At 47.2% G+C, this 456,754-nt stretch overlaps 4 protein-coding genes and 3 long non-coding RNA genes across 9 annotated transcripts; 5 read left to right on the forward strand and 2 right to left on the reverse strand.

Annotated features, from left to right (window-relative positions):
- Positions 1-37,509: 37,509 nt before the first annotated feature.
- Positions 37,510-53,714, forward strand: LOC131831343 (uncharacterized). The gene is made up of 6 exons (XR_009353606.1): positions 37,510-37,803; positions 39,691-39,842; positions 41,081-41,284; positions 49,061-49,139; positions 49,586-49,779; positions 52,779-53,714. It is a non-coding gene; the product is annotated as an uncharacterized LOC131831343 (long non-coding RNA).
- Positions 53,715-59,369: 5,655 nt separating this feature from the next.
- GALNT10 (polypeptide N-acetylgalactosaminyltransferase 10) lies at positions 59,370-273,396 on the forward strand. 2 transcript variants are annotated; one of them, XR_009353811.1, is made up of 13 exons: positions 59,370-59,650; positions 153,916-154,018; positions 156,811-156,949; positions 182,400-182,566; positions 229,150-229,335; positions 232,850-233,033; positions 237,988-238,105; positions 252,424-252,531; positions 256,524-256,745; positions 259,656-259,772; positions 268,728-268,877; positions 269,410-270,760; positions 271,409-273,396. XR_009353811.1 is itself a non-coding variant. In XM_059174109.1 (12 exons), the coding sequence occupies exons 1-12, from the start codon at positions 59,492-59,494 to the stop codon at positions 269,566-269,568; spliced, it is 1,812 nt and encodes a 603-aa protein (XP_059030092.1). In that variant the 5' UTR covers positions 59,370-59,491; the 3' UTR covers positions 269,569-273,396. The 2 variants fall into 2 exon arrangements, 1 of the variants encoding a protein (XP_059030092.1); XM_059174109.1 differs by having other exon boundaries at positions 269,410-273,396.
- Positions 273,397-275,064: 1,668 nt separating this feature from the next.
- On the reverse strand, positions 275,065-282,309 carry LOC131831814 (uncharacterized). The gene is made up of 4 exons (XR_009353812.1): positions 281,804-282,309; positions 281,324-281,469; positions 278,680-278,770; positions 275,065-275,831 (listed from the first exon to the last, which is right to left on the reverse strand). It is a non-coding gene; the product is annotated as an uncharacterized LOC131831814 (long non-coding RNA).
- Positions 282,310-283,426: 1,117 nt separating this feature from the next.
- Positions 283,427-293,206, forward strand: SAP30L (SAP30 like). Its single transcript, XM_059174110.1, has 4 exons — positions 283,427-284,273; positions 288,787-288,909; positions 291,122-291,220; positions 292,966-293,206. The coding sequence occupies exons 1-4, from the start codon at positions 284,076-284,078 to the stop codon at positions 293,092-293,094; spliced, it is 549 nt and encodes a 182-aa protein (XP_059030093.1). The 5' UTR covers positions 283,427-284,075; the 3' UTR covers positions 293,095-293,206.
- LOC131831813 (small ribosomal subunit protein uS14-like) lies at positions 284,145-288,006 on the forward strand. Of its 2 annotated transcripts, XM_059174111.1 has the most exons (3): positions 284,145-284,273; positions 285,452-285,546; positions 287,708-288,006. In XM_059174111.1, exons 2-3 carry the CDS (start codon positions 285,522-285,524, stop codon positions 287,884-287,886), a joined length of 204 nt encoding a protein of 67 aa, XP_059030094.1. In that variant the 5' UTR covers positions 284,145-284,273; positions 285,452-285,521; the 3' UTR covers positions 287,887-288,006. The 2 variants fall into 2 exon arrangements, with proteins under 2 accessions (XP_059030094.1, XP_059030095.1); XM_059174112.1 differs by lacking the exon at positions 285,452-285,546 and having other exon boundaries at positions 284,189-284,273.
- Positions 293,207-309,936: 16,730 nt separating the features above from the next.
- On the reverse strand, positions 309,937-313,332 carry HAND1 (heart and neural crest derivatives expressed 1). Its single transcript, XM_059173457.1, has 2 exons — positions 312,439-313,332; positions 309,937-310,872 (listed from the first exon to the last, which is right to left on the reverse strand). Exons 1-2 carry the CDS (start codon positions 312,979-312,981, stop codon positions 310,768-310,770), a joined length of 648 nt encoding a protein of 215 aa, XP_059029440.1. The 5' UTR covers positions 312,982-313,332; the 3' UTR covers positions 309,937-310,767.
- A 56,901-nt stretch (positions 313,333-370,233) lies between these two features.
- On the forward strand, positions 370,234-403,108 carry LOC131831815 (uncharacterized). Its single transcript, XR_009353813.1, has 3 exons — positions 370,234-370,467; positions 396,986-397,449; positions 398,404-403,108. It is a non-coding gene; the product is annotated as an uncharacterized LOC131831815 (long non-coding RNA).
- The last annotated feature ends 53,646 nt before the right edge of the window (positions 403,109-456,754 follow it).

A 456,754-nucleotide genomic window follows, 5' to 3' on the forward strand; every position in this document is an offset into this window, starting at 1 on the left:
TGGCAGAGAAACAGCTACAAAGGAACAGTGATCTGAATGTAGATTCCAAAAGTCATAGCTCTGGGAGGCATATGAGGTGTAATCATCCAGAACAGAGAGACCTCCCGAACACTCTTGGCATTTAACGGAGATGCTGGCCAAACCACTCCCTAGGGTATGCAGCTACTATAGCTCCCGAGTAAGGACTACTCTAGACATACCTTTACAAAATGATCAAAGTGATCCACTAGTAAATAAACTGCCTTCCAGAAAAAAAATCCAAAACTGTTTAAATGAATACACCAAATCCCAGATTCAACATCATAGCATCTACAATATCCATCATACAATCAAAAGTTAAACAGATGAAAAAACAAGAAGACTATAACTAGGAAAAATAATAAATAGTCATCAAGAGAAACAGGTCCAGAGATGATAGAAATGTTGTAATTAGTAGACAAATAATTACAAATTTGTTTTTTTAATTTCAAGGAAAATACAGACAGAATGGGTAAACCTATGGAGGAGTATCAGTATAGAAATGGAAACTATAAAAAATGGAAATTCTAGAACCAAAAAGTAAAATATCTGAAATTTAAAAAATTTACTTGGTTAAACTACATTGAACAGTACAGGAGAAAAGGTCAATGGACTTGAATTTATGACAATAGAATCAATCCAAAGTAAAGCTAAAAGGCTAAAAAAAAGAAGAAGGAGCAGAGTCTCGGTGACTATTGGGATAATATCAAACATTCTAACATACATGTAATTAGAGCTCCAGGAGTAGAGGAGAGAGAAATTAAGAAAGAAAAAATATTTGAAGAAATAATGGCCGGGGTCAGGTGTTAAGTGTCTGCCATAATGGGTGGCTCAGTTGTTAAGTGTCTGCCTTTGACTCAGGTCATGATCCCAGGGTCCTAGGATCGAGCCCCGCATTGGGCTCCCTGCTCAGTGGGAAGGCGGTTTCTCCCTCTTCCACTTCCCCTGTTTCTGTCCCCTCTCTCACTGTGTGTCTCTCTCTCTCTGACAAAAAATAAATAAATAAAATATTTTTAAAAAAGAAAGAAAGAAAGGCCAATTTATTTTTCCCAAATTTGTCAAGTATCAGTTTCCTTCAGAAAGCTCAATGAACCTCAAGCAGGATACACACAGTGAGCATGTAGGTATATTATAAATCAAACTACTTAAACCAAAGATACAAAGAACATCTCAAATGCAGCCAAGGCCAAAAGATACATTATACACTGGATAAAAATGGAAAGCCACCCACTTATTACTAAAAACAATGTAAGTCAGGGGGAAAAAATGTAATGACATATTGAAAGTGCTGAGAAAAAGGAGAAAAAAACAACTCTTTTATTCCAGAATTCTATATCCAGGGAAATAACCTTCAGAAAGGAAAGCGAAATAAAGACATTTTCAGAAGAACAAAATCTGAAAGGATTTGTCATCAGTAGATCTGCAGTGGGAGAAATACTGAGGTTCTTCACATGAAACAGGACCTAGCTGAAGAAACTAAGAGAACTGAAAATAGTAAATGTCCTTGTTTTTTAATTTTTAAAAACATAATGGGTGGTTTAAAGCAAAAGACATAATGTATTGTGGAGTTTATAACATATATGGAAGTACAATGTATGATGATCCCAGGAAGGATGGGTAAGGGGTAAATGGAAATATACTATCGTAAATTTTTTATATTACCGGTGGAGTTAATGAAATTTTAACTTTAAGTAAACTATGATAGGTTAAGAATGCATATTGTTTTTGCAGATCAACCATTAAATATAAAACAGAGACGTCCAGCTAGAAAGCTAACAGAGGAGATAAGAGAGAATACTAAAAATAATTAATTTAAAAGAATGCAAGGGGAAAAAAGGAAGGTAGGACATACAGACAAATAAAAAGCAAACAGCAAGACAACAGACTATGAGTAACCGGATCAATAATTGCATGACTTTACATTACATTTAGGTAAGCCTGGACACTCCAATTCAAAGGCAGAAATTTTCAGATCAGATAAAAAAGCAAGTCCCAGCTACATACTGTCAAGAAATGCTCTTTAAATACAAAAGCAAAAATAAATAAATAAATAGGCAAAGACAAGATTGAAAGTAAAGAAATCTGAAAAGACACACCATACAAATAGTAAGCATAATCAAGCTCGGGTAGTCAAAGATTTCCTGGACAGGACACAGGAAGCACTCATCATAAAATATTGATACATTTGTCTTTCTCGAAATCAAAAACTTCAGCTCATCAAAAGACACCATCAAGAGAAGGGAAAAGCAAAACACAACTAGGAGAAAAATGTTCACAATACAAATGTCTAACAAAGGGTTTTTATCTAGAATATATTAGGCAGTCTTATAACCCAACAGCCAGAATAATTCAGTTTTGTTTTTGTTTTTGTTTTTTTTTTTAATGCCAAAACAATGGGACAGGGCGCCTGGGTGGCTCAGTGGGTTAAAGCCTCTGCCTGGGGTCCAGGGATGGAGCCTGGCATGGGGGAGGGGGGGGGTCTCTGCTCAGCGGGGAGCCTGCTTCCCTTCCTCTCTCTGCCTGCCTTTCTGCCTAGTTGTGATCTCTGTCTGTCAAATAAACAAATAAAATCTTAAAAAACAAAACAAAACAAAACAATGGGACAGACACTTTCGAAGGGAAGATACACAAATGACTGAGAAGCAACTGAAAAAGTGTTTCTATTATTAATTAGGAAAATGTACATTTAAATCATAATGAGATACAAGTCCTTCAAGCAGGTAAAACTGAAAAGATCAGCAACTTCAAATATTAGCAAGGATGGGGAGTTGCTAGAACCACCATGTTTTGCTGACGACCCTGGAAAATTAGTCAACCACTTGGAAAAATGGGCTGGCAGTTTCTCATAAGGGTGAACATATAGCTACCCACCAATTCCACCCTTAGATATTTACCTAGGGGTGCTCACAAAAACACTATGCATGAGAATGTCCTAGCAGCTTTGTTTATAATTACCAAAACTGGGAAGCAATTCAACTATCAATAGGAGTATGGATAAGCAAGTGATGAATTCTCATAAATGGAATACGATTCAGTAATACAAAGGAACACACTACGGAAACATATGACATGGATGAATTTCAAAACTCTTATGCTGAGTGAAAGGAGACGACCATAGAAGAGCTCAAACTACAGGAATCCATGTATGTAAAATTTCACAGGTCAGCTGTTCTGGGCTGAAAGATATCTGAGCAATGGCTGCCTCAGGGTGGGCGTAGGGTAGTGGAAGGACAGATAGTGCTAGGAAAAACACAGTGTTTTCCTTTATTTTCACAAAATACTTCTGACAAAAGATGTGTGGGGTTTTCCTCATGTGGACCAATTCTTCAACACTATCTGGCTGTCCTACTACTCAATTCAGTTGCGGCACTGTCTACCTGGACTTAGAGTCAGCTGATCCCACAAGGCTGCCTCCACTTCAGGTGCCAATTACAAGTCCTAGGTGGTTCCCTGTACTTCTGACAGAACAGCTATGATTGAAGTTCCCACAGCCCTCTCTTTGGATTGAACAATTTGCTAGAATGGCTCAAAGAACTCAGGGAAACAGCCACAGCTATGCTTACCTGTTCCTTATAAAGGATATAGATGAGTACCCAGATGAGAAGATGCATAGGGCAAGGTCCAGAAGCTTCTGTCTCTGTGGAGTTGGGGTGTATCCCCCTCCTGGAGCATAGAAGTCCTCATCAGGTGGAAACTCCCTGAGCCCCATGCTTTTGGGATTTTGTATGGAAGCTTCATCGCATAGGTATGATCAGTTATTAACTCAGTTTCCAGGTCCCTCCGCTCTCTGGAAAATGGGGAGTGGGGCTAAAAGCCCCAAGCTTCTAATTATGGGTCGGTCTTTCTGGTGACCTGCCCCCAACTAGGAGCCCTCCAATAGTTGCCTCAGAACAAAAGTAGCTCCTACCACCCAGGAAATCCCAAGAGATTTAGCAGTTCTGTGTCAGAAACTGGGGTTGAAGACCAAATATTAGAATAAAAGTGCTCCTAGCACCCCAATTTAGAAGGATTTTAATAGCTCTGTCTCAGGAACTGGAGGCAGAGACATGACATGCATATATATATATATATATATATATATATATATATATACACATATATTTGTTATTTCACAGCTAGAAAAGAACTTTCTGAGCTGTGGACAATTTATATCTTGCTAGAGGTACAAGTTGCACAGATATATGCATTTGTCAAGGGTCATCAAACATAAAAATATTTGCAAAGTAAAAACTTCAAGATCTGAACATTTTGCTGTGTTAACTGTACCTCAATTTAAAAAAAAATAGAAAGAAAAAATTTAAATGAAATCAATTATATATGTATTTGGTGGCATAACCATATATAGAAAAATATTCCAAGTGACTTTAAAATACCATAATTTGACTGTACATCTTTAATAGCATACATGCCAAGGACAAAAATAATTGCGAGAGAAAAATCTAAGCTTTCTCCAGTGATGACATTGTCAGTAGTACTGTTGGTATTGTCATTTTCAGACTGTACCATGGGAGAAAGAAAATGAGTAGTTAAGTGATTTTCTGATGCTATCATTGTCATTGTCATTGAGGACCTGGATTCTCAAGTTAGGAGAAAGGACACACTGGTGGAAAATTTTTAAAAGGTTATATAAAAAAAAAATCCTAAAGCACTGAATTTAAATAGAAAAGATTGCTATTGAACACAAGACATACTATATCTTTAAAAAATTTTTCAAACTCTATCTACTGAAAAAGCCCCAAAATCACAGCCAACCAGTGCAAATGAGCTCCCTTAATAACCATAGTGTGATCTTGAAATATCATTTCTCACCAAAGGAACTAAGGATTCTTGGAGAAATTGTTGATTCAGGTCAGGGATAATTTAAAAAATAATGTACAAGATGAGCTAGAATGTCTTATTCCTGATAATAAGAAGACTATCAACACCTACTAAAGACATGTCCAAAGGACCAGTGATCCACACGAAGATGTTCCCACTGACCAAATATGGGATAATTCGGGCATCAATAAGAACAATAACAACAATAGATTAAAACACATTCAGTTTGTTTAAATCCATGGATACATTATTACATAAGGACAAAATAAGATATTTGAACACCATGGAGGATGCAAGATAATCAACTTTTAAAAGTTGAAAATTGGCAAATAAGTGGAAAGAATCAAGCCTTTATCTTGCCTTCTCTATTCAAAAGATATCCCTGGAAACCTAATAAGTAAATGAGGGGAAATTTCTCTTTCTAGAAACATTCCAGCTCATAAATGGAGAAGAATGTTACCACTTTGCAATCCCTAATGAATTAATGAGCCTGGAAATAGGCAACAACTGTTAACATCAGGAGCATCATGAGTGAGTCAATCAGACATGAAGGAGCTCCTAGTGGAAGAAGGAGGCACCCCTATGAAACAGGCTTGCTGAAAAAGACTGAAACTGAATCTGATCGAGCCTTTGGATCTAACTTCAAAGGACAGAGGAACGTGTTAGACAGCACCACGGTGGTACAATCTGTAAATTTCATCTATCTGTGGGAAACTCTGCAGGACAGCTCGTGTCTTCAGCAAACAAATTGCAAGGCCAGAGAGAGAGAGAGAAATAAATAATTGTGGAGGAGTTGAGGGATTTGAGGACTGATCAAGGAAAAAGAATATGAGCATTAGAAGCATCAACATACAACAAACCTTATTGGCAAGAGGGATAAGTTCATCTCAGCAGAAGACCACGCAGAGCTTAGGGCAGGGAGGAGGCAAGGGAATATTCTGGGGGAGTGGGAGATCAGGCAGAGGCCTAGGTGTCCAGATGACATCGGTCACTCATCAGTACCATGGGAGTCTCTGGGTCAGAGAAGTTGGAGAGGCAGTTTGGGGTCTCATAACCATGAGGCTCCGTCTTATCAACAGTCAGCAGATAATGGCTGAGGTATCAGAGGTGTGCGAAGAAGACTGACTCTGAGTGGCCAGGAATCTGCTTGTTTGGGATGTTTTGAAAACAAAGAGATGTGTAAAAATTTGAGTTTGGCTCCTGCGGGCTTTTAAGCTAATGAGTCTCAGCCTGCAGAGAAGAAAGAAACAATGCATTCACAGAGGTTGTCTTTGGCTCCTTTAAACAATATGTTAACAATACAGGATTTCTGAGATTTTTTCAAAGTAACCTGGGGGAGGGGAAGTGACTAAGAGTAATGAAATGAGATCATCCACGAGCTACCAGTCATTGAGGCTGGGTGGTGGGTCCATTGGGGCTCATTGATACTCTTTGTACTTTGTGTGTAGGTTCAGTGCTGGCCATCCTCTTGCTGTGTGGCCTTAGGTAGAGTCCATCCCCTCTCTGGGCCACCACTTCTCCATCAGTGTCCCAACCATTTCATCTACAGAAGAAGCAGAAATGGCTACTTAGCGGTGCAGGGCAAAGGGCTTGCCCAAAGTCACACATTTTGTCAAGAACATTTTTCACTGAGAGATCACTGTATAAGAAGCTTTGTGAAAGAGGGGATGGCTAACGGAAGAGAAAAGGAACAGCAAGGAAAATAGGGGTGAAGAAGGTGAGGGGGGCGGTGAGGCGGGCAGGGGCGGAGAGTCACAGAAACTAACCGAAGTCGCCCAGTGCATTCCCAGCTGAACAAGAACAGAGAGATGGAGGCATGGCCATAATTTAGAGAAACACTTCAGTGCAAGTGTCATGGAAATCACCCATCCCTGCCTGGTTCCTCCAGCCTGACTCCTGAATCATCAGTGAGCAACAAGGCCAGCCCCCGCAGGCAGACACTCAGATTTTGATTCAAGCGCTTCAGTCCTTTGATTTGTTTTCGGTATCACCGCAGGTCCTGCACTTCAAAGGCCTGAGGGTTCCTGAGCGGAGGGCCTGCAGCTACCGCACAGAGAAAAGAAAAACAACTGGAAAGGGGGCTTTTGCTGCGGGCACCAAGATGAACTGCTCTGACTTTACAGTTAAGACTTCAGGCTGTGGGTTCAAATCCTGACTCCTGCACTTCCTAGCTGGAGGGACTCTGGCAACTTTCTTAAACTCTCAGAGCCTCCTCATCTGTAAAATGATGTTACTTACAGTTCCCAACTCAGAGTGTCCTGGTAAGGATTAAAAGAACTAATGTATACAACTCCTTTTCTTGATGTTAACTGTTAGAAATGAACAAGCCATAATCTCTCCTGGCAAGGAACTCACAATCTGGTAGGAAAGATTAAGCTAGGGATACAAATGGCAATATTGGAAAGCATAAAGTGCTAATGTCTCAAGGGTGGAAAAGATAAAAGTGTCACGTGAGTATGGAGGACAGAAAAAGATCATTCTTGCTGTCAAAGACAGGACTAGCTCCCGGGAGTGGTGACATTCTAGCTGGACTGAAGGAAAGTTTGAGCCCCAGAGGCCAGATGGCAAGAGCTAGAGAGAAAGTAGAGGCACGAGTAGACTTCCTGGCAGAAGCAGGCATGTATGAAGGAGGTCAAGAACCCCATTTGGCTGAAGAGTAAGGTCTGAGAGTACGGGAGCCAGAGCTAAGAAGAGAGAGGAGATAGAGCTAAGAAGGGCTGGCTTCTGGATTGAGCTCTTCTGCATGCAAAGAACAGAGAGAGAAACAAAGCTCACTTTTTAAAGCAATATTATTTGGGGGCACTTGGGTGGCTCTGTCCATTGAATGGGAGCTCTTGATTTTAAGCTCAGGCCATGATCTCGGAGTCCTGGGATGGAGTCCCATGTCCCTCTGCCCCTCCCCCTGCTTGCTTGTGGGCTCTCACTCTCTCTCTCTAAAATAAATTAGCAAAATAAATAAAAGCAAAATTATTTTAAGGGAGAGATAGAGGAAATCTGAGAAAGGTGGAAATTAGGATTTAAGAGTGTTGGGTTTTGTAGAGGCTGAGTAGTTGGCTCATTTATTCAAAACAGGATTGCTCCGTCTTACTTACCCCTGGGTACCTGGCAGGGTTCTGCTTGATAGGATCAAGTGCCCTGCCCTTGGTGGCCAAGAGTAAACACGGAGACCAGTCAGTAAGATAATTCCACTTAGTCACAAGTGTTGTAAAGACAATAAAAAGCAGAGTAATGGGACAAGGACTGGCAGGGACAAGGAGATCAGCCTTGATTGGGGGTAAGGAGAAAGGCTTGCTGGCAGAGGTTGAGATTAGAATGAATGATTTGTAGGCCAGCAAAAGCCAGGTGGGCAGAGCCAGATCATGAAAATGTTAGTCTTGTTAGGCTACAGTAAGAGGTTTGGAATTTATTCTGTGATGGGAAGAGATTCCAGTGTTCTAAACAGAGGTGTGAAATGATCTGTTGGCCATGGTTACAAATCAGCTCAGGGTTCCCTGTGGGAATGGATTGTCAGGGGAAGGCCCGGAAGAAGGGGCGCCAGTTAGAAGGCTGCCCCTGTGTCCATGCATGGGATGGTGGGTGGGGAGAAGCTCTAGGGACCTTGACAAGGGGAGTTGTGTGCAGCTTCCTAACAGGGAACCTGATGAATAATTTATGGCATATCCTTGAATCATTCTGCAGCTACAGCCATGGTGCAGACCCAAATGCATTGCCAGGGGAAGACATCCCCAGACGTGCTGTTTCAGAGGAAAAAGCAAGTTGTACAACTGCACAGATATTTTATGAGCCCAACTATGTAACATTAAATACTCATTTCTATATCAGTTTATCTACATATAAAGAGACATCTTGGAAGATACTGAGTTATCACTGATTTTTCTGAGAAGCAAGATTTTGCATTGGGTTTTTGTTTGTATATACTTTGTACCTGGAACTTTTCTGAGCTATAAATTTTTTAGTAAGTATGTATCATTCATACAAAAGCCTACTTACAGATGTGAAGGCAAGCTGGCTGCGACATCTGTCACCCCATTGATCGCCAGTGTTGACTCAGCTGATCTAACTGGCTAAGTGGGTATCCCCTTCCTCCCTCACCACTCCATGTGCGTCCCTCCAGAACTGCGTCCTCTGTCGAGGAGGACGGCCTTCCCCGATAGAAGAATGCTCTTTGGTCAAGGTTATACAGGTAGCCACGCTCCCTTGCTAACCTCCCAAAAAGCTCACAAAACCCACTTGTTTTTGTAAAAAAAAAAAAAAAAGGTCGGGGGGCAGTTTGGAGAGAAGGAAGAGAAAAGGAAAGAAGGGAGAAAAACAAAATGAAGACTAACCCTTCCTGCCCCTAACCTCCTACCCGGTAGCACACATACACCCATACCAGAACGGAAGGACCACCTCCAGATGTGCACCTTCCAAGGGCAGCACCAGAACCCTGGACAGTTCTTCTCAGAGAGGATGATTAATCCTGCTGCAATGTGCGGCACCCAGAGCAAAGATCCTTCACTCCACAGGAGGCTGGTTTTGAATAAGAGGCAGGAATCCAAGATGGTGCCTTTGAAGGGTTCCCCTTCCCTTGACACACACACACTCTGAGGCTGCCAAGCCGCCCATGACCACCTGTGGGGAGTCCGTCCGCACCGTCCTCAGGCAGGGGGGTAGTGTCGGAATGGCAACAAACTGGAGCACAGACAGCAGGGCAGGACCCCTGCAACCCTGACATTCAGGCTCAGCTCGGTGAGCTTGGGAAGATTTCTTGATCCTCTCAGAAGGAAACTCGGAGCATGCCTGCTAATGGGATGGTCGGGACAGAGAGGAAAGGAGAGAAGGTGGGCGAGACAAGCTCTCCTCTATGCCTGTGGAGCCTAGTGAGTGACCCCAAAGTACCAGTCATTGTCACTTGGCATCTATGGGCAATTACAAACTCCTGGCCCTCCAGATGTGTTTTGTTTGACTCACAGTGTTTAAAACCTGAATTCATTGCCAAGGTCTAAAATTTGGGAGTTTTACACAAAAATCTAAATTTCTATTTTTTTTCCTTGGAAAATTGGAAAAATGCCCTCTGTGAGCCTGCCTTCCCACAGGAGAACTATCAGCCAGCACTGAGTAATAGCTTCCCCCAGGGGGGCTGTGTCCTCCTATGGTCACCATACCGACCGCTCACCTCTATTGTTTTCCTTTGCTACCACTGAGGTGACCAGCTTCTTTACTCCTTACACAAACCTATCACGTAGGAGCCGTGTCCATTTTACGGCCGAGAAAACAGGCTTAGAGAGGCTCAGAGACTTGCCCGAGATCACACAACACTCCATGGCAGAATCGGGATTTGAACCTTTGATTTCAGAGTCTGAGCCCTCGTCAGGAGGCAGAGTCACAGAACCAGGAACTCCTGAGTCATCCCCCAAGTTTCTGGCCATGGTCCCTTTCAGGTTCCTTTTTCCAGAAAGAACTGGTCCTCCAGCCCAGGATAGCACCAAGCCCCAGGTGGTGGCCGGGTGGCCCCTGTTGATACAGGCATGGCAGCAGGGTGCTGGGAGGATTCTTCTCTCAAGTGCAGCGGGTGAAGGAACATAAGCATTTTATTTTATTTTATTTTATTTCTCAAAACTTTTTATTTTTTTAAAATTTTAAAGAAGATTTTATTATTTGTCAGAGAGAGAGAGAGCGCACACAAGCAGGGGGAGTAGCAGATTCCCCACTGAGCGGGGAGTCTTACACAGGACTCAATCCCAGATGCCGAGATCCTGACCCAGCTGAACGCAGGTGCTTAACCAACTGAGCCATCCAGGTATCCTGGAGAATAAGCATTTTATTTTATTTTTTAAAAGAGATTTTATGTATTTATTTGGCAGACAGAGATCACAAGTAGGCAGAGAAAGGGAGGAGGAAACAGGGAGCCTGATGTGGGGCTTGATCCCAGGACCCTGGGATCATGACCTGAGCCGAAGGCAGAGGCTTTAACCCACTGAGCCACCCAGGTGCCCCAGAATAAGCATTTTAAATCTGAGCTAAGACCTTTGTTGCCTGAGGCCAGGCCTGCATGAAGGGCTGTGGGCACAGCCTGAATGGGTGGGGCACTGTGCCCTATCCTCATTTCCATACTGGGACCGGAGCATCTCGTCTTCTCCTTTTTTATGTCAGAGTTCCATTTAAAACCTCCTTTGGCCCAAAGGCGATTTTGCTGCTCAAAAATAATTTGAAAAAATTTGATATTTTGAGTTTGTATCAAAAAGCCATGGATCTATATTGTGTGTGCGGCTAAGAAGCTATCACCGGGAACTGTCAAATGAGCCCTGTGGGCCATGGCCAGCCTCTTATCTTCAGCTTCCAGGAGGGGCCTCTTGCTAAATTCACTTCCCCCCTCACAGCTCCTGAAATGGAGTCAGCCCTCCCAGGACTCCAAGCGCGGCCCAGAATTTGTGTAGATTTGCATAAAAAGCTTCACTGAATGAGATTATTCACTGAGATTTACTGAATGCAGGTGAGATTCACAGAGTCCCCCAGGGCAATGATTTTTTTTTTCCTTTGGATTTCATTTTCTCTCAGGAAGTAAACATTTCACTTCCCTGGCTTTCTCCCCCGACTGGACCTGTACTCCTTTCCTTTCCCTTATTCCTACATGTCACACAGACACAGACACACAGACACACACACACGTGCACGCACACACACAAACATGCACATGCCCCCAGCAGTCTTTAAGTCACTGAACAAATGACTTTGTTGTTTCTCACACACATGGACCCTGGAGTTTGACTCTGGCCTGTATTAGAGTCTGGCTGGGATTCAAAGGTAAAGCTCCCAGCCCCATGTGCCTGAGAAGCACCTGTCATTGGCGTGGGCATGGTGGCATGGCCAGCACATAGCAATGAAGGCCCCGGGATCTGTACTGGAATCTCAGGAGAGTCTGAAGGTCAACTAGTTTGGAAACTCCTGAGGAAGACACACACACTCTCTCTCTCTCTCTGTTCCTATACTGAGTCTAAATTCTTGGCAAAGACCTTTGGACACAGTATCACCCAGACACTGTCCCCTGCCCTGCACATGGAGGGTGATTCTAACAGTAAAGAGTCTGGCATCATCACAAGGGATGGGATAGAAGCTTTGAATAGATCTTCCCAACAGCTCACAAGCAGACCCTAGAGATCCCTGCCACTCAGACCCAGACCAGCCAACACTGAGATGGGCACTGAGGATGGGATGAATGAGCTTCCCACCTCCCCCAAACTCCATTTCCTGGCTGGACCAAGCATCCTAGGGACTCCCCACTCGTTAGGGTTCCAAACCCACTTCTATCCTCCAAGCTGGATCCCTCACACCTCTCCTTTCCTTCTGTCTCACCCAACCCCACCCACAGCCAGCTCAGTTTATTCACCTTTTTCTACTCCTGCACCCGCTCTGCCTCCTAGGTGTCTCCCCACCCATACCTTTCTCACTCCCTACAGAGCTGGGCCATGCCCACTTCTCTCTAGATCCCCCTCCCACAACAATAATCAACATGTATGAAGCACTTATTGTGTCCTAAGTACTGTTACTTATCCAATGATTATCGTCGGTACTCGTTTCAATTAGTTCTCACAAGAATCCCGTGGAACAGAACGTACTGTTACCACCATTTTATAGGTGAGGAACCCGAGGATCAGCAAACCCGGGGAGGTGACCTCCCCAGGAGCAAACAGTTTGCAGGCAGAAAGCCACACCTTGTCCTCATGGGTATCTCGCGTATTTCACACGCCTTCTCCCCACCGTACCTTATAGTACACGCTGATCGATCTGGGTATCATCAATCAAGAATGTGGGCTTCCTGAAGGCAAGCACTGACTTGCTTACTATTTCCTAAATCAGTACCTGGCACATAATCGATGCCCAGTAAATACCTGTTAAGTGAATAAATGAATTGGTGGCGAAGTTCACACTCTATTTTAAAAATTGTTTATTAATTTTCAAAGAGACCATGTGCAGGTTTAAAAAAAATCAGGAAGTGCAAAAAGGTATGGAAAAATTTAAATCTTCCTAGATATCCACTGCCCTTCCTTTAAGATTATAGGGCTCTCGTTACGTGTCTTTCCAGAGATGTTCGAATGTTCTATGCATGTGTATGCTTGTACACACATATGTAATATGTGTGTGTGGTATCACCTCATAGAAATCATTCTGCAACTTAATTTTTTTCACTTACTATGACTTGGACATGTTCAAATCAGTATATCTACCTACACACACACACATCCCTATGTTACTACCCTTCATACCCACCGTGTGGGTCCCAGAGAAGTCCTGGAGACTGGAGTAGTGTGACTTCGCATCATGAATGTCCTAGAACCTTGGAGTGAGGAGGGACCTCACTTAGCTAGCTCCCTCATGTTACAAATGGGGAAACTGAGGCCCAGAAGGTGGTGGTGATAGGAATAGACATTCCCAGAGCCACACAAGGAGTTAATTATAGACCCAAGGCAGGAACCAGGCCTCTGGGACCCTTGGCCAGGCTCCTGCTACCCCAGGCTCCTCTGTGCTTGGCAAGCTCTGAAGAAATCATAGCCAGTTCCCAGCAGAAAGAGTGTCTGCTTAGGCTTTGTCAGTGGCAGTGGCCTCCCAGGCAGGCTGGGGCGAGAGCGATTATGTAGGTCGCTCCGTAATCATAACGAGAGCTCAAGCCCTTTAAATGCCGGCTGTTTCATTTGGTCCCCAAAGATTGGATTAGCATCGATTGTCTGCCCGGAGCTAGTAGATAAAAGAACCACACCAAAGGGAACATCAGCCGGCAAGGTTGGAGCCACGGCACCTCATTCTCAGAGCCGCCTCCGCTCTGGCATCCGGGGCCTCCTGAGCAGCTTCCAGGAGTCTGTGCTTTTCCCTCTCTTGGCGCAAGTATGGGTGGGGTGGGAGGGAGCAGGCAAATCCAGAAGCAAAGCTAGGGGAGCAAAATTCAGGGGAAGGAGTCTCCCTCGGGATGAATGCTCTTAACTGAATGTACCTTCTCCCTGTGCCTCCCATCCCTGTCCTTGACCTTACCCTCCCCAACGCGCACACATGTATGCACACATGCACACGCATACACACGCGCGCACATCCATGCACACACTCATGCGTGTGCATGCACGCACTGACACCCACTGCAAGCTCTAATGAGGGCAGGAACCTAGCACACCTCCTTTGCTGGGATCCAGTGCCTAGAGCGGGACCTGACATGTTAGATGTTCAATAAATATTTATTAAAGCCGTCAGTACGTGCACACATATATGTGATTCCCCCACACAGAAACACACTGTGCATTCCTTTCTTCTGGATTATTGTTTACCCATTTCTACTCCCTCCTCTTTCCTTTTTCGACCTTGCGGCTCCCCGTCCAGCCTCCTCCTTCCCCACTGCTCTGGCTACAATGACCTCTCTTCTCCCTGCAGCTCTTACGGCTGCAATGAGTAAAGCAATCACAGTTTCACAAGCCCAAACCCCAGACATGTTCTGGTGGGTATTCATGATTTATAGGAGCAATGAGGCAGAGGGCTTAAAATCTGGACCATCGCGGAAAATCCACATTGAAAAGACAACTGACACCACACAAGCAATAGTTAACTCTGTGGTGCCTTTTATAGAGAGGTAAGGTGGGGCAGTGGAGAGGGCCTTGGGCATGCCATGGCACAGACTTGGGTTCAAATCCTTCCTCTGCCACTTGCTAGCTTCATGGCCTTCAACAAGTTGCTTAAGCTCTCAGCATCCAGTCCTCATCTATAGATTAAGGGTAATCAGACCCTCCTTGCAGGCTGTGAACGCAAAAGGAGTGAGCACCCAAATGTGAGCCCATGAGAACCATGGTTCCTGTCTGTTTTGTTCAAGGATGTATCCTACCCCCTAAAACAGTGCCTAACACAAAGTAGGCACTCTGTAAATAGCTGTTGAATGAACAATGGGTAGTAGTAATCATGGTGGCTATGATTTATTAAGCAGCCTATGTGGCAGGCTGCATGCTAAACACTTACATGCATTTCTTATTTAATCCTTACCGTAGTCCTGCTAGCTCCTCCACCGCCCCCTCCCCTTCCCGCCAGATAGAAACATTGAGGCCAAGCTTCGCAGCAAGTTTTCAATGAGGGTTTATTCCCTTCCCTCCCTTGACATATGGTCCCTTCTCCCTCTCCTCTGATGCTGGTTCTGTCTCCCTCTCTCAATCCTCTGCTCTTAAGCAACAGCAGCCTGGGTCTCGTCCCTTGAGCATCCTAGCCTCAGGCCCTCTGCTCAGGCTGCAGAGTGCAGCCTATACTCACATTTAAATAGGGAAGTGTAGGGGCCAGACATGGATGCCCGTTTCTCCTGTTCCATCCCTCTCAGCGGCTACAAAGCAGTTGCCTCTGCTCCAGCCTTCACTGCAGTCTCCTCCTCTGCCCACCAGTCTAGTTAGTCACTGACTAATAAGACTTGCCCCTTTTCTGCCTAGACTGAACCTTTGCTTGGAACACCCTTCCTGCCGCCTTGGCTTGTAAATGACTAGATATCTCAGGTGAGATCTCTAGAAGTACACCCTCCAGGTGTACCTCTCTGAACCTTCGTGCACCATGACAGGGCCTTCCTTCTGTTCCTGTGGCTCTATACGTCCACCCCAATATCACTCTGTGTTGTCATTGCCTGCTTGACTGCCTGCCTCCCCTCCTCCCCCATGTCGACTCAAAGATCTTATTTAAGACCAAGAACATTTTGGGGTACCTGGTGGCTCAGTTGGTTGGGCATCCAAATCTTGAGTTGGGCTCAGGTCATGACCTCAGTGTCATGAGACTGAGCCCCACGTTAGGCTCCACATTGGACATGGAGCCTGCTTAAGATTCTCCCTCTCCCTCTGCCCCTTCTCCCTCTCTCCCTCCCTCTCTCAAAAAAAAAAAAAAAAAAAAAGGCAACAATGTTTTCCATTTCCCCCACACTTCACTCAGAGTCTAGCCCAAGAGTAAGGCTCAGTGACACTTGAGAGAATGCCCTGCTCTCTTAATTTACTAACATTCTACCAGGTCCCACTACTGTTCTGCTTTCTCTTTCCAGTCCTGTCTGCAACCCTATTAGCAATCCCTTCCTCCTGCTGAGCCAAGCTCTTGGATTTGGCTCTTCCTCACCAGGACAGTCCAGTTTCTACCAACCCTGGGAAACATCTTCCTTGCAAACTTACACAGTTTATCCAGGCTCTTGGTGGGGAAAAAGAAATGTCTCCCCAGAAGAGACTTAAAGATCATGTAGTCCACCCCTTGGATTGTGCAGAACTGGAGTGAACTGGGTTACGGGTCAGGGAGACTATCCAGGGTCAGTCTGTTTAGGGCAGGGACTGGAACAAAACCCAGGATTCTCAACTTGACATCCAAAATCTTTTCTCTGCATTTAGCCCATGTTATATACCAAGCCAAATAATGAGACTTGTTTGGATGGGATTTTATAATCCTAAAAATCAAGATGACACCTTGAGTTGAGGGGTTTGTATGTTGTTAATGTTATGTCTCCTGTCCTGTTGTGTTTGGGAACAAGATAAAAAGCTAGGGGAGGACGTGGGCATTCGCACTCTGGCCTCAGCTCTGCACTAATAGGCAAGCCATTTCCCCACTGCTCTCTGTAGAGAACAGTGAATATGACTGCAGCTTTAGAGAAAGAATAGTGGGAAATAAGGCTGGAAAGAAAGGGTGAGGCCCAATCAAGGAGACCTGGGAATGTCCGGGTGAAGAAAACTTTGTTTTGAAAGCCATGGGAAGCCTCAAAGGGTCTTTGAGCAGGAGAGGGCTTACTTGCCCGCAGCTGAGCCCATAGGGAACATTTGGCTAATAAACCTGGGTAGAGAAGTGATCATTGCTTATGAGGTTGTAACCTTAGCCACCTGCTGGGGAGACTAATGTCCCAGCAGCTCTACCTCTCCAGTGACAGTTACCTCCCCTAACGACTCTCATTTCACAAGCTCAGATTTCCTGAGGACAGATTTTGAGCAAAGCACAGATTTTGAGTAAATCATTAGTGGGGTGGCTGAGATCTCTATGGAGGGCTTTGATGAATAAATCTGCCCTAAGAGACCAGTCCTTGGCAAAGCCTGTCAGTCACAAGGTTCCAGGGGTCTCTCCCAGTTTGTGCCACAGAGCCTGACCATCCAGGAGCGGACCTAGCGTGGAGCCAGAGAAAGCTCCCTCTCCCCCCGTCACCCCAGGACCGTCTCTTTACCCAGCCCTGGCTGTGGGGGGAAGCTCCCAGCTCCCGCGGGAGCATGCAATTCAAGCCAGAATGTTTTATCACCCTTGATACGTTGGCTGCCAAGCTGGGCTCTTACGGGCTTGACATAGGGCAGAGAATCTTGGCGTGCAGAAGATTGTCCTGTGGCTAATGGGCTGCATGTCTCTGGAAAAGATGTGATCTCTCTGGACTTCCATTTCCCTCACTTTGGAAGGAGGGATTTGGACCAGTTCAGATACAAAGTAACAAATAACAGATGGTTCCATCTCCCCTTTCCATCTCCCAACAGTTTTTTGCCATGGTCGAAGAACTCTGAGGCTACCTCCAGAAAAGAAGACAGCATTCTTCTATCAGATTCCCCCAAAACAGGAATAGCCTCAGGTATTAGTGCTCTGTTGCTGCTGTAACAAATGACCTACACCTTGTGGCTTAAAACAACACAAACATATCCTCTCATAATTGAGGTCAGAAGTCTGAAATCAGTTTCACCGGGCTGACCTCAAGGAATTGGAAGGGCTGGTTCCTGAGGGAGTCTTCAAGAAGAGAATTTCCTCCCTTGCCTTTTTCAGCTTCCGGTGGCCCACCTGTGTTTTTCTTGGCCTGTGACCCCTTCGCCCATCTTCAAAGCACACCACACCAAACTTCGTCTCCATCATCAAATCATCTTCTCCCCGTAGTTAAATCTCCGTCTGCCTCTTATAAAGACCCCTGTGATGACATTAAGGCCCACCAGCGGGGTAATCCAGGATCGGCACTCCATCTCCAGATTCCTAGCTTACTGGCATCTGCAGAGTCCCTTGGCCCATATAAGGAAACACAGCCGCTGGCTGTGGGCATTAGGACATGCTATCTTTTGGGGACCCATTATTCCGCCGGCCCCACCTGCCACCTGGCACTCATTTGCAGTCCCTACCGTCCGCCTAGAATTAGAACTGGAATGGAATAATGGAATAATTCTAAGTTAGTGTGTGAGGCCTGGCATATGGGAGCTGTACGGGAGGAAAAGATTGCACGTGGCCTTTTCTCTGTTTCAAGAACCATGCCAGCCTCATTGAAATTCCACATCCCACTGCCTTCTCCTGACACTGTATCATTTACAATGCTCCTGAGGCTAGTACAGTGACTCATTATTATTAGTTAATGAAGCATCTAAGGCCTAAGCCCACAGTCAGCAGCTGGGATAAAGAATGAGGACAGAGCTGGGCTGAAGGGAGTCCGCAGCTCAGATGCCGACTGGAGGAGACAGAGGCCATGCTGTCCTCAGGCATTCATTTCACAAACATTTACTGAGCACTTAGGAATGGTTAGTAATGGATCCTGGAACCAGACGGGTAGTCCCGACCCCAGAGAATTCACAGGCCAGTGGGAGAGACAGACAAGATGCCCACAAAAACGCTGCGATGGGGGTAGGTGTTGGGGAGCAGGGAGGACGTTCTCTCCTCAGGCGGTCAGGGCACGAGGCCTCGCAGAGGAGGGACAGTTGCCCTGGTCTTGAAGGGTGACGAGACATTCTGAGTTGCGGAAAAGGAAGGGAAGGGGACTTCAGCAGGAGAAACAGGTGCTAACAGGAACAGTGAAAAGGCACTTTTTTTTTTTTTTTTTTTTTTTTTTTCACAGCGGCTGGAGCGAAATGCAGAGATATTCTGGCAGGAGGAAAAGAAGATCTGGAAAATTTGCCTTGAGGCTGCAGGGGTGGCAGGGAGGTGACATTTGGCTGGTAATGGGAACATGGGCAGAGCCCACTGGGGAGTCTGGCTTGGGGAATAAAGAGCCAAACCAAACCACTGTCTGAATAAATTCAGTAGGCTGCAGGGAGAGGCCAGACGCTGACGTGGTGAAGACGGAGTTGGGTTCACACGTCAGCTCTAATGCAGACCAGCTCTGTGACTCTGGTGAGTCCCTTATCCGTTCTGGGCTTCAGTTTCCTCACCTACAAAACGGGAAGAATCATAACCCCCTGTGCGGATGGGTATGTGGTGAGGGCCTTGTCTGTCTTGTATTCAGCTGTACACGCTGCATCTGGGGCTTGTCCGTAAACTGAATGAATAATGTCGGGAAGAAAGCTTAGCAGAGTGTCTGATGAACAATGAACTTTTAGTGAGTGAATTAATGTATTAAGTTTAGGAGGAAAGTTCAGTGATATCAGCCCTAATGTCTCACTGGGTGACCCCTGATAGTCCTGATAAATGCTCACCCCCTAGGGGAACATGGCAGCCTAGAACTATGGGAAAGATCCCCGACTCTGGATTAGGGGAGCGAGTGGCCCTTGGCTCCAGTTCTGTCACTCACAGACTATGAGTCTGTGGATGCCCAACTCTTTGGCTTCCTCTAGGCCACACCCAATCCAGCTTTGCCTCTTTTCTAGACAAGTGACTGAGGACTAGGGAAGGCTTCTTGATGAGCTCCATGCCCGTTCCTTCCTTTGCCATTAGCAGTCCCACAAAACTTCTAGAACTTTCCATGGGTCTTGCGCCATAGAAAGAGTATGACCTCTGGAGCTATGCCAAAGCTGTATGACCTGGGACAACTTTAGCCTCTCTGACCTCAGAGAGTTTTTATTCATTTTTCTGGGCATACTAGTTTCTGGGTTTGAATCCTACTTCCAGAATTCTTTGACTGTGGGGCTTCAGGAACTTCTCATCTCTGTTCTTCGTGCCTACTGTCTGAGTCACAACATGTCCTCCCAGACTTACCTGAGGACCGGTTCCCAAAGCTGGCATAACTGGACTCACCCTTAAAGACTGGGTCCTACTTCTGGCTGTCCAGCTGCCAATCCCACCTGAGCTGAGTCTCTTGACTCTGGGTACCAGTGTTGGTGATCCAGGAGTTTTCATTCAGCCTACGGATGGAACATGGTCTCCTGCCCCAGGGCTGGAAGGTCCCTCTGGACGAAACTGCTGAAAGCTGATTCTTCCCATTTCCACCTCAAGGCTAAGAGGGGATGGTGACGCTGACTACTGGACCCAAGGGGATAAATATTTCCAGAGAAAGGACTTAAAAAAAGGAACCCTCTTAATCCCTCTCTGTTTTTGGATCTCACTTTAATAAGCTATCATTAACTTTTGGGGTTCCTCAAATAAGAGAAGATGGTGGCTTTCCCTTCAAGTGTTTCAGGAGACTGCTTCCCTCATGTTACCAACAAGAGCCACGAGAAATGAGGACAAGTAAAGTGAGAAGAAGGTGTCTTCTGGGGCTTCAGGGAGGGAGAGGAGGTCAAGAACAGCCCTGTCACTGCTCAGTGTACTTTCTCCCTCCTTGTCTTTATTTATCTCTCTCTCTCTCTCTCTCTCTCACACACACACACACACACACACACTCATTCATTCATTCATTCAGTTGGTTAACTTCTACCAGTTGTGCATGACCTTGATCTTAAAGCAGAATAAGACAGTGGGGAAGAGTTTAGGCCCTAAGTGATCTGGCCCCAGGGTAGGAATCCCAGTTCTGCCCCAGCAACCTTGGACAAGATTCTCAACCCCCCATGAGTTTCAGGTTCTTCATCTGGAAAAGGGGGAAATAATAGTAGCCGCATGATAAGTTTGTTGGTGAGGATTAAATGAAATAAGACATGTAAATAAAGTACCAAGACATGTAAATAAAGTACCAAAATAAGTAGTCTTCAAATAGAAGTCATTGCTATTATAATTGATTGTCATTACAATCTCCATAAGAATGTAAGTCCTGTGAGGACAAGGTCACTATCTGCCTTGTTCACCATTCTGTCCTCATCACCTAGGACAGTGGCTGGTATATTGTCAATACTCAATAAATATTTGGAGAATCAATTAATAATCATATTTCTTGGAAGCATGGTTTATTCTCCCTGCTATGTGATTTCTAGAACTAGCCCACAGCACCTGGACACAAGAATTATTGCAAGACCTTCCAGTGAGCCAGGCACCAAAGCTGAGGGCCTTATCCTACATTGATTTTCTTGCCTCTGCTTCCCTCACATTGTGAATTCCTCAAGAAGTAACAGCAGCTGTGCTAACTCATATTTGCACTCGGCAAAATTTTTTTTTAAAGATTTTATTTATTTATTTGACAGAGAGAGAGAGAGATCACAAGTAGGCAGAGAGGCAGGCAGAGAGGAGGAAGCAGGCTCCCCACCGAGCAGAGAGCCTGATGTGGGGCTCGATTCCAGGACCTTGAGATCATAACCTGACCCAAAGGCAGAGGCTTAACCCACTGAGCCACCCAGGCGTCCCTCTGCAATTTTTTTCTGAAAAAGCAGATAATCAAGCAGCCTACGTTACACATGAGGAAACGAAGCCCCAATGGGTTAACACACTCATTCCAGAGCTGAAGGGGGAGGTTTGGTCCCTAGAAGGCCAGACCAGCACTCTGTTGCCCCCATCACCAATGACTCAACATGGATGGGGCCACCAACACCAGCAGACAGTGAGTAAGGTAGCAGAGGAGGAGAGAACTCGCTGCTTCCACCTGAATTCCACAGACACCTGCATGACCCCCTGGGAGGGTCCCCTATGCCAACATGATGTGCTTTTCATTAAAGCAGTGCTCCCTCAACAGTAGTCTTTGGAAATGCCAAATTTAATTAAAACCCTAATTCTAATAAACATACCATAGATTAAACCCAGCCAGAGCAGCTTCCTGCTGGGTGAACTTCTCACATGCTTCACTAATCAAAATTGTCTCCAGCAAAAGGGCTTGTTTGGGAACATCCTGTCCATCAGGCATCCTCACTCAGAGAAGGGCCTTGGCCATGGCCTCCAACGTCACTGACTCCAGGCTTCCAAACACATAGATCAGAGTGGAAACAGCAGGAGGTGGTCCCTAACCAGCCCCTGATATGGGCTGATGCTTAACCAGATAGAATCAGCATCATCGGCATTTGAAGGGGCTCTGGAGATCATCTTGCTCACGAAAGAGGGGAAACTGAGGACTAGAGAGAGGCATGGAAAGAGATCTGTCAGGAGAAGGGACCCAGGTCTCCTACCTCCCAGCTCAGTGCCCTTTCCACTAATCACCTTGGCTGTGCCAGCTGGTAGCTGTGTAATGTTGACTAAATTCATTCTTTCTCTGAACTTCAAATTCCTGTTCTATATCATTGAAAAGGCTGGATTAGAGCAGTGGTCTCAACCTTCATCACACACTCAAAACATTCAGGAAGCTTTTCAAAATCCCAGTGCTTAGGCTTACCTGACACCAATTCATCAGAGCCCTGGAGTGATCTTGGGACGAGTGTTTTATAAAATTCTTCAGGTGATTTCAATTGCATGCAGGAGTGAAAACCAGTAGACTAGACTCTCTTTTGCTCTAACACTTTATGAGTTTAGAATTTCTCTACTTGGAACCCTCTGTACATCACACACTCCCATGCCCTCCACACACACACCTACCCCACAACTGATCTGAGCAATTCCTTCTCATACTTCAAGTCCTAGTTTAAATATCCCCTCATTATACTAAGAGAGGAAGGCTTACTTGAGCTCTTACTTTTCATAGCCTGAATCAAATGATTATTATATTATATTGGTTGGTAATTTTATTTTCTGGCTATCTTCCCTGTAAACTGAGTCACAGCAGAGACTTAAAGTAGCGCACAGACTTGAAGATTGCCCCAATTACCTCCATCTCCTATATCAACACCCATGTGTGGTTCCCTTCCCCACCCCTGCCACCTTGAGTGTGGCAAGGACCATGACTTGCTTCTAATCCAGGCAATATGACAAAGGTGATGGGATGTCAATTCTGATTGACATAAAATTGGAATTAATATCTATAGTGCTAGGAAACTCCTTCTCTTACTGGCTTTGATGAAGCAAGTGGCTGTTTTGGGAAGGGTCATAGGGCAAGGAACTGAGGGTGACCTCCAGCCAACAACTAGCTGGGAACTAAGGCTCTTAGTCTTAGCTTGCAAGTATCTGAGCCCTGCTAACAACTGGGCTGGGAAGTGGGTCTTTCCCCAACCAAACCTTCAGATGAGAACCCAGCCCTGGCTGACACTTTGATTGCAAACTTGTAGAAGACCCAGACAAGCTGTGCCTGGGATTCTGATCCACAGAAACTCTGAGATCACAATTGTGTCTTGTTATAAGCTGCTAAGTTTGTGGTGATATTATTACATGGCAACAGATAACAAATAAACTGGCTTATTTCATTCTTGGCATCTACTACAGTACATGACACATCAGAGGTGCTGAAAAGTATTTGGCAAATAAATGACTTAATTAATTAATCAGTATAATGACTTTAAGTCCTTTGAATCAAACACTTGCCCAATTATTTTCCCTTTCTTTCTCCTAGGGACAAGCTGATTGCTCAAAATTCAATGTCAGTCTCAGCCCATCAAGCAAGGATGGTACTCTCAAACCTTTCACTCTTAGGAGGAAAAGTGGGACGCACACACTGTTATTATAATGATAACTGTGATTTAGCTTAATGAAATCAACATGTGGCTAAATAACTGTTTGCTGAGTATAAACTGTTGTCATTATTAATAGACAATTTCCTCTACCCAGTAAATGCAGTGCAGTGATCCAGGTGAGGCAATAATCATGGATTTATTGATCCAAAATCATTCCAAAGACACAGAGGATGCCACTGATCACCATGGGTTGCCTTTGGGTGACACTGGCCTTTAGTCACAGCCCACACCTGGAGTCTCCCACACAGTCTTGGCTTTTAGGTATGCTCATGTTAGTCAATCAAAGCAGACTGCCATAAGGTTCAGTCCTGCCTGGGTATTTATTGTGGCTTTTTTGTGGTCTAAACGACAGCAGAAACTTCTCATGCTGCTCTGGCCAGTCTCCACAGGGTTTTGACAGGTACTCTGCAGACTCAGGAGTGGCTCTATGATGTTATCAGATGTTCCGAGGTCACCTGGAGTCACCAATAGAGAGTTAGACAGGATCACAAGGCAAGACCTCACTGGCTTCTGCTTACCAAGAACCCAGCTGGCTGGTACTCTGATAAAGTTCTAGTACACTGCTTGTGACTAGGCCTTGAGAGTTAACTAAAGGACTCCATGGACCCTGCTGAAAGCATGTTGGAGGGTCTCAGGTAAAGCGTGGAGGGACTTTCTTAGAGAACTTTTGTGGCTGGGGCTGGGTAGGTAGTGTGTGGTGGAGCCTGGGGCAGAAAGAGCTTCTGGCCCTGTCTTCTCCCTCTTACTCTGCTTCTTCCTAATTCTCATCTGCATCTGATTATGGCTCAGACCAATCATTGCCCCTACCCACCCATTCATCAGTGCTCTGAGGCTATGGGTCCAAGTGATGTGCTCCTTCCTTGTGACAGCTGCTGCTGAAGGAGTTTTTCTGTGGGGCAGAACCCACAACAACAGGACAAGTAACAGGAGTTCCCATGATATGATCACTTACCATGTACAGTGTGCTAGACTCCTTGTGCACATGATCTCACTTAATACTCATGACAGTCAAGAGAATAGCTCATTCCTGTTGTACAGTCAAGGAAATTGGACCTCGGGTTAAAGCTTTGCTTCATGTCAGGACACTCTGGGGTCTCTGTATGGCTATATCTAACTTAAAACTCCCCAATTCTCCAATGTCCTCATTGGAGATACGAATAATACAAGGTGTAAGGATTGGTACATTCATTTATCATGCAGGAAATATTTATGGAGATCTAGACACTGTTCTAAGTGCTAGAGACTCCATAGTGGAAAAAAACCAGACAAGTATCTTCTTTCATGGAGCGTACAAGTGAAATTATTACACAAATGTGTGTAACGTTTAAACTATAAAAAGTGCCATGAATGGTATGCATATAGTAGTATAAAAGTATGTGATAGTGAAAATTGACTAAGAAAAGGCAGTTAAGGATGGATTCCTGAGAAATTATATTTGAACTGAGGAGCTAACTAGGTAAAATAGGAAAGCAAGGACTTTCCAAGTAAAGGTAACAGAATGTACAAAAGCCCTGTGGTGAGAAGGTATGAAGAAAGTACAGAGTGAGAAAAAGCGAAGCAGGAGAGAAGAATGCGGTATCAGATGGCAGTGAAGAGAAAAGTCTGATCTCTGCTTGGTCGGGGGTAGAAACTAAGATGAGGACTGTGCTTTTATGGGGCTTACAGCCTAGAGGATAATTAGAACAGAGACAAATGATTAAACAAGAGCTTTCCAAATGGCAGTGCAAAGCTCTGAAAAAGTAAACTGAGGTGATATGATAAAGTTGGTAATTTTGAACTAAGTAATTCAGACAACCTCGCCAGCCCTCCAGCTGAGAACAATAAGAAAAGATGGACAATTTTTAAAAAATCGACTTGAGTGTATCATAGAACTAATGAGGGCAGTGAAGAATCACTGAACCAAAAACTCAGGAGGAATTAGAGATGTGAGTCCAGAATTTTGTCCTGGAGGACTCTGCTCATCCAAATGAGTCAGCTTAGAGTCTAAAAAGTGCTCCTCTGACAGTCTCTCAGGGCTGAGAGGACAAAAATTAATGTCCACGACCCACTGTGTCTGAGCAGAAACTCAAAATTGCCATATTACAGTATAAATAAAGGTAAACCAAGAGCAAACCGACCCTCCAGCTAACAGCAGCCTAAATGACACATTACTTTCAAAGGAGCAGAAATTAGACCAACAGTTCACTTCTCAAGAGAAACAATGGAAGACAAAAAACAATGAGATAATATCTTTAAACCAACAAAAGAGAACACCTCCAGTAAAATTCTAAATGTAGCAAGAATATCCTTCAGACATAAATATGAAATGAAGGCATTTCATACAAACTATATTTTGTCTGAAAGAACTTATTGGTGGCAGACTTACACTAAAGGAAATAGTAACTGGTGTTTTCTTGGGCAGAAGGAAGATATTTCACATAGAAAGGAAGAGAAGTCAGACAGGAAGAACATGGTAAATATGTGAATAAATCTAAGTGGTTAATTACTTTACGAAGGTAAGGGAGACTTCCATGCATATGGAAGTCCACGACAGGGACATCTATAGATGGAAAGAAGATTAATGGATTTTTAGGGCTGGGGGTGGAGATGCGGTACAGAGACGGGGAACAACTACAGGGTGTGGAGTGTCTTTTTAAGTGATGGACATGTTCTAAAATTGACTGTGGTGATAGTTGTACATATCCCTGAATGTAGTAACAGCCATTGAATTGTACACTTTAATGGGCAAATTACATGGTTTATGAATTATACACTTAGAAATAAAATACAGGAGAGTAATAACATGTAAATTGAAAAGAGTTAAAGCATCCCGAGCTTCTTGCAGTGTCAGGAATAAATATATCATAAATTTTGATATAGATATTGAAGGGTACCTGGGTGGCTCAGTCATTGAGCATCTGCCTTCGGCTCAGGTCATGATCCCAAGGTCCTGGGATTGAGCCCCGCATCAGGCTCCCTGCTCGGCAGGAAACCTGCTTCTCCCTCTCCCACTCCCGCTGCTTGTGTTCCCTCTCTTGCTATTGCTCTCTGTCAAATAAATAAATATAATAAAATCTTTTTTTAAAAAGATAGAGATATTGATACAGACATCAGATATAAATAGTCTAAATGCTCCAGTTAAAACAAAGATTATCAGCCTGGGTTGAAAAACCAGCAACAAAGGTTTAGAAAAGACATGTCCAAAACTTAAGAATACAAAAAGGCTGAGTGTAAAGGGGTAGAAAAATACTAGTAAAGATGTACCATGCAAATACTAATCAAAAGGAAGCTGGCATAACTTACCATGTTAATAGCAAGTGGACTCCAAGACAGAAAACTACTGTAAAGGCACAAGCTGGCTCTATCACTGGAACGTGAAGCTCTTGATCTTGGGGTTGTGGGTTCGAGCCCCAGAGTGGGTGTGGAGATGGTTTAAAAATAAAATCTTTTTTAAAAAAGTAGTATAGTGATAAAGAGCCACTTTTCTTAATGATAAAGCAATCAGAGAAATGGATAATAAATTTAAATTCGTATGTACCTGATTACATGGCCTTAAATATATATATTTAAGATGCATATATATGTTTTATTCATTTTTTTACTAGGCAAGCCATAATTATAGTGGAAGACTTTATCAGTAAATGATTTTTTAAAAAGCAGACCAAAAAAGCATGCATACAAAAGACTTAACAAGACAATTAGCAATATCTACCTAGAGGTAAAATTCAAAACTACAGAACAGGCCTCTTTTCAAGCACACAATTACAAAAATAGGCCATATTTGGGCTATAAGGCAAGTCTCAGCGAGGCTTGGAGGTAAGAAATTATATAGAGCATATTCTTTGGTGAAAATGGCAATTAAGGAGCACCTGGGTGGCTCAATGGGTTAAAGCCTCTGCCTTCGGCTCAAGCCCTGATCCCAGGGTCCTGGGATTGAGCATCGGGCTCTCTGATCAGCAGGGAGCCTGCTTCCTCCTCTCTCTCTCCCTGCCTCTCTGCCTGCTTGTGATCTGTCTGTCAAATAAATAAATAAATTTTTTAAAATGGCAATTAAGCTGTAAATCAATAATAAATGCATAACTAGGAATCTCCATATATTTTGAAAATAACAAATACATTGTTAAATATTCTATAGAAACAAAAAGTAGTAACAATGTAAATTAGGATATATTTCGTCTGCAATTTTTAATTAAAATGACATGTTTAGAACATTGAGATACAGTTAAAATGTATTTAGAAATATATAGCTTTAACTACACATGTTAGAAAATAGGAAAGGCTGAAAATTAATTATTCATCTCAAAACAATAAAAAAAAACCCCAACAGACTAAATCCAAAATAAATTTTTAAAAATTAAATTAAGAACAGAAATTAATAAAATAAGAAAACAGCCATGTAATAGGCAGGATTAATAAAGCCAGAAGTTTGTCCTATGAAGAGATTAATAACACTGATAAAGAGCTGGAAAGTCTGATCAAAATAAGAGAAAGTAGAAACAGATAGCCAACAAAAAGAGGGCTGTCACTACATACTCTACTGAATTTAAAACATAATAAAATAGTATAAATACTATAAACTATTTTACACCAGTAAATTTGAAATAAATTAGGTAAAATGAGCACATTTCTGGCAAAGCACAAATTATTAAAATAGACACAAGAAGAAATAAAAAATCTGAATAGGACTACTTATAATTCATATTTAAAACTGTCTCTCAGGGGTCCCTGGGTGGCTCAGTGGGTTAAGCCTCTGCCTTTAGCTCAGGTCATGATCTCAGGGTCCTGGGATCGAGCCCTGCATCGAGCTCTCTGCTCAGCGGGGAGCCTGCTTCCTTTTCTCTCTCTGCCTGCCTCTCTGCCTGCTTGTGATCTCTGTCTGTCAAATAAATAAGTAAAATTTAAAATAAAATAAAATAAAACTGTCTCTCAAAGAAGATTTTAGGCATAGATGGCTGCATAGGGAAATGCTATTATATGTATTATACCAGTACTTCTAGGAAATGGAAAAAAAGGAAAGGAAATACTTCTCAACTAATTTTTTGAAACAAAATGCTTTTCAATTCATTTTATGATATAAAATTTTGATACCAAACATGGACAAGAATAATATAAGAAAAGAGAATTACAGACCAATTTCATTCATGAAAATAAATGCAAAAACACTCATTAAAATATTAGGGAAATGATTCTAGCAATACATAATTAGGATATACTTACCAACCAAATTAGGTTTGTTCCTACAGGCAAGGTTGTGTTTTTTAAATGTTTTTTAAATAGTCAATACAATTCACTATGTTCATTATAAAAAAAGGAGAAAAATCAAATGATAATCTCAATAGGTTCATAAAATGCATATAATAAAATTTAATATCTAGTCATAATATAAAACTTTTAGAAAACCAGTACTAAAAATGGAATTTATTTATTTTTTTTTATTTTTTATTTTATTTATTTATTTGACAGAGAGAGATCACAAGTAGGCAGAGAGGCAGGCAGAGAGAGAGAGAGAGAGGAGGAAGCAGGCTCCCCGCTGAGCAGAGAGCCCGATGTGGGACTCGATCCCAGGACCCTGAGATCACGACCCAAGCCGAAGGCAGTGGCCTAACCCACTGAGCCACTCAGGTGCCCCAAAATGGAATTTATTTAAAGAAAAGTATCTTGAAAAACATCTTAGTGCAAACATCCTACGTGATATTGAAAAGCTAAGAGCTTTTCTTGGAGATGTGGAATGTGTCAAGAATGCATGCTATCCCCACTTCTATTCAACATTATAGTGAGCATTTTGGCCAGGGTGCTAAGGTAACAAAAAAATTTAAAGCATAAGGACTGGACAGCAAAACATAAAATTATCATAATTTATACTTGATCTGATTATACAGAGAAAGAATTCATGAGAATCTGTTGATAAATCACTTATACATAAAAATCAGTAACCGATGGATTATAGACATGAATCTGAAAAACAAAACAACAGAGCTTTGAAAAGAGAACAGATACGTTTTCCTGTGAAGGAGAATTTTTTTTAAAAATAGCATTCAAAAAGCACTAATCATAAATGGGGTAAAAAGGTACAAATTTGACTACACTAAAATTTAGAATCTCTATTTATTATAATCATATCTTTAAGGAAGTGAAAAACCAAGCTCTGCATAAAAGGATAATATATCTTCAAAAACAGTAACTGACCAATGGGTCATAATCTGAATATATAAAGAGCTGTTACAAATCAATTAAAAAAAAGACAACTCAATAGAAAAGAAGACCTGAGCCTTGAATGGGAATCTCATACACACAAGAAAGATTATCAGAATGACTAAGGAACATAAGAAAAACTTTCCACCTTCATTATTCACCAGAAAATGCAGGTTCTGGCAGTTTCTGTCCCAAATATATGTGCAATAGGAATTTGTATGCAGTTGCACCAATAAATATAAACAAGCATGTTTATTGTAGTATTTATTATTTATAAGAGCCAGAAGTGTAGAGACAATCCAACGTCTCTCAAGAGAAGAGTGGATAAGCAAGCTGTGGCATGTTCATACGATGGAGTATTACACAGCCATGGAAGCCGGTAGGTTGCAGCACATCCCGTGTGGATTAAAGACATGCGCCAACCATGAGGGGCACGGAACCATCCCATGTAGCCAAAGTTTAGTATTAGACAAAATGCATTTTAGTGTTTAGGGATGCATCCTTAGGTAGGAAAAGTACTTTCTTTTAATGCAAAGAAATTGTGTCACTCAGTCCACTCATGAGAGAGATGTCATCACACAATGTATTTTAACAGAGAGAAGGTCAAGCATTGTCCATAGTTAAAAACTGAAAGGGCAAAAGTAGTCCACAGAGGTGGGAACTGTGGAAAGAAGCCTCTGGGCCAATGGAGAAAGGAGGCAGGACTGACTGGAAGCTTCGTGTCTTAGAGCTGGACTGACTCCTCGGGGTGGGGGGTGTGGGTTGTGGAGGGTTTGGCTGGCCGGCTGGCAGGCACCAATGTCTCTCAAGAGCCACCATGAGACTGTTTCTGTGAGCGCCCGGAAAACTGAGTCAGGATCTACTGCTGCTCCTGAGGTACAGTGCTTTGCTGTCGTGAAGCTGCCAGGTCCAGAAAGCGAACAGGACAAAGAGAGTCATTTCTCCCTCTTCTGGGCTCTGCTGTCTCCCCACAGGGCCTCCTGTAGGCAGCATCCAGGAGGAAGCTAGCTCTAGAAGATAAAAGGGGCTTGCAGGGTCCCGGGTTTGGCAGAAGTTAACCAGGTGAGGTGAGGGCAGAGTGACCCTCGCTTATGAATCTACACAGACATGATTACTGAAGGTCAAATTTGCCTTGAGAACGAAGGGAGGGGTGCACTGGGGAGAACCATTTAGGAACAGAGGAGAGCCACTTTCTAGGGTGCAGCCAATATTTTATTTCTTAATGTGGAGTGGGGGCTACGTGGCTGTTTGGTTTATCCTCCCCCACCTGGCTGCACACCTGTTCTATGTGCTTTGCTGAGTGTGTGTTATTTTTCACAACTGAAAGCGAAGTAAAAATGTTAATGGAATAACATGGGGAGGAGAACAGTGTTGCTGTGGATTGGAGGACCAGAAGAGACTTCTCTGGGGAGGGGATATCTGAGCCCAGTTTGAATAGTCAGAGGGGCCAGCCATGCCTGGAGCCACATACAACCTTCCAGACAGAGGCGATGGGTGCCCTACAGCCCTACAGGCCTGGCAGTGTGCAGGGGGGCCTGGAGGAAAACAGGTGGCAAGAAGCAGCTGCTGTGGAAATTGTGGGGGAGCAAGTGGAGGTGGGCCTGGCTCTGAGGGTGGCTCAGGGGCTCAGGTACAGAAGAGGGAGAGCACCCAGAGACTGAGCAGTCCCTTACCCATGGAACAGCCAATAAAACACACCTGGCCACTCTGAGCACACCTGTCCTTGGTCCCAGCCTCCTGGAAAATGTCCCCATGTGCCGAGAGGGGATTCTGGGACAGAGAGGCCAGCAGATGGACTGCCTCCGGAGAGAGTCCCTGAAGTTTCTGAACCAACTCCTGTCTGCATTCCTGGGGCTGGCAGGGGCTTCTGGAAAGAACAGCCAGATCTGGGCCAGTGCTGTCTCATTTCCCTCTTTCTCACTTTCCTCCCTCCAGCCTTTCCTTTCTTATTAGTTCCTTATCCTTCCCTCTTTCCTTCCTTCCTTCCTTCACCCCTCCCTCCCTTCTTCCCTCCATCTGTCCTACCTCCCCCCCCACACACATTAACTAACACACAATCAGTCATAACACATATGTATATAAACACACACACCTACACGTCCACCTCCTATACACACACACATTCATATCTACGTACACAGACAAGCTGTATCACACAACGTATGCAGGTTCATTCATACACATTTCAGATATACTCCTCTTACCCCTGCAGAGCAGTTTAAAGTTCAGCTTTCAAGTTCATAGCCTCTTTGCAAGTCACAGTAGCTCCAGTTGACAGGGGAAGAAATTCAGGCTCAGAGAATATCTTCACGGTCACTGGAAGTGCCATTGGGATGGGCACTCGGTTGGCCTGCTCTGTGCTTCCTCCACCCCTGGGAACCCACACAATTTTAAGTGCTCTCCAAAGTGGGCTGCACCCACCAGCAGTGGTTGAAAACACACGCTTCCTCATGCCCTCCCTGACATTTCACATCATCAAGCTTTGTTTTGCCATCTGTTGGAATTAAAAATGGCATGGCTTTGTTTTAATTTGCATTTTGTGGGGAGCTTTCTCAGAAAAAGAGACCCTTGGTCCCAATCTCAGCCATTCTGAACTGAGACTCGAGACTCTGCGTGACTGACCACTTTCCCAGGAGATGGGAGGTGAGTTTGGGGGGACTAGAGGCCTGGGATCCAGCAAGGTCCCTTCCAGCTTTGTTGCTCTCCTCCCGGGCCCAGGACTCCTTTAGGCTCAGGGTGTCCATCATCTTTTCCACTTACAATGCTGTTTTCTCCGTGAGGAAAGATTTTAAGACATAGGAAGTCCTGGCAACTGCGGCCATTTACGAAGTTGGCTCTTGTAGCTGTATTCCAGGTATCGCACTAAAGAAATCCCACCCTATGGAAAGAAAAGATTAATATGCACAAAGAATCCAGGTACCATGCCGGGCTTGCTAGACACCTCACTTCTATGAAGTCATTTAAATATCACAACTGCTTTGGGCAGCACTATCTCCTCTGTGTTACACATGAGGGAACTCAAGCTCAGAGACTTAATAATTCCATTGAGGTCACACAGCTTGCAAGGGGCCCCTAACCTGGATCTGTCTGGCTCTGAAGCCTGGGCTCTAACCCACAAATTAGGGTTTCTTCGAAGAGAGAGACCATCAATGGCCAGTGCCTCTTTCCCACAGATACCCAAAGGATTCTGCTCACTTTGTCTCCCAAGTGCCGCACCCACCCAGCCTGAACTACCATGTTCTAGACTCTTGGAACACCCTGGAAGGTGCATGTATTTTGTGGAAAGGGGATTATTTTATTGTACTTAGCATGCAGTAGCTTATTTGATTCAATCCTGGGGAATTCATTCCTGCAAATATGGACTGCAGGATAGATGGACCGGGTGGGGTTGGGGGAGGGGGGAGAGGATGTCTCCTAGAATCCCTGCTGCTCCCATCTCCTGGGCTAATGTGGAAAAAGAGAGGCATCAAAGGGACTTGTCTCACTGAATTACGATCACTTTTTCAATTTCCTGAGCTTTTCTCTTATTTCTGGGAAATTTTAAAAAGACAGCATCTGCCCAATAGCCAAATATCCACCATCCAAAAAATGACCATTCAAAAACCATTTGTCAAACGTTTTCAATCTATTAAAACTAAAATAAGCAACATGTTGCTCATCTAGAGACGAAACCCCCTTGGCTTGCCATTCTAGATTTCATTTCCTTCCCACCTCATCCCCCAGCACCCTGGTCATAAATTTAGATTATTTCTGCCTAATCCGTTTTGTATTTATCCCTACAAGTATGTGTTAAGTACATGTATGATGAACAAATAAAAATTAAACATTGAATATGTATGAATGGTACCATACTCTACCTATCATTCCATTCCCTGCTTTTCTTTTCTTTAGGCTATACCACTCTTTAAAAGTTGAGAAACATGTCTCACTTCATCCTGGTGGTCTAGTGCATTCTGAATGCTCAATGAATCAGGAAGGAAGGGAGAAGAAAGGGAGGAAAAGCAGGGAGGGAGGGAATGTGGAGGAGGGGGTGGGAGAGAGAGAAGGAGGGAAGGTGGGGAAAGAAGCAGGGGGGGACGGTAGGGGGTGTGGGAGGGAGGAAGGATCCCTCTCTTGAATCAAAACTTCTTGTGTGGCTCCCGATTAGAAGTGAGAGAGAAGACAAAAGCATTCTAAGTCCGCCATAACGTATTTCCTTGACTGGGAGTTCACATCCCATTAGGGTAGACAGCCTCTCTACCCTTTGATCTGCTCACCATCCTGCTCTCTGGGGAAGTCCAGGCTTGGCTTCGAGAAGCTCCAAGCCACACAGCTGCCTAATGTGCTTAGCTCCAGTGTGGTTCAACTCTCACTGGTCATAAATCAACCAGCCAAGGCTAAAGCCTGCGTGACTCTCTAGCTCTCAAAAACCCTCAAGGATTTGGGGAATTAGTTGCCAGTTCAAACACTTGTCTTCCCTCCTTTCCTTCTCCCACTCTGCCTTTGTCACTGTCAACCACAGAGCGCCTTTCTCCAGGACTGTCTCTACCTCAGTGAGTGTCTTTCTCTCAGACTATCTCTCTGCCTCTGATTAAAATAACGCCTCTGTCTTCCTTTCTGCAGGCCCAAATCATCCTTCCCGGGCTTCTCCCCTTCCTTCCCCTGAGTCTCACTGCAGCCAGAGGTCCAGGATCCCCGCTGGGTCATAGAGCTCCTTTTTATCACTCTTTTCTCCCTCTCTGTTTTAAAAATGCTTTTTATGGTGGCTTCTAGCACAAACAGCTGTCGGAGCGTCTTTGAGAAAACCTCTGGGAACAGACGCTCTGCCAGTAGCTCCGATTCTTTTTTATTCTGCAAGCTGAGATGGATTTGGGGAGAAATTCATTCATTCATTAACTCATTAAACAAATATTTATTGAGCTTCTACTGTATGCCAGTCGCTGGGGTGACATTGGAAATACAGCAGGAGATAAAACGGTCCTTAGGGAGTTTACAGTCTAACAGGGAAGGCAGACATAAATCTAATAGCCACTTAAATATATAATAACAAACGGTGATCAATACTATTAATCAATGCTCTAATTAATAATAATGATAATAATAATAATAATAGTTAAAGTCTATTGAGTGTTTATTAAATGAGGGGGGCAATTGCAAGCATTTCACATACATTTTTCTTAACAAAAACTTCTACAATCCTACTTTACATACAAAAAAGCTGAGTAACAGTGTGATTAGACATCTTGCTCACGGGCACAGAGTCTGTGAGTGGGAGAGCCAAAATTTAAACAGAACATAGGGATTGGGGGAGCAGGATGGGAAAAGCCTTCCTGGAGGCTCAATTTTCTTCCCGTCCCGTATGAAAAGAATTTTCTTTCCAAAAATCACATACAGAACAGGATGCAGAAACAGAATGAGAATCCAGCCTCCTGAACCCTAAAGTAATCCAGCTCTAAAGTCAAATACACTGGAATGTGAAGACTTACTGTTACCCAAACTATCAAGCCCCATGAGATTCCCCAGAACAAATGGCAGGATGGAGACTAGGGGGGTGGGGGCGGGAGGAGGCTAGGGAAATAGACACATACCGCTCAGCAGAGTTTGCAGGGGCTTGAGCCTCCTGCCTTGGGACATATTTGGGGATGGTCAGCTCCTTGAAGGAAGGACCCTGTGTGTTCTCCATTGCATCTCCAGCCCTTAACACTCCCTGCCACACAGTAGGTGCAGAATTGTTATTTACTGAAAAATGAATGAATGGATAAGTTGACTTAAATGTGAGTGAATTAAGTGAAAAAGATAGAACAGATGGACGCTCCGTTTTTCTTCCGAGCTAGGGGTTTATGATCGCAATAACTTCCTTTCTTTCCACTCTCACTAACACCAGCCGGCCGTGCAGAGATATTCTGCTGGGTATCTGGGTCAGTTGCTACCGTTTCTTTTCAATCTGCATATCCAAAATGTTGTCCTGCTGTTTCATAAAACTCCCTTTTTAATTCTTTTTTCCAGTTTTGCTGATTCAATTAAGGGCTGAGTTTGATCTAGAAACCTTACCTCTTAAGTCCCTTTTGATAAAACAGTCCCCAGAGTACCCATCTCTTTGAAGCCTCTTTATGAGTTTTAGAGCTGAGTAAAATGCCGACCACTTTCAAGATAATTACACTGAAGCAGACACATTGTTCCTGGAATCTGTTTCCCAATCTGAGTAAACAGAGCCTGGTCCTTTTTATGTTCTTGTAATACGCACTGCCTTCTCTTTCATTTTTCTCTCTGTCTGGAGAGCTGCCTGTGGGTTATTTAATCTCTGGACCAGGGAAGAGGGAAGGACTTGTTTGGGGAAAAAATCATCTGCAGGAAACTTGCCCTTGGCTGGAGGGCCAACTCCTGGCTGATTCTGGCACCTTCAGTTGCTCTCCCTGTCCTACAAAGAGATCAGGGAAGCCAAGAACCACTCAGCAACCTTAGAAAAGTCTGAAGAACCAAATGTCCCCACCAAATCAAGGACCATTAGGCTGAACCAATCAAAGCAATGCCCACTGCGGTATCTTTTTTATAGGTGCTATGTAGGATAAGGACACACATGTGGGAATCAAGCCAGATGGGTTCCAGTCCCAGCTCTGCCACTTAAATTAGCCATGTGACTTAAGCTCTAGTGCCATCAGTTTTCTCATCTGTGTAATGGGAATAATAATAAAATTTATCTCAAATGCTCATGATAAGAATAAATTTAGGCAGGAACCTCGGTGGCTCAGTTGGTTAAATATCTGACTGGTGATGTCAGCTCAGGTCATGATCTCAGTGTCGTGAGGTCAAGTCCCACGCCGGGCTCTGCGCTGATCATGGAACCTGCCTAAGATTCTCTCTCTGCCTCTCTCTCTACCCCTCTCCATCCCCACTTTTGCATGCGCTCATGCTCTCTTGAAAGAAAGAAGAAAGAGAAAAGGAAGAAAGAAGCAAGAAAGAAAAAAAGAAAGAAAAAATTTAGATAATAATTTCAAACAATGTCTGACATTTAAGTGCCTAACTGATGATGATGATGGCGATGACAGTGGTGATGGTGATGGTCTGTGACATACAAAGCACTTTCACATTCGTGTTTGCGTTTCATCTCATTTTCCTTGCCCTCCTAGTAGAGTACCTACATCAGAACCATAATCTTCTGACTCTCAGTCTCTGTGCACTTTTATTCTGGGCCATTCCAAAGGAGTTTAACTTATTCTCTGTGATTCCCAGGACAAGGAGATGGAAGCTACAGGAAGACAGATTTGGACTCAAAATAGGGATATTTATTTTTAATGGTCAGAAGTATCAAAAAATGACTGTCTCAGAAAAGGAGTGTGTTTCCTGTCCCTGGCAGCATACACGCAGAGGCTGCCAGCCACCTGGAGAGGATGTTGTAAAGGGAATGGAGAAGTCAGACTTGGTGGCCTTCCAATTCCGAGAGTCTGAGTTTCTCGTATGAACAGGAAGTGTCTATTTCTGCCAGCCCTCCACCCTCATATGCCTCATTATTTTTCCAGGAAATCCCATGAGGCATGAGAGTTTTACTTGCAGATCCAGCCCCCACACTCCAGCCAATCTGACTAAAGAACCAGACTTTTGGGTGATTCGAGAGGCTGAATTATAGTAGTATTTCTAAATCTTGCTCTCTAGGTGATCTGGGGAAAGAAAAATCTGTAGTTTATGCCTGCCCAGCACCAACTCCCTCTCTCTGGTAACACTTCCTGCATTTCCATTGTTGGGGACCATTCCTCCCCTATTCTCAGTCCGTTCGGCTCTACTGAGATTGTCTCGCTTCCATGTTCAGCCCATGACCCAAGTCCAACCGTGAGGTGGCTGTTCCTCAGTGATTGGTTCAGGAACAGGCGTCTGATTCAAGATGGACCAATCAGAGTCCAGCCCAAGACTTTTGCTACACTTGTTGAGAAAGAGATGCTCTTTTCCCAGAGATTGCTGTGCTGGTAACAGGCAAGCCTAGATTTCCTGGGGTCTACCACATGGGCAGAGCCTGCCTTAAAATGACATCAACAAGAGGAAAGCAAACCTAAGAGGTGGTGAGAGCAAATCCTGATGACATCATTCAAATGCCTGGATCCAGCAGTAACTGAAGTTAGACCTATAGCTACAGTTTGTCAGTTTCATATGTATCTCTCAGATACATTTGACTTGGACTGCTACCACCTATAACCAAGAATTCCAACAAACATCCATCACAAAGCACTGGACTGGGGACAGAGAACTTCTATAGAAGGTAAACCTTGACTGCATTCTTTTCTGTATTAAGGCATACCTAGTAAGGTCCTTGGTAAAGACTGTTAATTATTTAATATGTCACTCTATACAGAGGAGAAACCATTAGGGTCTTAACCAGAGCCACCAATGCCTTAAGTAGAAGAAAATGAAATCAATTCTTTTATTCTGCATGCACACCTCTAGTTTTAACCATCATTTCCAGGGTAGCCTCTCCTCCCCCCTTTTTTAGTGAAGAAATTATCATTTATCCACTAAATATTAAAAGCATCTACTCTGTGCCAAGTGTTATAACAAATTATGTTTGGAAAACAGAGATATCTAAGGTATTAAGTACCTTGTGGTAAAACCAGGAGGCAGCATTCGTAGTGAACTTTTGTATAACCAACTCCATGTGCCCACTGTTTTACCGAATTTTTTTTTAACTGATTTTTTTAAAGTCACAACCCTGTATTAGTTTCCTGTTGCTGTGGTAACAAACTACTACAAATTTGGTGGTTTAAAACACACAATCTAGGGGTGCCTGGGTGGTTCAGTGGGTTAAAGCCTCTGCCTTTGGCTCATGATTTCAGGGTCCTGGAATCGAGCTCCGCATGGGGGCTGTCTGCTCAGCAGGGTGCCTGCTTCCCCCTCTCTCTCTGCCTGCCTCTCTGCCTACTTGTGATCTGCGTCTGTCAAATAAATAAATAAAATCTTTGGGCGCCTGGGTGGCTCAGTGGGTTAAAGCCTCTGCCTTCGGCTAAAGTCATGATCTCAGGGTCCTGAGATCGAGCCCCGCATCGGGCTCTCTGCTCAGCAGGGAGCCTGCTTCCCCCCTCTCTCTCTACCTGCCTCTCTGCCTACTTGTGATCTCTATCTGTCAAATAATTAAATAAAATCTTAATAAATAAATAAATAAATAAATAAAACCTTAAAACACACACACACACACACAATCTAGGGGCACATGGGTGGCTCAGTCCGTCAAGCTTCTAACTCTTGGTTTTGGCTCAGGTCATGATCTCATGGGTTGTGAGATTGAGCCCCACATTGGGCTCTGTGCTCAATGGGGAGTCTGCTTGAAGATTCTCTCCCTCTGCTCCTCTCCCCATGAGCTCATGCTCACTCTCTCTCTTTCTCTCAGATAAATAAATAAAAATATTTTTAAAAATTTAAAAATTATGTCCATCAACAGATGAATGGATCAAGAAGATGTGGTATATATACACAATGGAATACTATGCAGCCATCAAAAGAAATGAAATCTTGCCATTTGCGACAACATGGATGGAACTAGAGCGTATCATGCTTAGCGAAATAAGTCAAGCAGAGAAAGACAACTATCATATGATCTCCCTGATATGAGGAAGTGGTGATGCAACATGGGGGCTTAAGTGGGTAGAAGAAGAATCAATGAAACAAGATGGGATTGGGAGGGAGACAAACCATAAGTGACTCTTAATCTCACAAAACAAACTGAGGGTTGCTGAGGGGAGGGGGGTTGGGAGAAGGGGGTGGGATTATGGACATTGGGGAGGGTATGTGCTTTGGTGAGTGCTGTGAAGTGTGTAAACCTGGCAATTCACAGACCTGTACCCCTGGGGATAAAAATATATGTTTATAAAAAATAAAAAATTTAAAAAAATATAAAATAAAAATAAATTTAAAAATTAAAAGAAAATAAAATGCACAGTACAGTTCTGGATGTTGGAAACAGGCTTCCCTGAACTAAAATCAAGGTGTCAGCAGGGCTGTCTTCCTTCTGGAGGCTTTAGGAGAGAACTTGTTTCCTTGTCTTTCCCAGTTTCTAGAGACTGCCTACATTCCTTGGCTCGTGGACCCTTCCATGTTCAAAACCAGTACCTTACCATCTTTAAATCTCTCTCTCTCTCTCTCTCTCTCTCTCTAGAGAGTCTTCTCGCACTCTCTCTGACAGTCCTGCCTTCCTCCTACAAGGACCCTTATGATTGTATTGAGCTCATCTGGACAATCGAGAATAATGTCTCCATGTCAACATCTTAGGGGGACCATTATCTGCCTACCACAAATACAAAGAAGAAGGTATGATAATAATTATGATTATCTCCATTTCACACAGAGAAAAACTAAGGCATAGAGGGGTTAAACTCATCCAGATAACAAGGAAGAGCCAGAACTCTGATTCATATTCAGGAGTTCTGATCCACTGCTATTATTATCCACTCTATTTGTCCCTTTCAACCCAAATAGCACAGAATTTCAAGTCACCCAGACCCGGGCAAGTCACTTAACTATCCTGTGCCTCACTTTTGCCATCTGCAAAATGGAGCTAATGATTTTGTGTTTATGAACATTTGAGGTTATGCACATGATACCCCCAGCACATCCTAGGTGATCAATAGGGGGAGGCCACCATTTCTAAAACTGCTATTCGAGGTATAGAGACAGCAGGGGCTTTGAGACAGATGCAGTGCCCTTGCAGGGGGTGGGGTGTCCAGGCCAAGGAGGAAATGGTCAGCTTGGGCTCAGAGGAGTTGAGTTTCCAAGTACAGCTGTGGAGCTCACCCTGAGATGGGGGGTCTTCTGCTGGCTGTTAGAAGACAGATGAGGGGACACCTACCCAGGTTCAGCCATCTGGGGGAGCAAGTCTAGGGGCAGACAAGGCTGGGATATGGGGCTTTCATTGTGGATTGGTGGCAGAATAAGCAGATATAAAACCTACTGTCTTCCCTAACTCCTTTCTCGCATCCTTAGCAAACGGCATGTCAGCTCATCCCCTCAAAACAAACTGTTGGCCAGGCCCCACTTTGAGAGCCCGTACTTGGGGAGCAACCACATACCCAAGTCCCCCAGAACTTGGCTGCCAGGTGTGCCCTACCCTTTGCCCCCTGCTGAGCTGACTCGCTGCAGGGGACAGCTGACAACAGAAGGACAGCAGGATTTATCACTGCCCTAACTTGTCCATTTGTCTTCTGCTTGGAGGGTCCTGACAAGGGAGCTTCCAGGGACCGCACTGGAGCGTTACTGGAGTTCTTGACAGAGACACATGGCGGTGATTACACGCGGTGTTAGGCACAGTTACTACAAGGCGCCGCAGCTTCGAGTCCTCTCTTGAGCACAGTCTCAAATTGACTCCATAGCCTCCTTTGCTTCCAAGTCCTTCTATAAATTCTGTGTGGTGATGGAGGAGAAGTGGGGGGCACAGAAGGCCCAAGAAGGGGCTTCTTTTCCCCAAGGGCTGAGATGGGGGGTTCCTCTGGTAGCACAATTGAATGGGGCAGCCTAGAATGACCTTCTTCATCACCAGACTTCTGTCCTAGGACAGGAAAGCATTTGTTCCTTGCTCAAGCACGAGACTCAAACCAAGAGGTCCCTGGGAAAGGGAGTATGGTGATGGTGTTGGAAGGCTGACAGCATTTCCCGAGATGAAGGGCAGAGGAAAAGAAGATGGTACCACAGAGATTGTCCTGGCTGTGAACTGCAAATCCTGAGCTATGGCTGGAGTTTTGTCCTGTCTCTGCCAGGTATGTATCTGGCATTTGCTCGCATACCACCATTGATGGGGGACTCACTACTTCTCAAGGCAGCTTATTCCTCTCTTGGGCAGCTAGTGCTTCAGATGGAACAGAAATCTGCCTCTAGCTGCGGGTCTTGGATCAGACTTTCAGTCCACTTTCTCAACCACAGTGTTTCTCCAAGAGCTGCTTCATCTATGAGAATCCTCTGGGGAGCTCATTTAAATGTAGATACCTGGGCCCAACCCCAACCTGGCAACCCAGAATATCTGAGGCGGGGGCCTTGGACTCTGCATTGGTAAGGGTGCCTTCTCTGCAACATAAGAGTTGTGGGTCCCTGAAATGAGTTGGAAGGGAGCCCATGAGCAAAGAATGTCCCAAGGGAAAGCAGGGAACCTGGAGGACAGCCTCCCCAACTTGTCAAACACTGCCAAAGCTGGGGGCTGCTTGGGCAGGAAGGCCCACTAGACAGGGAAGAACTAGCCAGGAAATCCCAAATGACAGCCAGCACTTACGGGTACCCACCTGTGCAAACCTAGTCCAGAGGCTTTGACATCACCCCTCTGTGTGCAGCCATGACACCGATCCCCACTTAACAAACAAGGAAACTGAGGTTCAGAGGGGTGGCTTGCCCCCAGAAATATATGCAGAAAGTGGCAGTGTAAGGTTTGACTTCACACTCCTGACCACCATCCAGTAGCTTGATGGGAACCCCAGATCTAAGCCTCCTGAGACCCCGGCCTCTTCCTTTCTCTCAGTGAGCAGATGAAGTTGCTGTCGTTTAACTGTGGGCCACACTTCACGCTGACCACCCAGCGAGAGAGAGAGCCCTTCTGGCCCTTTGGACGGGCCCTGGCCAGTCCCCACAGAGGCAGGGCTTCCGGTGGCTTCGGCTTCCGGGTGATGATTCTGGCCCCGGGGAAGAGCGCAGCCCCTCAGGGAGCCCACCCGGTCATTCCTGCAGGCAAGCCACATGCCAAGCATTTGTAGGGCCTGAGCAAGAGTATCGCACATGTCTGAGGAGTTAGAAGTTACACATTGAGGTAACAAACTCTAAAAAACAAACAAACAGGCAAAAACAAACATAAAAATCCCATGTTCTGTCTTACTATCTTGACAAATATTCTTTTGTTTGGGCCTGGCAGGCCAAGTTCAAATTTGAAATGTGAAGGAGCTCCTTGCTTCCTGGAACGTGGCCATAAGGAGAGAGCTGTCCCCTGGCCCCATCTCCTGGCGCAGCCCCCTCTCCCCCCAGGACTCTGTCTCATGCCCCAAAAGCCTCCCATCATGTGCGAACACCACAGCTGACACATCCCAGTCCCATCCATGTGCCCTGCAAACAGCTGTGCCTGGGTCCCCTCGGGCCAGGCAGATTCATTTGGGGGAGCTCTGCCGTGCCCTGCCTGCTGAAGACAGGGCCTCTGTTCCGCTGGCTTCGCCCTCCCTGTGCGCTGCAGCAGCTGCTGAGCATGGGGACGAAGGTGGTCGGGGGCTGGGGGCACTGCAGCTCCTTGGGCCATGTACATTAGTATGCCACTCAGTCACTGCGGGGGCCTGTAGTCCCTGCTCTCAGCCTGGCATGGGGCCTGGCGGCGGTGCCCGGGAGGCAGCCTCTCCCACAGCAAATGAAGCATGGGGCCAGGCAATGAAGTCTTGCTTATAGCTCCAGGCTGCAAATGAGGGAGACAGGGAGAGAGAAAGAGAATCTTATACTCCAGGCAGGGAAGGAGGTCACCTAGATCATGAGATCATAACTGCTTCACACCTCACCTGGAAGTTGCCTATTAAATCTTATTATCTTTGGATTTTTAAAATAGTATGATGCGTCTCACCGGGCGATGACATCAGCGGCCATCCTACGTGTCAGTGGTGATCAAAGCGCCATCTGGACCAGCTGTGTCAGTTTCACCTGTTCTTAGGGCCCCGTCCAACCTCAGGAACCAGAAACTCTGGAGGGGAGCCGAGCCCCCAGTGTTTAACAAGACCTCCAGCTGATTCAGATGCTTACCCAAGTCCACGAACCACTGATGTGGACGATGCAGAGTCATTGACGGTTTCCGAGCAGAGTAGCGATTCTGTGAGAGCCGGGTGCCTCAGTATGCATTCATTTAACAAATACTTACTGAGAACCAAGCACTGCGTTAGGCACTGGGGGTTCAAGATCGAGTGTCTGTCCTCAAATTGCTCACAGCAGAGCCCAGGAGCAGGCAAGTAAACAGATCACAGCACGGGGCGGTGACAAACGCTAACATGGGACAGAGGAGGGTCAGCAGGCAGTGGAGGGGTATCGGGCAAGGCCTCCCTGGAGGCAGCACCTCCTCCTCCAGAACCTGGAAGAACCCGCATTGCCCGATACAGAGCAGAGAACAGTCAGCTGTTCCTGGGGACAGACTCTCTCCTTGACCAGCCTTTACCAGGGCTCCTCTGAGCCGTCTTCTCAATTGGGCCTTGATCGTAGCGCTCATCCCGCCTTTGGTCTGCCCAGCCCAGTATTAGCTAAGAATCCTTTCAGGTCATACCCTCACCCAGAAGATCTGATCACCCTTGACACCTGAACAAATTCCTCGTCTCTTACTCTTGCTGTCTAACCCCTGGACTTTAGCAAGAACCCTGTTAAGTCAGTGTAGCAAAATCCCCCTAACCTGGACACTTCCTCTTAGTGATTTTCCATCCGTTGACTCCCTCCCTGTGCTCATTGCCTATAAATCCCCAGCTGTCTTTGTTGGACTGGAAGTTGAGCCCTATCTCTCTCCTGTACTGCAAAACTCCTATTACATCAGTCCTGAATAGTTTTCCTTGCCAGTTTAACAAGTGTCCGGATAGATTTTTCTTTAATGCTGGATAAGGAGAACCATCGTGCACAGACTTAGAAGGAGAGAACATGGACCAGCTCATTGAGGCCCTTAGCATGGCTCACATGTTAGGGCAGAGTGCGAGTGAGTTGTCTGGAGAAATAAATGGGTCTGTGAGGCTCTCCAGGAGTTTGGGGTTTGTCCTGTGGGCAGTGAGATGTAGGAGGACATTTTAAGCAAAAGAGTGACATTCTAGAGGTTTTCGTTCTAGAAAGACCTCTCTCACAGAGTATGGATTGGAGAACCCAGGCCTGGAACCCCAAAAGACCAGTGAGGAGACTGCTGTCCCCAGGGGAGAAGAGTGTATGGACAGAGCTGGAGTAGGGCAGGTGGCTATAGGGAAGGAGACAGCTTTGAGATCAAGTTAGAGAGTGGGCCACACATCAGAGTCACTGGGGAGAATCTTGAAACATACCCATGCCCCCATCGGAGCCCCTGAATCAGAAACTCAAGCATCTGTATGTTTAAAAAGCTTCCCGGGTCAGTCAGCCGAAGCCAGAGCTGAGAACCACTGAGTAAGAGGTAAAGAGACCCAGCCTGCTGACAGGTTGATGGGGGAGGACAAGAGTGAAGAGAAAGAAGAATGTGTGTGTGTGTGTGTGTGTGTGTGTGTGTGTGTGTGTGTTGAGGGGGTGTCCCCCAGGAGTCTGTGTGAGTCATCCGAAATGCCAGTCACTGCATTTCAGAAGGTGAATCATGAGTCTGGACTGGGGCGGTCAGGGTCTGAAAGCTTCATTCTATTTAGGTGCAAAGATGCTGGGTTTTGAGGGGGTAGAAGCTCACATATGTGAACCATTTGATTCAAGGGATTGAATTCAGACTCATTCATTCACTTCTTCATTCATTCAGGAAATGTGGAATTGCTGTTGGCAGAAGACCCCCCACCCCATTTCCCACGATGGGAAGAAGGCCAAGGGCCTGTGTGGGGTTCCCTGGTGGCCTCCCTTTGGTTGACAGGACAGGCCCAGGTGTGCGAGCCCAGACAACCTTGCAGCCAGGTCATCTGCTGTCTCCGCTGGGGGAAGTGCTTCCTGACAGCTGCTCTGAAGCGATTCTCCTTCAATTTCCATTTTATAGCTCCTTGTTCCCTCCTCAGCAGGAGGCTGTGTCTCCGAAGAAGTCAGTCTGACATTGCGGGCTGCGATTACCATGCCCTTCGCCTGGCTGAGATTTCTTGGTCATCTCCCACCGTTGGTGCTGTTAAGTTTCTCTGCATTGATTAGTAACCCAGATATCTATCAAGCAGCTGCTGGGTGCCCGTCAGAGAGCTGGGTGTTACCGAGCCTGGGGATGGATAAGAAGAGCCACTTGGGTTGGCCTTGCCATCACCCACTCACACGTGATCCCTCACAACCAATTAACAAATGTTTGTAGAGTACAAGCAAGGAATTGAGGTGTGTATTATTTAAAACCCCAAAGGTACCCACAACAGAACTAAATATTGCAGAGTATCTTTCTAAAATTGGAAGGCAGAAGGCAGGAGGATTAAGTGAGTTAAATCCTCATCAATCATACTAAGAAGTCAATGGATAATGTCCAGAGTTGATAAATCAAGGAATACAGGTTATAAGTCTTTGACAGGAACCACTGGAGTATGGTGATTAAGAGAATTTAGGTGTCTGGAATCCAGACCCGAGTTGAAATCCCATTTTTATCGCTTACCAGCTGTGTAGGACCTTGGACAGGTCACTTATTTTCTCCATGCCTTAGTTTCCCCATCTGTACAGTGGGCATAATAATGGTGGTTACCTCATGGGCTTGCGGTGAGCACTCATGGAAACAGTGTACAGGAAAGGTTTAGCACAGGACTTAGCACATGACAAGCCTCTGTTTTAGCCAAAGCTAACAAGAGAAACAGTTAAACAATGTTAGTCTGGGGGAACAGGACATGGTAGGGAAGGGATGGTTGCTTTTTATGATCAGTTCTCTGAATTACTTAATTTTGTAGCCATATGCACACATCGCATTGCTAAAAATAAAATTTTAAAGTATATCTACACACTGGGTAATGACAGTAGAAAACTGAAGGCTTACTGAACTTTTCTGGCTTGAGTATCTCTGTTTTTGCCACATTCAAACTCCTCCTCCTCTTTCCTGCCCTGTTTTCATCCTCCGTTTCCCAACTCCTCCTCTTCCCTTTCTTTTAGTTTGTTTTGACTGTCACTGGCTCTTAACTGCTCTCAGTAGGGTTTGGCGTCTGTATTAAATTGTTAGGGCTGTCATAACCAAATACCATGGATTCAGTAGTTTGAACATAGAAAATGATTTTCTGGAAGCTAGAAGTCCAAGATCAGTTGTCTGTAGGCTTCCCTTCTTCTGATGCCTCTCTCCTTGGCCTGTAGAGGGCCACCTTCTTGCTGTGTCTGCACGTGGTCTTTCCTCTTTAAGTGCATTCCTGATGTCTCTCTGTGTCCAAACTTCTTTGTATAAGGGCACCAGTCAGACTGGATTAGGGCATACCCCAAAGACCTCATTCTAACTGAATTACCTCCTTAAAGACCCTATCTTCAAATGCAGCCACGTTCTGAAATTCTTTTCCGTGTCCCTTCATTTTCTTAGCAAACTCCTACACATCCTTCAGGATCCACCCAAATATCCCCTTCTCTGTGACCTCTCCTACATACCCCTCAGCAGGATTACCATCCCTCTTCTGTGCTCTCATGGCAGCCTGTGCGTTCCCAATAAAACACGTCTAGTGTTCTATCAAGGTTTTGCATACTTGCCTATGGGGCGTTTAAACGCTTGTTAGTCATCTTTGAACCTTTAGTGCTTGGAGCAGGGCCTGGCCCACAATTTGTGTTCAATGAATAAGGGAATGAATGAATAACTGAATCTTTTCTGCTATGGCATCAGCCCCTTTTTCTGGTTGCTCAGAAGGAATAGAAACCAATTTGTCACTCTGCTCTATGCGGATTAGTCACAGTTTAATCAACTACAGGGTAGTGTGATCTATTTACTGAGCAAAGTGAATGCTAGAAAAACAATTCCAATTTTAATGCTAAATTGTCAGTGCTTTCACACACTTACCCTGCCTCAATTCTTGGGCTTACTCCAGAGGCTAACTGATGCACTGGACTGAGATAGTGATGTAGGAAAGACGTTGTGGTCCAGAGACAATGGCCAAGAAGGAATTCCTGAGACATCTTTGGCACCAAAAGGTAAAGCATGGGAACAGGACCCATGGGCAGAAAGAGCTGCATTGGGGTCACGAGGAGAGGCTGATTATATATTTTAAGTTGGGAGGGGGTTAGGAATAGGGTAAGTCTGTGAACAATTTTGGAAGCAGGGTTTCCAGGACCTTGAGGGGGCCAGCTGGTCATTTATGACTGCTTAATAAAACCTTAGTCATGAGACCCTTCAGATGTGTATCGGTGGGTCATAGGCTTCTGGGATGTTTGCCAACATATATCTTGGGGTTAAAGGTAAAGGAAATTTCCAAAGCAATTTTGATATGTTAAAGAAGACTTACTGGATCCTGGGAGTTTTGCTCTTAGCCAAGTATTAACATCGAGAGAGTTGAGTTCCTAGAGGAATGTCATTCTGCCTGTATCAAGGACTTATCCGTGGGCTGTAGGCAGTAAGGAAATTTAATTTTTCTTTTGCATTTATTTCCCACGTCAGTAGAAGATCTGGGTTCTAGTCCCCTCTCACTTTCCTCTATGGATTTGTGGAGTCTCCTCACATTCATAATGAAGGGGCTGGGCCAGGGGCTCCTGGTGGCTCAGTGGGTGGGGCCTCTGCCTTAGGCTCAGGTCATGATCTCGGGGTTCTGGGATGGAGCCCTGGGTTGGCCTGGCTCTGCAGGGACCTGCTTCCCCCTCTCTCTGCCTGCCTCTCTGCCTGTTAGTGATCTCTCTGTGTGTCAAATAAATAAATAAATCTTTAAAAAAAAAATTATGAAAGGGGCTAGAGCATATCAGGAGTTGAAAATTCCAAGACCCACAAGGGCCATAGTGACAATTTGGCTCAGTGACCCCTCAGCCCCCAGCTTTGTTATGGCCATGCAGGAAAACAGGCCCATGGTTTGCCAGATCTTGCGATCTTTAAGAGAAACTGGGAGGGTCAATTTCTATACAGAATGCGTGATTAAAAAAATTTATCACATGGGTCTGGTATGTGAAGAGTCAGGCGCCCTCCTACATTGTTGGTAGGAGTGCAAAAGGATTCAGCCCTTATGGGAGGGAACTAGGGTTTATCTTTTGAATGAAAGGCATGGTTACGTTTGATCCAGCCAATCCTACCTCTAAGAATTTCCTCTCAAAATTCAACTCCCTGTTAACAAAGGAGACCTATACCAGGTTATTCACGAAGGCATTACTTGACTAGCCTCTGATGCAAAGAACTCCAAATGTCCACCCATAGGGGACTGTTTGAACCCGGCTTTATTCACACCAAGCAGTACTTTGCAAGTGGAAAGCAGAATGGGACAATCTCTATGTATTTAAATGGAATGATCTCCAGAATCATTTACATGATAAAAGCAAAGTGCAACACAGTGAATAGAAAAATGCTCTTCTAACTTGAGCCCCCCAGCTGAAAGAACGCATTTGCCAAATGCACTGCACTGCTTCCTTCCTAGCTCTCTCTGCAGCTGGAGGTATGGGTCAGCGATGCGCGAGTGTGCCTGTGTGTGTTTGAGCTTTGTTACGTAGTTCATTTAGGTCTCCCATAGTAAGTGGCAGACTTCCTACAGGGACAAGGACTGCCCAGAGAGCCATTGGCAAAACCAATGTCTTATCTGATCACCCAAAAGGAGTCACACTGGTGTAACTTGCCAGAAAGAATCTTGGACTCTTTCCTCGACTTGGATTTCCATAGTATTAGGTTCTAATACCAGCCCTGCATCTTACCGCCATGAGGACCTTTCTCCCTCCTCCCACCTAATACATTGTTATTTGTGTGTTCATGCTTATAATGTCTTTTCTGCCACTAGACCGTGAGCGCTGCAAGACTGGATTTATCTGTTTGCCCATCATGGAATCTCTAGCACTTGCCATACTGCTTCGTATGGGGTAGGTTCTTAATCTCAGTGGAATGAATGACTAAAATGAATGGGTAATGTACGTAAAGAACTTAGCAGAACGCATAGAGATGGTGAAGTGTTCTATTACAGGGAGTAGCAGTTCACTTAATGTTAGGATGAAGGTGATGACAAGGTGTGTGACTTTAGACGAATGAAATACCTGAGGCTCAGTTTTCTCATCTGTATCATAGACCCAATAATACCTCCTTCTAGGTGTTGATGGGAGCGTTGATAAGATAACATATACCAATCACTCAGTGTATGGCTTGGCACATAAGAGATACTAAGTGCTGGCGATGATTAGAAAAACAGCGTAAAACAAACAGAAAAATCTGGCAAACCCTTGTTCGATGGGAAGGGTCAAGAGCATTGCAAGAAGAGGCTGTCTTGCACCTTCCACTGTCATCTAACTTAGCCCTGTCCATTCTTCAACAGGTGCTGGCTGAGCAGACACTACACGCTGGGTACTAGGCCAGCTGCTAAGTGCAGCCTCGAGAAACAAGCAATTTATGACCCTGAGTTTCTTGCAGGGGTGATGAACATGTTCCACAATTGTGGTGGTGGGTGCGCACAAGTGTGTGAATATACTCCAAACCACTGAACTGTACACTTTAAGTGGATGAGTGAAGGTAGGACACGTGAGTTCTAGCTCAATAATGCTGCTCTTAAAAACAAAACAAAACAAAAAAGGAAGAAATGAATAATAGATCTGAGTCTACTACTTCCTAGCTTTGTGATTTCTCTGCTAAGGTTTTCTCTTCCCGAAAATAGGAATAATAACAGAACCTACCTCATAGGCTTTTGGTGTGGATTGAAAGAAATAGAATTTGGGGGCGCCTGGGTGACTTAGTCAGATAAGCGGCCAACTCTTGATTTCAGCTCAGGTCATGATCTGGGGGTCCGGGGTAGAGACTTGCAACAGGCTCCATACTCAGCAAGGAGTCTGCTTTGGGATTCTCCCTCTCCCTCTGCCCCTCTTCTCTCTCTCTCTCTCAAATAAATAAATTAATCTTAAACAACAACAAAAAAGAAATAATGTTCGTAAAGTACTAGGTTAGAGTTTGGTCTGTAATAAGATCTCCATAAATATTAGCTAACATCACCATCATCATCTCTATGAATACATAAATACTAAAGCAGAAATTACACAAGTTATATAGGAAAAAGAGCTCCACTGGGTAGGAAGCGGAAGGAGCCAGTGAGTAAATGAGGCCAGGGGAGCTGACATCTAAGCTAGGAATTCACCCACAGAAGGCAGTGCTGAGTTGACCTGGAGGGGGATCAGCGTGAGCCAAGGCATGGCGCTGGGAAGCAACACGGTTAAGCAAGATTATGGAGCTACTGGTAGTTTCGCACAAAGGGCAAGGCCAGCCCTCTGACCTCAGAGAGCAGACAATGAGGAGACCACTTGTGGGAAACCACATGGCAAGTTTGCACACTGTCCGTGGGCAGGGTGATGTTTAAGGGATGCAGGACCACAATGACAGTGTTGTTAGAGACTCTTCCAACAATGCACATGGGACATGATACATGCTTTAACCTGGACTTTGAGATGAGAGTGCCAAGGCCAAGGCTCTTTTGGTCAGAAGGGACAGAAGATCACTCACACCTTCAGGGAAAGGGAATACAGCAGGAACCACCATTGCCACCACCACCATCACCACCCCCCACCCCCACCCCTCCCACCCCTTACACCCCACCCCACCTCACCAGAAAAGAAGCCCCAGGGCAGGGATCCAGGCAGGACCCTAGAAACCATCACCGGAGCTAGAAGACCAGGAGCCAAGGTGGTTCTCTTACATAGTTTTCTCTCTGCGCACCTCTGTTCCTCTCACTTCTGCTTCATTGTCTTCTTCTGACTGATGCACTCCCTGTGTTACTCCTGGCTTTATGCTTTCCTGAACCTTCTCCTTGTGTGTGGCCCAAGAGCATCTCCACCTTGATATTACCTGAACTTGTACCTTCAAGGAGCGCCAGCAGCTGTCTTCTTCCCTCGGTGGCCCTTGAGTCCAATTTCTTTCCTTTTATAAAAAATTTATTCATTTGAGACAGAAACACACACACACACACACACACACAGAGGGGATGAATGCGGGAGAGAGGCAGTGGGAGAAGGAGCAGCAGACTTCCCACTGAGTAGGGATCCGAACTCAGGGCTCTATCCCAGGAGCAGGAGGCAGATGCTTACCCGATGGAGCCACCCAGGTTCCCCTTGATTCCAATTTCTGAGACAGAATCTGAGGGGCTCCGCTCGTGCTTTATATCCAGGTCAGGTACATCTTCGGCCCAGCGGCAGCCCAGAGGTGAGGCCGGGGGCTGGTTCCCAAGCCAGGGGACTCAGCCATTGGGGTAGCAGGGTTCTGATCAGGGAGGCTTCTCACAGGCCCCTGAAATATGTCTCACACAGGAGGCCCGGAGAGGAACGGATACATTTACAATTTATTAGGCAATAAAATCAGTATTATTAGGTAATTGTTTGAATGTGGGAGGTGAGCTGGAGTGGAGGCAAAGATGACGTCAGGGGCCGGCTTGGGTCACTGGGTGATATCTCGGCTCCCCTCTCCTCTAAGTCCGTGCTGTTCTCAGCTTCTCGGGAAGCTTCTCCATTGGATTCAGTCAGGGTCTCCGGCTCTCTCACCCCGGGAAACGTGAGGAGAGTTTAGTAAGAGGGCAACAGGAAAGGAGAACGACAAGGGAGCGTGCAGGACCTTGGGGCAGGGGACTGGGCTGCGCTGTGCAGAGGGAGGCGGTGAGGGGAGCCCCTCTTACGGGAACGCAGAGAGGGAGGCCCCCTGACCGCAGCTGTGTGGCCTTTACTGCGGACACATCCGGGAAGGAAGCTGGGCAAAGAAACCCCCGGCCTTGGTTCTTCTCTCACCCTCTGAAATCCTGGCCCAGCTCTAACCCCAACAGGAAGGCTGTGAGGAAGGAAGCCCGCTGATTTGTGGTCTAGAGCCACTCTGGGGCGGGGAGCTGGGAGGAGCAAAGGTAAGATAGTCACTACATTCCTTCCTCTTGGTGGGGCGGGGAGCCAATCCCCGTCCCGTGGGCTGGAAGTGCCCACGGCTTCCTGATAGCCTCTACTTCATAACCACAGAACAGAAATGTGACTGTTCTAATTTGCCTTAGGTAAATCAGGGATCCATCCTTGGACCAGTCATTATAGGGGAAAGGGATAGCATGCTTCTGAATGGCTGAGCCAGAAGCTAAGGCTGGGGTCAGCGCTGATCTCAGCTCCTAGCTGAGATGGAGGAAGGTAAATCCCCAAGGAAAATCAGGGTGCTGTCTAGCTAATCAGATAAAAAGAACAGAGGTTCACTACTGCCCATAACGGGGCTCATTGAGGACTTTGGAGCAGGGTTTTCTTTGTTGTTGTTGTTTTGTTCTTGCTGGACAGATTGGAGGTTAAGACACAGTGGGTGAATGGGTGAGCCCAGCCCTAAAGGATGGAGAGGCCCCCTCCCCAGGCCTCAGTTTCCTAGCAGGGATGCGTCTTAATATTCTGTGTTTCTGACACTTACCAGAGAGTTGTTAACCAACAAATTAAGCCCTCTCACCAACCGTGCAAACCCCTGTAGCCAGTAAAGACCTCCAAGGATTGTTTTCTGAATTCTCTCCCTGCCTTTAGACCTGGAACAGACCTCTCCAGACCCACTGAAGTTTGCTAGAAGGTGCCACCTAGTGGAACATCAGATGACCTGCCGCTTAGACCAAAAGAACCCTTAGGAGGGTTCTAGAGGCCTGAAAGCCACTGAGCCACGGCTCTCTCAAACTGGACTGCAGATGGCAATCGCCTGGGGAGGGCCGGGTCCTACCCCCAGAAGTTCTGACTACATTTGTGTGGGGTCCAGGGCAGGCACACCCCCGTGATTCTATGCACCGCCAAGGTTGAGACCATTGGGTCATAGAGCATCCAACCCTTTATCTTGCAGAGGTGTCCACAGATTCGAGCCACTTCTCCACAGGTCTCAGACTCCTAAGAAGCCCCTTTCTCCTGCACCCCACCACCTCTCCGTTTGTGTCTTTGAACAACTTTTTCCCTTCATGCACAAATGAAAAATAATTAAAGGGGAAACACTCTCATTTCCCACACCCAGATACTGAGTTGAGGGGCAGTGCCAGGAGAAGGATGGCTCCCTAAACACCTGATATTTGCATCTGACGCTCCCGACGAATACTCTGTTTGAGATGTGCCCAACTAATGACGTAGTCTATTTACTTGTTGAGATATATGGCATTCTCTGTTTGCTCTTTCAAAACGAATCCTACTTGAAGCACCTTCAACATCTGCTGCTTTGATTCAGCAGCATTTCTTTATAGTTGGCAGGACTGGTTTAATTGGCATCTCCTTGTGGAAATGACAAAGTAGACTCCGAGAGAGAGATAGACAATTTTCTGTCTAGAGGTCATTTCAAATAGGCATCCTGCAAACCCTTTCTTTTTATTCAAACTAGAGCTGAAATGCCACTAAATGCACACTCTGGGCTGAACCACCTGAGTAGTGTTCCATGTCTGGCTCCCCTTTTCCCTCCCTACCTTGAAAGATTGAGTCCCTGAATTTTAGAATTTAAAAAGACTTCAAAGAGCATCTGGTTTGACTGTTTTATTTAATGCAACCATATTCTATATTTATCTAGACCTCTCTAATTCCTGCTATCACATACACTCATGGACCCATACATGATTAACCTTGATGCTCAGAGAATTTGGGCAGCCACACAGGAAGTTAAGAGCAAAGTTTGGACCAATCCAGGCTGAGAGCCAGCTGTAGAAATATCAGCTCCAGGACTTTGTTCTCTTCCTCTATATAAGAAGTTGGAGCCTTGTTAAATGGCCAACCTGGTAGAGATAGCAATATGGGTCATTGACACCAGTGTTAATGAGTTTCCTGAGTGCAGGTTTTAAAGAGGTGAGTGCTTGATTGATTAATTGACTCATTCATTCATTTCCCAAGTGTTTTCTGAGAATCCACTTTGGACGGGATTCTGTACTAACAGTGAGAGTATCCTGGGGAGCAAAACAGATAAACACAAACAAACAACATGATCCCTGTCCTCATTGGGTTTATAATCCAGCAGAGGAGGCAGATATCAATCGTCCAGGAACCATAAACACTGTGACTGCTAAGGAAAGGCATTGCTAAGAGGTCACACAACTGGGGAACTTAGTCCGTTGAGAAAGCTAGGTGGGCTTCTTCGAGAATGTATGCGGATCTTGATGATTTCCAAGGAGTGGAAGAGCAAGAATTCTGGCTTTGGGTTTGCATCAGGCATAGAAGTCCAACACCCAGAGCATCTTAGGTTTTGCTTAGGGTCAAGCAGACCTCTGTCTTACCATCTTGGAAATTATATCATTAAAGGGTCATGATGATCCCCATTTCACGAATGAGGAGACTGAGGCTCAGCATAGCTAACTGACTTGACCAAGGTTAAAGAGTGTTTGAGGTGGACTGAGCTGCAGACCCACACCCCCTGGCTTGCCACTCTGTTCCATTTTCATAGCCCGTCAGCTCAGACCTCGGCCAGACCAGCCTAAGGGGATAGCCCTGGACAAATGGGGTCAGCAACAAAGGACCCTAAGAAAGCCAAGGTGAAGAGATCTCGTTAAACAGGTTTTCATATCGTCATCAGGGAGGGTGTGGGCCTACCCCTATCACTTCTCTTCTGGTTGACCCTTCTTGTGGAAGTAGGTCTCAGGGGATCCCAAAGGATCTGCCTGTTACTGAGGACAGGATGGCACACTGAAAAGGAAGCAAGAGCATAAGCAGATCATTGAAAAAAAAAAAAGAAGAAAGAAGAAAAGGAAGCAAAGATGGGAAGATGGGGGGAAAGAGAGGAGATACTCACCATGCAGCAAACATGGGTATGAAATCCTTTCCATGTGTCAGGCATGTATGGTGCAGGGTTTGGGGATAGAGCAGGAAAGGAGCAGCCAAGGCCTCTGCTCCATGCAGCTGATGTGTGATCTGGAGGAGCTCAATAACAAACAAGTAAATACACAAATAAATAAATTATGGCCTAGAGGGATGTGCACTGTGAAGAAAACATAGCAAGATGTAAGGTCGGTGGGCGCCTAGGTGGCTCAGTGGGTTAAAGCCTCTGCCTTTGTTTGGCTCAGGTCATGATCTCAGGATCCTGGGATGGAGCCCCCGCATTGGGCTCTCCGCACAGCGGGGAGCCTGCTTCCCCTCCCCCCAACACTGCCTTTCTGCCTACTTGTGATCTCTGTCTGTCAAATAAAGAAAGAAAAATCTTAAAAAAAAAAAAAAAAAGATGTAAGGTAGGCAACTTCAGGTGGGCCATCAGGGAGGGTCTCTGTGAGGAGGTGACATTTAAGCTAATATCGGAAGAATGAGAGGGAGGAGTAGTGGAGGAAGATTAGGGAACCAGCATTTCTGGCAGAGATAAGGGCTAATTCAAAGGCCTTGGGGCTGGATTGGGCAGAGAGTAGGGTCAGAACCAGGAAGAAGGTGTGGCACATGGTTTGGAGTGACAAGAGAATGATAGGAGATGAGATTGGAGAGGCCCAGGCCACGGGTAAAGATTTAGCTGAAATCCTATTAATCCCTGTCTTCAGTGTTCCTCGCTGTGCTGGGCTTTTATTTCAGCCAAAGTTACTAATATCTTCAGATGGGTGTCTGTGGTAAGCCCTTTATGCACATCATCTCATTTAATACCCACAATAGGCTTAGGACAGGTCAGTCCAAAAGTAACCAATCTTGTTCTATTTCAGCTAGTGACCAGATCAGTTTTCCCAGAAAAACAGCCAGAACTAATAGCCTGCCTACATGTCTCAAATGGTATGGTCTGAGTGGGATAAAGCCCTAGGAGCTCCCCCCAGCATCCCCACACTGTAGAAGGTGATCAAAGAGCCCTGGGATTAAAGCTGGGTTCATGGGTTAGAGTTTCCATTGAAGGCTGAGGGAGCTGGAATGCAGCTTTGATCAACAAGTCACTCGGTAAGACACAAGAATAAGCTCAAATCCAATTTCATACAGACTCCTCTAGGGAGCTGGAAGATGAGCTGAGGAGGAGAGAGACACTGAAGATTTTCCAGTACATGACTTCAGCCGCTATGCTCTACTCATCCTGTAATTATTGAGCACCTATTGTGTTTCAGGCCTGGGAGAGGTCATAGGTTAGCTTTGTGTGGTCTGAGCAGGAGTATGAGCTAAAATCCATGTGTCCTGCCTCAACTCCTGTTGCTTTGGCTCAGGGAGAAGGGGGGACTTTTTTGCAGATTCCTCTGCTTGGAAGAAACACCAGTTTTCTGATTTCCAAAAAAAGAGAAGTATGTGCTAGCAGCAGCAGAACATACTGTAAAGGATACCTGTTCTAAAGAAAAATGCAGCAAATGGAAATGGGGTGCTCTTTGATATTTTGGATCCGCTGGTCAGGGAGGCTTTCTCCTAGGCAGAAAATTTGGTCTGGTTCCTGAGAGATGTGGGGGAGAGGTATAGAGGACAAGATTGCTAGACAATGGCACAGCAAATGTGCAAAAGCTCTGAGGCGGTATCATCAGCTTGGTGCATTTGAGGTATGCAGCAAGAAGACCAGTGTAACTAGAAGGGAAGGAGAGAGAACAAAGTCTAGAAATTGGGTCAGATCATGTAGGGCCCCATGAGCTATATGGTAAGGATTCTCATAGATTATTCTAACACACAGGGAAGTCCCAGGCAGCTTCCCAGGAGCAGAGTGAGCCTTATGTTTATAAAAGGACCACTCGAGCTACTCTGTTTCTAGCATTGTGCTTTCGCTGTGAAGGCACATACGAGAATTTTGCAATATTATCTTCACCTCTAGGAACTTCCTTTTTGTCAGAGACAGATGGAAATTCAATTCTGTAAATACTGTATTATCAACTGCAGTGTAAAAAGCATAGGGCTCTTCCTAGCAGGATTAATAATGCTAGCCAAAAGGTGGAAACGATCCAAAAGTCCACACATGGATGAATGGCTAGACAAAGTGCCATATCTACATACAATGGACTATTACTAAATCTTCAAAAGGGATGAAAATCTGATACCTGCCACAAATGGATAGACCTCAGAAATATTATACTGAGTGAAGTAAGCCAAAAACAAAAGGACATATATCGTACGATTCTACTTATATGAAGTACGTAGTTAAACTCATAAAGACAGAAAGTAGAATGGTGGTTGTTATTGGGGGTTGAAAGGAAAGGAAATGAGGCATTATTGTTTAACAGGTACAGTTTCAGTTAGAGATGATGAGAAAGTTCTGGAGATGAATAGTGATGATGATGCATAATGGAAATATAGTAATGCCAATGAATGGTTTAAATTCTAAGTTTTATGTTATGTATATTTTACCACTGAAATAATTAAAAAAAAACATTTTTAAGGTATAGAGCTAAGATCTAGGGATAGAAGAGTGAGCCTTCTAGGCAGAGGCAGGAAAGGACCTCTGATGATAGCAAGAAGGCAAGTGAGCACAATGGGGGCACAATGAAGAAAGAAAAGGTGAAGGCTCTTCACATATGGCCTTGCAGGATCTTGCAGCTCCTTACAGAAATCCACTGGACAGGGAAATCCATGGGAATCCAATGGGAATCCATGGGAAAGCACTGGACAGATTGGAGCAGAGGGGTGATACTAACTACTCCTTGTTGAAACCCTGCTAGTGGCTTTCTTTAATGAGTCTCCTTTGCAAGCCAGGGTAAGAAAAGCACTTACTCCACAGGGTAGCTAACTGTGGGCATTAAAAGAGGTAATGTGTGTCAAGGGTTTAACATGGTGTCTGGCACAGAGTAAGCCTTCAATAAAAGGTCAGCATTACTGTGACAGAAATTCAAAGAAAGACAGCAGCCCTCTGAGGATAAGTTTTGCAGGAGTCCGTGGAGGGGTAGCAGTTCAACTAGATGTGGAAGGATGAACAAAGGTTTTCATCAATATAGATGTGGAAGAGAGCAGGCTTTCAGGGTGGAAGGAACTTCCTGGACAACAGCACATAAAGGAAAGCAACCAGCAACATGGCAGGGCAGAGGAGATAAAGCAAGGAGTGTGAACTCTGGAGCCTAGGTGACGGGAGTTCTTAAGGTTTGGGAGATGCCCAGATCCGAGAGGAAGCAATTAAGGGAGAGCACTGAGGAGCCACAGGCATCACCGTCGGAGACCGCTCCGCAGCCGTTCACAGAGCCCAGGCAGCTCGACTTCTCCAGAGCCCTCATCGCGGTTACAGGCACACTCCCTCGCCTAACGCAATTATGCATTTAATGTTTCAGCACCCGGACGACAGGGCTCGAATCTGTTTTCATTTCATCCCGGTGCCCGGCAGTGTCCGGCCCACATAGCTGAACAGGAGACAGAAACCGACAAGAGTTTTTTCGAGAAAGGGCTCCATGAGCTAAGCACCTAGAAGTATTCATGGGAGTGGAGGGCATTCCAGCGCCAAGGAGACTGGGCTTGCGTGCGAAAAGCTCCAGCAAAGCTCCTGCAGGGAGGCTCCGGTCCCCTCCCGCCGCTTTGCAGGCACAACAGACGGGGGTAGGCGGGCGCAGCACTCCACAGTTTACAAAGGGCGTTCACAACTAACGCCAGGAACTCTGAGAGGAGGAAAGCTGGGGGCCCGCCGCAGACCCGTGCACGTGGAGCACAGTTACGGCTCCACTGCACGCCCGGGACTCCCGAGTCCCCGGGACAAAGTTGGTCCCCAGAGCGGAGCCACTCCAAGGGGTGGGCAGCCACAGTCCCGAGCGTCCCGCGGGCTGGAGCACTATCTGCACACCCCCGTGGGGTAGTCCGCAGCAGAGCTTGAGGGCAGAGCTTGGGTGGGGGGGTGGAGGGCTTGGTGGTGGGGGGGCGGGGGGCGGTCCCCGGCGCGTCCGAGCGCGCGGACGAGCACCTTCGCTCAGCCCATACCAGTTAGCGCCCAACTCGCCAACTCCGGGACTTTCGCAAAGCTGCCGCGGGCGGGGTAACCGCGGAGGAGCGGACCGCACCATCGCGGCCCTAGAGGGGGAAGCGCTCGGCTCCGAGGCCCCCGCCGCGCCGGGGCGGGCGGGGAACAGCCGCGACGAGGCCGGAGCCCGCGGCGCCCAGACTTCAGCCGCCGAGCTGGAGGGAGGCGGTGCGGGGCGCGAGGCTCGGCCGGCTCAGGGGCGGCGGCGGCGGCGACATCCTCCCCCGTGGCGGCGGCGCGGTGGCAGAGGCCGGCTCCCCGGCCGGCGAGCGGCGGAAGTGCCGCGGAGTTGGAGCGGGGCCGGCGCCGCGGCAGCTTCTCCTCGCCCGAGCTGCTGCCGCCGCCGGGCGGACGGGCGGACGCGCGGAGCCGGGGGCCGTGCGGCGGGGCCGGCGGGGCGCGGCGGGGCTGACCGGCCCCGATGAGGCGGAAGGAGAAGCGGCTTCTGCAGGCGGTGGCGCTGGTGCTGGCGGCCCTGGTCCTTCTGCCCAACGTGGGGCTCTGGGCGCTGTACCGCGAGCGGCAGCCCGACGGCACCCCCGGGGGATCGGGGGCGGCGGTGGTCCCGGCGGCCGGACTGGTGAGACCCCCGTTGCTGTGGGGGGTGGGAATACTCTCCCCGCATTCACCTGGAGCCTTCGGTTCCTTCCTCCACCTTTCCTTTTCTGCCTCCTTAGCGTCAGCCCCTGACACTCTTCGGTTCTTCGGTTCTTCCCATTTTGGGGATTGGGAACATTGAGGCTCAGAGAAGGACAGGGATTTGTCCAGGGCCTCCGTGTCAGCCAGAGGCCGAATCAGAACTAGAAACCGACACTCCTGTTGCTCAGTCTGGAAGGTCTGTTTCTTACCTTAGGTTACCATCCTCCTTTCTGTCCCTGTCTGGTATTCCCTTTCCTCCCAGCATCTTTTGCTTTTGTAGAGTCCTGTCTGCATTCCTGTACCCCAGGGTGACTCCTTCTTCAGGAGCTGCCGGTCCTTCTATTTAGTGTCCAGGTCTTTTCTGCTTTTGTCCCCCCCTGCTGATCCAAGATTGCCTCCTCAGGTCAGCCCCTTTCCTGTTTTCCCATCTGCGCAATGGGACACCTGACCTCCCTCCTCTCCCCATTTGTTTGCCCTCCCCTCTCCTCTCCCTCTCCCTCCCTCTTTCCTAGACCTGTGGGTGCCTTGGAGGATACAAAGATCATACTCCCCTTGGAGCTTCAGGTCTAGGGAGAGGGAGGAAGCTCTTGGTTCTTGAGGGACCTCCTGCCTTTGACCTTCTGGGAGTCCAGAAGTGGGAGTTCTGGTGGAGGGACCCCCAAAATTTCCCAGAGGCTATTTGTGCGCCATGTGACCTGAGGATGGAACATCAGGTGCCTTCCGTGTCCCTTTGGAGAGTACCCATGATCCCTTTTGAACTTGTCCAGTTTGATTAGGTGCGTTGTTTCTTGCAGCCAAGACTAGGATCTTAATCGTTCCTGCTTCTGAACTCACCCACGTGTGTGTGTGTGTGTGTTGTGTCACACATAGATATAGACTCATAGCAGAAAGCTTTGTCAGAGCCCTCCTGCCTTCCCAGCTCCTGGCTCAGTCAGTATGAGTGAGTGTATACATGCTTGAACTGTTTCACGCAGTGGGACATTTCATTCAGGTTTTCTTATGGCATTTCTTGGTCCCATGGGAAGTGGATAACTTGCCCATCGGGGTCAAACTTGACTGATTGTTGGCAGGATGAGGGAAGGAGCTGACTTTTGAGGTTGATGTTTTTCTCTCTCTTCCTGGTATCCGGCTGCTGCCTGGGCAGCCTGGCATCTTGAGCACAGAGGGAAGGCTGCTTGCCACAGGGATGACCAATATGAGTACAGCCTGTCACTCTGGGAATTGTTGCAAACCGTCCTGGAGGGCCTTGGTGATCTTTTTGGTCGATCTCATTGTTTGGATATTAAGCTCCTTCAACTCTTTCACTAAACCCCTGGTTCAAACCCTGAAAGATATATTAGACCTCTTTCCCTTAAATTCTGTGTGCATATGAGTTTTTCCTTCATGAAATTTTTCTTCTGTTCTTACCCTGTCCCTGCATCAGGGGCCAGAGGTCAGGGTTCTGTCTTAGCACTACCTGTAACTTGATGTGTTTGTCTTTGATCACCTCTCATCTCCCTCTCTGAACCTCCCTTTCTCCATCCGTAAAATGTGGTTATTGGTCCAGATCCAGCATTATGATACCATCAGTGAATCAATGAGGAGTACAGTGGCCACTTGTGCCTTTCCTGAGGGCTGGGGTCCCTTGTAGCATCCCTAGCAGTGGGGGCTCCATACTGGACACAGCCCCAGGTCAAGGTGGGGAGTGTCCTGCCTGAACACTAATTCTCCTTTAGAATATCTGGAGCCAGTTCTGAAATAGCTCCTGACATTCTGCCTCTGCCTGAAGAAAGCCCTCGTATTTCATTTGCCGTGAATGCCAGAGACGTCCTGATTTTCATTTTCTGTAGACCCAGATGTGTAGAGAGAAGGTCAAGGTTAACTGCCAGTTTGGCTTGAGCTTTCAAAGTAAATTACTCACTTGTGCAAGAGGGAATTGATGGAGTAAGGCAGCCTTTTGGGCGAACAGATCAGGGAGCAACAGCTGGGCACTGCTTAGAGCCCTTAACTGGAATGGACAGACAGGCTCATCCGCGAGGGTCTAGTTCTCGCTCATTTCTTTTGCCCTGGAATATCATGAGGAGGAGGAAGAAGACGTGAAAGGGTGTGGTGGTGGGTGTGGGGGCTATGGATGCCTTATCCTTGCTTTAAAGAAACTCGCCTTGCTTCCTGGGAGTAGCAGAAAGGAGCTGTTTCTCCAGTGAGAAGCTCTGCTAGGTGCTGTAGGATTCAGCATTCATCTGCTGCCTTTCAGGAATACTCTGCCAAATTTCCACACAGCCACTTTTTGTGTCACTCTCCTGCAGATGCACAGCACCAGGCTTGGCCCCCAGTCCCCTTTCTGAATGTCAGCTGGCCTTGAGGGAGGAGGCTGAGTTCTCAGAGTGATGGTGTTCTCTCCCTCATCCCAGGCGGCTGGAACATGCGCCGAACACATCAGCCTGCTCTCTGGGAAATCTGGCATCTTGAGCGCACAGGGCTCCTTTCGACAGGGCTGAACAGTTCGGAGCTCACCTTGTCACTCTTGTGATTGTTGAGCATCATCCCAGAGCACCTTGTTGCTCTTTCGGGGAGAAATAACTGCAGAGGCTTTGGAGGAAAGTCTGGCAGGACTTTATCCACATGCAAAATATGTTCCCTGTGGGTTTGAGGGTTAACATACCCGCTGTTAGAGCAGTCCTTTAACTCCTTGACTTCTCCCCTGGATTGAAGAATAAAAGAGTTTCAAGTTGTGAGCATTTATCGTCTGCTAGAAAGTAAGTCTATAGAACTGTTCTGCTGGCTCATCCTAGGTATAGCTCTGGAGCTGGGTAGGGCAGCTGATTTATAAAGGACACATAATGCTTTTAGGATTTCAACATTTAGCTGGTCAGACAGCTGGCTTCTCAGAGAGTTGCAAAACTGAGCAAGAAAAGCTAGTCCTGAAGCCATCTTCATTCTATTTATTGATTTATTTAAAATTTAACTAGAGCCATCTTCATTTTAATTTAGGTGTCCCGCTCATTCCTAGCCCCAGTCTGTTTAATGCCTTGGTTTGATCCTGCAGTCTGCTTCTCATTCCAGACCTGGGAACTAGCTGTCAAACACCCATGTTAGGAAATGTGATGTAGTCTCCTCCCCCATTTCAGAGCCATAATCTCTTGTGAGAAATGACTTCATTGGATAATAGCGACTGTGGAATGGAAATTGGTAGGATAATAGAATACCAGTGATTTTAATTTTCAAGTATTAAGAGTTTTTCTCATTGTGTCAGAGCTGAACCTTATTCTTAGAACGTCCAGAAATCAATACCTTCCCTCTCACCCCACCCCTTTTTCGTCTTCCTGGCGGCACAGCCTTACCCATCAGAAAGTTAAACACCATAGAAATGTAGCCTTGGAATGATTTCTTTAATTTTCCACGGAGGGGCTGGGACCCTTTATCCTGCTAATCTCTTGTCTGTCTGCATGCCCAGCTGAAATCTGATGCCAGTGGGGCTCGGTTGGTTTGGGTTGGTTTCCCTGAGCAAATCTGGCTCCCTGCATTCCTTCTGTCATCCTAGGTTTGTACACTCCTCGGAGCCTAGCTAAGGAAGGCCTGGGGACAGAGGCTGGGGTTCTAGTTCCTCTCTCCTGCCCCTGAACTCCCCGTGGGATCTTAGGAAAGTGGTTTAACCTCTTTGGTCCTTGATCTCTCAACTATAAAGTAAAGGTTTATATTCAGGAGAGGGAAGGTAGATGTGTATCATAGTGGTGCTCCCCTTCCCTGGCCAGGGCAGACCTTGCTCACTAGTCTCTTTCCCACTAAGCCCGGACTTGGCTTCAGACTGTTTCTCCACATTGCTACCCAAGTGGAGTTAATGGCATGTTGAAATTTATTTGCGACACAGGGAATAGATCTTCCGTTAGGATGTTTCCAACTTGAGCTTCCTGGGGCTCCATGAGTTTGTTTGGAAGCACATACTGCAAAGGTCCAAACAGTAGAAGTATGTTAAAACAGGCCTCCCTGTACCTAGGTTGTGACACAGCTTACTACTTAGGGATGTGTTTATACTCTGAGGGTGGTCAGTCTTTAATCTGTTGGCACCAGTGGCACAATAACAAATAAGGGAATCAGGGATGAAAACGCAAAGACCCATTTCAGAGATAACCATCTAGCTTGCTGATCGTACTTTGTACACAGTTGATTCTTACACAAGGATGGCATCAGGAGCCCATCACTGAAAAACACCCCAGAGGCAAACTGGTGGCTCCTGATGGTGTTTGCACCGGGTTCTGTATTTTGTATATATCTGACCCTCAGCATCCCATCTAGATATCCTGGCTTCCAGGAAGACTGAAATAAGAGTCTTTCTTCTCAGAGAACCTCTGTCTTCCCACCCAGTGCAGTGGGGAGAGGAGGTTCCCTGTACCTTCCTGAGTTCCTTTGGCCAGCAAATGCATCGTGGCCTCCCCTTCCAGAAAAGTCTTGAAGGAGGAAACGCAACCTCTTCTAGAACGTAGCATAAGGCTTGGTACTTGGAAGACGGTCAGAATGTGTTTGTGAATGATTGAGATGTGTCAGAGCTTCAGAAGTCATCTCGTCAGCCTCCTTGTTTTGTAGGTGTGGAAACTGAAGCCCAGGAGAGGGGAAATCTGTTCTCAGAGCGGGTAGTGCAGATCAGAACCCGGTTCTTCTCCACATCCCTGCTCTATTTCACCATGAATATTTTTACCCCCACATCCCAATAATTGATCCTTCTCTACCATTATCCCACATTAGTCAAGATCATCTGTCCCGGTTTTGGAGCATGATATTTATTGCCCAGTTATTGGCTGGAACTTATCTGGCTTTTTTGCAGATCCATTTTTATACATTTCTTCCCAAGTTTTTATAGCATTAAAGCAAGTAAAATGAATCAGACTTTAAGGTGGCAAAGGGATCCGACAAGGAAATTGAGAAAGTAAATGGGTGCATCGCATGCGGCATCATTACTGCCACCTGTGGCAAATGGCGCTCATGTGAGCTGAGGAACCACTTTGGATTCTCTGTCACTTGTAAGTAACAGAATGGGCTGAAATGAGTAAGGGGATATATTAGCTCCTGTAATCATGATGGCTTCAGGTATGGTCTGATCTAGAGGTTCATGGCCTAGACTGAGCCCTTATGGTAGCAAAAAGTGGTTGTAGCTCTTTCCGACCTCATATCCATACCCAGATCCTGGAGGAGAGAGTCTGTCTCTTCTGGTAGCTTCTCTACAAGAGAGAGGGAACTTTTTTCCCCTCGAAGTGCTAGCAAGATCTCTTTAGGTTTTAACTGCCCAATATAGATCTAATATGCTCTCTAAACCATTCACACTTGTCAAGAGCATGAGCTTTGCTGATTGACTTAACCCACCCTGGAGCTAGGGTGAGGCTTGGGCCATCCGAATTGTAGAAGAGCAGTTCCCAGAGAAGAATCCGAGTGCTTTTGTGGGAAGGAGGGGAAATGCAGTCTAGGGATGAAGACAACAGGTGTCCATTCCGGAACCTCTACTGACCTAGTGTCCCAAGCTGCCACTCCTGGGGGAATCAGGCTTGGTCTCTGAGGTAAAAACCTCTCGGCCATTGTGGACTCAGCGTTGATCACTGTACCTTCAGTCTGAAGGTCTGTGTTCTCATCCCAGCTCTGCCTTCTTTTTGGCTGGGCTTTTGCACTCTGGGAGCCTCACTGTCCTCCTGAGGAAAGCTGGAAGGTAGAGGCTTGCCAGTGAGGAGTAGAGGGCTGAGATAAAGTGTGGTTGAAAGCTGTCTTTATTCAGTCTTGCCTGTGAGTTCTGCTACTGCTTTCTCCCCCCCCCCACCCCCACCCCAGACGTCCAGAGAGCTGCTGCCCACCCTCCCTGTGTGTGTGTGTGCTCACACACACACACACACACACACACACACACGTTCAAAGTCAGTTCATTGAAAATTTCTCTCAAGCTGAAAAAGAACTTCTGTCTCTTCAGCTTCGACTTTTTTTTCTGCCTGGCCTTCTTAGCTGGAGGAGGCGGAGTGTTCATACTTTGGAAGCTAGAGGAAGCTAAACAATTCAGCTTGCTGTGGTGGGTGGGTGTGTATTTATGAGTGTGTAGCTTTCTCTCCATGTGTCTCTCTCCTCTCTCTCTCTTATCTTTGGATGGTTCCTGTTTGCTGCCCTCTGCTGAGTGTAGATAGGAGAAGGAAGGGAAAAAAGCAGGCCCACGTTTTCCTTCCCTTTGGTTTTGAGAGAATTCTGAGCTTCGGATGCTGGATTTTCTTCTGTTTGCTTGGGTAATAAAAGCCCCAGCATTAAATGACACTAATAAGGATGGTGATGGAACAGATGACAGGGAGAATGATGAGGTTAATAATCGTCATCATAGCAGCTACCATGTGTTTGGCACTTACTCTGCTAGGCAGTGGACTAAGAGGCCCTTTACCTGTACATCTTGTTAAACATTCCCAATTAGAAACAGGCAGGAATGAATGAGGGAACCAGGACTCACAGAGGTGTGAGTGCTGGCTGGATGCGTAGCCTGTGCAGCCTGTGGTTGTGGAGCTGGTGTTTGAGCCTACAGGTCTCTGACCCAGGGCCTAAGCAGGACAAAGGACCCGTTTCCCACCCTGCCCTTCCATGTGCTCCTGCAAGGCTGCTAGGGGAGCCCTGACATCTGAGCAGATGGGGAAGACCACTGTTCTAAGACTGAACCTCTGCCGTGGCTGAGGAGCAACCCATGAAGTCAGTTGGTGGTGGTGTGACCTTGACGAGGAACCCTCGCCCAACCCCCACTGAAGCCCCATTGGCAGAGGGACTGCCCAGTCCTCCTAGATTGAGCCGCTCTGGGGCAGTATATAGGGCTCTAGTTTTAGAGCTACACTGCTTGATTCAGATCCCTATCCTTGGGGAAGTCACTTGACCTCTGTGCCTGGATTTCTTGATCTGGAAAATGGAAACAGTGTTCTGTATATATGTGTTGAGGGGGGTTCTTTCGGTGGTTGAATGAATTGTTGCTGGAAGCTGAGCAGTTTTGCTGCTGATCAGGGGTGGGAAGGAAGGTGTGTCTGCACAGGCTGCTCTTTGTACCCCACTCCCCCCCACTCTTCGGAATCAAGCAATTATTGAGGGCACCTTCCCACTTCCTGCCCTAGGAAAGAACCCAGCCCCTCTGCATCCTTCTAGGAAGTACTCTTTGCCACCTCCAGGAAGTTTTTTTTTTTGTTTTTAGAGAGAGCTTGCATGTGGGGGTTGGGGGGTGGCAGGGGATGGGAAGAAGGAGTGAGAGAATCTTAAGCAGGTTCCACACCCATTGTGGGGCTGGCTCTCAGAACCCTTGAGATCACGACCCAAGCTGAAATCAAGAGTCGGATGCTTAACCCACGGAGCCACCCAGGCCTCCCCAGGAAGTCTTTTGTGGTCACTCCAGCCCCCAGGAGTTGCTTACTGGTCTTAGGTCCCCTGAGCACTGATCTTATCATCTGCCCGCTTAGATCAGGTGACTTTCCAGAAACGCAGGGTCTTGTGCTTCTTCCTGTGGCTCACTCCTGGCACCTGTCAGGCTGTTCCTTGTCTCTCAGCCTCCACCCACGCTACTCCCTTGCCTCTCATATCTCCTTCCCTGCCACCAGGCCCCTAAGCCTCACTCACCCCTGCAGGGGCAGCCTGCAGTTAGGTGGTCTCCTAAAAGGGCCCAGAGCCCCTTATATAAATGCATCATGCAGTGTAATTGTTTTTATTTAATCTGCCCAGAGTGTCGGCTCCCGAAGGCAGGGACTAAACTGTCTCAGTCACCCACTCTTGTTTGCCCAAAATATTTGCTGAGTGACTGAAGAAGCGAGGGAGTGGATGTTATGGCCGGTACTCAGTAACTTTCTGGCTGAGAGCAGGAAGCTTAGCCTTGAAGAACGGTTCTTTGCGGGTGCTTCGCAGTCCCTGGGGAGCCTGTTAGTGGGGACTCCAGGGCTCATGCCCAGGGAGCACGATGGGACCAGTCTGGGGTGGGCCAAGGATCTGCGTATTTAACAAATTCTGTTGAGAGTCCATCCGGGAACTCTCGCCTTTCTGCCCACATCCTCAACTCGTCAGCACCCCTGGGAGGCAGAGCTCACCTTCCCCAGGGGCCAATTCCATTCTCCCAAGGAGCGCTCTGGGACTGCCTTTGAACTTGTATTCCTGAGGAGTGTGTTTATTTGCAGTTCCCCAGGTTGGCAAGCAGTGCTCCCAGAGGGCTCTGTGGTGCCTGCTGTTCGGGCACTCTATCAGTTGGCTGGGGTTGGGGAACCAGGATCCTGGATCCGGGATCCGGGATGGGCGGTGCACTTTGAAAATTGCTCTGCCTCAGGCCAGGAGGACTCTCTGGGTGTCTCATGTTGTGTTTTCCCTGATGCCTGTGGTCTGTTGCCCTTCTGGGATGGGTGCTCTGCCCTCCTGCCTTGGGGGCAAGGAGGAGGTGCTTGGAAGTAGGGGTTAGGGGAGTACTGAACCAGGGCCTCCCTGGGAAGGTGTGGCATTAGGAAGGCCTCTGCATCTCTCCATTGAGCCAGGAGTGTGGGACTGGGCACAAGCTTCTCTGATCCCAGGCCCACCACTGGCATTTGCTCGCTCACTCGGTTTCCCACTCGGGACTTCAACTCCAGCCTGATCCTAAAATGAGCACAGTGGTCACTGTTCCACAGTGTTGTGAGGATTACAGTAACGATGAGAAAGCTGAGGTGTAGAGGGGTCACGGACATACGTAGGGCCACACAGCTAGGAAGAGATGGAAACAGGATTCCAGCCAGGTGTCTCACTCCAGCAGAGCACCTGGCCCCAGGCTTCCTTCTGCTGCCTTGCCACCTGCTGGCCCTATGACTCTGGGGGAGCCTCCCTTTACTTTCTTCCCCAGGACCACACTTGCTCCCTCGGGCAGCCTCCCAAGAGCCCAGTTAACTGGGGTTGAGTGTGTGTCCGAATCTCTCCCGTGAATTACAGATGCCAGCTTCCTCCAAGGGGCCCGAGGGGCCGGCTGTGAGGCAGAGGGTGCTGGTGGGGGCTTCTGGAGGAGGGGGGTTTCTTAAAGGAACAGGTTGGAAACATCTGGTGGGGGAATGTGTGTGAGAATTACTTCCTGCTGCCGAAGCACATTGTATGTGCGAAACTGAACACTGTTATTTTAGTGTGTTTCCTCCTGAGTATTGATCCGCGTCAGCGGCTGACAGTGAAAAAATATATATGCATGTCTATTTGTGATATAATAGGTTTCTAAATCTGGCCTCTAACTAGGGAAGAGTTCGTGATCATACCTGTAGCGGGATTCCTGGTCATTTTATTGACAATAATCCTTAATGACTCTCTCCCTCAGAGAACTTCATTTGACCTTTGTACTATTTTTTTTTTTTAAGCTTTACCTGTATGCTTTAATGGAGGTGCAGGCCAGACACAGCCATCCATGTGTCTCCCATGGTTCACCCAGGGTTGGCCCACAGATGGTTGGGCATCTTTATTTAAAAAAAAAAAAAACTTTTTTTAAAACAAAATTTTGTTTATTTATTTTAGAGAGAGAGCGCAGGTAGAGGAGCAGAGGGGGAATGGAAAAGACAGGGAAAGACTCAAGCAGGCTCCACACTGCACACAGAGCCCTAAGAGGGGTTTGATCTCATGATCTTGAGATGGTGAGCTGAGTGGAAACCAAGAGTCAGCCGTTTAATCAGTGGAGCCACCCAGGTGCCCCAAGGGCATCTTTATTTTTAAGTGTTGGAAAGTTGTCCCTACTTAACACTGGGATATTTCACATTTAAAAAAATTCTCACTTCTGGCTTATGAGAAAAAATGTGAAAGTCTTGCTGCTGGGCCCGGTGTCACAGACCGTGTCTGGAGCTAGGCCGCGGTTGCCTGCTCTAGACAGGTCTCAGCTCAAACCTCGCTTCTCCCTTTCACATAACCAGCCTGGCCTCTGGAGGTTTGTGAGTTTGGGACCCCTCCTTTCTAACCTTTGTCTACTTTGTTCTGTTGATGTCCCCGGGGAGGCACAACAGGGCTTATGACTCCACTTTACAGAAGAGAAAACTGAGATTCGAAGGTCATAGGGACGTGCGTGACTAGTCACAGAGCCAGTAGGTGGAGGCTCGTCCTTTTTGACTCTAAGCCTGATGCACTTTTTGGTGTGGGGGAGAAGATAGTTACTTGGAATTAGAAACATATAAACCTTAGGCTTTTGAACAAAGTCACTTGAGTTTATATCCGGATGATTTATATTCCAGCTCTGTCTGAGCCCAAGAACCATTCACCTTGTTTCTCTGTGTTTTTAGGTATTCTGAATTTGAGGGCTACCCTGTCTGACGAAGTTTGCTCCAGCTGCGTCAGGGGCTGCTGTAGGTTTGTTAGAAATGATGAGAGCACAAAGCCCACTTTGTTTTCTGCCTTGGGCTTCCTGGCATGTCAGGAAACCCCAGAACGTGCATTCTTGTTACTGCCGGAGTGTTGGGAGCCTAAAAGGAGAGGAAAGACAGCTTTCCAGCAGGAATGGCACATGCTGCATTCCCTTGTCTGAGGAGGCCTCAAAGGCCTCTGGGGGCATTTCTGGAAAAGAGAGGGCTTGTGTGAGGGCTCTGAGCTAACTGGGTGAGGCAGTTCAGCTGAACACAGCCACCTGTGTCTATGAGTACGGGACCCTTTGCTGGGGGCAGGGGTGGCTGCAGCTCCCCTCCTCCCGCCTGCTTCAGGAACCTTCTTTAGAGGTTCCAGGTGGCTGCTGGTGTGGCAGTAGGGCATACATGGGGTATTGGGCACAGAAGGTGTGGCAGCCGGTCCAGAGCTGAGAGTTTGCTTTCTGAGCCCTGGCTCCACAGCAGTGACAATAATGATCATTAGTTTATTGAGTTCTTGGTGCATGCTATGAACTGGGCTTTTCTCGGTTCTTCAGCACGGTATGTGCTCTTACTGTGGTCCTTTCGCAGATGGGAAGGCCGATGCCCAGGAAGCTGAAGCTGCTTCCCAGACCTGCAGGGGAAACAAGTGGTGGGACTGTGACTGAGACTTCTGACTCTAAAACCTGTGCTCTTAACTACCATGCTTTAGTGACACCATGGCAAGTCGTGGAACCCCTCTTGACCTCCATTTCCTCCTTTGTAAAGTGGGGATTGTGTTCCCGGCATGCCAGAAGAGTCCAGCTAAGAGGACTGGTTGGTTTTCAGACTTGCTTGTGCCCCTTGCTCTGGGCACTTGTCAGACAGCGCTCTCGGCTCTGTTCTCTTTCCTGCCGGGGTAGGCAGGTCCCCTCTGTTCTGGAGCCCTAGGGTTTCCCTGAGGAGGAGTTCGCAGGGTATATGTGGAGTGTGCCTCCCTCCCCAGCTGGGATCCTGGCTGGGCTGCTGCCCTTCCTCTCCCCTGGCAGTGGGAGGCCTGGCCAGGGAACAATGGGGCACATTAAGAAGGCTGCCAGGTGCCAAGCCAGAGGTATTGAAGGGACATTTGATTAGTTTTAATCCTAAATGTCAGGCTTTTGTTCCTTCTTTGAGGAGTTAGAGGGGAAGGAAGCTGGGATGGCTTTCCTGTCTGTGTGGTTCATGTGGGCTCTCCTGCTTTGGGAGTGAATATGCCTCTTCCAGCCCCCCCCCCCCCCAGCCGTCCTCAACCCTCTCTGCTCTGTGTCCGTCTGTCTCTCCCTGTTACTATGCTGTGTGTGTCTCTCTCAGCAAGTGATAAGAGATGAGACTGAAGAATCCCTAATTCCAAGGGGCTATCTTTCATCTTGCCCCATCTCCCCCAACCTCATCCTTGCCAAGAGGTCAGCGGTTTTTGGCTTGAACACCTTCAGTGAGAGGAAACTCACTCTCTTAGCTCAGCAGAGTCTTGGGTAATCTGTTATGGCTCAGGGAGGCTTAGAGGATTTCTCGAGTGCCCACTGTCTTTCTTTTCAGGCTCTTCTCAAATCTTTCCTTTCCCAGAAAGTCTTCCCTGATCTTTCCAGTTAGAATTAATATCTATCTCTTGCAAATGCTTATAGAATTTAATTTGTCTAGCTTTAGTGGCACAAATGTTATAGTGCTATGTTTTGCTGTTTCTCTAGGCAGAGGAAAGTAATGTTGAAGGAGCTTTCCCAGTAGGACAGCCCGTTGGGTGAGGTTCCAGCTGGAGAGAAGGGATTGCAGAGAGCTGCCATGTGGGCCTGGGCTTCCTCCTGTTTCTAGAAGGTCCATCTCCAAACTTGGCCAGTGTATGTTATGTATTCTTTCAGTCCAGAGAATATGTCAGGCTTCGTGGGCCATATGGTCTCTGCAGCGACTTCTCAACTCTGTCATTGTAGTGTGAAAGCAGCCAGAGATAATACATTAATGAACAACTCTGCTGGGTTCCAATAAAACTTTATTTGCAAAAACAGGCTGCAGACTGGATTTGGCACATCATGGTTTGCTGACCCACGTTCTAGTCTCTTCCCAGTGGAACAAATGTGTTTAGTTGCTATGTGACCCTAGGGGTGGTGAGGTCCTTCTCCCAGGACCCCATCTACCATTAAATGGATGAATGCAATGTTATGGGTTGAATCATATCCCCTAAAAAGATACGTTGCTGTCCTAACCCCCATACCTCAGAATGTGGCCTTATAAGGAAATAGGGTCGTTGCAGATGTAATTAGTTTAGATGAGGTCATGCTCGAGTAGGTGGGGCCTCAATCCCATACCACTGACCGGGGTCCTTACTAGAGAGGAGGCACTTTGAGGGACAGGACCGTGGGGAGACTGAGGCGGAGACCAGGGTGATACTGCCTGCAAACCCAGGAACGCCTGGTGCCCCCAGCAGCTAAGAGAGGCACAGCTAAGAGAGCCTCCTCCAGAGGCTTTGGAGGGAGCATGGCCCTGCCATCACCTTGATTTTGAACTTGTACCCTCCAGAACACCGGAACAATATGTTTCTGTTGTTTTAAGCTGCCTGCTTGGTGGTGCTTTTTCATGGTAGCCCTAAGACATACATGCTTGGACCGTTTCCCATTTTCTCATCAGATTGTTTCATGGATGTGCGTGAATGTGATGGTGTGTTGTGTTTGGGTAGAGGTGGATAAAACACTCTGCAAGGCAGGCATAATTGTCATAATCTCTTCCAGCTACTTGGATTCCTTTTTAATTCGTGGAAAAATCCTCTTTTCCTATGGAGGATTAGCATATTACCCTGCATGTATGTATTCTTTAATGCCACTCTCCTTATTAACAGATCAGCCTCTTTTTAAAAAATTCTTTAACTTAGCTATTAGCCTGGAATACCAATGAGTAAATACTTGGTGCATACTGCCTTTCATTTAACTGTATTATCTTTCTTTTTCTGAGTTTCAGGTATAATGATTTCAGTCATTTCTTTTTGTTTTGGGTCCCAGCTTAATTGATTTGGGGTCCTACTATGTGTTAAGTATAGAAAACAGCTCCTGCCTTCAGAGGGCTTTTGGTCTACAAGGGGCCTGGACGGGTAGGTTCTCAGTGATGTATGCACAAGGCAGGGCATACTTAGTACTGAAGGAGGGGTCAGCCCTGTGTTGTGATACTCTGGGTGGGGGAGCAGATTGCATGGGTTGAGGACATCTGGAAAGTAGTGACTTTTAAGGTGGCCCTGGGGAAGGAGTGAGGCCTCTCAGGTAGCAGAAAGCAGGGAGCCCATTCTAAGAACAGGAGTAAGCCAAAGTCACTGAACTTTCAGATGTCTGTTAAGTAGCTGTAGGGAGGTAGGGCCAGAGCTCTGGTGGGAGGCTGGGAGGCTGGGCAGGCTGGACTTCTGGAAGTAGGGAAGCCATGGACAGGTTTGCTTTTTTTCCTTTTTAAAAGATGATTTATTTATTTATTTGACAGAGAGAGAGAGAGACAGACAAACAGCGAGAGAGGGAACACAAGCAGGGGAAGAGGGAGAAGCAGGCTTCCTGCTGAGCAGGGAGCCCAATGTGGGGCTCAATCCCAGGACCCTGGGATCATGACCTGAGCCAAAGGCATAGGCTTAACATCTGAGCCACCCAGGCCCCCTAAACCCCCCGCCATGGTCAGTTTTTACACAAAAGTCGATCTGAGCAGAGGGGCCAGATCAGAAGGGTGAATATGGCAATGTGGGAAGCACTGGGGGCTGCAGGCCAGTTTGGGGGATATACAAGTGGAGGCAGAATGAGTCCGTTCATTTGTGCATTATACCCCGCAGTGGTCCAGACACTGTACCAGGTAGTGAGGACATGAAGAGGTGTAACCTGCAGCTCTGAGAATCAGATACTCATAATACGAACTATACCACGCAGGCTACTTTTGCCAGGCACAGTGTGAAGCACTTTATATAAATTGCTGTTCTTAATCTTCATAGCAACCCAAAGGTACACACTGTAATAGCCCCATGTTATAGATGAGGGCACTAAGCACCAGCAAGAGGAAATGTTGCACCCAAGGTCACAGGTTGGTCACTGATGGAAATGCAGGGTCCTGAGCCTTACCACTAACCTTGACTCCATACACCCAGCAGGTCATTCAGAATAGTACGATCTTCTTCTGATGATTGCAGGTGCGGGTTCTACATGAGCACATAGGAGAGCAGATAAACCCAGGTGGGCTGGGTGGGTGGAGCAAGGAAAGGCTTCTTTTTTTTTTTTTTTTTTTTTTAAAGATTTTATTTATTTATTTGTCAGAGAGAGAGCGAGCAAGCACATGCAGACAGAGTGGCAGGAAGAGAGAGAGAGAGAAGCAGGCTCCCTGCTGAGCAAGGAGCCCGATGTGGGACTCGATCCCAGGACCCTGGGATCATGACCTGAGCTGAAGGCAGCTGCTTAACCAACTGAGCCACCCAGGCATCCCACAAGGAAAGGCTTCTTAAAGGAGGGAATCATCACCTAGGCCTTTGAAGGTGACTTAGCCAGGCAGGGAAAGGGTTAGCTGTGTAGTGGGGAGTGCAGGCATTTTCAGCAGTAGGGACAGCACAGTCAAAAGCCCAGAGTGGGGAAAACAGCTTGGCATATGCAGGGCCTTCCAAGTTCAGTGTTGCTGGCCCCTAGAGAATAAAGCCAGGAGGGGACTTGGGAGAAGCTGGAATGTAGGTAGGGCCAAGTTCACGGACTGGACTCTGCCTTGTGGTTCCTAGAGACCTGAAGGGTATTGGGCAGAGAAGTCTTGTGACCAGATTTGCTTTCTGACGGGTCCAAGAGTTGGAGAAGATCCAAGAGGTCATTTTGTCAATCACTGTCAGATGGCTGCACGTGAGGCCAGATGACATAGAGGAGCTCCCAGGACAGGATTCATGAGGCCAGTACACTTCAGCAATGGGACATGACTCAGAAGGCTCAGCCTGTAGTTTAGGCAGTGTTTGGGTCTGTGGTTCTGCTTCATTCAACATGTCATTTATCCAGCAGATTTTGACTGAATACTGAACGTGCCCAGACTGGCTTTCTGCTGAGCACTTGACAGTCCATGAGGAAAAGAATTGGGGTCTGTCCTTGAGGACCTGATGGACTACTAGGCAGATAGTTCCGGAGCAGTGGGATGCAAGCAGCCGGCGAAGTGGCCATGGGGCCCCAAGAGCATGGCAGAGGATGCACGGTAGGCTTTAGAGGGATCTCCCGGCTGCCCCTGCTCTCCTTGCCCCTGACCTAGCTCACTTCTAGGCTTATAAGGCTGCAGGTTTGCGTGGACTTGAATCCCAGCTCTGCCCTTCACTAGTTTTGTGACTTCAGAACTTATTGAATCCTTTGGTGTCGTCTGTTTTAAAATGATCACCATAGGGGCGCCGGGGTGGCTCAGTGGGTTAAAGCCTCTGCCTTCGGCTCAGGTCATGATCCAGGGTCCTGGGATCGAGCCCCACATCAGGCTCTCTGCTCAGCAGGGAGCCTGCTTCCTCCTCTCTCTCTGCCTACCTCTCTGCCTGCTTGTGATCTCTGTCTGTCAAATAAATAAATAAAAATCTAAAAAAATAAAAAATAAAATGATCACCATAATAGGCCCTACCTCAGGAGATAATTACCAGTTCACGTTCACAAAGCACACAGAATAGTCCCTGGTGTATTAGAAGTGGTCCATGGATGCTGATGTTCTTTTAGGCCCAGCATCCCTTAGCCCAGACCCTCTATATGAGGCACAGTTTAGGTTTTGGAATTATGTTAGTCAGGGTCCAGTCAGGAGAGAGAAACCACCCAGTAATCTAAACACAGAAAATTTCATATAAAAATTATCACCTATGACAAGAAATTGAAATAATGAAGGACTGGCTATCACGAAGTAGAGAGCGCTCTGAGTATATTCTAAAGAACGTGAGAGTAGCAAAGAGAGGGGCAGCCTCTACAGGTAGGGCTCCCCCCTACCCGTAGAGCTCAACTCCTGTTGAGACAGAGTTTCTAAGGAAAATCCCCCCAGCTTGGGGCTGAGATAGAGCACTCCCAGGAGAGGCCCCCAGGCTGTGATCTTGGCTTTGCTGGGAAGGGCACAGGTGTGCTGACTGAGTGGCAGAGAAGCAGTCATGGTGCCACATCAGTGAGCTGTGCAGGGGACGCTGATCACGGCGAGGGGCCTCATGGAAGGCCCTCCGCTGCAGCATGGCACACGGGAGCGGGTGTGGAGGGGGAGTTGCTTGGTGCTGTCCATCACTGCAGTGGGACAGTGGACAGGTTGGGCCTGCTGCTCTAGTCCCGTGCTAGAGAAGATGTAACTGAACGTGGGTTTGATCCCTGGTGAGTCACTGATGGGAAACTGTACCAGGGAGAGTTGTCACACAAAGGAAACTTTATTTGTGGCAGATAAGGAGATCCTGAGGAATAACTTCCAAAGCTGGAAGTGACTCCATGAGCATGGACGAATGGGTTCCTTTCATTTAGGGTTAGGATGAATATTCACCATATGTAGAGGTGGGCACAAGGTTGCAGATACACCTTAAGGAAACAGGCTTTATATATACTGTATGTTATGGAAATGAGGCTTGTGCTCCTCCTTGGGGAAGATTTTAGTGTAATGAGGTAAAGGCGGTGGTCAGTCACTCCATGGGTCACTCTGTGGTCCATCCACTCAGGCATGAGTCAGAAGGGGAGCTGAAATGGGTCTGGGTGGTGTGGGCCTCCAGAGCTCTATTGGACGGTCATCACTGCTTGCAGCGTGTTTCGGTTTCCATCACGAGGTGCTATACCCCTTGGGTCTTTTGCCTGAAATAGGAGATAAGCTGGGAAAAAAAGAGCTTAAGGAAAAATGTAGGACAAAGGCTGGTGGGTACAAGCATGTGAGCGGCAAGGTCAGGTCCTGGGGTCCAGCTGGTGACAGAGTCATCGTGCTGCCTGCCTGGCACATACATCAGAACCAGGATGAAAAACAGAGAAACAGGAGAACCCTTCCTCCTGCAGTGTCTCTCCAGCATCTTCTACTGGTCACTGTCATTACTATGAATATCATGTTATCTGGCGAGGGAAAAAGGTGTAAAGGGCCCAGATCCCTTTTCACACAGCAGTCGGTGAAGGGGGATTTGTGGTTTAGAGGCAATGAACTGCTCAGTGGCACAAAAGTCTTTCTGATATAGGAAAGTTGATACAACGCATACACTGTATTATTAATAGACCCAGTAGGACCTCTGGTAGGTCCCCATAATCATAACACACTTTTTCCTGTGGCAAAAATATAAGGATATTCACACTAAGTGATAAGTAAAGACCTGGCTTCATGTGCATTCAGGCCAGGTTTTGTCCCTGAGTTATACAAAAAAAAGTTATAAAACAGAGCTTTTGGGGGCACCTGGGTGGCTTAGTTGGTTGAGCATAACACTCTTGGTTTTAGCTCATGTCATGATCTCAGGGTCCTGGGATTGGGCCCCATGTTGGGCTCCCCACTTGGCAGGGAGTCTGCTGGTCTCCTCCTCTCTGCCTTTTGGCCCTCCCCTGTTTGTGCACTCTGCCCCAGTAGATAAATATTTTTTTAAAAAAAAGCTTTTAGATTCTGAACTCAAGGCTAAAGGATTGTTGCCTTGTGTTCTTTTCATCACCTTTCTCCGCACAGCTGTCAGAGTGGTCTTTTTGGAAAATGTACATTATGCCACTGGCTAAGATAAAGACTCAACTGTACTCCAGGCCCCCTCCCTCCCTACACTACCGTCTTCCCCCCACCCCCCTACCCCGCCCACCATTCATGCTGACCTTGAACAAACCATCTTGCTGCATGGAGCATTCTTTAGTTGCCCTGCTCCTCCAGATACACACACACACACACACACACACACACACACGTGCGCACAAATGGCTCAGTTAACACTGCCTCACCCTTCAGATCTCAGCTCAGGGGTCAACCTCATGAGAGCCTTTGCCCCTTCTTTGCTCCCATCCCCCAGCCCTCATCCCCAATGAGGCCTTTTTTTCTTTTCTTCTTCTTCTTCTTTTTTTTTTTTTTTAGGCCTTTTTTTTCTTTAAAGCACAGGTCTTAGTTTGTGATCACACAAACTTAGTGTGATGACTTGATTCATATGTCACCCTACGAAATGCTAAGTGCCGTGGGGACAGTGGCTGTCTGTGTTTGCCCCTCATGATTTTATCCCCAAGGCTTTACACAATGCCTGGCATACGGCATATTTGAGCAAGGAGAAAAATGAATGGACAGGCCTGGATTGGATCCTGAACCAGGAAAAAAGGAATTTGCTGTAGAGGGCGTTATGGAAACAATTGGGAGAATTTGATTATGAGCCGTCGGTGAGAAAGCAGTATTGTATCAGTGGTAAATTTCCTGACTTTGGTGTCCTTATTTCTAGGAAATGCAGCCTAAACAATTTAGGAGTAAGGGGTTATCATGGCTCCAGCTTTCTCTCAAATGTTTCAGGAAAAAAATTAGAGTTTAGATAGATTGGGGGGAGAGGGAGAGAGAATACTAAACCATGTGGAAGACAGTAATAGCACACATGGGCAGAAGATATGTAGGCATCCGTATGCTGTTCTTGCACCTTTTCTGTAAGTTCAAAGTTACTTCACAACATGATATTTTAATTTTTTTTTAAAGATTTATTTATTTATTTATTTTAGAAAGAGAGAGAGAATGAGCACACATGCTTGGAGGGGTAGAGGGGGAGGGAGAGAGACTCTCAAGCAGACTCCCCGCTGAGCCTGGAGCCTGACACGGGGCTTGATCTCATGAACCCAAGATCATGACCTGTGCCCCAATCAAAAACGAGATGCCCAATTGACTGAGCCACCCAGACACCCCCACAACACAACATTTTTAAGAATTCAGTGAATAGAAATAAATGAACAAAAGAGAAAAGGGATGCTGGAAGACCCTCCCAAGTGAAAGGCAAAGGGGCAGGAAAGGGCTTGGCTTCTCTGGGGTACTTTGAGGGGGCTGTGTAGCTGGTGTGTGGTCCTGGGGCTGGGGATAGGGTCAGCTGGGACTGCGGAAGGATCAGCCGGAGCTAGGTCCCTCATCTGGGCCGCTGGCCTGTGCACGTTTTGAGGGTGTTTCGCCAGCCTTAGCTACAGTCGTCCACTTTCCTCCTCTGTTTCCCTGTGGTGGTTACTGAGCTGAAGCCTGAATGGGTGAAGTCAGCCCATCTTGGGTCTTCCATCTCATTTCTCTTGTGGCTTAATATTAGGGAAGCTCTCCTCCAGGTATGAGGATTACTCCTTCTACCCCCCAAAACTGCAACTCTCCTGTTGTCTGTTGTTTAACTCACCACAAGGCTCCCATCTGGGGTATGTTTTGCTGTGTAACAGATTATCCTGAAATCTGTGGTAGCTTAACACAGCATTTATTCTCTCAGTTTCTGTGGGTTAGGAACCCAGGCTTAACCAGAAGGCTGTGGCTTTTGGTGGGTCTCTCATGAGACTGCAGTCAAGGTGTTGACCAGCACCACAGTCATCCAAAGTCTTGACTGGGGCGGGGAGATTTGCTTCGAAGAAGGCTCATTGATGTGGCTGTTGTCGGAGGCCTCAGTTTCCCAATGCAACGACGTCTCCATAGGGAGGCTTGAGTGAGGCTATTGCATGGCAGCTACTTCACCTCAGAGCAAGGGATCTGAGAGAGCGAGCAAGAGGTCACAGTTCCTTCTGTGACCTAGTCTTCGAAGTTGCACGTTGTCATGGACACTTTGTTTTTTAGTTAGAATTGAGCCACTACTTTCAGCCTACTTGCACAGAGAGGAGACTTAAATCCCACCTCTTGAACGGAGGAATGTGAAAGAACTTGTGGAGAGGTGGTTCCAGGGATCCGAGGCATGGATCAACTAGTGCCCTCTAGAAGTTTACATCTGCTTAGGGATGTAAGACACGCTCTGAAATTGGTCATAAGAACCAAGATTCTCCATGGCAAGCTAAGGCAGAATGGATAGCAAAAAAGAGCTCTTTGGAACACCTGAGCTGGGCCTTCATAGATGAGCAGCTCCTCTTGGTTCTTGACCCTGATTCCTGGCACTGTTGTACAATGCTGATGAGTACTGCTGGTAGCCTTGGAGCATTTGCACCGTGATGGGTGCTGTGCCAAGGAGGGCTGCCTCATAGAGCAGCTCCGTCTGTGAATAGCATTCCTTGGAATTAGTGTAGTAGGACAGTCCCGATGCCTTATGTCATCTCATTTATTGCTTTGAATTGCCTTATGAGCTTGCTATCAGTATCCCCATTTTACAGATTACAAAGGTAAAGTTTAGAGACCGTGAAGAACTTAACGCAAGATCACACAGCTAGAAAGTGGCAGAGAGCTGAAGATCGCCTGGCCCGTAGGTCTAAATTCGGCGCTGTGCTTCAGAGCTCTAGAGCCGTGAGCAAGTGAATCGAACCTCACTGTGTCGCTTACCTCATCTGTAATATGCAGATGACACTGTTTCATGTCCCCAGTGCAGTACCTGACAGGCGGTAAGCATTAGCTCCTACTGCTGTTGTCATCAGTGCAGAGTCAAACACACAGTGTGCTGGCCTCAAGTTCTTTGCGTTGGTTTGTTATAAAGGGCGAGAAGCAAGTAATAACTCAGCCGCCCCCTGCTTCGTGTGTAGGGATTACAGATTTGCAAAGAAAAATAATTTGACCAGGCTGAACATGCCAGTGGGTCTTCAGTGACTGATGCTGCCGTTTTCAGTTTCTACTTTATTCCATGAGGGTGTGAATGCTTTGGGAGACACATGCTTGTTCCCTCCTCTGCATGGGCCTAGGTGATGGCCAGACTGGGTTTTAGGAAGCCAAACTGGAGTTGGCAGCTTTCTTTGGAAATGCTTTCCCTGTTGGGAAGCAAGGAGCACCAGACTGAATATCAGTCAGGATGTAAGTCTGTGCTGTGTGTCCTCAAGCCAACTACTAAACCTTTCTGGGCTCCAAGGGCCACCCTTCCAGGGTTCTCCATCAGAAAGAAGATGGAGAAAGAGTGTTTTGAAAACCGTGAAACTCAGCCTTAAGGCTTTGAACCTCTTCATTTCTTTCTTTTTTATTGATTTTTTTTTTTAAGATTTTATTTATTTATATGACTGAGAGATAGAGGGCACAAGTAAGCAGAGCAACAGTCAGAGGGAGAGGGAGAAGCAGGCTCTCTGTTGAGCAGGGAGCCCTATGCGGGGCTCAATCCCAGGACCCTGGAATCACGACCTGAGTCAAATGCAGCCGCTTAACCAACTGAGCCACCCAAGCACCCCTCTTCATTTCTTTCTAACCATTTGAGAAACGGTGGTTCCTTAAGCAGTTGGAATACAGAAAGGCCGTGTGATGGGAGTTACTCCTCCCTACCCGTTGCAACGCACACCCTCTTTGCTAAAACATTTTTGAGAAAAATCAGTTTTGATCTGAATTCTGAGGATCAAAACAGCCTCTAAACAAAACCAAGAACCAGGTGGTCCTCTTTTTGAAAATTCAAACCCAACAAGCAACTTGGGGGACTTATCTTTTAAAATTAATCTTTTTTTCTTCTCTTAATGAATTGGCATTTGTCTTCTGCACCAGTTCATTATGGGATTCATCCGAATGTTTCATTCACTGTGATCTCAGAAGCAGTGTGCACTCACTCACCGCCCGTGGGAATGACAGAACCCACTTTGAAAAAGAAAAAAAAAATCTTCCTCCTTTCATTTCCTCACTTTAGAACACTTCCTTTTTTAAACTTAAAAAAGGGACTAATTTTTTTCTTTTTAAAATTCGGATATGCATGAACCTTTTTTTTTTTTTTTTTTTTTTTTTAACAAAACCACTGCGCATCTCTGTATCTTCGTTACCCATGGAGGTTACTCATAAGCCCTCCCTGGAATATCTGGTGGCACAAAGTGATGGGAGGGAGTTCAGTCAGTTGTCTGTATAGGAGGCTCGTTCTCAGTGTCTCTCCTCCATTTTCCCATTGTTAAACTGTACTTAGCGGAAGACAGAGGGGAGAAGTTGGGGGAAGAGGAGGAGGAGGAGGAATGTCAGAGAGGAGGCTGGAGCTGTCAGCGATTCCTGCTCTCTAGCTGTCTGACCTCAGAGCAATTACTTAAATCCAGAGCCTTGTCCCACCTTTAAAATGGGGATAATGACAGTAATTGCTGTGTTGTGGGGCTGTGGTGATGATGATCTGAGAAAGTACATGCCGGAAAAATGCTTTTGTAAATGCCATTTTACTGGTACTGGTACTGAGAAATGATTGCGTATATGTATGACTTACATGATTTTTTAAAAATTAGTTTTAAAAGGGTTGCTCATATTTTTAGAAACAGAGTTTGAGTTGGAAGGGAATATTAGAAATCTTTCAGTACACTGGCTCACCGTGGTGAGGAATCCTCCCTGTGGCAGCCTTTGGCTTGAATAGCTCCAGAGATGGGGAGGTCAGTACCTCTCCCTCTTCTTTTTCTCCTCATCCCAGCCCTTTAGTTCTTGCAGATATAGGACATACCAGTGATTTTCTTTTTCCGTAAGATAGACAGCAGAAGAATAATGTCACGGTTAAAAAAGAATAAGCGTGCCATGGCATGCATTATGCAGATCTGCCGTCTGTACACATTGCTGCTGGAGGTATGTTAGCCGGTCTCCGAAGTATTTGAATTACTTGTTTGGGGGATTTGGTATTCTCTCTACCAGAAGCTACTGAGTTATCAGGACTAAGCCTGCCTGAGCCCCAGAGTAGGAAGACGACCTGGCAGGGCCCTCTTAGCTCTGTGCATCTGAACATCTTTCTCTTTTTCAGCCTGTGGGGTCTTTTTTAGCTGTAGGTAGGTACGGATTTCTCTCAGAAGGTAATCTGACAGCAGTTGTTACCGCTCTCCTTCCCCTCCTCACTCTCCCTTCTGAACGGGGGCCGGGGGAATCCCTTGGTGGAAAGCCTATTTCCTTCAGGCCTGCTCCTGCCCCTGGGGAGTTCATTTCTTCCTGTTCAAGATGGAACAGTGAGGGTAAGGAGGGGGGCCCAGGGCTGGGAGGACCTCAGACGCCGTGCCGGGAACACTTTCCAGACCGCCTGTGGAGGTCTGCCTGGGTGCTTCAGGGATTCTGGAAGCGTTTGTTCACGTTGTGTGGACTCTTGTTAAGCTGTCATAAAATTTTTAAATCACTTATATGTGTTATGGACTACGTTTTTACATGTCGGAGGTCACCAACTTACTCTCCCAGTATCTGTTTAATTGAAGAGCGTCCCAACATTGCAGAGTAGGCTGTGTTTAAAAAAAAAAAATACATCTGCTTATTCATCAAATATATTTACTATTCATTATATCACAAATGTTTTCTCAACACCGAGTAACTAAAGTAGAATAGAGAAACTGTACCTAGAGGCAGAGGTGAGCTGTAAGGTGTTTTGTCTCTCTCCTGAGGTCAAATTATGTTGATCAGAACAGCTGCATTGTTCTTATTAGTTGACTAAGGACATGTTATTGATTCAAAAAGTTAAAATTTATAATAATAAAATGCAACTTAGTAATCAAAGACTTCACTCACTGAAAACCCACCACCCTTTCATAGAACACAGAACTGGCATCCTTCAGAGTAGCTGGGACCCTCTTCTGGCCCTCATTGCTTACGTATTGAATTATGCCCCAGGTAGTTTGGATAACAACATGATATTTGCATTAGAAGGCCTTTCAGCTGGCATTTTTATTTTCATGTGTATGTCCCAAGCACCTGCTTTTTACTTGTGAGTGGACCCTGGCAGATTTTTCCCTTCTAGATTTTGTTGACACATGGAAGAAAGAAACTCCCCTCTCCATGCTCATGAGTGAGAAATTCTTCCTTCTGCCCAATCCCAGATGGTCATGCTTTTATTATAAGCCCATAACATTCTACTTCCTGTCCCCGTTTTGTTCTCATGTGCTTAGAGGCCTTTTGGGCAATTTTTCCAGCTGCTGTGGAATACCTAGAATGGTCCAATAGATCACCCCTAAGCTTTCTTGAGGCAAAGCATCCCCCATTTCCTTCCTGTTGTCTCACCGGATCTCTCTTTTGCCCTCTCAGTCTGTCTGGTGGACCTCTCTGACCCCACTCCCATTCTTTCAAGTTTTTGTGAACTACAAGACTTCAGCCTAAAGCCCTGTTTTCCATCCCAGCGATGTAATGCTAGTGGATCCCAGAATTTGTATGTTCCGGGACCCCCAGCAGTTCAGGTCCCCCCCCTTGTGGAAAACGAGGATATTGCCTCACCCTCCCTGCTCACTGGGGTGCTTGTTGCCATGGGAACCCTAGGTTCTGCTGCGTCTTGTCTTCCCGTGGAGTTGGTATCTGTGCACTGCCCCAGCCCTGGCTACTGGGAAGTATGTTCCCTTCTCTCTCCTCCCAGGGCAGCAGATAGTAAAGGAGATGACAGGAATTCCAGCTTGCTTTTTGAATGAAGGAAAATCAGTGAAGGATCCCCCCCACACAGAGTGAGCTCATCCCTCCTTTCCCTGTCATCAAAATCAACCTGGGGAGGGGGCATCTCCCTCAGATGCCACCTCCTCCTCAAGCGGAACAGAGGCTTGGCAGTCAGAAAGGCCTAGATTTAGGGCACCTGGGTGGCTTAGTTGGTCAAGCATCCACCTCTTGGTTTCAGCTCAGGTCATGCTCTCAGGGTTGTGAGATTGAGCCCTGTATCAGGCTGAGTGCTCGACATGGAAACTGTTTAAGATTCTCTCTCTCCCTCTCCCTTTACTGACCACCCCCTACTTGCTTGCACATGCTCTCTTTCTCTCTCTCCACTCTCCCTGCCCAAAAAAGGAAAAAAAAAAAAGGCCATGTCATTTGATAATAGTTGTGTGAATGAACCATAAGCAAGATGCTTAACCTTTCTGGGCCTTAGTTTCCCCATGTGGGAAATGGAGATAATAGTCACCACCTGCATAGATTTACACTAGCGATTCATCCCGAGACTGTGTAGACAGGGCATGTGCCTGGCACTTTTGTAAGGCTTCACAATTGCTATTAATTTTTCAGTGATAGTGGTATTTAGAGCATGTTTCCCCTTCTACAAGTGTACCGTGTGACTGACCTGACTCACCCCAGAGAGCGCTATCAGGGGTGCGAGGAGAAGAAAGGGAAGCATTCTGTGCGATTTGTCTGGCTCCTTCTCCTGGCTCCCTTCCCTACTCCAGCCAGGCCTCTCCTGGTCCATCAGGGCAGTATTATTCCTTCCTCCCGAGAGCTGAGCAGCCTGAGTCTTCTCCAAGTGGATGCCCAGGTGACGTTTGCTAACAGGCTGGCAGCCTCTTCCCCTTCCCACCCCCTAGTCCCTCTCATTTTAGAAGCCCTCCCAGGACTTCAAGATGAAACACTTCCACACTGGGTAGATCATTTTCATTGAATTCTCCAGGTCGCTGTCTCTAGGGCTGAGGAGAGACATTTTAATTAATTACAGTCCCCATGGGCTCCGGGATCAATAGCAGGGAAGAGCTGTGGAATGCATTCCCAGCCTCTGCCCTGTTTGCCACTCTTCCTGTCAGCTCGCACCAGGTGCTCAAGCCCTCTGGGCCTCAGTTACCTGCTCTCTGAAATGGGAGTGGCTACCCCGGAAGTGCTCGGAGCCTCCAAAAAGTATGGTGATCACAAGTGTTGTAAACTGTCGTGTGCTGGCCACCAGTAAGATGTTATTGTACACATACGTATGTATATTCCCAAGGGGCAGGCATGAGGGAAGCCATTCCTTGCTTTTGTTCCTTGATACCTTAAGACCAACTAGCAGGTTTCATCCCCCTTTCTGAACCCGAGAGAATTAGGCAGGTGGCCATGTGGGTGGGGTACAGGTTTCTCCTCCAACAAGGGAGGATGATCATACCAGTGGGACCTGGGATGAGAAGCCACAGCCTGAGTGTCAGGGTCCCTAGAGGTTCTGATACTCACTCCACTGGCTCTCTCTAGCACTGAGCCCGTACAGCCAAGAAAGTGTTGTTTGTTCTAGCCTCTGCTTCCTGCTTCCTGCTTCCTCCTTCTTGCAATGTATTCTGCACGCAGCAGCCCAGGTGATCTTTCTAAAACACAAGTCTGGTCGTGTCCTATCCTGCCTTGCATGGAACCCTTACATGGCTGCCTGGAGCCTTTAAGATAAAATGCAGAATTCTTTAGCTGTCTAGGCCCTCATGACCTGGTCCCTACCGTCTTCTCCTGTGTCCATCTCCCGCTCTCCCTCTGGCCGCCTTGCATCTAGCCAGAGCCCATCCACTTCGCAGACACATGTTCTCTACCTGGTTTTCAGGCCTTGAGCACGCTGTCAATCTGGGCTTTCCCTGGCCAGGTCCTCCATGGGCTACAGGGCTCTGCTGAGACGTCACCTCCCCCAGTAACTACTTCTCCGACCACCCTGCCTTCCTCAGTCTGGGTGGCTTCCCATGGCGCTCTGTGCTTGTGAATGTTATGGCCCCAACCACATCCCAGGGCCCACATCCATTTCCTTGGAAGCCTCTTCTTGCCTACCACCTGCATTCCTGCATGAACACCTTGAGAACTATGCCTGTGTGACCTGTCTCCTGTCATAGCCCCGTGGCCCTGTCATCCCTCCTGCCACAGAGTGCTGGCCAGATAATGGAATGGAGGAACGACTTAGGATCTCATCACTAGATGACAAGTCTGGGGAGATCAGAGTCACCTGGGCACTTGTCAGATACCAGCTTTCTGGCCCTATCCCTCTCTCCAAGATGCAGGATTTCTGTGGGTATGTGGGGAAATCTGCAGGGGCACCCCCCAGTTGTTCTAATGCAGATCTGAGGACTTCTCAGTGATCTCATTCAAGCCATGCATTTCACAAAACCGGAAAGCGAGATGCAGAGACAGACAGTAAGTGATTTCTGCAAGGACTCGGTGTCTCTCTCTCTCTCCCTCTCACAGACACACACACACACACACACACACACACACACTTCTGTAAGACAAAATAAAGGCCCAACATTTCTTCTACTCCTACAATGCTGATCTTCAAGAAACCCATGGAAGCACAGGAGAGAATTTTTTGTTTTGTTTTGTTTTTGTCCTTGTTCTACCCTCAGGTCTGAATTAGGGAATTTTTAATTTTTTTTTTTTTTTAATTTCTGTTCTATGAAAGGTATGTAACCTGGGAATATGGGGTACTTATTTTAAATTTTGAGACAATTACTCTTACTCCAAGATTTAGGTCATTTTTCCAAGTGTGGGAAATCCCTGATGTTTCATTTTTCTGGTTCAGAAATGATTTGTAGAGAGTAAGAATTATCCTGCCTGATGCCATGAGGTCTATTTTTATCCATATGAGGATGTTGAGACTAAACCCGACAGAACATATTTACTGTTGCTTATAGTACTCGGTGATGCTGCCTCTCTTCAAAGCTTGCCAGAGAGAAGCCGTGTGGGAACATGTGTTCATAGTTAATTTGACCTGCTCACTAGGACAAAAACGGGGAGGAAGAATCCACCAGCTCCACATGTGGCAGAGAGAAAGTGGAGCATGCTCAGAGGAAAGTGCTGGAATGCCGAGGGATGAGGACATGTGTCTGAAGGGAAGGGCTAAAGACACTGGGCGGGTGTTTGGGTTTTCACAGAAGAGCCAGTGGCCGTAAATGTCTAAAGCACACAGGAATGGCGGGGAGAGAGCATGAAATGAAAGCAGAACCCTATGTGAGGATGGGAGAGACCTGCCACTCGAAGGTGTAAACGAATGGAATCCTGCCCCTGAGCGTCCTCCAAGGGGGCGGATGAGTTTCTCATCAAGAGATGTGTTTTCTAAGGTAGGGGCCATCTTGGGGCCTGTCATGCAGTGTCCCGGGTGAGTAGTCTGGATTAGGTGAAGTCCACATGGCCTTCTCACTGATCTGAGAACAGACTCAAAGCCCACAGGCCCAAGCAGGCAACCTAGGGGCGCGAAGGGTTCTCTGGAGGGCAGAGCAGCAGCTCTGTGGACAAGTGAGAAGGGGTTCCTTCCTCAGCTCCAGCTGTTGCTTGGGAACGTGGATCTAGTCAGGCCAGGTCTTTGGTTTTTTTAAGAAAAGTTAGATTTCTGATTTCTTTTTCTTTCTTTCTTTTTTTTTTTTTTTTTAAATATGGACTCTCCTGAGTTTTAAAAATTGTGCGAGCTAAATAAAGCCATCTGTGCCCACTGGGTCTTGGCCATGGCCTGCCATTTTGACCCCTCCAACCCGCAGAGGGGGAAACCAGGACGCCTGGAAGCCAAGGTAATGGCAGACAAGGGCTACAGCAAGAAGAAGAGTGCGTTTTCGTCTCTCATTCCGTTGATGTTTCACTTTTGAGATTTTTTTCTTTTTTTTCTTTTTTTTTAAAGATTTTATTTATTTATTTGACAGAGAGAAATCACAAGTAGATGGAGAGGCAGGCAGAGAGAGAGAGAGGGAAGCAGGCTCTCTGCTGAGCAGACAGCCCGATGCAGGACTCGATCCCAGGACTCTGAGATCATGACCTGAGCTGAAGGCAGCGGCTTAACCCACTGAGCCACCCAGGCGCCCAAGAGATTTTTTTCTTAAAATAATGTTTGATGATGGGAGCACTGGGAGAACTCAGTACTGTGTTGAGGGAGGGCTGGAACCGGGAATTCGGCCTCCCAGGGGCACTTTCTCTTCCCTTCCCTGTACTCAGGTGCACCACTTGCGCCACCGTGATTGGCGCCCCCTGGGGTTGTGCTCACTCAGTTTGCACATCCATGCCTGGAGCCAGGCAAAACTCCGCCTCTCCTTTCCCCCAGGGTTCTGTGTCTTTGGGCCTCAGGCCTTGCCTGAAATCTCCCATTATAATTCGCCTTCACCAGAACCCAAGAATCTCTTTCAAAATGCACACAGGAAAAGAAAAAAGGCCACAGGAATGCAACCTGACAACTGTTTCAGGCTAGAAATATTGGACTGCCGGAGACTTGGGCACTGAATAAATTAGCTTTGCCACGAAGGCAACCTCAAAAAGCCAATCATATCCAAGCCACATTATGGCACTCCCTGCTGCGATTGAGGCCTGTCTGCCTAGCTTCCTGCCTCTTGGCCTTCCCCCCACTCTTTGTGCTGAGACGAAGCTTTCAAGAGCAGCCTGCAGACCAACTTTGGGTTTTGCTTACTTTGCCAGTGAACATCCTGCTTGCTTCATTTTGTTGTTTGTTTTTTTAAGAAAAAAAAAGTTTTTAAGGACATTTTTCCCATATGACTTTATTGAGATATATATGAAGTATAGTAAATTACATACTTTTGAAAGTATATAACTTGGTCAATTTATACATTTTATATGTATAAACCTGTGAGCCGGCCATCACAATCATAATAAACATTTCTATCATCCTGGAAGGTTCTTTGTGCCCTTCCGTAACCCAGCCTTGCCTCTTTCCACGCAACCACTGACCTGCTTTGTCTCCCAAGATGAGCTTGGGTTTTCTAGAAATTGTATAGGACTCATACAGTTTGGGTTCCTATTTGCTTTTTTCACTGAGCAGGATGATAATTGAGATACATCCATGTCCAGTGTATCGATTGCTTGTTTCTTTTTATTGCTGAGTAGTTTCCCATTACATTACTGTACTGCCCTTTGTTTATCCGTTCATGTGTTGGTGGACACTGGAGTTGTTTCTAGCTTTTAGCTATTGCAGATAAGGCTGCTATGAACATTTTGTGTACAGGTCTCTGTGTGGATGTGTGTTTTTTGTTTTTCTTGGATAAATACCTATGAAAACAATGTATTGGCTAGATGGTATAGTGGGCATATGTTTACTTTTTAAAGAAGCTGCCTAATTGTTTTCCAAAAGGATTGTATCATTTTGAACTCCCACTATCCTTATATGAGAGTTATAGTTGCTCAGCATCCTTGAGGACACTTGGAATGATCAGTCTTTAATTTTAGCTCTTCTACTGGCTGTGAAATATTTATACCTCTGACATGGCATTTAGATGCTCTCATGAAGAGCATCTCCTCATGGGATTATTAGCTATTTTGTAGCTTTTGTGAAGTCTCTGTTAAAATTTCTTGCCAACCTTTAATTGGGTTGTTTGTCTTACTATTGAATTTTAAGAGTTTTTAAAATATATTCTGTAATACAGGTCTTTTGTCTGATATGTGTTTCGCGAGTGTATTCTCCTAGTCGATGGCTGTGCCTTTTTGTTTTCCTAATAAGTTGTCATTATTGTCTAGTAAAATCTGGAACATAGGGGGTTTCCAGGGATAACAAAGACATTGAATATTGAACACATCTTAAGAATCCTGTAGAACCTAAACATGGTACCAATGTGAATGGGAGCATATTTAATAACATATTGCCTCTTGGTTTAGAAATTATTTTACATAATTTGAGAAAACCATTGCATGGGGGTACCACACTGGGTATTAGAGGAGATAGAAGGAAAGGTAACATCATCAGATGTGGATATACTTACATCCATGGAAGAGTGGGTATAAGGCACATATTCTGATAATAATAATTTTTGTATAAGCTGTGTGCTTGATTGGCATGATTTCATTTCATGTTCAGAATGATCCTCTGGAATAGATTTTCCCCATTTTTCAGATGAGGAAACTGAGGCTTAGAGAAGCTTCATACAGCTAGGACATGGCAAACTGGATTCAATCCCACTTCTGTCTGACTTTAAAGCCCATGTCCTTAACCCTTAGGCCAAATTGCCTCCCAGGTAGAGCATAAGATAGGATGTGTGTGGAGAATCATAGGAGAATTATAAACAGAGTGTTATGGAACAAAAAGTAAAAAAAAAAAATATTTTTGACTCTGCGCCCAGAAAGCACCATGGAGGAATTAACATCTGAGCTGGGCCTTGGGGATGTTCACAACCTCAGTAACCAAGACAGCAGAAGGGCAATGACATTTGAAGGGAAGAGCATAAGCAAGGATGCAGAGGTTGGAAGGGTCATGGGATCTATTGACTAAAGCCTAGTATTCTTCAGAGGGAAAGGTACGAGAAAAGGTAATGAAAATCAACTCTCAAAGGACCTTGAAAATCAGGCTAAAAGGTTTGAACTTGATTCCAAGAGACAGTTGTGACCCACTGAAACATCTGAGCCCAGAGGGTGGGAGGAAGTGATATCCTCATGGTTCTGTATCCATGATGACATAAATTCTGAATGGACAAGACAATAGAAGAAGGACCGAGGGCAGTGGAGGACCTTGTGGCCCCTACTGTAGGTCCAGAGGGCTTCAACTAGGGTATTAGCTATGGAAATGGACAGGCGGGAATAAATGCTATAATTCAAAACTAGAAGCTACCTTCTGTCCATAATTTTTTATTCTACCAACTTTTCTGTAAACTGGAACTAATTTGACCTCATCCCTTTCTGGTGCTGCTTTTCTCATACATCTGCATTTCTCATACTTCATTGATCTCAGATGGTGGCCAGGGAGAAGAAAGCAACTCAATTTGTCCTGCCTGTAATTTGTTGGCTAATTCTGATAAATGAAGTGTACCTGGAGAAGGTTGAAACTTTTGGCCAAAATGAAGTTTTGTATTAGTCATACATTTATTCATTCAACTAATCAGATTCATTCATTTACCATCCCAGTGGGTTTTTTCCCAGTACCAACAAGCAGTTCTCCAGTTCTCAGTGGACACTGACTGGGTGTCCTACAAATTTAACTCAATTCTGACACTATCAACTTGGAGTAGGCACCAGATCCCACAGGCTCAGGGCTCAGTCCCATAAAACTGCCCACATTTCAAATGCCAATTACATGTCCAGCTATAAATCAGCGGTTCCTACCACTTCCTCTTCAGGTGTGATTAATTTTGCTAGAGCACCGCATAGAATGCAGAGGAATGTTTACTTATGTTTACCAGTTGATCATAAAGGATGTTATAAAGGATACAAGGGAACAGCCAGATGGAAGAGGTACGTAGGGTGAGGTCCAGAAGGGTCCTGAGCATAGGAGCTTCTGTCCTGGTGGAACTGGGGCTCTCCACTCTCCTTTTATGTTTACCAATCCAGAGGCTCATCAAACCTTTTATTCAGGTGTTCTTATAAAAATTAATCTGCTGCGCTCCCTCCCCCCTTCCCCTTTCTGAGGTGCGTGGGCAGCCTTTCTGGTGACCGGCCCCATCCTCAGACTAACCAGAGGCTCCACCTTAAATCCCCTCATTAGCATAAACTCAAGTGTGCTCAGAAGGGCCCAGACAGTTTAGGAATGACAAAGGGCACTCCTCCAGCTTTGGAACTTTTCCAAAGGTTTTAGCACATTCGTGCCAGGAACCTGAGGCAAAGACCAAATATATGTTTTATTCTACTGTCCATTCAGTGAAGCATTTATTTATTCACTTAGCAAACTCAGTCACGTGATCTTTATCAAAGCTGGTGATATGTGCCAGACGCCATGGTAGGCCCCGAGGGTCCCGTGGATGGCATCATACAGCCTCTGTCTACGGCAAGTTCACATTTTTAGTGGAGGCTTATTTCTGTCGTCTTCAGGCATTTCTTTTTATCTCACCTTTTTATGTTTTTTTTTCCCCTCTCCTTCCTTGACTTCTTTTGGGGTTTTTTTTCCCCTCATTTTGCCTTTTTCCCTGTATACTACTATGAAAGTTCAGTATTCTGCTTCTCTACTTTGAATAGTTAACTAGGAGATTTTAACATGTATTCTTGAGTTTAAAATTAGTCGGTATGCTTACCCTCCTCCCAGCCAATACAGGGAACTTAGTGAACACCTGACCTTTGATCACCCCCTCTCCTGATTTAACACGCTACTTTTGTCATGTATTCTAGTTCTTGTTCTTGGGTATAGGTGAGACACGATGTTATTTTACTTGCAGGTGTACGACTTGGTGATTTGACAAGTTTATATATTATGCTGTATATAACCACAACTGTGGCTCCCATCCGTCCCCTTACATCGCTATTACAATATCAGTGACTGTATTCTTTATGTTTCATTATCATTTTTAATCCTTAAGACTGTATTCTTACTATTTTATGTAGGCCTTCCGAATGGAATCACTTTCCTTCTGCCTGAAGCATATCCTTTTAAATTCCTTTGAGGGTTTCTTAATAGCAAACTCTAGGTTTTGCTTGAGAATATCTTTATTTTGTTCCTGTTCTTGCTGGGTATACAGTTCCAGTTTGACAGTTTTTACCTTCATATATTCAATGCATTATTCTGCTGCCATCTGGATTTAATATAACTGTTGAGAAGTCAGGGGTAATGTAATGATTTTTCTTTTATACTAAATCTGACTTTTCTCTGGCTACTTTTAAGATTTTACCAAAAAAAAAAAATTATCTGTTTTTGAGGTTCTGTTCTGCAGTTTCACTATAATGTAGATTTTTAAAGACAGCTTTATTGAGGTACAGTTGGTGTCTAGTAAATTGTACATGTCTGAAGTATATAAATTGTACATGTTTGAAGTATATATACCTGTGAAACCATCGCATCAAGATAAGGAACATACCTGTCTTCTGCCAACATTTCCTTGTGTGCTATTGTATTTATAGCCCCTCTGTCTGTCCCTCCTGACCTCCTCCATCCCCCAGACAACCTCTGCTCTGTTTTCTGTCACGGTAGACCAGTTTGTATTTTCTAGAATTTTACACAAATGGAGTCATATAGTGTGTACCCTTTTTAAAATCTAGCTTCTTGCATGGAGCTTGAATATCTTGAGATTCATTCTTGCTGTAATATTATTCCTTTAGCCAGTAGTGTTCTTTTGTATGGGTATACCGCTGTCTGTTTATCCGTTTACCTTTTGGTAGATATTTGGGCTGTTTCCAGTCCAGGGCTAGTGCAAAGTTTTTGTGAGTTTTAACATACAAGTCTTTTGTGGGCATATGCTTGAATTTCTCTTGGGCAAATACATAGGAATGGAATGGCTGGACTGTATGTTAGGTGTATATTTAACTTTTAAAACTGTGGTGGTACCATTCTCGTTCTCAGCATCAATGTATGAGAGGTTTCACTTCCTTCCTCATTACCATCAACGATTAGTATGATCAGTCTTTTCAATTATAGCCATTCTCATTGGTGTGTGCTGGTATCTCATTGTGGTTTTAATATGTATTTCTCTGGTAACCAGTGATGTTAAGCATCTTTTAAGGTACTTATCTGCCCTTTGTATATCTTCTTTTTGTGATGTCTCTGTTCATATCTTCTGTCCATTCTTTGAAAATTGGGTTGTTTGGGGCGCCTGGGTGGCTCAGTGGGTTAAGCCTCTGCCTTCAGCTTGGATCATGATCCCAGGATCCTGGAATCGAGCCCCTGATCAGGCTCTCTGCTCAGCAGGGAGCCTGCTTCCTTTCTTCTCTCTCTGCTTGCCTCTCTGCCTACTTGTGATCTCTGTCTGTCAAATAAATAAATAAATAAATAGATCTTTAAAAATGAATAAATAAATAATCAAATAAAATTGGGTTGTTTGGCTTCTCATTGTTGAATTTTGAGAGTTCTTTGTATTTGGGGTAGAAGTCCTTTGTGAGATGTATACTTTACAGTATTTATTCCACTCTGTGACATATCTTTTTATTCTCTTAACAGTGTCTTTGGAAGAGCAGAAGTTATTTTATTGAAGTTTGATTTATCAATTTTTTTTATAATTTTTTATTTTTCATAAACATATATTTTTATCCCCAGGGGTACAGGTCTGTGAATCACCAGGTTTACACACTTCACAGCACTCACCAAAGCACATACCCTCCCCAATGTCCATAATCCCACCCCCTTCTCCCAAACCCCCTCCCCCCAGCAACCCTCAGTTTGTTTTGTGAGATCAAGAGTCACTTATGGTTTGTCTCCCTCCCAATCCCATCTTGTTTCATTTATTCTTCTGCTACCCACTTAAGCCCCCATGTTGCATCACCACTTCCTCATATCAGGGAGATCATATGATAGTTGTCTTTCTCTGCTTGACTTATTTCGCTAAGCATGATACGCTCTAGTTCCTCAATTTGTTTTTTCATTGATCATGCTTTCAGTGTCGTATCTAAGAAATCTGGGCTTAACTCAGTCTCACAACATTTTTGTTGTTGTTTTGTTATCTTCTATAATTTTTATAAAGTTAGGTTTTACATTTAGACCTATGATCCATATTGAGTTAATTTTTGTATGTAGTGTAAATGTATAAAATGTGGATATCCCCTCCCCTTTCTCCTCTTCTTCTATTTTTTGCATATTGATACCCATTTGTTTTCATTATCATTAGTTGAGTAGACTATCATTTCTTCACTTAAGTGCCTTTGCACTTTTGTCAAAAATAAGTTGCCGTTATATATGTGCGTCTGTATCTGTACCCTGTATTCTGTCTCATTGATGGATTATTTTTCTTTAAGCTGATACCACACCATCATGATTACTCTTACTTTATTCTGTCTTGAAATCAGGTGTTATCCAACTTTCTTCTTTTCCAAAGTTGTTTTGGCAATTCTATGTGCTTTGCATTTCCAGATGGGTTTTACATATTTCTGTAAGAGAGCCTGCTGGAATTTTTAATTTTTAATTAATTTTATTGATAGTCTTTTGACAAAGCTACATTGTAAAGTTCATTGATTTGATTTTTCGTTTACCTTACCTTTATAGTTTTCAGTCTTTACATCTTTGCCAGATTTAACCATAGGATTTGATAAATTTTGATGCTTTCATAAATGGTGTTTTAAAAATTTCAGTTTGTGGGGCCCAGGGTGGCTCAGTTGGTTAAGTGTCTGACTCTTGGTATCAGTTCGGTCGTGATCATCTCAGGGTCCTGAGATTGACCTTCTTGTTGGACTCCGTCCTGGACATGGAGCCTGCTTAAGATTCTCTCTCTCCCTCTCCCTCTGCCTCCCTGTACCCACATATGCCTGTGTGCTCTCGGTCTTTCTCTCTCAAAATAATTCAGTTTGGGGTTGTTAATTGCTCATATATTAAAATCCAATAAGTTTTTTTTTTTAATATATTGATCTTGTCTCCTGTAATCTTGCCAAACTCATTTAGTAAGTTCTAGCAGCTTTTCTTCGTAGGTTCCATCAGATTTTCTACACAGGCAATCATGTCCTTTCCAAATTAAGACAGTTTTACGTATTTCTTTACAGTCTAGGTGGCTTTTTTCTTTTTTTCTTGCCTTATAACACTGGCTAGTACCTCCAGTATAGTGTTGAATAGAAGTGGCAAGAGTGGACATCTTTGTGTTGTTTCTGATGCTAGGGTGAAGGCTTCCAGTCTTAATGGTGATGGTATAGATGATCCTAACTGTAAGGTTTTTTTTTTTTTTTTTTTTTTAAATCAGATTGAGGAAGATCCCTTCTATTTCTTGAAAGTCTTTTTTTTTTTTTTTTAGATTTTTTTTTTTTTAAGATTTTATTTATTTATTTGACAGAGAGAAATCACAAGTAGATGGAGAGGCAGGCAGAGAAAGAGAGAGGGAAGCAGGCTCCCTGCTGAGCAGAGAGCCCGATGCGGGACTCGATCCCAGGACCCTGAGATCATGACCTGAGCAGAAGGCAGTGGCTTAACCCACTGAGCCACCCAGGCGCCCTCTTGAAAGTCTTTATTAGGAATAGATTGATGTCAAATTTTGTTAAACTTTTTCTGTATTTATTGGGATGATTATTTGGTATTTCTTGTTTGCTTTGTTAATATACTGGATTATAGTGATAGATTTTGAATGTTAATCAGCTGTGCATTCCTGGGATAAACTCCACTGGTCATGATTATCTTTTATGTTGTTGGATTTGATTTACCAAAATTTTATTTTGAATTTTTATATCTGTTGAAGAGGGAATTTGTTTATAGTTTTCTTTTAATGTCTTTGTCTGGTTTGGGTATTAATATATTTTTAAAAGTCCTGCTTGGATTATTTTGTGGAATCTTAGGTTATTGTCTTTTATCAGTTCAGGAAATCTCTCAGCCATGATCTCTTCAGTATTTCCATTGCTGCATTTTCTCTTTCCTTTTCTACTTTATTGTTTTTTAGACCTTTACTGTCTATTTTCTGTGTCTCTCAACATCTTTCATACCTTCCTTATTCTTCCTGTCAATGCTGCTTTCTGAATAATTACCTCAGAATTCTTTTCCAGTTCGTCAGTTTTTTTATTTTTTTAAGATTTTATTTATTTATTTGACAGACAGAAATCATGTGTAAGCAAAGAGGCAGGCAGAGAGAGAGGGGGAGGCAGGCTCCCCACCGAGCAGAGAGCCTGATGCAGGGCTCGATCCCAGGACCCTGGGATCATGACCTGAGCCGAAGGCAGAGGCTTTAACCCACTAAGCCACCACGAACTCCAGTTCATCAGTTTATTTGAGATCAAGTTAGGTACTGTTATACCCTCCCATAGAGTTTGGGGTTTTTTTTTGTTTTAATTATAGTTGTAAAAGTTGTGTTGTATTTTGATCTTTTTAAAATCTGCTCATTCTTTTTAATAGTCCCATTATTTTTCACATTTTAAAATCTTTTTATTTATGAGAGCATAATTAAACACATCCCATGTCTGGTAATTTAAGAGTTTTTTGTGGGTCCAGTTCTGCTGTTTTTGTTTTGTTTTGTTTTCACTGCTTTTCTGGTTCCTTTTTTCTTTATATATTTTGTATATTTGTTTGGTTTTACTTACATTTCTTGACACTTTTTTCTTTAGGGGTTCTTTGAGGCCTGTTGAAGGTGTTTTCTGCTGGAAAAGATTGGCATTTGGGTCTGCTATATATCCAGTGGGGTCTCTTTATACTAAATTCTCAGCTTCACATTTTTCAGATGCCTGGGTATTTCTGATTATTACACAAACCTGTATAAGCTGGCTTGTGGTAGCAAATTCTTAGGAGAGATTCCTTCCCACCTAGTTTACTCATTTTCAAAAGTTAAGCTAGTTTTCTGGTGAGCTGGGTTTATTTCTAGCTGATTTTTTTTTTTTTTTTAAGATTTTATTTGTTTATTTGACTGACAGAGATCACAAGTAGGCAGAGCAACAGGCAGAGAGAGAGGGGGAAGCAGGCTCCCTGTTGAGCAGAGAGCCTGATGTGGGGCTCGATCCCAGGACCCTGAGATCATGACCTGAGCTGAAGGCAAAGGCTTCAACCAGCTGGACTCCTCAGGTGCCCCTATTTCTAGCTGATTCTTACACGAAGGATGTAGGGAGTCCCAACTATCTATGTGTGCTGGTGTAGAGTAGGCGCCTTTCAAACTCCCCACCCGGTGTGGACTTCAGCTTTGTCCTCTATGTCCCGTATTCTAAGATGGTGCAAGAATCAATGCTTGTAATAATCTGGTTTTGTAAATACTCTCAGACAAAAAAAAAAGCTAGTCTCAGGTGTCCGCTTACATCTGGGTTTCTGTTTTCATTTCTGATTTTTTCGGGCGGGGGATATCAATTGATTTAAAATACATGATTTTGTTTTTGTTGTTGGTCTTTATTCTCCCTTTGTAGTTGCTTTCAGCTAGTGGTTCTGTTGGGGTATCCAGTCCACCATACCACTGGAGATGGACGCAGGGCCTCCAACTTTTTATGTTGTGCTTTTGAAGATTGTTTCTTCCGTTGGATTGATTGCATTCGTGTTAGTTTTTATTTCCTTTGGTAAACACTAGAGAACCAGGGGAAGAAGGTGTTTACTTTTCCTGCATTGGTGATCTGTACACTGTGATGTTACAGCCACTTAATGAGCCCTTGGACTTTACATCTTTTCCTTTTACTAAATCATCTGTGCCAACAGAGCTGAGGTTTTGTTGCAGTTCTGTTAAAATGTCTGTATTCCACAGTCTGTCTCTCTCTCCTTTAGATTATCTATTAAATTAAAGCTATATGATTATTTGTATTCATGTTGGATTAAAATCTACACCACCACCACCCCCCACTAAAAACACAAGTTCTTTGAGATCAGGGACTGGGACAGCCCTACGCCCCCTTATCCCTGTTTTTCTAGCACAGTGCCTGGCACGCAAAGAACATGACAGGGTTGGTCAGAAACACCGAGGAAGCAGAACTTTGCAATAACTCAGTTTTAGCCCAGCACCCTTCGATGGAGCCCCTACTCTGTCATTCTTCATGCCAGACATATTTGGAGGATGCAAAGATGGGCAAAGCAGGAGTCTCACCCTCAAGGAACCCACAGTCCAGTGGAGAAAAGGCCATGTTTACATTGCTAGCTTTCCCTATTCAAAGGGTAAGTTCCTCATCTGCTGAGTAGACTCTGTTGGGTGTGAACTACCCAGGGCTTAAATACTGTAATCTGTGTATACAAAACTGTGTGTCCCAGCCACAGCCCAGGTGGGCACACCCTGCTGACATGGGGAGACACCTATCTCAGCCCTCTTTTTAGTCCTGTTGAGTATCGTGTGGTTCACTGTGTCAGAGAGCTTGGGGAATTGTGAGTTTAACATAAAACATTGGTTCTTTTCCTCAAGGAGTTTGTTTGGGAATGTGGAGATCAGGACTGGATCTGCCCATTGAAGTCCTGAGTGGACATAGATAGAAAATTCCCTAGGCCTTGCAGCATAGAGCACAGATAAGAGGATCCTGGCACACACCTTAGGCCTCTGTGTCTAGCTTGCTGGGATGCAGGTTTACAGTCTTAGAAGTTGCTTCTTAGGATCAAAGAGGCTAGAAATGTAATAGGTAACAAATCCACAATTTCGTGCCTTCACGTGTCTTCATGGGGCTGTGTGGATCCCTCTGAGAAGCCACAAGGCATGGGGAGCTGTGGCACGTGCCCCCTGCCTCTCATCCCACTGTGTGCCTCCTCAGCATTGCTTTGGAGCTGCTGCCAGGCTAAACCAAAGTTCAGTGACTGAAGTTAATCCAAATTGTGGTTCTCACTTTTTCTGCAACCTAGACCATCCCTGGGGTTCATTGTAGCCTGGGAAGAATAGATGCAACATCTGCTAACTAAAGGGAAGTCAGGCTCACGTGACATCTCTCTGATGCATGTGTGGTCACAGACCAGGTGAGGCCGGGTCTCCTGAGGGTCCGCCGCTAACCAGCCTCGTGGAGCTCGGGGTCATTTTGTCCTTATTTATAATGAAGGGGCTGGGCCGGACCTGTGCTTCCCACTCACTGGTCCACAGACCTGTTCCAGGTGTTGAATTGTTCACCCGTCCAAGGTAAAATGAAGAGAAAATGAGGGGAGAGCAATGAGTCTTGTCAAAAAGCTCAGTGGGATACTGGTCCTGAGTGGACGTCTTTCCAACTCAGTGTCATGTGTCCTTTATTTTTTGAAATATGTCCTTATATAGCCTTTATTTTATGAAATGATAGCAGTCAGTACGTTGTCTTCTTTGTTGTTTTGAATGTAGTCCCTGAACAGAACACAAAGCTGACAACACTGTCTCTTCCCAGCAGCTTTTGAAGGGGGCCGAGGGGGAATCTCTTCAAGTTCATTGAATTCAGAAGTCAGAAGACTGCCAGCTTAGGCGACTTTGAAATTGAATAGCTTTAGCTTTTCCAGTGTGTGGAATGGGGATGGGGAGAGATGACTTTCCCTTTCTTATTAGCTGTGAAGTTTGGGTTTCGATTCATTTCGTGTTTGGTTTAATATTTTACCATGAGTATATTAATGAGAGTGAAGCCCCCTCCTGGGGAGGAATGAGGTCATTGTGGGGCAGCATCTTGGTGCATTGTGTCAAGGTCATGTCCCTGGTTTCTAGGTCATGAGTTTGGCAGGAGCCTTATTCCTGGCATCTGTCTCCTTTTGTAACCTTTTTGGCTCTCTGGGATACAGATGAGTCCTTTGACACTCTCATGGTTCCCTTTGCTGAATCCTAGAAAACCTGCGTTTTGTGGCCCTCAGCTTTTCTGCCCAGGATCCTGGGTACATCAGGTTGTGGATTAGCTTTACCCCAGAGACTCTGTTAATTCACATTCCTGGCAGTATGTCAGCTCAAAGAAATGCTGCAGACATGGGCACCCCCTGCCCTCTTGGGGCGAGCCAGAGGGCTCCGCGTATAACACAGTGACCTATGAGAATCTTTAAGGCAATGGGAAGAAACTGAAGGAAAACTATTTTAAGCAGATTTTTCTAAAAATTGACAATAATAGAAAGCCAAATCATGAGTGAACTCAAGGCCCAGCCCCATCTCTGATTGCTTTGTGGCTTCAGGCAAGCCCCTTCATGTCTCTGGGCCCCTTATTTCCATCCTTAATAAAAATGGAAGACTGTTAGCTGTCCAACATTTATTTGATTATTGTAAGGTTATTTGGCTAATAGATATGATTTGGTTACTATAAATGGGTTGCTGTGGGATTTGACAATGGTCAAATGCAAATAAGCTTTATTTATTTATTCAGCGTACTTATTATTAAGTGTCTGGTACGTGCTAGGCATAGTTCTGTGGAATGGGTATGCTGGTGAGAAAACCAGACCCTGCCTTCAGGAAGCTTACCTTCTAGTGGAAGAAACAGACGAGAAAAGATATGAATAAGACAGGGATGATGAGCGCCGTCCAGAAATGAAGAGGCTGGTGTAAGAGAGTCAGGGGAAGGAGTTCAGGAAGTCTCTGTGAAGAGATAATGGTCAGGCTGTGACCTGAGGGTGAAGATGAGCCAAGGCAAGAGTGTCCAGGCAGAAGGAATGGCAAGTACAGGGGCTCTGAGACCACTGAGAGCTGGCGTGCTTGAAGATGAGACAGGATTGCCTTGTGGCCTGAGTGCTAGGACTTGTAACAGACTGATGCTTGACTTCGGAAGGTGTGGAGTAGCTGCCCCTTCGTTTCATGCTTTTCTTCCAGCTTTTCAAACTCGTTTGTCTTGGGGAATAAAAATTAATTTACAGATATGTTCAAGATTTTATAATCATTCTTAAAAATACCTTTAGCATCTAGAAGGGAGGATAGGTATGACAGGGCGGGGGCTGGGGAACCTGTTGTCCCCTGAGATCTCATCAGCTCTGTCACTTAGGAGCTCTCCGACCCGGGACAAGGTCCTCTGCCTTCCTGAGCCTCAGTCTCCTTATCTGGAAAATGAAAAATAAACCCCGAGCTTTGTCCCTCAGAGGATTGTTAGGAAAATAAGATTTTTTTTAAAAGGCAGTGATAAATGCGAACATGCTTGGGATGTTTAGAGAGTGTGGTGATGGGAAAGAGGGCGTCTCGACTCCAGATTACCTCTTTGCATCCCGGGCTAATTTGACTGTCCATGATTGGAGACCTTCAGACAAGATTTGCTGTGGCTGGGTTGAATCGGTGCTCGCTTGCAGGCGGGGAGTCTGTGCCGGGGCCATGTCCTTCGAGTGCAGCAGCAGTGGTCTTACAAGGAAATAAATGAATAATAAATGAAGGGCTCCAAAGTCTGGCTGCTCCTGCAAGATTTCCGTGCGCAGGAAACTCAGCAGAACGAAATGGCCTCTCCACCCTATGTCTGCAGGGCGAGGCGAGTGTGCCGCTGGCGACACTAGCAGGGCACAGGTTGTGGTCTCCCAACGGACCCCAAGGGCTGGAAGCCTCAGCTGGGGTTACCTGGTGGGTTAGTGGCAACACTGGGATGAGACTGCGAAGGGCCACCCCAGTCCTCAGTGGTGTTGCACACCTAGCGGGCTTCTGATACCACGCCAGCTGTGGGGATCCGGGCCAGACAGGGCCCTTCTGCGTGGCATCACAGCCTAGCTGGGAGATAGTGCTGTAATGGCCATAGGTGACAGAAGCGCTTTCAGGGGCCACGTCAAGGGTGCAGTGGGAGCACACGGCAGGTACCGAACCCAGGTTTATTTTCGTTCTGCAGGGTCCAGGGAAACCTGCTTGGGAGATGGCGCCCTTGAAGCAAATGTTGAAGGATGAATTCACCAGGTTAGAGTGGGGTAAGGAGTGGATTCCAGGCAGAGTGTCCTGCAGAGGTATGGCTTGTCTGATGGAGGCTTGGCCTTGAGGGGCTGCACAGTGAGGTTGGGGATGAGAGAGGGGCTGGTCTTGGAAGGAAGAAATGCTTCATGTTAAGGAGCTTTTATCCCAATGGCAGCGGGAAGCTGTTGGAGGATTTACGTGGTCAGGTTTGCATTCCTCCAGAGTCACTGCAGCTGTTCTGTAGAGACGGGTCAGGAGGGGACAGGGGTGCCAGGAGGACAGCCATCTATCTGGGAGTGGAGCCCAGGCAGGGATGCTGGAGAGAAGTAGACACAGCCAAGGGTATGTTCTCTTAAGATTTGCAAAAACAAGATGGTTTAACCATACTCAGTTAAGACCTCTTTCTCTCTCAATTCTGATTTCTCCTCTTGTTGGCTGATGTTGGGGTGGCCTCAGGCATTTTTAGGGTCCTCCGGTGGAAAAGTTGAGCTAGGACTACATCTGGTATCTTGTTAAAAATACATAGTGTGCATGCCTTAATTTAATCTTCCTTTTCTTAAAGATGATCTTCCTACCTTCACCCTCAAAACATAAACTGCAGGTCCCACAGAACTGGCTCTGCCCTTTGTGGTGGCTCTAATCTTTCCTACCTGTGGCCTTAGTGGCCAGCAATGGTGGCAAGAGCCCAGCCACTTCACTCGAGGTGGATGGAAGTTGTATGAGGCTATAAGAGCCAACTGCAGGGCTGGCATGGAGATTGCTATGTATACTTCTTTTTCTCTCTGTGCAACGTGGGCAGAAAAATGATTTGTTTACTCTGTGCCAGGCATTGTTCTAAGCATTTCACATAGTGACACATTTAATCCTCAAAAACAAGTTTATGAACTAGGGATTATTACCTCCATTTTATACATGAGGCTAGTACTGGTCAGTAAGTGGAATCCAAACCCATGGAGTTCACTGTCGGAATCAGACCACATGGGCTGTGACCAGTGCAGTTGCTCAGGGTCCCGTGTTTAGAAAGACCTCGCATTAGGTTAATGGCTCTGCTGTTGCCATTTTAAGATCCTTAATAATTTTTTATCAAGGATCCCTGCATTTTCATTTTGCATGGGGCTTTACAAAGATAAATCATCAGTTCTGCTCAGGGACCCATTCTCTTAACCTCTCTCTACCTTATTCTGATGATAGAATATGGAACGGGCTGCCTCATGAGGTAGTGAGATCCCCATCCTTAGAGGTATTTCAACAGAGGCTGGCCAATCCTTTGGCAGGAATACTTTCGAAGGGACCTAAGTGGCAGCAGGGAGGAAGGGGTAGTGGGTAGGAGGGTGGCGGAGACAACCTTTAGTCTCTGAGAGCCTCCGAGCCCGGACGGTCTATGATTCTGTAACTTCGCCTTCAACGGCTTTGCAAGAGTCAACGATAGAGGAAACAGGGCCTGAAGGAAATGGTCTGATGCATAACATTTTGTGGAAAAGTGGGACAGTTCCCAAAGGAAAGAACTCCGTGGAAGGACACAGAACCTGGAGACGTTTCCTTCAGCAACTGGCAGTGGCGGCTTTGCAGGCTAGCACAGGCCTGCTGCTCTTCCTCACTCGTATCAGATATGTCCCCAGCTGCAGATAAGTCAAGAGCATCAGAGGGGGCAGACTTGTGGTCTTCATGGGCCTGCAGGTTCCGCCTGCGGGTCCCTGGCCACAGCAGTGACTGTAAACACTGTGCTCAGGGCAGCACAGATGGGGCTCCCTCTGAGACCATGAGGTCACTTGTCTTCTGAGGCCAGCCTCTCTGCAGTCTTTCCCTGCAGATGGAAACACTGCTTGCAGCTTCAGTGCTAGGGGGACCTTTGGGAGTTCTCCCCAGGAGTTCTCAGCCATGTTTTCTGCAGCCCTGCTGTGTGTGTGTGTGTGTGTGTGTGTGTGTGTGTGTGTGTGTGTGTGTCGGGGACTGAGAATGGATTTGGGAGCAGGAGGAACACATGGCCTTCCAAATCCTATCGTGGCTGTGTCATTGACTCTCTGTTCTGGGACCCTGAGCAAGTTACTTAATCTCTGCTCACCCTCAATCTCTGCCTCTGTGAAGGGGACATGAGGGAATGTGTGTTAGCACCCTTCCTGCTCAAGTCGATCCAGTATCTTCACTAATAACACAACTTGTACAGTGCCTCAGTGCACAGTTCCACGGTGCTTTGCACATACGTGATCGCACCAAATTGTCCGAATGGCCAGATGATATGGTATCGCCCTCATTTCCTTGATGCAGGAACCGAGACTCAAAAGTCAGGCCTTGGAAGTTGACAGTTCCATCATAATAGGGACCCTTGTACTTTCTAAAAGTTTGTCCCCTTGTTTGGTATCCTGGTGACAGGTTCCTGAAGCCTGGCATTTGCGTCATCCACAGTCCTCCCTGAGCACACAGTGCTGTTCCGCTGAGGTCAGGGAGCCCCTGGTGTGCTCCATGGAGAGGGACACCCAGAGCGCCATCCACACCCTGAGCTCGAAAGCTCCAATCTGCCACTCCCCAGCTAGCTATGTGACCTGGAACAAATGATTTGACCTCTTGGAACCTGCATTATCACATGTATGTAGTAAGGACAGTCGGAGCACTGCCCACATGGAATGTCTGAGAGAAGTCAGTGAGATAATCCACGTAAAATGCTCAGCCCCATGCCCGACCCAGTCCGTCTTCGCAGTCATTGTTACTATTATTATAATCATTAGCATTTTCACACTAAACAGATCCATCCTCAAATGAGCCACTTTCCATATTTTCCATAATGGCCATTATGCATTAAACGCATTTTTAATAAACTCGTTTTAGGCTTGAAATGGTAGGCTCTTCTGGTTTTCTTTTCAGCATCTGTTAGAAGTATTTTTAAAAGCTCCGTCTGAATTCACAGGGAGCCCCTGTAAATCCACTTGAAAGCGGATCTCATCACTAAAAACCCACAAAACACCTCAGTGAGAATAGAGGAGCCGGGCTGTAATTTACTGCGTCCACTTCTCGCTGCCGTTTGGCATTTTGCAAACTGCCACTGCCATTAGCCGTCACTTTTGAGTATTTATGATCTTGCGGTTGAAGCACTTTGATTCTCATAACAGAAACAGGGTCACATTTAGAAAATGTACCCTACGCCAAGCTGGAAAACGAGATCCCCCAGGGTGGCTGATGCATGGGGCCTCACAGGGAAGTGTGGCCTGCCAGCCAGGCGGAGCTGTGCCCTTTCCCTACACCCCTCCGGGAAACCGTTTTTGTGTCTCGGCCTCAGCCTGCCAGGCCTGGGCTTTCTGCTTGGCAATGGCCAGGGACCTGGGGCAAAAAGACGTGTAGCTAAATACCACACTGTTTTCCACACGGATGCTCTTTACAGCCACGAGTTGGCAAAGATAGAGCTGGGATTTGGCAGGAATTCCTCCATGGCCCTAAACTGGTTCTTTGTGTCCCAGGTAGCAGGGTGACTTTTGGATATTGCAAGTGGAGATGCGTGAGTGAAGTATAACTAAGCATGCTAAACTGGGAGTAGGCAAGACACCGTCCCCTGCTTTAGGCCTCAGTCTTTCCTCTGTGATATGGGAGGATTTGGTGTTGGTGAGCTCTGAGGATCATACTTCCAGTCCTTTGAATTTCTGGGTTCCCGTGAGCTGCTTGGCTCTCAAATTATACAGGACTTTTGGTCCATGGAGGTTGAGGGTTTTCAGAGGAGGAGGGAAACTGCATCTAAGTTGCAATTAAAAAAAAAACAAAACAAGGTATTCACTATGTATGAAAAGGAGCATCGCTTCCATCATTCCGTGATGCATGTTACGAGAGCCTATCTACCAGGAGAGCCTGTGAGAACTTAAATGGGTCCCTTTTCCTCCTAGACCCACTTCACCCTCTGTGCCAGCCCTCCAGGATGCCACATTACACTAAATTGTGCCTCTTGGCCAGGACGGTTTCTTACACTTTCCCTGTTTCTGATGACCTTGACAGTTCTGAGGAGTCCTGGTTGGGTATTTTGCTGAATCCACTGGGATTTGCCTGATGTTTTTCTCCTGTCCATAGACAGGAGTTACAGGCTTTTGGGAAGATGACCATGGATCAATACCATTCGCATTGCCGTACGTCATGGGCACATACTATGAACGTGACTTAGCACTTTGACATTGACCTTGATCACCTGGCCGAGATAGTATTTGTCCGATGTTTTTCCACTGTGAAGTTACTCCTTTTTACACTGTACTCTCTAAAGGAAAGTCACCAGGCGCTCCCTCACCCTACCCTTTGGGGGCCATTTGTTTATTTCATTACATGGTATTCACTACTGCCTACGTACCTGGCACAGGGTTGGCAACCAGGGATAGAGAGGCATGTCAGATGTGGCCACTGCCCTCAGGGAATTGGGGGTTCAGAATGCAAGGCCAAAGAGGAGGCTTGCAGCCACAAAGACCTGTGGTTAGTGCAGTGAGAAGGTTCCATAGGAGCACAAAGGAAGTCCCCTCCCTCACACCAGGCTTTCCTCTTTTATGTTTTTTGTGCTTTAAGTGAGTTTTCCTAATGCCCTCCATTTCCTTCAACCATAAAATTTTAAATGTTAACAAAAAAGAGCCTAGCTTATTTCCTTTCAATACTTACCCTGTGACTCCTGGATGTTGTTATTGTCTTAAGCATTTGCATAGCACTTTCCATGTTGAAAGCATTTTTAGTCATTAATTAGTAATCTACATTAATATGCAGATTGAATTAATCTATTTCAGGCAGAAGTTTATCTTGAAGAAACAAAGTAGCTTAAGTGTTCTTCCTCCCCACCTGCACCCTCTGTGTCTCCCCCCATACCCCGCACTTTACCCCGATCATTATTAGGATTATTGCTGTGATTAGTAAACGCTGATTGAGCGCCGCAAGTGTGCACGGCGCCTCCAGGAACTCAGGGGAGGGCTCATCCCTGCTCTCTGGGCTCAGAGCTGCACACAGCCTGCCGTGGGGGATTCATTAGCACTCGGAAACTGAAATTGGCCTCATAAATAGTCATCCTCAGGAAACGGTTTCCCTCTCCTGTTTTTATTTTAGTTGCTCTAAGCTGAATTCCTCCTCGGCTCTGTTATTGTCTGAGGAGTTTGGCTTTTACCTTCAGAAAAAAGTGTATCCTCCATAATAAAACTACCATTTATTGAGGTCGTACTATGTACCGGTGGCTCAGCACACCTTCTATTTGATTCACAGCAGCCTCCTGGGGGAGGTTCTGTTCTTTTCCTCCTTGTAGAGATGAGGCGGCAGAGGCTCAGGGAGGTGAGGGTACAAGGCTCATACATGTCGGAGCTGGGATTTGAACCTGTAACTGTAGGGTCTTCAGTCCCAGCCTCGCTGCCCACTCTGCCCTGTGCCGTCACACTCTGCCCCTTGTCCTGGGTCTCGGGTGGGCAGAAGGCTTTCTGATGGTATTTCCTTTCCACCTTGTTAGAACTCTGCAGGGTAGCCACTGTTTTCATCCCCATTTTATTTATGTATTTATTTATCCCTGTGTTAGAGGTGAGGCTAACCCAGGAGCCCTCTGCTGCAATGGAGGAGGTTCTCTCTCCTCCCTTCTGCCTTGCTGCCGTCTGTGCACAGCTCAGAGTCAGCGCCCTGGGCAGAAAGGGTGCCCGGCAGCGGCAGCCATTTGTTGAACAGTGTCTATTGGCCATGGCTGGGGTCACAGATGCACATGTCGTAGTTCTGCCCTCGAGAAGGTCACATTCCAGTGGGGAGACCAAATGCCTGGCATTCCAAGTGTCCCGTTGATGGGCACTTCTCTTTCTGGCCTTGCAGTGATGCAGGTCTCTGTTTTAATGATCCGCTACTACATGCCTGATCTGTGCTCAGAGATCTATATTCCCGACTCCTGTTCATTCCTCATACCCTCCTAGGAGGTAAGCTGGAGTCCCCATTTAACAGGTGAGGAAACTGAAGGTCAGAGAAGGCTGAATTGCTTAAAGGAGAGACACTTCGGATGAGGCAGAGCTGCTGCACAAACCCAGGTCTGTCTGAATCCAGAGGCCTCCTTCTGAGTTACCTGCCCTTGTAGTATGTCCCCTGTGCATGTGTAAGCTTATGCTTATCAGGTCCGGAATTGGGTCAGTAAAGGTACAGTCCCTAATGGGACACCATCCTTGTCTGTCTGATGGGATGACAGACACAAAATTAACCTTCAGATGCGACCGGCTGTGGTAGGTGTCACAGGGCACTTCGTGGTTCCAGGTGACCATGGGCACATCTCTTAGACTCTCTCAGCAGTTTCCACCCCTACAGATCAGTGAGGGATATCTCACAGGGTTAGGACAAGGCTTAGAAGAGAGAAAGTTTGTAAAGTACTTGGTATGTGGAGGGCGCACGAAATGGTAGCTCTTATCACAGACCTGTTAGTGAGACCCTCATCACAGGTCAGAGTTCCTGGGAAGGGTCAGTTTGATTCCATTTGGGGAACCTCTCAGTCTGTGGGTTGTAGATCTACAAAGAGTTGTTTAGGTGCTTAAGGACATAGGCCGTTTCCCATGGTTTTTGTACCTGTGTCCTGGGTTGAGTGTGCGTCTCTCAAGCACTCAAGGTATATACTCAACACTGCTATCAAGGAAGGTAGCCGCAGTTCTGTGTTGTGAGCAGTCTGGGAAGTTGGGAAAAATCACATGCGGGGCAGCTCTAAGTACCTTACTTAGCAATCTCGAGTGTAACCAAGAGCCCAGCTCCTTGGCTGAGAAGAGGGAAATTCAAGGCCGGGTACACTGAGGTCTGCCAAACCCAGGTTAGAAGACGCTGTGTCACTGTGGCAGATAGGAGGGTTAGACCTGAGGCTGACTCCCTCTCAGTGCCTTCCTAGCTGTACAACCCAGGGCAGGAGATGGCAGAGCCTCAAGTGTCCTGATCCATAATTTGGGAGAAAAATACTTGCCTTGCCGGGCGGTGGTGATCAAATAAGATAATGCTTGGAATGTACTTCGCACAGCTCTGGTGCAGGGCAGAGCTTAAACGCTCAGTAAATGGCTGGAGGTGTTACTTCAGGGGGCTCCTTGCCAAGATTCTCAGCCGCACAGCCTTCTGCCTGATGGATGGTCTGTTTCAGATACCTGTCGTTCTCACTTCTGACTGAGGTTCTTTCTGGAAATGCCCATGGAAAGAATGTGTTCTTGCCAGTTAGATGAGGCCCCTTTGGAGGCCCCACTCCAGCCCATGCCTGAGGAGTATGGGTTTGGAGTTTGGCCATTCCTTGGAATGCGGGGGCCCCCGCTGGGGAGCGAAGCTGCAGGATCCGTCTGCCCAGAGTCCCCGGAATGTGGGAAAAGACATTTGGCGGAAGATAGAGGATATTGTAGAATGCTACAAAATACAGATAAGCACAAACACAAAGGGATAGTCCCCAGTGATTATGACCTTCCAGAGATAACCACCCCGGTCACTTTGTAGTATCTGTCCGCTCACATTTTGTTGTTGCTCATGTGTCTTGGCTTGGGCGGCAGTGACAAAACACCACAGACCTTGTGGCTTAGAAATAGCAGAAGCATATCGCTCAGCGTTGTGGAGGCCAAAAGTCTGAGACCAGGGTTCCGGAACGGTCGGGTTCTGGTCAAGGCCTCTCCCATGTTGCAGACTGCCAGTTTTGATTTCTCATCTCTCCTCAAATAGAAGAGCCCATGTGATGGTATTCGTTGGTGGGGCCTTTGGGACGTAATTAGGTCATGAGGTTTGCTCTCTCTTGAATGAGTTAGTGCCTTTCTTAAAATGTCATTAGACAAGCAGTACTCTTTTCCCAAAGGATCTTTGAGAAAAGATAATAATGTTTTCTGTCCAGGGCTTCCTCTGTGGCTGTCACTATTTAGGGAATTAACTGTATTAATATTTTAATCCTCACGATGACCCCATAAGGTAGAAGTACTATTGTCCCTATTTTACAGATGAGGAAATGAGATACAAGGTGGTTAAACTGTTGCTCAAGGTCACACAGTACTAAATGAAAGAGAGCCAGGAGTCAAAGCCAGGCAGACTGATTCCAGCTGTGTGTTATTAACTGTTATGCAATATTGCCTCCTTTGGATGAATCTCAAAGAGAGGGGAAGCTGTTTATGGGGGAAGGTGCAAAAGCCTCCAGGAACACCCAGGTTCTGGCACCCAGTCCTAAGTTAGAGAGCACCTGGATAGAGACAGGAAGAGTCATGTCGTATGTTCAGTGAACGCTGTATTTCTCATCTGCCTCCCATGTGAACTGCAAAGTGCTCAGAAGGGAGTGGGGTAGAAAGCAGGAGAGTCATCCCGGTTCTCTCCTCAGGAATGGCACTTCAGTTTATGAAATGTTTGAGCTCTGAGCACTAAAGGGTATTTAGAAAGCTTCTGGTTTATCACTCTGGTTTAACAGATGAGAGTCGGAGGCCCGAGCAGGAAAGGGCTTGCTAGGGTCACCCTGCGAGTGAGTGGTGGTGCCAGGAACTAGAAGCCAAGCCTCCAGCCCAGTGCTCAGACTTTGGTCGCAAGCTCTTAGTCTTCATGGCCACATTCCACACCAGTTGGGGATGAGAAGGCTCGTTTTCTCCTAAACCCAGGGCTTTGCCCATGCTGGGAACTGAATGACCGCCTGGTGATGGATGGATTACATTGTGAGCTATCATTCACACAGCCTGCTTTACTCATTGCATAATCACAGCTACATTTGTACAGAGAATCATTCCAGCCTGCTGTGAAAATGAGATGGGATTCCAACCCAGAAAGGCTTTCCTGAGAAATACTAGAGCAGGTTTGTTCTGTGAGCCTGGAGGGCAGCACTGGGACTGGTGAAATTGGGGGAGTTCAGTGTTTATCCATTTATTAAATAAGTTTAGAGTACCTCCCCTGTGCCAGGCTGGGTGATAATCCAGCAGTCAACAAGGGTGGCAGATGTGAACACATATAAGCTCAGGAAGGTAGAACAGATGCTGGGAGGGAAGCAGGTGCAGCAGCGAGAGAGGGCACAGACAGGGGTAGTCACAGCTCCCTGAGAACAGGACTCGGAGCTGGCACCAACTCTGGATACATCTGGAAAGATGAATGTGGATGTGCCAGGCAGAAGGGGACCAGGCATTCCTGCTGGGAAGAGGCCACTGTTCTTGGGGTCCCCAGAGTAAGTAGTATAAAGCCTGGGAGGAGCCCAGAAATAAGATCAAGGTGGGGGTGCTGATCACCAGGGGACTGGCGCATTCTGTCCAGGAGCTGGAACTTGACCCCACGGACCGTGAGGGCCCCTACAGGGATTCAGGAAGCTCACGCAGCAGAATGAGTGGCTGAGCTTTGCAATTTTTTTAAAGCTTGCTGAGCTGTCATCCTATAGAGTGTACCTGGGGGCTGGAGGACCTATTGGAAGACTTGTGGGGCAGGGCAGGAGGACAAGCTGAGAAGCAGAGCCACTGCAGAGGCAATGGGACAGGCACACAAATGAAGACAAGAGGCCAGATGTGGGAACTGTCAAAGAGGTGGAGTCAGCATGACTTGGTCCCCAGCTGGACACGGGGAGAGGAGGGGTAAGGTGTTGGAGGCTAGCAGTGCCTTGTAGCTGTGTTGCAGGCGCAGTGCGCAGCACCCGACCGGGTTTGTTTCATTTCATCTTCCCTGGCGGCCGCTGTCCCTGGACACTTGCTGTCCTCAAGTCACAACTGAGGAAAGTTGGCTCAGAAAGTTTCCAGCTTGCCCACAGTAACACAGAGAACGAGTCACATAGCTGGGATTTGAACCGAGGCAGTCTGCTAAGCTCTTGCTTGGAATGGCACTACCCCTCCGTTGCTGGGGTTTCTGGCTTTGGTCATGAGATGATTGTGGACACTTGCCTCTGTTGCCAGCCATATAGAGGAGTCTGAAAGGGAGGGGGAGTCCTGGTCTGATCATCCCACATGAGGACTGGAATTGTTCGGGGCTCAGATAAGTTGCTAGGATGTATGCAGAAATACTAAAAATGGTTAAAAATGGCTTTGAAATAGCTCACTGTAGGTTTATGGCATTGCAACTTTGCTTCCTTTTCTGATGCAAGGGAAGAGGCACCAGACGGGGCGGCGGGGGGGGGGAGAGGTCAGACCCAGCTCTAATTTAGCCTCTGCTAGTTCCCAGCCACATGATCCAAAGTAAGTCACTTTAGGCCATCCCGCCACTGCATAATGAGGGCATTGGTTTTGTCTTCGTGTGCATGGAAGTCACCTGGAGGGCTTGTTAGAACAAATTTCGGGGACCTGCCCCCAGAGTAGTGATCCAGTTAGCCTAGGGTGAAGCCTGAGAATTTGCATTTCAGGGAGATGCTAATACTACACTTCAGGCCCCACTGCATGGGCGCTCTTACTGTTCCCTCTGCGCTTAGAGTCCCACTCCTGCGGGCAGGAACGCCCCAACCAAATAAATGTGCGCCCCAGTATCAATACCAGAGAACATTTAGCCCAAGGCCAAGAGCATTAAACAAGTGACAGGTGTGGCACTTTGAAATGAGAACAGGATACAGTCCGCCCCGCCCTCCCAGCCTCTTCTGTTCTTTGTTGTCCTCTCCCCACTACTGGTGACCTCACGTTCAGCTTCCTCCCCAGAATAATCTGTTTCCCTGTGTGGTTTTTAGGATGGATGATGGGTCAGTGGAGGAACACCACATACCAGCTGTTGTTAGGGCCAAGACACCTGCCCTAAGCAGTTGATGAATTGAAGACACTCAGGACAGGCACAGGCCCTGCAGATCTTAGGACTCACCAGCCTGAGGGGTGAGAGTTCTCACAGAGCAGCCAACAGACTGACCTTCCACCTTGGTCACAATGGCCCATGGCCTGACTATTGCCATGGGCTAAGGAATGGAAAAGCTTCTCTCTCTAGCTTTCCCCCCAGATCACCTGTCTTGGCTTCCTTGGCCTTCAGGGACACATAAGGGGATTCTTTTTTTTTTTTTTTTCCCCTGACCACACTCCGGGCATGAGCAGCTTTGTGCCTTTCTGTGACCCTGTGCCAGAGATCTGATGAAAGAATTTCAGGGAGACAAATGGAGATTACATGGAAATCAATCACGCGCAGCTGGTGTTCTCTGCAGGCAACTGTTCAATTTTATTTCCTTTTCATTTTTCTCCCCGTTCCCTGGGATCAACTCCTTTAAGAGTTTGACATCAGCTAGAGTTGTGTGATTAAGTGGTAAACTTAAGCTGGCTGCTGGAACCTTCTGTGTGTTTCTGCAGAACTGGGAGATTGTTCAGGGCAACCAATTGGGTCATAAGTCCTCTGGAACACTCAGGGCATGAGCCTCTTTAAAGACTTTTTTTTTTTTTTTATAAGGGTCTAGCTGAGTTTTTAAAATAATTTTCCCTTAAAATGTGTTTATAATTTTGGCTACTTTGGGCTGCAAGTAATGGAAGACCCAATCATTTAAATGATACAGAGATTTATTATCTCACATAACCAGCACCCTAGCAAAAGGGCATCTGTGGGGTTAATTAATTCAATGGCTCAGCAACATGATCTGAGATTCATTTTCCTACCCTCTTTCTGCTCTGCCATACTCAGCATGTTCTCCCTGGTTAAAGTTCCTCATTATCCCTAGGCAGCTGCTGTAGCTCCAGACATTTCATGTAGACACAGAAACCTGCAGAATGGGTAACTGGACAAAATCAGAGTTCTGTTAAGAAGGAGGAAAGAGAAGGAAGGAAGAGAAGGAGAAGGAGAAGGAAGGAAGAAGAGAAGGAGAAGAGAAGGAGAAGGAAGAAGGAGAAATAACCACTGGGGTATCGGTATCAATCCTTGTTAAGAAATATTCATTCTTTCTCTTTCCCCTTTGGCATTAACATCTTACACGGGCATAATGAGACTGCCACAGGATAACCTCAACTACTTTTCTAGTTTTATCTCCTACTGTTCTCTGCGCAGAGCCTTTGCGTAGCCAAATAGGACCACTTGTATTGCTGGAATGTGCCATATCTCTCAGCTCTCCCACTTGCCCTTGTTTTAGCCTGTGCCCTGTGTCTGGGAATACAGCCTCTCTGTGATCATGTCTCATCGACACAAGACATGTCAAGGGCAGGGATAGAAATAGCGCCTTTCTTCTCTCCCTCCTGTTCCTATCTTTTAAGAACAACTTCTTACTGTAAAATAAGATACAGGATACAGAAAGCCATACAAAACAACTGCAGACTTGAAGAATTTTTTTTTTTTTAAGATTTTTATTTATTTACTTGACAGATCACAAGTAGGCAGAGCAGCAGGCAGAGAGAGGGGAAAGCAGGCTCCCTGCTGAACAGAGAGCCCAATGCGGGGCTCGATCCAAGGACCCTGGGATCATGACCTGAGCTGAAGGCAGAGGCTTTAACCCACTGAGCCACCCAGGCACCTCTTGAAGAATTATTTTGTGATGAATCCCCTTACTACCAGCACCAGCCACGAAATAAATTCCGCAGTCCCTCTAGAAACCCTTTCGTATGCCCTATCCAACCACTGCCCCCTCTTCCCTAATGGGACCACAGCAATCACGTCCTTCCATTTAAAAAATGAGATTTATCCCCCAAATGTGCATCCCTAGTCGTTTAGTCTACCCATTTTAAAAGGTGTTGTTTAAACATTTTAATCTACAGAGTCCCCCTCCAGTTCCTTTCCTTATAATTTGTCTTTTGAAGACAAGACTTTTGAAGAACGCTGGGCTGTCAGGTCTGGATTTTGCTGATCGTTCACTCACGGTTCAGATTAACATGTTCCTCTGTTTTCTTGATTTCCTGCAAATTGGCTGCTGGATCCAGACACTTGCTCAGACTGGTGTAGACCCCCCTGGCAAGAATCCAGGGGCACTGTGCTTCAGCAGGAGGCTGCTGACGTCTCTTGGCCTCCTGATTCTATCATTTCTTCTTCACTTACTCGGTAGGAGTCTCTTCGATGCACCCTGAGTTCTCCAGCATGACCACAGTAATCTTGATCATTTCTTTGCTCTCTGGGATGTCTGGATATTTCACATGCTTCCGGTATGTATCCTGCCCTCAACCTGCACTCAGTCATCTCTCTCAGAACCCTTTGGTTTCTTTTAGTGGGAAATGGTATTTGAAGACCCTTATGGGGGAGCTCCAGATGGTCTTTGCTAGTGGACTCACTCCTAGACTTCTCACTGGACAGAGAATAAACATATAAGTATGTTTATGCTTATATTTGATTTACATTAAAAGGGCAAATAGCTCATCAATTCATAAATATGTATTTAATGGTAATTCAAGGCTGGAGGTTTTTTCCTTTATTACATCTGTGTATCTCCTTTGCATCAAGAACCCTGGTTTTTAAGAACACAGGAGATAATGGAATTGAACTCTTTTGTCTTAGTCCATAGTATACATACAACAGGTGTTGGCATCACAAGACAAATACTGCTACAAATATGATTACTTGAAATAAAACATCTTTTTGACATGTCCTTTCCCCATCACCTCCCCCCAAATTGTCTTATAGTTGTCTTTTATTACGGATACTACTGTTTCCCTCCTAACTCCCATTTAGTCTTAGTTCTGCAGGTAAGTGTTTATTTAATGTTCACCATATTTCTACAGTCAGTTTGGTTGTCTGAAGTTCGTTCCGTGGGACATTCTTTGGAAAGACCTCATGGGAACGATATTTCTTGAGTTCTTGAATGTCGATAATAATGTGTTCTTTATAAAATTCTTGTTCCATATTTTCTTTCCTTGAGTATCTTGAATATGTTACTTCTCCCATTTCTTTTGGCATATGGTAACTGTTACAAAGTCTGGTGGTGATCTCATTTTCCTCCCCTGTAAGTACCTTGCTGTCTTGTTTTTCAGTTACCCAAAAGGATACTCCTTCCCTGCCTGCCTCCCTTCCTTCCGTCTTCTTCCCTCCCTCCCTCCTTCCTTCCTTCTCAGTACATTTGCTGGACTGTGCCTCAGGGTTGGTCATTCCAGATTGATATTCTTAGTTGTGCGGTGTACTCTTTCTCTTTGTCATTTTTTTTTTTTTAAGATTTTATTTATTTATTTGAGAGACAGAGATCACAAGTAGGCAGAGAGGCAGGCGGGGTCGGGGGTAAGCAGGCTCCCTGCTGAGCAGAGAACCTGATGCGGGCCTCGATCCCAGGACCCTGGAATCATGACCTGAGCCTAAGGCAGAGGCTTTAACCCACTGAGTCACCCAGGTGCCCCTCTCTTGTCATCTTTTAATCCATGAAGAAATCCTTCCCCAACTCATGCCTCTAACCCCAAATAATGAATACCTGCCCATTTGGTTCTATCCTTGCACCAGTGCCTGGAAAGGAAAATCAGACCTCCAAGATTGGCACAGACTCACCAACATATATTGGTTAATTACGTGAAGGAAATGTGGTAGCTGTATAAAAATTGGGGCCCTGTCAGCATGGCACATGGGGAAAAGAGCTCTTAGGTAAGCAGTTCCAGCGCTTCTATAATAAGGAGTATTGTAATTCATTAATTATGTCTCTCACAGACACAAGGCAGAGATACAATGTCTTATCCTGTATCTGTTGCACCTGGTGCAACACTTTGGCTTAAAAAAAAAAAAAATGCTTTCATATCTCTTATCTCTACTGTTACTTAAAACTGTCCTTGGCTTGACCTAAGCCATTCAGGGATTCTCATTATTTTTTTTTTTATAGTAGTGACATGGGACCCAGAGAGGCAGGTGGAATCACACAAGATCACACAGCTAAGGATGACAAGGCAGGGTTTCCTGACTGTGGATCTCGTATGCCTTCTACTTTCCCTTACTTTACAACTCTGATGTCTGGCTGAAAACCTGATTTCTTTTCCAGGAGAGGGACACTAAAAAGGAAGCCAGGAGGTCACCAAGGCTAAATCTTGTCAGTATCATAGTCTGGTCAAGACCTTGACCTCCCGGGAGCCTTTCTTCCTCCTTTCCCCCTCTTCAGACTCCTCCGCTACTGGCTTTATTGAAGCATAATTCACACACCATTAAGGTTACCCTTTTAAAGTGTATATTTCTGTGGTTTTTAGTATGTTCACAGAGTTGTACATCCACCACCACTGAAAGTCTTCCTTCCTTTTTTTTTTTTTTTTTTTTTTAAGATTTTATTTATTTATTTGACAGAGAGAGAGCAAATGTGCACAAGCAGGGGGAGTGGCAGGCAGAAGAAAAGGGAGAAGAAGCAGGCTCCCTTTGAAGCAGGGAGCTCCATGCGGGGCTCGATCCCAGAACACTGGGATCATGACCTGAGCCAACTGCAGATGTATAAGTCTTCCCTTCTTAGTAACCCTTGTAATTTTGCTTCTGGAGTGGGGAAGCTAACAGAGAAAGAGGCTGGTGATGGCATCCTAAGATCCTAGGTCTACCCCTTCTCAGGGGCAGCAAATACAGATTCCTAGAGGGGTTCTGGAGGCCAGTTGCATGAGCGATGCCTGCCAAGTACGAGAGTGGGGCAGGTTGGGAAGAGAGAGCAGATGGCTGGAGAACATGCCCTCCGCCCCACCTTGAGGGGCATCTACTAGCAACTTGGCGGCAGCCAACTGCTGCCATATAAGGACATGGGCTGGGTTGCCAGGCCTTGTGATTACTCAAGAGAAACTGGATATCTAGATCTTTAAAAGAACTTTCTGGCTTTTTAGTAGTTGGCAAGATATGTTTATATTTTTCTAAACAGGCACAGTGTGTGGTCCCTTGTAGATTGGGAGGTGACCTTAGACCTCTAGTTTGAGACTTCTTTTCATTCATTGATTTATCTCATTTTATTTCATGTATTCCCATTTATTTTGCATTCCTTTCTTCCATGTATTTATTATTATTTCATGTTACCAAGTAGGGCAAGTTTTCTTGGTATGCAACCAGAGCCACCTTTGGAAAACCAAGGGCCAGATCAGCCCCCAGAGGTTCCATTAGTGGAATGTAACTGTGTTCTTCCATGTGAAGACTAAACAGAGCCGTGGACGATAGTGGGTTTGTGACGCGCTCTGCCACCAGGTATCTGGTTCATATGTTTATCTTCAAGTGCCATTGCACCGTTTGGACAGGATGGCTTGACTTTCCCGTTGTTTAATCGTTCACCACAGATGTTTTTGATGTTGGAATTCCGCGTGGGCTTCAGCCGCCGTCTTCTGGACCCGTTGGCTGCCCTTCTCCCCTGCCATCTTCTCTGTGCCCTAGCAAAGGAAAGAAAAAACTGGACAGTGCTTCCCTGGGTCATCCAGTATCTCTTTGGTTTTTATACCAACACTGTGAAGTTACCATGTGCAGCTGAGACATGTAGAAACAGAAGCTCAGAGAGGGTTAGCGGTGGCCCAGGGCTATTAACTGGTCAGTTGCATAGTGAGTTTGGAATCCCATTTGCTGAACTTCAAAACTGATTTCTTTTGACTTCTTTATTCTTTCTTGCCCTTATGACTATACTTTTGTTTTTTTAAAGATTTTATTTACTTGAGAGAGAGAGAGCACACACACACAAGCAGAGGGAGGGGCAGAGGGAGAGGGAGATAATCTTGAAGCAGACTCGGTGCTGAGTGTGGAGCCTGATACAGGGTTTAATCTCATGACCCTGAGACCATGACTTGAGCCGAGACCATAATCTGAGCCGAAACCAAGAGTCAGACGCTTAACTGACTGAGCCACTGGGCACCCCTAACTATCCTTTTATCTGCTTAGAATTGTCTGACCGTAGGTCTAAACTTGAATTTTAGAGGTTAGAAAGCCCCACTTCATCTCCGCCTTCACAATATTCTCTATTTTTAAAAGAAATATGTTTGTATGAAGGCTCTTTTGATTGCAAGTGACAGAAATTCTTCTGGGCTTAAGCAAAAGAGGGACTTTACTGGATTATGTAAGTAGAAAGACTGTGGAACAAACTGCCTTCAGGCATGGCTGCATCCTGGGGCTGGGAGGTTTTCAGTAATCTCTGCTGGGGGCTGGTTGTTTCTTCTCAGGCCAGCTCTCCCCTTCTTGGTGGCAGGAGGCCTCCCACAGCTCTAGGCATCCTTCCTTCAGCTTGGGAGCTCCAGCAGAAAGAGAAAGGCTCTTTTTTGATCTTCATAGTGAAAGTCGCTGAGCTAATCTCTGTGTCCACTCTGGGCCATGCACTTGTCTTTAAACTTTTCATAGTTGTCAGGAAGATACCATACGCTTTGTATGGGTCAGGTCTCCATTTGTGGAAGTGAAAAAGAGGCCAGCCCCCCTAAGCTCTGTGAACTGGACACTGGGAGAGGGTCTAGAAAAACAAAGGAATGAAGACCAAGAAGGCAATTCCTACTTTTATATTTAAAAAAAAAAAAAAAAAAAAAAAATATATATATATATATATATATATATATATATATATATATATATATATATTCTAATGTTTATTGAGTTTCTTCAGGACCAAAAAAAAACCTCTCAACAAGGACCCTGGCTTTCCAAGAAAGAAGGGCCAAATGCAGAATTTTAACACCTTTTCAAAAACAGGTCATCTGTTATCAGCAGTTCAGATATTCTCTTTTAAAAAATAAAAGAACCATGGGGACATTGGCCAAACTCACACTTTTAAAATAGAAAAAGAAAGGGCAGGCTTTATTTTCCCATGCATAGCCAATGTATGTGCAATGCCGATTTCCTGAGGTCTTAACACAACTTCCTGCTAGAGCAGCACTTCCTTTATCTGCTATGATTAGGCAGCAAGGAAAATCTTTCTTAAAAAATCTTCTTTGTACTAGCAGAATACACTGATAGAATGAATATAAACATTTCCTAAGCCATATATACACTGTGCTTCTGGAAGTTAGAATGTACACAAGTAGGTGTGAGAACCCACAGAATTAACGCGGCCCTTCTTTTCTGGACATGATTTGGAGGTGGGCAACTGTATAAATGACTAACATTTCTATGAAAATAATCATAAGTACATTAGGGAATAGAATGCAAAATTCTCTTGAATTTTATGGGTGAAACCCGAGTTGATCCATTCACCAGACAGTTTCCATCTTGCCCTCCCCGCCCATCCCCCCTTGCCTCTTCACCAGTGTGTCCAAGCTGCGGTGCTTCAGTGTATATTGTCTGGAGCTATTCTCTCTCACCACTTGGTCTTTACTTTATTCTAGGAATAATGGAGCATTGCCAGGAAAAGCCAGACAGTCAAGCTTTTTAAAATGAATAACATTAAAATTCACACATAGACCTAAATCAGACTTGGCATGACAGGGGTTCTGTTATTTTTCTATATATATTTTTCATATTTTGAAGATCAATCCAAAATTCCAATTATATTTCTCTCAGATGGCGATTTTTTTAAAAGTTCACTTAGTTTGGAAACTTCCTTTTTTTTTTTTTAACTTTTTATTTTGAGGTAATTTTAGATTTATAAAAGATATTGTAAAAATACTCCTTTGGACCCTTCACCCAGCTTCCCCTAATGTTAACATCTTATACAACCATAGTACAATTATCTAGACCTTGAAACAATATTGTTATTATTATTATTTTTTTTTAGAGAAGGGGATGGGGCAGATGGAGGGGGAGAGAGAGAATCTTAAGCAGACTCCATGCTCAAAGTGAAGCCCGATGCAGAGGTCAGTCTTACGACCCTGAGATCAGACCTGAGCCAAAATCAAGAGTCAGACACTCAACCAACTGAGCCATCCAGGTGCCCCATGAAATGATATTATTAATCAACCTACAGACCTTACTTGAACCTTGCCATTTTTTCCCACTAGGATTCTTTTTTCTGTCCCAGGATCCCATATTACATTTAGTTGTCATATCTCCTTAGTGTCCTTTAACTTGTGATGTTTCTTCAGTCTCTCCTTTGTGTTTCATGACCTTGACACCTGGAAAAGAATAAACAGTTATTTTGTAGAATGTCCCCCAATTCAGGCTTGTCTGATATTTCTCATGCACGTGGGTAAGAAAACCGTAAAAATGACATGTATCCTTCTTTTGGCATCACGTCAGATGTACATGGTGAGTTACTACCACAGTGTTAAGATGATGTATGCCAGGCTTCTCCAATGTGAAGTTATGACGATTCCTCCTATGCAGTTAGTAATTATCTGGTAGGGAGATACTTTGAGACTAATGTGAATGTCCAGTTGTAGGACTTTTTTCTTCAAAGGATGGGGCACTTGGGTGGCTCATTCAGTTAAGCGGCTGCCTTCAGTTCAGGTCATGATCTCAGGGTCCTGGGATCGAGCCCTGCTTTGGGCTCCCTCCTCAGGGGCAGTCTGCTTCTCCCTATCCCTCTGTCCTCCCCCTACCTTTGCTGTCTATCAAATAAATAAATAAAATATTTTTTAAAAGAGAGAGAAAGAAAAGAAGGAAGGAAAGGAAAGGAAAGGCCTAGTGTAGAAAACAAGTAGAAATGAGTTGTTCCCATTGAAATGGACAAGGGATGGGATTGACAGCCCAGCAGTTTCTCCCCTTCCCTCCCTAACACAACCCTTGAGTCACCTCTGTTGAACTGGTAGACCTCTGTGGAATGCTCTTTGAAAATCATGGCTCTGGGCTGTGGTTTTTGGCTTTTGGCTTTTATGATACTTACATGTGCAGCAGGAGCCCCTGTACTCAAAGTATTCCGTGAGATGATGTTCTTCCAAATTGAAATTAGCAGAATTAGCTTTAACTTAAACAACATGATGTATAACTGAAGCCAGTCAGCAATCATTTATTTAGCATCTTCTGCGTACCATCACTGCGCTAAATCCAGGGAATATAAAATTCATAAAACACAGTCCCTGCCCATTAGTCCTGTATCTAGTCTTCCAGAACAGTGAGAACTTTGTAATCTAGAGAAGGAAGAACCGTGATGGAAGGAAACAAACAAAAAACCTTTGGCTTTGTTGGGGAGAGATACTTGAGGTTTGAGGGGTTGTGATTTGAGTGAGTGAAGAGGTCACTTTGACCTGGGTCGCCATCATGACTTGGCTGAAAGCAGTTCCTTTCCTTCTGAGAAGGATGTTTACTTCAGTGGGGAAAAAGAAAAGAGTGAAAGACCGTTCTAACCCCAACCCCCATGGCCCCCCAAAAAGGAGCCACCCATTGGTGCCTTTGAGTCTCCTTCCCATATTTGAAAGACTCCAGGTTCTTGTCCTTCATGGCTGAGGTGTTTGAGCTGTCCGTAATTACATTATTATTCCAGACACTGTCTGAACGCTTCTTGCTGAGGAGGGAGGATTAGGCCGAGGAGGGAGCGCACAGCCAGTCATCTGCCCTGCGCCTGGCAAAGGAGATTATGCCTCTAGAAAGGAGGTTTCTGGCTGAGGCTTTGTTACTTAATTAGTCTCCTGTCTCTTTTCCCTTTATGACAGTGGCAGGATCAAGGACGTACCCCCTTTTAGATGAATGCAAATGCCTCTAACGAAGTTCTATAATCGTTCATTTTAAACAAATCAGGAAATTGTCAAAACCACTGTAGTCACAGGGAATTCAGGGGTAGGAAATAACTTTTAAAGGCATATGTTTCTCAAGGGAGTAAAGTAGCAAATACCATCTCTTTAAATTCTGTTTAACATGAAGCCTTTATTGACTGTTCATGATGGTTCTGCACAATTTAATGCTCTTTTAAGTGAATATTATTTCGCTTCTTCACGCAAGTCAATGCGGACTTGTGGATCTGTAAATTTAGATGCTGATCACAACCAGAAGTCAATGTATAAAACGGTTACAATTTAATTAACTGCTAATAGATCTTATGCAATGTCAGGTTAAAGGGAATGTATAAATATCGCTTTATGAACCAGCCTCTGCAGAATGTATAGACACCGGCCGTTCTCTCTCCTCTCCTTCTCTTGGGAAGAGTTATGGGATGGCCCTATTAACTGCCAAGAAGTATGAGGTGGGGTGAAGGGGGGGCACTCATTATTAAACAGCTGTGTCCAGCCAATCAGCCTTGAAGAATTTGACTTCAGAGGTCAATAAAGATTCCTGACACCGTTAATTTCATTTTATGAGACACACTGAAACGCATCAATTCATGCTTTGTCTTTGTCTTTTGATGGAGAAAGGAAGAAAGTTTTGAGAGCTCATTAAGTAGATCTGAGCAAAAGAGCAAGCATTAGTTCAACCTGTTCACCTTGTAGGTAGGGAGACAGGGATACTGAGCCCCAGCAAGAGGGGCCGGACTTTTGGCACTGTCCAAGAGCACTAGGTGATGCTGCTAAAGCCAAGGACTTCAGGGAGTTTACTCAAAACTGAAGGTCCCTTAGCGGCCTGGCCCTGGTTTCTTGTCTTTTTAGATGAGGCCAGTGGGTGCTAGAGTTCATTCATTTGGCAGCTCTGTATTGAGCCCTGAGGGCAAAATTGTTCTGTTGCCCTTCTGGCATCAGCCAAGTAGTCCCCGGGGAGAGCTGTATCCTTACCACCTGAAGCGGATCTGCTGCACCCTAGAAGACCTCGAAGAACCTTAGGTGAGGACTAGGTGTCTCGCCGTCTGTGAGGCCACTTGAGGCCAACCACGAGCCTAGGTTAGACGCCCTGCATGGATTTCCTGCTCACATTTTGTTCTTGTAGCTTATTTACTCGTCCTCTGCACCCAGCTGAAAGCTCAGGAGGGAAAAATATACCTACCTCACTCACTGCTGTGCACGCAGGGCCTAGCACACAGCACCGGACACACGGTGGCTGCTCCGTGATGGTTCAGCAACGAGCGAGTTCAGCTCTGATCTGCAAACCTTCACCTGCAAACTGGGCACAATTCCTCGTTCTCTTTCTGCCTGCTGTAGGGACAAGTGAGCTGACGTTTGTGGAAGAGCGGGAAGGTGCTGCACCAGGAAGAGCTAGCCCCTAGGGGTTACTGGTGCTGTTGCCATGCTATAGCTAGGCTGTAGCCTGATTACATCAGTTCTTCTTTCCGTGACCACCCTTTGACAAGAGCACATCTGAGTTATTGTCTGGTCACATGAACTGACAGTGCGGTGCCTAGAATGAGAGACTCCTAGCGATTAAAAAAACCTCACTTGTGTTCCTCTCCCCCCACAGTAGAGATCAACGGAGGGCCCAGAGAAGTGGATTTCCCTGCCTCACATCATGCAGGGAATCCGTGGCTAAGCCAGGAGTAGGTCCCAGGATCCCTGACCATACCCCCCGCCGCTCAGTGCTTCCAGTCTTCACTGCTGTTGGAGAAGCTGTGGCGAATTTAATTAGCTACAGTCTAAGATGTGATACATGTCAGAGCTCATTACGGTGGTGGAGCTGGTGGGTATGACTCCGCAGTGCTATCCGTGTTGTAGTTCAGTGCCCCCAATTAGCTCCGGCGCTCAAGACAGCCCGGCCAGCAAGTGTCGTGGCGGGCCACTTCAAGGCAGGTGCCCAGATTCCGCAGTACCACTCAGACACGCTCTCTTCCACCTCAGCTAACCTGCTGCTGCCTTCTCCTGAAATGACTGCTGATGCCAGATGGAGGCCTTAAGGTGTTGAAAAGCATTTCCCACTTAAGAGTCACAAGACCATTTTGCTTGGCTCTGACCAGGAACTTGTACAAGGCTAGTGAGCTCCTCAGCCCAGAGACGGCTCCCAGTGGGCTGATGCAGTGAGCAAGAGAAGGGTGCTCTAGGGCCCGCCGGCATCAGGGCTGAATACCTTCTCTGGACTAGACTGTGTTTTCATTCATTTAATGCCAACACCAGGAAAGACAAAAGAAGGTTGGGGAACAGGTCCAAATTAAAGAAAACAAAAGTGTAAATACAGTACAGAATCCCTGATTGGATTGTGGCTCAGGGAAGAAGTAACTGTAAAAGCGCTTTGGAGACAGACAGCAACAAGTGTTGACAAGGAAGAAGAGAAATTCGAACCCTCAGGTGTTGCTGGCGAGACTATAAAATGACGCAGCCGTTTTGGAGAACAGTCCCCAGTTTCTCAAGAGGTTACACACAGAGTTAGCATGTGGCCTAGCAGTTCCAATCCTAGATGTCTACCCAAGAGAAATGAAAACACACATCCACATGAAAGCTAGCGTGGGGGTTTTTGTAGCAGCATTATTCATAGTAGATATGGGGAAACAACTCAAATGTCTGTCAACTGATGAAAGGACATACAAATTCTGGCTTATCCATACGGTGGAATATTATTCAGCTCTAGAAAGGAATGAAGTGCTGACCCATGCTATAACATGGATGAACCTTGGAAACATGATGCTAAGTGAAAGAAACCAGCCACAAAAGGCTACCTTTTTTATGATTCCATTTATATGAAATGCCCAAAAGAGGCAAATCCATAGAGACAGAACATAGATTAGTGGTTTCCAAGGGCTGGGGAGGGAAAAAAATGGGGAGTGATTGATAATGTTACAGAGTTTCCTTTTGGGGTGGTGAGAATGATCTAGAATTAGAGGTGAAGATTGCACAATTTTGGAGAATACTAAAATCCACTACATTGTACGATTTAAAAGGGCCGATTTTATGTGGTATAAATTATGTACTAGTTAAGAAATTAATAAAAAGTAACATGGTTGGGGCTGCTGGGCAGCTCAGTTGGTTGGGCCTCTGACTCTTGATTTAGGCTCAGGTCATGATCACAGGGTCCCAGGATGGAGGCCCGAGTCAGCTCTGCACTCATCATGGAGTCTGCCTGAGTATTTCTCTCCCTCTCCCTCTGCCCCTCACTCATTCTCATTCTCTCCCAAATAAATAAAATGTTAAAAGTAATAATTTGGAGGAAATTTGAACACAGAGTGAATATTAGATAATAGTTTGTCAATGTGATAATGCAATTGTCGTTCTATAGGGGAAGGTTCTTCTGCTTGAGAAATGGGTGCTGAAGTACTTAGTGGTCAAGCATCACGATGTCTGCAATTTATTCTCACATGATTCAGCAGAAAATGTATAGAGAGGTTGGTGAACAAGTGTGATAAAATACTATTAGTTGGTAAACTTAAGTGAAGGGTATACTGGTGTTCTTTTTATTATTTGTACAACTTTTCCATTGAAATTGCTCAAAATGATAGCTTGGCAAATAGGGTTTTTTATAAAGTGAGGTGGAAATGTTAGAATACCAAGAGACAGAGACAAGTGAAAAGGCTTTTTGGCTGTCCTCCTTGACCCTTTAGTCTCTCCAGGACAAGGCTAAACAAACACTTGTTTCAGCGTTCCCTGGAAGAAATTAATTCCATTTCTGAGCAGTATAGACCCCCTCTCAGCTCTTAGGGAGTGCCCCAAACCACAGGCAAACACTGCAGACTCACAGACTTTCTTCTGACCTCCCATGGGCAGAAATGACAGCCAAGGGGACCTCCGCTCACAGCTCCCTCCCTGATTTTATTCCAGGGTGGGGAGGAGTCATGATGGGCAGAGTTTTATCTCTCTTCTCTAAGGAAGACACTGAAAAATAGTCAGCAAGTATAATTTCTGAAGACAAAGAGGTCTCAGTGAGTTTTCCACACCTTACATGCCTTCCCTTGTCGGCAGTATTTATATTTTGGGAAGGGGGATGTGTGGAGCCTTATGGTAACTTCTCCAGTCCCTTATTTCTTATCCCACTCCCCAATAAATGAAAGAATCAGCAAGGTCTCAGGTAGTTTTTGAGCTCATGAAGGAGAGCTTGACCACATCACTTCCAGAATAAATGGTAGAACCAATAGTGAAGAACATCAGACCTCAGAAGAAAGGGACCTCCTTGGAAGGTATCTCAGAGCTGCTTTGCTTCCATCAGAGAAACCCATTGTTCTTACACCTTGTGCCCATCCTGGAAGTGTAGTCAGAAACATTTGCAAAAAGCTTTAAACCAACAACCGCTTTTATAGTCTGCAGACTGGTTTTTCAATGTGCAGATTTGCTATAAATTTATAGAGTGTTTTGATTCTAAATTCACAATGTGCATCTTTAATGGCTCCAAGTTTGGATAATTTCGTGCTGTTTATATCCTAGCAGCAATGGTTTATGCATATTTCCCAAGCTATTACCCTCCTAGGAGAAGAGTGAACAACCTCCTTTCACAAAAGACAGTCCCATATGTCCTGTTTAGTGTGTCTCTCTCCAAAGATCATTTTGTATTGAGATGTGAGGAGAGATGACAGCTGGATGAGGCACCCACCTCATTTTGCAGGCAGGTGGGTTTGTGGGTTTCCTGGATCCTCCTTCCCGGCTCCCAGATGGCCCTACATTTGAAAATCATCAATTAGGCACTTTGCAGTCACCTGGAGTTTTTCTACTAAGACATTTTTCAGTTTCATTTAAAAAAAATATATGTTGCCTACCTCCCTCTATTCCCATCAGGAAAGAACTTTGTTATTAACATGTGATGAGAGTCTTAGAAAAAGAGCCAGGAATTTGCTGTCCGGGAGTCCAGCCTGAGATGGTAATCAGAAATGTGAGATGGATAGGATGTTTATTGAAACTTACAAAAAAAATTTTTTTTATTGTAGTAAAATATATATAACATAAAAAAACATAATAGTGGAAAATTGGAAGCAATTAAATGCCCAGCAGTAGGGGATATGATTCACCCATGTAATAGAATATAATGCACCCTTTGAAAATACTTTCAAAGAACTTTTAATAATAGGAAATTTCTCTTGACACAATGACAGGTAAAGAAAGCTGGTTCCAGACCTCCAATTAGGTCTTCAGATTTCAGATTTCAGACACATGCATTGAAACAAGACAAAAAGGGTAACCACGGAATTATCAACGGTGGTTATTACTGGGTGGTGGGATTATGAGGATTTTTTAAAATTACATTTTTTATTTTGAAATAATTGTAGATTTCACATGTAGTTGTAAAAACATGACAAAGAATTCCCGTGCGGCCTTTTCCCCAGTTTCCTGTATTTAGATTTTCTTCTCAGTGCTTTTCTCTTTAAAAAAAAAAAGGGGGGGGGGCTCCTGGGTGGCTCAGTGGGTTAAACCGCTGCCTTCGGCTCAGGTCATGATCTCAGGGTCCTGGGATCGAGTCCCGCATCGGGCTCTCTGCTCAGCAGGGGCCTGCTTCCTTCCCTTCCCCTCTCTCTGCCTGCCTCTCTGCCTGCTGTGATCTCTCTCTGTCAAATAAATAAATAAAATCTTAAAAAAAAAAAAATCTATAGTCAGGGAAAATGCAATATGAACTCTCATTAAAAACAACAAATTTGGGCGCCTCGGTGGCTCAGTTGGTTGAGTGACTGCCTTCGGTTCAGGTTATGATCCTGGACTTTCAGGATCAAGTCCCGCATTGGGCTCCCAGCTCCTTGGGGAGTCTGCTTCTCCTCTCTCATGCTCTCTCTCACTCATTCTCTCTCAAATAAATAAAATCTTTAAAAAAAAAAACCAAAAAACAAATTTATCTGTCCTTTTGGGGTACCTTACTCTGGACTGTAACTGATCTATCTTCCCCTTTTCCTGGACCCCACTGCCTGTTCCCGGCTTTTTTGTCCACCTGCTTAGCACCAGCTAATATGGTGGGGTTAATCAGATCTTTGCCAGGAATGGGCTTTCATGCATTGAGTTCTTGTTGGAACAACAAAGCATACCTTCCAGAACCATCAGTAAGTTTACTCAAACTATTTGGAGAAGAAAGGAAAGGAACCCATTACTTTTATAACAAAGTTAAAGTAAGACGTCCACATTATGGGTGGTAAGTTAAGATTTGAGCTACGATGAGTAAGATCAAAGTCACTGAAAAGCATTGTTAGTGAACCCTAAAGAAATGCTTCTTGAATTGAAATCATGCCGTCTGGTAGATACCAGGGAACACACAGCACCGTAGGAACTCACGGGGAAAAAGCATGACTGGAGTCACTCTCCTTAACTTCTGAAGAAAAGGTTTAGATTTTCTCTTTGTCCTCGTGCCACATCTTGCTGGAATGCATGCTGCTGGAAGGTCGGGGGCCCTGGGTTAGATTCTTGACCCCAGCATTGACCTCTGTGGGAACCTGGCAGGACGTCTCATCTCTGGGCCTCCTTTCTCTTGCCAGCAGAATGAACTGTTTGGACCAGAGCATCCCTATGGGCTAAAACGCTTAGGGCAGTCAGCGTGAAGCAAGTGACTTTCCCAGGCTTCTCAGACTTCCTCCATTAAGGAAGCACAATGCACAGTGAGCCTATAAGGGCGTTAGCATCCTTAGAAGTTAGTTTCATTGATTTGGGTCTTCCTCTGCCTCCTGGTGACCCTTCCTGTCAACACCTCTCTTTTGTCATTAAAAAAAAAAGTCTCCAGTGAAAGAAGGTCATAGAAACTGACGAAGTGAAGACACCACCCCCCCCCCTTTTGGTAATTTTTTCTTTCCCCTAAAGATTATCTTGGGGATGTCAAAAGCAATTTTTATAGGCAGGTTGGTCTTTTACAAAAGATGTGATTGCAAAGCATGAAATTAACATTTTTGCACAGAGCCAGATAATTGCTTAAAACATGGTGACTTTCAAAAAGTTTGTAGCCTGAGCAGTTATTAGCAAGGTCACGTTTTTCGTGCAGTAGTGCATTTATCAGATGCCATCACCAAAGCAAACTTGGCCGAGCATCTTGCAGGGGAACAGGTGTTCCCGAGGTGTTCACCCATGAGGTCATTTCAAATGTCGGGAGCAGCACAGTCCACCGACACTGCAGTCCCCTGAGCACCACCCTGTCACAGGGCCACCCCACCCGTGGAGCTTCACACTCCTACAAGCCCGATTGTAAGGTTACACCCCCAGAGGAGCTAAAGAAATTCACCAAACACTGTCCAAGCACGAGAGGGGTGGCTTCCCCTTCAGACAAGACAGCACACGTGGATTAGAGAAAACCAGATGTCAGCCTCCAACGGGAAGAGACAATAGAGCAGACAAATTGGGGCAAACAGCTAGCACGTGTCCGTGGCAATTTAGGACATCCTGTTCGCAAAGGTGACAAAGAATATGAAGTTCTATCCAAGAAAATCTACTCAAGGAATTGTGTTGGTGTGTGATTTTGGATTTGCATTCTTACTGGTAATGTTAGGTGGCATAACAGGTCAACCCTGAAACATCAGCATTGTAACCCACAGAGATTTATTTCTCACTCACAAGTTATACTCTGGCCTAGTCTCCAGAGCCCTCCAGAAAGGTGAGGTGGGAGATGGAATTATTGAGAGGTTCCCAAGGAACTTAGCTACAATTCATTTGGGAAAATATGAAGAATCTGAGATGCCTTACCTTTTTGTGGCTCAGACCCATGTGTATAGAGGGGAGGACATTCTCCCTTCCCTGTGCTCACCCACCAGCAAAATTTATACTCTAAAGCAGAGGAGACATATTTGCGATGTCCTCTGCTTCCTGGCTGGGATCAAGTTTTAAAGAGTAAAGAGCACAAGCGTTGAAATCAGGCAGACCTGGGTTCAAGTCCTGACTATACCACTTACTGTATTTGTGGCCCTGCGCAAGTTACCAAACCTTTGTAAAATTTTAGCTCCTGTCTGCAACTTGGGGATAATAATTGTACCCACCTCAGAGGGTTGTTTCGAGGATAAATGCGGTAATACATTGAGAGGGACTTGTTCCAGGGCCTGGCACATAATACACACCCATCCATCTGTTTGATTTACTCAGCCGACCGTGTCTGAGCACCTTTGTGTTGGCTAAGCTGCTAGGTGACCCAGGACAATGCTGCCCCTGCCCTTCTGGGGCTTATAGTGCAGGCACAGGTACGCATTAATTAAACAACCACTCCAGATAAAGGTCTGCTTACTAACTTCCTGTTCTGAAGAATGGGATCCCTGGGTCTTCCAGAAGTCTTGACTGAGAAGTCCGGGAGGGCTTCTTGGAGGAATGGTATCTGAGCAGAGACCAGGCTGTGTAAGACCTTGTGAGGATGTTAAGGAGTTTGGTTTAATCTTAGGAGCAATGGGAATTCGTGGCAGGTTTTTAAGCAGGGGCTTACAAATTATTAAGCTCAATAAATATTAGCTGTTATTGTTCCTTTCCGAGAACTTTTTATTACATCCCAACAATATTAGCTCTCTTATTGGATTCCATGAATACATAATTAAAAAACAACAACAACCCTGTCGACGCATTTGGTGGTCTGAAGGAAGGATCTGTAATGTGCCAGAGCCACTTGGTCTGTTGTGATGTTCTTCCTCCTCTGTGTGGCATCGGAAGGCTTCAAAAAGCAGCCTGGACCCAGGACAGAAAGGTGAGACTGTGGGAAGTGGAGCAGGGCCAAGCTGGATGTGGCAGGGACTCGACAGGCTTGCTGAGCCAGCTGGGCTTCCACAGCCGAAGCTGGGCCACCTGCAGGCCTCTGACAGTTAGGGGATGCAGGACAGGAGGAGAAGAGGGAACTGGCATGGGCCAGGAGACAGGACACTGGGATATATCCGGGCAAGGAACTTAGGGCCAGACTGGCAGGGGGCAGAAGGAGTGGGGCTCTGGACCAGGAGACCAAAGGGGATGCCCAGGGGAAGGTGACCCTTGTCCGAAGGAAGGAGGAAGTTCGGGCACTGAAGCTACTGTAGGAAGGCCGTGTCTGACACACATGAGGATGCTGACTCCCCAAACCTGGGGGCCAGTGATCCTCCTCTTTCTCCTGTCAGAGGCCGTACTCATCCCCAAAGCTGGGTGACTTGGCTGACTCTCTGGTGAGGGTCAAGGGATCCCCACTCTCAGAACATACTCGGCTCCTCCTTGTGTGACTCCTTGACCTGGGCTGCTCCTGTCAGCTGTCTGGCTCCGTGCTGGGAGTTCTCCTGTCTAACAAGAGCTGTCTCCCCACCTTTCCTCCTTCACTCACTCATCCGTCAGTCTCCCGTGGGGAATCCTGAAGTTGGAACAGGATCGCGTGTCTTCCTCCTGCCAGGCTTTGATCTGGCTCCAGTCTGGTTGTGTGCCTGGATAGCCAGTGACAGAGTTAACCAAGCTTAGCATCATTTTGCCTAAGAACAAGGGCAGGGCCAGGCTGAAGGTGGCCCGGGCCCACGGATGCAGCAGGCTTTTTACAGACGGGAAGCAGGTGGCAAAGTGATTTCCACATCCTCAGCTCAACAACACGAGACCGCTGGTTTCATGGCTTCGGAAGGTGACGGTGACCACTTCCACATGTCTGTCCCTTCATAATCACTGAATACTTTCATGTGTGTGTGTGTGTTTGTGTGTGTACATATATGTACACACACAAACATACATAAGTATATGGTCCCCTTTGAGCCTCCCTACAGCTGATGGAGTCTCCGGGGCAGGTGTGAGCCTCTCTCTTCTTCAGATGAAGATACCGAGGCCTGGTCAGTAGGTGCTCTGCTCAGGGTCTCATGTGAAGTCACAGCTCCTGGGACGTCACAGGGCCAGTCAGGATTCACCTGCTGGGAGCAGCTTGTGTCGCTCACTTCTGTGCTGTAAAGAGAGAGAGTGAGAACTCGGACTGGCACCTTGACCAAGGAGATGCTGGCCTGGGACGTGTATTTAAATCCTGTAAATGAGGTTACATGCAGAGCAAATAGGGATCAGTGTGGGGGCTGATCAGTGTGGATCAGCCCACAGAGTCGTGGGCTTCTTTAGATGATTTGGCTGCATTCAAGCCTTCCAAGTCCAACGGCTTATGTGGGTGTGTCTGTCTGTCTTAGGTGTCCATTTCTCTCTAGCAAGGAGGCCAAAGTTAATATGTCTATAAATTTTGTGTTCTTTGAGCCATGACGTATTTCAGACAGTGACCCAGTCAGTACCACGTATCCAGTGGTCCATGACTCCTTTAGGAAACTAAAATGCACACCAGGAGAGCAAAGAGTTGAAAGCCAGAAACGCAGGGAGAGCCCACATGCCAATTCAGGTCAGCCGAGAGAGTGTGTTTCTTAGAAAATAAGCCCTCCATGGTATGAAGACTGAGTGGTGCCCCCTCTCCTCCGCCTCCTTCCTGTGTAATTTTTAAAAGCACGGCAAATGAAATGAGGCCCTTCACGGAGGAGACAGCTGTTTGCTCAGGTCTCACGCCTTCCTTTTGGTTCACCTGAATAATACAGCTTATAGTTATGCCTGGCCTGTCAGCGTATTTTTGCCTTCCGAGTATAGCTGAAATTTCTGGGCACATGAACACCATTGACAGGGAGCCTCTCTTCCCACCTTGGTTCCAGGTGGCCCCTCTGGGGTGCTCTTCCCACCCACACGGGCCTCTGGGGCTGAAGTGGCTTCAGTGATTTCACCGAGAAGGACTCCCCAACTTCCTTATTTATCCGGGTGCCTTGGGGAGGGCCGAGCCCTGCTCCAGAGAGAGCCACGTGGGTCTGATTAATTACGGTAAATAGGGGAGTGATCGGCAGTGGCTTAAGCTCCAGGCACGTAACCTAGGCAACAGCAGGGAGCCTGAACCTCTGCTGACAACTAACATGGGATTAATTTTTTCACAGATCTAAGGCCTTCTCTTCTGCTCAGAGTCCACTTCAAGAGCCTTGAGAAAAGGCTGGGCTGTTGAATAATGGGGAGAGGAGGGAGCAGGGAATAGGGGAATTAGCCCGAGTCTGCCAAGGTAAGGTGGGTGTTTTGTCTCATTGCAAAGCATGATGTGGGCAGTGTACTGGGCAGGCTTGATGTCAGAAGCCTTAGGGCCAAAGGCAACTCTCCAACTTTAGGAACTTGAACAAGCCCCTCCTGAGCCAGCTCTGCATTCCTGGGCCAGCTTCCAAGTCACTTTCCTTACCTGTCAAATGGGGCAAGAAGAGTCCATGCCACCTAGGCTTATTGCGAGGCTAACACCTGTAAATTGCCTAGCACAGCCTGGTCCGTGGAAAATCGAATAAATATCGGCCCTCTGGGTCTTCCCTCAGAGAAAAAGAGCTCCGAGTGCACTTATGTGCTCTTTACTCCCAGGAAGAAAATGGCTTCAGTCTGGAGATGGGTCCAGAAGAGAAAGCATGTAGGAAAAGAAGCTGCAGGTGGATGCAGGAGAATGAGGCACAGGACGCCGGCAGGAAGGTTGGGAATTGGGGGCTGCAGCCCGAGGGCCAGGTGACCAGTGAGGAGGTTGGCAGTGCCCCCAGAGAGGAGCCAAGGGTACAGAGATGTTGCCTTTTCTACGACTTCTAGGAGTTGGGGTTAAGCTCGAGTTCCCACCCAGCAGCTCAGACGTCTCGCTTTGCGGCCACTGCTCCTGGCTTGAACACTAGCCAGTTGAGAATATGATCCTGGTTGTTTTTCCACCATGAAACAAAGACCATGGGGAAATAGGGTCCCATGAAAAAGACACAAAGTGTTCCTGTTCAGTGAGTGAGACCGGAAGATGTGTAATGTATAGTTTCTGAAGCTACAGGTGGGACTGTGGAGTTTGCAATCTATGGAAACTGCAAGCTAGGAAGGGGGAGAGAAATGCCAGGAGCATAATATTCAGTACATAGGCTTGGCTGAATAATCTCAAATAAGACAACCTCAGGGGTTCAGTTTCCTTATTAAAAATTCTGGAAGGAGTACTCAGAAAATGTTAATAGCGGTTCTTTCTAGGGAGTAGGACTATGGGTTGGAAGTGGGGAAAGATTTATATTTTTCATTGTATACCCTTTTGACTTTTAAAATCTTTCACTGTGTGCCTTATTATTGTTATAATTGCAGATCAAATTATAGGGTCTGTCTTTTAAAAATGCAGTGAAGGGGTTGGCTTAGATCATTGGGTTTCAAATTTGTTTTTTTAACAGTGGAACACTTGTATAATCTTACTTGAAAGCCTAATGAATGTATTTTCTATTAAGAAATCTAAGCCCCTCTCGTCAGGACGTCCCTGGCCCAGCTCCCAGGTGCAGCATCTCCAAGGGATCTGTTGAACATAGTTTGAAAATGACAGGTTTAACCGATTTCCCTCAGACCCCTCCCACCTTTCAGCCCTGTGCTTCCCTTCTGTTTAGCAAAGGATGGTGGGGCATCCTGGCCCTGTGGCACAAGCTGCTGCTTTCATTGCTCTGGCTGCAGACATACACCCTGCCCCCTGGGGAATCAGCAGTTGGGAAGGAGGAGCAGTGCCCAGGCTCAGTGTTACTCAGACTCTGGGGTACAGGAAAGAGGTCACCCTCAGATTGCTGCTACTGGCTTGAAATGATAGATGTTGAAGGGTGGATTTTGTAGCCATTTCAGATAAAACTGAACCTGGAGCTTTGCCAGGATGCCAAAGGGACAGTGAAATGATGCAGGATGGTAGAAGACCCATTTCCCTTGTAAACATTGGTTTGAACACAGACCCACTGCTTATTTACACAATATTTGGGGCAAGTTACTTAGCTTCTCTGAGTCTCTTGTTGGATCTGTAAAAAGAGGAAATCCTGGTGCCTACTTTCTAAGACTGTCCGAAGGGTTAAATGAGATTATAAGTCCAAGTGCTTTGCCTATAATAGGTGCTTGGTGAATGTTTGTAACACCAATCATCATCATCACCGAATTCCTGGGCAAGTCTGAAATAAGCTCACCGCTTCTTCTTGTATGTTCTGGGTTAAGTCTGTAACCTCTCAGGACCTTAGTTCTCTTACCTGTAAATGGGAGGTGCTTCAGGAATTGCAAATTGTTGGGCCGCTGGACAAAATTTAGCATGCAAACATATTTACCTAGATAGCATATCAAAAATTAAGAAGTACTGTCTAGAAACTTGAATTCTCCAGCTTCTTTTTAAAAACTGAACATCTGTCTTCACTTGCCCTCACTTGGGGGCAGTCCGCTGGCAACTGCCCCTCCCCTTACATGGGCTTGCATACACTTGTCCTTTTACCAGCCTCCTTCCTTCCATAGTGTTTCAGACCTGTCTAACCCCTCTTTACCCGTAGGCAGTTGGGCTGGCAAAGCCTAGATTAGAAGGCTTCGTGGCTCTACATTTAGCTTATCCCATGATCCCGAATGTATCCCTTCACCTCTCCGGACTGCCGCATTGCCATCTGTAATGTGAGAGAGTGGAGCTTTCAGCCATGCCTTTCTTTGGGTGTTCTAGTCACTCCATAACCACTTACTGAATCCTTCGTCTTTCCAGGAATTCTAACAGGCCTTTGGAAGGATGCAGAGGTGAATAAGAATGGGGTTGGCCCGGAGATAAAGAATGGCCACGCCGCCCCAAGTGTAGTCTGCAGAATGGCACCAGCTAACCCTGAGAGATGCACAGAAATGGAAGATAAGCATTTAGAAACTTTTATGGCAATTTGACGGCACCATTATACCACGTACATGCTCAGTGGGTGTGTCTTACTGAACAGATATAGATCAGTTCCCATGCTCTTGAACTTACACAGTGAATGACACAGGGTATAAGCTGTACACTCATTCTGGTTACTGTTGCTGTTTAACAAACTGTCCCAACACCAAGTGGCTTAAAACAGTAGTCATTTGTTTGCTCATAGATCTGCAGTTTGAGCACCACTGGGCAGAGCAGCTCATCTCTGATCCACACCATCCCTGCTGGGGTGCCTCCGTAGGTCTGGCAGCTCCTTCCCATGTTGACCTCTCTACGGGAAGAGGGAGTTTTTTCTTCATCACACCGTGGCTGGCTTCCACGAGAGCCAGGCAGAAGCCCACAGAACTTTCATAGTCTAGTCTCAGGAGTCACACTGCATCTCTTCTGCCAGACTCTGTTGTTTGAGGCATTCACAAGGGCCTACCCAACTTCAGCGGAGAAGACACAGATTCCACCTTTTATTGGGCTTGTGGAAAAAGGTTTTAGAAATATACCTGGGTTGTAAGACCCATGTATGTTTTGTTACAGCTTGCTTTGGAAATTGTAATCTGCCACACTATACAGGGGTGCATTAGTTTTGTTTTGCAACAATTACCACACACTTAATGGCTTAAAAAAATAGAAATACACATTTATTAGCTCGTAGTTTCATAGGTCATGAGTCCAAGGGGGTCTCACAGTGTGTCAGCCGGTCCAGGCTCTTCTCTGGAGGCTGTGAGGAAGAATCCACTTCCAGGCTTCTTCAGGTTGTCGGCAGGTGGTTGTGGGATTGGGGTCCTTGTTTCCTCCCCGGTTGTCAGCCAGGGGTTGCTCTCTTCTCCTAGAGGCCACCCACATGTGGTCCCTCAGGCTTCAAAGCCAGTGATGCCCCCATCATATTCTTCTCAATCTTTGAATCCTTGTGACTTGTTATACTGCCAGATGGGGGAAACCCTCTGCTTTATTGTGTGATTAGATTATGTCAACCTGGATAGTCTTTGGCCTGTATACCACAGTGTAATCAGAGAAGAGACCTCTCATCGTATTCACAGGTTCCACCTACACTCACGCGGAGAGGAGTGTAACAGGATGAGGGTCATTGGAAGTCATTCTTAGACTCCTGCCGACCACAGATGGCTTGGTTCACAATGAATTGGAAATTAAAACAAAGTGGTTCTTTATCACAGAGAGTTTGACAGCACTGGTTTAGAATCCAGTGGAAAGGAGTGACACATATACAAGTGGTTATAATTGGAGACCTTCGGGGCTAACTTCCGAAAAGAGGGGGTAGAGAGAGTGCAGTGAGAGGTTCGTGGGGGGATGATGATTATTTAAGTGGAAGGGAATAGAATTAGGATATCATATTTGAGGATCTGGTATTTGAATTGAGCTTGAGAACACAGGTGTGATTTGGATCCTTTAAAAAATGAGACAGGAGGACAGGATTCCTACAGTTCTGTTTCTATTTTGGCATCTTTGGATGTAAACAGAACTGAACTGAAGCCTCTCAAAGGTCATTTATCGCTTCTCTATTACCATAAAAAAAAAAAAAATAGAAACCTACCCCAGGCTCAGGCAGTGACTTCGAACAGCAACCATATATTATCCCTTATGGTCCACAGATCACTTGGGTGGCGTCTCTGGTCTTGGCTGTGTCATGTGACTCTTGTCTCATGTGACTCTGGTTAGCTGTGGGTGGGCTGGGCAGCTCTGCTGGCCTTGGCTGGGCTTGTTTATCTTTGGAGGTTGACTCTCTGTCCAAGCTGACCTCAGTTCTCCATGTGTCTCATCTTCCGCTCGCCCCTCACATCCCTTTGGCATACTAGCCTGGGCTTCCCTTCGAGGAGGCAGAAGAACAAAACGCAGGCTAGAAAGAGTGCAGGTCTCTTGAGGCTTAGGCTCACGACTGACACGCTGTCCCTTCTGCCTCATTCTTCTGGCCAAAGCCAAGTCATGAAGCCTGCCCTGATTCAGAAGGTGAGACAATAGATGCCACCTGCTGATGAGAGGAGCCTCAGGATCCCACTGCAGAGAACATGGACACAGAGAGGGTTGGAGGATCTGGGCCACTTTTTCAGTCTACCACAGTCATCCTGAGAAATCTTCCTGAATTCTCTGGAGGAAAAATAAGAGCTTCTGTTCCAACTTCAAGGGCATTGTTTCTCAAGCCAGTCAAGGGGTTTTGGAGAAATTTCCATATGAGAAACCATTCCAAAAATGTAAAAATTAATCAGAGTTTTAAGAATCCAGGCTTTTAAAATAGTCTGTACTCCTCTGTGTGAGGGACATTCCTGGGTAACCTTATTACTTTTGCTTTTGTGGCGTCTTCCCCAGCCCGCATTGTGCCCATCCTTCAGTGCCCATTCCCAGTGCCCTCTGCAGAACTGTTTCCAGAGCAATTATTCTGGAATAACTCACGGTTCTTCTTCCATGTCCCAGTAGCAATTTTTAGAACAAAATGGTCTCGGGCCGCCTGGGTGGTTCATTCGGTTATGCCATCTGACTTTAGCTCAGGTCATGATCCCAGGGTCCCGGATTGAGCCCCAAATTGGGCTCCCTGCTCAGCGAGAGTCTGCCCCTTTCTCTCTCCCTCTGCTTCTCCTCTGATCATGTCCTCTCTATCAAATTTTTTAAAAATCTATAATGAAATGATCTCAAATCTGGCTACACTCTAGATAGAAACTGGGTCTTTTATGATAGTCCTGGAAGCATGTAGCCTTGGACCAACAGATAGTAGTTGCACAATTAATGTTTATCCGATGAGATGAATGGATGGGTGAGTAGACACGGATGTCAGAGGCTTCAGCAGGTGACTAAAGCTTTCCTTCAGAAAATCTTAAATGATCATAAACTTTATTTCCCTCCTTCCCCATCAGTATGTCAACTTGAAATCTTGGTGTCATTGTTCCATGTCTACATGCTTCAAAGTAGAAGCAAAAAAAAACTGACTGCACATTGCAGAGGGAGAACTCATGTTGTGTTCTTCCTCATAAACCCTGTCATTAGCATAGCATTTCAAAACAGGATCCCTGAGTTCCTCAGGGTGTTAATCATTTGCAAGCAGGCGGGGAGGGGAGGGGGACTTCCTGTCAAATAAATTTGTGAAATGCTGGATTAAACAAAAGTTAGGCAGCTTTCTTTCCTGTGAGACTTTACAGAGCCTAAATGTGTTAACATCGACTGTGAATTTCCAAGAGAGTTATTAGAATATGTAAGGGTTGAAAATTAGAAGAATTTGCTTCTTGGGGGGATGGGGGAGAATGAGGAAGGTATTTCTTTTTAATGTGGGAAAAGATACACAATATTATATTTATCATTTTAACTATTTGTAAGAGTACAGTTTGGTGATATTAAAGACATCACAGAGTTGTGTAACCATTAACACTATACTCCAAACTTTTTCATCATCCCCAACAATATTGACTCCCTCTAAGCACTAGTTGCCCTCTTCCCTTGGTAAGCTCTGTTCTACTTTCTGTCTCTATGAATTTGCCTATTCTAAGTGCCTCGTTTAGGTGGAATTATGTAATGTGTATCTTGTGTCTGGCTTATTTCATTAAGCATTATACTTTCAAGATCCATACACATTGTGACATGTATCAAAATTTCATTCCTTTTGATGGCTGAATAATATTCTGTTGTGTGCATGTGCCGTGTTTTGTTTATCCCTTTACCTGTTGAAGGACACCTGAGTCATTTTCACTTTTTGTGTTTGTGTATAATGCTGCAATGGACATTGGCATAAAAATACCTATGTGAGTCCCTGTCTTTAGTTTTTTGGGATACGTACCTAGGGGGTTATTGCTGGGTTATCTGGATATTTTGAGAAACCACCAAACGGCTTTCCACAGTGGCTGCATTATTTTACATTCTCTCTAGCAGTGTACAAGGGTTCCAGTTTTTCCACATCCTTGCCAACATTTGTAATCTTCCATTTTTTTTTTAAAGATCTTATTTATTTATTTGACAGACAGAGATCACAAGTAGGCAGAGAGGCAGGCAGAGAGAGAGAAGGAAGCAGGCTCCCTGCAGAGCAGAGAGCCCAATGCAGGGCTTGATCCCAGGATCCAAGATCATGGCCTGAGCTGAAGGCAGAGGCTTTAACCCACTGAGCTACCCAGGCACCCCAGTAATCTTCCATTTTTAAAAATAGTGCTGTCCTAGTTGGTGTGAGGTGGTATCTCATGGTAGTTTTGATTTGCATTTCCCTAATGACTAATGATGTTGAGCTGTAACATATGCTATATGAATTCTGAATATAAGTCCTTCATTAAATGTGTTCTATAAATAAATCTTCTCAGTCCATGCCTTGTCCATGCCTTTTAAATTGTAATGAATTCCAATTTATCCGTGTTTTATGCTGTGTCCTACTGAAGAAACCATTGTCTAGACCTAGATTACTAGGTCTAGACATATTTCCTTGTACAAATATTACATATTTCCTTGTACAAATTTTATAATTTTGGCTTTTACATTTAAGTAAGTGGTTCATTTTGAATTAATTTTTGTGTATGGTGTGAGGTAAGGATTGAGGTTTATATTTAGGCATATGGATATCTTGTGATTCCAACACTATTTGTTGAAAAAAATCATCTTTTTCCATTGAATTTCCTTAGCACCTCTGGACAATTTATATCTGGACTCTCCATTTGCTCCCATTAATCACATGTCTTTCCTTACTCAAGTACCACACTCTCTTGGTCACTATAGCCCTAGAGGAGGCTTAGTAGATTTTAAGCACTCCAGCTTTGTTCCTCTTCTTCTAAATTGTTTTGACTAGTTTTCTGTGTCCCTTGCATGTCAGTTTCTGCAAAGATTGCACGAGTCTACAGATAGAGGATTGACATCTTAACAGTATCAAATCTTCTGATTTGGGGGCACCTGGGTGGCTCAATGGGTTGAAGCCTCTGCCTTCAGCTCGGGTCATGATCCCAGGGTCCTGGGATCGAGCCCCACATCGGGCTCTCTGCTCCGCGGGGAGCCTACTTCTCCCTTTCTCTCTGCCTGCCTCTCTGCCTACTGTGATCTCTGTCTGTCAAATGAATAAATAAAATCTTTAAAAAAAATCTTCTGATTTGTAAATATGGTATATCTCTCCATTTATTTCTCCATTTATTTAAAAAGCTTTGATTTCTTCCATTAGTGTTTTTTAGTTTTCAGTGTGTAGGTCTTGCATGTTTTTGTTAAATTAATCCCTCAAGTATTTAATATTTTTGATGCCATTGTAAATGCTACATTTTATTTCAATTTCCAATGATTCATTGATGGTATTTAGCAATATGGTTGATTTTCATTTGTCAACCTCGTGTCCTGTGACATTGCTAAACTCACTAGTTCTACTCCCTTTTTTAGGTTCCTTAGCATTTTTTTACAATTTTTTATATTGTAGATAATATTATTTTGACCTCCCTTCTATAGTCAAAGAATGAAGATCTAGAAAGACAAGGGAACTGCCTACCATCCCACTCTTCATAAATGTAGAGCCAGAAATCTGAAACCCAGGTTTTCTGAATCGTCCTTCAGGGTCTTCTGCATCAAACCAAATTATTTCTCAGGTTTTCAAGCCTTAAGAAAAGAAGGTCTGGGGTTTGCAGTCCAGGACTGATGTGACAGCTCTGCTTCTTAAAGTCCTCAGGAATCTAGGGTTCCTTCCTACCCAAATCCTCACAATCTCTAGAGTGTGGACCTCTATCTCAGGATCTGGCCTGAGGCACTTGCATTCTAGGCAGCAAGATAGAAGGAATCAAAGTTTCTTCCAGTGGATTCCATGGATTGCCACTCACTTCGCATCAGATAGGACCTAGTCAAGCCACAGCTGGCTGTTAGGATGTCTGGGAAATAAAACCTTTATTTATTCTGAGAAGTCCTTTTCCAGCTAAAATTCCCATTACTGCGATAGAAGAAGAGAACAGCTCCTGGGAAACATACAACAGTTTATGCACGAACCTGAATGGTAGGGATCCAGAGAGGAAAGAGTTGGAACATGAAGAAGATAGAAGAGTTCGGTGTGTTGTGTCTTTCAGAAATTGTTTTAGGATCTAGGTAAGCAGCTCTCTTTAGTTTTGTAGCCCATTAAGTTGCCCTGAAGCCTTTTAGTCAGAGGATAAAGTTAATTCCCAGAACCCCTTTATGGTACTAAATCCTTGTGACTATATTAGACATGTCTAATCATGGGTGACCTTCCTTCTCTGGAAAAGATAAAACAAAAGATGTCTCCGCTCATTCATTCAACAAAAATTGCTATCTCCTACCATCACGGAGTACACAGTTTGGGGAGAGGCAGACGATAATGAAGTAATCACTCAAATGAATGTGAAATCACGAGTGGTAAGGATGCTATCAGGGCACACTTAGAGATTATGCTCTAGTCAGGGGGAGGTCAGGGAAGGCCCACCTAAGAGTTGGGATTTGTTTCTACAGGGACTACTTACTTTCACAGCAAAGTCGTGTGTTCTAACTACACCGTCCTATGTGCTGTTGTGGCCACACCTTACGTGTCCTGCCTGGGCCACTGTATATCTAAGAGATGAGTGTGGAAGAACAAGAATGGCAGAGTGAGAGTAAGGGAGGGGGCGGAGAGGTGGTGGGGCTGCTGCTCAAGGAGGTTCAGAGCCCTATGTGGCTCCCACCTCAAGAGAAGAGTTTAGAGGTCCCAAGATGGCAGGTAGACGGGGCCAGGATCATAGTCCAGTCAGAGACTTTCCTTGTGAGCCAAGAAGGAGCCCAGGGAGCTGAGTACCAGAAGGAATTTTCTAATAACTGTGCCATCTATATCGTATGGAGTCGCTCCCCTCGGTGCCCAAGTCAATCTCAGGGACCATGCATGTGCTGCAGCAAAGGGATACTGGGCCCAATGAACCACCACAGGAGACGGCACCTCAGCGCCTATTCAGCATCTAGATTCTGTGACTTCGGGACATGACACATGGGGAAGCCCGGGCAGTTGTAGGTGAGGGGAAGGCAGCACCAGAAGAGGCGACGGCCTTAGTCACCATCTGCTTTTCCCCACTTTCCCCTCCCCACTGCCTTGGGAGACCTTAGCAAATGGTCAGTAGTCAGCCAGCCTGAATGAAGACCTAAGATTGTAGAAATCAACCAGTGGATCACAGCCTAGCCAGTGTACTTGGGAATTCATTCTTTCAGCTCAAGGCAAGCATGGCAGAGAGGTCCTATCCTTTGGCCGTCACTGACTTACCATGAAGGGCCACTTGGAGCACAGTACTGAGAGAATTCTCAGAGTTTGGGGTCTCCAAGGAAGAGCGTTAGGATAGGCTGGTGATAGCTCCCTTCTTCCTGGTGTGATTGTAGTGAAAAAATAAGATTACATATATATATATATAAAATATATATATATAAATACTTTGTAGCTTGCAAAGTACTATGCAAATAATAACTAATATGATAGCTATGATTTTTAGTGCTTCCTAAATACCAAACACCACTAAGATCTTTACTGGCTGTATCTCATTTAATCCTCAATAACCTTTATGCCAGATACTATTAATATCCCCCATCATACCTGAGGAACCAAGGCTTGGGAAAACAACGTAACTTGCCTCAGGTCGCACAGCTAGCAAGCAGAGCAGAACTCTGACTCAAGCCTAGGTGTTTCTGACTCCAAAACAGGTGCCCTTGTGTACTTTGTTTGTAATTATTACCACTACTAAAGCAACTACAACCTTGCTTGGTGTTGCAGCTCTAATTCTCCAGATAGGAGACCAGTAGGATGTGTCTGCAGATTTTTCAATCCCCGAGAACTTGGAACTTGCCTCGTCTTCTGCCTGCTGGTTTTGCCTGCTGTCCTCTTTATGTATCCACACCTGTTCTGTAGAGCAGTGTAATGACCCTCTCTTGTGCTCGATCTGCCAAGCCTCTGAGAACACTTTTTGGAGACTTTCCTGTGGTTGATCACTTACCAGCTGGACTGAGATTTTCAAGACCCCTTGTGAATAAAGAGCAGAAGCATGGTTCACTCCAGCGGGTTTTTCCTTCCTGAAAACTGACTGTTCCAAGATGTGGGCAGGAGTGTGTGTCTGTGTGTGTAAGGAACCATTAGTTGTGATGATTACACTCGTGGGGTGGTTGGCAGTTTCTAAAACACTTTCATATTGATTTTCACTCCAGACCTCAGTTTTGTCATCTTCAAAGTGGCTATAATGAAAATAATAACATAGTAAAGTCTCATCTTATGAAAGGGTTAGGTTATAATAAACTCACCACTGTAGGGGGAAATAAGATAAAATCAGAATCACCCTTGACAATTGCCCATGAAATATAATGACAAACCACCTCTTGAAGTTCAATTTAGGCAGTTTTTTTTCTGGCATTAAAACCGATGACAGTTTCTTTGGTTGAAGGCATCACAGTGCCTTCCAAGTTGTGAAAATACTTACCTTCCGAGAGGAAGTTTACTTAGCACCAAAGTGCTCATATTGCCGAGGTTGGGAATAACAAGGCCTCTAGGGACACCTTCCGTGGCTTGTTGAGCATGGGGACAGGAGGATCGCCAGCCTCCCCAGTTACCGTTTGCTTCTTTCTTTTTGACCACATGTCATTTAATTCCTGAAGGCTAATAGACCTATGATACAATTCTCATTAGGTCTGATTTCCTGACTGGTTGTCTGTGAACAAGGGCTCAGACTTGGAAGTAACGTGATGAAACAAACAGCAGGTTAGGCGGGGGAAGGTCTGGGCTGAGGTCCCAGGTCAGCCCTACCTGCATCCACAGGACTTTGGGCTTATGGACCTTAAAGATAGTGTCAAGTGTCAAAGTTCTCAGGCTGCATTTCTTGACTATAGAACCTATAGACCTATAGAACCCTCGTTATTCTATTAAATCTGTATGTGTCCATCCCCACTTCTATCTTCCTTGTCCATGCCAGCATCATCTCTGCCTATACATATACATGGTGATAGCATCTTCCCTTGGTTCCATCCTTCTTGGTCTCCTAATCCCTTCTCCACTTGGCTGCAAGAGAACTTTCCAAATGCAGCCTGATCCTGCTACCTCCTTAATACTTGGACAAAGTCCTTATACCCTCCCACTTCTCATCCCCAGTAGGCTTCCCCTTCTCTTCTGTGCACCACACACACTGCTTTTCTTTCAGTCCTGCCTGTGTTTCATATTTGCCTAGCCTCAGGGCCTTTGCACAGCCTTGCTTTTCCCTCTGTCTGGAATGTTCTTCTCTCTCTATTGAATTAACTCCTAATTACACTCCTTATCTTTCTTCAAGGACACCTCTCCTGACCTTGCTGACGGGATCAGATTCTCCTGATCTAATCTGAAAGAAAGGGGCTCTCTTTGCACCATGTACTTTTCTTTTATGCACATGCCACTGTAGCTCTTTTAATTTATTTGTGGTTCCGGAATCAAGTGTGTACTCCCCGCTGCCACACACAGTACAGTAAGCTCTACGAGAGCAGGGACCTTGTCTGTCTTGCTCACCAATATCCTGGACACCTAGCACAGAGCCTAGCATGTGGTTGTACCCATTAAACATTTAAGTGGATAGATGAATGGGCAGACAGACAGATGGATGGTTGGGTGGCTGGAGGGGTGAGAGACTGAAGTGAACATTATCAAACCACTGACCAGAGTATCGTTCCCTCCCACATACACCCCCAGTGATAAAACACAGGAATTCCTCTGAAGAAATGGTACAAGTTGGTATCTTTCTTTTAGAATGCAAGAGAGAAGTTCCTAAAGATTCCGTTTGCCCTTTAGATAATAGACATTACAAAATACCTTGGCTATTTTTCTCTTCGCTGTTGAAAAAGCCTCTTAATGAGCTTTCACACCTTAAGTAGCAACTGACCTTTTCTAGTGCCATCTATTCAAAACGAAGGGTGAATTGGACAGGTGGTATGGTTCTGCCCTTGGAAGTACAGGATCAGCCTTTTAAAACAGTGGTTCCTGTCTATAAATGACCTTGGACACTTAGGAAGTGGAGCCCCTTCTAGATTTCAGATTTTAACATCGTGGTGTTGAGACCACGGAGTGAGTTAGAGAGAAGAAGATGGACATGCCCAGTTGATGGGTAGAGGAGCCAACTCAAGGAACCTGGGCTCAGCAAACTTGGGGAGTCTTGTGGTTGCTGGGTTGTAGCGTCTCCATCCCCCCATAAACAGCCCTTTAGGTTTGATTTTTTTCTCATACAGCTTGGTTATGGTGGTGGTGAACGGTAGGTCTCAGAACAGCCACCCTATCCACTGGGGTTGGGGTTCAGTCAGCCCCATTTAAGTCTGACCTGTGGGAAGCTGGAATGAGAGTGGTCCTCAGCCCACAAAGAGGGAACATTTCCTCTGAATGAAAACAATATCATCTTTCTTCTGCCATCTCTCTCAGAGAGAGGAGGATTCTGAGATTGACTGCAAGTGGATGAGGAGCAGCAGTTTATTCCCGGAGTGCTGCTACTCCAGCCTGTTTCTTGCTCGGAGACCTTCTGTGGCTCCCACCTGCTGAAGAGCTCCAGTATAAAGCCCTCAGATTCTGATCCAGACTTCCTGGCTTCATGGCTTGTGACTCTCTCACTTCTTTTTTAAAGATGTATTTATTTTGGAGAGAGAGCGCACACATAAATGGGGGGAGAGGCAGAGGCAGAGAAAGAGAGAGATCAGAGACTCCCCACCTATCGGGGAGCCTGACGCAGGGGTTTGATCTCACTACCCTAAGATCATGACCTGAGCTGAAATCATGAGTTGGACAATTCACCTCCTGAACCACTCGGACACCCCTCATGACTCTTTTGCAACCCACTCACTCCAGCTCAATCAGGCTTCTTGCCATTAAGTAGATCTGTCCATTACTTCATGATGTCCATTTCTTTACACATGCTTTTCCTCCAGCTAGATTCTGACCCCCCCATTGCTACCCATGAAAATCCTATCCTTTCTTTCAGGCAGCTCTCAAAGACTCTGCTTCTATAGGAATCCTTCCCTGATTGCCCTAGGCAGAATTTAGTCTTTGTCTCTTGTAAATATCTGGAATTTATCTACACAACTTTCGGGACCCTTATGTTGGTATTGTGTTTTATTTTATTGTTTTTTTTTTTTATTTTTCCCTTTCTTATGTACTTGTCTCATAGCCTGAGAAGGGAACCCAGGGACTGTCTTATTTATCTTTGTCTTCCCCACAGGTCTCAATTTATCAACAAAGTCATCCTTATTCCTTAGATGAATGAATACATAAAGATAATCCAGCTTATGTCCTCAAAACTGATAAAGGAAGTACCTTTATCCAATTGTCCAAAGTCCCTTGCTCTAAGTAACTTTATGCTTTCAGCTAAATGAAGCTGTACCTGGCCGTCTTTGAAATATAACCTTGCAGGCAACCTTGAAGAGAATGCTTTGCTGTATGTGTGTATGTAGGTATGTGTGCGTATGCCTGTGAAGGTTATTAGAATAATCTCCTTAGCTGATAGACAGAACTTTGAAAATTATATAAAGTCATCTAAACCTCAAAGCAAAATCATTCTAGCGCCTTTGTAGGGTTAGTTGTAAGGGGGGGTTGGGGGGAGAAGCCATGCTAAAATTTGCAGCAGAATCTGGTCCGTAATATGTTCTGGGACCTTAGGTGAAGCAGATGACCTGCTGGGTGTAACTTCCAGCGCCGCAGTTTCAGAGCGGATAGCCCTTTTCCCGTATTTTGAAGACACTGGCCGGCTCAGCTGGAGGTGCTGGCTTCCTCTGAGTGGGAGTCACCGCGTCTCATACTGGGCTTTGAGCATGTCTTCTGACAGCTCTTTCTCCTTGGGCAGAGTACCGTTGGCTTGCTTCACCACCTTCCTTTCTTCCCTCCAAAGGGTGCTGGGCACACTAAATAGTGATTAAACAAAAGATGAAAATTCCATTTGTGTGTGTGAGCATGTGGCTCTTTGAACACTAACCGGTTCTTCCTGTGGAATTTTAAGTAAAAGCTTGCAGACACCAGGAGCCGTTATATAGAGCAGCCAGTCAAAATCCATTTCCAGTTTATAGTTTAATGGGATTTCCACGTGGACTCTGCCAGCCCCCTCCAAAGACTCTCCCTTGCCTTTCTGGCCCTGCCTTCCCAACCCTTTGGCTTCCTGTAGCAACAGGACCCCTGGAAACCAAGGGCAGACAATCACAGCTTTTACAGACGGAGATTAGAGCCTACAGTATTAAAGAAACTTATAGCTACCTCTGGACTGAAAAATCCAGACATGCTTTCTTGCACACTATTAAGTGATTACCATTGCGTAGGAATTGCTGTCTTTTGAGAAGTGTCGTCCGTGCCTTTCTTGTGGCTGAAGGTCTTGTGATGTTTGTTTCTGTTGCAGAATGCCACTGTTACGTAGGAACTTTGTTCTTGTCTGAAGAACTTCCACGTGGGCACATGTCAGTGAGGAGACTCTCTACATCCTGTTATCAACGATGGCCAGTTGAATCGGCTCAGGTGTTAGGTTGCCTCTGAAGGGCTTACGGTTTTATTATTTGATTCCCATCCGTCTTCTCTTCCCCAAGACGGGCCGATCACAAGCACTGGATCATTTAGCACTCTAAAAATAATGTATTAAGAGGCCCCCTTTACTGAGAAGGCCTAACTTCATGCCAGACTCTGAGCCAGATGCTTTGTGTTGATTAACTCCGTTCATTCTCCCAGCAACCCACGGGTTATGGCTATTCAGTTTTCCATATCTCTCAGTCAAGGAAATTGGGGTGCACCTGCCCTGAAAGTGAAACCTAGATTTTTTTCAACTCTGAAACCAGAATGCTCTGAGTCATTAAACTGAAGTGCCTGCCCCACTGATGAGCCGCCATTCACTCATTCAGCTGACATTTACTGAGGGCCTAACATGGGCCAGGTATTGGCCTAGGAATACACAGTGATGAACCAAAACAAGAGAGGCCCCGCTGCCTTCCAGAAACTCACAGTCTATCCCAGGGAGAGAACAGCAGATCTGGTTTGATCTTTGGGGCTGGCAAGCTATGGGATTTGGGACAAATCTATTCTATTCTCTTAACTTCAGATTTCATATCTGTAAATCGAGGCAGATTTCATATCTGTAAATCGAGGCAGCTGGATTTAGACAGGTGGTTTTTCCAGCATTACTATGAATCAGAATTGCTTGGGGAATGTGTTTAAAAACACATCTTGGCCTCTCACCCCCCAGATGCTTTGATTTAGTAAGTTTAAGGTGGCGCCAGGAAATTACATCTATAATGATGGCCCAGGTCTCCCAAAAACCACCCTTTGAGAGAGAGTGATCTGGCTGTAAACCCCATTAACACACAGTATCTATTTCTTGTCAGGCCTATCTCCATTGCCTAGCACAGTGTCTGGCACAGGGTAGGTCTTGAGAAACATTTGGTGGTAGTTTGGATGATTCATCTATGGGATTTCTGTGGATGGACCTCAGAGAGTCCTGAACCACCTGAAACAGACCAGTTTTTGATAACGTTTGTGGGTAGAGTTCAAAGGGTCCTTCAGGCACTGAAAGCTGATTTTGGGATTGAAACCTAAATTTTCTGCTACCAAATGCTCAGACCTATTAATTGGAAAGCTTTTTAGCTTGTTTAACAAAATCTGAATTCTTTATCAAGGTGATTTGATGAGATGTCAGTTTACAGTAGATTCTTAAAATCCTAAAGGAGTTGATGACCAGTTTTCATGTGTAGCTTCTGGAAGTCCTCGGGATACATTCTGTTTTTGTGATTTTTCTCACTTCCTCTGCAAGTACCTATTGGGTAGGTAGTGCTGTTTCCATTTTCCAGGTGGGAAAATTGGAGTACTCGTGACTCCTGTAGTTTATCCAAGGTGTCTCCATCCTGCAGGGGCTCTCTTCACTGAAAACTAGGCTGGGAATCAAAGAACATGGCTCCTATCTTCTTGCCTGCTTATGTGCCCTTGATTGAGTAGGTTGTCCTCTTTGGACCTCAGCTTCCCCATCTGTAAGATGGGAGAGGAGTGGACTAATTGATTCTGAGCAGCTGCTTAGCTTGGATATTTGAGGTTCCTCTATAACTACGTGCTTAGACATGCAGAACTCCCTGTGTCTGCAGGCTCTGATATCCTATTAGTTTAGGGAGATGGAAGGGTTATTGAGACCACCTAAACAACATAAATCTTCTGCATAGAACATTCCAGAGGGTCAGACATCGTGAAAGCAAAAGCAGTGCAGGTGGTAGAAGCTGAGGGTGTGAATCTTCCAGAATTTTGGAACCTTTATTTTCTACCGTCAGTTCAGCAATTCACTGTTCATCCTGAGAAGATTGATTGAGTCTCCTTCCATGGGGTCACAACTGTGAGATTCAGTCCCGTACCCCATTCCCAGTATCGAGGGAAGACTTTCACGAGCAGATGGAGGAAACACAGCCCTTCATGGAATTGTGTAGACTCTTGAAATTGTCCTTTGAGTTTTACCTGAGCCTTAACAATAGGAAATATCCTTTTCCCCCCCAACACTGGCAATTTAAAAAACAAAATAAAATCTCCAAAAACCACCAGCTTGTTTTTGCCAGCGATCATAACTAGCTTTTTTGTAACCTTTGATGCTACATATCTATTCAACTTCGATGCTGGAGCCCAGGTTTGGTCTGACCAGCACCCAAGCAGGCAGGAGTATGGCATTCTTCATTGTAGACCAGTAGTTCTCAAACCTGAGTGTACATCAGAATCTCTTGGAGGACTTATTAAAACACAGATAATAGGGCCACATCTTGGATGTTAAAACATCCAAGAGTTTCTGTCTCATCAGGACTGGGGCAGGGCCCGGGAATTAACGTTTCTTTCTTCCTTCCTTCCTTTCTTTTTCTTTCTCTCTTTCTTCCTTTTTTTTTTTTTTTTTTTTTTTAAGATTGTATTTATTTATTTATTTATTTGAGAGAAGGCGAGCACATGAATGGAGAGAGGGTGAAGCAGACCCTGTGGCCAGGGAGCCCGAGCATGTGGCCCAATCCCAGGAAGCGGGGATCACGACCTGAGCCGAAAGCAGACACTTAACTGACTGAGCCACCCAGGCAGCCCAGGAATGAACATTTCTAACGAGGTCCCAGGTGGGGCAGTGCTGCTCACACTTTGAGAATCTCTTTGTATAGGCTCCTTCCATTAAGGTAGCCTCAACTTGCTGATCTTCTTTGTCCCACTAATGACCTCAGCAGTCAACTAAAGTTCCCAGTTTTTACATAGCAGAAGAGGGAAAAGGAATTGAGAGAGAGAGGGCTGGAGAAAAGATTGCTAACCAGCCGTTGACCAATCCCTCCTGACCTCTTAGCAATGAAGGGTTTTACCTTGCACAGATCCCTGACCCGCCCACCCCAAGACTTGGCTGCTCAGTGTGTGAAATGGGAAAGTGGCCCTGGTCAGTTTCCAAGTAGACTTATTCACTTGTTTGGAGATTTGATTGTCCATTTGTTTTTAGCAGGGGCGCTTTCTAAAATGAAATCCACATGGAACCACGGTTCAGAAAACAGACAGATGCTTGCTAGTCTGGTTGAAAGGGGGTCGACCTCCCACTCTCAGCACCCCTCCTCCCAAGACAGTGCTAAGCGTCTCCTGTAGAAACGTAGCTGACGCAGTTGAAATTTGCTGAAGGCACTTCCAGCTCAACTTCTATGATTTCTGAGAACTGTTCGTGGGCATGTGGGCTTTGTTTTCACAGTTTTCTTTCCCTCTCTGACCACATCTGGCATGCTCACTTTCCAGATCTTCTCCTTACAGCTCAGAGAGGTCTGTAGGAGAGGGAGCACAAAGGATTGTTATTATCATTAGAGCTGATGTAAGGATATTGAGCCGTTGTGGAAAATCTGCTAACACAAGGATCAGCCAGAGACTTTAATAAACAGGCTTGGGGATGATTTTATTCTGGTGGCTTCTTGTTAGTGCTAATGTTGCAGCATGCCACATGCTCAGGGCCTTCGTAGCTAATTACATAGGAAATAGGACCATTGGATCTCATATGCCACAGTGGCAAGAACAAGTCTGCAGGATTTTTAATGGGCAAGGTGATGTGGAAAGCCATTCTCATTTATGTGAACACAGGAAGATCCTTAAACAGCCGTGCACTGCGGTGTTACCTGGGGAAGGCTCTAACTGAGCCACTGGGCCAAGTCTTTAGCTTTGACTGTTGGCATGGGGAAGCATCTGGCGCCTTCTAATGACCCCACATACTGGAATGCAACTCCTTTAATTAGGGAAACTGCTTCTAATAGGCCCACCAGGATGGACTTACCTCCCAGACACAATAAATGCCTGCAGAGCCTGGCCCCTAGGGGCCACTCTCTTGTGACTGCCATATACATTCCCATTTTCTTTCAGCCCTCCAGTTGCTTGTTCATACATTCCGCACACAATGGCCAAACGTTCATGCTGTTTGGGACTGGGTCGTTGGGACTGTAGAAGTGACCAAGACCCGACTTCTGCTCTGGGTGCAGAGCTCCTCGGGCCCAGCCCAGCTCTGCCACCCTCTGCTGCCCCTGGAAGTCTTTGCCCTGCCTCTCATTTCTGCTTACCTGAAGCTTAGCCCAAACACCCTCAAGTCTGCAGTATTTTCCCCTGTTCTTCCTAGTGGAAGTCATTCCTGCTATAGCCCTTTCTCCAGGCCTCTGATTTGAGGTTCACTGAACCTGCCCTGTCCAGTATATGGCCATGAGTCACCTGGAAGGGTCTGAATTGAGATGAACACAAGTGTAAAATACACACTGGATTTCAGAGGCTTAGAGGATGCCTGGGTGGCTCAGGTTCATGATCCCAGGGTCCAGGGTTCAAGCCCCACATCAGGCTCCCTGCTCAGAAGCCAGCCTGCTTCTGCCTCTCCCTCTCCCTGCCACTCCCCCTGCTCATGCTCTCTCTCTCTCTCCCCCAACCCCCACTTCCCTCTGACAAATAAATTAATAAAATCTTTTTTTTTAAAAAAAGGATTTCAAAAACGTAGTACAAAAAAACCAATAAAGTATCTTGGGGATTTTTTACACTGTGTGTTGAAACGATAATACTTTAGGTAGAATATATGGTAAATATATTATCAAAACGGATTCATCTGTTTTTAATTTTTAATTTTTTTTTAGTGTGAATACTAGAAAATTTAAAGTTACACATGTGGCTCACATTTGTGGCTCACGTATTTCTGTTGGACAGAGCTACACTTGTGCTTTCTCCCTTGGGGGAAAGGACTATCTGTCCATCTGTTTTCTCTCCTGCTGGTTTCGGAGTTCCAGGAGGCTGGACACCGTGTACCTGTCATCCTCCTGACCTTTGCCCACCTGACTGGCAGCACTAACAAAGGCAGATCGAGGGGATTCATAAGTGAGCAGTTGATGACAGATCGTCAATCAGTACCAAAAGCTCCCATAGAGAGTGCGATTTCTGGGTCTCTGTTATTGAATTTATTACCCCTTTCCTTCTTTTTCACTGTTTTTATCTTTTTTTTAAGGGCTCCCACAATCAGCAGAAGAAGATATTTTTCGTGGGAGATGGGCAGAAGCTGAAGGATTGGCATGACAAAGAAGCCATCAGAAGGGACGCCCAGCGCGTAGGTATGGAGAGCAGTATCGTGCATTGGCGGGTCCTGTGAAGGGCAGGTGCACACGTTTAGCAGGCGTGTCTGGACCTCCTGTTCACTCCCTCTCCCTTTGCTGCCATCCCTTCCCCTGCTTCCTGGGAAGGCTCCCTCTTGACCTGTTAGCTGATCCCTTTCTCCACTCACATCACCAGATCCACTGCCTTCAGGAATTGTCCCCACCACCTTTACTGGGTGACAGATGATGTCCCCCTACCCCTTATGAGATAATTTACCACTAAAATGAGGAGCAGTCATGATAAGAGCCAACATTTATTAAATACCTGCAGTGAGCGAGGCCCAGGCCCCACACTTGGCACATTTTCTCAGGGAAACCCCGAGTCACCCTTTGTGGCCCATTTGACGAGAAGGGACCTGAAGCTCAGAGATGTGAGGTCACCTGCCTGCAGTCACGCAGTGAGAAAGAGGCAGGCTTGGGACTTGAACCCAGGTCTGGATGTAGCCACAAGGTTGAATGGATTTAGCAGGCTTCAGCTAAAGTTTTCTTTGGCTGATTAGTCTTTGGAGCAGTTCCTGTTACACTGGGGAGTTGGGAAGGGGAGGGGAAGGGTGGAGTTTATAGAAATAATGTGGAAAGTCATCTCTAGAGAGCCTGGACTCAGAGTCAGGATGGCAGCTCTGGCACCACTGGCATCAGCTCTGGCAGCACGTGACCATCAGATAGATCCCATGTTCTTGGAGCCTCAGTTTCCCCATGTGTCAGCGGGGCTCGCACTTCCTGCTCAGACAACCTCGGTGGTATTGTCAAGGTGACACAAATAAAGTGATGGGTATGAAGCAACTTTATAATACTGGAAAGCACCATAGAAATATAGGGATTGGTATTTTATTCATTTTTATCTTAGTTAGAAGAACCCACCACTATTGATTTTTTTTTTTTTTTTAAGATTACATTATGAAAAAAACCAGACTACAGCAGGCTCTAATTAGAGCTGATACAATAACTGATGGTCAGGGAAATCTAAAAACACAATGTGCATTTTTCTGTAGGGCAGTGATTGAAAATGAAGGTGGGGGTGGGTGCTGGTAAACTGAGAAAGAAAACATTTGAAACAAGCTGATTTTCTAGGCAGTTATCATACGAGAATTATTAGAACATGGGAATAACTAGCAAGAAAAAGAGTAAGCAGTAGAGACATTTTTTTTTTTTTTAAGATTTTATTTATTTATTTGACAGACAGAGATCACAAGTAGGCAGAGAGTCAGGCAGAGAGAGAGGAGGAAGCAGGCTCCCTGCTGAGCAGAGAGCCCAATGTGAGGCTCCATCCCAGGACCCTGGGATCATGACCTGAGCCAAAGGCAGAGGCGTTAACCCACTGAGCCACCCAGGCGCCCCAGTAGAGATATTATTAAGAGTAATAATAACCAGCTTGTGTTGAGTGCTAACTCTGTGCCAGGCATCTTGCCCTGCGTTACCTCCTTAATTATCACATTGAACCTTCTTTTCCCCTTTCATCCAAAGGGCAAAGCCCAATCAGAGAAAGTCTTAACAGCACATCCAGGGTAACAAAGCTGCGAGTAGCAGGTTTGGGCGTCAAGCTGCACTCTGCCAGACTCTAGGGCCTGAACTCTGAGTCACTCACCTGTACTGCCTTCCTGAAACTTCCCTCTCTAAGAAGATGCTTCTGGCTGTCCTTTTTCTGCTGGCTGCATTTGTGCCCCTTGCGGAGTCTGTCCTGGGCACTAGCCAGCAGCATCTTCTCATGGAGCCTTCGGAGTTAACAGATGTCAGCGTCCTTTCTCTCATCTGGTTGGGTGGAGTAGGCACAGCCCTTGGCCCCACCTGTCAGCCTGCACCTTCCCATCAAGCTGATGTTGTCAAAATTTACTTTGCAAAGTAAATAGGGTATTGCTCAGACTGCAAGCTCCAGAAGGCGAGGTGATTTTTAACGAGCTAATTTTATGGCCGTTTCTTCAAGACTCTGTCCACTTGCAGATCACTGCACTGTTATTGCAGGGGTGGGTGTGGACTTTCCTACTCACTGTCTGCACCCTGGGAACCCAGAGAATAATTTCCTGGCGCATCAGGAACTCTCCCCACTTGGATTGTACAGAGAAGGGACAGCTAGCACTTTACCCACCCAAATCCATGACTTTTCGGGCAGTCGTGGCCTAGGCTAGGCAGATCTTAATCGTTTGCTGACTTAAAAGATCAAAGCATCTTTTATTACTTGTAGCATTTTCTCTTTACATATGAAGTTTGCCTTGCCGAGAGTAATCATAATATAGTTTATAAATTCTGCCATGTATGCACCCTCACTTTTGACTTTCTCAGTGGGGTGTGGGTACCAGATGGAGCAAAGCTGCCGTTCAGAGAGTTGGTGTGACTGGCCCAAGGTTAGTCAGCTCATAGGAAGTAGATCTGGCCTCCTGTCCAGCTGATGGGATGCCATGGTCAGGGATGTCTGGGGCCTCTGGTAGAGTAGGGTGAGCATGGACTTTGGAGCTCACAAACCTGCTCTTACAACTTTCTTGAGTCCCAGTTTATCCATCCATAGAATGAAGCCTCACACGTCGCCATGACAGCTTGCTGTGGGGATGACGTGAGAACAGGTCTGTGAAGTATGTAACAAGGGCGTGGCTGAAAAAATTCTTATTTCCCTCCCCTCTGTAGACTTCCCCTGCAAAATCTGGAGGTCCACTCTGTATCCATGTGTAAAGTTTTATCTCTGTGGTTTAATCACATCTCTCATCCTTCTTCCCCCACTCCATTCGATTAGCAACATTGACTTTGCTCTTTGCTCCTAGGAAATGGAGAACAAGGGAGACCTTACCCCATGACCGACGCAGAGAGAGTGGATCAGGCGTACCGAGAAAATGGATTTAACATTTACGTCAGCGATAAAATCTCCTTGAATCGCTCTCTCCCTGATATTCGGCACCCAAAGTGAGTGTGACATCTCTCATCTTCTGGGATGTAGGGATTTTGCCTGTGGCTCTTGACGAGAATTAATTAAAGAACAGCGGGCTGGAGGAAATTCCCTCCGTGGTACACAGGGCCATGGTGCAGAGGTTTATATGATCGGATTCCCTGAGATTTAGAGGTGGGGTGGCAGAGGGTTGGAAAAGAACCCATCTCCTTCCCCTTCACTTTTCAAGCAGTGGAAACTTTCGGACCTCTGCTTTTCCCCTCTGCTCTGGCCTATGGGCACCTGCAAACCTCACCTTCAGACAATTGCAATGACAGTTTCAACCCTCATGCTCCCCACTTTCTGTGTGCTACGTTTTTTTATTCCCTTTTCTTAAAAGAGGGCTGTGCGCCTGTATATTTATGTCCTTTTTTAATAAGCAGACTCAAATCACTTTGAGACTGGACACATTGTAGCAGGGATAAAGAGCGTAAGAGTGGCCGCCAACATTCTCTCAACAGTTATCATGCGTTGTTTACAGCATCTGAAGTTCCTGTGAGGTAGGTCCTACAATGGTGCCCATTTTACAGCTGAGGAAACCGAGGCTTAAATGAGCATCCTAACTCATGGCCCCGGGGTGGCGAAGAAGCTGAACCAGGTCTCCAACTCAGCCAAAACCTATACTTGGGACCTTAAGCTGTCCTGCCTCCCTAGCCATTTTCAGGAGGCTTACTGTGGTGGTCATAGTGATTTTCTACTAGAGCAGGAGTTCTTAAAGTTGGTTTGCAGTGGAGTTGCCTGGATGGTTGTTAAGAGCCCAGGATACTGTGCCTCACCTCCATAGATCTCGATTTAATAGATCTGGGTTAGGGCCCAAGAACTTGCATTATAAGTAAGCGCCCATGTGATGCTGGTGCAGCTTATCTTGGATTCACACTCTGGGAACCTCTGCAGGCTGAATTCAAAATGGCTGCTACAGGAAGACTAGTACCAAGTGGCACCAGAACACACAGTGTTTTGCTCAGGGGTTTAGGAAGTAGAGCCCAGGAAAAGATAATATCAGCTAACACTTAGTTGGTGCTTATTGTATGCCGGGCTTGGTTCTCAGCCAGTGGTTCTCAAAGTGTGGCTCCCAGGCCAGCAATGCCATGGGTACCTACGAGCATATTAGACATGCACATTCTCTGTTTCCAGCCCAGATCTACTGCATCAAAAGCCCTTGAGAGGGACCCAGTAGTCAGTGTTTGAATAAGCCTTCCTGGTGATTTTATTGCAAAGCTTAAGTTTTAGAAGATGTTCTAGATACTTCAAGTGCTTTGCCTCACTTAGCCAAACCTTCCAAAAACCCAATGAGGTACATACCTTTATTACCATCGTTTTACAGATAAGGAATCGAGGCATGAGAAGGTTAGATGATTTGCATAAGATGGTACAATGGGTCAGTGGAATCAGAACTTGAATTTGGGAACTGTGACTTGACATCTATAACACAAGGTCTCTCCACCTAGAAGAACTCCATTGGTAGAAAGCAGGACAGGCACAGCTTGGAGGTACTACACGTTCTACTCCAGAAAACTGTGGTAAAGTGAGTCAGATGAGTTCTTTGGTTACCCTGTGCACATAAAAGTTTACACTATGCTGTCATCAGTTAAGTGTGCAACAGCATTATGTCTAAAAAAAGTATATACCTTAATTAAAAAACCACATTATTGCTAAAAACAAAACAAAACAAAACAAAAATGCTAACCATCATCTGGGCTTTCAGTGAGTCGTAATCTTTTTGCTGGTGGAGGGTCCTGCCTCAATGTGGCACCTGCTGACTGATTGGGGTGGAGGTTACCAAAGGCCAGGGTGACTCTGCCAATTTCCTAAAATAAATCAACAGTGATCTTGGCTGTATCAATCAACTCATCCATTCCAGAAAGATTTCTCCGTAGCATGTGATGCTGTTTGATAGCATTTACCCACAGGAGAGCTTTCAGAATTGAAACCAGTCCTCTCAAACCCTGCCACTGCTTTATCAACTCAGTCTGTGTAATATTCTAAATGCTTTGTTGACATTTCAACAATCTCCACAGCGTCTTTACCAGAAGCAGTTTCCATCTCAAGAAGCCACATTTTTGCTCACCCATAAGAAACAGCTTCTAATCCATTAAAGTTTTATCATGAAATTGCAGTGATTCAGCTAAAACAATGATCAATGAAAGTTAGAAATGCTCTGAGGATTACCAGTATGTGACATACACATGAAGCAAGCAAATACTGTCAGAAAAATGACACCAACAGACTCGCCCAACATGGGGTTGACACAAACCTTCACTTCGTAAAAAACATGGTATCTGGAAAACAGTAAAGGGAAGTGACCATAAATAGATACTAATCCCAATAGTAAAGAATTAATCTTGATAATACGTTGGGGCTACTTACAAGATGCTTTCTGTCCCATTCCATCTTTCAGTTCCTGCAGCAACACCTTGAAGTTGGCCTTATTTTTATTATCCTCTCTACTTTGTAGATGAGAAAACCGCCTAGCCAGGAATCCGTCCCCCAGAAAATATGCTGCCTGTCCAGGATGGGCCCTATTCATAAGGACTTCTTGCCACGAGGGGAGGGAGGGTGGGGCCTCAGAGTGCTTGTCTGTGGCGTTTGCAGTAATTTGTTTCATGGTCTTTACTTCAAGCCCCAGATTTTTCATCTAAGTCTGAGCATGTAGTTCAGATATTACTGATGTTGCTGGATTCAGAACTGTGACCTGACTCTGAGGGTCAGAAACTCAATTTATGTGTTTAGCCCCTTGCAGAGTTCAGAATTTTACACTAATTTCATCTTGCCAGCTCTGGAAAAGAAGTTCATCTGGGAGCACTGCCCTCTGACCTCAGCTGTTGTTCCGCACTATTGTGGGGTCGCAACTCTGGCGACCTGGGGGTGGCTTTAAAAATAGACAAAGGCAAAGGCGCCCCCACCCCCAGACCACTGGAATCTGAGTCTCTGGGGGTGCCTCCGGGGTCTCGGTAGTTTCTAAAACCTCGTAAAGCAATGCTCACTTATAGAACTAGGGTTGAGAAACTGCTGGTGTGAAATAAGGAAGATTTTTTACAATGAGAGAGAGAAGCTAGGTGTGGTCACAGCTTTCCTCTGTCCATTCATCTCTTCAGTCTGTAAATATACAGGCATGGTCTCCTATGTGCCAGGCCTTGTGCTTGACACAAGGATCACAACGATAAATGAGCCATTATTGCTGCCTTGTGCAAGAGATGGGGACAGACAGACCAGACAGGTCATTACGCCCCAGATGAGAAGACCAGTAATGAGAGTTAATAAGAGTAGACACAGAGTACCCGGAACCTCAGAGGACACCCCCACCCAGCCCCAGCCTTTGCGGGAAGACACTGAAGGTGGAGAAGTAGGCATGAGATGAAGGCTCTCCCGGCTTACTGACTACAAGTTTGAGGCTCCCAGCTGATGAGAGGCACCTACAGCTCTGGAAAAGAAAGGTCTTCTTAATCTAGGAGTCCACAGATAGGACCATAAACCTGAATGAGGCAAAACATTGCATTTTTCTTTTCAGTAACCTCTCACGGAAATGTGGTGTTCCTTGCCGTTACGATGGAAGGCAACAAAGCACCTGTGATGTCGTCACTAAAAGAAATCACTTACCTTTACATCACTTTACAAGTGTCTAGAAACGTCCTGAACACTCATCCCTGCTGTGAAGGGAAGGTAGTTTTTAGAACTGCCCCTGGATCGTACTGTGTTCATAAGGAAATACTTTTATTACTGTATTTCAAATTGTTTATTATTTTGATAACTGTATCTCGGTCTAATTGGTTTCCTTTATCATCTGACCTATTTTATTTTATGCATCATAAAAGCGACTCTGAGAAGCGGCCACAGGCTTCGGCAGCCTGGCAGAGGGGTCCAGGGCGTCAGTACGGTGAGGAACCCCTGTTCTAGGTGGGTGTGAATGGAGCCTGAGGACGCTTCAGGCTCCGCCCCAAGTCACCATGAAAGATGTTCCTAAATCCAGTGCTCCTGACCACCCCCCCAACCCCTGCCCAACACACACTTTTTGGAATTCCCAGTGCGGAAGCTCACTTTCCAGAAATGAGTTGATAAATGTCTTAGAGAGCTTTTACTTTTTTCCCGGGCTGGAGGGGTTTGGTGGATCTTTCCTGCAGACAGCAGAAAAGTGTGAGGAAATTAGAGCAGTGGAGACACTCTCTCCCTCTGGTTTCTTTTAGCTGAAACAACTTCTCTAGCAGGAGCTGTTTTATAAGTAAAATGTTTGCCTTTTACTTCTTCAGCTGAGTTTTGGCAATAGCCAAGAGCAGGGCTGAGGGGCTGTTTGTGCCAGCTGCATTTGTTCCCACCAGAAGCTGTACCAGAGACCATGGAGCCACAGAGAACGGAGACCAGGCAGTTGGGCCTGACTCGTTGGGCTTGTAAGTGGGAGGCGGCCAGCTGGCTCTGCGGTGATCTGCCCGCTGCAACCCGAGCCTGAGGAAGCTGAATGGAAGCTGGCTGGTGCACTGGCCTGCTTTTTCTGCTCCTTCCCGAGGAGGTTGGGGGGTTGCTCAGCAGCTGTGCAGGAAGGCCCCTCCAGGGCACAGAGCTGATGGCAGCAGCCCCAACTGCTGGAGTGCCTGGGGTCTGAAGGTTCCTGTGCGAACTTCTCCTCTGAGAAAATGGTGATTTTCTCCCATGCCAAGATTGTTCGTGGTGGGACTGAAAGCATTCAACATTCATGGTAGGAATGAAAACTACCTACAATCCTGACCTGCTTTCCCCAGTCCATTGGCTTAGCTTTCAGTAATGAGTAAACCCAAATGGAATCTTTGTTTCAGTTAAAGGCCCTAATCTACCAGATTCTTGGTTCCATGCTTCCTTTTGCTTGTTGCTTTTTGCTAAATTAACTCTGTTGATTTATGGTATATGTTGAATTTCCTTAAAAGAACTTAGAAGTTCATACTGTTATAATAAGCCAGTATTCTGTTGATCGCCTTTACATCTCCAGTGGGTTACAAAAGCAATAACAGAGGCAATTATGGCCTATTTGTGTTGATAAACATTTATTAAATATATACTCTGGAAAGAAAGATGGCTTATAAGCACAAGTTTAAATCAACCACACTTATAGCACTTGTTGTAATGGTAATCATAGTGCCCCCAATATGAATGTACACAGAGACATACAAAAATGCTATTTGGGGGTCAAAACAGAGTAACAAGGACATTTTCCTGCCTGAAATAACAACAACAAAGGACAAACTGTGAAGCAGTGGTTTACATGATACTGAACATCAGTCAGGGACAGACAGTAATTCTTAAGAGATGGGAGACAAATGAGGTGAACCTTACAGGTTCCCCAGCTTTTGTCTTGAGAGAGTTTCCATGCCATGGTGTAAGAAGGGGAGCCCAAGTAGAGTCCAGGGAGACCAAAGAGGTCAGAGTTCACAGGACCAGGTCCCAGAGAAGAGAGAGCCATATGGAGATTGAGCTGTGGAGATCTGCAAAGCAGACCTCGACTACTCAGCAGATGTCTGATGAATACTTACCTGTGCAGAAGCTTCCTGAGACTGGGAGAGGGGTCACCCAAAAGGGTTAGAGGGAGCAGTTCTTAGCTCTCACACAGAGCTGAGACTCTATACCACTCAGACTGGGAAACCTCATAACTCATAACTTTTGGAGAATTGAGTAGAGCACTTAAAAGAGTTTTATCTCACAAAGACTAATAATTAGTCCTAAACTGAACAGTGCTCTGGACTAGTCTAAAAAAATCTTATATTATGACCCAGAAAGGTCAAACTGTTTCTAAGTAACTTAACTACATTCTAAAGCAAAGCTTGAGACTAAAGAAAGACAAGGATTTTAAAAAGAAAAAAAAGACAAAAATATTCAGCATGAACCAAGGTAAAACCCAGTCAAAAATTATCAGGCATGGGGCACCTGGGTGGCTCAGTGGGTTGAGCTGCTGCCTTCGGCTCAGGTCATGATCTCAGGGTCCTGCGGTTGAGTCCCCCATCTGGCTCTCTGCTCAGCAGGGAGCCTGCTTCCCTTCTTCTCTCTCTTCCTGCCTCTTGCCTGCTTGTGATCTCTCTCTGTCAAAGAAATAAATAAAATCTTAAAAAAAAAAAAAAACTTAAAAAAAAATAAAAATAAATTATCAGGCATGCAAGGAAGCCAAGAAACATGGCCTATAATGAGGAAAATACTAATTAAAATAAACCCAGAGTTGACAACCATTTTAGAATTAGCAGAGAACACTAAAACAGTTATTATAACTATTCCATATGTTTCAAAAATTAAGTAGACACATGAATGATATAAAAAGACCCAAACTGAACTTCTAGAAATGAAGCTAACAATGCAGTGAAAAATAGTGCATGGGATAAATGGCAGTTTAGATATTGCAGGGGGGTTGGGGGGAGTGAAACTGAAGAGTAGGAAAATAAACTACTCCAAAATAAAATACAGAAAAAGAATTTTTCAGAATTAAAAGAGCATTAATGAACTGTGGGACAACATTAAGCAGTCAAATATCTAGGTAATTGGAGTCCATGAACGGGAGGAGGAAAACAGTGGCCAAAATTTTTCCATGGAGAGTGACAGCTATAAAACCACAGATCCAAGAAGCTCAATGAAACCCAATCCAAGAAACATGAATAAAATGACACCACTGTACATCATAATCAAATGACCAAAAGTCAGTGATGAAGACAAAGTTTTAGAGTACGCAGAGAAATAACACATGTTATACACAGAGGACCAAAGGCAAGGATGACAGAATTCTCACCCGGGAACAAAAGAGGCAAGAATACAGTGTAACTAAACTTCTTGAAGGTACTAAAAGTAAAAACTCTGTCAACATAGAATTCTATATCCACAGAAAATAGCTTTCAAAAATAAAGGCAAATTAGAGACTTGTCAGACATAAAAAAAACTGAAAGAACTTATCACAGCAGTTTTGTCCTATAAGAAATGTTAAAGGAAGTCCTTTAGAGAAAAAAATACGATAACAGATGGAAATAGGGATTCCATTTACAAAGAATGAAGATCACTGGAAATAGTAACTCTGTGGGTAAATTATTTATTTCTCCCCCTCCCAACTCCATCCCACCCCATCCCCTACACTATTTCTTTCTTATTATTTAAATCCTTTTTAAAAGTATCTGATTGTGTAGCCAGAAATGATAACAACATGTTGTTGGGTTTAAACCTATATAAAAGTACAATGTATGCCAACATAAAGGTCAGAGAGGAGAAATGATTTTATACTACTATTAGATTCTCATACTACTTGTGAAGTGATATATAAAGGTATACTGTTATAACTTTAAAATATATTCTATAAATCATAAAACAAGCACTAAAATAATAAAAAGTTTTGTAAGCAAATAAGTCAACAAAGGAGACAAAATGGAATAATGAAAAATATTCGGTTAATCCAAAAGAATGCAGAAAAAGAGAGAAAAGGGAACTGAGATCAGAAAAAAGAAATAGAGGGGTGTCTGGGTGGCTCAGTCAGTTAACATGCTGACTGCAAGAAACACAAAGATACAAATCAAAGCAAAAGGATAGGAAAGATCTGCCATGCTAACACCAATCAAAAGAAAGCTTTGGTGGCCAAATGAGTATCAGTTAAAGTAGAATTCAGAACAAAGAGTATCAGGGATAAAGAAAGTGGTTTTGTAATTCAATAAAGTTGTCCTTCATTAAGAGAACATAGCAACCTAAAATGTTTATGTACCTCATAAGAGAGCTTCAAAATACATGAAACAAAAAGTCAAGGAAGGGCAAAGAGAAATAGACGTAACCACAATTATGAGATTTCAACACCCTTCTCTCAAAAATTGATAGAATGATTAGAAAATCAGCAAGGATATAGTAGACTTGAAGGCATTATCCACCAGCATGACCCAACTGACATTTGTAGAACACTTTACCCAATAACAGTAGAACGTCCATTTTTTTTTAAAGTGCATACAGAACATTTTCCAAGATAGATCATATTCTGGGTTGGAAAACAAGTCTCCACAAATTTAAAAGGATTCAAGGTGATACAAAGTATGTTTTCTGACCTCAGTGGAATTAAATTTAGAAACTAGTAACAGAACAGTCTCTTAAAATTTCCAAATGTTTGGAAACTACGTAATTCGTGTATGAATAACAGATGGGTCAGAGAAGAAATCAAAAGGAAAATTAGAAAATGTTTTGAACCAAATGGTAATGAAAACAGCATATCAGAGTTTGTGGGGTGTCACTAAAGCAATGCTTCCGGGTGAGTTTGTAGCATTCAGTGCTTACTTTAGGAAAGAAAAATGGTCTCAAATTGATAACATCAGCTTCTCCTTTGACATACTAGAAAAATAAGAGCAAGTTAATCCAAAATAAGCAGAAGAAAGGAAGTAAAAAAAGATCAAAGCAGAGATCAGTAAAGTAGAAAACAGAAAAACAGGGGTGCCTGGATGGCTCAGTTGATTAAACCTCCGCCTTCTGCTCAGGTCATGATTTCAGGGTCCTGGGATCAAGTCCCACATCAGCCTCTTTGCTCAGCGGGGAGCCAGCTTCTCCCTCTCTCTGCCTGACTCTGCCTACTTGTAATTTCTCTATCTGTCAAATAAATGAATAAAATCTTTTTAAAAATTTAAAAAAAAACCAAAACAGAAAAACAATAGGAAAAAAATTAGTAAAACCAAAAGCTAACTCTTCGAGATAGTCAATCAAATGGATTAACTTCTAACCAGACCACTACAGAGAAAAAGAAGACACAAATTACCAATATCAGGAATGAGAAAGGTCATATATTGTGATATATCAATAGATACTACACCTATTAAGGGACTAAGAAAGGAATACCCTGAACAACTTTATGCCTGTAAATTCGGCAACTTAGATGAAAAAATAAACTCCTTGAAGGACACAAACTATCAAAGCTCACTCAAAAAGAAATGATTAACCAGAATAGTCAAATTGATAATATAGTTAAGAACCTCCCCACAAAGAAAGCTCTAGGTCCAGATGGGTCCACTGGTGAATTCCCCCCCAAAAGGAATTAATACATACTCTACCTAAACTTTTCCAAAAAATGAAAGAGAGTGGAGTACTTTCCAACTCATTGTGAACTCAGCATTACCCTGCTATGAAAACAAGACAAAGATCTTGCAGGAAAATTAAATTATAAACCAGCATCCCTTATGAGCAGGTTAGACAGGTCCTGTTATTGTCGTCATCATCATTACTCACTTTCTTCAGATGAGCAAATAGAAGAATCAAAATGGCAGAGGGAGAGTGACCTGTGGCCAAAGTCACACAGGTACACCCTGGGCAGAGTTATAGCTGGAGTCCAGTTGGAAATAGATTTATTGTGGAGGTTTGCCAGCCATTGCAGTATCCAAAACACCCAGATAAGAGTAAGGAATCGGGAGGAGGGAGACACCTGAGGGGAAATGTGTGGGCCCAGGAGAGCTGGCAGAGCTGAGGACTTGAGAACTAGAAAAGCCTGATGTTTATAAATATCCCCAGAAACTGAAACAGAATCTTCTGAAATGGTGATGTGAACCTGAGCAAGAAAGGCCAGGGATGTAACATGAATTGAGTTTTCCTGATCCCAGAAGACGTTGCCAGCTACACATTTATGTTGGGGACCCTGGGGGTCAAAGGAAGCTGTTGGCATAACTGCCCCCTGTGCTCTTGGGCTCCTGTCCTGCATGACCACCTATGGGTATACCCCCAGCTAATTAAATCAGGAACTTAATCTAAAGTAACTATGTATTAGGGGGCTTCTTTCCCATGCCTCCACCCCAAATCTGTAGCCTACCTAAAATATAGCTAGCCCCTACTCATTTATACTAAAATGATCAAGTGTCAGTTCCTACCATAAGGAGATTGTAAGCCTATTAGTCGCCTTAACCTGCCTCTGCAAGTCTTTCATTCATTCATTCATTCAGCACATATTTATCATGTGCTTACCATGTGGGCTTATTATATGAGCTAGTCCTTGGGGAAACAGCAGTGAAAAGAATAGGCAAAATTTCCTTTTTTCCCGGAGCTTACATTCTGCTAGGTGGAGGAGATCATAAACAATTTTCTTTTTTCAGATGGTGATAAATAGATTTAAGAAATGGAAAGAGGGAGAGTAGAGAGAAAGTGATGGGAATGAGATGGATTTTATTTCGGTGGGAGAGAGGCCTCTCTAATAAGATGACATATGAACAGAGATACAAAGAAATGAGGAGTTTAGCAGGGCAGTTAACTGGGAAAAGAACTCTGTAGGCAGAGGAAACAAGCAAAGGCCCTGGGGCCATCATGGTGAGCTTTGAAAATGCAAACCTGAACTGGTAGTGACTTATGATACTGCACAGACAGCTACAAAGATGACTAAAGGCAAAAAGGCTGTCAATTCCCGTATTCTATAGAATTTTTTGGAGAGTGAGAGGGCCAGAGGGTCTGACTTCGAGAAGGTATTTCTCAGAAGGCAGTGGCTATTGTAGGGGTTCAGAGAAAGCATAGCAGGAGACAGCGGTAGCTTTTGGGGGGTGGTGGACTGTGTCTGGTGTTCTGGCCAGCGCCATTCCCAGTGGGACAGAGAAGGAAACCGCTTCCCTTTCTTCTACTTGGCGAACCTGTGGGTGTCCAGACTGCTGTCTGCTTCATCTCCTTAGACCTTTATTGGACTGAAGAAAGTCAGCCCCATTGCCCACCGGGGGCATCACGTTTGGCCTGTGGAGCCCAGTGAGGCAAGAGGAAAGGGATGGGAGCAAGGCTGGAGAGGTGTCAGGGCCACATGGGGCTTTGGCTTTTACCAAAGCGAGTGAGATGGGCAGCACTGGAGAGTTTTGAGCAGAGAGCTACATAATCTGATTTTCCTTTTCAGAGGATCACTTCAGTTGCTATGTTAAGAACAGACTGTAGGCGGCCAACGGTGGAAGCAGGAAAACCAGTTAGGAGTTTGTTACAGCCAAGCAAAGCAGAGCGACAGTGACTCAGACCACGGTGGCAGAGAAGTAGCAGAGAACCAGTGGCCGCATTCTAGATAGACTTTGAAGGTGGAGAGGACGGGATTTACTTATAGACAATATGGATATGGAAAGAAGAGAGGAGACGGAGATAATGCCAAGGTTTTTGGCCAGAGCCGCTGGGAAGATGGAGTTGCCATTTACAGAAACAAAGGCTTGGAGAAGCGCAGACTTGGGGAAAACGAAGATTTTTATTTCTGTCAAGTTTAAGACGTCATTGAGCGTCCAAATGACGAGGTCAAGTAGGCAGTTTAGTAAATGGTGCCATTTATGTTGTGAAAAATGGAAACGGTGACGGTGTCCTTTTCTGAGTTGCTCTGTTTTTATTGTGGTTTTAATTAACTTGCTTTCCTTGAATAGCAAGAAATGGTTGAGGCATAATATATAGTAAATCTACAAGTGATCCAGGATCAGCTGTGGGCTATGGCGTGGTGTGCGGGGTCATGGATTTTGGGTGGCCTGTGCAGGTCATGGCAGAGATGCGCACACCCCCTTCCTCCCTCCGCAATGGGACTGGATGGCCGGAGTGTACACCTGCCCCTGTCCCACCTGCCACGGTGCCGAGAGATATGTCAGATCCTCTGTGGAACAGCAACAGGCTTGGAAGATGTATTTAGTATGTATTTTCGCAGTTCTTACCCTTTCTCTCCTGATCCGTGTGCTGGAGTAAGCTTGGTTGACAGTTGCTAATGGAGAACTTCAGTATAAGCCTAGCACCCCTGGGATGCTCAGGCTGGTTGGGGATGAGGATGTCCTGGCTTGACCGGTTGGTAGCAAGGCAGTTTTTGTGATAGGGGCAGGAGGTTGGAAAGAAGGGCCGTAGCCTGAGTGATTTGTGAGCAGAGAAAGGAAAAAGTCCAGATTTCTTTGGAGCATCACTGATTTTTCAGGAGGCTTAAATCAGTTCTTTGAAATTACATGACTCCCTTCTGAAGCGTGGTGTTTCTTTCAAGACAATAGTTATTGATCCCTCAGACCTAATATTGAGATTTAAAGTTGCTCATAAGCCTTAAAATAAAATGGCAGCCAATAAAACCTCTCAGATTGACTCCTTTTCTGTAATTTTAAAAACAGATTTCAGTGAATTCAGCCCTTCGTTGAAATTACAGAGATAGATGGGTTGTAAGCAAAAATGGCTGCCTGTCAACTAAGAAATCAAATGGGCATATATCCCCTACAATTTATGCTAGGTGGAAAGCACTTGACACCCGCATGAGCTGATGTGTGGTTCTGTTCTTTTATCTTTTCTGCAGACCAGTGCATTTTCTGGATCTTCTAGAAATGGAGGCTGTATTCTCCATGAATAATAACGATGTCTCCCGTTTGTCAGCGCTTATGTGCCAAGCGTGGAGTTGAGCACTTTACCAGCCCCAGTTTACTGCTTCCAACTTTGAGGTTTTGCAGGATGTTTTTTCCCTTTCTGTTTCAACACTGTCTTCTCATGCATAAAAACACTATTACAGCTCCGTGTGATTCCAGCCTCTCTGAAATTGTTTGAACCTCACGGGGACCACTAGATCCATTTTACAGGTGGATAAACCGGACCTCAGATGAGCTCAGTCAGCAGAGAGCAGGAAAGACTCAAACCTGGATCCAAGCTTAAACCCTTCCTGCTGCCTCACACACAGACCGAGACCCCTTCCTTGCAGAGAAGGAGGGAGACGTTCTAGGTTCTAATCCTTTGTGCATGAAGGTTCAAGTGGACCAGGCATGGCAAGCAGGATTAGTGAGATATATATAAACAGACACAAGCGACAGATGACTCAGGTTGCATTTCACTCAGATGCTGAAGGTAATAAATGGTTGTCCAGGAGCAGACAGATAACACTCAGTAAAACTGGTTACAGAGATGGGTTTGATTTCTAAGTGGCGCTGGCCTTGAAGGAATTTAAGGAAAAAGAGAATGATGACTGGGAGTTAAAGCGATGATCAGTTCTCTCCCTTCATTAAGGTGGTATCCAGAGCAGCCCAACAGAGAAGGGCTGTTAAGTAGAATAGGACAGGGGCACCTGGGTGGCTCAGTCAGTTAAGCATCTGCCTTCGGCTCAGGTCATAACAGGGTCCTGGATCAAGTCCCGCATCAGGCTCCCTGCTCAGTGGGGAGCCTGCTCTTCCCCCTCCACTGTATTTGTACACTATCTCGTTCTCTCTCTGTGTCAAATAAATAAATAGATCTTTAAAACTAAATAAATAGAATAGGACATTATTCACTCCTGATTGTAAACCTCCTGCTCCCACCTTTCTAGGGGCAAGAAATCAGCAGTTATCTCTACCACCAGCACCCACCTCCTATCCAGGTAGTGAATGCTAACAGTTGAGCTCTCTGTGAGGTTTTTTCCCCCCTTCTTTTATTCAACATATATAGACAGATAAAGGGGTTTGTTTTTTGTTGTTGTTGTTGTTGTTTGGGGAGTTTTGGGGTCCTTTTTATAAAAATGTGGTTGTACCATATGTATTTTATTCCACAAGTAGCTTTTTTAACTTAGCATGTTCTAGTCATGTTTCCAAGACATTTCAAACAGCCATGTAATATTCCACAAGAATCTGACCTACGGCAGTCATTACTCTGTTGATGGGCATACAAATTGCTTCTTTCAGTTCTCTGGCTCTAGACACAGAGCAGCAACAGTATCCTTGAACAAGGTTACTTTTCTTTTTCCTCTTTCATGAATCATCAAGAATCTTGTTATTGAAGCCCATTTCCTCCTAATGATGTTTGCCCAGCAGTTGGCATTTACTCAGGATCTGAAGTGTGGTCCTTCTGATGGTTATTTCCTGCTGCTAATTCCGGGTACCTTGACCTCCCATTCCGTAACGATTAAACCAGAGTTTTCCCACTGTCGGCCTGTGTTGAAAGTTGGAGCACATGGACTACATCACGTGTTACATCTGTGGGAGGACCAACCCTGTCATGGACAGCAGTGTAAAGAAACTGTTAGATTTTGCTGTGTGCTTTAAAAAATTTTTTGTTGTTGTTGTCATAACTGTCTTAAAACTAGATATGGTCTGAACGAAGGGCTTTCCAAAATGTGAGTTCAAAGGGAAAGGAAAATGTAACACAAACCAAGATGTCTTGAACACTGCTTGTATCTGAAGTCTGATGTGGGTTAGGGGTGCAGCACCGGTGATGAACGGACAGTGCAGGGTGCACAGCTAGTAATAATAACCCTTCATGATTCTCTGAGCTGTCTGTTGAAAAGAGGGAAGAGCAGGTGGGTGTAGCTGGCTTCTAGCAAAGCCTCCTTGAATGGAAAAGGACCTTCGTAAAGACATCAGCCTGGCACATGTTGTCCCACTAATCTTCTGGGTCCTCTGATTGCAGCCAGACTGTTAAAGAAAAAGCCAGCATCTATCCCATCCCCCAGAGAGGTGTAGAGAAGGGCTGGGAGCCAGGCCCCAGCGGAGGAGGGAAGGCTTGCTGTCAAGATGTGTCAGGAGAGGGCCCAGAGCTGCATCTGGAGAGAGGTGGGGGGGACAGGATCTTTTCACACTCTGCCCACTAACACCCAGTTTCTCCCTTTTGTTCCAGAACCTGGAGATATTTATAACTTCCTCTTAGCTTCTTGGTGGCTCCAGAGTCCATTGGACATAGTCTTACTGAGAATGTTTTTTTTTTTTTTTAAGATTTTATTTATTTATCAGAGAGAGAGGGGGAGAGAGCAAGCACAGGCAGACAGAATGGCAAGCAGAGGCAGAGGGAGAAGCAGGCTCCCTGCTGAGCAAGGAGCCTGATGTGGGACTCGATCCCAGGACTCTGGGATCATGACCTGAGCTGAAGGCAGCTGCTTAACCAACTGAGCCACCCAGGCATCCCTGAGAATGTTTTATTATAAGGGACTGACTATTCTTTATGTAAAATAGATAGGGAAAAACACTGGAATACTGAACTTAAACGATTTACTGGAAAAGGACCTACAGTGTGGCCTATAGAAGGTGGAAACTCACATTATTGAGCCAGATACTGTACCAGCTATATTCACCTGTAGTATCCCTTTCATTCCTTGTGACAGCCTCAATAGGAAGGAATTATATTCCCATTTTAGCCAGGTGGAAACTGAGGCATAGGGCAGCTGTGACATTGCCAAGGTGACCCCCTGCTAAATGACAGCTGTGGGATTTGGACCCAGATCTGAAGGTCTCTCCAGCCCATGCCCCTTCCCTCACTACACCTGCTCTTGCTACTTCAGGAAGTACCCTTTCTCGTGGGCTACTATTTGAGATAATCCATGTATCATCTCATTCTGTGACTCTGGGAAGGTCCCTCCCCATTCCGGGCCTCGGTTTCCTCATCTGTAAAATAAGGAGCACAAACAAGGTGAACTTCAGGCCCTTCTAGCCTTCCTAGTCAGCGATTCTCATTGGCTTTTCCTGTTGAAGCCATGCAGTAGTGGACCTTCTTCCTCAACCCAAAGAGATCCTGGCTTCGGCCACCCGAAGAACACAAACCAACTCCCAAAGACCCATCTGGTCAGTGGAAAACCCAAAACTATCACCTGTTTGGCAGAGGAGAGTGTGTTGACTCGAGTCCCTTGGGAAGGTGCTAAAATGGTGCACCCATTTCTAGAAGAAAACTGTTTATCTAAGACAATAAACACTGGGAGCTTTAAACAACAGAGTCACTCCACAAGGATTTTTTCAGATGATCATTCTCTTAAAAACACACGCACACACACACAAGTTGCCCTTATATTCACTGAAGAACAATTCACTCTATAGTGTACAGAGCACAGTGGTGGTAAAACCCTACAGACAGCAGGTAATCTCATGATGCCATGGTGGCCCGGTGGGCACAGTATTGGTAAGGCCTCAGGAATCACGTAGAACAATACATTGTGCCCCAGCAGCCTCAAGAGTCCATGACCTGGGGGGTCCCAATTTCCATATCAGCCTTATTTTGGAGTTTGGGAAGCTTAATTCTATAAGGGTCCATTCTTTTCAAAATAATAAAGAAAAAATAAGGACACTTCATCTAGCTCAAGTACAACTTTCGGATGCTTGTTTTTGTTTTTCTCTTCTGGGAATGGACTTGGGAATAGGATGATGGACTCCTTGGCCACAAGGTTACTTTACCTGATGGGGCAGTCCCCTGCAAGGAGGCAGGGGCAGTAAGGGAAAAGGGAACGTAGCTAGTTGGAATGTGGAAAAAACCATCGAGGCTCTCGAGGAGGAATTGGTGAAAGCAAGGTACAGCCAGGCTTCCCGGTGCCTTGAAATGGGAAGAGGTTTCTAAGTCTGGCTACCACAGTCTCTTATGACCCCCTCAGCAGCAGAAATTTCTGGATCCCATCCATCAAGAGGCCTTGGCTCTTCTCTATATATCTGTATGTTTGCTTCCCTCTTTAATTCTGGGACTCCCTTTCCATACATCAGGGGCATCTTCAAGAAAGAGAAAGAGGTTTCATTGGCCTCATGCACCCGATCTAGGCACATTTCTTACTAGGCTGTTGATCATGGGCAAGTTGATGCATTGGCTGCTCTTGGGTCAGGGCTCTACCCCTGCCCCAGGCACCATCATAGCCAAGGAAGGTGTGGTTATAGGGCTCACCCAGGACTTGTTCCTCAGCCTTCCTCGGGCATAGCCATTTCTGTTCAAGGAGAAGGCATGGCCAAGGGAGGCACTATGATTGACCTGATGAGCACAGATGTTTCTTTTTGAACCAAGATGGCCTTTGATGCACCCTTATCTTTGCAGAGTTCCTATCCTAGTTACTTCTCAGCTCATACAGTAAGTCCATTTTCTTTTAAAGATTTTATTTATTTAAGAGAGAGCTTGAGCAAGCACAAGCGGGAGGGAGGGGCAGAGGGAGAAGCAGACTCCCCACTGAGCAGGGAGCCCAACACGGGGATCCCAGGACCGCAAGATCATGACCTGCGCTGAAGGCAGATGCTTCACCGACTGAGCCACCCAGGTGCCCCTGCAAATCCATTTTAAAAAAGGAGGAAACTGAGGCCCATTTTACAGAAGAGATAACTGAGGCTTGCAGAGGTTTGGTAACTCGCCCAGGGTTAGGCAACTAGTAGTTGGTGTTTTCCGCTCCACATTCATACAAACTCCTTCCAATAAAGGTGAACAAACACTGAGTGGACATCAGCAAGCACATTGAAAGCACCCACCTTCCTACTAGTGGTAGTTTTTATGCTGAAGCTCATCAAAACCCCCAGAGACCCACTCCTCTAGGCTGCATGGTCCAGCCATCCTCAGACCTGCCAAAGCCCCCAGGTAGCACTTGGAACATGACAGCAGACACCAGGTCCTTGAAACTCTGTATGACTCGGATTTGTTCTTTACACCCAGAGATTCCAAAGGCTTTCCTCTTCATGTGGCTAAACTGAAGAATTAGCCCCAGCTCCCTGTCCAGTAGCCACTGGCCAGGTGGGCTGGGATCTCCACTCAGCCTCTGTAAGCCTCCCCGCCACACTTGGAAAACAAAAGGGTTGGACTAGGCCCTTCCAGCTCCAGTTCAACCCAGCAGCCATTAACTACCTACTCCTTGTTGGCAAGGCTCACGGCTGGGCGCAAGGATACAGTGCTTATAATGCCTTCATGCTTTGTCTTTCCAGCCATTTGCATTCTGCCTTCCCCTTAGCCACAGGCAGGGAGGTGGGAAGATGAGGGCCATATCATGATTTTATTACTGCTCATTTATTTCTCTCCCTCCCTCCATTCAACTCTGTCTCCCTTAGGGACAATGACTTGTTCCTCACCAGTGTAATCCCAGGGCTTAGCATAGTATCTATCACATAGTAGGTGCTCAGTAAACATTTCTTGAATGCATGCATGATTAAGGGAGCAAGCAAATGAAAATGTTTTGAGCCACGAGCTGGCTAAACCTGGGGTACCAAGAATGGGATGCATGTCTACAGCAGCGAAACTCTTATTTAGGCCTTACTAAAGCCCTGTGCCTTTCTCTGGAATGTCCATCTCTAATTCCAGGAGAATTGAAATCTGGGGCATTCTTCTGCTCCTGGTTCTTCTCCACATTTACCCTTCTCCAAGGACAGAGCTAGCCACTCTGTCCATGTGGCTGTTTTAAATTTTACCATGACACTCTGACGGTATTACCATCCCCATTTCACAGATAAGAAACTGAAGCTCAGCGAGTATGAAAACCTGCCCCTGGGTCTCATGGCTGCAGAGTGGCAGAGTCAGGATTTGAAGCCAGGTCGAGAGCATTTTTGGTCCCTTAGACACATACAACATCAGGTTTGTTCAGTTGACTTGCATTTCAACTGGGTCTTTGGATGGTGTCCTATGCTAGAGAATTAAGTGTCTTTTATAATTTCCTTCAAAATGATTGGATTGTTCTATTCAAAGTTGTCTCGGGAGAGAAGAGTTTTGAAATGCTTCCCTTTGATTTTGACTTCTTTCTTTCATATTCTAGTGCTCCAGCATTAAGCCCTGAGGGGGCATCTCAAGGGCCAGTGTATTAGATTTGTCTTTGGGTCCCAAGAGCTCAGAATCCTGCAGGGAATATTAAATTGGGGGCTGCTCAGCCACAGATGGGTTCAGTTATCTCCCAGTCACCCCACTGCCTCCCACCCTCACAAGGGCCCTCACCTCAGCCCAGCCCCTTTCTCCCAGGCAGTGATGAGCAGAATTCAGCGGGAGACAGAGGCTGCCCCTGCAGATCAGAGGTGACTCCTGGGGAACCGTTTCTGCTTCTGTCCTTCAGAAGCCATCCTTGGTTCCAAAACAGATTGATTTGATTGAGAGGGCTTAGAGGTGATCCAGTTATAACAGCAAGGATTCTTTCAGTGATGAGTGACAGAGACCTAACTCAGACTGACCTAAGAAAATGTATTGACTCACGTAACTGAAAAGGCTAGGAGCAGAGCTTGGCTTCAGTTATAGCTGGATCTGAGTCCCTGAATGATGCCAGTAGGAACCTCTCTCCAACTCTTGGCTCTATTTTATACTCTGTTCAATTCATTTGAAGGCAGTGAACATGTATGGCGGTCTCCGACAGACCAGACTTCTATCTTCCCGTGTTCAGTGTCAGCAGAAAAGAGCCGATCTCTCTCTTAGCCAGAATGTACTCTGATTTACAGGTGCCCAATTCCCGCACTGTCGTTGTGGTTGGAGAAAATCAGTGTTCTGATTGGTTGAGCCAGGTTTCCTTGCCCACCCTCAAAGCAAGGCAGAGACCACCCCTGAACCCTATAGAATTGAAGAGTGGGAGATTCCTTAGGAAAAGCAGGATGCTGTTAGCAAAGAAGGAGAAAGAAGACAGAGCACAGGTGCCTGTGCAAGGGGCAGCCTGCTTTTCACTTAGGCATAGGCGCTTCTTTTATGGTGCTGTCTGGGGCCAGAAATACTGACGCAAGAGGACAGGGCCAGAAATACTGAGGCAAGAGGACAGCACCATCGAGTGGGTTTGCCATATGCATGTTTATGGAAACATGCAGAAGAGAACATTCCCTGAATGTTTAGCAGCGGCCTGCCCCAAGTGTCAGGATGTTGCTGTTGTTACCTTTACCATTGTTGATTAGACTTTCTGTGCTTTTTAGACTTTTATCCCTGAGCAGTTCTCAGTTTTCTCCTCAAGAAAAAAAACTGTGGTAGTTTAGTATTCAAGTACAATTAGCATACAGTGACATATTAGTTCCAGGTGCACAATGTAGTGATTGAACAGTGCTCTGCACTGCTCAGTGCTCATCACAATACATGTGCTCTTAATCCCTATCAGCTATCTCACCCATCCCTATCCATCTCCCCTCCGGGAACCATCCGTTTTTTCTCTATAATTAGGAGTCTGTTCTTTTGTGTGTCTCTTTTTATTCTTGTTGGTTTGTTTTGTTTCTTAAATCCTACATATGCATGAAAATGTATGGTATCTTTCTCTGACTTGTTTCACTCAGTATTATACCTTCTAGGTCCATCCCTGTTGTTGCAAATGGCAGGATTTCATTCTTTGTTATGGCTGAATGATAATCCGTTGTCTATCAATGGACATTTGGGTTGCTTCCATGTCTTAGCTATAGTAAATGATGCTTCAGGAAACGTAGAGGGGCATATATCTTTTCGAATTAGTGTTTTGTTTTCTTTGGATAAATACTCAGTGGTAGAATGACTGAATCATACAGTAATACTATTTTTAGCTTTTTTTTGGGGGGGGACCTCCCTCCTGTTTTCCAGAGTGGTCGCACCAGTATGCATTCCCAACAACAATGCAGGAGGGCTCCTTTTTCTCCACATCCTTGCCAACGCTCGTTATACCTTGTGTTTTCTATTTCAGCCATTTCAACAGGTGTAAAACAATGCTCAACATCAGTAATCATCAGGGGAATAGAAATTAAAACCACAATGAAAGATCATTTTATACCTGTCAGAATGGCTAAAATAAGTATTATTTTAAATAAATACAGTCCTGGATCTAGGTCCTCTTTGGGCCCTGTTTTCCTTCTGTGGAAATGGGATCGGCATTCTCCGGTTCTCCTGCCTCCCCGGGGCTGGTACAGATTAGAGGAGAGAGAGAAGGACAAGTGCTCTAGAAACCATCAGGCACGATGAACCGTGGGAAGGCAGAGTTGTTATTGTCTGGTCGTGGCCGAACCCAGCCTCCTTACATTGGGAATATCGTGCCCTAGTTTCCCTTCCTGGCCGCCCTCTAAAGGCGTCGGGTGCAGGGATGCCTCGTGTTTATCACACACCAAAGAACTGGACATAACTCCACCTTGCAGTGGTGAAATCTCAAGATACAACATGCAGATGGGTCTTAAAGAGGACCGCTAAGATGGGGGTGTCAGTGGGGGCAGGGGCCTTCTGTTCCCATCCCCCATCCCCAGGCCTCTTCTTCCTGCTGGTATCTGAGGCCTCCTAAGAGAAGAAAGAAGGGGCTTTTTGCAGGAGCTCCCCTATGGGAAGGGGGCTTGTGGGCAGGTCTGTGGCACCATGCTTCCTGCTGGGTTCTGGAGAGACTGATTTCAGCAAGTCAGACAATTTTTTATTCAAACAAAGAGCCTCTGCTAAGCTGGAAGCCAACTAATGACTAGTGCCCATGGCAAAAGTCAGAGTGCTGTTGTGTGTTTATGTAGTAAATAAATGAGTAGATGGACAGAGGAGGGAGAAAAGGACTAGTCCCCAGCCCCCCATAAAAAAGGTACATGTTCAAGGCTAGGATCCAAGCCGAGCCTTTCATTTGAGTTCTGACTGATCTGTAATTCCATGATTGAATCAAATTAGAAGTGAATTTAGTCTGTTGTGGCATTGCCTATTTCCCTTAATACGTGATGGTGTTTGTGTGTCTGTTGGCAGGCTGTGGGGCCCAGGCTGGGGTTTGAGAGAGCCAGGCCTCTCTGCAGGGTAATAGCTCTATTGTATTTCGCCCCATGGACTCCAGGCAACGTATTACTGCTAACCACACCGCCCTCCCAACCCTGCTTCAGTCGAACGAGCCTCCTGTGAAATTGGATGGGAGGCAGGAATTTCCATAGCAAACTAGATCTCGCCATCTTTCTTGGCCACAGAGGACCCAGCTGAGTCAAGGGAAAGAGATTTTTTTTTTTTTTTTAATTTTTTTTTAAAGAGGTGCTTTCATTTGTTTGCAAAAACCCGCATAATGCAGTTTCTCCCTGACAAAGCTGGCTGATGTGACCAAAGGGATTAGAGGTGGGGGAAGAGCTGGGGGAAGGGCCAGAGGAGGGCTGCTGCACGAGGCCTGGCTAGAAACCGTCCAGCCAGATGGAGGAGCAAGACGGGACCTGAAAGAAGTCCCAAGGCCCCAAGAAGAAAGAGACTGACTTGTCCAGCAGAGCTGGACTGGCAGAATTTGGCAGGGGAGCAGGGGGTGGGAGTTGGGGGGTTGCTGAGTGGGGGATGTCCTCTAAGGGGGGGTTCCTGTCCACACAGTTGGAACGGAGCTCTCTGTCGGACACCAAGGCTTCATTCTTATCTCTGCTCCCCACCCCCAGCTTCCCTTGGTGCCTCTAGCCAAGAGAGAATTTGCAACTAAGGAGACTGTGGACCCTGACCCATTTCCTCCTAATGTTTCTTTCTGAAAATAATCAAACATACAGAGAAGTTTTGAAACAACTGCACGTTGAGCACTCGTGTTCCCACCGCCTAGATTCTGCAGTTAGCACTTCTCTCCCTGCTTTCTTACGTATCTGTCCATCCTTCTCTCCATCTGTCAATCTATTTTATTGTTTGAAATGTTTCAGAGTTAGTTGCAGCACGCCCCTGATGCATTTTGACAGTTGAACAGTGGATTGCAGCGGCATTTTGCATTGCAAAAGGAGATATTTTGTTGTTACTTCTGTTGTTCCACATTTTCTCCCAAAAAACTTCTTACCAGTCTTGTGGAGCTAGCTCCCTCCCACAATGTCTTTTACTTTTGGACTTTTCAACTCCAAAGGTCTTTATGGGCCTGGAAGACAATGTAAGGGAGTGAGACAGCTTTGATGTAAGGCTGTGGGGAGTGGTAAAAGCTGAGGGGACCCAGAGAGCACCTGCCCAATGGAGAGGGGTGTCAGCTCAGCCCACTGCTGCCACGTGAGACTCATGAGGATTTTTGTTTTTTATGAAATCTTGTACTTTTGAAGTGTTTACAGACTGGGTAAAGGGTATCAAAGATGACTTTTGTGTATGAGTTTTCTGTAGCTGCCTTGGCAGTTTATCGTAAATCGAGCAATTTAAACAACACAAAGCTATTGTTAACAGTTCTGTAAGTCAGAAGTCCAACATGGGTCTCACTGGCCTACAATCAAGATCTGGGCCAGGGGGCATTCCCTTCTGAGGACCCTGGGGCAGTCTTGCTTATCTGGGTTGTTGGCAGACTGGTTATGAAGAGTGAACACGCTCTGTTTTCTTGCTGGCCGTCAGCTGAGGATTCTAAAGACTGCCCACTTTCCTTGGTTTACAACCTCCTTCTTCAAAGCCCCAGTGGTGAGTTGAGTCCCTCTCACACTTCATTTCTCTACTCCTTCCTTCTCATCTCTCTGACCCAGCTAGAAAGGTGCTCTATCTTTAAAGGACACTTGTGGGGTGCCTGGGTGGCTCATTGGGTTAAAGCCTCTGCCTTCAGCTCAGGTCATGATCCCAGGGTCCTGGGCTCGAGCCCCACATCGGGCTCTCTGCTCCGCAGGGAGCCTGCTTCCTCCTCTCTCTCTGCCTGCCTCTCTGCCTACCTGTGATCTCTGTCTGTCAAATAAATAAATAAAATCTTTAAAAACAAAACAAAACAAAAAAGGACACTTGTGGTTACATTGGACCTACTTGGGTAATCCAAACTCTTCAAACTCATCTCAAGGTCCTTAACCCTGACCGTATCTGCCAAGTCCCTTTTGCCACGTAAGGTAACATAGTCATAGCTTCTGGGGATTAAGGCTTAGACGTCTTCAGGCTGATACTCTGCCTACCATACCTGGCTTATGACTGAAGATGAAGTAAACAGTTTTGACATTAGTTCTGGGCCTGCCTGGTCGTCAGGTCCCATCTTTTGGGCCCTGGGAAAATCCTTAATATCACTAATGAAATGTACCCCATAGATAAAAAGAAATGAAAGACAAGAGGAATCTCAAATTTTATATAATCAGATTATTAGCAATGATATTGGAATTGCTTTTCTGAAGCAGTTATATATTATAGGAAAAAACAAATAAGTAACAATGTTAAGAATGTAGATTTTTAGCAAAAGAGATAAAACATATAACACCAGATAAAGACATTGCAAGAAAACTGTAGACCAATATCCATTTTGAATGTAGATGCAGAAATCCTCAGCAAAATACTAGCAAACCAAATTCAGCAATGTATAAGAGGGATTATACACCATGACCAAGTAGGGTTTATCCTAGGAACAAGGTTGGTTCAACATATGAAAATCAATCAATGTAATACACTTTATTAAAAGAATAGAGGAACAAAACCCATGTGATCATTTCAGTAGGTGCAGAAAAAGTATTTGACAAAATCCGATATTTTTTTGTTACAAAAACATTCAACAGGGGCGCCTGGGTGGCTCATTTGGGTTAAAGCCTCTGCCTTCAGCTCAGGTCATGATCCCAGGGTCCTGGGATCAAGCCCCGCATCGGCCTCTCTGCTCAGCCGGGAGCCTCTCTCTGCCTGCCTCTCTGCCTACTTGTGATTTCTGTCTGTCAAATAAATAAACAAAATCTTAAAAATAAACAAATAAATAAAAATTTTTAAAAAGAATAATAATATTTGCGCTGAACTGAAATATATTAATTATGTGAAGATTTATGAGTTCATAATGAAAACAAATAATTGACCATCTTTGGAACATAGTAGGGAACCAAGTCATTCTGAAAACTGATGATCAAGAATGAGTCATGTCTTTCCTATACTTTTCCTATACTTTTCTGTACCTCAACCAAATAGTTGTGATCATTTTACTTCATTATAATATCCCAGCCAGTAAATGAAGAATGATAGAATAAAAGTATCACCATTTTGCAAGCCCCTGATAAACTGAAGGATTTAGGCCCTGATCTTCAGTGGCCATCAGCATCACAAAAGGGAAGACACCTGGGCAGTACGGGCTTCCTGTAGGAGGCTCACACCACTATGAAGAGGTTGCCAGAATGTCTCACCAACTTAGGTCAAGCCTCTAGACCTAGCTACCAGTTTACAGGAGCCAAAGGGGGCAGACAGAGGAACATGTTCAGAGACACCACAGCAGTGCGAGCAGCAAAATGCAGACTGTAGGAAATCCAATAGTGCAGTTGACCCAGTTTCTTCAACAAACAAACTATAAGGAAAAGAGAGACTTAGAAGTTGAATCAGCTAAAGACAGCCGTAGGCCTTGTCTTGATCCTGATTTCAGCAACTGTGAAAAGATAGAAGATCAGGGAAACTTGAACACCAACTAGATATTTGATGATATTAAGGAACTATGTTAATCCCTTTGGGTGTTACAATGACATTAAAGGCCCATGGGGCCAGGCCTCCCATCCCCAAGCTTACCATGGGACTCTGGAGAGAAAGGGGGAAATGCCCCCTCTGCCAGCAGAGCCCAGGGAGGGAGAGGGGAGGGGCTGAGCCTGTGAAGCCCAGTGTGTTCGTCCAAATGCGTGGGCAAATGACTTCTCCACTGGTGAGGAGTGTGCGAGGGGTGAGGAGAGAGGCCAGAGCGTTACTGAAGGGTTGTCTTCCACCTGGAATCATGAGGATGGGCATCCATGCTCCTGTAGCGACTGAGGCTTAAACAGGTTAGCACATGGAGGACACCAAACCCTAGTGATGCTGTTGTGGGTTTGTAACTGCTTCTATACAAGTCGGGGGTTCTTGTAGACATACCCCTCTCTACCGTGTGTGCAGGGAATTGGAAGTGTGACTTCGGGATGCTAAGCGGAAGGAGGTTCTAAAGTGACTGAGCTGTCCCTGGCTGTCGCTCATTCCCTGAAGGCTAGAAAGGAGTGGCATTTGCGGTTAGCCAAACCATGTGCTTATGGAGTCCTCTTGACAAGATGAGAGCTGAACCTGTTGTCTCCTATGCCCTGTGTCTCCCTCTAGCTGCAACGGCAAACGCTACCTGGAGACACTCCCCAACACCAGCATCATCATCCCCTTCCACAACGAGGGCTGGTCCTCCCTCCTCCGCACCGTCCACAGCGTGCTGAACCGCTCACCCCCGGAGCTGATCGCCGAGATCGTGCTGGTTGATGATTTCAGTGATCGAGGTAGGACCCCCAGCACCCCGACCCCAGCTTCCTGCCCCTGCGTTCCATCCAGTGACTGGCCAAAGGGTTGGCAGGTTTTCTTCTTCAGCAGCACCAGCAGCTGGGCCACCATTTACTGATGCTTGTTGTGTGCCTGGCCATGACCCTGGCCCTGTACACAGTATCTCATTTAGTCCTCAAAACATCCCATGAAGTAGATTCTGTTTTTATCCTATTGTATCAATGTGCGCTGAACTGCAAATAACAGAAAACTCAATAAACAATAGCTCAAACAGGTAAGGGCTCATTCATTCATTCATTTCACCATAAGATCCAGGACTGGTATAGCTGCCTCAGGCTATCATCAAAGAACCAGGCTTGTCTGTTCCTTCTTCTTCATCCTCAAGGTCCCAAAATAGCTGTTGTACCTCTGGGAAGTCTGCCTTTCAGGCAGGGAGAAGGAAGAAGGGTAAAGAGAACAAAGCCTCCCTTTTTCAAGATTTTGCCTTCTTATTCAGAAAAGACTTCTGGCCAGAAAACTCTGACATCCAGGCCTTCCTGTCTGCCAGGGTGCCTGGAAATGAAAGTGTTTTGATTTGGGGCGTCTTGAAGAGAGGTAGGAGAGGGAGATGTACATTAGAAAAGGGGCTGAGCGTGCCTTTCTCTGGTCTCTGCCACACAATTCTCCAGCTGAGAAGACTGAGCTCCAGCTCGCCTGCTCTGAGCAGTCTCATCGCCTGGTTGAACCTAACGGCCTCCAGTGTCAGAGCTCTACTAGGTACCGTCTAGGGGTACCAGCCACAGCTGCACACCGTCTTCAGTTAGGGATGTCATTAGCACTGCTCACTCCACTGCGTGTGTCATTGCGTAGTTGCATGGCTCTTTGTTGTTGGTCCTCCTCACTAGATCGTTCGTGGTCTAGAGCAGGGGATCCGTGACTGTGTGCAACTGAGTGAATGAATGGACAAGGAGGGAGGAAGCATGTCCCAGCCATACACGCACTCACACACACACATACATATGCGCACACACATACATGCACACACACATGCATATGCACATGCATACACGCACACAAAGCCACACCAGCAGCAGGGTCATCTGCAGCCACAAAGACAGACGTTCCCTCCATGACTGGTGCTAGCCTGTGTCTCTGTGTTCTGAAGCAGCAGCTGTCCAGGGGGTGGACCCTACACCACTTGGCAGGATCCCCCTGTCTGAGTGTCATGGGGCATGAGTCCCCCAGAGGTAGAAGAAACCACACATCCACTGGATTAGAAACGAGTGTGTCTCCTGCTCAATTAGACAAGAATTTTAAGACCATCTAGGCTGTTGGCTTTCAGTATGCATCTCAGAGCAGTAAGGGCCCAGGGGTGCCTCAGGGAGCACTGTTTGCAGTAGGGTGAGCCTTGCTGGTGCAGTGGGGCATTGCGGGGGTGGGTGAGTTCAGCTCCCTCTCCTGGCATGGTCTGTGTTTGGTTTCTGAAAAGGCATTCACTAAGAGGAGCTGCACTGCTAATGAATACGTGATAATCACAGATACCACTCAGCCTGCTCCTTTTACAGGTGCAAAACCCAAGGCCTAGAACTGTGGTCAGGCTTAACTAGAACTCACAGCTGGCTGGTTGCAGAGGAAGGACGAGAAGCCTGTTCCTGGGCTCCCAGGGCAGCCTGTCCCTCCTCACCTCAGCTGGTTACGAGAAATGTGGCAGAAGTGCGGCACTCTTCTCTATCCCCAAGGACGCTTCTCAATAAATTACTTTTCCATTGTATTAAAGAGCAGGGTTCTTTCTAAAAAGAGCTCATTATAAAACACATCCAATCCTGGGCTATAATGGTTTGCACCTCTAATATCCCAATTTCCTCAGTGATAAAAATAACATGACATACCCACCCCCCAGTAATAAAAGAATGTGAAAGTCTTCAGAAAGAAGAGGTAAATTTCATAAGAATGACATTTTCCAAGTGCATCTCTTTCTCCAGAGAGCAAAAATACTGGTCCAATGTGGTACCATTGCGAGACCCTAATAGGATAGGGAAGAGAAGAGATACTATCCCTATTTCCCAGATGAGAATGACAGGTAAGGCCCCTAATTGTTGCCCCTTTTCTTCAGTGAATCAGGCATGCAACCCAGAGGCCAGCTCTTACCTCATGCCCCTCAGTCCAGCACAGTGGCTGTCAGATTTCCCAACCTGCATTTTTCAGAAAAGCAATCATTATTCTGGTTTCAAGAAGGAATTCTTAAGGCAGCTTTGGAAGAAAACTTACTCAGCAGTGATTGTTTTAAAAATGAGATTTTGGGAGAAGCAATTTCAGAACTATGGAGAGGCCTGTCCAAAGTACAGCAAATACGGGCCATCATAAAAGACAGATTTCTCTGGGCCCTGTGAGCAGAGGCAGTTCTCAGAGTTGAAATTCATAGATGCTAACTATGGGTTAGATTGGGGCTGCCCAGCAGAAGGCATTTTCCTCTGAAATGAGTCTCCTCCAGGCTCCTCAGGGCAACTAATTGTAATTCAGCTAAGGGTTGAGACCTCGGGTAGGAGACAAAATTGGAGCAGATGAATGCTTGAAATAAGATCCAGGGCTCTGTGCAGGGAGCGCTGGGGACTAGACTGGAGGCTGGTGCTGACCCCAGAACAGTCACAGCCTTGCCTGCAAATAGAGCGTGTGGAGTTTTCCAGGGGTGTCCAAAAGCTCTTCAAATGTGTGAGCTTTGCTTGAGGATTAGGAGGACATGGAGGTGTTTTTTTGTTTTTTTTTTTTTAAGATTTTATTTATTTATTTGACAGAGGGAGAGAGATCACAAGTAGGCAGAGCAGCAAGCAGAGAGAGAGGGGGAAGCAGGCTCGCTGCTGAGCAGAGAGCCCGATGTGGGGCTTGATCCCTGGACCCTGAGATCATGACCTGGGCTGAAGGCAGAAGCTTAACCCACTGAGCCACCCAGGCGCCCCTGGAGGTGTTTTTGTACCAGTGGGAAAGAGAGATGAGGGTAGAGAGGAGCAGACCTGCATCCAGATTACGCTGCCCGGACGGGAGATGTTTTATTAGAAGAAACAAGAGAGGCCTTTGTTCATCTGGTTTTTTTCTATTCCTTTTCTCCTTCTCCTCCAAACTTTCCAATAGGGTTGGTTTTGCAGAAAAATAGGATATGTAGTAATGGAAAGGGTTATTGGCCTTGGCTGAATGACGATGGGCTCCCTGGAATGTTCCCCCATCAGGGAACAAACAAACAAGCACGTGCACTGGGAACAGTGCCCTTGAAGGAAACCTTAAGCAAGTGTTTCAAGTGTTTGCAGAACTCGTGATGGTTCATCAGCAGTGATTGGTGCTGGGAGGATCGTGGACATTGCCCGCCCCACTGGCTCACACAGGAGAGACCCTCACTGATGAAGCTGGAGTTGGGGCCTCTTTCCATGATGGGCTTATTGATTCTGACCTGCACTCTCGTGCCATTGCCAGTCGTGGGGACCCGTCAAGGACATCCATTTTTGCCCTGTCCTACTCTGCATTTCAACACACCGTTCTTAACACTGCATACAGGTCTGTTCCTCTCTCAGCCTCTGTCTGCTGCCCGGACGCCCCAACTCTTGGGGTGGCCATTCCCCACCTGCACTGTACTGTGTTCGTTCTTTGACTCTGAGATTTGTACTGTGTATTTTGTTTTTCTCTACGCTTGTCCTGATTTAATTCAAATTCATATATTCAACAAATTTCATGAATTGATTGTACTCGATGCTGTACTAGGCACACTGGGGATACCACAGAACCAAGACAGACAGACCCCCCAAAGACTCACATCTAGAAGGGCAGACCGACGAGGTAAGAGACAATCATAAGACCATGGAATGTCTGCCCGTTGGTGGAGATCCAGGCTCTTGGAGCACAGAGAAGGTCAGGGAACACTTCACAGAGAAAATTCCAGCTAAACTCAATCCTAATGGGTAAATAGATAATACTCCCCAGAGCATGGGAAGAGGCAGAGAGAACAGCATGAGCCCGGGATAGGAGTGAAGGAGAAGACTTTGAAAGTGCAGAAAGAGCTGATAACCTCATCATCTGCTGGCAATTACTATTAGCATTTAGGTTTTATCCCCAGCTCAGGTTTGTTTGTCTTAATACACTTTATCTTGTAGATCAAATTTAGGTTCACTGCAAAGTCAAGCCGAAAGTGCAGACAGTTCCCATGTGCCCCTCCACCCGCACCCCACACGTAGCTAACCCCCAGACCTCATTAGAGCTCTGCACCTCCGTCAGAGTGGTCCAGTGGTGACAACTGATGGACCTATGTTGTCACATCACTATCACCCCAAATATATAGTTTTATATTGGGGTTCGCTCTTTGTGTCATATAATCTGTGGGTTTGGTTAAATGTGTGAGGACATATATCCACCATTATGGGGTTGTATTGAATAGTTTCTCTGCCTTAAAACTCTTCTGCCCCCTGCCTGTTCATCCTCCCCTCCCCCTAGTCCCTGGCAGCAACTGACCTGCTTGCTGTCCCCATAGTTTTGCCTTTTCCAGAGTGTGTGATGTAACTGGAATCATACTGTATGTAGCCTTTTCAGATTGGCTTCTTTCCCTTAGTAATAGGCTTTAAGGTTTCTCCTTGGCGCTTTATGGCTTGTGGCTCATTTCCACTCGCTGCAGACTAATACTCCATTATCTGTGGCTCTCGTGGTCTGTCTGTCTGCTCTTCTGCTGAAGGACATCCTGGTTGCTTCCGAGTGTGGGCAGTTACGAATAAACCTGTTACAAACATTCATACACAGGTTTTTGTGTGGACATGTTTCGACCCTCGTAGATAAATAGCAAGGAGCACAGTTGCTGGATTACATAGTAGGGGTGTGTTTAGTTGTGTAAGAGACTCTGTGAATGAGAGTTGCTGTTGATCCTCACCCTTGTCGGCATTTGGTCCTGTCAGTGTTGTGGATTTGTGCCTTTCCGATGGGTGCGTAGGAGGATTTTGTTGCTGTAATTTGCATCTCCCTATGATCTTTGCTGTTGAGCATCTTTTCAGATGCTTCTCTGCCATTGGCATGTCTTGTTTGGTGTCCGCTGTCTTTTCATTTCCATTTCCTTTTCCATACCCTCCCAGTCCCCTTCTAGCTCCACTCCCACTGGGCGTAACCAGTGTTAATAGTCTGGTGCTCGTTATCCTGCACAGTAATACTAACATGTAACAGCTCGTAGTAACAGGAAGTAGTACTTACTGAGCACTTGCTTTGTGCTAAGCGAATTCATGCATTCGTTACCATTGCCTCTCTTGAGGGTTCTGTCATTCCCAGTGTGAAAACCACTGGACTCAGTGATCTCAAACCACTTTTTTCTGCTTGAACATGGCCATATTTTTATCCCCATTTTACAGATGAGAAAACTGAGATATAGAGAGTAAATATGTAGTCGGCATGTACTTAGCCCAGAGAAGCAGAACTTTGATTTAAAACCATGCACGCTGATGCTAAAGCCTTTATCCCTCATCTTTACATGGTTTTTTTTTTTTTTCCTTTTAATGGGGTCATCCTGTACCCATTACTCTTTTTATTCCTGTTAATGTATCACAGACATCCCTTAAGTCAAAAGACAGAGAGCTAACTCATCTGCTTTTTAATAGCTAGATGATGTTCCACACCGTGAGCCTATGTTTAGTGCCTTTATGTTGTACTTTGTGTCACAAACACCCAGTCGTATTTAACTTTGTATCCGGATTTCTCTTAGTTTTCTACCATGAGCTGCCTTTGTCATTATAAACTGTCACACCTCTCCTCCTCTGAGGCAACTGTGCAATAGAGACGGGAGTCAGATGACCCCAGAATACAAGCTGTATTGTTGGAGAGGCTGATCCAGAGAACACAGCATTGATCTGCTCCTACCGCTTTCCTCCTGAACTAAGTGACCCCAGGACAAGCTTAGTGGCCAAGGACCTGTAAGCCTCCCTGGCAAGGCAGAGCCCAGGCCGGTGAGCACACCCCAGGCAGGAGAGCATGAAGCAGCCCATGCAGGTAGAATGACTGTTTGTATTTTAGCTGCCGAGCATGACCTCCCCTGACCATCCCAGAAGTGAAACATTGCTCCCTCTGTAGTAGGAGGCAGGAGAGGCAGTGCCGTCTTACAGACAATAAAACCAAGGTTCAAAGAGTGTGGTGGTAAGTGGCCTGCTTACCTGCTTACCTGCCCTTAGAGTACAGGAGTCCCCCCTTCTGGGTGGGGATATACCCCAAGGACCACAGTGGATGCCTGAAACCACAGATAGTACCAAGCTCCATATTAACCGTAGTCCTTCCTATACATACTGACCTGTGATAAGTTTAATTGATAAATTATACACAATAAAAGATTAACAACTAATAACAAAATAGAACAGTTATAACAATAGACTATAATAAAAGCTATGTGTGAATGCGGTCTCCCTCTCTCTCTAAATACATCCTTGTGGCATCTAACCTTTTCTTGTGATGATGTGAGATGATAAAATGCCTCCACGAGGACATGAGGAGAGGTGAATGACATAGGCACTGTGATGTGCCCTTAGGCTGCTGTTGACCTTCTGACCTTATGTCAGAAGGAGGGTCACCTGCCTGGAGAACCTTATGTCAGAAGGAGGGTCACCTGCCTGGAGAACCACGAATGACGGCGGGTAGGTAGGTGAAACCAAGGGTAAGGAGGGACTGAGATCGTTTCCTGCTGGGCGGTAATCCCACTTGACAGGAAGGATTGATCTTCCCCACGGATGGGCTCCGTAATCTTAAAAATCCCACATCTTAAGTATCCCTCTCTAGGGTATCTTACCACTAAGAAAACCCCCAGGCTTCTTGATTCCCTTCTCCTGTAATATCTTTGACATCTGGAATGCTTCTCTCTTGGACTCCAAAGGAGAGGACTACTAAGCAGATTAGAGCTGTTACAGAATATCAATTAGTTTATAATGAGGGAAATCTATAAACCTTTTGGTGGGTATCTGGCAGGAACAACTGGATGCAGGAGTCAGTATTTTTATGGGATATTTTGTGCATCTTAAAAAAAATAGGATTTTGTGAATCAAGCACTATGTATAAATGATTTACTGAGATAGCAAAAAAAAATCAGATAAATTGCTCAGATTGTATCTGAAGCATCAAAAACTCTGATGTTTGGGCAAGAATCATCTCTGTAGTGGAAAAGAGCTGCATTATATTTTCAGAAAGGTGACGCTTCTGTTGAGGTGGGTGAGCTTTCTACATTTTAAAAACTTGGTGCAGCCCAGCTGTGCTAAATTGCTAATATTCTCTTGATTTTCTTGTGAGGATTAAAAACCAACACTTTCCACTGTTTTAGTGTTTCCTTGAAAACATAATAATGGGGGGAAGCAACACCCAAGACAGCAGGTTATTATTAGAGGTCCTTGGAATAAGGCCCCCAGAAGCAGGACCACAAAAAGCCCTCGGCTTAGGGCTGACCTGAATTGTTATTTACTCAGGGTCTTGAGGGAAATGAAATTTGAGGCTGAAATAAAAGGAAGAGGTTCCTTAGTACCTAACTTGATTTGGCTCAAACCAACCAAGTCTTTTTACATCACTCACACTTAGCTCATTAGGTGGGGAGCTAAAGGGGCTGATTTTGTCTGCGTCCCAACAAGGACCAGGCCATACCAGCAATAACAAGAATGCAGTGTGGTACCTGTGTAGCACTTACTGTGAACCAGACACTTCTGCAAGTGATTCAAACACGGCGTATTTGATTTCATACCAAGCCTCTTAGTTGCCAGCATTTGCCTAAAGGGAAAATTCATGTTTAGTAGAAAGTACAAACCAAAGTACAAGAAATTGTCATCCTTTCTCTAACCCACCTCCTAAGTAAAGCAACTTCTAGGTAAAAACAACAAAAAGTTTTTAGGTAAAGAAATGCTTATGTCTAATCTATAGGTCTGCTGTTTTCAGTCACTATAAGTAACAGCCCAGTTCTCTAAATAATACAGTTCCTAGCCCATTCACAAAGCACACTGGCCAAAAAGTAGGCATTAGCTCTGACCTATCAGTGGACACCTGACACCAGGCGACTGGTGAATTACTGTGGAAAGTTACATCAGGGATTCTCTGTAGAACTTCCAGCCCCCGAAAGGCTCGATCGCATCTTTATTGGGCAACCCTCAACTCCAGAGCCGATTTCGGTTTAAGCTGGATCCAGAGGTAGCCTCAGAGCTGTAAACACGACAACTTAAAATGTAACCAGTGTTCGTGGCCCAAAATAGGCAATACTTGACAGCTCTGAAGATCAAGCAGGCTCAATCTACACACTTACGCGTCATTTATTTCTTCCAAAAATGGAAAGGAGAGCGTTGCCGTCCTGCCAGTCAGTCTAGTGTTCATGGGCATTGAGAGTTCAATTTCTCTCCTCCCTTTCTCTTCAGTCTCTAGATTTACTATCTCAAATAGAAAACTCTGAAAATGTCATTTTTGCATCGTTCTCTAGAACAAAGAAATACGCATGTCTGAGGCCATCGTAACATCCTCTCCTCTTGCGTGGCTTAGTGATGTCGGTTCCTATAAAGTATTAACAGATTCAGACTGCCTTTTTTCCAAACTTTCTGGATCCTTGTGTATACTTACTTCCTTCTCTTGAAAGACCAAAGCGTTCATTCTTCCCAGAATACTAAAAAAAAAAAAAGAATTTTATTCGTTTGCTTCAAAAATGCAGACCTCTTCAGAGATGCCCACATTATTTATGAGCATCCAGGAATCTCAAAATAACCAATAACAACCCCCATCAACTGTGTGCCCTCCGTTCCTGTGCTAGTAATGCGTGGCATTTACTGGGCATTGCTGACAATCCGCTATGAGGGTGAATACAGGGGGAGTTATAGAGCCCTGCTTTGTGCCCAGTCTTTTCAGAAACTGTTAGGGGTTGTTTTTATTTTCTGTATGCTGCCAGAATATCTGCTCTAGAATATTCTAAATAATAATTGCATTCCAGCGTCTGTTAACGTAAAATTCAAATCAACCCTAACCTTCCCAGAAACCCCCCACTACAACCAGCAGATTCATTTCAGCCAGGTGGGAGGAAAGATGAGGCCTGACCTTCCCCAGAAAACACATTCCTGCTGCCGTAAGTCAGAGGAAGCAGTGAGTGAATGAAAATGACCTATAAGTGGACCTTGCTCCTGAACAGAGTCAACTCTACATATTCGTAGTAGACACAAAACCCGGGTTCCTTCCTGCTGAGGGATGATGACGGCCAGAATCCATTTGGTGAACTGCTCCTCAACCCCAGTTTGTTTTTCTGCTCCTGCAGGGACAGCTAGACAATACCAGCACCCAGCCATGGGGATGGCTCTGGCCCGTCTGGCCAGTGATGTCCTTTCTCCGTGGCCATGGTGATTCATCCAAGGGGCTGGGCTGGGCTGTGGTGCCAGCTGAGCCCAGCCCATTTGACCCCCGTCCTTTCCCATCTCATAAGCCAATGCATTCGGCAGGGTCTGGCGTACGTTGGCATTCAGTAAACGGTCTTTGCTAATGATGCTGTGGTGGTGGTTAGTACTCGTAACTGGGAAGTGGGGTGATGGGTGCTAAGCTACCCCATCTGCCTCAAGGGTCTGTTCTAGGGCTCAGATGAAATCAGAAAAGTAGGAGAGCTAAAAACTCCGTAAGAACATTGAAAAGGATGCCATTTCCATGGAAGGAAAGAACCCCAAGGAATCACCAGCCTGCTGGCCAAGGAGAAAGTGACCTCAAAAGCAGACAATCAGCACCTGGAGTGTGTCCCCTGTGGCTGCCAGTTTCCAGCAGGGTTCAAGCTGTGGGTCGTAACTCTTCCATGGCAGTGTCAACCGAGGAGCTTGTTAAAACGCCGGCTGGCAGGGCCCACCCACGGAGGTTCTGGGTCCGTGGTGATCTGCATTCTTCACCGGCATCTCATTCCAGTTTGATGGTGTTGAAACGGTGTTTGGACTTGGAAAACACTGGATTCTGGCAATGGCAGGACATAGGTCACAGACAGATGCTATGTCATATAGCAGGATGGTGATTTCTTTGAATGTGTGCGTAGTCTGGGCTGCCTGAGGTGCAAACACACACACACACACACAGCCCTTGCGGAAAGAGAGAGGTTCGGCCTCGGCCAGACCCCGGTTTTCTAGGACGCCTTGTCATAAATAAGTGCCGGCCTGGAACAGGCCATGTAGATTTATGGTCCCACATTTAATTTCAACTGCTATTCATTAATCCTGATGATCTCACTTAAATTATTAAACAGTCATAGTCCAATTTCGAGGGCACTAATTATATCCTCGAGAGGCTGTTATTATCTGGATGATCACATACACTCAGCCAACACCAGACTGTTTTCTCCCCACTCATCAGAATTTTATACTTTTTCAGGGTTTTTTCCGTGGCTGAGTGTGTGTGTGTCTCATAGGACAAGACTTGCTGCTGAGGAAGTATGAAATCCTAGAGCAGGGGTTTTCAAACTGTGGTATGCATAAGAGGTATGTTTAACACACAGATTCCCAGGCCCCACGCCCGCCAACACCCAGGTACTCAGTCTGAGTGGAGCCCGGGAATCCCCACCCTGCCCCTCTGTCTGGAGATTCTGATGCAGGTAGTCCCAGGACCACGGTGGGGAGACTGAAGTCCCGACAGGGGAAACCCATCATTCCAAGCCCTGCAGCAGAGCCACAACCCACATCTCTGGCCCCGATATAAGGATCAAATGAGATAATAGATGTGAAAGGGCTTTGGAAAGTATTCAGCACTCTATAAATACAAGGAGGCACTATTATTTTCAAGCTGGAACGGCCTTGTGACAGAAATGGCTTAGTACTTTCTCCTTAAATTACCATAATCACCTGTTTAAGGCCCTAACCAAGCTCATAACTCTAAGTGCAGCAGGCATGGAAGAAATTCCTCATGAAACATCCAGGAAAAAAATATTTCTTTTGATGTGAGAATGTGCTTGGGTCCCTGCCTGGTCCTCTATCCAAAGTTCCCTGCCTTTTCTGTTACTGGTCCCATCTTTTCTGGGGTAGACCCACATCTCCTCCAGCCTAGGAGCCCCCTGACTTCAAAGCCCTCTTCTCCAGCACATGGATTTCCAGCCCTTTCCAGAGACATTTAAAACTCACCTGTAAATTTTTGCCCACAAAGGGCTTCCTTCATGTGAGCCCACTTCTAACTACATTTATGACTTCAGAAATAGAGAATACCCAAGGTTCTGGTTCTTTGAGCTCAGCATACTCACCTACCAAGGTTTGCCATAAGGCTGGGTCTGTGCTGCTAATGGCCGCCTCTGCACCCCAGTGCCAGGTCCGTCCTACTGCGTCACGATGAACCCGGCAGCTCTTGGGAAAGCGTTTCCTCATCTTGAATTAAAATCATTTCACCCTGCAACATCCGTCAACCGGGTTTATTTCCGCCGTGATCTTCCCACGGCTCCCTCCATGTTTCAGAAGCCCATGTTTGTATCTCCACCCCCAAGTTCCTTCCACTGCAAGATATATTTCTTAAAAATGTGATGGTAGAGTAAGTTCAAGAACAGACACTCTGGTTCTATTCACATTTCAACCTTTATTTTTAAATATTTCTTCCACACTCCCACGGATCCTATCTCTTAGCGAGCTCTCCACTTGCAAAACCTCAAGTTCAGGCATTTGCAAGTTACCCACATGCAAAATCTATTTTTAAATCTGGAAGAAATCAAGGCTTTCCACTGATGGTAAGAAGCCTCGTGTTTGCAGGCAGCACGGCTTCAGAGTTTAGGGAATTTCTGCTCTACTTTCAGGAATCTCTAGCCAGCCTGCACATTTCTGAGATGAGAAGTGCAGGCCCCAGGGGCCCTTCAGTCATAGGGCAGGTTCGTGACAAAAGTCCTGCTTTCCTTCAGGAGCACCTGCTGCTGGCTGGGCACAGGCACCTGCAGAAGTCAGGAACACAGTCCTGTCTCCCAGTCCGGCTGTTGCCAGTGAGTATGCTGCTGCTGCTGGCCCAACTGTCCACCGGCCTCCAAGGGCAAGGCTACAGTAGCACATACAGACACCCAGGTCATGTCCTTTTATTTTCCCCTTCGCTGATTCACTGTGTGAGCCAGATATGTGCCAAAGCTCAGCCTTGAATACGTTTCCCAGCCAGTGCTGTCGAGTGTCCACCCCGTCTTAACATTGGAGCTAGGTGCTAACGCAGCACATACAGTATTCTTAGTCCTCTCACGAAGGCATGTGCTCTCATGACGGTAACTACAAAAGCCCACCTTGACAGTACCAGGGATCAACTTTTATGACCATCAACTCCCCTAAAGATACTGTGTTGTTGGTTTTTTTTAAGATTTTATTTATTTACTTGACAGAGATCACAAGTAGGCAGAGAGAGAGGAGGAAGCAGGCTCCCTGCCAAGCAGAGAGCCTGATGTGAGGCTCGATCCCAGGACGCCGGGATCATGACCTGAGCCAAAGGCAGAGGCTTTAACCCACTGAACCACCCAGGCGCCCCACACTGTTGTTTTTGTAACGGCATGAAATTGTGCTTGTGCAAATTGTTTCTTAAAAAACTAAAGGCAGGGGGTCCTGGGTGGCTGTCATTAAGCGTCTGCCTTTGCCTCAGGTCATGATCCTAGGGTCCTGGGATCAAGTCCCACATCAGGCTCCCCGACGAGTGGGGAGCCTGCTAAACCTCTTCTACTCCCCCTGCTGGTGTTCCCCTCTCTCACTCACTCTCTGTCATATAAATAAATAAAATCTTTCTGAAAAGTTAAAAACAAAACTTAAACCTTAAGTGGTCTGGGCTTTGAATCCTTGGGTTCTAAGGACCCTTGTTCTAGAGTCAGACAATAGGTGACATTGAACTAGCACTTAATCTCTCTGTGTCTCATTTAGTAAAACTGGGTACTTCCATAAAGAGCTGTGCAGATTAATTGAGATATTGCTCATAGAGGGATCAGAGCAGTGGCTGGTTCAGAGTAACCACACCATAAGCATTGATGTAGATACCATAATGTTCCTTGATATGAAACTATTCGTCTGTCCCTGTTTTTTTCCCCTCATCCCCCTTGTAGCTAGCTACACCTTGAAGACCCCCAAAGTTTAAACTACCATTATTAACAATAATAATTTATAAAACTAATAATTAATGCCATTGTTTATTAACATTTAATATATGCCTAGAGCTGTTCATTCATAAGCTCACTGAATGCTATGATTATCATTACTGTCCTGAATATTATAGGTGATAAAACAGAATCAGAAAGATCAACTTCACACCACAAGTGAGAGGTGGAGTTGGGATCCAAACTCAAGTTTATTTGGATCCAGAATAATACACTCTTATGTATTACCATCTTTGTGACGTTAGTGATAACACGTAAAGATTTAACACCTTATATTTTCTGATTTTATTTCTCATAGATCCATTTACTTTCAGCTCTTTGACTTTGAAAATCAGGGACCAGGTTGGGCTGGGATGATCATATCCACCCATCAGGAAAATGAATGAAAAACTGGGCATTTTTCTGCCAGAATTCGCACAGTTGATCTGCTGAGGATTTTTTTTTTTCTCCCTCTCAAGCAGAGTGTGATTTTCTTTCCTTTCAACCTTCATGCCGCTGGAAAATTTTAAATTATTCAAGACATTGAAGGTTTATTATCTGCTGGAAGGCTGCAATGTAATCGCAAGGTATCATTTAAAGAGCTGTCTTTCTCTGTGAACCACCTTGTTCTGAATACCTGCTCTGGTATAGAGTGGGCAGATGTCTATTTATCTATCATTGGTGCCTTGTAACTGCCTTAGATCAATCCTATTATTCTTTCTCCATGGCCAGAGCCCCAAAATAAATGACTGGGGGTACACAGGTCATTGAAATCATTGGTGTATCATCAGCCACTTACTTCTCTTCCGCCATTTGCATCATGATGGACAGTCGTGTGTTTGGGGGATTCCATTTTCACTACAGACTGAATGTATTGCCCATGTGTATTACCAATTTGGATATTAATCACCCCAATCAGAGAATGCTCTCTCAAGTATTATATCACCCCCAAGTCATGCTATTCACACCATGTTCATCATAAAGATAAAAATACCAATTCCTGTTTCAGTCTTCCTTTTGACACCATTTCCATACAAAGAGATATCCTTTTACAGTGTTTATCATTAGTGACAAGAGAAAATATCTTTGTGTAGTGGGGTCAAGAAACATTATTTTTTCCTCCATTAATTCCTCATCAGTTCAGTGGTGTCATGGAGTAAAAAACTTCATCAAGTGACTTTTCCAGGTATTGCAATGAGAACTGGTAGACCACCTTTGGTTCCTGCCCTGCCAGTAAACAGCTTTGTGACCTTGAACAAATTACATCATCTCCTTGGGTTTCAGTGTCTGCATCTAGAAAGTATGGATGACTTCTAAAGTCCTGCCAAGCTTTAAATCCTAGAACTTTAGGATGACTTTTCTTTCCTCTAACCCAGTGTTTAGAGTTAGCAATTGATGCCTTATAGTTGTCTTAATGAGCATCAGTTTTCACTATAACCCTACTCTCAAGAAATACTTAGGTCTTGAAAAGTATTTGCTCTTGCACAAGATGACCCAGTGCCTCAGTTTTCAGGAGCCCAGGTTGGGTATTTGTATTTGTCTAACTCTTCTCCCTTACTGCCTGACACTTAGATGATTTTTACTTCTTGTAACCTCCAGTGTCTCTGTCCCTCTGAGCCTTTTTCCCGCCTCATTTGCTGTTTCAGATAAGCTTTGGAGTAAAAAATCCAGTACTAAAGTTACTCAAATTTTATCTAAAATAGGGCTTAGGGGCGCCTAGGTGGCTCAGTTCGTTAAGCATCTGATTCTTGATTTCGGCTCTAGTCATGATCTCGGTCGTGGGATCGAGCCTTGCGTCGGGCTCCATGCTGGGTGTGGCATCTGCTTGAGATGCTCTCTCTCCTTTTCCCTCTGTCCCTCCCTTGATATCACTGTCTCTCTCGCTCTGTAAAATAAATTAGTTAAATAAATATATAAATTAAATGTTCAATAAATCAATAAAATAAGTGTTAAATAGGTCCCAAGTGGTGACTCGAGGCTCTCACCTGAGCCATGAGCCATGTTTAGTGGTCACAAAGAGGATGCAGCCTTTAATTCTAAAAGGGAGTAATCAGGGAGGGCTTCCTAGAGAAGATGTCACTGCCTATTGAAGGGGTTTCCCTGGCCTAAGGGAATAGCATAAAAAGCACAGAGGCAGGATGGTATATCAGCATTAGACTGATAGTAGTGATTGTTGAGAGACTATACCCCTTGAGTGACAGACCTCTGCTTCTCTGCTGAGCTAGGAGCCCAATATTTCCCAGTCTTTAAGGAGACATAACGTGACATAACTTTCTATGTGTGAAGTGCAGTCTGGGAGAGTGTAATTTAAATTCTGAAATATCAGAATTTCCAGACATTTATGGAATTTCCAGAATGTCAATGTTTGTGGATCAGTGGGAAACAAAATATTTGAAATCAGGGCTGGTGCAAATAATGCAGGATCTCTTATGGCCATAATTATCAATTACAGAAGAACCATAAGCCACAGTCCTTCTGGAACCCCCAAAGCTAGATTGTCTAATACAGTAGCCACCGGCTACGTGTGGCTATTGAAATTTAAATGGAAACTCAGTGAAGTTAAAAATTAAGGTTCTCCGTCACACAAGACATATTCCACGTGTCCAGTAGCCTCACATGGCGAGTGGCTACCCCGTAGGATGGGACAGAGACAGAACATCACAGAAAATTCGCTTGGACGGTGCTACTCCAGAGGGCCAAGCGTGAAACAGCAGTGATGTGCAGTCGCCACGGAGCAGGAGGTGCCGGAAAGGAAAGCAGGAGTGGGTGCTTGGTGTAGAGTGTCTGGGCTTGCCCTGTATCTTCAGCATGGTGGGAGCCAGGTGCGGGATCCTGGCTCTGCAGGGCAGTGTTTGCTCAAACGTCCGCTTTCAGCAATGCAGGGAAATGAACCCAGCCTGCCCTGTTTGCAGGAGTGTAAGGTGACGGCATGTGGATCAGAACTCCCTAAAAATAGCCTTTGATCTAGCAATTCCATCTCTAGAGGAAACCATCAAAGATGAGCAAATAGATGTCTGGACATGGATGTTTACTGTAGTGTTATCTGTAACAGCCAAAACCAACAGAAATAGCCAATGACGTGCTGGTAAAAAGTAGCAACAGCTGGAGTGAAGGTGGGGAGCCCGGATTTGAAACATTGCTGATTTCTGTGGTATTAACTGCTCCCTCCCTTTACTGCCCTTTAAAAAAATTTATTTATTAATGTGTTTGTTTATTTATTTAAGAGAAGGAGAGGTGTGCAAGTGAAGAGGGGCACCAGGCAGAGGGAGGGAGAAAGGGAGGGAGAGAATCATCTTAAGCAGGCTCCACGCTCAGCACAGAGCCCTACATACGGGGCTCAGTCCCATAGCCCTGAGTTCTTGACCTGCGCTGAAATCAAGAGTTGGATATTTAACCGACTAAGCCACCCAGGCGCCCCCTCCCTTTTTTTTTTTTTTTTTTTAAGATGTATGGGCTTCTTTTATCTTTGCTTTCCAGACAAACACATTTTTCTTTACCTAACTAGGCAGAGGACGATCATTAGCCGCTATACTCATGCTATCACTGAATACCAAGTACCTTAGTTGCTTCGAGAACTCAGCATCAGGGCTGCTGCTAACAAGTTCGAGGAGCTCCTCAGAAGGAGCTAGCTGTAGGCTCTCTTGCGATGCTCATTCATCTGTTCCCTGTGCTCCAGCTGGGCAAAGTAGCATCTGCTGAATGCAATCTGGGCTACTCAGGAGCTACACCGCTGGCTTCCAGACTTCTGTTGAGAGAGTTTCTGGCAGCATTACAGATCAGCTGAGAGGCTGGACCTCCTTCGAGGGGAGGAGAAAAGACACCAGAACCTGAGAACACATCTGTAGGAATATTACTCCGTCATCTGAGCTCTTCCAGCACGCGTGCAGCACGCAGGGTCTCAGCTGTTGTCAGGTCATAGCAGTGGGTCAAGCTCTCAAAACATCATTGCAGACGACTTTAACCACATCCACGTGGCTCAGTCCGTGGCGTAAATGCCTGGCAAATTCAACACAGCCCACCGTAATGGCAGTGACTCTGTGAGTGTGACCATCCTTCCCCACGTGGGCCTAAAGCTCACCTATTTTTTTTTTTTAGAGATTTTATTTATTTATTTGACAGAGTAGGCAGAGAGGCAGGCAGAGAGAGAGAGGAGGAAGCAGGCTCCCTGCCAAGCAGAGAGCCCGACGCGGGACCCGATCCCAGGACCCTGAGATTACGACCCGAGCCGAAGGCTGAGGCTCAACCCACTGAGCCACCCGGGCGCTCTAAAGCTCACCTATTAATCAGGGTCTCCTGGCCTTTGACTGAATGCTTACTGTGTACCAGGCTCCATGCTGAAGTGGTTTGTACTCATGTCTCGGTACTTCTCCAGGGCCGCCTTGTGACATGGGGATAGTTGTGACCCCCATTTTGCATTTGCAGACCCTGAGGCTGGAGAGGTGAAGTGATTTGGCAAAGGTCAAATGACTAGTGAGTTGTGGGGCCGGGAGCTTCCCTGAGATGAGTGGGCCCCAGGCTCATCCCACTCCCTTCTACCATTTCTCTGGTCTCTGCCCCCAGAGGCCTTGCCTATCAGGCAGCAGAAGGGAAATGGCCTTGGATCTGACACTGTCACCTGCCATTTTTCCAATTATGCCAGTTACATGTCTGTTCATGCAGAAGCCTGTTTGCTGGCACTTAATGGGCAAAGCCTTGTAAATGGTTGACCAACTTCGGTAAGGTGATGGGCAGCCCCGAGCCTGAACACAGACACCAGATGACAGCTGCACTCCCACTGACTGTTTCTTCATATTTCAAGGGGCCAAACTCCCCATAGCAGCTGCTGAGGACATTTTATTCATGTTTTCAGGTTTAAGAAAGCTTTGCTCTCTCCGAAGTCTTACATCAGATTATAAGTACGACGAGGAAGAGATTTCACTCAGGCGGGCAAAACTGTAAACTTTTTTAAAAAATGGGATTTCCTGCCTCAAACTGTATCTTCTGAAAGTTGCCTTCGGACCCAGGCCCCCTCACCCACTCTGACTTCCCCCTCTGCTTCTCTGATTACCGCCCACTCCCTGAGCCCCGCTCTGCGGAGCTCTGAGTCCTGGTGAGGGCTGGACGCTTACGCAGGAGGTGTTCTTCCAAAGGTACTGTTTCTGCCAGCACCTTGGCTTTGCAGGAACTGCTGTTTCTATCAGTTTTCCGACATTGGTTATGGCTTCTATCTCCAGGGCTGTGGTGTTTCTGTGTAGGTTTGGGGGTGCTGGGAGGGATAGTAAAGGGGGTGAAGCATTAGTTGGTGAGCAGAAACAGCAGTGATGCTGCCACTGCTGCACCCCGGTATTTATTTAAATATCATCCCCCCCACATTTGATTTAATTCTTTGCCAGCTCCCCAGCAAAGGTGCTTACAGGGGAAGCCCTCTCCACCTCACCTGGAGGAATGAAACAAAGCCCTTGTCTCTTGGCAATTCCGCTCCACCTTTCTGGACCAGGCTCAGTGAAGCCATCTCCTCCCCCATCTCATCCTCAAGCAGGGCAGCGAGGATCCTTCCCTCCTTTTGCCCTCCTCCTGAAATAGCTCACGTATGGTGCCCACCCCGGCATTGCCATGTCCACGTTCCTACTCAACCATAAGTTCCCTGAGGCTGTGGACCATGTCTTAGTTACCTCTACATCCCTGGCACCCCACACAGTGCCAGGTGCAGAGCGACATCATTAAGTGTCTGTTCAACAAATGGACAGATACTAGAGCGCCTTGGAGGCCTTGAATCAAAGTCCGCCTGAGGCTGTCTCCTCATCTCACCCTCTCCCATAGTGTCAGGACGCTGGGTGGGATGTGTTATCAGGTGTGTTGCATGCAAGTCATTTTTTTGTTTAAGATTTATTTATTTATCTTAGACTGAGGGTGTGTGTGCGCATGCGTGCGCGTACACATGACTAGGGGGATGGGACTGGGGGAGAGAATCCTCAAGCAGACTCCTCACTGAGTACAGATCCCAGAATCCTAAGATCAGGATCTGAGCTGAAATCAAGAGTCCCTCGTTAACCAACTGAGCCATCCAGGTGCCCCAGGCAAGTCATTTTGTTACTGATGACTCTTGAATCACCCGGGCTTGTAAATGACTGACTTTTTATTTTACAAATGAGAACAAATGTATGGTTCTTCCTTGTCTTACTTCTCAAAAACAGGCCCTAAGCCACAGCGAGCAAGGAGCAAACCCAAGACAATGAGGCAGAGGGCAAAAAAGGGAGAAGGAGCAAGAAACCAGAGGCAATTGCAGCAGAGGCTCCCACTGTACAGTAAGGTCCGGTGTGGGCAGGCAGGAGCAGTCAGCTGGGTTGGGGGCTGCCTCCGTAGATTGTGAGAAGGAACAGCATCTGGGCATGCGTCATCCCTGCACCTGGACAGGAGAGAGGAAGGAGAATTTCTCTCATCGATTTCCTCATTGGTCAAAGCTCAAACTCCTTCCCAGCCCCTTGGTGACCACTCAGAAAGCCAGACTCCATCTCCTGCCATATGTGTGGTGTTTTCTGGTAGCTCAGGTGTCCATGTGACCAGATGGGGATGGGTGCCCCCTGCCTCCACCTGGGAGAAAACCCATAGCTGTGTGTCTGTCTGTCCTTATCACTATGACATACATTTGCTGTGCTCTGAATGGTACAAACACATGATGGCATTGTGGCTCTTGGAACTCCGGGCACAGGGATGCCACGAGACCCCATTATGGTCATGTGAGCCTGTCACTTCATGAACAACCACCAGTCACTTGCATTGCCATCTCTACTCCAAGTCCGGTGCTGGTTTTTGCTTGCTTGCTTCGTTTTCATCTCTGCAGCTAGATCATCAGGCTCTGGCACTGGTCGTGGTCAGATGTAGGATGCTCTGGCCACATAGGGCCTCGCCAGCGCTCACAGAGCTGAGATGGGACGGATGAGGGGTCCGAGTCAGGTGTCTGCCCTCACAGGGCACAGAGTCCAGCCGGCCTGGCCCACCTCAGCCCCCAGTACCACCCTCTTTCTTCCTCACACTCCTCGTCACCCTGCAAGGCCACAGTTGGTCAGGTCCTCTGAGAAGTCATGTTGGGTGCTCCAGCCCATGCTGGTCTCCCTTTCCTGGGGCCCTGAAGCTTGGATGCTGAGCCTAGAAGGTGGACCCTCACTGTTTGGTCTGTGTGCTTCCAGGCCCGGTACCTGCCTCTCCTGCTGTAGAGTGAGCAGTTGAAGGGCAGAGGTACAGGGAGTGGGCATGCCTGCTGAAAGCTTGCTGGCTATGTGACCCCTTGCTGCGAACAGTGTGTTTGAGGCAAACACCGCTACTGTGTGTCAAAGAATTGATTTTTTGGTATCCTAAGTTTATTTTTTAGTGAGACTCTCTGATACCTCTCTATGCCTCCCAGTTTGAGGAAGTTGGTTTCCTCCCATCTTGCAGATGAAGAGACTGAAACGCAGGGGTTAAGTGGCAGACCTGTCAAACTGACTCCAGACACCATCCCTCCCGTGTTTCCATTCTTAGTGCAACCCACCGAAGTCAGCTCTGTGGCAGTGGCCACATTTCAGAGATGAGGAACTTGAGGCCCAGAAAGGATAAATGAATGGTTTAAGGTCACATAGAGAGGCCAGCCTCACTCAGGTCTAGAACGCAGGTCCACCAAGGACCACCCCCACCCCACAGCCCCTTCTTCCTCTGGGTCACAGCCCTAGTACCCTAGTGCCACCATCAGTGGGATGCTTGGCTGCAAGACTCCATTTCCTGAAAGCCTCTGTGCTAATGTTTAGAACGGGAACGGATTCTGAGGTTGAATTTGTTTCTTCTTTCTGTGGACTCACAGGTATCTCCAGCTAAGATTATGTCTCCGTTTACAGATCTGCCAACTGGGCCAACCCCCTCCCTCGAATATGCTAGAGACCTTTGGCTGCACACATCTGACACAATAACAGGTTCAACAGGCTCCCCCACGTTGCACAGATCACCCCTGTTGCGTTGTGTCTTCCCATCTACACGTCAGAAATACGTAGGGAACCCTTGAAAACCAAAGGAGCTGGTGCTTCTCTCAGGGAAGACACAGGGTGTACCAGGAAAGCTGAGAGGCCCCAGGGGTTTCGGAGGAAAAAGGCAAGAGAAATCTGGGGGAGGAATCCGAGGCAGACCGGTGGCAGGACTGAGGGAGGGAGCACCAGCCCATTAGGAAACTCACGTCCTCAGGCCCATCTGTCGCCAGCCCTGCCCCGCTCCGGATCATCATCTCCCCATCTGTGAAGTGAGGAGACTGGCCTATGTCTGTTTTGCCAACATTTTTTTTTTCCTTTTTTCAATAGTGAAAACTTTTTTAAAAAGAAATCTTGCCCAAGAGTCAATGTAGAAAATAATGTCAAGTATGCCCCCCCACCCCGCCCCAGCCCTGAGGAGGTGGGAGGAACACCTGGGTTCAACTCCAGCACCCCAGGGTGCATGGGTGAAAAACCAGTGGCCTCTGTGGTTTCTAAGCCCTGTGGTTTGCAGGGAAGAAGACCCCATGGGGTGGGGGACGGGGGTGGGGGAGACTCCCAGACAAAGAGAAGCTTCAGAGGCTCAACTCACAAGGACCTTGGGTCCCTGTGCCTTACACCAGAGTTTCTCCACGGGGGTTCAGTGGATCCAAGAGTTAGCTGGGAGTTTTTTAATTTGCCTTTTCATTTTGAATTTTAATCTTAAAAAAAAAATTCTTTTAGCAACTATGAAGATGCTTCTCTTTGCAGTGAAAATTCCCACGTGGAAGTCAGAGAGTTGGCTGCTTTGGCTAATATTTCTCAGAGAGATCCCTGGGTAAGGAGCCCACAGTAGTTCGCTTCTTTTAATGGGCACCATCCCATGACTTTGAAGAACTTCGGCCCAGTGCATTCCTGAGAAAGGGCCCAGAAAGAAGGAAGAGGGTTTGCTGTAGGAGCTGCCTGAAGAGGGCAGCATGTGAAGATGATTGCAAGGTAGAGGTGAGCGCAGGCAGAGAGTCCTCAACACGTTGGTCTGCGTGCACACTTGGGCCCAACCTATGAAATATAAAAACCAGGCAGAGCACCTGCAAACATACATATACTTTTAAGTGCTTGGAAGCATAAAGTGCTAGGAGTGTTTGGGTGGCAGAAATACAGGTGGTTTTTATTGTCTTTTCTGATCCATTAAACTCCTTTGGTTTAGAGAACTCCATTTGGTAAATGACTCCTTCTTTGCTCTAGGTCATAAATTTCTGGCTTTGAAGAGTTTATGTTCCTTTCAAGGTGCTGGATATATCCCCATAGACCTGCTTACTAGGCCTTCAAAATAATTTCAGAATCTGATTAAATTGTCTGTCAGTAGTTGGAAGTTGGGAGGATTCCCATAAAACACCCGAACCTCTGGTTCTCCTGATAGCATCTCTGGGCCCACAGGCCCCGTGTGACCCCACTTGGGTTTGTGGGTTTCCATCTGGCCCATTTCATATACATCTCTCAGCTGCCTGGCCCTGGAAGCTTGTGAGCTCCCCTATGCTATGATGCCCATGGTACTCCAAAATGTAGGACTTAGGGGTGATTACCGAGTTGAGAGAGAAGACTTTGAGACTCTTTGCACTGTGCTTTACATAAGATGAATGGGCTGGGGGAGGGATGGTTAGGGGAGCCTCCTGTGGTTACATCTTCATTAATCACTGAATGTTAGATCAAAACCCTCAGTGGGGAGTTGGTACGTCTACCTAGCAGTTCGTATGTCTGAACAGACCAGATGGAGATAGTCTTTACCACTTTTCTCCCTGAATGAAAGACATGGAACTGGGAAGGAGTTCTGTCTAGGGCTGTTGGGTGCCCTCCCCAGCCTCAATGACATAGAAGGAGAATTTGAAGTGTTCTTTATGGAGGAAACTGTCTCTAGACAGTGTAAATTGGGGAGGTGGAGTTTCCTTGGGAGCTTCAAGGCTGATGCCAGTTTCCCTGGCTTGGTGTAACAGCAGCAGGAATGGTAACTGTGGCCACAGTGTTGACCGTCAGTCTAGCTCAGACACTGGGCTTGCCGACCACTTGGCACCTTTCATCCCAGCACCCTTCGGAGGGTGGTTCTATATTGTCCCCATTTTTCAGATGAGCAAATTGAGGCTTACAGAGATGGAGTGTAGAAAGGGGAGGCATTGTCTTAGCAGCTGAGCTGTGCCATGCATCCTCCCCAGCGCTTTCGTTTTAACTAGTGCCCATAACAAGGAAGTACTCACTTTGCATCTTTAAGCCCTTTCCTGTACAAACACCCTGCCTGGCAAGCAGGAAAGGGATTATGATCCCCATTTAAAAGTAGGGAACTGGGCACCTGCGTGGCTCAGTTAAGTACCTGCCTTCGGCTCAGGTCATGATCCCAGAGTGCTGGGATCAAGTCCCGCATCGGGCTCCCTGCTTGGGGGGAGGCCTGCTTCTCCCTCTCCCACTCTCCTGCTTGCATTCCCTCTCTCTCTCTGTCAAATGAAAAAAAGAAAAAAGTCTTTAAAAGTGGGAAACTGAGGCCCAGAGAGGGACAGTGACCCCGGCCGAGTCACACAGCTAGCCCTGATCCTGACTCCTCAGAGCATTCCCAGAACCTTTTCCCCCGCTGATCATGACCGTGACCTCCTATGGTCGCACAGCCCTTCAGAACTTGTTTTCACAGACATTTGCCTCCCTGGAAATGCCGTCATCAGAGTTGGGTGCCCCCCTCCATCCCCCGTTTTCTGCCTTCGTGTATATGAGCCTTGCCACAGGAGCCATATTAATCATTCCAAGTTGAAGGTTACCAAGAAAAATATGCCAGAGCGTGACAGGCCATTAGTATTTGTGTTGTAAGGAAACCAGTAATCATCTTAATTGGTGCACACTTGGGAGCAGAGCAGGGCTGTTTTCTGAAGGGTTGTCTCCTCCTTCATATACCATTAACGTGTTAAAAGCCGCAGGAAATGTGCCTTTCTAACCACCACTGTCCACAGAGGCAGCTTTACTAAGTTACTAAGGAACCGCATTTTCCCCTGAAACTCTGGGCCATCCAGGTTAGACAGACCTTCTTCACTCAGATGGGCCAGGTGGGAGTGTTTGACCCAGGGAGCGATCTGTGAACTCAGAGGAGCAGCCCTCCCTTCAGCCCCAGAGAATTTATGCCTCGTGCTGTGGTTTTGATGGTTACCAGATTGGCCTCGTTAAACAGGTGGCCCTAGAGGCCAGGAGCAGGCCTGGGGAAGGAGCACAGTCTGCCCACCCTGTCCCCCTGCTTCCCAGACCCTAGTCAGTGACCCTCGCCCAAATCCTAACGGTGTTCCGCATCTTGCTGTTTTCACCATTTCCTTCCCTTCGAGAAGTAGGCCCATCCTATCCCATCCCCCGCCCCCACCAGAGATTCTGGGAGGACAGGGCCTGGCCCCCTCTTGGAGAGCCTTTCTTTTGTGTATCGCCCCACGCCAAGATTTTGTCCCATGCTACTTTATCCAGCGTATAATATGAAAACAGTAGCTATTTTTCTAAATAACCATTTTATTCTGATATCAAATATCCCATTTAAAATACCTCTCTCCTCAGTCTGCCCCACCTTCTTTCCCAAGATTCGCACCATTCTAAACAGAAACTGCCCGGGGGGGGGGACTAAAAATTGTGAGAGAACTGTACAGCGTGTGTGCCATGAGGCACATAGAAGCCTGCTCACCGCAGCACTGTTTCTAAGGGTTACCAAATTAGAGACGGCCTGGGGGCCCAGCCATAGGGGATGCGGCATCAATGATGACATAGCCCTAATACGGAGTAGGATGCAGCCGTTGAAAACAAGGGACCGGATCTAAATGACACAAACAGAGCTCTGAGATTTATGAAAAAGAAACAACAACAACGAAAAAGCAAGCTGTGGAACCTGTTCATGTAAACACACGCAAACAGAGGCAGTTCTGTATGTTTTCAGCGTGTATGTGTATGTGTGTGCCGGCATATAGAAGAAGGCGTGGACACGTACCCTGCAAACCACTGACATTGTTGACTTAGGAGTAAGCCCCGACTAAGGCAGGACTGAAGATCTGTACAGGCAGGAAAAGGCTTAACCCTGTCTCTACTTGTAGGGTTTTGTTTGTTTTTTTTTTAACAAGCAGAATATGTGTATTATTTCTCATTTAATTAAAAAATAATACTGTCTTGAAGGAAAGGAGATGGTTTATTTAATTTGTTTCCTGCGAGGTTTTAGAGATTTAGCATGTTCCCATTCTAGAGGGTTGGGGAGGATTTGTGTCTTAATCCTCTATAGGCTAAATTTGTGCTTCTGTTTGATACTCATACAATCTTAGGAAATACCCCTCTTTAATTAGAAGAAATCATGAAATACTTTTTCAGTGTTTATTAAAATTTATCATGGTGAGAAAATATTGAACTCGGTCCAATTCCCTGGAAACTCGACTGCCTCAGGACTGTGTTTTCTTTCCTCTGGTGGCTCTTCGTGCCCAAAAAGTCCCACCCACCTGACCCCTCTGAGGAGTCCCCTGAAACTCTCCTGGGGAGCCCTCGCTCCCCAAGTTTCTTCTGTTCCCAGTGCCCTGCTGTGCATTTTGGCGTGCGGAGCATTCACTCTGAAGCCAGCCTCCCCCTCTTCAATTCCCTGCTCTGCTAGCTACTTCCTGGAGGAAGAGAAGACGTGCCAGCTCCCCTAGGCCTCAGTTTTCTCATCCCTAAAATGGAGATGACAGTCGCACCTCGTCAGATCATCGGGATAGGAAATGAAATAAAACTCATAGGAGGTGGAACGCCACGCCTGACCCAGAGTCCCTGTCACTGTGGGACGGCTGTTCCTGGGCTTCCAGCAGCAGAAGTATCTTCCTCGGTACGCCTGGGGCCTGAGCTCGACCGTCCTGTTTCCTGAACAGCTTGCCCTGTCCCTGTTAGATGGGTGGCTCGGCTCAGTGCTGTGCCGCAGTAAGGACTACGGAAGGGTGACCATCTGGATCAGGGGGATTTTCTACTAAGGAGCCATCAAAGCCCCAACAGACCACAAAGGATTAAGAGAGGCCACCCAGACAATGCACTAAATGGGGATATTTCACTGATTTTTGTATATCTGATTTTCAAAATGAGCACGTACGACTTCAGTTTTTAAAAGCTCCACTCCCCAGAGGGAAGACTGGTAACCCACAGGAACAGGTCGAGTGGGGAAAAGTCAGGTCACTGTGACCGACCCAAATAGGACAGGTACCGAAGAGCGGGGGGCGTCGCTGGCATGCCAAGGTCTTTCTGCTTGGTTTCTGGGTGATGCTGGTCCACTCTGGCCCTGCCACTCAGCCAGCCCCCTGGGCCCCTGCTTGGGAATGAGATGGCTCTCCAGGGCACCTTGGCGATGGGCATTAGAGGGCTGTGGAAGTTTGAGCACAGGTTAACAAACCAGACCACAGGACGTCGAATGACTCACACACAACCAGAGGATGGGAAAAGTCTTCTGTGTGGTGCTGCTCTCTGTTCAGAATGCATGGAACTGTGTTCACATCGCCTGACACAGGCTCACCCCGTGGCGTGCAGCCCGAGGCAGCATCCGTGTGCTTTTGGGTCCTCGACAAATAAAACAAATACAACCTTGAAAGTAAAATTTGTTCACAGCTGGGCAGGGAGAAAATTACAGAGATAGATAAAGTAGGCCAGATCTTATGAAAGGAAAACCGTGTTCTATATGCAGATTGCTAAGTGCATCTCAGAAGGAGTCCTCCAGTTAAAGGATTAGGTCCTCAGCTGGATTTTCACCATTTTGGAGCTCATGGTACGGACAGGCATCTCATCTTGTAACCACAGAGTCAGACGATCCCAGGGCTTGCAGGGGCTTTCAAGGCCACATCGTCCTTCCCCCACGTGTGAGTGCTTTCTGCGGCGCGTATAATGAGTGGAGCCTCTGCTCGAGTTCTTCCCATGGTGGACAACACACTGATGAGCTACTCCCTACTGGGCAGCTCTCACTGTTAGAATGCTCTTTGTGTCGAACTGAACTGTAACTCTGCACATTTTGTCTCCTGGTCCTGGTCCTGGTCCTTTCTTCTGAAGGCACGCAGCCTGGTGTCAGAGACAGGATGTGAGCTATAGAGGCAGAAAGCCGTTCTGCTGATCTCCCAGTTGTTGACTTCGGGACAAAACACTCCACCTCTCCAACATTGTCGTCTTCTGTGTCAGGCAGAATGGGGCTCCTTCCCTCACTTGGGTTCATTGGAGGACCGAGAGTGATTGTGGAGAAAAGGATGGGCTAGATCTGCATGTGCTGATTTAGAAGGATGACTGTGATGTATTGTTAAGTGGGGGGGGGGGGGGGGCAGGTTTCAGGAAACATAAATAAATAAGCTCAAAAACATCAGGAAACTGGCAGAGAAGTACACCAAACTATTGAATGGCAGTCGCTGGGGGATGAGACTAGACTGGCTTGTTCACATGTGACTTTCCTCCCTTATGGTCAAAAAAAGCTCTTTTTACAACAAATGTATCCCATTTATAATCTCAGAAAGTAGTAAAGATTTCTCTGTTTTTGAAAGAAGAAAATGAAATATCCAGAATGCCTCCTATCAAAAAATGGTGTCCCTCCGGGTCAGTTGTGTCTCTCCCTGCAGGCTGTCTGAATGTTTGAGACATGCCCTCAAAGGATTCGGTGCAAGTGTCTGCCTACGAGAAATGGTCTTAAACATGAACCAGGAAAGTCAGTGACTGCCTTAGGTCCTGCCGCCTCTGCCTCAGGGCCTTTGCATTTGCTGCTCTCTCTGCAGCAACTTGAATCAGTTTGTGGATATGTTGCCGGTAGTCACATCTGGAACACAGACATCTCACAAACAGATACGGATGTATTAGGCAGAGATAAGTGGGGGGTGATGTATGAGTGGAAACTTTGTGAGCGGCCAGTTCTTTGATAAACATCCTGCTATGAAGATAACTTTTGCCTTTCTTGGCTACCTTCTATGTTTAAAAACTCACAAGTGAATACCTGAATGACAGAGACCCCCCGCCCCCGCCAGATATGCTTGACCTCTTCCCCTGGGTGACACGTTGAGTCCTCTGGAAGCATGTTGTGTGTACAGATTTTTAAAAAAACAAAAACAGCAGATGACCAGGAAATCTAACCAAGTCGGGATCGTTGCCCAGATTATCTGTTAGCACCTGCAGAATTACAGATGCTGTGAGGGGCGGGGAATAAATCAGCCTTGGTCTTGCCCTCAAGAAGCCTGCTGCCAGGCAGGTCGACACAAGTCCTGACCAGAGCACGCGTGGAATGCAAACAGAGCTGTGGCCAGAACACGCGCTACTGTCAGTGGGAATCCTCAGAGAATGCCATTCACACAGTTGGTCCTCCAGGAGCACTGTGAGCTGAGCCTGGAGGGAAGAATAGGATCCTCCAGGACAAAGAAGCAGGGAGGGATGCTCTGAGCTGAGGGATTTGCAAGAGTCAAGGAATGAAGGCAAGAAAGTGGTCGCGTGGTATCTGCAGAGAGGCAGGGTTGAGATGGGAGGTTGGCCTGGGAAGGTGGGCGTTGGACACCCGCTGAGAGGCCTGGCGGCCTCGCCGGATAACATCAGTAGGCGGTGCTGTGGTCACAGTGTGGATGGGATGAGAGATGAAGGATGAGGGGCCGGAGACCTGGGTACCCAGATTAACTTCTGCACGGGAGTTTGTGTAGATCGCAGAAGATCCCACGTGTCTGCTGTGACACCGAGGAGCGAGGAAGCACAGAGGGGCCAGGCCAGATGAGAATTCTGCAGGACTCTGCAGAGCAGAGGTTTCCAGAGAGCCACGGGTGGGTTAAGGAACTGGGGGAAGGGGGGTGGCAGTAGTTAGACGGGTGCTAAGGAAACGCGCTGACACACGTTCCACTTTCTCTTCCTGTGTACCGAGCAGGAAAATCTCCCCCAGGAGAATACTTTTGCCCTTTAACAAATACAAAACTGACAGGTTGACACTGTTGCTGAAGTGGAGGAATTTTTTTTTCCCTTTTTTAATAACACCTTAAAGGATAGGCACGGAAGCCGGCGCCCTAAATGAAACACATGTTGCTCTCCCAACCCCTGACAACCTGACATAATTTAAGAGCAGCTACCAAGAGCCCACGGCTCGGACTGCCCATGAATCTACTCCCCTGGACGGGCTCCAACTGGGTGAAAAAGGGGATGGGCCTCGGCCAAGGGCCCCGACCTTCTCTTCCCATTTGTAGCTGATTGGTGGGGAGTCGCTTTCAGAAAACAGGGGAGGCTATAATTAACTTGATCGTGGTGTTTTCTGGAGTGTTTTTATTCGTCTTCTGATTATTAAACAGATTTATGGCCCTGCCCACCCGCTGAAAAGGAACCAAGGCATTTAGTTGAAATTAAAAGTGCAGATAAGGCTGCCTGTTTAGATAATAGCATCTCTTTTTTCATAGATTACTCATCTTCTGTGAAATCGGGGAGAGGAGTTAATTTGTGTGATGAAGTGCTTTCTGTTTCTGGGAGCTAGCTGGTGGATGTGATTGCTTGAGGAAGGAGCATAATTCATTCTTAAAATCACCAAAGGCATGTTCAAGCCACATACCTGGGCCCCGAGGAGCGGGGTGATTTGTAATGTGATGCCAGCGAACAGAGGGGCTTGTGGTTTCAAAGCAAATGTTTGGGGAAGATGTGCAATTTGTCTTTAGCTTTGTGGTCCACTTCCTGTTCATTCTCAGAAATGAGCCAGAGCAGTAGACTTCACGCGTGTGTCTCAGCCCTCCAACTGGCGGGCCACGGACTGAGAGGGGGTGGTGGAGAGAGACAGACTTGGGCTCGAGCTGCAGGGAATCGCTACCAGCTGTGTGACCATGGGCAGTGACAGACCATTTTGTGGGTCTCTTCCCACGGCTGCACTGTAGGGGTGACCCTCCCAGGGTGGTGGTGAAGGGTGTGTGTGTCTAGAGCCAGCCAAGAGCCCAGGACAGTGCCTGGCGCCCAGCGGGTATACACCTGAGTCAGCTGGCCTTGGCTTCTGGCTTCTGCTCTGGGGACTCACCGTGTATCCACCCTTGACCAAGAGCCCCCTGAAAAATCCATGTGTGCACAGGTATCAGGGACTACTTCAATTTCACTGAACACTTGATGGGAAGAGACAGAGGAGACGTTTCATATCATATACTCCATAGCAACCCACTTACAACTTTCACCAAACATTCCTATTCTCCCAAGGCCCCTGGACCACACAATGCCCAACCTTACTGGCTCTCCATCCTCCTCCCTCAGTTTCCCCCCCAGAAATGTATTTTGTTACTGGAACATGCCTCTGAGCATTTCACCCAACCTTCTCTTCCTCTCTCTCCTCTCCTGTCACCAACTACCACTCAAAGCAGCTTATTGACACATGTAGTGTTCTTTCTTCCCCAGGGGAGCTCTCTCCCCTCCTCACCCCCGGGCATGTGCTGTGTTTTCCAGGAATACATGTATATCAAGGGAAGATTGTACTTGTTCTAGAAGTTGTTCTGTTTTGGGAAATGACATCATCAACAGAATTGGGTGCTGCTCTTGGGACTTGAGTTGCCAACCCACTTACCTGCACTGCTCCAGTAGCTGAACTAAAATGTAACCCAATGGCTACTTCTCTGTCTTCTCCTAGTCATCCCAAGTATTTGCTTATTGGAACACATGTTCTTTTATTATGTCTCTTTTAGATCACAACTGAGGCATGATCTAGAGTTGTTTCAAATTGGATATTAAGCAGGCCATATTACTTAAGAATTTTATTTTAAATATTAAAGGGGACCGTACAAGCTAACTGTAACATAAGGGGACATTGAGTAGGGCAGGGTGGGAGACCCCTGAATCAGAAGGTGAGCCAGCCAGGTGTTGGAGCTATGTTGGCTTCTGACAAAGAGCTTAGGCCTGGTTCCCTCAGATCTGCTGTGTCCCTTATATTTTCCAGCCGCAGGGACAGCAGGACCCATAGATACAAAAGCCCCAAGACACACACTTTCCTGGCAGCTCTTATGATGAGAGGAAGGACACCTAAATATGCCATTTAGAGTCTCTAGCAGAAGAAAATTGACCACTTGGGTATAATCAGTTTCTCCACCCATGTGGTACTCCAGAAGTCTCAAATCAGCATACAGGCGTTAGTTAGATCTCAAATCAACTACAGTCGTTCTAGTAACAGCCTCCTGAGGTCATGCAGTGGCTGTCGTGCCTATAGAACTGGACCTTGGGTACACTTTCTCAGAATCATGGCAATAACAACAGTAACAACAATGGGCTTTGGCCAGGGAGCACTGGCCTCTGATCAGGGGCCATGACCGAGGACCTAAGGATCAAGGGAGTCATCTTTTTTAACACTGTAGGCTCCAGATTGTGCCCTGAGGCAGGGTTTTTCGGATTGTAGAAGACTCATTGGAAGCTCATGACACCAGATTCAGGGATCGTGACCACCTTTTTAAGAAAAATGAAACACAAGAGGCTAGAATAGAAAAAAACATATCCGAATGCATTACACCTTGCATTTCAGTTATGTGTCTGTGTACCAGGTCATGATGGAAAGCATATTTTTTATGGGTCACAGCCATAACGTTTGAAGGTCATTATTCCCCAACAGGGAATGTCTGTGAAAACTGGTACCCCCAGGGATTCTTAGGGCTAAGGTCTGAGAACCCTTGCTTTGAGCCTATCAGGAGGAACATTCGTTTATCAGCTCTTCTCTCACTTGAAGGCAGGAGGAGGGTTGCAGAGGTGAAGGAGAGCCCAGGTGAGTCCAAGGACAAGGGGGGAGGTGTGGTACCCAAGGCAGGAGCCAACCCCTTCACAGTTTTGCTGGAGGCCAGCAAATAGTCTTGTACTCCTTGAAGAACTTCAGCTTTCTATTATTCTAGCAGGAAAACTGAGGTTCCATTTCTAATCATTTAGAAATCCTGAGAGGATCGTATTGACCTAGATTCATTTTTCTGGTCTCACCTTCTGCATTAAGTCAGATCAGTATTTTTCTTGAACACTGACATGCACAAGCATCACTTGGAGAACTTGTTAAAATCCACGTCAGTGGGCCCCACTGATCTAATTCAGTAGGATTTGGGGAGAGGCCTCAGAATTGGCATTTCCCTTAAGTTCCTAGAGGATGCTAATGCACCTGGTCCGGGGTCTGCACTTTGAAAACAGCAGTATTAGATCAGCAGAAAGGAATGGGCCCAGCATAGATCCTGGCACCCAGCAGGAGTATATAGTACCTGCTTTCCTGATGAAACGGACCCAAGTTCTCTCCACAGAAATGCCTTCGCTAAGGTACAGCTGGTTTGCTACTTTGAACAGTGCAGGACTGGCTGGTGGACATTGAGTTGTAGGCTTGAAATGGGTGAATTGTGTGGGATGTGAATTAAATCTCACTAAAGCTGTTTTCAAGAAGGGAAGAGCAGGGAGGAGAAAGGGGGAAAAGAAATGGCTGGGTTTTCAGAACCAGCCATCAGAAATATCTCTTACACCTTCAACTGTCTTAGGAGAGAAGGCACCTCAAAGGAGAATGAGAAAGAGCTTCAAGCTGAACTCCAAGGCCCCTTTCAGCTCTGCCACTCTGAAATTCTTCTGGAACTCAGGGTCAGAACAGTGTGTCTTTCCTGAAGGACTGGTCTGTTTGCCTTTTCCAAATAGTAAAGGATGCTTAAAGGCCTGTGCATTTCACCTGCCAAAACCCATCCTGGTGCCATCATAGCTTTCCTTCCTGACCTTTTTTTTTTTTTTTTTTTTTTAATTTTCCTGCTGTTCATAGTCACCTGTCTGTAAGTTTTCTAAGCAAGTGAAAGCCCCAAGCATCCCAGGGGATGGGAGATAGGGTAGAGGTTGTGGGATTGGAAACATACCCGCCACACAGAATGGAGAGAAACCAGGGTGATGTAGTTTTGTAGTTAATTATGCCAGCTTTGGGGATCAGGAACACCTGGTGTGACTCTGGCTGTCACCTACTCGCTGTTTGGACATAGATTAGCATAAAACTTTTCTAAACCTCAGTTTCCCCATCTAAGGTAGTTAACAGTGCCCACCTAGTAGAGTTGTTGTGGGAATGGAATGAGACAGCAGGCCCAGGCACACAGTGAGCATGCGACAGAAGTCACATGTCATGACAATGACATTGATAATAAAGACGAGGGTCCACCTCATCTTAACAATTTTCCTCTGGCTAGAAACACCTGAGTGTCGTAACAGGACAAAGGGTGACACTTTTGACTGCTGTGAGCCCTCTGTCCTCCAAATGGATTGGCATTGCCTTGGAATACACTGAGACGTGCAAGTGAATACGTCAATCCTGGAAACAGATGAGCTATGACACTTTAATAGCCGGAAGCCCAGTGGAACTGAGATGTGACAAGACCCAGAACACCTACAGCTCCCAGAAGCCAGCCCAGATGTGTGGAGGGCAGCCTCTCCCGCTGCAGCTTCTGCCTTATTAACATCCCCCTGGGGGCTGGAGAACCAAGTGACACAAGGATGATGCTGATCTGTCTGGTTTGTGACTTGATCCCTACTTTCCTTCTCCTCCTTCTCCTCCTCCTCCTCCTCTTTCCTCCTGTCCATCCCTGGGCCCCTCTCCCACATGCTGTGGGCCCTGTCAGAGTGTGGAACACACAGAGCTCCTTAATTTCGGGTGCCCCTCAGCAGGTGTCTGTTCAAGGTTCAATGGCACCAGGGATCAACGCTCAAGTATTCTACCTGGGAATTGATTTGATTGCACACAGCACTGGAGTAGAGATTCCCAGACGCACTGAACTGGATTTGAGTCCTGTCTTGACCACTTACCTTGCTGGCTCTGTAACCTTGGACCAGGAGCCACATCCCCTGAACTTGACTTCCCTCGTCACAAAATGAGGATGATGAACTGTGACCTGCTTCCTTCACAGGGAAATCAGATCAAATCAAATCAAACCGAATGAAAGGATGGAGGAGGAAGGCGTGTGGGTTCAGCAGGGATTGGCAGAAGCCTCTGGCTTTGCCTAAGTCACGTGGCAAGCAGAGTGTTCACAGGGCTCGCCCTCCAGGAGCTCAAAGTGGGAGGGAGACAGAGTAATTCATTCCATGAATGCAGAACGATAGATGATGGCCTGAGCTCAGGGATGTGAAGGACCTGTTCCACGGCTCTGGGACGATCTGCCCTAGAGACCTGCAGTGGTCAAGGAGGTCATCAGGAAGGCATTAGTAAGGAGCTGAAGTTTTGAGTCAAAGCTGAAGGATGAGCTGGAGGTCACCGGGGAGAGTAAGGAGGGGCCTGCGAACTTGGCAACCCAGGCTGAAGGACTTGCATAGACAGACAACTAGAGGCAGAGGGGATCATTGTGGGGCCTTTGGATGCCTGAAGGAAGAAGGCATGGAGGTGGGGGCAGCAAGGAAGGGAGGGGACTAACCATGCACACACAGCCTTGTCTTCCCTGGTAAGGATTTTGGACCTTCTTCCAAGAGCCATGGGAAGCCACTGAAGGGTTTACCCAAGGCAGTGGAAGAGTGACAAGATGCGATTTACTTCTCCTTTTAGAGACCACATGAACTGCTGCATCCTGACTGAAAAAAGAGGGACAGAGTGGAGCAGAGACAGCAATCACGGCCACCGTGCTTGCCCAGAGATCATAGTGCTTCAGAGGAGGGATAGCAGTGGCTGGACTGGGACTATAGTCTTGCTCTGTCATCGACTGTTACTATCCCAGGGTGAAAACCTCATCCTTCTGTCTTAGTGTCCTAGGTCTGTCTTAACAAGGTACCACAAACCCGGGGACCTAAAACAATAGAACTTGATTCTCTCACAGTTCTGGAGGCAGGAAGTCTGAAATCAAGGTGCCTGCTGGGCCATGTTCCCTCTACAGAGGGATCCTTCCTTGCTTCTTCCAGGCCTCTGGTGTTGCTGGCAGTCCTTGGTGTATCTCTGCTTGTTTCTGCTTCTGCGGTCATATGTCCTTCTCCCTGTGTGTCCAGATTTCCCTCTTCTTATAAAGGATACCAGTTGGTGCATTCAGGCTCTTCCTAAGCCAGTATTATCTTGTCTTAAGTTGATGACATCTGCAAAGACCCTGTTTCCAAGGAAGATCACATTCCCAGATTCTAGAGACTAGGACTTCAAATTATCTTTGGGGGGGACACAGTCAACCCAGCGCTGCTCCCCTGACTGCAGTTCCTCCCTGTGCCACAGCCTGCCAGCTAGAACCATCCTCACAGCCCTGACTCTCCTGGAGACCAGATAGGAAGAAGAAGCTGCAGACCCCAGAGAAGCCTGTGTGTGCGCGTGCGTGTGTGCGTGTGCACACACAGCATGACGTCGACAGGTATACAGGGAGGACCCTGGGAAGCACAAGCCCTGAAGTCTGGTCCTCACTCAGACCCCACTGGCTGAAAGAGTTGGGCAAGACTTCTCTCTGGGCGTGTTTCCTCTTTAGGAGTGCCAGAATTGACACCTGTCCCACCATCCTTGTAGCGGCTTTTGGGGGAGTCCAACAAGGTAATAATCAGCAAATATTTTCCCAAAAGATACCGTGTGCCCAACCTTGTGGTAACTCACAGGGAGCGTTCCTAAGAAAGGGCTGGTGTGCTTCCCGTGGGAGCTGTCCTCTCGCACGGTAATTCCCCAGGCTTTTCTCCTCTGACGGCATGAAGGGTTCTGAGTGCAGACTCCGTAGCTCCAGTACCATCCAGTGCTGGGGGGCAGAGAGGAAACAGGTGCAACCTGACGTTGATAATTCCTGAAGCTGAGTGTTGGGCTGATGGCAGAGAGGCCTTTATTCCATTCTACTTCGTTAATATGTGAAATGATAACTCTTTTTTTCAAAAGTGTAACAAAGACAGCAACAGTCCCTGGAGCCAGACTGCCTGGATTGAAATCCAAAACCGGCCACTTCCTAACTGTGTGGCCCTGGGGAAGGTTACTCAACCTCTCTTGGTGCCAGTCTTCTCATCAGTCAAACAGGGCTACCCATCACCAGCTGCCGCAGGGAGTGTGTATGAAGCTTCCATTAGCGAATGGGTTTGGTACGGAACACACGGTAACAGCTGTTGACAGAACCCGGGTGCTGCAGGGTGGTGTGGGGGGCGGGGGGGTGGGTGGTTCTGAGCGGGAGTCCTCACTGACAGCCTCACAGAACCAAACAGCCGACCTTGCAGTTGCTGGAAATCCTACCTGCTACCGGGTTTTGTCTTAATTGGGGCTTCATGCAAACTGACACACGATTTGAGTGCAAGTAGTTACTCTGGAGGAGATTTCGAGAAACACCAGCAAGAGAGTGAGGAGGTAGGAATGGAATGGAAGGCCCGTGATGGCACCGCTGTGGGCGATTCCCACGGTAGCCCTGGGTTACCAGTTATCCCACCCCAGGAGCGAGGGAGCTGGGTGGCCTTGACTCAGGTCCACCCGTGGGTGCAGAAAGCGCCCAGCAGAGGCGAGTGAGAACAGATGCCGAGGAGGTGTAGACAGGGTAACAGGCATCCACCTAGGAGCACCCTTAAGTGCTCTTCTGACGTCTGCCTACAGCCTTACTGTGACACCGCTCACCCTCGGAATCAACCTCACTCCTTCTGGACAGCCCTGACACATCATTAAATAAGGCCAGTGAGAGCTAAAACGATTCTGTATTGCCTTTCAATCCAAGCAGGCCGCGAAAGAGGAATGAAGATGTGCCACGAGGACTGCTGCCTCAGGGCAGACAACTCTCCTCAGTCATGGCACTTTGATGCTGAGCGAGGATATAACCTCAGAGCCTTTCTTAACACAGCTTTAGGTATCTGTTACAACCATTAGCTTAGGCACTTCAGCAAAGCCTATTTCCCATTCTTGTCCTAGTGCTTAGGAAGCCGGGAGAAATCCCAGGGCGGAAAACACCGCGTCGCTGTAGGATTCTGGGCAGGAAGACATTTAACTTCTCTGGCCCTCCCCCTTCCTCTCTGGGTGGAATGAAGGACCTAACTTCATTTGTGAGGTGGAGGGGAGGATTGGTGCAGTGGGAAGAGCCTGCTCTTGCGTGGTCAGGCAGGGCTGGGTTTTACACCTCGGCTTGGTCATTGATTGGCTGTGTTCCTTGGGCGGGTTACATCACCCACTCTGAGACTTGGGGCGTCTTCTCTAAAATGGGGCTGTGATGCCCCGTGTGTAGTGTTGTAGGCATCAGAGATGATGTAGATGAAGCAGGGAGCTCCATTTGTGAGCCAGGGCTCAGTAATTGTTCCCTATAATTGTCATCATCATAACCATCATCATCTTCGTCCAAAGTCCCTTCCAGCTCTGAAATTCTGTGACTTTGGGGAATGTGCTCATCTAAGAAGACAGCACGGTAAAATAAGGCAACAGCCCTGATTTTGTGTAAATGTATGTTCTGATAAGGACAGGAGGAGCATAATTGCCCCTAAATAATTGCTCCGATTTCGCCACAAGCTGTCAAAAGGCCCTAATTGGTCGATCTGTAACGACTGCGGCCATCTGCGTTCAGGGTGATTTAGCGATGGGGCTCTGCCCGAGCCAGGCCCTCGATGATTAGAGCCGGACAGGGTAGTATTTCACCCTCTGATGGGAGTAGTGGTGTGTGGGTGAAGGAGATTATCTCATCCTCATTTTAATGACCAGCCAAGAAGCAGCGCTGGTCACAGACAATGACTATGGATTTTTTTTTTTCCTTTTTCTTTCACGCTAGTGTTCCTGCCCGAACAGCAGCATATCTGGAGCGTGATCATGCCTCTTGCTATCTTGTTTCACTGCCCAAGAAAGTCTCTTTTGGAAAGATTTAGTCCCTCAATTAGGGCAAATTGATTTCTGCTTTCTACAGAGTCGCTGTTCCAAAGCGAAGTGGTAGAGGGCAGGAGGCGCCATATTAATCTTGGCGAGCAAGCGAGAAGGCGACCTGGAGTATTTTTCAGCCTTCCAGCACACTTGTGTACGTGTAGATAATCTTTTCTCTGCGTATTGTGTAATTGCTCCGACCTGCAAGGCACCAGGCGCTGCAACACAAAACACACTTCAGGTCTTGGAAGTTTCTGGAGACTTACATCGAGGGACCAAGGCAGCATCCTGAGTGTTCCATGGCAAAGGGGAGACTTACATCAAGGGACCAAGGCAGCGTCCTGAGTGTTCCGTGGCAAAAATGGTTTTAAGTGGCACCTGAGATGATCCCCATTGGTTCAGAGACTTTGCATTAGGCCGCGCTGAATCATGTGGCGAGAACATTTTCTTTTCAGCTCGCATCCATTTCTTCTGATTACCTCGGATGGAGAGTCTCGGTTGGTTGCCCGTATCTCCCTTCTTAACAAAGAGAGAGGACAGACCGTAAGCTCCTAGTTGTGGGGAAGCAGGAGGTTCTGGCTAAAATCCGAGTCACACTGTTTTGCTTTTATTTGGACGTTTTATTTATTAGCTCTTTTTCACAAATAGTACCAATTTCCCATTTATGGTGTTTGTTTCTCTTTAAAATAAATGCAATTCAATAAAAATGCTTAATTTACAAAGGTGAGTTGAGGGTGCCCAGGTGACTGAGTTGGTTAAGCGTCTGCCTTCAGCTCAGGTCCTGAGCCCAGAGTCCTGGGATCAAGTCCCATGTCAGGCTCCCTGCTCTGAGGGGAGTCTGCTGCTTCCTCTGCCCCTTCCCCAACTCGTTCTCTCGTTCGCTCTCACTCTCAACTAAATAAGAGCTTTAAAAAAAAAAAAAACTAAAAAATAAAAAGGTGAGTTGATTTTTAAACTAAATAAATTGTAGTAGGGTAGTGGAACTGGCAAAAATTGTAATATGTGATTGTGAGAACTTGGGGAAACACGAGAAGGGGGAAAGCATCATGTTTCTATAGAAAACCAGTGATTTACTGGCTATACAACGTCAGGCAAGTTTCTTAGCTTCTCTGAGCATGTTTTCTCACCCAGTCAAGGGGACAGAAACACGATCCAGAGTATGATTTTAAGAAGCAAGAGGGGATCAAATGTGTGAAGTTCCTTTGCAGATTATAATCTGCCTACGTAACAGTGAAAGTGATTCATTTCTATATGGGGTTAGGAAAAAAAAAAGGGTCATTGAGTTCTGGCAGCCAGGGGATTCTGGTTTGAAATCAGGCCTGTTTTTAAGTATATGTCAGAGGAAGGTTCCTTCCCTTCTCTGGACCTCAGCTTTCTGTCTCTAAAATAAAGAGACCGAGGGGCTCCTGGGTGGTCCAATTGGTTAAGTGTCTGCCTTCAACTCAAGTCCTGATCTTGGCGTCCTGGGATCAAGCCCTAGTTGGGCTGCCTGCTCAACAGGGAGTCAGTTTCTCCCTCTCCCTCCCCGCTCCCCCTGCTCATGCTCTCGCTCTCTCTCAAGTTAATAAATAAAATCTTTTTTAAAAAATAAAGAAACAGAACCACTCTGTTAGTTTGCAGGCCTGGCTGTGCATCAGAATCACTTACTGCCCCAGGCTCAGCAAGTCAAAGCCCTGGGATGGTGCCCAGCACAGCTGCGTTTGCAGCCAGCCCACCTGCTGATTCGACGCACCCCGGACTTTAGAAGGCCCTTCCAGCCCTAACCCCGGATGGAGTGAATTTAGAGCAGGATTTGGGGCCTGGGTTAGGGAAGGGGATCACCCAGTAGCTCTGGTCACATGCGAACTGGGCTTATGTGAGGTCTGGGTCCAGGGCCCTGCAAGACCTTCTGATGCAAACCCTGATTCAGGCCCAGAGGAAATCAAGGATGGGCCCACTGTCCTGGACATGGGAGCACAGCCCAGTTCTCCTGATTCCCGGTCAGCTCCAACTTGCTCAGCCGAGCCAGAGAGAGAACAAGTATGTGTTTTGACCAGTATTTGTTTTCCTTCAGATATTCATTTAAATTCTAATTAGTCAATGGGACGCCTGGGTGGCTCAGTTGGTTGGACGACTGCCTTCGGCTCAGGTCATGATCCCGGAGTCCCGGGATCGAGTCCCATATCGGGCTCCCAGCTGCATGGGGAGTTTGCTTCTCCCTCTGACCTTCTCCTCGCTCGTGCTCTCTCTCACTGTCTCTCTCTCTCAAATAAATAAATAAAATCTTTAATAAATAAATAAATAAATAAATTCTAATTAGTCAACACACTGCAATACTGGTTTCAGGAGGAGAGCTCTGTGATTCAGCACTTAACGTACAACACCCAGAGCTCATCATAGCAAGTGTCCTCCTTAATGCCCATCAGCCATCCAGCCTATCCCCCAGCCACCTCCTTGCATCAACCCTCAGTTTGTTGTCCATCTTTAAGTCTTATGGTTTGTTTCCCTCTCTCCTCTTTTCCCCCTCCCATATGTTCATCTGTTTTGTTTCTTAAATTCCACACATGAGTGAAATCATAAGGTATTTGTCTTTCCCTAACTTATTTCACTTAACATAATACTGTCTAGTTCCATCCACATCATTGCAAATGACAACATTCGTTTTGATGGCTGAATAATATTCCACTGTGTATATACCATGTCTTCTTTATCCATTCATCAGTCAGTGGACGTTCGGGCTCTCTCCATAGTTTGGTTGTTGTTGATAATGCTGCTGTAAACATCAGGGTGCATGTGTCCCTTCGAATCTGTATTTTTATATCCTTTGGGTAAATATACCTAGCAGTGCAATTGCTGGATCATAGGATAGTTCTATTTTTAACTTTATGAGGACCCTCCATACTACTTTCCAGAGGGACTGTACCAATTTGCATTCCCACCAGCAGGGCAAGAGGGTTCCCCTTTCTCCTCATCCCCGCCAACACCTCTCTTTTCTTGTATTGTTAATTTTAGCCATTCTGACAGGTCGGAGGTGGTAGTTTACCATGGTTTTGATTTCTACTTCCCTGACGTTGAGTGATGATGTTGAGTATCTTTTTTTATGTGTCTGTTGGCCATCTCGATGTCCTCTCTGGCAAAATGTCTATTCATGTCTTCAGCCCATTTCTTAACTAGAATATTTGTTTTTTGGGTGTTAAGTGTGATAGACCAATATTTTTTTAATTGAGGTAAAAATTGCAAATAATGAAAAAATGCACAGCTGTGTTAAGTACACAATTCCATGAGGCTTAACAGGTATGTACACCTAAGAAGCCAACACCCCAGTCAAGGTACAGAAATTGTCTCACCCCAGAAATTTCCCCCATGCTCCTTCCAGCCAGTCCCTATACCTCAAGGCACACTGCTCTTAATTCCATCCTCAAAGATTATTTTGGCTGTTGATGAACTTCAGATGAATCATACATTAAGTTTTTTTGTATCTGGCTTCTTTGGTTCAACATAATAATTCTGCAGTTCATCCATGGGGTTGGATATATCAAAAGTCTGCTCTTTTTTGCTGAGTGTAGAATCTATTGTATGACTCCACCATGACCTGTGTATCCCTTCACCTGTTGGTGACATTTAGGTTGTTTCTAGTTGGTGCTACTATAAATAAAACTACTATGAAGCACTCTCATTTGGGGGGGCGGGTATGTTTTGTTTCTCTTGGGTGAATAACTGTAAATAGAATAGCTGATAGAGGACACCTGCCCATTTACTTTTATGAGAAAGAATCAAACAGCTCTTCAAAGTGGTTGCACACTTTATATTTCTTCCAGCAAGGAGTGAGTTCCAATGGTTCACCTCTTCCCCAGAAACTGATATTTTTCCCATTTTTCCTTTTTGTCATCTGGGGAATGTATAGGGAATGGCATCTCAGGCTTTTAATTTGGGTCATGATTTTCATATACTTATAGGCCATTTGTATGTCAGTTCTTTTGTGAAATGTATTTTTGTGAAAATATTTCAACGTTTTTTTGCCCAGTTTTACATTGGTCATCTTTTTATGATTGATTTTGTCAGAAATCATTACAAATTCTGGATACAAGTCCTTTGTCGGGTACGTGTCTTACGAATATTTTCTCCCAGACTGTTGCCTGCCTTGTCATTTTGTTACTGGTATCTTTTGAAGATCAAGTTCTTAATCAAGTCCAGTTTATCAGTTTTTTTTTTTTTCTTTTATGGGCTAGTGCTTTTTATATCCTAAGAAATCTTTCCCTACCCCAAGTTCACAACGATATTCTCCTAGGTTTTCTTCAAGAAGCTTTATAGCTTTAGACTTTATGTTTAAACCGGCCATCCATCTAAAATTATTTTTGTGTATGGTATGAGGTAGGGGTTGAAGTTTGTCTTTTTTCATGTGTCTACCACTTATGCTAGCACATGTCTTATTTTTTTTAAGTTTTTTATTTCCATTCCAGTAGAGTTATCATACAGTATTCTGTTAGTTCCAGGAATACAATACAGTGATGAGCAATTCTATACATGACTCGTTGCTCATTGTAAGTGAACTCTTCCTCCGCATCACCTGTTTCCCCTGTCTCTGCACCCCCTCCCCCCGCCCACCTTCCCTCAGGTAACCAGCAGTTTGTTCTCTGCAGTTCAGTCTGTTTCTTGGTTTGTCTTTCTCTTTTTTTTTTTTCTTTGCTCATTTGTTTCGTTTCACATTTTTGAAAATTCTATAATATCTCATTGAATTTGCCTTGGTGGCCTTGTCAAAAATCAGTCAACGATATATATATATATATATATATATATATATATATATATAGTAGGTCCACTTCTGGCCTCTATTCTATTCTATTGACACTTTTGTTTATCCCTTGCCAGTACTACACTGTGTTGTTATTTTGACTTTATAATACATTTTGAAATCAGTGTGAGTCCTTCAACTTTGTTCTTTTTCGAGATTGTTTTCACTATACTAGGTTCTTTGCAAGTTGTCAGTTTCAAAACCTGCAGTGATTTTATTGGGATTGCATTCAATCTATAGACAAATTGGAAGAGAATTGACTCTTTAACAATATGGAGTCTTCCAATCTATATGTATGATTTATGTCTCCATTTATTTGGGTCTTTAACTATAGGAAGCTCTTTTATAAAGGGTATTTTTATTGTGCTTCCCAATTGTTCTTTGCCAGTACATAGCAATACATTTTTTTTTATTTAACAGCCTTAACCAGATACAATTTACATAATGTAAAAATCACCCATTTTAAGTGTGCAGTTCAGTGTGTTCTTAGGTGAACTTACCCAGTTGTGAAACTATCACTATAATCCAGTTTTAGATGTTTTCATCACTCCAGAAAGCTCCCTTGTGTCTGTTTGCAATCAGTCCCCACTCCCCGCCTAGCCCCAGACAACTGCTAACTTTCTTTCTGTCCTTATAATTTTGCTTTTCTATAAATTTCACATAAATAGAATTATATAGTATCTGGACTTATGTTTCTGACTGCTTCAACCCAGCATACTGTTTTTAAGATTCACAATCATCGGTATTATTGCAACAGCTCTTTCCTTTTTTATTGCTGAATAGTATTCCATTGTATGGATATATTTGTTTATCCATTCATCAGCTGATGGATGTTTGGATGGCTTCCACTTTGAGGCTGTTTTGAATATTGCTGCTGTGAACATCAGAGGACAAATTTTTGGGTGGGCATGTGTTTCCATTTCTCTTGGGTATTTACCTAGGAGTGGAATTGCTGGGTTATATGGTAACTTTGCTTAACTGCTTGAGGAACTGCCAGACTCTTTTCCAAAGTGCCTTCACCATTTTACATTCTCTCCAGCAGTATATGAAGATTCTTATTCTCAGTCTACATTTATTATCTGACTATTTCATGATAGCCATCCTAGTGGATGTGAAGTAGTATCTCATTGCGGTTTTGATTTTCATTTTCCTGATGAATAAGGATGTTGAACTTCTCTTCGTATGATTATTGGTCATTTGTGTATCATCTTTGGAGAAGTGCCTATTCAGATCTTTTACCCATTTTTTTAAAATTGAGGTAAAATTCACATAACATAAAATTAACCATGTTAAAGGATGCAGTTCATTGGCATTTAGTACATTCACAGTGTTGTGCAACCATCACCTAGTTATAGTATGATTGATCAGAAGGAAACCCCATAGCCATTAAGTAGTCACTCCCCATTTCTCCTTCTGCCCCTGTCTCTGGTAATCACTAATCTGCTTGTGATCTTTATGGATTTACCTATCCTGGAATTTCATACAAGTAGAATGATATAATATGTGACCTTCTGTGTCTGGCATCTGTTACTTGGTGTATCATTTTGAGGTACATCTGCATTGTACCCTGTATCAGTACTTCATTCCTTTTTTATGGTTGAGTAATATTCCATTGCATGGATATATTTCATAGTTTTTTATCCACTCATGAGTTGATGGAAGCTTGGATTCTTTCCACCATTTGACTGTTGTGAATAGTGTTGCTATGGATGTTCATGTATAAATAATTGAAAGATTGCTTTAGCCATCCTGGATCCCTTGATCTGTTCCATAAATTTTAGGATACAGCTTGTCAATTGCCAATTTTTGCAAAGCATTCAGTTGTGATTTTTTTAGCTCATTGAATCTTTAGCTCAATATGGGAGGTATTGCCATCTTAACAATATTAAGTCATCCAATCCATGAGCAGGGACTATCTTTCCATTTATTTTAGTCTTTTATATGTTTCAACAGTGCTTTACAGCTTTCAAAGTGTACAGTTTTTACTTCTTTTCATTTAATTGCAAATTGCAATGGTATTCATTTTTAATTGCATTTTCCAGTTGCTTTTTTTAATCTGCCAGTACATAGGAACACAATTAATTCTTTAAGAGTTGACCTGTATCCTGATATCCTGCTAAGTGAACCTATTAGTTCTAGCTTCTTTGTAGATTTCCTAGAATTTTCCTGTCATCTATAATAAAGATACTGTATCCTTTTTCTTCCCAATCTTTATGCCTTTTATTTCTTTGTCTTGCCAGTTCCACTGGCTAGGAATTCTAGTACAGTGTTGAATGGAAGTGGTGAGAGAGTATACAGTCTTTATCCTGACCATAGGATAAAAAGCATTTAGTATTTCATCATTAAGAGTGATACCCAAGAACAAAGAATCCAATCAAGATATGGGCAGAGGACATGAACAGACATTTCTGCAAAGAAGACATACAGATGGCCAACAGACACAGGAAAAAGTGCTCAACATCTCTCGGCATCAGGGAACTATAAATCAAAACCACGTTGAAGTACTACCTCACACCAGTCAGAATGGCTAAAATTAACAAGTCAGGAAATGACAGATACTGGCAAGGATGCGGAGAAAGGGGAACCCTCCAACACTGTTGGTGGGAATGCAAGCTGGGGCAGCCACTCCGGAAAACAGCATGGAGTTTTTTCAAAAAGTTGAAAATAGAGCTACCCTATGACCCAGCAATCGCACTACTGGGTATTTACCCTAAAGATACAAATTAGTGATCTGAAGGGGCACATGCACCTGTATGTTTATAGCGGCAATGTCCACAATAGCCAAACTATGGAAAGAGCCTAGATGTCCATCAACAGATGAATGGATGTGGGATACACAGACACACACACAATGGAATACTATGCAGCCATCAAAAGAAATGAACTCTTACCACTTGGAACGATGTGGATGGAACTAGAGGGTATTATGCTGAGCAAAATAAGTCAATCAGAGAAAGACAATTATCATATGATCTCCCTCATATGAAGAATTTGAGAGGCAACATGGGGGATTTGGGGGTTAGGGAAGGAAAAAATGAAACAAGATGGGATCAGGAGGGAGACAAGCCATAAGAGACTCTTAATCTCACTAAACAAACTGAGAGTTGCTGGGGAGCCGGGGGTATGGAGAGTCTGGTTGGGTTATGAACACTGGGGAGGGTATGTGCTATGGTGAGTAAACCTGGCGATTCATAGACCTGTACCCCTGAGGCTAATAATACATTATATGTTAATAAAAAATTTAAAAATTTTTAAAAAAATCAAGAGACACCAGTGTTAAGTCTGGGACTTTTAGTAAAAAGAAACTACCTTCCAGATATATTTAGAACAACTTTACCAAGCAGAAGGCAGAAACCCAGCCCACATTAGAATAAGCAAAAAGAGAAATTTGTTTCACATGTAGTAAGATCATGTAGGAGTCAGCCTGCCGGGAGCACAGGGGGATCTGGGGAATCAAAACTGCCATCAGGATCATTTCCATCTCTACTCTTCTTACACTTACTTCAGTCCCAGCAGGAACCCCACTTCCCACCTCTCATCACCTCATTTGCCAAAGCTGTCAACAGCACCTCCAGATTTATGGTCAACCAACTTAACAACTCTAGTAAAACGCATTTTTCCATGGTACCAAAAAAAATAAAATAAAATAAAATTCTCAAGTGTTCATTATTTGAAGCTACTGGAGTCACGTGGCTATCCCTGAACCAATTACACTGTAGGCAAGGAAATGATAGGCCCTGATTGGTTGGGCCCGTGCCACATGTTCCTGCCCTTTCAGCTCCAGAAGTTGGAGTGAGCTCCTCCTAAGAAGAAGGGGTGGCAGTTTCACAAAGCAACTTTGGAGTACTGTTTCCGGAAAGAGAGGGACTAGGTCCCAGTCATGCTGCGCACCCTCTCATACAGAGGAGCTCTGTGTGTTCCAGGCCCAACACTGTCCCTGGACCACTTTTAGCTTCAGCTTTCCCATGTAGGGCGTACAGGTGTTGATCCTGCGTGTAAGGGCCAACGAGGCACCCAGCGGGAAAGCTGCGTCTAAACTCTAAAGTACAGGCACACGTAAGGGAGGGGTGGCAAGAATGGTCACTAAGCAGCTGTTTTTACCCGTCTGTCCCCTTCTGTCCCTCTCACAGAGCACCTGAAGAAGCCACTTGAAGACTACATGGCTCTTTTCCCCAGTGTGAGGATTCTTCGAACCAAGAAACGGGAAGGGCTGATAAGGACCCGAATGCTGGGGGCCTCGGCAGCAACGGGAGATGTGATCACATTCTTAGATTCACACTGTGAGGCCAATGTCAACTGGCTCCCCCCCTTGCTCGGTAAGTGGCCTCCCAAGGCTAGGTAGCCCCAGCTTTCTGCAGGGATCGTCCACACGGCTTCCCTTGGCTGCTCGAGATGCAGCCAGCCAGCTCAGGTGCCCCCAGGATGCAGGAATGCCCAAAGAAACCTTAAAAATTCACTCAAGCCCTGTCCCTTCATTTTATAGAGAAGAAAGCTGAGAGGGGAAGTGACTACAGCACACTAACATCTACTTACATGATTGCTTCCCCCAGATCACTTCAAGCTTTATTGGAAAGCAAGCCAAGGCTGTCTATGGTAGGAACCAAACTGTACGGGACATTATCCTAGCAACTTAGAATAGTTAACCTTCACAGTACTGCTACCGAGCCAGGAAACTTGTAAGCATTATCTCCAGTCCTCACAAAACCATGCCAGGTCAGAATTGTAGAAGAATTTGAGTTTCAGAGATACCGGGTGACTCAGTATTGTTCCCTTAGGGTCGTAAGTGTCAAAGTCACCATCTGTCTGGCCCCAAAGTCTGTCCACTCTCACAACACCACACTGCCTTCCCTAAACTCCTTTCCTCTCTAGAGAGTTTCTGTCAGCTATCAGAGAAGGGCTGTGGACAGAGTAGCACGATCCAGCAGCCATCCACCACAGCCTTGCAGACAGAAGGGAGGCATGAGGTTTGGATTCTGGGCGGTGAGGTGCCTCATAGCTGGCTGAGGGAGAGGTCTGAGTTCTGCAGAGCTCAGATTCACTGAAGGCCGTGAGCTGGAGCTAACAGGAGGGCATCGAGGAAATGACCCATTGAGACCGGGAATCAGGTAAGGGACAGGGACAGAGGCAAATCAGAGAAGAGTTGTCAATCTAGAGAGAAGCTGAACTCCTAACACATGGGTGGGTATGCTGTCCACAACAGAGAGCTGGGGACCAAAGGGGACTAAAGTTTAGGGTCAACGTGAGCCTGCATCAGAATCACCTGAAAGACTCCTTAAAACAGAGTGCTAGGGGTGCCTGGGTGGTTCAGTGGGAAATTTTCTGGTACACTGTTTATTTAATTAAGTCAAGAGGTGTCTGCATCTGCCTCTCGTTATTGAAAGAGAAAAAGGGAAAGAGGAAGAAAAAAAGCCTCACCATCAATCACCTAATTGACGGTGCTGAAGAAGAACCCATTTGTTGGGTTATCCAGTGACTCATAAAGAAAAGCAAGTAGTGGGGCACGAAGCTGAGCTGGGAGCCTAAATAGCCCTTAACTCTGTTTCTATGGAAATACATGAGGGTAATTGTCATAATCTGCAGAATACATGGAAGAAACATGCTCCCTCTTTTTATTTTTTATTTTTCCGATAGAAACATGAACGGGTGGTATAGAAGTAAAAGTCTGTCCCTGTTCAGATGAGCAGCCCACAGTGCGCATCAGGGCTTTTGTCTCAAAACCGGGAACAGACACTTCCTTGGCGTAGCTCACTCTGCCTTCTGTGGCGATGAGGCATTCCTGAGCCTGAGAAGGGTTCAGTCCCCCCAAAGGAAAGCCACTGTTGATCCTCATTTCCACCACAACTACTCTCCTCATCGTCATCATCATCATCATGATCATCATCATCCACATGGCTCTGCTAGTCCCTTAGCTTTTTAACGACACAGCCACATTTGAATTTGACGGGTATGGGGTAAAGCAGACAGGCCAGGCATTATTATCCACATACAACAAATGAGAGAACTAAAGCACCAAGAGAACGAGGGAGATGCCCAGCTTCTGAGCTTCTTTCTGCAAGCCTGGTCACAGACCATGTCTGCAGCGTGCTGATGGGATGTGCGCATGTGTGAGAGGCTGGCTTGAGCAATGTTGGCCCCACTGTCCCACTCGGTCTTCACAGGGACCCCAGGAGACTGGTGTTGTCTTTCTCCATTTTGTCGGCATGGAAACCAAGGTTCAGAGGCATCAGATAATTATCAAGGTACTGCTGCGCGTAGGTGATGACACCAGGGTCTGGACCTGGGCATTCTGTCCCCCAGCGAGTGCAGCACCCCAGAATACTGTCTGTCCGATGCCACCCTTGACCTACCACCTCCCACAGTCAACCTCCAGCAGAGCCCTGTGTCCTGGGCCCAGAGCCTCGGTAGGAGTGAAATCCCCTGCACGGCCCTGAATAATTGGGAAGGGAAGCACTTCTCTAGATCTTTCCTTGGAGAAGTTTCTTCGACTTCACTAAGCATCACTCGGGAGCCCATTCACCAGGCAGACGCAGGCTCCACCCCCAGAGATTCTGATTCAGTGCAGCTGGGGCAGGGGCAGCCCTGGCGGGCTTGTAAACACAGCGTGGGTGCACTGGCACTGGCAGCCAGAGGACACGCTGCTGAAAGGAGCATTTCTCAATCTGTTTTGATCATGTGCCACAGTTAGAAATACACTGGACATCTCAATCCAGTACTCAAACACACACCCATGCAGCAGGATTAAAACACTTTTCCTGAAGAAGTTATTTTTCACTTGGAATGCACCCTGACAGTCAGTATTCTTATTTGGCTCATTTTACAGATACACTGAATCAGTTTCATGAACCACCTATGGATCGTGTCTTGCAGCTTAGAAAAAGGCAAGAAAACTCTGTTTGATGAAGCCTGAACCCTAGGCAGCTGCCAGCCTCCACTGGCCCTACAAGGGTCCACTCTCCAAGCCTTGAACTTGACTGCTGGCCCAAGCAGACAGGCCCCTAAGCACAGCCCATTTGCCCCTTATGGCAGATCATCTTCCCCGATCGCTGGCATACCCCAGCTTCTTCGCAGAAGGAACATTGAAGAACAAAGCCAACCAAAGCTTAAAATTCTGGTTGGTAGGTTGAGCAGAGTGAATCAGCTTCTTCCTGACTGAAAGGGGACCATGAAAGGCCATCCAATTAGGGAGCCCACCCGCCATCTTGAATCCCCTAGCCTAGAGAATTCCTGCAGAGCAGAGGTCTGCCAGGACCTCTTGCACGTGTCAGGTCATGAGGGACTCATGACAGAGCCCATTCCCTCTTCAGTAGTTGCCACCATTGGAAGAATTGAGCTGAACTCTCACAGGGAGGGCCACTCAGCCACCGACCATAGCTACGAAGTTCTGAGAAACTCTCAGCAACACGTGCCGGGATGCCTAACTACTTTGGGCCACAAGTCAAGGTTAGGACCTGCAAGGTAGAGCCTGACAGGCTAGGACAGGAGGTCTCCCCGAAGAAAATGAGCCTCTCTCCACCATAGTGCCGACCATTACAGGCGACCATGCTGAGCGCCTCTAGCTGTCACGGGTGTCTGGTACTCAGCCACCTGAGACTCGGAGCCCCTTCTCCCTGTTTCACAAAGAACACTGGGGCTCAGAGACATTATTTATGTGGCTCACAGGCAGCACGGGATGGGAGGCCTGGCCCATCTTTCTTAAAGCCTGCGCTCTCCCTTCTTCTTGGGATTCTCAAATTCCAGTGTTCAGAGAATTCACTCAGGGCACATTAAAAATGTGAGTAAGCTGCAGAGTGGGGTCCCGCCTCCCTAACGGGGATATCTTGGCTTCTTCAGACCGTATCGCTCGGAACCGCAAGACCATCGTGTGCCCGATGATTGACGTGATTGACCACGATGACTTCCGGTACGAAACACAGGCGGGGGATGCCATGCGGGGCGCTTTTGACTGGGAGATGTACTATAAGCGGATCCCAATTCCTCCAGAACTGCAGAAAGCTGACCCCAGCGACCCATTTGAGTAAGTACAAGCGACCCAGGCTGGTCCCAGTGGCTGACCCGGTGACCCCTTCCCAACACACCCAACTCAGGATCACCCCCTTCCCCAAGAGTGTGGAACATGGGGACAGGGCCGACATCCCCAACAGGAAGCGCAGCCCCTCCCAGCCTGTCCCAGAGCCTCAGCTCAGGGACCTCCCAGCTGGCCACCTCTTCCTTGTCCACGTCTGTGGTTGGCCAGACGGCCCATAGGGGTGAGCCCAGTGGCTTTGTCCCTTAAGTCTAGTGCACAATCGTAATCCCTGTCAGCAGCACCAGCAGCACAGGCTGAACCCTTGCTAAGTGCCAGCTGAGTGCTGAGCACGTTGTGTGCAGGTCCTCTTTAACCGTCCACAACCACAGGTAGTCAGAATTATTCTCCATCTTGTCCAAGCCGGGGCACAAAGGCTCTAGGCTAGATACGCACGCAGGTCTGTCTGCCTCTGGAGCCGGGTCTCCCATCCTTTAGTTACACCCTTTCCGAAAGATTAGGGAAGTGTTTGGGAAATTGCAGCTTGTCCCATGGTAGAAGTTTGGAGTGTGTGGAGTGGACCTATAATATCCTAGAATGTGAAAGCCAAGGGGGCCACTAGGTAATGGACTACAGCCCCTTGCAGATGGGGAGACTGAGGCCCCAGGGAAGGAGGGTGCAGCTGACTTACACAGTAAGTTAGCAGCCAGACCAGAATTAGAGCCAGGGCCTCTCAGGTGCCCATCCTGTGCTGTCCTGTGGGCCACTCTGGCTCCCCTGCTGGAGGTGTGGAAAAACCTGTGGAAAGCCAATACCCAGCTTCCTGGCTGTATTAGTTTCCTAATTATAAATGATCACAGATTTACTGACTTATTAAAACAACACATATTTATTCTCTTAAAGTTCTGGAGCTCAGATGTCTGAAAAGGAGTCTTCCTAAGCTAAAGTCACCGTATTGGCAGGGCTGTGTCCCCTTTGGATGCTCTAAGGAGGAATCCATTTGCTTGCACTTCCTAGTTTCTAGAGGCTGCTCACTCCTTTGGCTCTTGGTTCCTTTCTCCATCTTCAAAGTCAGCAGCGTAACACCTCCAAGTCTCCCTCTCTCCCCCTTCCCCCCACCCCTCCCTCTCAATCCCTCCCCCCTCCCACTCCTTCTCCCTCCTCCATCCATCTTTCATCATCACATCCCCTTCTCTCACTCTGGCCCTCCTTTCATGTCCGAGGACCCCTGTGATTGCACTGGGACCACCAGGACAATCTCCCCATCTCAGATCCTTCACCTAATTATATTTGCGAAGTCTTTTTGCAAATATGACGTATTCCAGGATTCCAGGAGGTTGGCATTGGCTTCTTTGGGGACCATTATCCTGTGTACCACACCTGCTTAAGCACAGTTTAACCCCAGTGAACCCCAGTTTCCCTGTGCCTCACGCTTCCCATCTGAGAAGGGGGTCATTACTTGTCCACACACAATCTTCACCAAGGTGCCCTGGGTGGGGTATGGTTCTCCACCTTTGCCTGATGCAGACCCTGCTGCTCACAGAGGACATGAGACATGCCCAAGGTGACATGGGCTACAGAAAACGGACTTTTCGGGGTGACTAGAACCCCTTTTGGCTTGCACTCGTACTGTAAGCTGACTTGTAGGCCCTACATTTGAAATGTGTGTAAAGATGGGTCTCGCATGTTCATCTTCTCAGTGCAGGATGAGGAAAGAGTAAGTCCATTCCCCACAGCTGCTTAGTGGCAGAGACCACCTCTGGTTTCCTCTGGGGCTCTCCCCCGTGTCTCCCAGTAGGCATCAGGCCTGCCCTAGGGCAGTGGCGCTCAACCCTGGTTGCACACTGGTGTCACCTGGGGAGTTTGTCAAACAAACAAACAAACAAAACCCACCAGCCACCCCCAAGCCCAGTTGCACTGGATTCTGGGGCTGGGATTCAGTATCCATGCTCCTTAAAGCCCCAGGGGATGCTGGTGTGCAGCCACAGTTGAGAGCCATTGGCCTAGATGCTTCCTCAGCGACTCTCCACCTGTTGTATCCTGATTCTTTCCAGAAGTGTCTTTTCTGTAACTGTACTTGGACAAAACCCAGGGGGAGGCCACTGGAAAAATCCGGGTCATTTTCTGCACACCCCTCCACGGGGCCAGCCAGCAGGCAGTCTGTAGGCACAGGGCAGTAGGATGATGTTTAAAGGACCCAGGCTTTGGTGGCAGCCCCTGCTGGAACCGAGCCTCGTCCACTTAGTCCCTGCCCTTGAGCGGAGAAGGTAGCATTTCTGAATTTCAGATTTCTCCATCTGAAAGGGCGGCTAGGAATAGAGTTTTGTGAGAGTCAGAGATGATGTCGGGAAAGCGGGTGGTAGACACTAAACACAGAGTTGTTGTCATTGTTGCTGAACACAGCAGAAAACAGACGGGGCGGGAGGGGAGGCCTCCCTCTGGAGGCGAGCCTCCGGCATCTAAATGCCTTAAGGCTAATATCCTCCCGGTTCCACAGCAGCTCCTTGGCCTCTGACCCTGGTTTCCACCCAGGCTGATTTCCCTGTACAGAGTCTTGGGTTTGATTTCCCGTGAACCACAAGGCTCCAAAACATTCCCTGCCCCTCCAACGCGGGGTGTTTGCGGCTCCTACCAAGAAAACCCCAAACCGCACAACAAAGGAAAGTTGATACTAGACACCTTATTTTTCATAATACTGGGTACTTTCAGAAATATAATGGCAATGCGAGCTTGGAAACACAGCTACGCATTCATTGTGCAGATGGGCAGACCAGCCCAGAGGTGTGCAGTCAGCACTGTCCGTATATAATGCGAGCCGCAAAAGTACTTTCAAATTTCCTAGTGACCACATAAAAAAGGTAAAGAGAAGCAGCTAAGATTCATTTTTGTAATATACTCTGCATAACCCAGTATACCTAGAATAGTCTCATTTTAACATGGGACCCACACTTCAAAATTGGGTTTGTTTTTTTTTAAGATTTTCTTTTTAAGTCATCTCACACCCGGCATGGAGTTCAAACTCTCAAGCCCAAGGTCAAGAGTTGCAAGTCCCACTGACTGAGCCAGCCGGGCGCCCCTGAGTTTATTAATGAGGCCTTCCCTATTTTTTTTTTTTTTTCACACTAAGTCTTGGAAATCCAGGGCGTATCTTACGCTTCCAACACATCTCAGTTCAGAGTAGCCACATTCCAGGTGTTTGGCAGCTGCACATGGCCTGTGGCTGCTATACCAGGCGACACAGGGTTAAGTGGTTAAACGCTTTGTCTCAGATCCCACCAAAGGTAAAAGAGAGAGGAAGCTGGAGGACTGGCTTCCCGACCCCGATCCCCTGTCCTGGTCACGCATCACCTGCCTCTTAATGGCTCCTGCCTGACAGGAAGAATTGTTTTGTGGCCCTGAGGGGTGTGAGTTCTGGCAAAGATTCAAGATTCAAAACCTTCTTGGTAGCTGTGAAGCCTTGAGCAAGTTACCTGTCTGTGCTCTGGTTTCTATATGCATCAGCAGGGTGAGAAGGACAAGGCCTATCTCAGGAGGTCAACACGAGGAGTAGCCGTCTTATTAAAAAATTAGTTCAGGCAAGCACCTGCCACATTTGAGCCCTCAGTGAATATTCAAGGGGCTCTTCTTTGAAACGAGTCCCTCCTCTTCTGTCAAGGCTCACCTGCTAAGGGAAGCTTGGGAGGCATGTGGGTTAGCTACGTTCTTTTTCAATCAGCCCAATTTCCATGAGCTTGCAGTTCCCAAGGCCAGGAGGTGGTGGGAAGTTGCTGCTGGAATGTTATCTGGTCTGAGGGTTTGGAGTTTTTCAGTGGAGCCTGACAAGGACATGGCAACTCTGAGAGATCTTCCCTCAGCAAATACTAGTAGCCCTCTCAAGGACCAGGCCTGTGAGACACACTGGGGGGGATGCAGGCGGGCTGCAGTCTGGCATCCCCCTTGGGCTTGGCATGATGCCATGCTGACGTCTTGTTGCCCATGGTGCCCCAATTTATCATCCCTGTGCTCCTGCTCCTGCGGTTTTCCTGTGCTCCTGCTCCTGCGGTTTTCCTCTCCAGGGTTCCTTCTTCTCTCTTCACTTCCCACTTGTCCAAACCCACCTCGAATGCCACCCCGCAAACACCCTTCCTTGACTCTTGCCCCAGCCCCCCTCCTCACCTCCCAAGATCTGGAAGCAGACAGTCCCTCCTTTGGTGTTCCCATAGTGCTCTCTGCACCTGCCAGAGGCCCTTGTTACCCCGCACCGATCTTCTGGATCCTACTATCCTGACGATGTTGCCCACCCATACTAGCATCCCCTGAAGTCCCAGGTCAACTCTGATTTACCTCCACATTCCTCCAGCACCTACAGCTCAGCTGGCACTCAGTGATTAGAGCAATGAGGCAGTGAATGTGTGCAGTTAGCTGTATCCCAATTTAACAGAGAGAACAGAGACTGTGTCTTCTTCTGCAAACTCTCAGCAGAATAGATGTCCAGTGCTGGGCTGACTGAGAATCACCCAAGGAACCTGTCTGAAAACACACAGTCCTAGGCTTCATCCCCCAGGGACTGCTTCATAGGTCTGGAGTAGGGCCCAGCAAGCTGTGTTTTTGTCTTCTAAGAGATTCCACACCCAGACAGGCTTGGAGGGACCTGATTGAGACAACTGAATGCATGGGAGAACCAGAGAGGCATGGCCAATGAAGCTGCAAGGCCCACGTTCCTATGATTTCCTCTCGCAAATAAGGGCTGAAAGGAGCTTTGGATCAGTTCCGTTAAAAGGTAGCATTTAAGAAGGGTTGTTACGGCCAAGATAGAAGACAGCCTGAGCCCTCCCTTGGAAGGGCCTTGGATTCCCCACTAGACATGTGGGCTGCGCTCACAGGGCAGTGTGCCAACACCATCCCCGGGGAGCAGCAGTGTCCGCTCACACTCAGAGCACGCGGCTGGGGCGTTTGGTTTTCACACCACACTCTTCTTCCCTGACAGGTCTCCCGTGATGGCCGGTGGACTGTTCGCTGTGGATCGAAAATGGTTCTGGGAACTGGGCGGGTATGACCCAGGCCTGGAGATCTGGGGAGGGGAGCAGTATGAAATCTCATTCAAGGTGAGCCGCCTTCTTGGATGCCCCCTTCTCCCTGCCGCACCCCTCGGCATCTGTCCTGAGCCTGGAAAGCCTGGACCCTCAGGGTTCTGCAGTTCCTATTGCTCAAGTGAAGAAGTCGGGGGCCATGGGCCACTCCTTGTTGTGTGTGATAGTGGACATGGGGTGCCATAGACCAGCCTTAACCACGGCTCTTACACTGGCCACTTCTTAGGACAGCAGCGTTAGAATAAGACAGGTCTCACTTCCAGTGAGGATGGTATCATGTCTCCCAGTGAGACACACAGCGAACCAGCTGTGGGAACAGAAACCAGGACAAGCAGGATACACAGGTTTAAGGGAGTCCTGGGCTCTGAGGATGTCTTCTGGCCTCCCAGACCCTGAGGGGGCCCGAGTGCTTCCTGGCCACACCTCTCAGGTTTTCCCTTTTGTATCCATCACTGCTGGAGTGGGCCGTAGAGACCAGTCGTGGTCAAGAGCCCAAGTTGTGGACTTAGAAAACTGTGGTTTCAGATCCCAACTCCACTTCTCAATGTGGTTTCAAATCCCAGCTCCACTTCTCAGGAGTGATTTGGGCCAAGTTCCATTAGCTTTCTTTCCTCATCTGAAATAAGAGAGTAATGATACTACCTACCGTACAGACCTGTTGTGAAGATTGAATGAGGTAATATCTTAGAAGTGCTTAACATACAACCTGGGGACACAACCAGCAAGAATTGGTAGAATTTTTTAAAGAACCAGTGAGGGGCGCCTGGGTGGCTCAGTGGGTTAAGCGTCCGACCCTTGGTTTGGGCTCAGGTCATGTTCCCTGGGCCCAGCAGTCAAGCCCCACATCTGGCTCTGCGCTCAGCGGGGAATCTGCTCGAGATTCTTTCCCCGCTCCCCTTCTCCTCCTCCCCCTGCTCCCTTACATGGGGGGGTGCATGCACATATTCTGTCTAAAATAATTAAACAACAACAACAAATGTTTAAAAAAAAAAAAAAGATTCAGCGAATAAACATTTACCCTACACCAACCCATGTGCTTTAGAAGCTTGGACCATGGTAATAGGGAAATGGTGGTTACTAGTTAGCTACCCACACTTCTAGGGCCACTTTCTCTCCTTCACTTGTGGGATTCCACATTGAGTCAGGTGAAGAAGAGAGGCTTGGCCCCTCTGAGGAAAGGGTTAGCTTATTCTGTGCCCTTGGGGCCGGCCAGGGCCTGCTGCTAACATCCCCGGGAGCCCTGGGAGGGCATATCCCCACCCACAGGGGATGGCCAGTAGGAAAACACAACCCCCATGCGCCCCCCGCCCCCAGCTTGGGCCCCAACTTTTTATGCAAGAGACCGTTGTCTCAGTGACTGAGACTTCGGTGATGGGGTCACATCCCAGCTCTGCCTCTTCCGACCAGCTGTGTGATCTTGGATAAGGAAGGCTCACCTCTCCAAGCTTCAGTTTCTGCTTCCACAGAATGAGCTTAATGATATTTGAATCCTCGCGGGGCCGAGCAGAAAACTAAATGTGACCATGCTGGTTGGGTGCTCCTGAACAACATCCCAAAGTCTGTTTTCATTCTCGACATCATTACTGTTACTGCGCGCACTACTGCTTGAGCCATTCAGAACCGGGGAACGTAAACCCTTCCTTAGCAAGAAAACAACCTGGAATTCTGCCACATTATTTTGGTTTGAAGGGCAATCTGTGTTTGTTCTACCTCCGGAGTTCTGAGCTGTCTCCGTAAGGGGCCTGGCCCCTAAACTAACAGTCGTGTCCAGGGCTGATAGTCGAAGTATTTAACAGCACCAACCTGGTTGGGTCCAAGCACCAACCAGTCAGAGTGGACGCCAGCTGCAAACAGGTCTGTGTCCCCTCTGATGTGCAACAGCTGGGTTTCAGCCCTGCTCATAGCTGACAGGACACTGTGCCAAGGCCTTCACACGTGCTGGCTTATTTCATCCTCCCAGCATCCCTAGCAGAGTGATGTCATCATTATGCCCATTTCACAGGCAGGGAAGTGGGGCTCAGACCAAGGCCCCACAAAGGTGGAGTAATGGAACCAGGACCTGGCCCCAGGTGTGCAGACTGCAGAGCCCGCACTCTGACCTGCCACATTTCCTAGGCCTCTGTGGAGACAGGAGAGGGAGAGAAGGACACTTGAGAGGAAAACAAGCCTGTGAAGTTGACCACAGTCTTTCCCCCTTTCATCTGTTTTTGCCCCGCTCCTGGGGTTATTCTTAATTTACTGGGATATTCTACAGCCTCTCAGTGAAGTGAATTAATGACAGTCTAAGTAAGAAATAGCAAAGAGGTTTCCTCTCACAGCCAACTCCGATGTGCTCAGGGATAGGGGCTACCCAGCACTGTGTCACTGTGTATTCCAAAGCTGCAGCCAAGCTAATCAGGAAAGGCAGTGATTGATTAGTGATGTCTGCCATGGGTGCAGGCCTAGCAAGTGATGGCACAGATGTCATTCGTTTCATATCCCTAGGCCATGCGGTCTCGTTTCCAAATGTCACATCTTTATGGGTACAGTGAAACCACACACAGGGAATCCAAAGAGTTGTAACCTCACAATTCCTCAATCCGGCAAACAGTCTTGACTTATGAAGTTTCCTACCAAGTGTGTGCCCAGAAATGGGCACACCTGTGTTCTGAGCGCTCACCAGAATGGAAATGGCAGTAGGATAGGAATATGTGTGTGTTTCACTCACTGCTGTATCCCAGGTCCCTAAAGGATTGCCTGACATAGACAAGGCACTCAATAACTTTGTGTCGGTGTGTCAAACAGAGCCATTGTGTCACTGGCCAGAAACCAACCCCCCTGGTCAAGAAGTCCTGGTTCAGAAACGCCCTCCCTGGAGAAGAGTGAACAGAGAAGGCTTTGCACAAAGGAATTCCTAAACCCAAAAAGACTTCATTCTGTGGGTTTCAAAGACCCATCTAATGATGCTCATCAGGCAATTACAGCAGAACAAATGGCATTTTTCTCCACACAGTTTATTTACAAAAGACTCAGTAATGAAGCCATATTGGAAGTCTCTCACCCGGGAGGGGGAAGGAGGCTGGTTCCTGTTTCATTTGATCCAATTAATGTCTCTCTTCTCGAGGGGAAAGTGTTCTGTGTAATGAGGAGGCGCCCAGGTCTGGAAGGGAGACTGGCCTCCCTCAGTTTTCTCTCTCCTGGCTTGGAGAGTGTGGGTTCCCAGAGCCCGTGATGGCTCATCTCCAGCGCATTGTCCTCCAAGCCCCCGCGGAAGGCCTGCCCGCCAGGCTGAGGGGACAGGAAAGCCCATTCATGTGCCAGAGACGCCTCCCTGTGATGCCAGGTGTTCCATTTCAGCCAGAGCAGAACGTTTTGAAAGGGCGGTATTCCCTCTGCTTCATCTCTGCTGAGACCCGTTTTCTTCTTGGTGACAGAGAAAAGAGAATGGTCTGAAAGGCTCGAGTGTATTTTCAGAAATTAAGATAAATTGATATGCGCCATCGGGACTGATGAATTAATACTTTGGCTCCTATTCCAGAGTAGGCCATCTATCCTGATGGGAAAACCCTAGAAGAGGTATTCTGAAGGCTCTGAAATTTCTGGAAGAGTCATTGATTTTTTTTTCTCACTCTCTTTCTCTCAGCCAGGAGAGATTTTGTTTCTAAAAGGCACAGTCAGACGATCAAAGTTCTCCAGGTTTGCAGTTAGAATCTTCCCTGGTCCTAGTGGCTGGTTAAATGTTGAACTCCATAGCCTGCCTGTACCTGCCTCTGTGAGCTGACCCCTGCTTGTCCGTCAAACCTCCCCCTGTCCTCTTGCCCCATTGCCTTAGTCTGCACTCTTAGTTACAGATGACCTAATTCCTAGTCAATCTGATTTCAATGAAAAATCGGAATCAGTTGGCTCACACAGTGGAAATTCCAGGACGGACCTTTCAGGCTTGGCTGGATCCAGGGGACTAATCCATCTCCTCTGGCCTCCATCTCTCTCAGTCCCTTGACTCTGCTTTCATCCGGGCAGGCTTTCTCTTGTGGAAATACCCAGCATCCCACTGGAAAGAGAGTATGTCTTTCCCATCATTCCTGCAGAAGTCCCCAAGTTGAGTCTCACTGGCCTGCTGGTTCCTTGCCCATCCTGGAGACAGGAAAGTGGGGTTGGGCCGATTCCCCAGAGGAGAGTCCAGGGACTCCATCTAGAAGGAGAATGGATGTGGGGCAGAGCAAACCACAGATGTCCACACAGATGTGTGTGTCCAGCCATATGGAACTACTCACAAGCTCTGTGCTCATATGTCAAGTCATCTTTGGAAGCAAACTGTTCACACTTCTTGAAACGCCTTTCCTTAGTCTGGCCAGCCCACATGCAGCCATACCTGAGCTCCCTGTACTGGCTAGGGTCCACCCCAATGTCAGTCCTGGCTTGGCTCTGGATTCCTCACTCTGACATGACCCAAGGGGTGGCCTGTCTTCCCCACTGGACTGTGAGCTCCCTGGCGGTTATCTCTAGACCCAGTGTCTGGCCCATATTAGGTATTTTAAATAACTGAGTGGCATCAATTCATATCTGACAAAACTTCCTTCGCCCAGACTTATATCACCATCTTTGGGTAACAGTGATATGGTGGGAAGGGTACTCAGCAAGAAGGCAGGGCACTGGCTTCTCATCTTGGCTCTCCATCCATCCATCTGGGGGCCCTAAACCAATTGCTTGACCTCTCTGGCCCTCACTTCCCCGACAGTGCTGTTATAACTTTGCTTCCTATCCCACGAGATAGAATCAAATAAGATGCCGTGGGGAAAGCCCTTGGACTTACACAGGTACAGGGCTGGCTTGGTAGAAGTAGTAGCAGTAGGATGAGCCAGAAGGAGGACAGCACAGTATCTCTGGGAGGCCACGGTTAGGCTGTCTTCAACTCTGAGATCCAGGAGAAAGGAAGTATCCGCAGGACAATATGTACGAGCCTGCAGGAGAGAGGAGGGCTTTGCAACATGGTAAGTGGATAGCTCGTGGGAATAGCAATTTGGCAAAATCTGTTCCATGCCAAAGCAAGCACATTCTTTGACCTAAAATTCCATACCCAGGAGTTTGTACAAGAGAGATAGCTACAAGGATGAGCAAAGATTTAGGTAGAAGCTATTTATTGAGACCTTACTTAACAATAGGGAACGATGGAAAATGACCCAAATGTACATCCTACAGGTATAAGTAAGTTAGAACACACCTAAACAATGGAGTAGTATAAAAAGTTAGATGCCTCCAAAATTAAGTTTAAACCAAAGTAAAAGATAGTATATATGGAATATGATCTCATGTTTAATGTTTAAAAATATGAGGAAGGCAAACCAGCAAACAAAAACCCAGAGACTCTCCTCAATGCCAAGTAATATTTCCTGGGCACACACACTAGAAATGTGTGGGGCTCCCTGCACAGCACTGTTCACACACTGTCGTTCAGCCTCCATGATACACCCAGGGTGCTGCTCTGATTTTCTTCTTTTTGTAGACGAGGACACTGAGACTCAGGTTAAGTCACTTCCACAGAATCACACAGCTGGAACGGGGAGGCCAGCCCTGCTTGTTGGACTCAGACGCAGCCTGGCTCTGACCCACAGAGCCATGAAGGGTTCCTGTCCCTCACGGCATCAGGGGTAGGAGAGCTCCAGATGCGGCCATCCCCTTCTACTGATGTGTTTCTGTAACAGTGAATATGTTCATCATAAGTACTTATCACTTCTATAATCAGGAAAAAATTAAGTTGTGGTTTTTTGTTTTTTTTTTAAACTAAGAAGGAAAAAAATGTTAGTTTTTCAGCCCTCCCAGCACCCTTTCACCATATAGACCCCACTGCTGTGTCTGGGCCATTTGCAAGTTCAGGGATGAGGGTTCCCACTGAGGCAGGACTCCAGGGAAGGCAGTGACAGTGAGGAGACCCCAGGAAAGGACTGAAGGCCCTGAGCTCAGGAGCGGGGCTCAAGAAGGCAGAGGCAGCAGCCACTACCCTATAGGAGGGAGAGACAGGGACATCCTGAGGCTCCCCTGGGGCAGGCTCATGTTAGCAAGGAAGTAAAGGAATGCCACACGAGGAGACGGGAGACAGCCTTGTTGGAGAGGGAAACCCATCACGTTTGAGTAGAGGCAGGAGCGTCAGAGGGCCTGGCTTTGCTTTGTTGGATATAGCTGTCAAAGCCCAACCCAGTCCCAGGCTGCAGATTTGGGGCAAATTTTCAAGAGGAAAATGCTCAGGTTTTCCTTCTGTAAAACTCACAGCAGCATCAGGAGGATTAAATGGAAGAGTGTGGAAAGAAAGTAGGAGCACCCCCAGAAACTGGTTACAGTCGATGTTGTGACCCAACGTCTTTAGTGGTCCAGTGACTGGGCCAGGGTAACCTCGGCTAGATCCCAGGTATCCTGATCCTGAAGAGCCCCAGGCTCACGTCACTCCCCGTGGTGGGAGAGTGGAGGAAAGGCGGCCCACCTAGAGAGAGGCCACTGTTACAGGCAGCGCCCGGAAGTCAGGTCCAGCCCCCAGGGGAGTTCAGGTGCCACCCAGAAGGGAGAAATGAGTTCCAGAGACCAGTCCAAGAGGCAGAAGGCAATCCGGGACCGCCATCCAAGCACCTGCATGCCAGCACCTTTCCCTATCTCTCTCCCCTCCCCATTCCAGCCCCTCTGACTCGGACCAGCTGCGGTGTCGCTGCCAGGCCCCCGGCGCTAGCTCTTTGCTTCAGTGGGTTACCCAGGGATGCCGGGAGCATGCTGGCTGCACATTCCCCCTGCCAGCCACAGGTGCCCAGCCTAAGAGCCGCCTCCTGGAAGCAGGGAGAGCATTCTGCTCATGTCTCTGAGCAGGCCCTTTGAAATCCCATGAACATCTCTGTCTGCGGGGGCCTGCGAATTCCCCCATTCCTCCAGAGACGTGGCTCAGAGGCCCGAGGCCGTCTGTCGTACACGGCTAAGCAACCAGTACACACCTGTCTCTCCACGCCTCTTTCATCACTAAAAATGGCGAGAGCAGCTTCTTCAGAGCTTTGCTGTAAGAACTAAATGGCATGGAATATTTATCTGGCCTAGAGCCAGGCGGAAAGGAGGCATTCAGTGATAGCTGCTCCCATCAGAACCCTTGTGTTACCACACCGTGGGATTAAGTACCTGGCGCGCAGAGTCATGCCTTCTGGGTTCTGGTGCAGGCACGATCAGCTAGTCACTGTGTAGCCTTGGGGAAGTGACCTAACCTCTCTGGACGTAGCTTCGTAGCTATCAGATGGGGATAGAATAATCCTTACTTCATAGTATAGGTGTTAACATCATGTTAGTCAAACGGTGTTAAACTTAGCTCAGGGCTTGGCACATAATAAATGCTTAGTGGCTATTAATGTTGGCACTGTTGCAGCTGATGTGATGGGGCTACAGGTGCAGGAAGGCAGGAAAGACAGGAGCGGAAAGAGCATGGAGGCTGACGAGACACAGGCCAAAGCCTCGGCTCCAGACCTAGCTCTGGAGCGAACTCTCAGTGAGCCCTTGGACGTCTCCGTTGCCCTTTCTGCTGAAGCTGTATATTCACATCTGTAAGGGCACTAGTAATCCCAAGCTCACAGGGCTGTCTGTGTGAACTCACTAGTACCTTTATCTCGAGGGAGGCTGTCACTATTCCAGTATGTCCTGGTGCTCAGAGTGTGGGCCCCAGACCAGCAGTATCTCAGCATCTGAGAACTTGTTAGAAATGCAAATTCTCAGGCTCCACCCCAGACCTGCTGCGTTAGACACCCTAAGGGTAGGGATCGGCAGTCTATTTTAGCCAGCTTTCCAGGTGATTCTGACGTTCCCAAGGGTGAAAACTGTGGCTGTGATGAATACGCGGGGTCTTGTACAGAGAGCTCAGGCTTGGATGTGGAAGGACAGAGCAGACAGGGAGGCTGCCTGGCGGGTTGGCCAGCACATCCCAGCACCTTCCCCCAGCTATAGACTTGGGTCATTGGGTCCACGCTCGGCAGCGAGTTTCTAGTCCAGTTTTTCCAACAGGGTTTTAGAGCAAGGCTGACCAGTGACTAGGCCATGTGTAAATGAATGAATGAAAGAAGGAAAGGGAGGAAGTGAGTTAGTATGGCTGTATTACTGATGGAAAGAAAGGCAAGGTGCTCCACGGAGCAGAAAAGTGAACGAACGGCATGTTCTCAGCGGCTTCCACAGCCTGAGTACAGGGCATGTAGAGAGGGCCGGAGGCGACTGAGAACAGAGGAACAGGTAGCAGAGAGCCTTGTTTGCAAGCCGGGGTGGGGGAGGGTACGGTTTGTTCTGAGGACAAGACAGGTGCTGATAGGGGGCTTGGCAGAAGACCGTAACAGGGTCAGGACCAGGCTTTAGAAAGATTAAACAGGAGAGGTGCAGACTCGCTGGAGGTCTCAGAGCTGCCTGGTTCTGGGGGAGCCAACCCTGGATTCCACTCTGGGCTCTGCCATTTTTGAGCGGAGGGACCTTGGATCCCTTGGATGAAGGTGTTTCATCTCCCCAGGCCTTGGGTTCCTCACATGTAGAAGTATAATAGCACCTTCCTCACTGGCTGGTTATGTGAGTGCTCTATTCAAAGTTCGAGTCGAACCTCAGGGACCCTGCATCTTATCTGAATTTCTTTATTAGTTTAAGAAACAAAATCTAATGTAAGGCAACTATCACCCATTTTTTTGCCAACTTGTCTATAAATACCTAAGGATATGGTTCAATTAGTCAAATACTTAATTTATTAATTTAGATACACATATGCATAAAACTTAAAAACTATACTTAAATTAAATACTTAATTTATTAACTTAGATACACATGTGCTTAAAACTAATATTACATAATATTATTAATATTACATAAAATATTAACTTAAAAGTAAATTCAGATGGTTTTTAAAAATCAAGTAAAACCAGTTTTTTCCCACTCTGTACCAGCTGCGTCCAGTAACCATCTAAAACTACCATGAGTGAGGTCCTTCCATGCTGGCAAGAGTCCCTGAAACAGCATCCCCTAATATATTCAAAATAACGAGAGCCTCGGAAAAGACGGATGTGACACTGTTTCTTCTTTCCTGAGGGAAAGTGCCCGCCAGCTCCCGTGCGCCGCGTACACATTGCTCACAGCCCTGTGCTTCGGGATTACCTCATTTCAGCCTCATCACAACCCCAGAGGGCAAGCACAAAACTTCATCCCATTTCACAGACAGGGAAACTGAGGCTTTCAGACTCCCAAAGCTTGCTTAAGAGCCTGGATTAGACCTCAGTCCTTACTCTAAAACCAAGCTCCTTAACAACCACCCTGGGCACCTTCTGAGCACACAGATGGCAGAATAACCGGGGGTAGTTATTATTATTATTTTCCCCATGTACAACTAAATAGGGTTTGGACTCCCTAGAGGTCCCCAGCCAAAATGCCAAGAGTAGAAGCTGTTTCTGGCTGTCATCTTCTCCTGGCCATCAGCAGGTAGGACAGCCGCCCAGGCCTGGTGGCATCCAGGCAGCCATGTCCTCAACAGAGGGAGGTCCCCCCCCCCCCCCCGACAGGACGGGCCCTTCTGCCATGTGCCCTCTGGGACCTGGTGTGTCTTTCTGATGCATATCACCACTTGTTTCTTTACTCCTCAGTTTAGAAGATAAGAGCAAGTAATTGTCTTTTATAGACACTGTAATGAAGCCTGTCATCACACAAAAGAAGTTTGCTAATAAAATAAATCAAAGCAGCAATGAAAATGAATGGGGAGCAAGCTTTTACAATTAGGTTTGTACTCGTTCTGCAGGGGAGAAAGGCACCAAGAAACGGGCTGATGGTGTAGGGGTGGGAGGGGGCGGTGTTTGCATACCCCTTGTGCTGAGGAGCCCGGCCCCCATAACAGGCAGCCATGTTCCCTGTGGGTGAGGAGGCCAGCGAGGGGCTGGACAGGGAGGGAGGGAAGGAAGCCGACAGAAGAAAGGGGCTGCAAATATGCCATCTCGTTGGTCTATGTGTGTCTGCACCCAAATATGTGGGGTCCCAGCCACATGTGGTCTGGCTGCTACAGGCTGTTCCCCACCCCCTTTGCCACCAGCCGGAGTCTTCTTCTGCTGTTGTTACCTTGGGGAGAGACAAGCACCCTGGGGCAGCCAGGCCCCCAGAGGTGCCCCATGGCTGTACCAGCCACCCTCCCCCCCCCGCCAGCCCAGTCATTCTCATCAGCTACAGGATCTGCCACTAAGTTAGAAAAACCTCTTCATGTCTCTGAGTCTCAGTTTTCTCCGTTTCGGAAATCAGGCCACGGGTTAGAAACCATGATGGTGTTGGGCAAAGGGGCAAATGCTGTATGATTTCAAGGTGGTGGTACTTCTCGTTCTTTTGCAAACAGAAATGATGAACATGGTCAAGGCTGCCACGCCCAGGCATCAAACTAAGTGCTTATCACGACTGTCCCATTACACGTGAGCACCCTGGTGAGGTAGTAGCGAGCTGTCACGCCCAGGTCACAGAAGACTGCAGCTCCCGTGAAGCCGCAGTGCCACAGGTGAAGGCCTGGTACCAACCACACTGCTGCACAAGGCAGTGCTGGGAATGGGGAGGGGTGTGTGCTCAGAGCCTTGGGCCATGGCTGTCCTGGGTCTGAGTGGCAGCTGTCTCAGCTGTGAAGGAAGGTGGGAGAGGGCCCTAACGGTACACCAGTGGGGGCCCAGGGCCATGAGCAGAACCACAGGACCTGGGATCAAGACCATCTGTGACCACATCCCACCCAGGGCGAGTCATGACCCCGTTCTGGGCCTTCAGCTTTTGTCATACTCCTGGAGGGAGAGTCCCCTCCAGTCTTGGGATCCTTCCAAATAACCAGCAAACACCACAGAGGTGCTGATCAGTGTGGAAGATGCTAAAGGGACTTGTGAAGAGTTGGGCATGCCCTACACTGGGCCCTTTCAGGCTGTTTGGGTGCTCCCAGAGGACTCGGGGGTTGACAGCAGCTTTAGCCAAACAGATCTCTATGTCTAAAGGCAGTTTCCATTCTCTTTCGGCTGTCGGTGGGTCATGGTCAAGGCAGGGAAGCTGAGGCGTAAACCCTTCCTCCCAAACCAGGACTCCTTCTGGGCTCCGGACGTCTCAGAATTCTGAGGGTGTTTGGGACAACTCACACCGCTCAGCAGATCAAGGGCATCCTGGTCCTTCAGGAAACTTCAGGCTGTTGGCCACCATGGTCAGGGCCAAAGAAACCAGAGGTCACAGCAAAGAGAAGGATTTGAAGATTGATCATTCTCTACACAAAGGAAGGTTTCCTGCCAGGCAGAGCTGGAGACGCATCCTGGCTAGCTAATGCGAGTTTAATATGGAGTTTGGGGAGCTGGATGCCGGCCTAGTCAACTCTCCAGGAGACGGTCAAAAATAGAGTGGGATAAGGTGTCCCCCACCTGCTCTGCACCACTCTGCCTCCCAAAAGGCAGGGCTAGCCCAGCTATGAGCTGGGCAATATCCGCCAGACAAAAGCATCGCTTCCACATCAGTCATTTTGTATAAAGGAAGAGTTATTGTTATGGGATGCTGGCGCCTGATCAATATCTCCTGCTTTGAAAATAAACTTCTTGGCTTGGCCTTGACATTAATCTACCATCAGGAGCCCATTATCTCAAGACCAATGTTCTGTTCTATTGACTTGCTCAATTTTTTTTTTCTCCCCCAAGATCAGACTATAATTGCATTTCTCCAGGCAGCACTTCCACTAATTGTAGCCCCACACATACAGATCCACTTGCAGGCAGCCTGGGCCACAGTACCTCCAGGGTCATTGGAGACCATGGCTGGCGGAGGCCAATGAGGGACTGAGGACATCCAGGTACCTGAGGTGGAAAAGCAGCCCTTCTAGAGCCTGTGAATTAATTAAGACATGAAGCCAGATCCCCAATATCCCATGGAGCCATTCAAGCTGGAAAATACTCTTGCATAGAATCAGGGTTGCAAATGTTCTCACTCCTGCTCTTCATTCATAAACTGAGGGAACATGGTAATAACATTCATAATAACATACTGAGGGGCACCTGGGTGGCTCTGCTGGTTGAGCAACCAACTCTTGATCTCAGTTCAGGTCTTGATCTCAGGGTCATGAGTTCAAGCCCCAAATTGGGCTCTGGAGGCTATATTAAATATATATATATATATATATATATATATATATATATATATATATTTCCCCATTCCCAAGTACAGCTGAGCCCTGCCATCACTACAGCATTCACAAAACCGAAGCATGACTGCTTCTTATCTGGAAGAGCCTCCCAGGCCCTCCCTGCACCCTAGCCCATTCTCCAGCTAGGCAGAGTCATCTTAGTTAAATAGAAATTGGATCATATTGTCACCCTCACTGAACACTTTTGGTGAACACTCCTCATTTTGTCATGTGAGACCCTTGTGATGGTCCCTGCTCACCTCTCTGACTTCTGCTCCCGTCTCTGCTCCTGCTCCAGGCCTCTGGCTTTCTCTGTTCAGTGATGAAGTCAAGCCTGGCCCTACCTCAGGGCCTTTTCACTTGCTCCTCTCTCCACCTGTTCTCTCACCCCTCAGATCTTTATGTTACTTTTATCTTCTCATTATTTAAGTCTCGTATCTAACATTCCCTTTGAAGTGAAGATTTCCCTGATCTGTGTCACAGAACCTCTCATAGATCCAAACAGTGAGTCTGGCCTCACTTTGGCTCCCTCACAGCACACATCACGGTCTGAAACTGCCTTCCTGTATTAGTTAACTACTGCTGCAGGAAAAGAATACCTCCAAAATGCCCCCCCCAGAGCAGCAGTAAGCAGTACCGTGAGCTTTGTGTGGCTCAGGGAGTTGGCAGTGGCTTAGCAGGACAGCTCTGCTCAGGTTTTGTCACGAGGTTGTAGTCAAGGTGTCAGCCAGGGTCACAGGCATCTGAAGGCTGGACAGGGACTGGAGACTCCCTTTCTAAGAGGCTCACCGACGTGGATGACATGTTGATACAATGAGCAGAAGGCCTCAGCTGCTCCCCATCAGGACTTCTCCACAGAGCCGCCTGAGTGTCCTCAAAGCACGGCTGCTGGGGCTCCCAAGCAGGTGGTCCCAGAGAGGAAGGCAGAAGCCACAGTGTCTTCTATGACCATTGTTTCTAGACTTTTCTGTTGGCTACACGGGTCTGTCCTTATGGGACACATTTGAGAGGGAACCCCTTAAAGGTGCAAATACCAGAAGGCGAGGCTTCCCAGGGGGCCACTCTGGAGCTGGGCACCATACTCACTCTGGGCAGACTCACCCCTGTAGGCACTGAGCACAATGCTTGGCACATAGTGGATACTCTGTACATACTAGTCAGATGTCTGGATGAATCACTGTGGTGCGTGTCCCTGCCGGGATTGTGTGCCAACCGTTGTGCTCAGTAAGCCCTTCACATGGGAGATCTCATCCCCAAGGCTGGCTTCATGTCATCCTCTACACACGAGGAAACTGAGTCTCAGAGAAGTTAAGTACCTTCATCAAAGTCACAAATCCGGTAAGTGTCTGGGCTAGGATTTCAACCCAGGACTGCTGAGGAGGGTCCATTTAGCCCGGGCCCCGCACAGGGTGTGAGTCAAGATACTGATGAATTCCCAAATTGCCATCAGGCCAGCAGAAAGCTCTTGGTGATGCCAGCCCGGTAGGGAACCCCAAGGAGAAACTCGGGATTCCTCTCTGCTGTGCTCCCAGCTGCAGGGCTTAGGAACCCAGACTGCAGAGAAGTCCGTCCAGGGAGCCTGCTGCCTCAGCTCAGGGTGACCCAGCAGGAGGCGTACAGGTCTCAGAGGAGACCCCAGAACCTGATGCCACAGGCAGTGATTATACAGAATCTGCCATCCCTTCCCTCTCATACCTGTGACAGACATCATGAAGTGATCCCAAAAATCTTTCCCACTGAGCCCCCATTGCTGCCTTAGCATTCTCAGCACAGCTCTCCATGCACCTGCACCTGCTCGGAGCTCACGCTCTGGAGTCAGCTGAAGCTGGGTTTAAATTCTGGCTCCCCCACTCACTCACCTCGTGACCTTAGATAAGCCTGTTAGCTTCTCTGAGCCTCGGTTTCTTCTGTAAAATGGAGCGCCGTTACTATCCACCTTGTTGGGTCTCTGATGAGGCTTCGATGCGGTTGTGCATGGAGAGCTTAAACCATAGCGTTTGGCAAAGAGTAAGCACTCAGCGCCGTCAGCTATTTACTGTACCTGTTGTTACTACTGTGTTTTCCTCCTTAGTCTGTGAATGGGGGCTTAGTAGACCGTCCAAGCCTTTCAGTGAATGCATGGGAGGAGGGGACAGTGGCCTTTGGGGGCAATGGTGAATGAGAGGCAGAAATAACGTCTTCTCTGTCCCTTTCCATCCTGCAGGTGTGGATGTGTGGGGGTCGCATGGAAGATATCCCCTGCTCCAGGGTGGGCCATATCTACAGGAAGTACGTCCCCTACAAGGTTCCGGCTGGAGTCAGCCTGGCCCGGGTAAGGTGGTGACTTCCCTCGACAGGGAGGGGGATGGGCGCATCAGCACAGAAGAAACCTCCTGAGACACCTGGGACTTCAAGCCAAGTGACTCGGGTGTGAGGTTGTGCATGCTTCCCCTACAACCAACTCTGTAGGTGAAACCCAATTTAAAATAACTTATTAAAGCCCTGCTTAACCACTCCTTCGCTGTGACCTTGAGAGGGTTGCTTAACTCCTCCGAGCCTGTGTTTCCTCTTTTGTTCAAAGGAAGCTAATTTTTCACAACTCTCAGCGTTGCCAGAGAATTAAGGAGATGGCACAGTTTCCCCAACTGTGACAGACAAGATGATTTTAGGTGCCAGACATAGGAACATTCTTATTTATATGTGTTTAAATTAATGTGCATTAGAAATTAATATGTATTCGTGTAGCAAACTTGTGATTTTTTTCAGATATGATTACTTAGGATAAAGCTGAAGTAGGTGCAGAGTTAGACCAGGAGTGATTTAAAGAAACCTGTTAGATAAATATTAATACAGGTGGGGTGGTGTGTTGGTGTGTTGGGGAAAGCCTGAGGCGAGGCACTTAAAAGTTCACGGCAGGAGGGTGACGAAAAAATGTCAGTGTCTCTCTCTTCTCCCCGGCCTTCCCCCACTTTCGCTGCCAAAACTTGTGTGTCAAACTGTTTCATTACCTTAAAATGGTTTGTATTAATTATTGCTCGAATTAAATTGGCCACTGGCTACATATAGAACTGTGTTAGCCAGAGGCTTGTTTGGGGGGTTGGTTTTGTTTGGTTTTGGTTTTGGTTTTGTATTAATGATCTTCCCCTATACCTTAACATTTTAAAATATTAAGTGTCTTGGGCGGTGAGGTGACCACAAAAGAAAAATGGGGCGGGGGAAAGCCCCAGAAGGTAAAGAGGGCCGCAGAGAGGCTTGTGGGAAGCTGGACAGGTAAATAGGTAACTTTCTCAGCTGTGCCTGGTGGAGACCCCTTCCGACAGAGAGACCCCCCTGCCGCGGGAGCCTGTATGGCATCAGTCCGAACAGCCTCCTTGGGCCCAGCCGCCACCTCCCCGTCCCGTGTCACCTGACAGTCGATGCAGTGCAGAACTGTAGGCCAGGTCAGGAAGAGGCCCGGTTCTGCGAGTTACACGGAAGACCCGGCGGCTCCATCCGGCAGCGGGACCCCCCCAGACTCCATCCGCCGGGTGGGAGCTGAGCTGCGGAGGCGGCAGGGTCTGGTTTGGGGCCCGCGTTGGAGAAAAAGAGAGCCAGCAGTGCCCTCTAGTGGTAGAAGATTCCGACGAGAGCCGCATCGGCCCTCGGCACTTTGCAGCGCCCGTGGGGGCACAGCCCACGGGGGCGGGGGCGGTTCTAGATTCAGCGAGAAGGTAGGAATCACGTTTCCTCTGAGATCCCTGGCAAGCCCAGAGAAAGATGCCAGACAGGAAACCAGTGCAAAGTCACTCAGTAAGCCCAAGAGCGCGCGTGCGCGGCTCGCAGCTACTGGGGGTAGTGGGACAGTGGGGACACCTCTGAGCCTGAGCAGGCTCATTTCCAAAGCAGCTTTTGCTTATCTGGTCATTTATAAGATCCACCTGGTTAAAAGGCACCACGATCTCCTGTTTATTGAACCATAGATGAACTCAATGGGTAATAGCTAACTATAGTAGCACATAAAAACTTCCTGTGAGCTAGATATCGTGCAAAGCTTCTTACATATTTATAGAACTTAATTCTCATGTGTTTTTAATCCCTGTTTGAGAGATGAAGAGAGAGAAATGTGGAGACTTTAACTAACTAGAATTCAAGCCCACTTAGGCCTGACCGGTGCCTGGCACAGAGCAATCGTCCTTTAAACAGTGGTTGCTGCTGTTAGTGTTAATGTCTCCATCTGTTAACCAGACTGGGAAGTTTATTTCAATGTCTTCTCTGAATTTTGTGTTTAAACATTTTAATTTCTTTTTTGACTGGATCACATCAGTCTCCTGGTGACTTTAAACCAGTTAACAATCAGAGGGGGCACCCCACCTCGGTTTACAGGACCACAAAAATGCCTGAATCAAGCTCCCCTGAATTTTTATCACCGTGTCTAACTACCCTCATTGAGTTACAGATCATATTGTAAACGTTTGTTTCTTGTTTTAACATCCAAATCTGTCTAGAGCATTATCTCCTAGATCATTTTGATAGATTTGAGGGGAGGTCGTCTAAAAGTCCTAAAAGAGCCCCATAAAGAGAGAAACTGCTTAAAAGGAGAGGCATCTCTTCCTGCCACAGAAAGAGAAACTTCCTAAAGTTGTCAGATTCCAGAAGGACAAACTGCTAGAGAGCAGTGAAGTGGCAATTTAAGAATGAGCTAACCAGCAGCTCGCCTGCCTCAAGAACAAGTAGATGGCCTTAGTTTGTTTACTAAATTTACCAAAAATCCTTTTTGTCTCTGCCCCTGGGAAAGGGATCTTAGAGAAGGCTGTAACAGAAACCCACTCAAACTTGCCAAAAACAAAAACAAAAACAAAAACAAAAGCCTCTTATTCCAAGAACTGGGCAATCCGTAATGCAAACACAAGAGCAGAGGGGCTTCAAACAGGACAGGGACCCAGAACCAGGGAGGTGTCGGGGGAAGGATGAGAGGAGCATGCGGCCTCCTAAAAATCCCAGAGTGCTTCATGTGACTCAGCAATGGAGAAGTAACAGAAGTCAGTGCCAAGGCCTTTACTTTGGTCCAGTCAACTGCACAAAAGTTCAAGATCCGGGAGAGGCATGTCTAGAAAGTGCAGGATTCATTAAAATAGTAATATAAAGAGCAATTAAAATGAAAATATGTGATTTGATCCTTTTATAATTGCAATGGTGTATCTGGGCACCTCTCCTTGGTCAGATTAGCCACTTTGGCCTGTGGTTGGAGAGAAATCTGTAGCGGTTCCTCATCCTCCCTGCGGCATGAGCAGGTGAGTGTGCCCGAGGAGCTGGGCGGGCAGACTGGGAAAGGAGAGTCTTCAGGTGTGCCAGCTTTTTCAGCTTCCTCGGGCCTCAGTTGTTTGGTTTTTTGTTTTTGTTTTTTTTTTTTTAAGAGTATTTATTTATTTATTTGACAGAGATCACAAGTAGGCAGAGAGGCAGGCAAAAAGAGCAGGGAAGCGGGCTCCCTGCTGAGCTGAGAGCCCAATGCGGGGCTCGATCCCAGGACCCTGGGATCATGACCTGAGCCGAAGGCAGAGGCTTAACCCATTGAGCCACCCAGGCGTCAAGCTCAGTTTTATTTATTTATTTATTTTTTTAAAGATTTTATTTATTTATTTGACACAGAGAGATCACAAGTAGGCAGAGAGGCAGGCAGAGAGAGAGAGGAGGAAGCAGGCTCCCCGCCGAGCAGAGAGCCCGATGCGGGACTCGATCCCAGGACCCCTGAGATCATGATCTGAGCGGAAGGCAGTGGCTTAACCCACTGAGCCACCCAGGCGCCCCAAGCTCAGTTTTAAATTAAGCCCAGCCTTGGCCATGTGGGGCCCTGGCAGGTATAACACTGTTCGTTACCTGTTTCTAACCCACTGTCAGCCTCTTCAGCACTAAGAAAGAATGAGGCATTGGCAAGGTGATTTCATGGCTTCCTAGTCCCAAACTCAAGAGCCAGCAAAATGGAGGAGTTGGTGAATTTTGCGTTTGCCATGGGCCCCCGCTCCTGCTGGCTTCCTTCCTCGTTGCTCAGGAGTCAGCAAACTGTTTTTGTGTGGCCCATGAGCTAAGAATGATTTTTACACTTTCAAATAAGGTGAAAATATGAAGGAAGAATATTTCATGATATGTGAAAATCAAATGTCAATGTCCATAAAATTTAATTGGAATACAGCCACACCCATTCATTTAAGTAGTATGTCAGGCTCCTTTATAGCCACCTCGGAGTTGAGACCATATGGTCCACAAGGCCTCCCACCTCCCACCCCCCACCCCCTGGCCTCAGCCCCTCAGAGGGCCTGACCCTTCCGCCTGCCTGTCGCCCTCCAGAACCTGAAGCGAGTGGCGGAAGTGTGGATGGATGAGTACGCGGAGCACATTTACCAGCGCCGGCCCGAGTACCGCCACCTCTCGGCAGGGGACGTCGCTGCCCAGAAGAAGCTGCGCAGCTCCCTTAACTGCAAGAGTTTCAAGTGGTTTATGACCAAGATCGCCTGGGACCTGCCCAAATTCTACCCACCCGTGGAGCCCCCAGCCGCAGCTTGGGGGGAGGTGAGTCCTGAGGGGCCTGGGCCGGGTGCATAAGTGGGGCCCAGTGCAAGAAGGTAGAGCTCTCCCGATTGTGGTGGGGGTTTTCGTTTGCTACTTAATACTCTAAGTAGGGAAAAATTAAAATATTAAATTATTAGCAGAAATTTTATCATTCATCTTCCCACTCTGCAGAGCCAGTTTTACATGCAAACAGAAGAGCATTTAACTCACAGGCCAGATGGGTGCAATTTCACTATCTGTATTTCAGCCCTTGTACGTGCATATGTATTTCTTGCCAGAACAGTGCAAACCCTGCACGAAACGGACTCCGCCAATCTTATTTCACTTGTTGATAATGTGTGCTTTCTACCAAGATGCTCTCCCTGCAGCTTGCTGATGCGTGAGCAAGGGTGGAAGGAAAGCGGGCTGTGGGCTGTCCTTTTCTCCCTTCTGTGCGGTTATCTGCTGCTGGTGAGGGAAGTGGTGGCTGCTTCCAGGGCAATCACGCAAGTAAGAGGATACAGTAGAGCTCCTCAGCCCAGAATGCCGTGGCCCTCCTTTGTGCGGTCTAGTCATGGTTGGAAAGGAAGTGTGGCCTTCAGACCTGCCAGCACCCCACTTAGTCCTAGCCGTAACTTGAGTCTTGCCGAACTGCTGTGCGAGCGAGACCTCTGGGATTCTGTACGTGGGGGGCATCCCAGATGCCGTATGCAAACACAGAAGGAAGGCACATCGGATGCTCGTGTAATGTGTCAGCACCTCTGCTCACACGCAGGCTCTATTATACTATCAGATCTCACTCACAGATTCAAAGATCAAATGCTAAAAATCTTAAGACAACAATGGGATTCCTGGGTGACTCAGTCCGTTGCGTGTCTGACTCTTGGTTTCGGCTCAGGTCGTGATCTCGGGGTTGTGAGATGGAGCCCTGAGTTGGGCTTTGTGCTCACTGCAGAGTCTGCTTGAAGTGCTTGTGCACGCGCTCTCTCGCTCTCTCGCTCTCTGCCCCTCCCCACCTTTAAAACAAATAAATAAATCTTAAAAAAGAAAAAAATTAAGACAATGATAGCAGAACTTTAAACCAATGGCGGGCCGTTCTGACTGAGGGGCCTTGGGCCGTTGCCCATGTCACACACTGATGAAGCCAGTCCTGCTGGGGAAGGTATGCCATCTTCTGGGGGGAGAAACACTCCATCACCAGATTCTGGCTCTTGGGTTTCTGAACTGAGAGGATCCATTCCCTGATAGATGGATGTATTGAGGCTTGGGGACAAGGAGCATAAGAGTTGGGTCACCTTCACTTGTAGGTGATAGAAGTCCAATTTAAAGTGAAAAGAGAAATTTATTAATTCTCTTAGAAACTTTGGGTAGCTGTGGCTTCAGACACACCTGGATCCAGGGGCTCAAATGATGTCAGTTTCTTTTTCTCCTATTTACCTCTGCTTCCTTTTGTGTCAGCTTCACACTGAGGGTAGCAAGACAGTTTCTAGAAGCTCAAAGCTGACAAACCTTGGCCATTCAGCAAAAAGGTATATGGCTCCTTCCCAGTGAAGCCAGCTAAGTTATTATTTTGGTCTGCAGTGATCCCTGTGGCCACTGGAGGAAGGGGACAACCAGGGATAAGACAGATACTCTGACAGGCCGCAGGGTGGGCAAGGCACAGTAGCCCCATAGAAAACCAGGGTGTTTTACCAGAGGAAGGACAGATGCATTGGGGCCAGCAGAAATGACTTGTTCATGACCTTTCCTGACTAAGCCGTCTGGCCAGCCCTACCCAACCCCTGCACAAATATTCTAGAGGACATGTCATGGGGACTTCCCTCATGAAGCTCTTCATTTCTTTGCCAGTTTCTGGGCCTTCTCCCCTTCTCCCCTGTATTAGGTCAGTCCTCTGAGAAACAGACACCAAAAGACCTGTTGGGGCAACACCTGAGAGAAGTAATGAGAAGGGAGCCAGGAAAGGCTGCGAGATTGATGTGGGGCTGGTCTGCCCTCCGGGAGGGGGTTAGAGGAGAAAGAAGGGCTGGGGTAGGAGGAGTCGCACATTGCAAGGATGCTCTGAGGAAGCTTGAGCCAAGTAACTGAGCTGGATCAGAGGAGTCTGGCGTCCGCCAGGAACGGGCCTGCTGCAGTACCCCCGTGCCCTCCGATGCTGGTTGGAAGCAGCCCACGGGGAGCATGGCTCCACTCAGACACGTGGATTCCCTCCACGGCTGCTGGGCAATCAGACTCCCTGCAACAGGATAACTGAGTGGCACATTTTCACGGCCACCACACCGCCAAACCCTCCGTCAAAATGGAGTGCTTCTGTGGGCCAGGAACTCCAGGATGCGGCACCTGCACTATGGCCGTCAGCTAGTAAGGCCACTCCTGGCTCCTAACTGGGAGCCGCTCGGCCTTCCACTCCTAGCCCAGGACTCCTCCGGGCACACACCACATGTGGCTCACCGCATCTCCTAGTGTTCTGGGGAAGGAGAACCTTTTGTTATTTACCTGCTCTAAAAGGCAGAGAGTCTGAGACCCCACAGCAAAGGTGTCACTTCCTTTTCTAGAGTGGTTTTCAAGGTATGGTCCCTGGGTCTCCCAGAAGGGGAATCAAATTCAGTTCCTGGACTTAGTGGATCAAATTCTCTGGGAGCGGAGCCAGGGAGTCCTTTGAATACCACCCCCACACCTTTAGGCCCCCACCCCAGCCCACCACCCTGTGACTGCAGGCTCTAGGACAAAGGCCTAGAGGAGCTCCTCTCTGCGGGCTGAGTATTCTGTTACTGAGAGGCACAGGGAACTTCCCCCAGCCCAGGCCAGGCTTTTTTAAAACCGGCAGAGCTTTCCCCATCCCGTGTCTCTGTTGGGTTCCCTCATCCCACCCTGGCATGGTCCCAGAGGGTTATCTCAAGGTGCTCACTGGTCCCCCCTTTCTGTCTCTATCAGATCCACAATGTGGGCACGGGGCTATGTGCTGACACGAAGCATGGGGCCCTGGGCTCCCCGCTGAGGCTGGAGAGCTGCGTCCGGGGCCGCGGGGAGGCCGCCTGGAACACCATGCAGGTAAGGGCCACTCCTCGGGGCCCGGCAGCCAGCTCCCCCCGCTCTGTGTGTGACCTGGAATGCTCATGTGATCTGGGCCTCAGGGGAGAACTGATGGCTCAATGATGACAGACAAAAGTCAGCCCAGGGGATAAGTTATAAGAGCTTCCTGAACACCTTGGAAAGAGGAATCCTTCCCAGTGCAATAAAATCACCAGTCTGGTCTATTAGTTGTACCATAGACTCTCAGCCCACATGGCCTTCAACGGAAAGGAATCTACTGGCTCATATCACTGAAAAGCTTAAATGATGTTCAGGGGGACCCCTCCAGGGTCTCAACTCTGTCTTCTCTCCCTGGGCTTAATCCTTCACCTGGCTCTTCCCATGTGGTGGCAGATGGGACCGCCAGCAGCAAAGGCTTCCAGTCCCTCCATGAAAAGGCAGTCCTGGAAAAGCCCTGGGGCACTCATGTATGGGCTTTCCTAAGCCAGTTACAATAGGGATGTGATGAGTCCTTGTATTGATTAGGCCCAGGTCACATACCCACTCCTGGAGCCAGTGCGGCCAGCCTCACCCGAAGGATGGGAGGAGAGTGGAGAGGGCGGCCTCCCCAGGAGATCATGCCCACGGGGTGTTACCAGAAGAATGAAGAGGGCAAGCCAGCAGTGCAGGGAAAGGCACCACTTTCAAGAAACTGCATTTAGCTTGCTTTCTGTGGTCCCCGCCTCCAAGCAATTAACCCAAATCACGCCACATCCACCACATCCACTGAATCTTGGTTCAAAGGTACATTTTTATAGTCTCCTTACTATGTTTTCTGGCATTTTGGAAGAGCACACGGATAGAAGCCTATATTGTGGGTCCTCTGCTAAAGCAGAGCTCAGGAGAGGTGCATGGCGTGCGTGCTGAGAAGGAACAGCACTGCCTCTCAGATGGGCATAGTGCCCAGCCTGGCAGTGTCTGCTCCTCCCTCGGAAGTCCTTGTTGCTCTCCCTCCTCCTTTTTGACAACAATTCTATTAGAAGTGTCTCCCCTTCACGGATTCTCCTGAGTTCTCCAAGGCAGCATGTGACTGCTCCCCACACCCACCCCACCTTAGGACCCTAAAAGAGACGAGGAGCAGCCAGGGCCTGGATAGAATGTGCCCAAGTTGCTCAGCCTAGAAGAGCCTCACTGTGTGGCAGAGAGTCCACATAAACGCCTGAGGGGTTCCCACAAACGAGCAACAAAATGGCGCCTGGGGGTGTGGCTGTGCTCACCTCCCCACTCTGAAATGGGAAGCATGGTGGCCCGGTTGCCCCAGTGGGATCTGTATCCCCCAGGGCTCTCAACCACCCTGAGCGAAGAACTGTAGTGAGCCTGTGAAGGGAGAATCGTGAATCTAAAATGCAGCCCCTAAGTTACAGGGGGGCCTGGGAAACAAAACATCAGGAGGCAGGAGCCGCCGGTACCACTCCTTTGCCACCATTGTGTCCGCTGCTGGCCAGGGTGGAGTGGAGCAATAGGGACTGGACTTACCCTCCTACCAGAAACGACTGAAAAACAGACAATATGTGGAAAACTGTTTTCAAGAGAACAGACATCGGCCAGTGGAGGATGGTTATCCTCAAGGGATAGCAAGCAGATAAGGCCTACGGCTGTCCCAGTACTTCCTGGGTGAGGAGAGCACCAGACACAGAGGGAACTTGTGAGATTTACCAAGTTCCCCTTGGACATTTGCTGGAGTACTGAGGGCGCCATGCCCAGTGCTCACACAGGGCCAGAGATGGTGAGCGCTCTCCCCAGCCCTGCTGGAAAACAACAGGATTCTATTTGAGAGACTGACATTGCAATTGAAACCGCCCCTCAAAGAAAAATCCAGGCCCACATGGATTCACTGGTGAATTCAACAAAACAGTTAAAGATATGTTACCAATTCCACAGAAACTTTTCCAGAAAAGGAAGGAATACTTCCCAACTTATTTGGTGAGGCCAGCATTACCTAAATAGCAATAACAAGACTAAGACATGATAAGAAAATTGCAGATCAGTATCCCTCGTGCACATAGATGCAAAAATTCTAAGCAAAATTTTAGAAAATCCTATCCAGCAGTATATAGAAAGGATAATCCACTATGACTAAGTGTAACTTATCCCTGGAATGCATGGTGGGCTTAATTAGAAAATTAGAAAAATCCTGATTTTAGAAAATCAGGACACCTTGGTGGCTCAGTTGGGCTCAGGTCATGATCCCAGGACCCTCGGATCGAGTCCCACATTGGGCTTCTTGCTCTGGAGGGAGCCTGCTTCTCCCTTTGCCACCCTCCCTGCTTGTGATCTCTCTCTCTCTATGACAACTAAATGAATAAAATCATTAAAAAGAAAAGAAAAAGGTAATGAATCAATATATTCATCGTGTTAAGTAAAAAAGAAAAACCAGGGACACCTGGGTGGCTCAGTGGGTTAAGCTTCTAGCCTTCAGCTCAGGTCATGATCTTGGGGTCCTGGGATCAAGCCCCGCATCAGGCTCTCTGCTCAGTGGGGAGCCTGCTCCTCCCCCCCTCCCCCCGCCTTCCTGCCTCTCTGCCTACTTGTGATCTCTGTCAAATCCTTAAAGAGAAAAAAAAAAAGAAAGAAAGAAAAACCATATAATCACCTTTACGCCTTTACCCAGAAAAAACATTTGACAAAATCCAACATTCATTTTTGATAAAAACTCCCAGCAAACCAGGAATAAAGGTAACTCCCTCAACTTGATGAAGATTGTCTAAAAAAAAAAGCCTGCAGCTAACACCATACTTAATGGTGAAAATCTGAATGCTTTCTACCCCTAAGATCAGGAACAAGAAAGGGATTCTGACCTCACCATTTCTGTTTGAACTGTACTAAAAGTTCTACCCTGTGGCTAGAAAAAGGAAAGTCCTACAGGCGGACAAAGAAGGAAAACAATGATTATTTGCAGACTCTGATCATCTTGGTGGAAAATTCAATCGAATCTACGAGAAACTACCAGAACTAATAAATGGACTTATCAAAGTTGTAAGATACAAAAGTCAAGGGACGCCTGGGTGGCTCAGTTGGTTAAGCAGCTGCCTTCAGCTCAGGTCATGATCCCAGCGTCCTGGGATCGAGTCCCATATCGGGCTCCTTGCTCGGCAGGGAGCCTGCTTCTCCCTCTGACTCTGCCTGCCACTCTGTCTGCCTGTGCTTGCTCTCCCTCTCTCTCTCTCTCTGTCAAATAAATAAATAAAATCTTTAAAAAAAAAAAAAAAAAAAAAGATACAAAAGTCAACTTACTGTATATATGAATAATGAAGAATCAGAAATTAAAATTAAAAACAAGCACTTATTAGAACAAAAAAAATATATGAAATCCTCAGGCCTGTCACTGACAAAAGACCTGTACACTGAAAACTACAAAACATTTTTGGTAGAAATGAGAGAAGTCCTAAGTAAGTGGAGATCGTGCCGTGTCCACAGGTTGGACATGAGGCCTTTCCAGACCATTATGCAAATTCATCACAATCCTAACATCTTAGCAGGCTTTTCTTACAGAAAGTGAAAAGCTGATTGTAAAATTCCCATGGAAATGGACAGGACCTAGATAGCCGAAACAACTTGCAAAAAGAACCCCAAAGTTAGGGCACCTGGGTGGCTCAGTGGGTTAAAGCCTCTGCCTTCAGCTAAGGTCATGATCCCAGGGTCCTGGGATGGAGCCCCACATCAGGTTCTCTGCTCCACAGGGAGCCTGTTTCCTCCTCTCTCTCTCTGCCTGCCTCTCTGCCTACTTGTAATCTCTGTCTGTCAAATAAATAAAATCTTTAAAAAAAAAAAAAAAAAAAGAACCCCAAAGTTAAAGGACACACACTGCCTAATTTCAAGATATATAACGGTCAGTAATCAAGAAAGTGCGGTATTGGCATAAAGAAAAATCAATAGAACAGAATCAAGAGACCAAAAATAGACCCACATGCACGTGGACAATCAATTTTTGCCAGTGTTTAAAGGCAGTTCAGTGGAGAAGAGATAGTCTTTTCAACAAATGGTGCTGGAACAATTAGATATTCATAGGCCCCCAAAATTCTTCAATACATACCTTATATTATATGAGAAAAATTAACTCACAATGGTGCATTGACTTAAAACCTAAAACCTTTTAGAAGAAAATGTAGACAAAAGTGTTTGTGACCTTTGCTAAAGCACTCACAAGTTTTGTGAGTTTTATCTTAGATAAAACACCAAAGCACAATCCATAAAAGAGAAACACTGATAAATTGGACTTTTTTAAAAACAAAACAAGGGGCGCTTGGGTGGCTCAGTGGGTTAAGCCTCTGCCTTCAGCTCAGGGTCTGGGATCGAGCCCCACATCAGGTTCTCTGCTCCACAGGGAGCCTGCTTCCCCCTTTCTCTCTGCCTGCCTCTCTGCCTACTTGTGATCTCTCTCTCTCTGTCAAATAAATAAAATCTTTTAAAAAATTAAAATAAAATAAAAATAAAGCAAAGAACTTCTGTTCTTTAAAAGACACTGTTGAGAAAATAGGCAAGGCACAGACTGGAAGGAGATGTTTACAAAACATGTGTCTGATAAAAGACTTGGACCCAGAATACATAAAACTCTCAAAACTCAGTAAGAAAACAATCCGATTGAAAAATGGGTGAAAGATTTGTACAGACAGTTTAACAAAGAATGTATATTAGTGGCAAATAAACACATTAAAAATGCTTAACTCCATTGTAAAAATGGAAATTAAAATTCAGAAGACTGACCATACCAAGAGTTGGCAAGAATGTAGGGGAACTGGAAGAATACACTGCTGCTTGGAATGTAAATGGTACAAGCACTTTCGAAAACAATTTGGCAGTTTCTTAGTTAAACATTCATCTATTTTATGATCCAGCCATACTGCTCTGAGGTATTTGTCCAAGGGAAAAGAAGGTATATGTCTACACAGTGACTTGTACACAAATGTTCATAGCCGCTTTATTTGTAATAACCAAAAACGGAGAGCCACCTAGATGTCTAACAGGTAAAAGGTGTGTATTGCAGTGAAATACTACTTAGCAATGGCAAGGAACAGACTATTCATAAATGCTGTCATAAAAAAATGATGTTGAGTGGAAGAAATCAGACCAAAAAATACATACTGTAGTCCTGGGCTGCAAGGTCAGTTCAACATCCACAAATCAACTAATGTGATAGAATACGTTAATAAAAGAAAGAAGAGGAACCATATGACACTCTCAGTAGATGCTGAAAAAGCATTTGACAAAGTACAGCATCCTTTTTTTTTTTTTTAAAGATTTTATTTATTTGACAGACAGAGATCTCAAATAGGCAGAGAGCTAGGCAGAGAGAGAGAGGAGGAAGCAGGCTCCCTGCCGAGCAGAGAGCCCGATGCCGGGCTCGATCCTAGGACCCTGAGATCATGACCTGAGCCAAAGGCAGAGGCTTAACCCACTGAGCCACCCAGGTGCCCCCAGCATCCTTTCTTTTTTTTTTTTTTTTTTTTTTTAAAGATTTTATTTATTTATTTGTCAGAGAGAGAGCAAGCGAGAGCGAGCACAGGCAGACAGAGTGGAAGGCAGAGTCAGAGGGAGAAGCAGGCTCCCTGCGGAGCAAGGAGCCCGATGTGGGACTCTATCCCAGGACACTGGGATCATGACCTGAGCCGAAGGCAGCTGCTTAACCAACTGAGCCACCCAGGCGTCCCCCCAACATCCTTTCTTGATCAAAGCTCTTCACAGTGTAGGGATAGAGGGTACATACCTCAATATCATCAAAGCCATCTATGAAAAACCCACAGCAAATATCATTCTCAATGGGGAAAAACTGAGAGCTTTTCCTCTGAGGTCAGGAACACAGCAGGGATGTCCACTATCACCACTGCTATTCAACACAGTAATAGAAGTCCTAGTCTTGGCAATCAGACAACAAAAAGAAATTAAAGGCATCCAAATCGGCAAAGAAGAAGTCAAACTCTCACCCTTTGCAGATGATATACTTTATGTGGAAAACCCAAAAGAATCCACCCCAAAACTGCTAGAACTCCTATAGGAATTCAGTAAAGTGTCAGGATATAAAGTCAATGCACAGAAATCAGTTGATTTTCTAACACCAACAAGAAGACAGAAGACAGAGAAATTAAGGAGTCTATCCCATTTATAATTGCACCCAAAACCGTAAGATACCTAGGAATAAATGTAACCAAAGAGGCCAAGAATCTATACTCAGAAAACTATAAAGTACTCATGAAAGAAACTGAGGAAGACACAAAGAAATGGAAAGGCATTCCATGCTTATGGATTGGAAGAACAAATATTGTGAAAATGCCTATGCTACCTAGAGCAATGTACACACTTAATGCAATCCCTATCAAAATACCATCAACTTTTTTCAAAGAAATGGAACAAATAATCCTAAAATTTGTACAGAACCAGAAAAGAACCTGAGTAGCCAGCGGAATGTTGAAAAAGAAAACCAAAGATGGTGGCATCACAATTCTGGACTCCAAGCTCTATTATAAAGCTGTAATCAAGACAGTATGGTACTGGCACAAAAACAGACACATAGATCAGTGGAACAGAATAGAGAGCCCAGAAATTGACCCTCAACTCTATGGTCAACTGATCTTTGACAACGCAGGAAAGAATGTCCAGTGGAAAAAACAGCCTCTTCAACAAATGTTTTGTTGGGAAAATTGGACAGCCACATGCAGAAGAACAAAACTGGACCATTTCCTTACACCACACACAAAAATGGACTCAAAATAGATGAAAGACCTAAATGTGAGAAAGGAATCCATCAAAATCCTTGAGAAAAACACAGGCAGCAACCTCTTCGACCTCGGCTGCAACAACTTCTTCCTAGAAACATTGCCAAAGCTGAGGGAAAGCAAGGGCAAAAATGAACTATTGGGACTTCATCAAGATCAAAAGCTTTTGCACAGCAAAGGAAACAGTCAACAAAACCAAAATACAACTGACAGAATGGGAGAAGATATTTGCAAATGACATATCAGATAAAGGGCTAGTATCCAAAATCTATAAAGAATTTATCAAACTCAACACCCAAAGAACAAATAATAATCCAATCAAGAAATGGGCAGAGGAGGGACGCCTGGGTGGCTCAGTTGGTTAAGCGGCTGCCTTCGGCTCAGGTCATGATCCCAGCGTCCTGGGATCGAGTCCCACATCAGGCTCCTTGCTCAGCAGGAAGCCTGCTTCTCCCTCTGCCTCTGCCTGCCACTCTGTCTGCCTGTGCTCACTCTCTCTGACAAAAAAAAAAAAAGAGAAATGGGCAGAGGACATGAACAGACATTTCTGCAAAGAAGACATCCAGATGGCCAACAAACACAAGAAAAAGTGCTCCACATCACTTGGCATCAGGGAAATACAAATCAAAACCACAATGGAACAGCTAAAATTAACAAGTCAAGAAACAACAGATGTTGGTGAGGACGCGAAGAAAGGGGAACACTCCTATACTGTTGGTGAGAATGCTAGCTGATGCAGCCACTCTGGAAAACAGTATGGAGGTTCCTCAAAAAGCTGAAAATAGTGTTACCCTATGACCCAGCATTCACACTACTGGGTATTATTTACCCTGAAGATACAAATATAGTGATCCAAAGGGGCACATGCACCCAAATGTTTATAGCAGCAATGTCCACAATAGCCAAACTATGGAAAGAACCTAGATGTCCATCAACAGATGAATGGATAAAGACAATGTGGTATATATATATATATATATATATATATATAGAGAGAGAGAGAGAGAGAGAATATATATATTATATATATACTCTTTATATAATATATACTCTCTCTCTCTCTCTCTCTCTCTATATATATATATATATATATATATATATACACACAATGGAATGTTATACAGCCATCAAAAATTGAAATCTTGCCTTTTGCAGCAATGTGGATGGAACTGGAGGGTATTATGCTAAGCGAAATAAGTCAGTCAGAGAAAGACCCTTATAATATGATCTCACTGATGTGAGGAATTTGAGAAACAAGACAGAGGATCATAGGGGAAGGGAAGGAAAAATCAAGACAAAACCAGAGAGGGAGATAAACCATAAGAGACTTTTAATCTCAGGAAGCAAACTGAGGATTGCTGTAATGGAGGTGGATAGGAGGGATGGGGTGGCTGTGTTGCTGTATGGTGGACACTGGGGACAGTATGTGCTATGGTGAATGCTATGAATTGTGTAAGACTGATGTATCACAGACCTTTACCCCAAAACAAATAATACCTTATATTATATACAAATACCTTATAATCTAAAAATATATATACCTTAGGATTCCTTTTATTTAAAATTCTAGAACTTGCAAACTTATCTTTATTGATGGAAAACAGAGGAGTGGTTGCCCAGAGGCATGGGGAATGAGGAGGGACAGGAGAAAGAGACCACAGAGGAAGTGAGGATACTTCAGGGGTGATGGATATATTCATGACCTCTATGATGGTGGTGGTTTCACAGCTGTAAACAAGTCAGATTTATCAAATTGTGCATTTCCAGTGTGTGCAATCGATGGTATGCCAGCTAGTCTTCAGTAAAGCTGCTGGCAGGGGGGAAGTGCTTCTCAGCCAAATGCAATATGTGAACCTGGTTTGGATCCTGATTTAAACTGTGAAAAGAAACTTACAAGGCTAGAGCACTTGACCTCTAGCTACTTGATGACATTGAGGACTTTGTGGTAACTTTTTATTTCCATAACGGCACCTTGGTAAAATCTTTACACCGGACATGTTGTGAGGTCTGTTATTTGCTTCAGAATAGTGTCGGGGTGGGGGGTCATAGAGGGGTTAAACTGTAACAAGATCCGCTGTGAGTGGTAACTGTTGAAGCTGGGTGACTGGAACAGGCGTGGTCAATACTGTTTTCTGGATCTCTGTGTTTAACGTTTTCCATCACTCCAAAAAAGAGAAAGTCCCCTGGTTTTGCTGTCCCTGTGATGATGTCCCTGTATATTCAGGTGTTCACCTTCACCTGGAGAGAGGACATCCGGCCCGGAGATCCCCAGCACACCAAGAAGTTCTGCTTTGACGCCATCTCCAACACGAGCCCAGTCACCCTGTATGACTGCCACAGCATGAAGGGCAACCAGCTGTGGAAGTACCGCAAAGTAAGGCAGTCTATGTGGGCAACCGGCTTGATTTTTAAAAAGACAAGCAGATAGGGGCACCTGGGTGGCTCAGTGGGTTAAAAAGACAAGCAGATAAACACTCCATGCCTCCATCCTACTCCCCCACAGAGCCCACTCCCTCACATATTTGTAGCACAAACCCACCATGCCCGACTTCTCAGTCATTCGAGAGAAGCCAGGAATCCAGATTTTTATGTGGAATCTTTAGGACCTTAAATGTTGGCAACCGAGTCCACTAAAAAACACACACAAACCAAAGACACCATGAAAACCAGTGAAACTGGGCCAGAGACAAGCAGACTTAGGGCCAGGCCAAAAGTGGGCCACTTCTCTTCTACCTGCATCCCTCCCTGCCCGGGCTCAGGCAGCAGGCCCAGGGCAGGCACGGGAGGGCCAGGCAGGTGGGCGATTTGCAGGCCAGTGCCGGGGCTCGAGTCTGCTTTGTGGTACGGCTGCTGCTGCCGCTCCTTGTCCCCAGCACCGCCTGGCTGATTGCCTCCCTCTTTCCTAGGACAAGACCCTGTACCACCCCGTCAGCGGCAGTTGCATGGACTGCAGTGAAAGTGACCACCGGATCTTCATGAACACCTGTAACCCCTCTTCTCTCACCCAGCAGTGGCTGTTTGAACACACCAACTCGACTGTCTTGGAAGAATTCAACAGGAACTGAGCCCTCACGTCTCCTCAGCAGGCCTGGCAGAGTCGTCCCTGGTCCCGCTGCAGCCTTCCCCTCCCGAGGGGGGCCGGGCTTCCGTGGGCACCGTGATGTGAGAGGTGCTGGCCAGCCGGTCCAGGGCGCAGAGGGCTCTTAAAGCTGGCGCAAGGTGTCCGCCTGGTCCCTAAAGCCCAGGGGTGGAAGTGGGGTGGAGAACAGACCCCCACAGGAGCCCCCACAGAGAGCAGTGCCTGCTTTAACCCCTGATGGCATCATGGAAATCCCAGAGGGCTTTTCAGCTTTGTTCTCGCGGGCCCTTGAGCATTATGTGGGAGGAATGCCAGGGCAGCCCTAGGCCACCCCACAGTGGGTCCCACAAGGTTGCCTAGCCGTCGGATGGCTCATCCGGGACAGTCCTCCAGAAAAGGGGCATCTTCTGCCTGTCTGGGCAGCTTGTAGCACCAGTGTCCTCATCTACCCCAGGAAGGGAGAAAGGAGGTTTTTCTGGGGGCCGCCAGTGCCAGACATTCAGTATCTTGCCTGTCGCGGGCCACTGCCATTACCGGCTTTGTCACAGCCCCAAGTGATGAAATCGAAGGCCTCACCTAGACTGTCACAGTGTTTAATACTGAGCACTGGCCAACTGCCAGGCCTGGGGGCAGAAGTGGGACCCCCAGGCATTCCTTTGCCACCACGGACACATGGGCTCTCTCTCCTTGCTCTCTGGGCGCTTGAAATGTCCACAGAGTGCCTGGCAGGCACAGGACAGCTCAGCCACCAGCTTCTCAGAGCTGTGTCACATGGCCTTGAGTCGGTGGAAAGGGCCTAGTGAGAAGACCTCCAAAGTAGATAGGCTGGCGGAATTTCCCTGATCAGTGCTTCCATCTTCCTCTTTCTGTCTTGGGCAATCTCGCGCCTCAAGAGAGGAGCAGACGTGTGAGGTGCTCCCCTCACAACATCTGGAGGCCTCCAGGGCAGACCATGGGCAAGATGCCCAGCCTCTGACCTCATCGCGGCTCTAGTTCTCATATAGAGCTCTAGAATTTTTCAAGAACTCTATCATTAGATCACAACCTAGAATGCTACCCAGGATTCTGGTGTTCTAGCATCAGCATGCACTTCAGGAATGCTGTGACTGGAAAGAGCCAGCCAAGTGTAGTACAGTCAAGGCAGCCCCCCTGCCTACAGACAATCTCTGAAACCCGAGGTTGGTGGTGTTGCGGGGGGTGGGTGACCTATGTCTGTCAGCTCGTACCAGAGACCTTGGTATGACATGGTCCTCAGCGCAGTCCCAAAGCCCTGTGACCCTCCACCACCCTCCCAGCTGCGGTGGAGTAAAGCGCCCAGTGTCCCACAAGCAGATGGACATCTAGGTCCATGCCAGTCCCTCGTGTTTACCTTTTGCTTTGTTAATTATGTGTCAGATTCCCAGAGGGCTCCCAAACTAAGAGAAATCGTTTCTGCAACCAGCCTGCCCCCCACTGATTCAGAAATGGAAATCCCATTCCACAACCTATGGCTTCCACCAGCTAGTCCGGGAAATACTTGAAGTCGGTATTCCAATTAGAGTTGGATCTCTCAAATGTGGCATTTACCGATGAAATGAGACATATATCTGGGAACAGAGCCACAAATCTGCCTTTGAGATGCTGGCTGATCTCAAGGCCATTTTTGTCTGGGGTGGGGGAGGGATCAACTCCCAAACCCCATCACCCCGATTATGCAAAGAGCTGGCTGAGCACCGCTTCCTCCACTTCTGCCCCCCACACAAGCCCTGCGCTGGCCACCTGCCCACAGGAGAAGTGGGCCCTCTGCTCGCAGAAGCTTCCTTGTCGATCCCTCGTGTCTTTTCCAGATGAGTCCCTCTATCTTTCGAAGTGGCCCTCCGTAGGAAGGAGTCCGAAGAGGAGGCCCCTTCCAGGATCTAGGAGAACAGGAGTGTTGCAGTTCAGAGAGCTGAATTAGGGGTCATCCTCAGAAAGCAATGCAGCATCATTAAAATAAAAACTGTGCCTTTTAAAAAGAAGACAAAATGCAAATGTACAGCAAATCCCTAAACTTGAACAATTCCCTAGTGCCTTGCTAGACAAACCTGCAGGGGCAGGATTGGGGGGAGGGGAAACACTGGTGGTGGCGTGTGTATTTTCTGTTGGATGAGTGTTTCAGAACTTCTAATTTCAAGTAGGAGACGTGGGGCCCAGTGCAGGCAGGATCTGAGACGAAGAAGCCCTCAAGGGCCAGACGCTAGAGTTGTTCCTGTTTGTGCCAGGAACACTACAAATTAAAAGGGCAGTAGAACAACTCCTTTAGTCTGTAGCCTGGAAGGGCCTCAGCAGCCCCAGAGAGAGACCCCTGTTCAGAGGCCATGCCTGAAGTCCCCATCCCAGCCCCCAGACAGAGTGCCGAGCACTCCTAGATTCCCAAGTGGTCCCATTCCGAGGGGGTGACTGTCCTTGGCAAGACCAGGACTGCTTGGACAGCAGGAGCAGCAGCCAGCAGGCCACAGCCTTCCTCTTTGCCATCCTTTGGTTCTCTTTCAAGTCTGGTTTGGCCCCCTCAACAAGGGGGGGGGGGTTCCCCCTTAGCAGGTCTTATCCGGAGGTCCTAGGACTTGACAGAGTAATAGGAGAAGGAAAGAGAGACGTTCATGGCTTAGCTGACCAATGGACGGAATACTAAATACTGACCCCTCGTTTTGGCCTCAATTTTGAAGACCACCTGTCTCAAAGATTCCGGTTCCTGCTCGCACTGCCAGCTGTCCCTCCGGAAAGCAGCCAGGAGTCCGCGCAGGTGCTCTCATCTGGGTAATGGGTGAGGAGGGGGGCCCCTTTTCCTCTCTTTATTCTGAGCAGGAGGTCACAAAATGGTGTGGGTGGAGAGTATCTTGACCAGGAGGCCTCCAGAAGCATTTTGCAATGCAGAGAGCATCTTTGGAGATACAAGGCCTTGGGAGGGGGCCAAGTGTGCAGGCACATGTGTGAAAAGCCATCCCACCGTGTGCCTCCGCCTGGAGGTTTCGACTTCCAAAGCCATCTAGGAACTAGGCATCTACCCCCTGAGGAAGAACTAGTTCAGAGGCAGGAGGGGGGGTCCTCCCACAGACCTAGAGGAGAAGGAGCACTTCTTGCTGTAGGGTGCGGCAGACAGGTCCCCAAAGTCCCCATTGTCTTCACTCTGCAAACCTACCTGGTGAATTTCTTTTTCTCCTGAAGAAAGAGATAATATCTTTTAAAATGACTCCATGTTTCTTTCCATGCATCTTCATTTTTCTGTCTCTGGAGTCTCAAAGGCATGGCAAAGCACTTTACGGTAGTGACTGAGAAACTGGATTCCTTGCTTCAGTGATCTTAGCTTGTACAGGTTGGGGGATCTTTTCTAATTCCTGGGAAGCTGTGCACTTTTAATGTTTTCTGGAGATTTTTAAGTGTGGAAGAGGGGCAAAGGGTGCGGTACTACTCTGGAATTGTTTTCTACTTTGTGAAAATCCAAGTCCTATTTCAGTCCAAAGTTGATCTTGAGCCAAGGCCCACTGCCACCTCTGGGGTGGGACCTACATCCCCAGTGGCAAGGCCCCCCTAACACCTGCTGGTCACATGGCTTTGATTCTGCCTTGTCAGATAACAGGGTCGGGCTCCTGCTCTGTTTTGGGCTTGAAGACTGGGATCCCAAAGGGACTCTAGGCAGGGAATATTGGGATGGCACACTGGGTATTCCATACAGAAAGCTCAAGACCACCAACCCCTCTTCTGCCTGGAAAAGTGAGCCTTTGTGAAGAACTGACTTACCGCGTACAATTGTGATTGTGACTGTTGTTGAATAAACCTCCAGACTTTCTGTACCGTGCTATCTGCCTTGTTCTTATCACACACCATCTTCTACCCCATCATTCCCCACATGTTCAGTGAATGTCTGCTCAGTACCCAGGATAATGAACAAGTTCCCAACAGCCATCGATCTAGAGAAGAAGGCAGACCCCCGACAACTAATGAAGATGATTCTAAATGTGAACAGGGCGTTGAAGGATAAGAGACAAGATGTTTGAGAGACTGGAGCGGGGATCAACATTAGGTTGGCTGGTGAGAGAGTGCCTCTCTGTGAGAGCTGGAACACAGAAGGGAGTGGGATCCAAGATGCAGCTCCGGGGGAGAGGGCTCCAGGCAAAGGGAACAGCTAGTACAAAGGCCCTGAGGCAGGAAGGAGTTCCCATGTTGAAGGCACAGAAGGAGGTGAGCTTCCCGGGTTAGGTGGGTAGCCCACACAGGGTCCTACAGACTACAGCCAGGACTTGAAGGTTTCGGATGGACAGAACAACATGAAAGAGTTCATTTCTGATGCTCACCTATCAGCCACAAATTTTTACCTACCAAAACATGGTGATACTTTGCATATTAGATATATGTAATGCCAAGTGATAGAAAGAGCTCTGGCTGGCCTGGCTCTGCAACGGATTGTAAGGTCTTGGGCAAATCCTGCCCCCTATCTAGGCCTCAGTGTTCTGCCATAAAGTTGGGAAGGTTTTGGGTGATGCTTCCAGCTTCAGCTGTGGTTCTGTGGTTGAGACTTGGTGTGGGACTGCTAGGACCAAGGGCGGAAGCTGCCTGCTGGTGCTGTCACCCAGAGCCCACCAGAGGGCGCTGTGGACCCACCCACGGCCTGGAGAAGGCTGATGAACAGGAGCGGGGAAGGTTTTGAGGGGCAGGTTTTGTGTACTGGAACCAGAAGGTCCATATTAACTTAATTTTCTTCTAAAATTGTAATGGCTTCTTTTTATAAAGATTAAATTCCTTTACAAGAAGAAGAGAGAGAGGAGAGAACATTCCATGTGTACAGGCAGCATGTGCAAAGACCCTGTGGGGGGAGCATGACAGGTATGACCGTCAGTGAGGCGGGAGCAGGGTAAGAGAGAAGAGGAAAGAAGGAGGTGGGGAGGGCAGAAGCCACACCCTGCAGGGCCTTGTGGGCCATGTTAAGGAGTCTCTGAGCTTTATTTTTAAAGCAGTGGGAACTCTTAGAGGGTTTTTAACCAGGCCGGGTGAAAGCATCAGATGTGCCGTTGGCTGACATGTATAGCCAGGAATGACTCAAGGTGCTGGGTGCACAGTAGGCGTGGAAATCCAGGACAGCCAGAATCTCAAAATTACTGATTGCTGGGAGGAAAGGTCCTTCCTCACCGGAGCAGGTGGGAAGACGGGGAAATTCAATTTCTCATCCATCTTAGCTCCTTGTTGGGGCTCCTGGCACTGAGTAAGGGCTCAATAAGTAATTGAAGAAGGGACAAATGGGTGAATAATATAGGGCCAGCTTATGCTTTAGGCTATTTTCCTTCCACTCACAGCCCACAGACCTTCTGAGAAAGAGTGCTCCAACCTCTGTGATACGCTAGGTGTTCTTGAGAAATTCCCTTCCACTCCCCAGGCCTCAGATTTCCCACATGACAGTGGGAAGAAGGGGACCAAATTAGATCATGGTCAGCTAGGACTGCCTTGATCCTACAAATCTTACATCTGGTACTTTGCAGTGACACTGATCTCAAGAATTTATTTTCCAAGCTCAGCGAGGGGATGAGAGTGGTGTCCCCTCTCGGTTCTGTTGTTGGTATCTCCCATGCTAGGGCTTCTGGGCTGTTGCTGAAGCGAGTGAGTACAGGATTCAGTATCCAAAGCTTCCTTCCTGCAGCTGCTCACAGCTCTGTCCACCTCTGGCCGAAGGCAGCTGGCTCCCCTTTGTTGCCCCTCAAACGCCTGGGCTGCCTGGCTTGGCGATACCTGGGGACTGCAACGGTATCCCAGGCAGCCCGCAGTTCTCACGTTCTGGTCCCGCTTGCTGCAGACCTGGCAGGGTGATGGCCCTCAGTGTGCTCATGCACACTCACACACACAATGCCATAGAAACAAAGGAAAACCTGGTGAACCCTCAGAAAAGCAGGTTTCTAAGCAACTTGGCAGCTTTTGTTCATGAGCCCCTTGGAATTAAAGTAGCATCTGATCTCCTGCCAGCTCCTGCCTAAGGATGGGAGGAAAGGGAGGACGGTCTGCCTTTGCTGGAGCTGAGCGCTGAGCTCCCCCACCATTGGCCTCTCAGCCTGGGAAGCTGAGGCCTGAATCCTGGGGTTGTCCACATTGTGGGGAAAGTCCCTGTGACAGTTTCTTGACAGCTACAGCTGCAGAATCCCAGGGCTTGGTCATTCAGACGACAAAAGCAAACTGAAATATACACTGTGGGCCCACGGTGGTCCACGCTCTGTGCCGCAGTAGTTGGCCCCAGCTCTGTCCTCAGCCCTGGAAATACAGAGGTGAATAAGGGACAATTGGTGACCTCTTCAGCCTAGTGGCGAAAACAAACAAGGGCCCAGCGACACCTGATTACTGCTGCACTGCTTGTAACTTTACCCTAGGCCTCTAGGAGAAAATGAAAACTTCTTAGCTAGGTCCTAACAGTCCTTCCAGACTAGCTCCTGCCTGCTTCTCCACCACCTCCTCAGCAGGGCTCAGGTCCCCACAGGCCAAGTCTTTGTCACCTCCAGAACCCTGCTGGTCCCACCACTTGGGATATACTTATCCACCTGGCAGCTTCTTTCCACACTTCGAGTCCTAGCTTTTAGCTTAGCTTTCCCCTCCCAAGAAACTTCCAGCCCACCCTGTCAAGAATATACCTCCTCACACATCATTCTCATCATGCTGAGCAGCTATGTAGCCTCCTTCATGGCACTTCTGCTGATACATAACTCATTCCCTTTGTTCACAGTCATTCTGTTCTATTGCATCACTGCAAACACTGAATTCGCAAATACTGAACCACACCCCTGAGGCAAATACAGAGGTGGGCTCCCATGAGCCTCCGCCCACAAGAGCCACATAACCTTGTTTTATGTGTATTTCAGCTTAAAGACACCTTATTTAATGTAGGTCATTATTTGTCAATATTTATGTGCATCCTCCTAGAATCGGCTGAATTACTCCTTAGGAGAAGTTTGCTTGGTGATCTAGCGTTAAAGGAGAATCAGAAAGGGCAAAGGGATCTTCTGCTTTCCCCGGAAGGCACATACACCCCCACTTCCATACATAATTGGTTTCTGAAAATGGGACTAATGTCAAAAGTAAAGAGTCAAACAAAGGCTCTATTTTGTCAACAGGGCACATCTGTTCCTGTGGAATAAAAAGAGTATATCAGTTGCAATTACACCTGTATTTTTTAATACAATCTTTGATGATATATTTCCTGCTTTTCCTACTATACCCCCAATATGGTTATTTTTCTTCACTAATCAAAAAGCATGCATAAGGGGGTGCCTGGCTGACTCAGCCAGTGGAGCACGTGACTCCTGATCTCAGGGTCATGAGTTCAAGTCCCACAATGGGCCTAGAGCTTACTTTTAAAAAAAAAAAAGATGCTTGGGGCGTGTGGATGGCTCAGTTGGTTGAGCATCTCTTGATTTTTTTCTTTCAGGTCATCATCTCAGGGTTGTGAGATAGAGCCCCAAATGTAATAATATATGCATGCAACTAAAATGCTTTAATGGACACTGGTGCTTTAAAATAAACAAACGGGTGCCTGGGTGGTCTCAGTTGTGTCTCTCTGTGTCTGTCAAATAAATAAATAAAATCTTTAAAAAAAAAAAAAACTTTACCCACTTTTTAACTGCCTTGTCTTTTTTATTGTTGAATTATAGGAGTTCATTATATATTCATACAAGTCTCTTATTGTATGTATGACTTGCAAATACTTTCTCCCATTCTGTTGATTGTCTCTTCCTTTTTTTTTTTTAAGATTATTTATTTATTTATTTGACACAGAAAGCACAAGCAGGGAGAGCAGGGGAAGAAGAAGCAGGGTCAGCAGGGAGCCTGACATGGGGCTCCATCCCAAGATCCTGGAATCATGACCTGAGCTGAAGGCAGACATTTAATTAACTGAGCTACCCAGGGGCCCCTCTTCACTTTCTTGATATACACATACTTCTTATCACTACTATTGGTACTTTGATTTTTCCTCCTATAAAATTTTTTAAGGTGAGGTTAAGATACAATAAAATAATCAAGTAGTCTCCCAATTGTTGCCGTGCCGATGGATATGGCGACTGCCTGAGTGAAAACTGAGCACAGCCTCGCCATCTGGCAAGATGATGTCTCCTTCCCTAACCTGCAGAAATCTCAGCTTGGGGACAAGGGGAAGTTTAGGGGCATCAGCATGTAATGGATGAACATTTACTGGGTACGAGACAACGCTGTGCCAAGTACTTCACAAGAACACATTAGATGCTCACAATCACCCCATCAGAGAAGTACTATTATCACACCATTTTACAGATGAAGAAAATGGAGACTCAGGCTTCATGTGAGCTGTCCACGGTCCTACAGCTAGTGAAGTGGCAGAGCCGGAGATCACACCAGGGTCTTTACTCTTGCCCACCACGCCAATGGCTACCATTGGCCCACGGCCGATGCCTGTCAAGTGCCAGAGTCAGGGGAAGCTTTCACAGGTCCTCAGCAAGATGAGGAAATGAAGGACAATATTGCGGGTTTTTCATAAAGCTAAATCTATTCCATTTAAAGGACTGCACTTGGGGCCCCTGGGTGGCTCAGTAGGTTACATGGCTGCCTTTGGCTCAGGTTCTGGGATCGAGCCCCGAGTCAGGTTCCCTGCTCAGTGAGGCATCTGCTTCTCCCTCTGTCCCCTTTCACCCCGCGCATGCCCTCTCTCTCTCTCTCAAGTAAATAAATAAAATCTTTTTAAAAAATAAAAACAGAGGAACCTGGGTGGCTTAGTCATTAAGGGTCTGCCATAGGCTCAGGTCATGATTCCAGAGTCCTGGGATGGAACCTTGCATCTGGCCTCCTGCTTGGGCAGGAAGCCTGCTTCTCCCTCTACCACTCTCCCTGCTTGTGTTGCCAATCTCGCTGTGTCTCTCTCTGTCAAATAAATAAATAAAATCGTTTAAAAAATTAAATAATTAAAATTAAAAATTAAATGACTATCCTTTATCTGAGATTCTTCCAACTTCTTTGGTATTCCATATTTCTTACTAAATAATACCAAAAGATGGTTTTTTATTATTGCAAAAGAAATATAGGCACATTGTAAAATATGCAATAGGAAAAGAGGTTGTAAAAATTAAGTTCTTCTTACCTTTCTTCCCTTGTCCTACAGTTCCCACTGTGGAGGCAGCCACAATGACTAGTTTCTTGTGTTTCCATAAAATATGTATTTGTGTATAAACCTTTTCAGAAAAACAAATGGAATTTATACTCTGCATACTGCTTTGTATCTTTTTTATTATTTAATAAATTTTTTGGTATAGTTGGATATATTTAAAGTGATTTGTTGAGGGGCGCCTGGGTGGCTCAGTGGGTGGAGCATCTGCATTTGGCTCCCGTCATTGGGCTCCCTGCTCTGCAGGGAGTCTGTTTCTCCCTCACCCTCTGCCACTCACCGTGCTTGTGCTCGCTCTCTGTCAAATAAATAAACAAATCTTTTCTGAAAAAATAAAGTGATTCATTGAAAAATGCTTGCTGAGCCTCATTCTTATTAGCCACCAGAACTGGAGAATTAGCGTCATATGCCCTGGAGCTACAACAAACAGGACAGACCCGGTCCTCACCTTCATGGAGCTTAATATTCAAAATGGGGACAATTGCACATTGTGGTGAGTGCTAATAAGAAAAGACACTGAAAGGAGTACAGCAATGGGCAATGGGGGGGGGGGGTTCCTTTTAATCAGGGAAGGCTCTCTGCAGAGGTGACATTTAAATTAAGACTTTAATGGGTACATCAGTTAAGCATCTGACTCGATTTTAGCTCCAGTCATGATCTCAGGGTTGTGAGCTCGAACCCCGCATCAGGTTCTGCACCAAGCCTGCTTAAGATTCCCTCTCTCCTCTCTCTCTCTTTCTCTCTCCCCCCCACCTCTGCCCCTCCACCATCTCTCTCCCTCTCTCTAAAAAAAAAATAAACTAAGACTTGAAGGCAGGAGCCAGCTGTGCATCAGGAGGAGCAAGCAGAACCACATTCCAGGTAGAGCTAAATGCAAATGCAAAGACCTCGGGGTAGGGTGGGGTTCAGCTTATTTGAGGAACTTGGGGCAGAATAACAGAGCTGGGCCAGGGCATCTGAGCCAAGAGATAGTAGCTGGAACTGTTAGAATGTGCTGGAAAGCTGGCACCAGGCCTTAAGAATTGTACAGCAAGGTCTGGTTTGTATGGAGGCTCTGTCAGAAGAGAGTGTTTTAGGGACCAGCTCAGAGGCCAGTGATGCATTGTAGGCACAAGATGATAGTGCCCTCCGCTAGTGCTGCTGGCCGTAGGGTATGAAGCAAAGGGGACAGATTCTAAATACCTTTCGGATGGAGAATGTGCTTCGATGATGGGTGGGCTTTGAGTGGGGTGAAAGGCAGGGAGAATCAAGGGGTACAGGCTGCATAGTTAAAATATTCGGGGAACAGAAAAGTTTCTAACTTGTACATCTGGGTATGCGATGCCTCTTGAGCGTCTGAGCAAAGAACTGGATGTTGCTTTCTGCAGCTCAGAAGAGAGGCCTCAGCTAGAACTATAAGGTTGGGGGTTATATACCTGTGATTTTAAATATCTGGAGGTAGATTTGGACATGGAAAAGAATCTTACAGCTACAGACTCAAGTTGCCCATTATAAAACCTAGCTTTTGTCAAAGGCCTTATGTTCAATTGACAAATCTTGTTATTCTATTATAAATCTAGTGATTTTTGTATAAAGATAAGATCACTTTTACTTGTTCTTTGATTATTGTTGAATTAATTCTGAAGTTTTAGTACATTCAGTCCTCCTTAAACATTTCATAGACTTACAGCTTTAATTAATCAAATTCCCTTAGACATTTCAGACTACAATTACAAATTTAATATGCCTAATTTTCTCAAACACTTTAAATGCCCAACAGGACCAACTTGAAAATCTTAAAAGCAAGAGCTTTCTAAGCACTTAAGCAACTGTCGTAAATTAATTACCTAAATTTATAAATGTAGCAAAGCAGATTCTCTTGACTGTTTCAACAATCTCAAATCCTACACAAAGCAGACCAAGAATCACAGAAGCTTCTCTCTATTCATTTCTTCATTATCTGGTGCTCGCTTCGGTAGCAAAGCAGATTCTCTTGACTGTTTCAACAATCTCAAATCCTACACAAAGCAGACCAAGAATCACAGAAGCTTTCTCTATTCATTTCTTCATTATCTGAATATTTATATTTCCTTTCTGGAATTCCGGATTTACTCCCCTAGCAAAGGAATCAGAATTTTTTCCAAATATTGCTATTTGGAACTGAACTACATAATAACATGGGGGAGAACTTACAATAAAATATTCCTGGAAGGAAGACTCTAGGATTGTATATAAGGGGTAGTTAAAAGCATATGCCCCCCCCACTACTCAAAAAATTACACAGAGGTTGGGGTTATCAGTCTGGGTCCAATTAGGAGACAGAAATCACACAGCAATTTGAAAGGAGGAAAATTAATGTGGTTATTAATTATAACAGGGTACTGTAGTAAAAGAGAGTAAAGAGAAATCTCCAGAATACAGAAATAACAGATAAGGAGCAGCCAATACCCGTAGGGCTGAGAAAGAGCACCCAAGGAAATGTCACCTGTCTGTCCTCCTCCCCTGCTCTAGGGGCAATGCCAGAGGAAGCTACTGCTGAGGAAGCTGTGTGTTTTGTAGCAGCCTGGCGCTGGATGCAAGTGGGGAATTGAAAAAAAAAAATGTAAGGGTGAAATATATGTGGGAAATGTAGAGCACTCACCTATACAGGTCAACTTTGGAACCAACATCACACGCTGACTTGTACGGATACCCAGCTGTTTTTTGTATATGTATCTGAGCTCCTCTACTAGAAGATGCTCTCTTTTAGGGCAGCGATTATGTTCTATCCTTCTCCTGTGGCCAACCCTGAAAGGAGTGTACATAATATGCTCGATAATTTGCTTCTGAATGTATGAACTCTGAGTGAGAAATTTTATTAAACTGTGCCCTTTTTTACATTAATTTTCACTCTATTCTTCCTACTACAAAAGCAGTAAATGCTTGTTGGGGAAAATGCAAAGTAGACCAAAAGGAGAAAAATATCAGCCATATTTCCGCTACCCACAAATAATTACTATTAGTACTTCGGTGTACATTTGATACACAAATAGTTGCTTTGTTCCCCCCCCCTTTTTTTTAAACTAAGATGTACACACATCATATCCCATATGCAATTTTATATCCTGCATTTTTAACTTACCATGAATAGAGCACTTCTCCAACTCATCAATTCTTTGTTGAAGAGTAAATGATGAATTATTATATATAGAAAAAATTTACATTGATGTTGAAACTACCTTAAATGTGGAAAACATCACAAAATATCTCATTCTGAAGATGTTAGTTTACTTAACCACTTCTCTCGTGGAACTTGAGGTTCTTTTTCAATTTTCCTGTTATACTCCTACAACGGACATCATTGTTTTATTTTTTCTCTGGTAGGCCAATTTCCTAAAATGGTTATCCCACATGTGAAATTACTAGGCTAGAGCGTACAAATATGGTTAAAGTTACTGAAGAAATTTTAAGATCACAGGGCATCTGCTTAAGAACATGGAAACTGGTGGTTTTCCCTCTTTCATCAGGACGCAAACAAGAAGCCTCTTCAACGCCAAGCCAGCTAGTACTACCAAAATAGGTACACCTGCACACCTAACATTCGCCCCTCCGTACCGCCTCTCCACCCTTCCCCCATCTCCCCCCCCCACCCCCGTCAATGCTACCCATCCCTAAATGATTGCATGACAGCGTGACCCTGGTCTAGTCCCTACGACGGGCCACAGGCCCTCATTTGTGACTCAACCGTGGCCTAACTGGGGTGCTAGACTAGAAGATTTCCCCAAGGCCTTTTAAAGTGTGTGTGATGCCCTGGCGCCGAACCCCAAGCTCAGAGTGTTGGTAGGGCACGGTCACCTTGCAGGCAGACCAGAAGGCTGAAATAGAAGCTACGGCTTACAGAGCTCCAGCGAGGGACTCCGCACACCGCAAGCCCTTCCCTATGCGGAGATTGGCCCTTGATCCTCCACCCCCAACCTTTTCTCCGAGTGCTCCGCAGCCCCTCCTCTTCCCCGCGGTTCACCGAGTCCACCCTCTAGACCCTATAATGACTTCCGATTCTTCCCAGCCGAGGGGTCACCCAAGCCCCCTAGGGGTCTTCTTCCTCCCTCTCCTCCTCTTTCCGCGCGCACCAAGCCAGTCCGTCTCTACAGTCTGAAGTCTCCGCCGCCCGGAAGCATCCGACTACCTTGCAATACCCGCCATCAGTCCCTCATCGTCTCCTCTGCATGTCTTTCCACGTATCTGTACCGGCTTGTCCCTCAGTCTTTCCCGCCATGTCTGGCTTTCTGTCCTATTTCATCCACCCTACGTCCCACCAGTCTGCGGGTCCTCTGAACCCTGGTTCTTCGGTTTTACCCTGTCTGTCCTTCTCATGGCAGAACCTCTATCCCCGTAAGGTCCCCCCTCAAATACCCCTCCCTATGTTTGTCCCTCGGCACCCCCGCCCACGTCTGCACTTCCGTACGCCCCCGAATGTGCTCCTCCGTTCCGGGAGTCTGGCCCTCTGTCCAGCCAGACCCCCGCTCACCATCCCTCCCCTGGCCTGAAGAGAGTGCGGCCCCGTTCCCCGCCCGCACCGGGTAACTCTTCCCTCTTCCACTTTCTCTACTTTGAACCCATCCCAGCAGAGTCCAGGAAGTAGCCAGGCTCCGAGGACTGGCGGCGGAGGTGCCCAATGGAGCATGCCAGCGGCGGCGGAGGCCCCGCCCAGAGAGCAAACGCAGCCAATGGTCGCGCTGAGGCGGGACTTCCGCTGTCCCGCGGAGGGCGGGGGAGCGAACTGTTGTGGTGCGGAGCCTTGGGCGGGCGGCGGCCGGGCGGCCCAGGGGCTGCCGCGGGACTCGGGGCGCAGCCGAGTGGCTGCAGGGGTGGGGCGAGCCGGACGCGCCCCGGGGCCCGGGCGCCGCGGGTTCGAGGCCGGGCCCCGCGCGGGGAGGCCGCGCCACCCCGGGGGAGCTGCCCGGCGGCGAGTTTGCCCCGCAGCCGAAAGAAGGCGGGAGCCGGCGGGGGCCCTGGAAACCCCCTGGCAAGCCGGGTCCAGAGTCCCCCCGGACCGGTTGCTTCCTGGGACGCCCTCCCGGACGCCCCCGCCGAAGGGTAACGGTTCTGGGCCCCCGGCAGAAGGCACCTCCGGGTGACCCCCGGCGGGGCCCTGCGAGCCGCGGGAGCCGACCCCGGGGCCTCGAGCGGGGAGTAAGAGGCTTTCCGGAGGCGCGGGGCCGGGGGCCGAAGGAGCCGGAGCGCGGCGGAGCAGAGCCGGGCCTCCCCGGCGCGGGGCAGAGCAGCGCCTGGTCTGGAGACGGACTCCGGGACCCTCGGGTGCGGGGGCCTCGGCGACCTGCCCCGCTGGGTGCGCGGCCGCAGAGTGGCCTACAGGGGATCCTCCCGCAGAGGGGCCGGCCCGGGGCGGGGAGATGAACGGCTTTAGCACGGAGGAGGACAGCCGCGAAGGGCCCCCCGCCGCCCCCGCCGCCGCCCCGGGCTACGGCCAGAGCTGCTGCCTCATCGAGGACGGCGAGCGCTGCGTCCGGCCCGCGGGCAACGCCTCCTTCAGCAAGAGGGTCCAGAAGAGCATCTCGCAGAAGAAACTCAAGCTGGACATCGACAAGAGCGTGAGTCCGCCCCCGCCCCTGGCCCCGGCTAGGTCCCCGCGCGCCGCCACCCTTCGGCCGCTGTCCCTGGCTGCGGGCCGGACCCCGGGGCCCTCCCCGCCCTGGGCCTCGCCGCCCTTTATCTGCAAACTGGGGAGTTGCACTCGGGATTTCAAAGGCCGCTTCAGCGCAGACGGGCTCGGACTGGGATTCTGCCCAAATCCGGGGAGTTGGGGGGCGGAGGAAAGGGGGCTTCAGAGGACCTTTCCTGCCTGGGAACACTTAACAGCAGTTTAGGGCTTATTGTAGTGGTTTAGATATCGGGGCCGAGAGACTTGTGTTAATTCTGTTGGCCCACGAAGGAGCAAGTGTTGGGGAGGGGGTGATGAAGGGACCCAGCTCTTCTTCAACTTCTCTCTCCTCGGAACCCTGTTATACCTTCAGAAAAGGAAAGGTGGCAGTTACTTCCCACTCCCCCCGCCCCACCCCCCTGCCGCGGCCTTGGCTTCTGCCGAGGGTCACCGAGCTCGCTGCTTCGCATGCAGCTACGGGGAGGTGGAATTTTCAAGGATGAGGCAGAAATAAGGCCAAGACCAAGTCTTGGGAGGAAGCTCTTTGCAGTCCGAGTGATGGGGAGGAAGAAAATCACCTTTCTTAGGGGTAGCTTCTTTAGAAAGGCGTTGGGGAGAGCGCTTTGAATTTGAATAGAATCGCCCTGTGTTTTGTGCCTAATCATAGGAAAACTTTCCCCGTGTGATTTCACCACTTCTAGTTAACAATTCTAAAGATGTGCCTATTGTCAACCAATTAAGAACTTTTTAGTTTGACATCTGTTGCTGCAAGCTTTAAGTGGCTGCCTTGTGATTAGGAATTGGAAATGAGTTAAGGGATATTTAATATTCAGGTAGCCCAGCTAAAAGCTCAGGTGGTTAACATCCATTCTCTTTTAGGATCAAAATTCCACTGTTGAGGGAAATTAGAGATTGCTTTTTAAACTGAAAAGACATGCACTTTTCTTCTTCGGATCTTACAGGTGAAACTGAGGCCCAGAGATAAGAAGTGACAGTGCCAACCTCACCCAGTGACTAAGAGGCTGGTTAATTTCTTAAATCCATTATCTGACTTACTTCCAAGCCCCATGCCATAAGCCTTGATTGATGAAGTCTTAATAAATAAAAAATCTTTGCCTCTTCTTCCAGGCTCTTCCCTCCTACCAGCAATTTATTTGTATTATGTTAACAATTGCAGTACATTTGCCACTCTTGGAAGATGCTGTTTTTTAAAATGGCTGGGGGTGAGTTAATGACTTTCTTACTACAAATCTATCAGTGAATGAATGAAAGGAATTCATGGGAGAGCAAACAACTGGCTAGACACTAAGGAGGTCCAGATTAGGACATGTATTGAAATGAAGTGCCTAATTCTAAGACAGCAGTGAGTTCATCCTCTTGGAAACGCTGCCTACCTATTGTGTAGGTGGTTGGGAGCCTTTGCCTGAGCAGCTTATGTTTTCCAGTCCTCAAAAAAAAAAAAAAAAAGAAAAGAAAAGAAAAGAAAGAAATTTCCAGCTCTTTTAAATCCTTGGATGCCATGACATCTGAGCAACTGTGCTGCTACCACTGGGGCTCCATTTACCCAGTGACCTCGCTGGGAAACCTGTGTTGGGCTATGTTGGTGGTTTCACACACACTGCCTACAACAGAGGCAGCATGAGCCTGGCAGTGGAGTTCCCCAAAAGTGACGCTTTAGAGGAGTAGTGTTTCAAGGTGGAATTACTCACAATTTGTTTCTAGGTGGTGGTGCAGAATCATTATTTCCGAAGGGGATTCTACTTCATTCTCACAGGCTTGGGCAGGAATTCAATCTAAGAAACTGCCATGTTACGAGAATTTTTAGCTGTTACAGAAATTGAAAGAGAAAAGAAAAACACTGGAGCCTTTGCTGCCACCCTCCTTCCTCCACCTCTACCCCCAAAGGCCTCTGAGCTCTGAAATTTCTGAAAACCGGTACATATTTGAAAATGTTGAAGGAGAAGTAATGACTGTTTATCTTGTAAAAGGGCCTAGCAGAGAACCTTTTAAAATAATAGCACCAGAAATCCAACTCAGGCAGCTTACACTCAGTTCATGTAGACATTGGCTGTGCTCTATGAGCTATTGATACATAACATGCTTTCAAACATTCCTCCAATTGACATTTTCTGCTTTATGCTGGAGAAAAGTAGAAGTTGAGAAGAGTATAAAGAAAATGCTGGGGTATGGGGCACCTGGGTGGCTCAGTGAGTGAAAGCCTCTGCCATTGGCTCAGGTCATGATCCCAGAGTCCTGGGATCCTGCCCCACATCAGGCTTTCTGTTCAGTGGGGAGCCTGCTCTCCCCGCCCCCACCTGCTTCTCTGCCTACTTGTGATCTCTGTCTGTCAAATAAATAAATAAATAATTTAAAAAGAAAGAAAAGAAAATGCTGGAGTAGGAAAGGACACGAGGGGTCAGAAGGCCTGGGTGACCTTGGCCAGATCATAACAAGATCTGTGTGACTTCCGTTTATCTCTATAGAAAATGAGATCAGGGCCAGTGGGGTTATAGTGGTGATTGCTAAGTTCTCTCCCATCCAGAATTCCATTATTCTAGTGTCCTGACCTAAAACCTCCCAGCCACAGCTTCAGGAAATCACCTGTTCTCCTACCACGTATGTCCCTCTACGAAGTTGAGCAGCTGCTTCATCTCAGAGTTTCCATATGGTACTAGCCAACATGAGGGCCAGCTTCCCGTCATGGAGGAGTAGTATGCTTTCTTCCCTGGTGACAGCATGGCCAGTGGTCTGTGCATTGACTAGGAGGGGTTTGTTGGGACAATGACACAGGCTGTGTCCAAAAGTCCTTTGGCAGAGTGGACTCCAGCCAAGATACTCAAATTTGTGACCATATGTAAACGGTGGCTTTTGCTGGCCCACGCAGCTCTCAGACAGGAGGGATGGCACGTGCTGGCGCAGGTACACTCAGAGTGCCTACTGTCTGCAAGTCAAGGCCGCAGAGTAAACCAGAAAGTGCCCGGACCCACCAATCCAACCCAATGAAGGTGCTAATTCACTGACTAAAAAGAAGTTTTCATTATTTTCTCCATGCAGAGATCTGAATCAGTGCTGGCTTCCAATCAGCTTAGTTTTGTCTTAAGAATTTAGGGAATAAATACAAATTCGGAAGTCTCTCAAGAACATTTGTTTAGCATCTGTTCCAGTGTCAACAACCCCAAGGCATTTACACAGGCATTTCATTTCTGGTAGGGTTTGGAGTGGCTCCCCCAGGCACCCTTGGTGCTTCCGTTCTGAAATAAAAACACGTTCACCTCTCAGCTGCAGTTGCCGCCTTCACTTGCCCATATGCCTCCAACCTGCATTAGAAAGTTGGCAGGAGGCGTGCGTGTGCTAGCTCTTTCCTTTCGCCTCATTGCATCCAAGAGAGCAAGATGGGTCACCGGCAGCTCTACTGGAGTCATCTGAGGAAATCTGGCCAGGGTTCTCCTTCTTGCCGCGTCTGCTCAAACCGGCGCGGTCTGATCCGGAAATACGGCCTCAGTAAGTGCCACCAGTGTTTCCGTCAGTATGCGAGGGATAGAGGCTTCATTAAGTTGGATTAAGTGAACTTCCTTGAATGGGTCATCCAAGATACCTACCTGCAGATATCCAAGATACCTATTCACCTTAATGCCATCTCATTGTATATAAAATAAAAATCCTCAAATTATGAGTGCTTTAAAGTGAGGGGAAAAAAGGTCGGCGGGAACATCCAGCTTCTTTCATGTGGTTTCTGGGAGAAGGAGAGTTTCTGCATCTCTTTCCACTTCTCTTTGTGGACCAGATGTGTGGTGGTGCGAGAAGTATAACTGGGATACACAGGAATAACGTTTTTCAGAGAGAGGTCCTCCTGCAGTAGTAGCTGTTGTCAGTGTCAAAGTGGGAAGTCCAGTCTCCCCGTTACACTGTCCCTTCTTTCCTTCTTCCTGGGATATTGCCTTCCAGCCTGTTGTAAATTCACATCTCCTATAGGTCACATCACTCCCCGCTTCTAAAACTTTGGGGGACTCTGTCTTGTCTGAAGGAAAGTCTAAGCTGTTCTCGTGTCCCCTACCGCCGAATCTCCTTGTAGTCTGTATTTGAAACTCCTCTTAAGTCTTGATTCATCTTCTAATTCAGAATCTTTCCTATCTACCCATAAATCCTCTTTAGTCAGAGACCAAAACACTGACTATCCCAGCCACAAGCCTCTCTCCCTTTGGTGAAGCCCTGCCACCTACTGTCTCTGGCCTTCAGGGGGGACTTTTATGAGCTGTTGCCCGGTATGATGGTAGTATTTGTGTCCCTTTGTGGGCTTCTCGTTCTACAACTCAGCAGTAAACTCCTGGAAATTGGGGTCTCCACGTTGCTCTTCCTTCTGTCTCTTCAATGCGTTGCAAAGGAGAGAAGCCCTGTGGCTCGAGAGCTGCCTGTTGCTGTTCCCCTGGAACTGGCAAGTCTCACTTTAATTTGCTTCCCATCAGGTAAGGCACCTGTATATCTGCGACTTCCACAAAAATTTCATCCAGAGTGTACGAAATAAAAGGAAGAGGAAGACAAGTGACGATGGCGGAGATTCTCCTGAGCATGACACTGACATTCCTGAGGTAAAAGTCAAAGAAATCTGCTTGAGAAAGCTGGAAAAGTGGGTTCTAATGTGATCCTTATCTCTGGTCTGGTCTGCTTTTTGGAGTAAATAATTTTAGTCCCCTTTGTTTGCTGTGGTTTATTTGAAAAGCAAATCATAGAATCATGGTAATACTGAATCTGAGACCTGAAAACTTAGAAATGAGTCAGTCTCACTGCCCCATCTTACAGACAGGCATGGAGACCTGAGGTCACACATAGAGTTCGGGGTCTTCCGGCCACTGCCCTGTGCACCAGGCCATACAGCCTTTCTGCAAGAAGCCCCTGATACATTCTGGAATATAACCACAGTGTCAAGTTTCTTAAAACTTTTTTTTTTTTTTTTTTTTTTTTTGCCTTTAGAGTTGGAGACTAAGCTTTGTAAGGATTGGGAGGAGTTCCTGGCCCTCTGTTTTCTGATCTGCAAAATAAAGGTGTACATTGTCAGTTCATACAGCTCTGGTCCCTGGTCCAGGCTGGTTCCCCAGGAGCCACTCCAGAGTCAGTTATAAGGGCCCAGGGTTTCTCAACCCTGGCACTGTTGATATTTGGGGCCAGAGGAGTCTTTGTCGTGGGGGCTGTCCTGTGCATCGTTGGATGGTTAGCGGCATTCCTGGATTCTACCCATTAGATGCCAGTCACCACAGTAGTGACCATCCAGAAAACGCCTCCAGACATTAGAGGATGTCCTCTGGGGGCAAAACCGTTCTTTGCTAAGAACCGTTGCACTGGATGATAAGACCTAGGCTTCTCGAACCTTCAAGGTGCTGGTGCCTATTGAGCAAGGCTACAGGAAGGAGTATTGAATTTTCTTTCTGTCTACGTTGTTTTCACTTAAGACTCAGCAGAAGAAAACCCGTTTGTAATGTACATTGAATATTTGACACATGAATATTTCATAAGGCAACCGCCTGTTAGCGCTCAGAGTGGAAATGACTGCGTAGGAATAGAAAGAGTAGGTGGGCCTTTGTCTGAAGATGTGAAGAAAACCTTTGAAAATAGGGTCCTTTCCCTCCACCCTTCCCTATGTCCCTTTCTCTAGCATTGGTTTACAGCATTTTTCTATTGCCTTCAGCATTAGTATTATTATTTCATAAAGAAATGGATGTATTCAATTTCATTGCTTTTTACAAAAAAAAAAAAAGGGGGTTTGAGGAATGTTTTGAAAAGAATGAAGGACTTTGGTCCCTCATATTGATCATTCATTTTGTTTTTAAGTGCCCTCCACCTGCCTGAAGCAAGAACATCTCTTTTAGAGGCAGGTAAAAGCAGCCCAATGTCTGGGCCTTCAATACTTCATGACTGTGCAGCTTTCCTCTCTTCCTGTGTTAGAAAAAGAAGGGGGGGTCCTTTCCCTCTGTTATCCAGTCATCTGCAGAGATCCCCAACCTAACCTGCTGATTTGTACACTGGCCACAGTAGCTTTCGAGTTTTCTCTGGAGAGTTGGTCAGGGTTCCAGCACCTGAAGGCTGAGCCTAGGGAAGAACTCTGGGAACAGCAGTACCTCCCGTAGTCCTTCCTCACGCCCCGCCATATGGTCCGCTACCAAGCTCAGGCCTGTCTTCCTCCAGGATGCCTGTCTGGGTTTACCTTTGCTCCCCATGCTTGGTGTACCCCTCCGTTATTAGCAGCCTCCAAAGCTCAACTTAAGCATCTCATTTCTGATCACTGCTACAGCAACGTTGCCTGCCCGTCCATCAGTCTTCCCTACAAACCCCCACTAGATCCATCTTCCTGAACATCCCCCCCCCACCACCTGTGTCACTCCTTCGGCTTTTTCAAGACATGCTGCCCTCCAGTCTCACCTTTTAAACGCATCGTGATTACCAATGACACCTGAGTCTGTCTCTTCATCTCCTGGCTTCCTGCGCTCGTGGTCTTTCGTGGTCTTTCTCTCATTCCATAGTCTAGCCCTGTTCTCCTTAGCTTAAGCTTTATGGCTTCCGTGAGCCTCCCGGGACCACCCCTCTCCAGCTAGAACTCTTTTCCACTGTTTGTTTGGGTTTTGATTTTTTTTTTTTTTTTTTTGTCCTCCCAGCCAGTTTTCAGTCCTCAGTGGACCATTCCTAAGACATCTCCGTAGTCCTCTTCCCCACCCCGTCCATCTTAGTGTAGTGCTGGGCACATAATGTGCTCTCGGTGAGCCGTGGCTAGTCAGGTGATGGATAACATGTTTCTCCTCTTCTCTCCAGGTTGATCTGTTCCAGTTGCAGGTGAACACTCTACGGCGTTATAAACGACACTACAAATTGCAGACCAGACCAGGCTTCAATAAGGCCCAGTTAGCAGAAGTAGGTAGACAAATTGCACTGCAAAAAGAGAGAGCCAACACTATGCTTCTGATGGTGATCTTGATTCTCCCTGCTGCTATGCATGTCGATCCTAATGCCCTCTGTAGCTCTGCAAGTAATTCCCTGTTCCCTCTCTTCCTACAATCTAGAATCCCACAGCAGTAAGACCTGGAAAGGTCCTCTTTCTATAAGAGAAATCATGGCACCAAGAGAGGAAAAGACTTGCTTAAAATCAGATGGCAAATTAGTAGCAGAATTGAGCCTGGACTCTTGAGGCTCCTGATTATAAGTCCTGAGCATGCTTTTGTTGGTGCATTTGTTTGAATCTCGTTTTGTAAGATTCTGCATAAATACGGTCCTTCCTGCACATCAGGTATGTCAGATTAATCACCCCAAAACCATTGCTCCTGTTCTGTAGGAGCTGTTCTTTTTCTTCAGTTTTTCCTTTGATTTCTTCTCTGATGTTGGTAATGGAAGTATTTATTATAACGAATAGAACCCAAGAAATTTTTCTCCTACCCTGAGCTCTTAAGACAATTAGGAGAGGGGAATGCTCCCTTGGCCCTTGTTGGAACATACTGACAGCCTGGCTTGATACTTCTGTCCTAGTGGCATTTGTGCAGGTTACCTCTTACCCTCTTTTTTCAATGTGCTTTTCTGCCTACTGTTGAAAATGGGGAAAGTGGAAAAAAGAAAAATACAGTGCTTCCATCCAGACGTCACCACTCTATAGTGCTAGTTCTCGGACTCTTGATCTGTCCCAGCCCCCTCAGTCCATTCAGAAATTTCCTTAAATGGTGACAGCCCCATTGGTTTTTTGGTCTTTCCTTTAGAGGTTTCTTGCCGATACATCATTTTTTCTTAAATTTCCTTCCACAGCGTCTAGATAAAAGATAGATAGAAGTGTACACCTCCTTCTTACCATAAGATCACGTTACCCCTTTGCCAGCATTCACCCTGCTGAAAGGGGTAGTGAGGCGGGGCAGGCGCAAATCTGCATTCTCAGGACATGTAAAACAAAGCCAGGTGTCAGGAGTGCACGGTAAATGAATTATTTTTCAAATGTGATATGTCTTTCAAAAGGCAGCTGTGTACTATTTAGATGAATTCTTGGATCAAATACTTACATCTAACCAATTGGCAATTCATTTGACACAGTTTTAAAAAGACACTTTTGGGGGCACCTGGGTGTCTCACTGAGTTAAGCATCTGCCTTCATTCAGCTCGGGTCATGGTTCTGGAGCCCATGGATTGAGTCCCGCATTGGGCTTCCAGCTCTGCAGGGAGTCTGCTTCTCCGTCTGACCTTCTCTCCTCTCATGCTTGCTTGTTCTCTCTCTCTCTCTCTCTCTCTCTCTCTCAAATAATGCTTTTACAACAAAAAAACACTTTTCTGCCTGGTGGTGCCAGGGCCTGAGAGCTGGTGATGGCAGCAGCTGGCCAAGCAGAGCCATCCCCGCCTCCTCCTCCTTAGGGATGCTCTTGAGATTGTCCCATGATGGATAGCTGGTTGCCACTGAAACAGAACTGCACGTTGGCAATGTTGTGGGTTCAAGTACTGCTTTAAGAGGCCTGGAAACCGAATCACCCTGCCTCCTGGGGGAGAAGAGTGTCTGAGTTCTGCAGCAATCAAAACCCCTTCCTAGTTCTAGACGCCAACCCCTGCTCCCTCTTTTGCGTAGTGCAGGATTTGTGGCCCTGATGTAGGTGATGCTTTAACAGACTCTGGTGTTTTCCCCCACGTAGACCGTCAGCCGACACTTCAGGAACATACCTGTGAATGAAAAAGAGACGCTCGCCTACTTCATCTACATGGTGAAGAGTAACAAGAGTCGACTGGACCAGAAATCGGAGGGCAGCAAACAGCTCGAGTGAGGACTGAATGCATCATGGAATGAAGTATAATGCTGAATGCACAGGTGAAATCTGCGTGTAAGCCCATAAAGACTGTTACATTTTATTGTAAATAAAAAAGTTGAATGATGAATACTGTAAATCTTTTTGGTCAGGAGGATTATATTCTCATGTTCAGCATGTGTATACAAAGACTTTCTTTTAAGGCAACTACCGGACTGAAAAATCAAGAGCACTAAGAGATTTTAAAATGACGTACAGCAGCATTCAACAGCGCATTAAGTCAATTCTCCTGGAAATGTGGGACAAAAAATATGTTGGTACTCACCTTGTACGACCATTCTGCCTTGTGTGAGGTATAGGCCTGGAGGAGCAATGGGGTACAGTCAGCCAGAGGAAGTTGGGAAGTAGGACTTCAGTCATCCTCGCAGGCCATAAATGCTTTGACTTTAATGGAGCTGTTTAGTGATTTGGGGCTCGTGTTTTCAGAAATACTAATCACCAAGAAAGCTGCCAAGGATCATGTGATTCCTCCTCAGAAGTCCATTTCTGTGAATAAAAAGTGACGCCTTGACTCCCTAGGCTCGGGGTCACCAGCAAATCATAGGTTTGAGCAACAGAGGTCAGTGCCATCTGATATTCACTTTTGTGAGCAGTTTGCCTCCCTCTTGGGGGGAGGAAGATGGCTAAAACAACTTTTTAAAGTATGAATAATTACCTGGCTTTTTTTTCAAGTTCAGAAACCCGGATTCCTATATCTTATTATATCAGAGCCAAAGTCTCCTTTGAAAACAAAGCTTTATATCCAAAAGTATGCTTTTACAAACGTTTCTGATCAGTGTGTTGCGGGACAAAGGATGTGAATGGGTGTGGGAGAAAGGAGGAGACTAGGACTTGGATTTGAATTTCTGACCATCTTGACACATATTATGGTCAAAAGTATCATTTTCCTACTCCGTTTTAATCGTGAGTGCTTTCTTAAGCCTTAAATTATAAAAGAAGCCGTGGATGGCCTAGCCTGGCAGAGAGTTTTCATGTCTCATAAACGGCTTCCTCTGAGCATCAGCACAGAGAAGTCCGAACACGACCTCCAGCTAAGCAGTCTGTTCGTGGGGCAGAGGACCATGCTGTCTGTGGACCGGAGACAGGCCACCCCCTCGCTGAAATGCAGTGTGTTCCATTGCAGCAAAGCATTCACCAGTGTTCCAAATGCATGTCTAGCAGATTGCAGCCTTTTTACATATGTATAAATGAATGTACATAGAACATACTCTAGGCTATGAGGGGATCTTGCTTTCATACACCCAGCTGTGGATGGCACATCAAGGTGCTCTCTGAGTGTTTTTAGTCCTTCAGATTCAGTATGTAGAGACTGTCTCGCTGCTTAGAGCTGAAGGATGTTGATGGGCAGACATCAAGAAGGCCCAAAGTTCTGATGCTTATATAGGTCTTTCTCCTGAGAGACTGAGTTAGAAAGTCTTGAAGGCATCAAACACCAGGCCCCCCTCTGTTAAGGGGAATGTTTTCTCATCAGGCCACAGTTTTGGGGGCAGGTAGCGCCTACAGGTGAAGGCCTTGGTCACCTGCTCTCTGGAAATGTCCATCTCTTCCTGAGAAAATCCATCTTTCTGATGTTGAAGCAAAAATTGCTGATGTGTAGGGCATGACACTATTTCTTGAACAGCAATTGGTTTCCTAGTTGAGAGAGACAGCAGTCCATTTGTATACAAGAAGCTGTGGTGTTAGGATCCATCTGTTCCCGGGTCTCTGTGAGAATGCTTTTGTTCCGGTGTGAAGTCTGGGGAAACGCTCACCTTCGACCAGATGCTCTGCACGCTGGAGACCCCCACCCCCACCCTGCCACCTTCCCTTAAAAGAGAGGTGGTTTTGGAAAGTGAAGGCTGTGGGTATCTTTTCAGTCTCTGAAAACATGTCAGATGAGAGGAAAGACCAAACTACATGAACTTACAATTTTCTTGTGTGCAGAAATCTGTTCTTTCATCCAACCACTAAGCCACTTGCCTTAGCCCTTCTGCAGTTTCCCAAGGCTTCATCTGTGGGCAGGCAACTCCTACCTGTTAGAAATGGCCCCGAAGCAGTGGAGTTTGGGGAAAGCAGTGTTCATCATGGCCGCCTACATTTTTTTTACACCTGCCAAGGACTCTTGCGCTTCTCTCCACCTGTAATGTTGCAACATTGCCTTCTCTCCTCTTGGTGCTCCTGGGCAAAACTGGAATGTGAAATCCAGAGCCGACATTTCTCTGCTTAAAGAGTACATACAGTTCCTGCCTCGGCCCAGCCTGGTCTGGTTCTTTCATATGCCCTGACGGTTGTCACGTGAAAGTGCCTGTAGCCTGCCACTCGTGTTGCGTCGACTTAGGGTATTAAAAAGACAAATGGACAAACTTTTTATTTCCATGGACTCTTAGGTTGGCAGCATCACATGAAGAAGTTCATAGTCGAATCCCATGAAAGATTAAAAGCAAAGGCTTCAGGATTGGCACTGGAAAATGACGAGGAATTGCACGTATGCATTAGAGCAGCCAAGTTGTAGAAGTTCCTGTCATGGCTGATATTACTAGCCTTCCAGGAACAGATACTAGTAATTGTTTGCGGCTGGAATGTTACATCTAACCTTAGCATTTCAACTGGTTATTTTGTGGGAAGTTTTTGGTTAATATTCTGCAGGACAGCTCCCTGGTGGAAGGGAGAAAGTAGGAGCGGGTACTTACTCGGGGGGCCTTGTCTATTGAAATAGCCTGTCCAGACCATGGGTCCCAGAGAAGTTGCTTCATGCAAGTCACCTGAAGGCTCTCAGTCATTATAATATTGAGATCCAGAAACTAGGAAAGGGTCTTTAAGTCATCAGTCCAGTCTCCCCACAGGTGCTGACATTCTGCCTGCAACTGTCCCACCAAGGGTTTGGGCAGTCTGTGCTTAAACACCTCTGAGGACAGGGAACTCACTACCTCCTGGGGAAGCCTGCTCAATCTCCATAAACCTCTGGCTTTTCTATGTTCTCTGTCATTTCTATCTCAGTCTCTGCCCAGTTGGGGGACAGTGTGTGGAACAAGTTACTCATCTTGGCCAAGCACCTAATTGCTGGCACTGTCCCAGGGCACAGCAGTTGTCTTTTGGGAAGGAGCATCTAGCAGATAGATAACTTTGGTGTCCTGGCTGTCTTTCCCCTTCAGCATGGGTCCATTTAGTTCCGTGATGAAGGATGTTGCAGAAACCCCATCAGCCTGGTTCTCCTGTGTTCTTGTGGAAATGGATGGAGGGGGTCAGGGACGAGGGGATGCTCTCAGCCTGATAAAGTAACCTAAGAAGGGGTGGGGCCCAGGTTCTGTGCTAGCCCCACAAAAGCTGATGCTCACCTCACTTGGGAAAACTTTTAGCTAGGAGATTGTAAAATATTGCACTGTGTGGAGTTTAAGGGCTCCATGGCTGCTGAGAGCTTGTACTTTAAGATTTCTACAAGTACTTCACACATTATTTTTATGGCAAAAACAAAGCTTGGGACCTTGGGGGAGGGGCACGCCACATGTCTCCATGTCTGAGAAGTGCCGTATTTTCAAGCTTGAAAGCCTTGTAAGGTTGTTCTTGCCCCATCATTCATTTTAAAGACAGGAGACTGACATTGAGAATGACCTGTCTGAGTCACAGGGGGGTCTGGACTAACCTTCCGTCCTCCTGACCTGTCCAGAGCTCTTCTCACTCTCTGACTTGCACATAACTCAAGTCCTGTTGAAAGTAAGCTGCTTTCAGATGTTTGAGACCTTGCCACTGAGCAGAGAGGTTTCCCAAGGCCAGCCTGGCTCCCAGAGGCTATGAACCAGGCTGCTGGACTCGAGGCTGTGCGACATGATCAGGAAAGGAGTCAGCTGAGTTTTGCCAAATGAATGTCTGGGGAGAACAGAACTAGCTGATGATTTAAGACCAGAGTTCAGAAGTCCTGGTGGGAGCAGCTCTAGTGTTGTCCTGGAATTGAAATTCTCACGAAATGGGCTTGCTGTCTGATCTGTTGGTCAGTCTTCTGCCTTTCAGGGTGGTCCTTTGGGCTTGTGTCATTCATTTGGCCCTGATTCAGACAGACATAACCCTGAGGCCCTGTGATTCGCGGCTTCCCAGTCCCTCTTACTGGGTTAGACAGTTGAACCAAAAGAGAAATGAACTCAAGGTCTCAGCCTAGGAAGCATGGTGCTTTGGGGTGCCTTTCTGTTCTCTTCATTTTATTATGGACTGTTTTCCAAGTTCAAGGTTAGGAAGGGTGAAGTGGATCTGACACTCTGAGGTGGAGTCTAGTCTGGGGCCAGGTGGGACCTCTTGTTAAGGTAGAAATGTCTACACTCCCTTATTTCATCTAGCTTGTGTCCTAAGCCACGAAGCCTTCGGTTGCTCTCACTCCACGAGCACATCGTCACCAGGGACGGAGGGTTTCCAGGACCCCTGTTGTATGCATCTGCTGTCCGTGATGCCCATCGGAATGTTTTCACAGTGTGGGTTTGTGTTCCATTTTGTAACTGCCTTATCAAAAAGCAAGTGCCCTTCCATTCCAGGCCTCCTCATATTGTACTTGTTTCCTGCCAAATTCGGGGGATCATTTGTATTTTAATTTTGTAATCTACGGCTCTGTACTGTTGAAAGGCTCTCAATTCTGTGGGGTCTCCTTAGTATGTATGTGACTTTTCATGTGGTGATATCACACAGATGGGATGGCCCGACTTTCACTCTTAATAAATGATCTGAATGAGTAACGAGAGACACATTCTGTTGTTCTCCTTGACCATCCACACGGGCCTCTGATGCCTTCACTTCCGTACGCGGCCTCTGGCTGTGTCCTGCAGCGATGGGTGACGGGGGTCTTTCCTCCCAGCTCTGAGTACTGGTTCCCGCGTTCCCCCATCCAACCCCAGTGCACAGCGAGTGAGCTTCGGTCGCAGAAGTTGATTCCCTGCTCTCCCATTCATTCAAATGAAAGAGACCGAAGGTCTGACAACCAGAGGCTGGAATCTGAAGGCTGTGTAGAATCCCAGAGACCCTGGGCAAAAAGCTTCGCTCTGGGTCTGCAGCTATCCACCCATGAAGCAGGGATCTCAGGAGCCTGGCTGGAGGACTGCAGGCCAAAACGCCTGCAGGGGGCAGCCAGGAAGCGCGGGTCCCTCATGAGGGCACCCACTCCTGCGGTTCCAGCCTGTCGTCACCTTGTGGGGCTTCCAGCCCTGCGTGGCCACTTCTCAAAATTTCCCAAGAGGACCTGGTCATCTAGACCTTTATATGAACATCCCGATGTTCAAGTCTCAGAACAGAAAGCTCAGGGGCCGAATTCCAAGAAATAATGGATTTTTGAAATTTCCCGACATAAGACTTAAGCTCAGTGAAGTTCAGAAGAATGTGGTCCAGAGCTTTCCCCATCCAGCAGCTTCAGGCTCGTCGGGAGTTACTAAGCTCAGAGTTCCCAGTGAGACCTAGTAAATGAGTAGCTCCTCAGTCCTCCTGGGGCCCGGGAAACCATTTTTACAAGATCTCCCGGACCACTTGTCTGCACACTGAGATTTAGAAACTAGCGAATTCAACAGACACCACCCAGGCGCAGGGAGAGAAAGTAGCTGTATTCCACCTGACAGCTCAGATGTGTCAGAGCCTGAGCAAATACGGTGACATGCCCAGCCACAGAGACACTAAGACACTATGTAGAGGAACACTTGCAAGGGATCATCTCCCATCTGGATAAAACCAGAAAGAAAATCCACAGTCGCGAGCACTCTGCCCGGCATGGAAGGCAACACTATAAATGTCCGCAATGGAATCTTCCATTAACTGTTTCTTAGTTTATGAGGATCTTTCCTGTCTAGAAACAAGGATAGCTGCTGAGTGTGGCGTGCACACTGAACAACACACTGCTGGTTCTACACCCGCTGATTCCTTGACACTCACTACAATTACACAGAATAGGGACCGTTGTTGACTGCAGTTTATAGAGGAGTAAATGCAGGCGTAGAGAGGAGAAACTTTTCCGAGTCAAAAAGCTGGAGGCACTCTTGGGATGGGGTCCAAGGGTCATCTGATCCTGGGGACACATCAGGGAACTCAGGAATGCCACTCTCTGAAGCAGGAGAGCCACAGGCAGCCTTGTCCCAGAGTGGATTGAGTAAGTGGACTTACTAAACTTTAATGAGGGATTCCTAGAAGTCACTAAGACTCTAGTTAGGAAATTTAATAGGGTTTAATGGAGGTTAACAAGGTACATCCAACTTTGCAGCCAGGCTTTAACTTACCAGAGCTGAGCGGAGATTAACAAGCCCGGGAGGTGTGAAGGCACCTGCATGATTTAATGGGGTTAATGAAACTGTCAGAGGTTGGCTGAGAGGGACAGAGCCAGAGCGCGCCGCCGCTGTTACCAACTCAATCTGGTTGACGTCAAGAGACGTTTATTAAACAGCTGAAGCCTGCCCTGTCCTGCCCTGGCCACCACAGGGGGAGCAAGTCAAAGAAGGCCACAACCCACATGCCGGCCATGGTTACTCCTGGTTGGTGGGATTTGGAGTCTTACTTTCTCCTTTGTGCCTTTTTGGGGTCATCTAAATCGTTGATAACAGGCAAGAATCATTTTCACCAAACCTATAACATTGCAAAGCAATTTTTTTTCTTTTTTTTTTAAGATTCTATTTATTTGACAGAGATCACAAGCAGGCAGAGAGAGAGAGGAAGGGAAGCAGGCTCCCCACTGAGCAGAGAGCCCGATTCGGGGCTCAATCCCAGGACCCTGAGATCATGACCTGAGCCTAAGACAGAGGCTTTACCCCACTGAGCCACCCAGGCACCCCTTGCAAAGCAATTTTTAAAGTGCCCTCAAAGCACTCCTTCTCCACACACATAGTGTCTAGGTGACATATTCCTCAAACCTGTAGAAAACAGGTAAAAACAACAAGAATAATACAATCTTCAATTGGGCAGCACTCTACTTGCAAAAGGCTGTCCCCCCATCGTCTCGGTGGGTTTTCCCACACCCCATGAAATAGCCATATGCAAGTCACACTGGGCAGTGGGGGAGCACAAGCAAACCCTCTCTTCTGCCTCCCCACTTGGCACAGGGTCTTCACTGAGCTCTTCCTCTGTGGCAGGCCCAGCAGTAAGCACATTAAGTGTCTTAGGATCCTAGGAGATGAGAACTATTATTCCATTTTATAGGTAAGTTTAGAGAGGTGAAATGGCTTGTCCAAGGCCCCCAAGAAGTGGTGGGGACAAGAGTCACCATAGGCCTATCTGTCCCCAAAATCCAGTGTGCCCTTCTCCTCATTCACCAGGTAAGCTGCTATCTCGTGGGAGCGTTGTTCTCAACAGTGAAGGAGTGGAAACAATCTGTGTGTCAAATAAAAGGGAACCAGATTTAGACGTATTATATAAATAGGGGGCGCCTGGGTGGCTCAGTCAATTGGACACCTGCCTTTAGCTCAGGTCCTGATCTCGGGGTCCTGGGATGCAGCCCCCAGTCGGACTCCTTGCTCAGTGGGGAGCCTGCTTCTCTCTCCACCTGCTGCTCCCCCTGCTTGGGCTGTCTCTCTCTGACACGTAAATTTAAAAAATCTTTTTAAAAAAGTATTATAGGGCACCTGGGTGGCTCAGTGGGTTAAAGCCTCTGCCTTCAGCTCAGGTCATGATCCCAGGGTCCTGGGATCTAGCCCCGCATCAGGCTCTCTGCTCAGCAGGGAGCCTGCTTCCCCCTCTCTCTCTCTCTCTGCCTGCCTCTCTGCCTACTTGTGATCTCTGTCTGTCAAATAAATAAATAAAATCTTTTTTAAAAAAAGTATTATAAATACATCTACATGTAAAATGATACCTAATGACATGTAAGCGTGTTCTTATCAGTTTAGAGTTACTAGATAGGTATACTACACAAGTATATATGTATGCATGTTACATGGACATGAATATTTACACATGCACACTTATGCATACACACATACACGCACACACACACATCTGTATCTATCACTAAGGCCATATAGGTAGGCATATCAAAATAACTATATACCAGCTTTCTATGTAGCCATACTATATCTGTATCTATATGATTCAGAGTAAGAGCAAAATAGGAAGGAAAGTGCTTTCTGAAAATCAAGGGAGCTTCCTGGAAGAAGAGGCTCCTTAACAGACCCTTGAAGAAAATGGAAGGTTTCACAGCAGGCTAGGGTGAGGGGAAGTCCAGTTGGGAGCAACGAACCTCAGACGCCAGAGTGAGGAGCATGGACTTTGGAGTCACCAAACCTACTATTAATAAAACACCAAACCAAGCAATGCAATCTGGCCCAGGAAACGTTCGAGTGCCGGCTGTGTGCCACGTGTCTGAGGGAATGTGGAAAGCGACTCTGTCCTCCAGGAGCTGGGAATTGCAGAGGAGTTCACTGCCCGACAGGGATGGCAGGTAGTCCTTCCCCTGCTGACACCCGAGGGTCTGCGGGGCAGCCTCGAAGCCCTGCACCGGCCTGCCTTCCGAGGAAGGAGCCACGCATAACGGGTGCGTGCTGTCTTAGGAAAGCCAGTGAGGAGTAGAATGAGCTTAATTAAGCTAAGGCAGCTAATGAGAGAGACTTTCTGAGGGCTCATGGCTACCAGGAAGAAGGAACCGTGCTAAGGGAGCCGCAGGAAGACCCGGGCCCCAGACTCCTCTGAGGCTCCTGCTTAGGGGACGGTGGGGGGATGGGGTGGGGAGGGAAACGCAGGAGTGGACCTGGTTTCAGGGCGAGCAGGGCCCTTAGCTGTGGCAGGGGCAGACTCAGGCATGTCAGTAAGCAACGGCCTGAAGGTGAAACTCGAACCAATGAAGCTTATGGAAACCCAAAGCCCGGGGACAGAGGAAAGCAACTACTGACCAAACCCCAGCCTGCCTACTGGGGCTTATGGGGACTAGACCAAGCTACACTTCATTGAGCCAACTTAAATAGCTCTGAAGAGGCTCCATCACCATCAACAGTAAGTGTGTTTACTTCTGGTTGCTCATATCATTCTCAAAGGCGCCCTATTCATGTTTCTAGCAAGGAATATTTCCTGGAATATGCAAAGGTGGTCAGGACGCCATATTGGCAGAAACAAGAGCTATTATTTGTTAAGCACCAACTCAGTGCTAGACACGGTGCTAGGGTCGTAATCCTCAGACCAACCTGCAAAGGCTGTCATCATCCCTATTTTTCCAGTGGGGAAACTGAGCTCAGAGGAGTTCCACAGCTTTCCAAGAGTCTTCTGGTGAGCTGGAGTTTGAACCCATGTCAGTCTGACCCTTCTGTGCACTGTGCAACCCCTTCTCCAGAGAGAAGTCGGCTACTGAAAGTGTGGCGCACGTGGAGGGGCAGGAAAGCTCTCAGGAGAACTCAGGATCCCAGCAGTCGGGGGTTTTCATGCAGGGGGAAAGCCCTCGGCATTCCCTGAGCCGAGTGCCATAGTGACAGAAGGATCTTGAGTTACCAAGAGAAGATTGTTTTGTTCTGTGGCTCCTGTCCAAAGAAAGAGAACAAAATGTATGTTGTGTCTTAGACTCTACACAGTAGGGAAACAGAGACTTCTGTCCCAAGGTGACTTTAGGGAAGAAGGCTTTGGAGATCTTGGATTGCAAAACCCCAGCATCCCACGGGAGTTAGCCTCGTGCCCAGGACTCCTAGCTCTGGGAACTGCCTGGGTCCCTTCTCAGCTCCCCTGAGCTGCCAAAAGCAGTTATAAAAAGTGTGCCTGGGGCTCTGGGTTCACTGCTCACGGGATTCTGGAGTCCTTAACTTGTTCCTCCTCACTGAACACAGAGGAGGGAGTACAGCCACCAGGTGGCGCCCTCCCCCTAGTGGCAGCCCCAGGCCACAGGGCAAGGCTCAGGGGTATTTTCTGTCCCCTCACCGGTGCTGTGTTTGGTGACTGCTTTGATTTCACACCACTGTAAAAATTGAAACAGTCAAGGCAGAAAGGGACTTAGATCTCTGGTCCGACCCTCTAGTTTTACAGATGATGCTGAGGTCCAGTGGGGGCAAGGAAATGACCAGGGTCACACAGCAGGCTAAAACCCCTTTTGTTAGACCATGGGGTCTGGTGCTTTTCCTACCCACTAAAGTGTTCTCACATTCTCACAAACACCTCCTACAAATACCTCCCACTCCCCACCAATGGACTGCTGGAGCTACCTTGGGCCAAGAGCTGTATCTCAGAAGCCATGCTCCTTCCCTCTTCCTGCCATTCCCTGTTGCTTCTATATCAAGCCCTGCAACCCAACCCCAGCTACCACAGAGACAGTCATGATAGCTCCTGTTTACCACTGCTTACTCTGGGCCAGCCCAAGAGCTTTCCAATCTAATCATTACTGGACCATCACATCTCTGTGAGTCATTCTGCTTTCCGTTTTACAGAAGAGGGCTCTGGGGCTGCTTATGACATCTGTGCAGTGCCACACAGCTTATCCAACCAGCTCATGTGGTTGTTGAATACGGGCTTGGGTGTCAGTCCTGACCTCCCTGTTGACATTGGCCTTGTTACTTGGGCTATATTCTCTGTTTCAAAACACTTCAGAAAACCTTTTCCCATTTCAGCCTGACAAGAGTTCTGTGAATTGAGAAAAAGCATCATTAACCCATCTTAAAGATTGGAAAACTAGGACCCAAGAAGATGGGTGGCCCAAGGTCACCTGACTCCTGGTGGTAGACTTGGATCTGGAGGCTCTACCCGCTGTGTGAAATACTCCAAAAGACCCTCCACACCTCCCTGCCAACTACAGCTCTGCCAATGTCTCCCAGACTCATGGAACTCGTGGCTAAAATTGCAGGTTTGGGAGACAATCGAGCTTGGGTGTGCATGTCAGCCCTGCCACTTAGTCATGTGACTGAATAGTAACCTACCCTCCATGACTGTTAGGAAGAATAAATGAGCCCATGTAAATGTTGCACACTGGTGCCTGGTACATAGTAAGTGCTCAGTCAATGGTGGCTACTTATTGATATGATTAACTAAAGCTCTGGGCTTAATATTCCTGCTACATGAGCCCTAAGATGTACATTGTTCCATATGGTGGCCATTAGCCAAGTGTGGTTATTGAATACTCGAAATGTGATCCAAACTGAGATGAGCTCTAAGTATAAAACATACCCCTGAACTTGAAGACTTAATATGAAAAAAAGAATGTAGAATACCTCATTAATATTTTTTATTGACTACATGTCACCATTATAGTTTAAGACATATTGAATTAAATAAATATATATTTATTTAACTTATATTTATAGTATATATTATATATTTATATTAATTAATATATACATAACATATAAGTAATATAGTAAACTATATTGTTACATTTAACTTCACCTATTTCTCTTTACTGTTTTAATGTGACTACTAGAAAAATTGTAATTACATACACAGCTCACATTTGTGACTTGCATAGTATTTTTCCTATATACTGTTGCCTTACTTTCAGAAATTCTGCTACCACAGCCTGCCTGCCTTTACCTTTACCTTAGTGATGGGGAATGTAAGGGATTTGACCCAGGAATCCACTCACTGGCTAGGTGCCCCTGGGAAAGTCACTGTAACTTTCTGTGCCAATTGGAAATACAGGTCCTACCCCTACCCCGCCATTGGAAAGCAGAGCCGTCCTACAACACCTTTTGTAAGCCAAAATGGCATAAAGCAAAGGAGTAATTACCATTGATCTATATGGGGAAAAAATTGAATATTCCCAAGCCAAAAAAAGGACTTCCTAGGCTTTTCTGATACCTTCGGACACATCTAGCTAATGGATGTACAAAATAAATGGAGATGGAGCCCAGATGGTCAGAGGCACAGCTCAAAGCTCTGTAGTCTGATGCTGAGCCGGTGAATGTAGTTCTTGGGGAAGGAGCTTGCTGGGGCCACTCTGGCTGCTGGAGGCCTGAGTGCCTCCGTAACACCTCACTAAACAACAAACATTGAATGCTATTTTTGCTTTTTGCCTTTTTTTATAAAAGTGAAAATCCTCTTCTAATTTCTTCGGGTTAGCAGAAAACAGGTACTCACATAAGTCTTTGATAAAGTCAAGTGGCAGAGGTTGAACTTCGGAAAGGCAGGGACACCTGTATACCCTCACCTTTCCAAAAACAAGAACACAACCAAAATAAATCCTCAACGCCTCACAGGCTATTGTGGGGGGGGGGGGCATTGGATAAAATCATAAAAATAGATCTACCGCAGACAATGTGCTACTTAACGTGCCTTATCTCCTTCAGTCCTCACACAGCCCAGGAAATCAGAGCCATGATCTCTTCTAGTTTGTAGGTGAGGACGCAAGGCTCAGAAATGGTCAGTAACTTGTCCAGAGTCTCTCTGCCACTGTATCATTCTATATCCTGCACTAGAAGTTGAAAATAAACACAGGGGGGAAGGAATACACTTCCACACCTTGGGCAAATCCCTCTGTTCCGTGGGCCTTAGTTTCCCCTTCCTGTAAAATGAGGGAAACATTTAAATGGTGGGTAAGGATCTTTGAGGTCCCAGTGTTATGGGGTGCTGTGAACATTTCAGTGAAAAGAGGACTTCTAGAACTCTTCGAAAGTCCGATGACTTCTATTGTCCATTCTGTGGGGATAAATGTGCATTTCTGTTTGTTTTAATAACATTTGTAGGAGCTTTATATAGCGTCTATGTCTGCTTACATTAGACGCTGTGTATTATAGTTAAGAGTCTTTCACTATTTCCCATATAAACCTTGTTTTTTATGGGTTTGGGAGAGCTCAGCTGTAAAAACTCTCTTGGCTGAAAAAAAATTTTTTTTTTTCAAACAAATTAGGTTTAAATCAGGAGGCTGGTTTCAGACACTTCAGACCCTGCATATTTTTTCTTCCTAGTCACTTTTCATTTAAAAATGAGACTGGCTGATTTCTTAGTTTCATTTCTTTTACGGGGATTTAGCAAGACCATACGCTTAACTATTGGCTGCATGAAGAGAATGGATCCAGAGTCCTTTCCAAAGGAGCCTCGGGCCTGAAGCCTACAGACTTCTTCCAAATCCTAGCTCAGTTTTCGACTGGATGTGTGACCCTGAGCTGGTCATTTCACCTTCCCCTCTCCTGGCAGTGATGAGCAGTACTCCTGCACTGAACCCTTCTAATTCACCGGCAGAAAAACGTGCTTAGAAAAGTGGAAGTTCCAAGAAAGAGGAATGTACTATACAAACTTCAGAGGCCGGGACAAAGAATAACGTGCTGTTTTCACCAGCAGAAAGTAGATTCCTGGAGTCAGAGTGTTAGGAGAGAACCCAAAGGTCGAGAAGCCTACCACCTTCTTCATATTATAGACGGGATCTGCTCTGAGCTGGGGCTGGTGAAGGCTGAGGTTAGAATCCAGATTCCTTCCCAAACCCTCTTCTTTCTTTTCTCCACCTTACTTTGGGGGCCAAGAAAGATCCGATTGAAGTGGCTGTGTTTGTGTAAACACACACACACACATACACACACACCTCTGGAGGTGCTGAGATGTGGGGAAAAGCCATGTCTAGGGAGGCAGGCAGAACTGCCTTTTAATCTGACCCAACCCACGTTTTACCATCTATGTGACCTTGAAAGAAGTCCGTCACCTCTCCCTGCCTCAATATTAACTTCCTGCCATCTCTGTGAGGCTTATATGAAATAATTCATGCTAAGGGCTTAAATAATTTCCTCTTCAAATTTTAGGTGTTTTTGTTAGGATGATCTCATGCAATAATAGGTTGTAAATGTAAGAAAATAAAAAAATAAACGTAAGAAAAGATTCTATTTACTGCACGGAAGGAATAATAAAACTCTCCCCAACAAATACTTACTATTGTATGTTAATGGGTGGTGACTATTGGGATTCTTTCTTATTCATTATATTAATATCCACAACGCCTAGCACCAGGTTAGGTGCTCAGTTCACGTATGTTGAATAAAGTGTGTGAAAAGTATACTGGTCACTGGAGGAATTACGGGGAAACTGCCACGTAATTGTTTTGGTTGCAAAAGTAATACTTATGCATTGTTTTAAAATGCAGAAACATAGAGCTCAGCAGAAGGATAAGTCAAAATTATCCCTATTCCCCAAAGTCAGAGGCAGAGGTGTAAATGTTTTGATGTATATTCTTCCGTTTTTCCTCCATGGATGCTATTTAGTTTTACATAAAGCAGGATGATAAACAGTCTTAGCAACCTGGGAGGGTTTTTTTTCCCCCCTTCCACTTAATAGATCAGGAACAATCTCCAAGTCAATTTCCACACTCTTTCCAGTGACTGCGTAGTAACTCAGTGTACTGATGGATTCATTTAACCAGTTCCGTAATTAAAACATCTCGGGCCCTTCTGTATTTTTCAGTCTTCAGTAGAACAGTCCTGTCGTTAAAGCTTTGTAATGTCAGGGACTACTGACTTACAATAAATTCATGGAATTTACTTTTAAGTTAGCTTCCATTCCATTTCCCCCCTGGATTAAAAAAAAAAAAAAAGTGATATTCTTAATTCAAAAATACGAATGACAGCGATTCTGCCTCTGTTGGATCCAGGTAGGTTTTCGACCAACTGCGTGGAACCCTGGGAGAGAATGAGGAAGCACCCGGCGGCCTCTAAAGCCATTCCAGGCAGGGAGCGCAAAAAAAATTTTTTTTAAAGGGTGAGAGGCGTGGAGAGCCGGCGGCGGAGAGAACCGCGGGAGCCCGAGTCCCGGGACCCTCTGCGCAGACTGGTGGGTGAAACCCGGAGCGACCCCGCTGCTCTGGGGGTGGAGGGTGGTGCTGGGCTTTTCCAGCCCGCGAGGGAGGGCTGCAAGTGTGGCTCGGCGTTCTAGGGGAGAGTGGGAGGACATCCCCGTGACCCCCGCAAGAGGTAGAACCCCCACCCTTCCCAGGCCTGAGATTGGGACCACACATGGTTGGGACTGAATTTGAGGCTCCACCACTGTCTTCGCGAACACTGCTTGGGCCGGGCCGGATGGGGCTTCCCGAGGAGGCACGGTTATAGCAAGCTTGGCTCTGGCCGCCTCCGGCGGTACCGCGCGGTACCCTCTCTCCACCCACTGGCCAGGGCTCCAAGGAAGCAGGACCCGGGTGTGCATTCCTCCCGTGCCTAGGATATTTCACGGCGCTAAAAATAGTCGAGGGAGCCGAGCTCTGTGTAAAGCGAGAGGACTATCTAGTAAATACACTGGAGTCCTGGGTTCGAATCCAGGTAAGGCCCCCTCTGTGCGGCGGAACCCGGATCGGCTTACTGCCTGAGCCGCAGTTTCTCCATGCGCGCCAGGATCTCTAAGGGGCTTCGCAGCTCTTGGAAAGAAAAGGGGGAAAAAAAGAAGAAGAAGAAGAAGAAGAAAAAAGAAAAAGAAAAAGAAAAACCCTCGGTTTTTCTTTTCTGCTCCTTCCTGAGGGCCTTGGGGCCTCGGGCGGGGACTGAGGCCGGGGGAGGTGTGTGCCGGGCGGCTCATTACCGCGAGGTGTTGCCCTAGTTAAATCGCGGGTCTGTTTGATCTGGCGGAGGGTGGCGAGAAGGAAAAAAGGAAAAAGTAGGGGGGTCAGAGCAGAGAGACGCTCACACCTCCCCCACCGTTTCCTCGCACCCATAAAACACCTTTTATTAACTCCTTCGCGTCCGGAAGGGCTGGCGTAGCCGTTCAGCTCCTGCCACGGTGTTTACAGCCAAGTCTAATGGGGCCCCATATTCACCCCGATGCCGGGACGAGGCACCTTGGACACGCCTGATCCTGGAGCTGCCCGCAGTCTCCTTTCTGGCGCACGCCCCAGCCGGAGGGCCTCAGCTCCGGAGCAAGGAAGCGCCCCGAGACCCGCGCGTGCGTTCGCGCCTCCCTCGCAGTGAGCGCGGAGACCAGGGCAAGCACCGCAGACCGTGCGTTCCCTCGCGCAACCTCGGGAGCTGTCGGGACACGTAAAAGCGCTTAGCCTCGAGCCTGGCACACAGTTGCACGCACACAAAGCTAGTTGTCTGTACACTGTTATTTCGGGATACGTAAGCGCCAGCATTTTCCTGCTCCACTGCAGCCTTCCACGCATCCACGCTTTGGCAAGTGCACTCGTTTTTATTCACTCCCACACGCAGTCGTGGATGTGCTCGTGGGGCACAAAAATCAGCTGTCCTGCACGAGTACCTGAATTAGCAAGCACACACACTCCACCGCTTTGCACAAACCCCCATGCCCTCCCACAAATATTTGTTTAATGCTTTGTTGCTGGAAGGAAACCTTAATTATCTCCGTGTAACCGTACGCACTCAAGAGCTTATTTTACTCAAGGATAAAGTAATAGCCGCTATGATCTGTCCAACTCTTACTGCATGCAGGGGGCTGTGCTAAGCAGACCCTGTGTTTGCCCCCCCCCCTTTCCCCGCACAGCTGCAGGGCTCCTGTGAGTTCCTATACACATCTCTAAGATCAGAGTCTCAGGTACAAGAACATATTCCCCAGTGCAAACCCCTCTTCCGAGTTGCAGTGCCCTGGAATGCCCTTTGTTTGTGTGACAAGCCCGCTTCCCAATAACCCCAAAACACCGCCTGCAGACTGGGGGAGGGGGGTGTGCCAACCCACACAAACTCAAATGCAGACCCGCATAAATCCTAGCCTGTCCTTGCTGGGTCTAATTCCTTTCCAGCTTTCCTGTCTGTGGGTTCACTAAAGTTATCCTGTTCCAGGCATTATATTCAAAGAACTTTGTTCTTTGTCCCACAAATAAATCCTTTATCTACTCCCTTTTCCCCAACGTGATTTGCCATTTGCTATGAACATTCATCACAAAGAAGTCAGAACTGAGGGTTCTCCACCTAGCAGACAGGATGGGGCCAGGGGATATACCCACCAAGACATCACACAGGCTGCCTCTGATTTCAGAAAATCTTTTATTGGTCAAGAGCATAGATACCGCTTTGGCAGAGGGAGGGGACAGTGAGTGGTCTTACAGAATTGAGGTAGAAAAAGGGTGGGGGAGGGGTAGATAAACAAACACCTGAGCGCTACAGGCACGGTAGGTAGTTTAAATACATAAAAACTTCTCAACGTAGAGAAAAGTTTTTATTTACAAAGGAAGGAATGAGGAAGGAAAGAAGGAGGGAAGGAGAGAAAGCGTTTCCATTGGAACTAAATAGGAAGTTCAGCAACAATAAAGTAAAGTAAAACACCACTGTTTGAGGGAGAATAACAAAAGGCAGCCCTTCATCTTCCTGGTTGGTTCTTTCCCTGGCAGAAAACTATTGATTCCTCTTATTGCATTTTAATTTGAGAAAAGAGCGCCCGAGGGATTTGCCGCAAAGCAGACAGGAGGATGAGAAAAAGAGCCAGCAGGCCAAGTGGAGAAAGCATCAGGGGTTCTAAATTCGCCCCAGAAGGGTTGGAAGGGCGCGTTTCAGTGCGCTTGAGTCCCGCGGTCCCTCTCTCCCACATTGTGCAGCCAAGAGCCGCCCTCTGGCTTGGGGGTGGGGGGTGGATATATATATATATATATATATTTCTCTCTCTCAATGTATTAAAAACAATTTCAAATGACATTGCACGTGTGATCCAAGAGTGTTGTTGCAGCCGGCGACCTGCCAGCACGCAGCAGAGCCTCTTTGGGATGCGCCCCTAGAAGCCCCCGGCACTCAGAGCCTGGCCCTCGCCGCCGCCGCCGCCGCCACCTTCCTCTCCTCCCGGGGCTCCGGGGTCGGGCAGCCGTGGCAGGGTCCTCGGCGCAGCCTCAGCTCACTGGTTTAACTCCAGCGCCCAGACTTGCTGCGGCCAGCCTGTACGCCCTTTAATCCTCTTCTCGCCTGGGCCCAGGGCAGGAGGAAAGCCTTCGTGTTGCTGCTGCCAGGGGACACACACAAGAAAAGAGGCGAGAGACAGGTTTAAATTGTTCTGCTCCTATCACCCAGGTATAGAGTTGGGGTGGGGAAACGGTTTTGGGAGCAGTAATCGGGCGCTTTTAAATAAGTAATAGATGTCTGTTTGCGAAATAGGCCAACAGGCTTATAAATTTGCCTTCATGCGCCAGAGTTTCTGGGGGCCCGGGATGGCACGGGTAGTTTCTGGAAGTTTGGGAATGAGAATTTTCTGTGCCTGGCGAAATTAGTGCCAGTAGTTTGGGCTTTATGGTGCTAAAAGATGACCTCTGGGGTTGGAATGGGAAGGGTGGGAACCGACAGTTTTCCAGCTCATGAACCTGCTCCCCTCATAAGTCCCACCCGCTTTCCAGGCTGGTTTGGCATCCAGGCTTGGTTGCGGTGGGGGGGGGGGGTTGGGTCCACGCTAGCACTCTGGGAACCTCAGACAGCTAAGCGAAGGAGGAACGAGTGGGTCAGGCCCACTATCCTCCTTCCTGGCTCTTAGCAAGAACCAAGCGGTGCTATTTGAAAGAGGCGGCGATGAACAGTGGTGGTGATACGCCCCCAAACTCCTTGCAACCGCAGTTTACAGACCCGATGCCTATCGATCTCTCCCAGTCTCCCCAGACGAGCTTTCACTAGTTTACCACAGCCCCTGCGGGTCCAAGTAAACCTGATGGGGCATTCCGGCCGGCCCCAAACTTGCTGCCTGGGGCCTGAATGCACCAATTCAGAGAAACGAGTTTGCTAGCCTGGAAATCACTACCCTCAGAGGTCCCAGAGCCCTGGGCTAGCAGCACCGCCCTCCAGAAAGTGTGACTCCCCCTGGAGAGGATCGAGAAAGGTAGAGTAGGGACTGCAATCTCCAAAGCCAAAAGCAGTGGGTGAGACCTGTGCCTCTTGCTTGTCAGAGTTCACACACAAAATGATCAAGGTCGTCCTCAGAACTAGCTTGTGGGCAGCAGAGCAGTGGGACCCGCTCTGGACAGGGAGTAGAAGACCTGACTTGTCTGACCCCAGTTCCACCTCTGACTCCTCCAGTAGGTGGCCTTTACCTCCTGGTCCCACTCTGAGCCTCAGTTTCCCTATCCTTACAACAATGAAAGTAGCCTAACCTCTTCAGCAAAAACCCTTTGAAAACAGTAACTGAAACCACATTCACAGGTTTATGCACTAAAGCAAATTAAAGTAACACACTTCTACAGCATTCTTAATGTAGATTCCAGGAAAGTCCAGGAATGGATGAGAATCCCCTTATAATCGGAACCAAAATGTAAGATGTGTGCATTTTCTCGGGTCTGAATCTTCCAAAGGGACTCCTTTTAGGATGGTTTTCATTCACTGCCTTACAAAAACTGTCCCACATTAGGAATGAACTCGAATATGAATCTGCCTCCCACCACGCACATGATCCCACACTATAACCTCAGAATTCCCCCAGCCTCTCAAAGTCGCACATACGGCAACGCAGACTCCGTACTCTGTGTACGGGACCAGCGGGTGCCCACCAAGCCCGCACCCTTGGCTGGAGCGCAGGCGCCCGACTTACCAGCTCCCTTTTCCGCTTGCTCTCGCGGCCGCCATCCGCCTTCTTGAGTTCGGCCTTGAAGGCTTCGGGGTCGCCGGCCTGTGCGTCCTTGGCCAGCACGTCCATCAGATAGGCGATGTAGCTGGTGGCCAGGCGCAGAGTCTTGATCTTGGAGAGCTTGGTGTCCGCAGGCACGTTGGGAATGCATTCGCGCAGCTCTGCGAACGCGCTGTTAATGCTCTCTGTGCGCCTCCGCTCCTTCTTGGGTCCTGAGCCTTTCCGCCGGCCCAGGCGGCCTCCGAGCGCCTCCAGCCGCCCGGGACTCTGGCCCGGCCTGGCGTTGGGACCGTAGGCTGCGGGGGCCGCCGCGGCTGTGGGCGGTGGCCCACCAGCGGGGAAGTCTGGGGCAGCGTCAGCGGGGCTAAGCAGCCAGCTTTGGAAGTAGGGCCGCTCCTGGTGACAGCGCGAGGCCGGGCCGAAGAGGAAGGGTTCGTGGAGCATGGGGTGCGTCGGGTGTGGGTGGTGATGGTGATGATGGTGTGCGTAGCTGCCCACGAGGTTCATGTTGGAGCGGCCTCTGGCCTGCGCCGCCAGCCCGATTAGCGCCGCCCCATGCGCCCCAGAGACTGCCGGGGCCACCCGTGGGCTCTGGGGCGGCGCTCTGCTGGACGCCGGCTTTGGGAGCGTCTGGGGCAAGGCTGATGAGAGAGAGAGGCACGCAGCCCGCTGGCCTCCCGCGGGCTAGGACGGCGACGCCGGGAGACCTATTTAACCCTTCTGCGGCCTCCCCTTCAGGGTCTGGCTTATATAAGGCCTCGGCTTTGATGTCAACCTCTCCCTGGAGCCAATGGCAGGGGGGCGGGGAGGAGGAAGGGGGTGGCTGTCCCTGGTTTTAAGCTCAGCTAGCCAGCATCACTCGACTCCAGGCCGCCTGCGGGGACAGGGAGGCGGATCCGCCTCTGCCTCCCCACCCCCAGTTCCCGGCTAGGGGGAGGCGGGGGCTCCGTACTTGAGGCACAGGCCTGTCAACACCGTAGACGGTGGCTGCTGCCTCCTCCCTGTGGACCCAAGGAAAGGAATCCAGAATCATCCAGTGAACACAAGGCCTTCACCTAGAGCCCACCCCTTGATTTTCCAGATAGGGAAACTGAGACTGGGAGAAAGTTTCTTGTTTCTAGACTCAACAGAATTCGGAATAGGAATCCTAGCCTTTCTCAGTCCTGAGTTCCATCTACACCCCTCAGTCTCAGAGCCAGAAGAGGAGAGGGTCCTGCCAGAGGCAGCACAGACTCCTAAGGTCTCCCCAGCCCCTAGTCATCAAGCCCATCCAGCCTGTGAATGGTTCTGTGCGACCCAGTAGTGCACCGGCCAGCTCTGCCCAAGGCATCCCCATGGCCCCACAGCCTGCCACCGGCTGGGGAAGAAGACTGGGTGGGGAAGTGGGGGGAGGAACTCAAGCTCTAAGCCCACAGGCATTTACTGATTTGTTCCGGGCTCCAGGGCTGCGGAGTCAGTCTTCTCGCCTCCCCGACGCCTGATCCAGCCCGAAGGCCAGATGGAGAGCCCGAAGCAGGGCTATATCGGACCACTCCACCCAGGTCATCACTGCTCAAGAATGTTCACTCGTCTAAGGACACGAGTGCCAAGGCTCACAGCAAGAGAAATCGGTGTTTGGCAGTAAACACATACAGAAGGGACGAGAACCTCCACAGTATTCCCAAGGCTGGCACAGCCGGAGAACTGCCGTGCTGGCGTCTCCCACCCAGTGCAGCAGAGGGAAGTCCTGGCTGGGCTGACCTCCGCTCTTCCCCCACTCAGCTAGGGCCTCTCCAGCTCTGGGCGCTTCTCTCCTCAGGTCCCTTTCCCAGGGATCTCACTGGGACCTGGTAACCCGGGCGGCTGCTGCTTCTCCCAGTGAGAAGCTGACGCCCGACGCCCTCTGACCTGAGTTCCTCCATCGTCACCAACCCCTCCGAGTCACCTCCCTTCCCTAGGTGGGGCAGGCGGAGTATACCCTTCTCTCCAAAGTGATGCCTGCCGGGGGTGGGGTGGGGGGGAGGAAAAGATAAATGTGTTTGCTCTTTTTAGAGGGCAAATTCATCCCTTTAAGCGGTCATTCAACATTGTTTACTGATTGCCCACAAAGTGCCAGGCACAGTCAGGAGTATAGAGGCAGAGGGAGAAAGGTCAACGCTCTCCTTGTAGGGTTAGGAAAGTTGAGGCCCCAGAAGAGGAGCCATGTTCCCTAGGGTTGGTAGCAAGTGGAGATGTGGTCTTCCCCTCCTGTACCAGGGATTCAATGGATAGGGGAGGCGGCGCTATGGGACAGAGGCAGACAAACAGTCCTGAGCAGGTTCCACTTGTGGGAGCTCGGCTGGGCTTTGGGCCCTAGAGGTGCATGCGGGTGGGGGGAAGGGAGGTGCCTGAGGCGGGCTGGAAACCCGCCGCTCTCCCGGGCGCCTGGCGCCAGCAGCGCTGGGGCTGGGCCGAACAAGGAGCCGGAGGCTCGCCGGGAGGGAGCTCCCGCGCCCAGCTCCGCACTGGCTCCACGGGGTCCTGAGGCTCCCTGGCCTGGAGGCGCTCTCGAGTGAGGGTGTGCGGGTAGAAAGCTGTAATTACCCTGTGGAGAGGGACCTCAGTCCTCAACACACACCCAGCCTTTGCCCTAATCCAGGCGATCTCCACCCGCAGCATCTCCCAGCCGGCGCTCGGGGGCTCACCACGACACGTGCACATATAGGTGCACAAGGGTTCCCCAAAACCCCTGGATACCCAAAAGTCCATCTACTCATACAGATGCCCCAAAGCATGTGTGTTCTCACAGCAACACATGTACACCCATGAGACACACGGCGTTTTGGTATTCATGCATTCCTAGAATTGTACACATTGTCTCTCTGTCGCCCACAGGGCACACGTCCCGACTCAGATGTGTTACAGCTATGAGCCACTCCCCGCCCTCTGAGCAGGCATGCACAGAGATACCATCGTGCAGCAGAGGCACACGAGTTCTACAAAAGTATCCCACAGCTGCGGGCTTTTACACATGGTCTTCTGCCCACAGCTGCGCACAGGTACACCCATACTTGTATTTTCTTAAAACTCCCCACAATCGTCTCCGCGGCACAAACTGCGGGAAACCCCCTCATACTTTTCATGTATTCCCAGTGTGGAAACATAAGTCTTCAGTCCCACAAACACACCCAGGCACATAACCACGGCTATGACTGTGTACACACAGGTGCTCAGACGTAGACATTTTGGCATGTCTGCACCCTACAGGTAGTGACACAAACGTCAAACCCTTAGACACTCGGACGGATATTCTGCCTTGCGGGTGCAGCTGCATTCGGTAGCCCTGACGATGAAGCTGAGCGAGGGACGCGGGCTATCACAGCACCCGCAGAAGCGTGAGCACTCTTAGGGATCCTGGCAATTACCTATACAAGAGCACAGTCTCAGCACCCCTCCACACGCACCCAAATCACTTCCTCCACCTCTCCACCTCTGAGATCCCTCAGAGCAACACACCCCCAACTCCCCAATATCTAGCTTGCTTAGTGTGGTAGGAAATGCAGTGTAGGTACTGGGTTTTGAGCCCCTCGAGGGCCCTGAGAATGCTCGGCAGCTTCTTGTGGGTAAAGAGCAGGGTGCCGCTAGTGGTCTGGGCTGCTGAAAAGACTGCTTTCCTCCCCGTAACCCCCACCCCCACCCCCTGCCAGCGAAGGAGTCGAGTTGTCAGCCCAGCGGCGCCCGCAGGGGGAACGCAGCCCTAGGGGACCAGCTGGAGCTTTGAGTTTGGCGGCCTCCGGCGGGATGGACGCCACCGAGATCGCCTGTGTAGACCGCAAGGCGCCTACGCTCCAGCTAAGGCCTTCTGGGAGACCCCAAAGTGCTTTTAACTCCAGCCTGGCTCAGGTGCGTTGGGAGGGGAGCGAAACTCAACCTTGGGGACCCGGTGAGGACGGTCTCTCTCCGCCTCAGGCTGTCTGGTGTCCAACCCCTCAGTTTGGCCAAAACTGCTGTCGGGTGAGATATAAGCGGTGGGTTCCTTTCCCTTTCTGAGCCTCAGTTCCTCCAATTTCAGAAGAAAGAGACAGGGCTGATCGTCTGGAGTTTTAATTCCCAGCCCTGGGTTCTGGCAGGGACCCCACTCTGGTTGCTCTCTCCGAGGACCTATTTCTCCGCTCTGGGACCGTGGGACCGTCTACAGACCAAGAGTCAGAAGCCGGGACTCCGGGGGGGCCGACGCGCCAGTCCACACTGCCCCGGCCCCGCCTGCCTTCCGGTACCCCGCAGTGCTCACCCAGACAGCGCCTGCAGAGGGTCTGACGCCCGCTCGCTGCGTTTCCAAATGGCGCGCCTTTTCCTCCGACTGTGCTAGTGAGGTCGGGCGAGAACTTTCTCCCATCTTACAGGGTTGAGAGCTTAAGCACAGAGAGGTTTAAAAAGTGTAGTGCAGGAGTGTTTAAGAGAGGCTGGTGCACCTGGGTTGAAATCCGGCCCTGTCACCCCTCCTTTTGTAAACCTTAGGATCCTCAGTTTCCTCCTCTGTAACCCGGGGCCTAGGAACACCCGCCCAGAGAGCTAGTTTAAGATTAATTGAAATAATACAGGTGAGGGGCGCCTGGGTGGCTCAGTGGGTTGGACCGCTGCCTTCGGCTCAGGTCATGATCTCAGGGTCCTGGGATCGAGTCCCGCATCGGGCTCTCTGCTTGGCAGGGAGCCTGCTTCCTCCTCTCTCTCTCTCTGCCTGCCTCTCCATCTACTTATGATTTCTCTCTGTCAAATAAATAAATAAAATCTTTTAAAAAAAAGAAAGAAATAATACAGGTGAAACTCTTAGCAAAATAACGGTAAAGCTGGAGGAACGGTGGCTCTGGCTTGGGGATTAATTTCCCAGGGAAAGAAATGGAGTTTCGGGGTCCACAGGACTGCACAGCCCTGAATAGGCAGGGGGTCCAGGCCGCTGGTCTCTGCTTGAAGTGCTGTGTCTGGATCTGACCTAGCCTGTTTCTGACCACATTGGAATTTTCCTCTTTCCCCAACTACCTCCCCTACGGAAGGAACCCCACTGCCCTAAGGCTGGAGGTGAGAGAGACCTAGCACTGCCAGGTGTGGGGGTCCTGTTGCCAGAGACCTGACTTCCTCCCCTCTCCCACCCACCCGCATTTCATTGGCTGATCTGATCTGGGATCCTTCCGGCCCCTCCAAGACTCAGTTCCCCGATCTGTGCAGTGGACTGACTGGCTGTGCTCAGACGCTCTGGAGTGACTTCGGCCTGGGCCCTGCGGTCCTTCTCCTGCCATTGCCCCACTCCTCCCCTGACTCCCACTCGGACCCCACACCCCGGGACTGGAAGGCCTGAGAGCCCGCGCCGCGGCGCCTACCGCAAAACCTTCTCCCGCCGCGTCCCGTGACCTTGACGCCACCGGCAATCCCCGCACCGAACCCCTTATCTAAATAGGGCCGTAAATCAAGGACCTGTCAGGGCCCGGGTAATTACAGGAACTCCATAAAAAGGACCCGGCCGGCCGCCTGTTTATATTAGCGCGGTGTAAAATATTCTCGCTGTCTTGGGGAATCGCGTCGCGCGGTAACGCGCCATAAATCAGCCCGCGGGCCATTTACCCCGCAGCTTGAGCGCGCAAATCCCTTAAACATTTCTCTGCGGCATCTAAAGAGTGCCTAGGACTTTCCAACCTGGCCCCACCCGCTCCTCGGGCCCGGGAACAGTCAGGGCAGGGGAGAGAGAGAGAGAGAGAAAGCGGGTCGATTTCTCCTGAAGTTCGGGGCGTGAGAAGCCTCCTTGGACTATGCGGGTATGAGAAAGTAGCAAGTCTGCCCAGATCGCGTTAGGACACACGGGGAAGCCGGCCCAGAAAGGGGAAGCGGCTTACCTAAGGGCAAACAGCCCTTCTAGGGGAGGCGGGGGTGGATGGCAGCCTCTTTCTTCCCTTATTCTCCTCTTTCCTGAGGTGAGGAGTGGTCCGACCAGAGAGGGTCCAAGCCACAAGCTGACATTCCATTCTCTACCTTTTAGTTTCGGGGATCCTTGAGCTTCCTGCAATTGTGCACAGTGTTATGTGTGAATGTTGTGTGCAATGGGAACTCTGCTTTCTAGTGTGGTCCCCTTATTTTACAGGTGGCCAACACAGGCCCAGAGAATGGGGCGCACTGCTAGACATAGAAGATCCTCCGCTAATCCATTTCCGTTTATCTTCCTAAAGAAAAACTAGGAGAGAGAGAGAGAAAGAGCATATGTTGGGGGGGGGTGGTAGCGGGAGGCAACCCTGTCTATTCTTATGTTTGTAACAGCCTTAAAAATACAAAATCTATTTAAGGTAAACCTGATGCGGCCATTGTCTAATGAGTAACATAAATCAAGCTTATGGAAAAAGAATATTAAATTTTCCGTGTCTTCCCTCAGGGCTGGGACCTGAGCAGTCGGAGAGAACTAAACATCTTCCTCCCCCATTCCCTTTCCCTTCCGAGTCCGTAAATGACAACGTGTTTACACAAGTTTTTATGTCGTCTGAGCTTCGTCCCGGCTCCGTTTCCTCCTGTGTATTTTCCGCGCAGAGAGATGTCTGCTTCAGGACGCGTTCAACCTAAACAGAACCCCGTCTGATTGGAAAATGTATTTATTTGAAAAATCGTAACTCACAGTTTTGGTGAAAACGGCCCCCAAATTTATGGGATCGTTTGGGGTGCGCGGTCCGGTCGTAAATTTAAAAGCAGGGACACCACCCCCCTCCTCCCCCTGCAGTGCCTCGGCAGCCGCTCCAGTCCGCTGGCAGGGACACCCCCACCCCCACCCCCACCCCGGTCCGGACCCCACCAGTTCCACTCTCCGGCCCTCTGCGCCCCTCCCTGCTCCAGTCCCCTGCGAGGTCAGTTGCAACTTAGCAGGCAGGTGGATTTCATTCTGGTTCCTTTCCTCCCAGTCGGGTTGCTTTCAGGGCGATTTCATTTGGTTGAACCTCACAGCGATCAGTTTCAGGTGGTCACCTAACCAGGCTCTGTTGTACACCCTCTGTTTTAGACACATTAGGTTTTTCCTTAAGTGCACCCTGGTTAGTTTCCTATTGCTAGGTTGCAGGTTGCTTGTTGTTGCCCCGCAAACAAGGGATCTGTTGTGTGCCAACCTGTTTTATGCCCAGAGGTTTGTCTCTGGTCAGTGTCCTCAAGGTCAATTTCACCACCTAGACCTGCTTCCCAGGTCAGAGAAATTTTTTTCCTTTATAGGTCCAATGGGAATGCCCTGGGAGGATGAAATCAATCCACTCCCCCTTCCTTTTGGATCCTGTTGCTAGCCTACCCTGGCAGAAGGAAAAGGCTGGAGCTGGGACCACGTCCCCGAGGACAGATGCCACCAGCCCCATAGGCTGGAGAGTCCTGAAGTCCAAACAGAACCGGAAGCACAGGGCCTTCATGAGCAATCATGGAGTCTGCTTTTTTTCCCCCAGAAAGGCGAGGCTGAGCCTTATCTCTGCGTCTTTTTTCCTAGGGATCACACATTTCTCTATCTGCGCCCCACAACATCCCCACATGGGCCAGAGTGGGGGACAAGCTCTCAGCTCTAGGCTTATTCACCTAAGCACAGCTATCTCAGGGAAAGGGTTGGGGGATTTACTCCAAACCGTGCACACTGGAGCAACGCAGCTCTGCTCGAGAATGGTGGCAAGATAGTGCAGGAATCTCAGGTTGATTGGTAACTCAGCCCAACCTACGGGTTCCACCGCCAGCCTGAGCCCTCAGCCACAACCTGGCAGGAAAGATCCATACACAGTAGCATTTGGTTCAAAGAAATGCAATAAACTGCAGTGGAGAAAACCCAGTCGGTTCAAACCTATCCGTTCTGGAAGATCAAGAACTGGTGGTAGGTAGAAGGAGTCAGGAGCCTCAGGGCAGCAATGGGGTGCTCTTCTATTACCCAGCCTTAAAACTTGGGGCTGGGAGTAGTAGAGGGGTGGCTCCTCTTTCCTCAGGTCTCAGTTCTCCCAATCTAAAATGGAATTGGCCACGAGGACCCACACTTTCTCCAGCTGCCGATAGGACTGGAGTAAGAGACGGACTTTTAAAATTGCTTGGATGCCGAGGTATTAATCTTGGGAACTCTGTGTCTGAGGAAGTCCACAGGAGCCCAAACATCTGTAACTGGGTGGGGGGGATGGATCCGTGGCCGGCTACACTTACTGGTGATTTTTCTGGCCTCCTCCAATCTTTCCTTCTCCGGAGAGGCATTCGGAAACTGAGTCTGCGGGCAAGAAACTGCATCCTTATTAGTCTTATTATTTTAAACGGGGCCAGGCTACATCCGTCATCTTTCACATAATGGTCAATTGTAAACACACTTTAAGAAAGAAATACAAAAAAGGCATTTAATGTTGACACTGGGAAAATGCTTAGCTCTGGCATTGCAGGGGAATTGGCAGGCTCTCCTGTCCTTTGGGAGAGAAGTTAAGTGCTTCATGTTTTTTTGCTTTTTCCATTGAATTTTTAAATCTCTCAGGGGTCTTCTTTGTCTCTTTGGTTTAACCAGAGAAGTCCTTACTTAAAAAGTCAGGGTTGGATAAAAGGGCTTGTTTCGGGAGGGAGGGAGCTAGGGTGGGGCGGGAACTCTAAGAGCTGCCGCAGCCTGCGGAGCCCCTCTCCCAGAGTCTGGTCTTTCTGCCCCACAGCTCCGCTTGCTGCAGTTGAATGGGGCTCCGAGATGGTAGCTGAGAAGACAAGTTGATGGTGGGAACAGCAGAAATCTGAAAGTCACACCTGGTGACTGGAGGAAGGGGGAGCACACTTCGGGTTCTCACTGTGAAGCCTGAAAGCTGGCTCCCTTCCAGAAAGCCCTCTTCCTGGTGTGAACATCACTCCTTAGCCACAGGAACACCCCATCACCTTAGCTGCACACGCCACCGGGCACACGATGGTCCCCGTTATCTTCCCAACACTACTTAGAGCATGGAGCAAAGCACAAGAAGTCACAGAGGAACCCACCCCCAAACTCAAACCCACTGCTGGTAGTTACTATACTCATTGTCACCCATGCGAGCAAGGCCCTCAGAAAGTCTAAAAAGAACAACAAAAGTGGCAAGAGAAGAGAGAACAGAAACGAAAGCCTTGAAACCAGAGGAGAAATTAATTTAATTACCTCCTCTCCCCTGCCATAAATTCCACAGAGGAAATCAAATCTTTCTGTGCATGTGTATAAAAACCAATCAGTCTATCAAGCTCGCCAAAACCCATTACGTCTCGAACTGGCTATCCTAATTGAATAATCTGACTGTACCAGGCAACCAGGAGTCATCTGAGCCAGGTTTTTCCAGGGGCCTTTGCCACAGAGCCGGGGAGCATAAACAGGGGTTGGAGGCCCACACTCATCAGCTTGCTTGCGGAGAAAGGGAACTCTCTCCCCCTGGGTGCCTGGCTGGCAGAAGCATCCTAACATTTTGCGTCAGATTGTAATGGAATATTTCTCATAAACAGCCAAGTGTCTCTCCGCCACTCACCTGACATGTTTCTTGTTGTTTAACTTCAGATCTGACAGATGATGATAACCTGGAAAAGAGAGAGGTTAGAAATGCCGAGGGCTGTGGGGCTGGGCAGTGTAAAGGGCCCCTGCCGGAGAACCGGGACAGCACGGTGATTTGTAGGGCCCGGAAAAAGCTGTAATGCAACCGGAGGCTAGCAGGGCGAGGGTGCAGGAGGGAAGCCCTTGGCAATGAGAGCTTGGGCTGCTCACTCTAAGGCCCTCCCATGCCACTTGCTTAGTGTTCCCTGTTGTCAGATGGAGGCTGCCCCTTCCTTTTCGCCCCCACCCCCCACATACACACTGCCCCGTGTCCCCCTCTCAGGGGCACACTGATTTATAGCACCTGTTAAAAACACATAATGGATGCAATTAGCTGTGGCACTGCAGAAATAAAGGGAGTTGACTTTATTCCACTAAAGGATACATGGCTTTGTTTTCATGAATTTCGTTCATTAATTTTAATTTCTGGCACCAATTTTTAAAAAATCATTGCTGCTTTCTTTGCTTCCTGGGGATCACCCTGTGATTGGTTTCCATTGGCATTGGTTCCCCAAGTTGACTGGATATCACAGTCCCCTTGTTGAACTTGTTTCCAAGGCAGGGAACCTTGTAGGATTGGAGCGGGTGTGGGATGTCCATTTCCAGTAAAGCTCATCCTGACGCAGGAACCGTACTCTGAGGAGACCACCTGTAGGGCTCCAGAGTAACCTATTTCCAACAAACATATTTTCCGGTTAGCTGTGTGACTCTAGGAAAGCCAGTATATATGCACAGTTACATGTGACACAGGTCTATGGTGGAAATTTAGAAAATAGAAAAATAGGTGGGAAGAAATGAAAATTCCTTGATCTTAACAAGCGATTTCAATTCCCTGGGTTGTGGCTTTCTCTGCCGAATCCTACAGACTCCAAAAAGAGATAAGGCTCTTGTCTTCACCTGTCCTACCCTCGGCACCCAGCACACATGTGACCTCCAAAACAATATTCCCTGAAAGAAATAGTCGGTTAAATGAAGCTGTGGCTGAGAGGGTCTCTAAAGTCACTTCCAACCCTAACATTTTATTTTTCATTTTCTGCTCTGGGGGGAAAATGTAATTGCATAAACTCAGATATATTTGTCACGAGGACTCTTGACATCTAAACATGTATATGCTTTTCCTCCATGTCTTGTCACTTGATCTGACAGCTTTCTGCTTGCTCTGTCAGATATTAGTTTAGGGCTGTCCCCGCCTGAGGCAACCCAGCCACCGCTGTGGATTGCAAGGGAGCTGGGCGGTCCCCACCTTGTACCAAACAGAAAGATCAGAGTACTTTTTGAAGACTCCAGCAGAATTGCACAGACAGCCCAAGAAACAGGATAGTGGGCTGTTTGCCGTTCTCAAATGTGCAGTTCTTTCCTGAAGGCATGAGGCAGACCCTTCCCCTTCTGTCACATCCGACCAACATGGCTAGCTGCACGAAGCCCTTACCGTAGGTCACGTGCTTTACACACATCCCTCATTTCATCCTTGCAGCAAGGCTGAGAATGCCATTCTCTAGATATTGAAGATATGCCCAAGGTCGCTCAGCTAGGATATTGGAGAAGCAGGATTCAAGTCCAAGTCTCTCCATGGACCCCAAAATCTTTGTTTTTAACCACGTAATGATGTGTATGTTGGGGGTGGAAAAAGGATTGTTCATATCCCAAAAATATTTTTATTTCTCCAACGTTTTAACAACATATTTTCATTAGAGAATACGAATTGCCACCTGAGCTAAGCTGTTTCACTCCCTCACCCTCAAATACCACATACTAAGAATCTTTCCTGATACAAAGGTCATGTTCATCAGTTTTCATGGGGGCATGTGCTGCTCATGATAATAAGGTACAAACCCATGAAGAGAGGAGTCAGATCTGTTGTATTCACCAAGGCATCCCCAGCACTTAGCGCCTAGACATAGAAATCACTAACTAAATATTGGACACCAAATGAATGGTAACTTGCTTAATATAGACAATGCTAAGGAAATACCTCTGGCACTATGATCATCTAGAAATTAATCATATGCTACAGCTCATCACTCAGTGGACACTTAGCAAGATTGGTTGAAGGAATCATCCTTTAGGAAGAGAGCTGACATAGGGAATTTTTAAAATAAAGTCTTACTTAAATTAGTAAAATGGAAGTAAAATAGATTCTGCACCATAATTAAGTCCCTTACTACTGTTCATCAGGAAGGTCATGCTTTCTGATCTCAGCTCTGTGCCCCCTCATTTTGTGACCCCAAGCCCCAGATCCTCCCTGGTGCCCATGAAGTCCCAAAGGTCTGTGTGTGTCTGTAAGGTCCTAAGTCATGTGTCCACCGCCAGAGCCTGCCCTGGAGTCACACCTCAGCCAAGTTTGTTGGGATGATTTGATTCTAGAAGTCAGACTTATCAGACTTGGCACTACTCCCATGTAGGAGCCTGTGTCCTCCTCTCTTTCTGCCTGCTTCTCTGCCTACTTGTGATCTCTGTCTGTCAAACAAATAAATAAAATATTTAAAAAATAATAATAATAAAGACCACAGCCATGACATTTATTTGGCACTCATAATGTGGTGGGCAGTGTATTAAGAACGCTACATGGATTATCTCATTCATCTCCAGAGTGCTTCATCAGAAAAGTGCAGTAATTATCCCCATTTTGTGGGTAAAGAAACTGAGGCACAGAAAATTTAAGTAACTTGTCCAAGCTTCCCCCGCTAGCAAGAGGCGGAGACGTGGTTTGAACCCATGACGTCTCCAAACACATTCATGAAAGGATAGAAAGAAGAAGGAGAGAGGAAGGAAAATTATTCCCAGGAGGAAAAAAAAGGTCCATTGGCAAGAATGAAATAGAACCCGTGAGCTGATGTAAGAGACACCCATCTGCTAGCCACACGTGGAATCACCTGGGGGGCTCTGTGGGGTCAGGTCATGATCCCAGAATCCCTGGAGTCCCTGGATAGAGTCCCATGGCAGGTTCCCTACTCGGTGGAGAGCCTGTTTCTCCCTCTGCTCCTCACCCTGCTTCTCCTCTCTCTCTCTCTCTCTCTCTCTCTCAAATAAATAAATAAATAAGTTTTTTAATGTCTTAAAAAAAAAAAAAAAGAAATGCAGACTCTTTGCTGCACCTCAGACCCACTGAGTCAGACTCTACTTCTTAAAAAACAAGTAAAGAGATTCATAGGCGCAGTGAAATTTGGGAAGCACAGTTAATAGAGAATCCATTTGAAAAAACAAAACCGAGAGAAAACCCATTTGTGTTTGTGTGGGCTGGTACCGCCTTATCAGAAATAGGGGCACAGCTGCCTGAATCAGGGTTTTTCAATGTGAAAATGATGCCTGTTTCCTTGATTGGGAAAACACCTGAATAGATTGCAATCAGAGACTTAAAAAAAAAAAAAAAAAAGGCAGAATAGAATGGAAAATACCAGAGTGCGTCTCGTGAAGGAAGGGTATGAGTTCCTGCATGGAACTTTTACATCAAGTATATATGTGTGTGCCGGGTCTGAGCTGCGGTGACTCTCTTATGAATTCTTTGCCAAAAAAAGTTTTAGCAACCAGCCCTCACGTTGTGGTCGGAGGCGGCCATGAAATTCCAGACTGACATTCAGAGGTGTGGTGGATCCACTTCCCGTTTCTGATACACGTAGGAACTCTGGCCGAAAGGGTTGGGTGGCTGGAGCAGGGGTAAATGTCTCAGAAATGAACTATCTTCCTGTCCAGCTGCAGAAATGTGGGCCCAGAGAGGGGAGGGACTTGCCCAAGGTCACACAGCAAAACTGAGACTTGTGCCTTTGCATAAAGGGGCGCTCACGGTGTCAGGCCTTTCATTCACTTTTTGTCCCAACCATGGAAGACTTGAGTGGCTGGACGGGGATCTGGCCAGGAGGCCAAGCAGGCTAGGGGACATGACTCTGGAATGTGTTGGGGAAACAAGACGCCTTCTCTTCCAAGCCTGACAAGCTAACAGGCCTATGTGTGGCCAGAAAGGGCTCTGGTTATCTGCTGCCCGTCCCTGTTTCGTTTGGTCTGTCAACTCCAGCAGCAAAGTGCCCCAAACGTGTGAGGCTTGATAAAGGTGGGGAGGTAAGAGGGTGGACGTGGCAAGACATCAGGGACTAGAGCTTGAGAGATGTTCCAGAACCTCTGCTTCTACATTTCCTCTCAAGAGGCTGGGAAAGTCAGTCAGACCCTCCCATCTCCCTTCATAGCTCCCTTCCCTGGTGACCATGGCTGAGACCCTGACCTTCCTCGAGGGCCTGGGTCCTCTCCATCTCAAGAGGGAACAGGATCGACTCTTGAAACTGAGATTCTGAAAGAATCAGAGGACTTAGAATTTTAGAAGAAATCTACCTTCTTATTCTTCTTTTTGTATTTTTTTTTTAACTCAAAAAGTAATACAGAGAACTTGGGAACGAGAGGAAAACACCCACCACCCTACCTCCCCCAAATGAGTATCGCCATTATGATACAAAAGGTTTTCAAAACGGGGCCGTAGTCTACCCTATTGTGCTGTTCTCTCTTAGTGATGGGTTGTGAGTTTTATTTTCTTTTTATTTTTTATTTCCTGGTCAATGATCATCATTGGTTTGTTTATATGACCCGGATATTTGATGATAATAAACAATTGTCTCTAGATTTTTAAGTGTGACAATGCATTGTGCCCATTCTTTTTTTAAACAGTCCTTTTAGAGATACATTCTGAGCAGTTTCTGAGTCAAAGGATCTCTGAGGTTCCCTTCAGAAGAATACAGGAGGGGGGCTTGGGAGGCAGTGGAAATAAAATAAGGCTGGCCATAAGTTGGTAATTATTGACACTCTCTTATCTCCATTTTAAAAATAAGAGGTTTTATCAATGCTTTTCCATAATACCAGTTTTTTGCCTATTTTGGTCACAGATCCCTTTATAAAAACAAGTTATGGACCCACTTCCCAGAAAAATCCATATTCCCATATCATACCCACAATTTTAGAAGGTTCACAGTCCCCTAAAACCCAATCATGTATCCCTGGTTGGGAACTCCTGAATTACAACATGGATTGTTCTTTAAGATTGGGTGGCAATTCTGGTATATCCATCATCATTCACTTCACAAATTCCCCTATTATTGGGAATTTTTATAGTAACTAAAATTATTTTTAGTGAGACATTCTGTGACCTATGTCTTTGCATGTATATTCCTTATAACTAAGTCTTAAAAGTATCAAAGGACATGCCCATTAAAAAAGCTTTCCTTCCAGGATATCACATTCGTCCAGAAAGTATAGCTGATGCCTTTTAAGTCTATTTATTTATGTGATAGTTCACATCTATTAAAATCCGTCTCCATCATTAGAGTCAAGATGTCTGGGTTCCAGCCTAGGCCGCAAGCTCCATGCCAATGTGACCTACCTCTCTGAAGCTACATTCCCATCTGCAAACACAAGGTTACACTAGCTGACCACCCCTCCCCCCACATCTGCCACTCTGTTCTGTGATTCTTTTAATCCTAGAAATTCTGGCAAACTCTGTGTGGTCTTCACAGACCCTGTACTTCTGCCTTTTCTCGAAGAGTGGACTCTAGATGCTCACTCCCCCAGTCCATCTCTGACCCCCAGGGTGCTTTTCCTAAAATCTCTATAGCCTACAAGGTCTGGTTCAGTGGGCTCTGGAGTCAGACTTTAGAGTTGGAATCCTGACTCTAACGAGGGTGCAACTTTGTGTAAATAGCTTAACCCCTATGCCACAGTCTCTGGGTATTCAATTTCAGTACCTACCTGACATGGTCAAGTGAAGATTGATTGGGCTAATACACGTTAACATGCTTAGAACAGCCTAGCATATAGGAAACACTCATCAAATACTTGCTATTCTTATTACGTCTCTTGCTTACCCAATCCCCTCTGAGGACTTTCTGTGGCCCACAGGGTGTTTGTAAGGACTCTTTGCATGGAAAGCCAACCTTCTCTAGCACCTGTCCACAACCTTCCTTGCAGCCTTTCTGCCCGTGTCCCCTCACAAACCCTGTTGTTAAAGCCAAATGGAACAAGTCCTATTTCCACCCCCAACCACCAGCATTAGGTCTTGGCTGGACTTTTTCCCTTCATCCTGATGCATCTCCTTCTAGAAGCCCTCCAGCGGAAGGTCCAGGGCTCAAATCTACTTATGCCCGGGGCCAGACTGAGCCCCTGGAAATCTCTGCTCATACATGGTCCTTAGTTTCCCAGTCTGTAAAATGTGTTGGGAGTAGTGAATGGTCCCTAAGGCCCTTTCAGCTCTGGAAAGCTCACTGGTTCCAGAATGAGACCTGGCCTAACATTCAGGCCCTGGTCTGGGAAGGCCACATGTTTGAAATGTCACTTCCAATGCCTTTCCTCAAGTGGCCTTTATTACAACATTCAGAACACACAGGCTTTGATGTAGAAGGAACTTTGGGTTTTGCTCCCTCCGTCTCTTTTTGTTTATTCTGTGGAGCTAGTTCTCCTGCCCCTGTATGAAAACTGGAACAGAGCCATGCGTTTTCTAGTCCCTTTAGGTAGTGAAATGTCCTACAGTTGGGACGCCTGGGTTACTTATTGGGTTAAAACCTCCGCCTTCAGCTCAGGTCATGATCCCAGGGTTCTGGGATCCGGCTCTCTGTTCAGCAGGGAGCCTGATTCCCCTCCTCTCTCTCTGCCTCTGCCTGCTTGTGATCTCTGTCTGTCAAATAAATAAATAAAATCTTTAAAAAGAAAGAAAGAAAGAAAAGAAAAGTCCTACAGCCACTTCCAGTCACTAAGTATCATCTCCGATCAGTGCTGCCAGAGCACCACATCTCCACACTGGGCTGGAAGCAGGGCCTTCTCCCTGCAGTCCCCATGCCCAGCTTGGCTGTGTGGAAGGTCTGGTGAAGCCTGTAATCAAGAAGGAAGCATATTTGGCTTCTCACTTTATCTCCTGCTGATTGCATCTTCTGTTCCTGCACAGTTTGGTGAGCTTGATTGCCAGGGCTGGAACCGTGGAGGGAGGGAGCGGCTACCTGGGATGGTAGCCGCATGTGGGGGCGCTCTGGACCTGGTGGGCATCCGTAGTCTCCCGCAGGGGGCCGTTGGCCAGCTCACTCTGCCCTCCCTGACGCTCTTCACCTGCAGGTCCTTCGCCAGGTGTAGACAGCTCTGTACCTGGAGGTGGCTTTCTCCTTCCTCAGCCCCTCAGCGTCCAACAGGCCCTCCAGCTCCTCTGGGCATGCCCTCCGGGAACCCCCTTCAGACAGACCCCGAGATAAGCTTCCTGGCCCTCTCTCTAGCTGTCCCATGTGAGTGCACCAAACTGCACAGCCCTTGCTCCTGTCAGCTCTGAGGGAAAGCTACCCGGTGAGCCTCGGCTCCTCTGATCCATTGTTGAAGCCACTGTCCCCCTCAGAGGTGGCCCAGGCAGTAGGACGGGCAGAGTGGTCCAGCCGCAGGTGTTGTGTCCCCTGAAATGGAGGAGACATATTTTAAGCTCTAGGAGTACCATCCTCCTAATGGGAGATGAAGAGAGAGAAACTCCCCATCACTTTTTTGGGAGCAGGAGGAACTCACAGGACACCAACATCTCTACAAAACCACCTCTCCCATCCTCAACTTCTTCCAGTCCTTTAACACCGCCCTCGGGGAGGGGTGGAGAACAGCCAGCTCTTGTCTACCATGATCTAGTACCTCCCTCTGGAATGTGGCATCTGTTACACGTTGGCCTCTTGCTGCCACTTCCATTTTAATGTCACATTACACTTATAATTGTAGCCACCATTAATCTGATGCTTTCTAAAGGCAGGCTCAGGGCTGACCATTTGTAGTGAGTATCTGCTTCCCATCCCCCACCCCCAGCTCCGTGTATCCTGTTCTCCTTCCGCACACAGCGTCCTGATCTCTTTTCAGGTAATGGCCTCTCCCTCACTTTGTGTGGGCTGTTGGGACGTTCGGTAATGCTCTGGGTGCCCTGCCCAGACTCCCTTCCGGGAGGCACATGCTGGATGCTAACGGCTCTCAGCTGCCCCTTCTCTGGACCATCACCCCCAGGTAAATCACCTGGAGCTACCTGACAGGGTGTGCTTCTCCCCCTGCGGGTGGCCCGTGGTCCCTGACTGACTCATGGGAGATAAATCTAGCCCCTGGGCCTCAGGTGTGGATGGACTGTGGTACAAACCGTGCTCCAGCCTGACCGTGGGATCAGACCGGGACCAGACGGCTCCTGAAGCCACATCTCCGACCGGCTTCTTCCCTCCCCAGGCCTGCTGCCTACCGGCTCTTCCGCCAGAACCCTCTCAGCAAACAAATCACACAGGAGGGCGCCTGGGTGGCTCAGTGGGTTAAGCCGCTGCCTTCGGCTCAGGTCATGATCTCGGGGTCCTGGGATCGAGTCCCGCATCAGGCTCTCTGCTCAGCAGGAGCCTGCTTCCTCCTCTCTCTCTCTCTCTGCCTGCCTCTCTGCCTACTTGTGATCTCTCTCTCTGTCAAATAAATAAATAAAATCTTTAAAAAAAAAAAAAAATCACACAGGAGTCCTCGTTCTGAGCTCTCCTTCCAGGGAGCCTGACCTAGCCCAGGTAGGAAGCTTTCTGTACCCGTGGCGGGTCCTTAGCAGGGCTGTCCTTTATTCCTGCTCTGCAACTAGGTCACCATCCAAACTCTGCCTCTTGCTAATGGCATTAATTGGGCAAATTACCTGAGCCTCGGTTTCTTCATCAGGTCGCTGGCAGAGACGATAATATCTAGATGAGCTTGTTGCGTCAAAGGAGGTCCCGAGAGCTCGGTTCTCAGCACATAGTGAGCGCTCAATAAATAGTAGCTGTTACGGTCATGGTGCCGTGGCTTCCAGCATACAGGGCTGACCGGACGTATTTCAGCCAATGCAGGGCCGAAGGAGGCCCCTGACAAGGACTGTTTGTCGGGATCCCAGTGTCCTTCTGGGTGTTGTGTTCTTACCCCAGGCGCTCCTGTGAGGGCTTCCTCCACGAGCCTGCACTGTGTTCCAGGCTGGCAGAGACTGGGCAGGAAACACCCCTGAGCTGTGCAGACCAAGTGGAGTGGTGCTGGGGGGCAGTGCCCCATCCTCAGGGGCCGCAGGGCTCAGTGCCACAGAGCTGTGGCCATTTGGCAGCTTGGGCCCAGCGTGACCAGATCCTGGAACTTTCGAGAAAAGCAGGGATCTAGGCTATTACATGAAATTTCCCATCTTTTAAATGTTTTGACTTAAAACGCATCTATTTTTTTTTTTTTTAACATGTTGTATTAGAGAGAGAGAGCAGCTATGGCGAGAGGGGCAAAGAGAGAAGCAGGCTCCCCACTGAGCAAGGAGCCCGACATGGTGCTCCATGTGGGACCTGGGGATCATGACCTGAGCCCAAGGCAGATGCCTCACCAACTGAGCCCCCCAGGCGCCCTTAAAACACGTTTTTAATGCTGATTGGGCCAAACTAAATCCATCTGCAGCTAGATGTGGCCTTAGTTTGCAACTCCGGGTTAAAGGTTAGGATGGATGGTTTTGTGAAAGCAAGAGCTGCTCTCCTCGTAAACCAGCAGATTCCATTTCCAGAGCCTGAGGATCCAGCTGGGTCTGGGGCTCCTTCTGGCTTTGGCTGTTACTGGTTTTTAATGCTAATTTAGAAGGGGGTCTGGCTTCCCAGGGTGGGTCCAGCCCAAGACCCATTCCCTGCTCTCAAAGGGTGAGATTTCATGTTCACCAACATACCAGGAGAGGAAAGAAGGTGTGTGTGTGTGTGTGTGTGTGTGCGCGCGCGCACCCACATGTGTATCCGTGTATGTGCACACACCTGCATGTGCATACATAGGCAGCTCTGTGTGTTGAAGGGGGATGGGTATGCCATGGTCCAGCTCTAAGCTCAAAATTGGAACCCTGAAGTTTTAGATGTAGCTTTTATTTTCATTTATTTCTGTTTGTAGAGGCAGAAAGAAAATTAAATATTTATTGAACAAATCTAAAAAGAAATGAAATAGAGTTAGTTTTCTTTTCCAGGGATGTCTGTGATCTATTTCAAGAGAGAAAAATAAATAGCAAGGGGATATACAAGATGATCTCATTTCAGTAAAGGCAACAACAAATCCCTAATGGACCATACGTGAGGATGTCAGTCTCTCTGTGAGCGAGAGGAACAGTGTAGAAGGATCCTCAATGGGCTATTAACACTGGTTACCTTAGGGGTAGGGGCAGGGAGGGTTTGGACCACAACCTGTCCTGTGTACACACTTGTGTCCTGTTGTTTTACTTGTTTTAGTAAGCCTACACTGCTGTGGTAACCTGAAAGTCACGCAGTTAAGAAAAAAATTAAAATACAATTACGTGCTCACCTACCAAAAAGACTAACCATCCAAACTGTAGAGTCATCTCATTTTCTCCCATAATTATTTTCATCAGTCACACGGTAAAAAATCAGTGAGAAAAAAGGGGGGAAAGAGAAATCACGATTCATATATCATTCATGAGCCTTCTGGTGCAAACCCTTTAGACTTTGAACTCTCAGGCAGCACTCACACTGCCCATGAGTCAGACCCTGTGCTGGCACTTGAGGACCACAGTGCCAGTTCTCACCCCATGCTGTAGGGCCTGTCAAGTTACACTCAGGATGTGGCAGACTCACGGGTCTCTTCCCCAGGAGACCTTGGGTCAGTGGAGCAGACAGAACAGGCAATCTGAATTAAATAGGTTCCCTGGGGAATCCTGATGTGGGTGCCTTTTGGACCAGCCATAGTCCAACCTCGCATTTCCCGATGACAAGACTGAGGCCGTGGTGACTCGCCCAGGGTCACCAGTCCTCGTGGCAGAACTCCAACTTCAGCACCCGCCACCCCGCCCCCCACGCACACACCTCCTTTGGAGCCCTCCTCACTGGGCTCCTGTAACTTTCCTCATGCAGACAGATGTTATTGTTTTCTTATGCCTCCAATTAAACAAAAAATCCTGTCAAGGGCAACAGGCCTAATGCACAGAGGCATTAACCAGACTCGCAACCCGACCCGGGTCCTGCTCCTGTGGGTAAAGCACATCTCTCCACAGGTCTCCCCTGCAGGCTCTCTCCCGATAAAGGGCCCCGCCCAGGCACCACGGGCCGGTATGGTGGCTCCTGCAACCCCTGCGGAGGCCTCTGGGAGCAGGAGCCTCCAGCCGTCCCTGCTGCAGCCTTTAGGCCCACAGAGATAGCTTGGGCACCAGGAAGGTCAGAGCTGGGGAAACTGAGGCCCAGAGTGGTGAAGTTACCCATGGGGTAGAGGCAAAATCTCCCACTGGCTTTGCTTCAGTTAAGGGCTACTAAGAAAAGGGGGAAAGGATTGACAACCCTGGCGAACTGTTCCCCAGGAACAAGACCTACAGGAAATGGGACCATTGCTGGAGCCCTTCCTGCCTCTCTGTCTCCCTTCCCAGGCACAGAGACACTGGGAGACTGGGGGGCAACTGCGGCCTCCCCAGTCCTCCTGTCGCCCACCTTCCAGAATCCTGTGTGGGTCCAGGACCCTGAGAGGGAGGGTGGACTTGGAGCTCAGGCCTGGGAAACTCTTAGCAAATTCCAACTCCTTTGGATTATAGATAGAGAAACTGAGGCCCAGAGAGGGGGAGGTACCCATCCAAGTTCACACAGACTCAAACCTTGTCCTCTGAGTCCCTAACAAGTGTTCTTTCCACAAGGAAACCCGTTCCCAGCTAAACTCCAGCGTGGGGAGCCATTTCCCCAGCACTGCCCAGCAGGTCCTGCAGACCGAGCCCGAACCTGGGTGCCAGGCTCCACACCCGCCTCTACAGCCCCCGCTGTGCTGCTCAGAGGTGAGCAGATGCATTTTCAAGAGCTGCCTTCAGCTGCTTGGTAGATAGGCCCTTGAGGGAGGGGCAGGCTTGTCCTGGGAGGGCCCTCAGGTCTCAAGCTTGTGGCCTCACATGCAGAAGTAGTTTCTGTCATTCTGGCCCAGGAAGCCCGTGTGACGCACCTCACTGCATACACCAGCCCTCCCCACCGCACTCCAGCTCTGCTCTCTGGGCTCCCCAAACACACCATGCTAATCCCCACTTCGTGGCCTTTGCACTTGCTGTTCCCTCTGCCTGGAATGTTTTTCCCAGCTCCAATCTGGTTTTCTCTTGTCATTCACATTTCAGCTAAAATAGAACCTCCTCAGTGAGGCCTTCCTAGCCCAATCCATCTAAAGGCACTACCCGGTCCTTCTGTCACATTGCTCTATTTTCATTCTGCCTAGAATTTACCACTGCCTTTAAAAAAATTGCTTATTTTTTTAAAAAAGATTTTATTTATTTATTTGACAGAGACAGAGATCACCAGTAGGCAGAGAGGCAGGCAGAGAGAGAAGAGGAAGCAGGCTCCCCACTGAGCAGAGAGCCCAATGTGGGCCTCGATCCCAGGACCCTGAGATCATGACCTGAGCTGAAGGCAGAGGCTTTACCCCACCGAGCCATCCAGGAGCCCCTAAAAAATTATTTAAATGTAAGTAATTAACATGTAGTATATCAGTTTCAGAGGTAGAGGTTCAGTGATTCAGTGATTATATAATACCCAGTGCTCAATTACATCACGTACCCTCCTTAATCCCCACCACCCTATTACGCCATCCCTCCACCCCCCCCACAACAACCCTCAGTTTGTTCTCTATAATTAAGAGTCTCTTATGGTTTGTCTCCCTCTCTGATTTCATCTTGTTTTATTCCCCCCTTCCCCTATGCTCCTCTGTTTTGTTTCTTAAATTCTGCATATGAGTGAGATTATATAACTGCTTTCTCTGATTGACTTATTTCACTCAGCATAATACCCTCTAGTTCCATCCACATGGTTGCAAATGACAAGATTTCATTTTTTTTTTAAATTTTTTATTTTTTATAAACATATATTTTTTATATACATATATTTTTATCCCCAGGTTTCATTTTTAATGGCTACATAGTATTCCATTATATATATGAACCACATCTTCTTTATCCATTCATCTGTCGATGGATATCTGGGTTCTTGCCATAGTTTGGCTGCTGTGGGCCATTACTGCTATAAACATTCAGGTGCAGGTGCTGCTTTGGATTTTTACTTTTCAGTGGCCTCTGTTTGTTCCTGCTTTCTAGAATATAAGGTCCATGAAGATAGATATCCCTAAGCCCCAATGACACAGTATGAACACATAGCAGTGCTCAGTAAATATTCATTAACTTAATAAATAAATGAAAGAATGACCTGGTGTGTGGTGAGCTTTTTACAACAGCAGGAAGCAAGTGGAGGCTGGATATTTATCTCTGGGCGATGTTATAGAGGAGGCATGCCTTAGTCATGAAGAGAAATTAAGAATCTCTTCCTTGGTACTTGCTTGCTGTGTGACCCAGAGGAAGTTACTATACCTCTCTGAACTTCACTTTCTCCATATATTAAATGACAGCAGCAGTAGTACTCAACGCATAAGGCAATTGTGATGATTATGTGAGATGCTGTGGTAGAGAATTCAGCCGGAGCCTGGCAGACCATGCATGCTCCACAGTGAGTCATCAATAAAATTCCATCATCGGGGGGGTCAGGTGTGACAAAGGGCTCGACAATCCATTCTAACTGTGAGTCCTTTTGACTTTTTGACACCTGGACTCTTGGGTGACACGTGCACTTGCTTGAGCATCCTCTGCTGTGTCTCCCAACCTCCACTGAGCACCTTCTCTGCCTCCTCCCTGAGCCCTGAGTCTCTGGGGCTAGGGACAGCCACATTACTTCCCTCGTGCTGCTAGCAGCGAAGGAGGAGACAGAGCACGGCTAAGCCTGGTTCTCGGGGGTATGTCACCCGAGTGCCCAGGGGAGGCATGAGGGTGGGAGTTGCATTTCTGCTACAGGCATCAGGGAAGGCTTCTCTGAGGAGATGGGACAGAACTGCACCTGCTCAGTGGGCAGGACTGAAAAAGAGGGAAAGGAGGAAGGGGTAAAGGCCTGGAAGAAGGGGTGTATTGATTCATTCACCCCTTTGTTGCTTGGAACATTGAAGGATTGCCTAATGTGCAGCTGGCCCTGGCTGGACCCTGAGGAGGGCAAGACCCCCAGCCCACCCCCACCCCCATCATAAGGAGACCTCAGCCTCATAGGAAGACAGACAAGCAGAGAAAGCAGTATAAAAAGAGAAACAAGAGGCACAGGACCTCCAGTCCATTAGGGGTTAGGGGAAGTTTCCTGGAGGAAGCAACAACTGAAGTCAAACAGGGGCAAGATAAATGTTCCTGACAGAGAACAGACGGTACAAGGACTAGCAGCAAGAGAAAGGGCTTCGAGTTCTGAGACCTGAAAGGCATTGTGCAGCTGGAGCCCCAGAGAGGAGGGTGAGCTTGTACGAGGAAAGGGTGGTGGGGGGTGGGAGTGGGAAGGGCTCTAGCCTTTATCCTACAGTGGTGGGGAGTCCCTGATGAGTTTAAAGCAGGGGCTGTGTGTGGATCAGACCTAGCTGCATTTGTCAGAAGGTCACCGTGCTGTGTGGAGAGGACCATGCTGGGTGTGGAGGAGGCAGGAGGGAGACAGGTTAGATGAGATGCTGTCAGGATGAGTGACTCAGACAGCGGGAAGGAGGAAAGTGTCACCTTCCTTCCTGAGACTAGGCTCCACAGGGGTCTGGGGGCAGTAGGCAGGAAAGAGAAAGAGGGAAGCAGATGGATTACCAACAGGGAGTCACTCTAAAACTGTGGCTTGGATTAAAAGGCATCATTTCTCAGGATCCGCAGGTGGGATACACCTAGTGGGGAGCCATATAAATGCCTGGGCTGGGTAAGGAGTTCCAGAACCACTTCCGCGTGCCTACTGTGTATCAAGCATTGTTCTTGGGCGCTGTGGGTACGGTGGTGAGCAAGAAAGAGGAGGTCCCTGCTTACATCTTGATGGAAAAGAGGGACGATAAACAAAGACACAGTTCACATGGCTCGTGGTGAAAAGGGTTTCAGACAACAGTAAAGCAGAGTAAGGCTCAGTGGGAGGCGCAGAGAGGGTTTTGCTGTTTCCTTGAGTCAGAGAAAGCCTCATTCATAAGGACACTTTTTTTCCTATTTCACTTTAAAAAATAGCATTATAGGGGCACCTAGGTGGCTCAGTGGGTTAAAGCCTCTGTCTTCAGCTCTGGTCATGATCCCAGGGTCTTGGGATTGAGTCCCACATCCGGCTCTCTGCTCAGCGGGGAGCCTGCTTCCCCCTCTCTCTCTGCCTGCCTCTCTGCCTACTTGGGATCTCTCTCCCTCTCTCTGTGTCAAATAAGTAAATAAAATCTTTATTAAAAAAATAGCATTATAGGGATAGAATTTGCATATCATACAATTCACCCTTTTAAAGTATGCAATTCAGTGGCTTTCGGTATATTCACAGGGTAGTGTAACCATCACCACCATGTAATTCCAGCACATTTACGTCATTCCAAAAAGAAACCCCGCCCCCAGCCACATCCTGTTCCTCTTTACCCCCAGCACCTGGCAACCACTGATCTACTTTCTGTCTCTGTGGACTTGCCTATTCTGGTCATTTCTTATAAGTGGAATCATGCAATATGTGGTCTTTTGCAACTGGCTTCCTTCACTTAGCATGATAACTTATTAAATAATGAATAAGGCAACTTTGGGGCACAAACCTTTAGGACGTGAACGAGTTGGTGCAGATGTCAAGGTGGCACTCGGGGCAGAGAAGACCAGGGTCAGGGAATCCCAAGTTGTCCAATGACCGTAGAGCACATAGGATTTTCTCCAGCCCAGCTGCCCTGGGCCCTTGTGGGAAAGGAGGTTTGCTGGGCTGGCGGTGAGGACCAGCAAGTCAGGCAGCTGAGCTTGGGGGCACCTAGAAAGCCTGTTACATACCTGGCCTATGCCTAGCCTAGCCCGGGTAGGTGGGCTGTAGAGATGGCCTCTCATACCCCAGGAGACTTGAAAGGCTCCCTCTGGCCTCAGTATCTTCATCTGTTTAACTGGGGGAATCATTTGGCTCCTCCAATCATATGGAACTGGAATGACATTCCAAAGGACAGATATGAGCCTGTGTGGATCAAAAGCCTGGAGGTGGGAGGAGCTGGTGTTACTGTGATGGTTTGAGGCACTGGGGGAATAGAGGGTGACCGGAAGCACAGCTGGGCCTGTCCTTAAGCACCAGCTCTCTGTCACTATCTTTTCCTGGGGGTGTCCTGGGTCTGTAACAGGCCCTTGGGGATCTGGATGGCCTTTTATGGGATTTTTGCATAGCCAGAGGATGAAGACCGGAAGAGATTTCTTTGTACTCCCTGGTGATTCTGGATTTTTTGAGGCTGGGTCAGAGATGGGGCCCAGGAAGGCATACTGATGCCCAAACCAAAGCTGTAGCCTCCTGCTCACAGCAATATGGAGGGATGAAAAAAGGAGTCTTGGGGGGGATGTCTCGGCATAGAGGGACCTTTGGCAAGTTCCTTTTCTCCCATGATCCACAGACTCCCCAAATGAGGACATGGACAGCATAGTGCAGAGTATCCCTCAACCATGACACTCCAGGATGCCAAACCTCTAGGATCACCGGGGAGAAGTGCCTCAGGACCCTGAGACTCAAGATAGGACACATGGTTGACACATGGTCTGACCACAGAGTACAATTTTTCTCTTAAAATGAATTACTTCTTTTCATTGGTAAATATTTTAGTCTATACCTCTGAAATGTAGGGCTTTTCTTTTCTTTTTTAAAGCAAACTAGAATAGCATTATAACATCGATCAGCCAACTCTCGCCACAATAGTGCTGAGTAACAAAACACCCAGACTTCGTGTTGTAAAAGACCAGTTTGTGGTTGTTTCTGGAAAGTCTCTGGAGCAGCTGGGTTTGGACAAGGTAGGTGGGGTTGGCCCCAGGCCGCCGCTGGGCTCAGATCTGTTCTACGTGTCTTTTGCTCACATGGGGCCAGAGGGTCAGGCTGGGACGTGTTCTTCCTCCCAGGGCAGGAACTCAGGAGCCAGCCCGTCCATGCAAGACATTTCAGCTTGCTGTTTGGTCACGTTCACCAGCGAAAGCAAATCCTGGGGCCTCTCCTGGATTCGAAGAGGGCAGGGGATACACTCTGCCTCCTAATGGGAGGAGCTGCAGAATTCCCCCAGAATTTCAGGGAAGGAAGGGTAAGGAATTGGTTCTATTTTGGTGATCAGCCAATCCCAGCATCCGCCACAAGAAACGAATGAGGTATGGATGGATGGATGCTTCTTTATGAACTCTAGATTCATTGCAGGTATGTACGATACTAATATTCCTTTTTCTCCTCCCATCTGCAGCCAGTGAGAGCCTCTGCAGTTCCACATGACCCCAGTAAGACTCTGAGATCCCCCTTGCTCTTTAATATTGATTTTAAGATGTTCCCAGCTCATCTTGCACATTTCCTGTCCCAGGTTTGGAATCAGCCTATTATTTTTAAAAGCTATCCATTTATAAGGTTTAAAAGTCAAGCCACTTTTTAAAGCACAGGATGTATGGCAAACTCCCTACCCCCAACCTCCCAGGCTTTTGACTCCCTTGCGGGCAGGCAGGCGCAACTCCCAATGCCCGTTAATCTTTCTGGAGATATTCTATGCCTAAATAAGTACATGGGGTAGGTATCGTATTTTTTGAACAATAGAAATAAGTTCATGTTTTATTTCACGTTTTACAGTATGCAATAGCTTCATTTCACAGCATATCATAATAGGTTGCCATTAGTATCGCATTTACCATGTACTAGGAGAGCCAACGTCTAGATGAAAATCTGCTCAAATCAGAAGGTTTTAATCACGCCCACCACCTCCATGTTCAGGGGCCCAGACGCACCTACTGTACAGTGATCGTGTTTGATAGCGTTTCCAAGCATGGTAATGATTTTGCATCATAGTACAAAGTGATTTGTACTATGTACTATTATTTTAATTGTTATGAACAAATTTGAATATATAAGAGAAAACCCAGGATAACAAGGAACCCCACAGCACCCCCAATTCCTTAATGGAAGCCGTTCTTCCATTACTGAAACCATGTTCATTTGGGCCTAGCTCCTGGCTTTTTCTGAGTGGAGGGAACTCTCATTTCGAATCTGGTCCCCACTACTGCCTTTCCAGTTCCCACTATCCTTCTACATCTCTGCCTTGACCTCCACTTCAAAGATCCAGTCTCTGGGCGGGGGGAAGAGGGGGCAGTTCTGAAACTCTGATTAGAGTCAACACATCCTGAACATCATGAGCTCTTGGGTGCCATCTACGCCAAGCCCTCCCTTGTAGAGAGAGGGATGCTGAGCTCTGAGTCCAGGGGTTACACATGGTGAGTTACACAGCGTAGCCATCTTTATTTCACATCAAACTGTGCCAGAAATGGAGGGTTCCCGAGGGGCAGAGAGCAGCCACTGTCCTCTGACCCCTTGGGAAAGAGGGAAGGTATCTTCCTTCTGAACTCAATCAGAATCAAGGGATTAGGGCAGCTTCATAGACAAAAAAATAAAAATGCATGCTCAAAAGTACAAAACAACAAAGTAAAAAGTCAGTCTCCCTCCTGCCCCTCCCTGCTGGTTTCTTGGTTTCTTGAGTATCTTTCCAGAGGTAGAAGAGTGTGCGTGTGTCCTTAAAAAAAAGATGTGCTGAGAGTTTCGGTTCGGGATGATGAGAAGCTTCCACAGGACAGTGTGATGGTTTCCCAGCAATGTGAATATCCTTCATACCACTGAACTGTATGCTTAAAAATTGTAAAATGGTAAGCTTTTTGTGTATTTTATCACAATTTAAAAAATACAGATGTGTGTATTGCCTGCAGTTTCCTCCATCTTTTTTTTTTTAAGATTTTAAAAAAATTTTTATTTGTTTGAGAGGCAAAGAATGAGCAGGGGGAGGAGCAGGCAGAGGGAGAGGGAGCCCGACGTGGGGCTCGATCCCAGGCCCCCGGGATCATGACCTGAGCCAAAGGCAGATGATTAATCAACTGAGCCACCCAAGCACCCCATCCTCCATCTTTTTCAATTAACCATATATTTATTTAGGAAGATCATTCCATCATCACCCCATGAAGTGACTTGTTCTTGGACATCTTGGTTGAGCTGGGAGCTGTTTCCCTAAACACCCCTCTCTGTTAGGGTTTCTGGTTGGGGTTGCCCAAAGGAAGAATTTGTAGAGATTTGGGAGGTGGAAATGAAGCAGCAGGCATTCCTCTCCCAAGGTCGAATGCCAAATGATGGCCCCACAGACCAGCAGGGGCTGGGACCCCCCACCCTGGACAACAAAGGGAAGGTGCTCTGTAAAGACACAGTCCCCAAAGCACCTTCCAAAGCCTTCCAGGGACAGCCCCTTGTGGGCTCCTCAGATCCACCAATGCCCCTCCTGCATTCTCATCCCCCAATCATGCCAGGTTGTGATTCCCGTAATAAAGCCTTTTTTTCCAGAAATCACAGTGGTTTTGTCTCCCTTAGGGAACACTGACTATTTCACTATGTTCTGCCCCACATATTTTTTTAATTGTGGTAAAATACAAATGACATAAAATTTACCATCTTAATCTTTTTTTTTTTTAAAGAAGATTTAATTTATTTATTTGACAGAGAGAGATCACAAGTAGGCAGAGAAGCAGATGGCGGGGGTGGGGGTGGGGGTGGGAGGCAGACTCCCCACTGAGCAGAGAGCCTGACATGGGACTCGATCCCAGGACCCTGAGATCATGACCCGAGCCAAAGGCAGCAGCTCAACCCACCGAGCCACCCAGGCGCCCTAAGATTTACTTATTTTAGAGCGAGTGAGTGTGGGGCCAAAGGAGAGAGAGAAGCTGACTTTGCACTGAGCAGGGAGCCCAAATGCGGGGCTCGATCCCAGAACCCTGAGATCAAGACAACTGAAGCCAAGAGTCAGGTGCTCAACTAACTGGGCCACCAGGTGCCTCAACATTTTTTTTTTTTTTAAGTAGGCTCCACACCCAGGATGGAGTCCAATATGGGGCTTGAACTCATGACCCTGAGATGGACACCTGAGCTGAGATCCAGAGTCAGATGCAAAACTGACTGAGCCAGCTGGGCACCGCACATCTTAACCATTTTTAAGGGAACAGTTCAGTAGCATTAAGTACACTAGTCGCTATGGAACCAGTCTCCCAAACCCTTTTTGTCTTGCAAAACTGAAACTGTGCCGCTTCCCTCCTCCCCCAAGCCCCTGGCAACCACCACCCCTTCTGTGTCTGTGAATTGGACTCTCTAGAAATCTACTATGAGTGGAATCAAACAGCATGTGTCCTTTTGTGACTGGTGGGTCAGGTGCTCCTTGCTTTTCAAGGCTGAGCCATTCTCCACTGTGGCATAGCCCTCACTTTGCCGTCAGTGTGTCCTGGCAGGTGTGTGGGGGTGGGGGCTGGCTCTTGGTGGTCCTTGTGCTGGGGCTGCTTTGGCCTCTTCCTGCCTGCTGTACAGGGCTCCTCAGGAGTCAGGGGGGCACTGGCTTTGAATCCCGTCTCCTCCCAGGGACCCTTTGGGGGACATTGGGCACCTCATCAGTGTTCAGGTAAAGAGAACCGCCCCCTCATGGTGGCCATCGGTGGGAGAGCCACAGCTCCCCTCTTGGGTCATCCAACCCTCAGCAGCCCTAGGGCACCCCACTATCTCCGGGGCCTGGCACATGGGTTACTTCACTCTGTCTCAGGCAGCCTTCCCACGTGTGCTGCTGCCACACAGCTTGTGGAACAGGCCTTCCTACCTCCTCTGGCCCTTGCCACAGACTGCTGCTCGGATGCATGTGCGGGGCCTGCCGAGGGCCCTGGGGGCCAGGTCACCCGCGGAGCACTTGCCTCCACTGCAAAAGCAGGAACGTTTTTCTCAGCCCACAGTTCTCGCCTTTGCTTGTCAACATCGTGGGGTTCAGGGCACTGGACTGGGGGCCAACACACGCAGCCATTCCTCTCACACGGTGCCAGCCCGTGCTGTGAATTTAGATAAGTCCCTTCCTTCTGTGGCCTCTCTTTCCCCTCTGTAAATCTCAGCCTTTAACTAGAGGGTCTCCAGTGCTGCTCTGAACATACAGGCTCTGATTTCCTCCAGTTCCTTCAGCCAGTGTCCATTTATCTGTCCATCCATCTGTCCATCCTGCAACGCTTCTCTTTAGTTTTTCATTTTACTGGTGTTTCATGTCCTCTCACCGAGCCATGCTTGCACACGGCCACATTTGCAGTATAGGGTTTGACAAGCACAGGTCCCTCCTGCTCCTGTCCTCTGGATCAGTGGTTTTCAGTGGGAAAGGGACCTGTGGAAATGTTGTCACAGCTTGGGTTGGGGAGGTGGCCCCCATTCCTGGCATCTGCTGACTGGAGGCCAGGACGCTTCTCCGCCTCCTTTGTGCACGGGACTGTCAGTCCCCATGGCGAAGACTTACATGCCCATGTCCCTAGTGCCAAGTTTGAAAAACTCTGCTGTGGATATTAATGCTGTTGATGTATTTTTTTAATAGGGCTTTAAATAACATTTTTTTAATTTTAAATTTTATTTTAATTAACATATCATGTACTATTTGTTTCGGGGTACAGTTCTGTGATTCATCCGTCTTACATACTTCACATAATGCTGTTGATATTTGCAGGGATAGTTTCCCCAAAATGCCTATGAATATACAAACATAAATGTGCATACTTTTCAATCAAAATCAGTTCGAATCGCACTTTGCTTTGTTCCTTTAATAATGCTGGCGGTGATATTTAGTTAGGAGCCCAGTTAGAATGGGATGGTCAGTTGGTCAGGGCTAGGCTAGACCCAGGGCTCTCCAGCTTAGGCAGCACTTCTGACAAAAGTAAAAAAAAAAAAAAAAAAAAAAGAAATGTTTGCTTGTTTGCTTGCTTGCTTGCTTGATTTATTCTGTTTTGTTTTGGTGGAGGTGGGGCAGGTTGAGAACAGGGGAAGCCATTAGCCCCGTGTGAAAGGGCTGCAGAAAAGAGTTCTGTTCAGGCCTCAGGGCTGGGATCCGGCATATCTGCCCCAGCTCCCTGAGCTCCCCATCTCTCTACCCCACCTCCACTGAGTTGGCCTGGCTCTCTACGAGGCTTCGCTTCGAGCAGGCCCTGCCTTATCTCCAGACGCCTGTTATCTACACACCCATCTGGGGACAAATGGCCGGCCGGGCTGGCTCCTGGTCACCCCTGCCTGGAGGAGGCCCTCCTCTCAGGTCTGCGTCTGGCAATTTGGGCTGGAGCCCAAGGTGGGGGGTCTCACCATGGAGGAGGCGCCCAGCCCAGCCCCACCCCTGGGGTTTTCAACTCCAGAATGCTGGTGCTTGGAAATTCCATTCACAGGCCAGGAATCGGGGCCAGGAAGCTCATCTCGTCCCCCTGCCCCTTCAGTCACTTGGTTTTACAGCAGGCCTTATAATGTGGATAGGGGCTGGAACTGTCACTGCCATTGGACAGCTGGGGAAACCAAGGCTTAGAGAGGGGATGGAACTTGTCACAGGTCACACAACAAGGCAGCAGCACTGCTGGGAGTAGTACAAGTCTCTCTGCCTCCTCTCTGTGGCCTCTGAAGAGAGCCCACACACACCACACTCCTAGGCCAACTTTGCCGCAAAAGCCAGGGGGCTGAGACCCAGTTACTTCCTTTCTTTGGGCCTTGGTGTCTGCACTTGCAAACAGACAAAAGTAAAGGTCTGCTCCCAGCTCCCGGGAGGCAAGTGAGCCTAGGGAGAGGGAAGCATGGGCTCTGTGACCCCCCTGCCTGGGTTCAAGTCCCACTTTCCCCGCTTATGCTCAGCAGGACTTTGGAAAGTCAACTGATCCCCCTCTCTTTGCCTTGGCTTCCCCATAAGAAAAATGGGGAAATAGGAACTCTTCCCTTACAGGGTCATTTTGAGGCCCAAGTGAGCTGATCTACATAGAGCACTATACACTGGGCCTGGGGTGAGGGCTCACAAGGAAATGTGAGTTACCGTTATTTGCATTAGCCATCAAGGAGAACAGGAGAACACAGTAGGGTGCTTGTCATAGCTGGGTTGACCGTGGGAACTTGGGCAACTGCCTTGAGGTCTCAGCCCCAGAGGCCAAGGCAGCGCAGGGCACTGCCTGCAGCCCACAGGGAGGGGTGTCTGCAGGAAGACAGAGACAGCCTGTGGGCCTTTGTTTACAGAGTCCATCTCTCCTCTGATGGATGCAACCTGCAGAGTCTGTTTGCAAGTTCCTCCTGGAAACATGAATCAGGGTCTGTTTGGAGAATGCGCGTGCTCTTCTGCCAAACATTTCACCCGCGCTGGGGCCGCCGAGCCTCCGGAGCCAAGAGCAGAGTGGGTCCCAGACTGTACCCGGGGACGGGGATGTAGTCTAGGCTGAGACAAGGAGCCAGCCTGGGAGCAGGAGAGCCTGGGCTCGGTGAGCAGCACGGACAGGCACCCTGCCTGGCCTCAAGAAGCTCTCTAGAAAGCAAGATAAGACCTGGACTCAACCCCAACACAGGGAGGGCAAGATAAGGACCCATCTGCTTCTACTCTGCTTCCCTGTGATCTTCCACAGCAGCAGCTGGTGCCGGTGACCACTTCAAAATGTAAATCTCATTGGCGCAACCCTGCTCACAAGCCGCTAGTGGCTTCCCTGGCCATTGAGTAAAGATCGGGTTCCTTACAAATGGCTTCGGAGGCCCTGTGGGACTTCACCTGCCTGCGGCTAGGACCTCTGCTCCCAGCACCTCCTCCTCCAAGTCCTGCTTTCCCTCCAGCTCCTGGCCCTCACATCCTGGTGCCCCTTGTGTCCCTGATGGTACCCGCTCCCCCAGGCCTCCCGACCATGCTGCTGGCCCCCCTCAGATGTGGGATCAGACGTGTATTTGCTGGCACGGTTGTGTCCATTTCCACGGGGGTAGGGACAGCGTCTGTTTTCTTCCTCAGCATGCCCCCCGCCCCTGGCAAGAGGCTGTTTGCTGCGGGGAAGGCTCCTAACAAATATTTCTCCAGTGAATGGATGCTTGGCCATGGAAAGGCTCGATCTCTGAAAATGGACAGTTGTAACCAGTTGGGGGATCTGAGAGGCTTCGGGGGAGATGGCGGCACAGCCAGGGCTTGCTGAGTAAGAAGACTGATGCCGGGGGTGGAGGGGTCGTAGGGGGCAGATCAGAAAGGAGGAGGGGCAGGGTTGAGGCTCCTGGGCAGCACTAAGCTGGCCCGCTTCCAGGAGGCAACTCCGGAAGGTGGGAGGGGGATTGGGGTTGCCAGTGCAGCTACTTTAACCCTCTGAATCTCAGTTCCTCCTCCTGAAAAATAGGGGCGATGATACCTAATACCTATCCAGAGACCGAGCATGTGAAGAGCAAGGGGGCGACGCATGGAAGCCCCCAGTCAGAGCTCAGTAGGTAGAAAACATCCCCGTGAGAGATTTTCAGTTCACCGCCATGCCCATCTGAAGAAGGAGGTGTCCCTGTCTGCATCATTTCCCTGGAATATATTAATTTCATATATTTTAAGTGCTACATATATTTTAAATGTTGGAGCACTCTCAGATCTACAGAAAAGTCACAAGTACAATACAGGGAAGATTTTCCCCTGAGCCGGTTGAAAAGGAGTCGCTGATGTGATGTCCCGCCTCACCTGAATACTTCTGTGTAGATTTCTTTTTTTTCTTTTTGTGTATATTTCCAACAAACATGGACCGTCTCCTGCCAACCATAATAGAGCCATCACTGTTGGGACATTAACCCTTTCCTACTGTAGAATCCCCAGATCCCACCAGAGATTCTCTGCACTGGTCTAGACTCACATGTGGCATGGAGTTGTCATGGCTCCTTGGTCCCCTTGTTGTTCTCCCCAAGGGATGAAGGTGCTGGGCTCCTGGCTTCCTCTAGATGGCACACAACTCTCTGAGGAAAGGAGGGAACCCCAGGCGAATTAAAGCCAAGGGAAGGAGGGATGATTTTAGGTGGATTAAGCCCTGTCTGCACAGGTAGGGTCCCCCCAAGGAGTCAACATTGCACCCCCAGCTCCCGCTAGAGGAGGAACCAGCATTCATTCGTTCGTGTGTCGACAAGTATTTCTTGTGCCTCCTGCTGCTGATAGCTAAGTCTTGTGCCTTCTAAGGTCACAGTGCAAAGAAGGCTAGGTCTCTGGACTCAGAGCCCAAGTTTTGGTCCTGACTTGCTGGGAGACTTTGAGCATCTTTCTGGGTTCCAGCTGTTTAAAAAAAAAAAAAAAAATGCGGTTCCGCTTAGCTAGACCCCATCCTCCTCCATCTTGAACCTATCTCTAATTCCAGCAGACCCTGTGCGCCAGACTCCTGTTTCTCATAAGAAAGCAACCAAGGTATGGGATTAAAGTCTCTCACAGGCAGGTGAGAATATAGTTTGAAATGACCGAGGGTGTTAGCATGGTCAGGGAGGGGCTAGCATGAAGCAGAAAAATCTCTAGCCCCAGAAGAGGGAGGCAGAGAGAGGAAGCTAGAAGACTGGATGGCTGTCCTTCCTCACCCCACCCCACCTGAGCAGAATGGGGTCTCTGTCCCCACTCTTCAGTTGCTATCCTATGGCTGGCTTCACAGGAATGTCTTGCCCACTGGGAAACTACAACAAAGGATGTACAGAGACTGTTTTCAGGCTCTCCCTGGACCACAAACTGTATCTCCTACATGACTTCCCTTGCTGTGCCTCCGTTTCTCCATCTGTTAAATGGGGGCCAAACAAAACCTTTCTCTTGGGGAGCTGTAGCCACACTGTTGATTAAAGTGTTTTCATACACCTTTGCTCCTAAGAACAGGACAGAGGTAAGGGAGGTATGAGGGGTCTTAGAACCCTGACTCAAAGGAAGATTCTGTGGGGAGAGAGGACCCAAAAGGTGCTCATCACAGATCAGGAGCCCTGTGGTGCTTTCTGCATCATCTATGCTAATAAACCTCTAGCCACAGACAGCAAACTCCCTGTAATATTCAAAGCTCTGACATATCCATGACCTGCTGTGACTTTCATCTTCTCCCCTGATGGGTGGGGAAACTGAGGCTTGGGAAGGGAGATGTGACATCCAGCTTTTCCCCGTACTACCTCTCTTCTTGCTGATGTTTTCACTGGCCTCCCCCTCTTTCTTCCCCATCATCAGTTTCCTGATGACTTCCTGGTTCCACAGTAAGCACGGTGAGGTCAGGGATCGGGCGTCCCTGTCATTATCGGTTGGGGCTGCCATAACAAAGTACCATAGCCTGGATGGTTTATAAGCGTCAGAAATTTCTCAAACAGTTCTGGTGGCCAGAAGGCCGAGATCAGGGGCTAGCATGGTCGGTTGGGATGAGGACCTTCTTCCCAGCCTCAGGGTGCAGCCTGCCAACTTCTTGTCTCCTTACGGGAGAGGGCTGTCTGGAGTCTCCTTCATGAGGACCCCATCCTCATGACCTACTCACCTCCCCAAGGCCCCACCTTCTGAGATGATCACCTTGGGGGTTAGGATCTCAGCCTACGGGTTTTTGAGGACACAGTCATTCAGTTCATGACATCGGCTGCTGTCAGTCTAGCACACAGCACCACACCTTGCCCTGAGCACCGGTGGCATTTTACGGGCTGACAGCGTGCCAGTCCAGGCTGAGCTCTTCCTCTGCCTCTTCTGACTCTTCCCAACCCTCCAAGACAGAGGCCCTGATTCTCACTCCACTCCTACCAACGACAGGACCGCGTTCAGAAAAGGGAAGGAACGGGCCCAGCAGGGACAGGTCTAGGGTGAGGCAAGAGAGGCGCCCAGGGCATATAGATTTAGGAGTGCTTGATCTCGAGGTGACACCTCCTTCAGTTTCATATCCTAGGTTCTCACTCACTTCACTCTAACCCTGCTGCCCAGGGTTGCACAGCTAGGAGGTGGTGATGCTGGGATTCAAACTCAGGCCTGCATAATTCTGGGCATCTTTCAGCACAATGGGCTCAGCAACCATTGGCTCTTTGTGGAGCATATGGTACCTGGGAACACGGGCCACACTACATGCAGATGGCTGTCACATGACTATCATCATTGCCTTCTGATTCTCAGTTCCTCCCTCTAACATCCGGCTCTAGGTCGCCCCCCACCTATGTCCTAGCAAAACCAGCTTCTTTGGACCCTCCCCTGAGCAGGGTGACCTGGTTTCCCCAGCTGAATTACTCCACTTTTGTCGTCACTGTCAGTGACCGACGGCTGTGTGTCAGAGGGAAAGGGCCCCAGCAGCGTCTATTTTAACCCTCGTTTGTCTCCTTGTAGCAATTCTGCTGTCGATTATGCATTTCTGTTACTACGGCTGGCATCTTGGCCAGCGGCACGTAGAAGCAGCAGAAACCTTCCATCCTGCCCGGAAGGCCCGGGAAACATCTCTGTCCCCAGAGGTTTTTGAAAAAAGCAAACTGCTCCAAGGGGAATGATGAGTGTAAGCTTGCCCCCCTTCCCCACCCGTCACCCTGGGCCCTTCATCTGGACAATAACAGCTCCCGTCTCCAGAAACCATTCCTGCAGGTTTCAGCTGAGTAGCAGGGTTATACTACAGGGTGGCAATTAGCCTGATAAGGCGATGACCTCACCCTCCTGCCTCTGGTCAGAGCAGAGAGACCAGCCAGCTGGAGCCTGCCCCAGAGGGCCTCCATCCCCCCCAACACACATTGGGCCTCCCTGGCTGTACGCAGAGTCAGGGACCCTAGTTCAAAGCCTTGGGCAAGTCTCTTCCCCTCTCTGGGACTCAGATTGTCCAGCTGTGAAATGGAACATGTTCTGACCTTCATGGGCTTGTAGAAAAGTACCTGTAGAATAATAAGTGAGAAATTTCTTTGGACTGGGACTGCTGACCACAAATGGCCATAGAACTAGGGCCTTTTTTGGAATACTGAAGGAACAAAGAAAAGGGCATTGGCCGGGGAATCAGACAGACCTGAGTTCTGTCCTGGCATTCATGTTCACTAGCTATAGGCTCCCAGGCAAGCTATCTTTGTTTCCTCCTCCAAGATGGGGCAATGTCCGTGCCTTTCCCCCCTTGCATGTGGTTATGAGATACAAGTGCATGTGAGGCAGGAGAGCTAGCTGGTTAAAATAACAGGTTTCAGGTCAGATAGACCTGGGTTCAAGTGTTACCTCAGTCACTTACTAGCTGTGTGCCCTTGGGTAAGTGACTTAACCTCTATGAGCCCATTTCCCATCCATTAAGTGGGCAGAATAATTGTTCCTACTTGTAGGGTTGTCACAAGGATTAAATTAAACAAAGCAGGTGACGTATTTAGCACAGTGCCTGGCAAATGGTGAGAGGACATGGGGACAGCTTTGTTGTCTTGAGCATATGTGTAATTCTCTTTGAATTTGGTGGTCTCCTCTGAGAAGTGACACCAAGATAGCACAGGCAAAGTTAAGAACAGCACCTGAGGTTTCAAAAACATGCCATGGAATGACAGAAGGGCACCCGCTATTCGTAACTCCCAGGGTCAGATGAATAAAGGCATCTTTGATCCAAAGGCCTTTCTCCCTTCTCCCCTTCTCTGCTTAATGTGGAGGCAAGGAGAGTTGGCCATGAAGCCAACTTAGCAACTGTGTGACCCTGATTAAGTTAGTGAACCTCTCTGTGCCTCACTTTCCACATCTGGAAAATGGGGTAATAGTAGTACATACATCATAGAAGTGTTTTGAGGACTAAACATGTTAATGTGTTTAAAGTAATTGAAACTGTGCTCAACACACATGAGTTTTCGTGTGGATTATTTTGAAGTCCTTGTTTTCTCCTCAAGTTGCATTTGTGGCAGGTGGTACCTGACAGGTTTCCGAGAAGTGCATGGAGAAGAGGTTCAGAGAGAATCCTGAGGCCTGGTCCTGACACTTCCATATTCAGGATCTCTGGCAAGTCCTCTCCCCACTTAGGGCCTGTTTCCCCAGTGGTATGATGAGAGGGTGAGACTAAGAACATTCCAGAATTCTAGGTCCCCAGAGAGGACTCCTGAGGGGCTCACTTTGTTTACTGGCCTCCAGGAGACTGGCAGAGCTGGGGTTCTTGCCTTGGTAGCCCCCTTGTCTCCCACACACCAGAGTTTCAGGCCTGAGAAAAAGCAGACCACACCTGGGCTGTTGCATGGGTACAAAATCCCGTAAGCTCTCACGCAGATGGACCCAAACTGACTTTGACACACGTATGGGCAAGCAAGCTGTGACACAGGCATGCAGTCAGCACACAGCTATGCCTCCCAGTACCTCCCTGAGACAGCCACAGCCCAGTGCCCCCTCCCGCACCCTTTGATGTGGAACCACCTGACCTGGTCCTTGCATACGGTGGCACTAAGCAGATGCTTGTTGACTGACTAAACCAATGAAAGCTTCAAGGAAGGATGCCCATCCTCAAACAGCCCCAGATCAGGGCTTCCCAAAGCACAGAACTTTAACCGCTGGAGGGTCAGAGGCTTTTAGATAGCTCCTGGATGAGCCCATTCTAACTCTACCGGTACAAATTTACTGAAACATGTCTTAGTTAAAATGCAAGTTACAATGGAATGACAGAAGTAATAAAAATTTTCCTTATTTAAGGAAATTTAAAATTTCCTTATTTCCTTATTTTTAAAAAGAAGTGTCTTTTTTGAAAATTTAAAAATACAAAAATCCTTGAAATAAAAAAATTTAAGTCAAAAATAATACAGATGGAACTCAGATATGGCTTCAGCTTGGGTGTCTGGGACTTGTAACACTGTTGTCACAGCCACCGTCCAGTCTAAACCTCTCTTCACCATTTCATATATAAACAGGGAAGCTCAGGGTATCTGGTTGGCTCCATCAGTTAAGCCTCTGCCTTCAGCTGAGGTCATGATCCCAAGGGCCTGGGATCGAGCCCTGCACTGGGCTCCTTTTTAGCGGGGAATCTGCTTCTCCCTCTCCCTCTGCCTGCTGCTTCCCCTGTTTCTGCGTGCTCTCTCTCTGTCAAAAAATTAAAATCTTTAAAAAAATAAAATAAATGGGGAAGCTGAACTGAGGCAAAGAGTCTGTCCCAAGGTAACACATACTTAGAGACCCAAAGAGCAGGGCCCATGGTTTTGCCTCTGACTGATCATGTGAGAATTCAGTTCATCCCCGGCCTCTAGAACTCAGGTCTCCTGATGTCCCATTCAGGTCTTGCCCAGGGCAGCACAGAGCATGGTGAAGGGAGCAGGGAGATGTGGGAGCCAGGCAGATAGGTGCCTAAGTTTGGTCTCTAACAAACTAATTCACTCCTTCAACATTTTCCTGAGTACCGACTGTGGGTAAGACACAGTGCTAAATACAAGGAAGGCAATGGGAAGCTGAGGGAGGCAGACATGAGTCAAAAAAAATATATACAAATAAATGTAATATTTTAAGTGCGGTAAGTGCAACACAGCAGAGGTTCACAGTGTGGGAAAGGTATTTGTCAGGTAAGCCAGCTTCCCCAGGAATGATGATCAAACTGAGGCTGAAGAAGAAGAGGACCTAACCTGACAAGGGGGAAGAAAAAGCATTCAAGGCAGAGGAGACCACCAGTGCAAAGGCCCTGGGGCAGAAGGGGCTGAATCACTGAAGTCACTTCAGCATGGTTGAAGTACAGAACACAAGTGTTGTGTCCTCAGCCAAGTGAAGCTGGAAAGCTGGTGGGGGCAATAGCACTGAAGCCGGTGAGGATTTGGGCCATAATTGTGACGCAGTGGGAATCCATTAAAGGCTTTTAAGCAGGGAGTGATATCCATTTTGATAAGCTCACTGGCTGCAAGTCAAGTGTGAAAGAAAAGAACATAAGGGGAGACTTCCTTTACAGAAACCAGAACATACACACAATAAAGTCGCTAAAATAAGATCACTGTACTAGTGGGAGAGGCATAGACAAATAGATCCATGGAACATGACAAATAATCCAGAATTAGATTCCAGGATACAGACGTTAATATTTGACAAAAGAGGTACCTCATCTCAGTGGAAAAAGGATCCTTTATTTCCCAAATGGTTCAGGCTCAATAATATAACCTTCTGGAATAAATAAAAATGAATCCCCATCTTACACCATAAAATACTAGATCTCAGATAGATCAAAAATTTAAGTGTAAGAGTTCAAATAATACAAACTATTGTAAGACATTCCAGGAGACCACAGAGAGGAACTCCTATCCATAGACCAAATCCGGCTGACTGCCTCTGTTTTTTGTTTTTGTTTTTGTTTTGTTTGTTTTTTCTTTTAAAGGATTTTATTGGGGCACCTGGGTGGCTCAGGGGGTTAAGCCTCTGCCTTCAGCTCAGGTCATGATCTCAGGGTCCTGGGATCAAGCCCCGAATTGGGCTCTCTTCTCAGCGGGGAGCCTGCTTCCCCCCCCCTTCTCTCTCTCTGCCTGCCTCTCTGCCTACTTGTGATCTCTCTCTCTCTGAGTCAAATAAATAAATAAAATCTTTTTTTAAAAAAATAAAGGATTTTATGTACTTGAGAGAGCGAGAAGGGGAGTGGGGAGGAGCAGGAAGAGAGGGAGGGTGAAAATCCCAAGCAGACTCACCACTGGGCGTGGAGCCCAACATAGAACACAATCCCAGGACCCTGGGATCATGACCTGAACCAAAACCAGGAGTCAGCCACTGAATGGACTGAGGTGCCTAGATGCCTCATTTTTTGTTTTGTTTTGTTTTTTTTGTAACAGCCTTACTGATGTATAATTCACATACCATATAATCTACCCATTTAAGAGGTACAATTACATGGTTTAAATAGGTGCAACCATCACCAAGTCAATTCTAGAACATTTTCATAACCTCAAAAAGAAACCCCATAGCCGTGACCTATCAAGCCCCTGTCTCCTATCCTTCCCCAGTCCCTGGCAACCACTGATCTAGTTTCTGTTTCTATGGACTCGCCTCTTATGGACATTTCACAAAGATGGAATCAAATAGTATGTGAGCTTTGGTATCTGGCTTCTTTCACTCATAATGTTTTCAAGGTTTTTCCATGTTGTAGCCTGGATCAGTACTTTATTACTTTTTTTTTTTTAATAGATATATGGCTATGCCACATTTTATTTAGCCATTCATCAATTCTAGTGATGGCCACCGGTCAATGGATATTTGGGTTGTTTCCACCTTTTGGCTATCACGATTAGTGCTGCTATGAACTCCACGCAGAAGTTTGCATGAGGATTTAAGCTTTCCTTTCTCCCAGGTAAATGTCTAACAGTGGGATTATTCTCCCCTGCTTTTGTACATAATGTTTCACTGGAACACGTTTGTAAACATATTGTCTATGGCTTCTTTCTTGCTACAATGGCAGTGCTAAATAGTTACAACAGAGAACATACACCCTGCAAATTCTGAAATATATACTCTTTGGCCTTTTACAGAAGAAGTTGCCAATTCCTGATATAGAGGCAGAAAAGACTTTACACTTCAAGGCTGAAAATGAAGAGATTATTTTAAAAATTATATGTATTCAAACATAGATAAATAGAAACTTAAAATAGATATATAAAGGGGTGCCTGGGTGGCTCAATGGGTTAAAGCCTCTGCGTTCAGCTCGGGTCATGGTCTCAGGATCCTGGAATCGAGCCCCACATCAGGCTCTCTGCTCAGCAGGGAGTCTGCTTCCCCCTCCCTCTCTGCCTGCTGCTCTGCCTACTTGTGACCTCTCTCTTTGTCAAATCAAAATCATATATATATATATATATATATATATATATATAGTCTTTAGCATGGCAAAAGATACTAAAAGTCATTAGGCAAAAAATAGAGCTTGAAAAAAATGACTCTAACACTAACAACAGAGAAAGTGTGATCTTGTATCAGTCAGGGTCCTGGCAGGAGGTAGGTGGCACGTACAAATTTGGTCGTTAAGGAGATGGAATGAAGGGGACAATGCAGAGGAGCTATTTTCAAAGGTGTGGGCAGGGTTGAGGAAGCACACCCAGGGAGGTGCATGAGGGAGTATCAGAAGGGAATTGTGTCTGCCTGGGACCTATGAGAGAAGGTGGAAGGGCCTGGAAAATTTCCCCAACTACTCTCCCACCCCCCATGGCCCCTAGTGGTATCTGCCATTGGCCAAACCCAACCAGAACTTGAGGACTGGGTGTTCAGTACAGACCCCATGGGGCGTAAGGCACAGAATGCATGGAGAAAGGCACAGCATGGATCTGGAGGGGCGGACTGAAGATAGCCTGTGTATAGCTTGAAAGGAGAGGGCATCCCCGTTGAAAAATGGTCAAAATCTAGACTGGTCAGCTAATGACTAAGCCAATGGCATGGCCAACGATCTTACAAAAAAGATATTCAAATTTACGTTAGCAGTCAGGAAAATAAGTCTGGCCCTGTGGTGGAGTTTGACATCTGTCGGAGCTGCTGGTGTGGAGGTAAAGTAAATGGGATTCTCATATATTGCCGGTGGGAACGTGAAGTGTGATAGATGATTGGAAAGCAGCGACTCAACTCCTGGGAACCTGTTCCATAGGAATAAAGGCCCAGATGAGGAAGGACATATGTGCAAGAAAATTGCAGTAGATGCTGTCATACCCATGGGCGCCCATCTTTTGAATAGCCTTTCTCTTTATCTGGGGACATCTCTGTGTTGGAACCCTACTTCTCCAATTTAGGAACCTTGACTGAAATTCCAGCCTCCTTTGCCTCCAGGATGTGGCCGTCTCACCAGGCTCCGCCAGTTGGATTCGTCCTGTGGTACGTGGGGGCAAGTGGAGAGCTGGTGGGCACAGCACCAGGGATGGTTTCCCAGGGACTGCTGGGTGGAATTTTGTAGGCAGAAGAGGCAGGGGAGGGGGCGGGTAAGGTGTGGTGAGACTGCTTCTGGGAGCTCATCAGACTGCTCCGTGATGTCATTTGGAGCTTTGATCTAGAACCTGAGCCTCCAGCTCAGTCCAGCAGGTCAGTGTCTGTTGCTTCTTAGAATCCTACTGAACACTTATTGCAGCATTGTTCCTGGTGGTAAAAACTGGGAGCGGGGAATGACCGTGAACAAGGTGATTAACTGCATAAACTGATAAAACAACACGCAGAATATTAGGCAGCTATTAAAAAGCGACAACTAGAGCTACATTAGCTGACTTGGGAAGATGTCTATGAGGAAGGCAAAGAGCAGAAAATCCTAATAGGGTCCCATCTTTAAAAGCAAACACTGATAAACTCACTCTGTATATATAATGTGAATACAAACACTTAGGTTTGAATAAGTACAGGTAAAAGCACAGTAGGACACGTACAAGGTATTGGCCTGGAGTGCAGTGGAAGAGAAGGAGATGGACAAAGAGGAGCCAAACAGAAAGGAAAGAAAACCCTACTGACTGAATGAAACATATTTCTGATGATTGTTTATGTAAATCATGTCTATATACGTATGTATGTATTATGGGTATATGCATTAAGAGACTTGTAAACGAAGAAGTCAGTAGTAGGACAGTTCCTAAGGGGTCATAGTGGTGGAAGGGAGACCAGTCGGGAGCTTATGGTATCTGTACAGGCAAGAGGGGACTGGAGCTCGGGCCAGCGTGGTGGCAGTGGGCATGGAGGAAAAAGGAGGGGTTGGAAAAGCAGCTAGCAGATCAGATGGTCTAAACGGGGAAGGGGTTGACTGGTGGGCTGGCAAGAGAAATGGAAGCCTCAAGGAAGAGTCCCAGGTGAGCTTAAATTCCCGTGGCCTCACCTGTAAACTAGGTAAAATGATACCCTCTGTTTCTCAGTGATATAAGGATGAAATGAGTTCATATCTGAATGCCCAGCCAAGAGTATGCCCATCACTGCTTTCGATCACTAGTAGTCAGGAAAGCCCGCCTGCCTGGGTCTCACAGTAACCCCAAAGTTGGGTAAACCCCATGCTCTGTGCGTTCACGGGGGGGTGGGGGAGGTGGGTGTGGGAAAGGAGGGGAGCCTGAGGTCTGGGAAATTCTGATCATCAGGGGGAGGTGGGGCTGTTGGAGAAGGTCCAGGGCTGGATGGAAGAGGGGGCTCATGCATCTTGGTCGTTACTGTAGAAGCCAAGCAGCTCTCCGGAGAAGCCTAGGACGGAGGCAGGGAACTCAGATCCCACAGACTCACGGCATGTCCCGTTCAGGTCTTGCCCAGGGCAGCACATAGCATGGCGAAGGGAGCAGGGAGTTGTGGGAGGCCATTAGAGTTGCACCTGTCAGTTCACATACCAAGTGTCCGCTGTGTGGAAGAGAGGCCCTCAAAGAGTTTTCTTGAAAAGAAAAAGAAAAAGAAAAAAAAAAAAAAACCCAGATGAAGAAAAGAGCCCCCAGAAAGACATAAATACCAAAGACATAAATGCCAAAGCCAAATGAACTGATCAGATAGTGGGTTATGGGGTTTCAGGAGAGGAGGGATGGGGCCCTTTTAGTAAAGAGTGCTCCTGGAAGGCTTTTGGGAGGAAGCAACTTTTGAAGAAAAGGTGGAATTTGGACCCATAGAAAAGGGCAGATTTTTTTTTAATCTTCCCTTTTATTTTTAAAGGAGATTCTTCCCATTCTTAAAGGATCAACTCAAAGGCTGCCTTCTGCTTACTGGATCCTACTGGTTGGAATTATTCATGTTTTCCTGGTGCCCCCATTAATGGAGCTTCATCGAAAATGCAAGCAGTGTGTTTGCCAGTTGTCTTCTTGTCCAGCTGGGAGCTTGGAGCAGCTTGTGGGCAGGGACAGTGTCTTCGGTCTTCCTGCCTCAGAGCCAAGTAGTGTCCCTTCATTTAGTATTCAAAACACTGTGCTGAAAGATGGAAAGTGTTACCCGTCTCTCCACTAGTATTCTAACCCCACGGTTTTAGAGAAATCCACACTTTCCTCTATTTAAGAACCCACCAAGCATTTCCCAGTAGCTTTACTTCCTAAAACAAACTATGAAAACATGTTTCTCAGAAACAATAATAAGAGCCAGTATATTAAGCCTTTATCATACATTAGGCACCATATAAAGTACTTTACAGATTTCAACCATCTAAAGCTCAAAATGGTTCTTTAAGAAGAAGCTTTTGCCTGTGCCCGTTTCTCAACTAGGAAAACTGAGGTTTAGCAAGGCCAGCAATTTCAATGATAATGGCAGAGGTAAGACCAGAAGCCCCAACGCTTGGGGACTGCCCCTCACATATATACAGGACTGTGAATGCACGTGCGTGAAGAGTTCCCAGATTTGTAAAATTAGGGACTGGTCGTGGTGGCTTTGGACAGCACCTTGTGCCCTGACAAGCCAAAGACTCAATTTCATGAACACAAAAACACATCCCTTGAACTTGACACCCAGGTGTGATCCCCAGCGGGCAGTTGCGAGAACAGGCGAGGCAAAGGCCCTGTGGCTGCCACAAGCCCCCAGGGCTTATTGGTAGGGGAGCTGGGTGAAGGGCCTGACTTTTCAGCTCCATGGCCCTTGCTCTTTCTCCGAATGCTTTGTTCGGCCTCTCTGGGTCCAGCCAGCTGTGTGGTCCTGCGAGGTCCTGGAGGAGATATGGGCCAGTCTTCATTAGTATGATCCCTTCTTTCTTTTTAAAATCCTACTGTGTGCCACGTCCCAGACACTGCTAAGCACTTTACACACAGTGTGCTTTACCCTTCATGAAAATCCCATGAAATAGGCATTTATGGTTTTCCCAGTAAAACATGGGGCACTGAGGCTTGAAGGGGTTGAGTGGTTTGACTTAATCAGGGAGTAGAGGAACTGGGATTTGGTCTCGGGTCTGCCTGATCCAGAGCCCCACCTTCCCAAGCATAAGTGTGACACTTGGCCACAGCTTGACTAGGGCCTCTGCTGACAGTCTAAGTGCATAAGCATGCGTTTGCAAACTCAGCCTGGGGCCATGGAATTTAAACATCTATCCCTGTGCCCAGAGGCTTGGGGATGAGACACTGTTCTCTGGGGCAACTCTGGCAACTCACGGTGAGGATTTTCGAGGACGAGGACAGTGAATAGGGGGGCAGAGTAGGATAAAGCTCTAGACGTAAAGGTGGCTAGCACTTAATAAATATTCCGTTCCTTCCTTCCTCTCTTCCCTGCCTCTCTCCCTTGAATGATTAAGAGCCAGACTTTGAAGTCAGGCAGACCTGAGTTAAAATGCTCGTTGAATGGAGGCTTAAGTGGGTAGAAGAAGAATAAATGAAACAAGATTGTATTGGGAGGGAGACAAACCATAAGTGACTCTTAATCTCACAAAACAAACTGAGGGTTGCCGGGGGGAGGGGGTTTGGGAGAAGGGGGTGGGATTATGGACATTGGGGAGGGCAAGTGATTTGGTGAGTGCTGTGAAGTGTGTAAACCTGGTGATTCACAGACCTGTACCCCTGGGGATAAAAATATATGTTTATAAAAAATAAAAAAATTTAAAAAAAAAAAATAAAAAAATAAAATGCTCGTTGAGCAACTGACTAGTCATGTGGCCTTGGACAAGCCACTTAACCTCTCTGGGCTTCAGCTCCCACATCTGCAAAATTGGGGCAGGGATGGACACTATCTCATTGTTATATGAATTGGGATATCTGCATAAAGGGCTTAGCCATGTGCTGAGTGCATAGTAAATACTCATTAAGTGGTAGCTGTGATTAATCCTTTTTGCTCCCTGTTCTGCCCCTAAATAACTGAGTGACCTTAGGGAAGACCCATGGCCCTCAAGTCCCCGGTTTGTACAATGAGTATGTTTGACTAGGTCAGTGTTTCCCAAATTGTGGTACACCGGTGGTAAGCTAGATGATTTTATATGACACAAAGTGAACATTTGTTACTTTACGCTACAAATATATTTTAATGTATAAGAGGAAACAATGAAGATACCAAACACATGATTTCATGGATATTGTCTGGATTGAAGCTAAGTGAAAAACTTGTGATTTAAAATAAAAGCCATTACATAAATAATAGATCAGGTGGTACCAGGATATGGCAGAAATCGAACAGCTGGGCTTGGGGAAGTCAAAGCTAGACGATCTGGCTTTGATTATATGGCTGCCCAGAGAAACTCTGGCTCACGAGTGACTTGCCAGGGGGACCCCTCGTTCCCCCCTATTTTTTTAAGTGGCCATGTTCCTGTAAGCCCTATTGCCAGCTGTTTGGGCTAATGCCCTTTCAGTACACATTGCAAAAATAATATAAATAACTCATCCTAGGACTTCAAACATGCCACCTCAGATGTATGGTGGGAGATTACAGGTTCCAGGACGCAGCCCTTCCATCATTCCCGTGGCTTAGAAGCTTGCTGGAGAGCAGACATCAATGCTTTGGTTTTATGGGCAGCTGGGCCACGTGACCAGGCCCCAAATCCTTTGCTTTATGGGTTGTTTACACATTCCTGGTGAGAAACGGTTTACATTCTGGGCCCTGAGCGCACTCCTAAATCAGCTGCCCGGTTCTTGCTGTTGGAGGTGAAAGAGACCTGTGTGTCGGTGGGCACCGGGAGGCAAGGGAAGAAAAGAGAGACTTGGCGAGGGATGTAGAGGGGGGCTTGGTTTCCTGTCTGTAGCAGCTGGAACCTATTTCTGAGTCAGTGGGGGGCGCTGTGCAGGGCCTGAGGTGGGGAAGACCCCGAGGGGGTTACAGAGGCACAATTAGTTCAGGTGTGCCGGGCTCTCACTACCTTCCAGCACTTGGCCCACAGGAGCTCACTGGGTTCCCACACAGCCCTGAAGGGTTGGAATTCTTCTCATTTTCAGATGAAGAACCAGAGGCCCAGAAAAGTGAAGTGTCTTGTTCCCTCTTCCACAGCTGGGGAGTGTCAGGGAAGGATTCAAACCCACCCTGACAGAGGCAAAGGCTGAGGTCTCACCACTGTACTTCCTTGTCACTGGGGCTCCCTAGAAACCATTTGGGCTGGAATTTAGGAGGTGTCTCCTGGTCGGGGAGGGAGGATTAGGACATGACCATTTCCGTCTGGATTTGGCTGTTGATTTAGCTAAGTCACCGTCTGAGAATCCCACGTCACAGAGTTGACCTTATGACCAATGCACAAGATGCCCTGGGAATCATCTGGGCACCCAGTGGGCCCCTGCTTGCTCCTCCCACCCCGCCCGTCCCCCTCCTTCCGCTTCCTTCTCCTGGGCCCTTTCCATCTCCTTGCACCCTGAGAGGGCCCTCGCTGTCCACTGGGCTCTCTTGTAGCTACCTCCCTGTGGTTTGTACCCACCCGCCCCAGCTCTGGCCTTTGCAGCGGCATGGGCTTCTCCTAGGAAGGTGCTCTGATGTTGGGGGCGACCCTCAGCTCCAGGTCCCCTCCAAGCCACCCCAGTGCCTTCAGGAACTCTAGCCTCCTCTCATCTTGGCTGCCCCTTCTGAGTTCAGGGTAGGAAGGTGACCCAAAGCTTGAGAGGGAAGTTAGCTAGCGGCCTGGCTTCAGGGATCTTCTCGCTCTGGATCGAGAGGTGGCTAGGTCTTGTGGCAATCACGCAGGCTCTCGGGTGAGGCTGACTTGGATTTCAATCCTGTCCCGCAGTGGCTCGCCTCGCTCAAAGCACTCAGGTCTCAGCCTATGCTTTCTCCTCTGCAATCTCGTAGTAATGACCGTGGTCGACGCCCCCCAGGCTATCCCCAGGTTTCTGCGGGGCACCGCCCCTCTACCACCCTCATCCCAAGAGGTCCAGTGGTAATTTCATTCTTGACTCCCGGCCTCGGCAACTCAGAGCGCGTCCCTTACGCCTCCGTCCGGTGATTGGTTCAGGGATGCACGTGCGGCCCCCGTCCAGCCAATGAGAGTCCAGCTGTGAGAGACGCTCTCCCTTCGGGAGGTGTAAAGGTGTGAGCATGCGCGCCGTGAAGTCACTTCTGTCGTCCTGCTGTTGGGTAGGAGCAGCTTGTCTGGGAATGGAGCAACCCACGGAGCACAGCCAGGCCAGGAGGTAGCGATAGTATCTGAGTTAAGCCGTGCCTGAAGCTAGATTCTTTTCACTTTCCAGGTACCAATAAATTCCTTGCGGAAGTTTAGTTACAACAAGGAAGAGGGGGGAAGGAGAAACTGAATCGGTGAAGAGAATGGTCTTGCTTCCTTTGGGGAAGCGGTTGGCCTCCCTCATTATGGGGTGCCGGCCCCTCAAATCCTTTCCCGGAGATACGGGTGGGAAGCTCTCCCCCCATCCCCATGCTGGTGCCCAGCCTTTTTGCACCCCTCTGTGCTCACCTCCCAGCTCCCCCTACCCCGCTTTCTCGCCCTGGCCCGCTTAGGTGTTAAAATGGGGGGAATTTCAGCCTGGAGTGAATGTTTACAGCTTACTTGAAACCCTTAAAAATAAAAATTCATCATAAACTGACAGATCCTTAAATTTAACTACGCAAACGGTGCCACTATAATATTTAAAGCCCGCTTGAATGGCCGCTCTATCAAAACCACATGGGCTCCCACCTGGCTCTCCCCTTCCACTGTTGAATCTGAGGAAATGCTGGCAAGGACGTTAACATGGGCCGAAGGCCCAGAGCTTCCTTGCTTTGGATTAACCATTTTTACAGGACCATGCACGTGACTTGGTTGATGGCCCTAAGCCCTGGACTCAACGTTCTGGGTTTCTTGCCCGGCGTTCCTACAGAAGCATAGAAGCATAGAAGCAGTTGATGATGTGGGCTTCAGGCTTGCTGGGCTGGAATCTTTGTTCTGCAGGTGACTGGCTTTGTAACATTCAGAACATTACCTGATGGCTCAGTGCCTTAATTTCTCCATCTGTAAAACGGGGGAGTGATGACAATTCCTCCCTATTAGAAAGGCTTAATGAGTTAAATTATGTTAACACACAACTATAACTGGAACATAGGATATCCTCAGTAAATGTGTACACGTGTGGGACCTCAGGTGCCAGTGGCTGAGTTAATACAACACCTCCCCATCCAACTGATTCCAGGTTGGTATCCGCTAAACCTCACAAGCGGTACAATCCTGAACATCATAGAACATGTTCTTAGTGGAATAGGAATAGGATGGTCAGATAACATATATGCCTATATTCAATTTGACTGAGAACTGTCAACTACTAAACATAACCGTGGCCCATTTTCTTAAGGCTAATTGTCAAGAGTTCCTTTTCATTCTCATTAGTTTCTGACAATGCAAATTATCTTTCATCCATCATTACTTTGATGTTATTCTCCAGTTTAAATCAATGTTATTCTCCAGTTTAAAAATCCCTAATTTAGGAGATGCCTGGGTGACTCAGTCGGTTAAGTGACTGTCTTTGGCTCAAGTCATGACCCCAGGGTCCTGGGATTGAGTCCCACTTTGGGCTCCTTGCTCAGCAGGGAGCCTGCTTTTTCCTCTGCTTGCTCTTCCCCTGTCTTGTGCATATACACTCTCTCTCTCTTTCTGACAAATAAATAAATAAATAAATAAATGTAAAAATCCTTTATTTTTACATATCCATACCTTTTTCCTTTATGTTGGATGTTTTGTACCTTTACAGAATTTTCATTGAGTTATAACGTGTGCACAAAAATGCCTGGAGTTTAAGTTGGATGAGTTTGAACAAGCAGATTCCCTGATGTAATACTACCACAATAAGAGAATAAAACATCTCCGTCACTGAAGTCAGTCTCCCACAAAAGGCAAATACTGTCCTAATTTTCATCATCACAAGCTAGTTTCTCCTGTTCTAGAACTTCATATAATAAATGAGATCACACATATACTTTTTATGGCTGGCTTCCTTGCTTGGTGCATTTTTCAGACTCCTTTATGCCAGTGCACGTATCAGTAACTGTTTTATTGCTGAAAAGCATACCATTAGGAGAAGCTGTTTATCCACTTAATGATGGACATGAGGGCTATTTCCATCTTTTGGTATTACATATAAAGTTGCTGCAAATATTCACAAAAATGTGTACATACATAAATACATAGTATATATTTTCATTTTATTCCTAGGAATAGAATTGCTAGGTTACAAGGTTAACACAGTTTATTTAAAAAAAAAAAAAAAAACCTGCCAAAGAGTTTTCTGAAGTGGTTTTATTATTTTACAGTCCAGCCAGAAATGTAAGAGAGTTCCATTTGCTCCAGATCCTCACCAATACTTGGTATTGTCTGTATTTTTCATTTGAATCATTCTGGTATATAGTAGGTTTCTCATATTAGCTTTAATTTGCTTTTGCCTCTGTCTAATGATATTGAACACCTTTTCATGTGCCTATGGGCCATTTCAATATCCCTTGTAGGGTACCCCTGCAACTCTTTTGTACTTTTGTTTTAAATTGGGTTGTCTTTTATTGAATTGTCAGAGTTCCTACATATATTGGATACAATTCCTTTTTCATATATATATGACATCAAGCATATATATAGCAAACATTTTCTCCTATCTTATCTTTCCATTTTTTAAAAAGATTTTATTCATTTATTTGACAGACAGAGGTCACAAGTAGGCAGAGAGGCAGGCACACAGAGAGAGGGGAGAAGAAGCAGGCTCCCCACTGAGCAGAGAGCCCAACTCGGGGCTCGATCCCAGGACCCTGAGATCATGACCTGAGCTGAAGGCAGAGGCTTAACCCACTGAGCCACCCAGGTGCCCCTTATCTTTCCATTTTTAAATGATGTCTTTGGATGATCAGAGGTTTATTTTTGATGAAGCCTAACTTATCAAATCTTTAACAGACTATTCTTTTTTAAAATATTTTATTTATTTATTTGACAGAGAGAGATCACAAGTACGTGGGTGGGGGGAGCAGACTCCCCGCTGAGTAGAAAGCCCAATGTGGGACTCCATCCCAGGACCCTGAGATCATGACCTGAGCTGAAGGCAGAGGCTTAACCCACTGAGCCACCCAGGCGCCCCTAACAGAATATTCTTTTAAAAGCAGTTTTTGGTTCACAGCAAAGTTGGGTGGAAAGTACGAGAGTTTCCATATATCCTGTGCCCCCCACCCCACATTCTTAGCCTACTGACATCTCTCCAAGAAATATCTGTTTACCCCAAGGTTGAAAATTTTCTCCTCTTTGTTTCTAGAGACTTTGTAGACAAACCAATTCATCTGGAATTGGTTTGGGGGTGTAGAGTGAGGTAGAGATTGAGGGTCATTTTCTTTTCACACTTATATCTAGTTGCTCCAGCACAGTTTGTTGAAAGTGTTTTCTTTCCGCATTAAATTACTGTGGAACTTTTGGTGAAAGTCAGATGACCATATATATGTGTGAGTTTATTTCTAGATACTATTTTGTTTTATTGATCTATGTATCTCTTCTCAGGCCACTACCACGTTTCCTGATTATTGTGGTTTTACAATGAGTCCTGAAATCAGGTGGGGTAAGTCCTTCAACTTTGCTCCCTTTTTTGAAGATTCATTTGAATACTTGAAGTTGTTTACATTTCCATCTAAATTTTAGAATTAAATTATGCTTCAAAGAAATCTTGTAATTTTTAAAACATTTTTCTTTTTTAAAAAAGATTTTATTTATTCATTTATTCATTTATTTATTCATTTGACAGAGAGAGATCCCAAGTAGGCTGAGAGGCGGCAGAGAGAGAGGAGGAAGCAGGCCCTCTGCGGAGGAGGGTCTCAGGACCCTGGGATCATGACCCGAGCTGAAGGCAGAGGCTTCAACCCACTGAGCCACCCAGGTGTCCCTTAAACATTCTTCTAGTTGAAGTAGAGTTGACATGCAATGTTACATTAGTTTCAGGAGTGCAACACAGGGATTTGACAGTTCTAGACATTGTGCTGTGCTCACCACAAGTCTAGCTCCTGTCTGTCACCACACAACACTATTGCAATACCACTGACCATATTCCCTGTGCTCTAGGGAGCACATAGCTGTGACTTATTCATTCTGTAACTGGAAGCCTGTGCCTCCCACTCCCCTTCACCCACTTTGCCCATCCCCTTATTCCCACCCCTTTGGCAACCACCAGCTTGTTCTCTCTATATATGGGTTTGTCTTTGCTTGTTTGGATTCCACATTTAAGTGAAATCATATGGTATTTGTCTTTTTCTGACTTCTTTCACTTAGCATTACAGCCTCTGGGTCCTTCTCTGTTGTCACAGATGGCAAGAGCTCATTCTTTTTTCTGGATGAGTAATATTATATATATATATATATATATATATATATATATATATATAGAATATATATTCTATATATATGGAACATTTCTTTATTCACAGTTTCTTTATTCATCTAACAGTGGACATTTAGATTGCTTCTGTATCTTGGCTATTGTAAGTAATGCTGCAGTAAACATAAGGGTGCATATATTTTTTTGAATTAGTGTTCACATTTTTTTTAGGTAATCAGTAGTAGAATTACTGGATTATATGGTATTTCCATATTTTATTTTTTGAAGAACGTCCATACTGTTTTTCCACAGTGGCTGTACCAGTTTGTATTCCCAATAGTAGACAAGGCTTTCTTTTCTCCATATCCTTGCCAATACTCGTTATTTCTTGCCCTTTTGATACTAGCCATTCTGACAGGTGTAAGGTGAGATCTCACTGCGGTTTTGATTTGCATTTCCCTGATGAGTAAAGATGCTGAACATCTTTTCATGTGTCTGTTGGCCATCTCTATGTCTTTTTTAGAAAAATACCTATTTAGGTCTTCTGCCCATATTTATTAGGGTTATTTTGAGCATTTTTGGTGTTGATTTGTATAACTTTTTAAATATTTTTAATATTAACCCCTCATCAGATGTATTATTTACAAATGCCTTCTCCTATTCAGTGGGTTGCTTTTTCATTTTTCTCATGGTCTCCTTCACTGTTCAAAAGCCTTTTATTTTGCTATAGTCCCAGTGGTTTATTTTTGCTTTTGTTTCCCTTGCCTGTGGAGACCTGTATAGGAAAATGTTGCTAAGGCCAATGTCAAAGAGATTACTGCCTATGTTTTCTTAGGAGTTTTATGGTTTCAGTTCTCACATTTAGATCTTCAATATTTTGTAATATTTTTGAATGAAATTATGTTGAATCTATACATGAATTTGGAGAATATTAATATCTCAACAATATGGAATCTTCCAATCTATGAACACAGTATAGCTCTCCATTCTTTTAGATCTGTTTAATTTATTTTATCAATATTTTGTAGCTTTGAGGATAGAAGTATTATATATCTTTTGACAAATTTATTTCTAGGAATTTTATGGGTTTGGGAGCTAATGTAATGGTATTTTTTTAATTTAATTTTTAAATTGTATGAGCTACCATAGAGATAAAATCGATTTTTTAAAAAAAATACTGACCTAGTGTCCTCAGTTTAATAGTGTCTATCATAAATTTCTTAAGTTTTTCCACACAAAATCATATAATCTATTTTAAAAAATCCAATTTTAATTCTTTTCCAAGTTGTATGCCTTTTAGTAACTTTTCTTTTATGACTGCAATGGCTAAAATAATCACTTTAATGTTGAATAGAAATAATGAAAGGGGACGTCTTGGCTTTGTTCCTAATTACTTCCCAGAGACGTTGTAGTTTTTGTTATGGATGGTATTGTATTTTGAAATTGTATTTTCTAGTTGGTTATTGCTGGAACAGAGGAATGCTATTAATTTTTATAGGTGGAATTGATTTTTCTAAGTCAATAAACATAATCACTGCAAATGGTGATAGTTCTATCTTTTCCCTTTCAATCCTTACACTCTTAATTATTTTTCTTCTCTTACAGTTTTGGTCAATTCCTCCAATACACATCTAAGAACAACTCTTGTGAAATAGGACAGACATGAAGCTGTTTTTATTTCTTTTTTTTTTTTTTGCTTGTTTGTTTCAAGTTTTTATTTAAATTCTAGTTAGTTAACATATAGTGTAATATTAGTTTCAGGAGTAGAATTTAGAGATTCATCACTTACATACAACACCAGTGCTCATCACAACAGGTACCCTCCTTAATCCCTACTACCAGTCTAGCCCTCCTCCACCGACCTCCCCAAAGCTGTTTTTATTTCTGTTTTTAAAAATGAAGGAACTGAGGTCCAGAGAAGTCAGGTTACTTGTCCAAGAGCTAGTAAATAACTACTGTTTAAAAAATACAAATGTAGTTTTATAAAAATAAATAATCCAGAGAGGCCTGGGTGGCTCAGTGGGTTAAGCATCTGCCTTCAGCTCAGGTCATGAACCCAGGGTCCTGGGATCCAGTCCCGCATCAGGCTTCCAGCTCAGTCAGGAATCTGCTTCTCCCTCTGCCTGCTGCTCTTCCTGCTTGTGCTTTTTTTTTTCTCTCTCTCTCTCTCTGTTGAATAAATAAATAAAATCTTTTTAAAATTAAATAAATAAATAATCCAAATTCCTTGAAACAAATTTAGAAAATAGAGACAGAAAGAAATTAAACACACATAGAGTGTCATCCAAAGATTAGGTGTTATTAATATTTTGAGTTATAGCTTTTCAGACTGTTAAAAATGCATATATATTTTAATTAAACAAGATTATACCATAATGCTGTTTTGTAATGTGCCTTTTCCACTGAGCAATTATCATACATAGTCAATGAATACATTTAATGTTTGCACAGTATTCCATCTTATGGTTGGAACGTACTTAAGCATTGAGTTAGGCACTCCACGATTCCTAGACACCTACGTTGTTTCCAGTTTTTCACTAATATAAACAACTGCAAAGAATTTCATTGTGATTAAATTTTTATCCAAATAACTTTGACATTTTCTTTAATACAAATTCTTGAAAGTGGAATTGCTAGGTCAAAGGTCATACAAAAGGTTCTGGCCGTTGATCTCTGCTGATAAGCCACGACTTTTAACAGGTATGTAGTAGATAATGAATAATTCCATGTTGACTTTTTTCCCTTCCCCTCATATTGCATGCACTAATCTTCTTGCTGCTGTCTATCCTCTGCCGTTCTCTAACTGAAACAACCCAAGTCTGGTATTTCCTCAACCCCATTTTAGTCATTCAACATAATCCAGTAGTTATGTATTGAATACTTAACTATTTTCCAAGTTCTGGAGATATACTGATGAACAAAACAGAGTCTTATGCTCATGGAGCTTGCATCTAGTGTGGAGAGATAGTAGTAAATGTAACAAATAGGTCATTTATATGGCATGGTCAAAGATGCCAAGTGACATGGGGAAAAGAAAACTAGAGGTGGACAATGGGGAGCAGTAGTGGCAAGAGACAGAGAGACAGTTTGCAGCTTTACAAAGGAGGGTCAGAGTAGGTCTTGGAGCAGGAGACCCTTGATTAGATGGAGGTAGGAGGTGGGGAAGAACATTCCAGAAGAGGGATCAACAAAGGCCCTAAAGCAGGAACTTTCCCTGTGTATCAAAGAAGAGCAAAGCCAGTATGGCCTGAGCAGAGTGAGGACTGGAGAAAAATACAGAAATGAGGTCAGGAGGGTCTGGGGGGATGACCTTATCCAGGAACTTGTGAGGTCATGTAAAAACTTTGGCTTTTGCTCTAGAAGTTTGAAGATTTTGAGAACAGGTGTGACGTGGTCTGACTTTCCATTTACAAGAATCACTCTGGTTGTTAAGAACAGACAGAACAGAGGGTAGAAGCTAGAGATCACCTAGGAATCTCCTGCAGTGTTCCAGCCAAGGGATGAGTGGCTCAGACCCACGGCTGGCTGTGAAGGTGGGAAGAAATGGTCAGACTGTGCATGTCTGAAGGAAAGCCAGTATTTACTGTGGAATGGGTAAATACATTGGCCCCGGTGGATTCAGTCTCTGTGCCCTGGGAGGCCGACCTGCATAAATAGCTTTGAGTCTCCTGGCCTCTGTTTCCCACTAGATTTGGCTGAAAGGAGTACTTGCAGGGCATCTGAGGGAAGGAGGAGCATGACACTGGGACACATTTCCTTGACCCCTCCTTGCTGGCTTGGCTGCACCTTCTACCAGTGGCCGCAGCTCTGAGTGGACAGCCCACAGCAGAAAGTTGCTCGTCTCAATTAGAGAACGTTCCTCATTTTATCCCCCAGACCTAGGTGATAACAGCTCACTGCTCTTGCCAGCCTCAGTCCCTTGCACTGGGACTCATTGCTTTTCCAACACCGCCCCCCTATAAATTTGTGGATAGTCCCTTTCTTACATTCTTCTCAAATTACGCTATTTGAGCATACCACCTGTTTCCTGCAGGGCCCCTGACTGATAGTTTGGATCATGAATGAAAGGAGAGCTAGCTACAACACCCAAGGTTCACCAGGTTCTTCCTTTCTATACAACTCTGTTCCCCAGCCTGGCCAAGGTGACTTTGGGGTCTTGATTCCCCTTGGAAGTAACCAAACTGCACAGGAAGCGGGAATCTGCTTCTCCTTCTGCCACCCCCACCTCTACCCCGTGCTCTCTGTGTTCTCTCGTGCTCTCTTACATGAGAGAGCTGTAAGTAAAATCTTAACATCTTAAAAGAAAAAAGTGGAAGGTATCAGTAAACACGATTACATTCTCCCACGCCCAGATCTCCAGAGGGCTGGTATGGAAAGAGCACTAGACAAGGAGTCAAGAGGCTCACTGGTCTGCTTTCTGTGGATTTACCTCCCTGAGCCACCGCTAACAGGTCGCTCCGACTACTCAGAGGCTCAGGCTGGCCCAGAGAATGGGGGGTCAGCACCAAATAACAATGCCTGTCTCCACAGCATGGGACCTGGGGTGCGTGCTGGGAGGCAGAAGGCCGCAGTTTGTATTCTGACCCCATGGTTTACAAGCGGCATGACCTGGAGGAAACTTCCGAGCCTCAGCTGCCTCACCCCTGACATGGAGATCTCATTGACGTCGACCCCAGAGCAGCAGTGTGGGACTGAGATGACGTGTGCCTGGCCAGTAAAATAGTAAGTGTTCCATAGCTAACAAACTCGCAATTAGTTCCTTCCCCCCTTCCATGAAATGAGCAGCTTGGACTTTCTAATATACAAGCTAACTTTCTTGTACTGATGCTAAGTATAAACTTTAATCTTAATTTGATTAGGTGGTTTTTCAAGATTATACAAACATGTATCCGTGATGTAGCCAACATTCACGTACCCATGACCAGCTTAAAAAATAAACCTTATCAGAGTAGTTTATATGTCTAAAAAATGATTTGGCATTTTAAAAGATTTTATTGATTTATTTATTGAGAGAGAAAGTGGGGGGAGGGGCAGAGAGAAAGAGAGAGAGAATCTGCAGCAGGCTCCCTGCTGAGTGCAGAGTCAGACCCAGGGCTCGATCCCACAACCCTGAGATCATGACCTGAGCCAAAATCAAGAGTCAGGTGCTCCACTGACTGCACCACTCAGACGCCCCAATTTTCAAGGTTTGAAAATTTTGTGTAACTGGTATCATGGTTATGACTTCATCCGCAACTTGTTTTGGTGTTTTCTCCCAACGATGTGTTTGTGAGACTTGTCCGTTTCAACATGTATAGACCTTGTTTATTGGGTTCCACTGCTGTATGGTATCACATGATGTAAATCTGCCACAAAAAAGTGTTGCTCTGGACATCCTAGTAATGGTCTCCTTGTGCCCACAGCCAGGTTTCCAAGTCTGAGGGAGTGTCTTTCCAGGCCCACCAGATGCTGGTGTGAGCCCAGTGGAGAAGGGGGGCTGGGGAGGGAGGCTGGATTGGGGGTGGGGGTGGGAAGGAGGCATGGGGGAGCTGAATCTTATTTAACAGGTTTTGAAGGCTTTGTAAGTAACAGCTCTTAAAACACAATATTTTGAAGATTTAAGTGTAAATGAATCAGAGCCATATGGATTCCATTTGCCTTAAATTACACAGGACTTAAAGCGGGGCTCAGTGCTCCGGGGCAAAGGTGCAGGCCTTTCATGGGTTGTCTCCCTTGCTTGCCAAGGGCCTGGACTTATCCGGAGGCTCTGGCTGTAGAGGACGGCAAACGCTAACTACCCAGGGCCCTGGGATGCCCTGGTCCTACTTCTTCCTCTGCTCCTGCTTTGCATGTGGCCTTGGGCCAGATGCCCTGCTTTTCTGGGTGTTAGTTTCCTTATTGGTAAAATGAAATGTCTAAGAGGTGGCACAGCATAGTAATTAAGAGCCTGGCTTTGAAACCATCCTTTAACAGCTTTCTGGCTCTGAGACCTCAGGCAAATCACAACTAAGGCTTTTGGGGGCCTCAGCTCCCTCATCTGTAAAATGGGAAGTAAGAGTAGCCACTTCATAGGTGGTTGTGAAAAATAAATTGGCTAGTAGTACACCCAGAGGGCGCCTGGCTCCTAGTAAGTACTTAGTTGGTACCACTTTTGTTTTGTCTTTATGTTCCTTATGAAAGACAGGTCCAACTCTGCTTTTCCGTGGTGCTCCCAGGCAGAGATGATGGAAGTGAGTTTGAGAGATGAGACATGGTACATGGTGTTCAACCACTTCCTATTCTTTTAACAATGACAGTTCTATTATGTGGCTGTTGATTCATATAATTTTTTAAGGGGGGGGCACAGGGAGAGGGAGAGAGAAAATCCTGAGCAGGCTCCATGCTCCGTGTGGAGTCCCACGTGGGGCCCCATGAGATCATGACCTTGGCTAAAATCAAGTCAGACACTTAACCGACTGAGCCACCCAGACACCCCGAATTCATATCATTTTAAATGTGAATACATACACATAGGCTTATAAAGTGGATCATGCTGAGTTATAATCTGCTCTTTTTTTTGGAAGATTTTCTTTATTTATTTGAGAGAGAGAGAGAACACGAGCTGGGGGGAGGGGCAAAGAAAGAAGGAGAAGCAGACCCCCGCCGAGCAGGGAGCCTGATATGGGGCTTGATCCCAGGACCCTGAGGTCATGACATGGGCTGAAGGCAGACACTGAACCAACTGAACCACCCAGGCGCCCTACAATCCACTTTTTTAGCTTTCACCATACTACATCTATATTTCCACGGCATGAATGTCCATGTATGACATTTTTCTCCATGTGAATTGGAGCACAGTAAACCAACACATACCAAGCACTTACCATGTGCCAGCTTCTGTGTTAGATATTTTCCACACATGTCCTCATTTAATCCTGAAAACAAGAAAATGAATTTGGTATCAGGATTACCTCCCTTCTCCAGCCAAGGAAGCTGAGGCTCGGAGAGGCTAAATGACTCGCTGAAAACATCGCACAGGTCCAGACCTGCTGACTCCTGAGCATGAGAGCTGATCTGCTCCCGGGCACTGCCTGTGGACTCAAAATACATCACAAAGTGACTTCTGGCCCCCTACTCTTGGATGCTCAGATTTTTTCCCCTGGCTTTTCACTCTTATCAGTAGTACATGATGTATATTCTTGTATAAAGATCTTTGCCAACGTTGTGCTCACTTTTGGGGAATCAGTTCCTTGAAGTGGATGGTCCAGTGTCTGGGGCTTTTATTATGGAGCAAGAGAAACAGGACTCAGCCCCGTTGGAGGCTGGGCTGCAGGGAGAGGCAGGAAGCCCTCTAGCAGACAGGCCCTGCTGGAAAGCCAGGGTGGCTGACTAATCCACAGACTATGTGCGCTGCTTGAGTTTATCTGAGCGCTGGTTTCCCGTGCTCCTCATGCTTACCCTAGAGCTCTCAGGAATTCAGTTTATTTCCATCCTGGTTTTGCTGACTTTGCTGAAGTCCCTGCCCACTGGATCAGCTGCAAGATACCGTCACGCACACACACACACACACACACACACACACACACACACACACAGCCCTCCAGGAATCAGGCGTGAGCAAGACACTTGTTGGGAAGAGACCAAAGATCCAATGGCAAGTGGCAACCCTGACTTACACAGAAAGATCAATTCCCTGGAGAAAAAGCTGTTTGCCAGAGTTACATAAATCATTTCTTCCCTGAACTGTGCTGGATTCCTTTAACATTTTTGCAACAGCTATACTGGTTTTGAAAAAAAAAAAAAATGACATCTTCATAGTTTTTTAACAATTCCTCAAATATATACAAACAAAAGCCTTTTCAAATTCTCGTTTCAGACTGATTGTATATAAAACAGCTTTTCAAGGGCTGGGCATCTTGTTAAAATACAGATTCTGGGGGTGCCTGGGTGGCTCAGTGGGTTAAGCCACTGCCTTCGGCTCAGGCATGATCTCAGAGTCCCGCATCGGGCTCTCTGCTCAGCGGGGAGCCTGCTTCCTCCTCTCTCTCTGCCTGCCTCTCTGCCTACTTGTGATCTCTCTCTGTCAAATAAATAAATAAATTCTTTAAAAAAATAAAATAAAATAAAATACAGATTCTGAATCGGGTGCCCTGGGTGGGGCCTGAGAGTCTGCATTTCTGTCCCGCTCCTGGGTAAGGCCCGTGCTGCTGGTCCCCAGCCAGAGCAGCAAGCAGGATGGAGCACAGGGTATATTTGGAAAAGCAGAGTCTTCTGCCGTGGACCTGCCCCTCTCTGGTTCCTGCTCAAGACCTTCTAATGTCAGAGCTGCCAGGGAACTTAGAAACCATTTGGTCAGAGCTTCTGCAGACACAGAGGAAAACTGAGTTCCCTCCCAGGGCCAGGGAGCTGGAGCCAGAGCATGGCTAAGGGTTCCAGGTTCCTTTGGTTGCCACAGAAGCCAGAACTTCTTCAGTCTGAACTGTGGGACCAGGGAAGGCTCTGAGAATGGCTGAGGGGAGCTGTGGCTCCTGTAAGGGAAAGGCCACCAGGCAGAGTGCAGAGCCCATGCCAGGCACCATGTGGATGCTCTACATGCTTACACTCTCAGAAACCCCCCCTCGGCCCTGCACGGTAGCACTAGCCATCCCATTTCACACAAGGAAACTGAGGCCCAGAGAGCACAGCTGAAGAGAGAATACTTTTGCATCAAGCAAGTCCACCTTTTGTGGTGCCCTGGGTGATTTCCCTCTTTCTTCCATCTCCAAGGCCCACTGTGTCCTCCCAGCACTCTGCTGCCTTTCAGCTCTGGGCCAAGTGGTGTCAGTCAGGATGGGCTTCCAGGAAGAGGCACCTGGACAAGATTTGACATTGTGGGAGACCTATGCCTATGACCTCTCTACTTAAGTTCTTTGCGTCCCAGGGAGTCCGATCCACAGTCCTCCCAGGAGCCTGGGAGTCCGTCAGCAGGCAGCCTGGAGCCAGGGCCTGCTCCTTCCCAAAAAGATGACCCACCACCCTGGTTGTCTAATGTGACCACTTTGGAAAAATTGTTTGTTCTCATCCTGCTAAAAACAGCTTCAAAGTGACTCCTGTCTAGACTGTGCCAGGGTTGATTATCAGATCCTCAACCTGATCCAAACCACAGGGGGCATAGTCATTTGCTTTAATGCAATTAAAGCAAAATATAATAATGTATCCAGGCCAGGGACAAGAACAAGCCTCCCTGGAACGTGGGAGGAGAAACCAGCTCTGGATAATTTCTTCTCAGCTCCAAAGTAGCGAGTTTAGACTTTCCTGCCTCCCTCTCCAAGGCAGCCTAGGGCTTTGGACAAGGGAGCTTTTCCTGCTGAGCGCCACCAAGTGAGGGTGGCCTGGGAAGAGTGGGGCTTGGAGGAAGCAGTCTGGGCATGGGATGTGGGGAGGATACCACCGAGCACAGTCCCGGGGGAGGGACGCCGGAGAAGAAGGTAGGGAAAGATGAGAGAAAGGATCACAGAGAGAAGAGGAAAGAGATTCAGCCAGCTCAGTAATTCCCAGACTCTGACAAACCCCCCGTGCCAGGGAGGCCAGGGCGCGCCTGCCAGGTCTTCCCAGAGGACAGACGTGAGTGAGGTTCATTGAGCTTCCCCAGGAAGGCACCCAGAAAATGAATTTTGGGTGCTCAGAGAGCCACAGGAAACAAAGAGCAATCCTATGGCCTTGACCTGGTGGCCAGACACGGCCTTGCTGGCCGCCGGGTTCTGTCCAACATCCCGGGTTCTAGGGAGGAAGAGGATGATTGCTCACATCATTCCCCCGGCCTGCCCAGGACGTCGTCAGGGAATCCTGGGCACTCAGCCCATACATGGGGTCTGTGAGGAGCTCCGCACTCTGCCCACAGGGCTGCCCTGACTAAGTCCCCACAGACTACAGGCCTGAAATGGGAATTTATTTCCTCACAGTCCTGGGGCTGGAAAGTCCAGAACGAGGGTGTTGGCAGCGTTGGTTCCTTTGGAGGGCTGTGAGGGAAGGTTGTGGTCCAGGCATCTCTTGTACATGACCGTTTTCTCCTGGTCTCTTCATATCTCATTCCCTCCATGCGTGTCTCTGTCCAAATTTCCCCCTGGAGCAAGGACACCAGTTTTACAAGATGCTTTCATTTTCACATGATTACCTCTGTAAGGACACGGTCTCCAGATGTGGCTACCTTCTGAGATACTGGGGGTTAGGATTTCAATGTATGCATTTGGGGGAGCGGGCACACAGTTCTCCCACAACCGTGTCCTTGGGGAGCTCCCCCTGCAGCACTGGCAGGGGTATAGGTGGGGGACAAGCTCTGCTGAAGCCCAGCTCACCCAAGCTCCACGACACTGGGAAACCTATCAACCTTCCCGGGGCCACCTCCCCTTGCTCATCTGCAGTTATACTGCCCCCATGGTGGGGAGCAGAAGTGTGCCAGCTCCCCATGTCTTTCCTCTTCTGCTGATGTGAATTCTGCAGCAACAATGCATCCTTGGAAACCCTGTGCGCCCTGCCTGGCCAAACTGAGGTTCCCTGAGAACAGAGAAGGGCTTTCTCCCTAGAAAGTTTAGGTCTTAATGTTTCTTACTCCTTCCTCCTGCTGCTGTTGTTGCCTGTTCTGATTCCGAGGACTATCACTATTTTGTTTGTTAGTGGCTACCACTTATTGAAGACTGAACTGTGCAGACCTATGCCAAGTGTTTTAGAATCTTTTTCTCATTTTATCCTCATGATAACCCAAGATAGGATAGGATAAGTCAGGACAGGAACTGTTGCTGTCCCCATTTTGTTCATGAATACACTGAGGTTTTAAGAGTCTGCGTAAGGCCCACAGGACAGAGCTAGGAACCTACTGGCGAGCATCTCAGAAAAGCAGATCTCAGCTCTGCAGATGTGGGGCCCTAGAGTCTGGGAGAGAAAGGGATTTGAGAAGTGGTCGAGTCCAGTGGCTTTCCAGGGCCCTGTGCAGAGACCCCCTTTTGCATACCTTGAGTCCTCAGCTGAGGAGAAGCGGGTGGGGGAGGGTGGTGCTTGCAAACCCCACCCCCAGGCCTGCATGCTGTGTCCCCTGCCAGCAACTGCCCAGCACACAGCATCTCAACACATGCATCACAGATGAGCGATTGTATCTATCAACTGCAGTCATAAAAACAGCCACTTGTGTTGCCCTATAACCATCTGCCAGGCTTGGGGCTAAGCTTTGGACCTACAAACCACAAAATCTCCGGGCCCGAGCCCAGTGCCTGGCACGTAGTAGGTGCTCAATGACTATTTGTGGGATGAATGGCCCTTTGACCCCTAATGGGAGCAAGTCTGCACATAAATTTCAGCTCCAGGCACTTTGAAGCTCCCCCAGGGGACAGCTGCCTTTCTTGTTATCGAGGACCCCCCAGGCCCCACCCCTCCCCTACCCCTCCTGCCCCCTGGGCCCATCCAGGCCAGGGACCTGGGGCCGCCAGAGCCAGGAGATAAGGGTGATGGATGGCCAGTCGCCTGGCTCCACTGAAGCCTGGGGTTTCCTGGGAGCGGGAGACAGTCTAGTGATTCCAAAGCCCCGTGGAATTTGAATGGAGAGAGCTTGAGGAGGGGGTGGGGGCAGTGTCCCAAGTGTCCCTATCTCTTCGGGAGATGTGGACCCGACAGTAGGTTTCGGCACCCCCCGGCTGCCTTGATCTCCTTCCATGTCGACAAGGCTCCCTTTCAGCAAGTGCTGGACACCGGGACTCAGGAAATCGTCATTGGAGCTTCCAGGGGGAGGCTGGGGGATGGCGTCCCCGGCTCTCCTACTCTGTCCCCTCCCCTGGGACATTGGACCCAGAATCTGGAGGTAAGGCAGGCTTGCTTCCCCCTTCGTGATGGGCTCTACCATTAACTGAGTCCTTGGCAAAACAAGAAATCACTTAACATTTCATATACCTAAAGCTTACACAGTGTTATATGTCAAATATATCCAGTTAATTTAAAAGAAAAAGAAATCACAGTGCCTGGCCCTATGTTCCCTCATTGGTGAAAGAAGTCTCAGGGGAGGTGCTCCCTTCCAGCCAGGCTGAGATGGGGATTCTAAGTAACTGAGAAGGGGTGAGCTGGGGCTGAACACACTGAATTCCGGCTGAGGCGAGCTTGTGCTTGGATCCAGACAGTAACATTCATTGGTTTGTGTAATTTAAAATCTCTGATCCCCAAACCAAGATGCTTCATCACTTTAGGTAGATTCTAGAGTCTGAGCATGTTAGATTTTGAAGGACTCTGAGAAACTGAAACTTATACACTTTTTTGTCTTTTCTTTCTCTTTGGACTTAAGTTTATTTTAAACTTAAAAATATATCTATATCTATATCTGTATGTATTGTTTAACCACAAATAATACTTGAATATATCTTCCTTGGTCAAAAAAAAAAAAAAAAATACAGGGGCACCTGGTGGCTCAGTGGGTTAAAGCCTCTGCCTTCGGCTCAGGTCATGATCTCAGGGTCCTGGGATCAAGCCCCGCATCGGGCTCTCTGCTCAGTGGGGAGCCTGCTTCCCCCTCTCTCTCTGCCTGCCTCTCTGCCTACTTGTGATCTCTGTCTGTCAAATAAATAAATAAAATCTTCTTAAAAAATATAAAGTTAAAGTACCCTCAGTGCAGGCTACCCTCATTTCTCTTTCCAGAAACAACACCATCATTTGGGGATGTACCCCCCCCCCAACTCTTCCTCAGCACCTTTCCATTTACAGGCTCATCCACAGACAGACCGATGTAAGGGAGGGGCTTGTATGAAAGGAATCAGCCCTCTCTGGTCTCGATCCCTTCTTCCACCATGCAGCCCTATGGCCTGGAGAGACCCATCCACACCGGGATGCAGGGATCCGTCTCATGTCCCCTAACTAGGATGCAGGTCATGGCCAGGAGGCTCTGCCTTCCAGGTAAGCTCCAAGAAGGTGAAGACTTGGTCAGTTTTATTCACAGATGATTCCCCATGTCTAGAGCAGTGCCCTGAAGTCATAATAACTATTCCATGAATGAGTAAAGAGATGACAAATGAGTGATCCCTGGCAGGTAACCCATCCCATACGGGTGGACATGTCCAATTGCTTCCAACTTTTCACCAGCACAAACTACTGCAGTGACACCCCTGAAGGTGCTCCCTGTGTCCACTTTTTTAAAAAGATTTTATTTATTTATTTATTTGAGAGAGAAGGAGAGACAGAGAGCACGAGGAGGGAGGAGAGGGAGATGCAGATTCCCAGCTGAGCAGGGAGCCCGATATGGGACTCGATCCCAGGACCCCGGGATTATGACCTGAGCTGAAGGCAAAGGCCAAACCAACTGAACCACCCAGGCGCCCCATTGAGGAACGGTAACTAGCAAGGGCTCCCTAAAGCCCCAAAGAGCACAGTTTGAAATACTCTGGTAAGGCCAAACACTTCATAGATGAGAACCCAGGGAACCCAGAGAGGGCAAACAAGTCACCCCAAGGTCACCTAACACATTAGGGATTGATTTGAATTTCTCTTCCTTCATTTGACTCTCTCAGTACTTAGACTTTCTCGGACCCCCCAACTCAGCTTGTGTACCTTGGGAGGGTGACTTTAAGGGCAGAAGGTCTGATTCACTCAGCATAGAAAAGGAACCCCCTCCAAAATCAGGAGGTTCTTGTCCTGGGGCTTTTGTCCCACTGTTGAGCCCTGGAACGATCTAGGCAAATTGCATGTCCTCCCTGAGACTCAGTTTCTCTAATCTGTAAAGTGACCAGAGATTCTTGCTTAACTCTTAAAGTCAAGATAACAGGAAAGAATTTGCAAAACAGAAAAGAGGCATAGGAATCTGAGAATCAGTTTGAAATGTAGAATTTTTTTAAAACAGATCTTGGATTAAAAGATAAAGAATGTTTCTACTTTTATGAGAAGGAAAAAGAAAAAATAAATACATATAAATATATATATAGAAAGAGAGAAAGAGAGAATAAATTTGCACTAATACCGAAGAAGTGATAGCAGTTACCCAGCAAATGTAAATTGTTAGTGCTTTCCTGGGAGTTCAGAATTGCAGAGGAGAAAGTGGAAGCTATTAACATTTTCTTTCTACACCCAATTTTGTTTGATTTTGTAAGAGCTTACCAAAACAAAAGATGTATTTATCTATTAAATATGTAACTTCAAAAAAATCAAAAGTGAAAAGATACAGGAAAAAATCAAGGGAAAGGCCATAAATAACTCATTAGCAAAGAAAAAAAATCATTTACAAAGAAAACATACAAATAGCTAAACAAGAAAAAAGGTTCACTCTTAGAGTGATCAAATAGATACAAATTAAAAGAACAATGAAATTCCTTTGTGTGTGTGTGCCTATCAAATTGTAAAAAGTGGTAAGAAATAAAGACCAAAAGGTTTGCTTTCTTGCCCTGGAGAGAGGGTAATCATAATGAGGATTAGCAGGAAAGAGAGGTGGACACCCGCACCCCTAATGGTGATGACAAGTCCGTCCTGTCCTGCTCCCCAGTGCTCTGATAGAGTCATCTTGAGGACAAGCAGAGATGACAGGCCAGAGTCCCTGCTTCCTTTGGCTTCCACCTCCTCCCCGTCATGGAGACCCACTGTGGCGTCCACTGGCCCTCCGCTGCCCACCAGGGACACTCTATCCTCATCAGACCTAAATCCCCCTTCTTCTGATAAGAGTCCTGGATCCTGTGACAAAACCAGAAAAGATTGGAAAGGTGCCTGGTGCACGCAGACTGTTCCTTACTCCGTAAAGAATTGCTGGGTTCAGAAGAGAATGCCCGTTTGTGGGATCAAAGGTCATCTCTGTTAAGCCTCTGCCTCTAAGCACCTCTGCACCAAAGGCTTTATTTGGGTGGGCTTTTGTGGGAATATAATGCCATACTAGGAAAAACCATTAGCAATCATCTGGTGCAATGGCCCCATTTTATATTAGGGGAAGTGGAGGCACAGGAAGGCTTATGAGAAATTCAAATCATCCAACTGATTAGACAGAGCAATGCCTAGAACCAAGGTCTCTTGACTCCCGTCCAGCTTCACCCAAAGACACTTGCCATGTCTTTTTTTTTGGACTGGATCTGTTCTTTGATCTCTGTATATTAAAATCTATTATCTGCCTGGCTATGGCTAAAAATCTCACTTGTTCAGTCGCAGAAGACATTCTACATGCAAACATAGATTATATATTTAAAAGGAGAAAAAATACAGTTCTGATACAGGTATAATAAATAGCATTAATAATAAACTGTAAATATCAGCAAGTGGTGAAATAAAATCATTCTAAAGAATAAAATGTTAAATAAAACAATTTTAAAAATCCTCTAATTATATAACAATATACAGATGCAAAGCACAAGGAGTTGTTCATGTGCTCAGCACAATGCCCTTGTCTTTGTTTTATTCAACACCCCCAACCAAAGATCTGCTCCTGGAGAGAAGGAAGAGGGGTAGAAGTAGCCTCAGGCAGTAATTCAATCTCTATCCAGAATTCATGTTGAGTACTAACTTACTGGCCTAAAAATGAGTCCTGGTGTTAAGGAGGTTCTCTTTTTAAATTCTCAGGTAAAGTCTTAAAAAATGGTGATTAAGAGAAGAACTAGGCAAACTTCTGTGGTAAATAGCCATATAGTAATGGCTCGGGTTTTCGAAGACATATCGTTGGTTTGCAACGGCTTTGCACTTATAACCTCAAAAGCAGCCACAGGCAACACATACGTAAGTGAGTGTGACTGTGTTCTAATAAAACTTTATTTATAAAAACAGGCAGGGTGCGGGGCATTTGGCCCATGGGCTGTATTTTGCCAACCCCTAGTTAAGAGCATGGACTTGGGAGTTGGACTTGAATTGGAATCCTGACTCTGCCGCATCTTTAGAGAGTTTGAACAAATGGCATAATTATTTGAGCCTCATTTGTAACATGAGGCTAATAATTGCCCCGGGTCATAGAACACCTGGTCAGTGGAACCCCACATGTTGTGGGTGCTCAGTAAGGGCCTCAGTAAGCGGGCTTCAGCCCACTCTGCTGGAAGAAGCCAGTCTTCCCATTCTGAAGCCACAGCCCCAACCAGCCATTTAACTTTAGACTGTGGCTGTCACTTAACAACAGCTCCAAAACTCTGTTTCCTCCCCTGTAAAGTGGGAAATGAAACTCATTGATCACCAGGACTTTTATCTACATCGTCTTACCTCACTCTCAGAACAGCCCTTGTTATTGTTACTGTCCCCATTTTACAGAAGAAGAAACTGAGCCGCAGAGAGTAAAGGGCCACTTTTAGGTAGTAAGTGGTAGAAATCAGATATTTAAGGTCATGATATTTCCTTCCATGAAACCGCATTGCCTCCTCAGAAAATGAGAAGAGGGCTTCAGAAAGCATTCCAGTCCACACAACTCTGAACCTTTGTGTCACCCACCTGGCACCTGAAACTCCTCCCAATGTCCCCAGCCGGCCGCTGTTTCCACACCCTCAGAACAGGGGAACTCAGCTCCCCCCGAACCACCCATTTCCTCCTTGGTCAGCACTGACTGTGGTGAGGTCTCGGATTGAATGCACCTCAACTCCTGTCACTTCAGCCAAGAGACGGGATATTCTCATTGAGGAGCCCCAAGCCTTCATCCCCCTTTCTCTCCTGGATACTCAGCCAGGCCCTTCCTGACAGCTTCTACATCCCCTTACTTCCCAGCCCTGTTCCTATAGTCCAGGGGGCGCGGCATGGAGGCCCCTGGCCCTCCTGCTATCCCACCGTGGGACTGCTTGCTATGTCTATACCCTTGGAAGACTGTGGCGCCCAGAGTAGCATTCCTGCCCAGCGGGCTGAGATGTCGCGAAGGTGAGTCAGCTCATTCCCGTGATAGCATCTGCACAGCCAGCCCAGGAGGCCAGTGCTTCATGCACGGGAGGGATGGGTTTGGGACACAGAGGAGCCTCTTCTGTCCTTGCTGAGCCTTCCCCTGGGGCAGGGAATAGGGGTAGGAGAAGAAAGATCCCCCTTTCCGGTAACAACTTTTGAGAAAGGGGGTATCAGTCTGACTCTTACAGAAACTGGGCCTTTAGGAACCCTCATGAACAGCCTGGGCCAGAAGAACTGGCTCAGAAGGGGGCAAGGCCATAGTGGAAACGAGCTTTGTGATTTCTGGGGCTGAGAGGATGAGGAAGTCCTCACGGTGCCAGTGTGATCATTCAGAAGATGTCCATCCTTCTGACTGCCGGACAGGGCTGCTGAGCTGGATGGAGCCAGAATGCCTGGATTTGATTCTCAACCCTGTTGAAAAACTCCTGTGACATAAGACTGATCATGTTTCCTCTCTGGTCCCTAGTTTCCCATGTGTGGTTGACTGCTTGGGGCTCCTTCAGCCTCTCCAAGAGTCAGCATGGAGAGTGGTGGGAGGTGAGAGCCCTCTGTGGAAATCCAACTCTGGGTCTTCTGGCTGTTTGACTGGAGACAAGTTACTTCACCCCTGCACCTTGGTTTTCTCATCTATAAAATGGGATAATGACAAAGTGCTCCATGTGCCTGGCCCTACTCAGTGCCCCATAAATGGTGGTGGTTCTGGTGGTCACCTAGGCCTCATCCCTCTCCATATCCTGAGATTCTACTAGGGGATATGGGAGAAATGGGGTGCCTGAAGGGGGTAGGGCTGTTAGTAAGACACTGAATGACCTCCGAATCCCATGTCAAGGGACACTGGGACTTTGGTCACCCCCATACCTACCCATGTCCTGCATGTTCTTCCTTCCAGGCCTCTGGCTTCCCTGCTCCCTCCCAGGTCCAGAAAGTCTTTTCTACTCTACTGCTCACCCTCCAGAGCTCTGCTTGACTGCCATCTTCTTCCAGGATCTTCCACGGCCTCTTCCTCCTCTGACACCTTCTAGCTTCTCTGTAAAACCCGCGCTTGGCAACCTTCCATTTGGTGTTATCTGATGGGTGAGACAGAGCTTCAGGAAGGGCTAACTATCCATGAGACACCATACGTGCTGCCCATGATACATTCAGGGGCCCACAGAAATGTCACTCTTTCTTTTAAAATCAAGATGAAAAAACAAACCAAAAAATGAATATATAACAATGAATCCAAACCGATTATATTCATCTTGATACCTATGCAGTGGTCTTTTAAAATAATTTTTGATGGAGCTTCTGCCATGAAAGGTGAATGGAGGCCAAAGTGCCCAAGGCCCATGAAAGCTGGAATGTGGCCCTGGGTGCAAGCTGTCTGGGCCTCGATGTGCACCCGGGTCCGGTACAGGTCTCTGCTCGGCCTGGCTATCCCGTGAGTCCCGGGAGTGGGGGATGGGGTCATCGCTGCTCACTACCCTGTCCTTGCAGCCTAGCACACGGTAGGTGCTTGAGAAAAGAGGTGCAGCAGAGGGCTGGCCATCAGAAGGGGTGTGTGTGTGTGTGTGTGTGTGTGTGTATGCACGTGCCTCTAACTCTCAAGCAAGGATCTTCCCTCTCTACCTTTGTTTCTGTCTGCAAAAGGCACCTGAGTGGAATCAACCCGGGTGCTTAGAATCCCAGATTTATAGGAAGTCGGAGTTTAAAGGGAGAACTGATTCATTCCACAAACATTTCTTAAGCACCCATGGTATATAAGCACGGTGCCCAGGGCGTTGGAGGATCCCACCAGTCGGTCTTACAGAGGGTCCTTAGGGACTTTCAGGGTCTAAGAAGATCCAAATATGTAAGTAAATGCACATGTAAAATATCCTTCCCGTAGAGACCTCTGACATCAGATTCCCCAAAAGCTAAAGTCTCTAAAATCTGAAGAACCACTACCGGTTCAAGCCCATGATCCAATAAGCTTTTCATAGTTGGGTCCATTGAGGCAAGGATGTGACTTCTTCAAGATCACACAACTAGTTAAGGGCAGAGGTAGGCCCCTTTAAACCCTGACATGTCTAGGAGAAGACCTCTTCGTTCACTGGCAAGGGGTGGCTGGAGGAGGGCCAGCAACGGAGCTGATTCTGGGTCTCCGGATTCCACGGATCCTCTCCTATGAATCCCCAACCCCCAGCACGCGTGCACGCGCTCACACTCTCCCAGCCGTCTTTCACAACATCTCCCAGGCTCACCCATCGGAGGCCTGGTGTTGGGCCCGCCTCAAGTCAAACGCAGATAACCTCTCCCAGGGATGTATAAACATCCAGTGGGTGTCCGGGGCAAAAGAATGTGGAAATGGGTTCTTTTCTCCATGAGCACTGGACATCTTCTGCCAGACTGTGTGGAAGTTACAGTGACCTCTCAGACCTAGGCCTGAGGCCCTTTGAGTCCCCATTTCTGTGGCCCAGATGTTCTCTCACTGTACGATGACATTTGCACCCTCAACAAAGAAGGTTTCTTAAGTGCTGGGATCCCACACTTACTGCACACGCTTTTGTCTGAGCCCCACACTTTTCGTGGCTTGCAGCCCACAAGCTAGGGGCTGCCAGCTGTGGGCTGGCCCTTCCTTCTGAAGGGTGTTAATGGTGGTACCTACGGGAGATTTTATGTGGAGACAAGTGGTTTGAATTTAGGGGAGGACACAGGGGAGCTAATTAGAAAGCCTAGTTGTGGTAAATAGTTATTTGTTTTATCCTACTTTTTAGGGAACTAAATCTTGGAAAAACACAACGGACCTTGAAATTAAGCAACTCCTCTTTTCCCTCAGCTACAGTTTGTTTCCAGGTTAAAAAAAAAAAAAGAGAGAGAGAGAGAAAGAAAAAGAAAGAAAAAAAGACCCCACCTCTCCAAAAATTTGATCAGAAGAATCAGGGGCACCTGGGTGGTTCAGTGGGTTAAGCCTCTGCCTTCGGCTCAGGTCATGATCTCAGGGTCCTGGGATCAAGCTCTGCATCGGACTCTCTACTCAGCAGGGAGCCTGCTTCCCCCTCTCTCTCTGCCTGCCTCTCTGCCTACTTGTGATCTCTGCCTGTCATATAAATAAAATCTTAAAAAAAAGAAGAAGAAGAAGAAATGTGCTGAAGTTCTATCCAAACCTGGGGACCAGAAAATGTGGCAGGTGACCATCCCTGCAAGTCCAGGGGCTGTGGGCTTAGTCTCAGCTCCCAGGAGATGCAAGGGAAGCAGGTACAGAGATGGTGCGGAGAGCTTCCTAGAACCCCGCCTGCTGTCTGTCCAGCATTCTGAGCCAAGTGTTGCAAGCTGTTGCCAGTGTTTGGAAAGAGGAAAAAAAAAAAATGAGTCCTACCCCGTCTTTGTTCAATTTTTCTGACTGCTATTTGTCAATTCTACTTCATCTGGAAGTACAGAGATGATTTCTGGATGTGTTTGGAGTGACCTGGAATCCATTTTTTGGAAATAGAAACTGTGTCATTGAATTACATGATACCCCTTGCATGGCCAGCATGCATGCGCCCGCGCGCGCGCGCACACACACACATACACACGCAGGCGCGTGCATTCACACTCAGCTCTCCTCAAATAACACCCTGCCCATCAGTCTTCTCCTTGGCCCTCCACCCAGACTCTCCTGTTTCCTCATGACAAGCACAGAACTTGGAAGGTCCTGCTCTTCCAGAACTTCCTGTGCTCAACCTCAAACTGGATTTGGGCAAATGAAAATCTCCTCCAGCTGTCAAGAGAGAATTCAAAGGATCCCTCACACTGATGACAAAGAGTAACAGAATCAAGTTTCTTAGAGTCAGAGACATCAATAGAACCTCTTTCCAGAACAGCTCTGAGAGGGGAGTGCCTGTCGGGTGGCCCAGCACAGAACACTCACTCAGTACTCAACGAGACCCATGGTGGTGGGAAAGGAAGTGCTTGAGGCTGCCAGCCAATGCTCCTGCCCCAGAACAAATCTAAGACTGTAACATAGTGAGTGCTGTCATGCCTGGGTGACTAATGACATGCCTTTTGGGGGCCAAGCAAGCGACTCCGTAGAAAATGGGACCATAGAGAATGAGAATGAAGGGATCATTTATTCAGTTATGGATTCAACTTCTCCTTGGTAGTTATATTATTAATCTTATAGTTGGATCCTAAATCCTAAACCTGTATAGTCATTGAGCCCAAGTTGGATAATATCTCAGAAGTTCATCCTCCCGTCCCAAGCATCTCCTTAATGGATGGCCGTTTGGCCTCTTGAATACTTCTGGCGATGGGCCTCCACGGTGGACACGGTGAGAAGTCAGAAAGCGCATTCTAGGGTTGGGCTGAAATCTGCCTTCCTGAGATATTCATCCATTGGTGACCCACTTCTGCCCTTCAGGACTTGTCAAGCCTGCTAGTCCTCTTTCCCCATGGGCCGTTGAGTTAAGTGAAAACAGATCTCTTGGCCATCTCTACCCCACTGTCAAACCACAAGTCTCTTCAGGGCCAAAGTAGAAATTTCGGGAAAAGACAAACTCCATGGCATTGTGGTTCACGGGAACTCCCAGGATGTGTGTGCATCTTGTGTTTTATCTGGCAGATAGAGTCCAAGCTGACCCCAAATCCTCAGTCCATGAGCTCCAATGGCATGTCTGGGTCCCTGTGTCAGGTCCCCCAATGGATGTGAGAAGCCAGAGTCCTTTGAGGCCACATCCAGATGAGAAAATGAGCATTTCAAAGAAGGAAAGAATCTAAATGGGATAAGGAGAACTGGGTTCCCACATGGACAAACTGTAACCTTAGGAAAGCCCGTCTCTTGGTCTCAGTTTCCTCATTTGTGTAACGGACTGAAGGATCCCTGAAGGCTTTTCTGGAAGCAAAATTCGGACCAAGGAAAGAGCAGTGCTGTCTCTGGGCAGAGGCACCTGCAGCTGCCATCTTGCAGCTCCGTGTGTCCGGATCTCCGCCTGCAGGGGGGACCTGCAGCTGAGCCTTCTGCCTGGCAGGGTCTTCACCCTCCCTGCTTTTCACAGGTCTGACGGCTCTCATCCTTCAGGCTTTTTCTTGAACTCCACCTTCCCTGAAGGCCTTTCCCAGTTACCTCCAAACAAGCCGGTCTCCCCCGCACCCTTTCTCTCCTCCCAGCACTGGTCACAATCAAAGATGTTATTTCATTTTTTTTTTTTTTAAAGATTTATTTATTTGACAGAGAGAAATCACAAGTAGACAGAGAGGCAGCCAGAGAGAGAGAGAGAGGGAAGCAGGCTCCCTGCTGAGCAGAGAGCCCGATGCGGGACTCGATCCCAGGATCCTGAGATCATGACCTGAGCCGAAGGCAGCGGCTTAATCCACTGAGCCACCCAGGCGCCCCAAAGATGTTATTTCATTTTATTTGCCTGTTCCTTCAGTCTCCTGGTCCTGTGGGCTCCATAAGAACAGGAGCCCCATCTGTGGTGTTTGCTGCTGGATTCCCTGGCCCCCAGCCCAGGGTCTTGGCATGCAGGAGGGATTCAGTGCATGCTGAAGCAATGAATAGGGGAACAAATCAGTGAATGAGTAAATGGGCCTGATGAGTGGTGGGTGCCCTGTGGACCATGCCCCTGCTGTGAGCCACCGCCTCCTCTTCCCTCTTCCTCAGCCTCCCTTTTCCCCTTCCTTCCTTTGCCCACATCTGTCATTTTTATTCCAGCTTCAAAGTGTTTATTCTTGTTCTTCCTTCCCCTTCTCTCCACCTGTCCACCTCCCATCTGCCCTTGTGGCCAAGATGGGCCCTACTACCACTGCCTCCATGAAGCCCACCGAGATATATGTAGCTCACAGGTGTCTGCCCTCTCAGATGCCTAAACCCCTTATTGATCTGGTGCACTGCCATTCACCACAGCTTCTAGACTTTTCTAGAAGTCTAGAAGAAAAGCATCTAGACTTTTCTAGAAGCCTTCCTGACCACAGCCCCTGGAAGAGACAGAGAAGGTGTTGTGTAAAAACAAATCCACTACACCCGATACTCAGTGTTCCTAGACCCATCTTCCTTAACAGATAACTGGACCAAAGTCTTCAGTGCTCTGTCTAAACACACTGAGCAAGCAAGCAGGTCCATGCCACCCTCCAGCCCAGATCATCTGGCTTCCTGCACTCTATGAATGCCAGCCCTAGAGGTTTACAGTTTATGATGAAAATTTCAAACCAAGATGGCTTTCAAACCAAGACCGCTTTGTCATCTGGTGTTTTAGCCCCTCATGACCCACCGTTCTGTCCTCTAGGATGAGCTGGCATAGTTGTTTCTTAGACCTCAAGTTCAAAGCATTGAGTTAACCACTCTCGCTCCTGTGTTCATGACATATAACCACCATTGATCCTTGTTTAAACTTTTATTTATTTATTCGAGAAGCACAGAGAGAGAGAGAGAGAGAGAGAGAGAGAGCAAGAGAGTGAGAGTACAAGCATGAAGGAGGGCAGAGGGAAAGGGAGAAACAGACTCTCCACTTTGGCTCATGACCTGAGCCAAAGGCAGACGCCCAACCTACTGAGCCACCCAGGCACCCCTAATGTTTACCATCTTTAAGTGTATGATTCAGTGACATTAAATATATTCACGTCGATGTGCAACCATCACTTCCACCCATCTCCAGAACGTTTCCCTCACCCCAACAGAAACTCTGCTCATTGACTGCTAACTCCCCACATGCCCCTCCTCCTGCCCCTGGTAACCACCACTCCGCTCTCTGTCTCTAGGAGTCTGCCTATTCAAGATACCTCATCCAAGTGACATCATACAGCATCTATCCATTTGTGTCAGTTTATCTCACTTAGGATAATGTTTTCAAGGTCCACAGCTATCGTAGTGTGTATCAGAACTTCATCCCTCCCTATGAGTGACCCACACCCCATGTACTACACGTCATTTATCCACTCACCTACTAGTGGACACTTGCATTGTATTGGCCGTTGTATAATGTGGCTAGAACATTGGTATCTGTTTTTCAGCCCCTGTTTGTGATTATTTTAGGTCTATATCTAGGACTGGGGTTGCTGCTCATGGGGTTCTATGTTTAGCTTTCTGAAGAACAGCCAGTCTTCCACAGTGGCTGTGCCATTTTATGTTCCCACCAGCATGCACAAAAGTTACAATTTCTCCATCTCCTCACCAACACTTGTTATTTTGGGGGGTTATTTTATTGTGTTCTTTAATAATAGTGGGTGGAATCTCACTGTGGTTTTGATTTGCATTTGCCTAGTGATTAATGATGTTCAGCATCTTTTCAGAGGTCTTGTTGGCCATTTGTCATCTTCAGCAGAAAGGAGAAGTGCCTGCATACGTACTTGCCCATTTCTTTCTATTTTTTGCTCATTTCTTAATTGAGTTGTTTGTGTATGTGTGTGTTCTTAATTTGTAGGAGTCCTTATATATTCTGGATATTAATTCCTTATCTGATATGTGATTTACAACTATTTTCTCCCATCCTATGTGTTTTCTTTCCATTCCCTTGATAGTGTCCTTTGATACACGAAAGGTTTTCATTTTGATGAAGTCCAATCTGTCGTTCTTGTGTGTGGCCTGTACTTTTGGTGTAGTACTTAAGAAATCACTGCCATATCCAAGGTCATAAAGATTTTCCCTTATATTTTCTTCTAAGAGTTTTGAGGGTTTGACTGTTATGTTTGGGTGTTTGATTCATTTTGAGCTAATTTTTATATGTGGTATAAAGTCGGGTTCCAACTTCATTCTATTGCACGGGACTATCCAGTTTTCCCAGCAACATTTGCTGAAAAGACTGCCCAAGGGATGATCTTGGTCCCCCTTGTCAAATATATGTGAGGATTTATTTCTGGAATGTGTATTCTATTCTTTTGGTTTTTATGTCTATCTTTATGCCACAATTGGTTTTATTCCTATGGCTTTGTCGTATGTTCAAAATTAGGAACTATGAGAACTCCAACTTTGTTTTTCTTTTTCAGATTGCTTTTGGTTATTTGGGGTCCTTTGAATTAGATATGGATTTTAGGATGAACTTTTCTATTTCAATAAAAAATACTATGGAGATTTTGTGGGAGATTGTCCTGCATCTGTATGGGGGGGGGGGGGTATTTTTAACCCACTGAGCCACCCAGGCGCCCCTGGGGATGTGTATTTTTAAGTTATATGATTGTTACTGTTTCTTTGCTTTTTCTCTTTCCACTCTATTTTCAAGATCCATCCACCCAGCTATGTGAATATTTAGTCCTTCCTATCTCCTTTCTGCCAAACCCTCATGATTACCCATCTGCAGCCCATGGAAGAACTCAGGTTCCTTCTAGTTCTGCTTGACCAAAGCCGCAACACACCCTCGGGCAGGCCCCCTCCGGGCGAGAATCTCTGTGATATATCCCAGCGCTATTATCTGTGAAATAATTGTGATCTGTCAATACTTATGGGCCCCTCACTGGGTGCTGGGTACTCGGTGAACACTTTATATGCCTTCTGCTTTTTTTTTTTTTTTTAAGATTTTATTTCTTTATTTGACAGAGAGAGAGATCACAAGCAGGCAGAGAGGCAGGCAGAGAGAGAGGAGGAAGCAGGCTCCCTGCTAAGCAGAGCCCGATGTGGGTCCTGGGATCATGACCTGAGCCAAAGGCAGAGGCTTTAACCCACTGAGCCACCCAGGTGTCCCTATGCCTTCTCTTATACTATCATTATAATAACAACTTCACGAAAATGTGCTAATATTGTCACTTTACATGGAGAGGGGGAACCATGGCTCAGAGAATCACACAGTTAGGAAATACTAGATGGAGCTGGGTTTTTTCCCCACGAGCTGACTGTACGCCAGCTGCTCTGTGAACACCTGGGCTTGCGGGGCCTGGAACCCAACTAGGAAAAGGGACCAACCCAACATTACCATCAGCAGCTGGGGGAGCAGAGTGAGGCCTGGAACTCAGTGACTTGACCCCTGCCTATTAGGGTACTCCAGACCAGCGATCAGGAGAAGGGTCACAGTGCACACATCTCCCACAGTGAAGGCCCTTCTGGCAGCCCATAAATCCGGCTGGGCCCTGCTTATCCTGTTTACTGGATTAGCGGACTGGGCGTCTCTGTATAAATCATCCAGGGTGATTTACAGGGAGGCCCTGGAAGGTCCGAGGGCCTGACTGATGCGGCCCCTGGGGAGGAGCAGATAAGTGCTGCCTGAGCCCGCGGGCCTGTCTGCCAGTCCCCATGAGAGCTGATGATGGGGACCCACTGCTCTACGCAACCCCCCCCCGGGTGAGGCCCTCTATGTCCATGCTTCAGTCTGCCCTTCTTCTTGCAGGCCCTTGGCAGCATTTAAAGGTTCCTAAGGCAAAAATACTGGTACTTTTCTTGGGCAGCCTCAGTCACAAGTGTAAAGTAAGAATGAGGAAGTACAAAAGGCCAATTGTGAAAGAACCAAGAGCCAAACTGTGAGGGAACTGAGGTCGCCATCTTCTTTACATAAGACAAGTGACTAACTTCTATAGATTACATACCCTGTGCTGGGCACCAATTCACCTTCTTTTATTCCTTTTACTCCACAATAAGCCTATGAGTCCCCCTAAAACACAGACAGATTAATTGACTTGACCAGGGCCAAGGTCACAAAACTTGAGTGCCAGTAATGAAAATGTGATTCAAAATAGGTGTCTGTGCTAGGGCCGTGAACTTTAATTCACCATTGCCCTGTTTATTCAGTGCCCCCGCTGGGACAGGGGTATAGGTTAGCAGTAAGGGGACTAAGCAGTAAGAGGAGCAGCATTCAGGAGATGGGCTTCGCAGTTGGAGAGGCCAGGATTTAGGTCTCAGCTCTGCCATTTATTAGCTTGTGACATGGACAAATCACTTAACTCTCTGTGCCTCAGTTTTCTTATCTATGAAATGGGAATAATGATAGCACCTCTCTCTCAGCACGGGCAGGTCCCCTTCAAGTGTATTTTGAGTAATAAGGCAATGCTTTTAAAATATGCTTGGCAAAAAATAAATAAATAAAATAAAATATGCTTGACACAGTGCTAAGCACATCATTAACCATTCAATAAATGGTAGGCTATGGGACGCCTGGGTGACTCAGTTGGTTAAAGCCTCTGCCTTCGACTCAGGTCATGATCCCAGGGTCCTGGGATCGAGCCCCGCATCGGGCTCTCTGCTCGGTGGGGATCCTGCTTCCTCCTCTCTCTCTGCCTGCTTCTCATCTCTGTCAAATAAATAAATAAATAAATAAATCTTAAAAAAAAAAAATGGTAGGCTAGTACTGTTGTTGTCTATGTTCACCCTGATCTTAAGGAGTTCATGAGCCAGTAGGAGACTTATTTTTACACAAGAAGTCCAAAGAGGTTGGAGCACCATAGTGCAGGGTGAAGGTCCCAACCAGAAGGGGTAGTGAATTTAAAGAGGAAGGACCAGAAACCTCATGAAGAAGGTAGGGAGAACCTGAGCTGTGAAACCCGAGCAGATTTCCTAAAACCATGAAGGTGAGGAAACACAGAGATCTTCATTAGCAAAAGTACACGGTGAGTGATGGAAAACATGCCATCAGCTGCTATCCCATGCACTAAATGTTTGCACCTGTCTCTCCTTTGGCTGTGATCTCCATATCAGTTGAGATGATGCCTAATTCTTATCAAGTCTTCTCCATGCCTCCCAATGATGAATCACTGGAGGTTCCCAGTATATGATGGATGGTTGGGTCGATGGATGGATGGATGGATGGATGGATGGATGGATGGATGGATGGAGAGATGGAGATATGGACAGATAAATAAAATAGATAGGGAATAGGAAGGTGGATGGATGGATGAATGCATAAATGAGACTGTAGTTGAAGGTCAGGTGCAGGAATGCTGGCTGCCGCATGAGTTCCCACCTCAGGGCCTTGGTCCTTGGGATTCTATCTGCCTGTTTTAGTCTCCAAGATATTTCCTTAGCTTAGCTCTCATTTCGTTTAAGGTTCTGCTGGGTGTGGTGCATAAACAATGAATCTTGGAACACTGAAAAAAAATAAAATTTAATTTAAAAAAATAAAAATTTAAAAATCATTTAAGGCTCTGGTCAAAGGCCACTTTCTCAGGAAAGCCTTTCCTGACCACGCCATCTAAAATAAAACCCTCTTTGACTTTTGCCCTCCTATATATATATTTTAAATAAATAAATATATGTACACACACACACACACACACACACGTGTATGTATGTATGTATGTATGTATGTATGTATTTATTTATTTTAAAGTAGGATCCATGCCCAGAATGGAGCCCAACCCCAGGCCCAAACTCACGACCTTGACCTTGAGATCCAGACCTGAGCTAGACTCAAGAGGCAGACACTTAACTGATTGAGCCAGGCTCCCCTCTCCTCTACATATGTATTTTAAAGATTTTATTTATTTATTTATTTGACAGAGAGAGGAAACACAAGCAGGGGGAGTGGGAGGAGGGAAGCAGGCTTCCTGCTTAGCAGGGAGTCCCATGCAGGGATCCATCCCAAGACCTGGGATCATGAGTTGAGCCAAAGGCAACCGCTTAATGACTGAGCCACCCAGGCGCCACCCCCCACCCCACTTCTACATTTTTAATAGTGTTTCTCACTCTCGAGCATAGTAGACATTGGTGTCTTGTTTGTTCTCTCCCATCAAGTGTAAGTTCCATGGTGGTAGATGTTCGCTTTGCTCACTCCTCTGTCAACAGCCCCTACTACATGGCCTGGCACAGTTAGCCTCTCGGAAACATTTGTTGACTGAGTTGGAGGATCTAAAAAGCAGCGAGGAAGGAAGGGGGAGGTCCCATCTTGGAACAATCTGAACCTCTTTGCAAAAGTTAAAAAGTGCTCTGTAAATGATAATGCTGATATTTTCTCTCATTGGCTCCACCATGGGAGTGAAGTTCTCCCCACAAGTGTCTGACGCTCCTCTCTACTCTGAGATATCTGAGACATTGAGGGTTTGGGGCTAGGGTTGTAAACCCCACTTGGGTGGATGAGGAAACAGAGGCTCAGGAAAGCTAAGAGACTTGCTCAGGGTCATACAACTGCAGAGCAGCAGAGCCAAGTGTTTTATCCTTTCCACCTCACGTGTCTACTAGGTACCAGTCGTGTGGCCCATGGGACATTCATTCTTGAGGCTGCAATTCCCCTTACCCCAGGTCCACCTTGGGCAGAGCCAAGTGGTGTGGTCTCAGGGGGACTGAGTCACAAGCATAACAAGAAGAAATACTTTTCTGGCCTCCCTCCTTCCTGGTTGAGTGTGCTCAGCCCCGCATGGCTCCAAGACATGCTCAGCCCCGCATGCACTCTGGGCTGACTGGAATGTTCTCAGCACCTCAGCTGGGCTCTCTCGGCTGCCCACTCATCCTGTTCCTCCTCTCCTGTTGACCCAGGCACCCACTGTGGATAGGCACGTCCCATTCATATCTTAACTAATATTCAAAATAACCCGTGACCTACTGCCATCCCCATTGAATGAGGGAAGGCACTGAGGTCTGGGCTGCTTACGTTGCTTGCTGAAGGCAACAAGGCTAACAGGCAAGGGATGTGACTTGAACTCTGAGCCTATATCTCTCTGATTCAAGAGCTCATGCCCCTACCTTGCTCCTCCTGCATCCCATCCCTGGGCTCCCTCTCCTCAACTCTGCCCCTGCTGTTGCCCTTCCCCTCTCTTCAAGAGTCTCTTCTTCTTCTATGTGCCACCATCTTGCTTTCAGCCACTCACCCCAACCTTTCTCCCCATCCCTCAGTGGTTCACCCCCCACATCCACAAACATGCTCAAGTCTTCCCTGTCTTCCAAAAGGAGGCCCACCCCAGTTCTTTTTCTCCTCCTACCACTCCCCCTTTCTCCCTTATTTCACCCCCAAACTTTTGGGGACAAAAATTATTTTATGTGTTCTTTCCATCCAGTTCTCCCCACAGATAACTTGATCATTGGACAGACTTGGATCGCAGCTCTCACTCTGCCACTGGGTTATGGTCTGACCTTGATCAAATCGTAAGCCTCTCAGCCTCCTCATCTGTAAAATGGGGATATTGCTACACTTCCCTCCTGGGCTCTTCGCAACCACGAGATAAAGAATCTGAGTTACAATGTCATTGCCTGCTGTCTCCCCAGGACCTTGCATGGTCCTGGCATGTGTAGACAACACACAGTATCTGGTAAGCAATTGAAAGAGTTAATATTCTTCGTGTGGGGCCTTTCCTCCCCATCCCCCTCTCCAGCCTGGACCTTAAGTGTCTGTGACAGCCATTTTTTTTTTTTTTTGTGGTAAATACACATAACATAAAATTGACCATTTTAACCACTTTTAAGTGTACAGTGAAGTAACATTACGTATGTTCACATTTCGGGGCAAACCACTATTCATCTCCAGAACTTTTTCATATCATCCCAAACTGAACCTCTGGACCCATTAAATGCTAACTCCTCATTCCTCTCTCCCCTCTGCCCGTGGTAACCACTATTCCACTTTCTATGTCTGTGAATGTGACTCTTCTAAGTCCCTCCTATAGAAGGAGCCATGCAAATATTTGCCCTCTGTGGTGGATAATTTTATGTGTCAACTTGGCTAGTCTGTGGCGACCACTTGCTTGGTCAAACGCCAGTCTAGATGTTGCCAGGAAGGTATTTTTTCAGATGTGATTAACATTTAAGTCAGTAGACTTTGAGTAAAGCAGATCGCTATCCATAATGTGGGTGGGCCTCGTCCATCATTTGAAGACCTTAGGAGGAAAGATTGTGTTTTCCGGGATAGAAGGGAATTCTGCCTCCAGAGTGCAACAGAGAAATTCTGCTTATGTTTCTAGCCTTCATACTCAAGACTGCAACATCGACCCTTCCCCGAGTTTCCAGGCTGCTGGCCTCCGTTACAGATTTCAGGCTTGCCAATCCCCACAATCATGTGAGCCAATTCCTAAAAACTCAATTTTGATCTTCCTCTCTCTCATTCTCAGACATATGTATCATATATATTTATGTATGTGTATATACATCCTATTAGTTCTGTTTCTCTGGAGAATCTTGGCTGATACATTGACCTGTTCCCTCTACGTAAGCCTTATTTCTATCTTCTCACCAGCCCAAATATCACCTCCTCCTGGAAGCCTTCTGGAGCGTTCTCACATGGGACACTCTCCACGTTTAGGAGGCCACCCGCATGAAAGAGCCCTGGGCAGGAAGCTGGATGGAGGCAATGTTCTCAGCTCCTCCATTTCTCCACCTTGCCCCAAGAGGCCTTGAGTTCACCAGCTGGAAGTTTCCAGGGCACGCCAAGGATTTCTGTCAGGCTTGGGATCTGACAGCGGGACACCCAGGGCTGCTCTCTGGCTTCCCAGTGCCCCAGGGAGCCAGTGACAAGGATGAAGAGGATGGGGCTGCCCCTGGGGACCCAAAGCCCCAGAGGCTCCACTACAAGGTGGTTGGGAACCCATTTTGGAGCAGAAGGTCTGTTTGCTTTTGACTCACCAGTCATTGTCACCTTGGGAAAGCCACTAATATCTGTCATGCCTTCTTTTCTTCCAGATGAGAATAATCTATCTCGGAGAGCAAGCACCTGGAGGATTAAATGAGGCAACATGAAGCACCCACACAGAGTAATCACTCCATACAGGAGGATAGGATTACTGTGGTTGACGCTATTTTTATTATGAACCAGGTGGCTTTGGGCAAATGGCATAATGTCTCTACACCCCATTTCCCCGATCTCCAAAAATAACAATAAAAGCTTCACAGAGGGGCTCTGGGCATTCAATGAGATAAAACATGTAGCATGAGGGCGCCTGGCTGGCTCAGTCTGGAGAGCATGTGACTCCTGTCCTCCCGGTCGGGAGTTCGAGCCCCACGTTGAGCGTAGAGATTACCTCAACAAATTAATTAATTAATTAAAATCAAAATAAAACATGGAGCCTGACCCTACATAGGCAACAGCTATTACAGGTCAACAGCATTTCTACGATCATCATCATGATTTGCGCCGGCCAGCAGAGGTAAGCCCCTTGATTCCTCGGGCTCTGAGGGATCTGAGCATCTGGGTGGAGAAGCCCGGCCCGGAGCCCCCTCCCCGCCCCCCCAACCCCGCCCGGTCCCCCTGCCCCTCAGGCCTCTTTGAAGTCCCCAGGGGCCTCCCCGGCTGTGATAAATGTCCCAGCCCTATAGGTTATGACTTGCTGCCAGATTTGACGTTAACCATCATGCCCTGGCTGGGTGTTTGAAGAAAGTGGCTAAATGCTGCTGGGGCTGATGGGGGAGATAGCCGCCGAGGCCCGTCTTTGAAAGCCGGCCGCCGGCGAGAGCAGGCGAGGAGGCCGGCTCCGCTGCCGCTGTTTAGTCTACCAATCACGGTGGTGACAAGGAGTCTGTGGGCCGCGGGGAGGGGCCGCCGGCGGCCCGGGGGCGGTTCCTCGGCTGGCTCGCTTTCCTCCGGGGGTGGGGGGCGGTGCGCGTGTGCTCTTTTCACACCTTTGCGGGAAGCAGAGACAAGGCTGCAGAGGAGAAAGCTGGAGCGGAAGCGCAGGGCCTGGCTCGCTGCTGCCTTGCCTGCCCTGGTTTCCCCTGAAGGGAAGCCCCTTTCATGAAGAGGTTCCTATCCCCGGCTTCAGAGGCAGCCGCCCCGCTCCCCTGGAGCTGCCTCTTCTAGCGGTGAGTCCTTGGGCAAGATCCTTGACTGCCCCCAGGCTCAGTTTCCACATCTGTAAAATGGGGGCGAATTAACAGCCTCTCTCTCATCAGGTCAAGGGGATGTGTGTGAAGCGTCTTGCCCTGAACCAGGCCAAGCCAGGGCTCAATAGAGGGAAGCTGACTTCCAGGTTGGTTGGGAAGCATTAAAAAAAAAAAAAAAAAAAAAAGCCACATTTGCGTTTTGGCTCCCAGGGTGTCCCCAGACACCTCATCCAATTTCCAGTTCACCGCACCCTTCTGTATTCTTTCGTTCTTTCAAACAGCTTGTCTCCAAGCCAGAGGAGCATCATCATGAAAAACAACAGCTACCACTAGTGAGCATTTACGACCTGCCAGGCGCTGTGCAGAGCACGAACATGTCACCGCTGATCTGGGAGAAGAGCATTACTGTGACTGCAGACACTGAGGCTCAGTGAGAAGCCAATGGCGTAGGGAGCGGCCAGAAAAGCCACCAGCCTGCTTGTGTCTTGGGTCATATATGGCGCTGCAGATAGGATGCTGGAAGTCAGAGACATGGGTTCCTAGGCCACTCGATACCCAGAAACGCCCCTCATCTGTAAACTGGGAATAAGGACATCTGACTTCTAGGGTTGGTGGGACTTTGAGGTGAGATTCCAGTGACCAGGGCCTGGCACTTAGCGAGGTCTTCATAAGTGGTAGCCGGTGTGATGTTTGAGGGCCTCCTCTGCACCAGCCTGCGTAGAAGCTGGAGACCCATAGCTCATGGCTTCACAGCGCCTGCTCCACCAGGACAAGCCAGGTTACGCTGCAGCAACAAACAACCAGTAGTTAGTCAACAAAAGCCGAGCTCATACCCGTGCTGTGTGTCCAACGCAGGTGGGCAGGAGTCTCTATTCACCCAGATGCTCGGGTACAGCAGCTCGTGGCTCCTCCACTACATGCACATTTCCAAGATCCCAGGCAAAGTGAGGAGTCCAGTGAGCCACATAGTGGCTCATAAAGCTTGGATCACCAACATTTTAGCAGCTACCGTAAATCACATGGTTAGGGCTAACCTCAAAGGGAAATCTAACCTTATCGTGCTACGAAGGGCGGGGCGGAGGACAACCGCTTGAAAGTCCCATAATCTAGGAGGGGAGGCAAATATGGACACAGCTACCCTGATGGAGTTATGTCCTCACTCTAAGCATCGTGAACGCAGAGGAGCAATTCTGTCAAGAGGTCCAGGGAGCCTACATGGCAGGGGTGAGCAGCGGCCTGGTGCTTTGACCAGGGGATGGTTCTGTCGCTGGAGCAAGGATCCAGGGCCAGCTTTCCACGATCCAGGAGCTGCCTGAAACAGTGCAAGATCTTGTGTGTAGGTGGGTTTGTACATTTTTCTGGGAAGAACTTCTTAACTTCCATCATTGAAGACCAAAGAGCAGCAGACGACATCTGTGCCCTTCTCCTGACATCAGTCTTTCTATTACAGCGCAACTTCAAATGCAATGTTCAAACCAGCAGCTGCCCACAGCCTGGGAAGCTGTAAAGAATGCAGAGTCCCAGGACCAGCCCTGACCAACTAAGCTAGACCGTCTGGGGGCTGGACCAGGCAATCTGGGTTGTAACAAGTTCTCCGGAACTGGGGGATGAAGCTGTGAGTGAAGCATGGGGAGCGCTGCGGAGTGAACTCCACCACCTGTGGCCCGATAACGCTTTACAGTGTCCGGAGGGCAGCATGCACCCTACCTCGTGCCCTGCCGCCGGTTCCGCCAAAGAGCCAAGGAGAGCGCGCCAGGCTCCCCGACGGGCACAGAGGAAGTGTTCAGTGAATGTCACTGAGAGAGAGAGACAGGACAGGAAAAGTGAGCAGAGAAGGAAAGAATAGCCTAAAAATAGGCACTCTGGAATCAGACAGCCCTGGGTTCAAATCTCAGCCCGGCCAGTTAGCAGTGGTGTGTAGGGGGAGGGTATCTCAGACAGGATCCCTCCCCTCTCTGGGCCCACCTTCTCCATCTGACCCCCCTGGGGAAGACGGTCTCAGCTCCCTCACAGGACTGTGCACACAGCCCACTGCCCGGGCTCTCTAAAGGAACAGAAGAGAATAACAATTGTTTTACTAATTCCCATGCTCACTCTCAGTAACTCCCTTCCAGAGGTGAGCAGAGGGAAAACCCAAGGTGGTTCCACTCTAAGTGCCAGAGGCAAGAATCAAGCCCAGGCACAGCGCATAGGCCTCGTACCCTCAGTGCACATAGGTTCACACTTGCACACACGCGCCCTCTTTGTCCTTGATAAGCGCTGCTGAAGCCCCATCTGACACAGGTAGGCAGAGCCCCAGGACTCAGGGTCAGTGGTCAAATCAGTGTTTCCCAGCCTCATCTGTGCTGAAGGAGAATCTAGCAAATGTGTTCAATAGAGAAATTCCTGGCCCCACCCTTGGCGGTTCTGATTCTGCGGGTCTGTTTCAGGGCCCCAGAAACTGCATGTTAACATGTTCTTGGGGATTCTGATCCTCAGCCAGGTCCTTGAGACTTGCTCTGAATTCCAGCTGTTTCAGAACATGTAGGTCTGGAACATCTGATAAGGAGATGGAGGTCTGACTCACACAGGACCCTGTACTCAGTCCTGATACTGCCCCTCCCCCACCATGAACCCTTTTCTCCCCAGGAAGCTACCTGCCCACCCATCTCCACGATGCCCTGTGCTACCGCTCCCTTTGTGTCTTGAAGCAGGGAGAAGGGGCAGCTGTATTTTTAGGTGACTTGGATGGGGGAAAGAGCACTGGACTGGGAGTCAGGAAACGCTTGCCCCACCACCTTCAGGCACTCAAAGCCTCCAGTCCTGCATCCATATGTGGGGCTGACTCCCCTGACAGGAGGTCAGAGGTGGACGCTCATCAGGGCCCCACACTGCACAGCAACCCTCCTGCAGCCTGCACCAAACTTGGTTTTCTCCTCTTGAAGTAAGGGCCCCATAAAATCCACCCTGGACCCTGGCTGAGATAGTGGCTCCGAAAGTGCCAAATGAGGGACAGACCCGGCAGCGGCTCTCGCCCAGGAAACTCAGCACCTTAGGAAGGGGAGAGATAAGGCCTCCTCCGTTGCTGCTGGGGGAACACCCCCTCCTCTGCCGCTTGGATTTCTCCACTCTCTCCCAGCCAGAGATGTGCCTGGGAGTTTATCAGCGGGGAATGGCAGGGCCTGCTAATCAGAGGCTGCCCTGGGCCAGGGGATTAACTCTGCAGAGCGGAGCAGGCCAGGGTCAGGGGCCCCGGCTACCAGCTGTGCCCCAAGGGTTCTCCGCTTGTGTTGGGGAGGAGGGGGTTTCTGGGACCCTCAGGGAGGAACCCAGGGCAAGGCAACAGATTAAGGCTAAATGTTGCATTTCACTGTCCTGCTTAGGACCCTCCAGGGGGCTTCCTCTCTACATAGAATAAACCCCCAAACCATGCTATGCCCACAAGGCCCTGCTGGCCTCTCGGCCCTCTCCCTGTGGGGCTCTCCAGCCCCACCTGCCTTCCTTCCCTGCTGGACAGCTGCCCCCAGGTGGTTCTCACTCTAGGGCTCTGGAACTGGCTCTTCCTGTGTCTGGGACCCCTCCTTTCCAGACTTCAAAAGACTGTCTTCTGGGTGTCTTCTCAAATGGCACATCCCGAAGAGGGCTCCCCCAGCTGCCTTCCTGCGGGAGCCCCTCCCACCCCACTGTCACACTGTCATCGCTCTGGATTTGTTCTTTCTTTCCTTTTTTTGTTGTTGTTTTTGTTTTTGTTTTTGTTTTATTTATTTGAGAGAGAGACGGCATCATTGGGGAGGGGAGAGGCAGTGGGAGAGAGAGAAGCAGACTCTGCTGAATGTGAGACTTGATCCCAGGACGCTGAGATCATGACCTGAGCCAAAGCCAGACAGTTAACAGACTGAGCCACCCAGCTGCCCCTCTCTGTTTTATTTTTCGGTCAGAGACTCAAATTCATACCTGTTTTCTGCTTCTTGTCTGTCTCTGCCATGAGGAGGTGAGCTGAGATTCTCTCCCCACTGTTAGGACAGTACGGGCACCGGCTGGAGGCTCAGAGCAATTTACAGGATGAAGGGTATAGATTTGGCAAGATGTCCTGGGCTCTGGTCAGGGACCAGGGTTGGGGAGATAAGGAGGTTATGCCAGGAGCCCGGCTCTGAGGAGTCCACATGCTTCCCATTGTGGGAGAGCAAACACCCTGGGTATATTTTTTTAATTTTCTTTTTAATTTTTTAATTCAAATTCAATCGGCCAACATATACTAAGTACATCGTTAGTCTCAGATGTAGAGCTCAATAATTTATCAGTTGCTTAGCACACCCCGTGCTCATATCACGTGCCCTCCTTACTTAATGACTCTCAGACTGGGTGTATTTAAAAAGGCAGGCAACAAATGCTGGTTTCAGGTGCAAGCCTGGGGTTGGGCCTGGAGGAGGTGGTCCCATACCTGGCCACGTGGCTCGATGCCCAGGGAACTCGTTACAAAGATGGCGACCTGAACTTCCCCTCCAGGAGCCGGTAGGATGGGAGGGACTTTGGATCCTCAGTGGTGAAAGAAGGCTTCCCAGAGGGGCTGTGTGGTGAACAGAGCCAGCAGGTACATCTGGGGTTGAGGAGGAGAGGGTCACAGGGAAGGCTGGACACCTTCCCTTGTCCCAAGGGCAAGACCCCAGGGTGGAATATGGTAAGTGTTGGGGAGGCCCTGAAGAAAGGAAGCTGGGCAGAGTTCAGGCCCTCTGAGCTCCTCCCAGTCACCCCCTCCTCCTGGGATATCCACCATCTACTGTCCCAGATGCAGCTCTGCCCGTGGGCTCACAACCAGCTGGTATCAGAGACCAGTTCACACCCTGCCTCCTACCCACTCCCAACAAGACCTGGGTCAGCTGTCAACCCCTGCTTCCCTACCTGGTATGGTGAGGTGCTTCCTGCAGAGCACAGCTGACCCTCTGAACTGGGTTGCGGCCATGGTCCTGCCATAAATTTGAGTGGCCATAAGAAAGTTACTTAAGAATCCCCGAGTCTCAGTTTCCTTATCTGTAAAATGGGATAATAAGATAATGTGAGGGTAAAACAAGCTAATGCGTGAAGGGCACCCAGACCAGCGTTGGGCGCACAGAAGTAGTGCCAGTCCCTACCCCAGAGTCCAAGATCTCCGGGCCTGCGGGGGGCTGCGGTTGGGGGGGGGGGGGTGCTGAGCAGGCCAACCCTGGCCTCTAGCGCCACCTACTGGCCAACTGGCAGAATGGAGGCCTCAGGAGCTGGGAGGACGAGTCTCAGAGCCGCCCGGACTCGTTCGGGACCCAGACGCGCCCCTCCGCCCCATCGGTCTCCCCTTCCTCATCCGTTACTCCGTGATGTCCTTCGGCCCTCAGGTCAGCTTGGTTTGGGGCTTTCGGGGCGTCTTCAGGGGAGAGGGGGCGGGGAAGAATGCTTTCCTGGGGGGATTGGCTTCAGGCTAAGTGCGGAAGACGGGTCCCCAGGGCAGACGTGCACGTGCGGATGCTGCTCTGGCGGGCCATGCTCCTTGCGCCCGAAGATCAGCTGCTGCAGGGCGAATGGCCGCGGAATCCGGACGCATTCCGCTGGGGTTTACGACAGGTTCAAGGCTCGCTCCCTACCCCCACTCGGAGCGCAAGGTCAGAGGCACAGCCGCTTGCCTCGCCTCCGCTGCACCCACTGGCAGGGGAGAACGGGTGCTCCAGACCCCGGGTTCCTCCATCACGCGCGCACCATCTCCCAGACCCAGACCCACGGACCCATGAGGTTGATTTTGGTTTTTCCTGACTTGATTTAAGGTTTGTCCCCTCGACACTTCTCAAAGTGCCCGCTTCTTGAGGGCAAGGTCCTCAACCATTTTGTCACCCTGTGTCCCTGGCACCGGCCCCCGGCTTGGCATGGGGCTGACACACAGCTAGCTCTGCACGGCTGTTTGGTGAGTTAGTAAACGGAACTACGCTCCGGGCACACACATCGCCTGCGTCCACACGCAGGCACAGAAGCAGATGAGCCCACGAACTGTCGAACTATCAAGTGTGCGCGCGTGCGCTTATACACACACACACACACACACACACACGCACGCACGCACGCTCTGTCGCCCGTGTGTGCACCCTGGGTGCGGGCGAGCCCATCTGGCTTCCGTTCCAGCCTCATGGCGCCTCCCTCCTTTGCTTTTGGTAGGAAGGGTTCCACCCAGCCCGCTTGAGGCCATCAGAGGGAGTCCGGCAGTGACCCACCGGCAGGCACAAAGATTTTAGCAATTTGCTGGCTGTAAATTTCCCCAAGGAATCCTATCCCCTACCCCTGCCCACCTGCCTTCTCACTTGATGGGGAGTATTTCCTCACCCTCTGCACACCCCCAGGGTTCACCTCCAAATAATCAGCACAATTTTTGTGGGGCCATTCACCTAGCCATCAAGGGCACCACACTACCATGGCTATTTAGACTGATAATGCTTGAGTCCCATCTAGGCTCTGACCAGGTGGGTGTCAAGTGGGCTTGAGCACTTGAACAAGTGACTTGACCTCTCTTGGCCTCAGGGACTTCCTCTGTGAAATGTGACTAATAACAGTACTTACTTCCCGTGGGAATAAGTGACAATGAAAAGAGATAATGCACAAGCCCCTGCCTCAAGCCTTTCACCTGTGAAATGCTCAGAAAATGGAAATAGATTTATTCTTATAGGGTCCTTGATATGACTAGTCTTAGGCTGCTATGTAGACTTAAAATAGCAGAACTGAACATGCTCTTACAGAACCTCTACTGCAATCATTTCATTGTAAGCTGGAGATAAAGAAGCCTGGAGAGAGGGAGGTGGCTTGCTCAAAATCACACTGCCAGTCAGCGGTACAACCATGTCAAGAATTCTGTTCTCTCAGAGGGTTCTTAGACGCCCCCCACACACACACCCACACAATCTATAAAAGAAAAAATTAATAAATTGGACTTTATTGAAATTAAGAACTTCTGTACTTGGAAAGACTTTTTTTTTTTTTTTAAGATTTTATTTATTTGTCAGAGAGAGAGCATAAGCAGGGAAAGTGGCAGGCAGAGGGAGAAGCAGGCCCCCGCCGAGCAAGGAGCTAGATAGGGGACTTGATCCCAGGACCCCAGGATCATAACCTGATGCTTAACAGACTGAGCTACCCAGGTGTCCCTTGAAAGACATTATTTAGAAAATGAACAAAACAAGCCACACAAAGGGAGATAATATTTATATTATAAATCTGATCATATAGCTGATAAATCACAAGTATCTAGCATGTATATATAAAGAATTTGTAAAATTCGATAATAAGAAAACAACCCAATGTTAAAATGGGCAAAAGATTGGAAGAGACAATTCACCAAAGAAGATATATGAATGATAAATAAACTGGTGAAAAGATGCTCATCATTAGTCATTATGGAAATGCAAATTAAAACTGTGATGAGATACTACTACACTCTCATTCAAATGGCTAAAACTGAAAAATAAAGCGGACAATACCTAGTGCTGATGAGGGTATGGAGTGACTGGAATTCTCTTACATCACTGGTGGGGATGCAGAATGTGCAGCCACTTCAGAATATAGTTTCACGGTTTTTTATAAACACATACTGAACAACAAAACCCAACAATCCCACGTCTAAGTATTTAGCAAGGGGAGGTGAAAATTCAGGGGCACACAAAAATCTGTACATAAGTGTTTGTAAAGAGCTTTATTTATAATCACATAAACAATCCAAATGTCTTTCTACTAGTGAAAAGAGAAAAACTATAGTACAAGCTTACCCCCAGGAAATGCTATTTCTGAAATTCCATTTGATTTGACCAGGGTCCCCTGGTGGGAAAAAAGTGTGCAAAACTTGAAAAATACTGTTTTAAGTAAAATCACAGTGTATCGGGGCGCCAGGGTGGCTCAGTGGATTAAGCCTCTGCTTTCTGCTCAGGTCATGATCCCAGGGTCCTGGGATCAGGTCCCGAATCTGGCTCTCTGCTCGGCAGGGAGCCTGCTTCCCCCTCTCTCTCTCTGCCTCTCTGCCTACTTGTGATCTCTGTCTGTCAAATAAATAAATAAATAAAACCTTTTTAAAAAATCACAGTGTAGACCATAACATTATATGTGATTTATCTCCAAGACAATTCCTCATGGCTCTAGGAGAATCATCTGCAGAATTTGAAAAAACACAAATTTTAGGGTGATTGCTGGAATGGTACTCAGGAATCTTTGAGGCCTTTAACTTTTTTATTGTGATATATAACACATCCTGAAAATTGCACAAAAAGTAATTTTTATAGCTCAAGTAGTTCCCATAAAGTGAAAATACCAATGTGGTCAGCCCAGGTCAACAAATAGAACATGGTCTATCCCCCCAAATCTTCTTCACTCCCTTATGGTTCACACCACCCTCCCTCTTCCCCCAGAGGTCACACTAAACACTCTGACTTCTAACACTAGTTATGCCTGGTTGGGGACTTCATGTGAGTGAAATAATAATGCATGAACTTATCTGTGTTTGCTTCTTATTGAGCAACATGTTTTAAAGCTTTACTCTTGGGCGCCTGGGTGGCTCAGTGGGTTAAGCATCTGCCTTCGGCTCAGGTCATGATCCCGGGGTCCAGGGATCGAGCCCCCCATCAAGCTCCCTGCTCAGTGGGAGTCTGCTTCTCCCTCTCCCAAATCTCTCAAATCTTTAAAATAAATCAAACAAGTCAAATAAATCAAATCTTTAAAAATAAATAAAGATTTATCCTTGCCAGCATATGAAACATTTTTATTTTCATTTTTATTTTTTTAACTCTTTTTTAAGATTACTTTTTAAATTCATTTGACAGAGATCACAAGTAGGCAGAGAGGCAGGCAGAGAGAGAGGAGGAAGCAGGCTCCCCGCTGAGCAGAGAGCCCAACTCGGGGCTCGATCCCAGGACCCTGAGATCATGACCTGCACCGAAGGCAGAGGCCCCAACCCACTGAGCCACCCGGGCGCCCCTTTATTTTTAAATAATGTCTACATCCAACATGGGGCTCAGACTTACCACCCGGAGATCAAAGTCACATGCTCTAATGCCTGAGTCAGTCAGGCACCCCTGAATGGAACATGTTAAGTCAGCTCTGCTGATTCTTAAGCTCATCTAGGTTTGAAAGTCTTCTCCAAGAAAGCTGAGACTCAGAGGGTGGAGGAAGTTACCCAAAGTCACACAGGCAGTCAATGAAAAACAAGATTGAGCTCTTCTGACCCACATCCTGAGCTTTTTGTGTGTCATCACATTTTAGTTGTTATTTATGGTTCTGGGAACAGAATTTTGGTTTATTAATTGCATTTAGGTGTCAAACAACATAATGGAATAAAACCATTCTTCCTAACCGGGACAACCTTCACAGGAAAACACCCAGCGCACTGAAAGAAAGCCCGAATGAAGAGCCCAGCTCTGCCACTTACGGGTGTGTGAGCGTGGGTAGGAGTCATGACCGCTCAGAGCCTCAATTTCCCCAGCTGTGAAAGAGAGAGAGAAATACCAAACCTACTTCATAAGATTGTCAAGAGGGCTGAGAGAAAGCATGGGAAGTGTCTCATCAAATGGCCTCAATAACTAAATGGCTGCTTTCTAGTATTTTCATCCCCAGGGACTTGCACTGACCCACCACTCAGGGGGACAGCAGCCGCTCAAACAAAACAATGGAAAATCCCCCTAGGGTATCAGGGGGACAGGGGGGCATCATGGTAGAAAGTTCAGTGTAGAGAGCATGATTAGGAAGGGCTTGCTGGGGATACAATGGTCCAGAGACCCCATTCCGGCCACTAACTGCCTTGTAACCTTTGGCACGTTTCTTCCTCTCCCTGGACTCCAGTTTGCTCTTACTTAAAATGATGGTATCGAACTAAACGTCCCCTAGGTTTCAGAGTGGAGATCTCAAGTCAGTGTACCTCCTCACGTTCCCCCAGCTTCAGTGGTGCTCCTCCTGTCTCTCCCTGAGCAACGAACGTCCTACCTGCACCTTACCAGAGTAAGAGACCCCACCAGGACACAGCGTAACCTAGAAAAATGCCCACGTACCCCTACACCACTGGCCATGGGATTTCCTCGTGCCAGGGCTTCCTGGAACCTCTTCCTAGATCCCCTCATTGCCTCTAACCCCCAGGTTAAGAGCCCCCAATCTCCATCCTAGCCTTGAGTTCCAGACCCTTTCCTCCCAGTGGTTCACAGGCACTTAAAAGAAAAAAAAAAAAAACAGGGACGCCTGGGTGGCTCAGTTGGTTAAGCAGCTGCCTTCGGCTCAGGTCATGATCCCAGCGTCCTGGGATCGAGTCCCACATCGGGCTCCTTGCTCCGCAGGGAGCCTGCTTCTCCCTCTGACTCTGCCTTCCACTCTGTCTGCCTGTGCTCGTGTTCACTCGCTCTCTCTCTGACAAATAAATAAATAAAATCTTTAAAAAAAAAAAAAAAAAAAAAAAAAAACCTATAGTTTCATGGAAACCAAATTCACATGCCCTGTTAACATGTATACTTTAGTGGTATTTAGTATATCTGGAGAGCTGCACAACCGTCATCGCCACTAATTCCAGGACACCCTCACCGCCTCTGCAATCACTCCCCATTTCCCTCCAAACCTCCCAGCCCTGGGCAACCATTAATCCACTTTCTGTCTTTATGGATTTGCTTGTTCCAGACATTTCGTATAAATGGAACTGTACAGCAAGTGACTTTTCATGTCTGGCTTCTTTCCTTTGTCCTAATGTTTTCAAGGTTCATCCGTATGTAGCCTGTTTTGGCACTTTCTTTTTACTGCGTAATAATATTCCTTGCACGGCTGCATATACCACATAATATTTGTTCACTCATCCACTGGTGGGCATTTGAGCTGCTGCCCCCTCTTGGCTGTTGTGAATAATGCAGCTGTGAACATGGGCATACAAATAATCCGTTGGAGTCCGTGCTTGCCGTTGTTCCGCTCTCTACCCAGACATGGAACGGCTTTATCATATGGTAATTCTATGTTCGATTTTTTTGAGGAGCCACCAAACTGTTTTCCATGGAGGCTGCCCCATTTGCCATTCCCATGGGCACGAGAGGAGAGCTCCAGGTTCTCCACGTGCTCTCCAGTCCTCGTTTTTGATTACTAGTCATCCTACTGTGCGGGACGTGACACCTCACTGTGGTTTTGATTCATGTCTTCTGGTGGCTAAATGATGGTGGCATTTTCCATGGGTTTCCTGGCCATTTGCGTATTTCTTCTGGGGAAATGTCTCTGTTTTTCCCAGTCCCACACTGCTTTTACTATAGCTTTGTAGTAAATTTTAAAATCAGCAGGCGTGAGTCCTCCAACTTCGTACTTTTCAAGATTGTTTTGACTATTCTGGGTCCCTGGTGTTTCCATATGAATTTAGCATCAGCTTGTCATTTTCTGAAAAGGAGTTGGCTTTGATTCTGTAGGCAATGCATTGGATTTGCAGACAATTTGGGGGAATATTTCCCATAAACATAGGATGTCTTTCTATTTGGGCCTTCCATTTCTTTCAGTGATGTTTTATGCTTCTGTTAAATGTGCTCCCGGTGTTTTATTCTTTACGATGCCGTTGTTTTGTTGTTGTTGTTGTTGTTTTTAATATTTTATTTATTTTATTTGACAGACAGAGATCACAAGTAGGCAGAGAGGCAGGCAGAGAGAGAGGGGGAAGGAGGCTCCCCGCTGAGCAGAGAGCCCGATGCGGGACTCGATCCCAGGACCCTGAGATCATGACCTGAGCTGAAGGCAGCGGCCTAAGCCACTGAGCCACCCAGGCGCCCCTACGATGCCGTTGTTAAGTGGAATTGTTTTTTTTTTTAATTTCCTTTTCAATCTTTCCATGCCAGTGTGTAGAAATACAACTGATTTTTGCATATTGAAAAAAAAAAACTAGTGCATCTAAAGAGTCTTTCAAAATGCTGATTCCTGGACCCATCATAGAGTCTGTAGTGAGGTCTGGAAGTCTGCATTTTTATTTTATTTTAAGGATTTTATTTATTTACTTGACAGAGAGAGAGATCACAAGCAGGCAGAGAGGCAGGCAGAGAGAGGAGTGGGGAGAAGCAGGCTCCCCGCTGAGCAGAGAGCCCGATGCGGGGCTCGATCCCAGGACCCTGGGAGCATGACCTGAGCTGAAAGCAGAGGCTTTACCCCACTGAGCCACCCAGGTGCCCCAGGAAATTTGCATTTTTAATCCTCATCCCAGGTGATATGCTTTAGGAAGGGCTGACCTGGTCCTTTCTGCATCATGTTCAATCTCCCGTCTGGGTCTTTGCACATACTATTCCCACTGCTTACGACAATTTTTGTCCAGGTTTCTATGGTGATGAGACCTATTCAGTCTTCAAAACTCAACTCAGTCTCCCCTCCTCAAGGAAGCAAGGGTCCCTCCCTTCCCTGATGACCACCTCCTCCTAACTGCATTGGGCATCCCCAGTACTCTGAGCTTCTCCCTCTCTCTTAGCGTATATAACACATCATGTCGACTGTCCTTTCTAAATTATTATTTTCTAGTTTATTATTTTCTAAATTATTATTATATTATTCTAAAATAAACACATTTTCCTTGTAAATACTGAGAACACTGCAGGTAGATGCTAAGTCCTCTTGACAACCAGTCCCACTGTTTGGTGTGTGTTTTTTCCTCAGAAGTGTCTCGATGCATTAAGACTACAGTATTTTGTTTTGCATAAGTGGTATCGTACTGTGTCTATTATTCCACGAATTGATTTTCCAGCAGTAGCATACTGAGGAGACACATCTACAAGTCAGCACCCACCGGTCCTGTTTGACTCCAGCACAGCACAGCGGAGGGTGGCCATACCCCACTGACTCCACACTCCTTTTTCCTGTTTCCCCTTCACAACTGTCTTTTCATGTCTCCAGTTCCTCGTTCGATTGTCAGCTCTTTGAACAGAACCCACAGGCTCTGGGTCAGACCACCTGGGTTCAAACAGCAGTTCTGCTATTTACCAGCCACGCAAACTTGGGCAAGCTCCCAGCTTGCCTTTCTCATCTATAAGGTAGAAGCAATGGGGACTGACGCCTCCCGGGGCTGATTTGAGTCATAATACGGAAAGCACCTAGCACCAGCATCTGGTACACAGTAGCTGCTCAATAAATATTTGTTAGACATATCAACAGATGAAGGTGGGCAAACTGGAAGCCCCTTTGTATCCCCCAGAACATCATGCCCCTAAAGAACAAAGAGAAGTATCGTGGTTAGCAGAGATTAGGAATGGCTGGCATTAGAGTGCTTGTTTTCCGCAGCTGGAGGGCTCGGGAAGCTGGATTAGGAGGCAGCTGCTTGTGGTCATAGATCTGTTCAGCAGGACTTGCCATGGGCTTTCTGGCGTAGTCATAGGGCCTTCCATAAGTCAGGGAGCCAGAGTTTGTCTAGTGGCAAAAGGTCCAGCCTTGGAATCAAATTCCAGACAGAACTGGCTTTGAGTTCCTGTTCTACCACTTGCCAGTTGCATTGACCTTGTGAAAGTCGCTTAATCTCCCTGGAACTCAGCTTCTTCAACTGTAGCATGGGAAAGTGGTGATGCTTATTTGGGAAGATGTTATGAGGATCACTATAAAGAGTTTGCCTTGGGGCACCTGGGTAGCTCAGTCATTAAGCCTTTGGTTCAGGTCCTGATCCCAGGGTGCTGGGATTGAGCCCCACATGGGGCTCCTTGCTCAGCGGGAGGTCTGCTTCTCCCTCTCCTTCACCCACTCCTTCAGCCTGCTGTTCCCCCTGCTTGTGCATGTGCTCTATCTCTCAAATAAATAAATAAAATCTTAAAAAAAAAAAAAAGTTTGCCTTGGTGCTTCATATATGATTATGCTCACTTTGTTGGTCCTCTGGATCTAGCTGTGCCTGAAGCTATGTGCCCCCGCCCCACAACTTTTCAGCTAACTGAGCCAATAAATAATTAAATAATTTTTGCTTGAGCCCATTACAGTTGGATTTCTGTCCTTAACAGCTCGAAGAGTTTGATTAATACACAGTGTGAACTTCGTTGTAAAGCTCCATGTTCACATGCACTGTCCAACTCTCAGTGTCCAACTCCCTTCTTTTTTTCCCTTATTGAAGCCCCACTGCACACGGTCTGAGGAAGCAGCATTTATTCCCGCACATCACGGTAAAGGCACAGTCTTTCATCCTGACCGTGGGGGAGCACCTCACCAGGCTTTTTCACAAGCATCCTCCCCCAATTCTTTCTGACTAAGGATGCAGTTTCCCTCTGTGCATCACCGGAGGCAGGGATAAAAATAACTCTGGAGCCATCGGTACTTACTTGGTTTAAAACCCAAATCTGCCACTTGCTAGATGTGTGACCTTGGTTACTTGCTTCTCTGGTCTCCATGAGGTCAGCTACAATACAAGGAACATAAAGACAATAAATTCTGTCTCGGGGGATTTTGACACCAAATATACAAAATGCTAACACAAAGCCTGACACATAGTAACTACAGAAAGGGCAACCACTGTTACTGTTAATAATAACAAAACATTAATTGTAGTCCCTGGTAGAGAGAGCATCCAGGCACTCAATAAATATTTCACTCAATAAATATTTGTTGGAATGAGTTAAATTCAAATCGGTGTCATGAAGACTGGGGGAGGGAAGAAAGGAAATTGTGACTTATTTTTAAGGACTTTTTAAAATATTTAAGAAAAATTCATAAATACGATGAGTAGGTCTACTCATCGTATGGACCTTCGTTTGTATAAAGCAACTGAATAAGGGGGAAATTTTAATTTTGGTGAGTGCAACAACTACTTTGTGGTCACGTAAGAAACTGGGTCTCTTTTTTCAGATGCATACTGAGGAATCTAGAAGTGAAAGACATGACTCCTGAGATTGGCTTTATAGCACTCCACACAAAAAGCATTAAAGGTGGAGAAGGATGGAGAGAGGAAGTTCGCCAAGGGCAGAGAGTTGTTGAAGTTGGGTGATGGTACTTAGATGCCCACTGTACTCTCTGCATTGGTATATGTTTGGAAATTTTCACAATGAAAAAGAAATGAGTTACCTTGACTTTACTAAGCTGTCTGAGAGTGAGGTGGGCTATCCCCTTGTCCAGGAACTCAGGTCTCACAGCGCGAGCACTAAGACAGGCTTTGGGCAGGTTGAATGCTGTAAATTCTGTAACAGGGGATCCCAGGGCCCGGGGGTGCTCAGACATGCCCCTCTGGGGAGCCTGGGTTCCTGGTGGGGACCTTTCCCATTTGGGAGCCACACAGACTGACAGAAGAACCCCAGAGACCTCCTACCCCACCCACACTCACACACACAAAACTGCCAGAGAAGTAGGGGAGAACCAGGGTTCCTTTTGATGAGACCCCTGATTAAATGATGGCTGGCTTTGGTTAAAGTTCCTAAGTAAGTTTCTGTTCAGGCTAGAGCCCCATTGTGAAGTTGTTGTTTCACATGGCATCTCGAATTTGTGGTCCTGTCAGAAGCACCTGATGTCTGAGAAGTTCACCTAGAGGTTCTTTCTGGGTCATTGGGGTCACTGGGGTCTCTGAACTGCTGCTGGAGAGCTCCTGGCTAGATCTTTTTTTTTTTTTTTTTTTTTTTAAGATTTTATTTATTTGTCAGAGAGAGAGAGCACAAAAGCACAAGCAGAGGCAGTGGCAGACAGAGGGAGAAATAGGCTTCTTCCCGATGAACAAGGAGCCCAATGTGGGACTCAATCCCAGGACCCTGGGATCACGACATATGCTGAAGGCAGACGCTTAATTGAATATGCCACCCAGGTGTCCCTCCTGGCTAGATCTTGAGGAAGAAACACGGCATTGGGTGAGGAGTCAGAGCCCAAGTCCCAGACCTGACTCTGAAAGTCTTCTCGTGAGCGACAAGATGAAGCACTCAGTGTAAGGATAGAGGAGTCCATGGAGACCCACAGACCGGGCACAGAACAGGTGCCAACCACTGGGAGCAAACTGATGTCCGGGCACCTCCACCCACTAGCTTAGGTGACCTTCAGCCACCTACCTTACTTGTGGGAGTCTCGGTTTCCTAGTTCATCAGATGGGGAGGCAGATCTCTCTGGGTCTGAGCCCATGTCACTTCCCTGACTTCCGGAAGGGGTCACATTTGCTCTCTGTTCCTGCCCCTGGCTTCCCCAGTTTGCATGGCTTGTTGACTTGCTTATTTCCTGTGTCCCTCCCCAAGCCCACTCCCCACTTGTAACCTGCTGGTGGTCGTGCTCTGTTTAATCCTTTGTCGCATCACCAGCACCCAGCTCAGTGACCGACCCCTGCGTAAGTATATACTGGATGGATGCATGAAAAGGGCCTGGCCCCTGGTCTGATACTCAGTAAGTGCTCAATAAATTAGAGCCATTCTTCTTATTAGGAGCAGTATTGCTATTATAATTCCTGGGCTTCCGTTTCTTCTCTGTAGAGTGAAGAACTCATAGAGTACCTTCTGGGGAGAAGCCAGTGGGATGTCTTTTTTTTCAGTGTGACACCACCCCCCCCTGCCAGGTTCTGGGAGCTCACTCCCTCAGACTCTGCTGGACATTGAGGAGAGGCCTGGCTCCCAAGTCACATCTGCCGCAAAGGACTCCACGTGCATCTCTTCCCTGTCTGGGCTTGCTTCTCCCTCTGGATGGTAAGGCAGACACTCTGGAAGGGTCCATCCAGCTGTGACTCACGCGGTGGCTGCCTTGTCCCCACCCTAGAGATGGCCTTTCTTATAACTGTAACCACTGTGTGCTGAGAAGACTCCTTTTCTCCTTTATTCCTCAGGCCAGCACTTAAAGAAAGTCTAATATGACTGTATCAGACAGGTTATACCTTCTGGGGCCATGCGACCCAGAAGGGCAGAGCAGCTCTTCGTCCTTCGTGGGTATGACACCCAAACTCTGCTGTCTGTCCTCTCTGCATTTCATTCCCTTTCCAGAACTTCCCCGTACCCTGTCTCTGCGTGGAGACCCCAGCAAGAGGGAGAAGCTGAGTGGGAGCTGGGGACACGTTGAGGGTCCTCTGCGCCCCCCCCACACACCCCAGCCCCTTCCCGTCTCTGGCTTCAGTGCGGAGAGCTGGCCCACCAGTCATCCAGCCCAACCCAGGCGCCTCTAGAGGAAAACAAATAAAAATAAAACAGTCATAACTTGGGCCCGAGCCAGTGCATAGACAACAGCTTAAGCCAATTAACATTCCTTCAAGGTTTGGGGAGGCCCCCCTTCAGCAGCACCTCGTAAATGTCAGAAGGGGCTTGGGAGTGGTCAGGGTTTCTCCGTGGCCTGGCTGAGGGCAGCACCCCGGGCCAGGCCAGCCGAAGGAGCTTCTCGGGGGGCAGCCTCTCTGGCACAGCCTGCCAGGGGCTGAAAGCAAACCCGAGTGAACTCCCTGCCAGGAGTGCTAATCAGCATCCCAAGACCAGGAAGAGATTTATGGCGATAACGGGAGAACCCGCCTGCCTTGGGCCTGCAGTGTTAAGCTTTGCCCAGCCAGAAAGAGGGGGAACAAAGGCAGCCCCTCCCTGGCTTGATTCCCATTCCCTTTCCACATCGACAAGAGATGATAAAATCTTGTCCAGTCTCCTCACATCACCCACTGCACCCATTTCACAGGTACAGAGAGTGAGGCCTGGAAACCGGACATGACTTGCTTCAGGAGTCCATAAGGCAGTATAAATGGCAGGGAACACAACATCGTCTGTGCCCTCCTTCTCTGTACTCCGAATGTCCGACCCTCACACCCCAGCCTGTGGGGGGGATCCGCCAGCTCCTACTTCCTTCTCCCTCAAAGCTCAGCTTCCTTGAGGCCCCAGGCAGGATCTGGGCTTTCTGGCCGCTTCTCCTGCCTCTCCAGATCTTTCTTTCAGAGCACATTTTGCACTGCGGACTGATGACTTTCCATGTTCTCCACTGGGCTTGAAGGTTCCAGGGCAGGGGCAGGGGCAGGGTCTGCTCTGCTCATGTTGCGTGCCCAGCAAGGGGTCTGTGGATGGGTAAATTTGTAAGGGGACAAATGCCCCATCTCTGCCTGAAGTCTCCCAGGTCCCTAGGGGGACAGAGGCTTTTCTAGGGCTTCTGTTTGCGTTTCGAACAGGCAAGGATCCCAAACATGCTGGCACATCAGATCTCCTTGGGCTGCATGTGGTAATGTGGGTTCCCTAGCCTTCACAGCCAGAAATCCTGAAGAATGAGTGCTGGGAAGCTGCATTTTGCATTTTAGCAGATGCATTTAGCATCTCACATGGTTCCCATGATCCCGGGGAAGATCCCTTTACCTTTCTTAGCCTTACCTTCCTCGTTTGCGAATTGGGAGGAAATAGAACAGACCCCAAAGGCCTACGGACAGGAGCTAAGTGGGATTTTATAAAGGGCTGCAAAGTCACACACAGGCTACTGGGATCCTATTCCATCTGTGTCACTGTCATCGTCCTCGGTAGCTTTGGATGGGATCAAGGTGGCTTTGAATGCCAGGGTGAGGGATGTACATTTAGATTTAAAGTCAGAAAGGTGTGTTTACTCATTCATTTGTTCAACCAATGGTCACTGTGTTATGACTGTGTTCCAGGCTCAGTGCTGGCATTGGGGATACAGATGCTGTCCCTGTTCTGAGAAGTTGCCTGGCCAGACCAGGGGCCCCAGGGCCCACAGAGCCAGGCAGCTCATGTGGGTGGTGTCCAGGGCTGGCAGGGGGTGTTTGGCAGCAAACCAGCAGCCTGGGGACACCCCAGAGCCTCATCCCCCTCACCAACCCCCCAAGGAGCACCTGCTCTGGGCAGCCACTCCTTAGCCCACCCCTAGGAAGTCAAGGTCAAGGGAAGCCAAGTTTGGAGATTCACGAAAGAAGGTGGGAATGTTCTTAAATGTTGGCCTCTAATCCAGAAAATCACTTTAAGCTGAGCACTGAGGCGCTGAGTGAGAATTCCTCGGGGGAATTCCTATCAGCCCAGGGAGGTGGGCGCGCCCTCCCCAGAGGTGGAGCCTGATGCAGGCCCCTGGGTTTCTGCTCAGAACAGCAAGGCGGCAGGGTCTGACCCTCCTCCTCCTCCTTCCCTCCGGGAACAAATGCCCCCTGCGGCGAGGAGACAGCGCAGACCCTGCTCAGATGCCTTACCAGGAGGAACACCCAGTCCAAGGAGCGACCAAAGTTGCTTCCAGAAATCATCACCCAGGTGAGCGGCAACACGGGCAGGCGTGTGAAATCTGAGGGGATCTTCCAGGGAGCCAGAGCCAGAGACCTAGATGGGGGCCAGACCCAAGCAAGGTCCCACAGCAAGGAGCTGTCAGGCTGGGCTGAGAATCAGCCTTCAGGGATCCCCGCCCAGGGCGATTTCCGCCATCCTAGGACACCTCCCCGATGGCGTGCTGCTGCTGCTGCTGCTGCCTGTCCGGGAGGTGGGGGGAGGGGGCTGGCCGGGAGTGGTCAGCCAGGCCCCGGGATCAGAGGGCAGACACGCTGGACAGGTGGAGGACAGAGGCGGAGTCCGATCTTCTGTCGCACTCTCCCTCCCCCACGGACACACACCCGTACGGTCAGCACCGAGCTGGGCACGTGCCACAGGTGGAAATTAACTGCGTGCGGACGAACTTGTTCTCTCTGGCTAAGACTGGAAGCTCCCCCGTGCCTGGCCGGTGGCGTTCAGTATCTCCCCTCTCCCCGCACACCCACTCTGGGGAGCCTGGAAAGTGGGGGGATTTCTCGGAGCGGGTGTGTTGGAAGCGCCACGATCACCGTGACCTCAGCTATTCTCCGCCAGGGGCACCTCGGAGCGCGCGGAGTCGAGCTGGGCGCGCTAACAAACGCCGCCACACGGGGGCGACAAACCCCAAGGCCTGAAGCTGGGGACCCGGGAGGTAGGGGTCCTCAAGATTGCACGCAGTTGGGGCACTCGACCCGCTTCCCCGGACGTGGGCCGCGCCTCCGCCGACCCGTTCCTCCAGGGGAACGCCCGGCAAAGACTCGTAGCCCCGAATCCGAAGGAGGAGATGGCGCGCGTTTGAAAAGCCGGCACGGTGGGGGGAGGGGCGAGAAAATGCTGGAATACCGGGGAAGGCTGCGCTCACGGCGCCGGCGGACCCTCTTCTGTGTTTCGTTGTCTCCCTCTAGCGGCAGTCTAGGGAGCTTTACAATCTTTGCAACCCGGAAGATTCTTTTTTTTTTTTTTTTTTTTTAAGATTTTATTTATTTATTTGACAGACAGAGATCACAAGTAGGCAGAGAGGGAGAGAGAGAGAGAGAGAGAGAGAGAGAGAGAGAGAGAGAGAAGCAGGCTTCCTGCGGAGCAGAGAGCCCCATGCGGGGCTCGATCCCAGGACCCTGAGATCATGACCCGAGCCGAAGGCCGCAGCCCAACCCACTGAGCCACCCAGGCGTCCCTCAACCCGGAAGATTCTTGTTTCCCTTTTGTCTCCCTCTCTTCCCCCCTTCCCTCCTTACCAGTGCTTTATGCTTGTGTTTGTTGTTTCTTTTTTTCCTGTTGAATGGTAAGAAAACGGAGTGGAAGACAACAGATGAAATAGTAAGCTTTATCTGGTTCCCCACCGAGTTCCAAGTCCCATTGCTAATCTACAAAACCAAGCTATGGAGAAAGAGAAATCCAGAATTCCGCGTCTGCATGTACACGTATATGAGTAGGAATAGCTTGAAAAGTGTGGGAGAAGATCTGCAAAAATGAACGCCCAACAGGGTGGTTTCTAGGGAGGAAGGGACGGAGAGTTTGTTTTACCTGTGATGTGTGCATGGTTACATGAGAAGGCACCTGGCCGCATTAAAGATTAAGGTAGCTTTTTTAGCATATCCTTACACTTTTTGAAAAAAAAATTACAGTATTCGATATATAGTTAATCAAAATGCTGGTTATGAAGTAAAACATATGGTATGATTCCATATCTTTAAATATTGTGTGGGCATGTGCAGGAAAAAGGCTGGGAAAATATAAGCAAAATGTTTACCGATTGTTATTTCTGAGTGGTAGGGTTAAGACCATCTTTGGTATTTACTCAGAAATCTGTGTCAGTGCTATAGGTCTGTATTTTCGTTTTTAATCGTTTATGATCTGGTGTTGTATGGGCATACCATAATTGATTTCACCAAATTCCCTCATGGATGGACATGTAAGCAGCTTCCAACATTCTCCTATTCTAAACAATGCTGTGAGAGACAGCTTTCATGGCATAAGGATAAATTCTGGAGGAACAGCCTCTGGGTGCGAGAGCATGGCCCCTTACATCTTAATATTATCAAATCTCTGTCCAGAAGTTTTGACTCATTCTCAGTCCCCCCGACATACACACACACACAGCAGCGTAGAAAGGGTCTGCCTCGGTCTCCCCATTTAACCCCCACCACTGGAAACTATTGTTCTTCGTCTTTGCTAGACTGATAGGTATAAAAGGTGATCTTGTTCTAATCTATGTTTCTTTCATGACCAAAGTGGTGAAAGGTGACTGGTTTTCCTGATGCTTTTCCTTTTCTTCATCTGTATTCCCGGAGCAGTACTCTCTTAATTATAGATGAAAAGCCCTTACACTCAGCCTTGCTATTTGAGAGGAGTATCCCTTTCAGATCTTCCAGTTCCATGAATTTCTTGATGGTCGTTCACTCTTCCGTGTCATTCTAAAATAAGTGTATTAAATCCTGCAGAAGAACTCAGTGGTGTTTTGATGGGATTCCTTTGCACTGCTAAACTGGGAAGAGTTGACTTCTTTCATCAATGGTGGTGATCTATCTTGCCATTTATCAGATTTTTTTTGTTTTGTTTGACATCCTTCCTTGAAGTTTTCTAATTGCCTTTATAAAGCTGACTCCAGGGTTCCCACCGTCAGCCACGGCACACACCCAGGGAAGCAGTAACAACCGCCACCAAAGGAGCCAAAAGCAGGAGTTGGCTGCTAATCGTGTAGTGAACAGGTGCCCCTGCCCACGGGTTCTGCTGAAGACCCAGCTGCAGGCTCCGTCCACACTCCATCCCGACACACTTGGGCAGGTCTCTTGGCCCAGTGAAGCTTTCGTGCCTTCGCAGGTAAAGCAGATTTAATGAAGGGGGCCACCGTGTGCTGGCAGTTCAGGGAGGTGATGCCTATGAAAGTGTCAGTCAGCCCAGTGCCTTGCATGCCGGAGGAAGGATTTTAAAATGTGGCCCCCCCACCGTTCAGCTGTGGCACCAAGTACTAGCTGCGCGATTCTGCCACGTTCATCAACCTTCGGTTCCCGGCGGTTTTCTCTTTTGTAGAAAGGGATGACTGTATTATCTCATCTCGGGGTTTGGTGTGTACGTTGACAGTGGCTACTCCCGGGTACAATGCATCCCAGACGGAGGTGGCCATTTTACACCAGGGCTGTCACTGGTCAAGTGCTCAGCTGGGGGCTGGGGGCAGTGCAGAGAGGAGCCCCAGGGGATGCTCCTCAAGAAGGGAGGGTGTAACTAAACCAGATGATATGCAGTTTAAAAGGGTCAAGTGGGCGGCACCTGGGTGGTTCAGTTGGTTAAATATCTGCCTTCGACTCAAGTCATGATCCCAGGGTCCTGGGATCCAGCCGCACAGAGGGCTCCCTGCTCAGGGGGGAGTCTACATCTCTCTCTCCCTTGGCCCCTCCCCCTGCTTGTGCTCTCTCTCGGTCAAATAAATAAATAAACTCTTTTTAAAGAATACAAATAAAAATAAAGCAAAAGGGCCAAGTGGGAAAACAGCACCAGCAGAGGCACACAGGGGACCAGGCAGAGGAGGGGCTGGGATGGGGCAGGTTTGGCCCAACCAAAGGGGCCATGGAAAAAGCTCTGTGTTTCTGGGGCTGACTTGGCTGCTTGTTGGAGGGTCTCTTGCCTTGGCACTGGGGCCTTCTGACTCAAGGGTATCCTGCCTGCCACCTGCTGCAGATGAGGACGGCTGGTGGCTTTGGCTGAGTGTCAGAGAGCACCAACACCAGAGTCACCCCCCTGGGATTGACTACACCCCCCAATCTGGGAGACTAGCCAAGTGACCCGAGATCAGACCCATCCTGCTCAATAACCCCTTGCTGCTTTTTTTTTTTTTTTTTAAACTTCCCTGGGCCTCCCCTGGGTCCATTTCCCATAACCACATTGAGTCACCCCCTTTCTGGACCTGTTTGCTCAGTACTAACGCCGGAAGTGGCAATCTTCTTCCTACTATCCATTTAGCTAATGGATGCAGAAGGGACTTGTGGCGAAGAAAGCACCCTACAAATATAATGTCCTTTCTAGCCTGAAACCTTAGACCCCACTGTCACTTAACCTTGCAGGGCTGTGTTTCCTTGTGTGGGAGTTGCAGGCATATGTGACACTTCTCCACGAGGTTTTTCACTGATGTTTTCACTCATGTAGCCAGCCAGTTTGGGGGGTGCTGGGCACTGTGTGGGCCCTGGCCATGCTCAGGCCAGCCCCATTCCTCCTCTCTCCACTTCCCTGAGCTGGTATGCTCTCCCCCTCCGGGCAGGACGTTCCCGGGGCTGCGCCAGGCACCAGGGCTCTGCAGAGTGAAAAAAATTGGCACCATGTGTGCATTTCACACGGGGCCACATGTGTTCACCCACAAGGACTATCCTTTATTCTGAAACCCTCCCCCTGTACCTAGACGAATAGTAAAAGGGTCTGTTTCATTTGTGAGATTATGGTAGCCAGGGGTGGGAACTGATTTTCTAAGTGGGTAATTGGTGTGGCGAAGAGGCTCTAGCACGGCCCTCTATGACCCCTTCTTCCTGATATTCAAGCCCCTGTGTTCTCCCCTCCTTTGGAGGACGGGCTGGGCCCAGTGACTCCCTTCTAACAAACAGAATGCATCAAGCATCACTTCCACGATGAGGCTACAGGAGATTGTGACTTCTTTCTTGCCTTCATGCCCTGCTTTACACTCTGATGAAGCAAACTTCCACGTGGGAGAAATTGGTGGTGTGGCCAGGAGCTGGGGGTCAGTGACCTCTGACCAACAGCTGGGAAGATGTCAGTCCACCTGTCCTTGAGAATGAATCCTGCCAGCAACTGCCACATGACCTTGGAAGCAGGTCATTTCCCAGTTAGTGCCCTTCCGATTAGCCCAGGGGCACCTGGGTGGCTCAGTCGGTTAAGTATCCGCATTTGGCTCAGGTCATGATCCCAGCATTGGGCTCCTTGCTCAGCGGGAAGCCTGCTTCTCCTCTCACTCTGCTTGCTTGTGTTCCTTCTCTCTCTGTCAAATAAATAAAATCTTAAAAAAAAAAAGATTACTAGAGCCCAGCTGTGGGCTGGACTAGGGGCAGTAGGGCATCTAGGATACAAAAGAGGCTTTAAAGCAATTTGTTATAGAGCAATTGTCAATCTACATCTAGGTATTACTTTTTTTTTTAAGTTCCTGGTATGTGGAATCTAAAACTCAGGCACAAGTGGTCGTTGGTCGTTAAAGACAACAACAAAACCTGTGCCCTACAACTCCTTTTCAGATGAGCATGTGAAATGGTATCCTAAGCTGGGAGAGGCGGCTCCTGGCCAGACTTGGATTCTCATCTTAGCCGTTACTGGTTTAGCCAAGTAGCTTCAGGCAAGTTCCCCTGACTTTTCTGAGCCTCAAGTTCCTCCTCTGTGAAATGGATATAATACTGCTTTCCTAAGCAGCAAAGAGATCTGTGTGTAAATACCAATAATTACCATTTCTTGGACATTGTTTTGTGTCGGAGCCAGTGTTAAATGCTCTGCATGAATTATTGTGTTTGATCCTCACAATGGTATGAAGTGTGTTGTTATTACTCCCCCCTCTTGAGATGAGAAAGCTGAGTCTCACAGAAGCGTGGGACCGTTCTCGAGCTTGTCCGTGTCCAGCTCCAAGGTGTGTGTCTAACATCTTCTGGACCCTTGATAAACGGGACTGGAGTGAATAAAGGCAGGAAGGGAGAATGCATTCCAATGTGTACTTTCTCACTGTGACCACTAGGTGGCAGCAAAGACAGGCAGGCTAGCCTCCAGCACTGAAAATTGACTCTTGAAAATACAATTGTTTGGCTGAAAGTTGATTCCTGCTTTACTTCCCTAAACATTTATGGACTGCTTGTTAAGTGCCCAAATGATTTACAATAATTAGTTATACTGATGCTCATCACAACCCTATTAGGTTTGTTATTACCTGCTTTAAAAAGGGGGAAACAGTCCAAGCTGTCCTTCCCCAAGTTCACGCAGCTAGAAACGGCATGCATCAATCATTTGTTGTAACTCCTTCCAGAACTTTCCATGGTAATATACTTGAGGTGCCATATGCATTCATTAAGAAAGGGTAAGTAGCTTTAAGTCACGTATGTATGGTTTTCAGAGTTCCTTAAGTCTTCAACTGGCTTCTTTCACCTGCGGTGAATTTTGGAAACATTTCCAAGGGACTCCACGCCTTGGTATTCCATAGGGTGGCTGGGTCACACAATGTGTGGCTAATAACTGACTGTGGACGGTCACGTGAAATACTTCCAACATTGTTTTTGCTTTTTCCCACCCCCTCCCCAAAAGCTTTCACAAACACGCATGAACAGATGACTCTGCAGGGGGAGGAGGGTTCTGTCCTGTGGATTCCCAGGAATGTGACCCCTGGGGTGGGGGTTGTGTATGTGGTTGTGTGTTGGTAAAGATATTTATCACCCCCCTGGGTGCTGTGCTCATCGTCATTCTCACCCACGCTGAGGGAGGGTGGAGCCGGTCTTCTCTGTACCCCCAACCCCGGAGGTGGTCCGTGTTCACGCTTTCTGCCAGTTTAATATAAAGAATTGTTGGTCAGTTTTTGAGCCTCCTCCTTCCTTGATGGTGAGTAGTAAGAGTCTGTGCAAGCAAGACTGTCCTGGGGGAAAGACAAGAGAAGATGTCCCCTCCTGGGCAGAGACTGTGGCTGAGCGCACACGCCCTTTGTGTGCACTGGGTACTGGTCTTTTAGGTTGCAGTGTGCAAAGCCCAGCACTGCACCCATCCTGGAAGCCCTCTAGGTTGCCTTTGGGCTTCCGGTGACGTTAGCTGAGTAACACGTATGGTGACCCCCCCCAGGAGAGGGGACAATGGGCTCCAAGGAGAAGGTAGGATTTGCAGGCGGTGGGGGAGAACATGGAAAGGGAGGCAGACTTCCAGGCCCCACCCTGTGACTTCAGGCTCAGACGGGGCGGGGGAGGGGGGGTGGTATTCCTAGGCCTCCTTATAGTGCAGCGGGGGCTTCCAGAATGTGGAGCTGTCCCTAAAATTAGAGGGGTGACCTGCCCACTCATCTGGCAACACCCCACCTCAGCCCCCGTGCCTCACTCTGCACCCTATCTGGAAAGAGCTGTGATTGTCCCCCATTGCACAGACGAAGCCGCTGAGGCTCCAGGAGGTGAAGGCACAGAGCAGCGTAAGGGAAGGGGTGGGTGGTACCAAGCAGGCAGAGGCTCAGGGAAACAGAGCTAAGTGGTCTCCAGGGTGCCCCTAAGCTCACAGAGGAGGTGGAGCTCATCCCAAGCAGGGCCTGCAGGAGCAGACCTGGCAGAGCCTCTACCAGGGAGGGCATCCTGGGGGTCACTCTTGTCCCATCCCTCCCTGGGACACATGTTATCTACGTCCCCAGTGCACAGCTGCAGACTCTCACCAGCTGAGGCCCTCCCTGCCAGGCTATACCCGACCTTTGGACATGTAAACAAGCCTTGACCTGGCCCAGGGTGGCCGGGCTCAGCGTCCTTGGGGCCTGCAGATGTGAGTATGCCCAGACACGCAGGTGCACCTGTGCTCAGTGTCCCAAGGGTGCCTTGGAGCCGCCACACGTCCAGTCAGAGTTGAAGCTGGGCGCTGAGGACATCATGTCTATTCTGCTATCTGTCCATACACTGGGGACTACCGAGGATGGCTTCAGGGTCCAGGTCACTTCCTAAAAGAGGACCAAGCTGGAACCAAAGGATCCCAAGGGAACCTGAGGATCAGAGAGTGCATGAAGTGTGCCCAGGGCCTCGCAGCAGACAGAGCCAGGTTCATATAGCCCAAGTAGGTCACACCTTCTCTGGGTCTCAGCAGACTTGTCTGCCCAGCGGGGAGACACCTACCAACCCCTCTGACTTCCCACCCCAACTCCCCGCTGCAGACCCTCACGTCACTGGTCCTCACCACCAAGCCCGAAGGTCCTCTTATCTCCAGGGCCCTGGAGCCTGCTGATTTCTGGAACAGGGCCCTCCCTCCCTGGGGGGACCAGATGGATGGGCCCTTCAGGGCTGCTCAGGCCTGATACGGGGCTCAGTGGGCCCTTGTCTTTATCAGTGGAACTTGGGGCTCTTGGCAGGCATGTGGCCTCATCTAGAAGAAGGAGCGGTGCGGGGAGGCTGCAGATGAGATATAGGACAGGGATGTTTTTCAGTATTTTTTTTTTTTAATCTATACTGCTTTCTCTGATTAGGAAAGTAATTTGGGCTAATTAGAGTAAGTTCAATGTAATAGAAGTAGATAGTTTTGAAAGTGAAAGTGCTTATAAATCCACCTCCCAGACACATGCCTGGGCCCAGATTGGGGTCATCTCTCCAGATTTTGTCCGCATGTAGACTAACATTGCCAATTATTTGCTAGATTAGAGTCACTCCATAGAGCTCAGGGTGGTGGCCCAGAGTGTGTCCAAGGTCCCAGTGGTGTGGCTCCTGGGCTTCATACCCAAGCATGTGACTTCATCTCTTTGAGCCTCAGTTGTCTCTTCTATAAAACTTCATATGGACATTGTCAAGTTTAAATAAAGTAATGCCTGTGTGGCCTTAGCCTGACCCTGGCCCACACTGAGCTCTCCACAGCCGCCCATTTACCCAGGGTGGTCCCATCACTTGCCTTTCTTTTTTCACTTAACGATACAACGTGGACATCTCTCCATATTGATGCCAAAGTTGTAGCCCTCTTTTTGACAAATCCAGAGCTTTCCTTGTGTATGTGAATCATCATTTGTCTTAGTTTTTTTTTTTCTTTTATTCACTTATTCATGAGTGACAGAGTAAGGAGGACACGGAGGGAGAAACAGACTCCCCGCTGAGCAGAGAGCCCGATGCGGGGCTCGATCCCAGGACTGAGCCACCCAGGCGCCCCCCATCCATCATTTTAAATCAATTTTATTATTGTATAATTTGCACATAGTGCAATACACTCATTTTAAGAGTACTTTTCAGTGACTTTCAAAAATTACACAGTCATGTAACCACCAGCCACAGTCAAAATCTAGACTATTTCTGTTACTCCAAAATTCCTTCATGCTCCTTTGTAGTCAATCTTTTGCCCCCACACCCTGCCCCAGGCAACCCCTGGACTATTTCCTGCCCGTATCGCTTAGATTTCCTTTTTCCAGAATTTTATTTCAAGGGATTCATCAGGAGGCACTCGCCGGGGCTTCTTCATCTCGCACAGTGTTCTTGAGATTTGACCCATGTTGTTGTGTGACCTAGAGGTGATCGCTTGTCATTGCTGAAAAGGTTCTGTGGTGTGGTTGCTCCGGTTTGTGGGTCTGTGCACCTGCTGGAGAACATCTGGATCGCTTCCAGTGTGGGACCATTATTCCCAGATGTTTAAAATCCCAGCGAGGAAAGGACATTGAGATGGCTTCTCAGTGTTTACTGTTACTTTATAAATGATACAACAATAAATAGCCATGCACGTTTTCACGGTCATTACTGCCAGGGGAATGTCATGATGCTACAGGTACAATAGATCTCTCTTAAATGGACCCTTCCCCACCCCGACCCCCATTCCAGCTGGGGCCACAGAGACCCAGACCTGCCAAACAGTGTGCCAAAACCACCCTGTCAATCAGTTTCCATGCAGAAAACAGAACACAAGTCCTCATTCACCCATCTCTTCCTGGGACCTTGAACAAAGCAGGGCCATGATGGCAGTGGTGATGTGCTCCCAGAGGTAACTACTGGCATCCAATGCTAGGGAGTGTTCTTTGTGTGGATCAACTTGCTTTAGTTCACACAGTATGCCAATAAAAGGTAAAATTGTGATTTCCATTCTATAGCTAAGAAAGCTGAGGCACAGAGAGGTTAAACCTCTTGCCTGAGGTCACACAGCCCAGAGATGGCAAGGCTTAGACTGGCACCAGACAGTCAAGCTCCAGAGCTCGTGAGTCCCTGCTGAGCAAGGAGGACAGTGTTGTACGGTGGACACAGCCTGAGTCAGACGCCAACTGGTCTGGGCCTTTTGTCCCCACTTGCTGTGTGATGTAGGCCATCCGGTCCCCTCTCTGAGACTCAGGTGCTTCACTTACCAGCTGGGAGAGGGAACGGTTTGGCAAGATAGTTCTCAGATCGTCCAACACTGTGGTTTAGACTATGTTCTAGAGCTGGGAAGAGGAGCAAAGCAGGGAGCTGGAGTCTTCACACCTGGAAGCAGGGCAGGAGAAGAGGTGGTCTGGTGGCTCTTCTGGGCCCAAAATTGGAAGCCTGTGGCCTTGAGCAGGGGATCCAGCCTCTGTGCCTGGGAACGCGTGAGGCTGGCCCTCCCCTCACGCTGCATCTCTCTGCTGGCCTGGTCGCTTGAGTTGCTGTGGTTCAGGCCAGTCTGCGCCCCCCCTCTTTGAAAACAACATGCTCCTTGTCTGGAAACCCCTCCCCCACCCTCCAGGCCCCTCATCTTCTCCCTGCCGTGGCCCTGCCTTCAGGACCAATGCCATAGCTGCCCCCTGCCTCTCTCCAGCTTCAGCAAAACCACGTCCACGGCCCTGTTCCCAAATCTATACCAACTCAAAGATGTGTAATAGATTTATATTATATGTATGGAGCACTGAAACAATTTGCATGAATTAACACTGAATCCTCCCCATGACTGCATGATGTAAATATCATATTATGACATTTTACAGGAGTATCTGAGGCTCAGAGGAGTTGAGCACTTTGCCCCTGGTTACACAGCATGTAAGGGCACAGCCAGGGTGTGTGTCCAGGTGCTGTTCCCAAGCCCATTATCTTAACCACCACGCTACGTCTCCCCCAGAACCTCTGCTCCTTCCTGATCCATTCCTCCTACGACATCTGTCCATCAGCTAGGGGCTGCAGTACAGTGTTGCTGTTAGGAACTCACTTTCCCAGAGTCGATGATCTTGGGTTCAGATTTTGATACCACTGCTCACTGGCTGTGTGTCTTGGAGCAAGCCTCAAACCTCTCCAAGCCTCGTTTTGCTCATCTACAAAATGGAAATAACAACAGGATGTACTCCGACGGTGTAGTGAAAATTAAATCAATAGTGTAGGCCAGTGTTTCTAAAGCATTGGTCCCTAGGGGCTCCTGAGTTCCCTGAGACCCTTTCAGGGGATCCATGAAAGGGGTTGAAATTGTTTGCACCATCAGACCAAGGTGTTATTTGCTTTTTTACTCTCATTCTTTCATGAGTGTACAGGGGGTTTTCCAAGAGGCTATGTGTCATATCTCACAACAGACTAAATAGAGAAGCAGGTATGCGAACCCAGCTGTCTTCTTTTAAGCCAGGCAATAAAGAGATTTGGAAAAATGTAAAACAATGCTACTCTTTGCAATCTTTTTTGTTTGTTTGTTCTCAAAAATATTATTTTTCATAAAATAGATTCTTTATATTAGAATGTTTATGTTATTTTTACATTAAGTAGTACTTATTAGAGATCTTAGTTTTAATTTTTAATACAATAAATGTTGGTGGATATAATGACCACAAAAAGAAGATCCTTGGAGCCATTGATAATCTTTAAGGGTACAAAGGGGTTCTGAGACCAAAAAGTTTTAGAACGACTCTGGGAGTGCAAGGCACTGGCTGTATTTGTGGAGGGAGACGCCCTTGACCTTGGGCTTGCTAATACTCGTTGTCTTTTTCACCAGGGCTCTGTCTGCCCTGTCTGCCTGCCCTGCTGGAGGTCATTGCTAAACCGCAGGGGATTGAACACTGGCCAAGAGACACATGTCAGACCTTGGCCTTGGTTCCACCGTGGCTGATTGTATGTGACCCTGGACTAGACCATGGGATGCTCTTGGCTTTCCGCTTCCTCACCTGAAGGACAGGCATGGTCAGTCACGCAGAATTCTCGGGCACTTTGAACTGCTAACACGTGGAGAAAGTGTGAACAATAAATCCTAAATCTGCCAGCCTCGAGGTTGGAGCTTGAGAACACCAGTAGGAATGCAGCCGTTTGCCCCTAGGCTCGGAGGTGACATTTGCCATGGCCAGGTCACGAGACAGGACACCAGTGTGAGAAAACTCCACAGTGGGGTCTCCTGGTCCGGGTTTCTGGACTCTGCAAACTCTTTGTGGTGCAGGACCCGCAGCCTCACGGAGCCTCAGCGACGGCATCTGTGAATGGGAAGATTGAACCCGGGCTTGCCGATGTTCTAGCGGGAACTTGGGAAGCCCCAGTCATGCGCCCCTCCTTTGTCTTGTCACCTGGAAGGCGGCAGGTTGCAGAGGAGAAAACACTGAACAGAGGCTGGATTGGAAGCTGCACAGCCTTATCTGGCTCTGCCAGAGTCCCCGGTGACCTCAGGCAAGTCTCTGTCCTCATCTGAGCCTTAGCTCACAGGAATTTAACATGGGCACAGCCTGGTGGGACAGAGTTGGCCTCTACCTGCCTTGCAAACTGATGGCTCGTTGGGGATTCAGCAGACACCCCATTCTCAGGGTCTCATGTCCCAGATTGGGATGCCATCCCCAGACTTCCTTGTTTTTCTCCAGACGGCCAGTCTGCTCCTGAGTTTCTCAACACAACTTTATGCAGCACTCACTGTCACCAAGCCACAGAGCAGGTTGGAGCCCAGATACTTTCAATTCTTTGTATTCCAGTCTGCTTAATCGGGACTCCGGAAACATTCACTTGGGTCCCAGGGCTGTGCTAGAAATAAGAGAGGAGTGAATTGTGGTCTTTGTCTTATAATGAGCCTGGGACCTTACTATGAGATGCGTTTGTTTGTTCATTCGTTTGTTCATTCATTCATTCAACGAATACATACTGAGCACCTACTCTGAGCCAGGTCCTATGGTATGAACAAAACAGACATGGGCCCTGCCCTCATGGAAATTATAGTCTAGTAGAGGAAGCAGACATTAAATAAATAAACACACAAATATAAGTATTATCATACATTCTGATGACTTACCTGAATGACGTGAGATGGAATAATAGGGAAGATTTTTTAGTGGGCATTTTGAGCAGCTGTTAGTAACACCTTAAAGACAGTTACATAAGCACATAAGAGTCTGAAGGTAGTGACTGCTAGTATTAGTTCACCAATTCAGCAGCAGAAGTTTTTGTTGTACCTCATGTTCCCAAGATGGCTGCTGGAGCATTAGCCTTCATGTTTGTATTCCAGACAGAAAGCTCAAAGGATGGGAGATCAAAAGAGCACACCTTGGTTCTCTATCCCCCTTTTAAGGAATCTTCACAAAAATCCACACAACCTCTACTTATATCTCACTGGCCAGAACCTAGTCACATATGCACACAAGGCTGGAAAGGAGGCTGGGAAATAAAGAGATGAGCTGGGCATCCTTCACGAGATAAGAATTCTGTAAGCAGAATGAAAAGGAGAAAGAATACTGAGTAGGTGTATTTGTTTCCTGATGCCACTGTAACAAATCACTATGGTGATTTGTCCGGGATGCCAGAATCCAAAGTCAGTATCACTGGGCTGAAACCAAGGGGTTCACAGGGCTGCATGGCCTCTGGAGGTTCTACAGGAGAATCCACTCCAGCTTCTGGGGCTGCAGGCGTTCCTTGGTTTGTGGCCACGTGACTGCAGTGTTCAAGGCCAACATTTTCACATCTCTCACTGCTTCATCTTTGTGCTCCCTTCTCCTCCATGCACGTGTCCAGTCTGTCCCTGCGTCTCTTACAAGGATAGGTGTGATTGATTTTAGCCCCACTCCGCACCCCCCCATCCCCACCCCTACCCCCTGCCAGATAGTTCAGGATAATTCCTGAATCTCCAATCCTTAACTTAATCACATCTGCAAATGTTACCCTTTTTCTAAACAAGGTAACACAGGTCCCAGGGATTAGGGCCTAATAGTTTTTTGGGTTATTGGTGGTTTTTGGGGGGTTTTTTTGGGTTTTTTTTTTAAGATTTATTTATTTATCTATCTCAGAGAGAGCAAGAGAGCCAGGGAAGAGCCGAGGAAGAGGGAGAGAGAACCTCAAGCAAACTCCACGCTGACTGCAAGGCCCAAGGGGGGCTTGATCTCACAACCCTGAGATCATGACCTGAGCCGAAACCAAGAGCTGGGTGCTTAACTGACTCTGCCACCCAGGCACCCCTAGGGCCTGACAGCTTTGGGGGCCATTTACTAGCCTTCTACAGTAGAGAACGCCAGTTTCTTTTCCCTGCCACTTCATTTAAACCGAGGTGTCTCCAAAGAAGAGATACTGCACCTGAGCTGGAAAGGATGCATGGGAGATACTGCACCCCACCTGGGGAGGGGTGGGGAAGAGAGTCCCAGAACAGCATGTGTGAAGGCCTGAGGTGACAGAGAGCTGGCCATGTGGCCAGTGGAATCAGCAAGGGTAGAGGGCGGTAGAGAAAGAGGAGCTACAGTCCACAAGCCCGGAAGCCATGGTGGGGCTCTTTGTGTTATTCTATTTTTATCCTTTTTTCAGTAATTGGTTTTGGTCTTTGTTTTGGAGGGTTTGTTTTTGTTTTTTTGTTTTTTGTTTTTTTTTTTTGTTTTAGTAATCTCTACACCCAATGTGAGTCTCAAACTTACAACCCTGAGATCAAGGGTCATATGCTCCTCCAACTGAGCCAGCCAGGTGCCCCTGTTCTACCTTTAAGATTGCTTAGGCAGCCATTTGGAGACTGAGGCTGCTGCTGTAGTCCAGGGTGGGGGCGGATGGCAGCTTGGTCCGGGCCGTGACTGGGGGCTGGGAGCAATGGTCAGGGGTTGGTGACAGATTGAATGGGGTGGACGTGCCCCCTTGATGCTGGGACATAGGATTCAAGGCTCTCTTAAAAAAATGAAAAAACCCAGCACCCTGTAATTCCATAGTTCAAGGACACTTAGACTTCATTTTCCGTTTGTGGAAACTGCATCCCAGAGGGGGAACTATACTGGCCCACACCACCGTGAAAGCCATGCAGAATAGGGACATACATATCTAATGATCCAAATAGAAGGAGGCCAGAGTGGGCCCATGGAGTCCTGAGGGGCTTCCTGGAGGAGGCAGAAGTTGATAAGATCTGGATAGAGAAAGAAAAGGGGCTTGGAGGTTGAGGCACAAAATATGTTTGGCCTTATAATAGCACTTATTTTTTCCAGGTTTCCGATCTTCTCCTTCTAGCTTGGAAGTGCTCTGGGGATGTGTCTGAATTTATTTACCAAACCCAGGAGTCATGGGTGTGTAGGGCCGGTTAGAGTGAAGGTCACAGTGGAGAGCAGATGACCTTGGACAACCCGTTTCCTTTCTAAACCTCAGTTGCTCCATCTATGAAATGGGGTTATAACAGTGCCTACAAGATAAAATTGTTGTGAGGATTCAGTGTAGAGAATTAAATCTAGGGGTGGATTTAGTGAGAAGCTTAAACCTTTCAGAGGCCCTCACTTGCCCTAATTCTTCCCCTGCGAGGGGCCCTCAAAATGCATTCACAGAGTGATTTAGAGGGGGAGGGGCCAAAAACCTAAGCCCAAATACAAGAAGGGTGTATCAGGCAGTTAACTAATAAAAGTGTTATTTTATTTATCTGGATTTTGTCATGTTTATGGAATGTGTTATTTGCTGTGCTTTCTTTTCACATGCTATTTAGAATTTCGCAATTTGCGCCCCTTTTCCTGAGGAAGGTTCTGATGGTTGCATGAGCTCCAGGCCTCCATACACCTGCACCCACAAGCCCAGACGCATGTGCTGTGCTCATCTGCTTGACGATGGAAAGAAGGGCACATTGCTAGCAGCCTCGCCTGGTCCCCAGTCAGTGCCCTGAGCAAACAGCAGGCACTTACCGCCTTTTCTCTTGCTACTTGAAAACTCTCTCCCCGGAACTAAAGTCTCTGAGGGTGGGGGTCTGTCCCTCTTGACCCCGACCAGACCCCCAGCACTCACGCAGCACCTGGCACGGGGCGGGCCTGCAGTCCTGAGGACAGGCATGGCTGAACACAGAGGAATGATGGGTGTTCTGACCTGGTCTTCGGGAGACAGGTGCTGGAGACCAAACCTGAAGGCAGGACAGTGCATGAGCAGGCTGGCCTGGAGCTCTCCCAGGGGCTCTGTGGGGTGGGGGTAGGGGCCGACCCTAGACCAGTGGCCCAGGGCGGCGGGGGGTGATTCAGAGGGAGGACAGCACAAGGCCTTGGCTGATGAGAACAAGTTCAAGACCCCATTGCTAAGCCACAAGAACACCTCTCAGAGAAGACCTCTCTAGTCAGGCCACCACACCCCTGACTGTACCTCACTGGGACCTGCCCTTTTGTCCCCTGACTTTGGACTGAACTTCAAACTCAGGGCAGGCTACCCACTGGTTCTCAGGGCATAAGGCGGGCAGAGAGCAAACTACCTGGAAGTAAAGTGGGAACTGCCATAGTTGACTTAACCTCTCTGGAGGTTGGCTTCCAGGTATGTAAATTAAGATATGTAAATGTCACCTTTCTGAACCTCAACTTCCACATCTGTGAATGGGCCAATAATAGTTTCCATTTCTGAGGCTTATGGTGAGGATTAAGTAGAGCCCTGTAGAGCATTTAGTACAAGGCTTGGCATGTAGGAAGACTCAACAAATACCATTTATCATTTATTCATTATTTCCAAATATCTGTTTGTGGAAGTTTTCTTTGATTCAAGGTCCAATAAGAAAAATTAATATGGCAGAAAGCCTAATTAATATTAATATCTCCATTTTCTTCTGTTTATTTTTTCCTACATTTCCATAAATGTACTACTCCTACAATAAGAAAAAAGGAACAGAATTTATATATAAATTAGAAATACACTATATATGTTTAATAAATACTGTGAAGAAACAGCTGAAATGTTAATGGTAATTACCCTTCTGGGTGCTGAGAATAAGGGTGGGTAATTTTTATTCTGTTTGTGATAAATTTCCCAAATGTTTTGCAACGAGTATGTGTTTCTTTCACTAAACAGTATGTGCTTATTCTTGGAAAACAGGAATAAAATTTTATCCAATTCTCTATTCTGTGCTTGTGTCCTTCTAATTTCATGTTAAAATGTTCTTTCTTGTTCTGAAATCATGATCAGAATAGATCATTCCTTTTTAAAAATTTTTCCCTCCCCTCTCCCAATAATTCATCTTTTTAAAAAGATTTTATTTATTTATCTGAGAGCTCACGAGCAGCAGGGGGGAGAGGGTTAGAGGGAGAAGCAGACTCCCGGCTGAGCAGGGAGCCTGGTGCAGGACTCCATCCCAGGACCCTGGGATCATGACCTGAGCTAAAGGCAGATGCTTAACTGACTGAGCCACCCAGGCATCCCCAATAATTCATTTTTTAAAAAACCCATTCTGGGCAAAATTTAAAACAGACATCCCTGTTGCTGATTTTTTTTTTCCCTGAAATTTCATTTGTCCGTGTAACCTATTATCTGATAACCACCCACATTCTAGATGAACAACCTTATTTTATTTTATTTTTTTTAAATATTTTATTTATTTATTTGTGAGAGAGGGAGAGTGAGAAAGCGAGCACAGGCAGGCAGAGGCAGAGGGAGAAGCAGGCTCCCCGCTGAGCAAGGAGCCCGATGTGGGACTCGATCCCAGGACACTGGGATCATGACCTGAGCCAAAGGCAGCTGCTTTACCAACTAAGCCACCCGGGCATCCTGAACAACCTTATTTTAGAGATGGAGAAAGTGAGGCCTAGAAAGACCGAGCAAGCTTTTTTCCTAAAATCACAAAAAATATAAGCAGTAAGATCACAAACCTCCAAGTCCTTCTACTCAGAATTGACAACTGGTAGGAAGTAGTGATAAATGCTTAATCCTGTGTTTTTACTTTTTAATTACAAACAGAGTCAAAGCCCCATTGGCCTCCATCTCTGACCCATTCCCTCCTCCCCACTCCCCTGTGGGGCCCCCACCATCCTCTATCAAATGCAAATAACAATATGTATAGTATTGTTTAGTGTATGTATTTTGGAATTACATAAATGGTACAAAACTATACCTGTCATTGTCACTTGCTTTTTTTCTCCCCTCTCAACATTGTATTTTCCAGGTACTTCTGCATATGAACAGTGAATCATTTCTCCTTAGTATTTAGTGTTCTGGCTGGTATAGCCGTTCTCCTTTGAGATACACTGAAGTTGTTTCCAGATGACATTTCCCAGGTCACACGGGAATCAAATGCCCTTTCTACTGCCCGGTGGCCCAGGCACATACTCCCTCTGGGGGAGATACAGTTCAGAATTCAGAGCTCCATCACGGTCACCCATGGTCATGGGTGGGATCCAATTGTCTCCCTGTACCCACACTCCTCTGTTCTCTTTATATCCTGGAGCCCCAGCAATTTAGGGTAACTGGGCTTCACAGTATGGTCAAGAGGGGGATGAGAGACCAGGGTCTTTCCTCAGGGTCAGAATGCTGACAGATGCCCAGGCACTTCTGGCCTGGACTTAATGGTTCCAAAACGTGCTTAGGACTGTCAGACTGTCAAACTGTCTCTAAATGGTCAGCAGACAACAAGGCCTGTGGGGGGCATCAGTGTCGTTCAGTTCTCCCCACTTGGAGCGCATGGAAGAAAACAACCTCTCCTCCCCTCTTAAGCATACCTTAAATGTGATTTGCTTTGTCCAAAAAACAAAAGTGACAGGAAGTAACAAGTCACTTCCGGGTGAGGCTTGAAGAGCCAGTGGGCCACTGACTACATTCTTGCTTGCCTCCTGGAATGGCAACTGGTCGGGTTGGTGGCTGACCACGCAACAGAACCTGTCGCAGCCTCACAATGAATGTTTTAAGCCCCTGTCTTGGGGTAGTTGGTCACGGCAACATAACCTGGGCTATCGTGTCTGTTACGGGGCCGTGTCTGCTATGTCCAGGCTGCCGGGGGCCTGGTGATAAGCTACCAAGACCTGTCCTTTCAAACCGATGCCTCTTTCGCAGTGCCACTCACAAACCTGCTGCAGAGCAAAGACAAGTACTCCTCAGGGGCACTACTGGAATAAAGAACTTTAGGACTGAGAAAGCAGGGAATTATCCATCCTTAAAACACACTCTGAGTTAGACAAGAGCGTAAAAGTGTCATTGTCTAGCTGAGTTTCCCTTGGCTGTGGAGGATTAAGTGAGGTGCAGCCACATCAGGGACTTAGGACAGCCCTTGGCACGCGATGAGCTCTGGGCTCCCAAGATGCTCACTGACACCTCATTGTGAATAGGAAAAACTTGGAAGCTTAAGTGTACAACAGTAGAGGAAACAGTTAGCTAATTATGGCATGTCCATATATAGATATAGCCGTCCCTTACTTTTGGAAAGTTTGTGTTACGCCACTTGCTTTTACAAAAGACCTACATCAGGGGCACCTGGGTGGCTCAGTCGTTAAGCGGCTGCATTCGGCTCAAGGTCCTCGGATCGACCACATCGGGCTCCCTGCTCAGCAGGGAGCCTGTTTCTCCCTCACCCACTCTCCCTACTTGTGTTCCTTCTCTCACTGTGTCTCTCTCTGTCAAATAAATAAATAAAATCTTAAAAAAAAAAAAAAAAGACCTAATCAGCACCTATGTGAGTACTTTGTCAGAGACCCCAAGCCAGAGCCCATGCAGCTAAATCACTCCCGAATTCCTAATCCACAGGAACTGCGAGATAATAAATATTTGTTTTAGGTACATCGAGGTGGTTTCCAGATGACTTTTCCCAGGTTACACAGGAATCAAATGCCCTTTCTACTGCCGTAGTGCTTGTCTACACTTTAGGGTTATTGCTACATAACAGTAAGTAACTAATACAACTATACAATCACAGTACAAGAAAAAACAATGCCTTGAATATCTTTAAAAGAAAGCAAGACAATTACCACATGACTCTCTTTGTCCCCTTTGGCCAAGTGTTGGAAGAACTAACACTTGTGCACAGAACCACCTGGCCACGTTCTCACAGCTCCTGATACGCACACCTTCTTCCTCTGGCATCAGCTCTAAAATGGGCCGCCCATCTGTTCCTGTGACTTAATGCCTTCCTTACCTTTCCTACAACCAAGTTCAAACAAAAGCACCAAAACAATATATACCCTGGCTCAGAATACAAATAAACTTTATGCACTAATAAAAGCTTGGCAACACCTCTTAGAGGTCATGAGACCACGGCCCACTGTGCTAGGAATTTCATCAAAAGCTGAAAAAGGGCAACTTCTTCCCTTTATTTTTTTTATCTTTTTTTTTTAAAAGATTTTATTTATTTATTTGACAGACAGAGATCACAAGTAGGCAGAGAGGCAGGCAGAGGCAGAGAGAGAGAGAGAGGGAAGTAGGCTTCCTGCGGAGCAGAGAGCCCGATGCGGGGCTCAATCCCAGGATCCTGAGATCATGACCCGAGCCGAAGGCAGCAGCCCAAACCACTGAGCCACCCAGGCGCCCCAACTTTTTTTTTCTTAAGAGAGGAGAGCACAAGTGGCAGAGGGAGAGAGAGAATCTTAAGCAGGCTCCCCACCCAACATGGCGCCCAAGATGGGGCTCGATCCCATGACCTTGAGATCATGACTTGACCTGAAATCAAGAGTCGGATGCCCAACCGACTGAGCCACCCAGATGCCCTGATCCCTTTTAAGCCAAACCCCTCCTCTGCCCAGGGACCTCCACCACCATTGCCTTCTCCATGTCTCCCACATTTCTGCTGCCCACCCCAGCTGGAGAGGAGCCCCACTTCCTATGGGGAAATCTGCTTTCAGCGGAGAAGATCAGGGTGATTAGGCTTTGCAGGGACAACACTTGGGTTCAGATTCCTCTTAAGCTCCGTCACCCTGAGTAAGTCACTTAGCATCATCACATCTGAGCTTCCCCTTCGCTGCTGTGAGACTAATAATAGCTCTTTCCTTACAGAGCTGTTGAAGGGATCAAAGGAGGAAAAAAAATTGTCTGGGGCTGAGCCCAGGGCCTGGCAATTAACAAGTGCTCATGTGCCTTTCCTTGTTCCTAAAGAATAATGCCAATAGTGGGAGCCGCTGTTTATTGGGGGCTCCCTGCATACCTTGCATCCTTCACACGTACCACCTCATCTAGTCCCGCCAGACCCGCCTCTCAGTATCCCCACTTTAGAAACGAAGAAGCTGAGGCGCGAGGAGGTGAAATGCTCGCCCAAGATCACCCAGACTTGGGCGATGAGATGCCAGAACCCCACCTTTATTTATTTATTTTTTTAAGATTTCATTTATTTCAGAATCCCCACCTTGAACCCCTCTGCAGCCTCCCAAGAGGAAATGGAACGAGACCTCAAAAACACAGGCACGCCGCACAGGTTGCGGGAGAATGGACGGAGCAGAGGGAGAGCCGGGGCAGCCAAGGAACACACCGTGGGGAGAAGAGAGCTTCGGGGGCGGCGGAGATGGCGGTGGTGTGGAGGTCCTCTGCGACCATGGCCTGCTCTGTCTCGTCTATAGCAGGAGCCTGAGGCCTCCGGCTCCTGTGGCAGAGCTACAGCTCTCTCCTCCACCTGCCACCCAGGCCCGCCCAGCAGCACGAACACCCTGCCCAGGCCTGGACACGCCAATGGCCCTGCATAGGACTCCACTTTGCCCTTCCTGAGCACCTGCGCTGGCTGTGAGGCAGCTCTTGCTCATTAAAATCAGGCCCTGCTGGTGGGGAAAGTCAAGCTGTTTTATTTGCAAAAACAGAACAGCATAATTATGACAGCGTCAAAGGGGACCAGCTTTGGCTCAACACTATAGCATTGCATTCTCACCGAACCAGGAAAGCAAACTCGCAGAACCAGCAGCTCTGGGCCAGAGAGAACTGGCTGGCTTGGGGCCCTCTTTCTCCACGTTCTGACCCCCAGAAACCCCTGTGACTCACTGGATAACAGTAAGAGCTGTTGATGTATCAGTGAAGTGCCAAGTGTTCTGTGGCTGGAGTTCAGAGAGGTTGAGTTGCTGAGCAAGGTGGCTCAGCTGCTCAACCCTCTGTTTGTGGCACAGGCAAAGGGCTACCTGCATGAAAGCGATGATCCCTGTGGAGGAAGAGGGGGCAGCTGAAGCCACCGGACCAGGTGGAGAAGGTACAGCCCCTCAAGAAACATTTAGCCAGGGAGGCAGGACAGGTCTAGCACAGTGATTCTCCATCAGGGGGTGATTCTGTCCCCAGGGGGCATTTGGACTTGTCTGGAGATATTTTGGTTGTCACAACCAGGGAGGAAGGTGTGACTGGCATCCAGGACAGAGACCATGAAGGCTGGAGACTATCCTATGGTGCCCACGGCAGCCCTACATCACTGAATTCTCTGGCCTCCAACGTTAATAGTGCTGAGATTGCAAGCGTGTGGTCTAGCCATTGAGAAGGCACGCCAGCCTCTGGAGTCGGAGGCACCCTTCCTAGCTATGGAAACAGCAGCAGGCACTTGACCAACTTAGATTCCCCTATGAAACAGGGGATACTAGATTTCTGCCTCCCAGAGTTGAACCAATGCCAGTTCGCTGCTTTTGTGGGGGCTCACACAGCCAGTGAGCCCCCACATTACTATTGTTCATGAGCTCTGCAGAGGACCACTGCCGCTCGCTGACAAGATGAACCCACCAGGGAGGAGGCCTGGAGACAAAGAGACCAAGCACCTGAGGGGTCCCCAGAAGCCAGAGGAGCTGGCATTCGAGGTCTTGCTTTAGCCTACCTTGTTCCCCAAGCCTCCCACTGCTCTGAATGGCCCCTGGGCCGGCACAACAGGGGATTTTTCTTCCTTCTACGGTCCCCCCCTCCCCTACACGCACCAAGGGCCTCTTCCTCCAGGAGGCATCTCCAGTAGCCCAACCCTTAAGAATCACATGGCCCTAAAAAAAAAAAAAAAAACAAGGAAATCCTATCAGTTACCACAATACGGATGGATCTTGTACGCCTTATGCTAAGCGAAAACAGAAGTACTGTATAATCTCATTTCAATGTGGAATCTAAAAACAACAACAACAAAAAACAAGTGAAAAAAAAAGAGATCAGAGGTGTGGTTGCCAGAGGGAGAGCAGAAGGGAAAATGGAAGAAGTGGTCAGAAAACACAAACTTCCAGCGAGGAGGTAAGTAAGCACCAGAGAGGTCCTGCACGGACTGTAGCTACCATCTTCGGTGATGCGTCGGAAGGTTGTAAGAGTAGATCCTAAGCGTTCTCATCACAAGGAGAAATTCTCTTTTCCTTTTTTCCTTCTTTTCCTTTATTGTATCTTGTATCTGCATGAGAAGATCGATGTTAGCTGAGCCTGCTGTGGTATCGCTTCACAATATACGTAAATCAGACCATCACGCTGTACACCTGACACTTAGGCAATGATGTATGTTATGTTTCAATAAAACTGGAAAGGATCACATGCCCCTTATCTCAGACTAAATCAGGAGAATGACTAGAGAGAGGCATCAAGACGCATATGCAACTGTATCCATTCAGACTCTGAAAAAGGAATGTGTTCTCACTTATACACACAGACACACACATGCCACCTGAAGACACACTCCAGCTTAGGTCACAGACTCACAGATGTATTCTCCTACGGACACACACAGCTGCATAACACAATCTCACTAAGACACATGCAGTCCCCCATACACACACATCAGCACATAAAAGCAATACATACCCAAGGACATGTAGTCATATACACAAACCTACAAATTCATGTGCAGATATCTATTTACATTCAAACTTAGGGATGCCCGTAGATCTCATATGTACACACGTTTAACCTTGAGGTACATAAACACCTGTGCATATCCACAGAGATACATTCTAGGCACACAGACTCATACACAGCTATCAATATGCTTACATGTATAAGCACGCATATACATATATCATTCAAGACACACACACACACTCCTATATATCCCCCCAAACACACAAGAACACACGTTCGTATAAAAAGGCATTTAAAAATAACTGTGCCCTCATATACACGCATACATGCGCCCACTGCACATTTCATTCATTCATAGATTCATTTATATTATCAAAAATTTGTTAAGGAAACTTCCTTGGGGCACCTTCCAAATTCAACTTTGTGTTACAGCTATTTGTGTACGCCCCCCAAAATGAGCCAGTAGATTATTTCTCCCTTTAAACTTGCACTTCTAGGGTAGTTGTGTGGGCTCTCTCTCGCCCCAAGCACCCCCGCCCCCCCGACGCAGACTTTAGGCTCCTTCATCTCGGTCTCTAACTGCCCAGGACCCAAGGCCCCCACCGGGAGGTGCTCCATAAAAGTCCACGGCTAAAGGTGCATTTCCTCTCGCCAATCCACCAATGGCAAGGGTGGGCCTGTCGGTGCGGCTGGGAAGCGCGCGTCCACACGCGCATTCGGGAGTGGGGCTCCTCCCCGGGGAGCGCACGAACCTCCCTTCTCCGTCTCAGCCGCGCCCCTCCGCTATTCCCCACCCTGCTTCCCCAGCACCCAGACAGCCCGAAGTCTGTAGGGTTGCGGGAGCAGGGGGGCGGGGCTTCCTCCTTCCTCCTCCCTCCCCGAGCCCCTCCCTTCCCCTCCCCTCCCCCCAGGCCCCTCCTCTCCGCCCTCCCTCCCCTCTCCGCCTCCCTCTCCTCCCCTCTCCCTCCGCGGCCGCTTCTTGTCCCCTCCCTTTCCCGTCTTTCCTCCCTCCTCCCTCCCCTCCCTGCCCTCGCCCTCGCCCCTCCCCCGCCGCACCCGGGCCGCCAGAGGCTGAGTCATCGCTGCGGCGCTGCGGGGACGGCGGGCGAGCAGGTAGGGAGGGTGCGAAGAAAGCGACGTGCGCCCGTCGCCGCCACCACGGATGGGACCGAGTCCCTGCGCACGGCCCTCGGCGGGAGAGGCCTGGGAGGGGGCACCGATGGGCGCCGGCGCCGCGGCGGGGAGGGGCGGGCGGTCCCGGAGGGCGCGGATTCCGCCGCCCTTGCAGCAGCGGCTGTGCGGCATTCTGAAAGAGCTACACGTAGGATGGAGTCATAAACTTACACCATTAGGATGGCATCCAGGCCGGGCAGCGCGAGCGGGCGGCCCACGGGCACATCTCCCCTGCACCTGATCTGCGTTTGACCCACAGAGTGTAGTTTAAGTTGAAGCAGATGCCCGTATTTAAACACCGTGTGATACTGCGTAGGGGGAACACCAGATTCCCAACCCTTGAAAAATTAGAATTACATGGCGACACCGGTCCCCTATTTCCCAGTACAACAATAGCCTAAGGCTGAGTGAGGCCGCCTTTTTTAGTCAAGGTAATGCATCCTCTCGTTCGCCACAGTCCCCACTACGCCTTCCTATTTCACCGAAGCCCCTAAACTTCCTTGAGCCAAGCCTTGGATCTAGTGATTCCTGCCCTGTCCATCCTACCCATTTCTCAGATGCCAATGAGGAAGTGGAGTTGGGAGTTTCCCAGGGTCGCAGAACATGTGGCCTTAACGGAGAAAGAGAACCCAGCTTTTTCTCACCCACTCATCTTTTTCCGGCAAACCATCTTGCCTCCTTTGGTATGCGGACTGAGAAAGGGAATTGTCTTGCCAAAGGTGGGTCCCAGAACATGATCTGGGGGTCAGTGCACCCCAAATGGAAGATGATTTGGAGCAGTAATTAGCCAGGAGAAGGGTCAAATCGCTTCACATTTATTCCTGGATGAGAGCAGATCATACTGAGAAATTGAGCGGAAGCGGAGTGTTTCAGCGGCCCCTCCCTGGCGTTGATGGAACATTCTAGGTCTTTCTTTTGGAGTCACAACAGAAGGCAAAACTGAGGCGGTGGATGGATGGAGCAGTTGGCAATTCCGGCAAATTTGGTTAGAATAAGCTGTTTTCAAGTCACTGGAGTCCTGCCTCTGAGACTCAAGACTGTTGTGTAAGGGTTGCAAAAGCAGTCATTGCTTGGATTAGTCTCGGTGTTCTTAGCCTGTGATGTGTACATGAGTCGGGTAAGATGCAGATTTGAGGTCAGTAGGACGGGGATGGTACGTGAAAGTCTACATTTCTGACAAGTTTCCAGGTGATACCAATACCTCTGGCCCCCAGACCCCACTCTGAGTGGCAAGGTGCCATACTCCCTGTGCCTTCTAGTTTATTCCTGAGCGTCGTTCTACCTGGCAACCAAAGGAGGAGCTCAGAATCCCGGAGATCTGGGCGTGGGTCCCCGCCCACCCCTGAGTAGCCAGGTGATATTCCCGCTTATCTTCTGTGTGCCTCAATTTTTTCATCTGTTCGATTGGAATCAAAGGATACTTCCTTAGGAGGATAGGAGAGGAAGAATGGGCTAGACGTGTGGCCCCAGCACAGTGTGTGGCTCTTGGTAGGTGCTCTGCAAAGGTAGTTTTTGTTAACCGTGCACTCTGTAGGCCTGCCCAGAAGCAGTGACCCCCAACAGCAATCTGGTCAGAGAGGGGGATACAGAAAATACTTCAGAATAAGAATCAAACCCCGTAATAATGGCTTTCCAGGCTTTGCATGGGATGGTCACTACCCAGCCCACCCTTTGCTGCTCTTCCCCTCTCTGTCCACACTGCAGCCGTGCTACCCATGTATTAGGCCCTTCAGCCATGGTACTTTCTGTCCTCAGAGGCCTGGTATGTGCTGCTGTTCCCATACTTCCACCTGCCTGTATATATCACTATATCACTTCCTCAGAGATAACCACCTTGATCCCCAGAGTCTCTGAAGTAAGGATTTAGGAAATATATTGTGGTAGAAAGCAAAAGCGGGAACTTCTTTTGAGGCTGTGTCTATATAGAGAAGTCACCCTTTTAATTTCGATTCTACATTTATTTAGAGCAGCTTTTAGGGGGAGTTGGGGGGTGGTCAGAGAAACTAAACACTGCCCCTACATTTCTGCAAAGTAGAAAAGGGCACAGCTTGGGCAGGCAAGCAGGATCTGGACTTCAGCTTTCGTCTGCCCTCTCAGCTGGTTACCTTTGTGCAGTATACGGACTGTGCAACCTTATGTGGCAGCCTGGAGTGCCAACGCTTCACCCAGGCTGCCTCGCCCAGGCTGCCTCGTGACCTGCTTAATCCTCCTGCCTAGATTAAGCTCCTTTACAAACTTTCTTAACTCCATAAAAAACAAATCACCAAAAACAAACAAAAACGCATCACAATTGGAATTAGGTATCTTGGGAATAATTTTTTTAAGCTCTGTCCCCGGCAGTAGACTCCACATTCCATCAAGGCAAAGTCTCTCTGTCTTGTTCTAGGCCGCAGTCTTAATTTGATGCCGGCAACAGAGCAGGTGCTTCTTAAATATTTGTCAAATATTCCAGGAGCTCGTTGTCTACCAGGGGAGATCGGACTCATTAAAATCAGTTGTGGCATGAGATGGGCAGGCACAGACCCTGGTGTGGCCCCAAGGAGGGAGAGGTCACTTCTAGCCAGGGTCATCCGGGGATGCTCATGGAAGATGTGGTGTCCCAGCTGGGTCTGACAGAATAGGTAGAGTTCATCAGACCCAGTTGAGTGGGAGGGTGTTCTTGGCAGTGGAAATAGCAAAAGCAAAGGTACAGAGGGAGAAAAGTTCGATGTGTTCCTATGAGAAGTCACAAATTACGATCAGCCGACTGGCCAAATGTGTTTGGTGAATTAGCTGCCAGTATTTAAAAAAAAAAAAAAAAAAAAAGAGATTTCTCATAAAGATCCAGATTTCCGGATTTTCTTTAAAAGAAAGTGGAAGATACCACCAAAGGACCATTGCCTGGCCCTGAGAAGTGACAGGTCCTGTTGGCTAGGGGACCATTTGATCAACTCATGGGAGATGCTTGGGAAGCTGGTTCAGATGGTAGGGGCACTTACAGGCCAGACTAAGGAGGTTGGCAGATGCCCACCCTGAGGGAAATGAGGAATCACTGAAGGATTAAGAGCTGTAAACCTTTACTGTAAATCACGGTAAAGCTTGGGGGGGGGTACTCTGAGAAGGTCCTCGAGGCCTGTAAAGAACACACGAAGAAGCATAATAACCCAGAGTGGGGGAGAACCCATGCCCCAGCCGGGTTTTTGTTTGAACTGGTAAATAACAGGCCTCCTCAGCTCACCAAGTAAGCTGGTAACTGCAGGGACCTGGGGGTCATCTCCAGCTCCCCAGGGCACAGCCCGCAGCTTCCCGTGGCCAGGCTAGGCCTGACTTCAGGAGCAGAAATTCTGGGCCAAGGAGGCTGGTGAAATTCTGGAAGATGAAGGAGTGGGGAGCTCTGCATGGGGCTTTCAAAGAAAATAAAACATGGACTGACCCATGGCTGGGGGACGGGTGCTTGCTAAAGGCAGAATTGTCATCCTAAAGAGTTCTGATTGCCCACAGATGGGTGACCTCGAACTTGTTTCAGCTTAGCCTTGACTAATTTCAAGCACATTATTTTTCTTTAAAAATCACTGTCGTCTTCTATTTATAAAAATAGTATACTTGTTAGAAAGAGGGAAATAGAGAAAAGTAAAGATGAAGACAATAGTTATCAGTAACCCTACTACCCAGAGGTCACTTAACATGTTGGTGGGTTTCCTTACCATTATTTATTTTTGTTTTCAGTGTATTTACACTTTTTAAAAATGTAGTAGGGGTCACACTTCGTATACATTGGATTGCTCTTTTCTGATGAACATTATATCATGAATATGTTACCATGAGAATGTATTTATAAGTCTTTGTATAAAATCCTTAAATAAGAAATTCACAATAGGGAAGTAAGCCTTATATATTGGCATCACTTTTCCTGGTTATTAAATATGCTTTGAAAAAACACTTTGTATGTTTGTTTCCTTCCATTCTCAAAGTAGTCAGGAATCTGCTCAAAACAGATAAAAGAAGGATTATTATCCCCATTTGACAGAGAATACTGAATCACAAAGATGAAGTGATTTACCCAAGTAGGTGGGGGGAGGCAGTGCCTGAACGACAAAGCCCAGTGCCGTGGGGAGAAGGGTCCACAGGATGCTCTTCCCCACCCAGTCTTAGTACAGCTGTGCTTTAAATACTGGAAATCAAGGAGGCCTTTAAACTGTGTGCAGTTAATCTGGGTGGACTTTGTAGAGGAGGCAGGTTCTATTTCGGATCTAGAAGGTTTGTCCACCACGTAAGTAAATTAGTGGCAGGTACCCGTGCCTCCTGAGTCCCAGGTTAATCATAATAACCAGCCTTTATCATGTGGCAAGTGCCTTACTAGGCCCTTAAATACTACTTATGTTATTTAATTCTCATACCGAACCCTATGAAGCACTGTTATTTTCACCAAGTTAAAAATGAAAAAACAGAAGTACAGAGGGGACGCGAGCAGCTCAAGGTTGCTCAGCTGGTGAGTGAGGACAGAGATTTAAAACAGGCAGCATGGCCCCAGAGCAGTTCCTGTCACTCCATCTGTGTGCCCTCCTCGCCTAGGCTGGAAGGGAGCATGGAGTCTGCACCCCCAGCTGGGGATGGGGCCTCGGGACAGGGGATGGTCCCCTGTCTGAAAGGCTGTGCGACAAAAACCAACCGGGAGGACGCCCTGTCCCTCAGAGAGGATCCCCAAAGTGGGAAAATATAAATTAAAAATGAAGTGTTCCCCAGAGTATGGAGTAACCTGGTGGCTAATCCAAAACGGTTGTGTCTTTGTCCCTCTTTGATGCTGAAATAGACTCCATCCTGAAAGAGTAGCACACTTGGAATTAAGAGACACAGTGCCACTAGTCCTGTCTCTGCTGAGATATGACTATGTGACCTTGGGTCAATCGCTTTTCCTCTCTGGCTCTCAGAGGTTAAGGCTGGGGCTGCAGCGGGTCTTTGCAGCTCACCACGTCTCACTGGGATATGGCCCACAGGTTGCTGATCTCTGGGATGAGGCTGAGATAAAGCAGTCTGCCAGGCTCTGGGGAGTCCAGAGTGCGGAGCCAACCCGATGTTTGCCTGCCTCCTTGGGAAGATTGCAGGTGTCACACAGAACCCACCCCGAAATCCTTTCTCCCTCCCAGGCCTCCTGATGACCGGGAAAGTAAGAATCCGCACACAGGCCTGGGAGGCATCTCCCAGGTCCTGTTCATGTCTGTTCACCTCTGTTCACCAGGTCTCTGTTCACCAGGTTCCACTGGCCTGAAGGGACACCTGGCTTGCCCCTGAGAGCTCCCCCCAGCAGCTGTCCACTCATCCTTCACAGGGCTGAGTTCCCAAGGTGCATGTTCCCAGATACAGCCCTGCCGCCCAGACCAGGAAACCTGCACTTGCCGCTGGAATAACGTTCAAACTCAGGATGACTGAGAAGGCCTGTCTCCACCTGTCCCCAGCCTGCCTCCTCAACTCTGTTGCCCCTGTCACCGTAACACTGGAGCTTAGTGCTTCTTAAAGGCAGAGGCTCAGGAGTCAGGCAACCAGATTCAAATCCTGAGTCTGCCTGACTCTAGCTATGTAACTTTAGACAAGTTACCACGTATCACTCAACCTTGATTCCACACCCTTCAAATGGGAAAATGGAGGTGGTGGCACCCACTCCATAGGACTGTGTGAAGAATTAAATGAGTCACTTAGCATAGTTCCTGGAACGCAGTAAACTCAGCTTAAACACATAAGCTACCTCAGCCACATTCAGCTACCACCTCCTACTTCCTAAAGCCAGTCATTCTCTTCCCCAACACTGTGCCTCCATGTATGCCTGGAGAACCCTTCCTCTTCCTTTGTCTCCATCCAGTAGCCTCCTACAGACTCTATAAAGCCCTATTCAAATGTCACTGGGAAGACTTAACCACCTTTCCCAGTTCCTTTCTCCTCAATGTGTCTGTTACTTCCTTAACCCAGGGACCACACAGCATGGCCAGTGATGGGACAGCCAACATTCCCTGCCTTCTGATAGGATGCAATAGAATCCACAGCTCCACCTGTTTGGGGTCTTGCCAGAAATGTTGAGCCTAAACCTAATCAGGTCTTTAAGGCTAGCTTCAGTTTACAGGAATTTCAGGGGCAGAGGAACATAGTGAATAACACCCAGAAAAGTAGCCAGACACATCTAGAACATGGGACAGTTTATAAGACAACAGTTGGGATCTCTCTTAAAAGTCAATGTCATGAGAACAAAGCAAAAGCAATGGGAGAGGAGATTCTGGGTTTAAAGAGATCTAAGAAAGATGTGACTCTTGATTATATATATCTTTGTTCATTTTTTTCCCTTAAGCTGAGACCATGTATTTAGACAATGGGGGAAATCTGTGAACTGGACATCAGATGATGTAAGGAAATGATTGTTAGTTTGTGAGTTGAGGTGAGTATACTGTGGTTATGGAGGAGATTTTTTTTTTTTTTTTAATGCACACTGAAGTGTTTAGGGCTCGAGTGCCAGAATATTTGTAATTAACTTTCAGATGTTTTAACCACAAATTTAACATAGAGTGAGATGAAGTAAATATGGTGAAATATTCACAGTTGTTGAATCTGTGTGATCAACATGTAGGTATTCAGTTTACAGTCCTATCTCCTTTTTTGTAGGTTTCCACATTTCCATAATGAAAAGAGTCTTCACTGAGATTGGTTTCAAGTGTACAACCAACAATTTGGTCTATGCATATATTACAAAATGATCACCACAATAAGTCTAGTTACAATCCATCACCCCACAGTTACAGGGTTTTTTTCTTGTCATGAGAAGTTTTAACTCTCTTAGTAACTTACAAGCATATAGTACTATTAACTACAGTCACCATATTATATGGTATAGCCCTAGGATTTATTTATTTTATAAAAAGGTTTTTTAAATGCTCCTTCTCCTGGGCTCCCATGGCGAAGTTTTGGACCTTCATTAATTTTTTTAAATTTTTATTTATTAGAGAGAGAGAGCACGAGCAGGGGGAGTGTCAGGCAGAGGAAGGGGAGAAGCAGACTCCCTGCTGAGCAGAGAGCCTGATGTGGGGCTCCATCCCAAGACCCTGGGATCATGACCTGAGCGGAAGGCAGTCAGTCACCCAACCAACTGAGCCACCCAGGTCCCCTTTGGGCCTTCATTAAAACATGAATCACAATATAGGTTGGTGACGTATACCAGTGAATCTTGCCATTCAGATTACAGATTATGAACTCCTGGGGGTAGGATCTAGATCAACTGTGTTTCTCTCAGGGTACCAAATTTATATACTAAAAACCCATTAAACATTTGTCGAATGAATGAAGACTGTATGTTTGCTATAGTAGATGATTCATCAGTAAACTTAGGAATTTCCAGAATGAAAAATGATGATGGCAAACTTCTATCAAGCACTATGCACCAAGTTTGGTGTTAAACCCCTAATTTTGTTTGTCATGGATTTTTTTGCATTAATTTTGGTTTTTAAAATACTACATTTGCTTGTTATTTATCTAGGTTACTAAGTTTGGGGGAGGTCCCTTATTTAGTGCCGGAGGCACCTTGATATGGGCCCTGATAAAACAAGTTTTGGGGCACGTGGCTGAGTAATGGCCCATTGCCCTCTGGGAATCCTTCCAGATCCTATCAGTTTGTCTGACAGAATTGAGGCTTGTTTGGCCTCACTGTAACATTGCTCTTGTCATCTGACCTGAAGAGAGGTTTGGAATCTGCAGTGCATATTTATTTTGCTGCCCCAGCAACATTCTCGCTTCTTTGGCAACAGCAACTCTGGGCTGCTTGGGGATCCTCCCTCCGTGTCTGCAGAGTGGACTCAGGCCAGTAGCCCGAGGTGCGCATGGGACTCAATTCTACCAATCAGAGCCTTGCAAATCCTGGTCACAGTGATTGCTTTGGAGAGGGCATGTGACTCAGTTATAGCCAATGAGACTCAGTTCTGGGAGGTTGACCTGAATTGGGGTAGGGAGACCTTTTCTCATTTCTGTGGATCTGAGGTAGGATGGAAGCCACCTTGGAAGCTTGAACCTCTCTTGAGACTGGAGCTCACACAGAAGACCGTATAGGGGAATGGAATCAGGGAGGAGACGTTCTGAAAGTGTTTGAGCTCCTGGACCAGTTGTGCACAAAGCCGCTCTGCTGTCTGGGCTTAAGGGATGTGTAGGCCAGCTTTGTCTAAGTCAGTTTGAGTCGTGTTTCTGTCCCTTAGATGATTCACTCCCTCTTGCCTGTGGTCTGTCCACGCTGGCCCCAGGAGATGCCGTGGGGAAGCCCGGCACCTAGCGCCAGGCTAACGCCCTGAAGGGCTCCTTCCAAGGTGCCTTTCGTCCCTAGGCAGCCTTGGAGGGCAGATGATTGAGAGCAAAAACAGTAACTCCACAGAGCCTTCCTGAGCACTGGGGCACTGTCAGGTCCTATAGTAAATATTTACACATCGATTTACTCCTTGTGTCCTGTAACAGATTCCATGAACTCCAGGCTGAAATCATCCATCTGCTTCCAGGCCAACTGTCCCAAATCACCAACTAGAGGCAAAGAGAAGGCCCCAGTTAACCACCAGACAAGTCTGCTTCCCACTCCATTTTGTCTTTTTTGTAAATGGGTTGACTTTCTAGGAGGCAGGCTCTTTCTAAGAGCAGCTGAGCCTGGGTGTTAGCAAACCCCTCTGCTGCTCCCCTCACCCCCCACTTTCCCATAATACTCTTCGCTCCTTGAAGTGAAGGGCCTAAGGGCAGCTTCCTTTGGCCTGGTTGTGTGCTCAGCACCTAGAGCAGTGTATGCTTTCAAGATTGGCATGTGAGTTGACCAAAGTGGCCATGGCCATCTTTGCCATCTGTGTTCATTTGTTCGTTCAACAAACATTGAGTATCAGATCCATGCCAAGCACCAGGAATACAATCATGAACGATACCAGGGGCAGTCTCTGCCTCCAGGTTGCTGACAGTCTTGTCAGGGAGGCACACATTAAATAAATAATTGCACATGCAATTATTTAATTACAAGCACGATAAGCAGTGAGAGGGAACAGTTCGGGTTGTTAGGACTGTTATCGAGTGCTCACTGTGGCACTGGGTTTGATGCTGAGTGCTGGGCAGAGTGGGGAACCAGGTCCGGCCCCTGCTCACAAGGAGATCACTGTGCACCAGACCCACACCATCGGACAGGTTGTGTCCCCAGCCTGCCGCCTGTGAGCAGCTGCAAGGTGACAGCTTTGATATCCGCTCCAAAGGACAACTTCACTCCTGCTTCCACAGAGCCAAATATATTTAACCGGTTCCCTTTGCCTCACATTGGTCTGACTGTGTCTTTCTGTGACCCTCGGTGGTTTTCATTCTGTAGTGTTGGGGAAATTGGGACCAATGGTCACTGAGCCAACCAAGAATGTTTTGTTGGGCTCTGTGAAAGTGGGGTCTTGGGTGAGAAATACACATGGTTTCCCTGAGAGGAGAAGGCATCAGGAAAGGGAAGGAACTGGGTATTGAAACTCCCTATGCTCTATGGCTCCAGCAAGCTGGGGACAGGAGCTCAGCTTTGAGGGCAGGCTTTTGTGATATTTCTGGCTGCCTGGCCCCAAGGGTGCAGACCAGAGTGTGGTGCCCAGCTCACCACAGGGAACTTTCTGGATGGCTTTATTATTCAGAGCATGTGATGCTTTGGCTCTGGCAGCCAGAGGCAGTCAGGGAATCTGCAGAGCTGGGGGAATGGGGTTCTCGGCAGCAGAGGTGAGCACGTGTGTGCATTCAGACCCAGCAGGTCAGGCCTGGTCATTTTTAGAGCCAGCTTGCCTGTGGGATAAAATAGTCAGAATCACTTGGCCCCCGGGTCCCTGATCCAGGCCTGAAATGTAACGGCATGGGGAGACATGGAAAGGAAGGAGTGGCCTCTGACCGTGTCCCCCACTGGACTGAAGCACCCTGAGGGAAGGAAATGCAGTTGATTCTTTTTTGTGTCTCCCGAGCCTGACACCCTGGCATAGATGTCTTTCCTCATCAGCAGCACAGCTCCTGTATATTGAGGGCGTAGCATGTGCTAGGCATTAGTTCATCCTGACAACAACCCCATGACATTCGTTCTTTTTTATTTTTATTTTTTAAGATTTTATTTACTTGTTAGATAGAAAGTGTTTGAGCAGGGGGAGAAGCAGAGGGGGTGGTGAGGGAGGAGTAAGGATCTCAAGCAGACTACGCACTGAGTGCAGAGCCTGACATGGGGCTCGATCTCACAACCCTGAGATCATGACCTGAGCCGAAACCAAGAGTTGGACGGTTAACCGACTGCACCACGCAGGTGCCCCCATGACATAGGTTCTATTATTATCCTCATTTTACAAGGAACTGGGTTTCAGGATGGTGGAGCAGAACCCACACACATCTAACTACTTGAGAGCAACAGAATGTAGCATTTCGTCCTTTTGCCGGTGCCTTTCCTTCCATCAATAATAGTAAAAGTAAATAACCTACTCACTAAGGTCTGACTCCTTTATAGTCATGGGGTTAAGTGCTTTATGTATATCATTTCATTTAATCTTCACTTTGACCTATGAAGTAAGTATTTCTATACTTCTGAGAAAAGAGAATAACTTGGTCAAGGTCAGAGCTAGTAAGTTATAGGGCTGGGATTCTGCTGAAGAATGTATGGCTCCAAGATCTGATTCTGCAGAGCATCAGAGACCTCTTTCAATTCCTGGTTCCTCCACAAACCAACCATGTGCCTTGGCAAGTCATTTAGCTTCTCTGGGCCTCATTTTCCCCATCTGTAAAATGGATAGGTTGGGCTCAATGATATGTCAGGGTCAGCCCCCCTCTAGCTCTTATATCTAGACTTTAAAACTCTTGAGGGACATCACCTCTGTATTCCCAGCACTCAGAAAAGGAGTGGGTACCTGGGTACTCCTGCCCAGGAGTGGGTACCAAGTCAATGTGTTGAGCCAAGTCTATCCTGATGGGGTCCTGGCTCCTGTGTCCACACAGACTTGCCATTTCCAATCCCTACATGTCATATCCTCCCCCTACCTCTCGGGGTCCAAAGATGTCAGAAATTATTCATTTGGGTTGTTTTCCATTTTTGCTATTTAAAAAATGCTTCTGTATGTCTCTTAATGGACTTAAGTTTCTCTGGAGTATAGATCCGGATGGGTCAAAAATTGTAGGAATTTATCTTCCCACCTTCTGGGAGAGCTCCCTTCCCTGTATCCTTTCCAAACTTCGAGTTTGTCAGATTTTAAAAATTTTGTCAATTGGTTAAGTGTGAAATGTTATAACTATATTTTACTTTAAATAGCAAAAATTGTTAAGTATTTGCAAAATAACAACAGAGATTAGGGAATGAATTTCTATGTATCTGTCACCCACCTCCAACCCCTTTCCAATTTTGTTTCCTTTAGATTTCACCACCCATTCTTTTCAACCAAATCCGAGTTATCGCTCCATTTCATCTCTAAATGTTTTAACAAATAGCTGTAAAAAATAAGGACTCCGCCTTTTAAACATAACCACAGTGGGGGCGCCTGGGTGGCTCAGTGGTTGGGCCGCTGCCTTCGGCTCAGGTCATGATCTCAGGGTCCTGGGATCAAGCCCCACATAGGGCTCTCTGCTCAGCAGGGAGCCTGCTTCCTCCTCTCTCTCTCTGCCTGCCTCTCTGCCTGCTTGTGATCTCTCTCTGTCAAATAAATAAATAAAATCTTAAAAAAAAAAAAAAACATAACCACAATGTATCATCAACTATCTCCAAATGTTAACAAGAATTCTTCCATATTATTAAGCATTCAGATCAGTGTCCACATTTATCCAATTATCCCATATTTTTAAAAAATAATTGCTTGAATTAAGAGTCAAGTAAGGTTCATACGATGTGACTGGCTAATATTTCTTAAGTTTCTTTTACTCTAGAGGTACTCTTTTCTCTCAAGATATTTTTTTAAAGATTTTATTTATTTGACAGATGGAGATCACAAGTAGGCAGAGAAGCAGGCAGAGAGAGAAGAGGAAGCAGGCTCCCTGCTGAGCAGAGAGCCGGGTGCGATGTGGGGCTTGATCCCAGGACCCTGAGATCATGACCTGAGCTGAAGGCAGAGGCTTTAACCCACTGAGCCACCCAGGCGCCCCTCAAGACATCTTTAATATCTTGACATTCATTTGTTAAAGAAATCAAGTTGATTTTCCCGTTAGACTTTCCCCCAGTTTGGCTTTTGTGTATTGTGTCCCGATGGTGTTATTTCATGTGTTCCTCGTCCCCGTACTTCCTGTAAATTGGTAGTGGGGTTCAGAACAAGGGTTGGCAAACTATGGTCCATGGGCCAAATCTAATATCTACCCTTTCTTAAAAACAGGATTTTGTTGGAACAAACTGCCCATTTGTTTGGCTATTGTCCACAGCTGCCTTTTGTGCTCCAACAGCAAAGTCGTTGCCACAGAGACCAGACATAGCCTGTAACGTTTAAATTACCTGGCCCATTAAAGACAAAGTTGGCCAGTACCTACCTACTCCAAAGGCTTGATCAGACTCCTGCTTGATTCTTGGGGCCTGAGTTCTTCCTAGGAGGTAGCGGTTAATTCCACCAAGAGGCCCATTAAGTCTGGTTGTTTCTTTCTTTGGAGGATTATCAGCTAGAACAACTAATTCATAAGGAGTTGCAAAATGCTAATATTCCGAGTTAATCCTTCTTCTTTCCAATTTCATTTAATTCATTGGAATGCTTACATAAAAAGCACCTTCCTCTCCTCTACTCTTTGGTTGCCTGAGGCACAGTTCTTACAGGAAGGACAGAATAAATGCTTAATTGTCTCCCTTTATTTACCAGGTTTCAAAATATAATGAGTTGATTTCCTAATCCCTTACAGAGATGATCAGTGAGGGTTTTTTGCTTATTTTTAAAATATCATTATGAACTCACAGATTGAAATATATTCAATGTTTTCTACTCATTGCAATTATTTTCTTCACTGATGAAGTTGTCTGGACTTTGGCATATGGGAGTCTCTTCTGATTGTCTCCTGAGTCCCTTTGCTGTGACCCCAGTTTCCTTGATTTGTGGCATCAAGAGTTGATGTACATGTTGTACATTTTCTGTCCCAAAGTTGGAATCACCTTTTTTTTTTTTTTTTGAGGAGCCTGGGTTCCTTTACAGAACATCGTATTTAGAGACCACAGTCTGGGCACTGAAGGTGCTCACTCAAATGTTGGTTGTTGTTTCTACCCCTGACAACAGTAGGCATGGCTAGGGAACATGGTGCTTGTTTTCAGATCGGCGACATCAAAAATTCACACTGGGACTTCTGATTTAAATCCAGGACTGTAAAATTTTGACTTCACCCCTTTTGTCTTTCATTTGTCTCTCCTTTCTCTCACACCAGAAGTCCTGGTTCTCAGCACTACCGACCTGAAACCCACTTGTTTTAACCCATACTACCCATTCGACAGTTTCAGAATAACAACCATAACAACTCCAGTGTTCCCACCACAAACATGATGGCTGAGAACAGGCAGCCCTTTTTAAAAATCAGAGTAAGGGGCACTTGGGTAGCTCAGTGGGTTGCAGCCTCTGCCTTCAGCTTCGGTCGTGATCTCAGGGTCCTAGGATTGAGTCCCGCATCGGGCTCTCTGCTCAGCAGGGAGCCTGCTTTCCTTCCTCTCTCTGCCTGCCTCTCTGCCTGCTTGTGATCTCTGTCAAATAAATAAATAAAATATTTTTTAAAAAATAAAAATAAAAATCAGAGTAAAAAATTCTGAAAACAAAAGTGGAAAGGCATTGAATGGGAAGGGGCTGTGCTGGCCCTGTGTCACCATAGGGCAGTTTGCGTTGCTGCTGCGTATTTTAGTCCCATATTGTTGGTCAGGATTTGATTCTTCAATGTGGGAAACTCCTGAAATCATAGCCCTTGCCCTTTGGGAGCTTACACATGTCTACAGAGTGGAAGAGACATGAAGTAAAAGCAGTGTAGGCTTGTGGAATGATTGTTTTATTGGTGACTCAAATGTGCTGATGAACTCCACACTTCAGTTTCCCTCCATAATGAATGAGGATAAAGAAATGGGCAAGAGGGGATCTTGGGCAAGCCATTGCTCTGAATCATTTCCTTATCTATTGAAAAGGGAGTGCAGGGATTGGACTATGCTCTAGCCACAGCAGCTTTCATTGTAGTCTCCAAATACACCTGCCTCGGGGCCTTTGCACTTGCAGTTCCCAAAGCCTGGAACACTCTTGCTCCAGCTCTTTTAATAACTGGCTCCTTGTTATTATTCAAGTCTCAGCTTCAATATCCCCTTCTCAGAGAGGGCCTCACTGACTACATACTCTAAAATAGCCTCCCTGTTCTTTATCATATCAACCTATTTTTTTTTAAGATTTTATTTATTTATTTGACAGACAGAGATCACAAGTAGGCAGAGAGTCGGGCAGAGAGAGAGAGGAGGAAGCAGGGTCCCTGCTGAGCAGAGAGCCCGATGCGGGGCTCGATCCCAGGACCCTGAGACCATGACCTGAGCCGAAAGCAGAGGCTTTAACCCACTGAGCCACCCAGGCGCCCCTCATATCAACATATTTTATTTCTTCATGGTACTTTTACATATCTAGCTTGTTTACTTGTTTATGTCTGTCTTTCTTCTCTCTAGAGTGTAAACTCAATAAGGTTCTTGATTTTCCCGTTCACCGATGTAGCCCTAGGACTTAAAACAGGTGTGGCACTAATAGTTGCTGAAGAACCATGCCTGCAGAATGAGGGGATGCCTGCTGTATGAGTGGATGAGCTAGATCATCTCCCGAGTCCTTTTAAGCTCTAAGTCTCTGAGACACTCAATAAATTGAGTAGAGACCTACATACAACCATGACTGTACCGTCTTACAGATGTGGAAACTGAGGCAGTGAGCGGCTTGCCAGAGGCCTCACTG

This window comes from Mustela lutreola, chromosome 5 (genome assembly GCF_030435805.1).
Source record: "Mustela lutreola isolate mMusLut2 chromosome 5, mMusLut2.pri, whole genome shotgun sequence".
NCBI lineage: Eukaryota > Metazoa > Chordata > Mammalia > Carnivora > Mustelidae > Mustela > Mustela lutreola.

Bases quoted from the DNA above. Each gene is read 5' to 3' on its own strand.
- SAP30L (XM_059174110.1), top strand. From the start codon at position 284,076: ATGAACGGCTTTAGCACGGAGGAGGACAGCCGCGAAGGGCCCCCCGCC. The intron at 284,274-288,786 runs GTGAGTCCGCCC...GCTTCCCATCAG, and splicing joins AGCTGGACATCGACAAGAGC to GTAAGGCACCTGTATATCTG. The intron at 291,221-292,965 runs GTAGGTAGACAA...TCCCCCACGTAG, and splicing joins ATAAGGCCCAGTTAGCAGAA to ACCGTCAGCCGACACTTCAG.
- GALNT10 (XM_059174109.1), top strand. From the start codon at position 59,492: ATGAGGCGGAAGGAGAAGCGGCTTCTGCAGGCGGTGGCGCTGGTGCTG. The intron at 154,019-156,810 runs GTATGGAGAGCA...CTTTGCTCCTAG, and splicing joins AAGGGACGCCCAGCGCGTAG to GAAATGGAGAACAAGGGAGA. The intron at 268,878-269,409 runs GTAAGGCAGTCT...CCTCTTTCCTAG, and splicing joins AGCTGTGGAAGTACCGCAAA to GACAAGACCCTGTACCACCC.
- LOC131831813 (XM_059174111.1), top strand. From the start codon at position 285,522: ATGCTGTTTTTTAAAATGGCTGGGG. The intron at 285,547-287,707 runs GTGAGTTAATGA...ATTGCATCCAAG, and splicing joins GTTTTTTAAAATGGCTGGGG to AGAGCAAGATGGGTCACCGG.
- HAND1 (XM_059173457.1), bottom strand. From the start codon at position 312,981: ATGAACCTCGTGGGCAGCTACGCACACCATCATCACCATCACCACCCA. The intron at 310,873-312,438 runs GTAAGTCGGGCG...GTCCCCTGGCAG, and splicing joins GCAAGCGGAAAAGGGAGCTG to CAGCAACACGAAGGCTTTCC.